The sequence below is a fragment of the Schistocerca piceifrons genome, chromosome 6, assembly GCF_021461385.2.
Source record: "Schistocerca piceifrons isolate TAMUIC-IGC-003096 chromosome 6, iqSchPice1.1, whole genome shotgun sequence".
NCBI lineage: Eukaryota > Metazoa > Arthropoda > Insecta > Orthoptera > Acrididae > Schistocerca > Schistocerca piceifrons.
This window is the reverse complement of record NC_060143.1, coordinates 76,606,747-77,183,462: the sequence shown is the minus strand read 5'-3', so window position 1 is coordinate 77,183,462 and position 576,716 is coordinate 76,606,747. Positions and strand designations below refer to the sequence as shown.

General features: G+C 44.3%; 1 protein-coding gene across 1 annotated transcript; it reads right to left on the bottom strand.

Annotated features, from left to right (window-relative positions):
• Positions 1–298,226: 298,226 nt before the first annotated feature.
• LOC124803148 (putative transcription factor SOX-15) lies at positions 298,227–557,058 on the bottom strand. Its single transcript, XM_047264329.1, has 6 exons — positions 556,986–557,058; positions 329,925–330,421; positions 325,777–326,070; positions 323,355–323,606; positions 321,351–321,528; positions 298,227–301,375 (listed from the first exon to the last, which is right to left on the bottom strand). The coding sequence occupies exons 1-6, from the start codon at positions 557,026–557,028 to the stop codon at positions 300,873–300,875; spliced, it is 1,767 nt and encodes a 588-aa protein (XP_047120285.1). The 5' UTR covers positions 557,029–557,058; the 3' UTR covers positions 298,227–300,872.
• Between the last annotated feature and the right edge of the window lie 19,658 nt (positions 557,059–576,716).

Here is a 576,716-nt window from a genome sequence, read left to right as displayed (position 1 = left end):
TTATCGTCCACCGAAAGCTAAGTTCTGCAGAAGTCAATGTACTTACCTCATAATACACAAAAGTGAAATGCTTTGCGTATAAATGTCTTAGTTATTACACTTATTGCCGTGATGAGGAAAGTACTGTGCTGTAACGTATTGTTGTGCTACGGAAAAGGCAGTCTCATTGTAGCTATACCACAAAAGTTACTACTAAAACCTGTTTTACTTTCCAGAATAAAACAGAAAACTGTGCAGATATAAAACAGAAACACTGCAAAAGCAACATTGTAAATTGTCACTCATTAGCAGCGTCGTGATAAAATCGTGCAGCTGTCACATAAACTAACCACTGTGCCATCTGGTATCTCACTGAAAGTACTTTAAATCCAGAATATATTTTCAAGTAAACCAAAATGTTGCATTAAAATCTTATTAGCAGTACCAGTATGTGTCCTAAGTATGTAAGCCTGATAGCCATTACGTAATCGTGCAACTAACAAGCAAGAATGTACAACTAACAACACTGTGTCGTCTGTTCATTATAACAATGCATTCGTAATTTCTGTTTAAATAAGTTCTCTTGGTTCTTGACTGGATATTTCACTTCAAACATTGTTGTATGTTAATAGATTCTAAGTCTGACAAAGCATATTAGTAATGTGAAGCGAAAAATTTTATGACAAAGACTAAGTTAAAAAGCAGATTATCTTTCAATAAACGGTTTTACATGTGAAATGTGGTGTAAACCTTTACTCTTCCTAGTACGCAGAGTTTCAACTTCAACGCAATTATCATGTGGTATACGTCGGATTCTGTAAGGTCCATTGTAAACTAGAAAGAATTTGTGACTCAAGTGTTTCTTCTTATGTGACAATGAATGAGCTTTAATGAGAACTTTCTGACCAATATATAATTTCTTTGCATTTGCTTTACCGTGTAGTTCTCTCCTTTTGTCTGCTGCAGATTTTATATTTTTAAGAGCCAAATCAATTATGTCTTTGTGTCGAAGTTTACGTGTATTCGGGAAAGGTACAAGCTCTCTGATTCTGTTCGGTGGTTCTTCATTCTTCAGTACAAGAGTAGGTGGTAAAGCAGTGGAATCATGAGGCATTTCATTCAGCACATTTTGAAATAATTGTAGATATCTGTCCCAATGCTGATGCTTTCTGTGACAATAAAGTCTGCAAAGCTTATTGATTTCTTTCATAATCCGTTCAGACGGGTTGCAATGTGGTGAGTACAATGAAATAAAAACAGGTTTGATTTTATGATTCCGAAGCGTGCGTGACCAAACAGCAGATCTAAATTGCGGTCCGTTATCTGAAATGACTTTAGCAACGTGGCCAACTTCACGTAAGAAATTTTTAACAAAGGCGTTGGATACAGATCGTCCAGTGGCTTTACGTAACGGAGTGAAAGAAACAAATTTTGAAGTAAGTTCAACAGCGACTAGAACGTACGAAAATCCATTGGATGTTCTGACAAGCGGTCCCAAGAGATCAACAGCAGCAAATTCTTTTAATTTAGAAGGAATAATAGGAAACAACGGAGCACGATGTGAGACAGTAGATGGTTTCGCCTTTTGACAAAGTTTACAAATAGACAAGACTCTTCGAATTCTTTTTTCCATATTGTTAAAATAACAAGTCGTTCGAAGAATATGATAACATTTTCGTGGACCAAAATGTGCGTAGCTGAAATGAATGTACCAAATGAGCTTATTAACAAAATCGTCAGGAATGCAAAGTACCCATAGCTTGTCATCAACAGTGCAGCGTTTGAACAGTATGTTGTTTCTAACCAGATAATAATGCCGAATCTGTGTGTGTGTCTTTTCATGCCATTTGCTCTTGATGTCTTTCCAAATCGGATCTTTATCTTGTTCATGAGCAATGTCCTTTAAAGATGTGGTGATGAAGTTTTCAAAGGCGACTTTCTGAATGTAAAGAATACTGAAATTTTTCTCGAGGTTGCCTTCTGTGGTACTTTTCTCAAGCCCAGCCGGTGCGCGAGACAGTGCGTCCGCAACAATGTTCTCCTTGCCGGGAATGTAGACTATTGTGAAGCGGAATTCTTGCAGAAACAATGCCCAACGTTTTAACCTGTCATGATTTAATTTTGAAGACATAAGAAATTGTAATGCACGATGATCACTGTATACTTTTATGTGCTTACCAGAAAGAAAGAAACGGAATTTGTTAAATGCCCAAACGATTGCTAAAGCTTCTAATTCAGTAACGGAATAATTTTTTTCAGATTTTGTTAGCACTCGGCTAGCAAAAGCAATGGTTTTCTGAACAGTAATGTCATTTTCTATGGCTTCTTGAAATAAATGGGCACCAAGGCCGACTTTAGAAGAATCCGTGCTAAGGCAGAAATCTTGTGATAGATCTGGATGAGCTAATATTGGCGCCTGAAGTAACGCTTCTTTTAAAGAATCGAATTCCAACTGTGCTTGTTCGTCCCAGTTTCAAATAGTATTTTTTCCAGTGAGAGAACAAAGTTTTGGTGTAACAAGAATTTGCATATTCAGAAAACGACGGTAAAAATTTACGAGACCTAGAAAACTGCGGACTTGTCTTTTTGTGGATGGAACTGGAATGGCTCTGATTGCTTCTAACTTTTCAGGATCCGGCTGAATGCCTTCAGAAGAAATAATATGTCCCAAAAACTTCACCTTTGTCCTACCGAATTCAGACTTTTCCAAGTTAACTGTAATTCCAGATTCTGCAAAAATACGTAACAAACTGTTGAGGATGCGATTATGTAGTTCCCATGAAGCTTCTGCTATTAGAATATCGTCCACATATAAGGTGATGTGACGTTTTAAGAACTCAGGTAATATGGAATTTAGCCCGCGAATGAATGCTGCTGAAGAAATGTTCAAACCAAAGGGAAGTTTCCGAAACTGATAACAAACGCCGAAACAAAGGAAAGCTGTGTATTTTCTACATTCTGGATGAAGTTCGATCTGATAAAAGCTGGATCTGAGATCAATGGAAGACAACACTTTTACACCATTAAAATTTTGAAGAAGTTCTTCCAACGTTTGCGGCCTGTCTGTTTCAGGAATAATGATCGTATTGATTTGTCTCGAATCTAAGACAAGCCTGATCGATCCATTTTTCTTCTCAACAACATGTAATGGATTGTTGTATGAGCTTACTGCAGGCTCAATAATGCCCTCGTCAAGCATAGATTGTATTTCTGTTCTAACACGGTCCCTATAATGTGCTGGAATTACATATGGTCTAACACAAAATTTAGTATGCTCACGAACACGAAATTGGTATTGAAATCCCTTGATTGTTCCTGTTTTATGAGTAAAAACTGTGGAATGTTCTTGTAAAATCTCAAAAAGGTCCTGCCTATCAGTGTCATTACAATTCTCAATTGTTTGAATTTTATTCTGAATTAACTCATTAGTATCAAATGCGCCGTCGATATCACCCCTGTCAGTACTTGCAGAGTGATTGTTAGTGTCAAGTTCCGTCGAAAATTCCGAACTGTTGTCTAACAGAAGGTAAAGCCGATTAATTTCCTCGTCATGGTTTGAGAGCCAATCTTCAAATTTCAAAGCTACTGACTTACCTTCTTTTTCTAAACTTATTTCAGCATCGTGAAAGCTTAAGATTGCTTTGTATTCATTTAAAAAGTCTACTCCCAGTATAATTTCCGTCGACAATAATGGAACAATAAGAAAGTTCATAGAGAAGCTGTGGCTTTGACAAAAGAATTCTAAGTTGGTTTGTTGGCGTACATCTACACTTTTTCCAAAGATTGCACCTTGCAATTTAATCTTACGTAACGGAAGTGTGGGGCAATCGTTCGATTTGTTGCATTTGCTAAAGGCTGTTTCACTGATTACTGAAATGGGACTGCCAGAGTCAAGTACTGCCGTAAATTTTACATCATTTACTGTAATGTGAATCACAGGATATGCAATGTTGTTATGTTTTATGTCGTGTTCCTGGAGTAAGATGTCCCTAATGTCTTCCATTTTTACGTAATTACTAGCTACGGCAGCTGCGTCGTCAGTTTCATAAGTATGTTTTGTGGCTGCCAGCGGTGTGAGTCATTGCCTATTGTCTCTTTATTGGCGCGCGTCGTTATTGGGGTTTGGAGACCTAACTTCTACAAATTCACCGTGACGAGAGGGCCCTGCTCTGTTTGAATCCCGCCAGTTCTGATGCAATTCAGGTCTGTCGTTACGATCACATCGTCTGTCGTCATGTCGGTAGTTCCTGTAGTTTCTTTCTTGTCGGTTAAGTGGTGGAGAATTTCTCCCTGAATCGTAACTGCGCGCTGGACCGTTGCGTCTCAAGTTATTCTGTCTCCCGTAATAATAATTGTTTTGGGTCCCATATAGTCTGTTTCTCTGATTGTCTCTGTGATAGTCATTACCGCGGAGAGGTGATCTTTCCCTGTAATTATTACTACTCTGCCAACGGTTGTCATACGGGTGGTGTCTGTTTTGGTCACGATTTGTGTTGTGGGAATAGCCTTGTCGCGTCCAGTTATTATCGAGGAATTGTGACGGATGTGACCTGTAATTGTTGTGTTCCTGTTTCCGCATTCCGCGATTGTCAGTGTCAATTTCCAATTCTTGTAACAGTCCCTGAAAAGCTTCAATGTCGTCTTTGCAACGTCCTGCCAAAATAATGTGTCGTAAATGTTCAGGCAATTTGATTAAGCAAATGCGGATAAGTTCTGAGGGGCTGTATGGGTTTGAAAGATACTGATTCTTATGCATCATGTCTTCAAAATATTTCATAAGACTGGAAAATTCAGATTGTTCGAAACGTTTCATCATTATGATGCTTTGTTTTACTCGGTCTTGTGTGGCCTGAGACCAATATGCTGAGAGGAAGGCATGGTAAAACTCTCCTTCACTGTGGCAATCGTGAATGACCGACCGCATTCTTACAGCTGGTTCATTCTCTAAGTAGCCACACATAAATTCTAATCTGTGCTCTAATGACCAGTTGGGAGGAAAACAATGAGAGAATTGATGGAGCCATGCTTGTGGATGAATGTCGTTCCCAGAATTCTTAAATGTTTTGAATTTACGTGTAGTAATGAACAGCTTATAGTCAAAGTCATCATGTCGGCGAGTCGCATATCGGTCATTGTTACGTCGTTTCGGCGGTTCCATTTCAAAATTCGGTGCACCTTGCCAATTTCTTTCATAACTTCCGAAGTGTCCTGTGTTATTATTTTGTGGTTGTTCCGTATTTCTAAGTCCCTCTTCCCGTATTGGAGCGCGAGTGGCCTCTGAAATACGTAATTCTTGTATTACCTGAGTCAACTGATCTTGTACTTCCCGGATTTCTCTTTGGTGTTGCGTATTAATTTGATTCTGATTTTGTTTGAATTTCCTAATTTGTTCGCACTCTTCTGTGTCATTAAAGACTACCGGTTTTGTGTCGTTCAGATTATCATCTACCTTCGTAGATAAGTTAGTGAACTGATCCGAAAGTTCGGCTACTTTCTCCGATAGTGAACACATTTCCTCAAGGTGTTTTTCTGAACCAAGTTTCAGAGTGTCCATTTGTGTTGAAATCGAATCTACTGTGTTCTTTAAGTTTTCCTGAGTTTTTGCAAGTTGCGTAACCGAATCGGTAGATGCAACTGAGTCAAATTTAGCTTGCAAGGTCTCATGATTTTCATGAACAATAATTTGCAGTTCTTTTATGGCTGCTTCGTGATTCTGTAATGCCTTTTCATGCCGCGAAAAAATAGGTTGAAAATGCTCACAAATTTGAGTTTTTACGTCATTACAGACTTTTTGACATTTCGATTCAATGTTATGTAACTCAGTAGTTAAATCTTCACGCGTTTGTTCAAGAGTTTGTTCCATTGTGTCTAACTTTTGAAGCTGTTGCTGTGTTTGTCTCTGATTTTGTTCCAGTGTGTCTAACTTTTTAAGATTTTGTTCCACTGTGTCTAACTTTTTGAGATTTTGTTCCACTGTGTCTAACTTTTGAAGCTTTTGCTGTGTTTGTCCCATTTGTTGTATTAATTGTAATAACAATGCATTGGTGTCTGAAACATGTTCCTCAGTGCTTTTCGGCAGTGAATTTACACCGGAAACATTCACATTTTGACAAGCAGAAAATGTGTCTTGACTTATTTGAGAAAACGGTGAGGATCCAAAACCTGAATCTACAGTATTTGCGAGATCGTGTCGTGTCATTTCGGCTTCCTGAGGCGAGCTGTTGCCGACCGATCGATCGATAATGCTTCCCTCTTCACTAATTGTTTCACTGTCCACGCCATTGTTTGACGCCCGCTCCATTTCCCTGTGCACAGTTACCAAATTACTACTTTGAACATTAGTTAATTCATTACTCGGTGGCGCTAACACACTGCTTTCATTTTCACTGTCATTTCTCAGTTTACTTTGGAGCCTCGTATTACGTTTTTCACACGCCATTATTGTCACAGTATTTCACACGACAACACAGAAAAACACAATTTGAAGATCAAAAATAAGAGAACACATTAACTTAGCACTGAAAATAATATCTAGTTAATTGCAGCTGCGAAATACTTGGTGCAAATCTACATGCATGCCACAACTGTTTTACTGTACAACAATGAAAGACTGCAACTACAAAGGAGATTTTCTCTACAATTACGCGCTCTACAAAAGAATGGCCCTGACTAACATTAAACTATACCTTTCACAAATCACTTACCTCACAAAAATCTTCGCTGCTCAAGCTACTGCAATACAGCTAAATACAGCTAAATAAAAGATTCAAACTATGGAAGGCACTAACTACTGATAGGGATAGTTAGCAAATGAAAGATATTAATAGAGAACAAACAATGTATTTACCTTGATATCATCATATATAAATATAGCAGTTCATGACAAATTTCAAAACTCCGCCATCTCTCTCTCCACATCCACCACTGCTGGCGGCTCACCTCCAACTGCGCAACGCTACGCGCTGTTCACAGCCAGCTGCCTAACACTACAATGGCGAGTATTACAACAATGCAAAGCAGACACAGACTGCCCACAGCACAGCCAGTGATTTTCATACAGAGGTGGCGTTACCAATAAAAAAACCTAAACAGCCTACTTACAATTACTTCATCATTTTCGTGTTTAAATACCTATTTGAAGCAGGTACAGGATGCCCTCTGTCATGGTCACTACAATAGTAGTGAAGGAAATGGACAAAAAATATACACATACATACCCCATGCCAGATATTTTTTGTGGTAGAACTAAAGCCAGTGTATAGAGATCTTTCAGATTTTGAACTCCTGAAAAAGCGTTTACATGCAAAACATAGCTTCAATAGTTGCATTTGGGAGTGCTTACCAAAAATTGTTTCTGTTCGCAAGTCAGCTTTTCAGATCGATGTCAGGGTCACATAATATGTTTTAATGGCGGGGAAACAAGCAGATTAAAAACTGAGGAAACTAGACATCATGAAAAATGGGCTTCTACGAGTGAGCACGCAACGTGTCGCTGAAGCTGAAAAAGCAGCTGGAAGATTTACAAAAGAGGCCAGAATAACAACGAAAAGAAAGAAAACCAAATAAGATAAGAAACCACTCAGAATCAATAAGATTATGGAGCTGGAGTACTTTGACATGTTATCGTTGAGGAGAAAATGAGCAAATCTTTAGTTTCAATTTCCCGTAATCAAAGTTTTTGTATACTTTGGTACCATTGTGTCATCCAGTATTAAAGCTAAAAAAAAAAGTTGCATGAAAAATATTGCTTTCATAGTGAACTAGATTATTTAACAACGTATTAAATATTTTAAGCTGGAGGATGCCGTACGTTCTTAAATTATCAAGAGAAATAATAACCCTCTAAAAACATTTTTTAAGTACGCAAAACAAGAAATTGGTAAATATTCCACCTATATTATTTTAAAAATCTAATAATTAAAAGAATAAAATTTGTTTTGACCTTTTATTTTGAATAGTCTGGAAATACAGTGTACCTAAAATAAAAATTACTCATAATTCAGTATGAAGGATAAAAATCAATGTTCACTGCAATATGAATTCCACAATATTTAAATTTTTGTCACAGAAAGGCCACATAGATTAATTATTTAGTTACACTTTCTTTTCAATATTTATTAAAATTTTTGTCTTATTACCTTTCAAAATACTACTAAAATGTACAGATCACGACGTCCATGTCCCCTTAAACAGGACTGTGCAACAGAAAGCAGAAAAACAAATGTTATTGCAAAACTAAGAAGCCGCAGCGCACAATAGAACGTTGAAGGCCTGAATCTTTTCCTTTGTGTGTACAGTTCCGTCATTTGCGAAAATTTAAATTAATTCTAAAACGAAAAATACCTAATTTTAATAGGTTTGTTTCTTCAGCTGAAAGTAATTATCGTCCTTCGTTTGAAATAAGCTCGACTGGTGTAGCGGGGGGCTGCTTCGGCCTGCGGAGTGTCCTTGATAAGCGGGCGACGTGATCGATTGTAAATTCTGCCAGGAGGCGGCGTCCTATTGTTTGGCCGGGTGACACGAAGGACGCCGGAAAACGGACATGTACGTCCCTGTCTGTCGCCTCGTCTCAGGGATGGCATGCTCCTCACATACGGCGCCGACAGCTTCGCGACGTGCGCCGAGGTTCTTATTTTCCACAAAAGGCATTTTCAAAAGTCCTGTTACTTCTGACCCTGTTACAAAACTTTAAATTATCACTCGGTAGAGTCTGGAAATGAAAAAGTAATCTGCTGACTACGTTTACGAGTTAAGTTCTTACATTATCCATTATATGCTCCGTACTGTCCATAGAACCACAGTGATTTCTTCGAGAATGTGAGATATTTATGCCACGCGGGATTAGCCGAGCGGTCAAAGGCGCTACAGTCATGGACTGTGTGGATGGTCCGGCGGAGATTCGAGTCCTCCCTCGGCCATGGGTGTGTGTGTTTGTCAAAAAAATGGCTCTGAGCGCTATGGGACTTAACATCTATGGTCATCAGTCCCCTAGAACTTAGAACTACTTAAACCTAACTAACCTAAGGACATCACACAACACCCAATCATCACGAGGCAGAGAAAATCCCTGACCCCGCCGGGAATCGAACCCGGGAACCGGGGCGCGGGAAGCGAGAACGGTACCGCACGACCACAAGCTGCGGACGTATGTTTGTCCTTAGGATAATTTAGGTTAAGTAGTGTGTAAGCTTAGGGACTGATGACCTTAGCAGTTAAGTCCCATAAGTTTTCACACACATTTGAACATTTTTTTTTTTTGAAACATTTATGACGTACAATAATACGTAGAAGACTCTAGACATTTACGAAACAACTCGTGTATTAATGTCCTTACCTAGATCGTAAGTGGAAAGATTCCTCAAATTTTTAAAACCATTACATTTGTTTCATTTCACAGTAGATTCATTTCATTACACATCGATAAGCGGTCGGCGTGATCCAGTTCATCGGGAGGACGAAGGTTTCAACTGCTGTCTAGCAATCCAGATTTAGATCCTCCGTTGTTTCCCCAAATCGCTCGAGGCAAATTCCGGGATGCTTCCTTTCAAAAGGGCGCTGCCGATTTCCTTCTCCAACCTTTCGTAATCCGAGCTTGTGCTCCGTCGTTAATGACCTCGCTGTCGACGGCACGTTAAACCCTAATCTTCCTCACTTCGTCTCGCAAGCGGCGAGGCGGTCTGCATGTCTAAGCGATGCAGACATCCGTACCGTAGGTGCAACCACATCCGACGGATATCTATAAAAAAGACAGACAAACCTGTGGTTCCCGAAGAGGGGCAGCAAGCTTTTCAGTAGGCATGGGGACAACCACCTGCATGATTGACTGGTCTGGTCTTGTAAATTTCGCAGCAATGCAGGCTGCTATTCTCCCATGGAGACGATCGTAGAGATGCTGGATGTAGTCCTGTGGAACGGCTTGCCATGCCATTTCCACCTGGCGCCTCAGTTGGACCAGCGTTCGTGCTGGACGTGCAGACCGCGTGAGACGACGCTTCATCCAGTCCCAAACATGCTCAATGGGGAACAGATCCGGAGATCTTGCTGGCCAGGGTAGTTGACTTACACCTTCTAGAGCACGTTGGGTGGCACGGGATACATGCGGACGTGCATTGTCCTGTTGGAACAGCAAGTTCCCTTGCCGGTCTAGGAATGGTAGAACGATGGGTTCGATGACGGTTTGGATGTACCGTGCACTATTCAGTGTCCCCTCGACGATCACCAGTGGTGTACGGCCAGTGTAGGAGATCGCTCCCCACACCATGATGCCGGATGTTGGCCCTGTGTGCCACGGTCGTATGCAGTCCTGATTGTGGCGCTCACCTGCACGGCGCCAAACACGCATACGACCATCATTGGCACCAAGGCAGAAGCGACTCTCATCGCTGAAGACGACACGTCTCCATTCGTCCCTCCATTCACGCCTGTCGCGACACCACTGGAGGCGGGCTGCACGATGTTGGGGCGTGAGCGGAAGACGGCCGAACGGTGTGCGGGACCGTAGCCCAGCTTCATGGAGACGGTTGCGAATGGTCCTCGCCGATACCCCAGGAGCAACAGTGTCCCTAATTTGCTGGGAAGTGGCGGTGCGGTCCCCTACGGCACTGCATAGGATCCTACGGTCTTGGCGTGCATCCGTGCGTCGCTGCGGTCCGGTCCCAGGTCGACGGGCACGTGCACCTTCCGCCGACCACTGGCGACAACATCGATGTACTGTGGAGACCTCACGCCCCACGTGTTGAGCAATTCGGCGGTACGTCCACCCGGCCTCCCGCATGCCCACTATACGCCCTCGCTCAAAGTCCGTCAACTGCACATACGGTTCACGTCCACGCTGTCGCGGCATGCTACCAGTGTTAAAGACTGCGATGGAGCTCCGTATGCTACGGCAAACTGGCTGACACTGACGGCGGCGGTGCACAAATGCTGCGCAGCTAGCGTCATTCGACGGCCAACATCGCGGTTCCTGGTGTGTCCGCTGTGCCGTGCGTGTGATCATTGCTTGTACAGCCCTCTCGCAGTGTCCGGAGCAAGTATGGTGGGTCTGACACACCGGTGTCAATGTGTTCTTTTTTCTATTTCCAGGAGTGTATTTGTGTATCCTCTCGTTGCGCGTCGCACAGTTCATCAATCATCCGCGCCGTGTTCGGTCTCCAAAAATGAACTAATGTGAATCAGTAATACTATTTACCACAAAAGATAGCATTTAAGTGCCAGTGTCTTGTAGCGAGCTTGAGGACGTGCGTTCGATCATCGCGTTCCGCATCATCAACGATCAACCGCGCCGCGACGGTTACACGCGCGCTCGTACAAGTGAGAACTGAAAAATTAAGCCGGCCGAAGTGGCCGTGCGGTTAAAGGCGCTGCAGTCTGGAACCGCAAGACCGCTACGGTCGCAGGTTCGAATCCTGCCTCGGGCATGGATGTTTGTGATGTCCTTAGGTTAGTTAGGTTTAACTAGTTCTAAGTTCTAGGGGACTAATGACCTTAGCAGTTGAGTCCCATAGTGCTCAGAGCCATTTGAACCATTTTGAACTGAAAAATTATCTTTACGAACAGTGCCATATCATTACTAGTGTCAAGGAGGAGTGGTACCAAATATATGTGTATGCGTGACGAGCGTAAGAACTTTCGTGCGATCATTCGGCTTCCGCATCATCAACAATCACCCGCGTCGTGTCGGTTACGCGTACGCTCGTCCGAATGATATTGTGGACTGTTAATTATCCATTAATTGGGATAACACTTCTGAATTAGAATATAAACAGTGCAACCTGCGACTTTCTTTTATCGTCTCAGAATATAGTTGTTCATACAAGACGTAGAACAGTGTTGTGTTCCGACGCTGAGTGGCTCCCCTAACTCGCTTGCTTATTTCGATAGATAATTTCAAGCAAGCCAGCTGTGGAGCAGAATAGTACGACCACCGCGGGATTATCAGGTACGTGGTGTGGGATAGGGCGCACGGTCGAAACGACAACCAGTATAAGGTACCACCCCACCCAATTGTACCCCCGGGCGTGTTACATACTCAGGCCAATATCGTGGTCAGGAAAAACTGGCATTCCACTGGTCGGAAATGCTAGATCGATCATTCGGGTGGGTAGGTTAGACAATTTAAGCGCAAGATCGTCAGTGTGACAGAATGGGAGTTAGTGAAGTGGCCTGGCAGGCAGAACAGATCTTCTATTTACGCAAATAAATAATGATACACACTTAATCAAATAGGCGTATAAATCGATCACAGAATTGTAGCACCTGGGAGTGATGGCGCTTCGGTCGGCTTATCGTGAGTTTTATCGTCATATTTCACGAGGACACGCTGAAACACTTGGTAGTACGCCCGCAGCTGTCTTGATATCATTTACAGTGCGATGCGTTTTCCTTGTACGTATGTATGTTTTGAACTGAGGACCTAGAAACGACGGAGAGGCTTCGTCCCCGTCGTAGCCCTCAGTGGTTCACAACCCCACAACAGGCTACAGCAGTCCACTCACCCCACGCCGCCCCACATCGAACCCAGGGTTATTGTGCGATTCAGCCCCCATTGGAACCCCCCCCCCCCCCCCCCCCCCCCGAGGGAACGTCTCATTCCACACGAGTGTAACCCCAATGTTTGCGTGGTAGAGTAATTATGGTGTACGCGTATGTGGAGACAGTTTTTGCGCAGCAATCGCCAACATAGTGTATCTGAGGCGCAGGAATGGGAACCAGCCCACATTCGCCAAGGCAGATGGAAAACCGCCGTAAAAACCATCCATAGGCTGGCCGGCACCCGGACCTCGACACTAATCCGCCGGGCGGATTCGTGCCGGGGACCGGCACGCCTTCCCGCTCGGCAAGCAGTGCGTTAGACCGCGCGGCTAGCCGGGCGGGAAGGCGTTTTCCTTAGTCGCCATTGTTTACTGCCATGTCAGTGCCAGTTTCCGATAACGGCCACGCGAAGCCAAGTGCAACAATATCGTGATCGGGTAATAAAGCAGAAGAGGGCCTGAGATGTTGTTGTTGGTGTTGTTGTTGTTGTGGTGGCTGTGGTCATCAGTCCGAGCACTGGTTTGACGCAGCCACTCTATCCTGTCCCAGCCTGTTAATCTCTGAATAACCACTGCAACCCACATCTGTTTCAGTCTTCTCAGTATTCATCCCCCGGTCTGCCCCTTCAATTTTTAACCCCGCCACATATCCCTCCATTATCAAACTGACGGTTTCTTCCTGCCTCAAGATGTACTCTATTTACCGATCTCTTCTTTTGTTAAGCTGTGCCACAAATTCCTCTTCTCTCCAATTCTATTCAGTATCTCCTCATTAGCTACGTGATCTACGCCTCTGATCTTCAGCATTCTTCTGGAGCACCACATTTCGAAAGCGCCTATTCTCTTCTTGTCTGATCTGTTTACCGTCTACGTTTCACTTCCATACACTATAGACAATTACTTTCAGAAAAGACTTCCTAACAATTAAATTTATATTCATTGTTAACAAATTTCTCTTGTTCAGAAGTCCTTTTCATGCCATTGCCAGTCTGCATTTTATATCCCCTCTCCTTCGGCCATCATCAGTTATTTTTCTGCCCAAATAGCAAAACTCATCTACAATTTGTCATGTAACTCTCTCAGCACCACCTTATTTAATTCGACTATAATCATTTACCATTGTTTTGCTTTTATTAATGTTCGTCTTATATCCTCCTTTCAAAACTCTGTCTATTCCGTTCAACTGCTCTTCTAAGTCCTCTGAAAGAATTAAAAATCCACTTTTTACTTCTTCTTCTCCATGAACTGTAACTCCTTCTCCAAATTTTTCTTTGGTTTCCTTTATTGCTTACTGAGTGTACAGATTGAACAACATCAAGGAGAGGCTACAACCCTATCTCACTCCCATCTTAACCATTGGCTCCCTTTCACGCCCTTCGACCCCTATAACTTCACTCTGGTTTCTTTACAAGTTGTGTATACCCTTTCGCTCCCCTTGTTTTATCCCTGTTACCTTCAGAATGTCAAAGAGTGTATTCCAGTCATCATTGTTAACAGACTTCTCTAAATCTAAAAAATCTATAGGCGTAAGTTTTCTTTCTTTTCAATTGATCTTTAAATGGTGCATCTACATATTTTCTCCTTTCGTAAGTTAGATGCAATATCTCGTGCGTTATCCGAGGATTACTACTGGGCTTTGTCTTTTTGGCTATGTGACCTTTACTCTCTCATCTTTCACAGCCACCCATTCCTTTTATATCGAGTTTCTTTTCCCTGTTTCGGTAGATCGTTGTTTGATGCTCTTTCTGAAACTCTCAACTACCTCTAGCCCTTTCAATTTGTTCAGGCCCAGTCTCTTCAATTTTCTGCCATTTTGCAATTTCTTCAGTTTCATTTCACAGTTCATAACCAATGAATTGCGGTAAGAGCCAGCATCTTCTCTGGAAGTGTTTTGCAGTTTAAAATCAGTTTTCGAAACTCTGTCTTACCATTCTGTATTCTGTCTGAAACCTTCCAGTGTCCCCAGATCTCTTCCGCGTACACAACCTTCTTTCATGTTTTTAAACCGGGTACTGGCGATGCTTGCTAACGGCCTTGCCGCAGTGTTCCCGTCAGATCACCGATTTTAAGCGCTGTCGGGCTTGGGTAGCACATGGATGGGTCTGCCGAACTCTATGGGCAAGTAGGATGAGGAAACTGCCACACAGGAATGCTAACAAAATGTCAAAGCGATAACACTGTCCCGATACAGAAAAAAAAACAAGTTATACAATTGTTACAGCATAAGAGCCAGAGAAATAGCCACAAACCTCAAAAGCTTCAACACAGACTCCTTTTGCAGGTGAAGTTATTACGAAATTGACTATGTCGTTGTGTCAACATGTGAATACGAAGGAGTGATGTGCTGCATAGCACCATGTTCTTCAATGTACGATGAACGGTGTGCTCCGAGACACTTTTGCGTGCACCAGCATTGTGCCCTTTCGGCAGAAACGCCACCGATCACCTGTCCTACTTTACAGAGCAGACAATTTTCCGAACCCCACGTTCTGTGAAGAGTTGTGAACGTCCAACTATTAGCGCCTAGTGGTACTTTCACTGTCCTACCTCTTTCCATAGAAGCTCACGACTGTAGCACGTGAACATTCGACCAGCTTCGCCGTTTTCGAGATACTTATCATTCACAGGCTCTGTGTAACAATGGTCTGCCCTTGGTCGCTTAATGGATTTCCCCATTTGCAGCCCATATCTTCGCTAGGGTGATCCCCCGTCCGTGTCTGCTCCCCTAACATACTTTTGTTACCATGTCACGTGACCACAGCGCTGCCTGGGGGCATCCAACGTCGCGGTGGGCAGTGGTCATAATGTTTTGGCTTATCACTGTAGATCACTCCCTGAAAATATGATAGGTGTCGTTTAAAATGCTTTATTATTCCAGTCTCTGATCACAAATGAATTCTTTAGACGATGACCGAATTCAGTCTGTAATGACCATCTTCAGATCTTTTTTACACCATGTCCTAAAGTGATACGGCCATAATGGCATCGTCAAAACAATAAATATAATCAGCATAGCATCGTCACATAGATTTAAAATATGGTGTAGAATAGTCCACATCGTCCACATAGTGATTATTGCCAACTAGCCCTAGTTGGCAATAGTCACTATGTGGATGATGTGTGATCAGAGACTGGAATAAAAAAGCATTTTACAGTATTGGATCACTGTTTGTACACGCGATTACGTCGCAGTTGGTGAAAATAGGTGTCATTAATATACTTATGTATAGCTATACAGGTAATTAACATCTGGCTGAGTAAACAATGTGTACCGAAACTGCGAGCGGAAGTTGTATAAAGGCTCACTGTATCCCGTGTGAAAGTTCCCATAAGGCTCTGAGGAAATCGAGCAACGGGCAATTAATTTGACAAGCTACACTGCAGCTCAGGAAACCAACATCAGAGCTCTGAGTCTCTCGTTTGAGGGGACGCGTGAGGTCCGATGTAACGGGAATCACTTCAGCTCACTGCAGCTGGATGCACGGCCTCCCGCGAGAAGGAGCCCTTAGACTGCGGCTGTGCAGAGAGAGGCCGACGGCTGAGATGGAGTGTTGCCGAAGCGACGTACTGGGACGGGCCTCTAAGCCGGTCAGTGTCTGGACGGGAGAGGACACGTCAGCCGCGGCTTTCGGCTGTCACAGCCGCACCTGCAGTCGCCGGCATCCAGTTGTCGCCGTAATTTATCTGAGGCCAGCTCAGCTGAGAGGAGTCCCAGACCAGAGCAGAGCGTCGGACGTAATCCGGACGCTACCAGCCGCGCTAACGAGCCGGACAAGGCGCCGCGCCTCCCTGCCTCGTCCACACAGCCCCCGTCGTCCTTCCTGGAAGAAGTCTCCCGCATCATGCGCAGGCTCCACATTCCAGTTCTGCACGTACTGCACACCTGAGACTTACAACATTCACTATTCGCACAGTCGATGGATAAGTTCGATCAAAATATAGAGAACAACACCTGCCTTGAAATATACACTCCTGGAAATGGAAAAAAGAACACATTGACACCGGTGTGTCAGACCCACCATACTTGCTCCGGACACTGCGAGAGGGCTGTACAAGCAATGATCACACGCACGGCACAGCGGACACACCAGGAACCGCGGTGTTGGCCGTCGAATGGCGCTAGCTGCGCAGCATTTGTGCACCGCCGCCGTCAGTGTCAGCCAGTTTGCCGTGGCATACGGAGCTCCATCGCAGTCTTTAACACTGGTAGCATGCCGCGACAGCGTGGACGTGAACCGTATGTGCAGTTGACGGGCTTTGAGCGAGGGCGTATAGTGGGCATGCGGGAGGCCGGGTGGACGTACCGCCGAATTGCTCAACACGTGGGGCGTGAGGTCTCCACAGTACATCGATGTTGTCGCCAGTGGTCGGCGGAAGGTGCACGTGCCCGTCGACCTGGGACCGGACCGCAGCGACGCACGGATGCACGCCAAGACCGTAGGATCCTACGCAGTGCCGTAGGGGACCGCACCGCCACTTCCCAGCAAATTAGGGACACTGTTGCTCCTGGGGTATCGGCGAGGACCATTCGCAACCGTCTCCATGAAGCTGGGCTACGGTCCCGCACACCGTTAGGCCGTCTTCCGCTCACGCCCCAACATCGTGCAGCCCGCCTCCAGTGGTGTCGCGACAGGCGTGAATGGAGGGACGAATGGAGACGTGTCGTCTTCAGCGATGAGAGTCGCTTCTGCCTTGGTGCCAATGATGGTCGTATGCGTGTTTGGCGCCGTGCAGGTGAGCGCCACAATCAGGACTGCATACGACCGAGGCACACAGGGCCAACACCCGGCATCATGGTGTGGGGAGCGATCTCCTACACTGGCCGTACACCACTGGCGATCGTCGAGGGGACACTGAATAGTGCACGGTACATCCAAACCGTCATCGAACCCATCGTTCTACCATTCCTAGACCGGCAAGGGAACTTGCTGTTCCAACAGGACAATGCACGTCCGCGTGTATCCCGTGCCACCCAACGTGCTCTAGAAGGTGTAAGTCAACTACCCTGGCCAGCAAGATCTCCGGATCTGTCCCCCATTGAGCATGTTTGGGACTGGATGAAGCGTCGTCTCACGCGGTCTGCAGGTCCAGCACGAACGCTGGTCCAACTGAGGCGCCAGGTGGAAATGGCATGGCAAGCCGTTCCACAGGACTACATCCAGCATCTCTACGATCGTCTCCATGGGAGAATAGCAGCCTGTATTGCTGCGAAAGGTGGATATACACTGTACTAGTGCCGACATTGTGCATGCTCTGTTGCCTGCGTCTATGTGCCTGTGGTTCTGTCAGTGTGATCATGTGATGTATCTGACCCCAGGAATGTGTCAATAAAGTTTCTCCTTCCTGGGACAATGAATTCACGGTGTTCTTATTTCAATTTCCAGGAGTGTACATGGACCAGTCATATTAAAGCGATCATCTGTCAAAAGACTCAGTAATCGCCTTTTTCACGTGCAGGAAGAGAGTCAGTTCAAAATGGTTCAGATGGCTCTGAGGACTATGGGACTTAACATCTGAGGTCATCAGTCCCCTAAAACGTAGGACTACTTAAACCTAACTAACCTAAGGACATCACACACATCCATGCTCGATGCAGGATTCGAACCTGCGACTATAGCAGTCGGGCGGTTCCGGACTGAATCGCCTAGAACCGCTCGTCCACAGCGGCCGGCAAGAGAGTCAGTGAGATTCAGGAAAGTGCCAACAGGGATTTGGGGACATGATGACTCTGCTGCCGTGTCCATCTGCGCTAGGTTTGTCAGCTGAGGATCCATGGCACGAACAGCCTGATCGAGTCGGATCCACAAATTCTCGACTGTGTTCCAGTCGGGCGAGTTTCGTGACCATGGGAGTACGGTAAATCCATCCTGGTGCTCTTCCAACCTCACACATACACTGTGAGCTGTGTGACACGTTGCATTGATGTGCCAGTAGATGTCGTCGCGATGAAGAAAAACCAATCTCCATGTAGGGCTGGACGTGGTCTCCAAGGATAGATGCGTACTTTTATTGATCCAGTGTGCCTCCCAGAATGACGACATCACCGGGACTGCCACGAAAACATTCCACAGACCAAAACGCTCCTCCTTCCAGCCTGCATTCTCACGACAATTGTTGCAGGGCCATACACACCAAAGGCCGTCTATCCGATGCAACGTAAAACGTGATTAAGGGGACGCTGTACATGAAATGTGTTGATATTTGACTTTTCTGTTTTCTACTCCATAATGTACTTTGGACTTTCCTGAACATTTTGGTATACAATACATTAAAAATCGACAATTGAAAGACCTTCAAATAATATTTTGAATGTTGACATGTGACTGTCAAATTTCGTGGCTACGCATATACCGCCACAGTTGAACAGTCATATCTTTGGAACTACACAGTCTAGAACGCTGTGAATTGCTTTCTTTTGCGCCTACTGCTACGTTTCGAAAGGAGGAATTATGAATAAACAAATCAGTCCTTTGTTTCTGATAGTAGTTTTCGTTGAAAGTAGTGCGATTATCGGCTATTTTTGCAGTAAGCTAACTTCTATTGCTTTTTATACGTAAGTAAAATGACTAAGCGTAAAAGTAACTTCAAGAAACGCAAATTTACGAGTAACAGATATGTGACACCTGCATTTTCTTCTGAAGTACTTGAAAACACGCGTGCTAGCAGTGATGGAAACCACGATAATGTTTCTGAAGTGACCACAGCTCCCTAGTGCATCGAAAAGGAAAGTAACTTTAGAAACGGGTGACAGTCTTAAAAGTAATTCTATTATGGCAATCAAACCAGAGATTTGGCAAATCCTGAGCTATTAAAAAAGTGTTTACGTGGGAAGACCCAGAATGTGAATGAGTCCTTCAATAATGCTGTGTGCCTAAAAATGTATTTGTTGGCCTTATGACTCTAAAGCTAGCAGCGTCTGATGATGTAATAACTTTTAATGGTGGGAACTATGAAAGACTAAGGTTCTGGAGAAGTTAGGGGTGAGATTTGGACAGAACACAGCTAAAGGATTGCGGGAACTGGATGATCTTCGCATACTTGAAGCAGAGCTAGCTGCAACGCAAATGACAAAAGAAGCAAGAAAGAAAAGGAGGAGGGAAGCACTGGGCTGTTGTGACAGTGAAGAAGACACAGGCTATGGGCCAGGGCAATTCTACTGCGTACAAAACGCAGAAATGTTAGTCTGTATAAGAATTTCTAATAAAAAGAGTTTTAAACCTCAATATCTGTGAAGTACATTTTTTGCAATAAATGACCCGTTTTCTAAAAAAACACTTATGGTAGAGACATGAAATTTTCACAACACACCAAGTGTGAGATACAACACACATGGAAGTAGAATAATTAAAATGTTCTGAGTTGTTTTGTTTTTATGTTCATTTATTTACAAAATACTGCCAACAAACTGAGTGTTTGAAAAAAAAGATAACATGACCCACGATACAATTTTAGTAATAATTCTAGTTTAGAGTATCTAGAAAGGTGCATTCAATAATTATCGAAAATTGTAAGTTGGCGTTTTAAGGGGGGTAGGACGTCAAACGGGCCGTCTTGGAGCAGGAGACACACCACAGAACATTTTAATTCCCACTGTCTATACTTTTAAGAATAAATTCATAAAACTTTGTCAGCATGACCAGGAAGGATTCAGGATCCACACTCATAGCAGTGGAAGTTCAAAAACATTAAAAAATAATTTTTTTACATGTGAGTTTACATTTTTTTTCACTTACTATTGGCTGCGTTTGTTGTTACAGGTACAAGTTTCTTCACAAGTAAGAGAGATTCGCCGATGAATTTTGCACAACACACCAACCATACTTACAGGTGTATGAAACTCTAGAAATTATTTAATTTATGAAAAAATGAATGTGCTGTTACATTTTAAACTTCGTGTTTAGAAAAAACTCAAATTTTATAGTTAAGTATCTCAATTATTACCACAGTTTTCAATAGATTTGGAAAATTCTAGAGTTTCATACACCTGTAAGTATGGTTTGTATGGTGTGTCAAATTCATAGAAGAATCTCCCTTACTTATGAAGAAAAGTGTACCTATTGCAACAAATGCAGCCAATGGTAAGCGAAAAAATGTCAACTTTTAAATGTAAAAATAAAAAAAAATTCTTGTATTTTTGAACTTCCACTGCTATGAGTGTAAATCCTGAATCCTTTCTGGCCATTCAGACAAAGTTTTATGAATTTATTCGTAAAAGTATAGACAGTGGAAATTAAAATGTCCTTTGGTACCTTTCCTGCTCCAAATCGTCCCGTTTGACGTCCTACCCCTCTTATAAAGCTTCCAAGATAATGGGCTACAAAATTCGGTTATTTAACATTGGCAGCATAGCACATGTGATGTCCCCTTAATCTGAAAAGGCCACCTGTCGCCAGTCACTGGATGTCCAGTTGCGGTAGTGGTGTGCAAATTGGAGCCTTCGCCGTCGATGAACTGCAGTCAACTTGGGCGCATGAACCAGGTGCCTACTGCAGCGACGTTCACTAAGCGTTTGATGAGGAGGCACTTTTGGTTCAACAGGGCCGTCTGTTGCTCATCACTTGCACGTTTCTTTTTTTTTTTTTTTCGCCCGAACACGTCTCCGCAGCCGTCTTTCACCCTGTCAGCTATGACCTGTGGTGCACCACAGTTGCCTCGGCACCGGTTCTGAATAGCCCCATTTTGGTAAGCACGGTATACTTTATCCATCTACATCTACATCTACATACATACTCCGCAGTCCACCATACGGTGCGTGGCGGAGGGTACCTTGTACCACAACTAGCATCTTCTCTCCCTGTTCCACTCCCAAACAGAACGAGAGAAAAATGACTGCCTATATGCCTCTCTACGAACTCTAATCTCTCTTATCTTATCTTTGTGGTCTTTCCGCGAAATATAAGTTGGCGGCAGTAAAATCGTACTGCAGTCAGCCTCAAATACTGGTTCTCTAAGTTTCCTCAGTAGCGATTCACGAAAAGAACGCCTCCTTTCCTCCAGAGACTCCCACCCGAGTTCCTGAAGCATTTCCGTAACACTCGCGTGATGATCAAACCAACCAGTAACAAATCTAGCAGCCCGCCTCTGAATTGCTCGTATGTCCTCCCTCAAGTACTCAAGAATAGGTCGTATTAGTGTTTTATAAGCGGTCTCCTTTACAGATGAACCACATCTTCCCAAAATTCTACCAACGAACCGAAGACGACTATCCGCCTTCCCCACAACTGCCATTACATGCTTGTCCCACTCCATATCGCTCTGCAATGTTACGCCCAAATATTTAATCGATGTGACTGTGTCAAGCGCTACACTACTAATGGAGTATTCATCCGTCAGATACCCTTCATCCATGGTTCGCAAGATAACATATGAAAAAAGGGCGAGTTGCGTTTCGCAGGAGCGATGCTTTCTAAAGCCGTGCTGATGCATGGACAGCAACTTCTCTGTCTCAAGGAAATTCCTATTCATGTGCATTGATTTGCATTTATCTATATTTAGATAAGCTGCCATTCTTTACACCAATCACAAATCCCGTCCAAGTCATCTTGTATCCTCCTACAGTCACTCAACGACGACACCTTCCCGTACACCACAGCATCATCAGCAAACAGCCGCATATTGCTATCCACCCTATCCAGATCATTTATGTAGATAGAAAACAACAGCGGACCTACCACACTTCCCTGGGGCACTCCAGATGATACCGTCACCTCCGATGAACACTCACCATCGAGGACAACGTACTGGGTTCTATTACTTAAGAAGTCTTCGTGCCACTCACATATTTGCGAACCAATCCCATATGCTCGTACCTTAGTTAGGAGTCTGCAGTGGGGCACCGAGTCAAACGCTTTCCGGAAGTCAAGGAATATGGCATCCGTCAGATACCGTTAATCCATGGTTCGCAAGATATCATGTGAAAAAAGGGCTGGTTGCGTTTCGCAGGAGCGACGCTTTATAAAGCCGTGCTGATGCATGGACAGCAACTTCTCTGTCTCAAGGAAATTCATTATATTCGAACTGAGAATATGTTCGACAATCCTGCAACAAGCCGATGTTAAGGATATTGGCCTGTAATTTTGAGGATCCGTCCTTCTGCCCTTCTTATATACAGGCGTCTCCTGCGCTTTTTTTCCAGTCGCTCGGGACTTTACGTTGGGCAAGAGATTCGCGATAAATGCAAGCTAAGTAAGGAACCAATGCAGTAGAGTACTCTCTGTAAAACCGAATTGGAATCCCATCAGGACCTGGCGATTTATTTATTTTCAACAACGGCACAGGAACGTTTACAAAGTTACTCGTTCCGGAAATGTTTCCACTATTGGCCCAAAAGCCAATGATCATACCCATTTGGACGTCAGATGAATCGCTCCGTTTCCGCATTACGACAACGACTGCACTGTTCTCGCGCGTCCGCCCGACACACTCCGCAATGAATGAAAACAGCAGAGAGTGTCAGGAGTATAATATTGTACGTAAGTAAAACGTGGGCGGTAAACAGTTTACATAAGAAGAGAACAGAATGTTTTGAAATGTGATGCAACAGGAGGACGCCGAAGGTTATGAAGGCCGATCGGATAACCAATAAGGTGGTACTGAATCGAATTGGCGGGAAAAGAAATTTATGGCATTGCTTGATTATAAGAAGGTTCAAATGGTTCAAATGGCTCTGAGCACTATGGGACTCAACTGCTGAGGTCATTAGTCCCCTAGAACTTAGAACTAGTTAAACCTAACTAACCTAAGGACATCACAAACATCCATGCCCGAGGCAGGATTCGAACCTGCGACCGTAGCGGTCCTGCGGTTCCAGACTGCAGCGCCTTTAACCGCACGGCCACTTCGGCCGGCACTATAAGAAGGTCTGGCTCGGTAGAATGCATCCTTGAGCGTCAAGGAATCATCAGTTTGGTAATGGAGGGGACTGCTGGCGGTAAAATTAGTTGTGGGAGAGTAAAACTTGACTACAGTAAGCAGCTTCAAACGTGTATAGGTTGCAATATTTGTGCACGGGTGATGACAATTACTCAGAATACAATAGCGCGCACAGCCACAAGAGACCAATCTATAGACTCAAGACCACAACAAAAACACTATCTCCACTGAGCGCAAGGCAATCTATTCAGTGAGATCGCAGTCTTTTTCATTCACCCGGCAAATAATAAGTTTTCAGTACTTCATAATTTCAGTTTAGAACAGAGGTATCCTCACCATTTGTCCAAATAGTTTTAACACAAAACGATTATTTCAAATTAGTAAACAAAAGAAACACTCACTGAACCATATATCAAGACTGCTGTGTGTCAAAAACATTATATTGAAGGCCAGTACTTCCATGTATGCAACCGCAACTGTTTATTAGAGTGTACATTGTTCTAAAGCAAGAGCGCTTTGTGGGCGACGGTTTCGACCACTTCCGCAGAGTACTTCAGTACTACACAAATGAGCTCTGTAACAATCTAATCACTCTCATAAAAATTCCAAGGTACGACTGTTGTAATGCAAAACATACACTTGGCAGCGAACGCACCACCTTCTACTGGTTGCCTGCAGCTCCCACAGAGATAAAACATCGAACAGGATAAGAATTCAGAGCACTCACGTCGAGACCAAGATCATTACAAAAAGGGCCAGAAATTCGAACCCGATTTCTACTGAATGGGGGGATTCTCTCACTCGGATTCGCTAGCAAACCTGGACAACCACACGTACTTCTGTCTTACAGCAACGACTTTGATAACGACACACGGCGTACATCGTGGGTGCTAATTTCAGCATGGCGGTCGGGGATTTGCAACATCCGTGGCAGAAAAATTCCCAAAACTCCTGCTACGAAGCAGCAGCCTAGAGGAAGGCTTTAAGTGGGATTAGAAAGTCGCCAATGAAAAGTGGACATCCTGCTCTTCATCGTGACTGGCTGAAAAATCTGAATGCTAAATAGTCTTATGTTGATAATTATTACTTCATCCGTCCATCGCACGGCTCGCCTACCCCCCTGCCGTCGGGGTTCGAGTCCTCCCTCGGGCATCGGTGTGTGTTTTGTCCATAGCGTAAGTTAGTTTAAGTTAGATTAAGTAATGTGTAAGCTTAGGGACCGGTGACCTACCTAAGCAGTTTGGTCCCATAAGATCTTACCACAAATTCAGACCTGTCTATCACAACTGAATAAAACAAATTTTCTTTCCATACGCATCTCGTCTTTATTATAAATAAGGCATCGTCAGACGCCAGGAATGTGTACATATTTAGCTTTGCGTTTTGGACATTATGTGTTGAAGCTGTAAACAGTTCTGGCACATTCTGTTTATCTGTGATGTAGTGTCATTATAAATTTGTACTTACGGAAATGGTTCAAATGGCTCTGAGGACTATGGGACTTAACTTCTGAGGTCATCAGTCCCCTAGAACTTAGAACTACTTAAACCTAACTAACCTAAGGACATCACACACATCCATGCCCGAGGCAGGATTCGAACCTGCGACCTCAGTGGCCGCGCGGTTCCAGACTGTAGCGCCTAGAACCGCTCGGCCACACCGGCCGGCTTGTACTTACGAATTCCGTAGATGCTGGTATACATGTTTTATTTGCCCTCTTTTATAGCTGTTCATCGTCTGCTTTCTGGCACGTGAAATTTCGTTGGTAATGACATTCAACAGTTGACAAAACAATCCGAAACATAATGACAAGTAAACAAATGATCATTTCCTAGTGCTGAGAAACCGAAATTTTGCTTATCAGAAAGCAGAAGAAGAACAGCTGTAACAGAGTAGAAAGAACACATTTAGACCAGCATTTACAAAATTTATAAGTAGAAATTACGTATTGTCGCTACATCGTAGATAATTAGAACGTGCAAGAAGTGTTTATAACCTCAGTATGTAATGTCCAACATCTATAGCCAAATAGTTTAACACAAACATGTATATATTCCAGGCCACTGAAAATTCCTTGCAAATAATAACGGTGAGACGCATAAGGCAGGATTAATTTGTTTTGTTCGGTTGTGATAGACGCATCTCAAGCAATAATTATCAATGTAATATTACACTCAACTGAGGATAACAGGACAACAAATAGTTAACGATGCGAAATGGATGAGCATGCCGGAAGCCCTCATGTGATAACTCTATGGCGTAGAGGCAGTGTTTTCAAAAATGTTCAAATGATTGTGAATTTTACACACTACTTAAACTAACTTGTGCTAAGAACAACACACACACACACACACACACACACACACACACACACACTCACTCATGCCCGAGGGACGACTCGAACCTCCGGCAGGAGGGGCCGCGCAATCTTTGACACAGCGCCTCAAACCACGCGGCCATTCCGCGCTTTGCAGTGTTTTTGTCGTGTATTTCAGAAGACGGGACAGAATGATCATTCATGCAGTGCATTCCGGTGCTCTGGCGTGGATTTCTGGATGAGTCATTCCAGTGTTCTAGGCGAGTGTTTCCGCTACGTGAGCGGAGCACTTACATCAGATCGAGGAGCCAGTAACTAGCTGGGCGATGGTATTCTGGTCAACGAAAAAAAAGGAAGATTAGCGACTGACGTTCCGTCGACATCGAAATCATTAGGGGGGATTTTGAGAAATTACGGAAATCCTCAATCTGGATGGCCGCACGGGGATTTGAACCGTCTTCCTCCGAAATGGGATTCCATAGCGCTGACTACTGCCCAACCTCGCTCCGTTGTGTGATGGACTTGGAGTGGTTTAGCAGAAACCATCAACATCATCGTTTTTCTCTCAACTTTTAGGCTGTTCCCTGTTCCGAACTGACAAACTAAATGATTCCCATCTTTTCCGAGATCTTCCATTATCTCTTTTCCCATTCAGCTTGTATTTCAGGATCTTCTAGGAATTCTGTGACCTGGCATTTTTTGAGGTGTTGCCTCCAAATCTGGTATCTTCATTTCTAATCATATCTCTTCCCTTGTGCAGCTCTTCGTCCTTGTTTGCTGTCTGAATCTTATTTTCTTTTTTTTTTTTTTTTTTGTGATAACGAAGCTGTCACTTCCGTGGGATAACACAAGAAATGCCATCACTTTATAGAATTTTATGATGGTCTCTTTTTGCATTTTGTAGCCCAGTATTCTGCTAATGGTACCACACAAAGCTGGGAAGATGTGTATTTTATTTACATTATCAGAGTCAGCGCAGAATAAATAGGTTTGAGAGACTTACTCTAAAACAGAATTACCTAAAACAATTTTTGGTCTGCCTGGATATTTTCCTCGGAATACCATTATTTTCGTTTCTTTTTTTACTAGAAACTTGAAAGTTGTATTTCTGCCATATTTCGTTCAGCTGGTATACTGATCTGTGGAGACCATCTTAATTCTTTGGAATAATAAAGATGTCATCTGTAAACAGAAGGACATTCAGATATCTTTCGTTCGCTATCCTAATTTCTTTGTTTACGTTACATTTCCATTTACTAATAATGAACTAGATGTAAATATTAACAAGGATAGGTGGTAGTCCACACCCTTGTCTTACACCTTGGTTTATAATGATTTATTCTACTGCCTTCCCGCCTGTGTTTATCACAATGCATGTATTTTTGTAAAGATTTTTCACTAATTCTCTTAGGTAATAACGATATCCACATTCAGACACAATCTTCCACAGACTATCGCACCTCACACAGTCGAAAGCCATCCCAAGGTTGATGAAGCCATATAGGTTTCTGTATGAAATCCTCTGTGTTTTTTCTTTAATATTCTTAATTACGAACACATTGTTTATGCATGAACGACCTGATCTAAATCCATTTTTCCTTAGAAATGACAGCGCCTGTGATATTCTTCATGCAGTTAATGTTATATTTGAGTATAATTTGTAGCCATTGTTTAAAAGACTGACGATATACAGTAGCACTACGAGACAGCGCCTAACAATTAATTAAATGTGTAAATTCTTGGATGTATAATTTTGTCAGTATTCATTATTTTTTAAAAAAAAAAAATGTAAAGTATTTATGGAGAACTATTGAAAAATGATATTGTAAATCTTTATGGTAGAAACGCTGGCCAAGTCAAGGACATTAGAAGATCTAAAGAATATCTTTGAAATATTGCGATAATATTGTTGGTCGCGTGCGCGCGCAGATAGAGAAACAACTGCTAACAGCAGATTGTCGCTGGTGAAGTATGGACGCAGTGCGGTTGTCCACAAGGGCATAATAAAGTGTCTATTGCCGAAATGGTGTTTTAAATATGAACAGGCATTGAAAATGAATGAGCGAGCTCATATCTGGGCACAGTACTCGTACAAACCATGGGGTCTAGTGAAGCACGGGATGCAACCCGTCGGCTTTGACCAATGACGTCATACATTACTCATAGATAGTAACGTCTTCACTTCGAGCCATAGATAGTAAAACAGTTCTGTTTTCCGGATAAGCACTATAATTATGCATGAAAATAATTGAATGTGATTTTAAAAGTGATCGCTACATTTTGCTGAAAATATTCTTCTTGTGAATTTATAAAATTAATTGGTTGTTTCTAATGGCTCGAAGTGAAGACATTACCATCTATGAGTAATGTATGACGTCATTGGTCAAAGCCGACGGGTTGTATCCCCTGCTTCACTAGACCCCATGGAGGTATAAGGAGGGGAGATGGCACTATGGCCGTCTGCTGTACGTCTGTTTGAAGCTGGTGGGCGTGGTCGGCCGCCATGTTTGATTGGTCAAAACAGTGACAGAGCTCTTGTTAGAATTGCGTGTTCTTCATATTTAACGTTATGTCTGCGAAATAATTTCAGATGATGAGTGTTACAATGTTTACATGCGTAACACAACGTCAGAATAGCTTTTTCAGGTGTTTTCGCCTTGTTTTTAATGCGTTTTTGCCCCAGCAATACAACTGATTTGGTCACGTAACTTAAGTGTTTCTTTTGGATACGAACTTCGAATGATGAAAAATAACAGCGTACAAAGCTCTTTTCAAACTCAAATCACCTTTTACTGTATTTGTGTCGATGTAAACTGAAAGCAGAACCCGAAAGCTATGCTAGTTTACATACCGGATGATATTTCTTACTCGTTTACACACGTATACAAAATTTCATTTGTAAATACAAATATCGTTTGTGCTTTGTCAAGAAAAATAAGCATATGATAGTGCTTTGGTGAATGTACAATGGGATTTTCAGTACCATTGTAGTTTAAACATCTGAACACTATGAAATCACAACTGTTGCTCTGTGTGAGATTATTAATAGCACAATAGGCCTACATGTCAGATGATAATTAGGAAACCTTCCTCTAGTGTATAAGTCAATACATGTCATTAAGTAGCAGTTTTGATACTAATCATGAACTGCTAAACAAATCTCAATTACACAAATTTGTGTAAAGGACAACACTGCTATTAAAATCACCAATAGTTAAATTAGGATGCCCTGCAAACATGCACACTCAAATTTCAACCTGCAAGTCAAGCTAAACACTTGCTGATGATAGGTACTTATGTGCAATAGTCTTAAATTTCACTGCAATGTATAAAACATAATGGAAAAGAGCAAAGCACCTTGACTGTTTTAACCTACCTCTGTTTTTTATTTGCTTCAATGTTGGATAAAGCAAGATATCTTAAACCAGTGGTACACTTTGAACCATTTCTTGCACATAGCATTTAACTAGTATTACATTTACATAATATTTTTTTATCACTCACCTTTTACAATTACTGTAACACACTGCAGACTTCCATGGGATAAAGTTGCAAAAGTAAAGGATAAAATAGGAGAGAAACAAATTGCATAATATGATGTTTTGTACTTTTCAACTCACTACAACACATTTTAAAGTACAAATTATCAAGCTGTGTTCTTGCATTATCAAATCGTCAGTGTTTCAATCTCATAGCTTATCCACTAACATTCCGTATAATCTTATATGTGAAGTGTGGGACTAACAAAATTTTTGGGAAAGTTATAAATAATGTAGTTTTGAGAAACATTTTAATCTCTTGGTATGTGGTACAATATTAATATTGACATTTGGGTTACAACAAAGCACTTACATGTATTAACCACTATACTCTCATTATAATGAACTCCATTACTAAATGCAGTACTCTTTAAACTACATATAGCTACAAATTAAGGTAATCATTTCATCATCAAAATACATGTCACAAATAATAATTGACCAGCCCTTTACAAAATTCACAATGGCTATATATACCCTGTAGAAGAAACTGGTTAATGCACTGCCACCAGAAGCACACACTACCTCATTAAAACACTTCAGAAATGTTCTCCAAAAGGGGGTAAAGCTTTCATATGTACCCTCAAACACAGCTTTAAAAGGGAAAATTAAATAACATAGAGGAAAGAAGTGTGGAAAGCAAAGTTCACAAATTTATTGACCTTTAAAAAGAACTAATTTGGTGTATGCTGTTCTCAATTTTTTTTCATGGAGTGAATCTGTTACACATTTTGCAGCATGTTTCTGACGTGTCGGCAGGTACCTTTTCGCAATAGCTTTGATCAGCAGTACCAAGTGATTATCTAATGGGTGCTGATCTTTCATGTGCTCTCCCAATTCCTCAAACACCGGCTTGAACAGAAAAGTGCCAAGTACCTCTGACACACATTTAGTATTAAGATCTTTCACAGGAACCCTCCTATTTCCAGCACTGTATTTTCTAAATACTTTTTCAGAACACATACAAATGTCCACAACATCGTCAGATGGTGAAATCAAACCACCTCTACTCTTTCTGTGTATAAGAGAATAGGCAGTATGACTCCCTTCCCCTCGCAACACTGACAAGCATGTTTCACACTGTAAAGTTCTCTCTAAGTGACGAACCACAAATCCTGAAATATAAACAACAATATGGGTTGCCACTTCAGAGAGAATCATTTCAGCTTCAACGTAATCATGATCATGGCTCACCAAATGGGTTTCCATATCTAATAATTGCCTACGTTCAGTGGTGAAATTAATTTGTTGTTCTATAGTCTGACCACTGTATGTCAAAATAGGGATCTCTTCCAGGGCTATACAATTGCCTCTGTCTGATTCACGAATTTCATTGTGAATCAGGAGTTTCTTATAGGCAGATATGAACTGTCGAGCTGTTGGATTGTTATTCCATCCACCACGACTACGGATGGCACTAAAAAACATCTCCAAATGATCTTGGGAGCACTTATAAATGGGGAGGAACTTCAACAAAGGTGCAGAGGATTGTGGTCCAAGCTTTGTATAGAGGTGCAAGACACTAGAAATACACACTAGGAAGCCAATGAAACCTGTTTTCCTGTTACTGTCCACAACTCTTTGTCCCTGACACACAGTAAGTGTTTTGATGTATGCCTGAGCTTCCATTAAAAATTCTTTAACAACCTTGAAATTGTGGACATTCAGAGGCTGCTTCCACTTATTCTGCAGAAGGCTTCTGGAATTTAATATATCAAACAGGCAGTTGAATATCCTTATAAATTTGATTGTAGCAGAAGCATCTTCAAATCCTGGTATCTTCATATCGCAGCAGTACTGCATTGCGTCTGCCACGGAAGTGCTGAGCAGCTGGGCTGCTAACCTAACTTTCATTTTGTTATTCACAAAATTGATGTGGCTGCTCGTAATGCTGTTGCCTAGGTGGAGACCTTCTTTCACTTGTAACTTATGCAGTAGTTCAAATAGGTACCATGAAATTACATTACCGTGCCCATCCCGAAAATGTTTTCTCTCCCCTAATGCATTTCTTACAAGTCTCAGCATATGGGGTGGATCTAACAGAAATGCAACTTCAAAATTGTTACCCTGAACAAAAAAGGTGGTCTTTAATCCATCAACGTCAGTATTGCACCCCAAGCATTTGGCCATAGACATATTGGAGGCACAACCGTCACACGAAAGAGACACTACTTGAATGCCACTGGCACTGGCAAGGCTAATGCATTGTTTAACCAAATGAGCTTTCTGCTCCCCTGTCAATCCACATGTCAAAAAATACCCTACTGGTAGCTTCCATGACCCATTAATTGCGACTAACATTAATACAAAGGCCTCTTTAGCTACAGGTAAACTATCCATAGCAACAGAGGACCCCATATCTATGTATCCATAATACTGTGTTCCATCAAATTCTATGTGTTGCCTGATTGCAATTTCATCCATTAACAAACTGCATAGACATATTAGTCTGGCCCTGATGAGAAGCTTTTGATTTTATAATGGCAATGCCTCCGTGGTAAAGCCAGGAGCACCATCCACACCCTGGTACCACCTTGCTAATGTTCTCGGATGTGGCAGACACGTGTCGTAGCAGCGTCTAACATATTTATACGCTTGTGGGGAATAAAAGTTTAATGTAAGAGCAAACGAACGTAGCTCAGGGCTGTAAGTTCTAGGTACACTCTTACAGTTTGCCTTTGCTGCCTGTCGTTGCAATAGCTGCTTGTGCATTCCAGGTATGCTTGCAATAACACTTAAACTGTCTTCATCCACAAAATGTTTTTTTCTCAGTTCTTCCATCACTGTACTCAAACATGCCACTTTTTTTATTAAACGGCGTTTGGATTGCTGAAGAACTTTGACTTTCTTCCTGTAATTTTCATTTTTTGTCAGCAGCACAGACACATCCCGCTTAAGGTTCCTCACAATTGGTGTTTCTTCAGGATTTACAGTCAATGGTGTGGTGGGATTAGCAGGCTGAGAAGCTTCAGCCTGAAAGCCATTGGTAGTGGCTTCATCTTGAGTTCTGCATGTAGCAGTTAAATTAACTGTACATTTTGATGTCTGCTGCCTTTGTGTTGGTGGTCGTCTCTTCTTCTGTTCCTACAGAAAACAAAGATTGAAAACAAATAAAAACTGTTCAATTACACCTTACAGCCTACTTATAATTATTTGCATTTCATAATGCATTTACAATGTTTGTAGATTCTGATTGGACTTGTTACTATTTATTTGCACTACAATGACAGTACAGAAACACCTGTGGATGTGAGAGGGTAAGAAACCTGCCTTTATGAAAAGCTGCATAAGGGGGGGGGGGGGGGCGGCGATGTACTCTCAGTGGTATGTTTTGAAATAGTAGCAATATACACGTGAACATATGATACATTAGACAAACTATCTTACACAATTAAGCACTTTTTTCTAATTGATAATTTGTCACTGCCCATAACAAGAGTAAATGCAATGTTGTTACTGTGGCATTTAACTAGTGTTCTTTCACTACAGACACCAATGCTTACTGGGGTGAAACTATTATCAAACAATACTGATTCAACTTGTTGAATTTTCCAAAATGGATGATTAAGTAATTAACGACCGAAATAAGTAAAATTAAATATGACAAAGAGGAAGAGCAGATTAAGACAGTTATAACTTAATGCCTAAAGTCATATGACACAGAAATAAAATTACACAAAACACACAATCTCTCTTGATAAAAATAGAAATTTACGCCCGAAAATGTGATACAACTATGAAAATATTGTTACATGGATTAATCCCACTGTAATCCGCACATGTTGTTGGTTATAGACAAAAACACAACTGAAATTAGAGGCCTAATTAAAACATTCATACTTTCTGGCATTGTATGTTTATTTCCTAGTTTTACAGGAATTCAGAATCAATGTGCTGATTTCACGTAGACTACCTTTTGTAAGTGAGGCGGAAAGGCAGGAAAAATTGATGGTACAGCATTTTCCCTGATCCGAACACTCGAAACTGAAGTTCGGTCAATATCTTCTTCTCGAAAATGCTGGGAACATATTTTGCTCCATTTGTTAGGTATCCAGTCTTTCCTTCTTACCATATGAACCCACAGAGCCCTACGACCTTCATTGATCGGAAATCTGAAATAAAATAAGAAGAAAACAGTTTCACAAAACGTAAACAAGGCCGCACATCTCACGAATATAAACGACAATATTTTACGAACGGGGCCATTTACGCATGGAACATGATTCCTTTTAACTTGGTAGCACTATTCCAACGGTTAGTACACCCGTAAACAACGCAAACCGGCATTTTAAAATGAAAAAAACCTTCAGCAGCTCTGCACAGTAGCACAATCGGAAACGAGTCTTCTGACCAAAATGCAATGGCGGAGCTCGGTTTCTGTCGGCTTCAAGTTTGTGACGTCATGGCATCTCCCCTCCTTATACCTCCACTTGTCTTTCACCATTATTGCCGAGCGAATAATAAGTGAAAGAGATGATATTACTTAAACTGAAATAAATTTTATTGCTCTTGCCAGTCACTTTAAATTTAGGCAGTTCTCGAAACTAAATAATAGTTAGAGTTCATATGTCTTGTAGTGTTTCCTCTGCATAGTATGAGTAAGAAAGAAATAACGCTACAAAGTAAAAATAACTTAAAATTTGTAGCGAAGTAAAGTGAATATTCAGTTTTGACTAAAGTGAGTATTAAGATTTATGTGTTGCTAATATTTGCAGCCATTTTCCTCAGTAGCTACTTCCCTTATGTTTTATCATAAAGATAAGAAAACTTCTGTCTCTTGCAAATGAAATTATTTCTTGAGTACCATACATTTTTCGCCTATTTATGTTAGGCATCTTTAGTGATTGTATAACAAATGAAATTAGTTATACATATTTTAATGAGAGATTTGTAGTGATTTTTCTGCAATTTGTTAGGATCTAGCTATTTCTATTTACAATTATATGTTGGTATTTTTTACACAAATCATTTTTGTGTCCTGTTCATGAAGCCATTTGTTGCCTTGTATGTGCTAAATGCACATGGTATAGGTTTCTTCCAATACTTATTTTTGCACATCACCTGTACTGTAGGAAGCTGCACGCGTTTGCACTGCTCTTGATCACATGCTTTAGAGATGACTAAGGGATCATGGGAGCTGACTGAGAGATGATGCAAGAGTGGAGTGGAGTGTTGGGATGGGGTGGAGGAAGGGCGGGTGGTGGGGCACTGTGTGTGCGTCTACTTTTTATAATTTTTTTGCTTTATATTATTTTTTACAATATTTAATTCACAGTCTATCATAAAAACATATCTAAGCAATACCTTACAACAAATTAAATTAAAAAAAATTATAAATAAATAAAAGGTATACACACACACACACACACACACACACACACACACACACACATGGGTTTGCAAATATTTCATGTGTTGCGGACTTCTCTAAATTGCTTTTGCAGAAGTGTTTGTTGTTAGTTAATGAAATTATTAGGAACTTTTCTGAAGTACTAACTATTATTTTCTGAAGTACTAACTATTATAAAATGGTGATTAGTCGTGGGAATTTGCTTCAGGAAACCTGGCGACAGACAGCACTGGTGTGATGCTCAGTACATATTATGTTATGTGTTAGCGATAGGTGATTACTGATGAACTTTGTTGGTTACAAAAAATTGTAATGCACTAGTGATTAATTTAAAATCATATTATCGTACATGTCTTTCCCGTACAAGCCCGCGTCCTACTTGGCTCTCCCGCTCAAGTCCGCGCGTGCGTTTTCTTTCCACTACTGTCTCCCTTTTCGCGATTTTAATTTCAGTCTAATATTTAACAATTATTAACTTTGCTCAGTTTTGATCTGGCGACCATAATTTATTGTTCCGTAATCAAGATCCATACAGTTTCAGTTGCATATTCAAAATTATACATATCTAAAGCGCGTTCGACACGAAAATTCTTTCCGATCGTTCTCCTACTTCATAAATATCTGTGCTGCAAGTCTTTCGGTTACCGTTGTTGTTCGGAATCGACGTTTTTTCTGTAAAATAGGGAACATCAGGAAACAAAGATCACTGAATCATTCATCTACATCTACATTTATACTCCGCAAGCCACCCAACGGTGTGTGGCGGAGGGCACTTTACGTGCCACTGTCATTACCTCCCTTTTCTGTTCCAGTCGCGTATGGTTCGCGGGAAGAACGACTGTCTGAAAGCCTCCGTGCGCGCTCGAATCTCTCTAATTTTACATTCGTGATCCCCTCGGGAGGTATAAGTAGGGGGAAGCAATATATTCGATACCTCATCCAGAAACGCACCCTTTCGAAACCTGGCGTGCAAGCTACACCGCGATGCAGAGCGCCTCTCTTGCAGAGTCTGCCACTTGAGTTTGCTAAACATCTCCGTAACGCTACCACGGTTACCAAATAACCCTGTGACGAAACGCGCCGCTCTTCTTTGGATCTTCTCTATCTCCTCCGTCAACCCGATCTGGTACGGATCCCACACTGATGAGCAATACTCAAGTAAGGGTCAGTTGCCACTCCCTGCACCAAGTGCCTATCCGCTGCAGATCTTCCTGCATTTCGCTACAATTTTCTAATGCTGCAACTTCTCTGTATACTACAGCGTCATCCGCGAAAAGCCGCATGGAACTTCCGACACTATCTACTAGGTCATTTATATATATTGTGAAAAGCAATGGTCCCATAACAATACCCTGTGGCACACCAGAGGTTACTTTAGCGTCTGTAGACGTCTCTCCATTGATAACAACATGCTGTGTTCTGTTTGCTAAAAACTCTTCAATCCAGTCACACAGCTAGTCTGATATTCCGTAGGCTCTTACTTTGTTTATCAGGCGACAGTGCGGAACTGTGTCGAACGCCTTCCGGAAGTCAAGGAAAAATATACCGGCGGCACGTTACAACACCACGATAGTTTTTACCGTCCTTGCGTTTCCCTTTCTTGAAGAGAGATCACTTCTTCTGCATATCAAGTAGAAGCCAATAAATTATATTCGTTTCCAATGGAAATTTGAGAATGATGTTTCTGTGTAACTTTCTCTATTGACTTTGAACTGTGTCCATGTTTTTTGGTGTAGTGATAATAGGCGGGTGTTCTTAGAAGTCAGTCAGAGGTGGTGCATTGAAGTGTTTTTTAGTCGTAAGAAAATTCCAGTCTAGTTGTCGGATCGTGAAGTCTTTTCTCAATGTAGTTCGGTAGTCACAGTATAACACTACCGATCGCTACTACTATGCCATAACCTCTAAGCTGGATGCAGTTCGTATAGTGAAATTATTTTTATTAAAGCAATTACAGTATAAAGAAACAGAGCAGTGTTACCCTCTGAAAGGAATTTAGTTGTGTTGACCGTGATATTCCTAACGAAGGTGGTTTATCGGAAGTGAAAGTCAGAATTACATAAAAATTCAAACAGTAACAAACAATAATTTGCTTATCCTGACTGTCCAAACGATAATAAAAACGGTAGCCAGGCTAATTAGGCATAAGAATGAGTAACGTTCTTGTTCCTGAAAATGAAAATAAGTAACTTCAATGGGCAAACACAGCATATACTTTGTCACACGAGAGTGCAATGAACTCTGTCACTAGCAAATGTTACCGTTAAAGAAAGTGAAAGTGTTAACGGTTATAGAAAAACAAGTACAACAGATAATGACATCCAGTTTTTTGCTTTCAAAGCTTGGTCAAACTCAGTGTTCAATAATATTACTATTACAGTGCACTTTAGAATAAAAAATTGGACATAGGTTCAATATTACTTTTCAAACATATTCCTATCTGACATTAAATATGGATATGATGTACAGAAAATTAGTTATTGTGCATAGATTAAGTCTCTCACTACTAAACACCTTTTTATTTAGAATGAAAATTAAATGGAATTCACTAACAGATCACTTCTCACTGTCTTTTAAATAAAGAAGTTACTGTTTTCATAGATAGTTGTCTTTCTATTAATCGTTATGTAGCATGATCACAATAGACAAGCTATAGATCCTGTTACAACATTAATATGCACTTTTAATACACAAGAGGAACCCAATATTGTACAGAATTTGACTTGAACAGCAAGAGTAATTGAAACTTTCTATAATTAAGTAACTTTGTGCCTTTGAACTACTTTCAATGGAGGGGGGCCCTTAATCTTGACCACTGTAGCAGAACAAACTAAACACACTTTCATTACATCAGTGAAACACTTGGCAAGCATTAACATATAACTCTCAACAGTTGCAGTTCTGAACTTTTACTGCAGTGAAACACAAAATTGAGATATTTTTTAGATCCTATCAACAAACATTATTAATCTTAGCACACTCTATTGCCATATTAATTTTAATATGTTTTCAATAAAGGACACTCGGTAATCATAGGTTTAACGGAGAGGAACCTGAGAGGTGTTGTGATAAGGAAAAAATCAAGTTAGGTACATAATTTCAGTTATAAATTACCTTATATTTGAGCACACTAACGCATGCAATGAGCTGATGCTTCACTGCACATTACTACAGTTCTTCTGTTCTATTACAGTGATTGCGCAATGTGGTGGCGTGTGCATGTTGGTAGGTGTATATGCAGGTAGAATTGCTGGACTCTGTCATTTCTTGGTGGCGATGATAGATACCAATTTCAGAATAGTTCCAGCTCTTTATCCATCCATTCGAGGCACTGGAAAGCGTCAGGAAAAGCCTGTCTCGGAACCAGCACAATACACAACTTTACATAGTTTGGTAGCTCGACCCCGACTGACTCTTTGTTCCACCTTTTCTACTTATGCCAACCACAATTTGCGTGCGCTACTAAGTTCCATTCCGGAGGGGAAGCACAGCACCTTTTACATACAAAATAACTAAGAACCCTAAGTGAGGATCAGCAATTACATAATAACAACCAAACATATTAATTAAAACAGAACATTTGCACATAGTGACATTTCTACAAAAAATTATTTAAACAAAATTGTTCAACCTCAAAGATAACCAAAGAGATTTTGTGGGAGAGACAAAACATATCATTTGCTCATATTACAGAGATTACACTTCATTACAGAATCGAATTAATCATACACTAATTACAGAAGCTAAACGATGGGATGTTGAGCAAAATAGAAAGCTAAATGAATCAACAAAAGGTATGTAGTGTGTAAGCTATGGTGTTACAACAGGGCTTTTAATTGATGGCTATGGAGTTGTGAGATGTTTAACCCTGTCTCGTGGGTCAACGCTAGGCTTCCTTGCTCTGTCCGTCATGGGCTGTTTTGCTGCCTGGATAGCAGAATTATCATTGATATTCTTTCATCCTGAATTTTAATTCCGCATTTGAATCTTCCTTTATTTCCGTCATTGCTTCTGCGATGTATAGATTGAACAGTACGGGTGAAAGACTACATCCTTGTCTTACGTCCTTTTAATTACGAGCACTTGGTCTCTCGCTCTTATAGTTCCCTCTTTGCTCTTCTGTCTATTGTGTATTACCTGTCTTTCCCTAGAGCTTACCCCTATTTTTCTGAGTTTCGAACATCTTGCACCATTTTACACTGTCGAATGCTTTTTCCAGGTCGTCAAATCCTATGAACGTGTCTTGATTTTTCCTCAGTCTTTCTTCCATTATCAACCACGTCAGAACTGCCTTTCTGGTTCCTTTGCCTTTCCTAAAGCCAAACTAATCGTCATCTAATAGATCGTCAATTTTCTTTTCCTTTTCCCGTGTTCTGTTACCTAGAAACTCTTCAGTCCAATCACAGAGCTGCATATTGCAGAAAACCCGTGACCATTCGTGTTGGCCTTCTTTCTGTAGGCGGGCAGCTTGCCCAGGTGATGGACACAGCAGAACCGTAGCCGCCAGCGGACGCCCCGTCGTAAAGCACTGGCGGGGTGGACGCCGCATGCGTGTGTGTGCGTGTACGCACTCTACCAGCAAGCCGCGCCGCGCCGACTCTTCGACGTGAACGGCTCGGCGAAATTTACGCCGCTGCGAGCAGTTTGGAACCCACACGAGACGGCGAGTATATTGCTTAGTGGGCGCCGGTACTGAGCTGTATTTTAGCAAGACTTTTGCATACGAAAATTATGATGTAACGCGTTTCACGGTTTACGAGAGATGCTCGGAAAATTGATTTCCCCGGCGGTTTTGTTCCTTTTCGCTTTTAAAATTAGTAACGCAGCAACACGCAGAGTCGTCTGTTCTTGGTTGATATGTGTTACTAGGTAGTGATAAGTTATACTGTGTCTCGCAATGAGCTTCGAGCGCCAGCTCAAACTTTACGACTCCCTGTTGCCATTGACCCCAACGTAATGTCTGAAACGCCAGAATCTCGGACATGTTGCGAAACGTCAGCGACTGACTTAAAATACGGCGGAGCGCAATATTCTGATAACTGCAGCAAGAGACATTCTGAATCAAAGGGGGAACGTGGATGAAACAAATACAAGCACAGAGTTGCAGAAAAGAAGACCTCTCGTACAGTAGCTTTAATCCATACACTCTTACATAAATTTAGGCCTCTTTTTGAAATTGTCACGGGCTGTAATTATAGTTGATAATACTCTAAAGAACCAAAGAAACTGCTACACCTGCTTAATATCGTGTAGGGCCCCCGCGAGCACGCAGAAGTGCTGCTACACGACGTGGCATGGACTCGACTAAAGTCTGAAGTAATGCTGGAGGGAATTGACACCATGAATCGTGCAGGGCAGTCCATAAATCCGTAAGAGTACGACGGGTGTGGAGATCTCTTCTGAAAAGCACGTTGCAAGGCATCCCAGATATGTTCAATAATGCTAACGTTTGGGGAGTGTTTAATGTAAGAAGAGTGTACCTGGAGCTACTCTGTAACGATTATGGAGGTGTGGGGTGTCGCATTGTCCTGCTGGAATTGGCCATGTCCGTCGGAATGCTCAATGGATATGAATGGATGCAGGTGATCAGACAGGATGCTTACGTACGTGTCACCGTCAGAGTCGTATCTAGACGTATCAGGGGCCCCATACCACTCCGACTGCACACGTACCACCATTACAGAGCCTCCAGCAGTTTGAACAGTCCCCTGCTGAAATGCAGGGGCCATGGATTCATAGGTTGTCTCCATAACCCTACACATCCGTCCGCTCGATTCAATTTGAAACGAGACACGTCTGACGAGGCAACATGTTTCCAGTCATCAACAGTCCAATGTCGGCGTTGACGGGCCCTGGACCTTCGTCTCCGAAAGCCCATATCGATGATGTTTCGTTGAATTGTTCGCACGCCGACACTTGTTGACGGCCTAGCATTGGAATCTGCAGCAATTTGCGGAAGAGTTGCTTTTCTGTCACGTTGAACGATCCTCTTCAGTCGTTGTTGGTCCCGTTCTTGCAGGATCTTTTTCCGGCCACAGCGATGCCGGAGATTTGATATTTTACCGGGTTCCTGATATTCGCGGTGAACTTGTGAAATGGGCGAACGTGATAATCCCCACTTCATCGCTACCTCGATATGCTGTGTACCATCGCTCGTGCGCCGACTATAACACTACGTTCAAACTCACTTAAATCTTGATAACCTGCCATTGTAGCAGCAGTAACCGATATAACAACTGCACCAGACACTTGTTGTCTTATATTGGCGTTGCCGATCGCAGTGCCGTGTTCTGCCTGTTTACATAGCTCTGTATTTGAATACTCCTGCCTATACCAGTTTCTTTGGATCTTCAGTGTAAATACAACCACTGGGACTGTAAGTTCGTTATTTCGTTTGAGCAATAATGTCTTATCTTTTTCCAAATTGAAGTATGCTGTACAATTTAGCGTCATATCACACAAACATATAGTTGCGAAGTGGCAGCGTGCAAGAAGATGATACATACTTGCTTTCGTAGCACTAAGGCAATTTTTAGGAAACTCATGGGATTGAAATGAATAATTCAGCGTTTGCTACTTGAAGTTGTCTATGATATGTGAAAAAGCTTATCAGTGTACACATGCAAAAGTCGACTCTAATGAAATCACAGAGGCTGATTGGCCCAAACTAGTCGATTTGTCTGAAACGCGACGAGCTCGAAAATGAATGACGATAAAACGTGTTTAAGTCGTCATTGTCACAGACTGGCATCTTTTTGCTTCAAATACTGGCAACGAATTTCGGAGATGTAGGGTTATCTGTGATTCACTAGAGTAAAATTTCAGAGTGGACTGCAGTACAGAAACATTACAGCATCCTTCCTTTTTTCAGAAAAAAGAACGATATGAGTATCATCTCTCTACGATTGTTGCAGTGTTTGCTTTGCAAAAAAGAAAAAAAAAAGCGCAGGAGGAGTGTGGTCATATGGCTACTCAGCAGGATGGAGTAGCACTGAACTCCATATGGAACTTCCGAAATGTGCTAAACGAACAGTTGTTCGAAAGTGGTTCGGTAGAGGAGACAATTTGCTTTTGTGACTTTAATCATTTGAAGACTGGGAATGGAAGTGGGCCTAAGTGACAACTTTTTCAAAAATGATGCTATTGTGTTCTCGTTACTTTGCTGCACATCCTATAGTTCTACTAGCTAAATATTACTTCAAGGATTCTGTCCTTGTAGTGTCAGAAATAAGCCATAGTTCCTCTGTATTATTGGCATTTAGAACAAAAGGTTTCTTTGAAGAAATGTATTTGCAAATTGCGAATATGATTGTACGTCGCCTGTATAAATGATTAGTAAAACACGAAAATTTGTGCCGGACTGGGACTAGATCCCAGATTTCCCTCTCATTGCGAATGGTCATATTATCAACCTTTTTTTTTATAGTCATTGCCATTGTACATCCACTAAGTAAATACATGTATTTAATACTCCTCTACAATAATCAACTATACATTACACAGGCTATAAATAAGAAGAACGGAAACAAAGTCAAATATGCAGGTCACTGAGATGTTGTATCATAGTAGTAGAGCAAAGAGAGCACGCCCACACTCTCCATTGTTGCCAAATTTATTCAAGATGGCGGATCCAAGAAGGTGGCGATAGATATGGCAATGTCGCAATGACATCATGGTGGGAAGTTCAAATTTTTGCAGGAAGATGGGTCAATTGGGATGCCAGGACAATGCAACACACCATGGCTACCTCCACTAATCTAAGAAATTGGTGGGAACATAGGTTACTTGGGCTACCTCCACTAATCTAAGTCATCTGACCGCCACATCTTAGGAATTGGTGGGAAAAGGACTCAGCAGTGTTTATTTAAACAATTTGAGGCAGTAGCTCAATCTAATGTCTTCACCATAGGGTCCGGAGTGCAACTGACCTAGTACACAGTACTGCCACCAGAGGGCACCGTTGTACCCCTCATAATGTAATCCAAGATGGCGGTCTGGAGGGGATAAATGGCATAAAAAGGACTCAGCCTGTTCTCAGCTGTTGAAGAGAGGAGGGAGTGTACTCTATTTATTTTTGGAATAATTTATTTTGGGACGGAGCTGACATAGTATATTTATTACACTGATACAAAACACTTGCTCTGACATGCTTTGGGTCACAGTACATAGTTCACAGATCTGCAAACTACTCGTAAATAATGCGGCACAATGATGTACAGACACGCAAACAACTCGTAAATTACCGAAATAATGCAGTACACAGCATGCAGACATACAGGCAACCCGTAAATGTTCAAAAAGCAGTGCATGTGTAACTCTATGTAAACACACTCACAACGCTTAAACAGCCGAAAATAATGCTGTGCGCAAACACTCATTGCACTTAAAAAACGCCTTTGATTATCATCAACTGGAATGTATCAGAGACTCCAATGCATCAACGCCTCCGCGAGCCACCGCCGCTGCTGACGGCAGCCAGCATGTGAAAGCAGTGGCTACAGTTAGAGTTCTTAGATTGTTATACTGACATCACAGAATTACAACGCACACACACACCGACCGCCGTCCCCTGTCCATTGGACCCCACAGGTGTCTGTTCGGGTCCTGGAAGCATGTTCCAACAGCATCCCTTTCATACACGACACCTGACAAATTTCTGTCGAAATACATGTTCACCTAGGCACCACTGCTGGCACGATGACACATAGCTGCGGTGTAGGTCCAGTGCCAAGATAGTTGTTTGCATATCAGCTGAAAGGTTCTCAATGTTATACTGATGTCACATGTCTATGTAGATAACGGGCAAGTCCCCCCTCAGGACCCACTATAGAAATCAGTTCCAAAATAACATTGACTGATCTCTCCCTAGCAATCCTAACAGGACAGCCCATTTGTCACTGAATCTACCCATCAAACTGCTGCTGCTGCCAGTGTGGGAACACTGTCTGCCATTGTTTATTTGCAGATGAAAATTTTCAGCAGCAAAACTATTTTTTACAGATCGCCATATTGCACTGACTGTTAAACCACGCAAAAGTGGAATACAGATCATCAAATATGGAATGACCCTTACTCAATTACACTGCCATTGGTTACATGTCTCAGCCACCTCTTGTTCGCTTTGAAGGCACTTTGAACAGTGGACGTTACATTTAAGATGTGTTACGACTCGTGGCTCTACCCTTCATTCGATCCCTGCGAAATCGTACATTTCAGCTGGATAATGCACGACCGCATGTTGCAGGTCCTGTACGGGCCTTTCTGGAAATGTTTGACTGCTGCCCTGGCCAACACATTCTCCAGATCTCTCACCAACTGAAAACGTTTGGTCAATGGTGGCCGAGCAATTGGCTCATCACAATACGCCAGTCACTACTCTTGATGAACTGTGGTATCGTGTTGAAGCTGCATGAGCAGCTGTACCTGTACGTACCATCCAAGCTCTGTTTGACTCAATGCCCATGCATGTCAAGGCCATTATTACGACCAGAGGTGGCTATTCTGGGTACTGATTTCTCAGGATCTATGCTCCCAAATTGCGTGAAAATGTAATCACGTCAGTTCTAGTATAATATATTTGTCCAATGAATACCCATTTATCATCTGCATTTCTTCTTGGTGTAGCAATTTTAATGACGAGTAGTGTATCTTCGTTATTCTATCCCATCCAGCAGAAAAAAATTACGAACTATTAAAGATTCGCTAACTTCATGCGATAGAGAACTAGATAAGATTTTTACCGCATCTCTTTCCTGCCATATATCGAAAACAGACACCGTCTGTTTGCCAGCATTGAGGACATGTAACGATCCTATTCAATATACAGGTATTGATCCACTGCACACATCAGTTTAAAGTTTCATTTCCTGTAGTGTAGGAGGATGACTGTATTCCACAAACTATGCTATAAGTCGAAGAGACCCTCTCTGTGACTCTGTATCATTGTTTGAAACATTGTTTTTTTTCTGCTGTAACACACTTTGTACACTGCCACACTTTTTGTTTTCTCTGCCATGACATCAAGATCTGTGTCAGGTTCTAAACTGACATTAACACCTTCTTGTCCATTGCTTGTCACAGAATCCTTGACATCACATCATGTTGTTTCTGATGCTATCATAACACGCCACACACACTGGATGATTTTAAATGAAAGAAAGTTACAACTTAAGGAAACTGGAAGAGTTTGGCAGCGTTGTGGAGAGTTTCAAAATTGCAGTTCAAAGGTGACTGACGATCTCTACATTTAATTTCATCTGTCCCAGTGACGGAATAGCTGGTGGCTCTGCATTCTGTTTTGACTGATTCCTCATACTGCAGTCATGCACGCGATCAATGTTTCAGTATTAGCCATCCTCAGAATGTGTTCCCCTCCACCAAGATTCTTTCTCCAATTCAAACAGTCCGCAGCTCGTGGTCGTGCGGTAGCGTTCTCGCTTCCCGCGCCCGGGTTCCCGGGTTCGATTCCCGGCGGGGTCAGGGATTTTCTCTGCCTCGTGATGACTGGGTGTTGTGTGATATCCTTAGGTTAGTTAGGTTTAAGTAGTTCTAAGTTCTAGGGGACTGATGACCATAGATGTTAAGCCCCATAGTGCTCAGAGCCATTTGAACCATTTGAACCAACTCAAACAAGCGATATCAGTCAATCATTATGTAGTGCCAAAAGTGTACCAGTGGATGGATAGGATGGAAAAGACACCATCGATGCACTGTAATAATAACCATCACAGTTGATAGCGTGAAAATTTTAGCAGTTTTACAGTACCAACACCGACCAATGCTGCGACAGCATGTTTCCCCCATTTCAGTATCATAGCTAAACCGCCCCTTCTGTACTTTGCGAGTATCATTGCAAACGTAGACAGATGACTGTGTAGTACATCCATTCATTGTTAATTCTCGAACACATACATTATCAAAGTATACCAGACAGCGCTCTAAATATTTCTAACACCTTGAACATAGTGCATAATTTACGATGTATCACTATGCTGCAGCAGCAAGTCGTATACTCCTAGCTCACTCATTTGTTACATAGTTTAATTCTTAATTTCTTTGCGTGTTTTTGGTACTTGCATTGTTTAATTCATAAATTTCGAGCGTATTATAGTATTTGAGAGTTGTAGCATCGCGTTTTAGTACCTGAATAGTGTAAATTCGCGTAGTCGTTTGTCTACTGTTTTGTTTTGAACGGCCAGTGTCGGTTGGTCGCAGTCAGTGTGCTCCCTGCCGCCGTTGGATAAGCAGCTGAGCAGCAAGTCGTATACTCCTAGCTCACTCATTTGTTACATAGTTTAATTCTTAATTTCTTTGCGTGTTTTTGGTTCTTGCATTGTTTAATTCATAAATTTCTGGCGTATTATAGTATTTGAGAGTGTAGCATCGCGTTTTAGTACCTGAATAGTGTAATTTCGCTTAGTCTCCTTCCGCCGCCGAGCAGTGTCAGCAGTGCGCAAGTAGCAGCATTACTGCATTTACTAGGCAATCTTGTATTTTAATAACCGTTTAAATTTTGTCGATTTGTTTGCGCTCTCTGTAGATTAGTTCAGACGTTCTTAGCAAAACAGTTTTTAGCATGGATAGGGACTGCAACTGCTGTGTTCGGATGCAGGCTGAGTTGGCATCCCTTCGCTCCCAGCTTCAGGCAGTGTTGGCTTCGGTCACACAGCTTGAGACTGTTGCCAATGGGCATCACTGTGGGGGTCGGGATGGGGGTTTGTCGGGGACGGCCAGCTCGTCCCACGCATCCCCTGATCGGACTACGACTGTGGTTGCCCGGGATACTGCCCGCATTGAGGCTGATCCCTCACCTGTGGTAGAGTGGGAGGTCGTTTCAAGGTGTGGCAGGGGGCGAAAGACATTCCGGAGGGCTGAACGGAAAGCCTCTCCAGTTTGTCTGACGAAACGGTTTCAGGCTCTGTCTCAGGCTGATACTGATCTTCGGCCTGACATGGCTGCTTGTCCTGTTCCAGAGGTTGCCCCTCAGTCTGCAAGATCCGGGCAGTCGCAGAGGGTGGGCTTACTGGTAGTTGGGAGCTCCAACGTCAGGCGCGTAATGGGGCCCCTTAGGGAAATGGCAGCAAGAGAGGGGAAGAAAACCAATGTGCACTCCGTGTGCATACCGGGGGGAGTCATTCCAGATGTGGAAAGGGTCCTTCCGGATGCCATGAAGGGTACAGGGTGCACCCATCTGCAGGTGGTCGCTCATGTCGGCACCAATGATGTGTGTCGCTATGGATCGGAGGAAATCCTCTCTGGCTTCCGGCGGCTATCTGATTTGGTGAAGACTGCCAGTCTCGCTAGCGGGATGAAAGCAGAGCTCACCATCTGCAGCATCGTCGACAGGACTGACTGCGGACCTTTGGTACAGAGCCGAGTGGAGGGTCTGAATCAGAGGCTGAGACGGTTCTGCGACCGTGTGGGCTGCAGATTCCTCGACTTGCGTCATAGGGTGGTGGGGTTTCGGGTTCCGCTGGATAGGTCAGGAGTCCACTACACGCAACAAGCGGCTACGCGGGTAGCAGGGGTTGTGTGGCGTGGGCTGGGCGGTTTTTTAGGTTAGATGGCCTTGGGCAAGTACAGAAAGGGCAACAGCCTCAACGGGTGCGGGGCAAAGTCAGGACATGCGGGGACCAAGCAGCAATCGGTATTGTAATTGTCAACTGTCGAAGCTGCGTTGGTAAAGTACCGGAACTTCAAGCGCTGATAGAAAGCACCGAAGCTGAAATCGTTATAGGTACAGAAAGCTGGCTTAAGCCAGAGATAAATTCTGCCGAAATTTTTACAAAGGTACAGACGGTGTTTAGAAAGGATAGATTGCATGCAACCGGTGGTGGAGTGTTCATCGCTGTTAGTAGTAGTTTATCCTGTAGTGAAGTAGAAGTGGATAGTTCCTGTGAATTATTATGGGTGGAGGTTACACTAAACAACCGAACTAGGTTAATAATTGGCTCCTTTTACCGACCTCCCGACTCAGCAGCATTAGTGGCGGAACAACTGAGAGAGAATTTGGAATACATTTCACATAAATTTTCTCAGCATGTTATAGTCTTAGGTGGAGATTTCAATTTACCAGATATAGACTGGGACACTCAGATGTTTAGGACGGGTGGTAGGGACAGAGCATCGAGCGACATTATACTGAGTGCACTATCCGAAAATTACCTCGAGCAATTAAACAGAGAACCGACTCGTGGAGATAACATATTGGACCTACTGATAACAAACATTTCCGAACTTTTCGAATCTGTATGTACAGAACAGGGAATCAGTGATCATAAGGCCGTTGCAGCATCCCTGAATATGGAAGTTAATAGGAATATAAAAAAAGGGAGGAAGGTTTATCTGTTTAGCAAGAGTAATAGAAGGCAGATTTCAGACTACCTAACAGATCAAAACGAAAATTTCTGTTCCGACACTGACAATGTTGAGTGTTTATGGAAAAAGTTCAAGGCAATCGTAAAATGCGTTTTAGACAGGTACGTGCCGAGTAAAACTGTGAGGGACGGGAAAAACCCACCGTGGTACAACAACAAAGTTAGGAAACTACTGCGAAAGCAAAGAGAGCTCCACTCCAAGTTTAAACGCAGCCAAAACCTCTCAGACAAACAGAAGCTAAACGATGTCAAAGTTAGCGTAAGGAGGGCTATGCGTGAAGCGTTCATTGAATTCGAAAGTAAAATTCTATGTACCGACTTGACAGAAAATCCTAGGAAGTTCTGGTCTTACGTTAAATCAGTAAGTGGCTCGAAACAGCATATCCAGACACTACGGGATGATGATGGCATTGAAACAGAGGATGACACGCGTAAAGCTGAAATACTAAACACCATTTTCCAAAGCTGTTTCACAGAGGAAGACCGCACTGCAGTTCCTTCTCTAAATCCTCGCACAAACGAAAAAATGGCTGACATCGAAATAAGTGTCCAAGGAATAGAAAAGCAACTGGAATCACTCAATAGAGGAAAGTCCATTGGACCTGACGGGATACCAATTCGATTCTACACAGAGTACGCGAAAGAACTTGCCCCCCATTCTAACAGCCGTGTACCGCAAGTCTCTAGAGGAACGGAGGGTTCCAAATGATTGGAAAAGAGCACAGATAGTCCCAGTCTTCAAGAAGGGTCGTCGAGCAGATGCGCAAAACTATAGACCTATATCTCTTACGTCGATCTCTTGTAGAATTTTAGAACATGTTTTTTGCTCGCGTATCATGTCATTTCTGGAAACCCAGAATCTACTATGTAGGAATCAACATGAATTCCGGAAACAGCGATCGTGTGAGACCCAACTCGCCTTATTTGTTCATGAGACCCAGAAAATATTAGATACAGGCTCCCAGGTAGATGCTATTTTTCTTGACTTCCGGAAGGCGTTCGATACAGTTCCGCACTGTCGCCTGATAAGCAAAGTAAGAGCCTACGGAATATCAGACCAGCTGTGTGGCTGGATTGAGGAGTTTTTGGCAAACAGAACACAGCATGTTGTTATCAATGGAGAGACGTCTACAGACGTTAAAGTAACCTCTGGCGTGCCACAGGGGAGTGTTATGGGACCATTGCTTTTCACAATATATATAAATGACTTAGTAGATAGTGTCGGAAGTTCCATGCGGCTTTTCGCGGATGATGCTGTAGTATACAGAGAAGTTGCTGCATTAGAAAATTGTAGCGAAATACAGGAAGATCTGCAGCGGATAGGCACTTGGTGCAGGGAGTGGCAACTGACCCTTAACATAGACAAATGTAATGTATTGCGAATACATAGAAAGAAGGATCCTTTATTGTATGATTATATGATAGCGGAACAAACACTGGTAGCAGTTACTTCTGTAAAATATCTGGGAGTATGCGTACGGAACGATTTGAAGTGGAATGATCATATAAAACTAATTGTTGGTAAGGCGGGTACCAGGTTGAGATTCATTGGGAGAGTGCTTAGAAAATGTAGTCCATCAACAAAGGAGGTGGCTTACAAAACACTCGTTCGACCTATACTTGAGTATTGCTCATCAGTGTGGGATCCGTACCAGGTCGGGTTGACGGAGGAGATAGAGAAGATCCAAAGAAGAGCGGCGCGTTTCGTCACTGGGTTATTTGGTAACCGTGATAGCGTTACGGAGATGTTTAATAAACTCAAGTGGCAGACTCTGCAAGAGAGGCGCTCTGCATCGCGGTGTAGCTTGCTCGCCAGGTTTCGAGAGGGTGCGTTTCTGGATGAGGTATCGAATATATTGCTTCCCCCTACTTATACTTCCCGAGGAGATCACGAATGTAAAATTAGAGAGATTAGAGCGCGCACGGAGGCTTTCAGACAGTCGTTCTTCCCGCGAACCATACGCGACTGGAACAGGAAAGGGAGGTAATGACAGTGGCACGTAAAGTGCCCTCCGCCACACACCGTTGGGTGGCTTGCGGAGTATCAATGTAGATGTGGATGTAGATGAGTCAAAGAGCATTCTCGCAGTCTTAGAATAAAATTAGAGACTGAAAGACCCTCTCGCACTGTCTTTGATCAGCCCACCCTGTAGCACCGTTATCAACTTAATCTGCAACTGACCAGAAGTAGACCACTATATTCCACGTCTCGGGAATGAATGGAGCATGCTGAGTCCTCGCCCATCCAAGTGCACAAGATTTCTCCAGATGTGCCCATGTTGAGGATTTTAGTACTCCTTATTGATGTATAGTTACAGATTTGAAAGTGCTGTGATGTAATACCGGACGGTTAAGAAGAACAAGAAACAGGCGATTTTTATGCATGATGGAACTCCAGAGGCATGGAGTTCAAAGCATTTTACATAACCAACTACGCTACCAGTTTTAAAGTATTGTTCTACTATCTGGGATCAGTATCAGGAGGGTATTGGTAAGAGAGAACATAAACACATGCACTCCTAAGGTACATGGTTATGCCATTAAAACAGGCTATGATGTTAGATTGCTAAAGTTTCCGACCTATCAATCGTCTGGAATGCAGTGCTGTTAATATTCCAATGTAAGAAATGTATTTCCAGTGCATGACATACATCCTTCTTGCAGGTTTCTCTACGATAAACTATGCTAACAAACTGTAAAACAAAAAACCTACTTCCTTAAAACAGTGACTCTGTGTGATACATGGACAATATACACTCCTGGAAATGGAAAAAAGAACACATTGACACCGGTGTGTCAGACCCACCATACTTGCTCCGGACACTGCGAGAGGGCTGTACAAGCAATGATCACACGCACGGCACAGCGGACACACCAGGAACCGCGGTGTTGGCCGTCGAATGGCGCTAGCTGCGCAGCATTTGTGCACCGCCGCCGTCAGTGTCAGCCAGTTTGCCGTGGCATACGGAGCTCCATCGCAGTCTTTAACACTGGTAGTATGCCGCGACAGCGTGGACGTGAACCGTATGTGCAGTTGACGGACTTTGAGCGAGGGCGTATAGTGGGCATGCGGGAGGCCGGGTGGACGTACCGCCGAATTGCTCAACACGTGGGGCGTGAGGTCTCCACAGTACATCGATGTTGTCGCCAGTGGTCGGCGAAAGGTGCACGTGCCCGTCGACCTGGGACCGGACCGCAGCGACGCACGGATGCACGCCAAGACCGTAGGATCCTACGCAGTGCCGTAGGGGACCGCACCGCCACTTCCCAGCAAATTAGGGACATTGTTGCTCCTGGGGTATCGGCGAGGACCATTCGCAACCGTCTCCATGAAGCTGGGCTACGGTCCCGCACACCGTTAGGCCGTCTTCCGCTCACGCCCCAACATCGTGCAGCCCGCCTCCAGTGGTGTCGCGACAGGCGTGAATGGAGGGACGAATGGAGACGTGTCGTCTTCAGCGATGAGAGTCGCTTCTGCCTTGGTGCCAATGATGGTCGTATGCGTGTTTGGCGCCGTGCAGGTGAGCGCCACAATCAGGACTGCATACGACCGAGGCACACAGGGCCAACACCCGGCATCATGGTGTGGGGAGCGATCTCCTACACTGGCCGTACACCACTGGTGATCGTCGAGGGGACACTGAATAGTGCACGGTACATCCAAACCGTCATCGAACCCATCGTTCTACCATTCCTTGACCGGCAAGGGAACTTGCTGTTCCAACAGGACAATGCACGTCCGCATGTATCCCGTGCCACCCAACGTGCTCTAGAAGGTGTAAGTCAACTACCCTGGCCAGCAAGATCTCCGGATCTGTCCCCCATTGAGCATGTTTGGAACTAGATGAAGCGTCGTCTCACGCGGTCTGCACGTTCAGCACGAACGCTGGTCCAACTGAGGCGCCAGGTGGAAATGGCATGGCAAGCCGTTCCACAGGACTACATCCAGCATCTCTACGATCGCCTCCATGGGAGAATAGAAGCCTGCATTGCTGCGAAAGGTGGATATACACTGTACTAGTGCCGACATTGTGCATGCTCTGTTGCCTGTGTCTATGTGCCTGTGGTTCTGTCAGTGTGATCATGTGATGTATCTGACCCCAGGAATGTGTCAATAAAGTTTCCCCTTCCTGGGACAATGAATTCACGGTGTTCTTGTTTCAATTTCCAGGAGCGTAGTTTTCCAGAGGTGTATAGCGTTCACTGTTCAAATCCGATCACGGTTCGGAAATTATACAATGTCCACATCAGTCCTATATAAAATGATCGTTAGTAATGGAGAATACAAGGAGAAAGGTAAATGCATAGCAGCAGCATCCAACATGTGAAATTACAAGTCATGGCACCACTAACTCTGTAAAGAGCAAATCTGTCAAGGAGATGACTACATGGGGATTGCAGTGTCTCACAAACACCTATAGCTAACTTAGTTATGAACCCGAAGTATCGATTCTACAGCCAAGATGCGAAAGGGGAATGGAGTACATCGCATAAATCCTCATTTGTTTAGAGGAATGTGCGAAGTTTCATCACACATGAGATGGAAGTCATCTAATGACCTAGAGGTTTACTGTTAATGATAGCAAGTAGACACTGCTCTAAGATCCATGCAGAACATGCGGTTGTGTACGAGTCGCACGCAGGCTATGTTACATAACTGATGCATCCCAACAGAACATCAGGAAAAAATGGTCAAATGGCCTGAAACAACTCCTCTTTCTCTCTCTCTAGAATGCATCATCAGTCTACCATTAAATCGTACCTCATTACAACTCCATCTCAACCGACCACTCCATCCATTCTGTGTCATTCTTCAACGCAGATGCAAGTATGTTTAGAAGCAGATGGTTCTCTGTCTTCCTGTTAGGTGTCACATACAGTAGTCAACTCGCATGTATCACTGTTACCTCAATAGACATACAGCGGAATGCTGCCTCGACGGAAAAAAAGTGACTGGTTCCCTGGTTCGGTCTGCTTCCATGTCGACATTTTCTCGAATTCCTCTTGCTGTAGCATACTTGTTCCCATGTACAAATTGTTCTGCAACGACCAGAAGACACGCAAATACTTTCTCAATTTTCACGTGTTTCAGTGCATATTTCCTCAATTTATACGTATTTTTCGCAATTCTATCGATTTTACGTCATAGATGTCTGACATCAGTATAACGTTGAGAGCCTTTCAGCTGCTATGCAAACATCTCTCTCGGCGCTAGACCCACACCGCAGCCATGTGTCATCACACCAGCAATGGTGCATAGGTGAACACTTATTTCTACAGGAATTTGTCAGGTGTCAAGTATGAAAGAGATGCCACTGGCACATGCTTGCGGGACCTGAACGGACACCTGTGTGTGGCTCAGCACTTGTTGGCCGAGTTGTCACTTTGTGGGGTCCGCCGGTGCATCCCGACTCCTGGGAGCATGTGCGGTGGCATCCTGTGAGGTCCAGTAGACAAGGGACAGCGGGCGGTGCGTGCACGTGTTGGAGTTCTGTGACACTCAAAGTACTCCGACTGTAATGTAACTTTCACATGCTGTCATCTGTCGGCAGCAGCGGTGGCTCATGGCGGCGTTGACACATTGGAGCCCCTGATACTTTGCGGTTGATGATAGTTCAAAAGCTTTTTTTATGTGCAATGAGTGTTTGCGCACTACATTATTTTCGGCTGTTTAAGTGTTGTGAGTGTGTTTACTTAGAGTTAGACATGCATTATTTTTTGACAATTTACGAGTTGCTTGCATGTTTGTATGGTGTGTACTGCGTTATTTCGGTAATTTACGATGTGTTTGACTGTCTGTACATCAGTACACTGCATTATTTCGGTGATTTACTAGTAGTTTGCAGGTCTGTAAGCTGTGGACTGCTTTATTTCGGTAATTTACGAGTTGTTTGCATGTCTGTACATCAGTGTACTGCATTATTTACGTGTAGTTTGCAGGACTGTAAACTACATACTGTGACCCCAAGCACATCAGAGTGAGTGTTTTGTATCAGTGTGATAAATATACTACGTCAAATCTGTCCCAAAATAAATTGTTCCAAATATAAATAAAGTACACTCCCTCCTCTCCAACAGCCGAGAACAGACTGAGTCCTTTTTATGCCATTTTTCTCCTCAAGACCGCCATCTTGGATTATGCTACGGGAGGTATGATGGTGCCCTCTGGTGGCAGTACTGTGTACTAGGTCAGTTGGACTCCAGACCCCATAGTGAAGACACTGGATGGAGCTACTGCCTCAAATTATTTAAATAAACACTGTATGCAAAAGAAAGTCGTATGCCCATCCTATCCATCACAGGCTGAGTCCTTTTTCGGCGAATTCCTATGAAGAGGTGGATGTCAGATGACTTAGGTTAGTGGAGGTAGCCCAAGTGACCCATTTTCCTGCCATCATCTTAGATTAGTGGACGTAGCTGTGGTGTGTTGCATTGTCCTGCTGGAATTTGAACTTCCCGCCATTTTCTGGGGCGGGAGGGGCGTGGGTAGATTCGTGGAGGTAGCCCAATTGTCCTATCTTCTCGCCAAAATTTGAACTTCCCACCATGACGTCATTGTGACGTTGCTATATCTATTGCCGCCATCTTGTATGATCCATCTTTAATAAATTTGGCTCTACTACTACTTGCTCTACTACTAGTGGATTCTTGTATAATAGATGTGGTAAAAAAAGAACATATAAGGCAAAAGCCAAACATTTTTTGCGACCACAAAATAAGGAAAAGGAAAAAGCCTGTAGTAACGACTGGCACATGGCTGTCACATGGTCCGGCATGTCTTCTCAGCGAATATATTCATAGTTCAGCGTCCCATGTCAGGATCAGTAGGAAGAACAGAAGCATGTCATCTTCTCCTGTCCGGTACGTCCCAACTGCTTGGGGAGGGAGGTGGGAATCCGGTGTTGCGAGTACTGCAGTGCTGGCTGCGCACAACACAAAATGCTGAAACATCTTTGGTATGTTCCATAAAAACACGGGAGAACTGCCGGATATCAGTAACGTTCCGCCACGATATTTCGGCGCAGAGTCTTCTGGCCATCTTCCGGTGAATGCCACTGTAGTAGTACTGGCGAGTACGCGCTGAGCTCCGCTATTTAAAGCCTTCTGAGGTGACATTGCGCATGCGCTGCTCAGCGTGCGCGTTCATAACGGCTCCGTGCGCTGCGCCTCGCGCCCTCCACTGCGAAAGCCTGGCGTATCGGTGTCAGGTCGATTTCCATCTTTATGCAGATAACTAAGTCTACTACCAAGTTTCTCTATAACAGGATTCCAAGCAGAGTTTAGCTGATAACCGCTATTTCGATTGATGAGAGTCTCGTTGTGAGACAATCTTATTTCCACAGATTCATTGATAATCGAGCTCCAAAAGTTTGATGTATGGGCCAAAATTTTTGTGTCGTCGTAATTCATGGAATGGTCTGTGGAAATACAATGTTCGGCGATTGCGGACTTGGTGGGATGGAGAAGGCGAGTATGCCGTTGGTGTTCCACAATGCGTTCCTGCACAGTTCGTGTCGTTTGCCCTATATACACTCCTGGAAATTGAAATAAGAACACCATGAATTCATTGTCCCAGGAAGGGGAAACTTTATTGACACATTCCTGGGGTCAGATACATCACATGATCACACCGACAGAACCACAGGCACATAGACACAGGCAACAGAGCATGCACAATGTCGGCACTAGTACAGTGTATATCCACCTTTCGCGGCAATGCAGGCTGCTATTCTCCCATGGAGACGATCGTAGAGATGCTGGATGTAGTCCTGTGGAACGGCTTGCCATGCCATTTCCACCTGCCGCCTCAGTTGGACCAGCGTTCGTGATGGACGTGCAGACCGCGTGAGGCGACGCTTCATCCAGTCCCAAACATACTCAATGGGGGACAGATCCGGAGATCTTGCTGGCCAGGGTAGTTGACTTACACCTTCTAGAGCACGTTGGGTGGCACGGGATACATGCGGACGTGCATTGTCCTGTTGGAACAGCAAGTTCCCTTGCCGGTCTAGGAATGGTAGAACGATGGGTTCGATGACGGTTTGGATGTACCGTGCACTATTCAGTGTCCCCTCGACGATCACCAGTGGTGTACGGCCAGTGTAGGAGATCGCTCCCCACACCATGATGCCGGGTGTTGGCCCTGTGTGCCTCGGTCGTATGCAGTCCTGATTGTGGCGCTCACCTGCACGGCGCCAAACACGCATACGACCATCAATGGCACCAAGGCAGAAGCGACTCTCATCGCTGAAGACGACACGTCTCCATTCGTCCTTCCATTCACGTCCGTCGCGACACCACTGGAGGCAGGCTGCACGATGTTGGGGCGTGAGCGGAAGACGGCCTAACGGTGTGCGGGACCGTAGCCCAGCTTTATGGAGATGGTTGCGAATGGTCCTCGCCGATACCCCAGGAGCAACAGTGTCCCTAATCTGCTGGGAAGTGGCGGTGCGGTCCCCTACGGCACTGCGTAGGATCCTACGGTCTTGGCGTGCATCCGTGCGTCGCTGCGGTCCGGTCCCAGGTCGACGGGCACGTGCACCTTCCGCCGACCACTGGCGACATCATCGATGTACTGTGGAGACCTCACGCCCCACGTGTTGAGCAATTCGGCGGTACGTCCACCCGGCCTCCCGCATGCCCACTATACGCCCTCGCTCAAAGTCCGTCAACTGCACATACGGTTCACGTCCACGCTGTCGCGGCATGCTACCAGTGTTAAAGACTGCGATGGAGCTCCGTATGCCACGGCAAACTGGCTGACACTGACGGCGGCGGTGCACAAATGCTGCGCAGCTAGCGCCATTCGACGGCCAACACCGCGGTTCCTGGTGTGTCCGCTGTGCCGTGCGTGTGATCATTGCTTGTACAGCCCTCTCGCAGTGTCCGGAGCAAGTATGGTGGGTCTGACACACCGGTGTCAATGTGTTCTTTTTTCCATTTCCAGGAGTGTATGATTTGCCGCATTCACACGGAATTTTGTAAACACCTCGTTCGCGCAGGCCCAGGTCGTCGTTAACGGATCCCACCAGTGATGAAATTTTGGAAGGAGGACGAAAGATGACTCTCACTTGATACTTTCTCAATATTCTGCCTATCTGTGAAGAAATATTCACAATAAATGGTAGATAAACAGTCGACCTGAAGCCTCTTCCTCTTCCTTGTGCCGTCGTTTGTAGGTCTTCATCACTCTGTTCACTTGCCTAGGTGAAAAGCCATTCTTCAAAAATACTTTTTGCAGGTGTTCCAGTTCCGCTTGAAGACTGTTGGCGTCAGAGATAGTATGGGCACGGTGGACCAAGGTTTTGAGAACGCCCATTGTTTGTGCTGGATGGTGGCAACTAGTAGCTTGTAGATACAGGTCTGTATGAGTGGGCTTTCTGTACACCGAGTGACCAAGTGTGCCATCACTCTTCCGTCGCACCAAGACGTCTAAAAATGGCAGACAACCATCTTTCTCTATCTCCATGGTAAACTTTATGTTTTCATGTATGGAGTTCATGTGACGCAAAAATTCTTGGAGGCGGTCCAGACCATGAGGCCGCACTATAAAAGTGTCTTCAACGTACCGCCAAAATACTGTCTGTTTAAAAGTGGCAGAGTCGAGTGCTCTCTCCTCAAAATCCTCCATAAAATGATTGGCCACCAGGGGAGACAAAGGACTCCCCATGGCGACACCATCAGATTAGCAAGTGAACAGAGTGATGAAGACCTACAAACGACGGAACAAGGAAGAGGAAGAGGCTTCAGGTCGACTGTTTATCTACCATTTATTGGGAACATTTCTTCACAGATAGGCAGAATATTGAGAAAGTATCAAGTGAGAGTCATCATTCGTCCTCCTTCCAAAATTTCATCACTGGTGGGATCCGTTAAAGACGACCTGGGCCTGCGTAAACGAGGTGTTTACAAAATTCCGTGTGAATGCGGCAAAACATATATAGGGCAAACGACACGAACTGTGCAGGAACGCATTGTGGAACACCAACGGCATACTCGCCTTCTCCATCCCACCAAGTCCGCAATCGCCGAACATTGTATTTCCACAGACCATTCCATGAATTACGACGACACAAAAATTTTGGCCCATACATCAAACTTTTGGAGCTCGATTATCAATGAATCTGTGGAAATAAGATTGTCTCACAACGAGACTCTCATCAATCGAGATAGCGGTTATCAGCTAAACTCTGCTTGGAATCCTGTTATAGAGAAACTTGGTAGTCGACGTAGTTACCTGCATAAAGATGGAAATCGACCTGACACCGATACGCCAGGCTTTAACAGTGGAGGGCGCGAGGCGCAGCGCACGGAGCCGTTATGAACGCGCACGCTGAGCAGCGCATGCGCAATGTCACCTCAGAAGGCTTTAAATAGCGGAGCTCAACGCGTACTCGCCAGTACTACTACAGTGGCATTCACCTGAAGATGGCCAGAAGACTCTGCGCCTAAATATCGTGGCAGAACGTTACTGATATCCGGCAGTTCTCCCGTGTTTTTATGGAACAATCAGTACGCCGGGAAAGCTTTAAACATCACATCTTTGGTATGTTCATTAATTGATGTATTCACGGAGTATACTGAAAAAATAATAGTTCCACTCTCTGCCACCACGTGCTGTAAGGGGTTAGAATGTGAAATGCAGTCTGTGGCGCCTCACCACGGTTCACGCGGCTTCTCCTGTCGGAGGTTCGAGTCCTCCCTCGGACATGGACGTGGTTGTTGTCCTTAGCGTAAGTTAGTTTAAGTTAGATTAAGTAGAGTGTAAGCCTAGGGACCGATGATCTCAGCAGTTTGGCCCCATAGGAACTTACCACAAATTTCCAAAATTGCCAAATGTTTCCTGCTTTGACGTCTGTATGGTGTTTGTCACTTGGCGATGTGTGTTGATTTCTTTTGTGAAATGGCTGTTGGTGTAAAGGGTTAAGAAGGTCGAAGTTTTCTGTACGAAACTGAATGGCTGTTGCAAAGAAAGATTGTGCACTGGTGGTAATAGCAATGCTGTACTGCGGGAATCTTGCGGACACTATAGCTGTGAAGAGGCCACATGCCAATAAATGGACTAAAGAATATGAGCAAGAAATTTGATGAAACAGGGGAATTAGGTGGCGCAGCAGGGGGAGGGAGGCGGCCCTCTCCCACCGCAGCTGATAAAAATGCTGTAGCTGTAGCCGGTCATGCAGCACATGCCTCAAATTCTTCAGCCAGAACTCGAACTACTCGTATATGACGGGAATTGTCTGTCCCATGTTCAACAGTTCAAAATATTTTCGGCGCATTTTACACTGGTGTCCCTACAAAATGAAGTCGCTGCAACGGCGAACTTCCCTCTTCGTTTTTTGACACGCATGGGAATGGATGATATGTAGTCGCGGAATGTTCTTCGGACGGACGGGGCACATTTTACTCTGCACGGTGCCGTGAATGCGCAGAACTGTCGCTTATGGGGTTCTGATGGTGATGATGATGTTGGTTTGTGCGGCGCTTAACATAGTGGTCATCAGCGCTCGTACAAGGTCCACATCTTTCCATTTCCAGTCTCGGCACTTCCCTAATGATGATGAGATGATGAGAACAACACAAACACCCAGCCCCAGGCGGAGAAAATCCCCGACTTGGCCGGGAATCGAACTCGGGACCCCATGGTCTTGAGGCAGCAACGCTAGCCACTAGACCACGAGCTGTGGACTATAGGATTCTTCTCCGCCACGTGTTCTGAAGGAACATTCACTGCACTCAGCTTAAGTGACTGGTGTGGTGCGGTTTCATGATCTCCTTTAATCTTGGTCCGTTTTTCTTCGAGGAGATTGGAGAGTTGGAAATTTGTGGTAAGGTCTTATGGGACCAAACTGCTGAGGTCGTCGGTCCCTAAGATTACACACTACTTAATCTAACTTAAACTAACTTACGCTAAGGACGACACACACACCCATGCCCGAGGGAGGGCTCGAACCTCCGACAGGGGATTCGAGGAGATGACACCTAGTGGGCGTGTTAGGTGTATAGTGGCATATGCAAGTTATAATAACGTCCTTGTGCAACACATGATTCCAGCTTCGCAACAATGCAACTGTGTCCACATCACTATTTTCATGTGGGATGGAGAAACACCACACGCCACTTGCCATGTGAAAGATTTGTTTCATGTGTGTCCTTCCAGACCCACCAACTTCCATGTGAGTTCTGGTTGTGGGGGTATCTGAAAGATCGTGTCCATCAGGAATGTATCTGGACTCTTCCTGATATGGATAGCATACGATTACATATTACTCTGATCACATCGGATATGCTGCGAGCAACTGTCGACCATGCCGCATTACGGATGCAGCATGTTGTCACGTTATATGTTTAGATCGCCCCCCCCCCCCTTTTCCTGGACCCACGTCACATTTTGACTGCTTGCAGTGCCATATTTTCACCCAGTGGCAGAAAGCGGAACTGTTATTTTATACATCGTGGGTGTACCGTCGATGTTTCAGTATCCTGCGGTGTATACAACCCGCACTGCAGCACTCACAACACCGTCAGTTTAATTATAACCAACCGGTAATTAACATCAATAAAAAACATTTTTATTTAATTAATGAAGAGACTTTCTTTTGAAACTAACATCATTGAACAAAATTTCCTTACTTATCAATAAATCAGACGTTACTTTGCGATGCGATTTTCAAATGTTCATTTTCACTGTGAGCTGTTTGAAACCTGACAGATAAGTGGTAAGAGCAGTTCGCATAAGTCCGCTTAAACGTTCGTCAGTTAGTTAAGGTCGATATTTATATCTAATGAACTTGAGTTTACCGGGTGATCAAAAAGTCAGTATAAATTTGAAAACTGAATAAATCACGGAATAATGTAGATAGAGAGGTACAAATTGACACACATGCTTGGAATGACATGGAGTTTTATTAGAACGAAAGAAATACAAAAGTTCAAAAAATGTCCGACAGATGGCGCTTCATCTGATCAGAATAGCAATAATTAGCATAACAAAGTAATACAAAGCAAAGATTATGTTCTTTGCAGGAAATGGTCAATATGTCCACCATCATTCCTCAACAATAGCTGTTGTCAAGTAATAATGTTGTGAACAGCACTGTAAAGCATGTCCGGAGTTATGGTGAGGCATTGGCGTCGGATGTTGTCTTTCAGCATCCCTAGAGATGTCGGTCGATCACGATACACTTGCGACTGCAGGTAACCCCAAAGCCAATAATCGCACGGACTGAGGTCTGGGGTCCTGGGACGCCAAGCATGACGAAAGTGGCGGCTGAGCACACGATCATCACCGAACGACGCGCGCAAGAGATCTTTCACGCGTCTAGCAATATGGAGTGGTTCTAATAAAACCCCATGTCATTCCAAGCGTGTGTGTCAATTTTTACCTCTCTATCTACATTATTCCGTGGTTTATTAAGTTTTCAAATTGATACTGACCTTTTGATCATCCGGTATAATGAAACACTTAAAAGTCTCACAAGGCCTTGTTTATTGCCTGCGACAGATGGAGGATCGTTGGTAGCAGTACTGACAATACACCCAGAGTTTCTTGAACGTCGCAGCCTTTTTCACTGTAACCATGTCTAAAAGCTCCACCATTTATTTGATACATCTATGCTTATTATGAATTACAGTCCTCTGCTGCGTTTTTCTGTCTCTGTGTGAATGCTAATCTGAGGGACTTTTTTTTCTTTTTTTTTTTCACTAGCTGCTTATATTTTATGACCCACCGTCTAATTTCTTATGGTGGGTCGTATGTTGCCACTTAGCCGCTGTGACTGGGTCCGGGGTCCGGAGTGACAAAGTAACACCACCCCGGCTCCCGTCCCCACTCACACCGTTGCCCGTGTCCAGCCACGTGGAGGCGGGCTCTATTTGTTTACATCCTTTTGATATTTTTTTGTGCAGCATTAGAAAAACTTATAACTAATACAAAATCAAGTAATATATTAATATACAAAACGAAATTAAATATTTAGAATGAAGGAAGGGAGAGAAGTGAATAGAGAAGGGATAGGTATAATATTGTTCGTCACCTGGTTGTGGGCGGCGGCCCGGGTCTTGGAATGACCCTCAAGACGCTGGCCGTCGCTCACCATGCCTTTAACATCTACCATCCTAAAAACTAACTTAACTAGAAGAGATTAGAGTACGTTAGAGCTAGAAACTAAGACTAAGACCTCCATGTCCAGCCTGCTAAACTGTTTACGATATACAATAGAGAGGTAACTGATTTTGTGCTTGGCTCAAAGTTGCTAATGAAAGGGTACTTGTGGTAAAAGTAATAAGGTAATGACGCTAACGGTTTGTGTTGAGCCTACAAGGCTCCTAGTATAGTACATCAGGCGCAAGCACCTCCCGGCCCCGCCGACAACACGACCTGAACGGTGGTTTTCCCCGATCTACCATAGGTATCCGTCGGGTTGGGCTCAAAAGAGAGGAACCGCAATTAAGATCCTTCCATCCAGGACGTGCGCCGCCTCTTACCTGAGGGACTACAGTAAGGATTTTGATATGGGCTATGTACTAATATACAGAATGATTCACGAGGAAAGTTTGTGCATATAACGTGCTACCGCTACGCCAGACAAGCCGTCCGGTGATGAATACTTACAAGGGAACCTCCCCATCGCACCCCCCTCAGATTTAGTTACAAGTTGGCACAGTGGATAGGCCTTGATAAACTGAACACAGATCAATTGAGAAAACAGGAAGAAGTTGTGTGGAACTGTGAAAAAATAAGCAAAATGTACAAACTGAGTAGTCCATGGGCACATAGGCAACATCATGGACAGTATTAGTTGAGGAGCGGCGTGGTCCCGTGGTAGCGTGAGCTACTGCAGACCGAGAGGTCCTTGGTTCAAGTCTTCCCTCGAGTGAAAATTTTACTTTCTTTAGTTTTGCATAATTATTATCTGTCCGTTCGTTCATTGACGTCTCTGTTCATTGTAATAAGTTTAGCGTCTGTGTTTTGCGACCGCATCGCAAAACCGTGCGATTAGTAGACGAAAGGACGTGCCTCTCCAATGGGAACCGAAAGCATTTGATCGCAAGGTCATAGGTCAACCGATTCCTCCACAGGAAAACACATCTCATATATTCTATACGACACTGGTGACGGCATGTGCGTCACATGACAGGAATATGTTGTCGACCCACCTAACTTGTACACTTGGCGAATGGGTAAAAAGATTCTTCTACCTTGCCCGATTTAGGTTTTCTTGTGGATGTGACAATCACTCCCAAAAAAGTGATGAAAACATAAGGGTTTGTCACATAATCTGAAAATAAAAAAAATTAAACTTTTGAGTCGGTGGAAGATTTGAACCAACGACCTTTCGTTCCGCAGCTGCTCGCGTTACCACAAGACCACGGCGCTCCTGCGTTTCCATTGTCCTTGATGTCTATCTTCCCATGAACTACTCAGTTTGTGTATTTTGCTTATTTTTTCACAGTTCCACACAACTTCTTCCTGTTTTCTCAATTGATCTGTGTTCAGTTTTTCAAGGCCTATCCACTGTGCCAACTTATAACTAAATCTGAGGGGGGTGCGATGGGGAGGTTCCCTTGTTAGTGCCACCTAGGCGAAGCCAGGGCGGTTCGGTAGTATCTCACAATATGACAGGTTGCAGTTGAGCTTAGATATCTGTAGAGTCAGCCCATACAGGACACGCAATGCGTATCATCGACATTCCACTGTCGTGCAGATACATTCAGTGCAATGCAGATACAACGAGTGCTTTCCTATAACGCTCACCTTTCATAGCGTACGCTTCATGCGTTCGAATTAATTTCATTTACTTATGAATGCGAGATGTTGGCCACCAATACCCTCCCGTACATGCACTTCACTGCAGCGGGGGCAAGTTGTGACTCGTTTGCATGGCCAACACCGGCAGATTTTCGAATCAGCGAAGCAGCAACGGGCGGCAGTTTTCGCAGCAGTGTGAGCCATTCGTTTAGCCTGAAGAGTGACATTTCTGCCATGTGTGCTGTTCTGGGCTGCTAAGCTGTTGGTATTCGATTTGTGACTGGTGACGGAGATGGAATGCAGTCGATTTTAGGTTAAGCTGCGGTGAGATGCAGGCGCTTCACTTTTTTTTTGCAATTTTTTAATTGAGTGAGTTCATGGTTTTGTCTTAATGTAGTTTAAAATGATTTTCACAATCTCTTTGTAGAATTTTTAGTTCTGTTTGCTCAAGCATTGTCTCAACATACTTGCTTTCTCAGTTCTCTTCGTATGGAAAATATGTCGTCTATTTTAAATGGTAGGGACTTTGATTACTCAGCTTAAAAACACTTGCCTGTAACTATTTCATCGTTAAAACAGAAGGATTTAGATTGTCATTTTCAATTCATTGAAGTTTGTGCAGAAGTCCAATAGTTATCCGAGATTACTGTTTTTTCTTTCGTTTCTTGGAGTTGAAACTTCCTGGCAGATTAAAACTGTGTGCCCGACCGAGACTCGAACTCGGGACCTTTGCCTTTCGCGGGCAAGGGCTCTACCAACTGAGCTACCGAAGCACGACTCACGCACGGTACTCACAGCTTTACTTCTGCCAGTATCTCGTCTCCTACCTTCCAAACTTTACAGAAGCTCTCCTGCGAACCTTGCAGAACTAGCACTCCTTTCTTTCAGGAGTGCTAGTTCTGCAAGGTTCGCAGGAGAGCTTCTGTAAAGTTTGGAAGGTAGGAGACGAGATACTGGCAGAAGTAAAGCTGTGAGTACCGTGCGTGAGTCGTGCTTCGGTAGCTCAGTTGGTAGAGCACTTGCCCGCGAAAGGCAAAGGTCCCGAGTTCGAGTCTCGGTCGGGCACACAGTTTTAATCTGCCAGGAAGTTTCATATCAGCGCACACTCCGCTGCAGAGTGAAAATCTCATTCTGGTTTCTTGGAGTTGTTTGTAATTAATTTTGTCAAAACAGATATACAATCTTTTGTATGTCTAAAATAAACGCTGGTCGGAACCTTTTCTTTGTAGAAACATGCGTCTTGAAACGGTATACCATGATTACTGTGAGCCTATACGGCACCCATCTTGTGCGCGTAATATGTGGTCGCCCTCACGATGCAGATCTGAGCAACTAACCGATCCATGTCACACAGGGGGATCGCTTAAGAGAAACATTTTGTTTTCAGGTTATTAATTTTCAGCTGACGAGGTAAGTTTTGTCGCAGATAGATGTTTCCAGCGGAATCATCGTGTAAGATGGAATTAATCTACGATCGTGTGACATTAAACTCATGCACTTTTTCATTTATTAATTTGAATCACTTCTAGGGATCTTTTAAGACTTTGTATCAGAAAAATTTTCTGGGACTTTATCAGTACATGCAGTGGTTTAGACATTAATTTATTTTAATACGAACATTTTTTTGTATATTTTCGTCTTACAAAGGAGCATTGCCACATTTACGTTACGCATTTATGAGTAACGGTTCATCCTCTCAGACTAACTTCCAGTTCAGACTAGCGTTATCCGATTATTACTATGATAGTGGGGGTAAATGTCAGTTCAAAATCATTAGCTTTGGGCTTACACACATACGTACAAAAACGGAGCTTAGTTCAGATAGCTATCAGCTAGAAAATTAGAAGAAATACGAGAGCGAGTCAAATGAAAACCTTAAATTTGTAGTAAGAAATCAAAATTTCGTGCCGTTATCCTGTAAGTTGGTAAGCAAGTTACAAACATCGTCCACAATGGCCTGCAGGTGGCAGCATTGTGCAGATGCACACATACCATCGCAGTATCAGTAGAAAGATGGCCGCCCCATTTGCGACTTGCACCAGGGACGCACAGGTTCTGTTATTAGGATTTTGCGTAGTGAATGTGTGAAACTTATTTAAATTCATCGACGAATGAAGGTTCAGCACGGCGATTCTTGTTTGTCACAGCAGCAAGTCTACGAATGGAGTAGGAAGTTCGCAAATGGTATGACTTCAGTGGAAGATGCTCCTCGTCCAGGTCAAGCACAACGAATTGTGACTCCACAGAACATTGCAGCAGTTGAAGCCATAGTGAAGGAGAACCACCGAGTAACACTGAATGACATTGCAGCATGTTTACAAATTAGTCATGGGTCAGCACACCACATTGTGTATGATGTGCTCCAGTTTCACAAAGTGTCTGCAAGATGGGTGCCACGGCAGCTGACTCCTGAAATGAGAGAACGATGTGTTGAAGCTTGTGAAGAACTTCTTCCTTGCAAGAATCGTTACTGGGGACGAAACCTGGGTTCACTTCCAACAACCGGAAACGAAGAGAGCGAGCAAGGAATGGCGCCATTCCTCATCACCAAAACCAAAGAAGTTTCGAACAGAACCATCAGCAGGGAAGGTTATGCTGACTCTCTTTTGGGACGAAAAAGGCGTAATTTTTTAGCATTACATGCCTAGAGGGACCACTTTTACCAGCGCATCATACACAGATCTCCTGAAAAATCATCTGCGGCCTGCAATCATATCAAAGCGACGTGGACTGCTGTCAGCAGGTGTCCTTTTCCAACATGACAATGCAAGGTCCCACGCTGCCCGTACAACAGTTGCAACAATCACAGACCTGCATTTTGAGTGTCTTCCTCATCCACCATACTCACTAGACCTTGCCCCAAATGATTTCCATATGTTTGGACCTCTCAAAGACGCAATGGGAGGTAAGAAGTTCCGTTCTGATAAAGAGGTACGCCACGCGGTGCATGAGTGGTTGCGCAGACTACCAAAAGAATTTTTTTTCTAAAGGAGGACTTGCATTTACCGTGTGGGAGATTATGTTTAAAAGTGATACATCTTTGTACCACTTTTGCACAATAAATAATATTTAAAAAATATTTCAGGTTTTCATTTGACTCACCCTCGTACAACTGCTATGTAATGAGCAACCGGAGACCATGGATCCCTTATACCAAGAAATAGAATATACCCCTGAACAACTCCAAAGTATTGTTGATGGAGTTACGGGTGCTCTCCCTGTTTACAGGGTGAGAAGTATTTAAACCGACAAACTTTGGGAGGTTGTAGGGGACATCAAAAAAAATATTTTCCCTAAAGTCATGTTTTCCTATGAGGAGTATTTAAATCGGTAGAGGAAGATTTCTCTGACGGCAAATTAATTAAACCAACAAACACTTTTCCATTTTTTATGACCAAGAGACAACAACTAGGTAGCAGATACGGCCCAATTAAACAGTCCCCAATAACACCGACCCACACATTAACGAAGAACCGCACTTGATGTGCGCTAGTAACTGTGGCATGTGGGTTATCCGCACTCCAAACATGCGAATTGTGCATGTTGAAGGCTCCATCTCCGAACGTTGCTTCATCGGTAAACAACACAGAGGATGGAAATGTAGGATGCATTTCACACTGTTCCAGGTACAACTGCGAAAACTGTGCTCCGGTTGGATAATCTACTGGTTCCAGGTTGTGGACACGCTGTAAGTGAAATGGACGTAACGATTGCTCTTGAAGGACTGTTCTTACATTCGTCTGATTCGTCCCAATGTTACGTGCAATTGCACGAGTGCTGATTGAAGGATCCCGCTCCACATGCTGCAAGACAGCTTCCTTAACTTGCAGCGTTCTTACCGTGCGACGGCGTCCCTGTCCAGGTAATCTGCTAAATGACCCGGTCTCACGCAGACGTTGGTACACAGCAGCAAAGGTCGTATGACGCGGGATACGGCGATTAGGATATTGTTGTCGATAAACCCGCTGTGCAGCTCGTCCGTTGTGGTGCGCTACGTAGTACGCAGCAACCATATCAGTGTACTCACTCCACGTGTATCGCTCCATTAGTAAACAGAGACAATGCACTACTGCACTGGTGGACAGCAGTTGGCTACAACTGAAGAACGTAAAACGCCCTCTAACAACTGAAGATCGTAATACGGCCTCCACCGGTTTAAATAATCCTCATAGGAAAAAATGGCACTAGGAAAAAATATTTGTTTTGATGTCCCCTACAACCACCCAGTTTGTCGATTTAAATACTTTTCACCCTGTAGAGAGAACCTCTGGAAGTGCTGGGCAACCGCCGATGGCCGGGGCCTGCTGTGTACAGACAGACTGCATGCAGCTCCGCAGACACCTGCTGCTGCTGCCGCCTCCAGTGGCAGGGGAGGCCCCAGACCTGGTGAGGTAACGACGCGGCCAACTGGGGCGGTGCTCCTAACACCCGGGACACCGTGCGGTGAGTTGCGGCGTGAGTTGGCAGATAGCATCGCCGGCCGGCGGGGAACCCGTGTTTGTTTTAATGGGCCGCCCCAGATGGACGGAATATGAATGAATATGAGGGCGCCGAGATGCCGATCGGCAGGGCTTCACCGCGACGACACGGCGCGCCTCAATTAGGCGCCTCCTGGGAGGTCCGGGGGTCCAGGCCGTAGGCTTCAAGCCAGAGGCCACATCACTGGCTACTGCTGCTCTTTCCTAGGAGAGGTGGTATAACTCAGCAGAGTGACGCCCAAGGCTTTCTGAGACTGTCACCACCGAACGAGAACAGTTGTCAGCGAAGCCGGTGGCAGACGTCAGCTCATTGGCAAGATACTGGGAATGTAGAGTCTGTGTGCAAAACACTCGCGCGGCCCGTCGCATAATACTGCTCAAGTGTGTGGGACCCGTATCACACAACACCGACAGTGAATACTGAACGTATGGAAAGATGGGAAGGAAAAGGTCACGTGTTTCTCTGACCCACGCGAGAGCGTCACTGAGATGCCCAAAAACCTGAACCGACAGACGGCGACTATCTCGCAAAAGACTCATTTACAGAGTTTCAAGAGAAAGTATTAAGTGAAGAATCTAGGTATACAGGGTGGTCCATTGATCGTGACCAGGCTCACGAAATAAGCGTCAAACGAAAGAACTACAAAGAACGAAACTTGTCTAGCTTGAAGGGGGAAACCAGATGGCGCTATGGTTGGCCCGCTAGATGGCGCTGCCATAGGTCAAACGGATATCAACTGCGTTTTTTTAAATAGGAACCCCTATTTTTTTATTACATATTCGTGCAGTACGTAAAGAAATATGTTTTAGTTGGACCACTTTTTTCGCTTTGTGATAGATGGTGCTGTAGCAGTCACAAACGTATATGTACGTGGTATCACTTAACATTCCGCCAGTGCGAACGGTATTTGCTATGTGATACATTACCCATGTTAAAATGGACCGTTTACTAATTGCGGAAAAGGTCGATATCGTGTTGATATATGGCTATTGTGATCAAAATGCCTCTCGGGCATATTGTAATGGTACAGTGGCAAATGCAAAAACGTAGCATTTTTATGGTGTGCTCGATGCTGTGAAAATGATTGTTTTTCATGTTTCTACGACACTTATCACTCTGGTTCGTGTGACACTACATCTTTGGTATAAAACAATCGACATAGTCCAAATAAAGAGCATTTAGTTTTGCATTTTTGTCCTAAAAATTAAATTATGTTTTCTTAATTTAACAATCATTCATAAAATATCGATAATCTATATTTCAACTGAAAAAAGGAATTTCGCGTGCAATATGTAATTAGAAACAAGAACACATGCATTATTCATAAAAAATTATGATGAATTTCACAATTACGAGATGTAGCTATTTGAAATTGAACGACAAAAAAGATGATCGCGACGAGGCGAACCACCGATCCATGACTATTAATATACTACGCTACCGATTCCGCTGTACATTCAATGCGTATTTGCTTCTCTATTCTATCAAATACAGTTCCTCGGAAAACTGCATAGCCGATTTTTTCTGTAAATTTATGAAAAACATTAAGAACAACCTATTTCTCGGCGCTTTTTAACAGTGGCACACGTGTGTTTCACTACGAAATAGGATGCATCAGCAGCCATTTTCATACTGCGTATTAACAGCGCTATAATCAGAGCACAACAGTACACAGATTGTGACTGTACACGATTTTTGAAATAAAAACTACGTAAGTAAGGCGTGATTAAGAAAGACGTTAATGGCTGTTAATACAATAGAATATTTTAAAGTTTCATTTAACGCAATTTAGTAATAGTACACTATGTGATCAAAAGTATCCGGACACCTAGCTGAAAATGATTTACAAGTTCGTGGCACCCTCCATCGGTAATGCTGAGTTCAGTATAATGTTGGCCCACCCTTAACCTTGATGACAGCTTCCACTCTTGCAGTCATACGTTCAATCAGATGCTGGAAGGTTTCTTAGGGAATTGCAAGCCGTTCTTCACGGAGTGCTGCAACGAGGAGAAGTATCGATGTCGGTCGGTGAGGCCTGGCACGAAGTCGGCGTTCCAAAGCATCCCAAAGGTGTTCTGTAGGATTCAGGCCAGTCCATTACAGGGATGTTGTCGTGCAACCACTCCGCTACAGGTCGTGCATTATGAACAGGTGCTCGCTCATGTTGAAAGATGCAATTGCCATCCCCGAAATCCTCTTCAACAACAGGAAGCGAGAAGGTGCTTAAAACATCAATTTAAGCCTATACTGTGATAGCACCACGCAGAACAATAATGGGTGCAAGCCCCTTCCATGAAAAACGCAATCACACCATAACAAAACCGCCTCCGAATTTTACTGTTGGCACTACACACGCTGGCAGACGACGTTCTTCGGGCATTCGCCATATCCACACCCTGCCATCGGATCGCCACTTTGTGTAGCGTGTTCTTCACTCCACACAGCGTGTTTCCACTGTTCAGTCGTCCAATGTTTACGCTCCTTGCACCAAGACGGGCGTCGTTCGCCATTTGCCGACGTGATGTGTGGCTTATGAGCAGTCGCTCGACCATGAAATCCAAGTTTTCTCACCTCCCGTCTAACTGTCATAGTACTTGCAGTGGACCCTGATGCAGTTTGGAATTCCTGTGTGATGGTCTGGATAGATGTCTGCCTATTACGACCCTCTTCAGCTGTCGGCGCTCTCTGTCAGTCAACATACGAGGTCGGCCTGTACGCTTTTGTGCTGTACGTTTTCCTTGACGTTTCCACTTCACTATCAGATTGTAAACAGGGAACTTAGGGATGTTTAAGGAGTATGGAACTCTCGCATACAGACGTATGACACAAATGACACCCAGTCACCTTACGACGTTCGAGGCCCATGAGTTTCGCGGAGCGCCACATTCTGCTCTCTCACGATGTCAAACGACTTCTGAGGTCGCTGATATGGCGTACCTGGCAGTAGGTGGCAGCACCATTCACCTAATATGAAAAACGTATGTTTTTGGAGGTGTTCGGACACTTTTGATCACATAGTGTATATCTGACACGTAAGTAGGACCTACTTCCAAGAGCGTAACAACAGCTGTGTACGTGTCTATGGCTTCTGACCAATCATGGCATTTATATTTGTTTGCATGAGATTTGTTATTATGATGAACGGATTATAGGAATCTAGAAGACCTCGAGAGCGCGCATCCTTCAGGCGGATCTTAGGCAGCATGTATTTCATTGGTCAACGCCCATCAGAGGGCGAGATGCTGTCCAAACACCAGCTCCCTGCATCGGTAAAGTTTCCCCAGTCCCGTAGCCGCCACTTCACTGATAGACACAGCTCACTGGAAATCGATGAGTCCATTGCTGGGCAGGTAGCCAGCAGATCTTCACCACCAAGGACGGGTCATGGTTTCTCTGAAACTCAAAAGCCCGTCATTCTCCCCCGTTCAAGACGAAGACAGAATGATGGCACGGCTGAATGCTCTGAGCCCCTATTTTCGATTATTTGTACCGTTATAGCCACGCTTCTGACGTAGTCATACTGGAGAGGGACGAGTGAGCTTGCTTCATATTGCTTGTCCTGTCAGCTTTTTCTATCTCGTTCTGCGTTGGGCTCGGATTGCTCGATCCGGTGAAATTTGCAACGTGTGAGTTTCTCGGTAGCACGCAAGTGCCCGAGTAACAGAATATTACTTCACTCTTGGTTACCCCGTGTTAGCTGTTCCGTGCGCTCGACCGTTGACCGGTGTCGCAAACTCCAGCAGCCCGTCGTGTTTTGTGGTAATGTAAACAATACCGTCCAGCGGTTTACTTGATTAGCTCGTCGGCTGGTCTGGCCTCTTCTGCCTAATCTTAGTAAGAACAAAACTTTAAAAATTCACAGTTCATGAACCGAACTTTTGCGCGCGCCCCAGGTCGAACAAATAAAACGTTTCTTTGAACGTGCTTCATTAGACTAACAAATTAACAACCACTTAGACGGTTTCTAATGCCTATGTCTAATTTTTTTCCTATATTCGGATTGGTGTCGGCTACCTACTCTCCAACTTGGTTTGGTTCCTCGCTAGCTTGCTTCCGCTACCACAGTCAGCAATACGCTTTCATACCTGTCAATATTAACGAACTGAATCAATATTTTTCAGGCTTTTCCCAATAGCAAAGCGCGAACTTTCGTCAAAATGTGGTTATATCTGTGTTATGAAAGTATCTTTTCAGTGTGTTTTCATAGCAAAGTTTAAGAAATTGTGTTATGTCTGGAATTTCACTGTTTGGAAAGAGTGCTTCTTTCACTGAAGATTATTTGTTAACTCTTACTTGTGATTTTCAAAATAGTTGATATCAAAATACGTTATTGATAAAGATATAACTGTGACGACTACAGCACAAATGACGTGGACTGCTTTTGATTGACTGATTATATTTCTCCAAACAAAGCTACGAGCGGACTTCAGTAAGTATGATACACATTGTAGAAAGCCGGAGTGGGTGACGTCTACAGTGAAAAGGTAGTAGGCGATGAGCTGTTGTCAGGATGATGACCACTGGTTGCTCATAAAATAGTAATAGATGTTATTTCTCAAGTCAATATCCCTTTTTCTCAACAATTATTAATCGTACGGGAACGAATGAGGTACCGTTAGGAAGGTTTTCAACCGGCTTCTGTGGTTGCGAACTGATTTTGCGCTGAAACTTATTATTTATGGAAAATGTTAGCATAAAAGAGATTTCTAACAATCATAGGGAAATCACGAACAAGAGACTCCCTTTTCAAATTATCTAACTGTAAATTATCATTTCATTTCTTTTAAAGCACTAATTAATGAAATGGATAATTTGTATGCAGCATTGTGATTACTGCAGCAGTCCATTATCTCACCCCGTCGTACAAGTAGAATTTTCTAAAGGAATATACTTCTTCAAACGACAAACATATTTTTCATTGTTGGCCTGAATTGCGATTTACCTATTCCTATTACCGCCTAACATCCTTATTATTACTTGTCGAGTTTAAGTTATAGGTTATGATGCTCTACTGAGAGTCGTTGATCTCCGCCTGTCGTACATCAGGCACAAAAATTCGGAATGCAAAACACATTTTTGGACACATTGAAATGTATACACAAGGGTGTATCATAAATTCATGACTATTATTCCACGGTGTGCGGTTCATTTTTAGAGATGCATAAAAAGTTCTCGGTTTACTTGCCGCGTCAAATTTGGATAAAATCCCGAGCTTTCGATGACTACGTGACGAAGATGACGGAGGTAGTCATCGAAAGCTCGGGACTTTATCCAAATTTGACGCGGCAAGTAAACTGAGAACTTTTTATGCAAGGACTCCGTCGCGAAAGACTTTGTAGCCACATTTTTAGAGATGTTTTCTCTTCGTTTCCACAACTACTCTTATCCCAATGACTACACTTATTCGAAATACTGTCATTATTTAACACTATAGTTGTACGAAAGTTTCGCACGTGCCCCTGGTCATCATTATTACCGATACATTTTATTGAAGAACAGACTACAACAATCGTAGCAATGCTCTGAGGTGGCAACGCTTCCTCCCCTCCCCATTTCTGTGACGCCAATCGTCACAGAAAATGTGATGTGTGGAGTAGGCAGCTGCGCGTGTATGCGGAGCTCTGCAACTCTGGGCAGTGCACGTCGGAAGGCTCAGAAACCCCGGTGGTTCTTCTAGGGGAAGACAGTCCTCAGCAGTGGTGTCCACTCTTGAGATCGGAGTTGTACAGCAGACAGTTTGCCTGCACAGGCTCGGAGGCTGAGCGGCTGTACTACCCTGAACGACGACCCCCCCCCCCCTCCCACCCCCCTGAAGTGAGCCTTGAGGTGGGCCACCGGCCGGAAGGCGGCAGGTCCACAAAGTGGATTTCGAGTAAGCAGTACACCCGCCGTGGGCGGAAGAACAATTGTTGGTAGCGTTCCGTATCAGCACTAATTTCTCTGATTCTCGTCGTGTTCTTTACACGAAAGGTACGTGGGAGGAAGTATATTGCTCAACTCTTCTCTCTCTCTCTCTCTCTCTCTGCTGTCGAGATTTCAACAGTAAACTTCTCAATAACGCACAACACCTCTCTCGCAGTGTCTACCGGTTGCGTATATTGAGCACCTCCTTAACCCTCTCCCATAGACTGATCCGATCCTGAAACTAAACACGCCGCTCTTCGTTGCATCTTCTCTATTTCTTCTATTGATCCAGTTTGATAAGCTCCTAGACTGACTGGGAACATTCAGAAACCGGTGGAACAAGTGCTTTGTAAGCTATTCCATCTTGCATTAACTACTTTTCATTAAAAAATTTCCGGTGAATCTCAGCGTGGGATCTCATTTTTCTGCAATTACGAGAGACGTTCAATAAGTAATGCAAAATATTTTTTTTTTCTGAAAGCCAGTTGGTTTTATCCAGGATTCCAGTACACCATATTAATCCCCGCCAACGGCCTTCCCGCTTTGGTAATACCGGTTCTCGTCAGACCACCGAAGTTAAGCGCTGTCGGGCTGGGCTATCACTTGGATGGGTGACCATGCCGTCTGCCGAGCGCTGTTGGCAAGCTGGGTGCACTGAGCCCTTGTGAGGCAAACGGAGGAGCTACTTGATTGAAAAGTAGCGGCTCCGGTCTCGGAAACTGACATACGGCCGGGAGAGCGGTGTGCTGATCACATGCCCATCCATACCAGCATCCAGTGACGCCTGTGGACTGAGGCTGACACGGCGGTACCTTTGGGGCCTTGATGGCCTGTTCGGGAGCAGTTTTGGTTTTAGTTTATATTAAGCCCCAGTCTTTTGACCACAACACCCTATTTTTATCACAATCTCTGTTCAATGCGACAGTCCTATGCCACCTTTCTGGGAGTGACTGTAAGCCTTCATGGTACCACTCTGCTGGTCGACGTCGGATCCAACGTCTTACTGCATTAACAACCACACCATCATCCACGTAGTGTTACCCACTGGGAAAAACAGATGGGAGTCGGAAGGTGCGAGATCAGGGTTGTGGGGTGTATGAGAAAGAGTGGTTCAATGAAGTTCTCTGAGTTCTTGTCGTGTGCGCAGACTTGTGTGAGGCCTTGGGTTATCACAGAGAAGGAGAAGTTCATTTGCATTTTTGTGGCAACGAACACACTGAAGTTGTTTCTTAAGTTTCCTGAGTGAAGCACAGTACACTTCAGAGTTAACCGTTGCACCTTCAGAGGCCCAGAAGCCTGTCGCAATGACTTTACTGGGTGAAGATGAGATTTTCAACTTTTTCTTCGGAGGAGAGGTGGTTCGCCGCCACGGATTGCTGTTTTGATTCCGGTTCGAAGTGATGAATCCATGTTTCATCGCCTGTGACGATGTTCGACAAAAAATTGTCACGATCAGCTTCATAACACGCAAGCAATTCTGCACTCATGGTCCTTCATTTCTCTTTATCGTATTCTGATGGGCGGCGAGGAATCAACCGGGCACACAACTTTGAGTGTCCCAACTGGTGGACGAGTGTGTCAGCACTACCAACAGAGACGTCCAGTTGTGCAGCGATGTGTCTGATTGTGATCCGTCCATCAGCTCGAATGAGAGTGTCCGCACGTTCCAACAGTGCAGGAGTCGCAGCTGTGTGGGGCCTGCCGGGACGCGGGAGATCGGGCGGATTTGCGCGACCTTGTTGCGATGATGACAGACGCCTCGCCCAAGGACTCCCTGTGCATTTGTTCACCGCCAGATCTCCGTAAACAGTCCATACGGCCGTATGATTCTTTATGTTTCCAGCGATTTGTAGCTATTAGGTCATCGAAAAGTAATGAATTCCATCGCCTATGTACGTGCAATACATCCGTCCCATCCTCTGTTATACCAGTCCTGCCTGGATATCCGCACCCCCCCCCCCCCCCCCGAAATTCTGAGTCCCTCCAGATCCTCGAGTGCCATGCACTCCACCTCGCCTTCCGTATATGCCTCCCATCCCCCACACGGATCCTGTATGAGCTGATTCCTTTCCCCCATCTGCTCCTATTCCTCGAACATATCTATCTGCATACTCTACACCTCCCGCCACCTTGATCCCCCTCACCCCCTGGTTGCTCCTCTCCTCTCCCATCCCCGCCCCTGCCACGTCTTCACTGTTGTGTCCCCCCTACCCTCCACCTCTACACCCTTCATCTCCTTTCCCAAGGTGGCTTCCGTCAACTCCTCCTCCCGGATGATGCCCTCTCTCCCTCCATTTATCCCTCCTATCAACTCTGATCCTTACCTCCCACTCCTTTCCCCTGTCCTTTTCCTGGGCGCCCTCTTCCCCTCCCCCCTCTTCCATCCTGTTTTTTTCCCACCTACCCTCTCTCTGCCTCCCTTTTCTCCCCTGAGTCCTTTTGAGTTTCCTTCCTCTGCCTTTCCCCATTCCCTCTCGCGTCTGTCCCTGCTCCCCCCTTCTGGATCCTCTACCTCCGTCGGTTCCCCCGCCTTTCGTTTTTCCTCTGCTCCACCCTTTCCCCCCCCCCCTTCATCTGTCCAAGTCCACCTCTCCCCCCTCATCTGCCCTTGCCTGTGGTGTGTCATCTTCGTGCCGACTTTTTAGTGCAGTGTTTCCAGTGATTGTTAGGTGTTGTGAGTTTTTTCCGAAGTATTACGAATGGACATCATACTGTCTCTGGGTGTGATTTTTATATCTCTTGCGAACAGAAACCAGACCATCGCCCTGTTTTTTTAATTGTCTGTCTACCATTTTCCCTGCCTGTGTCCTGTGTATTTTATTATAATCGCCCACCATTTGTTTTATGTTTTAACTTTCCACAATTTTCCGCCATTTTACAATTTACGTCACCGTTTTGTAGCCTGCTTTTATTGTTTCTTATCTTCTTATGTTTTAAAAATGCTTTAGGCTGAAGATCAGAGTACTAAGCTGCTGCCAGCCCGCCCCCTACGGGGGGGAATCGAAATCCAGTAAAGTAAAAAAAATGCAAAACGTTACATTTATTTACTTTCAGCGTGAGCTTCCATTCCCTGCGCCAATTTTGGATGGTTTCCAGGTCAGGCATTTCGACGTTTTCTGATGTTTTGGTTGCTTTATGTACACAAAAGCATCGCCAGCGTACAGTGTCACGGATCTCCTGAAGTTATCCACCAATTTTTTTGCACTTATAATGAACAATAACGCCCCCATCAGACTCCTTTTATCATACTCCAAAGTTACTCTGAAAATTTCGCTCCTCCAAGAATGACCTATTGAATTCTGCGTGCAAGGAAGTCCTGAATTAGCGAAAAATTTGTGGTATTCAGGAGGCTCGCATTACTGTTATTTCGTGACAGCGCACAATTTCTTCGAAAGCCTTCTGGAACACTGCTGCGACCTACACGTGATGCACCAGTTTCACTGCAGTGGAAAAAGCAAGTAGATAAAAGAAATGACCAGCATAAGTTGTGCCATGTTAACACACTTCTTGAGCCTTATTACAGCGCACTTTCCTTCTAGGGCATTGCGTATTTCTTCTTCAAAAAGTGCCACTGCTTAATGAATGGTTCTCCTCCAACAAGGGCGCATGCATCCCAGTATTCAACAATGATGATCCCACTCTTCGGTTAGTTTTGAAACTGTGGTGTACACGCGTTAGGGTGCAATGATACGAACTAGTTATCCAAGCAACTAGCGCCGACGTGCGAGTGTAGATCCTGTACATATGATATCTGCCTCCTACTTTGCGCCGACAAATAATTTTCATCATGTTTGTGAGACGTATTAGATGGCATTTTGCTGTCACTTTATATAGCGGTGTATCCATGTTTCATACTCATATAACATATTCCGAAATTTTAAAAGCTGCTCTAGCACATTGGACACGGTATTGGATCTGATGAATTATGTTGGCTTTTCCGTGGAACGATGCCTTCGCAGACATGCGAAGCAGTTAACGTTTAGGTCTGTTTGCTGTTAAACTGTTACATGAACAGCTCGGTCGTGGATTTCCGTAGCTTCTGTTCTTCTCAGCCATCAGCTTAAAGGCCAGCTTGTGGCAGAACACGTCGAACACTTTTATATGTGTCTCCGTGGTGATTCTCATTTTGTGGACTTAGGATGTGTTCCAAGGCTAGAATTTCGTACTACAATGATGGAGACATCGTCAGAGGCTGTAAAGATTCAGAAAGCAGTTTCAAACACAAACAAGCCAGCAAGCCAAAGAAACAAGATTGCCAAGCATGTTTCAATTTCGTTTTACTATCTGAGTCTTTATAGCCTCTGATGATGCCTCCAGTATTTGAGGACGAAATTTTAGCCAGAGGAATACGCCTTGGATCACGGCCTGATGACCATAAAACTAAAATCACCAAGGACGTAATATATCGTCAGTGATAGTTTGCACTGTACACGATCCAGACATATTAGTGCCACCACCGGCTGCGTTCGACAATAACCACTCAAAGACGGCAGGCAGCAGCACTAGCAGTCGAGGGCACATAAAGCGTGTCAGGGGGACACAGAAAACAGTACAATCGTTGTCGTAATGTGGAAACGGAGCGATTTATCTGACGTCCAAAAGAGCATGATCATTGGCTTTCGAGGCAAAGGTGAAATCATTTCGGAAACGTCTAAGTTTGTACGCTGTGCGTGTAGTCCCATCTTTAAGGGGCTCCGGAAAGGCTCAAAATCATGAAAAGTTCAATTTTTACTTTTTTGCGTTTTCTGAATCTGCAGACTATTACCTTTTAATAGATATATAATTTATTCAATTCCGAAGACTACAACTATTTTTAAATTTTTTTTGAAATGTGTTCTACATGGGCGTGACCCACTGTGGCGCTGTTAAACTGCTGTCAAATGGTGTTATTATTAACGTACGTGTTCATCAGGTACATTTTAGTGATGTGAGATAAAGTATGTCTTGTGGCTAACCTGTGATGGTTCAATATATATCGCTGGTGTGATTGTCGATTGTTTCATGTTTATTTACTCTGTCGTTATCTCGAAAATATTCGTAATTAATTCTGTTTCTTGAGTCTCTGTTTTGTTGAAGTATAATAATGAGTAAAAGTAAAGTTATTAGAAATCCTCTGAAGGCTTTTAAGAAAAGGAGAAATGTTGGAAAGCCAAAGGTATGTGTTATTACTGTAAACAATAAAGACGATAACCAAGTGAGTGAACCTAACCTCTCAAGTACACCTGCCCATAGCAGTCAAAGTGGGAACGAAAATACTTCACAGAAGAAGCTTGGTTCAATGAGTGAAAACTATGAATGTTTTATGGGCGAATCGGATGTGAATGAAATATTTGATATGTCGGTTCTCAAAGGAATTTTTTCAAACTGTGTAAGATGTATTCATTGTAGTGAAGTTGGCCTGGAACTCTCCATAATAAAGCACGTAGGACTTGCTAGTGAAATACAACTGAAATGTGATAAGTGTTCATACATGACCACCTTTTGGAACAGTGTTGCAGTAACTGCAACTGAAGAAAATGGTAGCAAAATCTACGAACACAACAACGAGCGATGCTTGCTTTGGACAAGGAACGCCTTCGGGCTGCAGACAGGGCTGTAAAGAGTCTAGAAATACAAGCAAGAGTAAACAGGAGGAGGAACAAGAGGAAGCTGGAGGAGGAGTTTGCAGAGGATGAAGATAATCCATCCTATGGACCTGGAATGCACTAAAAAGTTAATCCAATCTTTGTCGCTCGATTCCCAAAACTTTTATTTTCTCATACTAATTACATGTTTTCTAAGGATTTTCCAAATATATTTGTTTCAAACTTTCAGTAAATGTTACACAGTACCTTCTGCATAATTTAACACAGCCTTTTTCCAAAAAACTGTATATTTTTGAATATATACATAAAAAATTGCAAAAAAATGTTGTCAATTTTCATTACAATTGAAAAAAAATCATCTTTAATAACTGAACTAAAATTTTGTAAAATCCCTGTGTTAAGTTGTATCCCATATTCCAATAAATAATCTGTAAAAAGTTCAACTTCCTACCTCAAATACTTTGTGAGGAAAGATGTAATTTATAAGCGTTATTTTAACATTGCAAGTATAGGGCGTTCCGGAGCCCCTTAAGGTATACCGTGCATGGCGAAATGTCGCTATCCAAAACCGGCGCCGAGGTAATTGTGGTGCACCTAGGGTCATAGATGACAGGGCTGAACAACGGCTTCGGAAATGCGTCTGGGCGAACATACGCGTAACTGTTGAGCAACTGACCTTCCAGATGAAGCAAAGGGCTGCCAACAGTGTCTGCTCAACGACCGTTCAGCGAACGTTGCTGCGTATGGGCCTTCGCATCAGGTGCTTGGGTCATGCACCGGTGCTGACTGCTGTTCACCGGCGACGAAGCCTGGCATATACACGCCAGTATCTCAACTCGACGTCTACTGAATGCCATCAGGTGGCCTTTTCAAATTACAGATGGCTATTGGATATAAGGCACCTTGCAACCATCGTCAAAAGGATACAGGCATAACAGTCTGGGCAATGTTTTTGTCGCATTCCCTGGATGATCTAGTCGTTCGGGAACGTACAATGGATCAACACAAACATGTAACTATCCTTGTGAACCATGTGCGCATCTACATACAATTTGTTTTGACTCGGCACGATGGCATCTACCAGCATGACAATGCAACATGTCATGCAGCTGGCAGTGTACTTGCTTGGCTCGAAGAGCACCAGAATGAGTTTACCGTACTCCCTTGGCCAACAAAGTCGACGGATTTAAACACAGTGGAGAATCTGTGGGACTACGTCGATCGGGCTGTTCACGTCATGGATCCTCAACCGAGAAACCTAGCGGAGCTGCCCAAGACACTGGAGTCGGCGCGGCCCCACATCCCTGTCGGTACCTTCCGGAACCTCACTTATTGTCTTTCTTCACGTTTCCCAACACTCGTCGCTGTAAAAGGTGGTTATTCAGGCTTTTGACTGCGACTGGCCAGTGAATGATTGGATGTCTCTGTAGTAGGCTACTTCCTCTCGCTGTGAAAGTGTAATATTGTCGTCAGCATACTGAGCACCATGCCGTTTTAGTTCTGACTAAAACGTGTTAGTGTCAAAAACTTTTCCATCCAAGCAGTTTATACACACAACAAAAAAGTTTTGCATCACCTCGGTTCCGAGAGTTCCGGAACCTGTACAGCAAATTAGAATAGAGGTCAACATAAACATAATTTCTACCCCTTTTATAACTCATAAAAACCACACACTGCTTGTTGTACCACTATATAGCGAGACCTTTAGAGGTGGTGGTCCAGATTGCTGCACACACCGGTACCTCTAATACCCAGTAGCACGTTCTCTTGCGTTGATGCATGCCTGTATTGGTCGTCCCACTCCTCAACTGCGAACATTCCTCAGAGTGGGTGGTGGGTCACGTCGTCCATAAAGAGCCCTTTTCGATTTATCCCAGGCATGTTCGATACGGTTAATGTCTGGAGAACATGCTGGCCACTCTAGTCGAGCGATGTCGTTATCGTGAAGAACGTCATTCACAAGACGTGCACGATGGGGCCGCGAATTGTCGTCCATGAAGACGAATGCCTCGCCAGTATGCTGCCCATATGGTTGCACTATCGGTCGGAGGGTGGCATCCACGTATCGTACAGCCATTCCGGCGCCTTCTATGACCACCAGCGGCGTACGTCGGTCCCACATAATGCCACGCCAAAACAGCAGGGAACCTCCACCTTGCTACACTCGCTGGACAGTGTGTATAAAGCGTTCAGCCTGGCCGGGTTGCCTCCAAACACGTCTCCGGCGATTGTCTGGGTGAAAGCATATGCGGCACTCATCAGTGAAGAGAACGTGATGCCAATCCTGAGCGGTCCATTTGGCATGTTGCGCTGGGCCCATCTGTACCGCACTGCATGGTCTCGTGGCTGCAAAGATGGACCTCCCCATGGACGCCGGGAGTGAAGTTGCACATAATGCAGCCCATTGCGCACAGTTTGAGTCGTTACACAACATCCTGTGGCAGCACGGAAAACATTATTCTACATGGTAGCGTTGCTGTCAGGATTCCTCCGAGCAATAATCTGTAGGTAACGGTCATACACTGCAGTAGTAGCTCTTGGGCGGCCTGAGCGAGGCAAGTCACCGACAATTATTGTCTCTCTGTATCTCCTCCATGTCCGAACAACATCACTTTGGTTCACTCCGAGACGCCTGGAAACTTCCCTTGTTGATAGCCCTTCCTGGCACAAAGTAACAATGCGGACGCGATCGAACCACGGTACTGACCATCTAGGCGTGGTAGAACTACAGACAACACGAGCTGTGTACCTCATTCCTGGTGGAATGACTGTAACTGATAGGCTGTGGGACTCCCTCCGTCTAATAGGCGCTGCTCATCTATGGTTGTTTACTTCTTCGGGCGGGTTTAGAGACATCTTTGAACAATCAAAGGGACTGTGTCTGTGATGCAATAAACACAGTCAACGTCTATCTTCAGGTGTTCTGGGAACCGGCATGATGCAAAAACTTTTTTTGATGTGTGTATTATTCATTTCTGTCTAAATCTAGCTGATGCGTTTCCGACAGAGATTAAATTTACAAAGCGCTTGTTTGTGAAATTCCAGTATGCTAAACACTACGTGATACGTACATGGAGTGATTTAGATACTGAAAATCGTGTTCGGAACAGGTGAGCTTCAAACTCTTGTTTTATCATGAAAACTGTTATCCCTGGTTTCTCATCCTTTCCTTGAAAAACTTTAAAATCTTTTCGGATTCCTGCACGCCGTGGCGTCCCCTAATGCTCATGCTCCATGAGACGCATCCCATGTCAGGGAGGACTGATTGCTTCCGCAGTCACGTCGACCCCCTGTTGTAATGTCATTTCGCGTACCAACAAAAAAGTGCTTCTAATGAAGGTACAGAGTTAGAGTCTCGGTCCGGCACACAGTTTTAATCTGCCAGGAAGTTTCATTTCAGCGCGCACTCCGTTGCAGAGTGAAAATCTCATTCTGGAGTGGTTGTAATGTCTGGCCGTCGTAACTCTGACGTAAACTTCAAGATCAGCGACAATACTCATCTTATAGCGCATTAATTTACTACTCTCTTAAACAAGCAAAGACAGAGGTGGAATTATGAATGGATATATTACGCAGGAAGCGGACGTCAGGGAAGCAGGGCCGGCACTAGAATTTTCGGGCCGTGGGTAAAGTTGTAGAACAACCGTAGGCTACCGTAGACTATCATAAGCAAGCGTAGGTTACAGTAGCCTTCCTAGTGGCGTTGGTCGGTTAACGTCGTATCCGCGTTACCTATGCGTTAGGTCAGTTGCATACTTTTCGGCCGTTACCTCATATTGCTGGCTTTTTTTAACGCGGTCGGTGTCTTATTAGATTCCCTAAGAAACTGGAAGCGGATGGAAACAAAGTGAGGTTATATTACGGGCCGCGTAACCTAAGGAGCTATTTTGTTCTACACAGCTATTCTCCCGTCTATTACGTAGAAATAAACAGCATTTACAGCAAAATTGAAATTGTCATTGTTTATATCGGGTTTTATTCGAACACTTGATTTTTAACATGAAACAGAGGGATGTTGCAGAAAATTTTTTTAAAAAAAGCTACAGAAGTAAAATAAAAAACAGAAAAACAAAATATGTCAAACGTCGCTTCAATACTTGGTCGAAATTATATACGTTTCCGTCATTCATAAACAACTTTCAGGATTATGAGTAGTAACAGAAAACTCTTGCCTTTGATCATGATGAAGAAGTTTCTATTAAGTACAAAATAACTATAATAATTATGTAGAATTTTTTATGTTTGTACATGTAAATTTTACTCGCATCAAAAGTAATTACCTTGGTTAGATAAAATCGCGGAAGTTACGCTATCAACTACTTTTTATTAGCTATAAATTGCAGTTTGTGTTCTGTAAGGATAGAAAATACACAGTGGACTAACACTGAATGTTGTGCGGTTCTATGTGCCAAACAAGCAACCAGACAAACAAGGAGCAGTCGCCGGCTCCCAGTTTCTCTCTCAAACATTCGTTTATGTTTCTCTCCCCACCAGTGCTACCAATACTATCTGTAAACCTACCATCTACTACGTCATTTATGTACTGCACCAAAACTACCGAACCATAGTTTTGGTAGAGCGCATCTCTAGCCCTGGATAAGCGTTATTACGCCCCTCCTCCAGATTCATTATCTCAAACTTTGATTTTTTGGATAGTCAGAAAATTTTAATGAAAAAAACAAACAAATAAACAACACCTTTTTAGAACCTTTTTTAATGGTCGCTGTTTGCATAAATTCGATACTTTACAAAATTATTCTCACTTTCTAGCTTTTTTAGATGCCATCTCTCTTATAATCTCAATATAATCTAATGAACTGGCTAACTCGACTCTATTTCGATCGCAGCTCTTCCAACAAGCCGCTCTTGCCCCACTGTAGATCTTAAACAACTCTTAACTCATGAATGACCGCTCTGCTTAGGCAACAGGAACAGGTAAAGTGCAGAAAATCCGTTAGGGTACAACTATAATTAGGAATATTCTATTGAACTTTCACCTATGAAGAACACTGAGTAGACGCACAGGAGGAATTGGCTCAGACCCAACATTAGCTGCATGAATCTTTAACCGCAAAACGTCGCCTATCAAATCCTGCTTATTAAAATCTATGCCGTAGAAAAATGCCATGTTGTCTATGCAGTGTGGCAGTGTAGAATAGACTAGGTTTACGTAGCTCCGTAAGAAACCAAATGTATCTATGTCGTCTATGGCAGCATACCTTAGAGTTAAGTTTATTGCAACTGTATCGTGAATAACACTGAGAACATTTAGTTTAAAACTGCCCCCTGAGCTCAGTTTTAGATCTGTTTACAGCAGGCTATTCAGCTCGGCTGACTTGGGATCACTACTTACGAGAAATGAGAAGCCACAATACAAAACAAAGTACAACAAAAGAAATTTTTGCATGTCCGCATCCGCACGAAAACGGTGCTGCAATTTCGGCTCGTCAGAACTTGCTTTCGAACACAGCGCCAGTCCATGATAGAAGCTTGCTGACAGTAAGTCAGCCGCCCGGCCGCCTTCTCAAGCAGACAAAAGTGAAAGTGTGTACCGTTTTAAAATGATCGAAACATTAACATTGTTATCTACATTGTGGGTAGTAATGCTGCAAAAGGTGAAGACAAAAAGAAGGAAGTATCAAATATAAGAATTCTACATGTCAATAACGAAACTTTTTTTGTATTTAACACTTTTATCTGGCGGGTAAATTAAAAGCAGCACAGCAAAAATATCGTTTTAAGACACTTAATACTTTTACTAGTAAATCCGTCCGCAGCTCGTGGTCGTGCGGTAGTGTTCTCGCTTCCCGCGCCCGGGTTCCCGGGTTCGATTCCCGGCGGGGTCAGGGATTTTCTCTGCCTCGTGATGACTGGGTGTTGTGTGAGGTGCTTAGGTTAGTTAGGTTTAAGCAGTTCTAAGTTCTAGGGGACTGATGACCATAGATGTTAAGTCCCAAAGTCCTCAGAGCCATTTGAACTAATGAATCCGCTTTTATTATTTGTATTATTATCGTACGAAGCTGGTAAAAGAAGCTCTAAACTTGTTAAAACGAGAGCCGTATCTCAGTTAGTATGTGAATCCAGAACTTGGGCGTGAAGTTCAAAATTCGAACAGGCATACCTGTACATATTATGTAACATACATGGTCGATATGGCTAGAAATAAACTTTTTTGATAATACAGGGTGGAGCAGAGGAAACGCATGTTTTTCACTACTGAGTGACTGGGCCACGGTTTGATAAAAATAATAAAAACAAGCATTAAGAGATAAATTTTTAATGCACTTTTGAAATATAGATTCTTTAATTAAGTTCGGAAAATAATGTGTTGGAGATGACGTCCTTATTGCTGGATAAAAATTTGGATCCTCTCCCGAAAGTTACGCATGGCTCTCTCCAACATTTCATTCGGCACGGCTTCAATTTCCTGACGAATGGAATTCTTCAGATCATCGATTGTGAGAGGCTTGTTCATGTAGACTTTTGATTTTAAATATCTCCACAAAAAGAAGTCGCATATCGACAAATCGGGTGAGCGAGGGGGCCAGTAAACATCACCATATCTCGAACTAACATGTCCTGGGAACATTTGTGGAACCACTTCCACGGATGCTCTCGCCGTGTGAACTGTGGCACCGCCCTGATGAAACCATATTTCCTTCATGTTCACTTGACGCCTTCCAGGTGATGGACGAAGAAAGTTGTTCAACATTTTAACGTAGTGCACTGATGTCACAGTAACTGCAATTTCTTCCTCTTAAAAAAAAAAATAGGGTCCAACAATCCGCATCTTTGAAATGCAGCACCACACTGTTACTTTTAAACTGTGGAGAGGCCTTTGGTGTAATTCATGTGGGCTCTCCGGCGCCCAGTACTGACAATTTTGAACACTGATGTAACCGTCTACATGGAAGCGTGTATTTCGTCTTCGCCATACTGGCGTATCACCCGGCGTGATGGTATGGTGTGCCATTAATTACACGTTGCGGTCACCTCTTGTTAGCATTAACGGCACTTTGAACAGTGGACGTTACATTTCATACGTGTTACGACCCGTGGCTCTACCCTTCATTCGATCCCTGTGAAACCCTACATTTCAGCAGGATAATGCACGACCGCATGTTGCAGGTCCTGTAGGGGCCTTTCTGGATACAGAAAATGTTCGTCTGCTGCCCTGGCCAGCACGTTCTCCACATCTCTCACCAATTGAAAACGTCTGGTCAATGGTGGCCGAACAACTGGCTCGCCACAATACGCCAGTCACTACTCTTGATGAATTGTGTTATCGTGTTGAAGCTGCATGGGCAGCTGTACCTGTACACGCCATCCAAGCTCTGTTTGACTCAATTCCCAGGCGTGTCAAGGCCGTTATTACGGCCTGAGGTGGTTGTTCAGGGTACTGATTTCTCAGGATCTATGCACCCAAACTGCGTGAAAATGTAATCATATGTCAGTTGTAGTTTAATATATTTGTCCAAGGAATACCAGTTTATCATCTGCATTTCTTCTTGGTGTAGCAATTTTAATGGGCAGTAGGGTATAAGGACCCCTTTGGTTATCATCCGTGGCATCCTTGCAGTACAGAGGTACATCGACGACAATCTACGCCCCGTTTTGTTGCACTTCATGGCAAGCCATCCGCGGATTACATTCGAGCAAAATAATGCGCCCGGCAGGCCGCGGTGGTCTAGCGGTTCAGGCGCTCAGTCCGGAACCGCGCGACTGCTACGGTCGCAGGTTCGAATCCTGCCTCGGGCATGGATGTTTGTGATGTCCTTAGGTTAGTTAGGTTTAACTAGTTCTAAGTTCTAGGGGACTAATGACCTCAGCAGTTGGGCCCCATAGTGCTCAGAGCCATTTGAACCAATGCGCCCGGACGCGGAGTGAGTTTCTACTGCCTCTCTTCGTGCTTGCCAAATCCTACTTTGCCCAGAAAAGTCGCCGGAACTCTTCCCAATTGAGAACAATCTAACGAGCGAAGTGAACAGGGTTTTTCACGATAAGGCTCCGGAGGACATCAGTGCCAAGCCGAGTAACTGCTTGCATAAGGGCATAGGTGGACTACAGCGTTATTGAGTTGTGAATCTCTTTCTCTTGATTCAATCATGCAATTGTTCCGAAATTGTAATGATTTGTTTGTCTGTACATGTACACCACATCTACTGCTTTCCGTCCCATTCGGATAACTTCTTCGTGGTGCGTCGCTTTTTGTTTTAGAGTGTATTTTACCACCTTTGCACATATGTGAAACTGTCTAGTCGACAAAGAAAATTAGAGAAAGAAAGTCGTGCTGTCAAAAATTTTTGTACAGGGGTAGGAGGGAGCGCCATGAACAACATACTAAAGGACCTGAGCGATGAGGTGAAAGTATGGGTAGTGGCGGTGGGGGCGAGGGGGTGGCAGTAAGGGCAGGGGAGGAGCCTTTAGAGGTCACTTTTTATGTTTTTCTTGATAACTCGAAAACGACGACTTCTAGTGACTGTTTTCCAGCAAAAAAGTCGCATAGGTATGACGAATGATTTTCAGAGATGTAAAAATGAAAGATTGTTGAAAATGATGTTTTAATGATATAAAATTACTTTTTATTGTTACATCAGTGGTCTAAGAACAAATATCGAATGCATGTACCGAATTTGTGTGCAGTGGAACCATATTAAGGGATAAACTATGTTCTGGAGGCGTAACAGGGTAGAAGAACCGCTGAAGGGTAGAAGCGCAAGGGAAGGTAGGTCACCGAATTGTGGATATGCACTACTCTTCATCATAGGTCTGCAATATGAAGAATGAGAAGATAATTCCCCACATTCTCTAACACAGTACATTACACGAAGCAACTACAAGGTGTTTCACAAAGCCGCGCGGGATTAGCCGAGCGGTCTGAGGCGCTGCAGTCATGGACTGTGCGGCTGGTCCCGGCGGAGGTTCGAGCTTCCCTCGGGCATTGATGTGTGTGTTTGTCCTTAGGATAATTTAGGTTAAGTACTGTGTAAGCTTAGGGACTGATGACCATAGCAGTTAAGTCCAATAAGATTTCACACACATTTGAACATTCTTTTGTTTCACTGTGTGCCTTATGAATCACTGGCGACGCAGACATGATCTGGGGGAGTTTATTTTCCATCCTGCATGGAATACAGAAATGTGTTACTAATAATGCTAAAAATAGATACAAATGTGCGCAGAATCTACACCGACGAAAAAAATCGGAACACAAAAAAGTAGTTTAGATTAATGAAATCTCAGGAATACATTTGTCGAGGTAACGTATTTCCGTGATTTATACTGCAAGATATCAAGTTAATGTAAGCGCGAGATTGGCCATTGCAACTGTGAAATGCTATTACATTAATAACCGGTGTTAGCGCCCCAGTGTTCAGTGCAAGCATGCATTTCGTTGTGCATGTCTGGATCTCAGTTTGTGGGATCAAGTTCGACGGCTGTCGCACTTCGTCGGTCAATAAGGGAACGATTAATGCTGTTTGTGGATGACACTGGAGTTGTCATCACATGACGTCCCATATGTGCTCGATTAGAGACAGACCTTGAGCATGTGCAGGCCAAGACAACATGTCGACGCTCTGTAGAGTATGTTGGGCTACAACAGCGGCATGTGGGCGAGCGTTATCCCATTGGTAAACACTCTCTGGAATGCTGTTCATGAATGGTGCCGCAGCAGATCAAATCACCAGGAGGATGAACAAATGTGTTGTCAGGGTGTGTGCTACTGCTGACATACGAAATCGCACCCCAGATCATAACTCCTAACTCCAAGTGTAGGTCCAGTGTGTCTAACGCACAGACAGGTTGGTTGCAAGTCCTCAAGTGGCCTCCTAACCAACACATGGCCATCACTGGGACCGAGACAGAAGAAACTTTAATCAGAAAACTCAACATACTTCCGCTTTGCTTTCCAGTGTGGTGGTTTGGGGTCAGTGAAGTGCACGCTACAGGGTGTCTGGCATGGACCTGTCCTTGAAGTAAACGACCTGTAACAGCTCGTTGTGTCACTGTGGTGCCAACCGCTGCTCAGACTGCTGCTGCAGACGCAGTGCAATGCGAAAGATCCATACGCCGAACACGATGGTCTTAAGTCTCGCTAGTGCCACGTGACCGAACGAAGCCTCTTGCTGCCGTTCAATCTCGTGAGCACCGCTGTCAGTAGCCACGTACAGTGGTTACATTCCTGCCAAATCTTTATGGAATATCACACAAAGAAAACTCAGCTCCTCGTAGCTCTGTTAAACGACTTCGTTCAAACTCAGTGGCGTGTGGCCATGGCATCTTTCACACTTTAATGCAATTATTGACTAACATCAACTCACCACTTCCAATCTCGCGCCGGCCGCGGTGGTCTAGCGGTTCTAGGCGCTCAGTCCGGAACCGCGCGACTGCTACGGTCGCAGGTTCGAATCCTGCCTCGGGCATGGATGTGTGTGATGTCCTTAGGTTAGTTAGGTTTAAGTAGTTCTAAGTTCTAGGGGACTGATGACTACAGATGTTAAGTCCCATACTGCTCAGAGCCATTTGAACCATTTGAACTTCCAATCTCAAATATAACTAATGTTCACGACCGCTACGGCGCTTATTTAAAACAAACTTGATTTGCATCGTCATAGCGGCGCTACTAGAGCCACTCTTTCGCAACTGGCGTGAAATCTGAAAAAAAAGGTTCAAATGACTCTAAGCAATATGGGACTCAACATCTGAGGTCATCAGTCCCCTAGACTTAGAACTACACTACTAGCCATTAAAATTGCTACACCAAGAAGAAATCCAAATGATAAACAGGTATTCATTGGACAAATATATTATACTAGAACTGACATGTGATTACATTTTCACGCAATTTGGGTGCATAAATCCTGAGAAATCAGTACCCAGAACAGCCACTTCCGGCCGTAATAACGGCCTTGATACGCCTGGGCATTGAGTCAAACAGAGCTTGGATGGTTGTACAGGTACAACTGCCCATGCAGCTTCAACACGATATCACAGTTCATGAAGAGTAGTGACTGGCGTATTGTGAAGAGCCAGTTGCTCGGCCACCATTGACCAGACGTTTTCAGTTGGTGAGAGATCTGGAGAATGTGCTGGCCAGGGCAACAGTCGAACATTTTCTGTATCCAGAAAGGCCCGTACAGGACCTGCAAGATGCAGTCATGCCTTATCCTGCTGAAATGTAGGGCTTCGCAGAGATCGACTGAAGGGTAGAGCCACGGGTCGTAACACATATGAAATGTAACGTCCACTGGCTAAAGTGCCGTCAGTGCGAACAAGAGGTGACCGAGACGTGTAACCAATGGCACCCGTTACCACAACGCCGGGTGAGACGCCAGTATGGCGATGACGAATACACGCTACCAATGTGCGTTCAACGCGATTTCGCCAAACACGGATGCGACCATCATGATGCTGTAAACAGAACCTGGATTCATCCGATAAATGACGTTTTGCCGTTCGTGCACCCAGGTTCGTCGTTGAGTACACCAAGCAGGCGCTCCTCTCTGTGATGCAGCGTCAAAGGTAACGGCAGCCATGGTCTCCGAGCTGACAGTCCATGCTGCTGCAAACGTCGTCGAACTGTTCGTGCAGATGGTTGTTGTCTTGGAAACGTCCCCATCTGTTGACTCAGGGATCGAGACGTGGCTACACGATCCGTTACAGCCATGCGGATAAGATGCCTGTCATCTCGACTGCTAGTGATACGAGGCCATTGGGATCCAGTACGGCGTTCCGTAATACACTTCTAAACCCATCGATTCCCTATTCTGCTAACAGTCATTGGATCTCGACCAACCGCGATAGGCTACAATCCGACCTTTATCGAAGTCGGAAACGTGATGGTACGCATTTCTCCTCCTTACACGAGGCATCACAACAACGTTTCACGAGGCAACGCCGGTCAACTGCTGTTTGTGTATGAGAAACCGGTTGGAAACTTTCTTCATGTCAGCACGTTGTTTGTGTCTCCACCGGCGCCAACCTTGTGTGAACGCTCTGACAAGCTAATCATTTGCATATCACAGCATCTTCTTCCTGTCGGTTAAATTTCGCGTCTGTAGCACGCCATCTTCGTGGTGTAGCAAGTTTAATGGCCAGTAGGGTACTTAAACCTAACTAACCTAAGGACACCACACAGATCCATGCCCGAGGCAGGTTTCGAACCTGCGACCTTAGCAGCAGCGCGGTTCCGGACTGAAGCGCCTAGAACCGCTCGGACACTGCGGCCGGCTGAAATCTGAATACACGTAATCGTCCAGGTACAAAAAAACGCCTACCAACATTCGTTTGTGTCGTACAGTTCCTTGGTGTTGCGACTTTTTTATCCGTCAGTGTATGTAAATCTCTGCATACTGTTCTACATTGCTAAAGAGGTAATTGATTGTTAGTCATCCTGTGCGCCAGCTGTTGCATTCTTCCGGAAAAGACAACTTCCACCAGCATGAGTGGTGCTCGAGTTTCAGTTTACAGACGGACTTCGTCTCCACAGCAATTGCTGTCCATTTCCCTTATATGAGTAGACGAAATACACTCATGTTCAGAAAAAAACATAGAACACCTTGAACAACTAGAGACAGGTCCGCCACTGGTAGCTGAGTGGTCAGCGTGAGGGAATGTCATGTCTAACAGTCCGGGTTCGATTCCCGGCTAGGTCGGAGATTTTCTCCGCTCAGAGACTGGATGTTGTGTTGTCCTTAGCATCATCATTTCATCCCCATCGACACGCAAGTCGCCGAAGTAGCGTCAAATCGAAAGACTTGCACCCGGCGAATGGTCTCCCCGATGGGAGGCCCTAGCCACACGCCATTTCCATTTACTAGAGACAGGACGTTCATATTCACAGGACATGTACATTTGTAGGTTCTGCAGAAATCATAAGCATTTGAACCATGTCGGCCCGCTGATTTAAGGTCATCATCGATATCGCGGAGCAATACGACCTACGGTAAAATGTGCGTGCGACTTTCGTTGTCGCTATAAACCGAAGGTAATGGATGAGTGTGACTTGAGAAGACGTACAGAATGACTCGCAGACGTATGCACGAACCGTACCGTCAAAAGAAGACGCTTTATTGGAATGACAGAATGTAATATACCCATCCAGGAAATTGCTGCCCGTGTGGGACGAAGTGTTTCGGCAGTGCAACGGGTTTGTGCAGAATGGTTCACGGAAGGCCGTAGAACAGGACGAGGTGGATCAGGTCGCACCTCCCAGACCACTCTACGTCATCCGAATGGCGTCGCAGGGCAGATCTGTGGCCGTTTCGCCTCTGGTGCAACGGTGGAACACTGTAATACATCGTTCAGTACCAGGGCCGACAGTCCGTCGCCGTTTATTACAGCATTGGTTATGTGTGCGTCGTCCAATTCTCCGCCTACCTTTGCTAATTGTTTCGGCAGTGCAACGGGTTTGTGCAGAATGGTTCACGGAAGGCCGTAGAACAGGACGAGGTGGGTCAGGTCGCACCTCCCAAACCACTCTACGTCATCCGAATGGCGTCGCAGGGCAGATCTGTGGCCGTTTCGCCTCTGGTGCAACGGTGGAACACTGTAATACATCGTTCAGTACCAGGGCCGACAGTCCGTCGCCGTTTATTACAGCATTGGTTATGTGTGCGTCGTCCAATTCTCCGCCTACCTTTGCTAATCCACAGAAACATGCCAGATTGCAATGGTGTATGGAACGACGTCACTGGGGATACGAATGGGGTCAGACAGTGTTTTCGGACGAATCCAGGTTCTGTTTGTTTCAAAATAATTTCCGCAATTTGGTTCGCCGCAGACGGGGGTAGCGGCATCATAGTGACTGCATTCGCACAAGATTTACAGCGCCAACTCAAGCCCCTATGGTGTGGGATGCTATTGCATACAACCATAAATCACAGCTGGTGCGTGTCCAGTGCATTGTCGTGTGACCTAAGTGAATGACATCTGCGACCTGTAACTATACACTTTCTGCACGTCATCCCAGACGAAAATTTTCAGCAAGACAATGCACGAACACGTACCTTCTTGGTGTCACAGGATGCCAGCCATTTGTTGTCGCCTACCAGATCGCCAGCCTTGTCGCCAATCGAAGATGTGTGGGATATGATGAAACGACAGGTGCAGTGCTGTGATCTTGTACTTACTAGGCAACAGGACATATGTTGAACCGAGGTGACTGAAATTCTAATCATTTCTGCAGAACATACTAAAGTGCATGTCCTGTGAATATGAACGTCCTTTCTCTATTCGTTCAAGGTGTTCTGGTTTTTTTTTCTGAACGCGGATGTAATTTACTGAGGTTGTGTTTATAAGGGGAAGGTTTTTTCAGTTTATGGAGTGCGTATTTGCAGTTGTTAACGGAGTTATTACGTATAAAAGCTCTACCGCTGGAACTGTCAACTGTCTACCACACTGATGAGCCTGCTTACAGCATATATGGTCAATAATGTCGATTTCCTTGCTTCCAGTGTCAACAGTTGGAATGGTTTTCACAGTATGAGGGGAATTAAATGTTTCACCCAGCCTCTGTTCTCCCAAAATCTGAAGCGGCCCTGAGGATTAAACTGCCTCTCTCTGCAACAAAAATATGTCCTCTAAGTGTTATGGAACGTCAGATATTTCAATGTAAGTCAATAGATTACTGTTCTAGACATAAGCACGGCCAATTCCGTTCCATGAGAAATATTATCACTCACCTTGGAAGATATCATGTGGATGTGTGGTAATTTTTCCCCTAATCGACCTTTTTTGGTCTTCATATACTGGGCTAAAGAAATCGTTGAGGGAAATGATAACAAAACGACTATTCACGTTGGTGTGTAGAATGTATGAGTCTGGCGATATACCATCTGACTTTCGGAAAAGCATCATCCACACAATTCCGAAGACGGCAAGAGCTGACAAGTGCGAGAATTATCGCACAATCAGCTTAACAGCTCATGCATCAAAGCTGCTTACAAGAATAATATACAGAAGAATGGAAAAGAAAATTGAGGATGCGCTAGATGAATATCAGTTTGGCTTTAGGAAAAGTAAAGGGACGAGAGAGGTAATTCTGACGTTGCGGTTAATAACGGAAGCAAGATTACTGAAAAATCAAGACACGTCCATAGGATTTGCCGACCTGGAAAAAGCGTTCGACAATGTAAAATGGTGCAAGATGTTCAAACTTCTGAAAAAAGTAGGGGTAAGCTTTAGGGAGAGACGGGGCATACACAGTATGTACAATAGGCAAGAGGGAATAATAAGAGTGGACGACCAAGAACGAAGTGCTCGTATTAAAAAGGGTGTAAGACAAGGATGTAGCCTGTCGCCCCTAATGTTCAATCTGCACACCGAGGAAGCAGTGATGGAAATAAAAGAAAGGTCAGGAGTGCAATTAAAATTCAAGGTGAAAGGATATCAATGATACGATTCGCTGATGACATTGCTATCCTGAGTGAAAGTGAAGAAGAATTAAATGATCTGCTGAACGGAATGAACAGTCTAATGAGTAGTATGGGTTGAGAGTAAATCGAGGAAAGACGATGGTAATGAGAAGTAGTAGAAATGATAACATAACAGCGAGAAACTTAACGTCAGGATTGATGTTCACGAAGTAGATGAAGTTAAGGAATTCTGCTACCTAGGCAGTAAAATAACCACTGACGGACGGAGCAAGGAGGACATCAAAAGCAGACTAGCTATGGCAAAAAAGGCATTCCTGGCCAAGAGAAGTCTACTAATATCAAATATAGGCCTTAATTTGAGGAATAAATTTCTGAGAATATACGTCTGAAGTACAGCATTGTATGGTAGTGAAACATGGACTGTGGGGAAACCGGAACAGAAGAGAATCGAAGAATTTGAGATGTGGTGCTACAGACGAGTGTTGAAAATTAGGTCGACTGATAAGGTAAGGAGTGAGGAGGTTCTACGCAGAATCGGAGAGTACAGGAAGATGTGGAAAATACTGACAAGGACATGGGGCAGGATGATAGGACATCTGTTAAGACATGAAGGAATGACTTCCGTGGTGCTAGAGGGAGCTGTAGAGGGCAAAAACTGTAGAGGAAGACAGAGATCGGAAAACATCCAGTAAATAATTGAGGACGTAGGTCGCAAGTGCTACTCTGAGATGAAGAGGTTGGCACAGGAGAGGAATTCGTGGCGGGCCGCACCAAACCAGTCGGAAGACTGATGACAAAAAAAATACTGCGCTAAGTTGAAAGTATGCTGTTAGGTAACAATCAGTATCGTGTTTTTCCATCCTCCTCGGAAGCATAATGATTACCATCTGGCAGTGCTTTCTGGAATTGTGGTTGTTGTTTCCTGCACTCACTTGGCGTTGCGCTCTAGTGATATCTTGACTGTTGGGTTAGTGAGTCAGCATTGGTCGTCCGCGGTCGTTAATGCATTCGGACCGAGTATTCGCGCAGCGTTCTTATGGTCTTGGCCCTAGCAATCCCAATCGTCTTTTGAATAATGCGTATTAACAAGATTGGGGGGAGAGGGGAGTAGGGGAGTACTTTACGCCCACACCAAAAAAATTCAGAACATCAGAATTCGTTAGTTGCTGTTGACTTATACAAAAAACATACATTTTAACAAGGTATGGATCTTGTTGTAGCACACTCTTAGCAATATCAATGCGCTTACGGTATCGTATGGGTTGGGAGGTGTACTTCATGCTCACAGGAAAAAAATTCGAAAGATGTAAAGTTCGTTAATTGTTGTTGACTTTTACTCACAACATATTTTTTAAATAGGTATTGATGTGTAAGTAAGATCCAGAATCTAAAAATATTAAATATGAGATTCACTGGGGAAAATGATTTCCACTACTTGAACTCAATTTTATGGGTTAAGTTCAACCGGAAATTTTAAAACGTTTGTGGAATCTGGCAGAATAGTTCATTAAAAACAATAAATATTTTTTCAGAATTCTAAAGAATAAAGTAACACACTAGATTACAAGACTTCAGAAGGTTGGTGTAAAGTACACCCCTCCTCTCCCCCTAGTTTTAGGATGGTTAAAGATTGATTGTGACGTTATCAACGTCGTATCACGGCATGCGGGATGCTGCTAAAACTGAGATTAGTTAAATTGGTCTGAAACGAGTAACAACTTCAGGAATCCATACAGTCAGTGATCCGCCACTAACTGATAACCAATTGAACTTTTCAGTATTCATTTCCTAAAATTACCAGCGATGCAAAGCATGTATTCGTACTTAGATCCTTGGAGGATAATGCAACTTGCTTTCAGAAAAAAAGTTGTTGCATTGCTTATTGAACGCCCCTAGTACAACTACAATTGTCTATACTCCAAGAATGAGGTGTTCAAAATTGGTTCAAATGGCTCTGAACACTATGGGACTTAACATCTGAGGTCATGAGTCCCCTAGAACTTAGAACTACTTAAACCTAACTAACCTAAGGACATCACAAACATCCATGCCCGAGGTAGGATTCGAACCTGCGACCGTAGCAGTCGCACGGTTCCGGACTGAAGCGCCTAGAACCGCTTGGCCACCGCGGCCGGCAAATGAGGTGTTTGGCATGATGATTTAAGAAGGGAATATGGAACAAGATCATTATATTAGACGCCGAAGTGAATGAGGGCATAAAGATTGACTAAGTTATCGTGCATATGGTCTGTCTGTCGCAAAGATACAGGTAAATAGTGATCTGGCTGGACTTATCCAGTTAGAGAAACTGATCCATCACTGTGCGGAATAAACTACTGTGAAAGAACACAGCTACCTGCCACAGATAGCATATTGCCCCTGTTCCAACGTAGACAAAACACCTGCTTCATTACCACTGAGTACTGTTGACAGGGGGACAGGTTGATAAGGGCAGAGCAGATACTGACACAGTCAATAAAGTCGATAAGGGGAGGCCAATTACAAACATGCAGCTCCTCTGCCAGACGACGATATGGAAACAGCAGTGGAGAGACTAGTAAGCAAAGGAAACCAGTAACTGCATTTCAGTTACGCCATAAATACTTAGATACTTTATCACAAGCAGTTGTGTAGCGAAATATCTACAACTTTACCGTTTAAACTACCTCGATGAATGTGGTGGCGTGGTACTTGGTGTAACACGTTTTTCCCCCTGTCATGTTACATTTCCGATTTTTGCTCGGGAAGAACAACTGTCAGTAGACATCCTTGAAAGCTCAAATATTCGTGTTCGTCACACCGAAGTCATTTATGCGAAACGTTTATAGGGGAAGTGGTACCTTGTAGGAATGTTCACGTCGACAGTTAACCTCTCTTGCAACTTCTGTTATGTCTTCGTGAAAAGACAAACCCGTCATAGAAAGTACTGCTCTTCTTTGAGCTCTGTCTCAGCTATAAATCGCAGAGTTTTACTCGGAATAGAAATTTTAAAAAAAGTGCTATAACTGCGTATGAGTCAACAATATGAGGCATTAGTTTTGTGGCTATGTTCTTTATGTACTTGCACTGACTTACTGCCATGACACGAGTGCACAGTACTGTTCAGCTTCATCCCCTATCCGTATTCCAAAGTGTCGCAAAACTTTTTGATTTATATAGATTTGTGAAGTGCCAAATTGACGTTAACTGATATTTATTGCTAAAATCTTAGACTACCATTAAAATTGTTGGACACTTCTTGACTCAGAAGCGGAGCTGTTTGATCTTTTTTCTGTGGTGTACTTATAAAGGATTTACTGAACTTCGGAGACTGCCTACCATCGTGTTATGAGAAAGTATGTCAGGTTCTTGACTGACGTAACCTACACTGCGTCACGTATTCATATTATTAGTTATGTTGTAAGGAGGTGTCATATTGTATGTTACGAAACGATCATGTGTATTCTAACACAGGGTTATGACTGAAGCGATTTCACAGATTTGCTGTAGCTATAGTATTTGACATATTGTCAAAGACCATTGCACACAAATAGAAAAACATCAAAAGTTTTTTTTTTTTTTTTTGCTTATTACAATGCTCGATATGTGCCCCATACACATTCTGCACATCTCAAGTCTTTAATTAAGTTCTCCCCACGTTCGGGGTAATATGTTCCTATTAATATGTTCAAAAGCACTGTTGATGCGAGCTCACAGTTCTGGTAGGTTTGTTGACAGAGGAGACGTAAATATTGAATCTTTCACAGTACCCCACACAAATAAATTGCGTGGGGTTAGGTCAGGAGAGCGTGAAGGCCATGACATCAACTGCTGATATGCAGCCCCACCACGACCGAGCCATCGGTTCATCATTTCCTGTTTAAGAAGTGACGAACATCATGTTGGAAATTGGGTGGAGCACCATCTACCACCTGTCGGTCTCCAGTTGTGGCTTCAACCTATTTTCGAGCGTGTCCAGATACACGCGTTCGGTAAATGTCTTTTCGAAGAAGAAAAAGTGACAGTAAAGTTTAAACGGTGAAACTACACAGAACACATTCTTTTAGTGAATATCGAATGTGCTGCACGATAGCGTGGGGATTCTCTGTTACCCAGATTCGCAAAAGTGCCTGTTCAATTTGCCATTTACAAAAACAAAAAAAAGTTGCCTCATTACTGAGATGAGTTTCTCACAAATCCTATTCCCCTCCATAAGCTGTGGCAACTGTGCCGAAAATTACAAGCGTCTTTGTCATCAGGAGTCAGGACTCATAGCATTTGTAAGCGGTAAGGCTTCAGCTTCACAATCGTTTCCTTAAGATCTGCCAAACGGTCGGTTGTGGTATGTTCAGATTCCTGCTTCCTCTGTTCTTCGAGTTGTGTGGACTATCTGCGCCTCCAGACAGGTTTTCGCTGGTCATCGGGGCTCAGTTTGAAGCGGCACTCATCAGCGTGCACAATCCTACTCCAGTCAATGAGAATCCAGGCCGAAGACGCGTTTGGAGGAGCCACGGACAGCGGTGGAATACCAACCTGACAGTCGTTCGCCATATGGCGCTGTCATATGCAAATGATTAGCTTTCCAGAGCATTCACACAAGGTTGGCGCCGGTGGCGACACCTACAACGTGCTGACATGAGGAAAATTTCGAACCGATATCTCATGCACAAACAGCAGATGACCGGCGTTGCCTGGTGAAATGTTGTTGTGATGCCTCGTGTAAGGAGGAGAAATGCGTATCATCACGTTTCCGACTTTGATGAAGATCGGATTGTAGCCTATCGCGATTGCGGCTCATCGTATCGCGACATTACTGCTCGCGTTGGTCGAGATCCAATGACTGTTAGCAGAATATGGAATCGGTGGGTTCAGGAGGGTAATACGGAACGCCGTGCTGGATCCCAACGACCTCGTATCACTAGCAGTCGAGATGACAGGCATCTTATCCGCATGGCTGTAACGGATCGTGCAACCACGTCTCGATCCCTGAGTCAACAGATGGGGACGTTTGCAAGACAACAACCATCTGCGCGAACAGTTCGACGACGTTTGTAGCAACATGGACTATCAGCTCGGAGACCATGGCTGCGGTCACCCTTGACGCTGCATCACAGACAGGGGCGCTTGCGATGGTATACTCAACGACGAAGCTGGGTGCACGAATGCCAAAACGTCATTTTTTCGGATGAATCCAGGTTCTGTTTACAACATCATGATAGTCGCATCCGTCTTTAGCGACATCGCTGTGAACGCACATTGGAAGCGTGTTTTCGTCATCGCCATACTGCCGTATCACCCGGCGTGATGATATGTGGTGCCATTGGTTACACGTCTCGGTCACGTCTTGTTCGCACTGACGGCACTTTCAAAAATGGCTCCGAGCGCTATGGGACTCAACTTCTGAGGTCATTAGTCCCCTAGAACTTAGAACTAGTTAAACCTAACTAACCTAAGGACATCACACACATCCATTCCCGTGGCAGGATTCGAACCTGCGACCGTAGCGGTCTCGCGGTTCCAAACTGCAGCGCCTAGAACCGCACGGCCGCTTCGGCCAGCGGCACTTTCAACAGTGGACGGTACATTTCAGATGTGTTACGACCCGTGGCTCTACCCTTCATTCGATCCCTGCGAAACCCTACATTTCAGCAGGGTAATGCACGACCGCATGTTGTAGGTCCTGTACGGCCCTTTCTGGATACAGAAAATGTCCAGATCTCTCACCAATTGAAAACGTCTGGTCAATGGTGGCCGAGCAACTGGCTCGTCACAATGCGCCAGTCACTACTTGTGATGAACTGTGGTATCGTGTTGAAGCTGCATGGGCTGCTGTACCTGTACATGCCATCCAAGCTCTGTTTGACTCAATGCCAAGACGTATCAAGGCCGTTATTACGGGCAGAGGTGGTTGTTCTGGGTACTGATTTCTCAGGATCTATGCACCCAAAGTGCGTGAAAATGTAATCACATGCCAGTTCTAGTATAGTATATTTGTCCAATGAATAGCTGTTGATCATCTGCATTTCTTCTCGATGTAGCAATTTTAATGGCCGGTAGCGTACATTTCAACAATTCAGCAAGATAATGCCCGACCGTTCAAGGCGACAGTTTCTGCTGCTTGCCTTCACGGTTGCGAAACCCCACCTTGGCCAGCAAGTTCGCCTCAATCTCCTCAATTGAGAACGATTGGAGCATTATAGGAAGGGTCCTCCAACCAGCTTGGGATTTTGACAATCTAAAGCGTCTGTTGGACAAAATTACCTCAGGAGGACATCTAAAATTCTGTCAATCAATGTCAAGCCGAATAACTACTTGCACATGGGCGAGAGGTGGACCAATGCCTTATCCAATTACTAACTTGTGAAGGCCTTTCTCTTGAACAAACCATCCAATTATTCTGAAATTTTAAACATTTGTTTGTCTGTACTTCTACGAGTACATAACATCTAGCAGTACATCACATCTACCTATTCCCCATTCGGAAAATTCCTTCGTGATACGACTTTTTCTTTCTTTCCTTAGAGTGTAGCTTGAAACGATACCATGGTGCCGCTTTATGGTTGATGCGTTTGCTGATGTTTGGTACATTTTCTGATTGCCACCTTTTTTGGGTGCATTTGCCTTGTCTGCAGATCAACCATCGTTGGAGGCAGAATGGGCAGTGGTGTTTCATTTATTTACTGGTATACATTCTATCTATTCCTCTGCCCCTTGCTCTAACTTCCTTTCTGAATGCTTGTGTATGAATCGCATGTTTGAATGTTTGCGAGTGTAGCCACAGATGCGTGTCCAGGGTAGATTAATTGCGAACCTGACTTCTTGGAGAGGTTCAGCTGAGGACAGAAACTCGAGGTAGAGGCAAAGATAAACACTGGAATCGGACTTAAGCGCTTGGTAGTTGGTCACTGCACCGGTCAAGTCCTCCCCACCACTTTTTTGAGCCGTTTTCGGTCGCTCACCCACAGCGCTCGTTGCTGGTTTCCCGTGGTAAGTGACAGACGCTCTGTTGGAGCATCTTGCTGGTTCTGGAATCAGAGATCGGCATATTAGTGACAAAATCCATTAATCCGTTTTCTTTCAGGATATTGAGTACTTGCCCATCTGTGTGTTTTAGTCGTCCACCTTGCAAAATTGTAATTGAGTCTCCTCTTGTGGAACGCCATAAGTTCCACTGTTCCATGACTGATCATTTGTTTGTTTTGTATGGTTCTGAGTACAGAACAACAACTGTGTAAGCTGTATATATCTTTGGTTTAATGTTGCAATCTTATCATAGAAATACACGCATTTACACAGTTTACAATGTGACAATGTTATGACAGTTGTCAAACTAATGCATCTCATCCTCAGAAAGTGAAATAATCCTAAACACAACAATGGTAAATTTTAACTAGAAGTTTCTGTACAAAATTATTCTTACGACTATTTCATGATGTTTGCCAGTACTACGATAAATCATCCGATTCTGGTTCAAAGTTCGTTACTATTTAGGATGACAATCAAGTCTACGCAAGATGATTACTTTTGTGACAAGTTGAGCAAAAGATTACCCAAGGTTGCTCGAGTTTACAGTGGACGCAAGCAGGTGAAGCAAGAAGTTTACGCCTCTGCTCATGGTATTTACCTTAGCTGTGATGAGCTGTCGTCTGCATAGCTGCTCTCATCCTCTGAAATTCCTACAAAAACTAATTAAGTTTTTGCTGATTTTTGCAGCAGAAACTCTCCCTATGTTTCTCGTTATGCGAGAAATCCTGTACTCATCCCTAGTCTTGGAATATGGCAAAACTCCCTCTCAGTTCTCGCGAGAACAATTAACTAACTGAAACTTCCTGGCAGATTAAAACTGTGTGCCCGACCGAGACTCGAACTCGGGAATTAACTAACTGGCTGGTTCGTTTCTACGCAGTTGGAGCTCAACGACGCCATAGCTAACATCTATTTGAATGTCAGCTGCAGTGAACGCAGTGTTCACACAAAGTTCTCCTCTGCGTCATAGAGAGCGTTGTGTGTCCCATTCTGCACTTGACGCCAGTTCAGAAAAGAGTCCTCGAAAATTTCGCTCTTGTCTTTCTCGTAACCGAACTGTCTCCCCACCTGGGTTCTTTCATTCTCCACGTAATGGCTTTTTTCGACCAATAAGAGCGTTCCTCTTATTTTGTGGAAACTCTCTCTGCCATTCACAAGGGCCCTACCATTAAACCGCGTCAAAATCTCAGCATTTTACTCCTTCCTAGTTCATTTCCGCCAATCGGACGTTTTGTGCCCACTCCAGACGCCTAAAAGTTACATGCGTACATTACATGTGGAACACTCGCTGATCACGTGATCAACTGCATCACTGGTTTTGCTCATATCCATTTGGAATTCCGAAACGCAGTTTTCTAAAGCTTCTTTCTGTCCTACTTCTGGAGGCCCGTTACTTGCTCTCCAGAATGCGTCACCTGTCTGGTCGCTGACTCCTTCATGGGACGCTCCCTAAGGGGATTTCATGGAGCCTCCTATGGTGCGGCCTCTGCTTCTGCCAGGGCCTACTTCCACACAAAACGTTTCCTCCCGCTGCTTGTTTCACCTTCTGCTCAGTGACATACATTATATAGCAGCGGTGTGTTAATACCGTCGATTGAGTTCATTCTTTTTGCATTACGTACTTATAGACAAATCTGATCATTACTGCTGATGTAAGTTAGGTGTCATATTCACCTTCTCTTTACGATGTATAAAACTCTCCTGTAAGGTGCGAAATTGACTTTCATTTATTCTGTCACCTTACAGTTTTAACTGTTCATGTTTCAAGGCTGTCATTGAGCTTGCCCTGGTGTGGCCAATTATTTGCTTGGATATGTGGGACATGTGGTAACTGTTTTATGTTTCAGGTCTTATCATGCCAATTTAATGTTGTGTGGTAATGTACTTCCAGGAAGTGTACGCAAGGCTGACATGTGAAATAAAATAAGATGACAAGATTACGGCTCTATAACCCCACTGAGGTAGCAGTGGATGATTTCTAATGCTGCAGATTTGTTCTTGAGTTAAGTAATTACCTATGTAATTCAATAATTCGCGCATCTTAATTGGGCGTCCATCTGAAGAAGTTTGCACCTAAACTTGTTTGAAATTGTGTGGTACTCCTGTAGAGTAAATGAGAAAATTTTAAACTGTTGCAGGAAAAAATAGGCGTGTACGAACTTGTGATAAATAGGTCCCACTGAAATTCGTTGTGTATTTCAAGTGCTTTTGTTAAATTGGCTTTATCTTAATACTGGTTTTAGATTTGAATTGCTGTCAGTGTGTTATTGTATATTTGTTTAAAGGTTACTACATGCATTTTGAAATAGCCTTGGCCATTTTAAACTTTTTATCACAAATAGTTATCTAGCTTGAGCTGAAATTTTTAATTGATGTTATAATTGCTTTGGGCTCAAAGACAATGTTTTCTAACAACTGTTGAGTAAGAACTGTTGTTCATAAATTTGTTTTAAATGTTGTCGGAATTCATATTAGGCCGGCACCTTACCACTCTTTAACAGCTTCTACCATGCCAGAAGCAAGGTGTTAAAACTCTTAGACCGTTTGGCCTTTGATTAGACTGTCCAGGAGGGGTAGTGGCCTTTGCTGCCCGCCTGTAATTCAGTAGTTGTATGCCTGTGAATGTGCTGTGAATACACAGCTCCGTTCTTTACCTGGCTGTAGTGTCTTTGTCCGAATTGTATCCTGCGTACAGAATGAAATCTCTAGCGAGATCAATAATGTTAGCGAGACCACTTGATGCATGAATTATGTATCTATTACTTTCTGTATCCCATGCTTGTTTATGTCAATGCTTGAGTACAATAAATGGAAAATGTGTTCAAAAACGTAGCTCAGGTGTACGGCCAAGTAATTACTAATACCACAGAAACCACCGATAGCTCTCCCCATATCATTTCTCCGACGAATAATCTACATTTTTCCTTGTTAAGTCCATGGCGATCAGTGCTAATGAAATGTACGTATGCCTGAGAGGTGCTTGCACCATGTAATTTCCTCTGGTAGCTCACCTGTCCTTGTGCTATCCGTTACATCAGTAGTTCATTCTTCTACCCATTTGGCTTCATTTTTGAGCCTTATTTGTTTCAAGTCGAGCGTTCAGTCAGACAGAAAGCGTATGCAGAAGCACGCCTCAGTTCAAGTCCAGATGCGAAGAGAGAATGACTCATCAGGGAGATAACTAATCATAATGCTGCACCTCCTTGTCAGGCATCATACTTAAGGTTTTAATCATTCCTTCGACCTGGCACCACTCGCCAGAATTAATTAAATAAGTGAAACTAATTGAAACACCCTCCTATGAAGATTTAATATAAAAATTTTCAGTTGCGATGATCTGGAAGCGAGGCCGTGTCTTTGGAAAGAGTGGAACAGAGGTGGCCAGACATCCACCTTGTCAAGCTGTGGGAACATACAGCAGAGCGTGTGGCGTGTTAAACGGCAAAGGCTGGAATCCGCCGGCATTGGGCTACAGCCCGAGGCGACCCTGGGGAAGTATCTGTTTTTCTCCGCCAGAAATAACAAAAAAAAAGTGCTTCAGCAATTTTGGAAATTAAACCACCAAGTTAAATTATGCCCCTCAGGGGATGAAAACTTGAATCGTGTATGGCTCGCGTTCTTCCCGTTCATAACTTGACGTCGTGTAATAGCTGTAGTAGCATCTCGATTCCTTCTTGTGTTAATGGTGCCACTGAGTTACTAGTATTGTTTGTCCACTAGTGGCAGCAGCAGCAGCGATCATCGATAGCCAGTACTGTGATACTGTCTTTGGTGACACGGCTAGTATTTCCGGGTCGTCGTGTGTGTCAGGCAATTCGGGGGCTTTGGACGGAGCAGCGAGGAGGTCCGCAGCGCGGGACCACTGGCGGCGTGCAGGCACTGTCGGATCGAGGGGCTGTAGCCGATGGCTGAACCCAGGACGTTTGAAGTTGAGTGAACCATATCCAGTACTGAAACATCCATTGTTTGAGATATTGCTGTTGTTTGCGTGTTGTTGCTCCCAGGGTCAGAGAGACCAACCACAACAAGTGGAGTCTGTCAGGTTGGTGGAAGCTGTTAGGCGCCTTCTACTCCTTGATGTTAGTTTGGATTTAGTATTATTCTTATTAGTGAAGTGCAACCAGCGGTATTTTCTGCCTTGTGGCCGCTAACGCCCCAGTTACCTGCCCTGGAGGTTAGCGTAATTTTCCAACAGTGTACCTTTCCTCATCGTGTTGATGCTGTCCGACATGGCGTATAGTTCGACAGCCTCTTGTACTGTGCATACGTTTTTGGGAGGTCTACATTGGTTCTAGTGTTTCCTTCGGCCTTCGGTTTTTTTCTGAAGATGTAGTGCTATCCGTCTCTTTGCCCTTGCCTAAAAATATTCCATCGTTGTACCGGTGATCGGACGTTAGGCGGGTTGGTTAGTCGGTCGGTCGGCGCTTTAGCTACCCCTAGTGTTAGTTGCCAACCTGTTACGTGAGTACAACTCTTGGCTGCCTTTCTCACCGCTTACACAGCTGTAGTCACCTTCCTCAGGTCGATCCAGGGAGCACTTTCTGTGGATCACTCCGTCTTATTTGGACGAGTTGTCATAATTTTTTTTAAATTTACCCTAATGTTTTAACATGTTACTGCCTTCCCCACTTGTAATTTCGGTCTTCAGCCGTTAATTGTTTATAACACTGCTTGTGGCCTCCAGCCAACAAATTATTTTCCATTTTCTCCTAATAAGGCCCGCAGCCGTCACTATACCCTGTCACAGTTCATTAAGATAGTTTTAAAAAGGTTTTAGTGTTTCAACATGCAACTGCCTTCCTTACTTGTAATTCAGGCCTTCAGCCGTTGAGTATTCTGAAAATTACTTGTGGCCTTCAGCCAATAATTTTGAATCCTTTCTTAAGCAGGACTTCAGCCGTTAATTCTTTGTAACATTGCTTGTGGCCTTCACCAGACAAATAGACAAATAATATTCAATCCTGTTTTAGTGAGGTTTTCAGCCGTCACCATAGCTTGTTACAAGTTATTAAGATTATTAGAAAGGGTTTTAGTATTTTTAAAGTGTAATTGCCCACTTTATTTGTAATTCAGGCCATCAAGCCGCCGGCCGGTGTGGGCGTGCGGTTAAAGGCGCTTCAGCTTGGAACCGCGTGACCGCTACGGTCGCAGGTTCGAATCCTGCCTCGGGCATGGATGTGTGTGATGTCCTTAGGTTAGTTAGGTTTAATTAGTTCTAAGTTCTAGGCGACTGATGGCCTCAGAAGTTGAGTCGCATAGTGCTCAGAGCCATTTGAGCCATCAAGCCCTTGTGAATTCTGAAGGTGCTTGTAGCCTTCAGCCCACGAATAATTTTCAACCTTCTTAATCAGGCCTTCAGCTGTTGATTGAGTGTAACATTGTTTGTGACCTTCAGCCGACCAATAATTTGTAATTTTTTCTTAATAAGGCCTTCAGCCGTTACTATAGCTTGTTACCGCTTTGATTGTTAAGAAGAAAATATCTTAGTATATGTTAATGTGTAACTGCCTTCCTCACTTGTAATTCAGGCCTTCAGCCGTTGTGTATTCTGAAATTGCTGCTGGCCTTCAGCCATTAATTGTTTGTAACATTGCTTGTGGCTTTCAGCCGACAAATAGTTTCAATTCTGTCTTGATAAGGCCTTCAGCCGCCACTATAACTTGTTACAGTTATTAAGATTATTAAAAGGGTTTTTGGTATTTTTAACGTGTAATTGTCCACTTTATTGGTAATTCAGGCCTTCAGCCGTTGTGTATTTCTGGAATTGCTTCTGGCCTTCAGCTGACAAATAATTTTGAACCTTCTTAATCAGGCCTTCAGCCGTTGATTGTGTGTGACATTGCTTGTGGCCTTCAGCCAACAATAACTCGCAATTCTTCTAACAAGGCTTTCAGCCGCCAGTGTATTAAAATCTTTTAAAAATGATTGTTGAGAGCCGCGCGGGATTAGCCGAGCGGTCCTGGGCGCTGCAGTCATGGACTGTGCGGCTGGTCCCGGCGGAGGTTCAAGTCCTCGCTCGGGCATGGGTGTGTGTGTTTGTCCTTAGGATAATTTAGGTTAAGTACTGTGTAAGCTTAGGGACTGATAACCCTAGCAATTAAGTCCCATAGGATTTCACACGCATTTGAACTTTTTTTTATTGTTGAGAGTTTGGTTTCTTAAAAATAAAGTGTATATGTTTTCTGTGCAACCAACGGTAAGTGATTAGGCCGTGTCCACACCTTTCCTGCTTTCCCTAAGTCCCACATTTCAAACATTTTATTAAAACATTTCATTATGTAAAACTTCTTAAAATTTAAATCAACGAAAACTGATAGGGGATGAAAGTTTCTATGAGAACATCACCACAAGAACTCAAATGGCGGGTTTAACAAAGACTTTCCGCTTCAGCTACCAGAATCGGCTTTTGTTGAGAAGTGCATTCGGAAAAGATCTTGTTTCTATGTCATTAATTAGCCTGAAAAGCTTAGAAGATGTTGCAATATGTGAACAATAAAAATGCCATTAAAGGAAAAAAACTGTGGATACCATACAGTCTACAGGAGCGAAGCAGCGGGACGTTAAGCTAGCTGTATATGTAGGCTATAACTGAACAAACACTGGAAGCAGTAACACCTATTCCATATCTGAGAGGGATATAAAACGGAGAGGTCACATAAAACTAATCGAGGAAAAGTTGTATGCCAGACATACTCACTGGAACAATCCTCAGGAAGCGCAACCCAACTATGAAGGAGGTAGCTTACAGAACTCTGGTTCGACTGATACTTGAGTATTCGTTGGTTGATCGATAGCTGGAAGAAAAAGAGAACATCAAAAGAAGAGCTGCATATATCGTGACAATTCTGTTTATTAAGCGCGAAAGCGTCACGCAGTGGCAGACGCTAGAAGAGAGGCATTAAGTATCGCGGTGTGTTTTACTACTAAAATTCCGTGAGTGTACATTCCTAGAAGAGTCACCAATACGTTACGTCCTCCTCTGTATATCTAGCGAAAACATCATGAAGGTAAAATTACAGAGATCCCATGTCACTCGGATGTTTATGAACAATCGTTCTTCTGCACACTATTCGTGACTGGAACAGGCACGAAAAGGAAGTGAGAGTGGTGCAGAAAGTGCCCTCCGCCATACGCCGTGAGGTGACTAGCAGAGTATATATGTAGATGCAGAACTTTGATATCCCGTTCCTGGCGAATGATCTGTCCCACTACTAGACGTGCACGCCATTATCTCGTCAGTGAATCAGAAAAAGTCAGCACTCGAATAACGTTACTAGAAATGCAGATCAACATTTTTGAATAATTAGGAAACTACACTATTGGCCATTAAAATTGCTACACCAAGAAGAAATGCAGATGATAAACGGGTATTCATTGGACAAATATATTCTACTAGAACTGACATGTGATTACATTTTCACGCAATTTGGATGCATAGATCCTGACAAATCAGTACCCAGAACAACCACCTCTGGCCGTAATAACGGCCTTGATACGTCTGGGCATTGAGTCAAATAGAGCTTGGATGGCGTGTACAGGTACAGCTGCCCATGCAGCTTCAACACGATACCACAGTTCATGAAGAGTAGTGACTGGCGTATTGTGAACAGCCACTCGGCCATCATTCACCAGACGTTTTCAATGTAGGGTTTCGCAGGGATCGAATGAAGGGTAGAGCCACGGATCGTAACACATCTGAAATGTAGCGTCCAGTGTTCAAAGTGCCGTCAATGCCAACAAGAGGTGACCGAGACGTGTAACCAATGGCACCCCATACTATCACGCCGGGTGATACACCAGTATGGCGATGACGAATACACGCTTCCAATGTGCGTTCACCGCGATGTCGCCAAACACGGATGCGACCAGCATGATGCTGTGAACAGAACCTGGATTCATCCGAAAAAATGACATTTTGCCATTCGTGCACCCAGATTCGTCGTTGAGTACACCATCGCAGGCGGTCCTGTCTGTGAAGCAGCGTCAAGGGTAACTGAAGCCATGGTCTCCGAGCTGATAGTCCATGCTGCTGCAAACGTCGTCGAACTGTTCGTGCAGATGGTTGTTGTCTTGTAAACGTCCCCATCTGTTGACTCAGGGATCGAGACGTGGCTGCACGATTCGTTACAGCCATGCGGATAAGATGCCTGTCATCTCGACTACTAGTGATACGAGGCCGTTGGGATCCAGCACTGCGTTCCGTATTACCCTCCTGAACCCACCGATTCCATATTCTGCTAACAGTCATTGGATCTGGACCAACGCGAGCAACAATGTCGCGATACGATAAACCGCAATCGCGATAAGCTACAATCCGCCCTTTATCAAAGTCGGAAACGTGATGGTGCGCATTTCTCCTCCTTACACGATCCATCACAACAACGTTTCACCAGGAAACGCCGGTCAACTGCTGTTTGTGTATGAGAAATCGGTTGGGAACTTTGCTCATGCCAGCACGTTGTAGGTGTCGCCACCGGCGCCAACCTTGCGTGAATGCTCTGAAAAGCTAATCATTTGTATATCACAGCATCTTCTTCCTGTCGGTTAAATTTCGCGTCTGTAGCCAGTAGTGTAAATAGCAAAAAGCGCGCTCTCCAGATAAAGCACCTTGTAGCTAGGGAATAAATGAGCCACAAAATGCGTAAGTACCGGTCGGGATACATAAGGGGACGGAGCGTAACAAGAGGTCCGACCGGTGGACGCCACAAGGCTCGTGCGAGATGCCGTTTTGGCGGGCCGCTTGATGGGCACAGCCACTAGTGACGTCACAGTTTAAGATTCCCATAACCTGAGCTCAACTTTCCGCCATGTTTTCCCCAAAGTACAGGATATTCATACTTGTTTACGTATGAGCCAAGATACGAGTGGAGATTTCTGATTATTTTTATATTGAAGAATTCGTCGTAATATGGGTGGCTGCTCAGCTGTGAACTGCACTAACCATTGCAAAAATGGTTTTCGCATGTTTAGATTTCCAAGCGACCCTAACCAACGGAAAAAACGAGCCATAGGTTGCTGCAGACACAACTGGAAACGAGGACCTGAGGCTCAATTGCGTACTGTAAATATCTGTTAATAAAAGTAGTTATAAGCATGAAACCAGCTGCATACAACTGTGATTCTTCCCCCAGTCGATAACTACACTGAACCAATTTGTCCTAAAATTTTTGGATTCCTGAGATATTTTCGCAATTGGCTAAGAGAGAAGAGATGTTTATTGTGATGTATTTATATCTCGTTATCAAAAAACACATACACAAAATGAATAATACTTAACACCATTTCTTATACAGTTACGGTAGCACGAGTGATAATTAAGATATTCTGGTAGTGGATTGCACAAGTAACATAAGCTTCAAAGATTAAAGTTTTGACCAGAACTCATCAAGCAAGAAATGAAACTACTAATAAAAATTCGTTTCGCTGGAACATTAAACTCTGCTTTTGCCCCCTCTGTACAATTAAAATACCGCAGCTCTACCTACTTCTGATTAATAAACAAACACCACTTTTGCAAGTGCCTGTATACGCGCAAAAATTAACAAATCGTCACAGGTTGTTACTGCATACCATAGCTATTTGAAGCCATTCGCACTCAGTTCTTAACTCGTTACGTTTAATATTTACAAACTAGCACCTATGAAATATTATATTTCAATTTTTCTGTTATATGAAAAGTGTAATCTAAATACCTCCATACACATTAATTACTGTTCGGTGCACTTCGTACATGCGATATCAAATATTTTATAAGAAATATTGTAGAATATTGCATGAATATGTTAACAACCCACAAGCAAAACATTTCCGTATCCTCAGAATTGGGGAGAACGTGGCGGACGATTCAGCCAATTGTATAGGAGCTCTAGTCTAAGTGCTACGTACAGGTACAGGCATGACTGCGCCAGCGGTTTACAGTGTGCATTCCAGCAACGAATTTTGCAGCACACTCATAAACTCTCATGTACTGTGCAGCTCATGCAGATTAGATCGCAGCTGTAGAAGAACTTAGCAACGCTTCAGCAGTATTGTTTTAAACGCAAGTTACTGTCAAGGCGATTGCTTACTGCATTTTTCGATTTTGGAAAAAAAAAAAAACGTTCAGGAGGTAAAACAAGTAAGGAAGAAAGTACACCACTACATAAAAATCTTCATTTAATCTGAAAATATAACTTCCGTCTATTGTCATTCAGAAGGCGGTTGCTCCTTGTTTTAGAATAATAGTTTGTTAAAATATTTCCAAAAACGTGTCAAGTTACTAAAGAGATTTATTTCACATATTTACCGCAAGTATTGAAAGGTGGCTACACTGAGCCACTGCGCCAAAGAGTATTATTAAGCCGCCTACACAGTGCTTGGGGAGAGCTCGTAGTAGGGAGTGCCTGTTAAGAACTCGTGGCAGTCTGCGCTGAGATGTCGCAGTGAAGAGTGTTTGTTGAGATGAGCTAGTAGGCAGTGCTTGCTGAGATGTGATATTGGAGAGTCTTATTGAGATGTGGTAGTAGAGAATCGGTGTGGAGATATATTGTAAGGATTAGAGTGATATTCATCAATATAAATGAGCTAACAAACTCCTTTTCTTTTTTTTCTCATTATTTCAATGTCCTGAATAATGCGTCATTACAGGTTCAGTCAACAAAGCATCTGGCGTGAGTTGTTGCATTAGAGTGTAATTCTGGTTTTCTTGCGCAATTATAGTATTTCTAATTTTGTTTTATCACGTCAGTAAAATTGGTATTTAAAAATTCTTGTCTTGTTGAAGAAGAACCGTGCCAGATGTGCGTTGAGTCATACTTCCACATACAGAACAGTTATACTTGTGCTTGGGTTTCGTAGGTTTCATAGTTGCTGGGGACTTAATTAATTATTTGTGTTAACGAAAATTTTCTTTCATTCTTTGTTGTTATTCCATGCAGTCAGATAGGGTCTAGTCAGGGCCTACCGTTTACGAGGCACAGCGTAATCCGACCTACAGCTACCAAAAACCAAAAATTATTTGCATTTTATATTTAATTAAGCCCCCATGCATGTGGCGACCCTGTCAGGATCGTCCCTTGGAATTCTTCTGATTGTAAAAATGGTAGACAGTAGTATTGTTGTAGTAATTTGTAGTTTAGTAATTGTAGTTTATATTGCATGTGTAGATTTGGTAATTGGCATTCTTCTAATGGTATTTTTCAAAATTTAATTTTTATTGTCTTGTCTATGGGTTTGACAATTTAGTGCAATTATTTCAATTGTTCGATTAATCTTGTTTGAGGGAAACCTTTCATGTAAATGGTATTGTTGGAGATAAAGAGTCATTGTGTGTAATTTTCGTACAGTGACGAGTTTTGTATGTTTTGTAAATGATTACGCGATCGATGAAGAAGGCAAACATGATGGATAGTGAGAATGACGAAATTGTTAATATGGCGAACTCGCCAACAGAGGAAAACAGTGTGATGAATAATGAAGTGGAAAACAATGTAATAAGTCGGGAAAATAGTCCGGAACCATTTCAAAATTTTTCTCAATCAGAAAATTCACAGAATACGAGATTAACGATAGAAGATTCTGGAATAGTATCGAACACAGATAGCTTTACAGCTATGACGAAGGAAACTGGTTTTGCGGGAAATGTTAGGGGTCAAAAGAATTTTGAAACAGTTAATATGGAGCAGTTGAGGAGTGCAATATTAAATTTGGGAACACGGTTAGACTCACAAATAGGAACAATTAAAACTGAGATGGGAACAATGGGATCACAAATAGGAACAATTAAAACAGAGATAGGAACAATTAAAACCGAGATGGGAACTTTGGGATCTGAATTAAAAACCGATATGGGAACAATGGAAACACAGTTTCGATCTGAATTAAAAACACAGATGGAAACAATGGAAACACGGTTAGACTCACGAACAGGGACATGTTTCAAAAATATGAAAGATGAGTTAAAGAAAGAAATCAGAGAAGAAGTACAACCGATTTTGAATTCTCACAATAATAGATTAATTGCAGTAGAGATTAGACAAAGGGAACAGGATAGAGAACAGGAAGAAAGAGATCGCGTGATAGTACAAAAATTTTCAGAGTTAAATTTACAACGTGCACACGATAAGAAAGAAATATTTGAAAGAATCGAGGAATCCGTACCAAATGACAGAATAAATAATCTAACACAACAACACGAACAGTTAACTACCAAATGTGTCAATACTGAAACCCGAGTCGCGACACTTACGGAAGACGTAAATAAACAGAAAGAAAAAATAGGTGATTTAGCGGAAAGAGTTGAGGAGATATCAGATAAATTGACAAATCGTAGTTTACATGGGGACAGAGATTCGGATGATACAGCTCCATTACCATTCGCAGAAGCCGAAGAGTACCAAAACATAAATAAACATGTTGAAAATCAGGGAAAATTTAATGAACGCGTTAAAAGGGAAGTTGAGGCATTACGAAAGCAAGTCAAACAGATCGAAGGCGAAATTGTAGGAAAAGACAGCAAAAGAAATTTGGAATCACAGATATCAGAGGGGTTTGAAGAAAATAATTTGTTTCATTTACGGGATGCGACAAGAGAGCGCCAGGCGCGCGAACTTGACAATAATCGTCATTGGGACTGGGACAGACGCGGTAGGTCTTTGTCGCCACGAGGCGAAAATTTTGACTATAAACACTTTTTGACTGTTCGGAAATTTAAGATCTTCCGCAACTCTAAGAATGACATACATCCATGTGCATGGTTAGATCAATTTATGTACGCACTTCCACCAAATTGGCCACTAAGTCACAAACTGGACATTATGTGCAGCTATTAATGTCCTCAGGGGATTCACTACTGTAAGTGAATATGTGCCGTAGCGAGCATAGGGCCCCGAGCTGTAGTGGTGCTATTTCCCTTTTAGTTTTCTGTACCGCTGCCTACTCTTTTACTATTCTTTGCATCTGTCAAAACAACTCTTCGACTATCAATCTATCTAGAGAGTAAGTAAACAATAACCGGATATGACGATTTTACCCAAAAGAGATTTCGAAAATTACTGTTTGGACTTAGTATATTTTCTGCAGCATTCATTCGTAGCTTAAACGAAATTTTACCTGTTCATCTTCGTGACAATATTACTTCATATGTTGACGACATTCTTATTGCTAAACGTTCTTGGAGTGAGCATAAAAAAATTTTGGATTCATTATTACGTATTTTTGCACGAGTTGGCATTACAGTGAACTTAAAAAAAATCTGAATTTGGTCGTTCTCAGGTGAAATTTCTCGGTCACATTATTTCTACAGAAGGTATTCTTCCTGATTAGATGCTATTCGTAATTATGCTGTTCCTACCACAAAACGTGAGGTTCGTAGTTTCCAAAATTTTTATGGAATGATACACTTTTGAAAAATTTTTGTGGAATGACATACTTTAGAGAAACTAACAGCTACATGTAAACATGCAGAGAATACAAGGATACCGCGCTGTTTTGGCGGCGGCACATACTCAAAGCAACAGTCAAGTCTGCGCGCCGCACAAGGCAGTCGTTGACCGCAAACAATTACTTCCTACGTCACGCGCCTACAGCTGATCGAGCGCTCAGTGCGAATGCACTGACAGCCGTAAACAAATACACAGTCTAATTTCTCCGACTAAATTCAGTATAAAGCTAGAGTGAGTTGATGAATTATGTTATTAACATTCAGTATTTTTCAGGATACGGTTCTATAAAATATTTAAGAACTTCAGGTAAATTCTGTGCGTGTCCGACGTTAAGACGACTTGTTATCGAGAAATTTTCAGGAAGAATGTAATTTCGAAGAAGAAACTAATAAACTAGAAAAAAAAGGTAACTGTTAATTGAGTTCATTTTTCAGGTAACATATTTCCACTTAGGTACGTACTTTAGACGTAATTTGCTGCTCGCGATTACGTGATTCATACTTTGTGCTAATTTCATGTTCTATGAATTTACTTGTGAAGCGACGTGCTTGCGTACGTTAACTGATTTTGACAATGATTATTAATGAACTGGGTTGTAACTTGTGTATATTATGCATCGCTTGGCTGCACTGCTTTTTCACTGATGTCATATTTTTTAATTATGTGCCTGCTGTGCTTATTTATTTAAATTATAATTGTCACCTGATTAGTTGTGCTGATATGTATGTAAGTTATACTTTGTGATTTATCTGCTTGCGCCTTCATGTTTACTTATTAAGATTACATATGAACATTTATTTGCTTATGCTGATATGATGCTAATGACCTGTTTATTTATGTTTGCTGCTATGCGTATGGATTGCATACTTATACATATCTGTTGTTGTCATAACTACTCTTTAATTTGGTGTATAGAAATGCTGATATACTGTGTACAAACAGAGAGTTTAGGTCGCACTATTGGATTAATTATAGATTGTTCGCTTGGCAGAGCCTCGTTGTAAGGATTGTGCTGCATCCACTTGTTGACATTCTGTTCTCTACTGGTATATTTACTCGCTATTGCTTGGTTTGCTTACGCTCAGTGCCTTATATTTTTAAGATAAGAAAATGAACTGCTATAATTCGACGAACGACATTGGTACAAAGAACTTCGTTGAAGTCACATGAGCTGGAGGTTTTATGGAAGCTGTATAAATTTATGCTAATAGGAAGGAAGCTAACGACATGACATACCGAAACTAGGTTTAGACCATTGACAGTTATTACACTGCATTTTTCGTGAGCAATTGAAATAGGAAGTGACACTTGACACAAGAAATACTCCACATGTTTGCTTCTGTTTGCCATAATTCTTGAAGTGGTGTACACACTGTGAAATATTATGATCATTCACATTCCGTAATCGTACTTAATTACTGAGAGTTATTCGAACTAAGTCTATTAGAGGTCATGTATGCATTTCTTTCGTTTATAATTCACAATGAGAAGAAGATTTGAGTCAGACGGATTACACAGAGGTTGTGTGTTGACAGTGTGTCTTCGGATTGTATAGGATGATGAAGTTTGCATAAGTATTTATCTGTACTTGTTCGAGGAGACTGACTAGAGGAAAGAGTTGTTATGGAAGTGAAATGATATTGGTAATAAGGTTTATATGTATCGACGCATTGAAGAGGTATTATTGAGGTATTATTGAGATTATGTGAAGTTGATGATTATTGGAGTTTTTGTGGACAAGAGGTAAGGTAAATGCTATTAATGATAAGGATTATATGTATCGACGTAAGAGGTATTATTGAAGTATTGAGATTATGTGATGCTGATGATTATTGGAGTTTTGGTGTATAAGAGGTAAAGTAAGTGAGGAGCATATTTTTTTTGTTGGTCTATATGGAACAAGGAAGATGAAGATAGCAGACTAGAACACTAAAGTGGAAGGAAGATTGTGTACACACACTTTGTTAAATCACTAAGCAGTATATAACTTTTTTTTTTTTTTTGGAGAGAGGAAGTATTTGCATATCTTGGCACACTGACAGTTGTTCAGCAACAGTACATTTTGATCTGGCTTGGCAAACATTGGTCTTGACATGATGACTATGACGTTGATTTAACTATTATTGACTGTTATACATTGCTGCCACTACTACCTGATACACATGATGAACATCAAATTTTGACAGAATTGCATTTACACAGTTAACACTATTCAATTACACAGTAGTACTTAATGTGGATGAAAGATGAGTGAGTGTGTTTTGTGTGTTTTCCTTTCCTAATCCTACCCACCCATCTCCTAAATATTATTTTATTTGTTTGTTGTGGCTTGCACTGACACCCATAAATATTATAGGTTTACTGATATTTGAGTATTTGTAATAGTTAATATGACAATTATCTGATATCATTTGTGTGTTTATTAGAATTTATATGTATAGTGTGTAAAAGCATTTGTATGTGTATTCAAACTGTTGTTCATGCCTGAACTGTCTGATTAGTGATGGTGAATATTATGAACTGTTACCTGCACCTCTTCAACATAATGGGTGCCACTTAGAAACGTTTAATTTCTGCTAATGAACTGTGTGATCAGTGATAGTGAATATTATGGACTGTTACTTGTACTTTTTCTACATGATTGGTGCCACTAGGACATGTTTAATTTCTGCTTATAAACTTTGATTAACAGTGTGATCAGTGATAGTGAATATTATAGACTGCTCTCTGGACCTGCTCATCATTGCTAGGTGCCACTAATGGACTGATTCTACTGAAATGATGTCACCTGTTGGTGTCTGCACCTATTCAACATTGCTGGGTGCCACTAATGGAACTGCTTCTGCTGAGAAATGTGACTTGTTGCTGTGTGTACCTGCTCAACTTTACTGGGTGCCACAGATGGAACTGCTTCTACTGAAATGATGTCACTTGTTGGTGTCTGCACCTGCTCAACATTGCTGGGTGCCACTGATGAACTGCTTCTGCTGAAATGATGTCACTTGTTGGTGTCTGCACCTGCTCAACATTGCTGGGTGCCACTGATGGACTGCTTCTACTGAAATGATGTCACTTGTTGGTGTCTGCACCTCCTCAACATTGCTGGGTGCCACTAATGGAACTGCTTCTGCTGAGAAATGTGACTTGTTGCTGTGTGTACCTGCTCAACTTTAGTGGGTGCCACTGATGAACTGCTTCTACTGAAATGTTGTCACTTGCTGTGTGTACCTGCTCAACTTTACTGGGTGCCACTGATGAAACTGCTTTTCCTAAAATGATGTCACTTGTTGGTGTTTGCACCTGTTGACCATCGCTGGGTGCTACTACTGGAACTAATCATTGAAAGTATTTTATGTGAACATTTGTATAAACTGATTTTTTGTGTATTGTGTAAACTATTATGTAAAGCCACATGTATGAAAGAATTTGTATTGCCTACTGTATTTTATATATTAGGTTATTGAAAGGTCAGTGCAAAGCCAAAATTTTAACTAATTATGTGATATTTAGGTATTAATATTATCTTTTATTTTTGTCTGTATTTTTGTGTACGAATTTGGTGGTATTTTCACCACCAATGCTGGCAAAAATACCATAAAATTCTGGCCTGTGGAGGAGGGGCATATGAAAGGTGGCTACACTGAGCCACTGCGCCAAAGAGTATTATTAAGCCCCCTACACAGTGCTTGGGGAGAGCTCGTAGTAGGGAGTGCCTGTTAAGAACTCGTGGCAGTCTGTGCTGAGATGTCGTAGTGAAGAGTGTTTGTTGAGATGAGCTAGTAGGCAGTGCTTGCTGAGATGTGATATTGGAGAGTCTTATTGAGATGTGGTAGTAGAGAATCGGTGTGGAGATATATTGTAAGGATTAGAGTGATTTTCATCAATATAAATGAGGTAACAAACTCCTTTTCTTTTTTTTCTCATTATTCCAATGTCCTGAATAATGCGTCATTACAGGTTCAGTCAACAAAGCATCTGGCGTGTGTTGTTGCATTAGAGTGTAATTCTGGTTTTCTTGCGCAATTATAGTATTTCTAATTTTGTTTTATCACGTCAGTAAAATTGGTATTTAAAAATTCTTGTCTTGTTAAGAAGAACCGTGCCAGATGTGCGTTGAGTCATACTTCCACATACAGAACAGTTATACTTGTTTCATAGTTGCTGGGGACTTAATTAATTATTTGTGTTAACGAAAATTTTCTTTCATTCTTTGTTGTTTTTCCATGCAGTCAGATAGCGTCTAGTCAGGGCCTACCGTTTACGAGACACAGCGTAATCCGACCTACAGCTACCAAAAACCAAAAATTATTTGCATTTTATATTTAATTAAGCCCCCATGCAGTATATGTATGTTTCAACAATGCGAGTATGGTCGAAAGTTATTTCCAAATGCTCTTTACACACTTCTCTACGATTTGAACTTCTTCATCAGAAACAAGTGTTTGAGACACCTACTATCCATCAGTGACACTTTGTAATATTAATCATGTCATGGCCGTCTCTATTCGCCTCCAGTAAATAGGGTACTCATTCACCAATGGCATAAACTGCTTTTCATTTGTCGCAATGCTATACTTAACCCCCTGTATAGGACAGTACACTTCATTCACAATGAGCGTTTTCTGTTTTACTTGCATATTACGAACGAGATCTAAATATCTACTTGATACTAGTGTGAAAGTATGTATTAATCAGTACCAATATCATCAGTAAGAGGCGCTTGTTCATGAGACATTTCTACAGAATTCGGTGTCAGATACCTTTCACAGAAAACAGATCTCATTTTTACTGCACAATTTTCGGTTTTTTATCAGTCTAAGACCTGCAAAACTGAAACAAGGTTACATGCATCAGAGCTTCTCTCTGAAGAATCCGCCTATGAACAATTGTTGTTGTATGCAGCAAAGAAGACGATATGTGAGATGCAGGTTTTCCGGAACGCTTTATCCCGCGTATTAGGAACTTGACAAAATTTGTCAAGTAATGAATACTGGTGTCACCAGCATTGCATACTGGCTTCTAGAAATAATCTCGGAGACAGCAACCAGTGTTAGGAGAAAAAACGTTGAGAACAACTCACGGTATCTCCCAGATTACAGTGAGATGTGACGCCGGACTCGCACTGGCGCGGCAACGGCCTCGTGACGTCACGCGGGGCTATCTGTCGGTTGTTGAAGGCTCTGGTCTGTATCCCGTAGGCTATAGCCTTGCGAAGATCACGGTGTGTGATTGGGAGGAGCGAAAGCCGAAGCAAACCGTATTTGGTGACGGACAGGCAAGTCATGCACGTTGCTGCAGCCACGGGAGAGGGACGGCAATAGCTAGATAGTAACAGTCGCGTTTGGCTCAACTAACAGTTTTCTGCTTCAGAAGAGCAGGAAGGCAGCCAGGAAGCCATGGCCATATTCAGTATGCGTGTTGGTTAAGTAGAGCTTTAGTGAGGTACTTGGTGACCACCCAGATTAAGAACAGAAAAATAGATAGCTCAAGACTGTCTTCAACAATTAATTCTGATTGAGTAGTAACCACTGGCGACCCGAGCATCACCACAAAGGCTTTGACGCAGAGTGCATTTTGTAGCTGTCCTCCCTTTACATAGTATTTTGTTGCGATAGTAACTAAATACCAACAATGAACAAGATTTCACACAAGGCCCAGCAACAGCCACCGCAACATTCAGTTAAATAAACAATTTGCAGACTCTTGCACGTTAATAAAACTTATAGGAGTCATTATTACCCTAAAATAAATTCGAAACCGATACTATTGCACAACAGATTTTAAAGGAAGCATAGCGCTATGGATGGGCAGGTGCTGGAGGAAATGCATTTGGCCATCAAGAAGGTAATACGTGAAGCCTTCAGTGACTTCCATAGCAGAATCTTGTCGAAAGATCTCTCATAAAACCCAAAATAATTCTAGCGGTATGTAGTGTCTGACAGTGGCACCAAACTAGGTATCCACATACTCATGGATGACACAGGAACTGAAATTAAGGAATAAAGCAAAAACAGAAATACTGAATTCCAATTTCCAAAGTTCCTTTACAAACGAAAATACAGCAGTACTTCCCCAATATAACTGTCGCACCACTGCAGAAATTAGCGATACAGATAGTAGTATCGATGGTGTTGAGAAACAATTGAAATCCCTAAAATTAAATAAATTTTCAGGCCCGATGAAACCTCTACCAGATTCCATATAGAATGTGCGGCTGAGTTATCCACTCTTTTAAGCCAAACATGGCGCAGATCCCTCAAATAAAACCTGACCAATAGCCTACTGAAAGCACAGGCCTCACTCGTCTATAGAAATGGTAGCAGAAGTGACCCACAAAACTACCGTACAATATCCTTGACATCCGTTTGTTGTATAATCTTAGAACATGTTCTGAGCTCAAATGTAAAGAGATATCTCAAACAGAATGATCTCCATCACAACCAGCACAGATTCCGGAAACATCGATTATTTGAAACCCTATCGGCGCTTTTCTCACGTGGGATCCTGAAAGTTATGAACCAAGTCAGTTAGAAAAATGCAATTCTTCTTATTTCCGAAAAGCGTTTGACCCAGTGCTAGACTTATGCTTACTTTCTAAAAAAATGGTCACATGGGATAGCAAGCGGAAATTATGGCTAGAGCGAGGATTTCTCAGTAAGCGTACGAAATACATACGAAATGACACAACGTGGGCTGAATCGTATGTAGAGTAGGTGACGGACTTAGTTTCATTGGTAGGATCCTAGTAAAATGCAGTCTACAAAGAACATTGTTTGCAAAACGTTCGTACGACCCATCCTAAAGCACTGCTGAAGTGTTTCGGACTCGAGTGAAATAGGACTAACAGTGGATAATGAACAAATACAAAGAAGGGCAGCACGAATGGTCACAGGTTTGTTTGACTCAGCGTCACGGGTATTCTGAAAAAACTGAATTGGCAGACGCTTGACGATAAACTGTCGTAACAAAATATCCAGACACTCCTGTGGAACACGGAAATGACCACTGAATGCCACGACCGTCTAGGACGCGGGGAGTATTGTGTTGTCTGTGGAGAAGCAGTAACAGCAGAATGGGTTCTCGGTAGATAGCACCAGAGTAACAAATACATCAGGAACATTTCAACACTTCTAAAGCAGTGCAAGTCGGATGTTGGTGATCTGATCGTAAAAGAGCGCTAAAGCCAGCGCAGTATTCAAGCAGACAGAAATAAACTATTCGTGACGGACTCCATGTCTCAAGTTGCAAAGCACCAATGGTGTGAGACCTCGACGTGAGTGAGACAGAACCCACTGCACAGAGGCGCAGAACAAACGTCAGCGATTATTACTACGCAGGGGTTTGCACATACCTCACAGCCGAGGCAGCCATGAGTTAACCAGTCTTGCTGTGTCTGTCTGGCGTGTGTTGCAGTGACGTTCATGTTTCGAACTATTCACGGTGTAATCAGCATATCCAAGTATTACTGTTATTTTCCGCTAGTCAGAGTGGTTTTGCTATCAACGTTGACCCCACGCTGTTCGTTCAGTATTACTTCGTACACGTTGTTCATAAAAACACAAACTCTTTAAACCGCGCATGGTCTACACTGAAGCTCCAAAGAAACTGGTATAGGCAGGCGTATTCAAGTACAGACATAAGTAAACAGGCAAAATACGATGCTGCGGTCTGCAGCGCGTGTATAAGACAACAAGTATGTGGCGCAGTTGTTAGATCGTTTACTGCTGCTATAATGGCAGGTTATCAATAATTGAGTTTGAACGTGGTGTTGTAGTCGGCGCACGAGCGATGGGACACAGCATCTCCTAGGTAGCTATGAAGTGGCGATTTTCCCATACGAGCACTTCGTGAGTGTACCGTGAATATCAGGAACCCGGTAAGCCATCAAATTTCCGACATAGCTGCGGCCGGAAAAAGATCCAGCGAGAACGACACCAACGACGACTGAAGAGAATCGTTCAACGTGACAGGAGTGCAATCCTTCCTCAAACTGCTGCAGATTTCAATGCTGGGCCAGCGTGCGAACCGTTCAACGAAACATCATCGTGTAACCTTGATGACTGCACGACACAAAGCTTTACGCCATGCCTGGGCCCATCAACACTGACACTGGACTGTTGATGACTGGAAACACGTTGTCTGGTCGGACGAGTCTCGGTTCAAATTGTATCGAGCGGATGGGCTTGTACGGGTATGGAGGCAACCTCATGAGTGCATGGAACCTGCATATGAGCAGGGGACTGTTCAAGGTGCTGTAGGCTCTGTAATGGTGTGGGGCGCGTGCAGTTGGAGTGATATGGACCCTGATACGTCTAGATACGACTCTGACGGGTGACACATGCGTAAGCATCCTGTCTGATCATCTACATCCATTGATGTCCACTGTGCATTCCGACGGACTTGGGCAATTCCAGTAGGACAATGCGACACTCACAGGTCCAGAATTGCTACAGAGTGGCTCCAGGAATACTCTTCTGAATTTGAACACTTCCGCTGGCCACCAAACTCTCCAGACATGAGCAGAATTGAGCATGTCTGAGATGCCTTGCAACATGCTGTACAGAAGACGTTTATAGACATCCGTACAAGATTCGTGGTGTTAGTTCCCTCCAGCACTACTTCAGACATTATTCGTGTCCATGCCACGTCGTGTTACGGCACTTCGGCGTGCTCGCGGAAGCCCCCCACAACATTAGGCAAGCGTACCAGTTTCTTTGGTTCTTCAGTATCATCATAATTCACAATTTCACGAGGAAAGCCCGTCTTCTTACATAGAGACCCCAAAAGTACGCGATGACTCGGTAATTCAGTTATTGGAGTCTCATCGAAAGGCTTGTGATTTTGATCCGTTCCCGCGTTTAACATGTATTCTGTGGTGTCACCGCCAGACACCACACTTGCTAGGTGGTAGCTTAAATCGGCCGCGGTCCATTTAGTACATGTCGGACCCGCGTGTCGCCACTGTGTGATCGCAGACCGAGCGCCACTACAAGGCAGGTCTCGAGATACGGACTAGCACTCGCCCCAGTTGTACGGACGACATTGCTAGCGACTACACGGACGAAGCATCGCTCCTTAGCCGAGCAGATAGTTAGAATAGCCCAGTTGTACGACGACTTTGCTAGCGACTACACTGCCGAAGCCTTTCTCTCATTTGCCGAGAGACAGTTAGAATAGCCTTCAGCTAAGTCAATGGCTACGACCTAGCAAGGCGCCATTAGCCTTACATAGTTTGATAGTTATCGTATGAAATGTCTCATCAAGAACGATGTATACAACAAGGACGATTAAAAGTTAAGTATTAAAACAGCTACGTACTTTTCTTGTTACCACTTATTACGTATCCTGTTTCAGACCTCTATCTAGCCTAAGTGAGATTACGCGTGCCTTTCGGCTGCTTCAGTGTGGCGTAGCTGTCTTGTTACGCCACAACATATTCCATGTCCATTTTTTAGATCTTGTGATCAACTTACTTGCCTACGCCCTTTTATGATATGGCTTCGGTTCTGAGCGCGATCAGTCTGTGTTTTTTCTATGTATTTGTTCAAAATACACAACTCTGCGAAGAATGAGATAGGTAAAGCAACATAACATAGTAACAACTTGGTGGAAATGGATGCAAGCGTGCGAGCATGCTGCCAGAGTTCTCCCAGCCATGCACACGAAGCTGGATGCCACATAGTATGAGTTTAGCATGACTGTAGCGCCAAATGGGGCTTTCCCGGCAACACGATGCAGTAGCTTGAAATAATGGGAAAAGACAGAATGTGTCAACCAGCGAGCGGCAACAGTGCACTGTGGTGGTATTTTTCATTACGATATACACTCATGCTCATAAATTAAGGATAGTTGCAGGAAGTGGTGCTTTACAACGTGCCACTACACAAAACTGGCGCCAATAGTATAGGCATATAGGGAACATACACGACACAGATCTGTAAGTCCACAGTATTGGTGATAATTTGAGAAAATCGCCTCGGAATACATGTCTACAAAACGCCACTATTTCCTGCGCATGTACCCCGACGTCAATATGGCATATGATCACCATGCACACGTACACGGGCCGCACAACGGGTTGGCATACTCTGGATGAGGTGGTCGAGCAGCTGCTGGGGTGTAGCCTCCCATTCTTGCACCAGTGCCTGGCGGAGCTCCTGAAGTATCCTAGGGGTTTGAAGATGTGCAGCCATACGTCGACCGAGAGCAAAAAAATGGTTCAAATGGCTCTGAGCACTATGGGACTTAACATCTATGGTCATCAGTCCCCTAGAACTTAGAACTACTTAAACCTAACTAACCTAAGGACACCACACAACACCCAATCATCACGAGGCAGAGAAAATCCCTGACCCCACCGGGAATCGAACCCGGGAACCCGGGCGCGGGAAGCGAGAACGCTACCGCACGACCACGAGCTGCGGACGACCGAGAGCATCCTAGAATTGCTCAATGGGGGGTAGGTCTGGAGAACAGGCAGGCCACTCCATTCGCCTGGCATCTTCTGTTTCAAGATACTCCTCCACTATGGCAGCTCGGTGGGGCCGTGCGTTACCATCCATCAGGAGGAAGCCCTGAGGAGGTGCAAAATGACGTCCAGATGCACCTGACCTGTTACAGTTCCTCTGTCAAAGACATGCAGGGGTGTACGTGCACCAATCATAATCCCACCCCACACCATCAAACCACGACCTCCATACAGGTCCCTTTCAAGGACATTAAGGGGTTAGTATCTTGTTCCCGGTTCACGCCAGATGAAAGAACCACTGCTCCAATGACCATGTACTGTGTTCATGATACCAGGCTTTACGGGATCTCCTGTGACCAGGGTTCAGTGGAATGCACCTTGCAGGTCTCCGGGAGAATAAACCATGTCTGTTCAGTCTTCTGTAGACTGTGTATCTGGAGACAACTGTTCCAGTGGCTGCGGTAAAGTCCCGAGCGATGCTATATGCAATACTCCGTGACCGTCTGCAGGCACTGATGGTGAGATACTGGTCATCTTGTGGTGTTGTACACTGTGGACGTACAGTACTGTAGCGCCTGGACTCGTTTCCTGTCTACTGGAATCGTTGCCACAATCTTGAGATCACAGTTTGTGGCACACGGAGGGCCCGTGCTACGACTTGCTGTGTTTGACCGGCCTCCAGTCGCCCTAGTATTCTACCCCTCATAATCTCATCGATATGTGTTCTTTGAGCCATTTTCAACACACAGTCACCATTAGCACGTCTGAAAACGTCTACACACTTACTCGCTGCACCGTACTCTGACGTGCACCAACACACCTCTGCGTATGTGGACTGCTGCCAGCGCCACCGTGTGACGCCCGCAGGTCAAATGCACCGCATGGTCATACCCTGAGGTGATTTAATCCCGCAAACCGCCCACCAGAGCGTTGTTTCACCATGTATCAGGATTATTCTTAATTTATGAGCATGAGTGTAGCTCGGACACAACATTTGGATGACTTCACACGGGAAGAATCAACGGGAGACTGGAAGAATGACAAGGTGTGACGACCGTTTCTCAGGAGTCTGGCATTGCTCACAGCACTGTTTCACGTCTATGAGAAGCGTTCCAAGCCACAGGCACCGCTGTCCGATGGAGAGGAGGCGGTCAATTCACGTCAAACAGTGGGTTTAATTGCAACCACATTCAACAGGATTGAAGACACGCAATCTAACGCTCCACAACGACACGGGGTCTGCGTGGGGTGGTGTCTTTGCGCGACGGACAGTACGTTGTGTTCCGTTGACACCGGTACATCGGCAGCACCGTTTGAGATAGTGTCAAAAGATAAGGAGTGACCAGTGCTGTGTGAGTTCGTATGCTCTTTCAGCTAAGAGCGACTCAGTCTGAGTAGTGATTCTGGACGTTTGCTCACATGGCGAGAGGTGGGAACACTTAACACACCCAGGATCATTGTCTCACGTGATCGTTTTGGTGGGCCATGTGTTACGGTGCTGCGAGGCATTACGTTGCATGCCTATATCTCTGAACACGGTGCACTCACGGGTCAAAGCTATCGTGACACTGTACCCCTTCCCATGTGCGTCTTTCGAGGTTTCCATTCGAGCTTGACTTCATTTGTGTGGATGAGCCGGCCGCGGTGGTCTAGCGGTTCTAGGCGCGCAGTCCGGAACCGCGCGACTGCTGCGGTCGCAGGTTCGAATCCTGCCTCGGGCATGGATGTGTGTGATGTCCTTAGGTTAGTTCGGTTTAAGTAGTTCTAAGTTCTAGGGGACTGATGACCACAGTAGTTAAGTCCCATAGTGCTCAGAGCCATTTGAACCATTTGTGTGGATGACAATGCCCGACCGCATCAAATAGCGCAGATGCAGGAGCTCTCGGAATGAGAGTATATTCGGCGAATGCCCTGCCCTGCCTGTTCCCCAGACTTAAATAGCCTCGAGCACGGGTGGGACTGGTTGGGGAGACGTATTGTGGCACGTCCACATACACCTGTTACCCATAGTGCTGGTGGAGGAACGGAACGCCAACTCGTTACTACCTCATGGATAACATGGGAGCACGTTGCAGAGCATGGATTACCGTCTGTGGTGATCTCACTCTCTATTAAAAACTATGTCCGCCTTGTGAAACATTCAGTGTATAACGGTAATATGGAGATGTAAGTACTGTTCCGTCACCTTCTAAAGGCCGCTTACGACACCCACGGTTCCTACTCTTGTAATCACGTTTAGTACATCAGATGTTATTCTAGCTTCGGTAATTGAGGCACTTAAACACAACTACCTCCTTAACAACCGCTAGTGACTTCAGATGCCGCGAAATGGATAAAGCTCGGTCAGATGTGAAGTTATCGTATAGTCTTGGTTACAGCTTTTCTATTCCGTCAAACTACTTCTTGCGAGTGGTAATAATACTGAAAAACACGGTCGCCAGCCAAAATGACGAATCGATTGACGTTATTCAACAAATTCACCAAATTTGGTTTTTACTATATTATGGTTCTTATTAAAAAAATTTCTCTTTTAATAATTTCTATCACTGAAGGAACAGCCCAATGCAAGTAGATAGCTGAATAATGACTGCTTTCAGAATAGGTCACACGCACACAGTTAGAATGTTTTGGTCCATGAAAACAACGCCGGAACGACAATAATACCTACTTACGTTTCTGAAGGTAAGATCAGTAACACTGCCTCGGAAAACATGGATCATACACAAGAAATATTTTACGATACTTTTGTAAGTATGGAAATGATTGCACAAGGTTTTATACTTGGTTTTTCTCAGTTTTATTGAAATAATTACTTTACGTAATTTCTTGCACAGGAGGTCCCAATAATCAAGTTCACACACTAGGTAGAATTGTTATTTACTTTACGTACCTTCAATGAAATCTAAAATTCTCCACATTTACTTCAATTGCTGCACTTGAGTGATAATTTAAATTTACTTTGAAAGTAAACACTCAGTTGCGCAATAATGTTTCACACCAATGGGTTCTCGGTTTCTTTCTCTTGAGTATAGGAAAGGATCCCTACTTGGAACACTTTAGGTTATATGAGTCGTTTTGCGTTAAAAAAAACCAATTAAATGATTATTGAATAAAACACACAAATACTTGTCAACACAGCTCGTATACAGAAGTATGGACGGTTAATTTCAGTATTGTCGTCGTGATCGCAGTTGTCGGAGATTTAGTTGTTTAGAAAGCACGTACCGTTTTGCAGCGACAGAGATTATTACTTGTCTTCGTGGCGGCGATTTATGTGAGTTATACTGTGAGTTTCACTTTCCTGGGATCTGCGTCGGTCTAAGTAATGGTTGCCTTAGACCTTTCCCATCCAGGAACCAACGCTCGTTACAGACGTAATTTTATATCTCCTCTAAAGCGTTGCAAACATGTACCTTAGCACTTCTCCTTCACTCACGTCTATTAAGCAGTTACTGGTTTTCACCTATATTTAACTTTAGCCCTGAGCTGCTGTTGACTTCACTTTACAAACAATTATACATAGTTAAATAAACGATAGTTACTGTTACTTACATAACATTATAAACATTCGTTAATTACATGTAAACATTAAACTTGACATAGTCAAAGCATATTGTTTTCTGCAGACATTCTTATATACTACATACTGTATAAATCTCATTCTTTGCTTCATTAGTGCAAAGTCTCTCGAATCTCAAAAGGTTGATAGTTTACAAGTGGACCATCATAAATCTCGGTGACCTTGGTGTAATCATTGCCTTTGAATAAAAGTGTCAATCCTTTTCGCTTCATTGTATGTTTCTTTCAATTATCTGTTGTACTACACTTCAGCAGTTATTTTTATGTATGGTCCATGTTTCATGAAACTATGTTACTCCACAGTGACACATATGAAATCTACTTTCGCTCTTGAATTTTGCACACCAGTGTATATTATAACTTGAAGGAATGAAGGCAAAGACACTATTTTGTGTCAGTTCATCTGTTATACACAGGGTGTATCTCCTAAGAGTGGACAGATGCATTTTCTCTGGGGTTAAGGCAGATATCTGAAATTTCGTTTCCGCACTGATTATCCGCAGTCAGCCCAAACAAATAGTGATGATCACGTCTTCCACGCAACGCCCAGTCACGACGGAAAGCGATGCTTTGTTTCCCGTGACAAACAAAATCATTTTTAAACCGGAATTTTTCGTGCCCATTCGATAGACTGGTCCCACATAAAAACACGAAAAAAACCAATAGTCCAGCTGAGACTGAGCTGCGCTGCTACAAAGCCGTAGCAGTCAGCCTGGAACAGGGCGGTGTTTTGAAGCTCTACATCTACATCTACGTGATTACTCTGCTATTCACAATAACGTGTCTGGCAGAGGGTTCAATGAACCACCTTCAAGCTTTCTCTCTACCGTTCCACTCTCGGACAGCGCGCGGGAAAAACGACCACTTAAATTCTTCTGTACGAGCCCTGATTTCTCTTATTTTATCGTGAAGATCATTTCTCCCTATTTTGGTGGGTGTCAACAGAATGTTTTCCCAATCGGAGGAGAAAACTGGTGATTGAAATTTCATGAGAAGATCTCGTCGCAACGAAAAACACCTTTGTTTTAATGATTGCCACTCCAATTCACGTCTCATGTCTGTGGCACTACCTCCCCTATTTCGCGATAATACAAAACGAGCTGCCCTTCTTCGTACTTTTTCGATGTCATTCGTCAGTCCCATCTGATGTGGATCCCACACCGCACAGCAATACTCCAGAATAGGGCGGACAAGCGTGTTGTAAGCATTCCCTTTAGTAGACCTGTTGCACCTTCTAAATATTCAGCCAATGAATCGCAATCTTTCGCTGGCTCTACCCACAACATTATCTACGTGATCGTTCCAATTTAGGGTATTTGTAACTGTAATCCCAAAGTATTTAACTGAATTTACAGCCTTCATATTTGTGTGACCTATCGCGTAATTGAAATGATAGCATCATCTGCAAACAATCTAAGACGGCTACTCAGATTGTCTCCTATGTCGTTAATATAGATCAGGAACAATAGAGGGCCTATAACACTTCCTTGGGGAACGCCGGATATTACTTCTGTTTTACTCGATGACTTTCCGTGTATTACTACGAACTGTGACCTTTCTGACAGGAAATCACGAATCCAGTCACACAACTGAGGCGATATTCCATAGGCACGCAGTTTGGTTAGAAGACGCTTGTGAAGAATGGTGTCGAAATACTTCTGGAAATCTTAAAATATGGAATCAGTTTGACATCCCCTGTCGATAGCACTCATTACTTCATGAGTATAAAGAGCTAGTTGTGTTTCGCAAGAACAATATTTTCTGAATCCGTGCTGACTACGTGTCAATAAATCGTTTTCTTCGAGGTACTTCATAATGTTCGAATGCAGTGTATGTTCCAAAGCCCTACTGCAAATCGACGTTAGTGATATGGGCCTGTAATTCAGCGGATTACTCCTACTTCCGTTTTTGGGTATTGGTGTGACTTGAGAAATTTTCCAGTCTTTAGGTACGGATCTTTCTGTGAGCGAGCGGATGTATGTAATTGATAAATATGGAGCTATTGTATCAGCATACTCTAAGAGGAACCTGACGTATACAATCTGGACCGGAAGCCTTGCTTTTATTAAGTGATTTAAGCTGCTTTGCAACACCGAAGATATCTATTTCTGTGTTTCTCATCTTGACTGTTGTTCTTGATTGGTATTCAGGAATATTTACTTCGTCTTCTTTGGTGAAGGAGTTTCGGAAAATCGTGATCAATAACTCTGCTGTAGTGGCACTGTCATCAGTGACTTCATCGTTGTTATCGCGCAGTGACGGTATTGCTTGTGTCTTGCCACTGGTGAGCTTGTGTATGACCGGAATCTCTTTGGGTTTTCAGCCAGATTTCGCGACAGAGTTTTGTTGTGGAAATTATTGAAATTTTCTCGCGCAGAAGTACGCACTATATTTCGAACTTCTGTGAAACTTTGCCAGTCTCGTGTTATTCTTCGTGTTTTATTATCTGTTAGTACATACCGATTAGACGAATATCACACTAGATTCTATCGAATGAGCATATAAAATTCCGCATGAAACATCTTTTGTTTGTAAAGGGGAAGCAACCAACGCTTTCCAGTGGGACTAAGCGTCACATGAAAGACGTGGTGAGCAATATTTGTTTGTGCTGGCTGCAGGTACACAACACAAAAACGAAACTGAAAATATCTGCCTAAACCAGAGAAAATGTGCCTGACGGCACCAACTGTATATACGAGGGCTTGCTGAAAAGTAATGTCTCATAGTTTTTTATGCGAAAACTCTCAGAGATTTTCAAATGAAACAAACGTTATTAACACCCTACATATTTATTCCTCATGTCTACAATTTTATTCGACAATATAGCCTCTGGCGACAAACACATCTCTGCCAACGAGAGACCAGTTTCTTGATACCATCACTGTAGAATGTCTGACTTTGTTGACGGAACCACAAACTCACCTCTGCTTACAACGCTTCATCACTATCAAAGTGAAGTCCTCGATGGCATTCTTTAAGTTTCGGAAAGAGATGAAAATGGAATGGGGTCATACGGACCATGAAACTCAGTGTGTTCGAAACTCGTATATCGCAGGTTCTGACTTCGGCTTAGGGATTATCGTTCATAGCATTTGACGAAGATTAGTCATCGAAATGTTGTGTAGAAAATTGGAACGGTCAAACTTCTTGAAAAACTGCTAGTCACAGTCACTACTTGGCTATTAGCTTTTCATTTAGAGGCCTGGGAAGTAATTACTACGGTTTAAAAAGCAACAATACGGTATTAAAAATTATCGTTACAGAGTGACCGTCGATCGCACACCCCAATCGACACATTTACACTGAAGAGCCAAAGAAACTGGTACATCTGCCTAATATCGTGTAGGGTCTCCGATAGAACCCAGAAGTGCCGCAACACGACGTTTCATGGACTCGACTAATGTCTGAAGTGGTACTGGAGGGAATTTACACCACGAACCCTACGGGGCTGTCCATAAATCCGTAAGAGGACGAGGGGATGGAGATCTCGGCTGAGCAGGTCGTTGCAAGGCATCCCAGATATGCTCGGTAATGTTCATGTCTGCGGAGTTTGGTGGCCAACGGAAGTGTTTAAGCACAGAAGCTTGTTCCTGGAGCCACTCTAGCAATTCTGGACTTGTAGAGTGTCGCATGGTCCTGGTGGAATTGCCCAAGTCCTTAGGAATGCACAATGAACATGAATAGATGCAGGATGCAGGTGATCAGTAAGGATGCTGTCGTACGCGTCACCTAACAGACGTATCAGGGAACCCATATCACTTCAACTGCACACGCTCCACACCATTAGAGAGCCTTCACCAGCTTGAAGAGTCCACTGCTGATATGCAGGGTCCATGGATTCATGAGGTTGTCTGCATGCCCGTACATGTCCATCCACTCGATACGATTTGAAACGAGACTCGTCCTACCAAGTATAATGTTTCCAATCATCAACAGTCCAATGTCGGTGCTGATGGACCACGCGATGCGCAAAGCTTCATGTCGTGCAGTTATCAAGGGTACACGAGTGGGTCGTCGAGTCCGAAAGCCCAATCGATGATATTTCGTTGAATGGTTCGCACGCTGATACCTGTTGATGGCCCAGCATTGAAATATGCAGAAATTTTCGAAAGTATTGCACTTCTGTCACGTTGAACGATTCTCTTCAGTCGTCGTTGGTCCCGTTGTGGTAGGACCTTTTTCCGGCCGCAGCGATGTCGGAGAGTTGATGTTTTACCAGTTTCCTGATATTCACGGTACACTCTTCAAATAGTCGTACGGGAAAATCCCCACTTCATCGCTACCTCGGAGATGCTGTGTTCCATCGCTCGTGCGCGGACTATGACACCGGGTTCAGACTCACTTAAATCTTGATAACTTGCCATTTTAGCAGCAGTAACCGATCTAAAAACTGTGCCAGACCCTTACACAGACGTTGCGGACCGCAGTACGGTATTCTGCCTGTTTACATATCTCTATATTTGAATACGCATGTCTATGCCAGGTTCTTTGGCGCTTCACTGTAATTGTTCGGAACTTCGTTACAGCAGCATGCGATACCGTACTAGAGCGCCATCCTTTCAATAAATGTGTGGTTTCCCAGGCCTCTCCGTGGTAAGGAGGCGGCGCAGAGCCATAAATAGAGGTCGCAGCCGGTCGCTAATGAAAGGCTTTTAATGTCTGGAGGTGGTCGAGATCTTTGCCGTCGATAGAGTCGTGTTCGATCTGCGAGGGCTGGTAGAAGGCAGGTCGATCCTGCGGTGCTAGTGCAGGCAGGCGCTGCGTGTCTCCCTCCGGCCGCAGGCTCCCTCTCTCTTTCTCTATCTCCCCCCCCCCCCCTCTCTCTCTCTCTCCCTTTCCGCCCCCGCACCGCCGCCACAGCTCTCCATTTCTCATCCGGCTGATTTATAATGACGGCGCCGCTGGATAATTATAAGCTGGCGCGGCAGCAACAGGTGCCACCAGACGCGGCTGGCTCTACACTCCCCCCACTGTCGCCTACACCCAGCTGCTGCTATAGTGGCAGCCTCGCGGGTTCCCTGACCTGGTACTACACTGCGCTTCCCGGAGCTGGTCTACCGTGCACTCCACTTCGGGTTGGAAATCGTATCTCGCGGTTCCTTTATAAGTCTCAATGTCTATCACTGAGTCCTTCGAGCAACCGGTGACTAATTACAACGTGGGGAGGGGGGCGGATAGGAGGGGGACGTGGGTTGTAAAATAAAATTTTCTGAGCGGTAAAAACATAGAAGTGGTAGTCATGACTAAATTATTAACAAAAATAATTTCAGTTTACGGTATTTCTATTAATTTCTGGCATAATCAGAAGATGCAAGCAAGCGATCTAAATATTTTCAAACAGTATTTAAAAAAATTGACACCCTTTTAAAAATCAGTATCGAAAAATTAAAATACTTTAATGATGACTAGCTCTGGTTGCTCATACAGCTCCTTCAGGTCTGGAATAACAAACGTAATAGATATTCTAACCTTAAAGCAGTTTTCTGTAACGCTTATCATTCCAGAACTGAAGGTTCATGCATGAGCAGCTGGAACCAGTAATAATTTAATGTGTTTTATCTGAGATCTTGATTATTAAAAGATTTTTATAAAAAAATTAAAATGCTTTTTGATAACATTATTTCATTACACTAACATTTATTAGACGGATAAGGCACTAACTTCAAGCTTATCGTAGGTGATGCGCTCATCTACAACGCTGTACTGCCTGAAAAAAGCAGAAAAAATATTCAGTCAGATCATGATAAGATTTCAACGAGAGGCAAAGAGTGACAACTTGCCTGAAATGTTCAGAAATGTAAAACTGTGTACTTCACATAATGAGACTTTCTATGACTACTGTATTAACGACACACAGTCGGAATCGTTGTACTCATACAAATACCTTGCTGTTGGGAATGTGGGTCTCACGGGGAACGTGCAGGAGATGAATCCCTGCCGTCGCCCTATACTCTGTGCCCTCGGTGACTCAGATGGACAATGCGTCTGCCATGTAAGCAGGAGATCCCGGGTTCTAGTCCCGGCAGGGGCAGATATTTTCAACTGTCCCCGTTGATGTATATCAACGCCTTTTGACAGCTTTAGGTCATGATTTAATTATCATTTCATTCTAAGGAAGCTGCATGGTCACCGATGATATCTGTTCTTTCGGACATTTCCGAAAGGACAGGTACGAAACAGAATATTCACATTACTCGTAGTCTCAGTCCTAGGTAAGGCAGGTATCAGACTGCAGTCCGTTAGCTAGATATTGAGAAACCGCTGCCGTTTGCGAAGGAGACTTCCGGCAAAAAACTTGTGTAGCTTATCCTGGAATACTGCTTAAATGCGTGGCAGCCATACCAAATAGGACTAACAGGAGAAAAAAAATGGCTCTGAGCACTATGGGACTTAACATCTGAGGTCATCAGTCCCCTAGAACTTAGAACTACTTAAACCTAAGGACATCACACACAACCATGACCGAGGCAGGATTCGAACCTGCGACCGTAGCGGTCGCGCGGTTCCAGAATGAAGCGTCTAGAATCGTTCGGCCACACCGGCGGGCACTAACAGGAGACATTTAACATAAACAAAGAACAGTAGCTCCAACTGTCAGGTTTGTTTGACTCGTAGCAGAACGTCACGGAGATGCTGAAAAAACTTAATGGCAAACACCTGAACATAGGCTGTCTGATCGGAAGTATGCTGACACATATTTGCGGACATTGTAATGAGCTGACAAGAGTCATGACATGGCGGTGTGCACATATATAGATTGTGGTAGTATCGCGTGCACAAGGTATAAAACGACGGTGCACTGGCGGAGCTATCATTTGTACTAAGGTGGTTCATGTCAAAACGTTTCCGAGGTGATTGTGGCCGTAAGCCGCGAATAAATAGACTATGAACTCGGAATGGTAGTTGGAGTTAGACGTATGGGACATTCCATTTCGAAAATCGTTAGCCAGTTCAACATTCCGAGATCCACAGCGTCAACAATGTACCGAGAATACCAAGTCTGAGATATAACCTCTCACTAAGGACGTTGCAGTGACCGACGGCCTTCACTTAACGACCGAGAGCAGCGGCGTTTGCGTAGACTTGTCAGTGCTAACAGACAAGCAACATTGCGTGAAATAACCGCGGAAATCAACGTGGGACGTACGACGAACGTATCCGTTAGGGTAGTATGGCGATATTTGGCGTTAATGGGCTATGACAGCAGACGACCGACGTGAGTGCCTTTGCTAACAGCAAAACAGCATCGCCTGCGGCGCCTCTCCTAGGCTTGTGATCATATCGTTTGGATCCTAGACAACTGGAAAATCTTGGATTGGTCAAATGAGTCCCGATTTCAGTTGCGAAGAGCTGATGCTAGGGTTTAAGCGTGGCGCAGACCCCACGAACCTATGGACCCAAGTTGTCAACAAGGCACTGTTCAAGCAAGTGGTGGCTCCATAATGGTGCGGGCTGTATTTACATGGAATGGATTGGCTCCAACTTCGGGTACTTGGAGACCATTTACAGCCATTCATGAACTTCATGTTCTCAAACAACGATAAAATTTTTATGGATGATTGTGTGACATCTCACTGGGTCACAACGGTTCGTGATAGGTTTCAGTAATATTCAGGACAATTCAGGCGAATGATTTGGCCAAACAGATCACCTGACGTGAACCCCGTCGAACACTGGCGGGACGTAATCGAGAGGTCAGTTCGTGCATAAAATCCTGCATCGGCACAGTTTCGCAATTACTGGTGGCTATAGAGGCAGGATGGCTCGATACTTCTGCAGGGGACTTCCAACGGCCGGCCGCTGTGGCCATGCTGTAGTATCATTGCCACAGATACTACTACAACGCACCGAGCGAGGTGGCGCAGTGGTTAGACACTGGACTCGCATTCGGGAGGACGACGGTTCAATCCCGCGTCCGGCCATCCTGATTTAGATTTTCCGTGATTTCCCTAAATCACTGCAGGCAAATGCCGGGATGGTTCCTCTGAAAGGGCACGGCCGACTACCTTCCCCATCCTTCCCTAATCCGATGAGACCGATGACCACGCTGTCTGGTCTCCTTCCGCAAAACCAACCAACCAACCAACTACTACAACGCCGCGCCAACACAAGGTTGGCAGCCCGTCGTCTGCCGAGCACAGCGCACTCTAGTGGGCTGTGCAGCTCGACGGAACTGGAGTGTGCCTCGTTCACTTCTTAGCTAGATTTCAACCCGGGCAGACGCACTTTCATAATCGGCCCTCAGCCCGTTCTGTAATGTTTGCATTGATTCTCTGATGAGGGCCTGTCAGGCTGAATCCCTGAGAATATGTTGTATTAGTTCATGGTATTCCATGTTACGAGATTGTCAGTTCATAACCGCAGCTGTAATTTCATTGTACTATGAGTTTCTTGAATAATAATCCGTCTCTCTAACAGTGTGCCGTACCGCATATTATTGTAACCTGGACTCCTTCAGCTCCTATCAACTCGGCCTCCTACTTAATTGCATTTAGTAACGAGCTGAAAACACCCCCGCGTTTGGTGCCTCTAAACAGTAAGACACAATTCAAGCGGTTCTAGACGCTTCGGTCCGGAACCGCGCTGCTGCTACGGTCGCAGGTTCGAATCCTGCCTCGGGCATGGATGTATGTGATGTCTTTAGGTTAGTTAGGTTTAAGTTGTTCTAAGTGTAGGGGACTGATGAGCTCAGATGTTAAGTCGCATTTGACTTCCAACGACTTGTTAAGCCCACTACGGCGGACAAAAGGAGGTACGACACGATATTAGGAGATATCCCATGACTTTTGTGACCTCAGTGTAGTATTGGTATGTCCACTCTGCGCCTTTATCACGACTTGGACTCTGCTGGGAACACTTTCGTTGTGGTGTCTGAATGTCTGTGAAGGAAAGGCAGCCCATATAAGATAGTGATAGTTGGACGCTGGAGTCTGGACCAAAGTTGATGTTCTAACTCATTCCAAAGATGTTCCAATGGCTTCACGCCGGGACTCTGTGCAGTACAGTTCATTTCAGAAAAGTTATTGCCCACAAACCATCGGTTCACACATGCTGCATTATGGCAGACTGCATTGTACTCATACGAAGAACAGTCGTCTCCGAAGTATTCCTCTACAATGTGCATACCTCCTCAGTACGTAACTGTTGGCACTAGACATGACTGTATTTGCAATACCCAAACCCTTCCATGGGATTGGTACAGGATACAGCGTTATTCATCACTCAAATCACTCCTTTCCAGTCATCTTCTGTCCAGTAGCATCGCTCTTTACACCGTCTATAACGTGACTCAGTACTGACCATGGAAAAGTATGGTTTACGAAGACCTACTTGACCACTGTTACCCACTCTTTTATGACCCCCTACGCACAGTCATTGTTCTGGTTGAACTGCTGGCAGCACCTGGATTTCAAGAGTGATTTCTTACACTGATTTCATGCGATTTCACGCAAAAACCCTGAGCAGTGCTCGATGGTCCATGCCCGTCAGTAAATGAGGTCTACCATCGCATTTCACAAACATATCACCAACAGGCAACTTGGGCCGCTCGAGAAGGGTTGAAATGTACCTGGTGTATTTGTTACTCAGGTGGCGTCCAATGACTAGTCCACATTCGAAGTTACTGGGCTCTACTGATCGACCCATTCTGCTGTTACTGTTCCCTCACTCACATCCCAGTACTACCTGACTCCTTTCATACTGGCAGGTCCACCTCTCGAGACGTCTAGTGGTCAATTCCGCATTGCATACGTTTGTCCGAATACTTTTGATCAGATATTGAAGACCACAAAAACATTTTTACCAAGTTCAAACTACCAGTATTATGTGAAGAACCTAAGAATCTAGTTCAGCTCCCTACATACTGCTGCCGTAGACACCACGTAGACAAGACCAGACTAATAACAGTGCGAACCGAGACGTATAAGTGGTCATTCTTCCCACGGGTCATATGTGATTGGAACCATAAGAATCCCTAGCATGTGAAACAAAGGGAGGTATCCTCTGCCGTGTACTTCACAGTAGTTTACAGAGTACGAATGTAGATGTAGATCGTCATCTTCATCAAGGCCATCATCATCCCTGCGGCATCCATATTGTTCAACTGCCTCTACGCTTTCCTCTGTATCGTGGTCTTTCGCAATACTGTATGTACTGATCCCGGATTATTTCAAATGTCTCACACTTACCTTACTTTCCATTAGATCGTAGTGTCACTCTTATCTTATTTCTTGGAATCGAGCGATGAACTTCCTCGGTCTTTGCACCAACCATTCACCTCGGTATATCACCTGCTCAGCTGCATTTCGTTTCCAGCATTACCCCTTGCGTTCCGCTCTGTTCCCTGCCTCACCTCTTAAATTCATTTTCCTGTTTTTCCTAATAATTCCTGTCATTCATCTCTCCATCATTCACTTAGTAAAAGCCCAGTATTTGAACGGTTCCCGCATTAAAAGTCCAACTATGACTGCCAGATGTCAAAACAGGTAATACGTAGAGCTTAGTGATTTGAAATATTAGGTTTAAGACAAGCCGGAGGCTTAAGTTGTAGAACTATTTAATTTACCAGAAGAACCCTACCAACTTTCAGTCACCTGTCTATTTCCTTAGCTGTACAGCTGGCCGTAGTAGTCAACACTTGCCATCGTTAATAAATCCTACTAGGAACAATTTTCCTGATTTAGAAAATCGACAACTAAACGCCAGGATTCTAAGACCATTTTCTTTGACACTGCGACGACAAAATTCGAAAAACAGGTTTTGCTGAAACAGAAGTGGCAATATTTCCGCGGAAGTTACTGACGAGTATCCACCCTTTTTAAGATTACCTGTTTCATTCCACGGTGTGAAAGAACCTGGTGGTAGTAATTAAAGAGCAGCTGTTCACCGAGGTCCAGTGTGAGCTTTAATTACCGTATAGCAGCTCAGCTTGCCAGATATGATAATGCGTTAATAAAGAACCAAAACTGGTTCCAAAATTTGACCACCAGGTGCAAATCTAGCGCCGAACACCATCTAGTTTACATCTACTGTGCTCATACTGAACAAATTGTGTAAGCGGTGGTTAATAACAAAATCAACGCTGTGTCTTTCTCATTTGTTTGGTCATTAATGCCCACATCCCGTTCCTAATCCATTACATATGGAAACATTTGTACGTATTTCTTGCATTCACCGTGCTAGATTTGCACCTAGTGGCCAAAATTGAAACTAATTTTTCTCCAGTGTAAATCGGTTCCCCATCAACACATTAGAATATCTAAGACGTTTCGCTGCCATACGATAATCACAGTGGACAATGGACCTCTGTACCTACACTTTAGCTGTAACCACCTGGTATAAGTTTGACTGAGGCGATGATGAAACCGAAAAGAAGGAACTGAACGAATATGGAGTCCCGCTGAAAATGACTTACAAGTTCGTGGCGCCCTCCATCGGTAATCCTGGAATTCAGTATGGTGTTGGCCCACCCATAGGCTTCATAACAGCTTCCATTCTTGCAGGTGTGCGTTCAATCAGATGCTGGAAGGTTTTTTGCGGAATGGCAGCCCATTCTCACGGAGTGCTGCACTGAGTAGAGGCATCGATGTCGGTCGGTGAGGCCTGCTACGAAGTCGGAGTTCTAAAGCAAACCAAAGGTGCTCTATAGGATTCAGGTCAAGAGTCTGTGCAAGCCAGCCCATTACAGGGATGTTATTGTCGTGTAACCACTCCGCCACAGGCCGTGCACTACGAACAGGTGCTCGATCGTGTTGAAAGATGTAATCGCCATCCCCGAATTGCTCTTCAACACTGGGCAGCAAGAAGGTGCTTAGAACATCAATGTAAGCCTGTGGTGTGATAGAGCCACCCAAAACAACAAGGGTGCAAGCCCCCTCCATGGAAAGCACGACCACACTGTAACACCTCCGCCTCCAAATTTTACTGTTGGCACTAGACACACTGGCAGATGACGTTCTCCGGGCATTCCCCATACCCACACCCTGCCATCGGATCGCCACATTGTATACCGTGATTCGTCACTCCACACAACGGTTATCCATTGTTCAATCGCCCATTGTTTACGCTCCTTACACCAAGCAAGGCGTCCTTTGGCATTTACCGGCGTGATGTTTGGCTTATGAGCAACCGCTTGACCATGAAATCCAAATTTTCTCACCTCCTGCCTCACTGTCATTGTACTTGTAGTGGATCCTGACGCCGTTTGGAATTCCTGAGTGAGGATCTGGATAGATGTCTATCTATAACACATTACGACCCTCTTCAACAGTCGGCGATCTCTGTTAGTCAACAGACGAGGTCGGCCTGTAGGCTTTTGTGCTGTACGTGTCCCTTCACGTTTCCACTTCATTATCACATCGGAAGCAGTGAACCTAGGGATGTTTAGGAGTGTGGACACCAAATCGCCTGCCACGTTCGAAGTCCGTGAGTTCCGCGGAGCGCCCCATTCTGCTCTCTCGCGATGTTTAATGACTACTAAGGTCGCTGATATGGAGTACCTGGCAGTAGGTGGCAGGACAATGCACCTAATACGAAAAACGTATGTTTTTGGAGGTGTCCGGATACTACTGATCACATAGTGTAAGTAGCACAAACCATCCCGTGACTCATTATTTCTTGGTTTAACGAAAAATCTACAAAATTACAAAAGTTTTATATCTTTGAACGTTAACTATACGTCCATGTGATCTGTCTTTCTTCACTTTACAAACAGGACCGTTAATTTTTTTCTTTCAATCTGAAGTTTAGTGGGGTATCGAACGTCACCAGGGACCTTGGCTGATGTCTGTTCTTGTTCAGGCGTTACGGTTTCGCGAATATTTAAAGCCACTGCGATAGAACAGGCAGGAGATGTTGTGTATGCTAAGATCGAACAATTATAAGAAAACAGTTTTGAAACTATTTCCTATAATAACAATAATAGTTGGCAGCTCTGTCCTCTCCCAAATATAACTTTGTACATGCGAAGTACACAACAACACGACATTCGGTAACCGCTTTGTCAACAGAACCTACATGTATAAAGAGTGTCGAAAACAAAAGTGAAAAAGGACGCTAATTCAGTTATCTAGATTTAAGAGCTTCAGTATGTCTAGCGTGAACGTACATCACAGGAAGATACTTTTTTGACGACATGTTAGTGTAAAATTACACGTCTATGGAATCATTCTTCCTTTTTTTTATTTTTGGATGAAAGGGGGGGGGGGGGGATCCGATGCACAAATCATGGACACAGTCGTCAAACTAGAGAAAGGGCCCATAGCAATAACAGCTAAAAATAGTAAAGATCTGTTTGACAAATGAGTACATCTACCGGTCTGTTGTACACCGTAAGAAGAACATCGGCAATTGTCTCCCAAACAGCAGCGTTTATGATCATAGAAGAGGAGTCAGAGTAAACTTACCATAAGCAAAAAAAAAAACAAAAAAAAAAAGAATCCATACACTCACAAAAGCATCATTTTCTACAAGGGAATAAGTTTAGACAAACCAGAGTACGGAACTGAAAAAAATTAACATAATTTAATAATAAACAATGGTCATTCTTCAGTAAATTGTTATGGTGTAATGAATCTTCCTACAAAATCCTGTGCCCAGGATCTGTGATGGACAATTCTATTCTGAATTTTTTTTTCTTGAGCAAAAAATCTTATTTATTATGATGTGGTATTGACCCAGAATTTTCAGACGAGCTGTGGGAACAAAATGAGGTATTCTAAAACTGGTGGAGAGATGAAGGAGAGTGAGGGGGGAGATGGAGGGGGAGGGAGAGGGAGGAGAGGAATGGAAAGGGGAGGGAGAAACTGCAGCGTAGTGTAGCGTAATGTGGTATGGTGTGCGTTTATGGCAAAGTGGGCAGTAGCCACTGATGTGATATAAATTAATATTGTGAAAATGTTTTTTAGAGTGAACATGTTTTGAAATGCGTGTAAAAAACACAATACATAACATATCAAAATTAATAACAAACATGTTAACCTAGACCTACATGAGATAGTACTACAGTATGCAAGAAGTGGCTAATTTAAAAAAAAATTAATTACTTTTTCAATAAAGATGTCACGTCTGGTATCATTTCGTAAGTGATCTATGGACGATTAAAGAACTAACTACCTAGTAATTGGATTCTGCTTCTCTGTGTTTTGTAAAGTACACAAGTTTACATTTCTAAACACATAAAGCAAGTCACCAACCCTTACACCACTTTCACTGAATATGTGGGCAACTTTATTAGACAGTAATTCATTATAGAAAACTGCATCAGCTGTAAAAAAGTATGTCGTTAGTAGCCGGCCGCTGTGACCGAGCGGCTTTAGGCGCTTCAGTCCGGAACCGCGCTGCTGCTGCAGGTTCGAATCCTGCCTCGGGCATGGATGTGTGTGATGTCCTTAGGTTAGTAGTTCTAAGTCTAGGGGACTGATGACCTCGGATGTTCAGTCCCATAGTGCTTAGAGCCATTTGAACCATTTTTGTCGTTAGTATTAATGTTGTCTGCCTAGCATTAACACAACTGTCTGTTGCTTCTCAAGCCCAGCATTCCTCTCTCATTACGTATGCTCTCTGGTGAGGTATATGTTTAAATCCCTCCCGGTGTAGAGAGATTCAAATTTAGAGCTAGGAAAAGCGGTATTCAGTAACCTCTGAGTGGATAGTAGCTTGAGGAAAACATATCAAGTAGGTAAGCATGCTAGCTTGGATCTGTACAAACATCCTTTGTCAATGACTTCATTGTGCCATTATTCCAGAATTTGGATTCTGACGTCACAGAGTTTGTGTCCGTATTCCCAGTCTTTTATTCTGACGTCACACAGCTTGTGCCCGTATTCCAAGTCTCGGATACTGACGTCATAGAGCTGGGTCAGTATGCCCCAGTCACCATCTTGTATTCTAGGTAAGACATTTTGAATTCTGATGTCTTAGTTAGGCTGTTGCTCATATTTCAAGTCTCTGATTATGCAGTCATAGAGCCAGGGCAAGTATACCAAGTCAGCCAGCATGACAATGCGCTATTTTGAATTTCCAGCCAATTCATACTTAGGACAACAGCGCCACTCCCACATGAAACAATCTAGCACAGTGGACTACTTTTGAGTTTCCTGCCAAAATATGAATTCCCATCATTTTCTACATGGGAAAATTGGCTTTTCTCAGTTGGTGGTGGAGGTGGGGGTTGGGAAACTCATGACATCATCGATGACACCCGCACACCAGAAAATCACACGTTAACCTGCCACAGGTGCCAACTCCATGGGGCCTGAGGGGGTCCGAGCCCCCTCAAAAATTCGAACCCCCCCCCCCAATAATTTAAGAAAATTATTTGTTATATTATGCTTTGTAAAATTATAAAATTATGTTAGAGTTTTTTATTTTCCTTGTTTGACGATAGTTAACTTTTAAAATACATTCAGTAATGAGTTAAAACAAATAATTATTACAGTAGTAAAGCAAGTTAACTAAAACGAGTGGTGTGAATCATGAAAGTGTTACAGTGCTGTGGGCACACTTAGAATTTGTCCCAGTGCGCGAACCTTCGGGTGAAGTCTGGCGCCGGCGGGCCAGCGCTGCGGCCGAGGCGACATCAAAAGGACTGGAGTAGAAGCGCCTGGAACCCTCCTGTGCCCAGGATCTGTGATGGACAATTCTATTCTGAATTTTTTTTTCTTGTATAAAACCCTCCACCTCGTGTTGCCTTAACGCTTCGACGCGGCTATACAAAGCCCACCCTGCTGTCGCAGGCATTCAGTGTGGATAGTTTCTTTCACTGCATGCTGCAGATGTGTTTAGTGTTCCAACTTTAGTGTCTAGTTGACTATTTTATGTGATTATATTTTATCTTTTTGCTTTAGTCTCTTAGTGTACTGTGAATTAAGTTTGCAAAGGATAAATTTGTTACCAAAAAGGTGCGCTTGGAAGTTGATGTTACTGCAAGTCAATCTCCAACAATTATTGTGTCATCAGTTGCTTCGTTGTTTCAGGCGAGAACCGTTCAGCTGAAACCTGGACAATCCGGTTTGGGAAGATCATTTCAGAAGTCTTGGCTGACCAAATATACATAGATAGAATATGAAGCATCTACCGAAAAAGTTTTTTGCAAAACCTGCAAAGAGGCAGATGCTAAAAATCTGTCACAATTTTCTTCAAAAAAAGAAGATGCGTTTACTTCTGTAGGGATTTCTAACTGGGAAAAGGCTTTGGAAAAAATCCATCTTCATGAAAATACGTTTACACATAAAGATGGTGTTCTGAAACTAAATTCTATCACTAACTGAAGTGTGGCTTCCCAATTGAATGAACAGTTACATAGTGATATGAAGAAAGGCCGTTTAGCTCTTGAGACAATTTTTACTACCATGCAATTTCTATGCCAACGAGGACTATCAATTGGAATGCACGAAGATAACTCAATTTTTTTTCAGTTGTTGGAACTTCGAAAGAATGACATACCTGAGTTTAAAGATGGGTTAGGGCGTTTGGGGTATAAGTGGACGTCCCACGATATTCAAAACGAGATCATCGATCTACTAGGAAAGTCTGTGTTGAGAAATGTATTGGCTTCAGTCAAGAAGACTGAACATTTTTCTATTATGGTTGATGAAACAAGTGATTCTTCAATTCACGAACAAGTGTCATTTTGTATTCATACTGTCGATGATTCCTTAATCATCAACAAAGAAAAAAGGGAGGAAGGTTTATCTGTTTAGCAAGAGTAATAGGAGGCAGATTTCAGACTACCTAACAGATCAAAACGAAAATTTCTGTTCCGACACTGACAATGTTGAGTGTTTATGGAAAAATTTCAAGGTAATCGTAAAATGCGTTTTAGACAGGCACGTGCAGAGTAAAACTGTGAGGGACGGGAAAAACCCACCGTGGTTCAACAACAAAGTTAGGAAACTACTGCGAAAGCAAAGAGAGCTTCACCGCAAATTTAAACGCAGCCAAAACTTTTCAGACAAACAGAAGCTAAACGATGTCAAAGTTAGCGTAAGGAGGGCTATGCGTGAAGCGTTCAGTGAATTCGAAAGTAAAATGCTATGTACCGACTTGACAGAAAAACGTAGGAAGTTGTGGTCTTACGTTAAATCAGTAAGTGGATCGAAACAGCATATCCAGACAGTCTGGGATGATAATGGCATTGAAACAGACGATGACACGCGTAATGCTGAAATACTAAACACCTTTTTCCAAAGCTGTTTCACAGAGGAAGAACGCACTGCAGTTCCTTCTCGAAATCCTCACACAAACGAAAAAATGGCTGACATCGAAATAAGTGTCCAAGGAATAGAAAAGCAACTGAAATCACTCAACAGAGGAAAGTCCACTGGACCTGACGGGATACCAACTCGAAAGAACTTGCCCCCCTTCTAACAGCCGTGTACCGCAAGTCTCTAGAGGAACGGAAGGTTCCAAATGATTGGAAAAGAGCGCAGGTAGTTCCAGCTTTCAAGAAGGGTCGTCGAGCAGATGTGCAAAACTATAGGCCTATATCTCTGACATCGATCTGTTGTAGAATTTTAGAACATGTTTTTTGCTCGCGTATCATGTCGTTTCTGGAAACCCAGAATCTACTCTGTAGAAATCAACATGGATTCCAGAAACAGCGATCGTGTGAGACCCAACTCGCTTTATTTGTTCATGAGACCCAGAAAATATTAGATACAGGCTCCCAGGTAGATGCTATTTTCCTTGACTTCCGGAAGGCGTTCGATACCGTTCCGCACTGTCGCCTGATAGACAAAGTAAGAGCCTACGGAATATCAAATGGTTCAAATGGCTCTGAGCACTATGGGACTTAACTACGGACATCACACATATCTATGCCCGAGTCAGGATTCGAATCTGCGACCGTAGCGGTCGCGCGGTTCCAGACTGTAGCGCCTAGAGCCGCTCGGCCGGCCTACGGAATATCAGACCAGCCATGTGGCTAGATTGAAGAATTTTTAGAAAACAGAACACAGCATGTTGTTCTCAATGGAGAGACGTCTACAGACGTTAAAGTAACCTCTGGCATGCCACAGGGGAGTGTTGTGGGACCATTGCTTCTCACAATATATATAAATGACCTACTAGATAGTGTCGGAAGTTCCATGCGGCTTTTCGCGGATGATGCTGTATTATACAGAGAAGTTGCAGCATTAAAAAATTGCAGCGAAATGCAGGAAGATCTGCAGCGGACAGGCACTTGGTGCAGGGAGTGGCAACTGACCCTTAACATAGATAAATGTAATGTATTGCGAATACATAGAAAGAAGGGATCCTTTATTGTATGATTATATTATAGCAGAACAAACACTGGTAGCAGTTACTTCTGTAAAATATCTGGGAGTATGCGTACGGAACGATTTGAAGTGAAATGATCATATAAAATTAATTGTCGGTAGGGCGGGTGCCAGGTAGAGATTCATTGGGAGAGTCCTTAGAAAATGTAGTCCATTAACTAAGGAGGTGGCTTACAAAACAGTCGTTCGGCCTATACTTGAGTATTGCTCATCAGTGTGTGATCCGTACCAGATCGGGTTGACGGAGGAGATAGAGAGGGTCCAAAGAAGAGCGGTGCGTTTCGTCACAGGGTTATATGGTAACCGTGATAGCGTTACGGAGATTTTTAGCAAACACAAATGGCAGGCTCTGCAAGAGAGACTCTCTGCATCGCGGTGTAGCTTGCTCGCCAGGTTTCGAAAGGGTGCGTTTCTGGATGAGGTATCGAATATATTGCTTCCCCCTACTTATACCTTTCGAGGAGATCACGAATGAAAAATTAAAGAGATTCGAGCGCGCACGGAGGCTTTCAGACAGTCGTTCTTCCCGCGAACCATACGCGACTGGAACAGGAAAGGGTGGTAACGACAGTGGCACGTAAAGTGCCCTCCGCCACACACCGTTGGGTGTCGTGCGGAGTATATATGTAGATGTAGATGTAGATGAAAGACTTTATTGACTTGTACTTGACCCCCAATACTGAATCACAAACTCAGTTTAGTACTTTAAAAGACGTTTTTGCTTGTTTTGTTTTGTCAGTGGATAGCTTAAGAGGATGGAGCCTCGAATATGAGAGGTAAGTTCAAAGGGCTAAAAAAAAGTTGGTTTTGGATATACAACCAAAACCAAGTTATGCGCAGTGCACAGCTTACAGTTTAGACTTAGTAGTTGTAGACTGTCTCCGCCATCTTACGTCTATGAGGGATATTATGGCTTTAGCCAAGGACTTAATAAACACCGTAAGGGAATCCAACAAAAGGATGGGGCTTTTCAGAAGCATACGCTGTGAGAGCGCCAGCGACCAAGTTGGTCTACGACCCCTTTGCCAGACTCTATGGACTATGCAAGCTTCTAGTTATCTTGAGAATATTGAAAAACTTTGAAGAACTAAAGTTTTTTGCATTTTCTGCAGAGGGCAAAACAGAGGCACGTTACAAATGTGCTGGATACCTAGAGTCAATGTTACAATTCAAGACCTATTTCTTTTTACGTCTTTATTGCCATGCAGTGAACCCAGTAGAGGATGTCAATGAAAAATTCAATGTCCTCATCTAGGTGTTGCTGATCCGCAAATTGGATGAATTGGATATCTGACCAGTCATCAATGACTTCATGGTCAGTAATCCAGTCAGACGGTCGACATTTATATCTTTCTAAAGACACTCTAGCCCTAATAATGACATTTAGAGCAATATTAAAAATCTTTATAAAATGGAGTATTAAATACATACACAATGTTAAATTTTCAGTTTCGAAATATTAATATAGTTCAGTACTGTATTACTATAGCACTGTACTAGTTATTTTCAAATACTTAAATATTTTTACGGTGTAAGACCCAATTAAAATCCGCTATTTACATACTTTTTGACTGAAAGTATTGGGCATGCTGTATTAAATATATTAACTGTATTAAAGCATTAACGTTGAGATATTGTTTTTATTTAATATACCCTGAGCCTTATTCAAAGTAAGCTTAAATTAGGTATTTCACTTATTAATCAAAGAGCTATTACTGTGCGACAGAAATGTTTTATTCTTTTAATGATAGTTTAGGATTTATTTAAATATAATTTCAGTCTTTTCAGAGCTATATATTTACTGCTCTGTAATAGTCTATGAGCATGATTATCACTGTAAATTAAATTAGCTTTTTTCAAAGCCAAAAAATGTGCCAGGCTTCTCGAGTTTCCCAGGGTGTCGAGTTATCGAGAGTCCAGTTTTCGGGGTACTAATGTTGATTATATGCTGCTAAAACGCTTAAAAAAATTTAAAATTCACTATTTTTCATCTGAAATATAGAAAATTTCCCCGGACAAGACCCCCAGTATTCCCCCCCCCCCCCCCCTCCAATAGTTTTTATAAGTCGGTGCCCCTGGAACCTGCCGGCCGGAGTGGCCGAGCGGTTCTAGGCGCTACAGTCTAGAACCGAGCAACCGCTACTCTCGCAGGTTCGAATCCTGCCTTGGGCATGGATGTGTGTGACGTCCTTAGGTTAGTTAGGTTTAAATAGTTCTAAGTTTTAGGGGACTGATGACCTCAGAAGTTAAGTCCCATAGTGCTCAGAGCCATTTGAACCATTTGAACCGTGGAACCTACACTACATACCTACTAACATGAACATCAAGGGCCTCAACACACTTACCTGGGACACACGTGCAGATTCTTCTACATCTTTTGTTGACCCTCCATCCAAGGTAACATGCCGTGTGACCCCTACAAACAGATCTTTAACCCACTCACAGATTTCGTTAGAAGACCCGTATGACTGTAATTTCGTTAATAATCGCTGATTTGGTTCTGAGTCAACTGCTTTTCGGAAGTCGAGAATACATCTGTATAGCTGCCCTGATCCATTGCTTTAGGATGTCATGTGGCAACAGCGATGGTTGATTTTCTTGTGACCGATCTTCTCGAAATGCATGGTGGTTGGCATGAAGGAGACCATTCTGTTCTAAACATCAGATTACGTTTAAAGATTCTGTATCAAATGGACGTCAATGAGATTGGACAGTAGTTTTGTGGGTCAATGTTGCTACTCTTCTTGTAGACAGATATGACCAGAACGCTCTTCCATCGACGAGGCACTATTTGTTTCGGTCGAGGGATCTATGTCGTATTTATATCCATCTTTTTAGTCTCTCAGTTTCCCTTGGTTTTCCTAAGAGTGTGATTCCTCCAGGAATTTAACATTCACTGTGACGATGTTTCTCCTTGGCCATTATATCTTTGGTGATATATAACGACCGTAGCAGAATATCGTCAAACAATCTTTCACAAAACCCAAAGAAATTCAGGTCGTATGTGAAGACTGTTGGTGGCATTAAAGTTAGTGTTCACACCCTAGTGAAGAGACAGGAACTGAAATTGAGGTTAGCAAAGCAGAGGTTGAAATGCTTAAATCTACTTTCAAATGTACCTTTACAAAGGAAAACCCAGGAGTTTTGTCTCAATTCAACCCTGATACCACTGAAAAGATGAGTAAAATAAGTATCAGTATCAGTGGTGTCGAGAAACAGCTGAAATCGTTAAAACTGAACAAAGATCCAAGGCCCGATTGAATCCCTATCAGATTCATGCTGTATGTTAACGACCTTGCGGACAATATTAATAACAACCTCAGACTTTTTTTCAGACGATCCACTTATCGATAGTGAAGTACTGTCTGAAAGAAGCTGCATAAATATTCAGATCCTGATAAGATTTCAAAGTGATGCTTTAAATGGTCAAAAATATAAAACTTTTCACTTCACAAAACAAAGAAACAAAGCGTTCTATGACTATAGTATCAGTGAGTTATGCTGGAATCGTCCTACTCCTACAAATACCTGGCTGTAGCACTTTGTAGGGATATGAAATGGAAAGATCACATACTCTCAGTTCTGGGTAAAGCAGGTGGTAGATTTCGGTTAATTGATAGAATACTGGGGAATTGCAATTAGTCTTACAAATCACTCGTGCGATCCACGCTACAATGTTGCTCAATTGTGTGGGGCTCGAACCAAATACCACTAACAAGGGATATTGAACGTATACGGATAAAGACAGCACTAATGGCTACAGATTTGTTTGACCCTTGGGAGAGTGTTACAGTGATGCTGAAGACTCTTCAAGATAAATGTGAACTGTCCCAAGAAATCCTACTAACAGTGACTCTAGGAATATACTATAAACCCCTATTTATCGCTCTGATGAGTTGACGCAGTGTGTCTGGATTGGGCTCCAATTGGGGGAGGGGAACAGTCCTTTGCTGCTTAAATTACCCGAGTGTAATTCTCGCGTTGGTTCAGAAGCAGTAAATTAATACGTCGCTAGGTCCTCTCTAACTTATCCAAACACCACAAAGGATCTCCCAGCCACGATTCTGTGCGACTAGTCCTCCTAGAAAATAGGATGTTATGTAAACTGAAGGGGGAAGGAGGAGAAAGAAAAGAAAAAAAAGGGACAATTGGTGCAGCACATCGGGACTTAATACGAAATCAGCGGCGACGAGTGCAAATGTGTCTCGGACCGGGATTCGAACCCAGGATCTCCTGCTTACTTGGGAGCTGTGTTAACCACTGGCCACCCAGAGACAGTGTTTATCACAATTGCGCGGATTGTCTCGGCACCTCTTTTGGCCGACCCACATCTCCACCTAGCGCCACATATCCACAGTCCCTGTGCATGTCCTCCATGCTCGCCGCTTTCAGATTCCTGAAGGAGGTCGGGCGTAATTGTGCGCCACACTGAAGGTGGTGGATTCATTGCCCGTCGACTCGAATCAGTTATATGAATGCGTGGTGTCTTTTCTTTCGGACATGTCCAAAAGAATAGACACCACACATTCGTAAAACAGAATATATTGAAGGGTAGAAACCGATCACCTCAGAAACACACATGGCCTCACATTTTCTAGGTGTGCTGGTTGAAGTTTTATAGGGGACAGAATGACAAACTGAAACTGTGAGGTGTGTTTATTCTTACTTTTTAAAATTCAGAACACAAATTCTAGCCGGCCGAAGTGGCCGTGCGGTTCTAGGCGCTGCAGTCTGGAACCGCGAGACCGCTACGGTCGCAGGTTCGAATTCTGCCTCGGGCATGGATATGTGTGATGTCCTTAGGTTAGTTAGGTTTAACTAGTTCTACGTTCTAGGGGAATAATGACCTCAGAAGTTGAATTCCATAGTGCTCAGAGCCATTTGAACCATTTGAACACAAATTTTTCCACCAAATAAAGATTTCAGTTTCATTTGTCGACTTTCCATATCACTTTATTTCGTTATTCCGCGCAGGATTACATCCTGTAACGAATGGAGTGGTCAGCTGCGATGATGGGTAGGGGAGAGTCGTACAAAACGGGGATAGCGGTTAAAATGGGGACAGTGTGTATGTGCTTCATTGGTGCTGCTACGAGCGGAAAAATAGGGTACTAGTGACTCTCGGCATGGCAACGGCGGTTTGAGTTCGTTTGTGGCTTCGGAAGACCGTCTCTTTCGTCAGTACAAAGTTTTTAAGTTTTCACTGTTTTTCTTCCGATTTTCTAACATCTTTTGTTGTGCCGATATACAAATATACACATAGAAGGATCAAAGGTAAGTGAACATTTCTGTTAAGTAGTATTAAGACATTATTTTAACGTTTTGACGTTGAGGTTATCTGAATTCCTACCTTAGAGACACAATATTTCGTTATTCACTGTACGTTCGGTACAAAACACTAGTAGGCTAATGTTATATATTATATATGTCCGTTTAGTTGTAGATACACTTGCCACAGCTAATGCAAGAGATCACGTAAATGGGTCAGGCCATAGCTGACCAAACGTTATTGGATTGTGGATAGGAGACTGCTGCTGCTACAGCAAGATCTGCACTACTACATCAGGAGTGGAAATACCAATGACACAGCAGGAGGGCAGTATCGGTGACCCGCTTACTTTACATCCGAGCCGCGGACTTGCTATGGGTCATATGATAAGAACTGATGCTGTAACAAAACAAGAACAGGACAAGGCTATAAATCCTCGTCAATTTTAGCTAAAGGTATTTCAGTCTGCTGGCCACCAGTCCCAGGGAGAGACCTATGTTGATCCACGAGTCTACCAGTCTACATGGTTCAACCAGTTACCTCCTTTGGACTCTGCCACTGCTATCTGCAGCCCTGCTGTTGGAGCCAATTCCGATGCTGTGAACTTGTGCCCTCTAACCCGATAGCCACTTGGTTGGGTTCTACTTCAGATGCTGCCCGTCTTTCTTCTTGAATGTCTCTGGCTATCATACACAGCCGTACAGCCGCTCACACACCGTTGCTTGGGTAGCAGAACTCCTGGCTGCCAGACTCTGCTGTGTGAGCAGACATTGCTGTGTTAAGTGATATTGGTTGCACGTCGTGAACTTGCGCGTCATGGCGCTCCTGATCTGAGACTATTTGGCCACATCTAAGCAGTGTGGCTGCCACAATGGGACAACAACTTGCTGGTGTCACAGGCCTTGCCCTGCCATGGGCGTCATCGCTTCCTCGCCTGCACGGCATGACCAAGCCATGTGCTGACCACGGTGCCATCCCCTTCAGCTGTGTAGGGCTTATGTCTGCGGGCATTGGCCTTTCTGGGCCACTGAATGTGTGGTTTATCAATGCTGTTTCATTGAAGACGCGTCGGATGTCTGCGGGAATCCACTCACAGCTCTACTGTACTTCACTCTTGGGGGTGGACTACCGGTATGCTCACCAAGATCTGCCCAGCTCCATTAGGGGAAAGTAGTACAAAACGGGGACACTAACAGTTTCTTTAATATAAAAACATTATTAACAAATGTCTCACATTTCCTCTTGATCTATTAAGTAGTTACACTACTTAAGTTATTATTTACATTGCAATTTGTGGAATTTGAGTTTTAATTTAATGTGTATAACAACAATTTCAAAATATGTCAAATGTCCCCATTTTAGGCAACTAGTCGGGTAAAACGGGGTAAAACATAAGAAACAATGTTAAAATTTTCATTTTTCCAAAAGATGCCATTTTATTGACAAAAAATATATGTGTTAGGCCTTGAATAACCCATTTGAAATAGAAAAAAGTAGAATATGTTTTTATGAAGCATTACCAAGTCCACAATAGTCACACACAAAGGTTTCATCTTCTTCGCCTGCATTTGAGCACGCTTCATGAGCCCAGCCACTGCATCTGGAACACTGGATCCACCCTTCCTTCCCTTTGGAATGTATGTAAAGTTAATTGCAAAAAATACACACAGCATCACTTTCTTCATTATCCGATGATGATGTTATTTCTTCTTCTAATTTTCTCTTCTTTCCTTTAGAAGGTTTTGCTTTTTCATTAGTTGTGGGCTTAGTATTTTTTTTTCTTTGATACTGTTGTTCTTACTTTTGTTTCTTTTTGGGATTTGTCTTTTGAACCAAATAACGTCTTCCTTTGTTTATTCTTCTTTTCTTTTCTCTCTTTGATTTCAGCCTCTAATTCAATTTTATATGGCGAAGAAGTTACGATAGCTGTTTTTCCTCTTCTTTTGTCATTAGCCTCCTTCTTCTTTCGTTCAGACTCTTGAGGTGTAGGCATGAGCATTTTAGGACAAACATTGAAAGAGGAATTCAGAACAGACTGATATCCAGATGTTGATGGTTGAGGGTCAGTGGTTTTTGACATAGGCCTAGGCACACACTCAGAAGAAACTGAAACTGAAGTTGAGGACCTCGCCATTGTTGGGTATACCGATGTTGAATCAGCTGTTGGCAAAGAAACCGTTGTATGCCTAGGCATAGACGGTGAATGCCCAGCATTTGGCGAAAAAACTAGTGAAGTTGTAGATAGTCCTGGTCGAGTGCCCGTAGATGATATGACATCAGAAGTTGAACTGGACGTTGCCGTACGGAGGGGAGTCTCATGTGACATTTCTAAAGGCCTCTCTGTAGTCTCATGTGATGCAAAAAGATGGTCTGGGAAAATATTCCTGTTAAATTGGCATATTTCCGATTTTTTAAACCCCTTCAATGCAGTCTCTACACAAGCGGCTCTACTGAAAGCAGCATTGAACATTTTTCCGACTTGGTATATTGCCACAACACGGCCAGGATGGTTCACTAGCCACTTCCTGACTTCTTGCTCATAGAAGGCACTCAGTGGGGTCACAAATGTCACATCGAGTGGCTGCAACCTATGTGTCGTATGGGGAGGAAAGCAAAGTAAAATGATGTGCTTCTCTCATGCTAGGTTAATCAATTCTAGGTTCTTTACATGCGAGTTGTGTCCATCAAGAATCAATAGCACAAGCTTTTCACGCGTTGGATTTGAGAACACGACAAACTTTTTGAACTAGATTAAAAAGGAATCTCTATTAATCCACCCACTCTCGTGGTATACAGCAAAAGAACCAGGAGGAGCATCATCCATTAACAAACGCTTCTCCCTCTTCCTAGGAAAAACAAACATGACAGGCATGAAGTTGCCTGCCGCATTGATCCAAGTCTCAGCAGTTACTAGTACACCTCTCTCAGCTGAAGAAAGCTCACCGACTTGCTTCTTACCACAAAGGGTGTGGTGTCACCGCCAGACACCACACTTGCTAGGTGGTAGCTTTTAAATCGGCCGCGGTCCGGTAGTATACGTCGGACCCGCGTGTCGCCACTGTCAGTGATAGCAGACCGAGCGCCACCACACGGCAGGTCTAGAGAGACGTACTAGCACTCGCCCCAGTAGTACAGCCGACTTTGCTAGCGACGCCACACTGACAAATACGCTCTCATTTGCCGAGACGATAGTTAGCATAACCTTCAGCTAAGTCAATTGCTACGACCTAGCAAGGCGCCATCACCAAGTTATATTGAGATGATAATACTGTATAAACAAGACCAATGTTCTACAATTATGGATTAAAGTTAAGTATTCCAGAAGCTACGTACTTTATAGCATTCATTACGTATCCTGTTTCAGACCTCACGCCAGCCTGCGTGAGTTTAAGCGCGTGCCTTTCGGCTTCCTCTCATTGTGTCTAGGCTGTCTTGTCTAGACACAACAAAGGGCAAGTACTTTAGACGGCTTGTTTGGCACAGTCATGATTCCTGTCTCACCGACATTATAGATCTGATTTGGAGAGAACTTGTGTTCCTTAAGTAGAGACTCCAGTAAATCGAAGAATTTGCCAACTGCAATTCGGTTTAATCCCTTGGCTCTTGCCATAGGTGTGGGCTCTAGATTAGGTAGAGAAAGGTTTGGACGCCTTCGCAGAAAACCATATAACCAATCTTTCCCTGCAAGCTGCTTTTCTTTATTAAAAGTATGATTAATATTATTTGCCCAGCTAGCTCGAATGCTTGTTTTCTTAAATCAGTTAATGTGAGACCAATGGTTGGCACACGTCCTGAGAGCATGGTTCTGGGATATCAGGGGCTACTGGGGGAATCACATACGACTGTGAATCTGGAACAGAGAATGGTCTTAGCGGCTCCTGTGATGGCACGTATCCATGGCATCATTGGACATGGTTGACGTGTTTACGGTAGTGGCCATCACTCAGCAACTGCAGTTCCAGCTTGCCTTCCGGCGCTCCAGGAGTGGGGCAGGTCCTCTGGTGGATGAATAAGAGACAGGTGGGACCAGTGAGAGTGGCCGTGCAATATTACTGACGGAGATGAACCATCTTGAGGTGACGTCCGGTAGGATAAGAGAAGGAAGGTGAGGGCGTTATCCACCGAGCAGTAACGGCTCAACTTCATCATTTGAGCTGCACAGTGCTGTTGATCGCGCAAACAGAAGTAAATTCCGAAGAAGTAAACTGGAAGTTGTTGTCCATCACCATTGTCTCTGGAAGAGCCTCAAGGGTAAACAGTCGTGCTAAGACTTAGATCGTTTGGAAGCCATTGTAGATCCAGCAATGTTGGTGCTCGGGAAAGGGCAAATTTCGCACCTCCTGCAACATCAAAGCCGATTGTTTACATCGTAATCAGTATGGAACAGGCCAACTACGCTCTTTCGCTCAACAAGGCCGAAGAAATACGTGAAACGTGCCGCACGCTCATCACGGCCGCACCACCGGAGAACAACACTTCAAAAGTAGGAACAGCGTTCATCCGCGAGCTACGAGACGATCCAGGTCTGGTCGTCCCGCCCACTGACAATGGGAATCCTATGTAGCTACTCCTGCGTGCAGAACATAAACAGAAAATGTACGGGCTTTTCGATGACACAACATACGAGAACATAGGAAATCCGACAAGTCGCTTGCAGAGAACAAAGAAACTTCGACCACGAGTTGCTGTTCCTTTTTTACAGTACAGGCTGTCAAACTTACACAAAGAGGGCATCACAAGGAGTAATACCTAAGGACGCTCGGGTAGTGTTTAACAAAATTTGAGCATTTATTCACAATTTGCAAAATTCAAGAACAAATAACTGTGTTAGCTAAACCTGTCGTATCTCGCGTTCTTTTTTCAAATGTTTTTTATTCCAGTCGTTAATCACAAGAGTACTCAATGAACAGAGCGATTTTGTATCTAACGCCTACTTCACTTTGTTTGATAACATATTACAATAAACACGTTTTTTTGTTTTCCTTTATTGAGTTTCGATTCCCCCCGAAGGGGGTGGGCTGACAGCAGCTTAGTATGCCACTCTTCAGCCTACAGAATTCTTAAACCAGAAGAAGAAGATAATAAACAATAAAATCAGGTGATAAAAACAGTGACTTAAATTGTAAAATGGCTGAAATTTGTGGAAGGAAAAACGTAAAACAAAGGGGCGATGCTAATAAAATACACAGGAAGTAGATAGGTAAAATAACAGATAGACAATTAAAAAAACATGGCGACAGTCTGGTTTCTGTTCGCAAGAGATATAAAAATCACACCCAGTGACAGTATGATTTCTGTTCCCAACACTTCCGAAAAGACGCACAACACTGAACACTCACTTAAAACACTGCACTAAAAAGTTTGCACAAAGATGTCACACCACAACCAAGGGCAGATGGGGGTGGGGGGGGGGGGGGTGGACCTGGACAGATGATGGGGAAGAAAGGGGGAAGGAGAGAAAAAACGAAGTCGGGCGGGGGGGGGGGGAGCCTACGGAGGGAGTGGACTTATATGGGTGGGGGGCAGGGCAGACGTGAGAGGGAGTAGGGAAAGGCAGAGGAGGGGAATGCAGAAGGACTTGGGGGAGAGAAGGGAGGCAGAGAGAGGGTAGACGGGTGAAAAACAGAATGGAAGGGAGGGGAGAGGGAGCCCAGGAAAAGGACAGAAGAAGGGAGGGGGAGGTGAGGGACAGAGTTGATAGGAGGGATAAATGGAGGGAGAGAGGGCATCATCTGGGAGGGGGAGTCATCGAAAGCCACCTTCGGAAAGGCGATGAAGGTTGTGGAGGTGGAGGGTAGGGGGGGGGGGGACAACGGTGAAGACATGGCAGGGGGTGGGGGTTGCAGAGGAGAGGAGAGGAGCAACCAGGGAATGAAGGGGATCAAGGCGGTGGAGGTGTAGAGGATGCAGATATGTTTGAGGAAAAGGAGCAGATGGGGAAAAGGAATCAGGTTATAGAGGATCTATAACCACTTAATGCCTGTCTTATTTATATCTAGCCTTCTTGCTGATTTATGTCGAGAAAAGTAAGCATTTGCCTTACTTCCATACATTCGTCACTCTAATCTTGGAACTGATTATGTCCTATCTGTTCATGGATTGTACAGCCAGACTATATAATCTTATTTATTGACTGTTAATATGTTGTATAAGCCTTTTCGGTGGGAGACATATCACGATGTACGAAAAGCCCTCGAGGGTTAAGTTGTTACAATCGCTATGCACCTACGTAACACCCTGGCGGCTGAACCAACAGAATGTGCTGATCATTGACCTGTCTTTTGTTCCATACAGTTATTTTGTCATACACACATTTTTATCTTTCATAGGTAATTTATAGGTTCCTATAGGCAGAAAAGTGTCAAAATCTATTATCTTTATACATTTTCTTCAAATAATTTTACATGTTACTGTATTCGTCTTTTATTTTATTACAGTTGGCTTCTACAGTAATTATCTATATGTATTTTACGTACTGTGTTTTCATCATATTATGGTTCTTAAATAACTGGAAGCCCACAGTAGCGACATCTATGAAGCATATAGGCAATCATATTTCTGGTAGCTGCTGCACTTCAGTATGTTTTGTACTGTAATGCCAGTTGCAAAATTACTATGTGGACGATTTGGCCTATTTTACACCATATTTTAGTTCTACATGACAATGCTTTGCTGAGTGTATTTATATGTTTTGACGATGCCATTACAACTTTATCACATTAAGACATGGTGTAGAACAAGTACACTTTACCTAATTTTATCTGTGCATACTTATTTTGTATCACTACCTTTTCCAATATGCTGATGACACCGCCTTCCTGGCTCTCTATCGTACCCTTCAACGGTCCCAACGCACCTTCCAAACTCATGTCGACCAGTTCACAACTTGGTGTAACCAGTGGTTCCTTTGTCTGAACTCCTCCAACACCCAGGCAATCACCATAGCCCACACCACCCACTCCTTCCATCTGCACGATTTCTACCTCACCATTTATGGTCGTCTCATCCAACTCACCCCCCCCCCCCGAGATACCTTGGCCTCACCCTTGACCGTCACCTCACCTGGACCCCTCACCTCCTGACTCTCCAGCAGAAAGCCCATTCCTGCCTCCACCTCCTGAAACTCCTGTCTGGCCGGACATTTGGATTGCATCCTTCCACCATCCTCCACACCTACAAGTCCCTCATCCGTACTATCCTCTGCTATGCCAGTGTTGCCTTGATTTCCGCCCCTCCGCCCCCCCCCCCCCCCCCACCGCTTTTATGAGGCCCTCTAAATCCTCGAACGCCATGTGCTCTGCCTTGCCTTCTGTATCCGCCTTCCTTCCCCCACACGACTCCTGTGTGACGTCCTCCTATTCCTCCAACATCTCTGCATCCTTTACACTGTCTGCAGGCTTGATCCCCCCTCCACCACCTGGTTTCCTCCTTCCTCTCTACCCCCTGCCCATTGCTGCACATCTATTGCTGTATCCCTCCTTCTCTCCACCTTCACAACCTCCTTCATCAGGACAATTTCCAGCACCTTCTCCTCCTGGATGTTGAACTTCGCTGTGACATCTACCCTTTCTTCCAACTGTAACCTGGCCTTGTTTCCTCCCCTCCCCAGGGCCCCCTTTTCCTCTCCCCTCCTTCTCCCAGAGCGGATTTTCCTCCTCCCCCCCCCCGCCTCCCCAACTGTGTCTCTTTCGCGTCCTTTCCTCCCCAGCCTTCTTTGTAACGCCCCCGCCTGTCTCAACCCCCCTCTCCACCCCTCCCACCCTTCTTCCCTTCCCCCTCATCTCCATGCCCCTGGCAGATCCTGCGTTTGCTCATCGTCATCAGTGTGCTACATCAGTGTGTGTTGGTGCTGTTCTCCTGTGCGTCCAGAGCTGTGATTTTAATTGTGTACTTGTACATAGCGTTACTGTCAGTGATCGTTATGTGCTACGCCGTCCATCGCTACTTTTATGCTCCAGCCATACTTCGCCTTATGTTCTTTTAATTGTCCCAGTGTGAGGTTTTTTGTGCACAATACTTTTTTAAGGTTTTCATCTCCATTTTACTGTCGCCCCCTTTTTGTCCGTTCTCTTACATTATGTTCCCCCTTTTTATAATTATGTACACCATATTTTCTTCTTTGTAATTTTAAATATCTTCTTTTGTGTAATTAATGTCTTTCGGCTGCCAGCCCGCCCCAGATGGGGCATTGAAATACAATAAAGGAAAAAAAAAGTTTGTGTCAGAGTATATCGTGATAGGAAATACTGTATTTTTTTTAAAGATAAACTGCCTACTGCTTGTATATTTTTTATACTGTAAATCTGAAGGTGGTCATTACTGACTGAAAACGGTCATCGTAGAAGGACTTTATATTGTAATCAAAGACTGGAATAAAAAACATTTGACAGTACCTGGCTCACTGTCTGTATTCGCAGCTATGCCGCAGCTTGTGAAACTTTTTTTTTGTATGTATTACCAACTAAAACGTCTCGTCACCTTGCAAGATCAAAGCTCTTGAGTGAGGGGTGTGACGACCCTCTATTACAGCCGGTGGCATGTCAAGAGCGAGCCCCTGATTTAAGAAGTACGTACTAACGTACACGGCTGGTCCAGTCCACTTGCTCCGACGGAACTTGCTCACTGCGTGTACTGCGTCAGCCTAAATAGCTGCTCGGTGGTATGATACATGGTGAACTATTTGTGGGAGTTAATCTGACAGAAGGAGATAGTTTGTGCAGCCAGGGACCTATCCGCGCGCCGCCGCCGAGAGGCCTGGTCGTGGAGACGATCTTCCGCGGGGCTTCAGTTTCGAAGGCCTTCCAGCGGAAGACGAGCCGTAAGTCGTGCTGGTGGCTAATGATGCTAGCCTTCCTCAGCACCACAGTACAAAATACGAGGCGTGTTTTTTAAAGTAAGTATCGATTTGAAATTAAAAAAAGACGTGCTAAGATATCTCAATAATTTTATTTTGAAATGAAAGCCTGTACCTTAATCTACGCACTGACGCCATTACAGTCTGATTCTTCCTTGTTTACGTCGTGTACTGAGCGTTTAAGATGCCTCCGATAATCGTGAGTCCCGCCGACTGTGAAGTACGGGCTGTTATAAGACTGCTTAATGCTAAAGGCCTAAAAACGATTATATTCATCGTGAGATCTGTGCAGTTTACGGAGAAAACATTATGAGTGATGGAATAGTAAGAAAGTGGGTGAGAGCATTTAAAGATGGCCGCACAAATCTGCATGATGAACAACGGAGTGGGCGTCATTCGGTCGTCAATGGAAGTTTGGTGCAGAAAATGGACAATGAGGTGAGAGAAAACAGACGCTTTACGATTTCCTCTTTGCGGGATGACTTTCCTAATGTTTCTCGTAGTGTTTTGTATGGCACTATCACCGAGCACTTGAATTACCGAAAATTGTGCGCACGTTGGGTACCGAAAATGTGCACAAAACCAAATGTTTAGACAGTGCATTGACTTTCCTTGAGCGGTGCCACAACGACGGTGATGATTTCCAAAGCCAAACTGTTACATGGGTGAAACATTGGTGCCCTACGTGACACCAGAATCAAAGCAACAGTCCATGGAAGTTGAGCAAGGGCATAGTTCTGCTGCAAGACAATGCCCGTCCGCATGCGGCGAATCAGACCAAGGCCGGCCGGGGTGGACGAGCGGTTCTAGGCGCTACACTCTGGAACCGCGCGACCGCTACTGTCGCAGGTTCGAATTCTGCTTCGGGCATGGATGTGTGTGATGTCCTTAGGTTAGTTAGGTTTAAGTAGTTCTAAGTTCTAGGGGACTGATGACCTCAGATGTTAAGTCCCATAGTGCTCAGAGCCATTTGAACCATTTGAAGCCAATCAGACCAAAGATCTCATCACATCTTTTCGATGGGCAACTCTAGATCATCCTCCGTACAGCCCCGATCTTGCGTCCAGTGACTACCATCTGTTCCTGCACTTGAAGAAACACCTGGGCGGTCAGCGTCTTCAAGACGATGAAGAAGTCAAAACAATGGTGATGCAGTGGTTAACAAGTCAGGCGGCAGATCTCTATGAGGAGAGTATTCAAAAACTGGTACAACGTTATGATAAGTGCCTCAATATTGATGGAAATTATGTAGAAAAGTCGATTAAGGTACATGCTTTCATGTAAATATAAAATTATCGAGATACCTTAGCACGTCTATTTTTTTACTTTCAAAACGGTACTTACTTAAAAAACACGCCTCGTAACTTGTATTTGATCTGCATGAACTGAAGCAGAACTCTAATGAAATCGTTAGGCTATACCCTGAGGTGACACAAGCCGTCGGATATCCCCTAATGTCGTCTTGAACCTCCTTATGACTTGTGTAGTGCAGCAGCTCGACGTGGCATGGACACAACAAGTCCTCGAAAGCCCCTGCAGAAATATTGAGCAATGTTGCCTCTGTGCCGTCCACAATTGCGAAAGTGTTGCTGGGTCAGGATCTTGTACACGATCTGATCTCTCGATTGCGTCCAATAACCATTCGATAAGATTCATGTCGGTCGATCTGGGTGGCCAAATCAATGCTCTTCAAACAAATCGCGGACTACTGTGACCCCAGCGCAGTGGTTAGACACTGGACTCGCATTTGGGAGGACGACGGTTCAATCCCGCGTCCGGCCATCCTGATTTAGGTCTTCCGTGATTTCCCTAAATCACTCCAGACAAATGCCGGGATGGTTCCTCTGAAAGGGCACGGCCGATTTCCTTCCCCATCCGTCCCTAATCCGATGAGACCGATGACCACGCTGTCTGGTCTCCTTCCCCAAACCAACCAACCAACCAACCTACTGTGACCCTGCGACATGGCGCATTGTCGTCTATGAAAATTCCATCGTTGTTTGGGAACATGAAGTCCATGAATGGCTGAATATGGTCTTAGGTAGCCGAACATAGCCATTTACAGTCAATGATCGGTTAAATTTGACCAGAGGACCCAATGTTCAGTGTAAACACAGCCCACAGCATTGTAGGGCCACCACCAGCTTGCACAGTACCTTGGTGACAACTTGGGTCCACGGCTTCGTGGGGTCTGCGTCACACTCGGATCGTATCATCACCTTTCACCGATTGAAATCGAAACTCATCTGACCAGGCCACGGTTTTCCAGGCGTCTAGAGTCCAATCGATGTGGTCACGAACCCAGGCAGGCAATGCCATGCTGTTGACAAAGGTACTCTCGTCGGTCGTCTGTTCCCATAGCAAATTAACACCAAATTTCGCCACCCTGTCCGAACGGATACGTTCGTCATACGTCCCACATTGATTTCTGTGGGTATTTCATGCACTGTTGCATGTTGTTAACACTGACAACTGTACGCAAACGCCGATGCTCTCGGTCGTTAAGTGAAGGCCGTTGACCACTGCGATGTCCGTGGTGAGAGGTAATACCTGAAATGTGGTATTCGCGGCACACTCTTGACACTGTGGATTTCGGAATATTGAATTCCCTAACGATGATTCGATCTGGGACCGATGGCCTGCGAATTCTGGCGCCGATACTGCGACGGCTGCAAACCGCTAGACAAGTAATTTGATGTGCTGCATCCTCTGAAGCAGAAGAAAGACAGAATGTGTTATGTATCCGGTTGTTCAGCCATGGTTACTACATAGCAAGCCGCGCGGGATTAGCCGAGTGGTCTGGGGCGCAGCAGTCACGGACTGTCGGCTGGTCCGACGGAGGTTCGAGTCCTCCCTCGGGCATGGGTGTGTGTGTTTGTCCTTAGGATAATTTAGGTTAAGTAGTGTGTAAGCTTAGGGACTGATGACCTTAGCAGTTAAGTCCCATAAGATTTCACATACATTTGAACATTTGAACTACATAGCAAACCACATCACCGGCTACCTGGGTTAAGGCATATTTGTGAAAAAAAAAACTGTTTCTAGAGTCTTCATCTCCAATTGAAGTATCCGTTGACTGAGGACATTCCCACAAGAGAAACTGAGGTAAGATTTAACAAAACATGAAAATTTATTCTAAGTTTGTAAACTTCCAGAACAAATAACTATATTAACAAAAGTCCGCGCTTCTCACATTTTTTAAATATCAAGTACCAAGTAAAGCGTCACGTCGCCTAGTAAGGTCAACGCCCTTAAGTGACTGGTATCACGATCCTCTTCTACGGCCGGTGGTACGTCGAAAGCAAGGACCTGATTCAAGAAATACTTTGCTACTCGATTGGTCCATTCCACTAGCTCCGACAGAACTGGCTGCGTCAGCCCACATAGTCTGCCGGCGGAAGATGAGCAGTTTATTTAACCATTTTCATTTTCGCTTAAGTGCTTTTGTACATGATTAATTGATTGTTCATTAGAATGGCTGTATGATTATTATACAGGGTGTCCCAGATATCTTGTCCACCAAAATATCTCTGGAACAATAACAGCTATTGGAAAACGACTTTCACCGGTATCAATGCAGGGCTGGAGCCCATGAATGTACATATTTGGAAACATTCTAAAACGAAAGCATATGTGTTTTTTAACACAAACTTATGTTTTTTCTAAATGGACCTCCTATATATTTTCTTCAGCAATCCAAAGCATGACGAATCACATACACAATGGCGTTGATTGCATCGCAATATTCCCATTATATCCCGAGATATTAAGACGTGAAGTTGACGCCTGGAACACCCGACATGCGCTGCTAGCGCACGTCCTGAGGCTCAGGCGTGAACCCCATGCTGCCCGTAATCGCGATGTGATTGACATGCGTAATCACACTTCCATACTTATCAAGAGGTCCGAAACGAATAATACGGTCTGCTGACATCCTGCATTAACGTCGTACATTCCAGCAGCTATTTATCCCATAGGCTAGGGGTGATGCGGTTCTGTAACATATCTGTGTACCGCAACGTTAGTCACAAAGTTAACTTCGCTTATCGTTAATCCGTTACTAAAAAGGTAATGCCGTTCAACGTTAAAACTTTACTTTACTGTAGATCTAGTGCAAGTGACAGTTAATCATTCACTCGTAATAGTAAAATTCATGTTGATGGTTTTAGTGAAACGAGCAAGTGGACTAAAAGTTTTACCGTTGTTTAGGTAAAAATGTTTTGATTTGGGAAGTTCAGGTAGGACATAGAAGATGAATGTAAACATGTTTAACCAATTAGTTTTATTATCACATAATTATCAATGTTATGTTTATCTAATGCGTTAAATAACAAATTGTAGCAAACAAATGTTTCTTAACATCACTGGATAAAATGGCCCTTTGTAGAAACTTCCACTGTGATACCAGCACTACATACTAAACACAGCGTTCACATCTCATGCTCAAAGTGATGCCCATTGGCTTGCATACATAGGGTCACTCTGCGGATGAAAGATGCCCGACTTCGTGCTACTGTTTCCTCTTTGATGGCTGTACAAACATCAATAATGCGTTGCTTCATGTCCTCTGGTGTTGTTGGTTCATGTTGGTAAGCAGCATCCTTCACTGCTCCCCAAAGAAAATAATCCAGCGGTGTAAGGTCCGGAGATCGGGCAGGCCACCTAACTGGGCCACCTCGTCCAATCCACCTACCAGGGAACTTACGGTTCAGAAGTCGTCGTGCTCGTAAGGCGTTATGTGCAGGGCATCCGTCATGCTGATACCACATGACCATTCTCCGGTTCAGAGGTACGGTGTCCAAGAGAACAGGGAGATTGTGTCGTATAAATATGGAGTACTGTCTGCCATTTTGGAGGCCATTTATAAAGAAAGATCCGATAATGGTATCTCCAATAATCCCACACCAAACATTAACTTTCCACGGACGTTGATGCTCTACCTGACGGAGCCATTTTGGATTGTCTGCGGACCAATAAGGCATATTCCTCATATTGACAATTCCTTTGTTGGAGAATGATGCCTCGTCGGTAAAGAGAACATCTGCAAAAAAAAAAAAAAAAATTGGATTAGCCAGAAGTTTTTGCTGAGCCCACCGACAAAATGTTACCCTATTGCGGAAGTCATTTCCATGAAGATCCTGGTGTAAATGAACATGGTAAGGATGAAATTTATGACGTTTAAGAATACGCTGTGCACTTGATTTCGACACACCAACTTCACGTTCAATTTGACGTGTGCTGATTTGAGGATTCACAGCTATGGTAGCGAGCACAGCAACTTCAGCACGTTCATCTGTGCGTGTTCTAGGACGATGTCGAGGTCTTGGATTCAAGCTTCCCGTTTCACGTAGACGAGATGTGAGACGACCAAACATCCGGCGCGAAGGCGATGGCTTGTCAGGGAATCGTCTTCTGTACAGTCGTTCTGCCTGAACAGCATTTCGTCCACCTACAACAGGGTACAGTACAGGTATGTAGAGTAGGGTACAAACAGACATATTAACTTAATAATCATAATGTTCGCTAACAGTACTATCAACAAACAAGCAATCTCATAACGTATTTCCTGTCAACGTACATTCTCCATAGATCAGCAGAATTTCTACCATATCTTCATGTGTGTACATTATACTGTACAGTATAAGTTCCACAACACAACGTTTATTCACAATGTGTACTACCTCCGTGCCGTCACTAGATTACTCTGATGCAAGACTACACTGGCAAGCGGTGTACTGCACGCCAAAGCAACAACAAATGGGATGCTCGGAGGGTGGTGGAGTTCAGGAGTTTGCATGGGTCGCAAATCATAAACAAGGCGAAGTGGTAACTGTGGCAGTAGTGGGAATTACGTTGGACTCTTGACTAGGTAGAGCCAGGCCCTGCGCGACAGGCACAATGGGTCATATAACGCATTAGATAAACCTTATTTTGGGTGTGCAGGATAAATAAGACAACCTGACGGGTGTACACCGATCGGTACTGGTTCATATTGTGTACGTAGATACATAAAACGTGCAATAGGGAAACCATTATGTGCTTATGAGAGTTGATGGCAGCAGACCGTATTATTCGTATCGGACCTCTTGATAAGTATGGAGGTATGATTACGCGTCAATCACATCGCGATTACGGGCAGCATGGGGTTCACGCCTGAGCCTCAGGACGTGCACTAGCAGCGCATGTCGGGTGTTTCAAGCGTCAACTTCACGTCTCAATATCTCGGGATGTAATGGGAATATTGCGATGCAATCAACGCCATTGTGTATGTGCTTTGTCATGCTATGGATTGCTGAAGAAAAAATATAGGAGGTCCATTTAAAAAAACATAAGTTTGTGTTAAAAAACACATATGCTTTCGTTTTAGAATGTTTCCAGATATGTACATTCATGGGCCCCAGCCCTACATTGATACCGGTGAAAGTTGTTTTCCAATAGCTGTTATTGTTCCAGAGATATTTTGGGTGGACAATATAGCTGGGAGACCCTGTATGCTTTCATAAGGGCACAATGCAACAGTGCACAACCCAACTCCTACGTATGCAGACGACCCAGAAACAGATTTTAAGTTGCCGTCTCACCCTCCGGTGGTTAGGTACCAACAAACTGATTTCAGCTGACCACTGATCCCACAAAATGTATCAATTACATTGAAGCCCCAGTGCAGTTGCATTGTCTGCTTACTCAATAGGATTTGAGCATCAGTGCTGTATTGAATATATGGGCATTAAAGTGACGGTATATGACCGAACCCTACATTATAAGGAGTGAAGTCAAGAAACTGGGTCGTGCATTGCCCACACCGAAACTGGCAATAAAATTGTCGGTGAGCTCGGATATTCACACTGGAGAAGCTCTTAATGCTTTTTTTAAATGGTTTCCACAAATCAAGGAAAACAATAGCACAATTTCGATCAGTTAATAATTAATCTTTTGAATGTGATTAAAATTTAACATATGTAGTGCGCATACTGAGGCATAAATAAAACACGAAAACGTACTTATAGACAAAGAATTTGACTTATCGGTAACGTCTCGAAAAGTAGCATGTGGCGCCAGCGACAAGGATCCGTTCGTTGGATGGAAACGTTAACTTCGGCAACCGACTTAGGCTGAACGAAAAGTGTAGGCTATGTGGTGTGCTGTCAAGGAGTTTAACGCTGCCTCTAGTCTCCATTCCACCTTCACAGCAACAACGCAGCCACTATACTTTCGGCAGCGCAACAGAGGCGGCTTTATTGGCAGGCGGGAGGAACGCTACGTCCAACACCTGGGACAGCAAGCATGCCAAGGTAGCCGTAATGGGCTTGATACTTAGTGGCTGTAAAGGGAAGAGGGCGTCATTCTTGAGAGTGCGGAAGTCAGCTAGGTGGGCAGACAGCCTGAAACAGTAATTACATGAATTACTCATCTAATCTTCAGCATTCTTCTGTAGCACCACATTTCAAAAGCTCCTATTACTTTCTTGTCTCATCATGCGTTCTCAGAAATGATAAGTTAACAAAGCTACATGTATCACATTGGAACAACAACAAAAAAATGTTCAAACGCAACTACGTTCTATATTTTAATAATTTAAAAAAGCTACCTGTTACCAACTGTTCGTCTAAAATTGTGAGCCATATGTTTGTGACTATTACAGCGCCATCTATCACATAACGAAAAAAGTGGTCCAACTAAAACATTCGTATTTCTTTACCTACTATACGAATATATTTGGCGAGATATTTGACCCGGTCACGATCAATGGACCAGTATACATATATATATCAGATTTTGGACGATTAGAAACGCAATGGTTCGAGGTTCGATCTCGTGCTAATCTTAGAATGTTTTATGGCAACTAACGTAACTTTTACCTCAGGCACTGTGCTGTTTATGTGAGGAGTACTACGTTGGACAATCGTTTCCATTTACGTTAAATTCTGGTACATCATATTTTAATGGAATGCGTTTTACTTTCTCACGAGAGAGTAGCAGTAGATCTAAATAGGGGCCTGTCTTCAATTTTAGTGGATGACTAGATAGAGTGATCCGTGTTTTAAAGCTGTGTGAATTGTCCAGTATCAGCCCTCAACACTTAAGTTGAGAGTTTTATGTGTTGCATAGTGACTGGCTTTACTAGTCCGATCACACTTTGTTGCACTATTTTCGTGTTTCATTGCGACTCCTCTATTTTGATTCATTCTTTTAAAACTGACAGTTGCATTCATTTAAGTGTGTTTTGAAAGACAGAGGATACGTATTGATTCAACTTGGAGGCAGAACAGACAAGCCAACAGCGTCCTCCTGGACGTGTGCTCTCCCCAAGTTGGGCAGCAGTACTCAAGCGGGTGTTCGTATGGATCGTAGTTCTCCCCTTCAGCTGGAAAAGCTCTCCGTAAAAATTTTCACAAACGTTGTTGTTGCTGTTGTCCGAAGACTGGTTTAATGCAGCTCTCCATGCTGCTCTATCCTGTGCAAGCCTCTTAATCCCCGAATAACTATTGCAATCTACATTCTTCTCTGTGTGGTTGCTGTATTCATCTCTTGATCTCCCTCCACGATTTTTATCCATCACACTTCCCTCCAGTACTAATATCTGATCTCTTGATGTCTCAGAATGTATTGCCAGATGATTTTTTTTCTTCTAGTCAGGCTGTGACACAAATTTCTTTTCTCCCCAGTTCTGTTCAATATCTTCTCATTAGTTACAAGTTCTACTCATCTATTCTCCAGCATTCTTCTGTAGCACAACATTTCAAAAGCTTCTATTACCTTCTTGTCTAAATTGTTTATCTCCTATGTTTCACTTCCATACATGGCTATATTCCATACAAATACTTACTTAAATCTATATTAGATGTTAACAGATGTCTCTTCTTCAGAAATCCTTTTTGTGCCACTGCCAGTCTACGTTTTATATCTTCTCTGCTTCGGCCATCATCAGTTATTTTGTTGCCCAAATAGCCAAACTCAGCTAATACTTTAAGTGTCTCGTTTCTTAATCTAATTCCCTCAGCATCGACACCATTCGACTGCATTCCATTATGCTCGTTTTCCTTTTGTTGACCTTCATATTACAGCCTCCTTTCAAGAGGCGGTTTATTCCATTCATCTGCTCTTCTAAGTCCTTTGGTGTCATTAACAGAACTACGTCATCGACAAACCTCAAGGTTTTTATTCTTCTCCCTTGACTTTAATTCTTACTCCAGATTTTTCTTTGGTTCTCCTGATCGTTTGTTCAATGTATAGATTGAAAATCATCTAGGACAGGCTACAAACCTCCCTTAGTTCCTTCTCAACCATTGCGTCCCTTTCATGACCCCCTTTATAGCAGCCGTCTGCTTTCAGTACAAGTTGTAAATAGACTGTCGCTCTCTGTGTTTTACCCCGTGCTTCCCTCAGAATTTGGAAGAGAGTATTCCAGTCAACATTGTCGATAGCTTTCTCTAAGTATACAAATGCTATAAATTTAGGCCTGTCTTTCCTCAACCTGTCTTCTAAGATAAGTCGTGGCGTCAGTATTGCCTCGCATGTTACTACGTTTCTCCGGAATCAAAACTGATCTTCCTCTAGGTGGGCTTCAACCAGTTCTTCCATTTTTCTGGAAATAAGGCGTGTTAGCATTTTGCAGCCATGTGTTATTAAAGTGATAGTTCGGTAATATTCACACTTGTCTGCACCTGCTTCCTCTGGAATTAGAATTATTACGCTCTTATTTAAGTCTGAGCGTATTTCGCCTGTCTCATATATCTTACACACTAGTATTGTCGTGGCTGGTTCTACGAAGACTATCAGTTGTTCTGACGGAAGGTTCTGCTCCAAGGGTCTTGGAAATTCTTCTCGTAGTATCGTATTTCCTGTCTCATGTTCATTTACTTTCCCTTCCATTTCTATACTATTGCCTTCAAGTTCATCTCCCTTGTATATGTACTCATTCTACCATTCAGCTTTCCCTTTTTTGCTTAGAACTGGATTTCTATCTGAGCTCTTGATACTTATACAGCAGCTTCTCTTTCCTCTAAAGGCCTCTAATTTATTGTAGGCAGTATCTATCTTTCCCCTAGTGAAATATGCCTTAAATCCTTAAATTTGTCCTCTAGCTACTCCTGCTTAGCCATTCTGCGCTTCCTGTCTGTCTTATTTTTGAGACACTTGTGTTCCCTTTTGCCTGAATCATGAACTGCATTTCATATTTTCCTCTTTCACCAGTTAAATCGAATGTCTTCTGTGTTATCCAAATATTTCTACTAGGCCTTGTCTTTTTACATATTTGATCCTTTTCTGCCTTCACTATTTCATCTTTCAGAGCTACTCATTCGTTTTCCACTATATTCCTTTCCCTTGTTCCTTGAATCGTTGCTTAATGCTATTTCTGAAACTCTCAGCAACCTCTGGTTCAAAATGGTTCAAATGGCTCTGAGCACTATGGGACTTAACATCTGAGGTCATCAGTCCCCTAGAACTTAGAACTGCTTAAACTTAACTAACCTAAGGACATCACACACATCCATGCCCGAGGCAGGATTCGAACCTGCGACCGTAGCAGTCGCGCGGTTCTGGACTGAAGCGCCTAGAACCGCTCGGCCACCGCGGTCGGCTCAGCAACCTCTGGTTTTTTCAACTTATCCAGGTCACATCTCCTTAGTTTCCTACCTTTTTGCAGTTTCTTTGGTTTTAATCTACAGTTAATAACCCATCACTTGAGGTCATAGTCCATATCTGCCCTGTAAATACCTTACAATTTAAAGTCTGGTTTCGAAATCTCTGGCCTGCAATAATATAATAAATCTGAAATTTTCCGGAGTCTTCAGGTCTCTTCCACGTACATAATCTTCTTTCATGAGTTTTAGCGATGATTAAACTAGGTTCTGTGCGAATTTCTACCAGGCGACTTCCTCTTTCATCCCTTTCCTCGACTATTTATTCACCTTCCATTTTTCCTTCTCTTCCTTTTCCTACTATCGAATTCGAATCCCTCATCATAATAAAATTTTCATCTCCCTCAACTATATGAACAATACTTTTTATCTCATCATACATATATTCAACCTCTTTATTATCTGCGGAGCTATTTGGCATATAAACTTGTACTACTGTGGTGGGTATGGGCCTCTTGTTTATCTTGGCTACAATAAAGTATTCACTCTGCTGTTCATAGTAGTTTACCTGCGTTGCTATTTTCTTATTCTTTATTAAACTTACTCCTGCATAACTCTGTATTGACCTGACCAGAAGTCCTGTTCGCCGTGCCACCGAATCTCACTTATTCCCCCTACATATGACTTTAACCTATCCATTTCCCTTTTTTAAATTTTCAACATTCCACGGTCCGATCTGTAGAACGCCAGTTTTGTTTCTCCTAGTTACGACGCCTTACTAAGTAGTCCTCGCCCGGAGATCCGAATGGGGGACTATTTTACCTGCGGAACATTTTTTTTTTCCAGAGGATACCATCATCATTTAACCATACAGTAGAGCTGCTTGTCCTCCGGAAAAATTACGGCTGTAGTTTCCCCTCGCTTGCAGCCGTTCGCAACACCAGCACGACAAGGCCGTTTGGTTGATGTTACAAGGCAAGATCAGTCAATCATCCAGACTGTTGCCTCTGCAACTACTGTAAAGTTTGGTGCCCCTCTTCAGGAACCTTGCTTTTGTCTGGCCTCTCAACAGATATCCCTCCGGTATGGTTGCACCTACGGTACAGCTGCCTCTACCACTGAGGCATGCAAGCCTCCCCGCCAACGGCAAGGTCCAGGGTTCGTGGGGAGAGGGGGCGGGAGGGTTCACAAATATCAATTTATAATTTCCCAAATAACTACGGAGAGTAAAGTATCATGAAAACTTAGTGTCTCTTAAATGGCAAAGAGTTCAGGAAATTACAAGCTACGTTCAACATAGGATGCTTCTCAATTATTGGCCCACGTGAATTGCCTTGTGGTTAAAACTTTCCAGGGAACATTCGGGATAAGTAAAGGTGCACGTTCAGAGGTTCCGTATCTGCTTTCAATAACAAATGTGGCACGTCATTCTTGGGTTCAGACTAGAACCTAGAAACCACAGGAAGTAGACTGAAGCAAGACAGAAAGGGAAAAACCACCCACTAAGAAAAAAATGACATAAAATCTTATTTCTGAGCCGCAGCTGGAAATGACTGAGAGAAACAGCATTCCATTCATTTACACGCTCACGTAACCGCAGACCGCAGATCTGTGTTGGTGATCGTGGTGTGAAATGAAGTACTGTGGGCGCACACTTCCATTTTATATTGTGTAAATAACGAAGTAATTACAGTTGTTAGAGCTTGGTTCAAATGGCTCTGAGCACTATGCGACTTAACTTCTGAGGTCATCAGTCGCCTAGAACTTAGAATTAATTAAACCTTACTAACCTAAGGACATCACACACATCCATGTCCGAGGCAGAATTCGAACCTGCGACCGTAGCGGTCGCTCGGTTCCAGACTGTAGCGCCTAGAACCGCATGGCCACTCTGGCCGGCGTTAGAGCTTGTTCCTATTAGACTTCTCAAATGAAATGCTCGACCCATGTCCTTCTAAAATTGACGAATGCTTTACAGAACCTACATTTCTCTCAATTTAGTTTCTTCGAGACTACGCCAAAGCTATGTTCTATGCGCTGAAACGAATTATTGGTAGCATCGTATCAAAATATTATGACATATATGACATTAAACAACTTATTACAATATGAAAACATTATAGTTTATCGTTATCAGTATTATTAAAATCGTAGACATCTGTGACACTATTAAAGTCGAGGGCAGCAAGTTGTATTTCGAGAATGGGGGGAGGAGGGGGAGCGACCTGCCGGAACCGAATGCAGGATCGGTGCCTGAGAGTACTTCACAAACGCACTACAATCATCTCCGACTGCAAAAGTGCACTGTGTGAGTTGGTAGGCGCACGGCGCGCAAAGCGGCAGCTGACTTGCGGGTCACACTGTGCCTGCCCCCGCGACCCTGGGCACAACCTTCCCAGGAGGCAGTCGGCAACTTCCTGTCTCCGGGACGACAGCAGCGCATGCGCCGTACCGTGACAGCGATCTACAGATCCCAGTTTATAGTCTTACTTTGCTTCAGCATGCAATCTGTTTAACTCGAAATAAAAAGTGTCTACGTAAGTATCAGCACCGACAAATGCTTACAAACATATGAGACCGTGTAGGGTGAATGCTGGAAAACTGGTGGAATACTTTCATCAGAGTAGGAGATTTCATTTTGTGACACGAAACCAATTAGTTTATCGTGGTTATCTTTCATATCAGGCATTCCTTTTTAGCCAAACTTAACATCAAAATTGTAGTGAAGAAGGATATTCTGACGGTGGTGTACAGCCAAAGTAATTGATGTGATCGATCCTCGATATTTGATTCAGATCACTTTTAGATCCACAGTTATAGTAACAGTGTGCACAGGAAATTGTATGTTTGGCGAATCTGTTAACTGCAGTTTGGAAACCATACATAGGATTCTTTACTAGCACCAGGGCGTACTCATTACGGAGCGCATAAAGCAATACCATGTTTCCACAACGAATTTTCACTCTGCAGTAGAGTGTACGCTGATTCAAACCCCCGCAGAAGATTAAAACTGTGTGTCCCACAGGGACCCTGCGTCGTGGATTTAAGTCCTGATGCGGCACACGGTTTTAATGTGCCAGGATGTTTCAAATCAGCGCCCTCTCCACCGCAGAGTGAAAATTCGTTCCGACAACAACCTCCAGGTGTGGCTAAACTATTCCTTCACAATATCCTTTCTTCCAGGAGTGCTAGTCCTGCAAGGGTACCTAGGAGAATGTGTGTGAAGTTTTGGAGGTAGGAGACGAGGTACTGGTGGAAGCAAAGCTGTGGGGGTGGGTCCTGAGTCATACATAAAGTCGATAGGCCGCTTGTCTATGTAAGGTAAATGTCGAAGATTTGAGTCCCAGACTGGCACACAGTTTCAGTTTGCCTGCAAGTTTTAATGTAAAATTGTCGATACACCTCCCGTTGCAAATATTTATCATTCCTGTCAAAACATCCTCTTTCTGCTGTATGCCAGTAAAATATATACTGTTTTAAGCTGCGACAGGCACATTTCAGTATGAGTCGTTTATAAAGAATGCTTACGACTCTCTTGGAAACACACACTGATGAAAAAAATATCATGACCACCTTCTTAACAAGTACTTGGCCTCCTTTCGAACGCATTGTGGCAGCAATACCAATGATGCATGCCATGGATTCGACAAGTACTTTGTAGGTTTCCAGAGGTACGTGGTACGAGGTGTCTACGCAAAGACCACACAGTTCCCATGAATTGTGGGCTGGGGGTTTATAGGCTCAGAGCCAGCAACGGCTCAGCTTTGTTCCATGGGATCCACGTCAGACGAGTTTGGTGGCCAGGACATCAACGTAATTCGCCATCGTGCTCTTCAAACTACTGTAGCAAGATTCTGGACTTGTGACGAGAACAGTTATCCTGTTGGAATATGCCATAGCTATTAGAGAAGGCATCAGTAATCCACATCTGTCATGATTCCTTCGATTACTACTACAGGACCCATGGATGACCCAACAAGGTGAATACCTTCCAGTGCATGTTACTGCCCCCACAAACCTGAATGTTCGTCATCTCGCCAGGTGACAAGTTTCCATTGATCTACGGCGCAATCTTCATGATAACAATCGTGATTGATGATGTAGTTGGGTCAGCATAGGGACATACACGGTTCATCTGCTACGGAGTTCTATGTTCAACAGCGCGCGCTGAAAGGTACGCTGTGACATATAGGTGCCTGTACCAGCATTGTACTCTGTCGTCAGATTTTTTAAAATCGCAGCCTATTCTGCATTGCAGAACAAACTAGCGGCTGACCTCCAAGCTCTGGATGTCCAACACCCTGTGGCCTACTTGTGGTTTCGACGTTTCACTTTGCACAGACGCTCACGACAGTAGGACGCGAACAGTTGACCAGCTTCGCCGTTTCCGAAATGCTCGTTTCCAAGCCGCCAGGCCATGACCATCTGCCCATTGTCAAAATCACTTATGTCAGTGGGTTTTACCATCTCCGGCCCGTATGGTTCAAATGGCTCTAAGCACTATGTGACTTAACATCTGAGATCATCAGTCCCCTAGGCTTAGAGCTACTTAAACCTAACTAACCTAAGGACATCACACACATCAATGCCCGAGGCAGTATTCGAACTTGCGACCGTAGCTACAGCGCGGTTCCGGACTGAAGCGCCTAGAATCGCTCGGTCACAACGGCCGTCTCTGTCCGTATGGTAGCTAGAATGATCCTTGCTCTGCTTGTATACTTTTCCTACCGTGTCACGTGCCTTCAGCGTCACCAGGCTTCGTTGAGTTTCGCTACGGGCAGTTTTGAATGTTTTGTCAAAACAGTGTTTTTTCTAATAACAATGTTCTCTTGATATTTAAAGTTTCCGCTACCGACACTTCTTGCGTCATTACATGCCCTTAAGAAGTTCGCGAATAGCTTTTCATTACAATTTTAAACAGTGTAAGGAAATTTACTCTCAAAGGTCTAGACTAGTGAGATTTTGTGGATTTTAGCCAATAGAAATCATATTAAAAACGTTTGACATTCTGCAGTCAGTGAAGCATGACACACAAAGTAGTCCATGCCTGCAGGGCCTCTTCTTGATTAACATCTCCTATTTTCTTCTCGTACGAATCATTAATTTTTGAACATATTAACTAATACACTGAAAAGGGAAAGAAACTGGTACACCTGCGTAATATGGTGTAGCGCCACCGTGAGCACGCAGAAGTGCCACATCTCGACGTGACATGGACTCGACTAATGTCTGAAGTAGCGGTAGAGGGAACTGACAGCATAAATCCTGCAGAGCTGTCCATAAATCCGTAAGAGTACGAGGGGTTGGAGATCTCTTCTGAACAGCACGTTGTATGGCATCCCAGATATGCTCAATAATGTTCATGTCTGGGGAGTTTGGTGGCCAGCGGAAGTACTTAAACTCCGAAGAGTGTTCCTGTAGCCACTCTGTACCAATTATGGACGTGTGGGGTGTCGCATTGGTTCAAATGACTCTGAGCGCTATGGGACTTAACATCAGAGGTCATCAGTCCCCTAGAACTTAGAACTACTTAAACCTAACTAACCTCAGGACATCACACACATCCATGCCCGACGCAGGATTCGAACCTGTGACCGTAGCGGTCGCGCGGTTCCAGACTGTAGCGCCTAGAACCGCTCGGTCACTCCGTCCGGCTAATACTTTTCTAATCTGCAAACGATTTATTGAGGCAAGTTTAATGATAAAGAGGGAAGAATTAACAGTTGATAATAAAATCTTGAAGAAAATCATATAGCCGCATAATTTCATAACTTGAGTGAAACAGTACTCCTGGTGTTTACAATGTACTGTGCCATTAATTAATGATTCATAGCACAGTCGAATTCTGTCTCACGTGGCTGTTGGTACCAGCACTGCAGCACATCGCCCCTGCAACAGCAAAGGAGCCATTCGCAGCGCCACGACGAGGCGTGGGGGGGGGGGGGGGGGCGTCCTGTTTTAAGGTGTCAGGCAAATCCAACACCTTCCTTGAAAACCCTGACATGATAGCAATTCCGGCAGTATGTAACATAGCTCCGAATAAATCCTGACATTAAATTAACCAAAGTAATACGATCAACGAGTGAGCAAATGGAATACCACAGACTAATTCAAGAACGTCTAAATGCATGTCATACCTTCCCACCGTGAAACAGACGCAGTTCCGAGGGAAGAAACGAGAACAGAAGCCGAGAGCAGAGTCGTGTAGGCTAGGAGGCCCTACGATAAGGGACGGATACCCACGTCGCCAGCCGACCGCCAGTTCAACCCCCCCACCCATGTTAAAAGATAGAGCCCTCCATAAGAACAGTATAGATCTTACGATAACACTGAAAGGACCACACTAGCTGAAAGTTTCAGCGTGAGACTATACGCGTCTCTGTTACGTTGCAAACGTTAAAAACATTGCCCCACCACGAAAAGTATAACGTGTCTCATTGGATAGACAGAATTTTTGAAGGTGGAGCTTAAGGTTAACATTGAGACCCTGATTGGTCAGTTGAAAACACAGCCAGATACCTTTTTTTAAAACCAACTTCGGTAAATTGTAGTAAGGAGAAGTTAGGAGAGAGTTGCTTCCGAGACGGCGAAGTGCGTGGAGCTGCGCCGCCCGCCGCCCCCTGATGCTGCCTAAACACCGACAAGGTAATGAACGCACGCGATTCCGCATTTTTGAGTGCATAAGGCTTCACTCAGAACTGCAGAAGTCTCATCTGTTACATCCCCTTTTTACATAATACTAATATCGATCGTCAATTAAACCTCGTGGTATTCACATTTGCTACTAGAAGTTAAAATCTGAAACACGATGATTTTTCTGTTATATAATTATTGAAAAACCACATCAGCCACTGTAATTTACGACAAGTTAAATAAGTAATTAAAGATAATTGAGGGTCACTGTAGACAATTTTGATAGTTTTCTCTTTTATGAAACTTAACTTAAATCTAGATTATAGATGTGATATGGCATAGGTCATCCTTCGATCCATTGTAGAACTTGGAAACCCATTGAGGGAATATTCGTTCACATTTTTTTGAACACAGTTGGTTTTTATCATCCTGTATTAAAATATTTCCTTTCATCAATAGGGCAATTTATAAACAATGTTTTGTGAGTAGAATAAAAATTCCAGTTGTGAACTTAACTACTTTTTCGACGTTATTTTACCAGCTAACTAAAAATAGGAAAGCCTTGAACCCCTTCCACTAAATGTAGTTATTATTAAGATTATTTTACAGGGAGTGCAGTGGAGCTGACGCTGAAATCATTAAGTATTTGATTATATCATCGCTAATCTCACTGAACTCTTCTGAACTCTACATGTCATGTGTGGTCTGGCGTCTCCTTACCAGCAACAGGTCCCAGGTTCAAACTAGTCAATTCCCTAAAAAACACGCTCAGAGCGTCGTTGCGAGAAAGTGGTAGGGAGACACGACTTAGAACAAACAAACACCACGCAGAATGTTAGACTGTCACACTGACGAGCTCGCTGGAGAGCAAACGTTAACCGGCAACATCAACTTGGAGCCAACTCCAGACACCACGGAAAGCAGCAGACGGTCTTCGTGTTCGGCACTGGGCCATGCATGAGGCGCTGGCTGAACACGTTTATGTCCAAGGGAGACTGTCCCAGGGAGGTATCCGTGCTAGCAGCTCCCTATATGCGGCACTACGTGGCCGCCTCTCCATTACAGTGGAGTCTCGGTGGAGCAGGGGGAGTGTCTAGACTGTGAGCTAGGAGGCAACACAGTAGCCGTGGGTGGGACGTGGTGAGACAGTGAGTCGTGGAGCAAAGCAGCGAGGGAGCCTGGTGGTCTTGAAGTCGGGGCTGGAGGTGGTTTGCTGTAAACATGGCGCACAGTTCTGGTCTGGAGCAATATTCGTTGCTTGAATTAATTGGTCGAGGGAATGCGGTTCACCGGTAGTCTATCGTTGTTAGGTGCGGTGTGTTCTTGACTACAACACTTACAGGAAATAGCGCCGTTCTTGATCAGTGCTGTCTTGTAGTGCAGATGATTGTATCTGGACTGGCAAAATGAACTTATCAAGTGATCACAGTATTCATCTAGCGTGGGAATGCTGTAGGACGTAGGGTATTATAGTAGGAAAATTTTATTTTATTGTTTTGTGTTCAGCAGAACTATCATGTCTCCTTGTTTCTGGCATTAATTGTTTTGTTGTTCTCATTTATTGGGCCACCATAAGGTAACTTAGGCTAGGGTATTCTATTGCTGATTTTCACTTTGCTGTTAACTGCTTGTTTAGTATTGATTTTGGTGTCGACTTTTTGTTGGCTACGTACTAAGGCTAAGATCGATTATTTTGTTTTCCGGTTCTCCTTTTGCTGTTGTGTTACAATGTTTGGTATAGTATTTGTTGCCCCCTTTATTGTAAGGTCGATGCAACTCAAAAGGGACGATTACTTTACCGTGCACTCTGTTGTGTTAGATATTAATTTTACAGTCTGCGAAATCGAGCTCTAAATATCTTATCTGTCTTCTTGTGTATGCGCTTGGAGTTGTTGAAAGTGGTTAATAAATGTATTTAATGTTGTTGATGATTTAATGCCCACATAAACCCAGGCACTTTCCACTTCCATTTTTTCCTGAGCCATTAGATACAGGGTGTCTCAAACCTTTAGGGTCAAACTGAAACATGTGATTGTGGGTCCTCAACTGGTTATATTGAGAAAGGGACCCAATGGTTGGAAATGCATATTTACTGTGTTATGGCCATGCACAGCGTACACCACATAACAATAACACATCAGCTTCTGTCATTATCGAAGAACATTCCCAACAATGACTGCCAGTCTTCATGCATGTATCGCAACGGCGCATGCAGTGCTGTTGCGCCCCTGAAAAGGCTTCGGCTGTCTGTTGTACACTGGAACAGGCAGCGAGCTAAAAGCAACATACGTCACTGATCACCAAACAGACATACTGTACACAGCTGCTAGCATGTGTGATGCGATGACCACATGCATCACACCACCCCATTAAATTGTGCCACACCCACACCACTATCCTTGGCGTCAGTTGTCCATTGCGTCAGACAGCTTGTGATGTGTCCATGATGTGGTGTGTTACTGTGTACAGCTCATTATGCATAGTTAAAGATGGAACGTTGACAGACATGCATTTAACACATGCTGCCATGATGAAATTTGGACCATGCGTTGTTATGCCACACTGAATTCACGAATATTACTTCTGAAGCCAAATTGATTTTTTGCATCAGATATCATCTTTTGTACATGTAGAACTAAGTTACTTGATAAAATGTCAGTATATGACTGATCTGGACCGATAACAGGCGTGAGCCATATATGGCTCACGTGAACCAACAACAACATTTTAACACAATGTGGATCACACGATTTAAAACCACATAGACATAAGCAATTGTTTTTAAAGAAATGATTCAAACCCTTAGTTTACTTGACACTATTAGCTACATATAATATTATTCACTATTTTTTTTACTTGGTCTGAAAATGTTCATGAATAAAGATCTCAGAATATCCAACTTTTTCAACACAGTATTGTCAATGTCACTAAAACACTCGTTGCACATAGAACTGTCACATTTATTGCATTTGGTGCACAACGTCTTCACTTTGTTAGCAGAATCCTTTCTTTTTTCTGTTCATCGCAGGCGTTTACAACAGCCGAAACATCATCTTTGACTGCTCTGCTTTGGTCCCTCTACTGTCACGAGGCGATGGCTGTTACGTCCGTGGAACGGTTGCAGTGTTGCTCGTGGTTGTGGATCTTTGGGATTCAATAGCAGTAAAGTCAAGAGCCCCCTGAATGGAATTCCTTTGTTTGCCAAGTTGTACATCACCTGAGCATTTACAAACATGTTCCAAAAAGGATTTCAAAAACGATCTTTCTGTACCATTTAATCATACGTCGAAGTTAGGAATCACCAAGGCTACCAATTGTAAAAATATTGAGTGCTACGAACATGAGAGTGGTCAGTGGAGCCACCACTTTTAAATCCATAGTTGAAACGCATTATCTGTGAGCCCCATGATGCTCACGAGGCCTCTAAACACAACTCTGCATGTGAGCCAGTTATGGCTCAAGCGGCCCACAGTACAATGTATACGTGAACCAAATATGGCTCACGTGGCATCACAACCCATGTAACTGTAAGCCACCATTGGCTCACGTGGCAGTCAATGTGTGGCAGGATGTAGTGCCAGTATTGGAAGAATTTCATCACCATGGATCCCAACTCACAACTGACGGGATCGTTCGCCCACAGAGAGCTGGTCGTGGTTCCCGCTAAACACGTGTCCAAAGACCAGACTGTGAGGAGATGGTTTTGGATCATGTGGCCGACTACCCAGCAATAAGCACCCATCAACATACACTTCAAAGGATACAGAGTGGCGATTACCAGAGGAAAAGGTACTAGACACCTGTCATACGGAACGTTTGCAAGCACTAGGACAACGGATTTTGGGCCCTGTCTAAACTTCTGTCAATAGGTTATCCGCTGCAGTGCTGAATAATGCTGAACTTCGTATAGTTTATATTAATCACGGATGAGGCCTCGTTCACCCATGCAGGTGTTTTCAACAGCCGTAACAGTAGTGTGTGGGGTGACGATGATCGCTACTTTGATGGTTACCAGCAATGGTTGCCCGTCAATGTGTTCACAGGCATTGTCCAAGCTCACCTAAAAGGGTCTCACCTGCTGCTTCCCCATTTGACTGATACACGTTGAAAGGTCTCTGTTGGATTCCTTTCATGTTAATTTCTTAAATCTGTTGTCATTTACGGCATAAATTCCTCTTCTAAATTTACTGTGGCGTTTCTGACTATCTGGGAGGAGACTGAGCAGTGAAACGTGTTACTTTTACACATAAACAAGAACGATCTGTCACACTACTACACTTTAAAACACAGTTTATATGTAATTCATGTCACACAGTCTCATACGGAACGTACATCCGCTTTCTTTTATATACTGTATATGATAAGATACTGTCATCCCCCTATCCTTCTGTGTGAGAGGATGAATGAGCAAATGTATTTCTAGTTGCATGCTGGATGGTAGCAGACAAGCCTGTCAGCTAGAGAACAGTAGGACCAACGTCGAAACAGGTAGCTACGCTTTCTAAAAGCAAAGAGGTTTCTATCCTTAGTATGGTCCTGTCCATCCCTTGTCATGTTAGTATAGGAAGCTGCCTCTCTGGTCACTTCCGTTTTGTATACGGAAGCACGCTCGGTAGCGGCCCAGGTCAGTCTGTCCGCGGCGAGCGTCTGAAGTGGTAAGATCTCCGGCTAAACGCGTGTCTGCTATGTCCGTAGGACAATGGATTTCTTAAGTTCAGCCTAACTGAAAATGTAATCACCTTTATTTCAGGTTTAGCTCTAAAACATCTAATCTTATCTTAAATTGCAACGCAGTGTAATTCGAGTGTGAAGTTCAGAATATATTCCGGTAGTTGCTTTGTCACTACTTTGTGAGTAAAGTGGAACCACGCGTTGATCAGTAACTCTAACTAGCATCATCAATCTTAAATGCGAATGTGCGTGAGATTATAAAGTCTCATCTTGACAATATTTTTCAATATAGCAACTTTTCTTTATGTTCAACCCACGTGGGGTGTACTTTGTGAGACCAGTACCACGTGCTTATGCAATTGTTTGACCCATCAGGTTAATAGTAAGACGTTAGTAACCAGTTAGAGGTTTTTATTTTGTAAACTGCGTTTCGATGTAATTTATTTTAATTATCAAAATTATTGAGGAGTTACACTCTTTGTGTAAATCAAGTTGACCACGTGAAGCATGTGGTGTAATCATCAAAGTAGCCCTCAGCTATTCTTTTCGGGAAGATTTCACAGAAAGTTAGTATGAATTTAGTATACCAGTGTGTGGTAATTTCATGACGGACAGGATTGCGCTACTAACGTAACTTCTTTGGGTGAAAATTGAATCGGTTGGTTGTGGTTAATTTCCTCTTGCATATGTTTCAACGTTCTTTGTGTGTTATTTTATGAATGCAGTGTTGTATGCAGTCTTCCAATCTTGGCTCCATATTAGATGTGTTCCGTAAGATTACAAACTCACATTTTCACAATCCTAAATAAGGTACCAGCTTAGTTATGACTCACGTTAATGTGCTGAAATTTCAATGATCAATGTTAAAATAAATTTCCAAATATAAACTGATTTTTTTCTTTTTATTTAAATTCTCTTATATATATATATATATATATATATATATATATATATATATATATATATATATCACCGGTTGTCGTATGACTATTAAAAGATTATAATTAATGTTAGTCTGGTTGGGAATTTGGTAAGCTAGGCTGGATACCTTGTGAAACAGTTGCGCAGTAATGCAAGGTTAACTTCCCCAGACAGCTCACAGTTTTAACCCGCTTTTATTGTCTATCAGCGCCGCTTTCATAGCAAATTAAAGCAACAACGTTACAACGTTACCTAGTGTTCCTGAGAGATGTACTGACACAGTTCTTCGAGACCATACCCTAGTGAGGATGTGGTTTCAACATGACGGTGCATAAGCTCACTTCGATGTTAATGTGCGTGAGCACCTGGACAACAGCTAACCTCATCATTGGAAAAGGAAGGCGAGTTCCTGTTCTATGGCTAGCATGATCGCCAGATCTCAGACCTATGACCCTTTTCCTCTGGTACATGAAACGTATTTGCGGTTGCGAATATGGACAATCATCAGCTATACAAAACAAAGACGACAACGACTGGTCTACGTTTAATATCAAACTACTCGGAATTTTATCAGGAGTCTGATCAGTCATTGAAATTAAAGAATTAATTTTATTTATCTCTCTTCCTTTCTGGTAGGGACTGGCCTGGACAGCAGCTGAGACTTCACAATGTGCAGTATCGATACTTACACAAATCACTGCGTTACAATTTATTGCAAGTTATGCTGAAGTGACGTACAAAACAATAACGTTAGCAAATTGTTATAAAATTAAAATATTTGATGTCTTTTATTGTCGTTATAAGTAAAATTAGAGACAGTGATATATTAAAAGCCGGCCGCTGTGGCCGAGCGGTTCGAGGCACTTCAGTCCGGAACCGCGTTGCTGCTACGGTCGCAGGTTCGAATCCTGCCTCGCGCATGGATGTGTATGATGGCCTTAGGCCAAGTTTGGATTAAGTAATTCTGAGTCAGGGGAGTGATGACCTCAGATGTTAAGTCCCATAGTGCTTAGAGCCATTTGAACCATTTGATATATTAAAAGTTGAAGTGTGCAGTAGCCTTCACACTTTTGGTTTGCAGAAGCTTTCCATTTTATATTGCAGACCACTCCACTTGCGGTACTCGTCAGCAGGAAGATAAAGCAGTTTCTAGCGCAATTTATATATCAGATTGATATCAAATTAATTAATTGAACAATTAACTACCCCTCTTCCCCCAGATGTTGTCATGGGGCTCGGGATGGGGCTCCCCGCTGCCTACCCCTCCCCTCCCCACGCGCCTCCCCCTTTCCCTCACCTACCTGTCCTATTGGTAGGAATTTCGAATTTGGCGGCACATTCAAAACATGATGAAAATTTTCAAAATGGTGGGAATTCCTTTGTCCAAAGGCTTGGAGCCGTACCACCCCAACCCCACCCGGGAATTGGAAGGAAAATCAAAAGGTTGGGTGCCTTCTCCGGGACTCAAACCCGACCCTTGTGGACGGAAAAACCAGTTGTACCCCCCATACACAGCGATATGGTCAATCTCTGTCCAGCTATAGGAGATGAAGGTTAGGTTAGTGTACTTTATTTATTTTGAGTGGCTAGCTGAAGTAAAGATCGGTCCTAATTACATAATTAATCGTAAAGATCGGCCGTAATTACACGTCTGTATGTATAGCGCTACACAAGGAGCGCCTAAAGTCGCCACACAGCTAAAAAATTGACAATGTCATACAAATGGTTACCCTGCTGGGAAAAAATTCACAATACCACTAGAAACTAGTAACAGACCTACTCAAAATAAATAGCAACTCTACATAGGATGAACCCTTTACCTGTAAGTCGAACTGACTCTCTGTTCTCCACTTGTGAAGTGACGGGAAAAACGCTGGGGTGGAAAGTACTATATTTTTGGCGGGAAATGTGATCATGTGACGAGATATTGGTGTTGGACATAGAGAAGTTTAATAAGTGTATTACTAGTAAGCATACAGTTGAGGACTTTGTCTATAGCCTCGTGCGTAAGGAATGAAGGGAGATGATAAGGGACAAGTGTTTCTTTGGGATGGAGATAAGCTTCATGGAACACTAGATATCTGCTACTTGTCACTATGGAAAATGGGCATTAATGTAGAAGTCATCATTTTCAGACAGCTGTTTGGAGACGTTCCTCAATGCTACAGACTCATGCTATTTCCATATGCTGTGATGCCCGCCCCTTTTATTTACCGATAAAATAACAGTACCTCTTTTTATTTCTACTACTATAAATGATTGTATAGATGTTGATCTGTATCGGCATTTCACGCATCTGAAGTGAATGTACTGCCCTCATGCATGACAATTTGTAATACGAACACATGAAATGCTCTCAAATTATACCAGTTTTGTTCAAAAAACTTATAGAAGTCGACTCCATCTATTCTCATAGAATCACGACTGTTTTTATTATTATCATCACGGTTGCGTATTTAAAAAGTGTATTGCCACAAGACCCGTGTTATTTCATGCTTCAAAACTTGAATGACAGTTCAGTGTGGTACCTAGAACTCATAGTGATCTTTCCGACATGTGAGTATATTGCGTGAAACAGGTTGTTCTATGATGCTGCAGGTGGTCAGCTCTGCTTTCATCTTGCAAGCAAGACTGGCAGCCTTTACCACTTCTGTTAGCCGCTCGAAACAAGAGAGAATCTCTTCTGATCGAAAGTGACACACATCGTTGGTACCGACATGAGCCACCACCTGCAGTTGGCTGCACCCTGTGCTCTTCATGGCATCTGGCGGGACTCGTTCCACATCTGGAATGACTCCATTCGGTATGCACGCGTTGTGCACATTGGCTTTCTTCCCCTTCTTGGCAGCCATGTTCCTATGGGGCCCCATGACGCGCTTAACGTTGGAGCTCCCAAGTATGAATAATCCCACACTCTGTGATTGTGCGGATCTTGCAGGCTGAGAGGTTTCCTCTGAAACAAGACAGGCAACGGCATCTGGCTCGGCGATAGTGTCAGCTACAGACAGCATCTGGAAACTGTTGGTCAGACTAACCAGGGAGGCCTTACATGCATCCCCCCCCCCCCCCCCCCCTAGGAAGTCTTCCGCTGCCTGCTATGCACCACTCTTCCCACTCAACCACAGGTGAGGGGTTAACTTCAGTGCAAGCAGTAACTGGGCTGGCCAGGACCTATCGGACTCTGACGTGCTGGGCATCCATTGGATCCTCATGGCTGGCCCACAACAGTCATGCCCATCTACTGTAGCGTCAAGCTGTGTAACCGAAGCCATCACAGCCTGGATCTGAGTGCGAAGTGTCACCAACCTGGCTTGTATCCGCACACAAGTCACAGTCCCTATCCATACAAAAGACCGTAGAAAACTAAATTACCCAGATAAACGGACTATCAGCACGTGCTGTGCAACTCTACTGTAGACACTGAAGAAGATGAAGGAACTGTGTCTAATAAATTAGATTAATACGCAGAGATTCGAAAACCTCACTACCAGAGTGCTCAAGTGAAGCTAAATGATTCACTGCTGATTAGGAATGGAAACGAAAATTCGAGTACTGTGGCTGTTAGATATTAAATTAAACACGCAGAAACTCAAGAAACTAAACTATTAAAGCACACAGATTATATTATAAAATTCGCTCCTGGTTAGGAACTCGTAAAAGTTACAAAATCGGTTACTTCCCTGTTGCTTCGTCTGTCTCAGCCGGCTGCTACTGCACGCGTAATGTTCAAGGTCAATTTGTTTCGTACGCAGAATAATTAAATGAATGATTTTTACAAACTTGACCCCTGGCTATCACTTTTAAAGAAATCAATTATCACTGTTCCAAGTGTTCTACTGCGTTAGTTATGAGTCACTTTCCAAAGATTTATACACTCAACAGTATTCGCTGAAGTTGGTAACAGATTGCAAATTAGTATTTTCTAAATAACAGCTTTTGAATGTTGACTGCCTTTTCAGAATAAGTTCATAAATAAAGAACTTCTTAAGATCACTCATTTATAGATTTTAATAGATTTGTGCCATTCAGTATCCAGTAATTGAACAAATATTGTTTCTCTTGTTGTTGTAGATCTCTATTCAAAAGATCTTCTCGACACAAAGTAACAAAGACACACTTTTTTAAAAAAGTCACACACGGGTAGATATTACGTGGATCATTACACATTGTAATGGGGTACCCTCCCCTAACTTAACCTTTTTTATCGAAGTACCTGATACTAGAATTAATCCCGAATCTGGTATAAGCGAACATTCTCAGCTGTTTCACTGAAAGAATTTCATTTTATTTTGTACACGATGTATTATATTTCAGACTAAACTGTAGAAAAAGAAATTAATTTGTTCACTCTGTATGTACAGTTAAAATTATTCTTCTTTTAGAAATATTTGAAACTACTATATATCTGGCACATATAAAATTCATATTATTAAATGTACAATCTAACGCTAATTATTAAGTTTATTTCTGGATTCATTTATAAAATAATGTTAAATCTTGGTGATGATCCTACTTTTGTCAAGAATGTTTTTAAAGTCTTTTGCTTTGTAAACTGTTTGGAATATTGTGACTACCGCAAAAGGTAGGTAGTAGTGGGTATGCCTCTGATGAACACAGGCGTATTTTTTTATGATCGACACTAACAATGTAATTTGGAATATTAAGTGGAAATTTTAAAGATGTTGTGATATCGAAAAATGTGGCAAAAAATGAAATTCGAGAATAATACAGGCAAATCTTCATCAGTTATTCAGTCATCAGGAACCAACAACGTTAAATCAAAATTTCAGCCGCAAGAATGTACCCCTACATGCAAGAACTGGAACCAACAACAAGAGAAAATGAAGATAAGTAAAATGTTTTTCTTTAGTATGTCTTACGCTTCACGAAGCTTTAAAAGCTTGTACAGAGACAGAGAATTTTAATAGTGATGTGTGGGAAGTTAAGGCCGGCCAGTGTGGCCGAGCGGTTCTAGGCGCTACAGTCTGGAACCGCGCGACCGCTACGATCGCAGGTTCGAATCCTGCCTCGGGCATGGATGTATGTGATGTCCTTCGGTTAGTTAGGTTTAATTAGTTCTAAGTTCTAGGCGACTGATGACTTCAGCAGTTAAGTCCCATAGTGTTCAGAACCATTATTGTGGGAGGGTAAGATTACAACATGAGAGACTTTTTCAAGACTGATGTAAGACTGATATGTAATTCATAATCTTTTTGAGTATTTTGTTATAAATAGACAGCATAACAGTTCTTGACAGTGATCCCCTGCCTTTCTCTCCGTTGCGAACCTTCGGCGCCCTTCGTTCAGTGACGCGCACTGCCAATTGCTGCGTCGGTAGAACACAGCTGGATCACCTTGTCAGGAGTCTGCTGGTACGACATGAGACCAACAAGAAGAAAGACATTTTCAGTATACACATTATGTACAATATACTTAAATGAACAATTAGTTAATGCTTTTTACACACTTGGCGTCACTCAAGTGGAAAATAAGGACAGTGCTGCTTCTTAAAAACAGGTGCGCTACAAATGACAGCAAATTATATTTGAGAGGAGGGGAGCGAGGAGAGGAGAACATCGCAGCACGCAAGCAGGACTCCTCGACTGCGTCACTGCCAGGAAGAATATGGTTCAAATGGCTCTGAGCACTACGGGACTTAACTTCTGAGGTCATCAGTTCCCTAGAACTTACAACTTCTTAAACCTAACTAACCTAAGGACATCACACACATCCATGCCCGAGGCAGGATTCTAACCTGCGACCGTAGCGGTCGCGCGGTTCCAGACTGAAGCGCCTAGAACCGCTCGGTCACTCCGGCCGGCGGAAGAATATGTTAGTACCTCCTACATTAATCGATTCTCCCCACAGTACTCCAGTTGTCACTCATTTATTATGGCTGTGCGTCCATGGAGAACATGATGCAAACGTGCTCTCTCTATCCACACGGGATAGTGTATAGTGCGTTTAAAATTAGGTGCGACTTTTGACGTTTGGCTCACCGGACGGCACATGACGCCGTTGCCGAGGTAACACCAATTGCAGGCCGGCTTTCCATACCACACCGCCAGCAATGAAGTTGCTAAAGCGCCCCTGTTGCAACGCCGTGGCAAAACAGTACCCTGTCATGCCGCGCATTAGGGGCATCCACGATTATTATTAAAGCGATATTTTCTGGTGCTGAAGTGTTCTGCAGTAATCGCGTATTGAACTAGTGTTTTGTGTTGGCGTCGCATTAATAAAAGCAGTGCAGCACGTCTGAACACGAGATTCGCAATATAAGTAGTCGTCCAAGAACACGTTCACCGTCTGTGAAGATAAGGTTGTTTTGCATAATATTCCTCCAGATTCGACAATAGTAATGGACAATGTGCCATACCGCTGCGATGTGATGGATAAAGCTTCAACAATGCGTGGAAGGAAGCGAATATTTTGCTCTGGGTACAAAGAAATGTTCCGTTGGATAAAGGTGAACGTAACTCGTGTAAGGGAGAGTTAACGGAACTTTTGTACAAGCTAAAAACTCCACGCTGCCAGGTCGACGAACTGGCTGATGCCAAAGGGCACAGTTTAATCAGGCTTCCTCCATATCATGTTCATTTAAATCCGACTGAGAATATATGAGGCCAGGTGAAAAGTAATGTGGCTGACGAGACATGTATTCATGGAGGATTATGAGAAGTTTTGAGTAATACGTAACTTCTCTTGTGCCATGTCTAAATACAGCAGAGTCTGCAAATATTCAATTGGCTCTGAGCACTATGGGACTCAACTGCTGAGGTCATTAGTCCCCTAGAACTTAGAACTAGTTAAACCTAACTAACCTAAGGACATCACACACATCCATGCCCGAGGCAGGATTCGAACCTGCGACCGTAGCTGTCTCGCGGTTCCAGACTGCAGCGCCAGAACCGCGCGGCCACTTCGGCCGGCGAATATTCAACTTATTACCTTGCAAATGGAGTTGAAATTGCGACAGAATCCTAAAACAGTGTTTTATTAAGCTAACAATTGAGGACAAGACAGGTCAATAGTTATGAGAAAGCCCATTCCCAGTTTAAAATAAACTTGTAATTTTTCCTTTATATTATTGCAAAACTCTCAGCAAATCTCATTTCACCAGCTATTGATGGACCTTAAATGTTACATTATTTTATCTAAAAACCTGTAGCTCCTTGAATATCACGTTAAATATGGAAGTTTCGCGTGTCACTCATATGGCAAAATACTCTCCTCTTTGCGTGGTATCATTTGCCAAAAACTTGTTTCGATATCTCAGACCGTTTATGATACATGAGGGATTTATTAATATTTTATTCTGGCTTTTTCACTGGCACGTATGTTCGTGACAGAGCCCTTCACATACATTCCATTTTCAATATGTTATCAATATGTTATCAATATGTTATCAAAATTTCATACGCAGTTACATATGATCTAACTCGCACCACACGCAAATTCATGGCTACTCTTATTTTTCACTACAAACTCTAAGAATTTCGCTCAATAGTTTCCCTAACGTCGAAATATCACATTACATATGAACAGTAACGAAATGACACGCAGTTCATGATGAAGTTGATGAGTAAAGCTATAAGATCTGTGAGAATCGGAGTTTATTCCCTAATAGTTTCTTTAGAATCGTTTGAGAAAGACTGCATATAGGCTGGCTGGCACGGCTTGCCGCTCACGCAGTCCAGCGAGCTTGACGGGTTCCGCATTCAGCACACACTGGCAACTATGCTGCCCACCATTCGCTGCGTACTGAACTGTCGAAAGTTGTAACTAATTTTAAACGCACTATAGTAGCCTCCATCCACGGCAAAAAGTGGGAACCTGCCCCAAGGCCACCTGTGTGCTCCTCGAAACCAAAGCGCTGCTTTTCCTGCTGTCGGAGTAATATTACACACGGTCTTTGTAGTCAGTCACATTTGATATGATTAAAGCTACCGTATAGTTATAGGACAGAACTTTACAAACTCTATTCGAAGAAGAGCTACACTTACACTCAGTTAAATAACATGTATTTCGGTATTTTATCCATGCAGGATCTTGTTGCGCTCTGTGGCTGGTTCCAATTAAGGACTGTTGGAGAACGCAACCAGGCACAAATTAGCGTCATATGTGCAGACCATTAAAGCGCATCAACTGAATAATAATAACGTGATAGCACTGAAGAGGTGGAAAAAAGTTCAAATCATTAAACGTGAGCACAAGAACAAATCTGGCAGATATTACTCTGATAAACGATAGCGTTGAAGAAAATGCGCTACCAATAACTTGTGAAGGCGGTATACAGGGTGATTCAAAAAGAATACCACAACTTTAGGAATTTAAAACTCTGCAACGACAAAAGGCAGAGCTAAGCACTATCTGTCGGCGAATTAAGGGAGCTATAAAGTTTCATTTAGTTGTACATTTGTTCGCTTGAGGCGCTGTTGACTAGGCGTCAGCGTCAGTTGATGCTAAGATGGCGACCGCTCAACAGAAAGCTTTTTGTGTTATTGAGTACGGCAGAAGTGAATCGACGACAGTTGTTCAGCGTGCATTTCGAACGAAGTATGGTGTTGAACCTCCTGATAGGTGGTGTATTAAACGTTGGTATAAACAGTTTACAGAGAATGGGTGTTTGTGCAAAGGGAAAAGTTCTGGACGGCCGAGAACGAGTGATGAAAATGTAGCACGCATCCAGCAAGCATTTGTTCGCAGCCCAGGAAAATCGACTCGCAGAGCTAGCAGAGAGCTGCAAATTCCACAATCAACTGTATGGAGAGTCCTACGAAAAAGGTTAGTTATGAAACGTCAACTACCCGAGGCGATGGATCGGCCGCCAGGCAGCCCGTGACAGAGCACTTCATCACTGGCCTCCAAGAAGCCCTGATCTTACCCCCTGCGATTTTTTCTTATGGGGGTATGTTAAGGATATGGTGTTTCGGCCACCTCTCCCAGCCACCATTGATGATTTGAAACGAGAAATAACAGCAGCTATCCAAACTGTTACGCCTGATATGCTACAGAGAGTGTGGAACGAGTTGGAGTATCGGGTTGATATTGCTCGAGTGTCTGGAGGGGGCCATATTGAACATCTCTGAACTTGTTTTTGAGTGAAAAAAAACCTTTTTACATACTCTTTGTAATGATGTATAACAGAAGGTTATATTATGTTTCTTTCATTAAATACACATTTTTAAAGTTGTGGTATTCCTTTTGAATCACCCTGTATTTAAACCACGACCCGTTCTGGGCTTTCGTCGTCAGGTGATTGTATTTCGTCGAAGTATTATAAGATTTCGAGTGGATTTAGAACGTGAATATAGAAATATGGTCCTACACATCGCTACTTTGCAGTCAAATGTGGAATTACCATTGGGAAGCTCGAAAAAAAAAAAAGTGTGTGAAGTCCTAAGGGACCAAACTGCTGAGGTCGTCGGTCCCTAAATTTACACAACACTTAAACTAACTTACGCTAAGAACAACACTCACACCCATGCCCGAGGGAGGACTCTAGCTTCCGGCGGGAGGGGCCACGCAGTCCGCGTCATGGCGTCTAAGACCGCGCAGCGGGGAAGCTCGATCTATATGTAAGTACATCAGTGTGTTCAACTCTTGTGATACTGTCACTTTCAGTGCTTTATAAAAACGGATTCACAGATAACATAAAGCATTATATAATGTGACGACAGAGAGAGACAGAGAGAGAGAGAGAGAGAGAGTGAGTGGACGTGTGTGTGTGTGTGTGTGTGTGTGTGTGTGTGACCGAGACGAAGAGAGTGGCAGTACAACATCTTCGCGATGACTGAGTGGCAAAGTAGATTACTTCCAGACGCGCTAACGATTGTAAATTCGTGCTGCCACCGTTAGAATTAGGTAGTGTGCTATTGCGACTCGTGGTTAATAAAAAAACTGCAATTACTTCTCGTCGAAGCAGTTGCTTTCCGCATGCTTCTGAGGCTTCAGCACTCAGTGAAACCTCTACGGACGTGACGCCTAAATCCCAGGTCAATGTAGCAAAACAATAGCGTGCACCGATCGCAGCAAATCGTATTGTCTCCTCAAAGGCCACCTAAAAGAAAGTGAGGCGAGCTATTTAAACAGGTGAATTCCGAGAAGTGACCAATAAAACGGGAGTTTTTTCTGCAAACTGTGAGGAAATCGCGTATTTCACCTTACAGGCGATTAGTCCATATGAAGGAGGGCTCCTATTCCTAAAAGCTTCGCTTTGGTGGATGTCGGCACCTTGGTTATGATTTGTAACTTACAAGTTCCAATATTAATTGAGTCACAAAAATCGAGGAAAAGTATTCCTATAGCTGAGAACATCATTAAGTTATCGTTAACATCATTAAGTTATCGTCACTTCTCGTCGCCTCAGAACACTGGTTCCCAACAGGTGGTCCGCGGACCTCCAGGGGCAACATGCTATTAGAATAAAAAATATATAAAATATATTTCTTATGGTACCAGATTTTTTGTTTTGGCCGCTTCCTGCATGAGCAGTTTTAAGCTCAATATTTTTCAATAATGAATATGTCAATTTTTTTTCTAAGTACCAAAAATAGAAAACGTATAAAAAGACTCTTAATTTGTGATATGTGATATGTGATATGACAGGGTACCAATCATGCTTGATGAGGGGGTCCTCGAGAAAATTTTGTTGGGAATCCCTGCTCTAGAACATGGATAAAATTAACATGGAAACTTTAGTACTTAGTAAATACTGGCGTTTAGAAATTACTTTTTTGCTTTTAGTGCTTCTTCTACCCGTTTCTCTGTGCACATTAAATACAAACATGATACAGCCGCCCCTTGAGGTCGTGGCATCACGATCACTTTAAATAAACAAGTTCAGACGGAAATGACGTAATATTCCAACCTGTCTTCTTGTGTTTCCTGAAACTCTGGCACTCTGTTGGCAACTGACCGCCGACTCCAGCTGGCTGCCCATGGGACCAGTAGAATTTCCCGCCTGCTACCTGTCGGTGGCGCCGTCGGCGCTCCCAGACGGGATGTCCCCGCTCCTAATTACAAGCAGCCAACAGGTAATCAGCGCGCCGACCGCCGCAGGCACGCGTCCACCCCTAATGACGTCATCTATCAGGCGCAGGCGACGTCACAGGTCGGCCGCGGTACTTTCTCCCCCGCGTCTCTTCTCCCTCTCTGTCTCAGAACATTCACTCACAGTTCGGGCGAGGTGTTGTAGTTCACTCGCGACGTTAGTGGTACACGCTGGGCGTTATTTCTACGCCAGTTAATGAACTTAAATGTTTACTTTGACTGGGATAAAAACGGCCAATGATGAGAATACATACTTATCGGTACAAATTGTTGTTGCCACATTCTGTCTGCTTGGGCCAGAACTGAGTGAGACCTACATCTTAATTGTAGAATCGGCGCAAGGTACGTTGGCTCGCCTTCCACGGCCTTTAGTGTCTTCGGAATCAGCTCTCCATACTCGGCCCACGAACCCCTCGCTCCACCACAGCTTCACTTCCGACAGCAACCGTCTCGTAACTTCCCAAACAACATAGAAGCAGTTCTTCTGTATAACATGCTGAATAATGCCTGGGTAGCTCAGTTGTAACGGTCATAGTCCCCTAAATCCAAGGTTTCAGGTTCGACTACACGTCCGACATGCAGTTTTAATCTGTCAGGAAATTTCAACGTAACGCACAGTCAGTTACAGAGTGAAATATTTTTTCTGCAAAAAATTCTCTAAATGTGTTCTGCTTCCATTCAATTTAACTTAATCATTCCCCTCTTTCCATCCATGTCATTGGCTCTTACAGCCTTTAATTTTTTCCTGCCTGGTCGCTCTTCTCCCAGTTAATCACAGACAGCTATACCTGCATTTTCCCTTTAGGAACAAGATTACTCACCTGGGTCGTATGTCTGCAAGCAAAAGCTGGGGTCTTTATGTTTCCATCCTCTCCCCTCCCCCTCCCCCTCCCCCCTTCCCGCACTTCAGTCCAACGAAACTAACATCCTGTCTGCAATAGCGCAAAAACATCGTAAGCTCCAAGGAGCTTCTACAAGCTTCAGGAATTACCTGAGTTTGAGAAAATTTGTTATCTGTCTGCATCAGCGTTACGTATATGTTTTCTTGATTTATCTTACCATCGTCGTCACGAGATAGAATCTCACACTCACCGTAATTGCGTATGAGAAACTGAATTTACTGTATTACATTGAAACAGCCAGTTAGCCTTGCAGGTGAGATCCCTTAACTGTTCATCTCCAAGGCGTTATTTGCTTTATTGTTCAGCGTTGGCCTGAAGCTAAAATAGCGGGAGAGCAAATAAGACATTTTCTTTAACCTGATTGGTACATTTAATCGCAAGTCATTGGTGCAAAAACATAAGGAAAATGGAAAAGGAAGATGAAAATTCATCCACTCGTATATAATACTGTAAAACAACTTCTTGCTTCCTGCAATATAAATAATACCGAAGCCAACTGTATGACTTCCCAATAACTTCATAGTGATGTAATTTATTTACCAGTAAACCGTGGACTGGACTATACAGTGAAAAGAGAACAAGTTCGAGAAACAACCAGCGATGAATATTTTTATGTAACTTTTTGATGTTGTACGCAGTAAACAATAAATTGCTTGTTCGTCATCTGATGAACCATTCTTGAAAGAATCTGGAAGTATTATAAGAAAGTTATGGTTGTTGAGAAAAATAGCAACACTTGTACATTACATTCCCAAAACCTTTTGGGAACACTGTTGACAACAAAATTGGCCTGTAGCTCTCACATTCATCTGCTCCTCCTTTCTTGTGTTTTACCACTGAGTATATAAATCTGTCAATATGTATAACGAGAAGATGTGTTGTATAAGAAACTTACTATATTGGCAATGCACCGTGCACAAACTATAGGCACATATCAAGTTGGTAATACGAAGGTTTGGGATAGAGAAAGAGGGAACGAGCAGAGAAGCGGGGAGAAGGGAAAGAAAACGCTTAAAATGGCCAAATGGACAGCGAATAACGAACTGAAATTTATTTAGAGAACTCTGGAAAATAGTAGCACATCTGTAAAGAATACAGCATGCAAGATTCCTTAGGAATCTGGTGCTGGGAAGTGCTAGTCTTTGGAACAGACTACACCAAGCGAAAAGAATGAATATGAGTAACCGAGAAGTATGTGATCGGTTTGATCTGTACGATGGTGTTTCAGAGATGTTTCTGAAACTTTAGTCTCACGACAAAAAACGGTTGGGTCACACAACGAGAAATTCAAATAGGCTGTGTTGCAATTCCAATGATTGCATAACACATTTGGGGTATAAACAATAAGGGGAAGGGAAGAGAGAACTTGCGTTTACAGAGATATACGTTTTTTGCTTTCTTAAGAGTCTTAGTAGATTTATATACGTCGTTTGAGACCACGTTAAATTGGCCTAATGAAGTGGTATGAGACAGATGGGGAGTAAGAGTCATCCATTTGAAACTGGGCTATGTCTTATGAAGCAATTTACTGCTCGTGCCAACTTTCGTGTCCGATATTTTTGGCACCCAGACCAGAATATCTACCACAAAATAATTGTTCAACGTTTAAAAGAGTCATAAAAATAAGCACGTTAAACAGATAAATAATAATTAATGTGATCATCACCTGCGTTCGACGACAGTGTGCAATAAAAACTAACAGATGGCAGTTGGCAACAATAGCAACAAAGCGTGTCGGGTGGACGCTGGAAACAGTCATTCGTTTTCGTAATACGGACACAGAGAGATTTATTTGACGTGTAAAAGGCATGATCACTGACTTTCAGCTCAAGGGTGGAAGCATTTCCCAAACGACTGTTTCTAAACTGCTCGTGCGCCGCCGGGGTTAAATTGTACTGTGGTGCACCATGGGTAACAGACAGGGATTAACAACAGCTGCAGATGTGAGTACGGGCGAACAGACTTGCAACTGCTGAGCAATCGACAACCCAGCTGAGCCAAGGGGTTTCCAGCAGTGTCTTCTCAACCCCTAAAGCGAACGTTGCTGCGTATGTGCAGGCTCCTGGTTCATGCACACGTGCTTATTCCTGTTCATCGGCGAAGAAGGCTCGATTCTGCTCGCCAATAATGTAAATGGACATCCAAAAAGTGGCGAAGGATGGCCTTCTCGGCTGTCACCTATTATGCTCCATCGGACTGATGGCTGTTGGCGTGTGCGGCATTAAATTGTGAAAGCAAACACTCTGCATGTACGAGGGTCGTCCACAAAGTAAGTTCTGTTTCTATTTCTATCCGCGGTAGAGCTACGATGGCAGTTCCGAGCATGCGAGGCAGTAACTCTGATTCAAGGAGAGGACATGTACGCCATTTTCAGATCGCTGCTGCCGACGTGTGCTTTGTAGTGCTTCTTTATAATGTCAGCCGTAATTGAAAATGCCACCGCGTGTGAAATCAGATCTGTGATTCGTTTTCTACATGCAAAGAAAGTTAAACCAAAGGAAATTCATCGGCAAATCTTCGAGGTTTACGGACAAAATTCTATGAGTGATTCAATGGTTAGAAAATGGGTCAGGCTGTTCAATGAAGGACGTGAACAAGTGCACGATGAAGAAGTAGACGCCCGTCTGTGGTTACTGATGAACTGGTTCCCACAATTGAGGAGAAGATTAAGCACATCCGTAAGTTTACACTTAGTGCCCCTGCTACGCAAGTTCCGCAGATCTCACAATCACAAATTCATGAAATTGTTACTGAAAAACTGAAATGTCACAACCTTTGTTCACGTTGGATACCCAAAATTCTTACTGAACAACACAAAAAACAACGGATGGGCAGTGCACTTCAGTTTTTGGCACGCTGCAATGAAGAAGGCGATGGTTTTCTTTCTCGGATAGTCACGTTTTTTTTTTTTGGGGGGGGGGGAGGACATAAAAGGCATATTTTGCTGATTGATTTCTTACCACGAGGCCAAACAATCAATGCACATTGTTACTGCGAGACCATTAAGAAATTGCGCCATGCAATGGAGAACAAGCGCAGGATTATTGTCAAAGGGTGTTGTTTTTTTCCACGATAATGCCCGACCTCACACGGCGCATGTGACCAAATAACTCTTACTGGAATTTCACAGGGACGCGTCTGATCATCGTCCGTACAGCCCGGATCTCGCTCCTAGCGATTTTCATCTCTTCGTACACCTAAAATCAGTCCTTGGTGGTCAACTCTACAACGATGATGACGAGCTGAAAGAACATGTTACCACATGGTAGAATACACAGGCGGCATACATCTTCTATGAAGAAGGAATACAAAAACTTGTGCCACCCTATGACAAGTGCCTACAAAGATTCGGCAGCTGTGTAGAAAAGTAGTTTAACAGTTGTACATTTTTGTACAATAAATATTTTTTCAGAATCTGTACACGTTTGTTTTATATAACCAAACGGAACTTACTTTGAGGACATACCTCGTATTATGGTGTGAGGAATCTTTTCGTGGCATTCCCTGCGTGATTTCGTCATTCTGGCAGGCATAGTGGATCAACACAAGTACACATGTATCGTTGGGAACCATGTCCACCCCTACATGCAGTCTGTTTTTTCCTCGATATGATGACATCTACCAGCAGGACAATACAACGTGTCACATAGCTCGCCTGTGTACGTCCGTCGTTCGAAGAGCACCAGGTTGGATTTACCGCACTCCTCTGGCCACCAAACTTCCAAGATTTAAACTCAATCGAGAATATTTGGGACCATCTGGATCGGGCTGCTTGCGCCATGGGTCCTCAACCGAGAAACTCAGCGCGGCTGGGCATGGCATTAAAGTCAGCTTGGCTCCACACTCCAGTCGTGCGCTTCCAGAACGGCACTGACACAATTTCTAGACGCCCGTGCTGCAAAAGGTGGCTATTCAGGCTTTTGACGGGTGGTCACTTCAGTGTGGCTGGGCCGTGTATGCAACACAAATGTGGTTAATCACACAGTACGCAACTTCGTCAACAGTATAACACATCACATTTACCATTCTTTGTGAAAGGCCACGTCAATATTTTGCATGTGTATGAGCATAAAAACACGATCCAGTCTGTCTCACAAACAAACGGATGAGTCACGTCCTGCTTTAAATGCGTTGTAAATGTGAGTGCCCCATTTAAAGTAAGCAAACTAGAGGTGAGAAAATTCATAATAGTTAAGCTGCATCACAATAATTGGAGAGTAGTTATGATAACATGTGACGCTTTCGAATAAGGACAGGGTCAAGTGCAACAGACCAATTAATTATCTATGCCAGACTGCATATGTTTTGGAGACTGGCGGCAGAGCAAAAGTGTCTGGTGAACATCGGAAACTAGCGAATATCTGACTCGCGACCGATAAATAAATCACACGTTACATACTTACAACCTATCTGTTGCGAATATCTGACCGTATAAACTCAAATATAAAAGAACTACAGATTGCAAAGGAACATTGTTGACTTTGCATTGTGCAACTAACCTGTATGTATCGATAAGTCAGATCAACAACCTTTCAATACGTGTACGACAACGTGTCGTACTTAGACGCAGAAGTTGCCTCACGTCGTTAAGAAACAAATACGCAAAAGCCAATGGAGTAAGTGAAACAAAATTCACGCTATGGTCGAAGTGCTGACAATGAAAGAGTAGGCGTATGACAAAACTTTCGTCACAGATGGTAAACCACAGAAGGGAGCGTATGTTAGGGAGCGTATTAGCAAACATATGTGTGAACATAGTTCTGCAAACGGAACATGTGATTATAAACATAAATAATAAGAATTAACAGTAAGCATACGTCGTGAACTTTGTCGTCTATGTGGTGTAAGAACCATCCAACGCAACAAAATATAGCGTTGGCAGTTCAAGATAATACAATACTAATAAGAGCATCGAGATACACTACGTGATCAAAAGTATCCGGACATCTGGCTGAAACTGACTTACAAGTTCGTGGCGCCCTCCATCGGTAATACTAGAATTCAGTATGGTGTTGTCCAACCCTTTAGCCATGATGACAGCTTCAACTCTCGCAGGCACACATTCAATCAGGTGCTGGAAGGTTTCTTAGGGAATGGCAGCCGGAGTGCTGCACTGAGGAGAGGTATCGATGCCAGTCGGTGAGGGCTGGCACGAAATCGGCGTTCCAAAACATCCCAAAGGTGTACTATAGGACTCAGGTCAGGACTCTGTGCAGGCCATTCCATTGCAGGGATGTTATTGTCGTGTAACCACTCCGCCGTGCATTATGAACAGGTGCTAGATCGTGGTGAAAGATGCAGTCGCCATCCCCGAATTGCTCTTCAACAGTGGAAAGCAAGAAGGAGCTTAGAACATCAATGTAGGCCTGTGCTGTGTCAGCGCCACGCAAAACAACAAGGGGTGCAAGCCCCCTCCAATGAAAACACGACCACACCGTAACACCACCTCCTCCGAATTTTACTGTTGTACTACGTACGCTGGCAGATGGCATTCACCGGCAATTGGTTGGTTGGTTGGTGTTGGGGGAAGGAGACCAGACAGCGAGGTCATCGGTCTCATCGCATTAGGGAAGGACGGGGAAGGAAGTCTGCCGTGCCCTTTGAAAGGAACCATTCCGGCATTTGCCTGGAGCGATTTAGGGAAATCACGGAAAACCTAAATAAGGATGGCCGGACGCGGGATTGCAACGTCGTCCTCCCGAATGCGAGCCCAGTGTCTACCACTGCGCCACCTCGCTCGGTTCACCGGCAATTCGCCATACCCACACCTTGCCATCGGATCGCCACATTGTGTACCGTGATTCGTCACTCCACACAACATTTTTCCACTGTTCAATCGTCCAATTTTTACGCTCCTTACACCAAGCGAGCCGTCGTTTCGCATTTATCGGCGTGATGTGTAGCTTATGAGCAACCGCTAGACCATGAAATCCAAGTTTTCTCACCTCCCGCCTAACTTTCATAGTACTTGCAGTGGATCCTGATGCAGTTAGAAATTCCTGTGTAATGGTCTGGATAAATGTCTGCCTATTACACATTATGACCCTCTTCAAGTGTGGGTCTCTGTCAGCGGACGAGGTCGGCCTGTACGCTTTTGTTCTGTACGTGTCCCTTCACGTTTCCACTTCACTATCACATCGGAAACAGTGTACCTGGGGATGTTTAGGACTGTGGAAATCTCGCTTACAGACGTATGACACAAACGACACCCGATCACCTGACCACGTTCGAAGTCCGTGATTCTCGCGGAGCGCCACATTCTGCTCTCTCACGATGTCTAATGACTGCTGAGGTCGCTGATATGGAGTACCTGGCAGTAGGTCGCAGCGCAATGCACCTAATATGAAAAACGTATGTTTTTGGGGCTGTCCGGATACTTTTGATCGCATAGTGTATGTACAAGGTATGTAAGCCGCACGTAAGGCCAGTATGAAGGGTCTAGTGGTATAACTGCGGAACAGCGTGTCGAAGGCCCCTAAGAAAAATCAGATTTTAAAGACGTGGATCTCCATACCGATTTGCTTATGTTGGACCTTTAGTGTCTTTGACCTCATTAAGCAGGTGCGCTAGATAAAAACACGTCGGCCACGTAGTGCTGTAATACAAACTAGGGCAACTCAACTAACTGTGCGCTTAATGACCTCGAGGGTGTTGCAGTAAGAGAATGAATTGCAGACAAGAGGTAATTAACAGAGATGTTGCAGGATTGCTGAACCGTGGCCGAGGCGTGCTCGCGGGCCTCCGTGGGGGTCGGCCTGGGTCGCTGCGGTCCCACAGCCGGCTAGCTCTAGGCAGACGCCAGTACAGGCAGTAAAGAGCAATGTGTAATGTGCATACCTGCTAATCACAACTCTCCAAACACTACTAATAGGTCAACGATGTTTCATCGCACAAGCAGAGCATTCACTCTTTTGCGGCGTCAACTTACTCTATAACTGGATGTAAGAGAATCAGTCCCATAGTACCCGATTACAAGTAGAGCGGCGAACACATGTAGCCCCTCGCGCCGTTCAAATATTTATGGGTAATACTAAGAAACTATGATGAAGCGCCAAAGAAACTAGTACAGGCATACACATTCAAAAACAGAGATATGTAAACAGGCAGAATACGGCACTGCGGTCGGCAACGTCTAATATGCCAAGTGTCTGTCGCAGTTGTTAGGTCGGTTACTGCTGCTACAATGGCAGGTCCTCAAGATTTAAGTGAGTTTGAACGCGGTGTTATAGTCGGTGCACGAACGATGGGACACAGCATATCCGAGGTAGCGACGAAGTGGGAGTTTTTCCGCATCACCATTTCACGAGTGTACCGTGAATATCAGGAATCCGGTAAAACATCAAATCTCAGACGTAGCTGTGGCCGGAAAAAGATCCTGCGAGAACGGGAACGACGACGACTGAAGAGAATCGTTCAACGTGACGGAAGTGCAACCCTTCCGCAAATTGCTGCAGATTTCAAAGCTGGGTCATCAGTAAGTGTCAGAGTGTGAACCACTCAACGAGACCTCGTCGATACCGGCTTTCGGAGCCGAAGGTCCACTCATGTACCTTTGATGACTGCATGACACAAAACTTGACGCCTCGCCAGGGCCCGTCAACACTGACATTACACTGTTGATGACTGGAAACATGTTTCCTGATCGGACGAGTCTCGTTTCAAATTATATCGAGCAGATGGACGTGTACAGGTATGGAGCCAACCTCACGAACCCATGGAACCTGCATGTTAGCAGGGAACTGTTCAAGCTAGTGAAGGCTCTGTAATGCTGCGGAGTTTGTGCTGTTGCAGTAATATGGGACCCCTGATACGTCTAGATACGACTCTGACTGGTGACAGCTACGTAAGCATCCTGTCTGATCACCTGCATTCATTTACACCCCTTGTGCGTTCCGACGGACTTTGGCAACTGCAGCAGGACAATGCGACACCCCACACGTCCAGAATTGCGAGAGTGCTTCCAGGAACACTCTTCTGAGTTTAAACAGTTCTGCTGGCCATCAGACTCCACAGACATGAACATTATTGAGCATATTTCGGATGCCTTGCAACGTGCTTAGTCGAGTCCACGACACATCGTTTTGCGACACTTCTGCGTACTCGCGGGGGCTCTACACGATATTAGGCAGGTGTACCATTTTTTTTGGCTCTTCAGTGTAAATGGAAAGGGTCGCAAATATGTTATCGTTGTCGTCGCCCTCAGTTCCAAAATAGGTTTGATGCAGCTTGTGTTGCTGATAGCGAGTAATATTTTTAGTTTAGTTTTCTTTCTGCTTTTAAATTACTGGCCGGCCGGTGTCGCCGTGCGGTTCTAAGCGCGTCAGTTTGGAACCGCGTGACCGCTACGGTCGCAGGTTCGAATCCTGCCTCGGGCATGGATGTGTGTGATGTCCTTAGGTTAGTTAGGTTTAAGTAGTTCTAATTTCTAGGGGACTGATGACCTCAGTAGTTAAGTCCCATAGTGCTCAGAGCCATTTGAACCATTTTTTTTAAATTACTGTATCAAGGTGATACGAAAAATATATCGTTGTTAGTTGTGTACTGTTTAGCAGGAAGACATGTAACTGTGAATTAGTTTTCGTTATGTTACACCAACTATTCATTATCAGGTGTACTAACATGTTTATTATCTTGTGCACGGGATTTAGTTTTCCATACTAACATTATAAATGCGAAAGTAGCTCGTCTGTTACGTTTCACTACTAAATCGCAGAACCGATTTTGACAAAATTTGATATCGGAGTGGCTTGAACGCTGACGAAGAACATAGCATGTGTTACAATACATGTATTGATTTGAAGAATGTAACGCGAATATGGAACTCTTCGAAAAAGCTTATACACTTTGACTTTTCAAATTTATTATATTTGTGAAAATGCTTTTATTGTCTGATATTGACTATATAATACGATTCAACAGAATGAATAGAATGCTTGTATAATACTCTATGTTCTTAATCCGTAATTCCATACTAATATCAGTCACAGACCCGTTGCATTTTAGCCGCTCACCCGTCAGGCGTCTCTTACAGCTTCTAAATCGCATAGTCCTAGGAACAGACATTGGCTGCTGGTGATCTTACGGTTAGTGTTCTTAACCTATATTCATGGAGTCCCGGTTCGATTCCCGATGGGGTCGAGTTTCTTCCGTTCGCGCCTAGGTCTGTGTGTTCTCCTCAAAATTTTATCATTAGTAACGCGCAAGTAGCCGATGTAGCGTCAAATAAAAAGACTTGGGTCAAGCGGACAAACTTCCTGAACGTGGTCTTTCGGCCAATAAAGCCATACACACATTTCATTTTATTTTACTGGTACGTGAGCGCAGCCCTGGGTAATAGCTAGTTGCTTATAGCATACTAATTGAGGAGTCACTAAAATGAGTGTCGTACAACTGGTGTTCGGCTAAAATCGATCGATTTGGCTATAGTGCCATTCTGATCTGTACCGTACCCCAAGGTCTAGGCTACGTTATTGGGTGTTAATTTGGTTGTCAGTTGTGAATACCAAATGAATGTTTGGTAATAGGTCGACGCGTAACGTAGTCTAACGCTTATGTTCGCGGCACATTTCATCGGTCGATTTCGGGCGAACGCCAGCTGTACCGTTATTATTTTAGCTGCGTCTAAATATGTGTAGTACGTACCTAAAACTGCTATGAGAGAGAGAGCGGGAGAGAGACAAAAAAAAAAAAAAAAACAGAGGTAATAAAGCGATAGTCAACGCCACACAGTATGCACTGCGGTCGCACAGTAGCAATATCTCTGGACGGGACTGAGCATAGCGTCGCTGACATTAAAACGAAATACACTCCTGGAAATTGAAATAAGAACACCGTGAATTGATTGTCCCAGGAAGGGGAAACTTTATTGGCACATTCCTGGGGTCAGATACATCACATGATCACACTGACAGAACCACAGCCACATAGACACAGGCAACAGAGCATGCACAATGTCGGCACTAGTACAGTGTATATCCACCTTTCGCAGCAATGCAGGCTGCTATTCTCCCATGGAGACGATCGTAGAGATGCTGGATGTAGTCCTGTGGAACGGCTTGCCATGCCATTTCCACCTGGCGCCTCAGTTGGACCAGCGTTCGTGTTGGACGTGCAGACCGCGTGAGACGACGCTTCATCCATTCCCAAACATGCTCAATGGGGGACAGGGTAGTTGACTTACACCTTCTAGAGCACGTTGGGTGGCACGGGATACATGCGGACGTGCATTGTCCTGTTGGAACAGCAAGTTCCCTTGCCGGTCTAGGAATGGTAGAACGATGGGTTCGATGACGGTTTGGATGTACCGTGCACTATTCAGTGTCCCCTCGACGATCACCAGTGGTGTACGGCCAGTGTAGGAGATCGCTCCCCACACCATGATGCCGGGTGTTGGCCCTGTGTGCCTCGGTCGTATGCAGTCCAGATTGTGGCGCTCACCTGCACGGCGCCAAACACGCATACGACCATCATTGGCACCAAGGCAGAAGCGACTCTCATCGCTGAAGACGACACGTCTCCATTCGTCCCTCCATTCACGCCTGTCGCGACACCACTGGAGGCGGGCTGCACGATGTCGGGGCGTGAGCGGAAGACGGCCTAACGGTGTGCGGGACCGTAGCCCAGCTTCATGGAGACGGTTGCGAATGGTCCTCGCCGATACCCCAGGAGCAACAGTGTCCCTAATTTGCTGGGAAGTGGCGGTGCGGTCCCCTACGGCACTGCGTAGGATCCTACGGTCTTGGCGTGCATGCGTGCGTCGCTGCGGTCCGGTCCCAGGTCGACGGGCACGTGCACCTTCCGCCGACCACTGGCGACAACATCGATGTACTGTGGAAACCTCACGCCCCACGTGTTGAGCAATTCGGCGGTACGTCCACCCGGCCTCCCGCATGCCCACTATACGCCCTCGCTCAAAGTCCGTCAACTGCACATACGGTTCACGTCCACGCTGTCGCGGCATGCTACCAGTGTTAAAGACTGCGATGGAGCTCCGTATGCCACGGCAAACTGGCTGACACTGACGGCGGCGGTGCACAAATGCTGCGCAGCTAGCGCCATTCGACGGCCAACACCGCGGTTCCTGGTGTGTCCGCTGTGCCGTGCGTGTGATCATTGCTTGTACAGCCCTCTCGCAGTGTCCGGAGCAAGTATGGTGGGTCTGACACACCGGTGTCAGTGTGTTCTTTTTTCCATTTCCAGGAGTGTATTTACGAGACGTTGCTATGACGCAGTTGCTAACATTTTGTGCTAAGACCGCAACTTAAATATTACAAGTATTTACCATGTTTTCAAATATTTATCTTCTCGTAACAGCTATGATCCTGATCGAAGAAGTAAATGTTATATTCCATAGGTAAGTACTCCAAGTCTAATATAGTCACATACTTGTAGGACAAATGCTAGATAAATTCTGTAGTCTGAGAGTGTGCCATTCAATCCGTAGAATGTATAAACATTTAGAGGAATTTTAACCAGCAGATAGGACTTATGTGAGACACATCGATACCTACAGATTATGGAGGTATCCAGACAATTGTTGCTCATTTTGAAGTAGTCACAATAAGAAGCTGTAGTGATAATATTTATGACCTGAAGATTGAGTAATTGCGTTTACTATTTTTGTTTCCTCAAGAATGAACGAAGATTAAACATACGGTATCAGAAAGTAAAAACTGAAGAATTTCAAAGAGCGATAGATCGCTAATTTGCTTCCCGACGTTTTTTCAGACTCTTCAGTGTACCTCGGTTATAAGGATTTATCGAACAACATTTTATAATATATGTGCATTAATACTAACTGTTCGCGTAGTCATCGTTAGTTCAGTTTTCACGTGTTACAAAAGCTAGGAATTTCCGTTCAACTCATTTCTCGTAATTTTATTTCAAAATGTTCTACACGTTTTGCTGCTTGAACTTTTGCTTTGTTGTGACTGAACAAATGTCACTCATTTTTGTGTTAACACAGCTACACAATATTTCTGAAGTATACTATTTTTGTTCCTGATTATCACTCGATGCTTTTTTTTTTTACGTCTTTCGAAATATTTGCTCTTACATATGTGCCTTTAAGTAAAGTTTTTAGTGAAATTTACCTATCTCTGCGTTGCACTTCATCAAATGCGTGCAGGCTATAGCGCCAGCTATTAGGAATTTCTGAACTGGCCAATGAAAATGGAAAACGTTATTTCTCGGCGGAAGATTCAGTTAAGAGCCGTCTGCAATACGGAAGATAAAGCAATAGTATTTCGTAAGAGCTAATGTGACTGTGATCTTTTCACGCATTTCATTTTACTTGCTGATATACATATGTTGGTTTTCGGCACACGCCAAGACAGTTGCTGATGACATTTATGTAATTATCCAACTGCAGAACTGTGGCAATCACAATATAAAATGTCAGTTAACAAGTTCGATGTGCTTCCCATCTGTACATTGCCAATGAGTCGTTGATACCATGTAGTATAAGCTTTTATTTTTAAATTGCTTGTTGTGAACATCTAAAAAAATACTAAATTTTACAAGAATATTGCTGAACATATTGATCAATTTTTTAGTCTATTAGATCGGTTTGTTCGTTCAAATTACTGCGTGAATTTTTAGTCATACAACTGAATGTGAATTTTCTCTTTCTTCTAAAATATTTAGCAGGCTACATTTTTCAGTGATGTGCATGATCGACAGGAATTGTGCTGTATCACTGGCTGCGTTTTTTCATGTATTTTTTAGGATATTTTGTCTCCTGTTGAGCAGATTCTGCTGAATATGGTCATGTGCAGATACTAGTCTGGTAAATAATAAGTAAAAAAAGTACTTTATTGGTCAATTTACATTTTTTTCAGTATTTCCAAACCTGCAGAGCATCATAAGTGCAAGGGTCTTAAGTATTTGCAAGCTGCAGAGCACCATAAGTATAAGGCATTCTGAGTCCACTTCTACATCTAAATACATACTACGCAAACCACCGTACGGTACGTGGCGAAGGGTACACTACACCTTCACCACTACTAGTCTTTTCTTTCCTGTTTCACTCGCAAATAGAGAGGGGTAAAACGACTATCTATATGCCTCTGTAAGAATGCTAATTCCTCGTATCTAATCTTCGTATTGGCGTCACTAGTTCGTCCTGCAGTCAGCTTCAAATGCCCTTACTCCTGTTACATTATTACGAATGTGGCATGAATATTTTGACTCGTTTCTTCTAACCACTTTCGATATTTAGTGAATTCATTACACTCATTGTCACAGTTACTGGATTTCATAGGGATGACCAATCGTTACGAAAACTAGGATATTCCCGTTCTTTTACACATGGCATCCTGTCGTGAGAGAACGGAGTTGTTCTGAATGCTGTCTTAGTATGAATGTAGTATGAGATTTTGTACACTAACTGCCCCTTAAGATGATAGTTAAAGAAGAGGAAATATTAGCCAGCTTTCAGGATTGGGGAGGTACGCTACTGGAAGACAATAAAGAGGAACTTGAAGAAGAAAATATGCAGTGAGGAATGGAGTCCATAGAGAGACATTTTCACACTGTAGCAGCAATTATTTCATTACTGGGCCAAAATTCCAAAGAGATTATTACTGATTAAACAATATTCATCTGCAATACGTGTAACAGCTTTACTGAAATTACACAGACACAGACGTCATTAAGGAAAAATTTAACTTTCTTGCAAAAAAATATTACGGGTTATACACAGTGACTCCAGGAGAGAACACGAAGACAACGGATTAGACAGACACAACCCACTGTAACAAAAAGTCTGAAGGCTCCCCCAGCAAGTACACTGATTTATCAGAATGGTAAGTCATGTTAATGGATGGTTACGAAGTACCGTACTGAAGGTCACATGAACATGTTCTGGGTAAATTGTTAAATTTCTGTTGTCTTCTTTGTTTTTCGCCCTTTTTTCCGCAGTTGCACGTATACAAGTTGTATAGGTTAACTGCCATCTGATGCAACTGTAATAAAAGTCTTATTAAGAACACACGCGTTTCGCTTTTTGTACAGCATTTTCAGTGGTCACTGTAACAAAATGGTTTTTCCTCTCACAATTTTGTTTGTTATGATCACGAACTGTCGCTGTAACAATATGGTTTTTTTTTCTTACAATTTTATTTGTTTTGATAATGAACACTTCATGGTTACAATGATCACTGAAGATGGTTTAGAATAAAGCGAAATGCGTCTGGTCTTAATGAGACTTTTATTACTGTTTGCAGAAGACGGCGATAACCTATATAACTTGTTAAATTCCATTTCCATGCTAGTCTTTTGCACCTAAAATTTCAATTATGTTGAGCTTATGGCAACTTCACTATAAATTTATAGCTTTTGCGTGTCCATTGATTGGCCGAGGTAATTCATGTGCCGAGACGAATCAATTTGTTGCTCACTATGGCTTTTTTTTAGATTCTCTCTGTCGCAGCATCGTAGTCTGTGAGAGTCCGTCCTTCATTGAAAACATCGATTTCAGTCATTGCCACTGAAACACATGCACCCTCAACAATAGGTTCGGTGTCCTTAGCGATATAGCTTTTTTTCTGCCGCAGTTGACGGCTATGGATATTTGACGAAATTGAAAACTGAGGTATGAGTGTAGTTTAACGACTCAAGTAATCACATCTAGTTTCACAAAATGAAACAATCTACGCCAAAAGCGCCACATTAAATCCACTTGGCGTTTCGCAGCTCACATCAGTTGGATATTGTTGTGTTCAGCATCGTGGGCTGTATTAGCGAGACTGACATACAGCATGAACATATAGTAATCGGGAGAAAATGTTAATTTACTATATGTTGACTTGCAATTGCTGTTACGGATCATATGCGCGATACACAGTTGGTTATAATGAGAACCCGCCTCCATAGCCGAAGTTCCTACGCAAGTTTGTTCGTTGGTGCTCGATTTGAAAGTAGTCAGTTGGAATTCTAGTAGCAGGAAGAAATTTCAACCACCAGCACTTAGCGGGCAAGTGGAGGAACGGTGGTGGTCTACATTTTCCGATCACAAAAAGAATGGTTCAAATGGCTCCGAGCACTATGCGACTTAACTTCTGGGGTCATCAGTCGCCTAGAACTTAGAACTAATTAAACCTAACTAACCTAAGGACATCACACACATCCATGCCCGAGGCAGGATTCGAACCTGCGACCGTAGCGGTCGCTAGGTCCCAGACTTTAGCGCCTAGAACCGCACGGCCACTCCGGCCGGCTCCGATCACCAGACTGCGCCAGTATCCTGGATTACTCGGCTGTGTCTCGTGGACTGAGAGAGTCTGACTCTGTTAATTGTGAATCGTCTGTCGGATGGAGGCGTGAAGCCCGACGGCTCCCATGGTGCTGACACCACGTTTCACCGCTTTGTACACACGCGTCCACTGCTGTCACCTACACTCAAAACACTTACACAGAAGGACTTTCCCCCATGAGGTACCAGCCAACAGTGCCATATGAGTTTCTTTCTTTCTGCTGGAGTTGTCTTCTGAGCGTTCAGAAATACGGCAACAGTTCAAAACTCGCAGTTAGTGGGAGACAGTATCAGAGCATTAATTATTTCCATGGCGCTGTAAAATAACGACTGCTATCACAAGAAGATGAATTATTGCTTCATATTCCTTCTTTGCTATTATGCACGCTACAGATTACGCAATCTCTGGATGCGATCCAAACTCGCTTTCTGGAAGGCCTTCGTACATACTGAATATCTGGATGATTAAACTGTATCTATTCTTTGTCTACATCCTGATCTGTAGAGTACACTCGGTGCATCACAAACCCGGTGACTATTGGTACTGTTTTATTATTCTGTGTTTTCGGTTCCATCCTGTTTCATTCAGAGATGGAGCGTAGGAAGAATGATTGTTTATATCGCCTCTGAGCTACCTCTAAAGCCTATTTTTTTTTCTCCATCGCCTGTAATGCTGCCATAGTAAATTCGTAGTTTCGGCCTTGAAAGCTGATTTCTGGAGTGTTCTGACACGGTGCTCGCTATATGTGCGGCGAATTCCTTTAGTTTTTCCGCCATCCTCAAAATCCTGACACTGTTCTTTGTGTGTACTAGTAGGACCTAATATGGATGTCGCATACTTGCACAGTTTTCCATTATGCACTGTATAATTGTTTTGCAAACAATCTCCTTCGAAGGTAAACCGCAGTTTCCTAGTAACGTGCCAACGAATGGATCGTCCAGCCCGCTTGACCCTCAACTGAAGCCGTGTTATCAGCCTAGTTCTTGGCTGTCTCCTGTTGTGTCTCATTAATCACGTAGTGAAACTCTTCTGCATTCTTTTGTATCATAACATCCACAACTGGACTTCACCCTTTATCATCAACCAGCTTCTCTTTACTTGAGGCTGACACGTTGTCAAGACATAATTGCATGTCACCACATAAAGATGTTTTCTGCGAAAAGTCTGAGACTGCAAGTAAGACTGCTTACTAAGTCATCGCGTTGTCTGCCTAGCGCGAACCGTATTGTGCCAGTTAAGCTTGTCAGATACGTAAGAGTAATTTCTATGTCTGCTGATGAATCCCCATCCAAGATAACGTGCTGCACTTAACTTTCAAAGGAGGTTTCAAACCAGTTTCAAATATGTGTAGACATATTGTGACAATCTTGTTTCTGTAAAAGGTGTTGATGCGATATTGAATCAAAAAGTGACCCAAATGTTATAAGTTACAAAAAATGACACGTTCATATAACTAATTATGCGGAATTACATACAAGTGCAGTAGTCTGTTCAGCCATTTGTAAACTCTTAATCACGCAGCTGCACCACTAATTAGTTTAGTACAAAGGGAATGCGAGTGTGATAAGAGTATAGAACAAAAATTTAGAGGATTAGGTGTTTGAGAGAGGATAGTACCAGAGTTCGATCGTTGAAAACCAATTATGGACGACGTGCGTGTGTTTATTTGTAAGGTTCTCATATGTTTTCTGCTATTGCATATAGTTTACTGTTGCTGTACTAGGGCAAAGATAAATGAGTACACTGTAGGAGTAGTGAATAACATCCTTGAGTCTGTGTTTAGTTTTATCTATGGTTCGCTTGTTAGTCTACTGTGTAGCGCTTGGACATCCTTATTTGAGGCGTAGTTGCGTGCAGTTGAGTTTTTCGGAGAATTAGGTCTGTTTTCTGTGTATTTGGGAGAAGCTATGTAGAACGCTTTACTATCGAGATAAAAAGCTGATGTATAATAGTTTCTTGTTCTTATTTTGAAAGATATGGTTGTAATTTTTGTAAACAGAGAATTTTGTAATTGTAAGAGTCTTCTTATGTAGTGCTGTCCTTTTCTCAATAATCAGAATTTGATTTCTCAAAAACGATTTCTTTAAAGTAAAACCCATCTCAACGAGTCATAGTAAAGATTTCAATTTTTATCCAGTGTTCATAGCACCTTACGCTGCACCAAGCAACAGTTTGTTTCTGACAATAAAAATTAAGAGCGCATTATTTATCTTCAGCTGCTGCATCTGCTGATTTGTATTTGCTTTCGAGAAAGTGAGTACTCCAGAAAAAAAGAGCATGCTGAGCAAGAGGTAAGTCACTTTTATTTCAGGCTAGATCTCAGATTGCATTCTTGCGCAAACTGTGGGAGGTCGGGATTGTTAAGTGTCGTGCTAGAAAGTATATTAATTTTCAGTGAATAGTGTTGCTAATTTCAAACAGCTATTTTCTTTCGAGTAGAACAGTACTTTATTTTTGAGGATTTTCTTAGTCTAAGTTTGCACTTAATATTACGCATCGTTCATAATGTGTTTCGGCACTGAGTTTTAGTTATACAGTTTTCATTGAGCTCACAGTTAGCCTCTTTTGGCAGTGAATTATATTCATTTTCTTTACTTCAAAATTTTGCATTTCATGAACGTTAAAACTTTATTTCACGACGCTGCTCACATGCGCAGCACAAGGCCGACCAACAGTCAGTTTTGCTCAGCAATTGAATGTGTTGTCTAAAGTACATGTTACATAAGGAGAAAGTTTTCGAAAGCAGTGTTTTCAGTTCTCTCTCATATAGACAAAATTTTTGTAGAAAGCTTACATATTGACGTCAGGCATTTAGAACGTGTCAAATCCACGCCCTTTATTTGACAAATGGAGAACACTGTGTCTGGTAAAGACAATCTTCAGTCATTAGAGTGACACTGTTGCAGTCTACATCTACGATCATGTTCAAGTGATCTAGCGCCAGTGGCACCCCCAGTCTTATAGAGTTTCCTACTCTTTAAGTACACTGAAGAACCAAAGAAACTGGTATTCGTGCGTAATATCGTGTACGGGCCCCGCGAGCACGCAGAAGTGCCGCAACACGCCGTGGCATGGACTCGACTAATGTCTGAAGTAGTGCTGGAGGGAAGTAACACCATGAATCCTGCAAGAATGGCCATCCGTAAGACAGAGATCTCTTCTGAACTGCACGTTGCAAGGCATCCCAGATATGCTCAACAACGTACATACCTGGGGAGTTTGGTGGCCAGCGTAAGTGTTTAAGCTCAGGAGAGTGTTCCTGGAGCCACTCTGTAGCAATTCTGGATGTGTGATGGTGTCACATTGTCCTTCTGGAATTGCCCAACGTCGTACTGTACAATGGACATGAATCAATGCTGGTGATCAGATAGGAGGCTTACTTACGTGTCACTTGTCAGGGTCGTATCTAGACGAATCAGGGGTCTTGTATCACTCCAACTGCACACACCCCACACCATTACAGAGACTCCACCAGCTTGAAAAGTCCACTGCTGCCATGCAGTGTCCATGGACTCGAGAGGGTGTCTCCATACCCGTACATGTCCATTGGATCGATACAATTTGAAACGAGATTCGTCCAACCAGGCAACATGTTAAAAAAAAAAAAAAGAGAGAGAGAGAATCCATTATCGGTATTGACGGGTCTAGGCGAGGTGTAAAGCTTTTTGTCATGCAGTCATCGCAGGTGCACGAGTGGTCCATCGGCATCGAAAGCCCATATTGATGATGTTTCGTTGAATGGTTCGCACGCTGACACTTGTTGATAGCCCAGCATTCAAATCTGGAGCAATTTGCGGAAGGGTTCCAATGGCTCTAAGCACTATGCCATGGGACTTAACATCTTAAGTCATCAGTCCCCACAGACTTAGAACTACTTAACCTAACTAACCTAAGGACATCACACACATTCATGCCCGAAGCAGGACTCGAACCTGCAGCCGCGTGGTTCCGGACTGAAGCACATAGAAACGCTCGGCCACAGCGTCCGGCTTGCGGAAGGGTTGCACTTTTGTCACGTTGAACGATTCTCTTCAGTCGTCGTTGTTCCAGTTCTTGCAGGATCTTTCTCCGGCCGCAGCGATGTCGGAGATTTGATTTTCTGCCGGATTCCTGATATTCACGGTACACTTGTGAAACGATCGTGAGGAAAAATCCCCACTTCATCGCTATTTCGGAAATGCTGTGGCCATCGTTACTGCGCCGGATATAACACCAAGTTCGAACTCATTTAAATCTTGATAATCTGCCATTGTAGCAGCAGTAACATATGTAACAAGTGCGCCAGAAACTTGTCTTATAGAGGCGTTGCCGACCTCAGCGACGCATTCTGCTTGTTTACCCATCTCTGTATTTGTATAGGCATGCTTATACCAGTTTCTTTGGCGCTTCTTGCTGATGAAAGTTTACTAGGCTGTGGTAATTAACGCGTAATATTGGACTGTGACAAAAGAAAAAGTAAAATTTCGTGATCTAGTTTGCTGGTCTTCGCTTCCACATTATGATGGGAATAAATAAAACTTGGGCCTTCTGCTACCAGAAGAAGAAACTGAGGTCCAACTTAGGAAGACGAACAACCGGCAACTGGTTGTGCTGTCTCACCCGCGGTCAGGGCTGCGGCACAAAGAGAGCGGTTTGCCTGATAGAGTCGTCAGCGGCCCGCCGCGCAATCAAGCGGCCCTCGATGGAAAGCGCGCCCGGTCGCGTTAATCTGAGCACGGCCGTGACGCCGGCGGTGCCCGCGGTGACGCGCCCATAAACTGCGCACGCGCCTTAATGCAATCACCATTAGGGCCAATTTGTCTGGGCCCTGCGCGGCGCTGGCCCGGCCGGCCGCCGGTGGACAATTAATATAATGTAGAGCCGGCATGTTTAAAGAAAAGCCCGTGACTTATGGAATTCCGATTCCAATAAAAAGCCCCCTCTCGGTCGTGCTCTCGCCCCCCTTCCCCTTTTCGCCCGCCACAAAGGCCACCGCCCGCGCCGGGCGTGGGTGGAAACGGATTGAGACTTCAAACCGGCCCTTTTTTTTCAGCTTTGCGGCAGCTGTAATATATAGGATGTTGTCTTAATTAGGGGAACGTTTAAAATGGATTTATTAATTATACTTTATAAAGCAAAGGATCGGAGTTTAACCGCCCGGGGGGAGGTGGCGTAGCGTGAGTTGGGAGGTGGGAGGGGGAGGAGTAGCGGAAGAAGAACTGGTGGAGGAGGAGGAGGACCGAGGTGAGGTGTATCAGATGGAGAGCGCTGCGCTGCGGACCGGCCGCCGCGCTCAGATCCCAGATCGGTTTCGGAGATTTCCCCGCGTGACGCCAATAATTTATCTGCGAGCGTGCTCGCGCGCTTCCCGGCCGTCTGTGGGCGTGAGGCGTGAGGCGAGCCTGCAATGGCTGCTGGTGCTGGCGCCGTCTGCTCCTCTCCAGCTCTCCGCCGCCCCGCTCCCAGGGACGTTCCACCAGCGCGCTATCTGTACCACCACCTGCTATCCACACCGATACCTAGAATGGTATGGATACGTCGAAAACGTCCGAACAAAGGTATCGGTGGCGAGATTATCGCAAGGTATCGATATTTTTACGTCTGTATAAGCTTTTCTTTGACACAAAAAGGAACGCGGAATATGGAAGTTGTGTTGTGGCGTAGCAAGACAGCCACGCCACGGAAGTAGCCGAAAGGCACGCGTTAGCTCACGCAGGTTAGAGATAGGTCTGAAACAGGATACGTAATGAATGCTATAAAGAAAAGTACGTAGCTGCCGGAATACTTAACTTTAATCCATCATTTGTATACATCGTTCTTGACGATACAAGGGAGACTCTGTAGATACATGCAATGTTACTAATGGCGCCTTGCTAGGTCGTAGCCATGGACTTAGCTGAAGGCTATTCTAACTATCTGCTCTGCAAATGAGCGAGGCTTTGTCAGTGTGCATCGCTAGCTACGTCGTCCGTACAACTGGGCGAGTGCTAGTACGTCTCTCTAGACCTGCCGTGTGGTGGCGCTCGGTCTGCTATCACTGAAAGTGGCGACACGCGGTTCCGACATGTACTAATGGGCCGCGGCCGATTTAAAGCTACCACCTAGCAAGTGTGGTGTCTGGCGGTGACACCACAAGTTGCACCGTGTTTGAACGAATCAGATTGAGTGGAAAGTAAAATACACCGACGTAAAAAAATGATTCAAATGGCTCTGAGCACTATGGGACTTAACATCAGACGTCATCAGTCCCCTAGAACTTAGAACTACTTAAACCTAATTGAAAGGTATGTGCTAAGGTCTGATCAGGGTAGCTCCAGAATATAGTCGGTAGTTGCCAACCGCAAGGTGGAGCGAGTATAATATCTTTGAGTAGGAGGTTCTTTGATGGTTAGGAGAACCGGGCGCGTGCAGTAAAAAACCGATGAGTCGCAGCTAGGTGCTCGGAGGAAGCAGACGTGTGGTGACAGCTAAAAGGTAGGTCGCGCTCGCTGCCCCAGACCAAACCTTAGCACGTAAATGAGAGAAGATATATAATCATTTCAAATTGGTTTTGTTAGATTATTTTCAGAGTTAGGATTTGTATGTCCAAGGTTTGACACAGTAAGCGTTTGGTAAAGTTTTTTGTAAGATTGTTTCGTGCTACAAAAATGATGGAAATGTAGGTTTTGTGTATGACTTAAAATTTTATGTATATATTGAGATAAGCATGTTATCCTTTGCTTAAATTGAATATGAAAATGAGTAGTAGAGTAAAGTTACCCACCAATTAAAGAACCAAGTAAACATCAGGGCAAAAAGTTAATTTTCCAGTACCATCTTAATGCCATTGAACAAACGGCATTGTTCTCTTAAATTTTATTGCTGAGTCAAATACATGTTGCAGTTCTGGCAAAATGGAGGAGTGCAAGAAACAAGTTTACAGTCGCACTCAGATGCAGGTTTGCTGAATAATTAATTTAGAACAATCTTATCAATGATACTTTCATAACTAAACTAAGGACATCACATACAACCATGCCCGAGGCAGGATTCGTACCTGAGACCGTACAGTCACGCGGTTCCAGACTGTAGCGCCTAGAACCGCTCGGTCACACCGGCCGGCACCGACGTAAAATATTGCTTCAGATGCACTGAACGAAAGTCAGGTCACATCAATGTATCCCGCACCTCCAGCTTGCGAGATATGTAAGACGCTGGGACGGTAAGGCAAACTTCGGAGTTGTGGCCCTAGATGAGCCAATCGGGTCCGACCGACCACCGTGTCATCCTTTTCCAGTGGCGCCATTGGATGTGGTATCGAAGAGGGGCATGCGGTCAGCACACCGCTCTTCCGGTCGTTGTCGGCCTTCTTGACTTTGGAACCGCTACTAATAGGTCGAGCAGCGCCTCATTTTCAGTTGACGAGGCTGAGCACAGCTCGCACCAGTTCACTCATCAAGGACTCCACACTGACCATTCAACTACGGAGGACGAGACGCTGGGATTCATCTTCGTAATCTATATCTACATACATACTCGGCAATCCTGCATATGGTGCGTTCCACCACAACTAGAGATTCACCTTCCTGTTCCACTCTACATCTACATCTACATCTACATCTACATTTATACTCCACAAGCCACCCAACGGTGTTTGGCGGAGGGCACTTTACGTGCCACTGTCATTACCTCCCTTTCCTGTTCCAGCCGCGTATGATTCGCGGGAAAAACGACTGCCGGAAAGCCTCCGTGTGCGCTCGAATCTCTCTAATTTTACATTCGTGATCTCCTCGGGAGGTATAAGTAGGGGGAAGCAATATATTCGATACCTCATCCAGAAACGCACCCTCTCGAAACCTGGACAGCAAGCTACACCGCGATGCAGAGCGCCTCTCTTGCAGTGTCTGCCACTTGAGTTTGCTTAACATCACCGTATCGCTATCACGGTTACCTAATAACCCTGTGACGAAACGCGCCGCTCTTCTTTGGATCTTCTCTATCTTCTCTGTCAACCCGACGGATCCCACACTGATGAGCAATACTCAAGTATAGGTCGAACGAGTGTTTTGTAAGCTGCATCCTTTGTTGATGGACTACATTTTCTAAGGACTCTCCCAATGAATTTCAACCTGGCACCAGCCTTACCAACAATTAATCGCGAATGGAGCGACGAAAAAAATGATTATCTTTTTCTGCACGAGTCCCGATTTCTCCTACTTTCTCTTCGCGGTCTTTAAACCCAATGTACGGTGGTGGCACTAGAATCGTTCTGTAGTGTACCAAATGTCGGCTCTCTAAACTTTCTTAGTAGTTTTTCGCGGAAAGTACATCATCTTTACTCCACGGATTCACATTTCAGCTCTCGGAAAATTTCCGTAACATTCGCGTGTTGATCGAACCTGCAGGTAACAAATCTAGTAGCGGCCGTCGAGAATGGACTCCACTGCATCTGCTGCACTCGATATGGAGTTTCCAAAGCCCGAGACCTTCAGATATTCAAAGCAGGAAAAGGTTCTTGAACTCGAGTGGAACTCGAAATGAATTGCTACAACATTCTAAGTATAGACAGGAATGTGTGACCGAAAGGGCTAGCTTAGACGCCAGTGTTGGCAGCGTATTTACTCTCGTAAAGTTCTCGATTGTATTTAGTGCGATTACTACGTACTACGAATGTGAAATAATCTGGGCTAAACTAGACACAGAAGGTGGATCAAACATAGTACTCAGATTATTAACAAATGAAATAAATTTTCGGTGTGAGTTCGCATGCATCGTAAATATTTTATTAATAAAACGGACTAGGTCGCTAAATAAAAGTCTTTATTTATTTCGACATTTTGGCATTTACTTTATCAGAAGTCAAAAAACTGAACACAGAACAGTGTCGATATTAAAATCTATACCTGATCTGATGAGGACAGATGCCGAAACGTCCTGATAACTGAAGACATTTTATTTAACGATACGGAAGGTTTTAATCATTCATTGCTGTCAGACGCTTTTTGGATCACCTGTGTCTGGAGTTGTAATAGCAGGACAAGACTTTTCATCTCTGCATACCTACTGCAATCTACACCCACTTCAACTTGCTTGCTGTAATCAACTTGCTTACTGTAATGAAGCCTTGATGCCCTCTACAACTTTTACCACTCATACTCGGCTTCATTACGAAGTTCGTTATTCCTTGATGCCTCGGGGTGTGTCCTCACAATCGACTCTTTCTTTTCGACAAGTTGGGAAGTAAAGATCTTCCCTCCCCGGTTCGGTTCAGCACCACCTCACTAGCAACGACTGTTGAGACTGTACATCGGCAACTACCAACAATTTGATTTAAGTTACTGAAAAATAAAACACTAAAGTAAAATCAAAAGAAACGTAGAGTGGAAAAGCTAATTGATCTAACAACCAAAATTGGGCAGTTGGCGTTCTTTATTCCATAGTAACCTACACATTGACGCAAAATCCTGGTGTTTGATTCAAGTGGAAATTCGCAGTCTACATAGTGCTTTGTAGCACCAGCTGATTATGTCGCCGCTATGTCCAAAGGTAAACTGCACGCCAAAAAGATGTGTGTGCTGCAGAATTACCAGCAGCTTGTGCGTGACACCCGTGTCTCACTGCTCTTTCAGCTTATTGTGCCGTTTATATTTGTGTGTATCATGAAACGGATATCCGAGCTTTTAGTTCATGAGGATATGTGAGAGAAAAACGGAAAAAGGAGCTGGAACGGGAATTAAGAGTCGGTAGGAAGTCTTGCTCACTCAACAAAGCTGCAAGAAAGCTCAAACAAACATGACTAGTGTCAATTTCTACTACTGTTTTTGACAACATTTTATTTTGTATAAAGCCCTAATGCATTACTACAGTGTCATTCGTAGCTTAATTATCATCTCCCTTATATACTGTTGGAGACGTCTCGAAAACCGCGTTACAGTTCCGAAGAGACACCAGTAAGAACGGGATCACTTTCTTGAATGGGTGTTAACTAGTTATTGTGTGTTTGTATGAATCGAAGTGCTAGTACAAGTACGGCTGCAAAGAATTAAAAAAATTAAGCTGTCTGAATCGTAGTGTCTGTACAGATTGTGCCGCAGAAGGTACACGATGACTTCGTTTCCACCTTTTATCTCGTTGCCAGTGACACTATAGAACGCAAATGTATTATGTCTAGAGGCAGATTCTCTGCTTCAGATCGTGAGTTTGCTCTTACTGAGAAAGTTTAAAATGTTGCTTTCGTCAGGCTGCTGCAGCCAGTTATCGAGCTCTCGAAACGACTTGCGGTTCATGACAGATAACTCGCAACACACTCCTCCGCGGAAGTACTTAACTGGAAACGGTTACTGGCGGTCCCGGATTAATTCTGGACTATCATATCACTCTAAATAGCAGCCGCCAGCCTCGCTTCAGCCCATGAGACAGGGCTTAACTTCTCACTACTCCAATTTCATTAAACTAAATACTGTAGCAGTCCGACTACTTTCAAACAGATTCAGTGATCCGACTACTGGACTGCATGCAGTACGTACACCGCTAACAGTCCATCCAACACCACTTCCAACTAGCTCACGACTCCACTCTTCTCTGAGAGCTCTCCTTTTACCGAACAGGTCCACGCTCACTAATTGGGAACAGTCACTGAGCAAAAAAATGGTTCAAATGGCTCTGAGCACTTTGGGACTTAACAGCTGAGGTCATCAGTCCCCTAGAACTTAGAACTACTTAAACCTAACTAACCTAAGGACATCACACACATCCACGCCCGAGGCAGGATTCGAACCTACGACCGTAGAGCCACTGAGCAACACTGGAAACTGCCTCGAGTGGAAACGCACTGCTGCAATGCAAAAAGTCACGTGGCTGATCAAGAAGCATCACCTATTCCCAACTTGAGAAATGCACATGGAAAATACCTCCTCAACCACAGGCTTCGACAGCGCACGAGGGGGTGCCGGCCAACGTCTCGATTTCACAAGCTCCAAAACAACTCCACAAAATTACAAGAGGACTTCGAAAAGGAAGTTATACATGTCGTCCAACACTAAGGCTATTGTACACTGAAGCGGCAAAGACACTGGTATAGGCATGCGTATTCAAATACAGAGATACGTAAACAGGCAGAATACGGCACTGCGGTCGGCAACGCCTGTATAAGACAAGCTGTGCCTGGCGCAGTAGTTAGATGGCAGGTTATCAAGATTTAAGTGAGTTTGAACTTGGTGTTGTAGTCGGCGCACGAGCGGTGGGACACAGCACCTCCGAGGTAGCGATGAAGAGGGGATTTTCCCGTACGACCATTTCACGAGTGTACCGTGAATATCAGGAATACGGTAAAACATCAAATCTCCGACATCGCTGCGGCCGTAAAAAAATCCTGCAAGAACTGGGCCAACGAAGACTGAAGAAATCGTTCAACGTGACAGAAATGCAATCCTTTCGCAAATTGCTGCAGATTTCAATGCTGGTCAATCAACATGAGTCAGCGTGCGAACCATTCAACGATCGTCGATATGGGCTTTCAGAGCCGAAGGCCCACACGTGTACCCTTGATGACTGCACGACACAAAGCTTTACACCTCGCCTGGGACCGTCAACACCGACATTGGATTGTTGATGTCTGGAAACATGTCACCTAGTCAGACGAGTCTCCTTTCAAATTGTATCGCTCGGATGGATGTGTACCGGTATGGAGACAACCTCATGAATCTATGGACCCTGCATGTCAACAAGGGACTGTTCAACCTGGTGGAGGCTGTCTAATGCATGATGGAGGCTCTGTAATGGTGCGGTGCGTGTACAGTTGGACTGATTTGGGACCCCTGATATATCTAGATACGACTCTGAGAGGTGGCACGTACTTAAGCATCCTGTCTGATCGGCTGCAACCATTCATGTCTATTGTGCATTTCGAAGTGCTCAGAAATTTCTAAACTGCACAAATTAACCGTGAAATTCTGGTGTTATATGCACCAAATGTGACATCGCGCCCAGTCCTTATGAAATGGTGCTAATAATTTGACCAATTTGACCAAGGTTCAAAAATGGTTCAAATGGCTCTGAGCACTATGTGACTTAACATCTGAGGTCATCAGTCCCCTAGAACTTAGAACTACTTAAACCTAACTAACCTAAGGACATCACACACATCCATGCCCGAGGCAGGATTCGAACCTGCGACCGTAGCGGTCGCGCGGCTCCAGACTGAAGCGCCTAGAACTGCTCGGCCACAACAGCCGGCTTTGACCAAGGCCGCACAGACGTGTGTGACACTGATCGCGAAGGAAGACCAACACCAACGGCCACAGACAACAATGTCCAGGAAATATAGGAACTTTTCGCAGCAGTCGCAAATTTTACAATTGGGAGGATGTTCTCCAGAGGTGCTTGAATGGCTTCGTGACCAAGGTGTGTATTTCTTTCGTCAAAGTGTTGAACGATTGGTTTACAGAATTGCTGGCTATGCTGAAAACTAGTGTCTTGTAACTGAGCCACTTTGAAGTGCAGTGCAGCATTGGATAAGCTACCTCGCCTGCCATAATAATTTGTAACTATGTTTCTGGAGACCCCCCCCCCCCCCCCCGTATTTAACACAAACGCCTTCCAGACACCTAGAACCTAGAACAAAACGTAGTCGTTGTCACTGATCATTTCCTATCCCTGCTTACAGCACTTCAATAAGGTACTCTTGTGGGGAGAGAAGGACTCTTCCTGCCTAGTAACGGTGACAATTGAGTAGGATAGAGGGACGTCTCCTTTTCTATCTGATCTCAAGATGACGCTGAGTACGCCCTTTGCGTGTACTCATAGCAGTTGAGGAGTTGCACAGCTGTGTAACACAAAAATTAAATACCGTTACTGTTAGAATATTATAATTTGTTCATAGAGTAGCGCAGAATGATACAGATATAAGAAATTCTAACAAGGAACTCCTTGAGAGCGAGGTCGGGCCAGAGGCCAATGATGTTTATGGCATTCGACGCGCCACAGATTGACTACAATATTGGCTGCTAATGGCAACAGGGGCAGGGCTGGATGTATCCAATGGTGAGAACAGGATCAGACTATGGAGCACAGCTGAACTGCTTAGTCGACGAGTAACTCACAGCTGTGCTACAAAGATAGGAGTGTTGATATAAGGGAGAACAGTAACAACGATAAACAAAGCAAACATTGCGTTATATCTACAACGACAGCTACCGAAGGTGACATTTCGTAAGAAAAGAACCCAAAGAGTTTCGCAGAGTGAGGAAGAAACGGCAGATGAAATATTAGCGTGTCTGCAAGATGAGTTAATGGAATGTGTGGTGCCGTATACACTCGGCTGTGCGGACAGTGAGCATTAGGAGTACAATGACGACGATATGTGCTTAACAAGCGAAAGTGATACTGAAACAGGAGTTGTGCCATGTAGTTCATCATCCTTATCGGACATGGAGCCACAAATCCCGTCTCCAGTGAAATGTAGCAAAGGATAATCGTTGTCCAAAGTGCGGGTGCTAAACATAATTCCGTACATGGAAAATCTTCCGCAGCGTAGTAAAAAACAATTATGAACAGATTTCGAATAATTCTGCAGCAATATGACCGTGTAGTGCATAGAAAAACTACGGATATTCCAGGGACAACAAGGTGTACTTGTTAGAAAAACTGGTATGTGCGAGCTTCAAGGATGCTCGATACGATTTACAGGAAGTGTGTCACGTTAACCAGGGACCTAGAAACGACGGAGAGGCTCCGTCCCCACCGCAGCCGCAGTGGTCCACAAGCCCACGACGACTACCGCAGTCCACTTCACCCCTCCGCCACCCCACAGCAATCGCCGACATAATGTAGCTGAGGCGGAATTAGGGGAACCAGCCCGCATTCGCCGAGGCAGATGGAAAACCGCCTAAAAACCATCCACAGACTGGTCGGCTCACCGGACCTCGACACAAATCCGCCGGGCGGAATCGTGCCGGGGACCAGGCGCTTCTTCCCAATCCGGAAATCCTTGCGTTAGACCGCACGGCTAACCGGGCGGGCACATGTGTGTAATGGTAACATACTACCTTATCTGCATCAAATTGTGCGCGATATAGTCACAGTGAATTTAAGGGAAGAAGTGGATGGTTGCATAACTTTAAACAGTGTTACAGAATTGGAAAATGTTAAGATAACGAAATTTGAAACAAAGCGTCCACTTGTCGATGCCAGCAAATTGCGGAAAAAGCCCGATAATTTGTAGGTGAGATAAACAAACTCATCCCATCGTTCAGCAAGGGATTTGTTTTCAAGTGTGACCAATCGGGATTTGAAGGGGAATGGGTATGAAAGGGGCTATGGAAATTAGAGGTAACAGGAGAGTTGTATCAAGATCAGGTAACACCAGTGCCTTAACGCATTCGTATACAGTTATTCCGACTGTTAATCTGGAAGGTAAATTGACTGTGAAGTTATTTATTGTGCTGCGAGAAGTTGGAGGTGCTGCCCTCTACGATTCTTTCTCGCGTGCGTGATCTTGCAAGGCCAGTGACTAATATTTACGTCACAGCAAGCAAGGTTGGGAAAAGGGGCGTAAGAGAACTACAACAATGTTCAGAGCACTACTTTTGGCCAATATCTGGTCAAAATAACTTGCTTTTGCTTGATTCCTGGTGAGCGTATAACAATCATACTCCTTTACAGCAAACTATCCATCTGGAAAAGTGTGTGACATTGCAATTCATACCGCCTGGAACCAATGTACAAATTCAGGCTCTGTATGTTTGTTTTATTTTTTTTTTCGTGCCTATGAAACATATTATCGCACTGTCCACAGCTACGCCTTAAAGGATAGTTAGTTTTTACGATAGGTTCCACGACCTACCGTTTCACACTCGATTGCATGCCATCACATTCCGTCTGTTGTCTCTCATCCTGTTACACCAATATGATTCCATATGCAGTCTTTAAGAGTGGATACCTAGCTGAACGTTCTACACGTTTGCAACTCCCTAGGAGTTCGCCTTCGATCTTGAAGGTTCGCCAATTGTGCCCACTGTGGCGCGCCATTTTTCATACGGTGTTCATGGTGCAAGTTAATAGTTTGTTCTGAATATTCCTTGAATTTCGACGATGTCCATTTTTTGAATTGTAGCACGTACATCCCATAGAAAGTTGTTCTCTGCACTTCCCGGACACTCATTTTTTGTCGGCCTCCGACGAATATAGTGAGTCATTACCAGCTAATATTTTTCCCGTCATAACTGTTAACACAACATTTGCAAATGAGCCTTACTAAAGACTGAACTTGCAACCTCGCACTCAACGTGTTCCTTGAAAGTTTGAACAAAATCCATTGAGTAATTTCCACAGAAATCGCAATTTTTCGTAATTTTACTGACGATAGGCAAAAGCGATACAAAGCTGACATTCTGAGAATATAAGTGTTTTGTAATTAAAATAGGATGTAGAACGTTTGGGAAGTTGTCTTTAGTACTTCCCGAGATTTTTAAAGAAATGCGAAATTTGAACTAAAAAGACAGAAAGCTTAGAATATCATGTAGTTAAACATAAGCCAGAGTATAGAAAATACAGCACTATATTCCATATAAGAAGTAATGACAGTTGGCCAAGTTACAGTACATGTAACGGATTTTACAAGACAGCGGGAACAAGAAAGAGACAATTCATTGAAAAATCCGGGGAGCATTTAAGTTAATACAATATAAAAATAAAATTAAAGTGAAATGTTCTTTAAGTATAGATTTACAGTAGGAAAAACTGCAGAGGCGATACTAGATCATTTGGAGAAGTTATTAAAATTTAGTACGCAGGGAGGGAGCTTTTTAAGAACAGAGGAAGGGGCTCTGGCACTTCAGTAGCGATCGTTCAGTTTGACGGCCCGCTCCGGACGGAACCGAGACTATTACGAGCGATCCCGCAGCTGCCTATTGGTTCATTCGCTCAAAGTGTTTCTTGAACAGCGTGAGTCTCCGTCAAAGAGGCCATTACCGAGCTCTGCGATGGAGTGCGTTATTATGTTATCACAATCGAGATGGTTGTGTACATGCCCTTTTGAGCGATACCGAGAGACTTTAGTGTCGCGCGCTTATAGAACTGGCAGAGAACTTTGCAATGCTTGAATTGTCTCTTTCGTTTCCGTCTAATACTATTTGTGTGCTATCATACCGTAAATTTGCGTTGCAAGTGGAGTATTAAAATATATCACTTGCAGGTGAGCAACAAACAGGACTTTGATTTATTAAAAGTATTAATTTCAGAACAGTAATTAAAATGAAATGGAATTTTGAGACTTATGCTCCGAACATTGCCGAGTAGTAAAACTGAGAAGATTTTGTGCATGTAAAACAATAGGATTTGTGAATATACGTTTCAGGCTACTTACTATGTGCCGATCAAAGTAATTTACAGGCTCTTATGGCGTAGTTGCAGAAGCGATGTGACAAACCCACATTATCTTCTGGCAGGGCTGCAATAACTTCTCCCGCAACGGATGTTGGAATCACAACAATCAACATGGCGTCCTAATCTGATGACAGAGTAAGACCTCAAAAATGTCGTTGCTGTTGCTCGGCCATCGCGACCGTTCAAGGTTACAGATCTGGCGAAAAAAAGCTGCTTTGATTTTGAAAGCGTCTCGAAGAAATACATAGACGCTTCGAGTCTTCCTGTTAGCGAAGCTCCACAGTTGTAGCTCGCAAAAACTGATCGATGAGTCGTTTATTGCAAGAAAAGGGAAACTGAACTTCTTCTGTCGGAGAAGCAGTTAATTGTGAAACGAGGTCCATCACGTCAGATCAGTAAAATATTTGTACTTGTCTTCTATAGTACCCTTGGGTGAAACACGGAAGCCGGCCGCGGTGGTCTCGCGGTTCTAGGCGCGCAGTCCGGAACCGCGCGACTGCTACGGTCGCAGGTTCGAATCCTGCCTCGGGCATGGATGTGTGTGATGTCCTTAGGTTAGTTAGGTTTAAGTAGTTCTACGTTCTAGGGGACTGATGACCACAGCTGTTAAGTCCCATAGTGCTCAGAGCCATTTGAACCATTTTTGAAACACGGAAAGGACTTTCGTGTTACGCATGAATTTCTGATTGAAGAAATTAAGGATATTTATAACGGTATTCTAAGTGTCTAACAGCTTATTTAAAGATTGCACTTCATACCACATATGACAACTCAGCATGGACATAGATATTTTATGAACACAAAAAATTGTAAAAAAAATGCATTTAATTAGTGTTTCTTAGGATTGTTGTTGTACGGGAAAATGTTCATCAGTCCCAACGTTAAACAAAATAATAGATAAAGAATTTGTTTAAATTCTTATTGCCACGCACTTTTTCTCCCTCCTGAAAAGAATTTATTTAAATTCTTATTGCCACCCACTTTTTCTCCCTTCTGAAATAAAAATATATCTGGCGTTTTTCACTCTACAAATATTGCCTTGTTGCTGCTGTGTACCACAAATATTTCATATTACATAACAGCCACACTTCTACAATAATGTCGTTATCTTACAAAACTGCTTCTTCATTTGCTATCCAATCCACTTCGCTTCTGTAAGCTAATATTTCGAAACCTAGTTTCCTCTTGCCTGTATTATTTAAGAAACATGTTTCACCTGCAACCACACCGATTACAGCTGCTTAATCTCGGACGAAACCAAACAACTGCAACGCTACTGGGAGTTTATGGTAACCGATAAATATTGTGAAATCAGTCGTCAGTTGAAATTAATTTGTTTGTACCTAACCACTATAGGGCTGGTACACAACCTTAAATCTGTATATGGCTCATCTTCAAAATTAGGGGTTCGGTTGTGCACTGTCGTTTTAAGCCCTTGTAGAAGCAGCGGTTATTCATACGTGCTACATAAGTACAATCGTTGAATAGTTTACAAAAGCACTTAAATAAATGAACAGATTCTTACATAAAGGAGACCAGAAAGGAATGATCCCTCAGGATAATGGTGTAGCCTAACCACAGGATTAAAAGTCACTATTAGTTTATTTAGATCAAAACAACTGACTTTGAATGGCGGTTTTACACAGGTTAATAACAAAACACAATGAAGCAACAATATATGAAGTAAGTGACCCAGCAGAGCGTTCGCAAGTAATTACGAATGCAAGCCCAAGGCATTGTGCAGTGGCCCAAAATCATTCAAGTTAAAAATAAAATCCTGAAGTTCAATAAGTTCTTTCAGGACTATATGTCATAACCCGTTCATCTTTCACTGTTATCCAAAGTAGCACTCAGTGTTCAAATAATTTCTGAATCTCAAGCTGTTACACTGAAAAATCTCGAGAAGTCCTGAATAGAAGCACATCGAAATACTCCTATCTACGAACAACCACTTAAATCACACGCGGCTCACTGGCGCTCAAACGTTTCGAACAATCTTACCGAATCAGACACGAACATCAAAAAGACTGCCCGCCTATCTGAAACTTCTGTCGTGTGACTGATTACTACAGTCAAGTGAGCATCTGGCCGTTTGACTAACATTCCACTGAATGCAAGTTTTAAAATTTTACCTATGTCAGACATATAAAATAAACATGTTAGACAATTTGTGAATATTATCCCATTTCATGTTAAACATTGTGGAATAATCAGTTGTGATTTATATTTTCTACATCGCAAAACAGAACGACAAGCACTAGTGAAACTCGTCACATTATTCAGCTTCCCACTTCCATACTACACTACTCAAACATCCATCATACAAACACTGACTTATAAAGATTATTACTAAACAAATATAAACAAACTGGAGTAATGGGACAATTCATTAATGTTGGTGCTAACCTGTTGAGAAACCTTTCTTTTGACATTCTGTTAGTACATAAATTATTTACAAGTAGTGTCTGTTCAGTATTAAGATAAATACGGTCATTTTGTAGCTAACTTTAGGACCTATCCTTTGCATGCCGTATGCACAAATAGCTTGTTCGGAGATTTTGTTGCTGTTGTTATAAACTGTTTTATACATAAATGTCAGTAACTTTTTAATATTTGTTGCATAAATAAAGTAGTTTTTTTAGTTCGTCTGTTTCTTGCGATTTCAACGCTGTCATCAGTTTTTCTGTAGCATGTCTGGGAAGTAGTTTTCATGTCTTCAGTGAATATCATAAGCTCTCAGTTCGAGCAAGTCAGACCTTGGCCATATTTGCTCGGCGTTCGTAAGCATGCGGCGGTGCGATGTTCCTAACCGGTACGGGAATTCCGAGTTACCTCGGCTCAGCGGCCGGCCGGATCCCTCCCCACCTCCTCGCACGACTTGCTGCAGTGACTCGGGCCGCTGGACAGATCCCGCTTACCTGCCTGGCCCGGCCACTACACCGCAACTTGCCAGCAACGTGCAGGATTATTGAACTACCCTACTGGCCTTTAAAATTGCTACACCAAGAAGAAATGCAGATGATAAATAGGTATTCATTGAACAAATATATTATACTAGAACTGACATATGATTACATTTTCACGCAAATTGGGTGCATAGATCCTGAGAAATCAGTACCCAGAACAACCACCTCTGCCCGTAATAACGGCCTTGATACGCCTGGGCATTGAGTCAAACAGAGCTTGGATGGCGTGTACAGGTACAGCTGCCCATGCAGCTTCTACACGATACCATAGTTTATCAAGAGCAGTGACTGGCGTATTGTGACGAGCCAGTTGTTCGGCCACCATTTACCAGACGTTTTCAGTTGGTGAGAGATCCGGATAATGTGCTGACCAGGGCAGCAGTCGAACATTTTCTGTATCCAGAAAGGCCCGTACAGAACCTGCAACATGCGGTCGTGCATTATCCTGCTTAAATGTAGGGTTTCGCAGGGATCGAATGAAAGGTAGAGCCACGGGTCGTAACACATCTGAAAGTGCCGTCAACGCGAACAAGAGGTGACCGAGACGTGTAATCAATGGCACCCCACACCATCACGCCGGGTGATACACCAGTATGGCGGTGACGAATACACGCTTCCATGTGCGTTCACCGCAATGTCGCCAAACACGGATGCGACCACCATGATGCTGTAAACAGAACCTGTATTCATCCGAAAAAATGACGTTTTGCCATTCGTGTACCCAGGTTCGTCATTGAGTACATCATCGCAGGCGCTCTTGTCTGTGATGCAGCGTCAAGGGTAAACGCAGCCATGGTTTCCGAGCTGATAGTCCATGCTGCTGCAAACGTCGTCGAACTGTTCGTGCAGATGGTTGTTGTCTTGCAAACGTCCCCATCTGTTGACTCAGGGATCGAGACGTGGCTGCACGGTCCTTTACAGCCATGCGGATAAGATGCCTGTCATCTCGACTACTAGTAATACGAGGCCGTTGGGATCCAGCACGGCGTTTCGTATTGCCCTCCTCAACCCACCGATTCCATATTCTGCTAACAGTCATCGGATCTCGACCAACGCGAGCAGCAATGTCGCGATACGATAAACCACAATCGCGATAGGCTACAATCCGACCTTTATCAAAGTCCGAAACGTGATGGTACGCATTTCTCCTCCTTACACGAGGCATCACAACAACGTTTCACAAGGCAACGCCGGTCAACTACTGTTTGTGTATGAGAAATCGGTGCAAACTTTCCTCACGTGAGCACGTTGTAGGTGTCGCCACCGGTGCCAACCTTGTGTGAATGCTCTGAAAATCTAATCATTTGCATATCACAGCATCTTCTTCCTGTCGGTTAAATTTCGCGTCTGTAGCACGATATCTTCGTGGTGTAGCAATTTTAATGGCCAGTAGTGTATATGAAATAAAATCGTCATAACGTCTGGACTGTTTGCGTTAGGGCGCTAAAACTGTACGTTTGGCTGCGGGACATGATGGAAATTCGTATGCGAACGTATGGTTTAGCGACGAAGCCCTCTTTCATTTGATTGGGATCGTCAATATCCAAAACTGACGTATCTGGGACACTGAGAACCCGCATTTCGCGATCGAGAAGCCCCTTCACCCTCAACGGGTGATTGTGTGGTGTGCAGTGTCCAGTCACGGAATAATCTGTGCGACATTCCTTGATGGCACGGTGACTACCGAACGGTACGTGAAGGTTTTGGAAGATGATTTCATACCCATTATCCAAAGTAACTACAATTTCGACAAGATGTGATTCGTGCAAGAAGGAACTCAAACCAATCCAAGCAAAAGTGTTTGATGTGCTGGAGGAGTTTGGGGACCACATTCTGGCCCTAGAGTACCTAGAGGACACTGGCATGGGCCTCGATTTGCCGCAATATTCCCCAGATCTGAACACATGCGACCCCTTTTTGTTGGCTATATTAAAGACAAGGTGTACAGCAATAACCCCAAAACTACTGCTGAGCCGAAGACAGCCATTCAGGAAGTCATCGACAGCATCGATTCCCGACACTTCAGCGGGTCATGCAGAATTTCGCTATTCGTCTGCGCCACATAATCGCCATGATGGCAGGCATATCGAACATCTACATATACATAATATTCCGCAAGCCACCTATTGGTGTTATAACCTAAATCCGAATATTTATGGTGACATTTACATATTGTATAAAGTGTGTGCACGCCGAAGTTTGTAACTAATAGCTTATACGCTTTTTTCGTATAGTTCAATAATGGTCACCCTGCATCACCCAATCAAAGCCGCTGTTTTTGAATGCTTCGTACATAGCGGACACACTGCTCGTAACGTCGCATACCGCCATACAAATACTTTTGGTAGAGACACTATTATCCACACTAATATTATAAACGTGAAAGTAACTCTGTTTGTTAAGCTTTCACGACTAAACCGCTGAACCGAGTACCGGTCAGAGTACCGGAGGAGCTGCACTCCTGCGTTTGTTTTTACCTCCTTGTTTTACGATATTTTAAACCAGCATCCCGACCATGTACCAGTATTTACGGATGGCTCTAAACAGGAGGACTCTGTTGGTTGTGCTGTTGTTTTCCCTGATCGAGTCGTCAAGTTACGGCTTCCTGCAGCGTTTACCATCTTTGATGCCGAATTGTTTGCGATCTTGCGGGCATTGGAGCAGATGAGATGTGTTCCCAGTCGTAAGTTCCTCATCTGTTCCGACTCCCTGAGTGCCCTTCAGACCATGCAACACTTGAACCCAGCGGATACGGTCGTCCAGAACATCCATGATGCCCTACTCCACCTGCAACGGCAGGGGAAGGAGGTTTCTTTCTGCTGGGTGCCGGGGCACGTGGGTATTAGGGGAAACGAACTGGCGCATGTGGCTGCCAAAGATGCATGTTCCCTCCCTCACGTTGTTAAATGTGCCGTGCCCCTCCATGCTGTTACCTCCCTTTTGCGTTTTCGTGTTATGCGTCAATGGGAAGAGGAGTGGCTGGCAGTCGGTGAAAATAAGCTGCGTTTGGTCAAGGCCACCACGCGGCCATGGCGTACGTCCTACCAGTCATGCGGGCGGGATGAGGTTCTCCTCACTCGCCTCCGCATCGGGCACAGTCCCTTAACGCACGGTTTTTTACTCCGGCGGGAGGACCCCCCAATCTGCAGTGCTTGTGGCGTCCAGATTACTGTCCGCCACATTTTACTTGACTGTTCTTTATTCTCTGACCAGAGGGCGGTGGTTTCCTTGCCACCGGATTTGCCCTCTATTTTGCAAGACGACGCAACGACTGTGGTTAAGGTCTTACGGTTTTGTGTCCTGTCCAATTTGTTGCCTCAGATTTTAGGGAGAGGATTTTAATGTGCTGCTGCGTGACTGGCTCACCCAGGCTTTAGGTAAGAGGTCCGCCAGTCACGATTACCTACTTGTTTCACTGCGATTTCTGTTCTCTTTTCCTTGTGTTTCCTTTCCTTTTTTAGTGCGTTTCTTCTCCTCTTGTTTTGCCTCTGTATGTGAGGATTTGTAACTGCGTCAGGTCTGTGTCTTTTAGCCGTTCTCCTTGTACGCTGTCCGTCTTCGTCCCTTCACTGCATGTGTTCCTGTTTCTATGCGTTTGGGCGCTGATGACCACGCTGTTTAGCGCCCGAAAACCTCAAACCACACACACACACACGCTGAACCGATTTCTGTGAAATTTGGTGTGGAGGTAGCTTAAACGTTGATGAAGAACATATGCTACCTTAAAAAGGGTGCATAAAACATACTTATTGATTTGAAGAATATAACGCGAAATATGGAACAATAATTACAATATTTACTCCTTGACTTTAGAATTTCATCATATTTGTGAAAATGCATTTATTGTTTGATATGTTCTACATAATACGATTCAACGTAAAGAATACAATATTTATACAACCTTCCACGTGTTTAATCCATATTTCCATAGCATTATCAGTGTGGAAATCGCAGCACAACGAACAGATCCCACGCAGTGTATTTAATGTGTTTGAAACGTACGCCGTTGACAGTACGTTTACTCTTTGGAATTTGTCACTACTATGTATTAGCCTTGTTAAGTTCACTTTTGACAGTTTGTAAGAGCGAATTACGTAAAAATAAAAACTTTCGTTGTAGCGCCCTCAAGAGTGTTTTCGTTGTCCAAAAGTATGAACATGCAGGATAGCTGCATGAGTTACAGGCCTGTCGCATTTTAGCCGCTCAGCGTCTCGGCTCTGTTATACCTTTGAGAAGCGTGCTGCTTTACTTAAACAGGGCGTGGACACGAGGCTAGCATTGCTAACTCTCAGTCATGTGGTTCTGAGTTCAAGCTCCGGCGAGGTCGTGTTTTTTCCGCTCGCGAATGAGTATACGTGTGTTGTCCTCATCATCACTTTATCGTTATCAAAGCGCTGAAGTGGCGTCAAATAAAAAGACTTGCCCGAGCGCCAGGGAGGAACTGGTAAGACTTTTCTTTTAAATTCGTAAAAGTAAAAGCAGTAGCCGCCTCTGAAGTAATTGCCAAGCTGCTCAATGGTGACCGAACGTAGCATTCACTACTTACGCCGCCGTTTAACTTAGACAACGTAGATATACCTATTCCTAACATCGGTGAAAACATCTATCGTGGACGGATGTTGCAGCAACGTAAGCTGTTGGTTCGGTACGAATGTACAATATCTTTACAGATTCTGCCCATAATAACTAAAGGCACCCGGCAGATAAAGTAAATGCATTTTGAAAGCCGTCAAACGCACGGCAACATGTTAAAAATTTTTGTTGACAGTAAATATGCGCGTGTAACTACACAGTGACACAGAATCTGCACAATATGCAGGATGCTCTTCTCAGAATCGGCGTATTGGTATAGATGACAAGCGCATGACTAAATCACATCGTGAATTCCGTAATAGCGTTAATAGCACGTAAGAGTAGGAGAGAGTAGTTTATCTTGAACTGCGAGTAAATATGGGAAATAATGAGTGGTTGTGTGAAAGGGGAGTTACGGTGCCGACTAATGAATTTGTAGAAAATATAAATGAGAAAATTCTGTCGCAAGTAGAAGAAGACACAGTCGTCTAGCTCTCGGTAGATTATAATATTATAGATACTGTACAAGACACGCATGCCCCATAGTTTCTTAATTATTTAGAATCGTCAGAAGTGCCTTCTCAGAAAATGATAAATCTTGATGCAACCAGAAAGTATAACGGTGTGCGCTTGCAAAAATGTTGTTAGGGCTTGTATAATTAGTGGCTGAGATAAAAGAGAAAGTGTTTTGATTCCACAAATCTCAGTTATGCCGACGGACTTGCCTTTTGAATTTAAAATATTGCAATTCCAACTAAAATTTGCTTTTGGAATGATCATAAATAATACCCAAGGACACACACTCAAAGTTGCCGATGTGCTTTTAGCAAAAATATGTTTTTCTCATGGACAACTCTACGAGTTGTTGCCTATATCCAACCGACAAAAATCTGTTCGTCCTTGCAAAAGAGGGCAAGACGGAAAAGAGTATTTGTGGTTCAAATGGTTCTAATGGCTCTGAGCACTATGGGACTTAACAGCTGTGGTCATCAGTCCCCTAGAACGTAGAACTACTTAAACCTAACTAACCTAAGGACATCACACACATCCATGCCCGAGGCAGGATTCGAACCTGCGACCGTAGCAGTCGCGCGGTTCCGGACTGCGCGCCTAGAACCGCGAGACCACCGCGGCCGGCGGAGTTTTTGTGGTGAGTTAAAGTCTTGCAATAAATAATTGATAAGAAAGAAAGTTTACTGTATTTTTAAATATTTTTAACTAAGACTGAGTAAAATATTCCAGATGTAAAACAGTCTCCCATTCGAATATCCGGGCGCGGACTACACAGGAGAAACAAAACTCCTCGTATCGGAACGTGGAATGTTAGAACCCTTAATCGGGCATGTTAGTTATAAAATTCAAAAAGGGAAATCGGTATGTTGAAGTTAGATATAGTGGGTATTAGTGAAGTTCGGATGCAGGAGGAACACAACTTCTGGTCAGGTGAATACAGACTTATAAATACAAAATCAAAAAGGGGTAATGCAGGAGTGGATTTAATAATGAATGAGAAAGCAGGAATGCGGGTAAAGCTACTGTGAACAGTGTAGTGAAAGCATTATCGTAGCCAAGATAGACACGAAGACCACCCCTATCGCAGTAATAAAAGTTTACATTCTAACTAGATCCGCAGATGATGAGGAGATTGAAGAAATGGATGAGGAGATAAAAGAAATTATTCAGATACTTAAGGAGACGAAAATTTAATTGTGAAGGAGGACTGGAATTCGATAGTAGCAAAAGGAAGAGAAGGAAAAACAGCAGGTGAATAGGGACTGGGGGAAAGGAATGAAAGAGGAAGCCCTCTGGTAGAATTTTGCACAGAGCATAATTTAATCATAGCTAACACTTGGTTTACGAATCATAAAAGAAGGTTGTATAAGTGGAAGAGACCTGGAGATATCAGAGTGTTTCAGATTGATTATATAATGGTAAGACAGATGTTTCGGAACCAGATTTTAAATTGCAAGACATTTCTATGGGTGGATGTGGACTCCAATTTAGTGGTTATGAACTGTAGCTTAAAACTGAAGAAACTGGAAAAAAGGTACGAAATTAAGGAGGTGGGACCTGGATAACTCGAAAGAACTAGAAGTTGCAGAAAATTTCAGAAGTAGCATTAGCTAACGGTTGACTAGAATAGGGGAAAGGAATATAGTAGAAGACGAAAGGGTAGCAGAGGTGAAATAGGTAAAAAGACAAGGCCTATTAGGAATCCTTGGTTAACGTAAGAGATATTGAATTTAATTGGTGAAAGTAGAAAATTTAAAAATGCCGCAAATGAAGAAGGCGAAGGGGAATATAAACTTCTAAAAATGTGATTGACAAGAAGAGCAAAACTGTAAAGCAGAGATGGCTAAAGGACACACGCAAGGATTTAGAAACATATTTCGCAAGGGGAAAGATAGATACCGCCTACAGGAAAATAAAGAGGCCTTTGGGGAAAAGAGAAGCAGCTGCATGAAGATCAAGAGTTCAGACGGTAAGATAGTCCTAAGCAAAGAAGGGAAAGCTGAAAGTAAGAGTATATAGAGGGACTATACAAAGGAGATGAACTTGAAACCAATATTTTAGAAAGATGAATATGAGACGGAAGATATGATACTACGAGAAGATGTTGACAATGCTCTGAAAGATCGCAATCGAAACAACGCCCCAGAAGTAGACGATATTCCGTCAGAACTACTGATAGCTATGGGAAAGCCAGCCACACCATTTGGTGTACAAGATGTATGAGACTGTCGAAATACCCTCAGACTTAAAGAAGAATGTAGTAATTCCAATTCCAAAGAAAACAGTTGCTGACAGGTATGAAAATTTCCGGACTATCAGTTTAATAAGCCTCGGTTGCAAAATACTAACACGAATTATTTACAGAAGAATGGCAAAACTGGTAGAAGCAGACCTCGGGGGAGATCAGTTTGGATTCCGGAGAAATGTAGAAACACGCGAGGCAATAATGACCCTACAACTTATTTTAGAAGATTGGTTAAGGAAAGGCAAACATACATTTATAGCATTTATGGACTTAGAGAAAGCTTTCAACAATGTTGACTGGAATACTCTCTTCGAAATTCTGAAGGTAGCAGGGGTAAAATACAGGAAGCGAAAGGCTATTTACAACTTGTACAGAAACCATAGGTTAGTCATAAGAGACGAAGGGCATGAAAAGGGAAGCAGGTTGAGAAGGAATCTGAACACTGAACAAGCAATGAAGGATATCAAAGAAAAAAATGGAGCAGGAATTAAAGTTCATGACATTGTAATTCTGTCAGAGACAGCAAAGGACTCGCAGGTGATTGGAATGGACAGTGTCTTGAAAGGAGGATATAAGGTGAACATAAACAAAATCAAAACAAGGATAATGGATGCTGAGGGAATTAGATTAGGAAATGAGACACTTATTAACTAATTAACATCGGATAGAGATTTATGTGTTTGAAAATCTTTTCTGAAGGTATTTTTCTGGAGTGCAGCCTTGTGTAGAAGTGAATCGTAGACGATAAATAGTTTAGGCAAAAAGAGAATAGAAGGTTTCGAAATGTGATGCTACAGAAGAATGCTGTAGATTAGATGGGTCGATCACGTAATTAATGAGGAGGTGCTGAATAGAATTTTAGAGACAAGGCATTTGTGGCACAACTTGACCAAAAGAAGGGATCGGTTGATAGGACACATTCTTAGACATCAAGGGATCACCTATTTAGTATTGGAGGTAAGTGTGTGTGGTAAAAATCGTAGAGGGAGACGAATAGATGAATACAGTAAGCAGATTCAGAAAGATGTAGGATGCAGTATTTATTTGGAGATGAAGAGGCTTGCACAAAATATAGGAGCATGGAGAGCTGCATCAAACCAGTCTTCAGACTGATGACCACAACAGTAACTAAGATCCGAATACGACAAAAAGAAAAAAGAAACACATTCATGTACCTATATACTAGAACTACCAACATTTATTCATACACACCACTGTATACACAAATATTTATACCCGCTGCAGTTTTGGGGTTAAGAATAGGCCCAAGGTATTCCTGCCTGTCGTACGAGGCGACTAAAAGGAGTCTCCTACTGTTCAGCCTGATAAGTTATGGTCCACTCTTAGGCTTTGACCTCGCGCTTTCAAAATTCTCCTGAAGTGTGGGCCATTTGGGAAAGAACGTCTTATGTTGTGGACCATCTATCCATATTGCAAATTAGACCTTCTGCACTTCTTACTGCCGTGGCTCAAAAACTCCACCGACAATTCAGATATTTGGAGTACACCAGCTTCTTCCACTTTCCACTGTCCTCTTTCGCCCGCATGACAGTATTGGATTTCTCAGCATCCATTATCCAGCAGAGTAGCCAGTCTGTCATGGTGGGGCTGTCATGTACTCACTTGGTGGTAGCCCCCTGCCAACACAGTGACTGCACTGCTGATGCTTGTGCTGCAAACTGTCCAAGGAGTAAATGCCCATTTTCTCATGGCATCAGGACTCCCAGCAATGGCCATCGCCTGAAGTGGCCTTGCTGTGGCTGGGTGGCGCCCATGGGAAGAGCCCATGATTGAAGTGGGTGGCACTGGGGCACATAACTGCAATGAAGCAGACCAAGTCATCTCTTGCTGTCGACTGACTGGCGCCATCAGTCTCTAAGAATGGCAAGGTAGACAATAATTCTGAGTAGTATGACCCTAAATCGTTCCCCTCCCTAGGTACAGCGTGGGAGGAAAGTAGGACTATGGAAAAGAGAGAGCCTTATTCGCCAAGGTATTTAGTCTGCAGCAGAACAGGTGGGGACTCATTTCTGGCTACTGTCTACAAAGTCTCTATTTTTTGTTGAAAACTTAGAGGACAAGTTTGGGGAAGTGGCTGCACGGTCAAAAATGAGAAATGGGTCAGTCTTGATCCAGACAGCATCTCCAGCCCAGTCCCAGGCGTTGCTCGCCTGGGACTAGCTGGGTGATATTCCCATTTCCATCACCCCCATAAGAGCCTCAACATGCTCCAGGGGATTATTTTCCATCACGACCTTCTCTTGCAGCCCAATGACGAGCTATGCACCAATTTAGAATGGCCGGGTGTTCACTTCATCTGGTGCATTTATAGGGGCCCCAAGGATAATAAGATTGCCGCCAGTGCCTTCATCTTGGCCTTGATCTATTATCTGAAAAAGTCAGGGTGATAGTATACTGATGTGACATGAAACCACATGTCCCTCACCCTATGCAGTGCTTTAAATGCTAGAAATTCGGGCACATGTCTTCCTGATACAATTTCAGTGCCACATGTAGAGACTGTGCATGTCCTATAGATCCAAATACTCCATGTCCACCTCCTCCCACCTGTGTCAATTGTGGAGAACACCACTCCTCCTGCTCGCCAGACTGCACAGTACTCCAAAAAGAGCGGAAAATTAAGGATTACAAGATCATGGGCCAGCTGACTTACCAAGAGGTGATATGAATGGTTGCACCAGATTCGCTTGACATGTTCATATGCTTCAGCTACATCAACATCACCCTCATTGGTGACGGTAGTCCCTGCATCTCTCCTTCATACAGTGGGCCCTCAGGCTGCCCAAATACATCCACCCCATTGGTGGTTGGGGGCACCTCTTCTTCCATTGCTCCCAATGCACCTGCTTTGGGAGCATTACTCTCCAAATTCCAGGGACATCGGTTCCCTCCCTCCCCCCCCCCCCCCCCCCCCCAGCTGGAAAAGCAACAGCTACCTACGGCTCCTCTCACACAGAAGGGGTCCCTTGGGATATAATACTTCCTAGGTCACCCTCCTGTGCAAGAATGGACATTAGCCAGTGGCTGAAGGAGCCACAAGTCGCTGGCAGAAGGGCTTCACTGTCTTGCTCAGATCTTCAAGCTACCTCAGAGCAGTCCTCCCAGCAAGTCCCTAAAGAAAAGCGAGAGGCAAACAGATGAAGAAGTCTCCTAAGAAACAGGTAACTCTGGTGGCCCAGCATCACCAATCCCTACCAGTTCTGTGTCTAAGGAAGAGGTGGAGATTTCGTTCCCCAAGCACCTACATCTCGCCGACCCCTCAGCCACAATGGAAATTAATACAAATACTCAACCGGTGGCAATGGGTGATCCTGAGGCGTAAACTGCCTCCTTGGTGACTTTATGCCTTCCCAGACATCAGAAAGTGTCATCCTCCAGTGGAACCGTTGCCGTTTTCTCCCCTACCTGGCTGAGTTATAACGACTTTTCATCATTACAACTGCTTTTTGCGTTGCCCTTCAGGAAACATGGCTTCCACCAATGTGGACCCCTGGCCTCCATGGCTATCAAGGTGGAGTCTGTATCTACGTCCTTACCTCTGTATGTAGTTCACCTGTGCCCCTTGAAACACATTTAGAAGCTGTGGCTATCAGGGTGAGGACAACGAAGGAAATTACTGTATGCAACATCTACCTTCCTCCCGACAGCTATATTGGCTGCAATAATTTCCCAGCTCCAAAAAATTGTTCAAATGGCTCTAAGCACTATGGGACTTAACATCTGAGGTCATCAGTCCCCTAGACTTAGAACTACTTAAACCTAACTAACCTAAGGACGTCACATCCACGCCCGAGGCAGGATTCGAACCTGCGACCGTAGGAGCAGCGCGGTCCTGGACTGAAGCGCCTAGAACCGCTCGGCCACAACGGCCGGCTTTACCCAGCTCCCCCCACATCTATCTGGATGATTTTAACGCCCATAGCCCTTTGTGGGTGGAACAAACATTACTGGGTGTGGTAAAGATGTCAAGAATCTATTGGCTTTACTCAACCTTTGCCTCCTCAATACAGGTGCCCCCACTCATTTCAGTGGGGTGCATGGCACATAGCCACTGATCTCTCCATCTGCAGCCTAGACCTTCTATAACCTATTCACCGGAGAGCTTACGACGACTTGTGTTGTAGTGGCCACTTTCCACTCTTTCTGTCCCTCCCTGGCATAACTCACTTGGACACTTGCCCAAATAGACTCTTACCAAGGCTGGCCGGGATGCTTTCACCTCCACTACCACTGTTGAATCTCCGTTGCATGGCGATATTGATGAGGTAATCCAGACCATCACTACTATCATTGTTGCTGCAGCTGAATCGGCAATCCCTTGTTCCTCAGGTTGCCACTGGAAGAAGGCAGTGCCTTGGTGGTTGTCAGAAATCGCTGCAGCCATTAGAGACCATAGGCAGGTCGTCCAATGTTGTAAGTGGCACCCATCCCTGGAGCACCTGATTGCTTTCAAACGACTCCGTGTGTCTGTCCATCAACTCATCGAACGACAGAAGCAGGAATGTTGGGTACGATACGTCTCCAACATTGGAACATGAACCTCTCCTTCTCAGGTTTGGACCAAGCTGAGACGCCTTTATGGATATCAGACCTCTGCAGCTATACCTGTAATTTCCACAAATTGAGCTGTATATTCCGACACAGACGTAACTGCAGAGCATCTTGGCGAGCATTATGCTAGCAACTCTGTGTCTGAGAATTACCATCCTGCCTTTTGTCTCCTAAAACAGTGGGTGGAACGACAACACCTATCTTTCGTTCCACGCCACCCTGAGCCGTAGAATGCTCCATAGAGTGAGTGGGAATTTCTCAGTGCTCTTGTCGATTGTCCTGACACATCCCCTGGGCTAGACTGCATCAATCACCAAATGATTAAACATCTGTCAGCGAATAACTAGCGCCACGTCCTTGCCGTTTTCAACTGCGTCTGGAGCTATGGAGAATTGCCGTCGCCCTGGCGAGCAAGTATCATCATTCCAGTGCTAAAAGCTGATAAGAATCTGCTAGATCTGGGTAACTATCTTCCTATCTGTCTCACCAACGTTCTTTGCAAGCTTTTAGAACGTAACGTGAGCTGGCAGTTGTGTTGACTCCTTCAGTCTTGGGGCCTTACGGCTCGTCCCGGCGCGGTTTTCGCCAAGGTCGCTCCACCACTGACAACTTGGTGTACCTGGAGTTGCCATCCGAACGGTCTTCTCCCGCTGTCAAAACCTTATTGCTGACTTTATTGACCTGGCGAAAGCCTATGAGACACTTGGCTACATCACATCTTGGTTCAAACATGGTTCAAATGGCTCTGAGCACTATGGGACTTAACATCTATGGTCATCAGTCCCCTAGAACTTAGAACTACTTAAACCTAACTAACCTAAGGACATCACATCTTCGCCACTCTGCACAAGTGAGATCTCCAGGGCCCACTCACAATTTTCATACAGGACTCTTTGACGGTCCGCAGTCTCAGAGTTCAAGTCAGTGCTTCAGATAGTTCACCCCATATCCAAGACAATGGGGGCCCACACGGCTCTGTACTGAGTTTCCCACTCATTTCTGTGGCCAGTAATTGTCTTGCAGCTGCCTTGGGGTCCTCAGTTTCCCCCTTCTTATATAATGATGATTTTTGTATTTCCTTCTGCTCCTCTTCTATTGTTGTGGCTGAACATCAACTGCAGGAAGCCTACAATGGGCCAATCATGGGCCTGCACCTATGGCTTTCAGTTTTCAGTTACCAAGACTTGCGTCATGCACTTCTGTCGTCGTCGTACTGTCTGCCCGTATGCAGAACTGTAACTCGATGGCCAACTGCGTAATGTAGTGGAGACTTAATGCTTTTTAGGACTTGTCTTCGACGCTCGCTTAACTTAGCTTCCCCATCTTTGTCATCTTAAGGAAAAGTGCTGACAGCATCTTAAAATTCTTCGATGCTGAGTCACACTGACTGGGGTGTGAATCGCCCTACCTGTTGCAGCTGTACAAAGCCCTTCTACAGTCCTGTCTTGAGTATGAGAGTCTGACATGGCTCAGGATCACCCTCGGCATTGTGGGTGCTGGACCCTGTACACAACGGCGGAGCTCGACTTGCAACAGGGCTTTCCAAGTGAGCCCAGTGAGCACCTCATGGAAGCTGGGGTTCCTCCACTGCAGATCACGCAACAAAAATTGCTTGCAAATTATACTGCGCACATTCACAGCTCGCTTCAACATCCCAATTACCGTCTCCTTTTCCCTAACATGCTGATTCATCTCCTGCAATGGCGGCCCCAATCGGGAATTCCAGTTGCATTTCATATCCGGTCCCTTCTCACTGAACTCGAGACGTTTCCTCTGGCACCCTCCATGCGGATCCACTTATGTACATCCCCATCGTCAATGTCCCGACTACAGCTTCGTCTGGACCTATTGCAAGGCCCAAAAGGCTCAGTTCCACTTGATGCCCTCTGTCAGCAATTTTTCTCTATTCTCGGCGAGTTCCAGGGCCCAGAAATAGTCTATACCGATGGCTCTATGGTCGATGGTCACATTGGCTTCGCTCCTGATCACACTGGACATACTGACCAGCGCTCCTTCCCAGATGGCTGCAGTGCTTTCACTGCAGAGTTGGTAGACATCTTTCACACCCTTGAACATACCTGCTACTGTGAAGGTTAGTCTTTTGTCATCGTTAGTGACTCCTTAAGCATCCTACAAGCTCTCGACCAGTGCTTCCCTCGCCATGCTTTGGTAATGACTATCCAGGAGGTTCTTTATGCCCTCGAAACAGTGGACGTCAGTGTCCTTCATTTGGATGGCAGGGCATGTCGGGATGCTGGGCAGTGAACTTGCTGACAGGCTGGCCAAATAGGCTACCAGTAAACAGACCATAGAGACTGACACACTGGAGATTGATCTCTGATCAGTCTTGCGACATAAAGTTTTTTGGATTAGGGATACTGAATGGCGGATCCTCAGTACACCAAATAAATTACGTGTTATAAAGGAGACAATGAATGTATGGATGTCATCCATGCAAGCCACTTGCAGAGACACCATTGTCCTTTGCTGGCTGCACATCAGCCCTTCTTGACTGATTCATAGTCAATACCTACATTGTGAGGACTCACCTCAGTGTCGCTGTTGATCCCTCCTGAGTCTTCTTGGACTCCCAATTTTAGCCTCCCTGAGGCGGACTGTTAACCTTTTCACCAAACTGCCTATGGTGATAGAAGACAATGACTCAATCGCTGATCTAGTTTTACGTTTTCTTCGAGAGGGAGATTTTTATCATTCGATCTAAGAGTGGACGTCTGGCTTTCTTTCCCAGGCCTTCACCCTCCCTCTTTTTTAACTCTTCCTCACTCTTTCTTTGCTTTTCGTCTTGATGTTTGTCCTTCCCCTATTTGTGTTCCTCTAGCCTTGTGTTTCTTGCCTCGAGATTTTAGTGTGTTACAGAGTGGCTGGCTCATCCTTTTTTATTCTGGCGATCAGCCAACCTAAGCCATCTGCTATATTATTTTAATACCTTCCACCATTTTTCTTTTCTTTTATTGCATGTTTTTTCCTTTTGGTTTGCTACTTTCCTTTTCTCTTTCTGTGGTTCCCAGTTAGTTTTACGCCTCCTTTTACTTTCCCCAACTCCTTTTGTGAAAGTTTTTAACCTGAGACATATTTGCATGAGGAAAAAGGCACTGATGACCCTGTAGTTTTGTCCCTACACTCTCCAAACCAAACAAGCAGATATTTATAAAATACTAGCATACTTCCTCATCATCATTCATTATAACAGAGATACGTGTGAGTGCAGCCGTGGCTAAAAGCTAGTATTTTACATTAGACTAGTTGAGAAACCTGGCATTGTCCAGGTATTTATTTATTCCAGTCTTCTATTACTTCATCTCTTCGCCGGCCGCTGTGGGCGAGCGGTTCTAGGCTTTTCAGGCCGGAACCGTGCTTCTGTTACGGTCACAGGTTCGAATCCTGCCTCGGGCATGGATGTGTGTGATGTTCTTAGGTTAGTTAGGTTTAAGTAGTTTCTAAGTCTAGGGGACTGATGACCTCAGATGTTAAGTCCCATAGTGCTTAGAGCCATCTTTTCCTCCCTCCTCTCTGTCAGTCTCCTCCGTCTCCCTTTCTCTGTCCATCTCCTCCTCTCTCCTCTTTATGTCAATTTCCTCCTCCTACCTATGTCTCCTTCTCCCTCGCTGTCTGTCCATCTCATCGTCCTCCCTTCTCTCTTCCCATTTGTCACACTTACCCCAACAGGTGGTTGGTGGTTCTTACCCCTTCAGTACTTCTTCCCATATTGTAACTAATATGTGTACCAAATTTGACTGAAATCGTTCCAGGAGCTTAGGATGAAAATTTTGCCCGTGGCTGTGCTCACACACCGACTTGTCACACATACTTCACACATATTTAACGTATTTCACGCGTATTTGAATTTTCAGACACCTTAATGTTCATAACATCGTATCGCCTGAACTATCTGCTGTATACTGACATAATTTTGCAGGTACATCCAGTGGAATATGTGGTTACTGTCCGCGAAATGTGTTATGAATATAGTGGTAAAGGAGCAATAAAGCATGATTCGACAGTATTTTACGTCGTAATCTCTGAACTATGTGTCTTACGAAGATAGATTTTTGTACTTACATTCAGCGGCAAATGCGGATACTGTCTGCGAAAAGTGTTGCGAATAGAATTAGTAGCAACGAAGTATTACATTTAAACGTCTAACATAACGTGATAGTTTGTCACGCATTCAGTGTTTATTACGTTGTATTTCCTGAACTGCCATACAGTGATGTAATTTTTCTGGTCATTCAGTGTTATATGTGATAACTGTCTGCAAAATGTGTTGTGAATAAAGTTAGCAGTAAAAAATTAATCAGTTAAAACGTCATGCTTCGTGTTGCAGTTTTACAGGATGAATAGCGAAAATGTAGTAAGCGACAATCTTTTTGTCCATTCATCATTTTGTGAGTTGCGTCAGCGAGAAAAGGCAGTGGCTTGAAATTTTATGTAAAGTTCGTTGCAAGTGTCGGAGTGTCTCATTCTCCCATCGTGGGATACGCTGCTTTTATCGTCCCCACCCCTTTGATAGGTAGGCGGTTCTTACCCCACAGCGATTCTTTCCAGCCAGAAAGTGATACTTGCATCAAGTTTGACCGAAATCGTGCAGTGGCTTAGAAGGAGATGTAAAACAGACATACATACGTACATATGCACATCCAATTTTGTAATTTGTATGTATGTCATGCTCTATACTTCTGCCATCATCACTTATTTCACTTCCTCTCATTTCCTAATCTAATTCGCACGGGATTACCTGGCATAATTTGACAACACACCATTAACCTTGTTTCACTTTTTGCTGCTGTTCATCTCATAACATCTTTTCAGGACTTGATACTACATTCCATTAAAATGATCTGCAAGTCTTTTGCCGTCCTAACAGAATTTTTGTGTCACCACTAAGTTTTCATTTATTTCCCCTGAACTTTAATTCCTTTACAAAATGTCTCCTTTGTTTCCTTTTCTGTTTGCTCTGCGGGTCTTCTGTCTCTGTTGGGACTACGTTTCTCCAAATATGAAACATTCCCCGTGAATCAGCTTCCTGATTCTCGTACCCTTCGTGATCATTTCTTGATAATTATATCAACATTATAAGTGCTGTCAAATACATTTTTATTTTAAATTACCAGTAATCCTGCATACGTTAACCCTATAATTTCTCTTCTTGAATATATTTACCTAGTTCGTGTCGTCACAATTGGCTTCTGCACACCAAACCTGTTCATCTTTCAGAAATATGACATCAGATGTAATCCATGCACTCCTAGAGATGTGCAACATGAGGATCAAATTAAAGGCGACATGTTGCACAGTTGGCTATGAAACGGAACTATTATCAAGGGACCTCGAAACTCTCATGCTAGAATCGGGCCATTTTAAATTTCGATAGGAACAAGTAAAATTTGCTTATTACTTTAATTAAGCCCTGCTCGAGCTAGCCAACACAAGAAAAGAAACGACCACTAACTTGCAACAGTTGCCTATAAAAACTGACCAAATTACTCGCCAGCGTGATCACCGGCACCGCTAAATACCAACTGCAGCAACACGTAACACATTTTAACATCACATCCGCCCAAGGTGACCCATGGCTCACCTTTGATACTCAGGAGGCCTGCCGACCCTCCAAATCGTTTAAACTCAAACATAGTCCCATTAATCAACATCGATGTGAGAAATGATTGATTTTTGACATCGATGTGGGCATTTCCATTGGTCATGCACTTTGTCCAACTAACAGCAATTCGGTGGTAGGTGATATCCCTGGTAGGAATTTTCACATTATTATTTTTCGACAAATGTTATTGAGTTTAAATTCTGAGATTACCAGAAAGTTTACAACTCTTAATCGAGTCCAGTAGACTCAGACAATTATATTCAACGTGTTTCGTAAAATCTCCGACAAAACACTAGTCACAAAGCTCAGTTCAATATGTAATGGCTGTAGAAGCATCTATCACTGTGTTGACCAAAAGAATAGAATACTGGCTTGTTCTGCTTGTTTTCACTTCCTGTTGTCTTATTAAGTTAAGACAACAGCATTTGTTGAGCAGGTCAACTATAAAAATCCATGTCTATATCTACACTGAAGAGCCAAAGAAACTGGTACACTTGCCTACATCGTGTAGGGCCCCCGTGAGCACGCAGAAGTGCCGCAATACGACGTGGCATGCAGTCGATTAATGTCTGAAGTAATGCTGGAGGGAACTGACACCGTGAATCCTGCAAGGCTGTCCATAAATCCGTAAGAGTACGAGGGGATGGAGCACTGAGCACTATGCGACTTAACTTCTGAGGTCATCAGTCGCCTAGACCTTAGAACTAATTAAACCTAACTAACCTAAGGACATCACACACATCCATGCCCGAGGCAGGATTCGAACCTGCGACCGTAGCGGTCACGCGGTTCCAGACTGAAGCGCCTTTAACCGCACGGCCACACCGGCCGGCTCAGGTGATCAGATATGATGCTTACATACGAGTCACCTCTCAGAGTATCTAGTCACCTCTCAGAGTATCCAACTGCAGGCTCCCCACACCATTACACAGCGTCCACCAGCTTGAACAGTCCGCTGCTGACATGCAGGGTCCATGGATTCATGAGGTTGTCTCCATACACGTAAACGTCGATTCGAACGATACAATTTGAAACGAAACTCGTCCAACCAGGAAACATGTTTCCAGTCGTCATCAGTCGATTATCGGTATTGACGGGTCCAGGCGAGGCGTAAAGCTTTGTGTCATACAGTCATCGGCGGTGCACGAGTGGCCCTTCGGCTCCGAAAGCCCATATCGATTATGTGTCGTTGATGGTTCGCGCATTGACATTGTTGATGGCCCAGCACTGAAATCTGCAGCAATTTACGGGAGGGTTACACTTCTGTCACGTTGAACGATTCTCTTCAGTCGTCATTGGTCCCGTTCTGGCAGGCTCTTTTTCCGGCCACAGTGATGTCTGAGGTTTGATGTTTTTCCAGATTTCTGATATTCACAGGACACTCGTGAAATGGTCGTACGGGAAACCCCCACACCTCTTCATCGCTACCTCGGAGATGCTGTGTCTTATCGCTCGTGCACCGGCATCATGTTCAAACTCACTTGATAACCTGCCATTGTAGCAGCAGTAACCGATCTAACAACTGCGCCACGCGCTTGTTGCCTTATATAGACGTTGCCGACAGCAGCGCCGTATTCTGCCTGTTTACATATCTCTGTATTTGAATACGCATGCCTGTACTAGTTTCCTTATCGTTTCTGTGTATATTTATATGTATAAGGCTTGTGTATGTACACACGGAAAGACTTTTCTCTGTGACCACCCGCTGCTATCCACTCATTTTTGTGGTGGTCTATAGCCCTCGGGTCAAACTTTTGGTAAGAGACTTTGGTCGAGGTCCGTGGCAATGGGTGAGTGTGGCGTACAAAACTCGGCGAAATATGGAGTAATAAATACTTTTAGAAAAAGCTATATACCTTATGACTTACGAACTTTGTTCTGCATGTGGAAATGCCTTTATGTTTCATTCGTCCGACATAATATGATTTTTATTGGTTTCGTCATTCACACTTTAATAATGACGTGGAATATCAAAGAGATCAGATTTTAATCTCTCAGCGCGTTTTCGTCAATCACTCTTTACCGACTACCAACAGAGACACAAAGAAAAAACTTCAGATAGACTCAAAGATAAAAATACTCCTAACTACCAGACGAATAAGTGAGCGGTACACTACAGTGATTTCGGATAAACATATCGCTTATTCTTTGTGAGAATAATCCTTTTCATAATTCAGTGCGTTTCCGTCAATCACTGCAGATACAGGGTGTCCTAAAATAATGTATGCAGTTTTTGAAACGGAATATCTGTGTAATTAAAGGAGACATAAATAAAATTTTTGTGGTTGAAAACATACCAACGCTTTCTGTTGTTTCAAGGCATTATGGTTGGATTGACGGGGATGGATGCTAAACTTTTACTGGGAAACAGAAAATGTAAATGAGGTACCACGGCGTTGGAGGATTGAATTTGGAACACCATCACCCGCAAGGGTAACAATTACTAGAATCCGAGATAAGTTTGACGTCGAAGGAACGGTGCAGGATATGAAGAATGTAAACTGCGTGAGTGAGATACGTTCAACAGACAATGAAAATATTGATGCAGTGATCCAGGCGTACACACAATCCCCGAAGAAATGTGTCTGGTAATGCTCTCGCGAGACTTGAGAAGAAGGGCAAGGTCTCGAAGATCTAACTCTTTGATCGGATGAAGCAACAATCAAACTTAAGGGAACAATCAACCGCCATAACTGCGTGTATTGGACCAGTGAGAATCCATACGTAGCCAGCCGGAGTGGCCGTGCGGTTCTAGGCGCTACAGTCTGGAACCGAGCGCCCGCTACGCTCGCAGGTTCGAATCCTGCCTCGGGCATAGATGTGTGTGATGTCCTTAGATTAGTTAGGTTTGATTAGTCCTAAGTTCTAGGCGACTGATGACCTCAGAATTTAAGTCGCATAGTGCACAGAGCCATTTGAACCAAGAATCTATACGTAACCGAGGAAAGGTATGTTAATCTATCAAGAGTATCAGTTTGTTGTGGTCTGCCTTCTAGAGGGTTAATTGGGCCGTACTTCTTTGAAAACACTGTCGCAGGTGACTCTATTTAGAAATGTTGCATGTGACAACTCCTGGTCTTAACGACTTGTTTGAAAATGAAGTTTATTACTTTCAACAGGATGGGGCGCCACCTCACTTCCACAGTGATGTGAAGGCATTTCTCAAAAGAACACGGTTTACACTGCAAGACCATAAACAGTATATGATCTTCAAGAGCAAACTGAGAAAGCCTGTGATGCTGTTCCATGAGGAACAATGCAGTTGGCATGTCGCTCTGTTGTAAGTCGTTGTCGACAGTGTATTGCTGCGGAAGGAGGCCATTATGAACATTTACCACCTGTAGTTGAACTTTGAGATACACCATAAATATTGTACTGTATTTCCATATCCTTTAACTAAAGAGATATTTAGTTTCAAAGAGTGTATACATTATTTTTGGACACCCTCTACAGACTATAAGTAAGTATACTTATGTATATGCAGTGAAAAGTAAATGCCTAACGAAATAAAGCAACTTCCATTATTTCCCAGCTTCGTTTAAAAACTATTATATTAAGACAGTATTATTCAACTAGCAATGGCCTTGTGGTGTTACCCGCAGCCGGCCGATGTGGTCGAGCGGTTCTAGGCGCTTTAGTCTGGAATCGCGCGACCGCTACGGTCGCAGGTTCGAATCCTGCCACGGGCATGGATGTGTGTGATGTCCTTAGGTTAGTTAGGTTTAAGTAATTCTAAGTTCTAGGGGACTGATGACCTCAGAAGTTAAGTCCCATAGTGATCAGAGCCATATGAACCATTTGAACATATGTGTAATCTGTTAATTTAAAATAACAAGGAGCTCATAGCCTTTCTTTTTTTTTTTTTTTTTGTTACCCACAGTTAAATATGTCTGCGTAACGTAGTGTTAATGCCAGTATGGATGGAACAGGGTGAATATTGTATAAGCGAGTTCATTCAATAATATGGTAAAGTTCAAAAGTCATAGAGAATGCAGATTTTTCGAAGAACTTAGTGTTCCACATCACGCATGACAGTGAGATATCTGCCAACCACAAACCCCTTTTCCACCCACCACAGTGTGGATGAAACACGTTGAGGACTCTATCACAATTACATTGCGTCGAGAATGAAACATTAAAAACATTTTCAAAAAATGGTTCAAATGGCTCTGAGCATTATGGGACTTAACTTCTAAGGTCATCAGTCCCCTAGAACTAAGAACTACTTAAACCTAACTAACCTAAGGACATCACACACATCCATGCCCGAGGCAGGGTTCGAACCTGCGACCGTAGCGGTCGCGCGGTTCCAGACTGTAGCGCCTCGAACCGCTCGGCCACCACGACCGGCAAAAACATTTTCACATATGCGGTAAAGTACGTAAGTCAAATATTATCCAGCTTTACCCAAGGTTATTTATTGCTTAATATTTCGCTGATTTTTGCCCACCACACTCACCCACAGCCATGCACAGTCACCAAACTACCTTATTAACGAGGTACGCATGGTGCATGTAGTATCAGCGAGCGAGCTGTCCGTATGTAGAATGGGGAAGGCGTGCGATCTATCTGAGTGTGCCTGAGGACAGATTATGACGGCTCGGAGCCTTTCGGAAACTCCACGACTTGTGGGGTGTTCAGTGAGTGTCGTGGTGAGCGTCTTCAACGCGCGACGAAACAACGTCCAGACGTTGTGGGGTTGGGTGGCTACACCTCATCACAGATGTCTGATGTCGCAGGCTGGACAGAATGGTAAAACAGGACAGGCGGCGAACAGTGGCAGAAGTAACATTAGACTTTAACTGGGCAGAGTACAAGCGTGTCTGAAAACGCAGTGCACCGAACACTCCTAACGATGGGCCTCCGCAGCCAACGGCCCATGCATGTGCCAATGTTAACACCACGACATCGTCAACTACGACTCAAATGGGCAAGTGACTATTGGCACTGGACGTTGGTGCAGTGGCAAATCGATGAACGGTCTAATGAATCCCAATATCTTCTCCATGATGCCGATGCGACGACACGAATCCGTCGTCTTCCAGGACGGAGACAAGCTGGCGGCAGCTACATTATGTCCTGGGGAACATTCGCGCGGGCATCCATTGGTCGAGTGGAGCTGGTGCAAGACACCATATAAGACGTGTATATTTTTATTGTCTATTGTCAAACCACAATTTATGAAAGATGTTTATATTTTGTTAATAGGATTAAGTAGGAATAATTAATATTTATCATTTTGGAAATAATTGTGGTAGCAGGAAATGTCTGCGGGAGAGACCGCACATTGATATAATTTTAAAAAGGGCGGGAGAGACCACGTATGGATACATTTTAAGAAAACAGCGGGAAAGACCGCACATTGATACATTTTGTAATGGTAGCAGGGATTATCCGCACCAGAAAGCATTGTTGGCGGGAGAGAAGTCAGTAGTAAGCGAGATGTGAAGCGAGTCGGTAGCAGGTCTGAAGCGAGAGGTTGAGAGGAGCGGTGTGCCTGCCAGCCACCAACTATGATTTACAAGAGATTATAACGGATGTACAGAGACATCAATTAACTATGATCATAAGAGGAACTAATATTACTGATTTTTTTTTTAAGAAACTCAAGACTACTGAAGGTACGTTTGCGCAATGCTAGTTGTATGATTATTGTAAAAAGTAAGTCCGATTTGAACGTTTGTAAAACCGTTTCATTACCAACAGTAAATATTTGAAGAATCGTTTTTCGAATACAATTAATTTTTGCCAGCAATATTGTATTACTGATTATAATCCATCCCAAAAACCATCAACGTAAAACTTTGCAAAATTTTATTATTGTCGAGAAAAAATTTAACTATGAATTATGTAACTTCAGTCAAATTAATTAAAGAATAACGTCAGCTTTGCTATTAAATAATAACGTCAGCTTTGTTAATAAATACAGCCACTTATTATGACAGCCCACCAGCAGCTAATAGAGTGTAGTAAAACAGAGTAAGTATATTCATGTCGCAGTTCGATGTAGCAGTGAGATGGCGATCCAGTAACAATAAAAAAGGTAAGGAACAGTTTTGGGTTGCAGATAACGACTGAGGGTCACGACGACGACACATTCTATGTTTCGTCGAAATAATCAGCAAATAACTTTTAATAAGCAGCATTTAAATTTGTAGGCGAAGATTGCACTTAATATTACTGACGAAGAGAATTAATTTCAAAGGGAAGATTTCATTTGCTATTGTTAAGCAAGAGATAGAAATCCTAAGGGAAGGTTTCATAGGTTATTGTAGAAGGGAAGGTTGCGCAATAAAAGAGCTGTAGAGGAGACGGGAAGGTTTCAACCATGACAGCCAAAGAGTGTCGTACACTGGTTGCAGACCACGTAGACGCCTCAATGACAATCATCTTTCCCGACGGCAGTGGCATTTTTCAGTAACATAATGCACCATGTCAGGATGGTGATGGAGTGGTTCGAGGAACAAAGTGGTGAATCTAACTGATGTGATGGCCCCTCGACTTGCCATATGTGGACCCGATCGAACACATCTGGGATGTGACTGAACGTGGCGTCAGAACTTATCACCCCCTTCTCCGGAATTTACGAGAATCAGGTGACTTGTGTGTGCAGATGTGATGTGCAAGATACATGTAGTTTTTCCTCGCACCGGTAGAAATAGGCTAGATACCGATTCATGTGCCACGAGCGTCAGAGAGATACAGCAATTGTTAGTAAGTGGAGTGCAGGTGGAAGTCGCTAAAAAAGCTCTAAGCGAGCAGGACGCGCTTTTGCTAGAGACGAGGGGTATGTTGCTTTTCGGTCGCCACTGGGTGTGCTGGACCACGTCGGCCGTGGAGGCGGGTTTACCGGAGCGAACAGCGGTTCTTCCGGGCGCATTCTGCGCATCTGCTGCTGCTGCAAGAAGACGGCCCTTCTTGCCGTGCCGCGCGCCGCGGCTGCTAATGAAGAAGCGTGCCAGATTCCGAAACGCCTCCCACGGATTTGACCGTAGATGCATCCGCCATGCCACGCCGCGCCATGTTCCGTTGGACGCCGTCACAGAGTTCACTGACATCATCGCAGGTGCCAAACCGTCTTGCAGGTGGACGTCCTCCATCACAGACGCCCTGCGTCGCCAGAATTCCAGGGGAGTGCCTCTGTTAGGACACTATCAGATTGAGCAGACTGATGGGATCGTCTTGAATGAAACGTTCTTATTCAAAGAGACTCGGTTGACAAAGCTGATGACGTGCTTCACAGCTGTCAGAGAGCCTATTAATTCCAAAAAAACTTCGAAAAGCAAAGCCGACAAACCGTGTGCGCAGTTGTCTTGGATCGTAATTGCACTCACAGTTTGCTACGGTCGCCGGTTCGAATCCTGCCTCGGGCATGGATGTGTGTGATGTCCTTAGGTTAGTTAGGTTTAAGTAGTTCTAAGTTCTAGGGGACTGATGACCACTGATGTTAAGTCCCATAGTGCTCAGAGCCATTTGAACCATTTTGCACTCACAGTTCTAATGCACAGCGCACAGACGTCAATAGATTTCTTCAGTACTGAAAAAAGTTCAGTAATTGTTATTTTCTATTATTTATTCCACGGGAATGTTGTTACAAGGTTACGGAACTTCTCATTATACTTAGCGAATAATAATTAAATTCAAAGGGCAGTAATAACAGTGTTGGTAATATGTCCATTTCCTGTGACCAATAATGAGCAGGGACTGCGAGAACGAAGGTTCATCCTTACGACGACCAGAGTAATGCTTAGGGAAGTCTTTGAAAAGCCATGGAAACCCAAAATTATGATGGCCAGATTAGGAAATAATTCTGGCCCTTCGTTAAAAGAAAACAAAAGTGCCTAGCTTTGTAATCATTCTAGTATATTATAGACATAAACCCTATTCATTCCTGGAGGGGTTAGAAATAATTTACCAAGAGAAAGACGTACAGCTTAGTCTGAAAAGTATACAACAGATCGTACCTGTGTCTTAGATTAAATCAAATTACGTTATATATACTTTTTGTTTCATATGTCCTCAGAGACGTAAAATATTTCACAAAACAAGAATACGTAACGGCAAAAAATAGATGCTAGTGTGCCTTCTACAGATGCTAAGTGAAATGGTCCTCATGGATTTATAAGAAGTCAAAAAACCCGAAATATATTTTCATTTAAGAGGTAAGACCAAAATTGTTACAAGCAGGTAACTATATTATAAACTAAGGGGCATGAGATAATATTTAGGCTATTGTGACCATGAATCATCAAACATTTGTTTCCATTGATCACATTACTGCACTGAATATGTGCAGAAGTCATGTCGTACATAACACTGATATTATTTGATACTATTGGTATCTAACATATACACCAACTGATTCTATTAAGAAATTATTGAATGAAGTAGAATGAGTTTTTACCGATAAATACTTTATACTCCTCTTAAGCTGAACCGTTTTTTTTTTCCACCTCCGATGGATCAGTGAAGGACCACGTGTCAATTTCAGTTCCTTATTCGCTGTTCTTTAAAAAGCATAAACATGCCTGAAAACTACTGAAAAGAGATAGTCTTGGAAAGGATGAAAAATCAGCCAACAGGTTGTGTAACCCAAGTTTATTATAACGCTTGACCTATGTTTCGATAATTATAAAATTATCTTTATTCAATAGGAGATTTAACACAATCTCCTTCTGAGGAAGATAATTTTATAATTATCGAAACCTAGGTCAAGGGTTCTGATAAACTTGTGTTACGCAATTGATTGACTAATTTTTCATCTTTTCTAAGACTATTGCTGTTTTCTTCTTCCTGTGCTTTTCCTTCTGTTCACCATGTGTTTTTTTTCGTTCTGTCTTCTGACCACTTAACAACACTTTTTTTCATTCTCCTACCTTGGATATTTTGCATATTCAATACTTCTTCTCTAAACACTTGTAATTATTTCTTCAGCTTATGTCCTTTGTTACTTCGTGGATCCAGTTCGTTGTTGATTTTTTATCTCACACATATTTGAAGATATTTTTGGTTAATATACTGTTTTGCATTCGATATAAATGTCAAAGAATATCAGTCTTCTTTTCGTCGTTACTAGTGATGTTTCCCATGATTCGATAAATTTTATCGTTACTTCGTAATTTCCAGCATTCCACAGTTTTTCGGAGGCCTAATATTTTCCCAATGATTCACTCGTCTAATATTCCTAATTTATCTATTATAATTTAATTCTTTACAGTCGCATGTAGACATTCTGACTTCACTACTGTAATGTAAGACTTAATTTTTGTATTTTTAGATAGGCATTGTTGTTATTGTAAAGGGCTGTAGTTACACTCCATACCGTTTCCTCTTCATGTATCCTTTCTTCCATAGCGGCTTTTTCCAAACCTTTTTCATGGACGTTCTCCTCAAGACATTTAAATTTTTTTAACCGTATCAATTTGACCAACATCTGTTTTCAGAAATTTCAATGCTATTTTAATATTTGTTAAAAAATTGTCTGCACTAATTCTTAAGCCAGCCCTGTTGACTATTTTTCTAAAAGATAAAATGAATCAGCAGTCACAATCTCAGGAAGTATAATAAAGTCATCTGCAAATGCTTTGCTCCAATATTTTCGCTTCTTCTTCCCAACCGTTTTGGTGGAATCTTATATTCAGTTTTTCGTTCCAAATTCTCACTATCTTTTTAGAACATAATTAAAAAGATAAGCCATCACCTTCCGGTACAGCTGTATTTATTTTGAAGGGCTTAGGTATTTCTCCCATCCAACAGAATCAAAGGCTTTTCGAAATCCAACATTACTGCAGCATTTGTGACTCGATAATTTGTGGCGAATGATTGACTTCATGTTAAATATTTGTTCAGAACATGATTTGCTCTTCCTATTAAAACCACATTACTGTTCACCTAAATGACTGTCCAGCATTTTTCAGTGGAATATTAGAGGAAAATAGTGTATATACAATTGGTAAAAAAGACCATTTCGAAAGTTCATCTGTAATAGAGACTTCTCTACTAGTTTTACGGTATTTTAAGGTTTTAATTACTTCTTCAATTTCTTTGATAACCAGAGGTAAATCTTTTCCTAGATTTTCATACGTGTTTGAAAATTCCAACTTATATGCATTGGTTCTGGGTAATTAAGAAACTGGTCAAAGCATTTCACAAGTATTTCACAGTTTTCAGCGTCGCTTAAGTCATGCCTGTCATTTTTATTTATGTAAGAGACATTCCTGGTTTGCTGTACCTTCAGTCTGCCTATAAATATTTGATAAATATCACGGATGTAGATTTTTGAAAAATTTTCCTCAATTTACGCAAGTTTTATATTTTGAAGACCTCCTTTAGTTCTTCTAATTGTCCTCGCTGTTCACTGACTGGAAACAGCTACTCCTTCTACTCGTAGATTGAGAGATGCACGTTGCCAATGACTAATCAGAGGGGGTGCATCTCCAGGAATTAACAGATTATCAGACAATGGCCAACATGAAGTTCATAAATTATCACCGAGTGAGGTGGCGCAGTGGTTAGCACACTGGACTCGCATTCAGGAAGACGACAATTCGAACCTGCGTATGGCCATCTTAATTTAGGTTTTCCGTGATTTCCCTGAATCGCTTCAGGCAAATGTCGGAATGGTTCTTTTGAAAATGCACGGCCGATTTCCTTCCACATCCTTCCCTCATCCGATGGGACCGATGACCTTGCTGTTTGGTCCGCTGCCCCCAAATCAACCACCAACCATAAATTATCACAAAACAGGGCTCGTGTGACGTTCTTGTAGAATAGATCACCCGATCTGCATGAAAGATAGTGCTGCTGTTAGTGGGAAATTTGCATAGTCTCTTGCACAAAATTACTCACACAAAAACAATACGTGGATTAGATCTCTTCGTCGTGTTAAGCGATGCGAATTGATAGAGGAGTCCCTAATGCCTGGGGAATCACACACTTAGCGTTAACGTCAGACAGCGTCTGCTACATGTCTAGGACTTAAACTATGGCTTTCTGGAGGGCGGGGGATTGGAGGCGGGGGGGTTGGGGCGAGGGGAGGGGGCAGAATCCGTTATAGAGTACCGGGTGTGTTAACTTTCCTGTCTTCTTTCCGTCCCTGATGCAGCATAGTCATCGCTTTAAGTTCGGGGATGTGGTCGAATGCATTGAAATCTGGGATAAATAAGGGAAGGTGGGCATTTTGGTTGACAGTAGATCCTGTATACCGTAAAAAAAGGAATCGTCTGCAGCATCACATACTAAACAAAGCTTTGGACGGACGTGGAAATCGGATACTGGTGTCGGTCAGAACTGAATATTCGTAGAGAAATCAACGAGAGGTTTCGAAAAGTGTCTTACAGTTGCCAGTCTGGTGAACCTCGCAGGAGCAGAGATGGTGCGGCGGCGCCATCGACACGGCTGTGGACGGCGTGCGGCGCGACGAGTCTGCGTTATCGCGCATCTCTGCTGTGCGTCCCCTCCCCTCCCAGACTCCCTCCCCCCCCCCCCTTCCGGCTGGTAGGCGGCGCCAGGGGCTGAATTATGGCGCTTTGATTGCTAATAAACAGCCTCTCCTTTTGTTGCCCGCGGCACAGCTGTGTGTTTAGAAGCGATTATTTTTCAATGTGCCTCGCGCCGAGGCAGAGGCGTTTCGTTCCGATCTGTTCGGCCGCTGCGGCTGGCCCTGTAGCAGGAACAGGCAGAGTAGGGGAGAGACACCGGCTGGCAGGTGTGGTTGAGACGTTGTACGTCACGCCACGTCACGCTGACGGCTTCAACCACAAGAGTGTTGCTGTGAACAGAGCAGCTACACAACATTGACGGGCTGCTGACTTCCTCCTGAAAGGAGAAGAAATTACTTTTCTTGCCCGTTTCAACAGAACTATTACGAGTCACGATGGTATTGTCGCCAGAAGATAGGAAGGCAGGAACGAAGAAAGGAGGGTAGGTAGGTAGATAGATATGTATGTAGATAGGTAGGTGGGTATGTAGGTAGGTAGGTTAGTAGGTTATGGTCTACGTACCATCGACGTCCACGTCACTTAGGACGAAGCTCTAGCTCTCTTGCAGAGGGACCACCATGGCACCCATCTGACGTGATTGAAAATAAAAAAGGAAAACCTTAACTGGAAGGCCGACTGCTACCGTTTACGAGTGTCTCGTATTTTGTAACCTGTTGTTCGGAATTGTTTTGATCTGCCACCTAGTTTTCCTACTGAGGCATGTTGCACCACACTTTGGTACAGCGTCAACTTCGTAACATATGGTCCACAATGGATACCTAATGCAGAGTATTGTGCAGCTTTCTACACTACTGGCCATTAAAATTGCTACACCAAAAAGAAATTCAGATGATAAACGGCTATTCATTGGACAAATATATTATATTATATTACACAAATTATATAAATAATTTGGGTGCATAGATCCTGACAAATCAGTACCCAGAACAACCACCTATGGCCGTAATAACGGTCTTGATAGGCCTGGGCATTGAGACAAACAGAGCTTGGATGGCGTGTACATGTACAGCTGCCCATGCAGCTTCAACACGATACCACAGTTCATCAAGAGCAGTGACTGGCGTATTGTGACGAGCCAGCTGCTCCGCCACCATTCACCAGACTTTTTCAATTGGTGAGAGATCTGGAGAATGTGCTGGCCAGAGCAGCAGTCGAACACTTTCTGTATCCAGAAAGGCCTGTATAGTACCTGCAACATACGGTCGTGCTTTATCCTGCTGAAATGTAGGGTTTCGCAGGGATCAAACGAAGAGTAGAGCCACGGGTCGTAACACATCTGAAATGTAACGTCCACTGTTCAAAGTGCCGTCAATGCGAACAAGAGGTGACCGAGACTTGTAAACAGTGGCACCCCATACCATCACGCCGGGTGATACGCCAGTATGTCGACGACGAACACACGCTTGCAATGTGCGTTCACCGCGATGTCGCCAAACACGGATGCGACCATCATGATGCTGTAAACAGAACCTGGATTCGTCCGAAAAAATCACGTTTTGCCATTCGTGCACCCAGGTTCGTCGCTGAGTACACCATCGCAGGCGCTCCTGTCTGTGATGCAGCGTCAGGGGTAACCGCAGCCATGATCTCCGAGCTGATAGTCCATGCTGCTGCAAACGTCGTCGAACTGTTCGTGCAGATGGTTGTTGTCTTTCAAACGTCCCCATGTGTTGACTCAGGGATCGAGACGTGGCTGCACGATCCGTTACAGCCATGCGGATAAGATGCCTGTCATCTCGACTGCTAGTGATAGGAGGCCGTTGGGATCCAGCACGGCGTTCCGTATTACCCTCCTGAACCCACCGATTCCATATTCTTCTAACAGTCATTGGATCTCGACTAACGCGAGCACCAATGTCGCAATACGATGAACCGCAATCGCAATAGGCTACAATCCGACCTTTATCAAAGTCGGAAACGTGATGGTATGCATTTCTCCTCCGTAAACGAGGTATCACAACAACGTTTCACCAGGCAACGCCGGTCAATTGCTGTTTGTATATGAGAAATCGGTTGGAAACTTTCCTCATGTCAGCACGTTGTAGGTGTCGCCACCGGCGCCAACCTTGTGTGAATGCTCTGAAAAGCTAATCATTTGCATATCACAGTATCTTCTTCCTGTCGGTTAAATTTCGCGTCTGTAGCACGTCATCTTCGTGGTGTAGCAATTTTAATGGCCGTTAGTGTAAATACCCCTGATATTTTACATGTTGCGCCCTGGTCCTTCTGACTGCTTTCATGCGACCCCTCGCCCCATGATCTCATCTGCTGTGCCAATTTCTTCATCCCAGAGTAGCACTAATACTCAACATGCCCGATTAACATAATAATCGATATACTGAAATATCTCTCTTCCCGTAGAGTTTTTGCCCTGTGCGTCTCCGTCTAGCTAATCACTGATGTCTTTAATTTCTTATAATATTAATGTTTTTCTACGTATTCATTTCCTCAGCCGAGAATATTCCATATCTTCACTTAATTTGCAACATACTTCCCCACATCTCATCTTAAACCATTTGATTATCTTCTTTTTTCCGATTTTCCCATGGCCCGTGATTCATTTTCACACTACACTACGCCCCAGATATATTTTATTTCTAAAAGTATGCCCCATGCCTGCTACTAGTAGACTACCATTATAAATATTTTAGCATACAGCGACTAATATCAGGAACATAATCCACACCGCCAGGTTTCAGTAGTCAAGTCCACTTCATCTGCCTGTCTAAGTTACTTCTACATAAAATGCACTTCAAATGCACTCTAGGTCAAAATATAAAAACAAATAAATGATTCGGACATGAAGTCCTCGTCTTACTTTAAAAAGGGCAACACCAGATTCTCTGCTAGGCTCATCCATGTTGCCCTACATCCACCAAAGTAATCCCCCTTAAGGCGGTAAATACCTGTCACATAAGCTGCCTCTCCGTGCACCACCATTTCGTAAATATGTGTAGGGGTAAAATAGTCCCCTCTTCGGATCTCCGGGCGGGGATAACTCACGTGGATGTCATTATCAGGAGAAACAAAAATGGCATTCTACGAATCGGAGTGTGGAATATCAGGTCCTTTAATCGGGCAGGTAGGTTAGAAAATTTAAAAAGAGAAATGGTTTGGTTAAAGTTAGATATAGTGGGAATTAGTAAAGTTCAGTGGTAGGAGAAATAGGACTTCTGGTCAGCTGAATACAGGCTTCTAAATACAAAATCAAATAGCGGTAATGCAGGAGTAGGTTTAACAATGAGTAAAAAATGGGAATGCAGATAAGCTACTATCAACAGCATGGTGAACGCATTTTTGCAGCCAAGATAGACACGAAGCCCACACCCATCACAGTAGTACAAGTTTATATGCCAGCTAGCTCCGCGGATGAGGAGGAGAATGAGGAAATGTACGATGAGAAAAAGTAAATTTTCGTTTCCCCTAACTATCTGAATAATTTCATGGTCATGGGGGAGTGGAATCCGCTATTAGAAAGAGGTCCAGAAGCAAAAGAAGTAGGTGAATATGGACTGGGGGAAAGGAATGAAAGAGGAAGCCGGCAGGTAGAATTTTGCACAGAGCATAATTTAATCATAGCTAACACTTGGTTTACGAATCATAAAAGAAGGTTGTATACGTGGAAGAGCGCTGGAGACACCGGAAGGTTTCAGATTGATTATATAAAGGTAAGACAGAGGTTTTGAAACCAGATTTTAAATTGTAAGACATTTCCAGGGGTAGATATGGACTCTGATCACAATTTACTGATTATGAACTGCAGATTAAAACTGAAGAAACTGCAAAAGGGAAGGAATTTAAGGAGATAGGACCTGGATAAACTGAAAGAATCAGAGGTTGCAGAGGGTTTCATAGGGATCATAAGAGACCTATTGATAAGAACAGGGGAAAGATAGTAGAAGACGGATGAGTAGTTTTGAGAAATGAAACAGTGAAGGTAGCCGACGATCAAGCAGGTAAAAAGACGAGCGCTATTAGAAATCCTTAAGTAAAACAAGAAATATTGAATTCAATTGATGAAAGGAGAAAGTATAAAAATACAGTACATGAAACAGACGAAAGGGAATACAAACGTCCAAAAACTAAGATCGACAGGAAGTGCAAAATGGCTAAGCAGCAATGGCAAGAAGACAAATGTAAAGATGTAGGAGCATATGTCACTATGGGTAAGACAGATGCTGCTTACAGGAAAATTAAATAGACCTTTGGGGAAAAGAGAACAACCTGTATGATTATCAAGAGTTCAGTTGGAAAATCAGTTTCAGTCAAAGAAGGGAAAGCAGAAAGGTGGAAGGAGTACATGGAAGATCCGTACAAGGGAGGTGTAATCAAGGGCAGTATGGTGGAAATGGAAGAGGACGTAGAGGCAGATAAGAAGGGAGATATAAACCTGCTTGAAGAATTTGACAAAGCACTGAAAGACTTAAGTCGAAACAAGGCCCTGAGAGTAGACAACATTCCGCTAGAGCTACTGATAGCCTTAGGAGAGCCAGCCATGACAGAACTCTTCTAGCTGGTGTCCAAGATGGATGAGACACTGGAAGTACCCTCAGACTTCAAGAAGAATTTAGTAATTCCATTTCTAAAGATATCCAGGGTTGCAATATACTAACATGAATTCTTTAAGTATAACGGAAAAACTGATAGCAGCAGACCTCGGGGAAATGTAGGAACAGTTAGGGCAGTACTGACCCTACGACGTATCTTAGAAGATAGGTTAAGGAAAGGAAAAATCCACTTCTATAGCATTTGTGGACTCAGAGCAAGCTTTTGACAATATTGACTGGAATACTCTCTTTGAAATTCTGAAGGTATCAGGGGTAAAATACATGGACTAAAACGCTACTTACAACTTGCACAGAAACCAGTTATACGAGTTGAATGTCATGAAAGGTAAGTAGCGGTTGAGAAGGGAGTGAGACAGGGCTGTACTATCCTCGGTGCTATTCAATACGTACACTGACCAAGCAGCAAAGGAAATTTGAAGTAGGCATTAAAGATCAGGAGAAAGAAATAAAAAGTTTGAGGTTTGCTGATGTCATTGTAATTCCGTCAGAGACAGCAAAGGGCTTGGAAGAGCAGTTGAAGGGAATGGACAGTATCTTGAAAACAGGGTTTAAGTTGAGCATCAACAAAAACAAAGCGAGTGTAATGGAATTTAATCGAATTAAATGAAGTGATCTGAGGGAATTAGATTAGGAAAGTAGTACTGAAAGTAGCAAATGGGTTTTGCTATTTGGGATGCAAAATAACTGATGATGGTCGAACTAGGATGGATATAAAATATAGACTATCAATGGCAATGAAACCGTTTCTGAAGAAAAAAAATTGTTAACATCCAGTATAGACTTAAGTGTCAGGAAGTTTTTTTCTGAAGATATTTGTATAGAGTGTAGCTATGTATGGAAGTGAAACATGGGCGATGAAGTTTAGACAAGAAGAGAATAGAAGCATTTGAAATGTGGTGCTACAGAAGAATGGTGGCTGTCTCGTGGGCTCATAACACCACGGCACAGCGCGTCCCCAGGTTGCGGATAGGGGATACGGCCTTCAGATATGAAGGGTAGCTGCGAATACAAAAAAATAAGCAGTCGCGGACAGCCGGTGGGGAACAGGTGATGGCGTGATGAACCATCCATGTTTCTTCTTCTCTTACTATCAAATCTATCCATCAATAATCAGCAACATTAATGGTCATGGGTCCCTTTGAAGTAAAATATTCCGGAGGTAAACTAGGTTCCCATTCGGATCTCCGGGCGGAACCTACTTCGAAGAGATTCAGGCCGAAAGGAACTTTCAGGTTGGGAACATGGGACGTTAAAAGTTTGAACAGGCCAGGAACATTCCAGACGTTATTAGACGAATTAGATAGATACGATGTAGACATTACAGCTATTCAAGAAACTCGGTGGCAGGGGGAGGGGAGCATAAAGAGGGGTAACTATGCATTTTTCTATGGAGGTGCGGATGCTCACAGTTTCGGAACAGGTTTCGCAGTACAGAGAAAAGTGCTTCACGCAATCAGAGATATAAGGTTCATTAGTGACCGACTATCAGTTATAGTGTTGTCCGGCAGGTGGAATAGACTAGTAGTAATTAATGTACACGCACCAACTAGGACACTGAAGAGCTTGTTAAAGACGGCTTTTATGAAGAACTAGATCAACTGTGGGATGAGTTCTCCTCGTGTGATACAAAATTAATCATAGGTGATTTTAATGCGAAGATAGGGAAGGAGGAAGCATTCCGGCCTACAATTGGGAAAGAAAGTTTGCATAACATCTCGAATAATAATGGCACAAGGGTGGTTAATTTTGCTGTTTCAAAAGACATGATTGTTGAGAGCACGTATTTCAAAACGAAGGACATTCATAAAGCAACTTGGTCTCTCCGGATGGACACACCCGAAACCAAATTGATCATGTTCTTGTAGATCGAAGATGGCACAATAGTATAGAAAATGTTACGACTTTCAGGGGAGCAGACTACGATTCTGATCATTTTCTTGTAGTTGCCAAAGTTCACCAACGGCTATCTACAGCAATATCAAGGTGTCACAATGCAGAACTTGTTAGGTTCGACACTGACAAGCTAAATGATGAAAACTTTAGAAGAACGTACATGATAGAAATTTCAAATAGGTTTCATGCTCTCAGGACACACAAAGATCAAGACGAGGATGTAAATAAACAGTGGATCACTGTGAGGAATAATATCAAAGAGGCAGCGAAGGTCACAATAGGTACAATTAAGAAGAACAGGAGGAAACCGTAGTTTGATGAGGAATGCAAGAAATTGGTAGAGGAAAGGAGAAAAGCGCGATTAGATTGGGATAGAATGGGAGACAGGAAACGAGAGGAGTTCTTGGACTTGAGAAGGGAAGTTGGACGTAGGCTACGGGCAAAGAAGAGGGATTATTTGAACAATCAAATTACAAAAATGGAAACAAACAGTAAAACAAAAAACATAAGGGAACTTTACCTAGACATAAATGGGTATAGGAAGGGCTTCAAGGCTAGGACAAATACACTTCGAGGGGATGCTGGGGGAATACTGACAGACCCCAGTGCTATATTAAGTAAATGGAGGGCGTATTTTGAGCATCTATTAAATGTACACCAGGAAGCAGGAAATGAGCAGGCGTACGAAATACATACAGCAGAACCCCAGAGACCTGAGCCAACGTTAAAGGAAGTAAGAGATACAATCAACAAATTGAAAAACCATAAAACACCAGGATCAGTTTGCATAACTGCAGAATTAGTTAAAAATGGGGGACGGAAATTGGTGGAAGCAGTTCATAAAGTGATAACTAAAGTATGGAACTCAGAGATGACACTTGAAGAGTGGCAGGAGTCGATTCTGATCCCAATTTTTAAGAAAGGTGACAAAATGGATTGTAGTAATTATAGAGGCATATTGCTATTACCAGTATGTTCCAAATTTTTCTCGAATGTTCTGGTAAGCAGGCTTACACTATATGCAGATGAAATTGTGGGGGATTACCATGCCGGCTTTCGGAGGAACAGATCACCTATAGACCAAATATTCACCCTGCGTCAAATTTTGGGAAAGAAATGGGAATACAATGAACCAGTTCATAATCTTTTCGTAGATTTTACAAAAGCATATGATTCAGTATTGCAATCAAAATTGTACAGAATTCTTTTGGAACTTGGAGTACCAAAGAACTATGTTAGACTTATAGAAGTGAGTTTGAAAAACATAAAAGGTAGAGTACGCTTAGAGAAATTGGAGTCAGAAGAATTTGTAATAAAGAACGGACTTAAGCAGGGAGATGCCCTGTCTCCGCTACTTTTTAATTTAGTCCTAGAATATATTGTACGAATGGCAGCAGATAATTCAGAGGATGTGGAGTTAAATGGAAATATTAAGATATTAGGGTACGCAGATGATCTTAACATCATTAGCGATAGGAAAGAATCTGTAACAGCAAATGCGAATGCGTTAATCAAGGCTAGTGAAGATGTAGGTCTAAGGATAAGTGAAGACAAAACTAAATACCTGGTTACTACTAGAATGCTAACAGCAGTAGATCAGGAAATGTTAAGAGTTGGAGACATGCAGTTTGAAAAAGTGAACACATTTAAGTATCTAGGCGTGGACATCACTTCGAGAAATGAGATTGAATCCGAACTGAAGAAGAGATTACGGGCGGGAAATGCGTGCCACTTCTCACTGACTGGATTACTTTCATCACGGATATTGTCTAGAAATTTAAAGATTAGAATATACAAAACTGTTATTCTACCAGTTATGCTGTATGGGTGTGAGACTTGGTCTCTCACTGTGCAAAATGAAAAGCCGTTTAGAGTATTTGAAAACAAAATTTTGAGGAAAATTTTCGGAGCGAAAAGGGATGACTTTAGCGGAGAGTGGCGAAAACTGCATAACGAAGAGGTTCACGAACTCTATTCGAGCCATGACATAATCAGTATTATTAAATCACGTAGGCTGCGATGGGCGGGTCAAGTAGCTCGAATGGATGAGGGCAGGGCAGCGCGCAGAGTACTTGTAGGGCACCTAGAAGGAAAACGTCGTGAGGGGAGACCGAGACGTAGATGGGAGGACAATGTGAAGGCTGATTTGAGGAGCCTAGGTATTGAAGGGGAATGGAAGGAAATAGCCCAAGACAGGGACAGATGGCGAAAATACGTTGCTGCTGTAATGGACTCTCGAGTCCGGTATGACCAGTGAGTAAGTAAGTACAGAAGAATGCTGAAGATGAGTTGGATAGATCACGCAACTGATGAGGAGGTAGTGAAGAGAATTGGGGAGAAGAGAAATTTGTGGTACTAAAAGAAATAATCGATTGGTATGAGACATTCTGAGGCATCAAGGGATCACAAACTTAGTACTGGGGGGGAAGCGAGGGGGAGGGGTGGGGGAGGTAAAAACCGTAGAGGGAGATCAAGAGATGAATACACTAAGCAGATTCAGAGGGACGCAGGTTGCAGCAGTTACTTGGAGATGAAGAGGCTTGCGCAGGGTAGAGTAGCAGGGAGATGTGCATCAAACCAGTCTTTGGACTGAAGACCACAACAACAAAAAAGTGTAGTGTCTGACACACTGCACTGAGCCACCAACCGTTCCATAATATTCCAAAGATGTTACAAAGTTCACAGACAGGCACCGTACCACAATAATGGCTAACTCTGAAAAAATCTTTCAATTTATCGTACGAGCGCAAAACTTAAGAATCATCTAAAAAGCAGTGAAGAAGGCGTTACATTTTCGCCAGTTTGTATATTAAGTACACAATCAAACTGAACCCGGTGATTTTGCTATTTAAAGTTCCTCCAGCAGGTCGAGTTTCTTTCCTTCCTTATCCACTTGTATCTCGTCGAAATTCTCTTCTATGCCTTTCAGGAGTTTGCTAGTCAAATATGTGTGTTTGGCAACTGCCTATCGGCCGCATCTGATCAGTCTATTATGTCTGCATGTCCCTATATCTTGTCAAAATGTCCTACCTGTTGGTTCTATATATGTCACTTCACTCTATGTGAAAACGCCTGCCTGTTAAAATTTACTGACCTTGCTGCCAACTTCATGCTTTAAACTATATCTCGTTAAGTTTTTTCTGTGAACGCCAACTGGACGTTGTATGGCCGCAAAATGTTCGCCCGTTTCTGTGAAATTTTTCGAAAATACGGTAAAGGGTCGATCTCCTTATCCCCTGCGATTTCCTCTTTCCCTATCTTCTTGCCCCTATGAATAGTTCGATTTACCACCTTTACATCGTACCCTTATTTATTGCTATCGGGTTAAAGATGTTTAATTCATATAACCTATCTGCTGCACTCAGTGGAACATTGTTAACTCTTTTCACTAAGTATCTGAATGCACCTTCTTTATAAATTTCCAGGTGGCAAGACAGGTTGAGAGTCACATCTGTTGCAGTTCGCATTCGGAAGATCTTGAATGTATGCGATTTGTCTTATCTCGTTATTTCAAACTCAAAGAACGAAATACGTCCATTATTTTCGAGCTGTACTGTGAAATTGATTTTTTCGTGAAACCCGTTATATTTAACAACTGTTTTAACAATGTCTTCTTCAGTTCCATCTACGAGCAACAGTGTGTCGTCTACGGAGCGTTTGTAATATGTTACCTTTTCCATTAAAGAGTCATCAGATTTTACAATATATTCTCTTCCATATTGTTAATAAAAATACCTGTCATCGTGCCCGAAATACTTGAACCCAAGCTAGTCCAATTTTCTGAATGCAAAATTTGTTGTTGAATGAAATATAGTTAAAAATCAGTGACAGGTTGTAGCATCTCTACGAATTGAAACGTTTGCTTATCGAGACTTTTCTATGCTTGAGAAGGCTATTGCTAATAATGTCGATCGTCTCATCCACCGGAATGGAGGACTCAGTGAACGACTTCTCTTTAATTTCATTAATTAAGGCCACACTGCTGCTTACAGAGTAGCTATTAACAAACACATAATTGTCTCTAATGAAGCGGTTGAGTAGATTCGTTAATTTGTGAGCGGGACCCGCTCTTGTATTAACAATCGGCTTGACTGTATAATTTTCTTGCATGTGCCACTCTGCGTCTTAATTCTTCCTTGCTATGCTTGTCACGCATTAATTTGTTTCCATTGTAGCACAAGCCCTTTACTTGATCTTAAACAATTTCGTTTTTGCTATGTTTTACTCTGGAACCATAGTCTGTGCTCGGTACACTTCGTCCACTTCAGCATGACCATTGCTTCCTTCTCTCTTTGACAAAGGATAGCAATGTGATCAGCGAATGTTCATGCAGCCATGACAAAATACAATGAGCAAATGAATTAAAGGGCCACTTCTTTGAAACGTCGTCATTTTCCCCCATTGTGATTCTGAAGTGTGAAATTTGGCTCAAAGGTGCCTACAACTCTCTCTCCTTTATAAGTCTCCGAGTCCCAAATATACGAAAAATATATCATTTTAAAATTATTCGCAAAAGTAATGTTTATTATCGTAATAAGCAACGAATACAAGAAGAAATTATCAAAAAGTACATAACAAATTGTTTCAAGGAAATTGGAACCACTAGGATATACAGTATTCAGCCACCCACCATTTCATGTGATATATTTGGAAGCAAGTTCGCATTTTTCCTAGACACAATCGCTCATCTCGAAGCTTCCATGAACTCATAATGGTTCAAACAAATTATAGTCCTAAATAGGAAGCAAAATTGGATCTAAACTTTAACAAATTTTGTACCGAAACTACATACTGCTCCAGTGGTTTCATTTGGAAGCCACTCATGAAAGTAGTAGTAGAAACTCAACTTTACATTAAATAACTTTAGATATACTTACTTTCACGTCAATGATCTCCTTAATATGGCCCTACGTAAAAAAAAAAAAACACGTTTCACATTCTCGTACAATCACGAATAGCAATCTCAATCTCCGCGCCGATTCTTGCTTCGTGCGCTAAGAGTGACTGCTGCAATGCACTACATTCGTAGGAAGTACCTCAGTGTACCACTAGACGTCTCTGTCTTGCAACAGCATCGGTGGTTTCATGCTTAAGGCACTGGTACTTCAGAACAAAATTAATAAAATGGAGGTTTCAGGCAGAAACGACTAGTACTCAAAGGGTTAATGGTGTAAAGGCGTGGCGTCTTGTGACGTCCCCCTCGGACTGATCGACGCTTCCAATAGCACGGTGTCGATAGAAGCGAAGAAAAGCCAGATCTCATAATTTCTTGTGGGGTGTAATACAGATTAATGACGTCACATTGCTCCCAAATTTCACAACGCTGCCAAGCGTAATCTTGGACATATCACGTGATGGGAACGTCGTCATCCCTCCTCCACCGTACCCACAACTCGCCCCTTCACCTGACGCCTCTGCGTTGCAGGATAAAACGTGATGCCGAGCTTTCCTTACGGCAATGAAAGCACCTCTTCACTCGAGGCTTTCATTTACGCACATTTCGGGGTCAGAAACAATTTAGAGTGCAATGTGTGACAGAACGACGTTTGACACTCTGCTCACGATTCAGCCCTCCTATAAGGATATTGTGGAGCTGCAACGCCATTGAGCGCAGTCTGGCTGCTCTGGAGCGTAGTGCGACCGCAGTTACTGCCCTGGTATTCAGGATGGAACCAATAGGGACCATTCTACGCAATCTGAAGGTGTTCTTAAGCAGCATAGTGTTCTTCAGCCCTCCTGTTTCGCCGCACGCCCCCTGTGTGATGATGACTGGGAGTGAACTGGCACTGATACGTGCGTGAAAGGGTCCCTCTGAGACCTGGCAAAGGAGTTTAGTATTCCAGCCTTCTTTCTGTCATCTTCCTTTTCAATGCCATTATGGTCACATAGCATTTGGACAGACAACTTTGATCTGTTTACTGATTTAGTATCAGCCCAAAAGTCTTACTTTTTTCTCCTAAATGAAAAAAGTACAAGGAGCGATACGTTATCTACAACTTGTACGGAAGAAAGAGCACAATTCTACTAATCGAGTAGGCGCAGTTGAGAACGGAGTGAGAGAGTTGTATACCCACGACGTTAGAAATTTGGAAATTTGTGGTAAGTTCTATGGGACCAAACTGCTCACTTGGAGGAAACTCAGTTGTCTAATATCAGTTCTCAAAATCAAAAACATCTTGAGGAAATGGGGATACATAGGGGAAATCCAAACACATGACGTTCTCATCTGCAGTCTCTTTTATGAAGCAGTGGATTTGCTAGACTTGTCTTGCCAAGGGACAGCTGCTGAATTCTGGAGTGGGAAGATTTAGTGCGCAGCGGTCATGGAAAGTAAAGTAAGAGTATACTGACCAAGAAGTAAAGGAAACCAAAGATAAATTTAGAAACGGATTTAAAGTTCAAGCAGAAAAAGTAAAAACGTTAAGCTTGCGGTGGACGGTTTGCTGAAAAGAGACAATAAGCGTAATATCAAAAACCTCCTGATCTTACAGAATGTGGTACTCTGCCTATCGGGGTGGTAATGTTGAATCCTGTCATACTGTTTGTCTAACTTCGTACCTTCCCGATCGTGGACGCGCAAGGAATATTAAGTCTGATCGAGTTGCGATCAGTAGCAGCAGTGGCCTATAATAAATCTCCAGTAACTACACAACGGTGAATTAGAATGATAGTCCTGACCAATATGTTCAAAAACTAAAATATTTGTGCCTGTTCACGACCTAAAAGTTTCAGTTCTCTAAGAGTTTCTATAATTTTTAAGCATTAAACGTTGTGTCCTGCTTTTTATTAATTCTCCAAACTGAATTAAATAAAACTGTTCAGTATTAAATCTCAAATCGATAATAAATGCAAATTGCTATCACTGTAGTAACACAAAACTACCAATCACAAAAATATAAATTTCGCAAACGAAGATTTTCATATATTCTGAGAAACGCAGATACATGTGATATACCATATTTCCCATACTATCCTTAACTAATTCGGTTCTAGTTAAAATTCAGTTCAATTATTCTAGAGTGGCCTGGAGCAAAACATAACGTCACATCACTCGAATATGAGTACATGAGCAAGACCGACTATAACGACATTACAAATTATATTTCATATTCTGCAGCAACTGTGCCCCAACTTTCGTTGGCAGCGGGTATTGTCACCTTGCTGCTCATGCAGCAGAGTGCTTGCAAATGTCATCTTCTCCATCGCCTCTGGATATTGCGAAGCGTCGTTACAGTAAACAACTTCGGCAAAATATTATCGCATGACGTTTCTCCCTCTTGTAGTTCTGCTTGGCCGCTTAGCAAAATTAATCTGTAACACCTCCCATCTTTATGATGTATACTTGGATAGAACTTTCGATTTGATAATCGTCATAGGCGAACCGTCACAACAAAAGTAAGTAAACAGATCAAAGCCATCAGGAAACAGATCAAAGTCATCTATCCAGACGTTTTGTGACCATAATGACGCCGAAATGGAGGGAGACAGAGAGAAGGCCACGACACTGAAATGCTTTGCCCAATTTGTTTCTTGCAGGAAGGAAGGAAGATTAGAATTTAACGTGCCGTTGACAGAGCGGTCTTTAGAGACGGAGTACAAGCTGGGATTACGAAAGGATGGGGAAGGAAATCGGCTGTGCTCTATTCAAAGGGACCATCCCGCCATTTGCCTGGAGGGATTTAGAGAAATGATGTAAAACCAAGATCTGTATTGCGAGACTGGGATTTTGCTTTTCTATGAACTTGTGAATGGAAGACTGGTGCGCTACCCTCTTGTTTTTATTACTCTGACACAAAACTCAAACCACAGCATCTGCAACGCGAGAGAGGAAATCTTTATTTCCAAAAAAATCAGCAGAAAATGTGACAGGTTATAGGCGTCTGGTGACCTGCGTCCCTTCACTTACCTCAGTTTTTTTGATTTGATGTCAGTTTATTAACGTGTCTCAGGGGAGAGGCGGAAGAGGGGGGCAGAGAAGGTCACTGCTCTAAATGAAACTGGTAATGAGAATTCTGATTTTTATTCGCGATATTTTAAGTGGTTTTCGGACATTGCTGGCTCTTGTGTCATTCTCGTGTGGGTGAGCTGGGACTGACGAGGGCCGCCTGCATTGAGTGTGACAGAGAAACATGAAGTCGGGCCGGGCCAGCTGTTCTGCGAATATGAGGGAGAGTGGACAATAACGTGTGCCTGCTCCTCAGGGCATCCGACCTACTTCGGCTCTTGTCCGCTATATTAGGCTTGAAGGGAAGGCGAGCGCGACTTTCTGGAGCAAGCGATAGATGTTTTTATTGATGTTTGCAAGCTGGGAACCGCTTGGCCAACGCCATGTGTTAGTATTGTTGTCAGTGGTTCTCGGAATCTGAGTTGAAGCCACGAGACGCCCTTCACACCGGCGCCTAGCGCTCAGGTGATACTTTGTTTATGGCGGCGGTTTCGCAGCTGCTTTCGTGCGTCCCGCAAAATGCATGGGGTTGACTGGGCAACTCAAGAAGACGCGAGATGATGTCAGAGAGCCCTACTCAAAACTTGCGGCAATGACTACAGAGGGTTCAAAAATGTTGCTATCCAGATTGGTGGGATTTTGCGGAGTGCACTGAAGACCGATGATTGACGCATCTCCCGCAGCTTCCTACAAATGGAAACATTCGAGTATGGTCAGGTCATGAAGTGCTAGTTTCCGGTGTTGCTAAACTATGCTTGAGATATTGGGTCTCCTCTGGACCGCTAGGGACAATAAGTGTAGTGATAGTGTCTCCTCCTGGAGATACTCTTGTGCAGACTTAGGAGTAAGACTGTCTCGGTGATCAGGGCAGAAGTTACGGGTTACTCCCGGAATTTATCTCATTGGATTACTCGATAAATAGTACAATTCTCAAGGCTGTCAATTCAACTAAGTACCTGGGTGTAAAAATTACGAACAACTTCAGTTGGAAAGACCACATAGATAATATTGTGGGGAAGGTGAGCCAAAGGTTGCGTTTCATTGGCAGGACACTTAGAAGATGCAACAAGTCCACTAAAGAGATAGCTTACACTACACTCGTTCGTCCTCTGTTAGAATATTGCTGCGCGGTGTGGGATCCTTACCAGGACGGAGGACATCGAAAGGGTGCAAAAAATGGCAGCTCGTTTTGTATTATCACGTAATAGGGGAGAGAGTGTGGCAGATATGATACGCGAGTTGGGATGGAAGTCATTAAAGCAAAGACGTTTTTCGTCGCGGCGAGATCTATTTACGAAATTTCAGCCACCAACTTTCTCTTCCAAATGCGAAAATATTTTGTTGAGCCCAACCTACATAGGTAGGAATGATCATCAAAATAAAATAAGAGAAATTAGAGTTCGAACAGAAAGGTTTAGGTGTTCGTTTTTCCTGCGCGCTGTTCGGGAGTGGAATGGTAGGGAGATAGTATGATTGTGGTTCGATGAACCCTCTGCCAAGCACTTACAATTGAATTGCAGAGTAATCATGTAAATGTAGATATAGGTCTTATCTGTGGTCATCGATCAGCTCTGCAGTACAGAGGCCAGTGGCTGCACTGTCCGATTGCTGTTTGCTGTCTACGTACTGCCTGAATACTGTGCAGAACTGGCGTAATAGGGACGTGTAATTCTTCGCTGAGGCCCTCAATAGTGTATGCTCTCGTTTTGGCGCTACAGTACCCACGATTTTGCATGTAGATATTTCACAGAGTTTTCGTTTCTGATCGGCATTCTGTCGCACAGTCGGAATTTATCGTTATCTCTGTTAGTTGACCCATTTATAATAGATTATCGTATTCAGTATTTCAAAGTAGGTGCGCCTTAAAAAAAATTGCCAACTGCTTACTGTCAGCACCATTATTTTGTTTCCTTGTTCTGTTAAAGCTTTGTTCAGTGAATCGCATGATAACATGTTTATTAGATAAAATAAATCTCCTTGTGATACTTAATTTGTTTAACATTTTGTAGTCAGATGATAAATTTCATTTACTGTCCATTTTTATAACTATTGGACACAGAGATTGATTATTAACTTTATCAAATTATAGTGTGTGTGTGTGTGTGTGTGTGTGTGTGTGTGTGTGTGTGTGTGTGTGTGTGTGCAACCCTTTTCACTACTTATTTTCAGGGTCATTTTATTAATTCTCTTAGCATTTATTTCTCCACTACAGATAAGTTGAAATGAGGGTTGGTTGTATGAGCAGCTCTTCTGCAAAATCAGTGGAATTGTAGTGTTACACACACTTCTCGCCCACAGAACCTCTCATGATATGGCGACCCTGCCAGGATCTTTCCCGTGAAAGCTGAGAGACTGTCAGTAATCAATTAATAACTTTTATTGAATTAAATGTTCATAATTTTATCATTTTCAATTTCTATTACATTCGATGATAGTTGTGAACAGTTGTGCAAATGTACTAACTACTGTGTTTCCTTTCTTTATTCATATGTGTGCTTTCTACACCAAATTACATTTTCTTGTGATAAGTACCAGCGTTCTCACTATTTTGGAGGGGATATGAATGTGCAATCTATGTTGTGGATTAATTTTAGTAGATTATGAGGAGTTTTGTTTTGTTTCAAGTATATGTTAGGTATCATATGGAGTGGTTCCTTTTCTTTGCTTTCATGAATGATAACAAAGCAAAACAAGATATTTACTAAGGCAAAGTCAAATAGACAGGCCTAGTGCGATGGACTACGTGTAGGATAGGGATAGAAATGATTCAGGGTTGAGATGGTATATTTTCCAAAGTAACAGGAAGCTATGAATAGCAGAGAAGGAAAGAAATCAGTTACAGATCGCGATGGGTTGGAAGTAATACACACTACGAGTGAAGAAAAAGACACGGTCGAACACAAAAGACAGGCGAATGGTAGAGTCCACACCAGTAACGACAAAGACCAAAGAGAACAATCCTGTCACGCTGATGCAGTAGCACACATGAATCACATGTCGTTTCAGTAACAGAAGGAACACAGTATGACCAGGAGCAAAATTTACTCTCTCACATTGTGAAAGGAATGAAGGAAGTATAAAGGAAACCTGAGCAGCAAGTGCAGGAATTAGAAAGGAAACATGAGGAGGCAGATAATAATAATCTGTTAATTTACAGATCGTTTTTGTTATAATAATCAAAAAATCTTCTTAATGGCCACGAAAGATTCTCTTCCGTTTAGTCTTGCAGAAAGTCACACACCGATTTGTATACTCCTTCGCTATCATATCGAGCTATTACTGATGACTTTAAATCTTCAGAACAGTCCATTATTTGCATCTTCGTTTGAAAATCCGTCTATGATATTCGCAACGAAACTGAAATGTATAAATAAGAGCGCAAAGAAAAGCCCCAACACTTTTAGTTACATGTGAAATAGCGGGAAAATAATGATTTTAGTCGGTCATGTCTTTACTAGCTCTCGATATTTTACATTCAACCACTGCAATTTGACTGTCTTTCCATTCAGATCGAGGAACTGCCACACTGTAGCTCGTGGGTAGTCGCAGTCAACTGGCTCTAGCTTCAACAGAAAATGGACATATGTTATTTATGATACCTCAGTGTTACGCAATCCGATTAAATAGTAGTATTCCATTTCATTTTGTAATTTATTTTCCCTTCTACAGAGATCGAGCTAACCACCATGAGCAGCAGACATAGTGATACTGGATGCCACTACGTTTCTGGAAGTGCAATGCGTAAAGCAAGAGATGAAAAGGAGAGAAAGACACATGCTGCTATATCTAAAACACGTAAAATATCTGAGTTTTTTAATGTTCAGAATGATTTTGCCGAATGTAGAGAAAATGAGGTACAAAATACAAAAGCTGTAGTTGATTGTAAGGGTGATAGTTATACTACAGAAGATTCATGGGAATACGTAAGTTTTTCCGATGTAATTACGTTTTCCACGAGTGATACAGAAATTAAACAGACGGCAAGTCTTCCCATTCAGCCATATCGTCTTCAAGCCAATCTGAATTGAAAAGCATAGGAAGTCCTATCGGCCCAGATACCTCGTCATCAAGACAAAGAGAAGTCGAAAAAATGTTACAGGCTTCTGGTGTTACTGCATCTTTCGCAAGTGGAACACAAAGCGAAAGTAAAATGTATTCTAATGATATTGGTAAGTGGCCAAAGAACTCTGAAAGAGATTATTGGATTATGAAAGGAAGTAGTGAAGTTCAGAATAATGAACAGTAGTTTTTTTTCTTCAGTGAAAATATATGAGAAAGAAAATAAACAAAGATGCTGTAGAAAGTCGTTTTTCACATATAAACATAAAATAGCGAATAAAACTTATATGAGAGATTGGGTGTGCTATTCAGAAAGCAAAGGGCGACTGTTCTGTTTTGTTTGCAAAGTTGCAGATTCTGACGGCTCGCCACGGTTTATGAAAGACGGATTAAATGACTGTAAGTATGGAAATATTTTGCTGGAGAGTAAGTACGACCATTTTAGTGCGTCAACTACACTCGATGCAGTTGTATAAAATCAAACACCTGGAGACCATTTCGAATTTCAGGTGTTTGCTGTGATAATTGACAATGTACCGGCTGCATTAGACGCATGGGAAAAAAATCAACTGACTAAAGTTTTTAGAATATTACGGGACTTCGAATCTCTTACAGCAGAAGAGATCTTGAAAAGAACTCCCAATATCGTGATGCTTACCCAGCTGATTTAGAAGAGTCGCTAGGCGACGAACTGGTACAATTTGCTGAGCTGCTGAAAGCGGATATCCGTGCTGCCATCAACAGAAAAAAGAACGAAGCTTTGGAACTTCAAATTTGCTAATTTTTAATGGAAAATTTGTTAGGATCGTGTTTTGCAAATGTAGAAATAGCCTGAGGCATTTAGTTATCTTTAATGATCACCAACTGCAGTGGAGAACGTTCTTTTTCAACGTTAAAGCGCATTAAAAATGAAAAATGAATTAAGAAATACGATGGGACACAAACGTCAAAATGACCTCAGTATAATGAACACTGAATACGATTTGTTCAGAGACATTGATCTAACTTGTATTCTTTTTAAATTTGCCGAAATTAAATCGATAAAAGTTTATTCGCAATTATCTTGTTTCCTTTTACATCCTAAACCATACCACCTAAACAAACCAAGGGCCCCTAGTCAGAATTTGCTACGGGCCCCGCACTTGCCTAATCCGGCACTGTCTTTACACAAACAACCTGTTCTCGGAATTGTTCATGCCATCGTCTAATGCTCTGTGCTGGAGGAGGATCTACAAAATTTCTAGTACGAAAGTCGCGGTGAATAGTTATTACTGACCCGCAGTTCGCGAAAAGTAGAACACAAAACGCTTTCTGTTGTCCCGACACCTGTCGTACTAGAACTGAAATGGGCCCACACTGCTGCTACCTAGCGGGAACCATCTAAAATTCGAAAGTTTTCTCTTTACAACAGCAAGTTGTTTAGGCACATATCTCAAATAACATAATAGTTATGTGATTTTTAACTCGGATGATTCTTTTTGATACATCCTGTATATTGCCGACTAATGAAAAGATTACTACTATGCAAAACGTTAGCCGTGAAAACAGACGCTGCTGTGAATGCGACAATGCTTACCCCAACAATGAGAAATTATGGGACAGATATAAAAGGCCTTAGGCAAAAGAAACAGATTTAAGGATCGTCTATCTCAATGTAGCGCTGAGTTACTGATATTAAAACATGTTCAAAGAGTGATGCAGGGCTCTTTTTCTGTCTGTCAGCAACAAGTGGTTATGAAAGGACTGTGTGCTAATTGATAATCTGAAAATATTTACAAATGCTGCCACTTTACGTTGTCTTATTAATGAGGTTTTATCTTTTGTCAGGGACGTATTGTAACATCCTCTTCCTAGTTAAGCCTCTATTAAACGAAGACTCAGGCAATTTAGTGTTCCACCAAGTTTTATTGATTTAAGTCTTGGTGTTAGAAAATTCAGTCAAATTATTTACAAAAGGCGTAGTTCTTAGCTTTGATGAAATGAAAGTAAACGGTGATTTATGTTTTGACCAGGCAGAGGAAATTATGAGAGGACCACACAACAATGCTCAAGCTATGGTCAATAGGAGTTTGGTTTGAAAATGAATGCAACCTATGTATTATAACTCTGTCACAGCTGTTGCCTGAAACGATCCAAGTAATAGAAAGTGTTGAATTAAAGTGAGAGCACTGTGTGTGGTATGGGCCAATCAAATAGGAAATTTATCGGGAATGTAAAGGTTACATTTAACAACTCAGGATTCGAAAATCCTTCCAATCAAAGTAAGAAAGTATTGGTTTTTTGTGGAGTCACTCTTGCCTTAAAATGGCTACGGAATCATCTGCTTGTCTATGGCCATCGGCTAAAATTTGGTAGTTCGCCCACAAAAGAACCATTCATTGAGTTAGTTGAACTTCAAGATACTGACCTATATTTGTAATATACCCAAGTAACGATGAAAAAAGTTGTTTTTTTAATTTATGAATCTGGCCACTTATGGACCGCATACAACTTAAGACTTATCGTGTTCCTTTTTCTTCCTTTCTTCCCAGTACTTCTTCATTTTCTCTCCAACTGCTCGTCTCTGCTCATCTTCTTCATAGTTTGCGTTTTTTATCAGTAGCCTGAAGTGATTCTTGTCACGTATTATTTCTTCTGTAACTCCTGTTTTGTTGGCATCTTTGTTTACTGCTTCTATCCATCCTCCAGTTTTTTTTTTTCATCTTACTAACGTACTAACGTACATAAAATTTTAGCCGTCACTTCCTCATTGTATCTGTGATCTTTTCTGTATTTTTGTATAAATCTTCAAAAAAGCTTAATAGTAATAACAATATTACTTAACACACTAAAACATGGAAACTCTCGATTACATTCATACCCGTGTGTGAGTTACACATGGGAGCACTGTGTGCCTATAGGCTTCAATGCAGCGCGGCATGGCGAGACCATCCACGGTGACGTCACAGCTCGCAGCCGCCTGCGCGTGACTACTGCCGTGTGTTCTAGTATCCGTGTTATAATCAAATGTTCTCTACTTGAGCAGGCAGAAAACTATTTATCGTATGGGTACACAACTTTATACGAATGATGTTCAGGCTGTGGGCTACAGGATTTGCGTTGTTAGTAGTGTTAGTGTTATACTTGCCTTTAGGTGTCGGTACTGGTATGGCGACGTAAGAGGAACTTTGCAAGGACAAGGACATGTAGCGTGAACGGCAGAACATGTGACTCCTGCTCTATAGGAGAGAGGTGTTTTGGACTAAACTGTTTTGATGCACGATGGAGCAACATCTCATATTGCTCGTGGGGTCCGTTGGCTACTCCATAAGACATCTGGAGAAAACAGAATCATTGGCCGATCGTTCCAAATTGCATGCCCACCAAGCTCACCAGATTTGAACTCGGCTGAGAGGCTACCTGAGGGACAGGGTTCAAATGGTTCAAATGGCTCTGAGCACTATGGGACTTAACTTCTGAGGTCATCAGTCCCCTAGAACTTAGAACTACTTAAACCTAACTAACCAAAGGACATCACACACATCCATGCCCGAGGCAGCATTCGAACCTGCGAGCGTAGCGGTCGCGCGGCTCCAGACTATAGCGCCTAGAACCGCTCGGCCACTCCGGCCGGCTGAGCGACGGGGTTTATCAGCACAACACACGTAGGAAGCTGAAGATGAACATAAGGGGGGTCGCCAACGCCTCACGTGAGATGTTTCGGGCAGCAGTAGAACAGCCTTTGATTAGATTAGATTAATTCAGTTTTCGTTCCATAGACCCAAAAGTGAGATGATTCTCGTGGGTGTAAAACATATCAGAATGTGCTGTTCCATGCTGTCGTGAACAGGAAGGAGGGAAGATTAGGTTTACCGTTCCGTCAACATCGAGGTCATTAGAGACGGAGCACAAGCTCTGATTGTATCAAGGACGGCAAGCAAATCGGTGGTACCCTTTCACTTGCCTGGAGCGATTTAGGAAAATCACGGAAAACCTAAATCTGGACGGCCGGACGCAGGTTTGAACCGTCGTCCTCCTGTAACGCCGGAAATGCATATCCTATTTCCATCTATTGTACTATAATTTTTTTTCCTTGTTTTGTTACCTCGATATATGACATTTCTGTGTCTTTATATATTGTAATTGTTTTACTATTTGTGTGTATATATATATATATATATATATATATATATATATATATATATATATATATATGCATTTATGTCGATTATAATTGGTTGTTTTGTAAATATTATTTGTATTTTTACGCTGGGTCTTGCCTAGGGAAAACTATGCTATCGAACGATTACATCGATAGGTCGTGTGGAGAACCAAAGTGTTTAGGATCTTTGGTAGTGTTAACTCTGTCGCGTGGAGCGCGGGCAGAAGGGAGTCTGGCTGGGGTAGTGCAGTGCAGCAGGTGTGTTGTGTGATGCTCCCGCGAGTTGCCGCGCTTTCGGGGTTTGGCAGCATGTAATTGCTCTCGACTTGCTATGATAGTTTCGGACATGGTGTCGCGGTCGGGAAGCGTTAGCTGGCACACATCAAGAGCCCGTTTCGGCTGGAGACCGTGTCGAGAAGAAGGCGCGCCAACATCCAGCTTCTGCAACAGCGACGGCCGACAATGAGTGACTCGCCACCTCCTCCATCGACGACTTCAGACCTTCAATCAACTAACAACGAAGATTGGAAGCACGTAAAGTTTTACAACTGTATGGCAGGCCTCAGCTTTTCAAACTGTTCAAATCACAAAATTACAGCTACGTAGCATGAAGCATTGTTGCTCATTGTCCCAACTGCATTACCAAGCAGGGTCCCTTCCTTTTCCGGAATGAACCCGAGAGTCGTTGAAATTCAAACGCCAGCATTAAAGTAATATCATTCGATTTCACTGCTTTAATTTCAAAGATCAGTTAAGGTATTCATAATTGGCTACAATATTTAGATTACACAAGCACAAATTAAGAGTGCGAGTTTTGTTACCGTATTTTAGCTTACCTGTGACTGCAGCTCAGCTTGGTACGTACTAAATTTTACTATTGTTAATTGTTCAGAGTCATTTAATTCAAGTTCAAAGTTAAATCTCTTATTTCTAAATTGTGTAGACTCAAGTAGCTTTTTAAATGATTGTTGAGGTAGCCCAAGACTAACCTTATTTTACTGAATTTCGATGTGCTTCAGAAACAAAGCTCACTATTAATTTCAGTCACTAAATTAACTTTCAGTTTTCCGGTTTTATTAATTCTTTTGCTAAATTAAGTCAGAGTGTAGCGAAATTTATTAGTTCTGACAAACTCTCAGTTTTCACACCACACGTGTCAACCTTCAGTGGCCACGATTCTAGTGCTACTTATATGTGTAATAACCTTCCTTTTTCAGTTACTACAGTAATTGTCCATAGGACTGGCGACCGTAATTTCCCCCAAATCTCAAATATCTAATTACCGCTAGTTAATTGTTAATGTAACGGCCGCACATTTACTTCCTTTATTAATTTTACCCTTTTCTCAAAATTAATTTCCACCAATTTCATTTGCATTTCTCCTTTCATTTAGATGTAACCCTTTCCTCCCTCTTTACCGACAGATTAACTTCGGTGACGATTGATTTTCCCAAATTTCCATTAGGTACACGCGGTTTAATTTTTCACTGTCATTAAGGTCGATAAGTGAGGGGGAGTTTACACTCCCATGCTGTTGTGGGTGCAGATATTCGTCAGAATGAGTAACGTTTGTAAGTTAGAACGTAAAGTTACGCAATTAACAAATTTTACCCTCTCGTGTGGAAATTAAAATGTGTTTCTTTAAATGGTTTATTCGTTATTTCTCTTTCGCATGAACATACAAATGTTTCCAGAAAGTTTAATTGTCCTGTGTTGACTCGTTTTTCATGGAGCTCAAGTAGCAAAAGTTTAATTATAACCTCCCTACAAAGGCAGAAAACCATAGAGGACTATCTAGAAGCCAGTCTTACCCACTTCTTAGCTACTGCATCCCCCTCAAATCCTTCGAATTTTGTATCTGCAGTTTGGTTTTTATAAAAGCTGTAAATATCCTTCCACTCCCAGTATTTTATCCCTGATATCTGCAGCATTTCGAAGACTGTGCTGGAATCAACAGTGTCAAAAGCTTTCTCGAAATCTGCAAATGCTATACATGTGGAGGCCATAAGTGCATAAAGGGGGCACATATTTAGCTATGACCACAACAATTAACTGTGAAAAATAGTCAGCACCCAGGCGATAAGAGGAATTCCACATTAACCATGTATACAGGTTGATGATAATTAGAGTATAGCTACTATGTAATAAACTATTCTTCAAGAACTAGTTTGTATTTCTTCATTTGTGTTTGCTTAACTACAGGAGTAAATTTAGTGGTACCGAACGTCCTAAGAGTTACTTCTAGTAACTGACTGGAGAAGCAATACGTTGAAAGCAACATTTCTGAAAGAAGACATTCTGCAAATCTAGCAACCATTCACTTTTAGTTACGTAATTATTGCTGTATCGGGTAACTGGGTCCACCTGCAATACAGCCATGACTGGCGGGTTGCTGATGACCCGGCCCTGCCGGCGATTCTAACTCACCAATATTGCACGTAAACGTTATGACCGACCACAACACACCAGTTTGTTATCGAGTGTAACTCCAGCAGATGCCACGGGAACAGGCGGCGCTTGTATCGCTGCTCGAGGCACTGCGGTCACTGTATACTTGCTACCGCCGATCACGTGCCTGCAGTTACACTCTGTAAATATCGTTCGCCGAATCTGTAAATTAAGCTCTCATCCAACGACGGAGCTTAAGTCCCAACCGCAACACTAACCATGGAGGTTCAACACAGCAGTCCGCTCTCACAGTTGGGGCTCGCGCCTCCTCCGACTTCAGCCTTGCTCGGACTCTGTGCTCCTGGATTGCCATACGCTGGCTGGCTTGGATATTGTGATCTTACCCATTAACTATCATCAGTGATAGCTGTCTGACCGCACTTAGAATTGTATCATTAACTGTCAGCAGTGATCAACATCCCACCGGTGTTACTTAAACTCCAAGTGGTAATGTTCTTTGCCAACGACATGATCACATCTAAAATTCAAATCAAGAAACTCTTCATTTGTGTGGTCATATTGTCTGTGGCTGATTTACAGTTCCTGAAGGTATATTCATTCTGTCGTTGTAACTACAAGAAAATGCATTTTTTTTTTCAGTAGACGCGTTTCGCTTTATTGAGAGAAAGCATCTTCAGTGGTCTGTAATTAAAGATATTTATAATTTGATTGGTTTTTAAGATTGGAAAACAGTCCGGTAACAGTATGTTGCTTTTCACTTACATAGCAACAGAATTAAGTAGAATTACACACGAACAATTAAATACAACACAAGAAAAATGGTTCAAATGGCTCTGAGCACTATGTGACTCAACTGCTGAGGTCATAAGTCCCCTAGAACTTAGAACTACTTACACCTAACTAACCTAAGGACAACACACACAGCCATGCCCGAGACAGGATTCGAACCTGCGACCGTAGCGGTCGCGCGGTTCCAGACTGTAGCGCCAGAACCGCTCGGCCACCAGCGGCCGGCAAATACAACACAAGAAAGAGTATAGGTCAAAGACAAACTAGTGACTGTTACGTTGGCAATACTACAAAACACAAACCACAAGATATATTTATAAATATAAAAATAATCAGAAAACAGTGGTATGTGAAAAACTGTGCTGTGTAAAGCGTGAGAAATGCATAGTTCTGCAGAGGAACTAAACATTAGACTACAAGTATTAGCGTCTAACGAAGAAAAACTGCAAAGACGTTCTAACAGACGTCATTTCCCGATGCAGGCGAGAAACCAAGCGGAGATCACAGTAAGTAAAAAGCAGCATATTGTTAACGAATAGTTTTTCGATCTTAAAAGCAAATCAAATTATCAATATCTTTACTTACACACCATGATGATGCTTTACCTCAATGAAGCGAAACGCGTCTGTGAAAAAAAGCACGCATTTTCTGGTAGTTGTAACGACAGAACGAAAATGCACTCAAATCAAGATTATTATCTTGTGAGATATCAATTTAACGACTTTGTAGCTCTAAAGACACTGTTGATGAATCCTTTCATTTTACGTATTGTTGGAAAAAAGTGTTTTGTTTAATCATCCCTGGCGACCTTATTTTGCGTATGTGGACCTAGTCAGCGTCACCATAGTTAGTTTTCTCCAAGTCTTGTAGCTAATATTCACAACAAACGTTGTGATGCGGAGCGTGAAAAGATTTATAATGAGAAACAACTTCAATCTACATTTGAAAACAATTCTGTTGTCTGTCAGACATTTCATTTCAGTGTTCAGATAATGAGAGAGTTTTACTGTCGAGTATTGCGCAGCTTTCGGTTTCAAAATTAGATTCACTAAAGGGAAGTGCAGATCGTTCGGTTGCCGATCTCAGAAAGTACCACTTCGTTACTGGCCGTAGTGTGAAGTTGCCGCATCACTTGCTGAACGCGAGCCAGCTGCCATCGCCTTGGAAGCAGCCTTGTGCAGATTCAGATCTGTGTTAGGATGCTTCGAGATAGCATGCTCGCGGCTACAACGAACATTTTTATTAAGCGATTACGCCGCTGGCACCTCGAGAAGGCGGTACCATGACTTCGTCGAGGCTGGTGTAAGGATTGTGGCGCTGTCCTTGTTTTACGGTTAGTGTCAGTAACTCTTAATAAATTACCACCTTCTTTCTTGTTAGTTACTTCCAAGAGTTAATCTCATTTCTGTAAATACCACTGTCTAGAGCTGGAAGATTTATGGTTTATGTTTAATGGTATGTTCATGTGTTATTATTTTCCTACAGCAAAAGGGCTGCGTGCCAAGTAAGCCAGAATTGTGGGTTAACTTTCTTCCAGTTGTGTAACAAGACTACCTCGCATTTATTCTTTGTTAGATGACTAATAAATTTTAACTCTTTTTAAAGAGATGTTCATTACTAATCTCTAGCTTTCCTCTCCTGTCCCTTCATGTGCTTGTATGATTAATTCGTGCCAACGAAATACTTGTAGTACGATGTGTCTATAGTCAGAGCATTGAAGATTGGCACGTGATAATTCTTTTATCTACTAACAGAAAAACAGAAATACGCAGGACAGCTGTTTCTTTCAACCATTCTCCCAAATTCAACGTTTGCAGCTTCATGATTCAAATAAAACTGGAGATCATTAAGAAAGCGTGAGAACAGTAATGGGCTCTTGAGCGAATCTTGCGAAACGACCACTGGGATTTCTCCCTGTTGGCATTACTCAAATAACCTAAAGTAACTTGCTGTACCTCGTTTCTTAAATAGTAACTAAACCAGACATGTGCTAAACTATGTACCACATAAAAATTCGGCATCTTTAATAGAATTTTGTAATCGACACAATCAAACGTGTTTGTCAAATTACAGAATATCTCAGCTGCTGACTCGTATTTTATCATTTAAAATATTTTCTAACTGAAAAGTAATCACTTCACTTGGTTTCCTTTCAAATTTATTTTCTGAATTGGAAAAAATGACTAATTAATCATCTTTTTTCTACAGTATCAAAATTATTGACTGTATATTCTTATAATCTACACTTGGTGCTTTTCTTTCTGTGCAAAGACAGAGTGGTGAACAAACACGCTAGATATAGTTGGCTGAGAGAGAAACAAGATTCTTTTAAATTAACACCTCAACCTGGGAATGACTACTCTCGCTCTTTATTGATAGTCATACGGTACATCAATTTTGCTAGTAACTGGAGCCTTTAAAGTCTGATTGGAAGTTACTTTTAATGAGCGGAATTCGTGTTATGAGTACTGACTTACGTTTTTATTTCCAGTTAATTTTTCCGATTCTATGATGTATAGAAGCTCTTTAGCGAGGGCATACCGGTAATACTGAGCGAATTTTGGGAATTCTGTTGAGAAGTTTACGCTTTCGTTTTGGTTCATAATTGTATCAAAGAATTTAAATAATTTTTTTTCCCCTGGTATCATCTGTGTTTTTAACTGTGTCAATGTTTGTTGCTAAAACTGTTTACTCATTTTGCTCATACAGCTCTACTTTGTGTAACGCCGGAAATGCATACCCTCCTATTTCCATCTATTGTACTATTATTTTTTTCCTTGTCTTGTTACCTCAAGATATGACATTTCTGTCTCTTTATATATTGTAATTGTTTTACTGTTTGTATATATATATTTATGCACTTATGTCGATGTATAATTGGTTTGTTTCGTAAATATTATTTGTATTTTTACACTGGGTCTTGCCTAGGGAAAACTGCTATCGAACGATTACATCGATGGGTCGTGTGAAGAATCAAAGTGTGTAGGATCTTTGGTAGTGTTAACTCTGCCGCGTGGAGCGCGGGCAGGGGGAGTCTGGCTGGAGTAGCGAGTGGAGCAGGTGTGTGGTGTGAAGCTCCCGCGAGTTGCCGCGCTTTCGGGGTTTGGCAGCATGTAATTGCGCTCGACTCGCGATGATAGTTTCTGACATGGTGTCGCGGACGGGAAGCATTAGCTGGCGCACATCAAGAGCCCGTTTCGTCTGGTGACCGTGTCGAGAAGAAGGCGCGCAAACATCCAGCTTCTGCAACAGCGACGGCCGACAATGAGTGACTGTCGCCACATCCTCGATCGACGGCTTCAAACCTTCAATCAACCAACAAGGAAGACTGGAAGCACGTAAAGTTTTAGAACTGTATGGCAAACCTCAGTTTTTCAAACTTTTAAAATTGTTGCATCACAAAATTACAGCTACTTAGCATGAACCTTTGTTGCTCATTGTCCCAATTGCATTACCAAGCAGGGTCCCTTCCTTTTCCGAAATGAACCCGAGTGTCGTTGAAATTCAAACGCCAGCATAATTCCATTTCAGTGCTTTAATTTCAAAGTTCAGTTAAAGTATTCATAGCTGGCTACAATACTTAGATTACACAAGCACAAATTAAGAGTGCTAGTTTTGTTACCATATTTTAGCTTACCTGTGACTGCAGCTCAGCTTGGTACGTACTAAATTTTACTATTGTTAATTGTTCAGAATCATTTAATTCAAGTTCAAAGTTAAATCTCTTATTTCTAAATTGCGTAGATTCAAGTAGCTTTTGAAATGATTGTTGAGGTAGTCCAAGACTAACCGTATTTTACTGAATTTCGATGTGCTTAAGAAAGAAAGCTTCTTATTAATTTCAGTCACTAAATTAACTTTCGATTTTCCGGTTTTATTAATTCTTTTGCTAAATTATGTGTAGCGAAATCTATTACTTCTGTCAAACTTTCAGTTTTCACACTACACGTGTCAACCTTCAGTTGCCACGCTTCTAGTGCTAATTATATGTGTAATTACCTTTCTTTTTCAGTTACTATAGTAATTGTCCTTGGGACTGGCGACCGTAATTTTCCCCAAATCTCAAATATCTAATTACCGCTAGTTAATTGTTAACGTAACGGCCGCACATTTACTTTCTTCATTAACTTTACCCCCTTTCAAAATTAATTTCCACCAGTTTCATTTGCATTTTTCCTTTCATTTAGATGTAACCCTTTCCTCCCTCTTTACCGACAGATTAACTTCGGTGACGATTGCTTTTCCCAAATTTCCATTAGGTACACGCGGTTTAAATTTTCACTGTCATTAAGGTCGATAAGTGAGGGGGGAGGTTACATGTGCTTACGTAGTTTCTCTCTGTAAGCGGATACACTTTTTCGGTGAGTTCCACCTCTGTTTTTTCTACGTTGGACAACTCACCGGTTAAGACGATTTTGGCGGAGAGCGGAGATTCTCCAGCATTCGATAACACCCATAAAAGCAGGAGAACATCTGGAATTTTTTTCTCTTGTAAAATACACTGATGCGAAAGAGACGTAAGATGCTCTGATTGACCACCACAATGTGAAAGCGACCACTTCAAACACCTATATCTCCACTACCACTGCAGTGCACAGTGGAAAACAGAGGGTAGCAATAGATACAAAAACCAGTGATTGGCGGTGGGTGGTATCGTCAACTTCAACGACAAAGTGAATGTCGCCTTCTCCGGAGGACAGCCCTTTGGAAACTGAAATTATGTTTGTCTTAAGTGTCTCTTCACCAATCTGTTGAGTGAGAACACTGGAGTGTATTACCTTCTAATAAATTTTGAAATTGATATAAAAAGTGAGACAGACCGATAGTTATTGGCCATCCGTGAAGTCAACGTTTTTACAGAGAGATTAACAATGGCATATCATATATATTATTTCTCAAGTCAACTACCCTTTTTCTGCAAACGTACTAATCGTCTAGGAACGTTTGAGGTATCGCTAGAAAGGTTTTTTGAACTGTTTCTGAAAGTCCATGCCGATTTTGCGCTAAATTTGTGGAAAATTCTAACATAAAAGAGGCTTTATTTATCAAAGCCACAAAGGCATCATACCTATATTTTACTAATCTAACTTATTAATCGCGAATAAAAGACTCTTCTCATATTACATTATTATAAATACGTTTTTATTTGTTTTAAAGTATTCATTAAGTGGACCCCTGCGGTGGTGCATTATCTCTGCCCGTCGTAACAGTTGACTTTTGTAAATGAATATACTTTCCGAAACGACAAACATATTCGTCATAGTCGTCTTGAACTGTGGTTTACCTAGTGATACACCAGGTAAGAAACGCACACCACGTTCTAAACTATACACCTAGCATTTATTTACTTCTTTGCGTTTTATATTCGTATTTCGCATTAAATTTCTCTTCAACAACAGGTAAATGTAAATATTACGTTCGAAAGTCAGAAATTGCAAGCAATAATGCATGGGAATGTCTATACGAGTGTGTAGGCTATCAAAAATTTATGATTATTATTTCTCGTCCTTCGGCTCATCTTTAAAGGCATTTTCTCTACATTCCCACAACCAGCCTGATCCCAGTGACTACACATATTCACCGAGCGAGGTGGCGCGGTAGTTAGCACACTGGACTCTCATTCGGGAGGCCAACGGTTCAAATCCATGTCCGGCCATCCTGATTTAGGTTTTTCATGATTTCCCTAAATCGCTTCAGGCAAATGCCGGGATGGTTCCTTTGAAAGGGCACGGCCGACTTCCTTTCCCATCCTTCCCTAATCCGACGGCCTTGCTGTTTGGTCTCTTCTCCCAAATCAACCAACCAACTACACATATTCCAAATACTACCATTATTTAAAAATACGTCCGCCCCTGGTAGCTGAGTGGTCGTCGTACCTAACGGCCCCGATTCGATTCCCGACTGGGTCGGAGATTTTCTCCGCTCAAGGACTGGATGTTATGTTGTCCTTATCATCATTTCATCCCCATCGACACGCACGTCGCCGAAGTGGCATCAACTCGAAAGACTTGAACCAGGCGAACAGTCTGCCCGACAGGAGGCCCTAGCCACACGGCATTTCCATTTAAAAATACAAAGGTGCGAAAGATTCGTACTGGTCCATAGGTTTTAAACTAATCTTTCTGGGAGAATACTCGCAACTACAGATGTATTACATATGTGACTTAGAACATAAAAAATTATAGAACCTCAACATTTTTACGTGTTATTGGAAGTAACATTAACTCCATACCAACTTTTACGTTTGATGGTGGAGGTAACGTTTTCGTTTCAGTAAATTTCCGCGGTTTTGATTCTTCAGTACAACGCTTTGCTTTCAGTCTGAACGTTTTGAACCGATTTCCTCTCCTACTTTTAAAATAAAATACTAAAATTATTTGCTACACATAAAATACTCTTTGTGGTAATCTCATTCTCATCAGAAGAAACAGTGTTACAATCTAATGCATCTTTTGTTCTCTCTCTTTAAACAATATTCCATACTGATTTGATTTTATTATCGGATCAGACATTTTCTGCAAAGATGTGCATACTTGTAGATTGCTTTTACAACTATACTTAAAATGTTAACAGTACTGTTTATAATACGAACGTACTTTGGGATCCTTGCTTGTTCTGGCTAGTTTGTAGATTTTTGTTTTCTGTGTGACGATATTTCCATACTGGTAATGACCGAACGCTTCTTTGAAGACTTCCTAGTATTGTATTTTATTATTTTTAGGAAAACCCCTTTCCAAATCGGTTACAAGCTTACTAAGAAATATGTTGAATTTGGAGCTACCATTAGGCTAATTGAAGGGACAGTGGAAGGAAATGCTAACGCTCAATTTAGTAATGATTTGACTTCTCACGCTTTCTGTTACTGATAGCAAGTAGCTCTACATGTAATGCTAGAATACGCTGTCTTATACACAAATTCTTATGTTCCTGTCTTCGAATTTAACATCAGAAATATCTAAGAAATACGCTCACGTATGTTAACACTTGTTTCATCCGATGCCTGCAACTGTGAACTTACGCCAGTCAACATTTCTAAGCTTTCCTTAAAATCCTCCTGTGTTTTGTCACACGTCACCCTCATTGTTTTCGTCGACTTCTTCTGGACTGTATATCCAGGTGGTTTATGTAATGTACTAAGTGTGCAACATGAGATGACACTCCTTTTACTATCGGGCAGGCATCTTTAACTTCGCTTCGTTGTATGAACACTTCATCTGACAACGAACCACTATCGTAAATTAGTTAAATGAGGAAATTTATAATTGATACTAAACCGCGACTAATAACATATCTACATCAATTTTGCTTCAGATTACTTTAAGAACGAAATGAGCGATTGCGGAATGATACGACGATCAACATTACGCCGTAGCGAAATTTGAAAGTATAATGTTAGCAATTCAACTACTTTAGTGAAGATGTTAAGGAAGTAGCGTCTGATGCTGTATACTTTCCTGTACACTAACTATATCACTATAAATGCAGATACTATAAAAGTCTTGCCGAATCCTGTGTTCATAAGTAAATTTTACTCCAGGTGTTTTTATTTCTACTTTTTGGCTGAACTTCCATTTTCATATTTGCCCGCACTCTTTTGTGTGTTGGCCTGACTGTGAGTATCTCCCTGTTAGCTGTGTGCTTCAATGAATCTTGCTTCAATGAATCTTCCGAGTACGCTCTTAAAGGAATTTGTACGTAATGAAGCAACATCAATTCTTCCACGTGTTTGACATACACTCCTGGAAATGGAAAAAAGAACACATTGACACCGGTGTGTCAGACCCACCATACTTGCTCCGGACACTGCGAGAGGGCTGTACAAGCAATGATCACACGCACGGCACAGCGGACACACCAGGAACCGCGGTGTTGGCCGTCGAATGGCGCTAGCTGCGCAGCATTTGTGCACCGCCGCCGTCAGTGTCAGCCAGTTTGCCGTGGCAGACGGAGCTCCATCGCAGTCTTTAACACTGGTAGCATGCCGCGACAGCGTGGACGTGAACCGTATGTGCAGTTGACGGACTTTGAGCGAGGGTGTATAGTGGGCATGCGGGAGGCCGGGTGGACGTACCGCCGAATTGCTCAACACGTGGGGCGTGAGGTCTCCACAGTACATCGATGTTGTCGCCAGTGGTCGGCGGAAGGTGCACGTGCCCGTCGACCTGGGACCGGACCGCAGCGACGCACGGATGCACGCCAAGACCGTAGGATCCTACGCAGTGCCGTAGGGGACCGCACCGCCACTTCCCAGCAAATTAGGGACACTGTTGCTCCTGGGGTATCGGCGAGGACCATTCGCAACCGTCTCCATGAAGCTGGGCTACGGTCCCGCACACCATTAGGCCGTCTTCCGCTCACGCCCCAACATCGTGCAGCCCGCCTCCCGTGGTGTCGCGACAGGCGTGAATGGAGGGACGAATGGAGACGTGTCGTCTTCAGCGATGAGAGTCGCTTCTGCCTTGGTGCCAATGATGGTCGTATGCGTGTTTGGCGCCGTGCAGGTGAGCGCCACAATCAGGACTGCATACGACCGAGGCACACAGGGCCAACACCCGGCATCATGGTGTGGGGAGCGATCTCCTACATTGGCCGTACACCACTGGTGATCGTCGAGGGGACACTGAATAGTGCACGGTACATCCAAACCGTCATCGAACCCATCGTTCTACCATTCCTAGACCGGCAAGGGAACTTGCTGTTCCAACAGGACAATGCACGTCCGCATGTATCCCGTGCCACCCAACGTGCTCTAGAAGGTGTAAGTCAACTACCCTGGCCAGCAAGATCTCCGGATCTGTCCCTCATTGAGCATGTTTGGGACTGGATGAAGCGTCGTCTCACGCGGTCTGCACGTCCAGCACGAACGCTGGTCCAACTGAGGCGCCAGGTGGAAATGGCATGGCAAGCCGTTCCACAGGACTACATCCAGCATCTCTACGATCGTCTCCATGGGAGAATAGCAGCCTGCATTGCTGCGAAAGGTGGATATACACTGTACTAGTGCCGACATTGTGCATGCTCTGTTGCCTGTGTCTATGTGCCTGTGGTTCTGTCAGTGTGATCATGTGATGTATCTGACCCCAGGAATGTGTCAATAAAGTTTTCCCATCCTGGGACAATGAATTCACGGTGTTCTTATTTCAATTTCCAGGAGTGTAGAAAGATCTGTGGTCATTTGTGACGAAAGGTTCCGATGTAATGCCAGGGAAGTAAATCTTGATTCAGAAATATTGTGAAACGTATTCAGATAATTTATTGATGTCCAGGTGAGCGGTCTCATTCTTGTCTGCAGTTTGTTACCAGGAATGCAGTGTGCCCCTATGCTTACGTGTAACTGCACATTCATGAAATACTGAGAGTAGCCTTTAACGTCCTGCATGATGCCTTTCTTGTAGGACGATCCCACATGGCTTTCACCCTTTGTATACCAGCGGCTACTACGCTATACCACTTGTTTTAGGGCCGGCCGCTGTGACCGAGCTGTTCTAGGCGCTTTAGTTCAGAACCACGCTGCTGCTACGGTCGCTGGTTAGAATCCTGTCTCAGGCATGGCTGTGTGTAATGTCCTTAGGTTAGTTAGATTTCAGTAGTTCTAACTCTAGGGGACTGATGACCTCAGATGTTAAGACCCATAGTGCTTGGAGTCATTTGAACCCTTTTGAACTTGTTTTAGGTCGAGTATATAGCATTTCATGGGAGTGCCAGCGGAACCAGAGGTTTGCTGCTGGTTACTGAACTCTGGCGTCCCGCCACAGTCCTCGCTGGACAGTTGGGCACGTTCTCTAGCATTTTCTTGTCTTTGCGACTATCGATTTACATGACGCATCTTATGCGCCCAGCTGCGGTTCAGTTGTCTGTGATTATACAGTTAAAAATACTGCAATCTTGGTGAAGGTAAGTGTTGCTATATCTTTAAAATTACGTTTTGTGTACCGTCAGTCGTTACTGCAAGTCAGCTTTCGTATTGAACAAGATAATCATTTGTGGTTACAGTCGGTAGTCGCTGGCAAGCTATGAACGAACCATCTCCATGATGGGAACTGCGAGTGGCTAACTTGAGCAATGAAATGCTATATAGTTACTGGACGGACATAAGAAGTGATCAGAAAATACCTATGTGACAATGAAAATTAATTTGCAAATAGTGATGTATTATGCCTGTCAATTTAAAATCTTGTATTTCAGACGTCACGGCGGATGTAATTGATGCTGAAGAAACACACGTGTTCCATTCAGAAATTTACAGTGTGCCATGATCATCAGGATAGGCTACCGTTTGAGTAAAGCCCGATTATTGACTTCCAGTTTCCGTGAAACAAGTCAACATCAGTTCTGCACAAAATAAAGTCAGTCTATTTAAAGTAAGTTGTACTGTGGTGCCCATATCAAGAAGTTGTGTGAGTGCTTATTTTATAAACATGTCCAGTGTTAGATAAACTCAAGCCATCTATGAGTGGATATAATTATAATAGGATAACTCACATTGTATGTTATTAATTGACGTCATAGTCATCTGGCTCAATTTTTAAAGGGCTGTGTGATCGAAAGCAATAGTACATTTTTATTCAAACAGCAACTTATTCGGATGATTATGAAGTTCTTTAAATATTCGTAATGGAGGGGGGGGGGGGGGGGCAAGTGCAGTTCGCCGTGAAAGAAGATAAATAAAAACCGTTCGAAGTCGCTTTCATCTGCGGGAATGTGTACGGCCACAGTTACAGAAATAGGTAAGATGAAACGCGAACTCAAAAGAAAAAATAATTATTTTCTTCCAGAAATACACCTTCACACAGAGTTACATCGGCAACGGCAGAACTGAAGGACATTAAGAGCGAACATGCATCATATTCTACACATATTGCACTCTCTATCTTCCACCAACTATAACTGAAGAAATCTCTGGGTGTGATAAGTTTTGATGCCAATGAAGGTGCTTTGGCCTTCCAAAGTCGTACGGAAAAATGTTGCACAAAGTGCATAGATGTAAAGCACAACTACATCAAAAAATGAAGTGCGTTTTTGAGTTAAAGAACAATCCTTTGATGTCAAGCTGAGAATGTTTCTCCTTGCTTTCGTAATCCGTTCCGATTTAAACTTCTGCTTGTTAGGTAAATCATTGTAGAAGGAGGTCAATTATGTTTTGACAAGGAACGATGAAAAAGTCATCATGACTGTTGACCCAAAAATCGCCTCTGCTGGCTTAAACTGAAGTGAGACATTTGACGCTTACAAAATAAAATATTGAAACACTGGAGATAAAAGCAACAGAAATCGATATTATTCTCGCAGGAAAGAAGTATCTCATCTTGTAGTGCGTCTGTAACGATTTGGGTACTGACTCATAATCCTCCACCAATGTGTGGAAATATCATGCATTATGAAGGACCCTAACACAGTAATATCCCTGTACTGACGTTTACATATTTACCATATCTCCTTTTGATGACATATTTTCTACGTAGGAGGCATAAATCACTACAATTCAACACTGTTAGTGACATCGTCATAGCAAATGTCGCATTGCTTCTAGTGCGCTCAGACTCGATTGGGCTTACAGAACTACTATGTTTGTAAATAATTCGATCCGTGCGTATTAAATGTTTAAGGGGCTGGAATTTTGTGTGTGTGTGTGTGTGTGTGTGTGTGTGTGTGTGTGTGTGTGTGTATTCACTACTTGTGTGGACTGTATTGCATACTATCTGGGACGTACCCTTTATTTCATGTAGTGTCACACACACAAACGAAAACGGATGTTTTATTGTCATCAGATTCCATTTGTATAGAAATCTTCACACTCTTTACAAAAACCTACTGCTTCCACATTTCTTTCAATAGAATGTTGCTTTTTAACTGTGAAAGTGAGTCACTGAAATGAACGGAATGCGAGCAGTCTGGCTTTGCTGTTGCTGATCACCGGGAATCCTTCAAGTCCTTCCATGTCAGTCGTGGCGTTTCAATGCTGCGCTAATAAATCTGCAGAGATTGTTATGGATCAAGAATTCACGAGAAAAACATATTTTAAACGGATTTATTTATTTGAATTATAACATGTTATTGAAATATGTATGGTACATTTATGTAACAGGTACGTAATTAAAAAACAGTCCGAAAATACACTTTATATACAGAAAATATATTATACACAATTTATCGTAAATCGTGGCAGGCATTTATTTTTAACAACAGTAAAATGTAGAAACAGCTTATGGTTTCCTTGTACAGTTTTATTGCTGTGCAGATCTGAGGATCATTTAGATGACATACGTGACATTTATCCGTGAGACGGAAATATCTGCCTCAACAGAGGGAAAAATTGTAGACTTTTCTTTCCAAAAATATTTACCAATAAAACTTAGCTGTGGACAGTTCTACCTAACAAGCCAATTACTTTATTGCTCATATAATCACTATGATATCTAAATATAAGCTAATCTATAACCATCAACTAACTTAATATCCATTTGATGACCCAAACATAATAATTTTTAATAAATTAAAGAATTCACCTTTTAAAAAGTGAGATCAAATCAAAGTTGAAGCAGATGTTCTAAATCAGGACGTACTCGCATTATTACTTTCTCTTTCAGTAGTACATGCATCTTTTATACTAGCGATAAGGCTAGAAATGAGTGTCTCACCCGAACAAGGAGGGATTCACTTCTAGGAGACACCGCTACTTTCGAGGTTTCACCCACGAGGTGTAGGAAACGAGATATTCTCTCGGTTCCGACTGTCTTGCAGTGCTGGAAGGTAACAGAGCACAAACTATGTCTGTTAGTCTCTCTCACACAATTGTTAAAAATACTTTCTCTCATAAAAACGCTACTTAATAGAATCTATCTCTTCTCCATTATTGTCTTTTTTATTTCACTGGAGTAGGGGATCTCAGTAGCTTCCCAACATTACCCTGTATTTTTCAGTGCTTTCTGAGAAAACCTGACTGTTCGAAATGAACGGGGTTCTTTTAAAGAAGGCTTCTCGTGGAATGTTCGTTCGACATTCAGCGCCCTAGGTGGAAATAGTGCTCAGGGGCACCGTTAAGAAGCTAGTCCAGCCAGTACGAATGTGCACTTCGGCGCCGTTTTACAGATAAACCGAACTAAAGGGCCTTACGTGCCTCTGTATCCACCTTAGGTATCACAATTCGTGCTTACAGTAGGCAGGAGACGCTGTGCAGCATCGGAAATCGATTATCTTTCATGTCATTTGCCTGATTGCCTGCTTAACGGTGTGTGTTAGATGCAATGGAATGCAACTGAACAGTATTCATCACAACATTCTATTTGCTGTGCTCATACATCTCAACAGTTGCAAGACGTTACTTGTCAGGTGATGAGCAACTAACCAGTATTGTTTGGTAGAAAGACACATCGAATACGCTCGCTTCTTATACACAGTAGTTGTAAAAATATGCCTACAGATTCTTCTTACTCAACTCATTCGCTCAGTTTAAAAATTCGCGGTTGGTCCTTTTCATAAGGCACAGCTTTAAGTTAACTCATACGTGTATGTATTGCTGTCGGAAGACAATTGTGCTTGAACGAAGTCTTTCGTATGGCAAAACGTCTCTCTCTGGAGACGTCCCCTGAAGGAATATTTTGGACGATGTGACGAGTAAGAAATCCGTTACTGCGAGGTGGAAGAGCGCAGTGGTTTCGGGTAGTACGGATTGGAGAGGTACGGCTATGATAATGTGGGCGCCTGCCCGAGCGGTCGCGGGAAGGGGAGGGCAGCGTCTGACCGGATGTGCGCTCCGCTGCCCTCTGAGATTCCCACAACGGCTCGAGAAACATGTCTGCCTGCAGACATACAGCAGAGGGAGCACGTACCTAAGCCGCTATAGGAAACTGGTGGCGAGTACATTGCAAGAATACCAAAAGGCTTCTTGGCCCTCGGAACTGATGTTCTTTTCGCAGCGCAGGTCCGTTCATTCTGACCGCGCAAATCGTATGTCGGCTGCCATAGAACACGGGGATTGCAGCCACGGGCCTGATCCGTTACCGACTCTCAGTTGGTCTCACGTAGATACGTTTTTCTCAGTTCAGTACCCTGTGCGTGGTAGCACCTCATCAAATCCTTGTATATATAAGTTTCCAGTAAAAATTACACATAACAATAAAATTTTATTAAATATTTGGTTCATTAAACTATGGAATGCTTAGGTAAATAATATGCATCAAAATCTAACAGTAGTTAAAATATATTCGGAGGACGTATATGTAAATATCCATAAGCCTCTTTTCTAAATATGTACACGGTATATACATTAATGTCTTTGTCAATATTGTCAACTAGCACACTGTGTTACACGCATCCAAAATCACTCGAATAATTTTTGTTCAAGTCCGTGGCCAGTCCTGTACGGGACGCGCGTTTTCGAACAACGAAGACAGCGCTAGTATTCTTCTCGGACGTTCTGCGGCGTTTCACAGCGACGGTTTCCGATCGTTCAGTCGCAAAATTACTTGACGCCGAAGTTTGATGGATTTCAGAAGAGATAGGGCTCGTTACCATTAATGGAAGACTGCTGGATTCAAACGTCGGTTCTCTAGAAACTAGTCCACCCACTCTGCCAGTCTACAGTCTGTAGGAACATTTACCTCGCGGAGGGAGTTGATAGTATAGCGAGCGAGTGGGAACGCTCCACAGCTCGCCAGCGAGACCCGCAGCGCCGCAGCAACCGACAGCAGGGAAGAATGCTGTGATTCCGTGTCGGCGTTTGCTGCAGGTTGGGACGTCGCGCTGTGTGAGGACCACCTGGGAATCCTGCGGCCGTCGGTCTACCTGGCCGGTCAGGTGCTGTAGCAGGTCTTGCGCACGTTCTCCAGGATGACGCTGAAGTCGTCCTCGGTCTTGATGTGCTGGGCCGGCGCGCCGGCGGCGGCTGCGGCTGCTGCGGCGGCGGCCGCGGCGTGGTGGTGGTGGTCGCTGAAGTCCTGCGGCGCGCACGCCTGGCTGTCGTACTGGGCCATGGCCAGGCCGGCGGACGGCTCCGCCTTGAGCAGGCCGCCCAGCCCGTCCAGCGCCGAGGGCTGGCCGTAGTAGGCGGCGTGCAGCTGCTGCTGGTGCTGGTGCTGCTGCTGCTGGTGGTGGTAGTTGTGGTTCGAGTCCATGGGCTCCGGCCCCGGCGCGTGGTGCGCGTGCAGCCGGGCCCCCAGGTACTTGTCGAACTCGTGCGTGTCGACGGCGTCGCCGGCCAGCATCAGGTCCTCGTCCTCGCCGGCGCACGCGTAGCCCACGTGCTGCTGCTGCTGTTGCTGTTGCGGGTACCGATCGTCAGCCATCATGACCCCACCTGCGACAGACATCCAAACATTTGAACATCCTTGGGGCGTAAGGGAAACCAGGGTTACATGAGAGGTGACACATTAGCTGAGAACCTGTGCAAAGGGGGCTCTGAGCACTATGGAACTTAACTTCTGAGGTCACCAGTCCCCTAGAACTTAGAACTACTTAAACCTAACTAACCTAAGGACCACATCCATGCCCGAGGCAGGATTCGAACCTCAGACCGTAGCAGCAGCACGGTTCTGGACTGAAGCCCCTAGAACCGCTCGGCCACAGCGGCCGGCGATTAACGGCGAACCAAAACATCTCTGTCTGCGTCGTATATGGTGTTTCACAATTCGAACCTGTGACCGTAGTTGTCGCGCGGTGCCAGACTGTAGCGCCTAGAACCGCTCGGCCACCCCGGCCGGCCCTGTCCAAAGGAAGCTATCAAGAACTATTTTTAAAAAAATCACAAATGCTAGATAATGCCTCCAGCCTGTCACAAAATTGGAGAAGCAGCGCAAAAAAATAAGCTCATCAGGAAAAATACACTCTAACACAAAAAAGAAAAAAACTGCTACGAAGTATTTACCCGAATGGGACGGAAATCGGTAGATTTATTCAGAGATTCAAGAGAAAGAGCTTCACAAATTGAGCGAGTCACTATCGCGTTGGCCCTTCCCTCTGGCCCTTGTGCAAGCAGTCATTCGGCTTGGCATTGATTGACAGAGTTCTTGGATGTCCTTCTGAGGCATACTGTGCCAGTTGTGTTCAATTGGCGCGTCAGATCGTCAAAATCCCGAGCTGGATGGAGGACCCTGCCCATAATGCTCCATACGTTGCCAATTGGGGAGAGATCCGACGACCGTGTTGGCCAAGGTAGGGTTTGGCAAGCACTGAGATGAGCAGTAGAAACTCTCACCTTGTGTGGGCTGGCATTATCTTTTTGAAATGTAAGCTCAGGATGGCTTGCCATCCTTTGCTCCCGGGGCGTCTCCTGACACTGGAATCTCATTGACTGGAGTAGAATTGTCTTCAGTGATGAGTCCCGAATCTCGTTCCCCCATTGGTTTGCAGAGGCACAGCGCTGTTACTCCAGGCGTCATAGGTCGAACTGAGCCCTGATGACCTGTGAAAACGTGGCTGGAGATGCTCCCAGCAACGGTGCGATACCAATCTCACTGTCGCCTGCTGGGAGTGCCATTTCTTTTCGTAGCAGGACCACTTTGGTTGCCATCCGCGGCATCCTTATAGCACAGCGGTACGCCGACGATATTCCACGCCCCGTTTTGTTTCCCTTAATGGCAAGCAATCCTAGTCTTACATTTAGCAAATTAATTCTGGGCCCCACACAGCGAGAGTTTTTACTGCTTGTATTCGTGCTAGCCAAACCCTAGCTTGGCCAGCAAGATCGCCGTATCTCTTCCCAATTGAGAACGTTTGGAGCATTGTGGGCAGGGTTCCCCAACTAGCTCGAGATTTTGACTATCTAGCGCACCAGTAGGACAGAATTCCGGACGATATCCCTTCAGCGGACCTCCAACAACTCTATCAATCAATGCCAAGCCACATAACTGCCATGTGTAAGGGCCAGAGGTGAACCAATGCGATATTGACTTGCCCAATTTCTGAAACTCTTTCTCTCGAATAAATCATTCCATTTTTTTTCTGAAGTTATAATCATTTGGGTGTCTGCACGTGTACATAACATCTATCGATTTTCGCCCCATTCGGATAATTCCTTCGTGGTGCTGCTTCTTTTTTGTCTTAGAGGGTATTAGTGCCCCCCCCCCCCCACCTTTCAAAGAGGACTGATCACTCTGGAGTACTGTACATGGCGCAGATCCGCTACCAAGGGGCCGGCCGAAGTGGCCGTGTGGTTAAAGGCGCTGCAGTCTGGAACCGCAAGACCGCTACGGTCGTAGGTTCGAATCCTGCCTCGGGCATGGATGTTTGTGATGTCCTTAGGTTAGTTAGGTTTAACTAGTTCTAAGTTCTAGGTGACTAATGACCTCAGCAGTTGAGTCCCTTAGTGCTCAGAGCCATTTGAACCATTTTTTTGCTACCAAGGGGTCATACGATCATTCACCGTTGAAGCGGCAGGTTCTTAGGAAGATTGACGTGGAGACGCGATACAATACCAAAAAGCAGGTATCGTTCTTGGACCTACCCATGATCACACCACTGCAGACGTAAGCAGCACAGTCATGGTTTAATTTATTGTGTATTACTGTAAAGTTAGTTAAATACTAGAATCGAATCTCCATTGCAAAAGTTCCAAACCTGACGTAGTAACAATACGAGAATCTAAGCAGTGTGTTGACAAACACTGTGTGAAGACCTGCCTGTCCGTAGAAGTATGTTTTGTGGCGTGGAACGCTATGGAGGCCCTATGGAACGTTCTCATTTGTAGACGCGATCCTCTTGCGTCCCTCGTGTCGTGCCTCCAAGGGGACTCTAGCAATCAGCAGGCGGCGGTGTAATTGTGGGCAGCGCCTGGGCTGGGCATTAATCAAGGGAGCATGACATGAGGGCGGGGGTTGGGGGAGGGGCGTGGGGAGCTGTGGGGCGCCAGCACGTCTCCGCGATGGTCGTGACTGTATGGACGCATGGAAAAGCAATGAGACCTCGAGACTTCCAAATGAGACTGTCACCGCCGTACATTGTTCAGATGATCAAGTTAGCTAAGGAACGAAGAGAGGCAAAACGAAAACGTAAGGTGAATGGTGTAGCCTCGACTGTTGGCCAAAGCGGGCAAACTGTGATTCTCTGATTACATTTGTCACAAGTACACAGGTACAGAAAGTAATCAGAACGCATACTGGACATACGAAGCGACTATAAAGAGCAAACCTAAATTTTTACAACCGAAATCTCACTCTGTTTCAACACTGTTTATTTGCGTCATTGTGTAACAACAAACTGGTCATTTTTAAAGTGTGTGACGACATAGAGCGGGAAATGAGGCAAATAGTGACGATCGACAAGGGAGACTCGCTGGTTGGCAGAAATATGCCGTGTTTTGGTTGACTGGAATAGACTGCTATTCATATTTAGTAATTCCGGGGAACAACAGCAAAGTTAGATAAGATTGACAGGACGGGAATTCCAATAGCGCTGACACATCCAATGTGTGAAACTCAGCCTTTCGGCTCGGCGAGTATGCCTGGTGAGGCCTCAGCTTATTCGTACACGAGACAAGACTCGAACTGGAATCTTCAGAGGTGACCGAGAGCCGCTGAATTTTTGTGACCTGGCGTCCTGGGTTAACGGCGTGTGGCGACGATGGTATGTTATCTGCCTGTAGCAATGCTTCACACTATGGAAAGTTTTGTTAATGTTTCTGCTGTAGGACTGCGCGAATTACAATGCCTGCGGTCTGTTCTCAGAGCAGGTGAAATGATTAAATGTAAGACAACGGCTAAACGACAGCACAAAGTTGATTCCTAGCGCATAGTGTACATTTTATATAAAAGTATAACTTGCGTGATGCCATTCAATTAAACTAGAATATCATAATACCATAAGGAAGTGAAAGTGAAAAGGGTGGCCGTCTTGTAATATTTTTTTAAATAAAAGTATAGCTTGCGTGATGCCATTCAGTTAAACTAGAATATCATAATTCCATAAGGAAGTGAAAGTAAAATGGGGGGCCGTCTTGTATTATTATTTTTTGCTGTACTCTTTTTGTCAATCAGTTGTTTACGTTTCTACAGATTTGATGGGAAAAGAAATTCATTTGTTGAAACGGTAACCGCTCTCACAAAAGAAAATACTTTTTAACAGGTAGTGCAAGTGCATATGCAGTAGTTCAAATACAGTAACTGCCAGAGCGTGATTCTAAATATGGTGATTTCATAATTGTCTAGTGAAGCAAGGTGGAAACAAATTTATAATACAATTACATATCTGAGTAATTTTCACACTGGGCGCATGTTTGCATGGATGTACTCGTGGTATTCAAAGTTCTTTGATGACAAGTTTGGTTTTACCTATCTATGGTGCATCACTGTCCGGTTGTCTGCAGTGGGGGCAGAGGCTAAACTAGTACAGAGTACTTAAATTACTGTTTAGAGTGCAATAATTTTTCTTAGATATTTTCGTAATAAATTGTTCTTTAACCTTTCGACTGTTCTCTGCGAGGGTTCAAGAGTCATCAAAACTATAGTATTAATCTTACTATTAAATTCCAGGAAAGAAGAGTAATGTGAAGTAGTTGTCTGTTTCTTGTACTTGTATCTGTGATGAAAGTTAACTTGACTGCATTTCGTCTTGGTATGATACCTAATTAACTGAGTCAACCTCGAAATTATGCAAGAGAGTTAAGATATAAGCATGCCAGCACTATTTGACCCTCTCTGAGGTGAAAGTGGTTCATATTACAACGAAACTATTACTACTCACGTGATATATTTAAGTCAACAAACGCTGCGTGACTCTTTCAGAGTTTTATTTTGATCAACTCTATTACATAACTTATATTTCGTTCATCATATTCGATGTTTCAGAAAATCCTGCAACTGTGTCATTCATGATTTAAATAATGAAAACTGCACTAGTGACTTATTTTTTGATATTTTACACAGCGCGGTTCGAGAATTTATTCTCTTTTACGAGTGAATTTGTTTACGTGAATGTGTTTGCATGTGTGATTTTCTGTCTCTCCTGTGTCTTTTTGAGGTTAGGCTGCAATCGGGAAATCAGATAAAATGACTCTTTGAGTGTTTTTAGATGCTAATGTTAGAAATGGGATTTTTATCTGTCTATTTACAGTAGACAATACCTGCAAGCAGACAAACAAAAATCCCATTTCTAATATTAGCTTTTAAAAACACTCAAAGAGTCATTTTATCCAATTTTCCGATTGCAATCTAACTTCAAAAAGACGAAAGACAAGCAGAAAATCACACAAACAAATATTACCAAACATGTTCATGTAAACAAATGCACAAATGCATCTGAAAGTGAAAATAAATTCTTGAAAAGCGTTGCGCTAAGCACCAAAAAATAAGTAACTTGTGCAGTTCTCATTACTTAAATTAGCTCTATTACAGCCCCCACTAAACCTATCCCCCACACAAATGGTAGATACGTGCGAGCCGTATAATGAAGACAGGTAACTGCACACCTGCATAACAACTTTAGATGGTAAGTCTTCCAGTTTCTGATGAAGTCTCGGTTACGTGACTCGATTGTGGAATCGCTGCCCACTTGTTGCGAATCAAATGGATCATGACGAAAGTGGCTTTATTTTAGCGCGCAGGTTTAGGTGGAATGCGTAGCGCCGGTACAGGGTGAAGTCTTCGCGGACAGGCAGCGAGCTGCGTCGAGAACTCGCCCGGCTCCTGGACTCACGTACCTCGCGTTCACAGAAGCCGCGCAGAGCCGCAAATTATTACCTGGTGCGCGCTCCGAGCACGTAGCACGTAGCTCCGTGCCGAAGACGTGACGTGACGTCCACTCCCGCAGGAGGAGAGCGTATTACCCAGCAGCTCGCGGGAAGGATGCCGAATATTACGAGCTGCCGTTGCAAGGCATTAGCGGGCGGGCTTGTCGAGAATTAGAGAGCGCCCCGTGTGTGTGTGTGTGTGTGTGTGTGTGTGTGTGTGTGTGTGTAAATTCGTTGCATGCCGATTGTGCGAACTTGCGAGTGAAACACAGACTACATCAAGAGCAACTGGATTCCAATGACAGCAAACTACACTGATCGAGGATTTAAGTAGTTCCCGCTCCCAGTGAATTCCATGGTGGCTACCTCATCTAGCGATAGCTTTTCTGCAGTTATTAAAAATGTCAGCAGATGATACTAAAAATGAACACACCACTTACTGTGCAGATTTTACTACGTCGCTCAGATCAGTGTGTAATTGTGTTATACACTGAGCAGCCGGAACATTATGACCACCTACCGAATAGCCGGTCGGTATGTTCACCTTTAGTACGGATAACAGCGGCGGTGCGTCGTGGCATGGAAGGAAGGAGGACTTGGTAGGTCATGGAAGGAAGGAGGCCGTGGTGGATCTCCTGGGCTTGTGACATGGCGCACTATCTTGTTCAAGAATGCCACTGCTGTCGAGAAACATGATCATCATGAAGGGAAGTATGTGATCTGCTACCAGTGTACGATATTCCTTGGCCGCCATGGTGCCTTGCACGAGCTCCACTTGACCCGTGGATGTGCCCAGGTGAATGTTCCCTAGAGCATAATGGAGCCGCCGCCAGCTTATCTCTGTCCCGCAGTACAGGTGTCAAGGAGCTGTTGCTTTGGGAGAGGACGCATTCGCGCCCTCCCATCGGCACGATGAAGAATGTATCTGGATTCATCAGACCATGCAACGATTTGCCACAGCGCCAACGTCCAGTGCCGATGGTCACGTGCCCATTTCAGTCGTAATTGCCTATAGCGTGGTGCTAACATGGCACATGCATTGGTCATCGGCTGTGGAGGCCCATCGTTAAGGTATGTTCGGTGCACTGTGTGTTCAGACAAACTTGTACTCTGCTCAGCATTGAAGTCTGATGTTAGTTCCGTTACAGTTCGCCGTCTGTTCTGGGTTACCAGTCTGCCCTCTTCCGGCGTAAAGTCATGTGTCGGCACGCCAGGCGGGAACGTTAGAGTAGAGAGGGCTGTGAGACGGCGTCAGCCAATAGCACGCTAACCGACCCTCTGTATGACAACTAGACAGCAGCGGCCTCTAGGCGAAGACAACATAAGCGCCGCGCCAACTAGCCACGGCACAGTTCGCCGACTTCGACTGCGGCATCAAGAAAAGGCGCTTGCATAGCAGCGACTTAGGAACTGTATTACGAATTGTATATACTGAAGAGATTGTTTATGTTGCTTGTCGCCCCTTGCTTGCAACACATCACTGTAAATTCTCAAAGTTAAGAATTGTCATTTATCTTACTGTCATAAAAACTCAGTAATACGAATTACTTGAATTGTTGTCTAGCGATCCGAGAAAGCAGGTTTCCTAGGCACCCCATATTTAACGAGTAGGCAGGATACAACACACGCAGCCTACGGCGTCCGACATCTGTAACGTGGCCTGGCCGCCCAACTCATCGACATCTGGACTTGGTTTCACCTTGGTTTCGCCACGTGTTGAAGACACTTACCAAAGCACTCTTCGAACACCCGTCAGGTTGTGCAGCTTCCGAAATGCTCGTGCCGAGCCTCCAGACCATCATAATCTGCTCTCGGTCAAACTCTGACACATCGCACGCCTTCCCCATTCTACACACGAACAGCACGCTCACTGATACTACCTGCACCGTGTCTGTGTCTGACTAGCAGTTATTTCTCGCCAGGTGACGGTGGACGGCTTTATATCGATAGCAGGTCGGTGGTCATAACGTTCTGGCTGATCAGTGTATGTATGTATGTTACAGGATAACTTACAACATGCTAACTGGGATGGCCGAAAAAAGTTATGTCTAATTCAAAATAATGGTGTTACATGTGAATATGAGCTCGATGGTTGTAAAAGTAATCAGGAAGAAAACAATACGCAGTAAAAGACTGAATCTTGTTAGCTGTCATTCTTACTTTTTTGTATTTGACTGACTGAGAAAAAGAAGAAAATACCTACGCTAGGAAACAATTGTGCATGCAATATACCTGAAGCAAGTGTTTGGAACATATGTTCATACAGCTGCCGAGTGCATGATTCGAAATGTCTGTGTCTACCCATTATTTAAGTCTGCAATGGAATTACTTGTTACGTCGCTAGTGCAAGTCATTTGGATATGGAAGGTTCCGTGAGACGTTTAATTCTGGTATAACTACGTTTCACTGGTTTCTCAATTTTTGTTTGAACCGTTCAACTCTGTCAACGCTTCGTGTACGTGAAAAAATAAAACTGCCCTTGGCTGGACTGCACGTTAAACTATAGAGCCGCCTACACCAAGCTAGATGAGATGATTGTCCAGTATGAGAACTGCACTGGAGTACCACCCCCGTAGAACTTTCTTTCTTTTGCTACTGCCTTTATCCCGCATTGTGTGCAGGTTCGGCAGGGTTAAGTACGGATTTGGCATGGTTAATTTGAAGGGGTGGCCGGATGCCCTTCCTGCCGCAACCCCATACCCCCCGAGACGGAACTGGTGTACCCCAGCTGTCTGCGTCTAGTGTAAATCGTGAAATAGTGTGAATGTGTTTCAAATGTCTGCGAGTCGTGTACTGAGGCGGGACGTAGGGACCAGCACGGTATTCACCTAGTAGGATGTGGAAAACAGCCTAAAAACCACATCCAGGCTTGCCGGCACACCGGCCGTCGTCGTTAATACGCTGGGCGGATTCGATCCGGGGCCGGCGCGCCTACCCGAGTCCAGGAAGCAGCGCGGTCGCGCTCTCGGCTATCCTGGCGGGTAGTACCAGTCCCGTAGAACAACGACTGGCAAATGTCTGGTGTAAACTACTACCTTTGGGTTGATGACATACCTTTTCTTTACCGGTGTCATGAAAGTGCATCACCTTAATTCATCTGCTCTATTAGTAATCGCTCTACACAAAGATATCTTAAACATAAGAGGTGAGTCGCGAGGAGGAAATAAATGAAAAGTCGCCAAAGGCGATAACTCTGGAAGACACCAAAAATAAAACAGTAATTAAATAAAGTAGCATAATGGGTAGTGGGTGGATGTATGCATAAATCGCTTTGAGATACGCAGACGTCATCTGATGCCGGCCGGTGTGGCCGTGCGGTTCTAGGCGCTTCAGTCTGGAACCGCGTGATCGCAACGGTCGAAGGATCGGATCCTGCCTCGGGCATGGATGTGTGTGATGTCCTTAGGGTAGTAAGTCCCATAGTGCTCAGAGCCATCCGATGGCTTTTCAGAATTTCCAACATACACTTGCCCCAAACTGTTTTGGACGAATTCGTTTTGTAGTAGCCGGGCAGTTCATGACTGCTCGGATCTACTGAGCAGGCGCTGGAGTTAAAGTCGACATACAAATTCATTAACGCTAACGTCGCCGTTGCATCTCCGAGACTGGTACTTACATGAACAGTTACGACGAATTCGCTACTGGAATAACTGCACTAACCTCCACGTTTCCCGCCACTAAAAATTTGCACCTAACAGATGTCTTGAGAAGTGTTATTACAGACTACACAAATAAATTTACTTAACGTTATTTCTCCGAGTTACATTTTATAACCAAGCACGGGATTGAATTTCTATTCGTAAACAGCTCTCCTTGGCTGTGCAAGAGTTTAAATGAACCGGTTATTCTTAATTGTTGTTTATTACTGGGTGATTTAGCACCACTAATTCCAAAGTGATTAGTAGTAACTTTGAAATTTTTCGCCGCAGCTGGCGGCCGAGACTCAAGGCGAGGCTTTCTCCGTCTGAGCGGCGAATAAATCACTCTAATATGTCAGCGAGGGGCTGTATTTCGAGCGCAAGTTGTTTATGCGCTGTAACTGAACGCACTTAACGATCGTCTGTAAATTACGGTTGTTTTCAGGAAGACGCGGTTCGCAGTATATGAAGGTTCTTAACTGGCAGAGTGCAGTCGTTACGGTATGGGCGGAGGCAAATGAGACGGCGCGCAAGGACGCTTTGCACTGCCGCGGCTCGTCTCGCCGAGCGGGTAATACAACGAAGCGTGCTCGCAGAAGGGAGAAGAGAAATAAATACTCGCCGACACTCACTTTGAAGCTACACTTAACTTGTAACTCTCAAAACTAAAGGTTGTTTTATAAACAGGATGTACGTATTTGATTAAAATGTTTTTTTTTTTTTAATATTCTAAGATTCAGGTTTTTTTCATCGAAATAGGTGTTTCTTCACGAAGTTCTGAATTAAGTAGAGAACAGGAGTTACAGAAGCGGATCCATGAGTCTCAGTTCAAATTCTGAGAAATATACGCAGATTAACTAACTACAATGATGTCCAAAATTAAAGCAACAACCAGAAATTTTACAAAGTTGCGTTCATTTTGCCACAAAACAGTATAAACAGGCGATAGTAAAGCAGAAACAATGTCAAGAATACAGAACGTAAACATCTCCAACACGCATAACGGTAGACAAGTATGTTCTTGTTTAATGTGCTCTGTATGTGGTGTGACCATCTCTGGCAGCAGTACAGGCCTGACAACGATAGGGCATGCTGTAAACGATGTCATCAATCTCAACAACGCCCATTCTTCCTGCAAAGCTGTTCGGAAGTCTTGGAGAGTGATTGGTGGATGCTAACTTGAAGCAACCGATATTCCTAGTGCATCCCAGATTCGCTATACGGGATTCAAAACGGGGGAGCGACCAGGCCACGCCATGCGTTCAAATTCTTCCGTTCCGAAGAAAATATCAGCCCCCTTCCTCTATGAGGTCGAGCATTATCGTTCATCACTACGAAGCCTAGGTCCACAGTACCTCGCAACAACCGCACATGAAGTCTCATTATCTTGTCACGATACCTGCCAGCAGGTAAACCTTGCCGATTCAACAGTACAAGTTCATGAAGAGTTATTCGAGCGGTCAACTTAATCCCTGCCCACACCATTAGGGACCCTCCTCGATATCGGTTTCTTTCCACATTGTTTGGGTCCCTAAATCGTGTTCCACGTTCCATACAGATGTGAATCCGTCGAGAATCACTTTTCACACCAAATCGGGACTCGTCTGTGAAAAGAACATCGGGCCACTGTTCGACCGCTCAGGTGGCATGCTGAAGATTCCACTCTAGACGTTCCCTTCACTGAAGACGCGTCAGAGGTACACATACAGCAGGTTTACAGCAATAAAAGCCACTCTGTAAAAACCTGTGCACCTTTTGCTTCGACACAACATCGTACCTTTACAACCAAATAACTGTCTTTTCTTTCTCATGTCACACGTGGTCGGCCCTGCTCTGGTCTTCGAGAAAACAGTTCCGTCTCTATGAACTGTCGCCACGTCCGAAACAGAACGATTCACGTTAAGGCATCGGGCCACATCAGTTTGCAACGGTCCTGCTTCCATTCTTCTTATGTCCCTCCACCGCAAAGTCTGGTAAGCGTGTTCACAGTGCCGTACAACATCGTTTGTGCCTATGCACACAGCGATTGTGGATTTACATTACTCGGCAAACATTACCCCGTTTGATAGGCGCCCTGATCTCGTCGTTGGCGTGGTTGTTGAACACGATCGTACGGACATCTTTTGTCAGTTTGTATGACTGTATCGTGAATTAGGCACAGGACCGGAAAATAGAGGTTTGCTGCTTTAATTTTGGACACCAGTGTATGTGACGACATCCTGCTAAGGACTGTTGCCCTGTCCTATGCTAATGTCGTCACAGAACGTTAGTACTATGCCACTTACAGATAGCACATCACTCTCCTAGTCGTTAATGCAGGTTTCCGCAAGGCTACTACTCCTTCAAAGTTCTATTAAAACGTCCTCGCGAAGCCGAGTGTATCCTGTTCTTCAATTCTTGCAACAAGAGAAAGCCTTTGCCATTCACAGGAATTGAACAGCCAGGTCATTTGTGTTGCAAATAACCGTATAAGTTAGGCAGTGGTTAATACACTGGACTCGCATTTGGGAGGAGCGGAGGTTCAAATACCTTCCCAACCAACCAGGGTTTTACATTAGTTTCCTTAAATCGCTTACATCAAATGTCGGTATGGCTCCTTTGAAAAGGACACGGACGATCTCCTTCCTCATCCGAGCTTGAGCGCTGTCTCTAAGCATCTCGTCGTCAAAGGAACTCCAGCCCCTAAGCTATCGTCCATTTTGGAAGGCGAGCAGACGAGGCGACTTGAGAAAGTAGGTAATAATTTATTGTGGCTGGGCAAATAACTCTTGCTGAACGCTTAACTACATATCAAAGTGACACAGATACATGACACTATTTTGCAACATAGTTGCGAAGTCTGTAAACAACGATAGGAACGCTCTATCAATCGTTATATTCCTCGAGCTAGAAATCCGCTTGTTGGTCAGGGCGACATTCGAGAACCGCTGTGTCACTGGAAAATCTCTTTCCCCCAGATGTTCTTTCAGCTTGTCGAAAAGATGGAAATCAGCTCGTATAACTGCCGTCTGGTTTCTGTACAAATTGTAAATAGCCTTTCGCTCCGTGCACTGGACCCTTGCCCCCTTCAGAATTTTAAATAGTATTCCAGTCAACATTGTCAAAAGGTTTCTCTAAGTCTACAAATACTAGAAAGCTAGGTTTACCTTTCCTTATTCTATTTCCTAAGATAAGTCGCCGAGTCAGTATAGCCTCACGCGTTCCAACGTTTCTACGGAATCCAAACCGTCGGCTTCTACCAGTTTTTTCATGCGCCTGTAAAGAATTCGCGGTAGTATTTTGCAGCAGTGACTTATTACACTGATAATTCGGCAATTTTCACACCTGTCAACACAAGCTTTCTTTGGGATTGGAATTATTACATTCTTCTTGAAGTCTGAGGGTATTTCGCCTGTCTCATACATCTTGCTCACCAGATGGTAGGGTTTTCTCAGGGCTGGCTCTCTCAAGTCTGTCAGTAGTTCTAATGGAATGTTGTCTACAACTGGGGCCTTGTCTTGACTTAGGTCTTTAGTGCCCTGTCAAATTCTTCACGCAGTATCATATCTCCCGTTTCATCTTCATCTACGTCCTCTTCAATTTCCATAATATTGCCCTCAAGTTTGATTATAGTATAGGTATTTGTCGTACCTCCCCTAGGGACCACATTGAACGCTTATGACAGGTAAATAAAAAATCTGATCCTACACGTAACTGTAAAAAGTACCACAAGATTTGGATGTAGTGAAAGAAATAATACTGTAAAATTGGAAGGTTATTTTGAAAATAAAAGCTTTGTATTCCTTGGCGCAAGTTAAAATTAACTTCCTGTTTATACCGTTATTCAGGTAGAGGATATTATGCTCTTACGAAACTGGGTGATTCTTTTCGAAACACCGAGGGCGAAACCTTTGCAACGGAGACAGTGGCCACCTTCACAGCAGTCGGTTTCGAATAATCCTCAATGAGTATACGGAGAACTCTCGAAATCTGTGACTCGCAGGATCTGGCCCTTCCCTGTTAGTTCTGGAAAGTCTTCAAACCGTTCACAAAGCCCGGGAAGCCTCTTATGATCCTGAAGAAGAATCATCTGTTCTGAAACGTGTGTCGTTACAGTACAGCCAAATTTTGTATCGGAATGGGAACTGATATTGATATTACTTTAAATTCTTCTATTTCGAGCAAACACAACGTGCTTGTGTGAAGAACTGGTAACGTTGTTGAAGTCTGACTAGACTGGACGATGAGGTGCGTTCAGATGGGAAGCCTCCCTTCTCTCGGGAACCGACTGTTTGGAGGAGTGCGGCTGCTATCAGCAGAGCAGAGCTGGTGTCTGCGTGCCCTATCTGCCGTGTGCCGCCGCCGCCGCTCCCCAACCTTCCGCCTGCGTGTCCCAGTTAGCGGCCTCCACAGCGGACGGCGCCCAACGGTGCGTGGACGCCTCTCCGGCGCCACAGCGAGACAAGCAACGCTGCGTCTCTGGCCACCAGCCACCAACTCTGGGATAGTACTACGCCCTCTACGTCTTCAGTCCGCAAGCCACTTCACGGCGTGAGAACCGCTACCAGCCCACTCCCCACCACATTCTTGTAGCAGTCAGGTGTGCTGCGTGTGAATAACAATTGTTAGCAACCCGCGCGTGAACTCTGATTTCTCTCTTTTTCAATATATATATATATATATATATATATATATATATATATATATATATATATATACTGTGATATGCAAATGATTACCTTTTCAGATCACTCACACAAGGTTGGCGCCGGTGGCGACACCTACAACGTGCTGACATGAGGAAAGTGTCCAACCGGTTTATCATACACAAACAGCAGTTGACCGGCATTGCCTGCTGAAACGTTGTTGTGATGCCTCGTGTAAGGAGGAGAAATGCGTACCATCACGTTTCCGACTTTGATAAAGGTCGCGACATCGCTGTTCGAGATCCAATGACTGTCAGCACAATATGGAATCGGTGGGTTCAGGAGGGTAATGCGGAACGCCGTGCTGGTCCCAACGGCCTCGTATCACTAGCAGTCGAGATGACAGGCATCTTATCCGCATGGCTGTAACGGATCGTGAGGCAACGTCTCGATCCCTGAGTCAACAGATGGGGGCGTTTGCAAGACAACAACCATGTGCACGAACAGTTCGACGACGTTTGCAGCAGCATGGACTATCAGCTCGGAGACCGTGGCTGCGGTTACCCTTGACGCTGCATCATAGACAGGAGCGCCTGCGATGGTGTACTCAATGACGAACCTGGGTCCACGAATGGCAAAACTTCATTTTTTCGCATGAATCAAGGTTCTGTGTACAGTATCGTGATGATTGCATCCGTGTTTAGCGGCATAGCGGTGAACACACATTGGAAGCGTGTATTCGTCATCGCCATACTGGCGTTTCACCCGGCGTGACGGTATGGGGTGCCATTGGTTACATGTCTCGGTCACCTCTTGTTCGCATTGACGACACTGTGAACAGTAAACGTTACATTTCAGATGTGTTACGACCCGTGGTTCTACCCTTCATTCGATCCCTGCGAAACCCTACATTTCAGCAGGATAATGCACGACCGCATGTTGCAAGTCCTGTACGGGCCTTTCTGGATACAGAAAATGTTCGACTGCTGACCTGGCCAGCACATTCTCCAGATCTCTAACCAACTGAAAACGTCTGGTCAATGGTGGCCGAGCAACTGGCTCGTCACAATACACCAGTCACTGCTGTGATGAACTGTGGCATCGTGTTGAAACTGCATGGGCAGCTGTACCTGTACACGCCATCCAAGCTCTGTTTGACTCAATGCCCAGGCGTATCGAGGCCGTTATTACGGCCAGAGGTGGTTGTTCTGGGTACTTATTTCTCAGGAGCTAAGCACCCAAATTGCATTTCTTCTTGTGTAGCAATTTTAGTGGCTAGTAGTATATATATATGATAGAAAAGAACTCTTCTTGGAAAGACGCCTCGGAATTTTAGCTGTACACTGCTCTCCTTTGGAGTTTCTCGACATCCTCTAGTAATTTTATTCACCTTGTTTCCCACATTGGCGAGCAGTACACACAATCGGTCGAATTACATTTTGTTAGGATTCTTCCAAAGGATCTTAGACCGGCGTCTCTTCACATGGTCGTTCCACCTTAGGCTCCCACAGACGATGAGCCCTAGGTATTTTACAGTTGTTACTGTTTCTAGGGACTATCGCCTGTAGTGTAATTCGAACAGTAATTGATCGCTCCGCCTATTATGCACAGTACATTACATTTATTTATGTTCAGTGGCAATTACGATTCCTAGCACCAAACGCCGATCTTTTTCAGGTTTTCTGCACTTGGGTACGGATTTATGGCGTTATAGCTTGCCTATAGACAACGGCGTATGCCAGGTACGGCCTTATGGAGCGTCCGACATTATCTACTAGATCATTAATATATACTGCTCAAAGGAAAAAGGGGAACATGGCTTTGGACGTCTGCCATAAACCAATGACCAATAATTGAGGACTGGGTATATTACCAAATTACCTTTATCTTAACAAATTAAGCGCGCAACAGAACATCACTGTATCAAATTGCTTCAAATGGCTCTGAACACTATGGGACTTAACATCTGAGGTCATCAATCCCCTAGAACTACTTAAACCTAACTAACCTAAGGACATCACACACATCCACGGCCGAAGCAGGATTCGAACCTGCGACCGTAGCGGTCGCGCGGTTCCAGACTGAAGCGCCTAGAACCGCTCGGCCACACCGGCCGGCATCATTGTATCCTCGATCGTATACATAAAAAGAACTTAAATGTGCTACAGATGTCGAAAACAACCACAGAACCTTAGACGAATCTGTCTATTTCCTGGACCACATTTCGCAGGTGCGTCTCACCGATCGGCGTCTCCATGTATGAACACAACCATTATCTTGCGTTCAGAGGATATCTGTGGTCTGTGAATAACACGTTTCGCCAGTGACGAAGTTCCCAGTTGACATGGGATCGACAGAACTGAAGGCGCACTGCGAGATGTTGTGTCATTTAGGATACTAGAACAGGACGTCTGTGGCGTAATGTCCTTTCTCCTAAGCTGTTCATTACAGTCTGATCGGACACAACAGCTCCAGTGGCACTTACGAGATCGTGTTGTAGTGCTCTGGTGATATCCATACGATTCTCGGCGGGGTCAGGGATTTTCTCTGCCTCGTGATGACTGGGTGTTGTGTGATGTCCTTAGGTTAGTTAGGTTTAAGTAGTTCTAAGCTCTAGGGGACTGATGACCATAGATGTTAAGTCCCATAGTGCTCAGAGCCATTTGAACCATTTTATCCATACGACGCCACAACGCAGAGAACTCCAGATATCGGTCTTCACGTGGGGTTGCAATACATCGGCAACCTTGTCCAGCTCGCCTTGTGTACTGACCTGTTCCCTGTAGCGTGTCCACAACCTGTGGATGACATATGGAGAGGCATTGGCGTCTGGAGTTCATGACGTGTCTTTTTTTGATGAAGCAGACCGCCCTTGCAAGCTGCACTGCATTAAGATGTCGCATTGCATATGCTTGGTCGAATACAACAACTCACCAGAAACAACTGGGACTCAGGTACTCACTTCCTTCGGAGGGGTCACCTGACACTGTCGTGAATAACACAGCCAACAGATGACGAAAGATTTTAATTGTTGCCTACACTGAAAGCGGAGAACTCAACCGATGCAATAAGACCACAGGTACCGCATGTATCAAAATAAATTTAACATTACGGGAGTTGATACAAGAGTTCTCCTAAGTCTTTTGAAGATTGTACTCACGAAATCACCTTTCCGTTTCTGTTCGGATCTCTTGAACCAAGTCTCGATTCTGGTTCGATGCTCAGTTCAGTGAAGAACAAAGCAAACTGTATCTAATGTCTTCCTGAAGTCGATGAACACGACGTCAACCCCGGTACCGATACCTGTTACGCGATCTGAGTTTCGTACGACTTCTCGTTAAAAGTTAGTGGACAAGCGATGACAGATGAATGCTGCGTGGCGTGCTGTGTTCGGATAGCTGAGTCTGTAAGACGACTTTCTGCGGAAGGCAACCACTTTTATTCTTTTAGCAAGTTTCCCAAAAGCGTCCTCTCCACCCACATTCAGGGACTCGTCCTGAAAAGTTGCAAACATTTTGAGTGCAGTGGTCTGGCACCAGCGGCGGGGGCGGCGGCGGCTGCGCGGGGAGATACGTCGCGATAACGGCGAGGGCCGGCGCGACGCGGCGCTTATTGCGGACGTGGCTGCGTTTCGCGGCCAGATTTACGAGTGGGACTTAATTAAGTGGCACCGGTGCCACCGAGGTTAATAACGACGCCAGCCAGCTGCTTCCAGCATATGTCGCGATTGCTACGGACGAGAGCTACCGTGCTACGCCGCGGGCCACCTGCTGCTGCCGCGTGGGACGGACGTTTGGTAATATTGCAGGGGGCGATAGGACAGACCGGCGCCATCTAAATGACACCCACCGGCAGGCAGAACGTCGCTACAGTCTGCTGTTATGAGCTGTCTCCAACAGAGTTCTGGCGTTCCCCAACGTAGCGTTATAGGCCCTCTGCTGTTCCTTAACTACATTGAAGAGCCAAAGGAACTGATACACCGCAACACGAGATGGCATGGATATGACTAATGTCTCAAGTACTGCTGGAGGGAACTGACACAATGAATCCTGCAGACCTGTTCGTAAATCCGTACGAGCAGGATCTCTTCTGAAAAGCCGGCCGAAGTGGCCGTGCGGTTAAAGGCGCTGCAGTCTGGAACCGCAAGACCGCTGCGGTCGCAGGTTCGAATCCTGCCTCGGGCATGGATGTTTGTGATGTCCTTAGGTTAGTTAGGTTTAACTAGTTCTAAGTTCTAGGGGACTAATGACCTCAGCAGTTGAGTCCCATAGTGCTCAGAGCCATTTGAACCATTTTTTTCTTCTGAAAAGCACGTTGCAAGGTATCCCAGAGATGCTCGATAATGGGGAGTTTGGTGGCCAGCGGAAGTGTTTAAACTCAAAAAGAGTGTTCCTGGAGCCACTGTGTAGCAACTCTGGATGTGTGGGGTGTCGCACTGTTCTGCTGGAATTTCCCAAATCCGTCGGAATGCACAATGGACAATCTTTTCAACGATTATTTCCGTAGGACAAATGTCTCTCATCGCTACGGAGAAAACTGGTTAGTAATTCAGTTTTACTCGCGAGATTTCAGAGTCATGGAAAATGAGAGGATTTAAGCCAAGCACATAGGTTAAGCCAATCACAAAGGATCGTGAATGAGATTTTCACTCTACAGCGGAGTGTGCTGATATGAAACTTACTGGCAGATTAAAACTGTGTGCCGGACCGAGACTCGAACTCGGGACCTTTGCCTTTCGCCGGCAAGTGCTCTACCAACTGAGCTACCCAAGCACGACTCGCGCCCCGTCCTCACAGCCTTGCTTCTGCACTTGCCCGCGAAAGGCAAAGGTCCCGAGTTCGAGTCTCGGTCAGGCACACAGTTTTAATCTGCCAGGAAGTTTCACAAAGGATCGCCATTATACAGGAAGTCCTCAGTGTCTTTCAATAGGAAAGTGTTCCACGTAATTCATCCACAAATTGTGTTACAAATATTAAAACTTCGTGGCCTCATGTCATCAATATAGATATGATTATAACATGACGCTCTTCAAAAATTAACTACATCGAAAAGAACAAATAAACATCGCAGCAATGGTGACGCTGTTGACTTGAATGCGCAAAATGCTTTATATTTAATTTGTTTCTTCGCAGGAAGAAGTGATCCGAGCCCACTCCTCTTGAAGGAGAGCTGCGGAATTGTTGATTCAGAGAGAGCAGTGACACGACAAAGGGGTCAGATCTGCAAGAACTAGTTACAGATCTTAGTCTTAACGTGCTGGTGTCGGGATTTTCATCGTCATCGGTGGTTACTACAGGCGAAAGCCAGGGCGACTACCGACTGCTTGCTGTATACTCAATCATGTTAGCCTTTAGTTCTTTCTCAGTTAATTCTAAAGATATTAAAGAAAACATACAAGGCGAGAGAAAAACAAATAATGAAAGGCGGGAATAAAACATCGCTTCGAGTACAGAAAAGCAGGGAAGTCAAAATTCTTGTTCATCTAAGATGACTAACAGCACAAATTAAGAAGAATTTTTTGACAACACAGAATATCTTGCAATAAAATGTAAGCCACTATTTCCTACCTGAACTTTATAGTAACACAATTTGATCTTTACAGGGAAATAACCAAAATACAAAATCAGTTGTCACGTCTTTTCTAGCACAAGCACACGTTAGGAATAAAATTCCAAAGTCCGCTAATGTAGTTAAACAATTAATACTAAAATATTTTACTGAATGGTAACCTCCCTTTGCGTAAACTTATCATATTTAACTTTGCTTGATTTGTTTATCTTATAGCATACCAGGCCAATCACGCTCTGCTTTTGCCACAGTGTCGATCGTTACGTATGAGCATTTGCTATGAAGAATATCTTCTTTGCTAAAAATCATTTGTTATGTTAATTATTACAATTTTTACCGCTCTACATGCAATCGGTGAAGTATTAGATTTTCAAATGTAAGCAGACTTTTGGGTCACTCAGTATGTCAAAGGCTTTAAATAAAAGTTATGTTAAAACGTTCTTGAAGTGTGGACAATATAAAGTAAAAGAATTTTCTTAAAGAACATTTGTCTAAAGGACAGAAGGAAACACTTTCTTCCAACTATTACATCGCAAAACTGGGTACGTGCATGGTTAGGGATCTTGCTAATAGCTAATGCAATACTGTCTTGTTTTTACAATGAGAGGTCGCAAAATGATCGTAATAATTGTGAGTTTATAGTTATAATATGTGTACATGTTTTGAATTGTGGTCATTGCTTCGGTATTTAACACGGATTGAGTAGTGTGTTGCGTGACGGGCCACAGAAGGTAACAGAGTGTTGCTCTGCCTGTGCCCTGGTGACCACTGGAAACTCACCCTGGTAGGCGTCCGCAGCCCTGGTGTGGTGGCCGTAGTGTGGTGAGCTGCTGCCGGCCCCCGGGTACCCGCCAGCCCCCGACAGGTACGTGGGAGTGGCCTGGCCGCCACCCCCGCCACTGCTGCCCGCCGTGGTCGTAGCTGACGAGCTGCTGCTCTGGTACAGGTGCTGGTTGTCCTGCAACACCACAAGACACGCGTCACTATAACGTGCCCACTTGCTAGCCGAAAGCAAACACTCTGGACGTTTATTCACATGTCGTACATGCTCATCTTTATGGAACTCCACTGTTAAAAACAACGAGAAGAGAAGATCAGAGGCTATAAGAGGAGGAGGAGGAGGAAGTGTCTGCCACCATGCAAGGAGAAGAAATGGGTGTCGATTTGGAAGAAATGACGCGTTCAGTGTTAGATCTGAGTCTGACAAAGCCTTGTCAGGCTTGTGATTAAACAAGGCAGAACACATGGATGAAAATCCTTCAGAATTTCTAAAACCATTTGGAGAGGTGGCATATATTCTGACCGAGATGTGGTCGGGAATGGCTATAGAAACCAAGTAAGGCTGGACCGACCGCATAGGGGCAATCAACAGCGATTCGCCGAGTGTGAACAGGAAGACATCAAAGAAAAATAGGACAACATAGACGCCACGGCAGAATAATAAATTCCAAACAAGTGATCCAAATAGCGAAAACCTTAGACGTAGCGAAGTCTGAGAGCGAAACCAACAGTATGAAGTGAGAACGATATGAGAGCGCAGAGAATACAGAACTCGAGGCAAGGCCACAGCGCAGCTAGCTATAAAGCGCGGCCGCGAGCAGCAACTCTCTGTCCGACATCAGCACAATGGCACGATTAAGCTAGAGCTCGCAGATGGAGCAGTGACCCTTGCAGCCGAGTTCGAGATCCATGCCCTCTGGCAGGCTTTCAAAGTCGCACGGAAGAAGTACCAGAGTAACCAAACGACTATTCAAGTTGGTATGTAGAGTCTAAGATTCTGGAGACTTAAATTGGTCTTTCGCACAATCCAGAAGCTATCGGCATAAACGCGACAATTATCATACAATCATATTGACAGTCCACGCATCCAAATTTTTTTGATCAGAACACTATGGAGCAAAACTGAGGAAAGAAGAAAGAAAAGATAGTTCGTTAGGGTTTAACTGCCGGTGAATGACGAGCTCATTAGAGATGGAGGATAATCTCGGATTGGGGAAGGAAATCAGCCATTGCCCTTCAAAAGGAACCATATAGGTATTCACCTTAAGCGATTTAGAGAAACCAAGGAAAAACTAAACCTGAATGACCGGACAGGGATATGAACCACTGTTCTTCCAAATATGAATGCAGTGTCTCAGCACTGCGCCAACCCGCGCTATGAAAATGAAAAAGGAGCTGTGTCAGTTTACGGTCAGAGTGGCATTATGAAAGGTAAAGTCACCAGAAAGGCATTTCAAGCCTTACGCTTGGCAAGAAAAATCAAGGCGCTTTATAGGATGTGCAAAAATGGAGGTCATCAGTCCCCTAGAACTTAAAACTACTTAAACCTAACTAACCTAAGGACATCACACACATCCATGCCCGAGACAGGATTCGAACCTGCAACCTAGCGGTCGCGCGGTTCCAGACTGAAGCGCCTAGAACCGCTCGGCCACTCTGGCCGGCTTACAGGATGTGTTGACCCAAAAAAAGCGCTAGACTATCTAATGTAGCTCCTCAGAAAAATAGAATGGAAGGCGAGAGGTAAGTGTTCGGATTAAAAAGGGCATATTTGTGCGACAAAGGTTGTTTGCTTGCCAAAAATGGAAACTATTTAATAGGATTAATAAGACGATGTTTGATTAAGTTACAAAATGATGACAAACGGAGAGGTTTTCACTGACCCTAGAGCAGTCTTCAGAGATTTACTACTAGGAAAACTTAAAAAGGGTCGGGGAGCATCGGAAGAATGGTATAATACGGCAGCGTTTGTGAGACGGGGTCATGCTGTTTTCCGCTGCCTACCTGCGAGGTGGCGACGGGCGGGTAGAAGGTGCCGGTGATGCCGCCGCTGTGCTCGTAGACGCGCTGGTTGGTGCACATCATGACGACGCCGCCGTTGCTGAGCCCCATGGTGGCGATGGTGCTTCCGGCTGGCGCGTGCGTGTGGTGCGCGTGGGCGTGGTGCGCGTGGGCGTGGTGCGGGTGGCCGTGCTGGTGCAGACCGTGCCCGTGGTGGCCGTAGGCGCTGCTCAGCATCGACTGGTGGCGGTACACCTGCCGGCAGACTCAGAGTAACACAACAGCTCCGGCTGGGCGCAACCTACCGATACTGACCAGAGGAATGGACCTGTCACGAAAATATGAGGTGCGGTATTCATCTTAGTCTAGTCCTAAGTCTGGGTTAGGCTGTGCGGTAACAGTTTGGTTGCCCATGCACAAAGCCAATGAATGTAATACCGTGAGAATGAATAACCCTAACCCTTGTCTGAGAACGGTTTACACATACTGGATTCCGATAAGTGGTGTATGTCCGGCGTTTTTCTGGTGTCACGGGTCAAAGCAGATGGGTGATATCGCCAGGTTCAATACTTCCTGACCAGTGGTCTTATTTTGTCATGATAGTGACCTAAAAGGCTCGTACAAAAGCAAACTTTGACGCAAGGTATATTTTGTTACATTTTATGAGGACGAAATTATCTTCGTTGAAATTATCAAGCAGTTTATCAGTGATTCGGGAGGAGCGTGTCATTTGGCGAGATTTGCATCTGTCATACACTAGACCAGAACTGAAACTGGAGTCATGAACAATCACGAAAGTTCCATACTCATTATCTGTAGAAAAATTAGTACAAAAAGGAAAGAAAGGAAAGCACATCGTTATAACGTAATGGACGTAGTTGTCGGCATTCTGATGAAGCAAGCTTTGTACTCCTGGACGTTAAGCCGTTGGAGCGTGTGTAAATGCGTAGTATATGACTCTCTACGCCTGTCGCTGGAACAGCCTTGGAATATCTTATCGGCAAATGATAAAATCTTTTCGGCTTTCTACACTCATTCAAAGCACTGTACCGTACTCTTTAACACGATGTAGTACTGCTTCTACTGCGACGATCATCAAGTGTAAAAAGTGGGCCGAAAATTTAGCATCTTACCTCCTGATAAGCTAAGGATGTATCGGCAAACAAGAGACGGAGCGTCATGCAATTATAATTTACACTTGCCAAACAAGACAGTAGCCGTGTTCCCAGTGTGGGCTTAAACCTGGATCTAGACGGTACTCCTGTGGGCACTTGCCTATTGACAATTTTGTCAGGAAAGAAGTCCTCAATAAGTGACTTACACACTACTATAATGTAATTTTACCAGATCGGCTCTCACTGTAAAGACAAATTTCCTATTGGTTCACGTTATTTATAATTTTAAATATTTTTAAACCTCGTTAACACAATACAGTACAATGATGACGAAATTTCATCTCATTTTCTCGCTTCGAAAAATTTAAGATGCGAACCATTTTCACGGCAAGTCTTTCCAAATATGAAGATCAACTAAGACCCAAGGGAATAATAGACATAGCTGCGAGTGTCCACTGATTTAAATCAATAGGAAAAGTTGAAAACCTGTGCTGGACCGGAATTCGAGCCCGGGTCTCCTGCATAATAGAAAAATGATCTGTCCACTTTCCCCATTGATTTAAATAAATGCCGACTCGCAGCAGCCAATGTCTGTAATTCCTTTGTTTCTTAATTCATAATGGCTGCTGGATCAAAATGGCTTTTGTCCTTTCGGACATATCCGAAAGAACAAATATACTGTATAAGCACGTCAACTGTCAGCAGCAGTTCTGGAGAAACTTTGGAAACAAGTACAGAATTCTCAATCATACCGTCGGCCCTCGCTTCTTTGCATACACATGGCAAATACAAATTAACAATGTTTTCTATTCGACACACTTGTTTTATTGGCTATCATATTTACCCAGTTAAATATATGCCTGTACCTATTAATGTGATACTTTTAACTCTTACGCACTCTGTCAGTAAATGAGAATTAACGTTTTTCCTTTTCATTAAATTCCAATCAAAAGTCGTAATGCCACTTGCCCTGTCAATTTTTGCACATTTGAACTGCCAACAGGATGTCTCCAAGTCCTGTCTCGTGTATCCTAGCTCGTTTTCAGGCATCTGCCAGCTTCGCCACTGCTAAATATGTTTGGGATTTGGAAATACGTTCTAATCTGGGGTATCCCAGGTCCCCAGGCATTTTTGTCGTTGATCACTGTTGGTTTACCTTCGGGGGTCTATCCCTAAAGCAATCATGAAAATTCTCTTAGCACATGAAAATTCTCTTAGCACATGAAATGCACATGTTTTAGTTCGTAAAAGCAGATCGCTTGTAGAGTGGAGCCAGTGGTGAGGCCTGGGAGGTGGTACAAGTGGCCTACCTGCTGCTGGTAGGCGCGCTTCTCCTCGCTGAACTGGAAGTTGTCCTTGTCCTGGTCCATGGGCGACATCTCCGGCGTGGGCAGCGCTGCCGCATTCACGTCCTCCATTAGGCCCGCCGCGGAGCTGCTGGATGCAGAGGAAGACGACGCCGAGGAGCTGGGAGGCGGCGGCTGCTGCTGTTGCTGCTGTTGTTGCTGTTGCTGCTGTTGTTGCTGTTGCTGCTGTTGTTGCTGCTGCTGTTGCTGCTGCTGATGTTGCTGCTGGTCTTGCTGCGAGCGCGGACTCTCCTCCATCTGCCACACAACACGACACTTAGCATCTGCCAGTCACGTCTCTCTACTGTTGCCAAGAATAAGCAATTGATTTCTCCGTTCCCCATGATAACTTTACACTGATGTACAAATGTAACAGTTGCGGAGCTTTAGATGTAAAGGCTGAGGTTCCTGATCAGCCTCTTGCAAGGGCGAGGCTAAAACTTCGACAACCAAATGGCAAGAAAACTGCTACCTGGTGGTTATAATTAAAGTTCAGCTACTGACAGAGGTCCACTGTGGGCTGTAACTGTAGTGTGGCAGCGAAACTTGATAGATATAGCTAACACGTCAGTGCAAAACAGATTTACACTAGAAAAAAATTAGTTTCAATTTTTGCTAGCAGTCGCCAATTTGGGACCGTGAATGCAAGAAGACGTGTATAAATGTTTTCATATGTTATGGATTAGTGTCGGGACGCAGAGACAAAAGGCCAAACAAGTGGGAAAGGCATAATGTTGATTTTATTACCAACCGCTGCTTACAAAATGAGTCCAATAGGAGCATCGGAGACGTCGATGACATGCTGTACAGAGCAAGATTTGCACCTGGTGGCCAAAATTAGGACAATTTTTTTTCCAGCGTAAATCGGTCCCGAACTAACGCATTAGCATTTCTGCCAAGTTTCACTTCTGTGTGGTAATTAAAGCCCACATTGGCCCTCCGTGAATAGCTTCATTTTAATTATAACAATCCCGCACGTACATCAGAGACTCTATAGTAACGTTCTCGACGTTAGATCTGTATGCAGCTGAATAAATGCCTCTTATATTTTCCAACGCGAGATGTGCTTCGGTTTTTTTTAAAGAAACTTCTTCATTGAACTGAAATAAGTGTAGATTTACATTTACAAGCAGCGAATTTCATTAACACGCACTGTCATTATACTTTACAAATTTTTCCACCCTGTTATTGAGGTTAGTTTGTTATTAATGTTTGTTTTCGGCAGTTTTACCAACTAATTCAATGTTTGTGTGATTTCTATGGTTAGTTATTTTATATGTGTGCTTTTTGTAGCTACTTTATGTATTTAGTCATGTTTAGCAGTGGGATGTTAGTTACAATACTGTATACATACAAACTGCATATAAAAGTAACTTATAAATTGCTAATACAGTTTTACTAGCGACTGTGTACAGATACATCAGCTACAGTAAATATTTTAATATAATCTGGTAATCACAACACCCAAAGTTTCTCTAGAGCTCGCAGTAAACCAACAATAAGAAGTAGAATTATTTTAGCAATTAACTAGTTAGCAATTTCACAAAGTTTTCTATTACTTCCACAAATTTCAGGCATTTGTATGTGTTAAAAACTTTAACCTAATATGAGGACTAATTTGACTGTCTCACTATACGGCAACATTGTAATGCGTTCTTTATAGCTATAATAAAATTAATGTCCCACTGTTGTAATACTGGAGGATGGTCTGCTGTCTGCTTTGATTTGATTTTGCCATAACTGGCATGTCGAGCAACGTGCGGCTCGCGTTCGGGAGAGTTGAGGCTCATACAACCGTCCAGCCGTCTGCACTTCGGTTTCCGCAGTTTCCCTACATCGCTTAAGGCGACTGCTGTGGTAGTTTCTTTAAAAAGCCACAGCGTGCTTCCCACTACAACCTCGTTCAATCCAAGATGGTGCTCCTCTCTAACGACGTTACAACCAATCTTCCTTCCATCGCCAGCATAATGTTAACCAGCGAAGTGTCGCACCATCTTCCAAGAGATGTGATAGTACGAAGATAATGCATCACGACAGTATGTGGAGAGGACACAAAAAGAAATGGAATCAGACGTCTCACTTCACAGTAGGTATAACTTCTAGCTACTGCAGACATGTCGCACCTAGGTAGGTCGCCACCTCCACCTACGCCCTGCTGACAGTCAGAACCAAATATCTAACACTTACTGAACATAGGGTACTTACAGAGGGCTGCCCGATAAACTTCACTTTTCAAACGAACATCGTATAGAGATGCCAAACAGAGTAAATCCTCTTTGGTATTGAAATGAAATAAGCCCGCTTCAGTCCGGGGACGGGACAAAAAGAAATTTCTAAGCTGTCGCCCTGCGTTAATAAGTCAGAGGCGCGGTGAGCAGTGATGTCGATTCCGCTGCACTGTGTAAAAGACTAGGCAGGAAGCAACTCTACACTTGGCCTCTGCTCGGGTACGTCAGCAAAGACATTTCTTCCAGCACTGCTGAGACATGTAGGAAGACGAGGAACTATTGCTGCCTGCCGCACAAATCTCACGGAAATAAAGCAAGCGCTCATGACAAGCCACACACATCAATACATCGCTTAGCAAATAGTCCCTTGAAAATTTACTGTACCAAGCGTGATTGGGAGGATGGTGGAGGCATTTGATAGTGTCCACAAAACGGCACCTACGGAAGGCCAGACGAATGAGTTCTCAATGCAGCATAGGTCCAGAAACAGGGGAGCGACTATAGTGAACGAATGGCGCCTCCTCATTCCCGTGTGAGTGATCAGATGTCAACAACGCCTCGCGAGTTGCTGGGGTTTGTCCAAAAAGTTCCAAATGCAGCATAAAATAACTTCTGCAGTAGATTGAAGAAAAAACAGGCATTAATTTACTCAAAATCTTCCCACGATTTTCACCAACTGAGGAGTGGAGTAGGATGACTCCCACAGAAAATGTCAACCCTGAACCTACGACACGGCGGTTGCCTCCGAATGTGAAGAGGAAGACGCGGATAGGTAACCTTTCTGCATGAATAGAGGGCAACAAAAGAAGTGTAATTCTACGAACTTCGTAGAGCTCCATTGTTACCCCACCCAGTTGACCTGCTATTCTGAGCAGACTGTTGCGAGTTGATACGTTCTTCCTGAAACACTCTGCCAATACTGATGCTGTGCGTTCTTTGGATGGTGTGCTGAACGTTTTCTTGTAAATAAAGTTAGTATTATATTGGAGTGACTGACATTTTAGCAAACATAATGATGGAAATATTTGTCAGCAAATTAAAGTTAAGGAAGAAACGATTAAAACTTGAAGATTTGTTAGCCACATTTTAACTCAGCCAGTGCGTGCTCAGGGTTTGGAAGATTTGTTGGCGCTTCAGTGTATAAGCGTTAGGAAATCTTTTGTGAAAGTCTGGAGTGTATCCTTGATAAAAATGAAGAATGAACTACAAATATTTCAGACAAGAAGAGAATAGAAGCTTTCGAAATGAGGTATTACACAAAAATGCTGAAGATTAAATGGCTAGATCGAATAATTAATGAGGTAGAACTGAATCGAAATGGGGGAAAAAGAAATTGTGGTGCAACCGGACTATAAGATACTATCATCGAAGGTACAGATCCGAGGCAAGAATGAATCGTCAGTCCTATAATGGTGAGTAAGCAGATTCAAAGGGGTGCAGGTTACAATACTTATGCAGAAATGAAGAGAGATGCCCATGTTAGACTGCCGTGGAGAACTGCGTCAAAGCTGTGTTCAAACTGAGGAAGATAAAAATGTGTGCAAGCAGTTTCGACTGAAACCGCAAATGATCAGATTTTGGAGTAGATGGAAGGAAGAGTGCCATTTTTTCTCAAAACGTTTCACGAACGTCGTCAGTCAGGGAGAGATATGCGATAACAGAAAGGATAGTTCGATGGAAGGTGTTTGCTCACGAAATAAGTTGAGAAATTCGCAGGTAAGTGCGTTTAAGGAGGGTGATATGCAGAGATACGATGTGTAGTTCGACGACGTTTCCGAGCAGTTCAGCTGGTAGACCTTACTGAAAGAGCACGGTGAATTTGGCCGCATTCGCCGCTACAGTGTGTGTTAGAGCTACTGGTAGACTCGCGAGTCGGACACAGACCTGTCCGTGCGACTGAAGCAGCGGCGAGGCGGCGCTGGCCATCCTGGGCGCCAGGCGCAGCGACTCGGAGGGCTCTGGCGAGGCGTTGGGCGACGCCTCCGGGGTGTGCATGAGCGGCGTGTAGGGCGACCCGTAGAGCGGCGCCTTGGCGAACGCCTGCTGGCCGCCCCCGCCGCCCCCGTACTGCGGGTACTGGCCGTAGGCCGGCACGGCGCCGCCGTAGCCCGCCGCCGGCAGCTTGGGTGTGGCGGCGCCGTGCCTGCGCGCCGCCGGGGAGGCCGCGCCTGCGCCGCCGCCCCCAGCCGCCCCCTGGCCCGCCCCCGCGCCGCCGCCGCCGCCGCCCCCGGACGGCGAGGGCCCGCCGCGCTTGTTGTGCTTGCGGCGCCGCGGCCGGTACTTGTAGTTGGGGTGCTCCTGCATGTGGATGACGCGCAGCCGCTCCGCCTCCTCCACGAACGGCCGGCGGTCCTGCGGCGTCAGGCTGCGCCACTTCTTGCCTGCAACACGACAGGGCCAGCAGACCCGTCACCACCAGTCCCGCGTGCACCATTACCGTACACAACTCATCAACCACATTCAACGGGGTCACAATAGGTATTAATGTATAAGAAGTAGTCAAATAAAAAGGAAACAGATGAGGAAAAAAGTACGTAACTGTTTATTATTTCAAAATCAATGGCCGTAACTGTTAATACATTCGTGTCACTGTGAGATAAGACGATTAACGACTTCATGGAAAAATGTTTGCTGTTGCCTACGGAACCACGATTATACCCAGACATGCACTTCATCGTCCGAAGTAAATCGACGGGCCGACATGTTGTTAAGATTGTGTCGACTACGCTGCACAAGTTTCGCAGGGAAGTCCATATCTATTGTCCGCCGGCCGAAGTGGCCGAGGGGTTGTAGGCGCTACAGTCTGGAACCGCGCGACCGCTACGGTCCCAGGTTCGAATCCTGCCTCGGGCATGGATGTGTGTGATGTCCTTAGGTTAGTTAGGTTTACGTAGTTCTAGGTTCTAGGCGACTGATGATCTCAGAAGTTAAGTCCCATAGTGCTCAGAGCCATTTGAACCATCTATTGTCCATACAGTCCAGATCTCTCCCCATAGCCGTGCGGTGGGTAGCCGCGTGGTCTTAGCGCCTTGACACGTTTCGCCCCCCCCCCCCCCCCTTTCACTCCCGTCGGCGATTCCAGTCCTCCCTCGGGCATGGGTGTGGGGTGTGTGTAAGTTGGATTAAGTAGTGTGTAAGTCCATGGGCCGATGACCTCAGCAGTTTGGTGCCATAGGAACTTACCACAAACCTCCAAAATTTCTCCCATGCGATTTGCATACTTTTAGAGCCCTTAAGAGGCTCACGCGTGGGTACAGTCACGGTTCCGCAGGCAACCGCAACCATTTTTCCATGAAAGCTTTTCTCACAGTGGGATAAATGTATTAAGAGTTCTGGCGGTTTCGAAATAATAAACAGTTTACTTGCATTTTATGGTTCAGTACCTCAATTGGTAAAAACCGGCACCCTTACAGGATTACTTTGTTGTCCATCTGTGTGTCTGTCTGTCTGTCCGTCCGACTGTTCAAATTCGTTTTTCTCGGGAACAGGAGACTTATCAAGTTGCAATTTATATCACAAGTTGAGGTCTACAGACCCTTGTCTGTGTAAGAAAGTGAAACTACTAAGTCAGTGCAGTCAAAAGATACTGCCATTTCCGTCACACATTTTGAAATTCAGAAACTTAGTCATAAGCGACCGCAGGGTATGTCGCGTTGACCTAAAGTCGTGAAATTCAGCAAGAGGATAGTTTTCACAGTTTAACTAAAGGGAAAAAAAATCATAAATTGTTAATTTGCAACTACATCACACGAAAATATTTTTCTTTTATCGTTTGTTACCTGACTTCGATATTGAATTAAACATTCTCGAATGTCTTAGAATCCCTAAGACCGATACCTCGCCAGTATCAATGCTGATAACATCATCGAAACCCTCGATTTCCAGAATGGGTAAACTGTCTGCATACATACTTAAGTTTGGTGAGCGAGTCATACTCGCACCTCGCGAGATTTTTTTTTTTTTTTACGTGATGATGTTAAATTACGTTTCAGCTGCAAAAATTTACATGAAGTTAAGTATTTGCATATACGGATACACATATTTGTCAGTGTGATGACTTTTATCACAGGATAGCTTTAGACCTGTGTATAGGTACTGATATGTATGTGGATGTCGATGTACGTGTAGTCGCGGGCTTTGATGAGAAACAGCGAGTAATTCGTACTGCAGGATGGCGATGTATGATGCGTTCTACGTGTTCGGTGTTCTTCTGCCCCCTCCCCTTCCCCCGCCCCCCGTCACACACACACACACACACACACACACACACACAGGAACAATTGATTTATCTTCTTAACGTTTCTACTACACTTTATCTTAGAATATAGGCCCAAGAAAATGTTTCTGTGTTTCGTTAGTCAACCTGTGGCGGCGCCAATTTTAAAAACGTCTGATCAGAGAAAATTACGCTGGATAGGAATACGGCGGTCGTGGATGTTCACCTAAAGAAACCGTTGAGGACACCGGACAGAGCGTCTGCATTATTAGTCACGCGGCGCTGCAGTTGCGGAGGACGACCGGGGCAGACTTTGTTCGAGGGCCGGAGCGAGCGCTGGTTCGCTCTACATGCGGGAACACGGACAGGTCTGGGTCAGCAATTTGCAGCGAGCACGCGTGTACGGCGTGCAGCAGCCGCTGCCGCCGCCGTTGCATAATGCGTCCGGCATTCTCCAGTGACGTGCTGCAAACCTGTTGGCCGGTGACGGCTTCACGATTTCGCCAGTTATCCCATAAATACGCGGCGCCCGGACAAGTTGCAGGTCGTGTTCTCGTCTCTCGGAGCCGCCACCGCGTGCCCGGCCCGCTTCACGACCGCCGCCTGCAGTTCACTCCCATCACGTTTGTCCACACAGCGGCGCCCGTTGTCGCAGAATGGCCGCTTCGCCAGTCTCATGTCAACGCCGCCGCCGGCTTCTGGACGCGAAAGAAATGGCAGCTTACTGTGTAGGATCGCCGTTCTTCTTTACACAGTGTGTCCCAACTCCTGAGGGCCAAATTAAACGCCGGCCGTTGTGGACGAGCAGTTCTAGGCGCTTCAGTCCGGAACCGCGTTGCTGCTTCGGTCGCAGGTTCGAATCCTGCCTCGGGCATGGATGTGTATGACGTACTTAGGTTAGTTAGGTTTAAATAATTCTAAGTCTAGGGGACTGATGACCCCAGATGTTAAGTCCCATAGTGCTCAGAGCCATTTGAACCATTTTGAACCAAATTAAACAGAAGTGAGAATCAAAGGCGCAACCAGTGAGAGGGAGGAGACTGGGCAGCTGCTCGCTCCCTCCCCCACCCCCTCCAAAAAAATTATTCTCTCAGACCGTGTCAGCATCCCGCAACTCAGATATACTTACCAATATAACAGCGGAAGAAAGCCAGGACATGTAATGAATACTGGCTAGTAGCAAGTGACTCCGAAGCAGTTTGTCGCGAATCTCGCCTTGTTTCGCCGTTTGCCGCTGTTGTCCCTACAATTGATAATGCAAAGCGCGCGGGATTAGCCGAGCGGTCTAGGCGCTGCAGTCATGGACTCTGCGGCTTGTTCCGGCGGAGGTACGAGTCCTCCCTCAGGCATTAGTGTGTGTGTTTGTCATTAGGGTAATTTAGGTTAAGTAGTGTGTAAGCTTGGTGACTGATGACCTTAGCAGTTAACTCCCATACGATTTCACACACATTTGAACAACATTTGATAATGCAAGATGACTCTGGATTCGAATAATTTTCAGCAGTGTTGCGCCTTCAATTAGCAACATCTTTTCTCTTATTGTTAGCAAATGTCAAATTTTACTAAAAATAAGAACAAAGGAAACTATTCGAAGGTACCTGAACGTTACTTTAAATTTCTGAAAGTGTTGTGCTCCGCAGCTATAAGATATTTATTAAAGGAGAGCTTCTAAACATCATGAGCTGCACTTGTAATGTTTATTTGGTAAACAGGTATTCGGGTGTATAATCCATCGTCAGTGGTATCTGAAACGAAGTTACGTCTTAGACGACGACCTAACATTTTTTGTTATGTGTTCAGTTGTCATATTGTAGAAATTTATCTACATATAGTTGTTTGTTCCTCCACTGACGATGGATTATACACCCGAATACCGGTTTTGTAAATAAACATTTCAAGCGCGGCTCATGATGTTTAGACGATGTTCTTTAATGAACGTTACTTGCTGACAGCAAAATAATGTGGACAAATCTCATAAGAACTGCTATTTCGCAGTTAACTATGTGTAGCATCTAGCTATTATAATACGGCAACATTAATATGTTTGATGAGTAGTAAACAGTGGGAACTCAATATGTTCTGAAGGAGCAACGCTTGTGAGGCACGAGTTTGTAGACAGCTCATCCTTCTTAGCTAACAAATAACTTCTTATCGACGTTGGTGAAGCAACCGTGAAAAAAATACACAATCGATTGCGACATATCCACGTCTGTTAAGAACCAGGAGAGGTGACGAAGATGGAGCGTTAGATGTAATAGTAACTTACAGGCACGCGTTTAATGTGAGTTGCAAAAGGATGTATCGACAGAACAACTTGCTAGAAACTGACCCCTTCAAACCGCAGAGAACTCCCCATGCTTGGCAACAGATAACTGTTCGTGCAGCAGGATTTGAGGAGATGTTGTTTGATCTTACGAGAGAAAATTCACCAATAAGCACCCGTCAACACTTCGTAGCAAACAATGTGGAGGTTAATGATGGGGCATCAGTTACACCGTTACATCATAAACAATGTGCGCAAACAACTGGGGCGAAATGATTTGGTACATATGGTTCATTTCAATTATGTTGGAACGCAAGCACGGAGACTCGCGGCCTTCACTCTGAACAACTGCTATGGTGCAAGTTGGTCATTTGCATAGGAAATTATTTGTTCATTTCCCAGCATTGGTTACTCATCTCAATAAGCTCAGTTTAAGATCCGTACCATCCTCACAATTTAGACCCTAAAGGGTTGAGTCACATTGTATTTTGCGCAGTCTTCTCTTCAAGAGTAGGGAGAGACTTGGTGTGACTTAAACGTTATTTACTCCCTAATTTTTTCCTAACTACGGTATACAATACATAGAAATTCACGAGAGCGTTCATGATGAGTGCTGGATCATTGCAAACTGTTCAGCCTGAATTTTGTGTTTCCCACAGATTGCAAGTCTGACACTTTAGCTGAAACATATGAAGTTTTTAAATTAATTTTGAATACCCAGTTACTCTGAAGACCTAAGGCACTGATATTAAGAGACACGTAGAATCCAGCAGGGTACGAACAGACTCAGGAGGAAACTTCAGGGAATCATCTTCAAGAGTGCTTGGATTCAGAAACCAGTTGGATCTTCTTTTTTCTGTTTACCGCAGAGGACTGCCTCGGTGATTATTTCAACAAATATGAGCACAGTAAGGTTCAAGTACCAGTAAGAGGGGCATTAGGAAGTACAGAAGTAAGAATTGGAGAGAAGCAAACGTCGCCAGCGTACGTGACGTTCCCCGGCTGCAGCAGTCCGGTCGTAGGTCGGCGTGAGACGAGGTGGCTCTACACATTCAGGAAGCAGTGCGAAGCCAAATACATTTGCGCGCAGCTAATTACGTCGAGGCGTAATTGTCGCAGTTGCAGATAAGCCGGGGCAGCTTATCTGCTGCGTGGGCAGAGCGAGGACACGCTGGCAACGACGTGTTGGAAAACAGGACGTGAGAAGACCGCCCACACAGTGTGACAACCTGTCCCTTATTACGAAGGATACCACTAAAATACCTCCATCACCCCCGCCCACCCACCATACTACTCTTACCGTAAATGGTGTTACGGGTCAAGGTCTGTCCGCAACCATCCGTACAAGACAGACTGTCTCTAAATGTGCCGTATAGATCAATATGTAACAAGTATGAGGCAAAATAATTATTTCTCGATGCGTCTTGGAAACTTTTGCCTCTGAATTTTAAAAGCAAAATTTCTACTGGAAGGCTCCCGGTGGTGGCTGTAGCGCTGCCTACACAAAGGTGACGAATCGCGTGACTATTCTCTTAATATTTTATTACTTCCGTTAGTCACACTTGTGGTCCTAGCCCGATTGACATACTGAAGATACGGGCAGCTTTGGTTCTGCAAGTGGTGAATTACAGTATTTCTTAGAATTCTTCTCAGGTGTGTTAGACATTCTCCTTCCCCACATCTAGAAGTGTGATCGTCCTGATTTGAAATGGTGGGTGCACCTAGATGTACGGTATGACAGCTGACCAATTCAAGTTAGTTATCGATGATGGTTTAATGGCACAATATCGAGTTTTTAGGCAATTGTGTCCAGTCGCTATCCGTTCTCTATGTACGGGAACACTTTTAATTATTTGTTGCACAAGAACGAAACATTGTACAGATGTCATACATATTGCGTTTTGAAGAGAAACTCTGAAAGCTTTTTATTTACAAACATTCGATATGTGAACCATGAGTGACCCGGCAGACGTCAATACGGTAATCGAATTCTTGCCATACTCGTCCCAGCATGGCATCGTCGACTGTGGCAGTCGCTCCTCGTATTCTCTCCCGGAGCTCTGCTACATCACGTGGTAGAGGCGATACATACACCAGATCTTTAATGTGACCCCACAGAAAAAAAGTCACACGGAGTGAGATCTGGTGTTTTTGTCGAACTCCAACACACAGGAAGCTCTCTCCCCACCGTAACTCGCCGTGTTTGCGACTAGCGCTGACTATCGGCAAATTACCAAACTACGCTGTGGCGGTATACATGAAAAAAAAAAAATCTTCAAAATGATATATGTATGATATCTGTACAATGTCTTCCCGGAATTTATGTACACCCTTTATAAGCACCTCTTCGCCCGTTTCCCAATCACTTGCAAGTGACTTATTTCGAGTTAAAATAATACAAGTATACAGGCATATAGAGTGATTCCGTGGCGGTGTAACAAACTTTCAGGACTGATGAAGAAGTGTAAATGTATCGATTAGGTACCCTGGTCTGGAAACGACCGACTCGAAAGTTATATGCGAAAATCGTTCTGATACCTCTGACAGTGGAAGACGTGTATCGGTACTGATGTTGCTAAGACTAGGGTACGCAACTTTCACAAGTGATAGTATGGACCAAAACAAGACAAAAGAGTCTAGTAAAAATGGGTTCTAAAATGTATACCTTAACAGCGGTGACTAGTTCTTTCTTTTGAATACTGTGAAACACATGTCTTCTACTGTAAGCTCTTCGGTGTCTACATTTTTGGAGGTATTACTAGGGACCAATACATGAAAAAAATTCCAGTAAGTATGGGCTCTTCGAATGCACACCTTAATAGCTATGGGCATTTGTTCAGTAGAAGAGATGTGTTTCATAGCAGGGAAGATGAACAAATACTCATAGCTGTTAAGATGTTCATTTTTGAGCCCGTGTTTACTAGAGTTTTTCTTGTTTTGTCATATACTATAACCTCTGAGAGCAGCCTACCCAACGATCTTATAAACAACAGAAGGGGTAAATATAGTCCACTGTCAGAGGTAGCAGAACGATTTGCAGGTTTTCTGCTGAAACTGACTGCAAGAAAGAAAACGCTGTGTTGTGTTGTGAAAATGCGCTGTTTTGTCTTATTCGTCGCAGTCAGTTTTAACTACGACAGCAGGGCATTTAAACCGTTAGACAAATTGTTTCTTCCATATACAGAGTGATTCCGTGATGATGTTACAGACTTTCAGGAAAGGTGGAGAAGGTTAAATGTATCAATCTGTGGTTACGGATCTGGTCCAGATAGACCGAGTCGGATGTTGAAAGCTAAAATCGTTCTGATACCTCTGACAGTGGAATGCACGTACCGGTACTATTGTTGCTCAGACTGTAGGGTAGGTGACATTCAGAGTTGGTAGTAAGGACCAAAACAAGGAATATTCTCAAGTAAACATGGGCTCTAGAATGCATACCTTAACAGCTACGGGCACTTGTGCACCGCAAGAGATGCGTTCCGCAGTAGAGACAACGAACAAATGCTCATAGCTCCTCAGATATGCAGTTTAGAGCCCACGTTTTCTGGACATTATTTTCTAGTTTTGGTCCATACTACCACCTCTGAAAGTTGCCTGATCTAAAATCTTAGCAACAATAGTTCCAGTACATCCATCCCACTCTCAGAGATATCAGAAGGATTTATGCTTATAACTTTCGACTCGATCGTTTCAAGACAAGGGCCCCTTACCACAGATTGATGCATTTGTCCTTTTCCATCATTCCTGAAAGTTTACAGCATCATTATGGAATCAACTTGTAAATGGAGACCGAGTTTCCGTGCGAAGACGTCCTACACCGCAAGAATTATCTAAAAATTGATAAAGTAAAAGTCTTTCAACTTTTACACAGCGTTGTTGTTGTTGTTGTTCAGAAATAACTAATGGATACCACCTCTGATGACCACCCTCGCAGCCTACGTCCTCTACCTTCGGATCTGATAAAATCACCCCCGTTACTTCGCTACTCAGTACACACCTGTAACTGAATGCCTGGCATCTAGTTTCGACTCGATCGTTTCGAGACCAGGGCCCCTTACCACAAATTGATGCATTTGTCCTTTTCCATCATTCCTGAAAGTTTGCAGCATCATTACGGAATCAACTTGTAAATGGGGACCGAGTTTTCGTGCGAAGGCGTCCTACACCGCAAGAATTATCTAAAAATCGATAAAGTAAAGTCTTTCAACTTTTACACAGCGTTGTTCAAATGGTTCAAATGGCTCTGAGCACTATGGGACTTAACTACTGTGGTCATCAGTCCCCTAGAACTTAGAACTACTTAAACCTAACTAACCTAAGGACATCACACACATCCATGCCCGAGGCAGAATTCGAACCTGCGACCGTAGCAGTCGCGCGGTTCCGGACTGCGCGCCTAGAACCGCTAGACCACCGCGGCCGGCCACAGCGTTGTTGTTGTTGTTGTTGTTCAGAAATTACTAATAGATACCACCTCTGATGACCACCCTCGCAGCCTACGACCTCTACCTTTGGATCCGATAAAATCACCCCCGTTACTTCGCTACTCAGTACACACCTGTAACTGTATCCCTGGCATCTAGGTGCACTCTGGTACCAAAGCATATTGGTCGTGTACCGCAATGGCGTAGCATTCTGTAAGTAAACGGTGAGAAACTTTAAGAGAATGGGGATGTTCTTTTTCCATTGCCTCGAGTTGCTGCTATGGGCCAGCTCCCTTACTTCAAACTTTCGACAGTACGAAGAGAGGTGGGAACTGAGGGGTAAAGGTTTCGTTAGCGCCATTCTTTTCCGCGTGGCCGTATGTCATTTTCCATACACCTGCGCGCCTCTCGAGTTTTCCTTTTTTTCCTGCAGCCGCACCTCGACACCTCGAGCTCGGGGGCTCCGGAGCGACCGGCAGCGCGACTCATTACGGGGCCATTTGGCCGCACCCCGGCCGGCGGGGGCAATGAATTCTTCCGCGGCGACAAACGGGGGCTGTCATTGGCTGCCTAATTTACTGCGTCGCATTGTGGAAGAGCGAGTCCGCACAAAAAATGACCGCTTTCGGATTCGGCGGCGAAGACGCGGACAATGGCGCGGACGCTGGCCTCGCTCTCGTAAGGGTGGTTTGTGGGCGCGTGCGGCGTCGGCAGGGATGGGCTGATTTATGAAGACTTGGCGTTTCCCCGGTGACATAAAGAATTGCTGTGCTAATTGCTTCTGTGGCCGGGATAAATTAAGTTCTTCGTTCCGCGATTAGATAGACGTGACTCGCTGCTTAATAACGTGGTCGATTAATCACGTCGATTGCCCGCTGCCGCGAACTCGGCGTTCGTGTATCGCGTTGCAACTGGTCTTGAGCGACGCACGGACGAAATGAAGGAAGGGGCCGAAAAAGAAGATCGGGAAGCAGGCTGCCGTGATTGGGACGTCGCCGTCACGTACAGACAGCAGCCCACTAATACCGTCCTACCTCGGGTGAACGCAGGGGTCATGGCGTTGCGGAGCAAGCGAGCTAAGTTTTTACTAGTTTCTGGAGCCAGCAGATGGAGAAGCTTGTGAATCAGTTTCTCTTAAGGAAATTTACACATGCATGACTCAGTACACAACGAAAAACGAGACAACAGTGAACTCTGTCGCCAAGAAAATGTTTCACCATGAGATCTGAGTAACAAATAATTAGTTTTAACCCAACTTTATCTAGAACTGCATTTTATATGCGCATCGGAGACGCTCGAATTGAACTACCAGTAAATTTTCATGGACTGTTACGCAGAATTCTCTGTAAGTCTGAAAGTGACTGTTCATAGGGTGATGTTCAAATAAGAAAACTCATAGTCAGAAAAATACGCGCACAAAATGTTTTGTTGGAAATCTCATTAAAACGTCTTTTTGAGTATGGAGAACAAGCGGAAGTTGCCGGGGCAAGTCGGGAAATCGAGGAAGGCCGCGCGGGATTAGCCGAGCGGTCTAGGCGCTGCAGTCATGGACTGTGCGGCTGGTCTCGGTGGAGGTTCGAGTCCTCCCTCTGGCATGGGTGTGTGTGTTTGTCCTTAGGATAATTTGGGTTAAGTAGTGTGTAAGCTTTGGGACTGATGACCTTAGCAGTTAAGTCCCATAAGATTTCACACACATTTGAACATTTGAAAACGAGGAGGCTGGGGCGCAGCTTCTGTGCGACGTTTTACCGCATAGCTGTGCACCAGAATCAACTCGCGCGAAGTGTTGCGATGTCTGGATGCACTATTCACGAGCAAATTTTTCCTTTGGTCGAGATCTGTCAGTGCGCCAATATTGGGCAAATTTCTCAAAACCCTTTAGTACAGTTTTTCTCTATTTGATCACACAGAACGATCTTGTGAGGCACACTGCCTTTCACATGTAAGAACATAATATGCTCCCTGGCGCTTGACCGATACATGCGTGCTTGCTTCAAGAGAGAACACCTGCGTATCAATCACAGAGTCTTCTCCGTAAATTTGTAGAAAAACTCTACATACAAGCGTTGTTCTTGAAACTTCTTAATTGTGAGATTTGGCGGTCAACTGTTCACTCCTACGGCTTACAGCTCGAAAGCAAATGGGCGCAGCGCAGTGATATAAACAGCACTGTCAATTGTACTTGCAGCTACGAGCGCCCGTCACCAACAGCAGCCTACTCTTTCTAGCAGTCTTTTCACCTATTTTTTCCCTTTTTCCCCTTGAGCAGCGTCTGCTATTTCTGTCTACGGAAACTGTTCTCACGACTCGAATTTGAACCCTCATCTTTCGCGTTTTTGAGCTACGTAGCAAGGCCTCAAGCTTCCACAGTCCGACCGGAAACCCTCTTCCACTCTGCAGACTGTCAGGGACTATGACACCAGGATTCTGACTTGTGTCTGTATTGCTAATGCAGGAAAGTATTTCCCGCCAAAACTTCGTCTGGCACAGAGTCTTAACCTGTCAGGAAACACAGCTGAAGATGGGTTCAGGACTCCGTGCCGGCCCCTGTACACCTCCCCATGCCGCAGCAGTAAGCTGCAGCGTGTGCCGCACGCAGCTGGTACGGAACAGCTGCCCTGTGGCCGTGGGAAGCAACCACTGTCTGCTGCGGCTATCCGTATTATACAGGCGGGCCCGGACTGCCCGCAGATTGAGTGACGCGCCGGGCCACAAAAACAGCGCCTCCACTGGTGATTAACAAGCGGCGCTGACGGCCCGCCGCCCCTCATTACGGACATCCATCAGCCGCGCCTCGCACCCTACATCACATCCCATCACGTGACGGCTGGGGGCGAGGCCGGCCAGCTACTGCTGGCCCCTCTCCCACAAACACTCACGTTTCATGGCGGCACGTTCCCGTGATCGAATAAATGGAGGTCGCGTGGAAAACTCAGGCGTGTGTGCTATAGCCGATCCCTACCAACTCTTCTGATGAGGCAACGAAACCTTTCGACAGTTGATGGGCCACAGGAATCTGTTCAACGATCTTCTCGGGAGGCGACAAATCAGTCACCCCTTTAAAAAGCGCACGTTGGTCGCTCTGGAACGCTGTAGGTGGTGTAGAATAGGTACCACATGATCACGTTACCCTCCACTGCTAACGTAGGCGATGCCAGTGACATGGCACGCATGTGGCAGTCGCTTCTACATCTGCACAGACATTCCGCAAGCTACCTCACGGTGCGTGACAGATAGTACCCTGCACCACCGCTGGTCATTTCCTTTCCTATTCCACTCACAAAAACAGCCAGGGAAAAACTACTATCTATATGCCTCCGTATAAGCCCTAATTTTTCGTATCTTATCTACGTGGCCACGCGGAATGTACTCTGGCGGCAGTAGAATCGTTCGGCAGTCAGCTTCAAATGCCGGCTCTCTAAATTTTCTCAACAGTGTTTCTCGAAAAGAACGTCGCCTTGCCTCCAGGGATTCCCATTTGACTTCCCGAAGCATTCCCGTAACACGTGTTGTTCGAACCTACCGGTAAAAAATCCAGCAGCCCATCTCTGAATTGCCTCGACGTCTTCCTTTAATTCTACCCGGTACGGATCCCAAACACTCGAGCAGTACTCAAAAATAGGTCGCATCAGCATCCTATATGCGGTCTCCTTTACAGGTGAACCTCTCTTCCTAAAATTCTCCCAATAAACCGAAGTCGACCATTCGCCCTCCCTACCACAGTTCTCCCATGCTCGTTCCATCTCATATCGCTTTGCAACGCATTTAAACGACGTAACTGTGTCAAGCAGTACACCTGGAATATTGCATCCGAACATTACAAGTTCGATCTTCCTACTCATCCGCATTAACTTACATTTTTCCTCATTTAAGGCTAGCTGCCATTCATCACACCAATTGGAAATTTTGCCTAAGTCGTCTTGTATCTTCCTATAGTCACTCAACTTCGACATCTTTCCGTACACGACGGCATCAACTACAAACAACAGCAGATTGCTGGCCACCCTGTCCACCAAATCATTTATGTATACAGAGAACAACATCTGTTCTGTCACACTACCCTGGGGCGCTCCTGACGCTACACTTGTCTCTGATGAACACTCGCCATCGAGGATAACCTACTGTGCAAGGGGGGGGGGGGGGGGGGGGGCACCACGTCAAATGCTAATGCTATCGTGTGGAATCAGCACATTGTTTCACCACCTGCCCAAGACAACATTGTGACTAAGGTTGGCCGATTTGTTGGTGTGTAAACGTGGACTGTCCAAAGAGTCTACAACAAACGATGTGCCACTCGCAGTCACGTGCACGGTTAAGAACATTGGCTGCAAAAAGTTCCAGTGAACATGAACGGCTTGGATTATTTCTACATTCTCAGTAACGAAGTATTGCCCTTCGTTCTGTATCTTCGTGATGAGTATGCTGTGGACAGTCTTGTCCTCTAAAATGTCACAATCGTGTTCACAGGGTTGCACGCATACGTCCCTGGTTTTAAAAACAGTCAGGCACTCTGTTAAAACCCGACTAGCTCGCTAAATGACCCAAACTTAATATCACAGAAAATGTCCGGAAGTATTTAGAACAGTGGGTGAATTGTAACAGTCAACATAGTTGCAGTTTGGTAGCTCTACGGCACCTAATAATCATCAATGAGTTGTTTCAGATGAATGTGGCATACCTAAAGAAACTTGTGGTCTCTCTTCGTCGTTGAGGCTTGAGGCGGCGTTACACAATATTAGCGTAATTTGTCCAGGGGGTCAGCAGTTTTTTGTCCGATATGCTTTCATACCCCACAAGCCACTGAACAGTGAATGTTGGAGGGTCTACTGTACCACGATAAATCTCCCTTGATTGTTCTCTCAGTCCTTACGCGACATGAACGTTGCAGGCAGTCCAATCATTCTGCAGTATGTCGCAAATGCTGGTTATCCAAACTTCCTCAATAGTGTTTACTGAGAAGATTGTGTCATCCTATCTATGGATTCCTATCTATTCTTGGAGTATTCCGATAACATTCTCGTACTGATCGAACCGACCAACTGGCAAACCCAGCAGTACACACTTGAATTACTTCAACGTCGTGCCTTTACCTGGTGGAACCAAGCGAGGAAGCGCAATGGTTAGCACACTGGTCTCACATTCGGAAAGATGATGGTTCAAATCAGCATCCGACCATCCTGATTTAGGTTTTCCGTGATTCCCCAGAATCACTCCAAGCAAATATCAGGACGACTCCTTTGAAAGGGCAAAGCAAATTTCCTTGAAACAATCCAAGCTTGCGCTCCGTTTCTAATGTCCTCGGTTCGACGAAATGTTAAAACCTAACTTTCCTTCCTACCTTCAACATGGTGAAAATCCCAAAGCCCATACTGTTGCATCACACTTCACCTGGCGAAGCACATGGCTTCTGTGTCTATACAGCAGAACGACGTCATAAGGAGTCTGTTGCAAGTCACCTCGATAACTAGGTGCTGTGGCACAACAACAAATATCCTGTATTCAAGAGGATGTCTTCATTACATTGACATTGCAGAAGATGCTGTCCAGCACATCTGAAAGGCATATGTAGCAACTAATTTAGACTCAGTCTCAGCTGCGCTACCTATGCTTAGTTAAGCATATGAGACCAGCCAATGGTCACGAGAAGATGTCCATTTCTGCTCGCTGTCTGAAATGAACTAGCAAACTGCCACTGTCAGACTCTGCCGCTATTAATTGCATGCGACTGCCTGAGCTGAGACTGCATGCTGTGCTATCTACTTGGCGCCTTCATACCGTCGGACACTTGCTGAGTGACTACCATCCACTGACGGGCACCTTCCCGTCAGGGCCATCTAGCTGCCCAGCCACCACCACCCGAGCAGGCGCTCTCTCGCTGTTCGTCGCTGTTGCTGTCACCCAACCATTGCGGGCATGAGGCATCATCATCAGCCATGCCAGAGGCCACAATTTGACGCCGCCTGCCTGGTGTGCTTCCTGCTGACTGTGGTCGCTTTCCACTGTCCACTGCTGGTAGCTGCCATCACTTTGCATCATGGCCTCCACTTCTGTGCTGGTTGCAGCACCTGCCGTCAGTCGTCATCAACGGCCCACGTGCCGTGCTCCTGGCACAATGCTGATGATGCCTGCAGTCTTCGCCGACCACTGCCGCCTACGTGACGGAAGCTGTTGGCCGCCTCTCTGGCTCTGATACCACCTCTGTAATTGCTAGGAATAAAGGACTTAGTGACTAGAAATGTTTCCACGATGGAACACCGTCCAATACCTGCCACCACACCACTGCAGCCATGCACTGGGTGCAACTATATTGCATTCTAGCATATCACAGCCAGCTTCACCTGCCACCGTAGAGTTCGTACACAACGATTCTACGCTAGCAGTACTCAAGTGCAGCTCACACAAGCACTTTGTACGTGCTCATCTTTACATGAGCGCCACATTTTCCGCAGAACTCTTCCAATAAATTGAAGTCCAAATGACAATGTTACGTCTTTTCCTGATGATAAGACTACATGACTGAGTCAAGCAGCCTCTCATTAATACTGTGTTTAAAAAATATAGAAATGTTTGTGTTAAGTATCCGTGTTAAATTATATTCATCCACATATACAGCCAGCTGGCTTTTATCGCACCATGTATAACTCGTGTCACCTTCAGATCCACTACAGCAACTCAACACTTATTGGCCCACACTATCCGACAGATGGTTTATGTGCACGGAAAACCGAAGTGGTCCTATCCTATTTCTCTGAGGCTTACATCCACAGACAGCGTGGGCAAAGTGAACAAGCTGTAGCCGATAACTAGTCCCAGGTGGCTGCTGCAAGGGGTTCGCACTCGCAATACGTCTGACGTACGGCGGTATGTTGTCCCAGACTGGATCTGAAGCAGCCTTTCGACGAAGCTGTTAAGCAGCAGGACTCCACAGTACGCAAACTGAAATTAGCTTATGCCGTTAAAAATTTCCAAGGGAGGACATATTTTTATTTTCTGCAGCTTCCAATGGAGAGGGAGGGCTACGGCACACGTTCGATCGTCGCTGGATCCTTCCACGAATTTTGCTGCGCAGAAAATCGTTTTATCTGTGCGCATAATCAGACTGCAGTAGGTAAAATCCGACGGCGATGGTATGCTGCGAAAATGGTCATCATTATTGAATTCGAATGTTTACACAGTGTATCCGAGACGAAAGGACCTGACGGCAAGCGGGACCAGTGTGGGCGGGGCTGGGGATCGAGCGATGGCGGCGCGTTTAGGGGCGGTAATGCCCCGCTAATTGCGGAGGCGGCTGCCAAATTACGGGCTACGTCTTATTTCGTATGGAAATGGGCAGGTGCGCCTGCGCGGCACGGCCGAGCCCGGTCCCTGAACGGCCCACACCGGCGCGCTGCACCGCTAACCACAGGCACAGGCCCTGCACTCGCGCTGCAGCACACCTAGGTCTGTTGCGCGTCTGCATTACTGTCTACACTGCTAGTCCCCTAGTCTGTTGCTAGGTCACGTTAAAGGCGAATAACGGCAATACACACTGAAGCGCCAAAGAAACTGGTACAGGCATGAGTATTGAAATACAGAGAAATGTAAACAGGCAGAATATGGCTCTGCGGTCGGCAACGCCTACATAAGACAGCCAGTGTCTTGTGCAACTGTTATATCGGTTACTATTGATACAATGGCAGCTTATCAAGATTTAAGTGAGTCTGAACGTGGTGTTATAGTCGGCGCAAGAGCAATAGGACACAGCATCTCCGAGGTAGCGATGAAGTGGGAACTTTCCCTTACGATCATTTCACGAGTGTACCATTAATGCCAGGAATCCGGTAAAACGTCAAATCCGGGACATCACTGCGGCCGGAAACACATCCTGCAAGAACAGGACCAAAAAAATGGCTCAAATGGCTCTGAGCATTATGGGACTTAACATCTGAGGTCATCAGTCCCCTAGAACTTAGAACTACTTAAACCTAACTAACCTAAGGACATCACACACATCCATGCCCGAGGCAGGATTCTAACCTGCGACCGTAGCGGTCACGCGGTTCCAGACTGTAGCGCCTAGAACCGCTCGGCCACCCCGGCTGGCGACAGGTATGGAGGCAACCTCATGAATCCATGGACCCTGCATGTCAGCAGGGGACTGTCCAAGCTGCTGGAGGCTCTGTAATGGCGTGGAACGTGTACAGTTGGAGTGATATTGGACTCCTGATAGGTCTAAATACGACTCTGACAGGAGACACGAACGTAGTCATCTATTCACGTCCGTTGTGCACTCCAGGGGACTTGGGCAATTCCAGCATGACAATGCGACACTCCACACGTCCAGCATTGCTACAGAGTTCCTCCAGGGACACTCTTACGAGTTTAAACACTTTCACTGGCCACCAAACTCCCCAGACATGAACATTATTGAGGATTGCAACGTGCTATTCAGAAGAGATCTCCACCCCCCCGTACACTTACGGATTTATGGACAGCCCTGCAGGATTCATGGTGTCAGTTCCCTACAGCACTACTTCAGGCATCAGTCGAGTCCATGCCACGTCGTGTTGTGGCACTTCTGTGTGCTCGCTGGGCCCCTACACAATATTAGGCACGTGTACCAGTTCCTTTGGCTCTTCATTGTGAGTGGTAACGCGCAAGCAAGTGACGGTATGCCTCGTCAACGTCAAAGGTCACAACGTAAGCATGTGCAGGGGTCGGAATAATTGGTTTCGGGTAACGGGTTTGTCGTACCACAACATTACGACTCACACAGAGCCCGCTGCTGCGACAGGGATGAGTGTGTGGAGTACACCGCATGGCGACTTCACATCGTACCAAATTCTCGCGCACGACGTTTCCATGTACAATTCTGTAAATTTAATCATTTGTGTATTGTCATGTCCTTAATATGCGGAATAAATTCCGTTGCAAACATGTGTCCTAGTTGATGGTGGTACAATCTTCACAAACAGTACTGCAGAAAATTTTGCATCCCTTACATCATCACACAGGCAGCACTTCACTGTGCTGGCCCTCTGTGTTGAGGCGCTGAGCGTTGTGTTCACAGTAAAAACATGACGCCGAAAGTGAAGTGATATTGAAAAGGCTTGACAATTTTCCTAACAACATTTGAGTAGGATGTAGTTAAAGGGGAGCAGTGTCTCAGAAATAAATTAACAATCAACGTGACCACTAATAAATATATAATGACCAGGCAGAACATCGGGCCCATTCCAAGATATTCTCCAGTAATTAAATGGGCACATAAAGGAAATGCAGATTTTCGTAGACTTCTGCGAAAGTCTAGTAATAATCCAGGTCAAAACTAGAAATATAAGCTAACTGAAGCATAAACTCCAGCATTAGTATTGATGGCGGGTAACACGCAGTGGTGCGTCACCAGTGCTCGTGCCTTAGTATCTCTCACGTATTTTACAAGCGTAGTAACGAGAACGCAACGCAGCGACGCCTGGCTTCTGTAGGCCTGGCCGTCGCAGCACGGCAAGCAATGGGCTCTTTTCCCACGTAGTCATTTCCGTCCTATTGTTGCGCCCACACAACAAGTGAAAATATGTTGTGCACTTTTACTCAAGTCGATTACGACCATGTATACACACAGCAGGCACTACAGTGTCTTCTTCCTCTTCTCCCCCTCCTTCTTCTTCTTCCATTTTTTTTTCTCTTTTCTTTGTTCTCGTCTCTGCGTGATCCGCATGTCACCAGCGATCGCACTTCTTGGATTTGCTACTGTTACTTGGAACCACTTTACGATTCTGTCACCATGACATCGCCCTAGGTGGGAAATGGCGGGGGAATGTTACGTCTCATGAAGGCATTCCTACAAGATTTTTTAATATAAATTGGAGAACCTTGTGAGTCCAATAGTCGAATTTGTTTGTCTAAACGGATGCGGAGAAAATGGCTTAAAATCCACCGGAATTGGACGATGTACTAGACCATCGGGCGTTAAAAAGACACGAGAACCGGAAATGAAGTCGTAATAAAAAATATAATTTCACCCACCAAAATTTAACATTCAAGCAATAGAAGTTAAAATAGCAACTTCACCAATCCGGGTTGGTTCACCTCTTTGTAGCACAAGCGGTGGTCTTTACTTTGTTCTATACGTACCTAATACTTAAACGCGGGTTAAAATAGCGAGTTTATTACCAGGTATCCCTCACCAGTGATTGTACGCTGTTCATAACTGCTTCATAAAATTCTTAATAATAAATGCACGCCCTTAAGTGCAATGGGGCTTTAAAAAACACTTGTTCCGGATAAGAGTCCGGAAACAACAAACTTTTATTATTGGCGGCATTTTAAGTTTGGCTTAAATACGATACAATGCACGCTGTCTTTTAGAAGACTCGCGGAAAACATTTTCAGCTATGTTCCTGCTCTGATAGGTCCAGCACGGCACAGCCGCCCTGCTTTTACCTTTACATGGAGGCGTTACTGTAAAGTGTCAAGTAACACTGAAGAGCCAAAGAAACTGGTACACCTGCCTAATATCGCGTAGGGCCCCCGCGAGCACGGAGAAGTACGGCAACACGACGTGGCAAACGCTCCACAAAGGTCTGAAGTTGTGTTGGAGGGAACTGACACCATGAATCCTGCAGGGCTGTCCATAAATCCATAATTATACGAGGGGGTAGAGATCTCTTCTGAGCAGCACGTTGCAAGGCATCCCAGATATCCTCAGTAATGTTCATCTCTCGGGCGTTTGATGGCCAGCGGAAGTGTTTAAACTCAGAAGAGTGTCCTTACAGCGACTCTGTAGCAATTCTGGGCGTTTGGGGTGTTGCATTGTCCTGCTGGAATTGTCCAAGCCAGTCAGAATTAATGGATGCAGACTATCAGACAGGATGCTTACGTGTCAGGAGTCCCATATCACTTCAGTTGTACACATTCCACACCATTACAGAGCCTCCACCAGCTTGAACAGTCCCTTGCTGAAATGCAGGGTCCACAGATTCATGAGGTTGTCTCCATACCCGCACACTTCCAGCCACTCGATACAATTTGAAACGAGGCTCGTCCAAACAGGCAACGTGTTTTCAGTTATCAACAGTCCAATGGCCAGCCGTTGTGGCCGAGCGGTTCTAGGCGCTTCAGTCGCTTCGGTCGCAGGTTCGAATCCTGCCTCGGGCATAGATGTTGTGATGTCCATTGGTTAGGTAGGTTTAGGTAGTTCTAAGTGTTGGGGGACTGATGACATCAGATGTTAAGTCCTATAGTGCTCAGAGCCATTTGAACCATTTTTTGGACGGCCGCGGTGGTCTAGCGGTTCTAGGCGCACAGTCCGGAACCGCGCGACTGCTACGGTCGCAGGTTCGAATCCTGCCTCGGGCATGAATGTGTGTGATGCCCTTAGGTTAGTTAGGTTTAAGTAGTTCTAAGTACTAGGGAACTGATGACCAGAGATGTTAAGTCCCATAGTGCTCAGAACCATTTGAACCATATTGAACCATTTTTTGAACAGTCCAGTATCGGTGTTGACGGGTCCAGGCAGGGCGTGAAGCTTTGTATCGTGCAGTCATGAAGCGTACATGAGTGGGCCTCCGGCCCCGGAAATCCATATTGACGATGTTTCGTTGAATGGTTCGGACGCTGACACTTACAGATGTCCCAGCACTGAAATCTGCAGCAATTTGCGGAAAGGGTTGCACTTCTGTCACGTTGAACTATTCTCTTCAGTCGTCGTTGGTCCCGTTCTTGCAGGATCTTTTTCCCGCCGCAGCGATGTCGGAGATTTGATTTTTTACAGTATTCCTGATATTCACGGTACACTCGTGAAATAGTCGTACGGGAAAATCCCCACTTCATCGCTACCTCGGAGCTGCTGTGTGCCATCGCTCGTGCGCCGACTACAAAACCACTTTCAAACTCACTTAAAACTTGATAACCTGCCATTGTACGAGCAGTAATCGATCTAACAATTACGCCAGACACTCGTTGTCTTATATGGGCATTGCAGACCACAGCGCCGTATTCTGTCTGTTTACGTATCTCTGTATTTGAATACACATGCCTATAACGGTTTCTTTGGCGCTTCAGGGTATAATCAGATACAACAGAAAAAAGTTTTTAACAGGGTCGAGACTGATTTACAGGAAGTACGATTTTTGGAACGAGAAATGGAACCTCACGTAACAAGCGCGGACCATGCCAGGAGTATAACTACAATAACGGTATACCAATACTCTGATGTGACTACTGTAGAATCTATAGAAACATTGGTTGGCCAAGTAATTTGGACGAAGCATTTCTAGTATATACGCAGGTATGTTGCAATTTGGTGAATGGAATTAAGCACACCCTGCAACTGTGCGGTGTAATTGAAACTACAGGTGCCGTACGGAAGCAGCGTGTTGTCTGGTTGAACCGTGGATCAACGCCCTAATACTGTGCAGGTCCTCGCACTTTATTCGTAATGCACCGGCTGCGATATTTAGGCGCGCAGTCCATCTTCCAAAGGACGTGCCTACCACCATACTAGCCAGGAGAGGGAAGAATGCTAACAGTGCTCGTTTATTAGCGATTAGGGCTGTTAGATTCCATTTATTATGAATGAATGTCTAGGGTGTTGTCCGAGACCAGCAAGAAACGTAGGCGCCACCCTGTATTTACACGAGCGGGCCGGCCGCGGCCTGGCCTCCGCCTTTGCGCGGTCTCGGGCCGCAGGAGCGCGCCTGATTTGTGGCAGCTTTTAGGCGTCCCCTGGACGGCGTGGGCGCGACCGCACGCCACGCAGCGCCACGCGAGTGTTCCTCCCATCGGGCCCCCATTAGCCGGGCGCGGAGATTTGCGACGGCCTCCCGCGAGGCCCGCCCTTGCTCAACGCTCGGCCGATTAGCGAACAACGCTAACACGCTGTTATTGCGACTGAGGATGTGCGGAGGACACAAATCGCTCGATACGGCACAAGTAGCGGGCCGCTCGCGACCGACCGTAAAACGAGCTCTCATACGGCGATATTGCGCTCGTTTGTCGTTCGGAATAACGCGGCGTGTGGGAGTGCAGTGGCCGGCCGTTTGATCTGGGGACGAGAACAGTCTCGACTTTAGGCGACGCAAATGGCGCGCACGCTCGCTGCAAGCGATGCGCCCAGAAATAAACACCGAAGGCCGTGGCACTACTTCACAGCCTCCCACGTAGCTGAGGCAGACTGGCCGGTGGATAAGATAGGAAAACACGGCTCGGGAGGGACCGCGACAAATTGCACATTTGCTTCGATCGCTGAATTACAAGAAACTCGTGGAGACGATCAGAAACACGATAACGAACACTTACATTGTTTCAGAGCCCACCTTAAAGAATATGAGCACGTGTAATTGACTGCGTACGTCACATATGAGGTCAGACGAACGCAAGCGCATATCACATCCGTTAAGTACAAGCCTAGTAAAACACTGTGCTGTTGAAACTAGTCTTCGGATTGGTGACAGGTTTACCCTTCTTTTGAAGAGTGACTGCATATGTCAAGATAAAGCAGCATACGGTAACATGAGTAGAATAAGGTTGCCTTCTTTGGCGGGCGGTGTGCTAGCAGTTACGAGTAGTCTGGCGAACCGACTTACGGCTTCAGCTTTCAACAAATTTCTCCCATTTCTTCTTACCAACACAGAGCCTGGAGAGAATTAGGAATTAATAGAGACAAGGCTGGGGTACTTTAAAACTTTAAGTTGATGTGTAAGGTGTGATCGAAAAGCGCACTACTCCCAGAAGACATGTTACTCGTTTCTAATCACTGTCCGACATGCAGTAGTAAAAATGGTTCAAATGGCTCTGAGCACTATGCGACTTAACATCTGAGGTCATCAGTCGCCTAGAACTTAAAACTAATTAAACCTAGCTAACCTAAGGACATCACACACATCCATGCCCGAGGCAGGATTCGAACCTGCGACCGTAGCGATCGCTCGGTTCCAGACTGTAGCGCCTAGAACCGCACGGCCACTCCGGCCGGCATGCAGTAGTAACTTATTGTATATGCAACCAACACGATAAATCCTCGGATCTTTATGTTGGTGCAAGCTACAGGTGTGACGCTTCTTCGTTCAGAGATACAATTTATTAAGATCGGGTAATAGCCTCAGCCCTAAAAATGAAACTGCAAAATAAGAATTTGTATCCGAACACAATACTCTCGGTTCGCTTAATTGCTTCATAAAGTGGAAATCCGTGCTATAGGCTTACGCAAACCACGTGCAGTACTCGCAGCCGTTGTGAATCCCACGTGTGTTGTAATTTATAGGTGATGTCAGCGAGGGGTGTTGCCGGCGCTATAAGCAGGACATCCAATAAGGATCCCACGTAGCCGCTACTTGCAGACAGCTTCCTGTCCGAGATAACAGCCGACAGGAGTGGTTCTCCAACACTTCTTTACGATCCTCTCATAAGACGATGCGCCATTAGCATTCTCTGACGGTTTCCACCAGTAGTAGCTCGGAACGGGACTCAGTGCCGACTGTGCTTTAATTCCTACGTCGGTCTTACTTTCAGATTAAATTAATATCTTCGCAGCGAAGAAAACTCGAATTACTTGTCTGATTTCGTGGTGCAAGTGTCAAGCTGTGATACTGTAAGCCTGTGAGTGTTCGAATTTTGTGATGGAAGAAACTTTCATCATCAGTAGTTGGTCACTAAGAGGCAGCCAGCAGGTGATGCACAGTCCGTGAATCACTCATTACGTACTTTTCTCCTGTGCTACAACCGAGCGAAGTGAAGCAACGGCAAGGGCATTGCAGTGATACTAATGCGGCGGTCCCCATTTTCATTACCAGTTGCTTCTCTAAATCGCCTCAGCCAAATGCCGAGGTGGTTCCTATGATAGGGCACGGTCGATTCCCTTCTCCATCCTTCCCAAATCCGATCTTGGGCGCCAATTACCTGGCCGTCGAGGAGACGTTAAACGCTGATCTTCCTTCCTTCCTGCGCTAAATTTCAAATCTCTTTGAAGTGACTTACTAAATGATGGTGTTAAGACACTGATGATGCTGATTCTCGTGAATTATTATCGGCGGGCTCCTATGGTACCATCAGCCGCCAGGATTGCCGACACAAAAAGACGACACGTTACTCAGCACCAACACATCCATTGTCTGTTCTAAATACAAAAATCTGAGAGATAACAATTAATCGCCACGAAGTAAAGATGTTTGTTGGCTTTGAAGAGAAAGTATCCATTCACATGAGCGGCTAAGGTTTACCGCAAAGAGACAATGGTCACGTATATGTCTCCTCACCATTCTCATGTCCTAGAATTGTACGAAAGGTTTAGAATCTGTTGCAGATTACAAGAGTTCAATTCCGTTACAAAGATTAGTAGGCCGCCACCATGACGACGAAGCTTTATAAGAAGCGATCGGCGTGGGGTGTGGATTTCTGAGCAGCTTGAATGGGGACAGGAACGCCTGGGTATGTTCTTCGTCCGTCAGAGCTGCAAGCCAAACGAGCCACCACCGCGCAATGTTTCTTTTCAGGCGATAAGCTGAGAAGGCGGACATGTGTGCCACGAGCAACAGCGAGGAGGATGACGTCGCATTAGTTGGGCACTCGCGGCAGCGTGTGAAGACTGCAGAGATATGTCAGCCGCTGGGTCGAAGGAGTGTCGTTTCACGGAACCGCACCGTTAGAAGAGAGGACTAAACCACCGAATCATATAAGTAAAAGGTAGCAGGTGAGGGACACTGCATACTGGGTGATCATTACTACACGCCTCGTACAAATTTGTAAGCAGAATTTGATTCTTCAGCCATTTCCAAAAGAAAATGGATGTATTACCCTCATAAGCAGCCTAAACGGCATGTATCTAACTTTCTCATAATGAACTGTTGTTCAAAATTGCCCGATACCAGACCTCCTTGAACTCTCACTTAGTCGACCATCAACGATACGCTCTTTGAGGTTTAGAGGGAAACCCGGAATAGGAAAACAGCGTTTACACTTGGCCTATATCTATTCTTCGCAAGAAATCAACAGTGCCCAACCACTCCGACCATTCCATTTGCGGATAGTAGATGTCGATACTTCCATAATTATAGCACCATGGCCATTACGCGGAAGTATTGTGTTTCTTGACTCCCTTTGGGAAGCGAGCTCTTGGAATTACTAACCACCATGTACGACGCGTCCCATGTAGTCCTTCCCACTGCACTTCGCTGAGCAACTCTGCGGCTCTCTTATGCTGGAAATAGAAGCGCGTCAAGAATTATGGACCTCTTCTCTGAATGTTTTCTGTTTCTTCCGTTAACCAAACTTGGCAAGGGGTCCATACTGACGAACAGGGCACAGGTCATAGTCTGTTACACGACAAGGAAGTAGACGATTCCTTGATGCCTGAGTATGTGCCCCATCAAGTGATTACTTTTTTTATTCAACTTGGACCATAAATTCTTCTCCTGAATCACGTACAGTACTTCTTCATTAGTTCTCCGATCTGTCCATCCAGTTTTCCTCTATTTTGTGCAGCATTCTACTTCAAAAGTTTTTGTTCTCTTCATATCTGTACTAAGTCGATAAAATCGCCGTGTCTGTTTGTCTTTGAACACGGTGATCACCAAAACCACTCAACGGATTTTTTGGGGATTTTCACTGGTAATTATAGGGCACCGTAGAGGTTATATTTCATCAAAATCAGATGACGAAAGAAGATATTCATACATATTATAAAAATGTATGTTTCACATCTCCACCGAAATCAATGGACCAGTTTGAACCAAACTTGATATACATATCACCTACTGCCTGGAAAGAATTGCTCTGGGTGTAAGAACCACCTCCCTATCAAAGGGGTAAGGGTGGGGGTAAAAAAGAAGTGTAGCCCGCGACGCGCGAATCCCAGACTTTATTCATCCAGTATTCTAGAACGAGAGCACTTAGTGACTTGTAACAATCTTTATACACAATTTAAAACCTTCACGAAACTTTTTCTCGCTGATGTCCCCCTCCCACTCCCCACACAACGATGAAAGGAAGAAAGTTTATTACTTACTACATTTTCACTATTAATGCAGTAAAACCATCGCATTAGGCATGACGTCAAGACGTTTGCATTTATTAGTAGTGTTTTTGCTACTAACTCTATCCACATATGTCGCTGAATGTACCTACAAAATTATCTCACTGTGTGACACAGAGAGAGCGGGTGGAGGAGATGGACAGAGAAAGGGAAGAGGAGGGGATGGACACAGAAAGGAAAGAGGAGATGGACAAAGAGAGGGCGAGGAGGGGTTGAACAAGGAGAGGAGGGAGTAGGAGATGGAGAAAGAGAGAGAGAGAGAGAGAAAAGGACATGGCGATAGGGGGAGGGGAGGAGGAGATAGATTATTTGAATTAAAATAGGGGCTAAATGCATACCTGGGCAACGCTGGCTACTCAGATAGTCTGAACTATTTATCGTCCGTGTTTCACCTCTGTATACGATTACGAAAAGACTTTATAACACTTAGATATGTTACATGTTTACAAATTTCTCGTCCAAAAACTCTTTTCTTGCTACTGCCAGTCTGTATTTTATACAGTTTCTACTTCGGCCATCGTCAGTTATTTTGCACGTCTACTACTTTTGATCTGCCATATCATAATCTGATTTAATTCGACTATATCCCATTACTCCTGTCTTGCTGCTCTCCATCTTAAAACCTCTTTCCAAGACATGGTCCATCCATTCAACTGTTCATCCAACTCCTTTGCCGTGTCTGCCCGAACTTCAGTGTCAGAACAGAGTTGCTAATATGTGTCGAAAAACCAGAGAAAATGAGACTGAGGGCCTTTAAGGGAGACACCATATACAGATATCGCGAATTTCACGATTTCATCTATGTATCCCGTGAAGAGTGCTGCCACATGACCACGATTTAGAATTTACCTGCGTCAGTGAAAGACATTACTTATTTAATTGTGGAGGCAGGGGTTGGCGAAGGACTGGAGGCAGAGAGAATGCGCGGAAGAGTAAGAACTAGTGACATGTTAATTATGTTTGACGTAACCTCGGCCGGCGGTGTGAGAAAGTAGGGAGGAGGAGGAGGAGGAGGAGGTGTGGGCCAGCGCCGCCTTCCTCCGAGATGAGATTTGCAGCCGTGTGGGCGGCTCGTCCTTGCGGGGAGGCGAGGCACGGCGTCCAGCTGATGCAACGGCAGCCGTGGGAACCACGCCTCACGCCTCGCGCCTCGCGTGTCCCGGCCGTTACTCAGAGGCCGCAGCGTCGCCCACCGAGGGGCGCGCTCTCGCCAAGGCCCTGTCAACACCTGCAGCGGCCGCCCCCGTCCACTGAAACGCCAGTTTTACGGCGTCGACGCACGCCGCTTCACAACTGCAGCATCCGCAGCAACGCGACTGCCGTCCTGGCCAATTCTCGCTTAACATCCTACGGAGAAGTTGCAGCATTAGAAAACTGCAGCGAAATGCAGGAAGATCTTCAGCGGATGGGTACTTGGTGCAGGGATTGGCAACTGACCCTTAACATAGACAAATGTAATGTATTGCGAATACATAGAAAGAAGGATCCTTTAATGTACGATTATATGATAGCGGAACAAATACTGGTATCAGTTACTTCTGTAAAATATCTGGGAGTATGCGTACGGAACGATTTGAAGTGGAATGATCACATAGGGTTAGTTGTTGGTAAGGCGGGTGCCAGGTTGAGATTCATTGGGAGAGTCCTCAGAAAATGTAGTCCATCAACAAAGGAGGTGGCTTACAAAACACTCGTTCGACTTATGCTTGAGTATTGCCAGGTCGGGTTGACAGAGGAGATAGAGAAGATCCAAAGAAGAGCGGCGCGTTTCGTCACAGAGTTATCTGGTAAGCGCGATAGCTTACGCAGAGTTTAGCAAACTCAAGTGGCAGACTCTGCAAGAGAGGCGCTCTGCATCGCGGTATAGCTTGCTGTCCAGATTTCGAGAGGGTGCGTTTCTCGATGAGGTATCGAATATATTGCTTCCCCCTACTTATACCTCCGGAGGAGATCACGAATGTAAAATCAGAGAGATTGGAGCGCGCACAGAGGCTTTCCGGCAGTCGTTCTTCCCGCGAACCATACGCGACTGGAACAGGAAATGGAGGTACAGACAGTGGCACGTTAAGTGCCCTCCGCCACACACCGTTGGGTGGCTTGCGGAGTATAAATGTAGATGTAGATTTAGATCCCTGACGAAACCTTTCAGTCCATCCCTTTCAGCAGTCAGCAGACGTTGAATGACGAGAAGGTAACAGTAAAGAGACTGTCATCCGTGTCCCCACGTCAGTGTAGCGGCAGGTGCCTTGTACTTAATACTAATCGTGTATTCAATCCGTAGTTACCTATGACATCTTCTCTTGAGGAAGAAATTCGTAAAATATGGAGGCAATTAGCAGAGTACAGAAAAACGCAGTAAGGGTAATAACCGAGAAAATATAATCTGGCTAACTATAAAAAAAAGAAGGGTTAAAGAGCTCGGAATTCTAATCGCTACCCACATTCAGGAAATAATTAATACACCTACTGCTCTATCCATGATTTGGAACAAGAAGAACACATAACTTACACTTTTACAAAATCCAGCTTCCAAACTGTACAATAAATTACCCAAGGACTTAAAAGAGATAACTAAACACAGCATTTTAAAAGGCAGTTCGAGAATACCTCTTAAATAATAGATACTATACACTGAAGGTTTACTGAAATGACACGAAGTACGAATTCCTTTATATTTATCTCTATATCTTCCGCTTTCGTAATTATCACGTCTACTGCCTCATTCCCGTGAACTTATTCGTTAACAGTATTCCACTTGCTGGGAGGCCGTTACTCTTTACCATGAATGATGTAGGCGTAGTGCATCAAATACTTCCTTACAGTTCTGCCTCTACGAATCACCGCTACCTACGAAAGATCTTCCCTCCTGATCTGTCCTAATTAACTCTTCGTATCAGACCTGAGCTGTCCATCTTGAATTTTGTGTTACGTATTTTTCCACATGTTTTATTCCTGCCACGTCTCAGCGCTTCCATACATAGCCTTTCGCGATGCCTCATCGTCAAAGTTTCTGTTCCATAAAAGACTCAATGGAACACTTCACGAGCTGACCCCCCACCACCAAACCCGAAATCGAGAGCGAGCCAGCTGTTTGACGACTGTCTGCTCTCGGTGGAGGTAGCTTTCATAATAACACTAATCCATCAGATATTCTTGGTGACAGAAGCGTCTTTCCCAGTTAGCCTCTTTGTCCCAGCAGATATACATTAGCCTGATAATTATGTGTACAATTATAACCAAAGCTGTAGTTGAAGTCACGAAATTTTCAGTCAAATCCCAGCAATCTTTGAGTAGGACACTAATCTCCTGACAACGAAGAGTCGCGACCAGGAAATTGTCAAAACTGTACGACCCGATGTTTTCTGCATGGCCACAACTGCACTAGTAAGTGGACTAAGTCTGTCAGTATAGACTAACCGTTTTCAGTCCACGTATCCACAGTTCAACACCTGACCTGTCACCCAGGGTAAGATGGCTTGCCCTACCACACGAATTTGGAGGTGCTAACCAACTTAAAAACACACTACTACTAACAGCTATAATTATTAGTCTGCAAATTAAATACTGATGTAATGCTATTCAGTACACCGTTCCTAAGTCACAAACAGAAATATCTGCAACGATTTTCCGTTGTGTATGCTCGCCTCATCTCTCACCTTTTCGTATACGTACGAGGTAGCCCCATACTACACGCCACAAATTCTAGTGGAATTGCGCGAGGACATCCGAATATCTTAGATCATAGCCTTAGAACGGCAGCGCAGAACGGAACGTGGCGTCCGTAAGAGCAGCAGCGAATACGGGTTGTTGGTGACGAGTGAGGAGCGGCAACCCTTTGTGTGGTCCAGACGGCCTCAGCATCTCCAGTTCCAGCAGGTAGAAGGGCAGCCGTGGCGTGGGCGGACTGTCCCACTGGAGCCGTCTGTCAGCGCAGCACCGGACCGCCCAGGGCGGCCGCCCACGCCTAACGCTCTAGTAGTCGAGCGCGTCCGCCTCCGTAGGCGAGGTCCCTAAAGCACAATAAGTAAAGTGCAGCTCGACGTGGAGGTCACTGGGCCAGACTTCTGGCGATTTGGCTGGAAGGGGAAGGAGAGGTAGTCGCGTACACCTCAGACTGCCCGCCACGTGTTTAGGGTTACGTCCCAAACTTCTCTGCAATGTCTGAAGAAGTGATGACGTGTGCTGGTGCTGACAGTGCTCCTGCGGTCGGAAAGGGACGTAATTCTCGGCGACACCGTATGTATTGCTTACAAGGACTTCTTCTTTTGCCTTTGTCCCGTACCTACTCTGGATCGGCGTGGTTATTACGGTATCTGGCACTGTTCATGTGAGAAGGTGGCCAGATTCCCTTCCTGCCGCCATTCCTTTACCCCCTGGAACGGAATTTGTGCACCCCAAACAGTTTGCAAGTATTGTAACCCATCTGAAAGTGTGCAAACTTTTTGTAATGTTCGCGAATCGTGTAACTGTGACGGGACGCGAGTGCCAGTCCAGGATTCACCTAGTCGGATGTGAAAAACAGCCTAAAAACCACATCCAGGTTGTCCGGCACATCGACCCTCGTCGTTAATCCTCCGGGCGAATTCGTACCTGGGCCGTCGTCCCAGCCAGAGACTCAGAAGCGGCGTGTTACCACGCACGTAGGCTATCCCGTAGTCCGCTGATGATATTGGTGAGTACGCTTTTCCCCTCTCCGTCATTGTTGTCGCTATCAGCACCATAAAAACGAGATTAAAGACACTACACTCGCAGTTTACGAAGGGTGAGCTCCTAATGAAGGGTAAGCTCCTAATGAACAAGACCTACATTAATATTCGCTGCCGTGATGACTGGGTGTTGTGTGATGTCCTTAGGTTAGTTAGGTTTAAGTAGTTGTAAGTTCTAGGGGACTGATGACCATAGATGTTAAGTCCCATAGTGCTCAGAGCCATTTGAACCATTTGAATATTCGCTGCTTCCTTTTTAGGAATACCAATATTTCCAGGAGCTTGATTAAGAAAGTTAGTGAATGTTACGCAAACACCAAAAATCTGAAATTTAATCATATATTTTTACTCACGGTCCCACGTCAAAAAGTGAAAGCGGACCTCTGTTTGATAAAATGGAGAAACGCGAAGGGAGCTTTGGGGGGGGTACTGCACGCGTGCATTAGCCAAACGTAAAGAACAGCAAGAGAGCACAACCTGTACGCTTTGCAGTACTCTACAAGTCGGCCGCTCTTTTCGATTCACAGTCGATAGCGTGTGGAACACAGGTTCTTATACGATTACTCTTACTGTTCGATTACATGAGTTTTTATCCAGTATATTCGCAGCGCTAACTGATACAAATGAGGACTCCCATACGACACTGAATGCATCTGTGGGAGAATAACATGTCCAGTTCTTAAATGTCTCGTTAAATCGTAGATTTTTTCTTCACTTTGTAAAAAATAAGTCCGAGAGAAAACAAAATCTGCAGGCCTTGCTGCACATACCAGCGTGCGGTTGTTCCAGTATTTTTCTTTGTTTATTAGTCACTGAATACATCGGGCGAGGAAGGTGCGTAACAAATCTTATACACCGATATTTGCTAGAGGACATATCGTTAAACCAAATTTCGCACTGGACTATTACGGAAGCGAAGTTTGGAATGTGCATATAAAAATCCAATTTAAAAATATTTTGTTCCTAACGAAAAACAATGCGACTTTTTTTTCATGGAGGCTGGGTCTCCTATGGAATTCATGAGCAGTGTTTGATTTAGTTAATTCCGGATTAATACCGCAGAAATTACAATTATAATTATATGACGAAACTCTGGATTAAGTACGCCTCGCCAGCCGGGGTGGCCGATCGGTTCTAGACACTTCAGTCCGGAACCGCGCGACTGCTACGGTCGCAGGTTCGAATCCTGTCTCGGGCATGGCTGTGTGGTGTCCTTAGGTTAGTTAGGTTTAAGTAGTTCTAAGTTCTTGGGGACTGATGACCTCAGATGTTAAGTCCCATACTGCTCAGAGCCATTTGAACCATTTTTGGAGTACGCCTCACGAATTTTTAGAGAGACATTCGGTATGTGGGCCCAATACAAATGTATTATCATCCGAATCCCCGGTAAGTGTGTTCCTCAGGACAAAGTGGCGCCACACACCGCACCGCACCGCACCGCGGCGCGGCGCCTGTCGCCCCCGCCCTCCGTCACACTCCACACCACACCACACCACACTGCAGTGTGGCGCCCGCCGGCCCTCGCCGCCCACGCGCCGCGACTGGCGCCGGCCGGCGGGCGTGGCCGCCATACCGTACATCAGCCGCCGCGCGGCCCGCCAGCTCCGTACAGCGCGCTGCGCCTCACAGCTGCATCGGCAGAGGCGCTCCACGTTATATGCGCAAAAAGTTCACTCAGGTCTGCGCTGCTTCCGAGGTCAGCTGCGTCGGTCAAAGCCTCACACTATGTATCCAACGTTCTCGGTGACCTACATTACAGTCTTTCCTTCCTCCGGAGAATTTACTACCATAACTGTCAAGGTAGCTCCTAATGATCAATTTCTCATATTTCTCACAGATAACCTTCGTACTCGTATATGCTTGGTCTTGTGATTTTTCTACTATGTAAGCTAAGATATTACATCTACAAAAAATTACTGATTCTCCGTTACTATGCATTCTTACTGTCTGTTGTGCGCTTAATTTTATACTTTCTCCCATGTAGGAGGTATATTCCCACTCTTGATTCTGTATCACATGAGATTTTTGCAAAAATGCTAGAATGTTGTACATGAACCACTAAATTTTGGTACCTAGGTAACAGGCGACTATCAGCGTGTGTTAACATCAACATCGTTAGTGTTCTGCCTGGTGCAAGTCTTCACATGTAGCTCCCCATGCAGTCCTCTCATTTACTACCCTCTTAGTTTTCTCATAATTGTTTCCTATCCTTACGTTACCCACCATCTGATATCTTCTGCGTCTTCTTTTTCTTCTTTCATTCACCGTTCCTTCCGCAGCGTCCATCAGTAAACAAGCTCTTCTCATCCAGTGTCAGCTGGCCGGAGTGGCCGAGCGGTTCTAGGCGCTGCAGTCTGGAATCGCGCGGCCGCTACGGCCGCAGGTTCGGATCCTGCCTCGGGCATGAATGTGTGTGATGTCTTTAGGTTAGTTAGGTTTAAGTAGTTCTAAGTTCTAGGGGACTGATGACCTGAGAAGTTAAGTCCCATAGTGCTCAGAGCCATTTGAACCAGCCATCCAGTGTTCAAGCCAACTGTGTTTCTTTTTCGTGATTACGTTTAACATTTCTCTCCTCCCCCACTCTTCTCAACACCTCCTCATTTCTCACTTTGTCTACCCATTTCATTCTTTCCATACTCCTCCAAATCCACATCTCAAACGCTTCTATTCTTCTTTCTTCCTCTTTCCTCAGAGCCCACGTCTCAGCTCCGTATAATCCCACACTCCATATGAAGCGCTTCACCAGTCTCCTCCTCCTCCTCCTCCTCCGTGTCCATGCACCACATAGAAGCCTGCTCTTCTCATGAAATGCCTCCTCGAACGTGTCAACATGGAGAGGTCAAAGCTAATGAAAATTAAGAGAGGCTCTGTCCTTCGACTACTCCTTTTTACCGTCTATGTTCATTTCGCACCCACTATATGGTCTGCAAAAATGTCCTACATGATATGACTATGATGTCACCCGGTGAGAATACGCAGGTAGTACAAACAAAAATAAGTAACTATTTGAAAAAAAGTAGTCGATAGTTTAAACCTAACCAGCTATGTGTAAATAAAACAAAAGCAACTGAAATGTATTTTAATCCAAACACGAGAAAAGAAGACAAAGTGTCAAACTGTTGGGCGTCATAATAGACCAAATTAAATGAATATACAGGTGGATTTTTTTCGATCAATTACAAACTCTAGGAGTTGATCGATGAGAGGCTACGGAACAAAAAATGTCTAATGAACTTATGTCCGGAAATGCATGGTTTCCATGGTAGAGACCATTTATTTAATCATACATTGTTACGGAGACTGCGATCTAATGAGCGCTATCCCAATCAGCCACTGTTACAGTATGTGTTGAAAATGGTTCCCATGTGCTTCAACGCATGCGTGAACGCGCTGTAGCATGTTCTGCCTCATACGTTCAGGTCGCCCACGCTACATCCGAACAGTGTCAACGGCAGCACGAATATGCTGCTCCAGTGTCTCCACCTCTGGAATGGGCTCTGCACACACTATACTTTTGAGATGGTCAGATAACCCAGAGTTCGCACAGGTTGAGATCCGGTGGACAGGTTGAGATCCGATGCCATGCAACTGAACCCCCTCGTCCTATTCATCGACCAGGGAAGACACAATTTAGATGTGTCCGGACGTTAACAGCGAAATGGGCTGGAACACCATCATTTAGTAGACACATAACCATTCGAATCATCAATGGCACTTCTTCCATCAGGGGAGGCAAAGTCACCCGCAAGAAACGCCAATAGTTCCGACGTGGTTAGGCGACGTGGAACGAAAACTGCTCCCACAATACGGTCGTCAGTTATCCCGGCCCACACATACCGGCTACACCGATGCTGCTGTCACCATACCAAGGGGGTTCTGCATAGTATCCCACAGATGACTGTTATCAAAGCTGAAGATACCACTCCACGTAAAGGTGGCCTCATCTGTGAATAGGATGGATGACACAAAACCCGGAATCGTGGTTTTCTGGTGAAGAAACGAGTCACAAAACTACTCCCGACGTGGAAAGTCTGTCGCTAGTAAGCCCTGCACACGCTGTAAGTGATAAGGGTAGTAACAACATTGTCATGGAGAATGTTCCGCACGGTCTTCTGACTTACTCTGTACTGGAGGGCCAGCTGTCTGATACTGATACGGCGGTCACCTACCACAGTGTTAATGACATTTTCCTCCGAGTCCGATGTCCAAACATTTCGAGTACGCCCTTCATGATTTCCTGCTTCCTGAAACGACGGCGAAACACTGGCTCAAATGGCTCTGAGCACTATGCGACTTAACTTCTGAGGTCATCAGTCGCCTAGAACTTAGAACTAATTAAACCTAACTAACCTAAGGACATCACACACATCCATGCCCGAGGCAGGATTCGAACCTGCGACCGTAGCGGTCGCTCGGTTCCGGACTGTAGCACCTAGAACCGCACGGCCACTGCGGCCGGCGGCGAAACACTGTTGTAAACATTGAATGCTATGGCTGTTATCAGTGGGGATGGGTCTCCTGATACAACCTTGCTGCCCGTTGCCATTTGCCTTTCCGTAAGTTAACACCATGTCGGCAAGCTCTCGATTCGAATACGGAACCATTGTGTACAACGCTGCATCACATCCACTACAAGGTGCGTCAGCAAGAAAAGTGAATCGGACACAATATTACCAATTACTACGGCAGGAGAGGGCTCTAGGGCATGACATATGAGGAGCAGTACTATACTTTACAAGGAAACCATGCATACTGGAACTGAGGCTGCATGGTACACCGTGTATTAGGCGGTAGTCTCTGTAACAATGGCCTCTAGCATGGAAACCATGCATTTTCGGACAATAAGCTCATCAGACCTTTTTTGTTCCGTTTCCTCTCATCGATCAGTCCCTAGAGTTTGTACACGGAGAAAAAAAATCACCCTGCGTAAAATATCTCATTGGTAAACTTGGACTAGTATGTAAACTAAGATAATCTACCATTAGAAAATTGCTGGTTCTCTGTTACTACTCATGCTTTCAGTCACAGTTGAAGTAAGGGGTACTGCTACGGAGAATTGCTGCAATCATATTAAAGGATTGGGTCCTAGAGAATCCTGTAAGACATGTTTCAGTCAACTCTATATAATGACACTCCCAAGTTTTTATACGTATAACTGCTAAATATATGTGAAAGAAAATATATAGAAATGTATTTCGAGAACGAATGTACATATGCACAGTAGCATGCTAGATGTACCACATCCTTGTCCAATCCGACCTTGATCTCCGTCGCTACTACTCTTACTGTCAAGAGAAGGATAAATCCTTATATTATTTCAGCGAAACATTCATAAAATGGCGGGCGCCTCATTAACTAATTCAAGAACTTTTCCCCGTGTGAAACACCAACGATACACTATACTTCAGCGTTAAATATATGCATCTGGACTCAAACTTTGCTTGTTAGTTACATAGGTTGCAGTCTCTGTCCGAAAAAATCGCTGAACATCCGACCCCATCATAAAAACTTTCATTTTCCGTTTCGATCGCCCTACGAGGCAAATTGCATTGTTATCAAGAAGATGTTGAAGTTCTGCAATTAACTAAGAGGCCACCGTCTGCACCATGTTCCGTAGCATATGAATGGTTATGAAGGTGTCGAACTGTGATTTGTCTCTATCAAGTTTCCTGATATCCAAATACAAGGCTTATTCCTTTTCGTCGTCGAGGTTTTGAACGCGAGGGAGCGACGGAGGTCGACAGCAAGAATGAAACATGTAATGATAATTTAATTAGCGGAGAATTTTCGGATAGTTCTAACTGATGCTCGTCCAGCGGTCTTTTGCATATGTTTAACGCGAGAGCTGCTTGTTTCAGTTGCTTACCAGTCGCAAATGTGAACTCAAAATGTAGATTTTTTTTTTTCAGTGTACTCCACATGGTCCGTGCCACGTCTTTCTACCGGCATGCTTTGAAAGTCCTGCCAGCTGGCAAGAGGTTGCAACACACTTGCGATTCGGATAATTAAAGAAGACGTTGACGACCGGTCGGCTTAACAGCAACACGGACTTACGTAATTCCCGTCTCGTACATCAGCGCAGAAGTTCCCTGAGGCAGAACCCGCCAGATTAAACAGCAGCCTTTACTCCACGTCTTCGGGTGAATTGCTCTTTGTAGGAATGAGTAAGTTTCTGTGTTCTTATACGCTGTAAATCTCAATCCGTAAATTCAGTGGCAGTTGTTGCGTGAACGACACTTGAAGACTGAATGATGAAACTGCCAGAGTATAGCGAATCCTGAGAAGAAGAACTGTGTAAGGAGCGCATTTAGCACTAAAAACAGCGTCCCCATGTACACAGGGTGTTCCACAAGAAATTGAAAATATTCAGGGATATTACAGGAACGACCATTCGAAGCAAAAAAAAAAAAAAAAATTAGTAAACATGGGTTCCACCTTTGAGCTTTCCCTTTTTGCTTCGTACTGGTTTTTCATCCAAGCCCTTGATATTCATACAACAGCTTTTGTTTTCCCCAAATGCCTCTTTAATTATCATGGAGCCGTATCTATGTTTCCGCTAGATATACATGCTTCGACATCTGCTTAGCCCTTTCGCGCTTCCTGTCAATGTCATTTTTTAGCCGTCTGTGTTGCCTTTCTCCTGCTTCACTCGCTGCATTATTATAATTCCTCTTTCTGTCAATTAAATTCGGTATCTTCTGAGATACTCAAGGATTTCTATTAGGCCATGACGTTTAACTATTTATAACCTCTGCTGCTTTTCGTATCGATAACAATTCGGCAGCAACATTTTAATGCTTTTTTCATTCAGTGTACATGCATCAATGTAAGGTTGTGAAGAAGTCGTGAAAGAATAAAAAAATGTGTTTCAAATAAAAGTTGAATGTTATTAACGTTCTTGAAAAGTGTATAATCAACTTTTATAATAAACTGAAATTTTGCAAAATATTCCACCACCATTAATTAATTTTGCAGAATGAAAACTTTTGTTACAATATAAATTAAAAAAGCTTTAACGGCATACGTTCTTTTTACGTGCATGCTGTAAAAAAACCTTTTAAGCAGTTCTTTACAGACTATCAGTATGTTAATGATTTTATATCATAATAATGAGCGGTCCTTGTTATTTTCAATTAACAGGTTACACATATGTGAAATGCAAATTACAAAACGTGTATTTAAAACGTAAAATAACAATTTAAACATAAACAAAAAAGTACAACAAGCAATTAGAATAATAATGAACGTTTAGATATTTCAATTAGATATGCTGAAAATATTCCGACAGCTCATTGTGTACAACTTACTTTTCGAAAAATGTAATTTCAGAAACCAGCTTTATCACACATGGGTGGGTGTGGTGTGAAATCCTCTTTAATTTATATTGTAACAAAAGTTTTAATGCTTTTCAAGAACGCTAATTAAATTTCAATTTCTATATGAAACTTTTTTTTTGTACTTAGTGCTCTTGAAGACATTCCCTCTTAACTTAATATGCTGAAGTACTTTCCGTGGTATGTTTTACCCTTTAGAAGTGAAACTGGGGAAAAATGCAAACCTACGTATTGCAATATATTGACCCATCTACATACCCACGAAGTTCCATCAAGATCGTTTATTTACACCGGGGAATTTTTCCTTGTAAGTTCGAACGACCGCTACTGAAGTAGACTGCACATTGGCCCAGAGCCAGGAAACGTTAAGAGAGTCCCGAGCCCACCCATTTCGTGGAGAAGTGGCCAGGAAAGCAGACGTCTGCCTATGGATGATAACTGCCAAGATTTCTGTTACGGTCACTACACAACATAGTTCGTTGCTAGCTCAATGCTTGCAGCTAGGGCGCAATAGCGACTTCATTAATTCACTGCGGAGTTAGTTTAATTGAACTCGATGTACCATCGAAATTTTTTGTATGTTCGAATGATCAACTCGGTCTATCAGGCTGTCGGAATAGATTGACAGTTTAAAGCTTGCATTTATCATATACTGCTCTGTCACCTAGCTGTTATTAGTTGATATCACGTCCAGAGTCTGGTGGCCACCGTGCATGGCTGCCAGGTGACTGGTTTTTAGGAATTTGCTTCTGAGTGACCAAAACAAATTTCAGATATACGCGGAAGTAAGTTGAGGCGAGGTACATGGAGCCACAACTAAGAACGCACGTGCCTTCGTAACCGCGCTTTAGGTTCGTGATGTCTCGCAAAAAGATAAGGATGCATTCCAACGATAAAAATATATGGAATCGTGTAGGCAAACAGTAACTTAATAATCCAAATTTTCATCAAGGGTGTAGAAGTCGAGCTAGGGTATAAATAACAGCAGAGAAACAACACTACCTCTCGGTGCGGCTGCAGGTGAGCTAGCGAGGCACGTGATGAATGCGCCTGGATGGTCGTCTGAATATCGTGCGTGAAATGGAGAATCGTCAACTCGGCGCCGGAACGGTCAAGCTACCATACTGGAAGGAAAGCCCATAAATCACCCCGTGCACGCTGCTTTGGAATCGGCCGCATCACGTAGCTCCCGCCCACGCACGTCCACCTGTGATCGGCAAGTACCGAGATCTGCCGCTAGGGGCGTTGACTCCTCCTGTCTTCGACGCCCACAAGGAATCGGCGCGTCGGGATTTTGTGGGGCCACCGCCCAAAATCCGCTGTCCACGCAGGAGGATTTTCGCCTTCTGCCAAGCCTCCACCTGGCATTCACTGAAAGAGAGAGAGAGAGAGGGGCAGGCCGTTACGCAAGCCTGACTCACGCTGCGGAAGTGACGTCAAGGCTGCGCCGCCGCTTCCGCGTCCCACTGCCATCGCGGGGAACAAAAGAGCGCGGCCACCACCCGCCGTACAATGGTAATGAAGAGAGGCGCGAGTACCCGGCGCTACCCGAATGACTTATTATTATTTTTGTTTTGTCGGTCGCGGTGCGCGGTTAATCACGCCCCTTTCAGCACGTGGGCAGCGGCGGCGGCGGCCCTCGTGTAGACGATAACGAATACGCGGGGAGCGCGTATGAATGGGAGGGATATTTCCTTTTGTTTGTGTTTGTCCCCTCTGGCGCGCGCGAGTGGCCAGAACAATGAAGCGGCCCGAGCAGCGCTGAGCGATCGGAGCGGCCCGCTTTGCGGCGCCAGGCGATCGCGGTCTGGGTCAGCGGGTCCCATTCAGCGCGCTGAACGCCACGCTGCGGACTCCACAGGCGCGCCACATTCACCTCGGAGCCGCCACCAGCACAGCCTGCACAGGGGAGGGGGCCTCGTCCTCCCTACCAACAGCTGCAAACTGCTATTGCACAAAGTGTACGAGACAGCATGCGACGGTCTTTTCAGACTGACATGGGAAACGCCCCCCCCCCCCCCCCCCCCCCAGATTTAGTGGTAAAATGGCCCAATGGATAGCCCGTCAAAAACTGAACAAACGACAAGCATGAAAATAGGAAAAAGCTGTATTAAACTGTAAAAAATAAGCAAAATGGAAACAGTGAACTGTCCAAGCTCAAGATGTGCAATATCGATCGAATTTGAATAGCCACGGCGGCATCGTTCTGTGCTCACGGTGTTGGACTACAAAGGGGCAGATCCGTGTTCAAGTCTCCCTAGTGTCCCACTTTTTATTTCCAGAAATTATGGGCTGTCCGTCCAGTCATTGACGTGTCTGTTCGCTGTATTCAAATTTGTCTCTGTGTTGTGGTGTAGCGTCCGTTTGCAACAGCGAGGGGTAAGGAAGTGGCCACTAGACGTACGTACTTCCTATTAGTTCTACGTAAGGACCACATATTGCCGGCCGCGGTGGTCTAGCGGTTCTGGCGCTGCATTCCGGAACCGCGGGACTGCTACGGTCGCAGGTTCGAATCCTGCCTCGGGCATGGGTGTGTGTGATGTCCTTAGGTTAGTTAGGTTTAAGTAGTTCTAAGTTCTAGGGGACTTATGACCTAAGATGTTGAGTCCCATAGTTCTCAGAGCCATTTTTGAAGGACCACATATTATGACTTGGGTTTCGTTTTGGAAGTTTTGACTCTTGAATACCTTTGTTGTAGCGTGGATCACACGCGTTTATCTGTTGTTTTCATTTCTGCGAGAGGTCTATGCGGCATCTCGCCTGCTCTCACTTCCATCATACTTACTTAATTTTATATTTTCTTACCATATGACTCATATCCCATAAGTAGTGTATAGTATAATAATTACCAAGACTACTGAAGGAAAACAGATACGTCAGTGACTGGACGGATACTGTATAATTTTGTGAAAAAAGTCAGGGCATGAAGGAGATTTGAACACGGATTACCCGCTTTGCAGTCTAACGTCGCGAGCACTGAACCATTACGAAATGGCTCTTCCAGTTCGCTCGATTTTGCACATATTGAGCTTGGACCGTTCACTGTTTCTATTTTGCTTTTTTTTGTTTACAGTTGAGTACCCCTTCTTCCTGTTTTCATGCTTGATCTGTGTTCAGTTTTTTTGACGGGCTATCCGCTGGGCAATTTTACCACTAAATGTGAATGAAGAGTTCCTCTTGTGAGGAGTAAGCACTCCATCGCACATAAAAGTCCCGTCTAGAATGTACACTGATCAACCAGTACATTATAACGACATACCTAATAGCCGATATGCCCACCTCTGGCACGGATAATATCGCACAAGTCATCTAATTTCTGTAAATTCCGGGGAGTGGGCGATGACATCTGACGCCACGTCCAGTCACATCCCAGATGTGTTCGATCGGGGTCAGATCTGGCGAGTTGGGGGCCAGCACATCAATTGGAAAACGCCAATGTGTTCCTCGAACCACTCCATCACAGTCCTAGCCTTGTAACATTGCACATTATCTTGTTGAAAACTGCCGTTGCCGTCGGGAAACTAGACCGTCATGAACGGGTTTACATGGTCTGCAACCAGTGTACGATACTCCTTGTTCGTCATGATCTTTTGCGCGAGGCCCATGGATGCCCACGTGAATGTTCCCCAGAGTCGCCGCCAGCTTGTCTCTGTCCCGCAGTACAGGTGTCAAGAAGAAGTTTTCCTGGAAGACGACGGATTCGCACCCTCGCATCGGCACTGTAAAGAAGGTATCGGGATTCACCAGGCCATGCAACGCTCTGTCACTGTGCCAAAGTCCAGTGCCGATAGTCACTTGCCCATTTCAGTCGCAGTTGCCGATGTCGTGTTAACACAGGCACATGCATGAGTCATCGGCTGGGGACGCCCACAGTTAGGAGTGTTCGGAGTACTGTGTGTTCAGACGCACTTGTACTCTGCCCAGCATTAAAGTCTGTTTTTAGTTTCGTCAAGGTTCACCGCAGGCCCTGTTTTACTGGTCTGTCCAGCGTGCGATATCTGTCATCCGTAATGAGGGGTGGCCGGCCAACAGCACGTTTGGACGGGGTTTCACCTTGATTTCACCACTGTTGGAGGCGCTCACCACAGCACTCCTCGAACACCCGACAAGTCCTGTAGTTTCAGATATGCCGATTGGCGCCATGTACCATCTTACTCGTGAAGCTGAAGCATTCTCATTCGGAATACGCTCTGTCCCGAGGCTAGGATTTCGCTGTGTAACACTGACTGTCTGGCAATCCGAACATCGAAAGGAAGGCATAATTTGTTGTTCTGCCCAGCAGGCCTGCAAGAGGCCCCAAACGAAGTCAATGATATCGCGTAATGAGCACAATGAGAAAATTCGTGAAATTAGAGCCAGTACAGAGGCATACCGGCAATCATTCTTTCCACGGCGTTCAGCGAGTGGATCAGGGTAAGGGAGATCAGTGAGTGTGCTAATCATTCCGTTACGAAGACGGTAAACATCAGTAACACAAAAGAAAAAACCAGAATTTCAGGTGCTTCAAACCTATTGCCGTTCATTCGTGTTTGGTTACTACACTGCGGCGTGAAATAATATGTACCCACAATATTGCGAAATTTACAGCTAAACAAAGTCAGGTAGCCTGAGTATCAAATTTTGTCATACAGTGCATATCTATTCTCAACAGAACTTGTGACAGATTATAAATGCATAGCACACTTTTTCTCTGGATTTCTGCCCATTATGAGAAATACTCTGCCCATAAATATCCCAGTTCCACAAGGACTCAGAACCAATCTTCAGACTCCACTTTTCACGTAGAAAATGTATGTTGTAAAATGGCTTATTCACTATCTGAGTGGGCTTTTGGTTCAAATGTTCAGATGGCTCTGAGCACTATGGGACTTAACATCTGAGTTCATCAATTCCCTAGACTTAGAACTACTTAAACCTAACTAACCTAAGGACGTCACATACATCCATGCCCGAGGAAGGATTCGAACCTGCGACCGTAGAAGCTGCGCGGTTCCGGTTCAAATGGCTCTGAGCACTATGGGACTTAACATCTGTGGTCATCAGTCCGCTAGAACTTAGAGCTCTGTGGTCATCAGTCCCCTAGAATTTAGAACTACTTAAACCTAACTAACCTAAGGACAACACACACATCCATGCCCGAGGCAGGATTCTAACCTGCGACCGTAGCAGTCGCGCGGTTCCGGACTGAGCGCCTAGAACCGCTAGGCGGCTCCGGACTGAGCGCCTAGAACCGCTCGGCCACGGTGGCCGGCATGGCTTTTGGAATTTAAGATTTATATATCTGTAAGTGAGCTCCTTGGGTGTTTTGATTTTTAGCAAAGAAAGCAAACCGAACTGCAGAGTGGAGCTGGCCAATCACGCGTGCTACTATTCAGGTAGAACACTGTCCAAATCAGCTGGGGATTGGAGTTTCAAGATCAGCAAAGCCAAGTCGGATTTAAGGATCATAGCGACGGGGAAGAAAACTTATTTATTCGTATTTTATTCCCTGTGGTTGTATATCACACTTGATTACGATGCAGTAATTACACGAGTTGCGTCAGCTAGCTATTACACGACTTGCGTCAGCAAGCTACCATGCGTTGTGAACTGTTTTCATTAGTCACCCACCCTGTCTAATTCGTGTACAGTGCATGATGTCGACGACTGCCTCACGCCAATACACCAGCCCGGATTCCTGTAGTTGTACCGACGCGATGTGTGTGAGGTCCGCTCACATATTTCTTTCAGAAGGCGACTTCTCGGAACTTTAAAAGTGATGCACAGCGTGTTTTCTGTGTTCCGCCTCCTACTGGAACTAATTTAGCACTTACATACAAGCCTGCTGGGGCTAAACGAGCCCGTGACGAATTCCACAGCTTTTCTCTGACCCTAGTACACATCTCTCGCTAATCTCGCTCCGTAAGGATCGCCGACATATAATAAGGAAGAATGGAATGGCCACAGTCTCGTCAAGAGAGCTGTAGGTGAATTACATTTTCCGAGAATTCTTCCAGTGAATCTCCGTCCAGCATCTGCTTGACATTTACATATACGTCGTCGCTATATCTTGACGCCAAACCATAAATATGTACCATCTGTGGATAACTCTAATAATTTGTTACAAATGGTGTAATCAACCATGTTTTCATCTGTATACGCTTGCTGCATTACTTCCACTTCAAGGAAAGGTCTTCGTCAAATTTCCTAGTATTTCACAGTAATATCGTACCAATGACGCGTCTCTGTCCCCCCCCCCTCCTCTCTCTCCCATAACACCCCCCACCAACCGCAGCGTCTTCAGTGAACAGCTTAAAAAATCTAAAAAGCATCCTAATGTCGCTTGCATATAAGCTGTACCTACAATACAGGACAATACCAAACTGAATTCATCGCGTAAAAATTAGAAGAAAAATTGTATCAACATGGGTCAGGAAATGCTTAGTCTGCGAGTTATAAGATAGGTAACTGTGGCTTCTGCCTAATTTTCGTGTGCGCTATTAACGTTTATTGTGGAACACATGGCCTGATTAGTTGGATGAGATACCACTAGCAGGCCGTCGACATCTGTACTTCATGTTAGATGCTGGTCCGAAAGTAATCTTTGTCAGCGGATAGGTAAATGTCGATCAGTGCCTCGGGCTACCCTACCATCTGCATTAAGTCCGTTGGACTTCTTGTACGTCAAAAGGGCATTTTACGAGACACACATTGTTGTTGAAACATTTCTTCTCGCGCAAGGTGTGACTGCACGCTGTATGTCACGCATATTCTTCGACTGAAATCTGTATTCAGGGGTCAAGTGGGTACATTGAACACTTTGAGTGAGGTTTTGTGAATTATTTGCAATTAATGACGTGCATAATCAGTGGTTCCCTGAACTGACACAGGAAATGTGGTAGTCCCACCGCTCCAATAGTAAGCATTTCCGTACTCTTGTTGATATGGGCCTTTCTTCTTATTTTTACCTGAGCGATAAAATCCATAATAACTGTGTATTATTTTCGATACGTGAGTATTACTAATAGTAACAACCATGTCAGACGACGCAGTGTAGCATGAAACTCTTATAACAGCTGAAAGATGGAAGAAACTGTTTTCGTATCAGTATCAGTGCACAACTGTTTTTCGGCTTTAGCCTGTGTCCTTACACTGTGAGAAATTTAATGAGGATCGACCAGCACAGCAACAGTACTCTTGCCCTCTGCCGGAATACACCATTTGCGAGGTCTAACCTACTGTGAAAAGTGGTGCGATAAATTTGCGTAGTTTCTAAATATCTTCAGTCTGTAAAGTTTTTCAGAAATAACTGCAATCAGTCGCCTTTGTGATGCCAGGATTTTTGTTTCCCCATTAGCTGTTTGAAGTCGCCTAGTGACTAGACGATACACAGTTCTTAGCAACTGTCTATAGCATTGCTGGGGTCGTCGTGTAGAGTTACTTGAATTCTTGGGATTCATTCTGGTCCACAAATCACTTCGGAAAAGCTTGTTTGCGCTCCCCAGTTATGTTACTTACACAGCACTACACACGATATGCCACAGGTAACAGCTCCCGAGTGCTTTACAGGACGCAAACAAACACACCAAACACGTTATTTGCTTCTCTTCTTAATCTGTACTTCTTACCATCCACGTTTCACTTCCGTACAAGGCTACATAGCGAACAAATATCACAAGAAGACTCCGTAAAACTTAAAAGTATATTCGATGTTAACACATTTCTTTTTTTCAGAAACGCTCTTCTTGCTACTGATAGTCGTCGGTTTATGTCCTCCCGACTTCGGCCATCGTCAGTTATTTTGCTGCCCCAACGGTAAAACTCATCTACTACTTTTAGTGCCTTATTTCCTAATCTCATTCCCTCCCCATCGCCTAACTTAATTCCATTACATTCCATTACCAATGTTTTGTTTCGTTGATACTGATTTTTAAACTTCCTTTACAGACACTATCCGTACCGCCGAACTGATCTTCCAAGTGCTTTGCCGTCTCTCACATGGTAGCGGCAAACCTCACAAAGTTTTTAATTGCTCTCCATGAAGTGCAGTTTCCTTTCCAAATTTCTCCTGACTGAATAAAATCTGGGATAGGCTACAAACGCTGTCTCGTACCCTTATCAAGTGCTGCTTCCCTTTCGTGCTCTTTCACTCTTTCAACAATTGTCTTGCTTCTGCACAACTTGTAGAAAACCGTTCACCCTATGTATTTTATCCGCGCTACCTTCAGCGTTTCGAAGACTCCGAATATGCGCACATTAACATTTCGTTCAAAAATGGTTCAAATGGCTCTGAGCACTATGCGACTTAACTTCAAAGGTCATCAGTCGCCTAGAACTTGGAACTAATTAAACCTAACTAACCTAAGGACATCACACACATCCATGCCCGAGGCAGGATTCGAACCTGCGACGGTAGCGGTCTCGCGGTTCCAAACTATAGCGTCTAGAACCGCACGGCCACTCCGGCCGGCTAACATTTCGTTCAGTAAGATACATTGTGGACCTGTGTCAATGACCGTACAGAAATCAGAATGAACGAAACATCCCTGACAGCTTCTGTTTACATCGACAGTGTGCTGGGTAGTGTGGATAGCAGAGGGAGTAACCAGCGTGAGGTGGAGGCCTGGAGCTAGAGAGGACGCGCCCGAACACGCCAGGGTGCGACGCCCACGCCGGGGCTGGCGAGCACGTGCCGTCAACACCCCCATCGCGTCTCGCGCCGCCACCATTCATCAACCCACGCACGATTTACGGGTCCTAATATTGTGACCTGCGGGACGATTTGTTCCCGTAATGAGCGGACTGGGCGCACTATTTATTACGGCGGGACGTATAAATATAACAGGTACGCTTTCACCCAAAAAACACCCTCTAAATAAAGTGAAAAAAGGCGCCCGAGCGGAGCGCAGGAAAAAGAGTGCGTCGCGCGGCCGTTAAGGCTTACACGCGCGGCATAAAAGTTGTGCATCACAATAGAGGGTTGAACCCGGCCGCAATAATATATTCCGGGGCGTCAGTTAAAAAGAGGGCCAAACGCATATGTGTATGTGGGGAGGGGGGGGGGCGCCAGTGCGTGTTGGTGTCGCCGGCGCTTTTTGTGATTGGCCGCCCGGGCGGGGCAGGGTGTGCCGCAAGCCGGCGGCGGAGACGCCGACGACGACGTCCTACGTGTCTGCCGCAGCCTTTTGTCTCGCGCGTCGCCGCGCCGCGCACCGTGACTCATTAGGCTGGCCCTTCTCTCTCTCTCTCTCTCTCTCTCTCTCTCTCTCTCTTTGTCCGTCTGGGCTGCTGAGATACTGCGAATACATCAGTGCGATTCCTTACATGTGCAATGGACCCAAATGATACTGCGAGTGTGAGCGAAACTCACCACTGGGTGAGATACTGATGGTACTTCCGATCCCACAATCTTTATTTCTCAGAATGAAAGTAACATCAGTACCGCCTTGAAGATATATCCACAACTCGAGGGCTAGCTAGTTCGAATCCAGATTTCGGAAGGAATATCTTTCATTTACGGTATGAGACGTGGCGGCACATACACTGCGTAACATAATTAAAGGATCACCTTTTCGAAACGCCGTATTGTCTCCCATTGTGACCCATAAGTCTGAAATTTGGCTCAATGCACCTGCAGCCTTTCTCCCTAATGCCTAAAGAGCGAGGCGCCTTGCGACGTCACCATCCGATTCATAGACGCCTCGAACAGATTCGTAGACGCCTCGAACAGCAACACATGCGAAAAAAAGGGCTGGAGTTTAGAAGTTCACGTGACGTGGAAAGTAGGTTAATCATGTCCAGTTGATACCAAATTACACCACAATTCTGCTAGCCTCGCCGAGGACGTGTCACAGGACGGGAAAATTGTCACAGCTCTTCTTACGCACATTTCACCCCTTCCTGTTATGCCTCTACGACGAAGGTCTGAATGGCAACACCCAGCGTTGAAATTACGCAGTTGTCTTACGAGGGGCCAAGTAAAACATTTCAGACGCACCGGCGCTGAGAATCGATACGAAAAGACCTTAGGGGGTGGCATAAATGGCGTCAATTAAACCGCCCTTTCCCTTGGTATGTTGAGTCCGATACATTTCGCGGCCGAAATCTTTGACACTGCTGACAGACCCCTCCCCCCCTCCCCGCGGACGAATCAGCCCTCGTCGAAGAACATCGTGGACCAGCAATCCCATTGAACGTGATCTCACACGATTGGAGTGCAGTGCGACTGCAGTTTTTGCTCAGTTGTGCAGGGTCGAACCACTAGGGACAGTTCAAGGCCATTCGACGATATCTGAATGCGATCCGAACTACCAAATAGTTCTTACCCCTTTCCAATTCTCCTTTTCGCATCCTTCTGTAGCATTATCATAAAGTGGTGCGCCATTGTCACACGCACGGATCTCTCTAAGACCCTCCAGTTCGGCGACACCATCGGTGTCACCCTCCCGCCTCTTTTTAGCACTTCAAAAATGTACCTGCACAGACAGAAACTGAAGTGGAGGCCTACGCACTTGCAGACAGACAGCTCCTACGATTCCGCATGTCTACCAGAAGGTGCAAAGAGCAGCAGCATAACCTCCTTGCAGGCGCCTAGGACTCTCGTCACAGTTTCTCTCTTTGCAGGTACATTTTTAAAGTGATTTTATTCACGCTTGTCTCAATGTCGCACCCCCTCGTGATCACGTCACAATAGCGCAAAATATGAGGGATGAAAAAGCATGCGCACCATTTGCTGCATGGGGTCGCGTTCAAATTTCGTCGAATGATTTTGAACGGTTCCTAGTGGTTCTAAGCTGGACACCCGAGCAAAAATGGCAGTCGCGCTACCGTCCAAAGAGCAACGATGGTGGCAATTTTTTGTAATGATGCTGCCACCATTTGACTGTAATAACTTTTTATTTTATTGTTATACGATCCAGGTTTCGAGCTTACGCCATCTTCGAGTACAAAACTTATGTGAAAAGTCATACCAGTCTAATGCCTTTCAACATACTTAACTCGTTGTACTTGAAAATGGCCCAAGGCCCAAAATCTGGATCTTTAGACAATAAAATGAAAATTATTACAGTCAAATGGCGGCAGCATAGTTCGAAAAATAGTCTTCGTATATTTCAGGCGCAATTAACTGCTTTCACAAATTAGTTGAGTAACCTCATTCTTTTTCTTAATGATAGTTATTTGCATAATGAAATATTTAACTAGTATCTGCTTTTTCATATTTTATGTCAGCTTCTTTGTTATTCATTTTAATTTTCCCCACCTACGCTTGCCTGTAATGACATCGATATCAACTGACTGTTAAACGCTACATTTCCTATTTTCATTAATTTAGTTACCAACGGAAAAATGCTTCGCTAGGAGCACAAAAAGACAAATATGTTCTTCTTTAACAGACTCTGACAGAAAAAGAGTCTCAATCTCCATTCCGCCTGCCTCCCCAAAAATTTTGGCATGCGTCGTATTCACACTTTTTTAACCCTTGCCCCCAGCCTCGCTTCCAGTGAAGTCTTCATACTCAGCATATCCTTCACGCTGACGCAGTCTACATATGTCACTCTCCCAATATCTCATTTTTCTTCCATTGATTTACGTAAGGTACATCCCCTTCCCACTGTCTCCGTCATACTTAGGCAGCTCAGAAATTCTGGTGGATCCAACTTACCTTTCCCCCTACTCCCACTGTCTCCACTATACCCTGGCATCTCAAATATTCTGCAAGGTCCAACTTACCTTTTCCCCTGTACACACGTATTTAAAACTGTGGTCAAAACTGCGCTCTCCTCAATACCTACGTGTTAAAGTTCGGCGGTATGAGACGGTACAGACCTCCCAAGCCCACGTATGATCTCCAATCATCGATATGTTTGATTTCTAGTGTCTCCTTTCTCTTTTGTTCCCCCTGCTTTTATCTCCATCCATCTTTATTCTGCTTTTACTGCTACTTCCTCTCTTTGACTCCCATTGCTATTGACTTCATCCGTCTCTCTTTCTCTTTCACTGTCGATTTCTCTCTGCCGTCATCGCTGTCTCCTCTCTCTTTCTCAATCACTGGCACTGTCTCCTCCTCTCTTCCACCTAACTGTCCCTCTGCTACTCTCTTTCATCACAAAAAAGCGCGAATATGTTCGCCTGCCAAAATGGTTCGTGAGGAAAGCGGAATGTGGACTGATGTAGCTGATTCCCCACTTTTCTACCAGACGCTTTTAAAGAGAAACATATCTGCCTTCTTTGTCTTCCGACAGGAGAATTTTTCCACTGGTTTTTTTCTCCTTCCCGCAACAGCAGCGTGTACTGCTTATATAAAACGAATTCTATAGGTCATTAGAGTTTTGACAGTTTATTTATATACTTCGACACATTTATATACTTTGACACATATAAACAACAAATAAGTACGCATAATATAAGCTTAACAAAAAATCCGTTGCTTTACATTTTTCTGGGTACTTTGCTCATCGATAGCTATTCATCGAAAACGCCTGGTTTACGATTTGTACCTAGAAAAAAAGAGTATAAATGTTACTTGAAATAATTTACTGAATTTGAAGTCCTTCCAGTTTTACGTCATTTTTAGGATTCGTTTGAAGTTCTTTTCAGGCATGTTAAGAACCTTTTTAACCCATTTTTTCTCACTGCAATACCACTCAGGACGTATTTGTATAGGCGTGAAGTGCTCAAGTTACACAGCCAGCGCCTCATGAAGTCTTCCTGGTGAAAAATGCTAAACAAGAACATAGTTTGGTGATCTCAGAACCCCTGCGATGATCCTAGAACCCTTGACGTGTGTTCACTATGTCAGTTAAAACTACATTTATGGCTCAGAGCTGATATTACGTTCATATTTTCGTGCATACGTGCGGTAAATTTGAACGTCTGGGTCTCGGTATTGATATCGAAATAAGCTCCCCGGGAACATCATCTGAAGAACATACGATAAAAAAAATTTAGACGGTTTGCCGTGAACAGAAATTAAAGAAGCGGTCGTCTCCGCAAATGGTAGCTTTCGTACCCAAAATTCCGGGTTTTTCTCAGGAACCGCCCATGAACAAATGGCGGCTAAAGTCCACCCTAGACTACAGCTAACGCAAAATAACAAATCGATTTGCTCAATTTGCCTGGGATGGTGGAAGTGTGTAATGTTTAAATTTTCATCCTGTACTGTAGATTAGCTGCAATAAGCCAGTTCTTCAGGTAGACATATAAATGATCACTGGATCAAGGGCTATCTAAAACAATTGACCCCTTACCTCTGTGATCAGTAGAATCCGAATACGAACCTCTGAAAAACTGCATTTTCACGCGTGGCTTTTTGGAACAGATTGGTACCGTGCACTGTCGTGCACGGACAGATCAAATTTCGTCCTTTGTTTGCTACAACCACTCTAACTGTTTAATTAACATTTGTTTCCAACCCATGGTACAATATTCCATAAAAGATTTGATTCTGTATTGTACACAACGAACTACCTGCAGAGGACAAAAATGTGACGGTATTGTTAATATTCTTAAACATATTTCTGTTTCCGTTTCTTCGGTAGACTGCAGTCTGATTGGGAGTCTGAAGTTTACTTAACACGAGTGACTGGCATTCTCAAAGAATTACCTTCTATTGGCCGTGGTGGACTGAGAAACATCGTTTAATTCCCTGGAAACGCCAGATACACGTGCTGGCAAAACGTCAGATAACCAACCAGGCGGCCGTCGGCCTGAGAATCTGAAACAGACGCCTCAAAGTAGTAAGTCAAGAAGCGTCCACGAAAATATACCTGAAGTTTTATCTAGAGAAATATTAGAGCGACTATGCTTTTTGTCGTAGTTACATGCGTTTGTTAAAAAAAGGAGTTCTGTCCGGCTACAAGTATACATAGACTAATATTTTGCTGACCAACACCGTTGCACTTCAGCCAGAAATGTGTGAGGACATAGAGGGACAAAAGAAATTAAAAACAAAAGACGACTGCAATTAAAAAAAAGAAAAGTCCGTTACATCAGCGGCCCTGTGAGATCCATTAAAGGGGACGTACGACCTGAGACCCAAGGACGGTGCAGAGAGGCGGCGATGAATCACTGCAGCCGACGAAAGGTGGGAGGAGAAAGCATCATTGTGAGTACAGCAGAATGGCTCGTATTTCCGCGAGAAACAATCTTCGTGTGGCTAATGATAACGGCGCCCCGCAACGCATATTGTGCGCCCGCACGCGAGGGACCATCCACCCACCGACACGCCACACACAAGTTTCCAAAGACGTAACACACCTTTCATTTTGCGAACGGGTCGAGATATCGAAACGAGGTTTTCAGTAGACGGTGCAGAGATGGGCACGTACTGTTGTTGCACCATTAATCCTCTCACTCTTTATAAAAAAAAAATAAAAAATGGTTCAAATGGCTCCGAGCACTATGGGACTTAACTGGCGTGGTCGTCAATCCCCTAGAACTTAGAACTACTTAAACCTAACTAACCTAAGGACATGATACACATCCCTGCTCGAGGCAGGATTAGAACCTGCAACCGTAGCGCCTAGAACCGCTCGGCCACTCCGGCCGTCTTACTCTTTATCAACTCAGATATTGAAGCAAATGTGTTATTTTTTTAATGGAATGAAGTACTCCTTCAAAGGCATGCGGAAATACGTGTACAGTAATAATATAATGCGTCTTACTTCTGCCGGTAAAACTTTTCCGAGAAATGTGCTAAAATTAAAAAGGCAGGGAGGCCGGAATAGGCTGTTGCAAAGCTCCGTCGTTACATCACATATTTCGACTGGTTACTTGTCTCCGAAAACGTTCTTCTCTTGAACGTGTGTACGTACACTCATCGAAATAGTTTTTCTAAGTCCGTTTTAATACGCTACAAGTTAGCAAATAGTTCAATTTACAATAGTCGTAGCTGACCCAACATTTATGACGTACGAAGTAGAATCATGAGGATCCACATCGTATCTTAATAGCATGAGCGTAGCTTGTCGCTGCATCTGACGACGAAGCCTGCAATGAAACCCCGAATTTGTGGTGTTTGCACCTTAACGGCCGATTTCGTCACCAAGGCTTTGAATTTTAGCACATTTCTCGGAAATGTTGTAAGCGCTGTGTTGTGTAATAGAAACCATCTACTGCCATCAGCTGTTCAATAAAGTCCTGTAACGTTAATCCATGCAATGAATCCTTATCGCTACTGTTTGCAGTGGTAGCACATGATTAAATTCAGTTAACCGTTCATCCCATATTTGAGCGTAGACGAGACGACACCTGCAGAAACAGATGTGAACGTGCGGCGCAGCGAAGTCTTAAAATAGGGAAAATGATTGACAAAGCACACATGGGTTCTTAATGTAAATAATTCTCAGCAAATTTCTCGGAAGGAGTAAGGAAATCACATATTCTCAATACACAACTTCTAGCAAGACAATAAACCACCTAAATGCAGTAAAGGAGGATAGGTTTGAATCTGCGACTCGACCCTGTATTCTGCTTCCATTTCCTGAAAAGTGAGCAAACTATGAACATTTATTTCACCACGGGGGATGATACATATCAAGTTCTGCACGCGGAGTGATCGTAAGATAACTATGCGAATATTTAGAACGAAGTAACCTACACGTTCATGTATTACTCACCATGGCAAACAACTGCAAAGGTCTCCCCATAATCTAAATCACTGTATAAGGGGGCGATCAAAAAATTTTCGTTTGAGGGTTTCGCTGCTATGCAACGTAGCACGACTGCTGCTGCTTCATAACAACACACGACCCCATATCGGAAATGTCGTAACGCAGAAGTCATGCCAACTCCAGTAGGACACACTCGAGGACCCGCTCCATAGTTCTCATCTCTCCCCATGCGATTATCAAGCCTTTGGTCCCGCACAATATGCCTTGTAGAGTCGACTACCCCTATCGGACGAGGATGTGTAGCGAGCAGTTACGGATTTCTTCATGCAACAGGGCACAATGCCCACGGTGATTTTGCCTGAGTGGCTTAATCATTCTCCGCAATAGAGCATTCAAACGGGAACTTTTGATCGTCCCTTACAGAAAGTCTGAACTTGATGACGTCGACACTAAGCAAAGTAAGAGACAGAATAAACGAGACTGCCCCCGTCCCCCAAACAGAAAAGCCAAACACAGAATGGCGTAAACTCATTTGACACTATATCGCCTTGTGGTTCCATACGCGCAAGCGCTTCCCATAGGCTGACGCCCAAACATGTCTGCAAAGATACGAAAGGCATTAGTGGAGATATAAGGAGACAGTTCAAAGAGCTTGTTTCGACTAATCGAAGCTTACCGTACTATAAACGCGCAAAGTGTTGCAAAGATGAATCGCGATTTAAGAAAACAAAAAATTAAGGCTAGAAATGAAAGTGCAAATGAACGGGCAACTATGAACGTTTGTGAAAAGTTTCAGTGCTGTCATGAACAAGGCAATTCTTGAGAACCTAATGTAAACAGTAAAGAAATCAGGCATTGACGTAGCCGTGTTATAAAACGCTCTTGAATTCGGTTAAAAAAAGTCTATCGTTCCATTACAAAAAAAATCATACTTGGCTCAGTATCTAGGTTGATAGAAAAGTTGAAAATATTAGAGACGTAACAACAGCACATGTCTTTCTCCGTGCTATTATTTTCCAAAAATCTAGTTTCGATATGTTGAACCGTTCACGAAATAAAAGGGCTGTTAGGTCTTACGCGACTCACACTGAATATGGACACATGCGTACACGCAAACAAAACAGAATCAAACATACATTCAACCAACTATTGCACCAAATATGCTTTGTGGGTAAAGTTTGCAGTAATGATTGGTTATCTATATTGGGCTAGCACTTCACTAATGCTTCGCGATTTTCCCGTCTTCCCCACATCAACGCCGTGCCGTTACAAAGCCAGTATGGCACCATTTCGTACTTGTAATAAAAGACCGGACTAAATGAGATGCATTCTAACTGCGACTCATAAGGGAGCTTAGTGGTGGCCGAACGATTGATTATCGCCATGTACGTGCGCCTTCGTCACGGACTCCACTCCCACACCTATCCCCTTATGTAGCCGAGCCTGCCATTCCTATCGCGTATCCGAGCCTTTTATAGCGTCGCAGGTGGCAATTTTCAATTTGTTCTGCGTGCTTCATTCCGAAAAATATTCATGCCGAGAGTTACTAAAAGCTGTTTACTGGTTATCTGGTGTACGTCGTTCTGTACGCGAAGGCTGCACAACGACCGCATCCTGAGAGCTCTTTCGAAGAACAAGCAGTTCTACTCGTCTCGGACCCATGCCAGGATCTATTAATGAACTGGAAAACTAAACCTGCAAATCTAACAACGGTCGCGTTACGGGAATCGAAGACAACCCGAAGCTAGTTTGAACACGACACGTGGACCAACAGGAGCCACAACTAGTTCGTAAGCCTTGTACAAGATTCGTCGTACCTCACCTCGCCGAAATCTACCCAAAGAAACTGTTTGATTCCTAACATTTGGCAAGCGCACTTAAATCTGATGCAATATTTAAGTGTGTCTTTCTTCTGCTAGTGTCACACTCTGCTTACAAGCTGGTCACTCTGCCAGTCTTTCACCGTGCTGGTTGATACAAAATTCGTGTAACAGAACCGCACCACGCATGTTCTCGAAACGTTAGAAGTTAGACACGTATGTTGCGAAACGACGTCCGACGTATATTATTATTGGAACAAGTATCAAAAGGAGATATATTACCCCATGTTGTAATTATGAATGTTTGTAACCATACAGAAATTGTAATACTACTGCTCGTCACCAAACAGGATCACTACTGCAAGATAACAGTAACGAAACTCCCAACTCTTTTGTTCTAGAATGCTTTTATTGCACGACGAAGGTTGTAATCAGCATACCACATACGACCACCCACAGTTAGGTTTCTTTAGATCGATTAACGCGAATGAAAAGACAGTTGTTTTGGAAAAGCCACAGCCGATTTCGGATCTATCATGCCCTAGCCGATCTTACGTTCCGTTTCTTTCGACCGTGTTGTCGACTGAATTTAAAACTTTATCTTCTTTCATTGTATATGAGTGAATATTCAGATGACTTCAACCACTCGTGGTCTAGTAGATAGCGTCCCTGCCTCTAGATCACGGGCCCCCGGGTTCGATTCCCAGTCAGTCCGGAGATTTCTTTCTCTCGAGAGTGTTTGTGTTGTCTTAATCATTTCATGTCATCTTTATCGGCGCGCAAGTCGACGAAGTAGCGTCAAATAAAAACCGCAGATGGGGTTATACGATCGTTTCACTTTTTAATCATAGGATATATAACTTTTGCTTCGATAATCGACATCCTTGAGGGATCTACAAAGAGTCTGTCTGTTCTTCAGATAATGTGTTTAAGCGATATCTCCTCAACTGGTGGCACGCATCTTTGTAGAACACACTGGTTTGCACTTAATGAGAATAGACGACACTCCAGTGAGACCAAGAGATGAGCACTAAGCAGGTTCAGAAGGATGTAGGCTGCAGTAGATACTGGGAGATGAAGAAGCTTCCACAGGATAGAGTAGCATGGAGAGCTGCATCAACCCAGTCTCAGGAATGAAGACAACAACAACAACCAGTGAGCAGAAGGAAAATAATAAAAATAAAACAAATTAAAAGCAATAATGAGCTCACAAGTTCTAATAACACGTATCCAAGAGTTCAGTTTAGCTGTGGAATGGGAAAAGAATCTTCTGATCTCCGCTGTAAACTTTTATGATAGCGCCAGCTCATCCGTTTTGATGAAAGTACTTTCTTTGAAAATTTTGCACGGGCGTGCCTCCTACAAATGCTCCATGAAATTATTGTCTGACGTGCTTTCCGACTATTAATTCCCAATTACTCTGTATAGTTTATAATTGGGAAAAGGACATATTTCAGAAGTTAAATCAACGTTCGTTTGTTTTCTTCCTTTATATCTGGAATTCATTACATTTATTTTCATTCCGAACTTAATTTACAGAATATATTGTAGTTATATTCGTTCCATTTTCCCCTAATTTCTTTTATTATTTTTTTCTGTTTTTACCAGAGCATCATGGACAGAATTTTGAATTTCAGTTCGTCATTGCACAATGTAAGTACGAAACAACTACTAATGTTTGAGTGCCAAGCATTATACTGGACCACTGCGAGAAAGGTCAAATGGAGTGACAACGTGAATGGAAAGGGGGTGTGGTTAAATGTAGCCTCCCCACGATCTCACCTTTCACAAAACCCTCGTGCGCCACGTTTCTGAATCTCACTAGAGCTGTTTGGACAGACGAAAGAGCCAATATTAATTGGAAAGGAGAGAGATGCGTTTGAGCACGTGCCGCAGTAAGGTGCCTTGAAGATAATATATTAATAAATATGCCTTTCTAATACAATACATTTATAACAAACGTGTATAACGTGCCACATAATTAACGTATGGTTACCATGATTTCCTATGTATTGTAGTGTTGTGTGTGTGTGTGTGTGTGTGTTTAATGTACGGGCACAGAAAGGCTAAATCTGCTGACGGCATGGAAGCTAGTATTCTCGGAAAGCATCGACGAGGCCGCTTCGCTCAACGCCCCAAATCATAGGGCGTATCATCAACGTGTAACGCCGGAAATGCATATCCTCCTATTTCCATCTATTGTACTATTATTTTTTTCCTTGTTTTGTTACCTCAAGATATGACATTTCTGTCTCTTTATATATTGTAATTGCTTTACTGTTTGGATATATATATATATATATTTATGCATTTATGTCGATGTATAATTGGTTTGTTTCGTAAATTGTATTTGTATTTTTACGCTGGGTCTTGCCTAGGGAAAACTGCTATCGAACGATTACATCGATGGGTCGTGTGAAGAATCAAAGTGTGTAGGATCTTTGGTAGTGTTAACTCTGCCGCGTGGAGCGCGGGCTGAGCAGAGAACAGAGTGAGAGTCTGGCGGGAGTAGCGAGTGGAGCAGGTGTTGTGTGACGCTCCCGCGAGTTACCGCGCTTTCGGGGTTTGGCAGCATGTAATTGCGCTCGACTCGCGATGATAGTTTCTGACATGGTGTCGCGGACGGGAAGCGTTAGCTGGTGCACATCAAGAGCCCGTTTCGCCTGGTGACCGTGTCGAGAAGAAGGCGCGCCAACATCCAGCTTCTGCAACAGCGACGGCCGACAATGAGTGACTGTCGCCACTTCCTCGATCGACGGCTTCAAACCTTCAATCAACCAACAAGGAAGACTAAAAGCACGTAAAGTTTCAGAACTGTATGGCAGACCTCAGCTTTTCAAATTGTTCCATTTGCCTCGCAAAATTACAGCAACTTAGCATGAACCTTTGTTGCTCATTGTCCCAATTGCATTGCCAAGCAGGGTCCCTTCCTTTTCCGAAATGAACCCGAGTGTCGTTGAAATTCAAACGCCAGCATTAAAATAATATAATTAGATTTCACTGCTTTAATTTCAAAGTTCAGTAGCTGGCTACAATAGTTAGATTACACAAGCACAAATTAAGAGTGCGAGTTTTGTTACCGTATTTTAGCTTACCTGTGACTGCATCTCAGCTTGGTACGTACTAAATTTTACTATTGTTAATTGTTCAGAATCATTTAATTCAAGTTCAAAGTTAATTCTCTTATTTCTAAATTGCGTAGATTCAAGTAGCTTTTGAAATGATTGTTGAGGTAGTCCAAGACTAACCTTATTTTACTGAATGTCGGTGTGCTTCAGAAAGAAAGCTCACTATTAACTTCAGTCACTAAATTAACTTTCGATTTTCCAGTTTTATTAATTCTTTTGCTAAATTAAGTCAGAGTGTAGCGAAATTTATTACTTCTGACAAACTTTCAGTTTTCACACTACACATGTCAACCTTCAGTTGCCACGCTTCTAGTGTTAATTATATGTGTAATAACCTTTCTTTTTCAGTTACTATAGTAATTGTCCTTAGGACTGGCGACCGTAATTTCCCCAAAATCTCAAATACCTAATTACCGATAGTTAATTGTTAACGTAACGGCTGCACATTTACTTTCCTTATTAACTTTACCCCTTTTCAAAATTAATTTCCACCAGTTTCATTAGCACATTTCCTTTCATTTAGATGTAACCCTTTCCTCCCTCTTTACCGACAGGTTAACTTCGGTGACGATTGCTTTTCCAAAACTCCCATTAGGTACACGCGGTTTCATTTTACACTGTCATTAAGGTCGGTAAGTGAGGGGGAGGTTACAAACGTACGTTTAACCGATTACCCCACAAGACAGTGAGGGAAATTGTTGAGTTTGTCGCTGAACTATGGCTTGTATCCCTCATGTCATTTCAGGCTTGTGTGAGTCCTCCAGTTCGCCTCCCCGTTCTCCTCCAGATGAGCTATTGTTGTCTCGCTAATGATCTCGACATAGATGAAACGTAAACTTCTAGGCGATCCTCCTCCCCAGGCATTGGTGATGTGGCAGTGCGTGCTATCAGCAGAGTACTCCCTTCCAGCCGACACGTTCGTGCTCAGTTGCCATTGTCGCGCCCCAAAGGTGAGTGTTGCTTGGGAAGGCGACATGATCCCCGAAGGATCCAGAAGGGGGTCTTGACTATATTTCAGGTCCCTTATTACAAAAGATAAGGCTTGGAATAAGCACTGAAATGACAGACATTACGAGTGTTTTACAACTTGTGACTTTATTTAGAGAACTGTTCAACTCCTGGTGTACTTGCTCTAAAGAAACTGTACCCACGACAAGACCAAGTCTTCATGCAGAGATGGTGAATGACTAGCACAGTTCTGTCTATTTACAATGAAATTGTCAATGAAAACTGAGTCTGCACCCACATCACGACACGCAGAATCCTCAAGCTAAACGACTAGGATTCCAACAGCTGTAGTGCACTGCTGCAGATAATTCAGCTTAGCGTTCTTGGCTATTCCCTTTGGCTGCCTCTGCTAATACAACTACCAACTTGCTACTATGACTGCAATAGTCATCTCGGAGCGTCCTGCTGTCGAGTGTTATTCAGACTTTGCCTTCGCCAGTCCCTGACATGGCTCGTCGTCGAAGGGCCCTCAACATCTCATTGGCTCGAATTGTGCACTATTCTTCGGAGACTGTAGGGAGGGAGGGAGGCGCCTGTCATTATATCATATCTTAGGTCTGCTGTAGGCTCTTCGTGCTGTATTAGGTGCCCCTTCCGATGACGTGATCCCTTTAGCCCTCTCTTACAATCGCTCCTTTCCTGCAATTATCTCAATCTTGTTTATACAGCTTTTAGTGTTATCGCTGTAGGTGACCATCGCCACCATGGCGACTTTTTTCCCTGATGCGTTTAGGAGCCTTTAAGTTTCTATGTAACCTCCCTCGAAAGTCTGGCTATTGTCCCGTCAAGGTTACCAGTATCTCTTGCCTTGCAACTTTCCCTTTGTTAAGTTTCGAATTCACAAGACTTGCCGTTTCCCGTACCACACCACCGAGCGAGGCTGGCTACGGCAGTGGTGAGAGAGAAGCCTTTCAGCCTAGTGGATGGCAGCTCAAATCCCCATCTGCCCACCCAGTTTTAGGCTTTAATGATTTCCCTACATCTCTTAAGCCGAAATCCACTACCGTTCCTCTAAAACAACACAGTTGATTCCCTTCCCCACTCCACCTCCTGAACTTGTGATCGGACTGTAATTACATAGCCGTCGACGGGGTGCTGAACACTGTAACGTTCTTCCATTCTAGTCCTTTACCGTCGGTATTATCACGATTCAGCAGCTGTGGAGGTGAGTAGAATACAACTAAAAGTCAGCTCTGCAAAACGCTTAGTTACAAGCACGAGGAACCAATTTGAATGGGGGCGGTCTCTAAAACATGGACGATTGACTTTATGTCAAAGGCTATGCTGTTAGTCTGTTACTTCGAGAAGAAAACTGTAGTACTCCCATGGACAGTCGCCAAAACTGCCATCCATTCCCACTGCAGATGTCGCACACCTGTGCGGCCTTCAACGACAAGAGAACTCGCTTACACCTTGTAATCGAGCAGGAAGACGCATCGATAATTCGTCGATGAGACGCCAATACAGCGGTTGTAACACGGACTAGGAAGGTTTCAGGCGAGGATAAATACAACTCCTGTCAGTGTGAACGTCAGCGGCACAGGTAGTGCGCAGCCTTGGCTGCCTGCAGATGATGGCTCGCCGCCGCTGTGGCTGCTCACTACACCACACAACCTGCACTCAAAAATGGTCCGAAAAATATGAGTTGCGGGTACCAATGTGACAAGCGTCGCTTGGCTCACACGTGTCTTGGCGGGGGAGTTCTCCGGACATCAGTACTAAGCGACCCTAGTGGATCTCTACAACCCTCATGTGGTTCTGAAAACAGCCAGTTGCATTGTGAATAGCATCGACCACACCACTTTCTGGAGCCCGGTTGAGATACTTCGAAATCACACTTTCAGGGTAATCTAACAAACTTACATTAAACATCGAAAAAAGGTAATTGACTCATTTTTCTCGTGTTTCTTTGCCACAGTCTTTTCTTCCCTTTATTGGTCTTTTTTATTCCCTCATCACGGGAGGGGCCTGAGGCTTCAGCCTACATGATCTATTAAACCTCACGCAGAATTAAAATACGTAACATGCAATGATGGCCGGCCGCGGTGGTCTTGCGGTTCTAGGCGCTCAGTCCGGAACCGCGCGACTTATACGGTCGCAGGTTCGAATCCTGCCTCGGGCATGGATGTGTGTGATGTCCTAAGGTTAGTTAGCTTTAAGTAGTTCTAAGTTCTAGGGGACTGATGACCGCAGATGTTAAGTCCCATAGTGCTCAGAGCCATTTTTTTTGGCAATGATGACGAGGTGATGTTCACGATATGGAAACATTGAAACAGCTGTAATTTGTGAAAACGTCTAATGATTAGCTTCCTGAATATGGTGTCATATTCTGGAAACCAGTCCTAAAACCGACATAGTTCAAGTTACGATTAGTATTCGGTATAAAAAATTCATTTCATGGCATTTACAGACCCAGAAAGGCACCATATTACGCGTGAGAGACAGAAACAATATTATCGATGGAACTGAGTAAATGAAACTTACATACAGACATAAAAATTACACGAATTTTTGCGGTGAACACATTTAAAGCTACGTTTTCGCTACGGGAGCGACAGAAAATCGCAAGGTACCTTGTGTAAACGTTTCACAGGGGACCGTTGTTACTTGGCTGACAACGTGAGAAAATTTTATCACCCAATCAACGTTTGTAAAGAAAATTTGAGTTACCATTCTTTCTGCTGTGCGGCCTTGGTTTAAAAATGGCTCTGAGCACTATGGGACTTAACTTCTGAGGTCATCAGTCCTCTAGAACTTAGAACTACTTAACCCTAACTAACCTAAGGACATCACACACATCCATGCCCGAGGCAGGATTCGAACCTGCGACCGTAGCGGTCACGCGGTTCCAGACTGTAGAGCCTAGAACCGCTTGGCCACTCCGCCCGGCGGTGAGGCCTTGGTCAACTTCATTATGCTATTTTCGTCGTAGACAGGGAGCCCTATTTCTGTCGCGCAGTCCGGAACCGCGCGACTGCTACGGTCGCAGGTTCGAATCCTGCCTCGGGCATGTCTGTGTGTGATGTCCTTAGGTTAGTTAGGTTTAAGTACTTCTAAGTTCTAGGGGACTGATGACCACAGATGTTAAGTCCCATAGTGCTCAGAGCCATTTGAACCATTTAGCCATTTCTGATTTGTCAATAAAAAAAGGGAGAATGGCAATCACATACAGAAGTAGGACTGACTAGCAAAATGTATTTGGCGTTAAATGACAGTGTAATACAAATAGCAAATAATAACGCAGCATCTTCTGTGAAGAGCACTTCTAACATTCCGCGGTAACTTATTTCGAGTGAGATTTGCAAAAATTTTGCAGGCCACTTTTATTGTGGCGACACTGCACAACAAAAACAGAAGTGGACTCAGTACCGATCCTTGTGTTCCACAGGCAGCGATTTGTCCTCAGTCGACAAAATACTCCTTACTTAATAATGGGCCTACTTAAGGTGTATTGCTTATGAAGTATGAGGTAAACTATTTACTCACTGTACCTTTAGTCCCACAACTTTTAAGTCCACCCAAGCGCCGAACGACGTTTCCAGTCAAAATGTGTGAACACAAAAACTAGGTAGGCTCGCAAGGTGTGTGTATATGTGTGTGTGTGTGTGTGTGTGTGTGTGTGTGTGTGGCGAGGATGCCGGGATACGGGATGTGGCCGCACAGAGCGAGGGGCGCTGAGTGAATCAGCGAGCGTGCGGCGCGGTGTGGTGTGGTGTGGTGTAGTGTGGAGGGGCCGGCCGTGCCCGCCCCCGCGACTGCCGCCTCCACCTGCTACGACGGCCGCCTGCGATGTCCGCGGCACAGCGCTCCATCAATGCCCGGCCGACAGCTGTGTGGGGGCCCTCCACGTCACGTCACGTCGCTATACACGTTTCCGGGTCGAAGTTCACGGAGCCTGTAATACTCGGCCAGCAGCTGTCAGAACACCGGGACGTCAAGGCGAACACGGCCCAAGTAAGAGCCGCTTGTCTTCACCAGGCGTTACCGACAATAATGAATGAGACGGCTGGGGAGAAAAATGACACATTCGCCCACATGAAATGTCGAGAACATTACGGATCTTCTTCTTTATTTTTAGAGGAAAAAGAGAGAGACAGTCACAATGGGATTTTTATAGTTTACTTCGGATATGCACTTCGTGCTTCATCTAGCTTTCTACGTTACATCAGTGACTGGAAACTTACGTTATTATTAACAGCAGCACATCTTTTTACCACACATCTTTTAGTGGAAGCAAAGTCGAAGGAAAAAAGGTGGAACTCTGCTCGTGAGAAAATACATTCGTCAGACGTACTGTGATAATGTATGACTTTATGCACTTGAATATGCAATTTAATTCTTTAAACTCATCATTCTCAGAATAATAAAAGGAATTCAAACAGTTAATGTAAGTCTGGGAAACCCTTTATATGAACTGTATTATAGTAGAACCTATTTACTGGTAACGTGAATTCTGCCAGGAAACTTGTAGCCGTTAGTGGGTGGTGTGGACTACGTTTTATGTTTACATTATTATTTAATAAGCTGAGAGTGATGTGTTATTAATTCTAGACGCTGTGATGTGTAACACAAGGATCATGAAGGAAATATAGTGAATTAATATCTACTTGGGATGTCTGATTGCTGATATTACTGTAACTGTGAAACGTCGAAATACGTTTTTGATTTCCAAAGGGTGCCTGATTTATATTACAGTAACGTGACTGTGAAGCTATTTTATTTTTTATTTTATTCAAAATTCATTCTGTTGTAAAGGACGGAAGGAAGCGAGAACAGATTTTAACGGCTCGTCGACATCACGACGAGTGCAGCTGAAGAACTAGCTCAGTCGGACAAGAATACGGAAGTGAGTCGGCGGCAGCCCGTCACCTGGTGCATGTTGTTTTATTATGGCCTGCTACGCGCTCTGTACGTTGTTTACAGACACCAGGTAAACAAATAACTCTGCTATTAAAACCATCACAGTTCTCGTATTAAACATCACATACCACACACAGAAAAAAATCCTGAAAAGGACAAGAAAGCGAGTAACTGCAACGAGAATATGTGCAGAATTTTCGAAAGTGAAAAGCGCAAGCGCATCCCTCGATCTGCGACCACGCGAAAGAAAATGCCTAAGTTACAACATGAGGTACTTATATAATATTAATTTCCTTGAGTTCGTGTGCCCCCCCCCCCCCCCCCCCCCGTAGGTTCGAGTCCTCTCATGGGTGTGTGTGTGTGTTGTCCTTAGCGTAAGTTAATTAAAGTTAGATTAAGTAGTGTGTAAGCCTAGGGGCCGATGACCTCAGCAGTTTGGTCCCATAGAACTTACCACAACTTTTTTCCAATTTCCTTAACTACGCCTTCAACAACTGTTGTTGAAGGCGCAGCCAAGGAAATTAACATTGCCGAAGTAAAGGCTGCTCTGGAGGTGATGAAGAGAAGGAAAGCTACACACCCCGATGATCTCCCAGCAGAGTTGTCGTGTTCTCAAACTGGAATACGGCAGGTTGGCTAACAGATCTGCTCAACTAAATCATCGGAGAAAGTAGAATACCAATAGACTGGCAGCGGAGCAAAAAATAATTCTGATTACCGCCAGATCAGATAACGGAATCACGCGATAAAGGTCCTTGAACACGTTGTCGACACAAAGATTCGCGAGATACCTCAAATCACAAGGAACCAAGGCGGATTTGACTCTCCTGCAGCTGCTTGGACATACCTCCTCGGTTCTGCATACAGAAGCCGTACCCAGTTAACAAAGTACTGTGGAATGGTCTCGAAGCGCCGACCAGATTACGTCATGGCGTACCCGATGGAACGACCGACTAGGGCGATATGGCCTTCGGCTCAACAAAAAGAAAACTGAGTACATGATATATCATATCATAAACGTTGACGGAGAAAGTCTACCAAGAATAGAAAGTCCAACTATATCGGTTCTACAATTTCTAGCGATGGCCAACTTAGACACGAGCTCAACGCAAGGAGGCAAGCAACCTGGATGGCGTGACGAACGACAACAGGAATCCCCTGCGATCGTTGGATTAAGGATCATGGTCATGGAGACCAAAATGTTTAAATGGCATCACTCGACTAAATCACGTTTCGATTGACGCTATCAGGAAACGTTTCCGGGTCGCACCGATACAAAAGAAAATGTGAGAAAGCCGTCTGCGATGGTTTGGACATGTACTGAGTGCTGAGGACGATGCCATTGCAAAGGCAAAACAACATAGACACAGCGGAAGTCGTGGGGAAAGAGACCCAAGGGATGAACTAGACAGCGATGGGCCGATACTCTGCACAACGACCTGGAGGCTGTGGATCTTCATCCAGACAAAACCAACGATCGAACGTGGACCCTGCCATCAGGCGGGACAAACGCCAAAGAAAAAGAATATGTCGGTATCTTAGATTTTTCTGACTGCATATTATTTGGTTCAAAAGATTCTGAGCACTATGGGACTTAACATCTATGGTCATCAGTCCCCTAGAACTTAAAACTACTTAAACCTAACTAACCTAAGGACATCACACAACACCCAGTCATCACGAGGCAGAGAAAATGTCCGACCCCGCCGGGAATCGAACCCGGGAACCCGGGCGTGGGAAGCGAGAACGCTACCGCACGACCACGAGCTGCGGACACTGCATATTATTAAAACTATTGCTAGAGGACGCTTCCTCATAAATAACTGCGTCTTGCAAAGAGCGTCTAAATGGAGAATATTGAGGAACGGCCTTCCAACAACCAACTAAAGACTACGGAAAATTCCTTTGGCAGATCTGGGGATGGGTTGAGTAGTTTTCCGATTCTGCTGTTGAGGCGACATTTGTCTAGCCCCGCTTCCGTGGCGAATGAGAGTGCGTGTAGAGCACTAGCTCTATTTGGGGCGTAGTGTAATGGCCTCAGACTCCTCCAGTCTCTTTCTCGGCGAATCCCCTGAGGCTTGAGCGCTGCAGCTGAGCTGCTGACACGCCCGCAGCGGGCACGCGACCCTGCAGGGAGCCGACACGGCGAGGGCAGGAGTCTGGTGTCGGCGCGTGCCGCCGGACCGGGAGGCTGGCGGGGAGGGACGCGGCTCCCGTTTCGCGGAGTCTGCCATCTGTCACTGCTGACCGCTGACTGCTCCGGTGACGCGTGCCGCCCGCAGGATGGCGTCGCGTTGCCAGCCAAAGTCCGCCCTGTGCCCTCCACTAGGCCTTGCAGTTCGCGCTACCTCAGTTACCCAGCCATCCACTTCTTGTATTAGATTCGTCCGATCGCGAGAAAGACAAGGCACACACCTTAATCAATCTCTCGTAGTTAGTTACATGTTCCATTGATCGTCTGAACGATTCTTTCAACGAAATAATGTGGAATGAGTCAGTTTACGGGATATGTATACACGATCAGTGTTAACATTAATGAACATATTATTTTTAGTCCTTACTCATGCATCTGCACCTTTTTTTTACTGGCTACCCGTTTTTAAGTAGAAATTCGTCAACAGAATATTGTGAGTTGTCCAGACATTTTATGTTATCGGGCAAATGATCAAAAATTTCTCTTGCAGCGTACTGAACTCCTTTCTGTATCACTGACAGGTTTAAAAATGGCTAATAAAGGTTATTTTTCCCTCCAGTAGTGTAGATATAGACATCACCGTTCTTCTCAAATTGTGATGGATTATTTATGACGAATTTCACTGGCGAATACAGTATGGAATGCTAGCGACAAAGGATTTCAAATTGATGCGTATTTCTAAATTTCCAGAAAACTTCACAAGCCGTTTGTAATAGACTTGCATGCTTATGGAATAGCGTCTTAGTTATGCGACTGGATTCATGATTTCCTGTCAGAGAGGTCAGAGTTCGTAGTATCTGACGGAAAGGCATCGCGTACAACGGAAGTGATTTCTGGCGTTCCCCAAGTTGGTGTTGTAGACCCTCTGTTGTTCCTTATCTATAAAAAGGATTTAGAAGACAATCTGAGGAGGTGTCTTGGGTTGTCTGCAGATGATGTTGTTTATCATTTAGTTAAGTCATCAGAAAATCAAAACCAATTGCAAAACGATTTAGATAAGACATCTGTATGGGGCGAAAACTGTGAATTGACCATAAGTAGTGAAAAGTGTGAGGTCATCCACTTGACTGCTGAAAGGAATCCATTAAACTTCGCTCACATGGTAAATTAATCAAATCTAAAGGCCGTAAACTCAACTAAATGCTTACGAGTTACAATTACGAAAAAAATTAAAGTGGAAAGAACACACAGAAAATGTTGTGGGGAAGATGAACCAAAGACTGCGTTCTATGGGCACAACCCTTAGAAATTGCAACAGATCTTCTAAAGAGACTGCCTACATCAAGTTTGTCCGTCCCCTTTTGGAGCACTGCTGCGCCATGTGGGATACTTACCAGCAGTACGTTGAGAAAGTTCAAAGAAGAACAACACGTTTTGTATTATCTAAAAATATGTCACGGGCACGCTACAGCATTTGGGATGGACACCATTAAAACAAAGGCGTTTTTCGTTGCGGCGGGATCTTCTCACGAAATTTCAATCACCAGCTTTATCCTTCGAATGCAAAAATATTCTGCTGATGCCGTCCTACATAGGGAGAAATGAACCTCGTAATAAAACAAGGGAAATTAGAGCTCGCACGGAAAGACATAGATGTTTTTTTTTTCTGAGCGCTGTTTGAGAGTGGAATAATAGAGAATTATTGTGAAGGTGGTTCGATGAACCCTCTGCCAGGCACTTAAGTGTGATTTACAGAGTATCCATGTAGATGTAGATGTATCGTGACGGCGCAAATAAAATGCATAGCTTCTTGAAGAGGTACCTACAGGATGTCCGTGGGTGAACATCACATGTTATTCTTACTGCTCGCTTTTGTGCAATCAATACTTCCTTTTTTAAGTGACGAGTTATCTCAGAAAATTATTCCGTAAGACATTATTGAATAGAAAAATGCAAAATACGTCACGAGGTCGATACGTCTGTTTTGAATAAAATACAGGGAGGGAAACGTCATCTATATCTTGTACAGATACCGGACTGCAGTTTGAAACGTCAAAGAAAATGAAAAGGAAGCAGTAGTATCCCCCACGTTATTATACAAATTGAGCAAGCAGTAAACGAAAATAGAGAGAATTTTTGAATGCGAATTATAGTTCATGAAGAAGAAATAAAAAATGTGAGGTTTGCAGATGACATTGTAATTAATTCTGTCGGAAACAGCAAGGGGTTGGAAGAGCATCTGGACGAGTGGATAGCGAAAAAGAGGTTAAAAGACGAATATTAAAAAAAGTAAAACATGGGTAATTGAATGTAGTCGAATTAAATTTGGCGATGCTGCGGGAGTCATAATAACAAGCGAGACACTAAAAGTGCTACATTAGTTTCGCTATTTGAGCAGCAAAATAACCGATGATGGTCGGAGTAGAGAGGACATAAAAATCCAGACTGCCTGAAATTTGCTAACGACTAATATAAATTTAACTGTAAAAAAGACTTTCTGATGGTATTTGCTTGCAAGGGACTGCATCGTACAATAAGCAGCACACACAAGAAGAGAAAAGAAGATTTTGAAATATAGTGCTAAAGAAGAATGCTGAAGATAAGATGGGTAACTCGTATGTCTAATGAGGAGGTAGCGAATGCAACTGGACAGACAAAAGTGTATGGGACAACTTCTCTAAAAGAATGGATCGGTTGACAAGACACCTCATGAGCCATCGAGGAATCGTTAATTTTGTAACGAAGGGTAAGGAGTAAAGATTTCAGAAGGAAATGAAGATCTGACTTAAGTGAACAGTTTCAAATGGATACAGGTTGCAGCAATTATACTGAGATGATGAGACTTGCACAGGATAGATTAGAGTGGAGATCTGCAACAAAGCATTCTACGGACTGAAGAGCACAACGATGTGTACGGCAAGACACTACCCAGGGGTCAGCGTGGCTCCGTAGTCGAGGTCGTAGTACCCGAATCAGAGGTAGACGATCTGTGTGGTTTTGCAAATATTTTTAATCGCCATAATATGGCCGATAAACGGTGGAGATGTTGCCTCAAGTTTCGGTAAACAATGCACTGCGACAAAATCGTGGATTAAAACAAAGAGAAAAAACTGTACATTATCTCATGAAGTGAATGTATGTGCCTCTGGAAGATGGTGACGCGATCGTCCGAAGGAGACATTAAGCTTAGCCGCCTCCTTACTATTCGAGAGTAGTAAAACATGCGCTGGCGCCGGGCTTCACCGTCCCCCTTCTCTATCACAGCACAAAAATTAATGTAACCTACACTGAGTCGCTACAGTTGGCTGCATTGGACAGATAGGCTTCAGACACAACACTCTCTCTTTCCGAAAGAAACCTGCGTTGTGCGCTAGGACGGAGACCCTTTTCTTGTAGGTGGCTTAACAACCCTTCGGCGGTCTCCCATCCAATAATGCCACACGACTGTACTTGCTGTACTACCTAGGAGTAGCAATACGCAATGCACCGAACACGTTTAATCAGTGAAACGAGTACTAATACGTGTAGGAATATTCAGCGAATGCCCGCTGCTTTTTTAAGGAAACCACAAATGAAAGGCCTGGTGAAGTCAGTTTTTACAAAATTCGTGAGAAAGTGCTTTTAATGTTTCAGTTGTGTTTGCATTAATATGTTAAAAAAACAGTACTTTTTATTTCCTAAAGAACACGTCTTGGATGCATCGAATGTGAAATAGGGGTAAGGGTTTCCGGAGACGTTCCCACAATTAAGTATTTTCCCAAAATGCCGTCGAACGTTTGTATTGTGTTTGACTGTATTTTGGGAAATTCCTTTACTGTGCCAATACCGCTATTTCACATTCGATGCATCCAAGACGTATATTTTAGGAAATAAAAAGTAATGTATGTTCTTATATATTGATGTTAATATAGTTCAACCATCAAAAGCGCCTTTTCTCGAGTTTCATAAAATATGACTTACGTGCGTCTTTCCCCAAGCCCTTTATTATGTTGTTTCCTTAAAAGAAGTAGTGGACATTCGCTGAATATTCTTACACTGATCAAACGTGTTCGTTCAATTACGTATTGCTACTCCTAGGTAGTACAGCTCTACGACGGTTTCAGTTCTGATATGTAACTCACCCATTTCTACTTGAGGAATTGAATTAGACGTAACGCTTACAGTTTTAGGAAACATAATGAAATATCTGTTTTGTATTAACACTTAACCATTTTGTTTTTAAATTATTCCAAAACAGAAAAAGAACCCAACATGTTGCACAACGGAGCAGTACTGATGCATCACAACAGCGTCTCGATGTAGCGACCACCAACGAACCTACGAAGCATGTTCTGCTATACGCTCTACATCCCACCTGGTGTCTCCTCAGTTCATAGTATAGTAGCCAGAATTCGTGCCAGCGCATCTTCCTCTGCCGCTACAGCAGTCTCATAAACTGAACTTTGCATATCACCCCACAAGAAGTAGTTCACTTCATACTGTCCACCCTATTCTATACCAGGAGAAGCAGCTCCAAGACTTTTCTGTTTCCCTCAGCAGACGTGGACGCGTTATACATCTGAATTGAAATCGTCGTAGAACGGAAACAGTACGTTTCCGGACATGGGTTTTTATTGAAAATATTATGTATTAACTCCCCTCTGTAAGTCCTAGACGTTTACAAAGGGAATTTCTGAACACCCTGTATACAACAGAAACCAGCAAAACTCGCATTTACACTGCAAGTTTTAACACAAATATCCATGTATTCTTTTCTAATTCTACCTATGTGCTACCTCAACTTCACAAACTGCAATTAAGAACGCACTCTAAGTCCCCACAGATACGCGTTTCTGGCGTGCTGGAAATGCGATGAGGGTTCTTGGATAGCCAACTGAAGTGCCGACGATGAAGCTATGCTTCCAAGTACACACTGGCGATGTAAAAACGATATTGAGGGAACAGCAGACGTACTTTATTATAAAGTGTCCTATTCATTTGGCAGCGTCGGTTTGGCTACCAGATGTTTGGAACTTGTTGTTGTGGCTGTGGTCTTCAATAAACAGACTGGTTTGATGCAGCTCTCCGTGCTACTCTATCCTGTGCAAGCTTCTTCATCTCCTAGTACCTACTGCAACCTACATCTTTCTGAATCTGCTTAGTGCATTCATCTCTTGGTCTCCCTCTACGATTTTTACCCTCCACGCTACACTCCAATACTAAATTGGTGATCCCTTGATGCCTCAGAACATGTCCTGCCAACCGATCCCTTCTTCTAGTCAAGTTGTGCCACAAATTTCTCTTTTCCCCAATTCTATACAGTACCTCCTGATTAATTATGTGATCTACCGGTATAATCTTCAGCGTTCTTCTGTAGCACCACATTTAGAAAGCTCCTATTCTCTTCTTGTCCAAACTATTTATCGTCCATGTTTCACTTCCATTCATGGTTACACTCCTTACAAATACTTTCAGAAACGACTTCCTGACTCTTGAATCTATATTCGAAGTTAACAAATTTCTCTTCCTCAAAAACGCTTTCCTTGCCATTGCCAGTCTACATTTTACATCCTCTCTACTTCGACCATCATCAGTTATTTTGCTCACCAAACAGCAAAACTCCTTTACTACTTTAAGCCTCTCATTTCATAATCTAATTCCCGCAGCATCACCCGATTTAATTCGACTACATTCCATTATTCTCGTTTTGCTTTTGTTGATGTTCATCTTATATCTTCCTTTCAAGACACTGTCCATTCCGTTCAACAGCTCTTCCAGGTCCTTTGCTGTCTCTGACAGAATTACAATGTCATCGGCGAACCTCAAAGTTTTTATTTCTTCTCCATGGATTTTAATTCCTACTCCGAATTTTTCTTTTGTTTCCTTTACTGCTTGCTCAATATACAGACTGAATAACATCGGGGATCGGCTACAACCCTGTCTCACTCCCTTCCCAACCACTGCTTCCCTTTCATGCCGGCCGAAGTGGCCGTGCGGTTAAAGGCGCTGCAGTCTGGAACCGCAAGACCGCTACGGTCGCAGGTTCGAATCCTGCCTCGGGCATGGATGTTTGTGATGTCCTTAGGTTAGTTAGGTTTAAGTAGTTCTAAGTTCTAGGGGACTAATGACCTCAGCAGTTGAGTCCCATAGTGCTCAGAGCCATTTGAACCCATTTTTTTCCCTTTCATGCCCCTCGACTCTTATAACTGCCATCTGGTGTCTGTACAAATTGTAAATAGCCTTTCGATCCCTGCGCTTTACCCCTGCCACCTTCAGAATTTGATGCTTTACTTCCGCCTGTGCATTTGCTACCTTCCAGACTTCGCAGAAGTGCTCTTGCGAAACTAGCAAGCACTCTTGGAAGAATGGATATAGCGGAAACATAGCTTAGGTGTAGCCTCGGGGATTGTTTCCAGAAGGAATGTATGACGATTATTTCAAAATAAAAGACAGCCTGAGGCAGGCTAAGCAGAAGGTGGGTGTGCGGACGAGCCTGCTGGATGCCTGACTGTAGGCGGCGAGGGAGGCCGGCCTTCCGCGACCGCGCGGCGCCGTATTTAACGTCGCGGCCCGCGGGCTGGGCGAGTGGACGGCGGACAGGCGGCCCTCGCTATCTGCGGCCGCATCGCCTGCCTCTCGTACCGTCCCGTCCGCCGGTAGCAGCAGGCAGCGCCTCTGCAGCCAGACGCCCGCCTCTGTCGCCGTCGCCGGCTCCTCCCTCGCCGAGGTCGCAGGTCGCGCTGACGTCACAGGGAGGGGCTGCCGCTACACGACCACGCAGTCGCCGGCAGGCGCTCTTACCTTACCTTACCTTACCTCATTGCCCGCTCATCTCGGGACTGCCTCGGCTGAGAGGCGTACCGCAGCAAGTCGGAGGGGCCTTTCAGCCTACGGGGATCGGACAAAACTACGGAAACACCGTGACAAAATGTGCGCTTAACCGTATATGCAGATGCTAGCCTATGGATGCAGGCTGCTCTGCAGTATTGGGCCACGAACGGCACTTGCAAAGTGTCCTCAATACGATGCAAGTCTCAGTCGTTATCAGAACCGTGTCCTATGTAGATGTGACCGCATCATGTCGCAGCTAAGTGAATTAGAACGTTGGAAGATTGTTGGTTCTCGTGTTGTGGGTGCTTCCGTCATCAAGGAAGCCAAAGTATTTGGTGCCTCAAGAAGCACTTCATCGAAGATTTATACCGCCGAAGATATAAAACCTGGACTGCCGAACAATGGGAGAAAGTTATTTGGTAGAATGCGTCTTGCTGCACACTGTTTCCAAAGTCTAGCCGGGTTTACGTCCCTGGAGTGAAACATGGCGGCGGTTCGATGATGATTCGGACAGCCACATCGTGGTATTCCATGGGTTTCAAGGTTATTCTGCCAGGCCACATTACTGCCAATCGTTCGACCAAGTAAAATGCTGAAAAATATTTGAAATTCTTAAGAAAATAGGTATAAGCTACCGGGAAAGGTCAGTTACGTACAAGAAACAAGAGAGAAAGGTAAGAATGGAAGACCAAGAACGAAATGTTCTGATTAAAACGGGCGAAAGCCAAGGCTGTAGCGGTTCTCTCCTACTGTTCAACCATGCATCGGAACAGCAATGAAAGAAAAGGAAGTTTAAGTAGACGAAATAAAATTCAGGGTGAAAGAACGTCGATTACAAGATCTGCTGTGGCATTGCTATCCTCGTTGAAAGCAAGGGAGTAATACAAGACCTGTTGAATGAAATGAACACTAAAGAGCACGGAATATCGATTATGAAGGAAAGCGAAGAAACACTAAATTAATAAATAGCAGCAGAAATGAGATCAGCAACAGCCGGTCGCTGTGGTCTAGCGGTTCTAGGCGCTCAGTCCGGAACCGCGCGACTGCTACGGTCGCAGGTTCGAATCCTGCCTCGGGCATGGATGTGTGTGATGTCCTTAGGTTAGTTAGGTTTAAGTAGTTCTAAGTTCTAGGGGACTGATGACCACAGATGTTAAGTCCCATAGTGCTCAGAGCCATTTGAACCATTTGAGATCAGCAACAAATTTATTAGCAAAATTGAGGACCGCGTAGTAAACAGAGTGGACGAATTCTGCGAAATAACGCATGGCAGACGAAACGTAGAAGATGTCGGAACAAGGCTAGCCCAGGCAAACGAGAGTGTTCCCTCATAAAAGACTTGTACTGGTAACAACCATAGGATTCCATTTGAGGGAGAAATTTCTGACGTTGTACGTCTACAATAACGCATTGTGTGGAGGCGAATCACGACTGTGGAAAAACCGGAGATTAAGGGAACTGAAGAGCTTGAAATGAGTTTTTACAGAAGGATGCTGAAAATTAAATAGACTGATAAGTAAGAAATGAGATGGTTCCCTGCAGAATCGACGAGGAACGGAATATGTGGCAAACACTGTCTAGAAGAAGAATCAAGATTACTGGGTGTGTTATAACACAACAGGGAAGAACTTCCGCGTGACTAGGGGGGCCCTAAAAGGCAAAAACTGCAAGGGAAGAGTGTGTGGAATATATCCAACAAATAATGGAGGACGATGGGTGGTTTTGGCGCTATATCTTTGCTTTATAGCGCTTCTGTGTGTTGCCAGTTTGTGCTGCTTCACCGAATTAGGCCCTCCGAGGATGCCTTACGTACCCAGTCAGCCACGCTAATCGCTGGCGAATGCAACTGTTAGAGCAACAGAATGATGCACAAACTTTGTTTAATATGCCATACAGATAAATGCGAAATGTACTAAATTCACAGAAATGAAGTGAATGAATTTAGGAACACACTTCTCAAATAACATTTCATGTCATTGCATTTCATTTATTTAATCCCCATTGACTCTGTTAATTTCACTTTGTTACTTTACTCAACTGATGTATATTTTTTTACGACAGGGTCCTATTCCCAAAGAGAGTACCCGCCATTATTTGTTCCGAAAATAAAGACAGAAAAGATGAGTGACATATGAATGCTTAGTCCGTTGTGGAGGGGACCCCACTTGCTGTCTAGTCAATCAAGTACATATCCTTATCTGCTTGCAATAACTAGAAGATCGGGCTTCGAATCCAGGTCTGGTAAAAATTTGTGGCTTATTCACTTAAACTATCTCTCCTGTACCGTGTTATACGTCCAGAACTGACTCCATTGTAACACCACTCCACATGAGGAAAGAAAGAGATGGTTAGGAGAAATGTGTAGGAATGCAAATGCACTGGTATTGCGACATGAATGATCCGCAACGAGTAGTTGCTACTAGCTGCGAAACTTCGGAGGTTTCTTTTGAAACGATGTAGCGTGATGGATGTCCTTGTAGCAGTTTAATTACGGCGAAAGAAAGCGGGCTGTCCACACAATTGTGGGAAACGTGGCAGAGTTTATCAGCGGAAGCGGGCGCTTGCTGCACGGCCGTGCGAGCTAGTTTCAAGTGTACGTGCTGTCTAGAAACCGAGCTGCCTTAGCTTCAGCTTGTGTCTCATGCAAATAAGGCATACATTCGGGAATGTTCCAGTCCGTCACCACGAAATACTCTGGTGAAAATGCTTTATTAACGTCATAAGTAGACGAGTATGCCCATACTCCTCCCTCTGCAATTATCAATAAAAATAATTCTTCGTGCTGTTGATCACATTGTCAGTACATATAGTTGTCCGACGTTTCGGCCACTATTGAAAGTGTCCGAAACGTCGGACAGTTTGCAATAGTGGCCGAAGCGTCGGACAATTTTATATTATTGGGGCAATTTTTTGTGATGTTATTAAGGTTAAGCAGTTACTTCAGCTTGAAGCACATATGACTTCTGGAAATCAGAAATGGCCAACAATCCAGAAGAATTTTATTGACAACGGCCGCAGAAGCCTACGCTTACATCCCTCAACTCCCGACATAGGACATCCGCAACTGCTGTTTTTAGTTTCACTTATAGGATCTCCCACAGCATAGAGGCGTATTCATTTTGTGTCCTCCACTCACCACCTCACAACACCGCTACTGCTGACAAGATTATAATTGCTCATGGGCCGAAACTGGTTGTTAAGATAAGCAAATCGAGCTGCTATTTAATCAAAATGGACTGTTGGCTAGTGTTATCACGGAGGTAACTTTATTGTCTATAAAGTAAACGTACACGTAGGTTTCATTACAGAACGGCAATTCTGTTCTTAACTAGGGTAGCTGAGAAGGAAAGGTTGGGAGATGATGTTAGTAGAAGAGCGGCCATTCGGCAGCAAACATGCGCGCTAGATACTGCGCTGTCTGTATATAAATTAGAGACGAATCATTTTCAATGTGTCATACTATCCCTCATTAAGCAGTTTATTATGAAGAAGCCGCAAAATTCAGATTTTCGCAAATGCGTATGTCTGTCTGAAAATGTATGTGCGCAATACGTTCGTTAGTATGTATCGTAATACCTACGTGCTGATTACTTGTAACTGATTATGCATTGATGTTCAGGTGCATAGTGGCGTCGTATGATTTAAATTAGAAAAGAATACAGGTGAGTGGTTCAAATGGCTCTGAGCACTATGGGACTTAACATCTGAGGTCATCAGTCCCCTAGAACTTAGAACTACTTAAGCCTAACTAACCTAGGGACATAACACACATCCATGCCCGAGGGAGGATTCGAACCTATGACCGTAGCGGTCGCGCGGTTCCAGACTGAAGCGCCTAGAACCGCTCGGCCACACCGGCCGGCACAGGTGAGTGGATAGAGAAAACTAAACGGAAAACAATAAAGAGTTTTTATTATGCCAAGAATTTCGTGGTATCCCGGCTAAGATGATGCAGCGAGTAAAGCGAGATCTGAATGAATTCTTTGATCGGGCAGGATTTGACTAATAAACCGTAATTACCAAACAAAGAACAGAAGCAAAATTTATGTCAATAAAATATTTTCGTTGGATTGACTGTATTTTTTGGTGGTTCTGACAAGCGTTCCGGTGCCACCGAGTATTCCAGCGAGCACGAACACCTTCTGCAGCACCGCGCCTGTCGGCGGCGGGAAGCTGCGGTAGCCGGGAGGGAATTACAGGCGGGGTTATTGGGGACTAGGCACTGGGATTGGGGATCGCCGCCCCCCGCGGTGGGTGCCTAAACGTTCCATCACAAGTATCGCCGCAGCCGCATCGGAACGGAGCGCCGGCAATTTGAAGGCGCGATTGCGGCCACCTGAACGCTGAACGGACGCGTGAGCGCCGAGCGGGCGCATCCTCGTTGGCGCGCGGGGGTAAATGGAAAAACGCCGCCTGCCAGCGCCACCCGTCATTACCGCGGGCAGCGCCCCCATCAATAAGAGTCGCCGACAGCTACCAGGCCGCCGGCTGCGGCGGCCGGCCGACCACGGCTGCGAGCTTCTGTCCGACTGATAAAATCAGAAGTCCGTCTGTGTCTGTGTGTGTGGTGGGGAGGGGGTGGGGACGGAGGCTATAATATTCCTTGCTCCTATTTCTTTTTACCTGCTTCTGTGGTCTCCAGGAAATGGCGTCGTGGAAAAGGAACACGCAAACATTTCCGTTCAAAGCATAACAATAGAACTAACAGATGCGCAATCCCCCGTAGGATACTTTTCACTCCTCTGCTCTTCATTTTCGCTCTAAAGATACCACTGCTAGTACGTCTAAACTCCACGTGACTGCGAAACCAAGTGAAGTTACTTTCAACTTTTCGAGCTTCTTCGTCTCTAAGGCAATAAGGGAAAATATATATACACGGTCAAAGGGAGCATCCTCGTCCAGAAAAACTTTTACGAGGCGGCAATACGACTACTCCTGCATCTTAACTTGGATCAGAATCAAGTGGACACTTGAGCATCGAAGGCGGGGATGTTTCCCGTTCGCACATGCGCAATATGCCTATGATAGCAGCACTTGCGTGACTCCGTACTGAGCACGGTCAGAGGTTTCAAAAAATGTTCAAATGTGTGTGAAATCTTATGGGACTTAACTGCTAAGGTCATCAGTCGCTAAGCTTACACACTACTTAACCTAAATTATCCTAAGGACAAACACACACACCCATGCGCGAGGGAGGACTCGGACCTCCGCTTGGATCAGCCGGTCAGAGGTTTCCATTAAAGTGCGGGATTGAGTTCGCTTTGGGGATTCGTAACGGTACTGCCAGTTTTCTAAGTAATTTCACAGTTAGCTTCACACAGTCAACAAAAGAAACCTACCGATGTGAGAAACAAGGCAGATAATAAAAAATCGCAACCATAGTGTCAGATCGCAAATGTTGTCAGCAGCTGGCTAGTAACCGGCAACTGAGGCAGCAGAGCCATATGACAACTGTCCGCAGGACAGAAGTTGGCCGTCCGAAGTGGCCGTGCGGTTAAAGGCGCTGCAGTCTGGAACCGCAAGACCGCTACGGTCGCAGGTTCGAATCCTGCCTCGGGCATGGATGTTTGTGATGTCCTTAGGTTAGTTAGGTTTAACTAGTTCTAAATTCTAGGGGACTAATGACCTCAGCAGTTGAGTCCCATAGTGCTCAGAGCCATTTTTTTGACAGAAGTTGTGTCCAAATTCGTGGTATGATTGATTGGTGCTATGGTAGCTGTCCAGTCTGCACGGGGCGGGGCGCAGCAGCAGGCGGAGGAGGCGATTCATTGCAACATCTGCATTTTCTCATGAAATATCCTATCAGGTGATACCGTTGTGCGGAGGTGGCTTCCGCTGCGTGGCATCTTGGTGGATTTGGCGCTAGAAGACGTTTTTCTTTGTGTTCTCATTCTTTGAAGTCGCTGTTGGTGAGTAACTGTTTATAGTTTTAAACTCGCTGTATATATATTAACACGTTCCGTGCCACAGATAAAATTACGCAAGTGATAAATAGTCCCATGTTGTAGTTTAACAATGCAATAACTTATTTTAGTTTAATGTGATTGTCGGGAAGTTTAGTTGTGTTTTATATGGCGCTGCGAATTGGGGCATGTTGCAACACACTGTTGCAACGTATCCCGCTCTTAGTGCGGTGGAATTTCTACGCCTGTTGGGTAAGGTAATCATTTTATTTTCCTTCTTCTTGTACTTTATGTTTACTCAGTCTAAATTTTCGTTTTCAAACAAAAAAATGCGTCATTATAAATGCAAAACAGAAAATGGTTTGATACTTTTAGATGTGATGCAGAGAGGACCCAGTCTGGTTCTGGAAAATGAAAGAAAGAGCGATTATTCTATTATAAAAATTGAAAAAGAATTTACTATTTGTTACTGTACTCTCTCTCCACAGGAAACAGATGGAAAAGTTACTTGAAAGTATTTTCAGGCAGTCAGGAAATAATACTCAGGGATTACATATCGTGAGATCCTGAGAAATTATGTTCGGGTAGACCAAAGTGGGATTCCGAAAAATGGTTATCTTTGGGCAAAATACATTAACTTGAAAAGGCCACAATCTTGGGCACAAAAGGAAATAGCTCGAGACGGAAATAGCTGGAGACGAATGGCTTTCAGGATCTTTTGAGAGAAACAATAATCCTTCCATCAGACATCCCGAAAGCACAAGTCTGGGAAGAATGGCAGCATTTAATAAAAAAAATGGTGGGGAGTTTTTCCAAGAGTTAGATGTTTATTGTCGTCGTCCTCTTCCCTCTTCCAGAATCTGGAATGTGAATGAAACCGGTTTGACTACAGTGTTAAAGTCAAACAGGATAGTTGCGCAGAAGGGTGTGAAACAAGTTGGAATTGTGAGCTCTGCTGAACTAGGAGAAATGGAACAGAAACAGCTGCTATATGTGCTGAAGGGACCTTAATTGCATCCATGATAATTTTTCCAAGAAAAGAAATTTTAAAAACCATTTTATCTATGACGGGCCAGCTGGATGTATCGGTGCTACCACTGGTTCTGGATGGGTGGTGGAGCAATCATTTTTCACATTTCTAGCTCATTTTATTAGTCTAATCAGACCAACAAAAGAACATCCTGTCTTACTCCTGTTTGACACGCGTTTGTCCCATCTCAGCATAGAGGCTCTTAATAAATGTAAGAACATTGGTGTAGTGCCGCTGTCATTTCTTTCCCACTCTTGTCGTAGGTTAAGCCTATAGATGTAAGTGTTTACGGCCCTTACAAGAGGATGTGCAGCAGGGAAATCAACGACTGTTTGGAAGCAAATCCAGGAAAGATAGTAACGGTTTATGGTTTGCCTTCCATTATAAATAAAGAACCTCTCGCCACTTTCACACCAGCAAACACCGCTTTAGGATTCTCAGCAATATGCGTATTCCCATTTGACCCAGACAAATTCCAAGAAAGTGATTTTTCTGCATCTTTTGTGAACGATATGCATGTTCGAGATGAAAACTTTCAGGTCCTCCGGTTAGCTCTGAGAATGTGGCGATGCTGTTAATGCTGTTTCAGGAAATTCAGCGGAGAAACATTTTTCCCCTGGGGAAGTTCGCTCTTTCCCTAAAGCTGGACCAAGGAAATAAATCAACTGTGGAAGAAAGAAGAGGAAGTGTGCTGTCTAAACAGAGACCTGAAAAATTGCTCTAGAAAAAGAAAGAGAGGAGAGAAATGGTAAGAACGCAGTGAGGAATGTAAAGAAAAGAAGGAAACAACAACTACCAGCAAAAGAAAATTGCAAGTCCGCCATCTTTCGAAGAAGGAAAAGAGGAAGAAGAAAATTATTGTTTGATCTATGGGGATGTTTATAGAAAGGGAGAAGAATGGGTGCAGTGCAAAACAAGAATATGGGAATTGTGAGTCCGCCTTGATGCAAAATACTTCATTATTTGTTTACTTATTTATTCCTCAAAATAGTTTCGGCGATAAAATATTGCCATTATCAGTGGGTTCTTCAAATCTTATTTATTGTATGTTATGACCTTTTCTTTTTTTTTTAAAAAAAAAAAGAATTGTGGTCGCTGTTTGCGGCAAAGAACAGAATAAGCACAGAAACTATGCCGCAAACAGCGACAACAATTCTTAAAAAAACATGCCGTAACACACATTAAATAAGATTTTAAGAGCCCACAGATGATGGCGACATTTTGTCACTGAAACTAGTTAGGGGATTAAATAAGAAAGCAAATAACAATGTGTTTTGCATCAAGGCGAACTCACAATTCCCTTACTGTTGTTTTTCTATGCAAACGCGGACCAATCGGAAGAGGTTCAAGATAAAGTTATCGGGCGCAGTGTACTAAGAGCAAACTATGATCTCATTGGTCATGTGCGAATAATGATCCATTTACGTGTGTAAAGGGTATGGACGCAATTTGAAGACACTTCTAACATGTCAGACATTTCAAACTGAGTAGGGTATGTTCTGTGAAATTTTGGAATGCTGCAGCAGGGTGAACTTAAACATGTGTCAACCTCTTTTTTATATTTTATTACAGCTATTCTAACGGTTGAATCGGACACTTTATGTTGATTTCTGTGCGTAAAAGGTAAAAAAAAAGTATATATATACTAGGAACATTCGGAAAGTAAAGTCTGATCGGTCGCGGAATGAAAATCACTGTGAAAATCAAAAATGTTTTATTTGCGACAGATAACAACACCTTCCAGCTTCTTCTCTGCGTAGTCGCCGCTCCGACTTAAAGATCTGTTGTAGCGTTTTACCAGCTCACCAATATCCTCGTTAACAGAAGGCAACCGCCTATACTTTTCGCCAATTCTCTAAGCCGGTCTACAGCTCGTTGTCTGTGCCACAATGTTGTGTTCATAGTCAGCGGTTCATGTGAGTAGAGACGAAACTCAGGGGGCGCCAATTAAGGGCTGTATTGTGGGTGATCAACCATTTCCATCGAAAGCGCTGCAGGGACATCTTCATTTCCCCCACAGAGTGCGGCGCAGAATTGCAGTGAAGGTGGAAACACATGACATCAGGCGAAATTTCTCATCGGGGCTTCATACTTGGCGGGAGGCTCTATTGTACTAGGCACCTTTACGTACTCACTGTGCGCTCACAACTGAAAAGAGCGACGTGACGCGATCGACGGGCATACTAGAAACACTGACCAATACGTCTGTGCAAAGCTTCGTCGGATTTTCCCTGACGTTTCCATTTCGCGCCGAGTCGGACCTTACTTTCCGAACCGTCCTCGTAATAAAAATTAAAAACTTTTTTGTTGCAACGTGCCACTCCGTCCCCTACAACACGTGTGTGCAATGTGACACCACGCCTTTTGACAAGTATATCAAAGCTATAGATCATCGTCTATTAATAATAATGCGGTAATATTCAGCAAGGGACGTGATGGTCGGCAAAGCTACGTGTCCACTCGATGAAGTAGTTGCCGCGATGGTCGATAACTGCGGCAGGGGCAGAGGAGCAGGAGGAAAATAAAGGCGAGTTGGAGCGTTATATCGCTGCCCGCTGGCAGCAGATCTCGCGTGTAGATCTAAATGTAAGACACAGGGCAGAGGGAGCGTCGGCAGGCAGGCGTAAAGAAGTCGCCAGGCGGCGGGCAGGGCAGGGCAGGGCAGCGCTGCTCCACTGTGGTCGGCCGGTCCGTGCGTCGCGTGCAGCCGGCAGGCGCGCTACAGGTGTCGGCGCGTCCGCAGATAAGGAGGCGGCAGGCCGCGACTCGGCTGCGGCTTTGGACGCCCCCTATACGTTACGACCACCACACAACTACCTGCCTGGCGAACTCAGCCTCTGCACGATGGGTACCACTTGGGAGTGCATGATGTCACTGTGTTCTACTTTCACCCTGCTTGGTCTCCTAGCCGTTTCCTGCAACGTCTATTAGAGTAGGGTAGCTCAGGGACCAACAAAGCAGCCATGCACCTTGGGTGAAATTTGAGCACTAGACGTCAGCAGCGGTTCGTAAGCATGCATTCGCAGTTATGTCGCAAACGCCTCGTTAGCTGGCCATTCCTTCTATCTTGGTGTAATTTCACCTGTATCTGCTTCCATTGCTCTCGCGTGCACTGCGCAATCCGACCGTCGAAAGTCCACGACATTTAGGCGGACAACCGTTCCGCCATCACCATGTGGTCCTGATGGAATGAAGTGTCAGCTGCGGGCTCTTGGTGTACAACCTGCCGGTCGTGGTTAGCGGTGGAGGGGAGAGTCTAAGTTGTCTTATAACCGTCGTACCTGACCCATCTCGCGTTCGGGTGTCACGTTTTGCTTTGACAGAACTTAGTATTGGCTTCCATGCCTTGTTATCGGTCGGAAACCAGAGTCGCTGTTGATTAACTAGTCATTCACACGAATTTTAATTGGTCCATTGAAAACGCAGTCCCAAAATTATCGGTGGTAGGCAGAACTTTTGCTTACTGCTAATTCATTTTGTGTCCATATTCAGTGCAGTCTTCTTCTATTGCAGATTTGTTGGTCTGCTGTAAGAGGGAGTGGCGCTCGTGTTCCATAGATCGATCTTAACCTGTGTGGGTCGTCTGTCCAATATAAGCATTCACACGGAACTTGGTACACCCTCGTTTATTTTGTAGACGCAGGTCGTATTTCAGTATCCGTAACGAAGTATGTGCCATTTTCGTAGTAGTGTACCAGTTTTTGACGGTAATTTACGATCAAACAGCACAAAAGGTCTTCTTATCTTCTTATTTCGTGTTTTCGTCTTCGGTGTCGTTCTTCCGGGTTTCATATCGTTTGATCCGTGGGCCTGGTGAGGCCTGAAGTCTGAATAGGCAGGTATAAACACCGGTGGCTTGCAGAAGGAGTTAGTCACCACCGCCTCACGACGGCGGAATTGCTGTCCGCCGAAATACCGTAGACTTTCCACGATCAGATCCGTCACTGCGCCAGAGAAAGATGGAAGGAGCACATATGCTGGAAAAGCCTCGGGTCACATGTCTCCCGTATATCATTTCGCAATTAATTATGATGTACCCTGTACACACATGTTAACGAAGTTTCTTCGCAGTATTCACGACGATGAACTTAAGGAATAAATCTACATGTAACAGGTCTAATATTGGGGAAACACATTACACAGTGCGTTTAGGCAGCGAAGAGACACAGCGCCGCCTGCCCTGAGCCCTTATTGTATGTAACAGCGCGCCGCGGCTGCTCGGGATGAGTGGTTAAGCAGCCGGCCTGCGCCTCCCACCAGCGCTCCTTCCCGACTCGTTTTCGTAACGGCAGCAGCTGAGAGCTCCTCCATTACGACAGGGCCCTCCTTCCTTCTCAGCACTTTCGCAAAAGAGCCGCGAATTATGCGTAAAACGAGCTAGAAAGCGGCGGCTGCAGGGACGGCGAGGCAGGCGGGCCGTTTGCTCACGCACTGACGCAATGAGGCACGGCGGGGCGTTTGTCTGCGTTCACTGCGCGCAGGGGCAGGTCCACGTCTGCCTGTTCCAATTTCGCCACATCACCTCAACACCTCACGGTACTTCATAATCAGTCAAACCACAACAGCAAAAATTATGCATCACTCAGCTTGTTCTGACACTATGCGTCTACTTACGCCTAAAACAATGTCTACAAATAGCGAGCAGGGTTACGGCGTGTGGCGGAAGGTACTTCGCGTTTCGCAGCAGTTTTACTGTTCCACTCGCGCAGTAGTTTTCCTGTTCCACTCGCGTACGGTGAGTGGGCATAACGACTGGCAGTGAGCGTCTGTATGATGTCTCATTTCCTGACTTTCCCTATCATTGTCATTTTGTGAGATGTATGTGCATAAAGTAATCTGCTGTTTGATTCCTTTGGAGCATGTATTCTCAGAAGCTTAACAGTACACTTCACACAAACACACTCGTGATGTCATTACTGCAAAAAAGAATGCGCATTGTGAGAGAACCAGGTAGGTGGAACAATGACTCTGTCGACATCCGTTTGGAGGGACCATACCGATACATCCAGGAAGTGATTTAAAGAAACCACAAAACAATTAATCAATAGTGCTTACAAGGAAAGTTTAGTGACAAAATGTAGAACAGCTTAGACGGTAGTTTCACTTGGCGTACTGCACGGCAGTTGTCTTTTAATACGGATGAGTGAAAAACAGACAGACCGGTCGTACCCTATTACAACTGCAGAGGTAATGCGCTCCGTCACGTCTCTCCTACCGATAAGAGAGCAAAGCGATACGAACTGGAACGGACACGTGAAAGCAGTAGTGAACGAGTTGAATGGATGGCCGCATATGCTGAGATAGATCTGCCAAAGTGTTCTGCATCTATGTGGGTTACCGCAGGGATACAACGATGCGCTGTTAGGATCGTAACAGCTCGGCGCAGCTCTTAGGAAAGTGTAACGGAAATGCTCGCAGAACTCATTTCGGAATCGAAGGAAGAGAGATGTCGTTGCTATCGCGAAACACTGTTGCGAATATATAAAAACCGGTATTGAAGAAAGGTCACGCAATAATTCTACCATCTCCATAGTGTGCCTAGCGTAAGCAATAAGGAGTAACAAAGAGCGAACAGGGAGCATTCAGAGGTATGAACACATTCATTTTCCCCCGTCCCTACGAAATGAAAAATTCTTTTCTCTTACACGTTCTCTTCTGTTACATATTCTTTTGCGCCCACCGAGGTGACACTTCAGTAGTGGATGGCATTAATCAGAGATTCCGAGAGTACTTACAAGAAATGCGGTTAAGTATTTGAAAACCGAGTCCACGGACTCAGTGCTTAGTGAAAATCGAATGTCTCAACATCGACGTTCAAGAGTGACGCCATACTGACAAGTATGCTACTTTTTCTCTGATGACTGACACAAACAACCGCCTGCCTACAATATAAACTGCGAAGCCGTGCGCATAAACAGAGACAGTTGTGTTTCGCGGATTGTTTCCGCCTAGTGGTTAATGAAGGAGGGTTACGTCTGAAATTAGCTGGCCGGTACGGTGCACTTGGATGGGGCTCCGAAGCAATATTCGAAGTGAAGTTTCGAAACAGTCGTTGCCGAAATTAGAGAAAATCCCTCACCGACGATTGGAAACTGCGTAAGAGTGGATCACTGTAGCTAACGAGATGTGGATATATATATATATATATGTGTGTGTGTGTGTGTGTGTGTGTGTGTGTGTGTGTGTGTGTGTGTAGGAGGTCGTCCGCTAGACGTGTCCGCGTTTCACAGCAGTGTCAATGTTTTTCCATTTCGATATTCAGTCGCGACGGTTTTGCGCTTCCAACATTTGATTTTCCTATCTCTAACTACGATTCCGCCATCGTTCTCGTTTTAGGTCTACATATTAGGCACACATCGTAGATGGAGATTCTCAACGGATTCCTCATCATCGGTAGAATTTTAGACTCTACCTTATTTCATCTTTTTGTTACGGGAGTCCATGGTTATTCTGGTGTTTAATATCAGCTAGTGATGAGGCTACAAAGTGTTAAAAACTAACTGTGAGTCTTTGTGCGCCTACGTTTTTATCTTTATGTGGGTCAATTTCACAGTGTTATAAAGTCGAAATAGCACCTCGAACGAATGGCAAGATATCTGTCGGACGTGAAAAGGGATGGGCTGTTTGATATCTTGGTACGTTCTGGCCCTTGTAAGGTACAATCATCTCAGTCTGTCAGTGACTTAGGTAACTATGCAGAAGCGATGCTGGGACATGGGTCTTTTATCCATGCATTTGACTCGGCTGTAACCTTCTTTCGATACGAAAAACATATGTTTTATAAATGTGGCTCTTCCAGATTTTCTCAATTACAGTTAGCACTAAATGAGTAGGGAATCTGTTGTTTGTTTACTAAGTTGCTCCGTTACCCGAAATGTCTTTTGTGACACTAATCCTCAGCATAAGGTAGAAGTAGGACGGCGCTGTCATAACTGGGCGTGCGCTGCAATTTCATAGGTGTGGTTACGCTTGTATGAGGATAACCGGTCGCAAATTGGAATGGAAGACAGGGTAGCGCATTCATCCCCAGCACGTGTGTGGATCTTTCGTTACACAAAGATTGCGCGCGCTTCGAGACCCGTAATAACGCCCCGTACGTTAAAAATTAACATATAATGGAGAGGCGCACTAGAAAATCGCGATCTTTAGTCCAGTGAAACGTACCACGGGATCTCGCCAGAGAACGCGGCGTTTTACGACTTCTTGTTTCGAGCGGGCTGTAATGAGGCTCTCGATGAATTAAGCGAAAAGCTAAATCGACGGTAAACTATCATTAGTCGTTAACGGTGCTATGCGAAGACTGCTGTATTACCTCTATCAGAGGTAATAAGATGCTGTTTACTTTTACTTGCAAAGAGTGGGCTTGGTACGCTGCTTTCAAACCAGTCGAAAAGTTACTACGTAAAATGTTTTTTCAGCATATCGTAAGTGAATGCTGACCTCCTTCCCAGTTTATTGGTAATTCTTGCGAGCTAATGGCGCGGAAGTCCAGGTTTCGATTCCGTGAGACCAAAATGCAAATCGCTGATATTGCGCCAATTGGCAAAGGGTACACATGGACATGAGTCGCATGACATTGCTTTTATTTCTGAATATCGTTCGCATGACGGTAGTCCAAAGTAGTGTGCTCCTTGGTGTTGAAACAGAGGCAATGCTCAACAAAAATGCTTGAGCTTTCCTGCAGGGACAGAGTGTGCTGTTACCTTGGATACCCTGCAGGCTACCCTAATTTAGGTTTGAAGTTTTCATTTGAGGCGACTGATGGCGTGAGTTCTTCAGAAGGGCTATAACCGGAATCTTTTTCCAACCTCAGCCTTGTGAGCTGCTGCTCCAGTGCCTAATGATCTCGATGTAAACGGAATGTGGAACTTCATCACTCCCTTTTTTTCCTATACGATTTAAAAAAATTTTGTTTCAGACACATTGATACTTTATTGCTAGTTACACTTCTGAAATACATTCTGTGGTGTCACCGCCAGACACCACACTTGCTAGGTGGTAGCTTTAAATCGGCCGCGGTCCATTAGTACATGTCGGACCCGCGTGTCGCCACTATCAGGATTGCAGACCGAGCGCCACCACATGGCAGGTCTCGAGAGACTTACTAGCACTCGCCCCAGTTGTACGAACGACGTAGCTAGCGAAGCACACTGACGAAGCCTCGCTCATTTGCAGAGCAGATAGTTAGAATAGCCTTCAGCTAAGTCAATGGCTACGACCTAGCAAGGCGCCATTAGTAACATTGCATGTATCTACAGAGTCTCACTTGTATCGTCAAGAGCGATGTACAACAATGATGGATTAAAGTTAAGTATTCCAGCAGCTACGTACTTTTCTTTATAGCATTCATTACGTATCCTGTTTCAGACCTCACGCCCATCTGCGTGAGCTTAGCGCGTGCCTTTCGGCTACTTCCGAGTGGCGTGGCTGTCTTGTTACGCCACAACACATTCTTTGCCATCAAAATTTCAACATCTGGAAGGATAATAAACAACAAAATTTTACTTATTATGCGTACACAATATAGGAGGAGGAATACATGATTAAATTCTTAGGTGATCTTGGGGTTACAGGGTGCGAAATTTAGCACACAGTGTTGCTACCCCTAGCAACAACGATGGCTCTAAATCGGCTGGGAATGGAGTCGAAATTGGCCTGGATGGCACGTAAGAGTACGTCACTCCAAATTGTTTCAACTCGATGCTAGACTTCATCAGTCGTAGTGGACGGCGAGTGGAGGCGTGCCAGATCTGGAGAATGTGACGGCCAGAGCAGCAGTTTAACACGCTCCGTGTCGTGGTAGGCACGGACAGCATGGGCAATACGGAGTTTCGCGTCATCTTCTTGAAAGGTAACGTCAACGAGGCCTCGAAGATGGGCAATTCTACCGTTCTCAGCGCCTCGGAAATGTGACGGCTGTTGTCCAAACTACTAGCATTGTGAACCAGAGGTGATTCTGTTGTGACGTCCCGACCAAAGCTAGCAGCAGTATCGCCGAACGATAAACCATAGTCTGGATAGGCCATGATCCTGCAACTGTCGAATTCAGACACGTGTTGGTAACCTTTCCTTTTTCTAATATGAGTCATGAGATGATGATCTCACAAACAAACAAACAACATTCAAATGAGAGTTCTGAATGAGAAATCTGCTGCGTAATTTTTCCTTATACGTGGACGTACTGAAAAGTAATGCCTCCGAATTTTTTATTCTGTTCTCTGTATCGGTTGAGGTATCACGTATCACGCATATTACTCGGTCGACGTTCCCGCATCGCTGACACAAGTTATAGCCTTCTACCGCTAGAGGGCTCCGAATTGCAGCGTGTAACATGGCGGTGTGCAACGTAACTATGTCGGTGTGTGAGAAACAGAGTGCTGGAACTCGAGTAGCTAACCGCAGAAAGCGTATCTCCTGTTGAAATCTGTAGAAAAATGAGGGTGTGTGCGGTGATGATTACATAGACATCAGTGATTTGCGACGTTAAGTTGCTCGTGTTCGTAACGAAAGATACAGAAAAATGAGGGTGTGTACGGTGATGATTATATCGACATCAGCGATTTGCGACGTTGTGTTTGTCGTGTTCGTAACGAAAGATACGATGGTGTGAGACACAGGCCGGAGTGAACGACTGCTACGGCAACCGAAGAGACTCGCTGTATTAGGGTTAGTGATCTCATCAGAGAAAATCGCCAAATAACACAGACACAGCTCTCAGATAAGTGTGGCATTTCAGGAGAGCTTATACAGGCCATCACTGCAGAACTGCAGCACAGAAAACTGTGCACGGTGGATATCTTGAATGCTCACTCCCAACATGAAACAGTGGAAATTGGAGATCTTTCAAGAATGTATTTTGCTTGAAGCTGATGGGTTCAACATTGTGACAGGTCATGAAAGCTGGATTCATTTTTTGACTCCGAAAACAACATAGTATGAATGGATCACCTGCAGGAAAAAAGTTCAAGGCCATATCGTCAGCAAGTAATGTCATGCTCACAGTGTACTCGGATGTTCAAGGAGTGGTGCATTTGGAATTTATACCAAAAGGCACCACCATGAACGTTGTATGGTATTGCGAGACCCACAGAAATCTTAAAGCGCGAATTCGAAGAGTACGTCCCTACATGAACCTCCCTTTCCTTCAGCACAGACCACACAAGAGCGCTGCGACATGAGCAATAATCCGACGCCTTGGGTTCACTGTCATCGATCATCCTCCATAAAGTCCCGAATTGGTCCAATTTGATTTTTATCTGCTTCCAAAACTTAAAAAACCCCATGGAGGACTTCACTTTGATAGCGATCAAGAGCTGCAGTCAGAGTCGATGTGTGACCCTGTCAACAAAGGCAGTCTACCGTGACGGATCAACAAAATCGTCTGCCGTTCAGGAATAAGTGTTCGTCGTCAGTGTGACTATGTCTACAAATAAATATGTAGATATGATGAATACAGATGTAGATTGTTAATAAAGTTTATTTTCTTTAAAAATCTTTTAAGAATTTCACATAAAAAATTCGCAGGCATTACTTTTCAGCACGCTCGTGTTTATCGACTGTAGAAGCCGTTGCTGATACCAGCTTTGTGCAATGCTGATCATTCGCATGTCCAGTGTTAATGGCCAGCGGCGTGAACTGCATCTTCCTAACCGTGCCTTCTTTGTATTAAAATCAGTACCATGTTTCATATATGAGAAAAAAATACCGAAAACCATACTCACGTCATAACGGTAATTTCTCGAAGTTACCCCATATAAAAGTAATACTCTACTAACGAAAATTTTTGTGGTTTCATTCCTCATTTACAGGAAATGTAGTGGCGCTTGGTTTTGCATCGCTTTTGAAAAGTGCCCAGAAATGTAAACAAAGAAATACAAAAGTGATGTTACTGGCCTACTTAAATTTAAAAGATGAAAGAATTTTCAAATAGACAGCGTTCAAAATAGACACAGAATACAAGAGATATGAACTGTTGCTCCGAAGTTAACTGGAAATATGTACTTCGCCGTTTGTAGCGCGAAAAAAATTGATTTATCACCTCTTTAGCGCCAAACTCATTGGTTATGCAAATATCCTTTGGTATTCTCACTGCAATACATTTACTTCTCATTCAGAGAATGCAGTTTTGAATACTGCCTAAACCAACATGTATCTACGCCCTTCATTGTATTCCATCTCCGGTAAGTAAATTTACGAGCACCACAGTGTATTGACTTTCTTACATTCGCAGTAATAATTTTTCGTTAGCAGATAGAGGTTCTCACGCAAGCACTACTGTTTCAATTTTCGCATTATTACTGCGTCTTGTTACTTTGATGGAATGTTTCCTCCCCTGCCGCTAGGAACACGGCAGCGTGCTGCGCCGATACGTGATGCGGGTTGCCGGCATATCGGCAGTTAACTGGCGTCGCCGTGGTCGTTACCTGAAAAGTTCTTCTCCTCATAACGAGCTCGGAAGGCCAGTGACGAATGATCTCATAAATAAGTAGGGAGTGTGTTTCTTCTGCTTCTTCACTGCATATTATCTAAATGCTTTCATTATATTACTGCTGCTACACGTCGTCGTAACATATACCGTAGTCTCTTTTCTAATGTTTCTAGGTTTAGTTAATCGTACACTGCTACGCATTTAACCTTCTACCTTTTCAAATTTAAACCATTGTACACAATAACTGTCCGTAGGATTTATTTTCTAACTTTGAGATCCAATTTTGTGCGACAAAAAGGTCCGTACTATCACACAAACGTCTCTCTACTAGGCAATTTTGCTTATTAAAAATAAAACGTGATTAGGGTTTGACGTTGTTGCGAAGATGAGGTATTTACAAACTGTTTTAACATTTAATGTGAACTCTATATCGTGTACTTGGAATAATAATTTTATTTTGTGATTTATTTATTACATTGTCATTGTTGGTAAGCTAATCAATTTGAATGGCATTTAATTAATTATAAACAACACGCTTAAATGCGGCATTTGCAATGGAGAGAACTAAAGAGGCACAAGCTGAACGAATGTCATTAAATTATATTATGTCTGCTTTTGTGTTCGTAAGATATATCTATTTGGATGTACAACTAAATTGTCAACAGCTAGTATCTTACAGTTAGCGTTGCCGTGTTCAATTCTTGTTTTTTCTCCGTTCGGGACTGGGTTTATGTGTTGTCATCATCATCATTCCACCAATATTAACGTGCAAGCCGCCGAAGCGGCGTAAAAAAAACCCTTGTACCAGGCAACTTAACATTCCAGATTTAGTCTCCCGAAGAATAGAACATAAGGGCATTTCTTTTACAAATATATTAATGGCAGTCATCCTTTACAAAGTTATCAAATAATTTGCTCTGAAGTCTTTGAAACAAAGTAGTTGATATATAGGAGAGGACGGCCAAAGATCTCTTCAGCGTGGATTCACACCGTGCTCGAACTCTTATCGTGCGTCCACACCTGTGCACCTTGCGGCTAGTCGTCGTACGACTGATTGCCCCATACGCAACAATGTGCGTACGAGTGATTCCTTTCACATATGTGTTCACACTGGGCGCCTCTATTTCCGGGTGGTGCAAGCTAGAGCCACACGGTGACTAACCGCAAGGAACACAAGTGTGAACGCACCTTTACAGAAATCGGCGAAATGAGGATAATGGGCAAGGGGCACTACATTCGTAGTGTGTGGATAGGCTGAGAATTTGGAAGCAAGAGACCCAGGGTCGAATCCCGGTCTGGCACAAATTTTCAACCTTCCTCGTTGATTCAAATCAAATCCCACCCACATATAATGTCTGCGACCATGTCGCAGCTTGTATCTGTAATTTATTTGTGTCTCAAATCAATTGATATATCTCCATTACATACTAAGATTAAAAAGAAAAGATAGTATGTTCATTCTAAATAATCTCAGTGTAGCTTTTCTGAGTGTCAGTAACTGCTTTGGGGCAATCCCCAACATTGATAGGTGTCCTTATGCTAAGGTCTGCTATTAAATTTCGTCGCGAAGCAGTGGGAAGCCAGGGGTTGTGTACATGAGAGGACAGCGTATCTGGATGTTGGTTGTTGACTGTTTATGGTTGCAGCTGGACTGGATTGTATCAGATGTGTCTTTTATTTATAGTCACTACTCATGCTAATATCAAAAGTTCTCAGTCGACTCGGAGTAGGCGTTGAATTGTGTCCCGCAAGTGTTGCAGCATAGCGCGTCCCAGCTCACATAAATATCTCGCAGTCTCCTCTGTGCCCTGGGCCTGGCCTCAGATCCTTCGCCTAGCCAGTGGAACTATTTTCAGTAATTTTTGTTGCCCCCACACTAAGCCGCTAAGATTTGCCAAAACAGGTGCCATCTGAAAACATGTGATAGTAATCCAGAATGAGATTTTCACTCTGCAGCGGAGTGTGCGCTGATATGAAACTTCCTGGCGGATTAAAACTGTGTGCCCGACCGAGACTCGAACTCGGGACCTTTGCCTTTCGCGGGCACGTGCTCTTCATTTTCCACGGCTTCCACAACTAAGAGGAGAACTAACGTCAATCATCGATAATCATTTCGTAATTTGTCGATGTCTATCACCACTGACACTTAAGTAAAGGGTCATGGGACTTATTTCTACCGTCGTTCATCATCTGGTGTGGAATGTAGGTCTTTGCAACCATCAAAATATTTTTGTTTTAGCGCCTCAAACTCTCATCGTCGGCTGTATATCGAAGTGTTTTTTCAATGACAGACAACTGTGCATTCGAACATCATTTTACCAGAATTTGCCACTGTATTTTAGACAGCCACTAAAAATATTTCAATTCACGTCGCTCTCTTCAAATCTGAGAATCCGCTTTTCTGCGATTACAACTTTTAGTGATAATCTGTACAACTATCTCGGCACGTGAAACTACGGGAAACGTGCGTAATAAAGTGGTTGACTGCATGCTTACATTACCGTGGATATATTCTAGTGCAGACAAAATAATAAAATGGTTGCTTACAACTTCATGCGTTTTAACATCGAAGCTGTACTTCCTACATATAAAAAACATTGTTACGTACAAAATACTACAGTATCTAACTTATCGATCGTTTCACCAGCAAAGATTCTATCACTTGCCAACATCACAAGTGACTTACGGACAAGACTTATACCACTTTCTGAACATTGTGTGAAGTCATTTTGAAAGACAATTGCGAATTCTGTCACGATGCTTTCCTTATGCTGAGAACGGGAAAGAATGGAAAACACAGTCAACTGTCTGGAGACTAAGAATTGGGACTCGTAATGCACCGCGCCAAATTAAATATAATTTGTGACTGTATGTATGAACTTTCATACGTTGTTTACTTCCGAAGAGTCGTAGGCGGGTGGAGGCCCGGATCGAACACGCGCGGTGGATGAACGACTGTTGGTCTGGCACACCGGTCGGAGTGCGGTTTTTAGGCGATTCTCCAAACACTTTTAGGCAAATGTTGGGCTGGTTCCTGTTCTCCACCTCACAAATTACGATACACAATCAGTCAAAAGGTGATAACACACAGAACATAGTTTAAACGATTCACTGACAAATATCACACACGAAACCACTCCCTGAGGTTTACTGACGATTGTGGCGACTGGAAGAAAATTATGCCACTGCGTTAAAATGAAAATAAAATTGTCAACCCAGCGGGCCTCTGTAAGAGGATTAAAGCAAGAAAAGATAGGTACAGGCGTTCAGAATCACTAACAACTAAGCAATATTTTGAATAAAGTCTGCAGCACTTTCAGTATGAGAAGAACTTGAGGAATTGTGTGCGAGCGAGCATTCAGTGAGGAGGGGAGGCCGGCAATCGTGACACCATTAGCGGGCAGCGCACAGTGGACATATCAGAGGTCACGCGCATCACAAAGTCCGCGTGAGTCACGCCTGTTTTGACAGAGCGCCACAAAGGCAGAAAGCCGGTCACCCCGCCAGCACATCTAGCAGAAGGTCGACAAACTGAGAATGTGGCACGTCGCAGCGTACTGCTGTGAGGGAAAGGACTCATCAACCTCCTCGCTAAACCAACGCTGGAAGTTTTTACGCCCATAGATGGGTGAATTATTTCATTCGAAAATGCAAGTACTTGTTGGCAGCTCTGCCTGGGCCACAGAATGGGTACAGTCATTCAAAAAGTTTCAGAATTGTTATGAGCTCTTTTTCCTATCAGTATGGTCATAGGACACTCTGAAAACAATATACCACCGTCCATACCACCGTACAATCTCCATTACGGGATTTTTTGTATTTGGCAGCATTAGAACAGGTTCGGCAGCATCAGCTCTACTATGAACGTTTTTCGTGTACAAAGTTAACAGCTCTTTTTGCATTGGTAAGAGTCACTATCATATCAGTGATTTTGTTGTTAGCGTAAAAATCCTCTTCGCCGTCCTCCTGTCTCCTGCCAGTAAGATCAGGTAAATTTTCTGTTGTTATGTTTAGCAGGCGATGATTCGCCACGAGGTATGGCACGCTGACACGACATTAGTCACAGCAGGTGCAGACCACCTGTAGCGTGTTCTCTGCATTCGGAACGGGAATAGCATGAAGGTGTGAACTGACAATTGACCCCCTTTCATAATCTGGAAAGTAAAACATAAAAACTCTCCACAGTCACCACATACGTAACGTCAGCTCAGAGAATTTCAAAATATCTTGTACGATAGAGCAAAACAAAGCCAGATTTAGTGCATTACAGATCAATCAGAAATCTCAGTCCGTAGATTGAGGAGGTTGATACCGTATTTCTTCACTACCAAGAAGCCTTCGACTGTAATCTCGCACCGCCACCGAGAAGAAAATATGGGTGCCTATCAAATATTCGAATAAGTACACGACGGGATTCAGGACTTCCTCGCAACAGAAGTCAGTACCTCGTTCATAATGGGACGGCATCGCAGCGTCTGGCCTACCTGAGGGTCGTCGCTTCTGCTCACGATAAACTCTATACAAATTTGGAACGCAGGCTTTCAACGCGAATTTCACCGATGAAATGTTCTTCAGTTATCAAGCGAGTCGCGGCGTTACGTTGCCGCAGTGCTCCGACGAGTTTCCTACACGTAGTTTTCTGGTGAAGTGACGAATTCATGTCCAGTTCCCTCTTTTTTATCCGCTGGACCGCAGACTCCTTTGTCGCAAGCACAACGGTTCGTCTAATGGTGTGCTTCCAGAAGAAGCGTCGCGCTTGGAGGTGGGTGCGCCCCCGACGGGGTGTAGGGCTGCTGTCCCGGTTGACAAGACGGTCGTGTACTCGTATCTCCATTGGCTCTTGGATGAAGGAATCCCAGAACCAGTCGTTGAGGTACATCACCTTTGTCTGTTCAAAAACAAACAGGTGTCCTTCGTTGACGCTGTGCTCTGCCATTGCAGGCTTGTCTGTTAGCCCATGGCGAACTATAACTACGCGTTGCGAAGCAGTTGTTCCAATATTTTTGTGAAGTACAGGAGCGGAAGGCATGCTGCTGACGAGTACATTAAAGTAATAAGGAAAGTCAGCCATCCGAAGGCGAGCAAAATAGCCGGAAACCGGGTACGGCAGAAACTATTTGTGGATAGTTGCGTTCTTCGTTAGCAATAATAATTAAGCAATTAATTCATGAGATGTGGCAGTTTGTTTGCCGGACACTCCATTTACAACGTTCTGGCTGAGAGGCCATGCTGGATGCATAAAACTGTTCACTGACGTTTCGTCCTCATTGAGGGAGACCTCTTCAGAGATGAACTGACAACTCCATCCAAAGCTCAAGGGGAAGTTGTAACTAAAGCGAGCACCGGCCGCGAAAGACCACACTGTATCAACTGTACATTAATTTCTGTGTCCCTTGCAGGTGATAACCGCGTTTGTGAATATATACGATGAATCCGGCCTCCATCGATAGAATTTCCGCGGTCGTTCAAACATATTTTCTATGTTTTTCGGTATTAGAGACCTATAGTCCCTGGAGGATCATTATAGACTATCTATTTAATTATGATTTAGTTGGCTGACACAATGAAAATACTTTCGCAACAACAGAAAAACCTGCAATATGCAATCGCGGGAACGTCAACAAACCAACTGAGCAGAACGTCATTGTGTCGGTCTTCCACTGCATTCAGTGAATCCATACATGAGTTAGATATCGTTCAGCTCTTCACGAGTGAAGCTACCCATACTGCTGTGTATTACTGATAACGTGCAGGTGACACTGCCGAATAAACAAACACGAGACAATATCGAACAGTACTGAAATCAAGCCTGAGACCGAAGATTATAGTGGACACTGCTGTTGTGAAAAGCAGGTACCATGTGCAATTGGAACAAGTTTGTTTACGAATATGACAGACGGCAGCACTTACAGTCGGCATTTGCTCTGTAGTCTAGATGTTTTCAGTATCCGTCCCTACAGCCGTGAGTGTTAAAGCGGCAACTCCGGGACGCAGATGTACGCCGGTCCCGAATTAAATCCGCCAGGCGGATTAAGGGGATACGGAATCGGATTTTGGGTTAAAAAATCGAATTTTTTTTTATTGGCGTATTATATTCTGCCATGTTTCCTCTTTAAAATGACGTATCATACATAGCTCTACTACAATTATAACTATTTTATTTTTATATATTTGTAAGATCGGGTATTGCGCTTTAGTTATACACGTCTCTCGTGGCTGACCATGAACTTTTTGGCAGTACCTTTAAAGTGACATGAATTCAAATATCCCGGTTTCCAGCGACTATTTATACACTAGTTGCCCGAAAATGTTTCTCTCTGGTTTCCTCAAGTTACTCTTTGACTTTGTGGCGGGACTGTTTTGTAAACAGTGTGATATAAGAAAGTAGTTGTTGTTGAGTTATTTCGTATTTAGTGCTTCATTTTTCGCAGTGAAAATGCCTAGAGCTAAAGCAAAAGTATTTAAAAAGCGTGTGAACTGGCAAAAGAAAAGAAATAATGATTCATTAGCAAAGCAAAGCAGTTCATCATCATCACTGTTGGAAAATGTGAATCCACTTATTACTGATTTGCCGAACGAACTTACACCAAATGAAAACAGTGCTTCTCATAAAAAACTAAGAGATTTGGAAGAGAAATATAATTTACTTGATAGAGGGAATGAAGTTTTTGAACTCATTGATACGAATATATTGTGTGAAGCTCTTGAAAACAGTTTGTGCTGCAAAAAATGTCATGGAAACGTTTCTCTGAAAGTAGAATCCCATGTTGGCCTGGCTGCCCAGTTTAATTTAATATGCAGTGTTTGTAAATACAGCTGTAAGTTTCCAAGTTCGGTTTCAGTAACTGTAAATAATGGATACAAGAAAACTGAACTTTATAGTGTAAATATTAGGTTAGTTTATGGATTGCGAGCAATTGCTAAGGGCAAAGCAGCTGGTGATATGCTATGTGGTGTTCTAAATCTTCCAAGTGCACCTTCAAAGTTTGAAGCTTACAATTATGTACTAGGATCTGCAGTTGAAGATGTAGCACAGAAGTCAATGCAGGTTGCTGTGGAAGAAGCAGTGGAAGAAAATGACGGCAGTCGTGACCTCACAGTGGCGTTTGATGGCACGTGGCAGAAAAGGGGCCACACCTCCAACAATGGTGTTGTAACAGCAACTAGTGTTGATACTGGCAAGGTTATTGATGTTGCAATAATGTCTAAATACTGTAGGTGCACAGGCAGGCTGAAAAATGAACACAGTGATGACTGTATTGCTAATTATTATGGTAGTAGTGGTGGCATGGAGGTTGCTGGGGTGAAGAAAATTTTTCATCGCTCTTCACAGTGGTATAATGTTCGCTATGTCAAATATCTGGGAGATGGTGACTCTAAAGCATTCAAAGAAGTTTTGGAAAGCAAACCATATGGGAACAGTGTAAATATAAGCAAACTTGAATGTATAGGACATGTGCAGAAGAGAATGGGTGCCAGGCTGAGAAGGTTAAAATCAGTTATGAAAGGGAAAAAACTAGATGATGGGAAAACCTTGGATGGCAGAGGAAGATTGACTGATTCCATAATAGACCACATTCAGAACTGCTATGGCCTTGCAATCAGGCAAAATACAGGCAATCTTGAAGAAATGAGGAGAGCTATATGGGCTTTATATTTCCACACCGCATCCACGGATGAGCATCCACAACATGGTTTGTGCCCCAAAGGTGAAAACAGCTGGTGTAAATACAATAGGGGACTAACAACAGGAGAGAAATACATTCACCACCACAGTCTACCATCAGCCATCATGGCAGAAATAAAGCCCATTTTCAGAGATCTGGCTGACAGAAGTCTTCTGATGAAATGTCTTCACGGAAAAACGCAGAACCCCAACGAGTGCTTGAATAGTGTGATATGGCATCGTCTCCCAAAAACAGTGTTTGTCGGAATTAATACACTACATTTTGGTGTGTATGATGCTGTGGCAACCTTCAATCTTGGAAATATAACTAAATGCCAGGTCCTTCAAAAGTTGGGTATGTGTGTTGGTTCCCGTACGGTACGTGCTATGTTCTTTTTAGATCAGCACAGACTAAGGCATGCTGATATTATAATCAAGACATTAGTGAAAAAAGCAAGACAGGTGCAGAGGGGTGCCAAAAGAAGACTTGAAGATGATTATGAAGACTGTGAAGGGGGTATTAGCTACGGATCAGGAATGTTTTAATCTTCTTTCTCCGTTTCCCGTAAGTTTACTTTTTACTTCATCTAGGAACATTATCTCAGGTACTGGTCAACCTAGAAGTCTGAAATTTTTATGACGTAGTGACATAGGTCCCTATTACATACTGAAACAACGATTTTTTAATTACTTGATTTACAAAAGACTTAGGGGTGATAGTCTAGTAAAAAGCGATGGAAAAAATTTACTTAAAAATAAATGTACAATATCTCTGTAAGAAAATACTTTGACAATAAACTGTTGTTTCAGTATTGTTGTAACATATGAATGCACATACAGTAAAATTTTTACCTCTCTGTCTCCAGTAGTTTGTGAGAAAATGTTCCCTATAGTAGGCATATATTAACATTGCGGGGATAGGTGATTCCGTATCCCAGGACGAGGGTCGGTGTGTCGGCCAACCTGACAGTGGTTTTTAAGCGGTTTACCACAGCCGAGTAGTGCGTTATAAACATTCAGAGGACTTTTGCACGAATAACCACTACACACAGAAAGTTGGGGTACACACTTTCCGTCCCTGAGGGTGATGACAGGAATGGCATCCGGCGACTGCCTAAATCAACCACACTAATTCCGTTCACGACTATGTCCATTCTGTGCAGATGCAGGACGAAGGTAGCAGAACAATACAATTATTTTCAGTGCAATACAGAAGAAATTAAATGGAGTTACAGGGTAGCCGAAAGCGCTAATGCGCTGCTTCCTGGACTCGGGTAGGTGCGCCGGCCCTGGATCGAATCCGCCTGGCGGATTAACGACGAGGGCCAGTATGTCGGCCAGCCTGGATGTGGTTTTTAGGCGGTTTTCCACATCCCGCTAGGTGAATACTGGGCTGATCCCCATGTTCCGCCTCCGTTACACGACTCATAGACATTTGAAAACGTTTGTACTATTTCATGACTTACATTAGACGCAGACAGGAAGGGCATCCGGCCACCCTCTGCAATTAACACTGGCAAATCCGTAATAACAAAGCCGACCCCTTGTTGGAGAGGGACAAAGGTCCCGAGGAAGAAAGAAAGACACTGTATCGAGCCACTGGAAACCATGGTCATCTGTTGTTTTGTATGGCACAGTGCACAGCGCTTTACTACGAATGGATTTCTTGAATGGGGATATGTCCTGGCCTTCCTCTTACTTCTGAACAGTCTTACCTAGTTAGCTATAGGGGATCTGCAATTTAACGTGGACTTCGAACCACAAGCCAGTTCAGCGTGTTTTTAGATCAAAGAAGATTGCCAGAGGCGAAAGAGGCGGTAAGTGCCAGACGCCGGAGCTTAGCCACTGACGCACACGAAATAGTCAGTAAATGTCCGTGAACAGGCTCCGAAATCTTGCCGACGTGTCTGTGATTTCGGCCTGTGTACAGCAGCCTGCAGCAGGTACTAGATGAGAGGGGACGCCGCCACGTGGAGACACAGGCCAGGCCAGGCCAGTCCGGCCGTGTGCGGTGAGTAACGCGCGGCGCGGTAATGGAACACGCGTGTAGGCGAGGCGGCGAGTCGGCCGCGGCTGCTTTACGAGAGCCGCGCGCGGGCCGCGATTAATGCGGTGCGGTGTGGCCGGCGCCTCCCGGGCAGGCGCGATAGCGGCAGCCGCGTCTGCAGCCACACCGCTCCTTACAAGCGGCGCCTCGTCGCCGCGCGCAGAGCCGTGTTCCGCCTACCGGCAGCCTCCAGTAAAGCTGTCCCTCTCCGCTGTCTGCCCACTGGACCACCACACCCCCCCACGCATTCTCGGCCAGAACCGAGATTGTACCTGCCACCCGGAAGCGATTAGTGGCGTGTGGAATGCCACGAAACTCAGATGTATTCTGAACATCAGTTGTCACGCTTATGACAGCGGTTTCAAGGTTGCTTCGCAGATTGTACTGCAGCGGCGCATCATTAGAGCCGCTATCAGCGCATTATGTTCCACAGGGCATTGTATTAGCACTATTAATAAACCTACTGCACACAACAAATTACACACACACACACACACACACACACACACACACACACACACACACACACACAATGAAGCATCTTTCGCGGTAATGCGTTTGTTATTTAGAAGAGAACAGTCTGCAAAATCGCTCAATGTTCAGAGACTACAAATAAAAATACACCGAAGAGACAAAGAAATTGGTGGTACACCTGCCTAATAACGTGTAGCGCCCCCCGGGAGTACGCAGAAGTGCCGCAACACGACGTGGCATGGACTCGATTAAGTCCCAAGTAGTGTTGGAGGGAATCGACACCATGGATCCTGCAGGGCGTATATAAATCTGTAAGAGTATGAGGGGGTGGAGATCTCTTCTGAACAGCATGTTGCAAGGCATCCCAGATATTTATTAATTATTTATTTCAAGTTTCTGCTACCAGTCACTTTTATTTTATGCTCAATCTAACATAATGCAACGCGTTTCAAACATGTTCTGTTCATCTTCATGCGTTTATACATACATACGTACATATAGAGAAATGTTACTTAAAAATAAACAGTATTAAACTAGATTAACCTAGAACTCTTTGTCCATTGTTTTTTTACTGTAGCTGCTGGTGTGGTATTTGGGGGGGAAGGAGGGGGACAGTGTATGGCTAGAAATCGAAATCAGTGATGTCTTCTGCTGGTTTTCTTCTTTGTGGTTGACTATGTATATCACAGCCTGTATAGGATGCAGATAGATTAGCATCAGTTATGTGTTACGAAAATAGTGTGAAAGGCTTTTATATGATGAAATTGTAAGTGATCAACTGTCATAGTATAGACGAAGAAAGAAGTAAGTCATTAGAGAACCCACACCAGCAACCGGGACACTCGTGCTATTGCAGCGGGTATTGACATTTCCAGGAGTGGTACTAGAAAGAAGCAGGAGATTCAAAAAGTTGTTCTGTTAGATAAAGATTTAAGTGCACGCAAGAACGGTGTCCACGATGTTGGGTACAAAAAGTACGCAGGGATGAAAAGAATTCCAGAAGACAGGAAATGTTCGTTGACAGCAACAAAGTACTTGAAAGTAAAAAGCAGATCATGAGCTATACAGCCATCACCCACAACAAAGAAGAAGGAAAAAAATCGAACTTGGCCACGACTTTCTGAAGTAGAGACAAAAACTGGAGGAGGCGGCGCAATGGTTTAAACCACTGGATTCTCACTCCGTATGGGCGGAAATCAAACCCCGTCCGGCCACCCATCTTTTGGTTTCCCGTGGTTATACTTTCCTTCTCCTGTCCGTTATCGCAAAGATAAGGGAGTCTTCCACATGAAGGCTTGTTGCAACACCACAGTGCTTTACTAAGCATTGTTCTATTAGAGATGGGATAATCTTGTCTTCGATTTTTGAACTGACTTACCGAGTTAGTTATAAGGAGACCTGCAGTTCTATGTTTGGATTTGTGTAGTACGTCACTCGACTAGACAGTTTTTCTAAGCCATTCCTGCTTTCCGGCAGCCCTAAGTTGTCTGCAAAATACTTTGTCATCTTGAATTTTCGTGCTCATGCTGAATTTTTCTTGGGTAAGGCTAACAACCAATAATAGACACCATTTTTTTCTTTACCACCGAACCATACCCTCCCTGACTTTGGGAAATTAAATTCTAATGCTCTTCTCCCCTCCCCCCGCCCCGATCCACAAAAAGACGTCCGCAGTAAAAATGAATCTCCGAGCTCAAATAAAGCTCTGCAGTGCACTTAAGGGTATGTAAAACAACCACATGTTTTATGCCAACGTACGAGTATGGCATGATTAGCTGGTTCTTGCGACAGTGCATAACTGTTAGGTTCTTACTGGTATGAGGACTCGCAACCATTGCTACCATTTCCATTCTCTGCTGCCTCCACGATTTCGCAGGTAAGTGAAGTGAGAGTCTGTTGCTGAAGAGGAGAACCATGTGTGACGGTAATGCGGGGCGTCAGGCCACGCTGGGTGAGAGGCCGCGCGCCGCTATCGCGGGCAGCACGCGAGACGCTCCTCCGCTAACTGGAAGGCCTCGCCTTATCGCTGTCCAGTACTAACCCTCTTTACGACCGCAGTTTCGCTAAAGGTCATTCCGGAGGTGATGGCGTCTGCCGCGCTTCATCACCTCGTCTCAGCGCGGCCGCCGCAGGAAACAACACAGGTTACGTCGACCCACCGGCTCGCTCGCCATACATCTGCGCTGTACCTAATTCCATAAAATCTCTACCTGGTCCTCTGCAAGTAATCGGTTATCATCTGACACGTGGCACGCTGAAGGTGTCCCCGGTCAATGTTAATTTCAGTTAAAACTTTAGGGCTGACTGGTGCGTAAAATTATTCACTGAAGTTTGCTCCCCGTATATGGGAGACGTCAACAAAGATGAAACACCAGCGACTTATCCTGGCTAAAACGCTAGTCTTGTGAAATTTTCGCACTGACTGAAAGGTCAGCCATAGCGGTACATTTTCAGTGATTATAACTAAACTTTCGGTACTTCAGAGGGTCCCGATGAAACAATGGGAAACGAATGATCACAGAACAGTGAAACATTACGGAAACATTTGCAAGGACATGCGGAGGACAAATAACGAATAAACCATTGAAGAAACAAATTTTAATTTTCATAAGAGAGAGTAACATCTGTTAATTGTGTATCACGTTTACGTTCCACATTACAAGCGTTGCTCAATATAGCGACCATCTGCGTCCACGACAGCCTCGAACTGCCCTATAGATTGCTCTGCTGCTGCCCGAAACATCACTTTTCGAACGGTGGGTCATGGAATGTTCAGCTGTCATGACAAAAGTCGTGCACTGCTTGAAGTTCGCTCACTGCGAACAGCTTTCGCAGCCATGGCAACAGCAGTTTATTCAACAATTTGTGGCGCAATTAGCCGTCAGATCTTCCATGAACGATTCCCAAATCGCCCGTTAATTCAAACTTCAGAATTACGTTCTTCAACCCCGATGGAGAAACAGGACCTGTCTGTATTCATTTGTCCGCAGCTCGTGGTCGTGCGGTAGCGTTCTCGCTTCCCACGCCCGGGTTCCCGGGTTCGATTCCCGGCGGGGTCAGGGATTTTCTCTGCCTCGTGATGACTGGGTGTTGTGTGATGGCCTTAGGTTAGTTAGGTTTAAGTAGTTCTAAGTTCTAGGGGACTGATGACCATAGATGTTAAGTCCCATAGTGCTCAGAGCCATTTGAGCTTTTTGTATTCCTTTAATGCGTCGACACTCGCGAAGATCAGCAGCGCTATTGCTCACCTTGCCCAGACCCATGTTGACTGTCTGCAACTATAATGCACACTGACGCTTGTGTTTCAACCCTACGTCGCCGTACCAGTACCGGCAACTAATGACACTAACACTACTAACAACGCAAATCCTACAGCACTCAGTCTTGACATCATTCCTATAAAATTGGTTACCCATAGGTAAATAGCTTTCCGTCTAAACTCGCTCAAGTAGTGAAAGTTTAATTACAACTGTGAAATAAAATTATTGCAGTGAATTAAATTTCCCGAAACTTAAGTTTCATGCAACACAATGCACCACCATGCACGTTTGTATGAAGAGACAATAAAAGTTTAAAAAAGGGGAGCCGAGTAAAATATAATTATGGATACCGACTTCGCATAAAGAGGGAAATCGTAATGATCGGTTGCTTGCAATCGAGAATGATGTGACCTGTAAGAGGCAGTCGTACAATAATTCCTTCCGTCTCACGTAACGAATTGTGGTGCCCACTGTAAAATTGATATTGCAACTACAAATTTGGGGTTGCTTGAGCTTTCTTTGCTATTGCTCATGTTCATCGCACACGGAAACGACTCGCTAGCGGATAACTTTATGCATCGACCACAGCGTCTCAATGGGGAAGTTTTAACCTGTGATGTACTTAGCGCCTTATTTGACGAAAGGCATATAGCAAAAAACACAGAAATTTGTTTATAACATCTTCATTGCTCAGCACTACATTTTAACTAATGCCCTCCACAAAGTAGGTCCCTCCACTGCCAATACACCGTTCTCAATGCTTCTTCCACTTTGACAACGCTTCCTCGAATTCTTTTTGTGGGATGGTGCACAGGTCCTGTCACATTGTCTTGACTCTCCTCTATGGTTCGGAAATAACGTTCTTTCAACGTGGTTTTTAGTATAGGAAACAGAAGAAAGGCTACTGGAGCTAGGGTCCGAAAAGTAAAGTGGATAGTACATACTGGGAATTTGATGTTTTGCCAGACAGATGCGCACAAAGAGCGAAGCATGAGCCGGCGCAATGTCATGAAGCAATACCCAAGTGTGATTTTTCTGCAACTCGGGTCTTTTCCTGCGCACAGCATCCCTCAAACACGTTAAAATTCCTTGGTAGACTTCCTCGTTTACCATCTGACCTGGTGATACGAATTCCTGATGGACAATATCTTTGCAGTCAAGGAAATACAACCATCATCTGACTGCATCACCAGCTCATGCGTGCCTTTTTTTGGACAAGGAGGTGGTTTTCCTCGCACTACAATAGCTGCACCATTGTCTTAACATCTCAGCCATAAAAGTTTTGTCAGTTCGTAGCAAAATTTCACACACAAGCGTTGTTCTTCCAGCTCTTGTCACTTTGTCACTAATCAGACGAACAACTCGCGCATGTGCTCACTTCAATCGCTGTAGCTCGGCAGCTGAAGATGACAGCGAAACAATTCTAACGGAAGCTTGTTGTCTATTTCTACCGTTATGTATGTTGACTAGGCGTAGTAGGCTCCCTCTGCTGGTTGACGCGCTATCTCAAAAGCTTGATCTTTTTTGAACATACCACGTATACGACAAGTGCGCCGGATTGGGAGGAAGCACCGGTTTCCTGCCATTTGCGCACACATCGCCGTCAAGTACGTCCCATATAAAGTCACATGAATCTGCGTATTGTTACTAATACTCAGGAATGGAGTTGTGTCATTTGCAAATGCGTCATGCCAAAGATGATGCTACGTTTCGTAAAGCTCTAAACAGCTGAGTCTATCTAAAGTGAAATGTTTGTCGATGCATACCATGCCGTGGTCTGGCATACGCCAGTGTTTCGTTCATTAGTGCAGGCAACTTTGCAAGGACGATAGGGGCTGCAACGTTTTGATCGATACTGCTAGACGTCTTCATCAAGCTGTCGACCTGGAGCAGACGTGGGACACTGGACTCGTCTGAGGGGGAACGCGGTTCCTATACTCGTCCAGCCGTCCACATTTAGTTTCCACCAAGTGTCCCCAAATCTGTTAAGGCGAAAGCTAATTCCTTTGAAAATGCACGTCGATTTTCCGAACCTTTCCGCAATACTAGCTTGTGCTCTCTCTATGACCCTCAATGAACCCAAATCCTCCTTTCCTTTATGGTAGACCTTCACTTGATCCCTGCTTTTTCCAAAGTAAGGATGTTTCTCGTCCAAAGACAATGATGTAATACAGGTCCCGTAAGAGAACAGCGGTTCCGCAGCTGGCGGTAGTTGCCGTCAGGCGGTGTGTAGCGTGGCGCTGCGCGCACGACGGGACAAAAAGCTCGCCGCCCCGGGTTTCGCTGCACCAACCAGAATCGGCGACGGCAGAAAGCAGGCCGCGACAGCGACCGTTAATTTATTTCCAAAGCGTTCGGCTAATTCCGAATGCAGATGCGCGGGTCGCAGGGCGGAGCGCTTTCCCCAGGGCTGCGGGACCACCGCGGCTGTCTCCTCTCCACTGCTCGCATGTTAAAGGCGGGACACTACTCTGGTAATGGGCCAGCGTTCTGAACACGTCTGTGCGCAGACGAATCAGAAATGCAAAGCAGCTTACCGGGTCACTCAAGAGAGCGCTGTGTAAACGCCAACATGTAACGCGCGAACAAGCGCAAATATCTCTCCTCACAAGTTCAGAGATCAACACTCTTTTGAGAGACACGTCTGCCCTTAGCACTTAACCAGCGACAGACAAGGAAAAACTTTGAAATTGAACTCGCATCCTGCCCCACGCGTAAGGCAATAACAGTTTGAAGGAAGCCACAATTTTCTTTCTTTCTTTCTCGGGCCTTTGTCCCGCTCCAACGCGGAGGGCGGATTTGGCAATGTTAATTGCAGAGGGTGGCCGGATGCCCTTCCTGCCGCCACCCCGAACCCCCCGGGACGGAAGTAGTGTACCCCAGCTGTCTGCGTTTAGTGTAAGTCATGAAACAGTGAGAACGTTTTCAAATGTCTGTGAGTCGTGTAACTGAGGCGGAACTGGAGGACCAGCCCGGTATTCACCTAGCGGGATGTGGAAAACCGCCTAAAAACCACATCAAGGCTAGCCGGCATACCGACCCTCGTCGTTAATCCGCCGGGCGGATTCGATCCGGGGCCGGCGCGCCTACCCGAGTCCAGGAAGCAGCGCGTTAGCGCTCTCGGGTACCCTGGCGGGTCTGAAGGACATTTAACAAATATTAACTCGTAGCGAGTGTAGACATTTCTACTCTATTTCTTTTGATCGACCTAAACTAACATGAGTCCCACCACCTGCTAATAGGTCGAACGAAAAAGTGTGGTGAAATGGGGAGGGGTGTGTGGCAACAGATCGGTAGTGCTTCTGTCACAGTAACCATATCGCAATTACCTAAGTAATTTAGTGACACAAAGCGTATCTTATAGTATATCATGTTGACCTCTCTTTGGTTAGAACCCCACTACTATGAGACTACGGTCTTAAGCACTGTACTCAGTCTCTCATTGAACATTTTCATCTTCCGTGGAGAAGGTCGGCAAAAGGAGTGGCTCTGTTATATTCAAATTAAATGTGTGACGACAGCACTCGGAGTCGGGCCGCCACTGATCTCGTGTCGCGATATTTCGTAATCATGCACCAAGTCCCCACTCAGCCACCGCTCATCTCCTGCACTTTGAAGCTTTAATGGAGCTCCGCGTCTGTCCTTAAGGCAGACGCTCTTAGATCAGTTGGACGAAGAGTGCATGCAGAAATCGCTGTTCTAGACTGGGAAGCGATGACTCGTTTAGTATTAGTCTGACACTGATTTTGACGACAGTCGGAAGTCAAGTTCAGAATTTTGGGATTGCAGTACCTCTTCGTCGGTTGCATCACTGCTGGTTGACGTGATATTAATTTCTGAGTTTTGGAGTTTAGACATCCCTGGCGCTGACAACGCGACGGGTTGCCGGAAGGATAGTGAAATGTAAAAGTAGCTCAAAAAGATTTATATCCGACGTGTAACAGCAATCGTCCGGGTAACAACGCTTGACTGATGATGCTTCAGACCAAGCTGCAGATACAACGATTCGACCTCTGCAGAACCCTAGAAGGACGTACTTTTGCAACAAATCGTTTATCCCGCACCTATAACTATCCAGAGGAGGCAATCATCTTCCTATAAACATACTAAGAAAAACCGGCATTTTTAAATGGACTTTGTTGGATTGGGAGAAGGTTGGGCGGGACGTCACTAACATAGTAATAGCAGGTAATCAGATAAGTCATCTTCTGGCAGACGACACCCTCAGAGACTGACGATCTCAAAGATATTAGTTGCGCACGTCACTTGTCTCCACTGAAAGTTCTGAACTCTCAGACGCTGTGAGCGTTACTGTATCCATGCGCCACACTTTGTGGAGAATTTTCCCCGATGGATAGAAGAGAATAATTGTTTTTCATCAGGAACAACTAAACCTGAAGTTTCAGAATATCTCAGAGTACCAGAATATGTGAAATTGTTACATTTATTTCAATTTCGAAGACAACCACTTTCCGTATTGTGACTGTGACGCAAGCAACGCAGGTTTCGAGGCACATGCCGCTCGTGTTTTTTTCGTTGGGAGTAGTCTTGGAGAGAAGTCTTGACAGCAATAAAGTGCAGTACTGTTTTTAACAGTGAGTTTTTCTTTTTCAATTAGCTTAAAAGCACGAACTAACGCAATAACTCCCACTGCTGAGCAGCAAAGTACCTAACATTAAGAGAATCTCCGAGACAACATGAATCTGACACGGTTAATCGTGACTTTTGTTTGTGTTGTTGCTGTTTTGGTCTTCATCCGAAGACTGGTTTGATGCAGCTCTACATGCTAGTCTATCCTGTGCAAGCCTCTTTATTATTTGTTATTTATCAGAATATTGCGTTACTAAAATGTCGCACATAGCATTATAGCTAGTATTTATTGAAGGGTTGCAAGTACTATAATTCCGTCAAGCTATAGTGCGCAATGTGGGTGCGTATTTCCCATTTTACTCGTTTTTTACCACCGCGATAATTAATCAATTACGGTTTTTATAACGAAACTACATGCTTGATTTAGTGGCATTCCAGAGCTCTTGAATAACGATACTGCACTGCCACAATTCTTTTTAATTTCGTGAGTGAAACATTTGGCCTAGATATCAGAGAAAATTCCCAAATTTCTAGTGGCATAGCTTGACTCCCATCTCCACAACCAACATCTAATAATGGAGCTCGAATCGATACTGTAAACATTGGGTGACGAGATGCAGACGCACAAAAAAAAAAAAAAAAAAAAATCTTCAAAGAGGAGGAAAAAGAAAAAAAGACACACGGAAATACAATTTCAGATTTAATAAATTAATTAATTAATGGACAGAACATACATTACTTAATATTTATTGGTACCTCTCTGAAGATCCAATTTTCTGTGAAAGATTAGGCTTACTTAGCAGATAGCTGAAATAAGACACACCGGAAAAATCTTTTAAATTATACTGGACCATCAACATACCTTTAATAGATTCAAGGTTCAACCTATCCCTGTCATCATTCCACTGTGTTGTAATGAACGAAAATTTCTTTCTGCATTTGCATTGTACCCTGACATACTGAAAAAATATTCGGCAAGTTTTAATGATTCTGAACGACACTCAACACGCTTACTTTCATAAAAATAGTTGGCCCATTTTCTCAAAAGGAAAAAAGTAATAAAACGAATACAGTTGCAAATATAATTTTATTACGTCAACTTTGCGAAGGAGGAGGACAAGGTAAAAACCCGTCTGGATTCCGAACAAAGAGATAAAAAGGAGGACATGACTGGATTTATCTGGACGTTTGGTCACCCTATGTAAACAGCACTTTTCTCAGAAGTTGTCCGAAATCGTTGTCCCGGTGGATAAGTAAGTTACCAGAACTAATGGAAGAGGAAAGTGCTTGCCACCGTGAATACTGCAACGAGCTACCAACCTCGTTTGGAACCGTTTTCGCCCGTTTGTCCCGCTATACGATGTAATGAAGCGCGCGCACACAGAAGGGATGTGGGAGCCGCGGCGGCGAGCAGCTAACAGCGAGCACAGTGCGGGTGACGTCACGGGTTCCCGGAAGAGGCGGCGCCGGCTGCCGGCCGCATCGGCTGCCGCTCAAGCGCGACAAGCCGCGCCACGCCACGCCGGCGACGCCCCGCGCCCACGCGCGCCGGTCAAGGCCTCGCTCGTTCTCCAGCTGCCACGTCTGTCCCCGTCCGTCTGCCGTCCCCACCGTCTCGCTCGCGTAGCATACCGACGTTCGTTCACCCGTCGTCGCAGATCGCCCGTGTCCCAATACGCTCCAACATGTGCACACGGGTACCCGCGCAGTAGCGTGTACTCGGGTGTTGCCGTTAACAGCAAAGTGAAACGGAGCCATACGCCCCTCTTTCTCTCCCCTTATGCCACTATCTGCAGAACTTGCATTTTATTTTGTAGAGTGCCCCGGCCTTCAGATTCGCCATAGCGAGATGTCAATCACATGTGGTACGATAAAACTATGAGACATGCAAGAACTGGAACGCTGAAGTTCTTGCCTATTGACCATCCGTAAACAGCACACTGTCCGAACAAAAGTAGCTGAACTCCACTGGTTCCTTTCCTAACGTTCCAAACCTCATCTCAGGCTGTCACTGTTATTTGCTTTCCACCCGACTTATTTCGACGACATTTTATCATGACAGTCGTTTTTATTTCCCTTCGACAGGATTTCGTAAACATATTGGGTCAAAATTACACACATGGTCAAAGATTCTAAATTGAGTCCTTCCAGAATAGCAAATGAGTGTGAAAATTAAATGAATATTTAGTTTCTAATGACTCAAATAACCTACACCTTACAACAACCACTTATAGTCTACTGTTAGGGCTGAACTCTGAGCTCAAAATCGTTTCTCGTTGGCTGGACACGTTGTTCATGACGAAGGGGTGTAACTGCTGCTCCACCAGTACTCTCAAGTGTATTCTTCCAAGTGTGCTTTTCACAAGTAAGTTGGCGGGTGTTTATTGATATATATTTAATCCCATACGAACCAACACCATCTCCTCAGAACTGTAATGTGTAAAGATACTCCGCCGCCTTTCTATGACTTGAACTACCTTGTTTCGCGTAAGTTTCTCTCCGCAGCGATACCCTTCCTCTAATTATTGCAGTAGGGGACGTGTACACAGCAATCAAAAATTAAAAGAAAAACAAAGCAGCTGGTATGGATGAAATCTCAGCTAAACTCTGAAATTCGAAGACTCACACTTAATTCATCACCTTACTAAACTCTGAAACATCTGATAGGAAACAAGGTAAGTTCCACAGAACTGGAGGCGGGGCTTCATTGTTAAACTACCAAATGCTCAAATTTTTGTAAACTCCTAAGGGACCGAATTGCAAGAGACCATCTGTCCCTAGACTTACACTCTGCTTAAACTAACTTATGCTAAGAACAACAAACCGAGCGAGGTGGCTCAGTGGTTAGCACACTGGACTCGCATTCGGGAGGACGACGGTCCAATCCATCGTCCGGCCATCCCGATTTAGGTTTCCCGTGATTTCCCTAAATCACTCCAAGCAAATGCCGGGATGGTTCCTTCGTAAGGGCACGGATTACTTCCTTCCCCGTCCCTCCCCAATCCGATGAGACCGATGACCTTGCTGTTTGGTCTCTTCCCCCAAACAACCCAACCCAACCCCTAAGAACAACACACACACACATTCCCGAGGGAGGACTCGAACTTCGGGTGGGAGGGGCCGCGCAGTCCGTGACATGGCGCCTCAAACCACGCGGCCGCCTAGCGACAAACTACCGAAGAAAGGAAATATAACCGAATGTACAAAGTGAATAGGCACCACGCTTGTTTCGATGCCAGGCAGAGTATTTTGCCTCGCTCTTGTAAGATGGATACAAGAAGCTGCAGATTGTCGGCAACGAGAAGAATGGGCAGGCTTTCGAAGTGGAAGGTCTTGCTCCGAACAAGTATTTATTCTGCCGAAAGTAATAGAACAATACACCGAATTCAGTTGTCCACTGTAACTTAAATTTGTTGACTTTAAAAAAAAAGAATTTGATAATACACACCGAGAATGATTGTGGAATATTGTGAGCCAGAAGAACAGAAGATGGTAACCCCTTTCTTTAGTTTTCTGAAAGGCGTCAAACAAGGATACATTTTGTCACCATTCTTTTTCGTACCGTTCGTAGATTTCATAATGAGAAAAACTATGGACATCTACAATATGAGCAGTTCTAGGCTCTTCAGTCTGGAACCGCGCGACCGCTGCGGTCGCAGGTTCGAATCCTGCCTCGGGCATGGTTGTGTGTGATCTCCTTAGGTTAGTTAGGTTTAAATAGTTCTTAAAGTTCTAGGGGACTGAGGACCTGAGATGTTAAGTCCCATAGAGCTCAGAGCCATTTGAACTAGAATATGAGCAACCGTTTGAAAGAGCAAACCAGGCTTAGGGATTTGAATTATGCTGGTGATATCGTTCTTCTGGCAGAAACCCCACAAAGTTTACAACTAATGATTAACAAAGTACATGCAATGACCAGTTCTGCAGTCCTAAAAATAAATAGTGATGAAAAGAAAAGCAATGCGTATAAAAATTGGAAATGTATTTACTCACATTATAGTGCAACAGAAGATATGAAAAGACGTTGACAGGTTTCCATATCTTGGTAGCCTTATCTCTAATAATCGGGGACTACATGCAGACATCACCAGCAGAACTCGAGAAGCTTCTGAAATCTTTCAACGAAAGTCTTCCAACGAACATGAACCATATGGCAATTATACTCTTATAAGTATGTCTACAAAACTTCGTCTCTATAATCCTACCGATGGTCACATACGCGAGTGAAACCTGGACAGTATCAGCAAAATCAGCACTAAAGCTCAGTATTCTTCACCAATGATGCTTCAGGCGAATTTTGAAGATCAGCTGTCGCGACCAAGTTCCAGATGATGTACTGGCAAGAAGTGGTCTACCCAGCTGTTGCTGAAACAGGACTGAAGCTGGCAGGGCATGTCCTACGCATGAAAGATGGAAGAACTGGAAATTCTTTTGGTCCGTAAGACCACCACTGAATGTTGCCTACCCTAAAGTGTTAGCATTGACAGTACACGTACATGTACACATCTGTCAGAGAGGTCAGAACGATTTTTGCTTATAACTTTCGACTCGGTCGTTTCCGGAGCAGGGTCCCTTACCTCAAATTGATATATTTATCCTTCTCCGTCATCCTGCAAAGTTTGTACCATCATCAAAGAACCAAAACAAAGAAAGGGATAAGAAATTAGTAGATTATCATGAAAATTCGCGAAAATGTAATTCTGTCCGTAACGGCCCATTTTTGTAATCAGTAAAGTGGACTATAAATAAATAAATTAAATAAATAATAATCACCCTGTCTGTACAGAAATGTAGAATTGTACGTTTCACAAACCACAGGAAAGTTGACCCACAACTGAATTATTTTCGGATGTTGCAGTTAGGTAAAGTCCGTCTACAGGGCTTGGCGGCTCCATCGATACCGACCGACGGCCGTGCCACCCTCTGCCAATGCGATTGGAGGCGGTAGTCAGTTTTCCTGACCTACAGCCGCTACTTCTCGGTCAAACAGCCCGTCAGCTCCCATCACAAGGGCTGAGTGCTGCTCGTTACAGTCCTCTAACGAAGGAAAAATCTCAATCAGCATCGGGAATCGAACCCGGGTCCTCCACACGTCAGTGATCCGCACTCAGCACTCAGCTACGGAGGCGGACGGGTGACATACTGTAAATATACTGTAAAAAGCAGGCTGTGAAAAGGTAGTCAGAATATTTGAACACGAAGGATCATCTCAAAAACAAACACAGTAAAACTGGAAAAAAAGTTAGGCACGCACAGATAGCGGAAGTGGTTAAGGTGAGCACTCGCGATAAACGGAAAATCTCATTCGAGTTCCGGTCCGGCACAAATTTTCTTGTGTGACTAATAAATGGTACAGCTGAAGCCAAGTCAGACTATAACATCCTCCGACATGTATAATGTCGTCGTTAAAAATAAGCCCTTTCGTTCTAGGAATGTTCAAATGTGTGTGATTCCTAAGGGACCAAACTGCTTAGGTCATCGGTCCCTAGATTTACACACTACTTAAACTAACTTAAACTAACCTATGCTAAGAACAACACACACGGCCATGCCCGAGGGAGGACTCGAACCTCCGGCGGGAGGGGCCGCGCAGTCCGTGATATGACGCCTCAAACCGTGCGGCCAATCCGCTAATACAGCAACATTAGACGAGTATGAAGCTCTGTCCATAGTGAAATGATGTAAATCTACGGTAAAGAGGCTTATTTTTGATGATGACATGTATACATCTCGGAGGATTTTAAAACATGACATGTGCTGAAGCAAAATGTTTTGCAGTACCACCTAAAAATCCGCCAAAGGCCGACATTGCAATTGTGAAGTAAATAATTTCTACAGTCAACGGCGAATATCGTGTCCTGTAAAAATAATTAAAGAGTGGCTGTGGATCGGCACTTAGTGTCTTTTTCTTCAGTCATGTACACATGCCTGAGGGAAGGAACAATGTATAATATGACTTGTAAACAGAGATATTACATGTTTCGACGGGTTAAAATGACGGTGACAACGAACGTGTGCCCTCCCTCCCCCCTGTTGCGAGAAAAAATGTGTGTGCGAGCGATGGGGGATGTGGACAAATCTGGTTTACAGAAGTTCGTATTGGTCCGGGAGGCGTGCACAGATAACCGAAGTCGTTAAGGGTCCGTTCGCGATAAGCAGACACAAATTTTCGTGTGTCATTAATAAATAGTACGCCTGAAGTCGATTTGGATTCGCAATTTTCGAGTAAAATAGTTTTAACTTTGTTTCAGATTCGCTGCGGTTACTTTTGGGACGGATGGTCTGTTGCAATACGACGGACAAAAGACCATTTACGTTTCGTAAGAATAGCAATAACAAAGTAAAATAAAATGCGCGCCTGGAGCGCAGCGGTAATGGCGCCGAGCGTGCAGTAGCGTGGTGTCGTGACAAGACAGGAAGGCAAGCAGGCAGCTAGGCAGACAGGCGGCTGTGAGTTGTAATCACGCGCTGCGCCGGCCGAGTATTTGTGCGGTGGGTAGCGGGGTGGCGGGGCCGCGACCCCAGCCGTGCCGTGTTGTCCCGCGGTGTGTGCCGTGAGCCGCGCTGTGGTAGCGCGGGTTAATTGAGTCGTCCGCCGCCTGTCAATCACGTAGCCGCAGCGACAGACGCGCGGCGGAAGAGACCCTGCGCCGTCTTCCGTGTTCCCCGCTGGCCCGCGGGCCCAGAGGTGACGGCGCGTAATAATAAAAGCTGCTCGGTAGTCGGCGGCGTCATTCCACACGCCGTCTTGCTTGCAGAGGTAATTACACTGCTCGGAACGCTGATGTAACCGTACAGCTTAATAAATCGCAGTGCGGCAATGGATGGAAGTTACATGTCGCGTGGTAGCCATCATAAACACTTTCCAGCGCACCTGGTGCGGATTCCGCAGCCAGCTTCTGTGGTATGTAAGGAGCTTACCGCGCTGCGGTCCAGCATACTTTGTATCTCACTCCTGGTGTTTCGTCTGGACTCAGATCGGGCATCTTCATGAGCGTGTGCTCCTCTGGCGATCAACGGCGCCGTCGAAAATCAAACGAAGGTTTTCGGAACGATAGCGTCGCAGACGGCTGCACATTATCATCAGATATAAACATAAATATTGTTTAATTTCTTTTCCCTAGTTTTCAAATAGTGGTGCTACGTTCCTATGGGACCAAACTGCTGAGGTCATCGGTCCCTAGGCTTACACATTACTTAATCCAACCTAAACCAATTTACGCTAAGGACAACACACGAACCCATGTCCGAGGGTTAGACGTAATTTTGTTAGTGTGATTTGTTTTTGTAGCGAACTGCAAATGTTCCATCTCTAATGAGTAATCTTCCACAAGCGAGATCACATACAATAGCAGAACAGAAGTGACGCCCGCACTGTAGTAAATATATAATGTCACAAGTCGATGCATCAACTTTCAGTGGTTCAAATGGCTCTGAGCACTATGCGACTTAATTTCTGAGGTCATCAGTCGCCTAGAACTTAGAACTAACTAAAACTAACTAACCTAAGGACATCACACACGTCCATGCCCGAGGCAGGATTCGAACCTGCGACCGTAGCGGTCGCTCGGTTCTAGACTGTAGCGCCTAGAACCGCACGGCCACTCCGGCCGGCGAACTTTCAGTAAATAACATTTTAAGTGAAAAAGTCAGCTGTAATGAAGGAGAAAATACAGTTGTTGATAACGTTATTAGTGCCGTAAAATAAGTAATTGATAACGCTTACGTAAGACAACTAGTGTCTGCCGCACTTGTTAGATCGGTTACTGCTGTTGCAATGGCAGGTTATCACGATTTAAGTGAGTTTGAACGCGGTGTTATAGGGTCATCTTTCCTCCATTTCCAGTCAGGAATCTGTCATTGCAGTTTATCGGTTTTATTGATGTTCACCCTGTATATTGTCGCTAGCATGTCAATGTTCTGAAATGTTGTTTCACTTCTCAGCGCTTTACCAGACAAAACTGATCAATAACATACATTAGGAAGTTTGCTTTGGCCGTTAATAAACTTTACTGGCTGGTCCCGGCGGAGGTTCGAGTCCTCCCTCAGGCATGGGTGTGTGTGTTTGTGCTTAGTCTAATTTAGATTAAGTAGTGTGTACGCTTAGTGACTGACGACCTTGGAAGTTAAGTCCCATAAGATTTCACACACGCATTTAATAAACTTTACTTTTGTTAGTTCCCCAGTTGCGGTGCAATACTGCGGCTTTTCTTATGACAGATGGTAGCACATAGCCCACTTTCTCCGGATGGTACTGGGCTAAGCGTGACGTGGCGTGACGTGACGTGACGTGACGGACAGTGTGAATACATCGTGACATTATGGTTCCGTTATGTGGCGTGACGTGACCTGATGCTACGTGACGGCCGGTGTGACCTTCAGGAGAATCAGGAAAAGTTGTGTACTACCGTAGCAGTTGGTCTATGGCCTTATTCTTCTAGACACGGAACAGGCAAATCGCTTTTGGACAGACGTACGGATAGTTGCGCCGGCGTCTTGGCCAGACTGCAGCTTTGTTCGGCTGGTGGTGGGAAAGCGCGCCGCTTCCCCTGCCGCGGCCGCGAGGGCGGAAGTGTGCTGGGCACGGCACGCTAGGCCAGCTAGCCGGGCCGGGCAGAGGCTCCCCCGCGACCGGCGGCTGTGCTATCGCCGTCGCCCATCGGCCGCTTCCTTCCTGGCGAGGGGCAGGGGCCACGCGAGGCCGGGCCGGGCCAGCACGCCACTGGAGGCAAGGCGGCCGTCTGCCAAACACCGCGGCCTCTTTCTCTCCCACAACCTCACTACTCGACGAGCTTCCTGCATCCGTCGCTGCATTGCATTTATATATTTCCATTACCATATCCTGAGTTTGTGCCACCAAGTAGTCTGCCACATCGGTAGACGCCACGGTTCTAACGGATTTCAGCCTTCAAGCAAACTGTGTCGCAGTATTTTCATTTGCTACGAGCTCACGAGTCCGTCAAAGGCTGACGCTATCATATATATTATTTCTCAAATGGTTTCGCTTCATCATCATCATCATCATCATCATCATCATCATTTAAGACTGATTATGCCTTTCAGCGTTCAGTCTGGGGCATAGCCCCTTTATAAAATTCCTCCATGATCCCCTATTCAGTGTAAACATTGGTGCCTCTTCTGATGTTAAACCTATTACTTCAAAATCTTTCTTAATCGAATCCAGGTACCTTCTCCTTGGTCTGCCCCGACTCCTCCTACCCTCTACTGCTGAACCCATGAGTCTCTTGGGTAACCTTGCTTCTCCCATGCGTGTAACATGACCCCACCATCTAAGCCTGTTCGCCCTGACTGCTACATCTATAGAGTTCATTCCCAGTTTTTCTTTGATTTCCTCATTGTGGACACCCTCCTGCCATTGTTCCCATCTACTACTACCTGCAATCATCCTAGCTACTTTCATATCCGTAACTTCAACCTTGTTGATGAGGTAACCTGAATCCACCCAGCTTTCACTCCCATACAGCAAAGTTGGTCGAAAGATTGAACAGTGCACAGATAACTTAGTCTTGGTACTGACTTCCTTCTTGCAGAAGAGAGTAGATCGTAGCTGAGCGCTCACTGCATTAGCTTTGCTACACCTCGGTGGTGGTGGTGGTTAGTGTTTAACGTCCCGTCGACAACGAGGTCATTAGAGACGGAGCGCAAGCTCGGGTTAGGGAAGGATTGGGAAGGAAATCGGCCGTGCCCTTTCAAAGGAACCATCCCGGCATTTGCCTGAAACGATTTAGGGAAATCACGGAAAACCTAAATCAGGATGGCCGGAGACGGGATTGAACCGTCGTCCTCCCGAATGCGAGTCCAGTGTGCTACACCTCGCTTCCAGTTCTTTCACTATGTTGCCATCCTGTGAGAATATGCATCCTAAGTACTTGAAACCGTCCACCTGTTCTAACTTTGTTCCTCCTATTTGGCACTCAATCCGTTTATATTTCTTTCCCATTGATATTACTTTCGTTTTGGAGATGCTAATCTTCATAACATGGTCCTTACATTTCTGATCTAACTCTGAAATATTACTCTGCAAACTTTCAATCGAATCTGCCATCACAACTAAGTCATCCGCTTATGCAAGACTGCTTATTTTGTGTTCACATATCTTAATCTCACCCAGCCAGTCTATTGTTTTCAACATATGATCCATAAATAATATGAACAACAGTGGAGACAGGTTGCAGCCTTGTTTTACCCCTGAAACTACTCTGAACCATGAACTCAACTCTAACTGCTGCCTGACTATCTATGCAAAGACCTTTAATTGCTTGCAAAAGTTTGCCTCCTATTCCATAATCTCGTAGAATAGACAATAACTTCCTCCTAGGAACCCGGTCATATGCCTTTTCTAGATCTATAAAGCATAGATACAATTCCCTGTTCCACTCATAACACTTCTCCATTATTTGCCGTAAGCTAAAGATCTGGTCCTGACAACCTCTAAGAGGCCTAAACCCACAGTGATTTTCATCCAATTGGTCCTCAACTAATACTCGCACTTTCCTTTCAACAATACCTGAGAAGATTTTACCCACAACGCTGATTAAAGAGATACCTCTGTAGTTGTTACAATCTTTTCTGTTTCCATGTTTAAAGATTGGTGTGATTACTGCTTTTGTCCAGTCTGATGGAACCTGTCCCGACTCCCAGGCCATTTCAATTATCCTGTGTAGCCATTTAAGACCTGACATTCCACTGTATTTGATGAGTTCCGACTTAATTTCATCCAACCCAGCTGCTTTATTGCACTGCAATCTATTGACCATTTTCTCCACTTCCTCAAATGTGATGCTATTTCCATCATCATTCCTATCCCGTTCTACCTCGAAATCTGAAACATTACTGATCGTATTTTCACCTACATTGAGCAACTCTTCAAAATATTCCCTCCGTCTGCCCAAGGCATCCACAGGATTCACCAGCAGTTTTCCTGACCTGTCCAAAATACTTGTCATTTCCTTCTTACCTCCCTTTTGAAGACTGCTAATTACACTCCAGAATGGTTTTCCAGCAGCTTGACCCATAGTCTCCAACCTGTTTCCAAAGTCTTCCCAAGATTTCTTCTTGGATGCTGCAATTATCTGTTTGGCTTTGTTTCTTTCTTCAACATAACTCTCTCTGTCTACCTGAGTTCTAGTGTGTAGCCACTTTTGATACGCCTTCTTTTTCCTTTTACAGGCTGCCTTAACTGTGTCATTCCACCAAGCTGTTTGCTTCATCCTACTTTTACACACTACTGTTCCAAGACATTCTTTAGCCACTTCTAGTACTGTGTCCCTGTACCTTGTCCATTCCTTTTCCAATCACTGTAATTGACTACATTCAACTAACTGGTACCTTTCTGAGATCGCTGTTATGTACTTGTGCCTGATTTCCTTATCCGGAAGTTTCTCCACTCTTATCCTCCTACATAAAGACCTGACCTCCTGCACTTTCGGCCTCACAATCCCAATTTCACTGCAGATTAAATAATGATCAGTGTCATCAAAGAATTCCCTGAATACACGTGTGTCCCTCACAGCCTTCCTGAATTCCTGATCTGTTATTACATAGTCAATGACAGATCTGGTTCCCCTGCCTTCCCAAGTATACCGGTGAATGTTCTTATGTTTAAAAAAGGAGTTTGTGATTACGAAGCCCATACTGGCACAGAAATCCAAGAGTTGTTTCCCGTTCCTGTTGGCCTCCATATCCTCTCCAAATTTACCCATAACCTTTTCATACCCTTCTGTTCGATTTCCAATCCTGGCGTTAAAATCACCCATGAGCAGAACACTGTCCTTGTCCTTTACTCTAACAACTACATCACTGAGTGCATCATAAAAACTATCCATCTTATCTTGATCTGTCCCTTCACAATGCGAATATACTGACACAATCCTAATTTTCTTGCTAGACACTGTCAAATCTATCCACATCAGTCGTTCGTTTACATACCTTATTGCAACTACGCTGGGTTCCATTTCTTTCCTGATGTAAAGCCCTACACCCAATTTTGCTATTCCTTCTTTGACTCCTGACTGGTAGACCTTGTATTCTCCCACTTCCTCTTCTTTCTCACCCCTTACCCGAATGTCACTAACAGCTAAAACGTCCAGCCCCATCTTACTTGCAGCCTCTGCCAGCTCTACCTTCTTCCCAGAGTAGCCCCCATTAATACTAATAGCTCCCCATCTCATTACCATTTGTTTGCCAAGTCGTATCTTAGGAGTCCCTGGTTTGTTAGTTAGAGGTGGGACTCCATCACCTCCAAAGGTCCGAGGCATTTTGCTCTGATTGTTGCCAGCATCATATTTATAGTACCAGGGAAGCAGGTTGCTAGCCTTACTTGCCCCGAGTCCCATTGGGTTTTACCCCTAACGGTTGAGGGACTAACCGGTGGATTTGGTAGTCTTTGCCGTATGAGCACAAAGGTGACCACGACTCAGAATATGTCCGAGATGCCCAGCCTTATTCCAAAGTAACTGGTACCCCGACTGTCGGGACCACTTACTTGGCCACTCATACGTTGCCCGTGGTTCATGAACTAGGATTTGGTTTCGCTTAACAAAAACAATTCGTACATGGATGAATGAGGTATCGTTAGAAAGGTTATTAACCGCTTTCTGACACTGCATGCCGATTTTATATTTCTGGAAAATTTTAACTTCACTTTTAATTATGAATGGCACAAGTGCATCATGGAAGCCAGCTTCATACCTATATTTTACGTAGATAACTTATTAATCACGAATAAGAGACTCCCTTTTTACTTTACTTTATTACAAATACCATTTTATTTCTTGTAAAGTACTTATCAAGTGGGTAATTTGTGTACAGCACTGTGATAGATAATAACCGTGATCACTGCAGTGGTCTGTTATGTCTGCCCGTATCCTGTAACGAAACTGAGAAACAAACAGTACACGAATACTACATTCTTACGTCAGATATCGTTTACACCCAGGTATTGTAATGCTCCGTAAAGAATTTTGTTCAAAATTATCTGCATGGAAATGAGTATACAAGAATGTGTCATAAATTCATAATTACTATTTCATATCGTTCGGTTCATTTTTCAAAATGTTTTCCCTTCATTCCCACAACTACCTACCAACCGAGGTGGCGCAGTGGCTAGCACACTGGACTGACATTCGCGAGCATAACGGTTCAATCTCGCATCCGGCCATCCTGATTTAGGTTTTCCGTGATTTCCCTAATTCGCTCCAGGCAAATGCCGGGATGCTCGTTTGAAAGAGCATGGCCGACTTCCTTCCCCGTCCTTCCCTAATCCGATGAGACCGATGACCTCGCTGTTTGGTCTCTTCCCCTAAACAACCCAACCCAACCAACCCAATTGACAAATTGTATTTAAGAACGCTATAATCATTTCGCAAAGGCAAACGCTTCAAAGAGCAGGTTTGCATTTACCAAATTCCATATTTACTAACTGACAATTGCGTTTCGCCTCTCCGAGGGCAACTAAATCAACTAACATTTTTGTATACCTTAAAGAACATGAAAATAAAAAGTACACGTACATTCTTACTGCGAATATCCTTCACATCGAGGTATTGCAATGTTCTAAAGAAATTTTATTCAAAATTATGTACGTGGAAACATTTGTACAAGAATGTATCATAAATTCGTGATTATTATTTCACACCTTTCTGTTCATTTTTAAAGAAGTTTTCTCTTCTTTCCCACTACTACCGTTATCCCAGCGGCTACACTTATTCCAAACACAGTGGTTATTTAAAATTATAAAAGTGCGATAGTTTCTACGGGTCCCAAGGTCAGTTTTAATGTGATCTAGCTGTGTACAGTGGGTAATTCCCTTAGAGGACGGTGAGAAATTGCCACCTTAATGATAATGATCATAAAAATGGATTTCTGAGGCTGCTGCTATCACTGCTAGAAGTGACTTAAAATATAGTCTCACGAAAGAAAAGAAACAAGTTACCGTTTGTCGAAAATCTGTGCTACTGCATGACGGCTGGTATGACCAACGGTCGATTACCACTGCTTATTGTACTCCAAGGCTGATGACACGGAAACAGTACTGTTACGAGATAATAGGGGCTTATGTTGGGCTATTCGGTAGTGCAGGATGCAGTGCCTGCATCTCTGTGAACAGTGCTCGCATACTGGAGTGAGCGGTGCCTTCGCTTGGGTTTAATACGATAGAGCGCGTACGTGAGAAATTTTCCACAGAGGGTGCCTCGATACATAGCATCGAAGAAGGAACGCGACAACATATGCAATACAGCTTCGGACAAACACTGCATTGTTCTCCTCAGCAGATATGCTTCTTGGCGACTTGTAGATATGCATGAGCGAGTAAGTTTCTTTTCACTGTACCTAACTACTCCGAGAGTAGTTTGCTCGTTTTCGTTTTAATGTACCTGTTCGTGATGGAGAATACCTGCGGTTCCACGTAAATGAAGCTGATATATTCCCTAGATGCCTATATGATCGTTTGCTATAAAGATCCTTTTTATTTCTTTTAATGTTTTTAAGACATATACATAGAGCTTCAGCGTGTACTTGCTTCTTGGTAAAACATGAACAGGAGATCAGAAATTCGTCGTGAGATCAACAACTAAACGAGCGTAGAGGCACGAATGAACACAGTCTTGTGGCAATACTGTGCGAAATCAACTGGCGGAAATAAGGGCAGCAAGTTATGCAACGCCTTCATCAGTACGTGCTAGACTGCGCGACCGCTCCCGCCGGAGGTTCGAGTCTTCTTTCGGGCATGGGTGTGCGTGTTGTTCAAAAATGGTTCAAATGCTCTGAGCACTATGGGACTTAACTTCTGAGGTCGTCAGTCCCCTAGAACTTAGAACTACTTAAACCTAACTAATCTAAGGACATCACACATATCCATGCCCGAGGCAGGATTCGAACCTGCGAGCGTAGCGGTCGCGCGGCTCCAGACTGTTGCGCCTAGAACCTCTCGGCCACTCCGGCCGGCCGTGCGTGTTGTTCTTAGCATAAGTTAGTTCAAGTAGTGTGTAAGTCTAGGGACCCACGACCTAAGCAGTTTGGTCCCTTAGAAATTCACACACACAGTACGTGCTAACAGAGGTGTTGGGTACCAGAGGTTCCCACTACACGGCGAGTCCATCTGACGCACAGTACTCGAGTCTTAGGCAAGCAGATTGCACAGCTAACACATCTGTATGGCACGTGGGCGGATAAATGTCAGCTTAGAGTCACTGCGAGGTAGCTTGAGAGTAGAATGTCGCACTTAGTGTTATTTGGTGGCCGTGGAGTGGGAAAACAATAGATGATAAAGGTATGACGTCTATTCGATCGTCCACGAGGAGGTTCACGACTGCCTTCCCTCCACCTGCTGCCAAAGCACATAAGATACACTTACATCGTGAGGATGACGATATAATGTCGTTGTTCTTGTGTCGTATGTCTGGGATTGAAATGAATGGAAGGACCACGATGAAACGTGGCCCTGTGTGGTGTCTCGACAACTGAACGGCGCCACGTCTCCTTCACTCGGTAACCGCGTTCCGAACGAAAGTTCCTGGCCGACGGGGAGGTCATTATAGCCGCGGAACTGGCTTGGATGGGTGAAGGAAGGGGTCACGGCCTCGTTGAAGGAAGCAGCCCAGTGCTGACCGGAAGCGGTGTGAACGCGCGTTTAACGCTGTGGGGGGGTCGGGACGGGCGTCAGGTGGAGGGTGGAGGCCCGCCGCCGCCACCTGCCACTAAAATTACTCGCGGCCCGCTGGCTGGTGGCTGCTGGCTGGTGGCTGGCGCGGCGCCACGGCACGGCGCGGCTAATGGGTCGCGGCAGCCGCCAGCAGCCAGCACCAGAAACCCGACACCCTCTATTCTCAGCAGACGCGCCTCGTCTTCCAGTCTGCCTTCCTGTCGCCTCCAGGTATTGCGCGACACCTACTCGCCGCTGCCGGAAACGTGCTTCGGTCCCCCACTCCTTCGCAGTTTGCTCCTAATGAAGGCGGCAGCCGCTACAACGCAAGTGGTGCTCCGTCTTGCTATGGCAATTATTTCTATGGCTCGTTGCCCCTGCTCTAACGTGACCTAAGAAAGAAATCGTAATTACAATCGTTGCTATGAGTTTCGTTGACAGACTGAAGAAAGAAAGAAGGGCTAGTAGAGGAGCATTGAGGAATAAAGGGGAAGCAATTCCACCGTATTGTTTCGAAGGATACGTGCATGTAATTGCCTGAAGCGATTTGTTTGATGACTTGCTCCGCACCGCCAACCTCATCTCAGAGCGGCTCTTGCACTCAACATCTTCCAAAAAATGGCTCTGAGCGCTATGGGACTTAACGGCTGACGTCAACAGTCCCCTAGAACTTAGAACTACTTAAACCTAACTAACCTAAGGAAAACACACACAACCATGCCCGAGGCAGGATTTGAGCCTGCGACCGTAGCGGTCGCGCGGTTCCAGACTGTAGCGCCTAGAACCACTCGGCCACTCCGGCCGGCCAACATCTTCAAATGATTCAAATGGCTCTGAGCACTATGGTTCAAATGGCTCTGAGCACTATGGGACTCAACTTCTGAGGTCATTAGTCCCCTAGAACTTAGAACTAGTTAAACCTAACTAACCTAAGGACATCACACACATCCATGCCCGAGGCAGGATTCGAACCTGTGACCGTAGCGGTCGCGCGGTTCCGGACTGTTGCGCCTAGAATCGCTCGGTCACTCCGGCCGGCCCAACATCTTCCATCTCTGTCAACACACAAAGGTATTTTTTTTCCTCTACGGTTCCTTGTAGTGTGTTGGGATTTATTTCTTGGTGCCATAACACGTGTCCTATCATTCTGTCTCGTCTTCATCGGCATCTTCTACATTGTCTGTTCGCGCCTCTTCTGCACACAACCTCTTAATGCTTATCGCACGAATTCATAGAATTTTAACAACTTTCAGTAGCACCACATCTCAAACGCTTCGACTCTCTTCAATTCCATTTTTCCCTTACCCAATCATTCCCTTCCATACGATGTTATGCTTCAGAACGTACATTCTCAGAAATCTGTTTGTCAAATTACGACCGATGTCTCATGCTACAGTAGTAGATTTCTTTTATCGAGTAGTACCCGTTTGCTTGCACTAGTCTCGTTTTATATCCTTCATGCGTCATTTTGCTTCCTAGGCAACAGACTTCTTTCATTTCGCCTACTTCGAGGTCCCCTGTTCTGATGCTGACTTAATCGCCAATCTGATTTCTGCCATCTTCATTAGTTTCGTGTTTCTTCGGTTTACTGGCAGTCTATATATTTTCTTCAGCAGACTGTTAATTCCGCTCAACACGATGTTCTCATCCTTGCTCATCTTCACAGGGGATAGCAATGTCGCCAGCGAATATTTGCAATGTCGCCAGCGAATCTTTGACATTCTTTCACAACCTTAACCTTAGAAGGACACAAGCTTCAATTACGATGTTTAACGTGGTCTTCCTTTTCGGGCAGAAGAAACGAGTAAGAATGGATCCAACGGTCCATCGACGAAGAGGTAACTTGAGCTCTGATTGGTGAAGGATGGTGAATAAATTCGGCGCTACCCTTTCCAAAGCATTTGCCTTAAGCGATGTAGAAAAACAACGGAAGATCTAAATCTTTTTGGCCGGGAGGGGTTCTGAACCGCCGTACTCCCGGATACGAGTCCAACGTCTTAGCCACTGCTTTCGGATTGAAGTAGTTAGAGTTTGTGGCCAGCAGTTAGACTGAAAGGGTAACCGTGTTGATACCGCTTCTGTTGCAGTAAGGCGACTTTTTATGTTGAGAGGACTTACTGCTTAGCGAGCAGTAGGAGTGCAAGGTGGACAGGGGAGCGGAGCAGGTACCGCTGCCGAGGCGTCGCGTGCAGTGGAGTGCGGTGGAGTAGTGTGGGCCTCGCCCGGGCCCGCTAGCGACTGCCTGCCTTCTCTCTGGCTGCCTCTCCACACACAGCGGCGCCGTGGTCGGTGAAAAGACGCTTCTACCAGTGGCGTTAGACACGTCGGTGACTTCCGCAAGAGACTGCGAATGGCGTATATTCTGTTCATGACGTGTATTCATGACATGTGACTTCGATGCATAGTGCATTGGTTTTGAATTTTCAAGTAAAAACACATTAAAAGCTAACGAAGAGTATGTTAGAAGACTAGATAATTGTGGATGTTATACATACAACAGAACAACACTGCGTGACATACTTGCACAGCAGACGCACTCCTGAGGAAATGAGACGCTGAAACACTTCTGGAATCTTCAAAGGAAAGACACGGAACATAATATGTAATTAAAAAAGATGCAGATTACCGAGACGAAATTTTCTCGGCTGTACAGTGACGGACACTTCGGATAAATTCAAATTTTGTGTGTGACCGGAACTACAACCCGCATGTCAACCTTTCACTGGCAGCATTTCATCAATTGCACCGTCTCGCGGCTGTCTCCTAGTTTGAACAGAGCACAGCAATAGACAAGCTCAGTGTCCGTCGCAGGCGCGCGCAGCGTACTGTCCACGAAAGGCAGAGATCTTAGTTTGAATACAAGTCCAACTTACACACTTGTCACGAATGTTCAAACAAAGACTACTTTAACGTCTCCCCTATGTCGAATCATTAGCCTGGTGCGGCTAGTTCTATTATATTGTTAACAGCAGTAACGGCGACGATGATACGGCGCGTCGCCTCTTTCCATTGAGCAGTCACAAGAATTTAGCAACTCATGAAGCCATTGAGAGTGCCATCTCATGAAAGACACATTTTGACCTCAACACCTCACTATTAGATTGTCTCCCTCCTCGATAGCTGAATAGTCAGCACGACTAATTCCATGCTACGGGACCCGAATTCGATTCCCGGGTGGGTCGGAGATTTTCTCCGCTAAGGGGCTGGGTATTGTCTTGTATTCATCATCATCTCATCCCGCTCGACGCGCAAGTCGCTGAAGTGGCGTCAGCTAAAAAGACTTGCATCAGGCGACCGATCTACCCGGCGGGAGGCCCTAGCCACACGACATTTCATTTCATTAGATCGTTTACGGAAATGTGTATCTTTTTGGTAATTTTAGAACTGTTTATGAGTTTATTAATTCAGGCAATGTTATGATTCAGCTGATACTCTTGATCCAGCACTACTTTTTTGGAAATCAGCAGCTAGTTCACCGAATTTGTACCTTGGTCGTTTCTGCAATTTTTGGGTAAGTTATTATGGGATCAAACTACCAAGATCACCGGTCCCTAAGGTTACACACTACTTAATCTAACTTAAACTAACTTAGACTAAGGACGAACACACACACCCATGCCCGAGGGAGGACTCGAACCTCCGACTGGTATGGGGGGGGGGGGGGGGGACGGGGGGGGGGGGGGGGGGAAGCCGCGCGAACCGTGGCAAGGCGCCCATAGAGAGCGTGGCTACCCCACGCAGCTGGACTTTTTTAACAAGCCTAAAGATAAAGTGCTCCACATCATCGGAGTTAAGGTTCAAATGGTTCAAATGGCTCTAAGCACTATGGGACTTAACATCTGAGGTCATCAGTCCCCTAGATTTAAAACTACTTAAACCTAACTAACCTAAGGACATCACACACATTCATGCCCGAGGCAGGATTCGAACCTGCGACCGTAACAGCAGCGCAGTTCCGGACTGAAGCGCCTAGAACCGCTCGGCCACGAGAATCAGATGGATAGATCAGATAACTAATGAAGACTTACTTAAACGAATTGGAGAAAAATGTATGAAACAGCATTACCAAAAAAAGCAATCAGGTTATGACACACATCATGATGCATCAGGGACTAGTCAGTTTTGTAACCGAGAAACGTATAGGAGGTAAAAATTGCCGAGGAAAGGCAAGGCTTGACTACAGTGAGCAGGACCAAACAGATGTAGGTTGTGCGTAGGTTGTGCAGAGTCCAAAACCAGTCTTCGGATTGAAGACAACAGCAACGACATCCCGCCGTTATTATAGGGTTCTAAGCGGTTTATATATGTTGCTGGATGCCCCCACAGTGTCACATCGCCACTTTAACTTCGTGCAAATCATAGAAATGGTAGAACAGCGTTCAATGTTTACATGTTGCATCTCTGATATTGAATTAATGAACAAGAATGTCATTATCTCGAGACTAAGAGCTGCCACAGCCTCGCTAGAATAGCACAGCACTATCCACAGTTACCGCACCCAGACATTGTGCGGACGTAGCTTTCCTTCCCTGTTTCGCGAGGCCACAGCCTCGCTAGAATAGCACAGCACTATCCACAGTTACCGCACCCAGACATTGTGCGGACGTAGCTTTCCTTCCCTGTTTCGCGAGATAACTAACAACGTGTCAGTGTGCACTAGCAACTGAAAACACATGACGAGCAAGGAAACTATTTGTGTCATTAGGCAATGTGGTGCATTCCGCTCAAAGGTCCAAAACGCTATTCACATCAGAGAAGACAGCCCGCTCCCACCGCGTACCCTGCTGTCCTTTTAGAGCAGCGCAGCAAATGGAATGACCTCAGCGGCTGATGCCACGCAACCGCTCTGTCGGGCTCTGCATTTACAAACGGACGGCCGCATCTGTCACCAGCGATGCACACCTGAGCCCGCGCGCTGCGGAGTGGGAGTGAGACCGCCGCGCCGGCCTCTCCCAGTTAGGCGCGCCGCGAGATAAAGGCGAGTCAACACGACACAGCCGCCAGCTATGCCGCCGCACCGCCTTCTGCAGCGCTACCGCATACCACCATAAATTTTACTCATGGCACAACATAATTTCCTATTCCTTCGCTTTTTTTCTTCACTGTTCATTTCGAGATAAAATAAGCTGTAACTCTATCAGGACACGGGAAGTGAGCGCCGCAACTCGCTCTAACAATGTTCTTTCGCATTCTTTGGTACTGCCGTGAAAATAAATTTCATCCTGGAGTTGAATTCAACTGTGCGTGCCTCCACGTATTTATTAACTGGTCTGCTCTCACTGGTCGTGTACAAGTGAAAGCCCGTGACATTTAGTTCCTTTGGAACAGCCGCAGAGGGTTTCATATATGATGAATTAGAATGCTATAATTAAAAAGAACCATTTTATTATTAACAATTATACTGATTGCAATTGGTGAAGTTTTGACAGTCTATTGATTTCGACTCATACGAGCTATCGTCACAACCAGTGTCACTGCAATACCTCAAACAGCCTTCATGAACACTTGAAACTGATTTGGCAACATTGATTTCAAGCGACCACGCTAAATGAATGTCTGATTTGTTACGTTCGTATGAAACTGGTTCTGACGATAGCTATTGTAAGTCGAAACCACTAAACTTTCATACGTCCTTCCAATGTCATCAACATAATCTAATATACGAAAATGAAAGTTTTTTTTTTCGTTTTCTTGTTTTCCAATACTATTCATGAGATTACGATGAAGCTTTGGTGAGTAGTTGCGTGTGAGCCAATGTGTTCAAAAGGAAAGGTACGAAACAACATCATGGGTGTAACTGAAGTCTAGATTCAAAAGTAATCACCACAGACCTGAGGCCTGTTTCACGAGGTGAAGGATTCCCTGTTCCCAGAATTCCTGCGGCTGTGGCAGGAGCCAGTCCTCCACTGTGTCCTTCAGTTCGTCATCCGAGTTGAGCCACTCGTGGAAGTCGCAGGGCGACATATCGGCTCTTAGGGCAGGGCGGACGCTCAAGCTGCTCCCACTTGGACTTGGTCGTTACACTTTGTGTGACTTTGGAGAAGTGTGGACGCGCGTTATCGTGGAGCAGAATTTTTTCCTCAATGAGCAGCCCAGGCCGTTTGATGTTGATGGACTTGAGTAGGCTACGGAGTGTCTCACAGTATACATCACTGTTAAAGGTTTTTCCGTGCTCGCGGAATTCGTTGGCCGGCCGCGGTGGCCGAGCGGTTCTATGCGCTTCAGTCTGGAACAGCGCGCCCGCTACGGTCACAGGTTCGAATCCTGCCTCGGGCATGGATCTGTGTGTGACGTCCTCAGGTTAGTGAGGTTTAAGTAGTTCTAAGTTCTATGGGACTGATGACCTCAGATGTTAAGTCCCATAGTGCTCAGAGCCATTTGAATCATTTCTTCGAGATGAGTAGCAATACTTGGTCACGCAAGGACCAAAGTAATTAAATTTTGAGAACTAATTTGCGCCAACATCAAATTAATAAACATTTTCAGATTTAATATGAAACGTACTTAGAAAGAAAAAGAAGCACTGCAACATATGCCAGGTACACCCAGTTGTGAATAAAAAAGTGTTTTCAAAATGCAGTAGATGCCGTTCTACGATTGGACACTGTCAGATTTTACTGAACGAAAAAGATATATACTCTTTATTTCCGCTAAGAGATTCGGCTTCGTGTTCTGTTGCTACAGCTGTTCGAGACATGTCTGATGTCGATATTAAATTGTTTAGGGAACGAATGGGAGACTTGTCATAGGACGGGCGGATGTAAATTTGAATCCCGTTCATGGGAATAAAGTGCTTCTCTAGGCCGCCGGGTTAGCTTCAACGTTATACAGTAAAGCTAGTGTTTCGTCTCTAGTGGCCTGAAAACGATGGAACTCCAAACCTTCCTTTCTTTATAGATCACTATCTAATCCATTGCACGACCTCGCTTGAAGTATGACAATTGTTTAGCAGAGGAGTAGTTTCCTGACCGGACGTGATGCAGTATCCATCAGCGACCTAAAGCTTGAACAGGAAGATATTTGACTTTTGATCTCAGACAACAATAAATGGATTCGTAGTTAAGGGCCTTCTACACCAATCAACATATCTCCTATTAGCATTTATGGCAACTGTCCCTGGTTCATTTCACACATGCGAACACGTTGATTACTATCAGTTTCGTGATGTCAACAGGACACTTGGTCTCTTTCAAACCATGTTAGCAGAAAATAAAACATATCCGCGGAACATAAATATCCCGCAATTACTGTTGTTAACTATTCACGATTTCACTTTGTTCAGTTTCACAACACATTCATAACGCTGCCTACTGTGACATCTTTATCTTTTAGAAAAAACACACATACAAAATACTTCTATTCAACGGCATTTTTTTAGAAGTATTAATCGCTTGTAATCTATCTCACACATCGAGACGTTGCAAAACTGTGTGCTTTTGTCGATGAGTAAACGATATCGTGTAACTTTTACTGACAGCTGATCAACTACTCCTTGTTTTGTTTAAGCTGCTAGTAATTTCGTAATGATCTACATGAAGTTCCCCGAGAGAATAAGAAGGAAATCTTGAGCCCAACAGGAAAGTAAATTTTTCTTTGCCGTTTTCAGTTATACCAGCCTAAAATTTTGCTACTGGAGACACCGGCATTGTGTTGCGTGGACTTTTAGTTTTACTGAATGCCAAGTGCAGGCTGAAACAAAAGATGTTCTTGACTTGAAGACAAGGTGTCCAGAAGATAGTGAATTTGAGGACTTACGTATATTAATGTCATGTGAATTTAAAATGACACGAATGCATAATACGACAAGAAGGAAATTATCCTTTTGACTTTCGCGTGAGTAAACTCTAGATACTAGGTCTCAGTGTAATATGTCAGGGACACGGAACAGTTGAGTTACGTTAAGACTCTCTAATGAAGTTATGAGCGATGGGACAAAGATCAAGGAATGTCGACCCGTAGCTTCAGATGATGCGCTTCTGAGAATGGAATGTTGCTGTTCTCTTGAACTTTAAACGTTATTTATTGTCCTTACATGTAACTTCACGGCATATACGTAACTGCAAGGCGTGTATGACAGACCAGTCCTTGCTCCATGTACAGTTATGTTTTTGTCCTGAGTGCTGAAACAAAACTAACGGAATCAGGAAATATCGCACTGGTTACCGAGACATTCTTTGCGAAAAGCGCCAACAAGCTAGACGATCTTAACGTCTGCCTTCGAAGGACCAATGAGCGTCTCAGGTCCTAAGGTGCTGTGTTATGTTACGGATTTCATCGAAAATGTAGTTCCTCAATCTCACGAGCAGCAATCGGAATTCGTGGACTGCGCAGTCCTGCTGAAAAATCCTTCTGTCCTCAGGATTTGAACTGTCAGCTTGCGGGTATAGCGCACAACGGTGACGAAGCAACAAGTGCAAGAGTAGTGAAGTATATGGAACCATATCGTTGCAACGTGACCTTTACTTCAGTTCCCAAGCATTTGTTACCTATGGTTAAAATGTGTGAAGGAAGTCACTATGATTGTGCACTTTCTTTGTAATTGTGTGTGAGTTGGTTTTAGAGATTAATGTGTAAGTTATCACCTACTGGCACCTTTTTCTTCGAATATGGATGTTTCGAATTTAATGTACATGTTCGCCCTTTTTCTGAAGTGAGTATGACTACGCAATTGTCCATTTGTAGCAAAGAAAATCTTTCCGTAATTCTACTTCTCTCTTCTTTTCATCTGACGATACATCATGTGTGGAAGTCCTCAGAAGACTTCCAGCGCAATACGGGGGCAATATTTCACCGCCGTCAGGTGCTGATCTAGGGACTGAACATTTCAAAGGTATCTGAAGAAGCGCGATTGAGGAGGAAGTGGATAGAGGCATGGCGTTACGAAATAATGTATGGCTGATTCTTGCTCCGTTAAATGAAAAAAAATTATTCACTTTCTTGTTTTCTAAATGGTTCTGGGACTTCATTAATTTCATAAAAGTATGTTCTGCAGCATTAGATGTCATGTACCAATAATCAATTTCACTTTCTCTCAGGAGGGAGTTTGTTCGGTTTTGTGAACATACCAAGGAACATGGACCAATGAACTGCAAGACTGCGACAGTAAAATTGCAGTAAATAAATACCAGCGAACTCTCACTACTTGCAGTAGGATATTTTCCACTTTCTTGGCTGGTTCAGATGGCTCTGGGCACTATGGGACGTAACTGCTGAGGTCATCAGTCCCCTAGAACTTAGAACTACTTAAACCTAACTAACCTAAGGACATCACACACATCGATGCCCGAGGCAGGATTCGAACCTGTGACCGGAGCGGTCGCGCGGTTCCAGACTGTAGCGCCTAGAACCACTCGGCCATTCCGGCCGGCTCCACTTTCTTGTTTCAGGTCATGGATTTCACTTGTTCTAAATATTATGGTACTTTCAATGGTATCAAAAATTTACTGCTGACTAGTAGCTCTTGTGAACAGCATCCCATATGAGCAAGCCAGTTGCGTCTTTACCAATGGTTAACTTGTGCTTTAGGTACTTGGACTATGGACGGCTCTGTTTAAGAAGAATAGTTCGATGTAGTCATATTATCGACCAGCTCACGTCTGCTTTCGCTGCGAATAACAACCTGTAGCTATGATCCTACAGTGAAATGGTCCATGACTGGCTAGAATTGTAAGTTAATAAAATACACGGAAATAGAAAATGAAAGTGAATGAATAATTTAATAACAATGGTTCTATTATAACGTCTGTAACTGATGTAGATGACAGAGAATTATGTTGAATAACGTTTATTCAAGAAAAGACATCTCAAATAAACTGGAAGTGGCCCTACGACATTCAGTTAAAATACAGACGGAAAATAGCAGTATCAAACGCAATAGTAAAGTTACGTCGAGAGTGTTACAACAATGGTAGCGTAATCTCCAAACGAAATTGTAATCAAAGATAACTGAAAGCCAAGTCCTTTTCTTAATCACAACTCAAAACAGTCCAGAGTTAACATGATGATTTACAGAGTGTCAAACACGATACAAAAAATAGTAACTCATACTCTGTCTGTCCTCAGTTTCGTAATACAAGCGGAAAAAGTTGGAGTCCTACCTGGAGCACATTCACCCCTCTCGAAATAAAGAGTCCCTTCAGAAGTTAGAGTATCGTTGCGGCCATTCACCGCCCAGAATACATCACCCACATGATCAAATACCATTCATTATCACAGCCTGCTCTGTCTCTCTCCAGAACTCGCTTAAAAGTGTTCAGAATCGCTCCCTTAAGTTCTTCACTCGAAAAAGTGTCCCTCTCTACTTGAGTCCTGTAGTGTTCCACTATTATCTGCTTTTCCATTGGCTGAAGACCGTCCCCACCAAAAATAAAATCATTCTTAAGTTCTATAGACATAATATGAATCAACTTGTCAATTTCAGGACTAAAGTAATGTATTTCAACAATGTTTGAATAAATAAATGTTATAAAAATTGGTCACACTCAGACTTTCACAATAAACATAAATAAAGGTTTGACCATAAATAAATGAGCTAGTATTCTTGCGCAAGTGCACTTGTGACAAATGATAACAGATTGTCGCTAAATGTTGTTTAGAGTTATTTAGATCTGTTTGCTAGAAATGTCTTTTGGCACTCTTTTACAAACGCAGTGTCAGCTGACACATGCAACTGACCATTTCTTAAATTACCATGATTTTTATTGTCAACTGTAATTAATATTTAAATAAAGTTATTGGTAAAATAGGAAACTGTTCCTTAAATAAATACACAAGTATAACAAAATATGAGGTATTCATGCTGTATTCATTTGATGTGTAGTTGTGGAGGATACAATGTTCTGACAAACACTGCGTAAAAATAGATGCAGATGCGTAGCTTTCAGAGACGATAACTACAGTACAATTCTATCATCTCAGACATCATATGTTGAAACCCCATGAAGTGTTTAAAGGTTCTAAATTCAGAGTTTCACTGTGAAAATGTTTACTCACTGTGAAACATTAACTCTTGTAGTTTTAATGATACTGAATGCACCTCATTTTTCTGAGATCGGAAATTTGCTTTAACATTTGACTGTGAACTATTATCGTATTTCAAAGAGCTGTAACGCGATAATTTTTGAGATTGTCTGACACTTCGCCATTTCTTGGAGCGCTGTCTGTCCTCTTAAGCGACCGAACGTCATCAAAATTCCCTGCACTGGGATTTACCCACATCCGGCCATGCTGTTCCTCTTTGTACTCGCCTATACGGACAGGCCTGGATGCGCCCACGGCCCTAGGGCCGCACAGCTATCCAGCCCTCAGCCGCCCAAGCAAATTCACCTCCCCTGATACCAACTTCAGGCGGACAAATCGCAAGCCTAAATACACGTAACGTTACGTACCGAACAGGTACAGTAATAAAATAAGAACGACCTACGGTTTCACTAGGGAGTTGGATGCTGAAATAATTGTCTTGTGCCGAAGATTATTGTAAATCTGTATCGAAACTTGTATTGGCTGAAATCTTTACAGACTGGACAAGGAACTTTCTTTTTTGCCTTACTCCGCATTCATGGATACCGAAACCATTATGTATAATACAGACAGAGCAAGTTAGCGCCCGTGTTCATGTCGACCTGCGCTGTGTCGTCCCTAATTTGAGAATTTAGGGAGAGAGAAAATATTCAAAGAAGAGGTAAACGGTTCGTGATGGGTTTGCGTGAGAGTGTCACGGAAATGCTCAACAAACATCAGTGGAGGATCTGAGGACAACGCCGCTTTGCCAAAGCCGTACTACACTAATGGCCATTAAAACTGCTACACCAAGAAGAAATGCAGATGATAAACGGGTAGTAATTGGACAAATATATTATACTAGGACTGACATGTGATTACATATTCACGCAGTTTGGGTGCATAGATCCTGAGAAATCAGTACCCAGAACAACCACCTCTGGCCGTAATAACGGCCTTGATACGCCTGGGCATTGAGTCAAACAGAGCTTGGATGGCGTGTACAGGTACAGCTGCCCATGCAGCTTCAACACGATACCACAGTTCATCAAGAGTAGTGACTGGCGTATTGTGACGAGCCAGTTGCTCGGCCACCATTGACCAGACGTTTTCAGTAGGTGAGAGATCTGGAGAATATGCTGGCCAGGGCAGCAGTCGAACATTTTTTGTATCCAGAAAAGCTCGTACAGGACCTGCAACATGCGGTCATGCATTATCCTGTTGAAATGTAGGGTTTCGCAGGGTTCGAATGAAGGGTAGAGCCACGGTTCGTAACACATCTGAAATGTAACGTCCACTGTTTAAAGTGCCGTCAATGCGAACAAGAGGTGACCGAGACGTGTAACCAATGGCACCCCATACCATCACGCCGGGTGATACGCCAGTAGGGCGATGGCGAATATACGCTTCCAATATGCGTTCACCGCGATGTCACCAAACACGGATGCGACCATCATGATGCTGTAAACAGAATCCGAAAAAATGACGTTTTGCCATTCGTGAAGCCAGGTTCGTCGTTGAGTACACCATCGCAGGCGCTCCTGTCTGTGATGCAGCGTCTGTGATGCATGGTCTCCGAGCTGCTACAAACGTCGTCGAACTGTTCGTGCAGATGGTCGTTGTCTTGCAAACGTCCCCATCTGTTGACTCAGGGATCGAGACGTGGCTGCACGATCCGTTACAGCCATGCGGATAAGATGCCTGTCATCTCGACTGCTAGTGATACGAGGTCGTTGGGATCCAGCACGGCGTTCCGTATTACCCTCCTGAACCCACCGATTCCATATTCTGCTAACAGTCATTGGATCTCGACCAACGCGAGCAGCAATGTCGCGATATGATAAACCGCAATCACGATAGGCTACAACCCGACCTTTATCAAAGTCGGAAACGTGATGGTACGCATTTCTCCTCCTTACACGAGGCATCACAACAACGTCTGACCAGGCAACGCCGGTCAGCTGCTGTTTGTGTATGAGAAATCGGTTGGAAACTTTCCTCATGTCAGCACGTTGCAGGTGTCGCCACCGGCGCCAACCTTGTGTGAAGGCTCTGAAAAGCTAATCATTTGCATATCACAGCATCTTCTTCCTGTTGGTTAAATTTCGCGTCTGTAGCACGTTATCTTCGCGGTGTAGCAATTTTAATGGTCAGTAGTGTAAGTTCTGAGAGCACACGTTTCAAAATGAGTTGAGAACTACACTACTTCCGACAACATATAAATCGTGTAGTGGCCAGTAACGACCACAGGCTAATATTTCATAAATTCGGGCCCATACAGACAATATAGATTTCTCCGTACCAGCCGTGAATAGAAAACTGGAGAATGGGACTGGCATACTACGTACCGGTGGAGATGCCGCCTCTGCGGGTCGCCGAATCTGCACTCTGCGGTGATTAATGAGGCGATCGGCGGGGCCGCCGTGTGACTGAGGGGGGGAGGGGGCGCAGCCAGCCAGTAATCTGCGTTTATCTGATGGGTTCCGCCCCCTCCCGGCCCGTCCCGTTCTTGCCAGTTGGCAGACTCCACGCGCCTCTGCCGAACCGGCGCAAACGCGCCCGTACGTGCGCCGCGCCCCCGCAAAAACGGACTAATTGTCTCCGCCGTGACTTACTCGCGACTTAATTTAAAGCAAACCCTGCACCGGCCTTAAAGCGCTGTGTGGACTAAAAAAGCCACCACAGCGAAAGGGGCAGTTCTGCAAGAGTGACCTCTGGTTTTTCCTGTCTCCCTCCCTCTTGCCTCCGTCCTCCCATGCTTAAATTTCTTCACCCCATCTCTCCTTCCACCACACACATACGAAGCGGAACGTTATGCGGAGAGAAGTAGAGGATAGAAAGGAGTCAGGAAGACTAGAAGAACGGGAGAGAAAACGATAGTAGAGTCAGGAGCACCGTTGCACAGTCGACCTCGAAAAGCGAGTCTCTAAATGCGTTTTGTCACAACTACGCCACCTTTCACACAGCAATTCCCAGGAAGTTTCACAAGCCTCTCTGTTAGACTCGTAGGTGGTCAGCATAGACTACACAAAAGTCTAACTCGGTATATTCGAACCCCTTCGGCGTTTTTCATCACGTCACACTAAGCGTTTTGTATGCTTTTTGTCTAACAGGTGCAATGCATCTGCACAGATTAATCTACTCACATCTAGAGCTCCCATTTGCCTCCCTTGTAGTTTATTTCATCTCACTGTTTCTTTTCACATCGTTTCACATTAACTGTTACTTCCAAGTATTCAAACGATGTAGTGGGGTTTGGGTAACTTCTGTAAGCTTTGTTATTATCAAATTCCAATGCTAAACTTTTCAATTGTGCCCCTAACCGCAATCTGTACCTGCTTTTTAGTCTTTTCTGAGTTCTCTCGTGACCTGAAGAAATCCGCTTATGGAAACAGTTTCGTAACAAACAGAGATAGGAATACTGCTTTAAAGCGTGGTTCCCATGCGTTTATCAGACAGGCAAATATAGAATTTTTATGAGGTAGTAATCTCTAGAAATAGGAATTAATACCGAAAGTTTCAGACAGCACACAGGCTACAAACCGAGTGACAAAGTCAGAGCACTGGTTACCCCATCTGAAGGTGTAACATGTAAGACGCACGAATGTTGCGCCTGCATGGGGCGTACAGCGGGAATGTAGACACGATGCCTGAACACGATTGCCGACAGGTCTCTAATGACGTGCATCACACCGTGAGTTAACTGAATTTGAACGGGGGATGATAATAGAAGACGCTTGGGTCTTAGGGTATCAGAGATTTACAAGAATGCCGGTTTCCGCGGTCAACAGCGTCTAAGCTGCATCTTCAGTATCTCAGAGAGAGGAATAGTTCCACAAACACAAGACGACCACGAGTTTCTGATGAATGGATGTTACGTCACCTGCGATCGATGGTCAAATGTGGAGCAAGATCGTGGCCGATTTTGGCGTGGTGCAGCAGCAACCCATTCCTGCTGGGCTGCACGGAGACAAGCTTTCAGGACCCGATGATCGACCTTGATTTTTGGCCAGTAACTATATATACTGATTACAGGTCTCTATACTGTATGTAATTTTGTACCGTGGGACATGCGATCAGCATGTCACCATTCCCTTCAGCCGTTATTGCCTATAGAAGAATCCTGATGATGCATGTATGCATGCATACATTTTTGTTCTGTGTATAAGTTTTACTTAACGATACACGATCTCAAATGTTATTTTTCAGTTATGATCTACTTTTGGTTCAAAATGGCTCTGAGCACAATGGGACTTAACTTCTGAGGTCATCAGTCCCGTAGAACGTAGAACTACTTAAACCTAACTAACCTAAGGACATTACACACATCCATGCCCGAGGCAGGATTCGAACCTGCGACCTTAGCGGTCGCGCAGTTCCAAACCGAAACGCCTGGAACCGCTCGGCCACTCTGGCCGGCGATCTACTTTTGTTTTGTAGTATTTCTGCATGAGTATTACAGACCGATTTGTATGCCAGAGATATGTTAAGTATCGATTTCTTTAGCAGAGATATTATTTGTTACTGAATTTATACCTCTGACGAAAATCGATTTATAAGCACGTAAAATTTTTTGTTCCGAATTCTGTCCTGCAAGTGGCATGGTTGTAATTTCATGTCGTAGCTAGCACTCTCGTCGGGAATCGCATAGGTAAATGGCAGAGAGTAGTTCTGCTGGCAGACTTATCACCTGCTGCTGGGACAAGTGGCAGCTGGCCGGGCTGCCTGGCGAAGATTGCGATCTCTTGGCGTCCCACCCAGCCGCGGCTGCAGCGTGCTAACCCAGGCGTCGGCTCCGGCAGCCACGCAAGCATTACCGCGTCTGCACTGTACGTACGTCACCACTGCACCGAAGCCTCCTCAGACTTCCGGCTATTACGTTAGGCAGACACATTGAGTATGAATTATGAAAGGACTTCAAGTTAGGCCGACGACTGGGTCGCTAACCATGGAGAGCAAGCTCTGATTCGACGAGAAAAGGAAGAAAAAATAGGGTCTGAGGTCCCGCCGATGAAGAAATCGGTGGAAAATGCGCATGGGCTTGAGGAAGACTTTCTCTTTTTATGAACGAACCATCACAAAATTTGCCTTCATTTATTTACACTCCTGGAAATTGAAATAAGAACACCGCGAATTCATTGTCCCAGGAAGGGGAAACTTTATTGACACATTCCTGGGGTCAGATACATCACATGATCACATTGACAGAACCACAGGCCCATAGACACAGGCAACAGAGCATGCACAATGTCGGCACTAGTACAGTGTATATCCACCTTTCGCAGCAATGCAGGCTGCTATTCTCCCATGGAGACGATCGTAGAGATGCTGGATGTAGTCCTGTGGAACGGCTTGCCATGCCATTTCCACCTGGCGCCTCAGTTGGACCAGCGTTCGTGCCGGACGTGCAGACCGCGTGAGACGACGCTTCATCCAGTCCCAAACATGCTCAATGGGGGACAGATCCGGAGATCTTGCTGGCCAGGGTAGTTGACTTACACCTTCTAAAGCACGTTGGGTGGCACGGGATACATGCGGACGTGCATTGTCCTGTTGGAACAGCAAGTTCCCTTGCCGGTCTAGGAATGGTAGAACGATGGGTTGGATGACGGTTTGGATGTACCGTGCACTATTCAGTGTCCCCTCGACGATCACCAGTGGTGTACGGCCAGTGTAGGAGATCGCTCCCCACACGTGTTGGCCCTGTGTGCCTCGGTCGTATGCAGTCCTGATTGTGGCGCTCACCTGCACGGCGCCAAACACGCATACGACCATCATTGGCACCAAGGCAGAAGCGACTCTCATCGCTGAAGACGACACGTCTCCATTCGTCCCTCCATTCACGCCTGTCGCGACACCACTGGAGGCGGGCTGCACGATGTTGGGGCGTGAGCGGAAGACGGCCTAACGGTGTGCGGGACCGTAGCCCAGCTTCATGGAGACGGTTGCGAATGGTCGTCGCCGATACCCCAGGAGCAACAGTGTCCCTAATTTGCTGGAAAGTGGCGGTGCGGTCCCCTACGGCACTGCGTAGGATCCTACGGTCTTGGCGTGCATCCGTGCGTCGCTGCGGTCCGGTCCCAGGTCGACGGGCACGTGCACCTTCCGCCGACCACTGGCGACAACATCGATGTACTGTGGAGACCTTACGCCCCACGTGTTGAGCAATTCGGCGGTACGTCCACCCGGCCTCCCGCATGCCCACTATACGCCGTCGCTCAAAGTCCGTCAACTGCACATACGGTTCACGTCCACGCTGTCGCGGCATGCTACCAGTGTTAAAGACTGCGATGGAGCTCCGTATGCCACGGCAAACTGGCTGACACTGATGGCGGCGGTGCACAAATGCTGCGCAGCTAGCGCCATTCGACGGCCAACACCGCGGTTCCTGGTGTGTCCGCTGTGCCGTGCGTGTGATCATTGCTTGTACAGCCCTCTCGCAGTGTCCGGAGCAAGTATGGTGGGTCTGACACACCGGTGTCAATGTGTTCTTTTTTCCATTTCCAGGAGTGTATACAAACCATGGAAATTCAACATCTGGATGTCCGGAAGAGGATTTGAAGCGCCGTTCGAAGGAAGGTGAGCCCACATTCTTAACACTGCATCACCTCGCAGGGGGTGGCATAAGGCAGGGGAAGGACACGGGTGGTGAGCTTTTCGATGGTAGCACCCTGGCATTCAATTTAGGGATACCCCGACAAATATTTCAACTTGCACTCTTCCTGAATGCGGGTCGAGTGTGTTAACCACAGTGGAGTGCTGCTCAGTGGAGATAAACGACGAACGATATAAGAACAAATTTTTGGGATAGTTCAGGGATATTTGTTGATATACAGTGAGGCGACAAAAGTCATGGGATAGCAATATGCACATACACAGATGGTGTTAATATCGTGTAGACAAGCTATAAAAGGACAGTGTATTGGGGGAGCTATCATTTGTACTCAAGTGATTCACGTAGAGAGGTTTCCTACGTGATTACGGCCGCACGACGAGAATTAATGGTCTTTGAAGGCGGAATGTAGTTGGAGCTATACGCATGGGACATTCCATTTCGTAAATCGTTAGAGAATTCAATATTCCGAGATCCACAGTGCCAAGAGTGTGCCGAGAACACCAAAGTTCAGGCATTACCTCTCACCACGGACAAAGCAGGGCCGACGGCCTTCACTTAACGACTGACAGAAGCGGCATTTGCGTAGAGTTGTCACTGCTAACAGACAAGCAACACTGCATAAAATCGCTGCAGAGATCAATGTTCCACGTACGACGAACGTATCCGCTAGAACAGTGAGGCGAAATTTCACTTGATAAGAGCTGATGGTAGGGTTCGACTGTGGCGAAGATCCCACGAAACCATGGACCCGGGTTGTTAATAAGGCACTCTGCGCGCTGGTGGTGGCTCCATAATGATGTGGACTTGTTTACATGGAATGGTCTAGGTCCTCTGCTCCAAGTCAACTGATCGTTGACTAGAAATGGGTATGTTTGGCTACTTGGAGACCATTTGCAGCCATTCATGGACTTCATGTTCCCAAACAATGCAGCATGTCACCGGGCCACAATTTTTCGCGATTGGTTTGAAGAACATTCTGGACACTTCGAGCAAATGTTTTGGCCTCACAGATCGCTCGATATGAATCCCATCGAACATTTATGGGACGTAATCGAGAGGTCACTTCGTACACAACATCTTGCATCGGCAACACTTTCGCAGTTATGGACAACGATAGAGGCACCATGGGTCATTTTTTATGCAGGAATCTACGAACCATTTGTTGAGTTATGCCACGTAGAGTTGCTGCATTGCGCCGAGCAAAAGGTATATTAGGAGGTATGCCATGACTTTTGGTATCTCATTGTGTTACAGTTTTGAAGAACACGTGGTCTCGGGGTGAATTCTATGTGTGTGTGTCCCATTTTACGATTTAAGCTGTTCACAACTTCGTGCAGGCACGCTTCGCACATTCGCTTTAGTTTAATAAGGCACTGTTTTTTCCGTATTCGTTCGCCATTGACCATTTTCCCCAACAGCTCGCTCGCGTCGCTGACAGGCAGCGCACACCTGCTAGAGTACTCGAGGCGAGGGGTCTGGTGCAGCACAACCGGCTGCAGCTCGCTATCTGGAAGCCGGGCAGCGGCGATAGCAGCGGCTAGCCGCCCCCCGCCCCCGCAGATAAGGCCTGCGTTGCGCCACCGCCACCTCCTCTCGTCTCACCGCCTCTCGGGACTTCCTCGGAGGTGGAGCGGACAGAAGGGGGCCTCCGTGGGTTGCGCTGCTATCACACGTGTCGCCTGGCGGACAAAGACGCCGTTCCTTGTAAAGCCGATGTCTCACTACGCCAGCGCCTGTCGCCAGTTAGTATGAAAACTGACAACCTTGCACACTGCCAGAAACGTTTCAAAGAAGACCAATTGTAAAAGGTAAACAGTAACCACAGAGCGATACCTGTAGATGGTGTTCGTCAGAGGGGAAAAAACCTGTCGTATAAGCCATAGTCCGGTGAATCTGCAGTGGAGCACTGCTTACAACACATTAGTACTCATTTGTCTATACCAGCGATGTACAGACCGCACACCGTGGACCGTTATTGACCTGACGGTGACCCATCCCTCACCGGTCGTTCTTTATTTACTCATCTCCCATTCCTTCTCGGAACGGAGAGGGTGGGATGTTACAGAACCTAGTCCTTTCAAATCACGCTAGGCTAGCTGTCATTGGAGCAGGGAGACCCCGATTCGGAATACTAACGTGCCTCACGGCGCATTACATTGTGTCCGAAAACTATGTTGACGCTCGGCTGCTGGGAGCGACCGTAAAGGCATGTCCCATATACAGTCGCTCCCATCAGACGCTGAGCCGAGTGTCAACTTTGTTTGCGCGTATAACACGTATTTCAACTTACGCAGCAATGCAGTCATTGCAAGTGAACGTACAAGGATCAACATTATTTTTAGCTGTTAGTGGTTCGTGTATCGTACAGCACACAGAATGCGTCAGTAATCTTCATCAGCCTACTCATCAGTGCGTTGAACTTCTTGCAGCTAAAGTAAGCAACAGTTTTATATATTACTGTAAACCTTCAAGCGCTTACTTCATGATAATCAGTCAATAATAATACAAGAAAATTTTATACAGACTTTGTTTTGGGTACGTTCGATTTCTCTTCAGAGGCATTCTTCCGAAGATTTACTGTTCCCATTTGGATAAGATCTTAAATTAAACGTACAATTCATAAAGTCGGATCAAGCAAGAAGTGCAAATGGCTGAAGCATGAACACTAAAGACTCGTAAGAAACGACGACGCTCCGGACACATGATACCTCAAGTAGTTCCCGTGGACCAGCAGGATAAAGAACAGATCGTGGGCCCTGTGCATGTAGTGAATTTTTAGACCTTGACCAAACCCGACTTGCAATCGATCTCTGAATTCAGATTGTTGTCTACACTGATTATGTCGGAAGCTATGAAATATTCATTTTCCGTTTTCCTTCAGTTGTTACGCGTGTGTCATACTGTTCATTGTGGAAGCACGTAATAATTAATCGCAAATGTGTTTCACGAAATTTCTCAATGTATTTGAAGTAATAACAAGTAGTTATCATCTGTCTATGACATCAAAAGAGACTTGTGGGCATTTCTGAATTTACATTTAAAATTTCGCGAGACAGAATTGGACGTCATATTTTACATGTGGTCAGCGAAACGACCTACTATTCTATATTTGGTTTTTATAAGAATTTCTGATCCAGACCAATTCTCTGTTGTCCTCAAGAAGGCCAGCAGTTTTACTGCAGCTATCGGAGATAGGTCTGTCATACAGCCAGGGACGAGTCCTGGGAGGCACCTGGTCAAATTAACTTCCTGGGGATTTCATTTCGAGCGGTTCTAGGTGCTTCAGTCCGGAACCGCGCTGCTGCTACGGTCGCAGGTTCGAATCCTGCCTCGGGAATGGTTGTGTGTGATGTCGTTAGGTTAGTTAGGTTTAAGTAGGGACTTACAGCCTCAGATGTTGAGTCCCGTAGTGCTCGGAGCTATTTCATTTAAATGTCTTACTGACTAAACTCAATTTACAAAATACAATTTCATCGCGAAGACTGCAATCGTCGTAGGAGAGATAAATGAATGATCAACATTCAAGGATACGACAGGAACGACCATTCTATGTAAAAACGTCTAATTAACATGGGCTCTAAAACGTATACCTTGAGCGCTATGAGCACTTGTTCAGTATCACTACCGTGACACACAGCTCTTCTACTGCATATGTGTTCGTAGCTCTTAACTTCTTAATGTATGCATCTTAGATTCCAGGTTTACTACGCTGTTTTGCTTAGAATAATCGTTCCTGACACATCCGTGAATATTGACCATTCCTCATTGCACACCCTGTAATTGAGGGCTCCTAAGGTATCATAATGTTTATTTATGAAGAAATGATGATCTTTGTCTTCTAACATTACAGTCCGCATCTCGTGGTCGTGCGGTAGCGTTTTCGCTTCCCGCGCCCGGGTTTCTGGATTCGATTCCCGGCGGGGTCAGGGATTTTCTCTGCCTCGTGATGATTGGGTGTTGTGTGCTGTCCTTAGGTTAGTTAGGTTTAAGTAGTTCTAAGTACTAGGGGACTGATGACCATAGATGTTAAGTCCCATAGTGCTCAGAGCCATTTGAACCATTTTTTTTCTAACATTACAAAATAAAAGTAATTGTAATAGTAATTTAGTTTATTGCGTCGCCGTAGTGTAATTATTCTTTGTTTCTAGCGTTTTTATTTGTACCTTATGTAGATTTCATAACGATTAAAAATGCTACAAAATATAATGAATGTGTTTAAAAAATATCTCTGTTGGACTAGGACAGTGTGGCATCAGACGGTCAGTTTTACACAAGCTAAAAGTGCTAGTGTACTCGGATGTTACGCTGCAAGAGAAACAGTGATCTCTGTCTCTTGTCTGTGAGAGCGGTTTTTAGTCAGATTCCGAACTACCGTTTCATAGGAGAACGTCTGGTGCTCGCAGAGAGATGCAGAGAAAAGTTAAATCTCAGCGGGCTAATGAGCGCTCCTACTGATGTGTGGTGTGTGGCCGGCGAAGGCCAGGCCGCGCAGACGGACATCCGGTTCTTCCGTCAGTCGGCGGTAAATGTCTGCACCACACCTCAAGGACGCCACCTGCTCTACTTTTCTCGTCCTGCCGCCCATAAATTACGATGGAATCTCTGGCATTCCTACATCTTGACTTTCGCAGACCCCCAGTACTGATTTATATTCAAAAAATCTGCGACTATTACTGCACGAGCAGAGGGATGTGACGTTTTTAACGTCTATGTAAAGAAGCTAATTAGCGACGAAATATAGATAATGGAATGAGATAAAAGAACAAGTGAATAATGAGCGTATGCTGCCTAGTCTGACAGGTTGTAGGGGAGAGCTAGCCTGTGACAATTATAAGGTAATGTGTGCGATCCATCAAGCATTTCGATGACAACCAGCCGGCCGAAGTGGCCGTGCGGTTAAAGGCGCTGCAGTCTGGAACCGCAGGACCGCTACGGTCGCAGGTTCGAATCCTGCCTCGGGCATGGATGTTTGTGATGTCCTTAGGTTAGTTAGGTTTAACTAGTTCTAAGTTCTAGGGGACTAATGACCTCAGCAGTTGAGTCCCATAGTGCTCAGAGCCATTTGAACCATTTGAACCGATGACAACTTTCCTCAGTGCGAATCTAGAAAAACAATATAATTATAGCGGCTGATGCATCACGTTGGCTGTAGTTTAGAATGTTAATTGTGGACTGATCGATCCTAACAGAATAAATAACGTAGTCATTTAATTTCGTTAGCATGGAACACATTTTTACTGATATTTTAGCAGAATTTCCTTTTTAAATAATGATTTTTTTGGCCACACCCAACTTTACTTTTCTATCTGCGTCATCTTCAATGCATTACAGAGCATAGGACGCGTATAAATTGCTAACAGGTTAAACTTCTGTAACATCCTAGATGAAAAAAGCCTTCATTTCACTTCTTCTAAGACGCAGTAATACAAAACAGGCGAAACAGAACTCCCGAACAATGCAACCAATAAAGTAAATATTGCAGTTCGGAATAAGAATCAAATGAAAAAAGAAAACAAGAAAGGCTAAATAAATTTAGGAATGTAGCAGGAGAAAAATAAGCAATGAAATGAAGTAAGAAACAAATGGAATATACGGTTGAACACAGTTTTACGTTCAATCATACAATGAAGCCTTTCACGACCGGACGTTACAGATGCCGAGAATTCTTCCGGGTTGTGTGGCCATGGACCCTGGAACTCTTCTATCCCTGACGTTTCGTCCGAAGCTACGTTAGACATCTTCGGAGATGCTCCTGGTTGTGCTGAGTCTTGCACAACCCGGAGCACCTCCGAAGATGTCCAACGTAGCTTTGGACGAAACGTCAGGGATAGAAGAGTTCCATGGATCACGGCCATACAACCCAGAAGAACTCTCGGTAACAGTTTTACGATACAATTGTCATATCATGTCTCGTATGCATTAGTACTTACGAGAATGTGAGGAGGAGTCATTCAACTGTTGCGTTAGATTACATCTGGATTTGCATTCAGAAAGTGAAAGGCCCAAACTGTAGTTCAGTAACCCTGATTTACACTTTTCGTGACTTCTATAAATTTCTTCAAGCGAACGTTGAAATAGTTCCTACAACAAACTCGCCATCAAAGCTACGCAGAATCCCCCAATCCCTTTTATCCACATCCCCTCTTTGCTAGTGCTCTAACAACTTCAACACCTACAGTACGCTGAAGTCTAACCTCCCTGTCCATCCTTAGTTGTCCATATTAGACATCGGACTATTTCCTCTGTCCTCCCCATAGTAAACTTCAAAGTTAGGTCTATTCATTGAAGAAAACCAGCGAGATGACTTAACACCTGGTTTATTAGTTTCAAGATGGAACCCTAATGGCTGAAGAGAATGAACCGTTTTCTCCGCTCACCGATAACTCTTAGAATACACTTTATTCAACTGCTTTCTTTTCACATAACGCACTTCGGGTAGGTTCGAGTGCCTACACGTGAAACACTGCCGAATGAGGCAACCACCGAGCGTCAGATATTATAAATTCTGTATTTGTTTTAAAGAGTATCAGAATAAAGTAGTGATATTACGTATCGCAGAAATATATCCCCGCTGGTTGGCAGCGTATATGTAAATGCATTGCGTCCATTTCCGTTCGTGTTTCTCGTGCTTGTACTCCAGAAAGGTGTTTCTAACATTCTCATTTTACACCACTTCTTAAAACTTTAATGGGTACTAAAACAGAATGAAACTTTAACGTCTCATCCCTCGTGGTGAGCTTCTATACAACAATGGAGGATATCAATGGGTATGAGGAAACCATTAATCACTCACAAAAATCGGAGGCGAAAGTTATTTGCATAAACCCATTAATTCGCGTCATTATAGGCGGGAATGTGAGCTCAGTTTTAATTTAATGAGAACAGTATCATTCATCCAAAGAACAGGTCGAGCCTCTGACACACAGACAGATAATGCTACCTAACTGGTGGTGAATTAAACATCACTAAGTTGTATGGATTTGAAACCTCTGCGTTATTCCCTTTCTCATTTCTCTTGGTGAATGCAAGGACCGCAGAAGCGGCTGTTTTGCACAATGTCTGTTCAGACATTCAAGCCGTGTCAGTACGTCGGGGAGAGATGGCTTCACGTTGTACATGACTGACGCCTACATTTCTACAGCTCTTTGATTACTTCTAAGTGGCCACGAAAAAGGTCTGTTGGAACGTCTCTGCAGTTCTTTGTAATTTATATGCAAATGTCTCCGCCTCACACAAACTAACTTCCGGACAGCACACTACTTAAACCGCTATCTCTCTCTCTCTCTCTCTCTCTCTCTCTCTCTCTCTCTCTCTCTCTAAGTGACGAGGAAGGAAAGAGCAGCGGATAGGAGATTTCTTCAGTGTTGTGCGTTTGGGCTACTGATGTGTAAATATTCTTATCTCTTTAAATGGCGTTAGCTGCCGAGATCGAGACTCATAGACAGCGCAGTCACACCCACAAGAAAGACGCTCGCTTAATCTGCTCACACTATGGTTTTGCTCCGAGCCTCCTGCGAACGTTGAAGCTACTGGAGCGGAAGCATTTCCGCTCGATTAGGCAAAGAATGCAGCGTGTCCTCAATCAGACAACTACACTGCCGTTCCTCCTGCTGCAGCCAAATTGGGAACACTCGAGACCGAACAGTCACGACGAGTGTAGAACACGTGCGCTGTTAGGGTCAAGGAATCGTATTTCTTTATTCCGTTTCCACAGAACTGCAAGAAATAGGAACGTCAGCTGGTAGCTATCTTACTACGGAGGTAAAAACATTTTACTCTCTTTTTACGTACAACCAGCTGTATTTACTGCTTTTTACTATTTGCGATCGATTTGAAATAAAAAGACTGCTTTCCAGTATATATCATAGTAATGTATAATGACTGTATCGATAATCACGTTATGTGCTTGAAGATGAAGCCTTTCGTGCTTTTAAATCGATCACAAACAGACAAAAACAGCCAAATATAGATAGAGGGGACAGCTTTTATTCTCAGTAATAAGGGAAAAAAATAAAAATTATAATGGAAAATGTAAAATGAACACGCTCACAAGAAAAAATGTCTCATGCGAATGACGTTGTTGTCGTATTTGACCATTACGTGGTTTGTACGTCACAATAACGTTTATGGAACGACTCCTTGAGTCGGCAGAGCAATGTGGCGCAGTGGCTAAAGCCATGGACTCGTATTTGAATGGAAGACGGCTCAATTTTCAGTGATTACCCTAAATCGCTTCGAGTCAATTCCGGGATGGTTTCTTTGAAAAGGACACGATCTGTTTACTTTCTCATTCTTGCCCACCTCAATGGGACGTGGAAGCTTAAAACTTCCTTCTCCTCTTCTAATCAAGAGTTCCTGACGGTATTAGCAGCTAGTATTACCTCTGTAGCACTGGTCTCGATTTCTACTGCCATAACTGTGCCATCAAGATTAGCAGGACGTTTGATAGTCATCACATGCGCGAATTCTACGTTGCTGTTATCCTGTATCAGAAAGCCAGCTTGTGCACCTTGCTTGCATCTACAGCATCAACACTGATACATAGCCGAATCCTCATTGTCAGCTTAATTCCTGAGCTTTAGTGTCCGATCGGACGAGGGTTCACAATACGAGCACATAAAATGTCAGACTATTGCAGAACTTGATTGTGGTACGGTTCCTCGTCGGAAGGTCGTGAAACCCACAGTGTTTCGGGACTCATAAGGGACTGAGGACTGTTTGGTCGTTTAACTAAGAACCCTGGTCCCTTCTGTTCTAGAGCACACAGGATAGTTTCACACAAACTTTTAACTCTGCTATGTTCGTTGCTAACTTTGTTGCAATTAGTCTGAAAGACTTACGGCACCGTTTTCAGAATGAAGTACACCAAGTACCAGGTGGCTACAATTAAAATGCAGCTTCTCACAGAAGTCCAGTGAGGGCTGTTATTATCGTATGGCAGTGAAACTTGCCAGATATTCTCATGAGTTCACGCGGAACCACTTTATGCTGAAAAAAAAAAACAAACAAACTTGGTTCCAATTTGCAATTTGGCCACTGGGTACATGTCTGGTGCTGTGAATGCAAGGAATACGTATGGAAATGTTTTCCTTTGTAATGTATTAGGAATGGGTCGTGGGCAGAAAAGATTGGACAAGTGAGAAAGCCATGACTGGCTTCTTTATTAACCGCCGCTTACACAGTTTCTTCAATATGAGCACAGGAGACGTCGTACGAGATGCTGTACAGCGCCATATCTCAACCTAGTGGCCAAAACTGGAACTAATTTCTTCCCAGAGTTAATCAGTTCCGCATTAACGCATTAGCATATGTACTAAGTTTCGCTTATTACAGTCCACACTGATCTCCGTGGGTAGCTGCACTTAAATTATAACTACCTGATATACCTTGTTGCTACTCCACAACGTCCTCTAATGCAGCAATCATAAAACTGAAACTTGTCTCTTTTTGTGGTCTTCAGTCCGAAAACCGGTTTGAAGCAACTCTCCATGATAGTCTATCCTGCTCAAGCGTCTTCACCCCTGCATAGTTGTTGCAGCCTGCATCCACTTGACCAACGTTACTGTAGTACATTAGCCCCCGTTCCCGTCTTTCCCTTCCATAATTACACTACCTATTAGTTGATGTCTTAGGATGTGTTTTATCAACCGATTCCTTCTTTCAGCTACACGTCTAATGCTCAAATAGGCTACTGTCCTCTCCCTACCAACTAAGCGGACTTTTCTTTGATCACCGTGATTGTAGCAGCCTATTTCCAGGTCGAATGCCACCACACTAGCGGGCTATAGCTATATCAGTGGCAGTGAAGGCGACGTAGGCCGGTGACCAGGTGTAGGCAGGTGGAGCTCGCCGGCGATATGCGACGGCCGACCACCAGCGTGACGGAGGGGGCAAGGCGGCGATGACGGGGCAGCGATTGTGTCGCAGCGCGGCGTGGCAGTGTACACAAGTCCCCTCTTGCGCTCCCACGGCCCCAACTAATTCTGATAAAAATACCCGCCGCGACGGTCCAGCGCTTCTCCTGCCGCGCTTCTTGTGTCCGCCCGCACAATCCGGACGTCTCGCCGGGTGGAGCGGACGCCTCCAGTTCGCGGCTCATAACTACTGCTCTGTTCCAACTTCGACATCCATTTAACAACATGAGTAATTTGAATGACCAGGCCGAGGTAATTACAGGTGGAATGCTAGATTCGTTGGACAGCGAAAGGGAATGAGGTAGATGGTATTATGGTTAAACGAACCTTTCCTGCAGCCACTTGATACGAACTTCCGCCAGTACGTCGTCTCCTACTTTCCAAACTTTACAGAAGCTTCTGTGTAGTTTGGGAAGTAGGAGTCGAAATACTGGTGGAAGTAAAGCTGTGAGGACGGGGCGTGAGTCGTGCTCAGATGGTAGAGCACTTGCCCGCGAAAGGCAAAGGTCCCGAGTTCGAGTCTCCGTCCGGCACACAGTTTTAATCCGCCAGGAAGTTTCAAGGTGATGGTTGTCCAACCGTCGTCATACAACGTGAAGGTTTGAAGCTTGCCCTCTTTGTCACGCAGGATAGGCGGCAATCTTTTGGACGCCTAACGACCGAAAACAACTCTGGTGCAGCCACAAGTCTTTCGGGGAACACCATTCAGCGCACGTATTCCCATGTCGGTCCAACTTCATCGATAATTTAAGGTTGCAGTGGACATCGGAACATCGTGTTTGGACCGTGGAACTATGGCAATCTGTCGCCTTGTGGGATGAGTCACGTTTTAGGGTTACACCACGTCGACGGTAGTGTCTGACTGAGAAGTCATCCAAGGGAACGGCTGCTCGAAACGTGCACCCTGCCGCGGACTCAGGCCAGTTAGGCAGTATTACGCCGTGGGAGGAGGGAGAGGGGGGGGGGGGAAGAGGATAGTCGTGTACAATGTGAACACAATTGCGGTCCACCTACATCCCTACAAGCTTGGTGCGACGGCATCTTCCAGCAGGATAACTCTCCATCTCAAAGGCCAGACTGGTGCTTCAGTGGTTTGAGGAGTTTGATCGTGAACTCACGCGATTTGAACCGGAAGATAAACATATGGGACGCTACAGGGCGCCGGCTGCGCGCCTACAAACCACCGACCATTAAGTTATGGAAGTCACGTGACCTGTGCGTAGACATCAGGTGTCTCATACTCCTGGGAACCTACCGAGGACTTGTCGAATCCATGTCACGCTGTGCCGTATTGCATTTCACAGGTGGACGAACACGCTGTTAAGGGGTTGGTTGGGATGAAAGTGGTCACTGTTCCCGTTTTCCTAGCACGCGGTAAGATGGCCCATACCATTTTCCGTGCACTTCACAGAGGTTTGCGGAGAATGGATGTATATAACCCATTGAGAACAATAAAGTTTCTTGTTCAGAACCATGTAGTACTCGGGCAGCCATTGGTTTCGTAGAGCCGTGACTGGCGCGCTTTGTGTGTCTGTCTGTCACAGTTCGCCGCATGTACTCTCCCGGTATCCTTCTTTCTCGCTCTCCCTTTCTCTGCGGCAGGGAGAGAAGGCGTAAAACTGCGGAAACAATGCGCCTGGCAGCGGCGCCGGGCGTTTATTAATACCTGCCGGCGGCGCTGGCTCTAAATCAAATTAATTTTCCGAATCGTGATGGCCCGCGACACAGGACAGCCCGCCGCACGCCGCCCGCTGGACGTGGATTTAGATCGCCGTCTCAAAATACCTGCCGAGGCGCGCCACGCCGCGCTATTTGCACCCGCAGCTCCTACCAGCTACCAGCTAGCCTCTAGCTGCTAACTGCTGCTCGCCTCTGCACCCTGCTGAGGGCTCGTCAACCAGGCTTCCCATCCAGACGTCCTTGTATTCCGCGTATTTTTTGAAGCGAATACCAGGAAAAAATATTTATACGAGCAATGGCGTGAATTACAACTCGAAATGCTTTGTTTCGTTTCAGTCACAATCATACCAACCATTTTTATTATATAGATAATGCGATGAAACAAGTACCATCTCTGTTTTGCTCCCTTTTCATTTAAAAAATTATCCACTCTTCATTCTAGTTAGGCTTTTTCTTCATCATTTTGCCGTCCATTTACTATTCCTCCATTCGTACAACAGATGTTAACATAAATTTATTCACATTAATGTTGACTGAACTTCACGGCTGAGGATTAAATTACGCAAAGAAATAGGCCAACCAGGCACTCTTTATGCAGCTTTATTTATACCAATATGCGTTTGCCATGTTTCCTCATCTTACGTTGTGATATACACTCCTGGAAATTGAAATAAGAACACCGTGAATTCATTGTCCCAGGAAGGGGAAACTTTATTAACACATTCCTGGGGTCAGATACATCACATGATCACACTGACAGAACCACAGGCACATAGACACAGGCAACAGAGCATGCACAATGTCGGCACTAGTACAGTGTATATCCACCTTTCGCAGCAATGCAGGCTGCTATTCTCCCATGGAGACGATCGTAGAGATGCTGGATGTAGTCCTGTGGAACGGCTTGCCATGCCATTTCCACCTGGCGCCTCAGTTGGACCAGCGTTCGTGCTGGACGTGCAGACCGCGTGAGACGACGCTTCATCCAGTCCCAAACATGCTCAATGGGGGACAGATCCGGAGATCTTGCTGGCCAGGGTAGTTGACTTACACCTTCTAGAGCACGTTGGGTGGCACGGGATACATGCGGACGTGCATTGTCCTGTTGGAACAGCAAGTTCCCTTGCCGGTCTAGGAATGGTAGAACGATGGGTTCGATGACGGTTTGGATGTACCGTGCACTATTCAGTGTCCCCTCGACGATCACCAGTGGTGTACGGCCAGTGTAGGAGATCGCTCCCCACACCACGATGCCGGGTGTTGGCCCTGTGTGCCTCGGTCGTATGCAGTCCTGATTGTGGCGCTCACCTGCACGGCGCCAAACACGCATACGACCATCATTGGCACCAAGGCAGAAGCGACTCTCATCGCTGAAGACGACACGTCTCCATTCGTCCCTCCAATCACGCCTGTCGCGACACCACTGGAGGCGGGCTGCACGATGTTGGGGCGTGAGCGGAAGACGGCCTAACGGTGTGCGGGACCGTAGCCCAGCTTCATGGAGACGGTTGCGAATGGTCCTCGCCGATACCCCAGGAGCAACAGTGTCCCTAATTTGCTGGGAAGTGGCGGTGCGGTCCCCTACGGCACTGCGTAGGATCCTACGGTCTTGGCGTGCATCCGTGCGTCGCTGCGGTCCGGTCCCAGGTCGACGGGCACGTGCACGTTCCGCCGACCACTGGCGACAACATCGATGTACTGTGGAGACCTCACGCCCCACGTGTTGAGCAATTCGGCGGTACGTCCACCCGGCCTCCCGCATGCCCACTATACGCCCTCGCTCAAAGTCCGTCAACTTCACATACGGTTCACGTCCACGCTGTCGCGGCATGCTACCAGTGTTAAAGACTGCGATGGAGCTCCGTATGCCACGGCAAACTGGCTGACACTGACGGCGGCGGTGCACAAATGCTGCGCAGCTAGCGCCATTCGACGGCCAACACCGCGGTTCCTGGTGTGTCCGCTGTGCCGTGCGTGTGATCATTGCTTGTACAGCCCTCTCGCAGTGTCCGGAGCAAGTATGGTGGGTCTGACACACCGGTGTCAATGTGTTCTTTTTTCCATTTCCAGGAGTGTATTTACATCTGCATCAATTCTACATTACTATCGATACTTTCTGAACGCTGTAGGTCTCCTTTACTATGTAGCGTCTAGCTCTTTTTTCGCTTTTATATGCGTGGCACTGCAAAGCGCTCCAGTAAAATAATTTAATTCTCAGTTATTTTTGCCAGCAATATCTATGTTCTTGAAATTGATTGTTGTTCTTTTGCACTCCTAATAGAGTACTAGCGAGGAAAAGTACTCCTGCAAAACGTTTCATAACAACACCTAGCACAGTTGTCAATGCCGCAGTAGATATACTGAGTCACGAAGAAAATTGTGTGTTTCTCAGAATCGAAATTATTCGCAATAAGTCTAAATTAACTGTATATTGTTTTTCTTCAGTGACGGAAAGTTAGTACCCTGATTGGTACCAAAATCTTTTCATTAAATCGACAATTCTTTTAGTCTGTGATCTCCAGTTCCCTCCATCATCCTCTCCTCGACATTTTATATTGTAGTTTCTTGTTTTATGGAATTACTTGACCAGAAATCCATTCGTTAAAAGTCTCATGTCTACCATCTACCACCTGGAACGTCCGAGACAGACGCTATTGTTATAATATCGTTACTTTGGTGTTTATCAAGGGGGAAATACTTCATGCATTTAAGAGTTAAACGCAGGAACTGAAGCGCTGGCGATCATTAATTTTACATCCGAATGTGCATCATATTCTGCATCAATCTCAACAGTCGAACTAGTTCCCTGAATCAGTATAGGTGTACACTGACACAAACCCTTTAACAGTACGGGGATCGGTATTTTCTTCTATTTTTATTAACTGTGTTAGTTGCTCAATATCATTGACAGAAGAATATTAAAAATTATATAAAAAGGTGCTCTGTAAAGCGCCAGAATAGTGTATCTGCCTAAACAATCAAATACGTTATCATTTCACTGAGTGTAATTTCGTTTGATGTCCATACGATAGTAGTTTAGTGAATATACGTTGATAAGGTACTGACTCAAATGTTTTTCGCCAAGAAATACTGCGTCCACCTCAATGCGTCAGTGCAGTTCTTTTCAGATTGTCATCTGAGAAAATCGCGAGTTACGTTTCACATGGCCAATGTTTCCAAAAGTCATGCTGGATGGCAGCGAGGAGGTCATTCTGCTCCAGATGCCGTATGTGTTCGAGGATTCTATGAGAGGGAACGCCAGTGAGAAGGGACGTTATTTTTGTGGATTACTTCGGCTAAGCTCTTGTAAATGTATGTGACCTGTGCTCGTACAAATCTCTTCGTATGTTATGATTAAAATGGGAATTAAGTAGGTGAAGAATTCTGTGTAGAATCTGACAAGAGGGTCCATCGAACCCTGGAATGGAATTTCCCTTGTTATCCCTTCATCATCTCGCGGTATGCATGAGGTTCATTCCAATGGACCCCTGGTCAGTGCGTCTACATTTGCCTGACACCGCGTAACTGTGGGTATGGCGGCGCCATCTATTGGTAGAGAGACGGACGCGTGCGCACTGTTTGATGTTGCATAGTGCCAGTGTGGTTTCACGCCGAAGAGAAGGTGGTCAGACAAGCTTTCGTCCAGTACCTAACATGCAGGCGAGTAAGCAGGAACAACGAGGAGTGATTTGATTTTTGTCGGCGGAGGGATTTGGAGGCCGTGAAATGTATCGACGGATGAAGGCTGTGTGCGGTGAGTATAGTTTGGGTGACCGCCCGGTTGGCCGTGCAGTCTAACGCACGGCTTTCCGGGCGGGAAGGAGCGCCCGGTCCCCGGCACGAATCCGCCTCAATCCCGCGTCCGGCCATCCTGATTTAGCTTTTCCGTGATTTCCCTAAATCGCTCCAGGCAAATGCCGGGATGGTTCCTTTGAAAGGGCACGGCCGATTTCCTTGCTAATCCGATGAGACCAATGACCTCGCTGTCTGGTCTCTTCCCCCAAAACAACCCAACAACCCATCCCAACGAATCCGCCCGGGGGGTTTGTGTCGAGGTCCGGTGAACCGGCCAGTTTGTGGATGGTTTTTAGGCGGTTTTCCATCTGCCTCGGCGAATGCGGGTTGGTTCCCCTTATTCCGCCTCAGTTACACTATGTCGGCGATTGCTGCGCAAACAAGTTCTCCACGTACGCGTACACCACCATTGCTCTGCCACACAAACATTAGGATTGCACTCGTCTGGTGTGAGACGTTCCCTGGGGGGGGGGGGGGGGGGGGGGTCCACCGGGGGCCGAACCGCACAGTAACCCTGGGTTCGGTGTGGGGCGGCGGAGGGGTGAAGTGGACTGCGGTAGTCTTCGTGGGGTTGTGGACCACTGCGGCTGCAGCGGGGACGGAGCCTCTCCGTCGTTTCTAGGTCCCCGATTAACATACAATACAATACATACAATACAGTCTGTGTCGTTCAAGTGTTGTGAAATGGCGCAAACGATCCCTTGAGCGGCGCGAGTCACTGGAAGACGATGCTCGTCCTGGACAAGCTCATCATGCCATCACCCCGGAAATGGTTGCTGGAGTGACAACCGCAATATCACCGTGGACGAGATACCTCGGTTACTGGTTATTAGCGTGCGCACCGACCACGCCACAATGCATCGACACTTGAACTTTCGTAAAATCTATATTCTTCAAGGATGGAATCGATCGGCTAGTGTCGCAATGCGATAAATGTGCCAACAGTTTTGGCGACAATTTTTGAGTATGTGTACTGTGTATAACTATATTTTTGAGTTAATAAAATCGTAACCGTTACTTTATTCTAGTGACCGGGTTTCATTTGAATGCCCCTTATTGGTTCAAATGGCTCTGAGCACTATGGGACTCAACTGCTGAGGTCATTAGTCCCCTAGAACTTAGAACTAGTTAAACCTAACTAACCTAAGGACATCACAAGCATCCATGCCCGAGGCAGGATTCGAACCTGCGACCGTAGCGGTCTTGCGGTTCCAGACTGCAGCGCCTTTAACCGCACGGCCACTCCGGCCGGCAATGCCCCTTATTATATACGGGAAAGAGAAACATGTTACCGGACGCTTCCTGGAAGGAGCGTCCCTGAAAAGTGCTAGTGCATTGTGTAGCTGTCGTTGGCAAGATCGTATTTGAGAGAACTACCTGTATCGTCACTTACTGCTGGCACGTAAGTACTATATTATGATGATGGTAACAGATTTTGTGGTCGAAAGGATGTACATTGGGGCGCCAAAACTATTAGGGACCGTGTAAGGATCGAAAGTCTTGCCAATAATTGTTAGCACCTGATCAGATGTAATGTAAGGATAGCATGTTTCTGTTCCAACCTAGTCGTCCTAATAAGTGCTGAATTTCTTTGAGCACCTCTCGAGACCTTAGTGGGCACTCGCCGGACAAAGCGCTGGCGGAGCTTCCGCGGTTTTTGTCGCGACGCGGAGCGTGTAACTGGCTGGTTGTCACCTCGCGGTGAGCCGCCGGGGTCTGAAGAGAAAAAAACAGAACCAAACCCAAGGTTGCCGCGATCACGACCCACGCCGCCAGCCTCAGCCGCCGCCGCGGCCGCACTTGCTCCGAAGCTAGTTAGCAATGGAAATTCTATCGACGTCGTCTATAAAGTAAACCACCAGTACTTTGCCGCTGGCGAGAGGAGAAGGCAGCGCTAAGACCTGGGCTCTTCTCGGTGTAATCTTCCCGGATCATAGGACGACGAACGGCTTTCTGCTCATGCTACCATTTCACAAATAATGCTGCCCCTCATCTCGTGGCTAAAAGGGTTTCATCAGTGAAATTTGTCGAGAAATGCTTACACTCCGCCCTTATAACCACACGATTTTCGAAAAATCACTTAAGTGTTCATATCCATTAAATATCTGGGTATATGCAAACGGAGCGATAGAACGTGGAAACACCACACAAAATTAGTCGCAGGTATAGCAGATGCTAGACTGAGATTCATTGGAAGAATTCTCACGAAGTGTCGCCTATCCACAAAGAAGATTCTAGAGTATTGCTGTCTGCGACCCCTATACCAGATAGTACTGATAGAACATACAAAGAAGAGCAGTGCCTTTTGTCGAAGATTTGTTTTGTTTTCAAGTGGGAACGTTTCACCGAGATGTTCACGTAACTCCTGCAGCAGAAGCTGCAAGTAGGGCACTGTGCATCACTGCGCAATTTACTGTTAAAGTTGCAAGAGCGTAAGTTCCTAGAAGAGTCAACCAATATATTGCTCCCCCACCCGTAAGTACGAGGGCTATTCGTACAGTAAGGTCCGATTGGTCACGAAATGAAAAACGGAGTGTTTTATTTGCAACAGTTAGCTACACTTTCCAGCTACTTCTCCATGTAGTCGCCGCTGCGACATAGACGTCTGTTGTAGCCTTGTACCAGCTTTACAATAACCTCGTCATACAAGGCACCCTACTGTGATTATCGACAATTTTCTGCGCCGGACTGCAGCTCGATGCTTGTGCAAAAATGTTGTCTTCATAGCCAGCGGCTGATTTGAGCAGAGACGAAAATCAGAGGGAGCCAAGTCCGGGCTGTATGGTGGGCGATCAAACACTTCCCATCGATAACGCTGCAGGAGCGCCCTCGTTATCCGTGCAGTGTCCAGCCAAGAACTGTCATGAAGAAGGAACTGCATAACTGTTACGTTATGTGGGGATGCACGGAAACGGCATGCACCCATACTTAGAGGAAGATACTATTTTCTAGGCGCCTTATGTGCTCACTGTGCGCTCAGAACTGAGGAGAGCGTCACGACGCTTTCTACGAACATACTAGAGACACTGCCCCGCATATCTGTGCAAAGCTGCATCGAATTTTCACTGTGGTTCCCATCTCGCGAACGATCGTTCCTTACTTTCGACTGATCGTTCCTTACTTTCGACTGATCGTTCCTTTCTTTCGACTGATCGTTCCTTACTTTCGACTGATCGTTCCTTATTTTCCGAATAGCCATCGCATATCCCGCGCACCATTCGCAACTGTAACAGGAAAAGCAGTGAAGGTCATGGTAGGCAAAGTACCCTCCACCATACAAAGTAGTTTTCAGGGTATAGTTGTAGATGTTATTTGAAGCAATCAAGTTTCGAAACGCCCACGAAATAAAAGTCCTTAGTGTTGAGAAACCAGAAATCTGTGCACACTCTGCTGTAAAAGCTATTAGAGTCAAAATATTGAAAGGCCCCCTATGCAGAAACGTTCCGTTCCTTCTAAAGTACTGAAATCACGCCAGCCTTAATGGATTCAGTCAGAAATGACTTGAGGGGGCACAACGCGAAACTTAAACGAGTGTATACACTGAATGAATACAGTAGTGACATTTTGCTGGCATGCTGCTTATGATCAAGCAAGTTAATTCTAAATTGCTGCTCTATCGAATTCTGTTAATTTATTGATCGTCCGCATGAGCTGCTTACGTTCCTGACTTGTGCTATTCTGTGACACAGTTTACCTCCGTCAGTCACCGTAAAAGTCAATGTCTAAAATTACCGTTTAACAAAGGAATGTTGATGGTGATTTAACTGCAGTTCTTCCGTACGTATTTTGTACTACGGAGCGAACTAAGGCCTTGGGAGGACGTCCGTTCAAATCCTCATGCGACCATCGAGATTTAAATTTACAATGATTTTTCTATATTGTTCAAGGCAAATGCTGGGATGGTTCCCTTGAAAAGGGCATGGCCTTCTCCGCCCTTTCCTCCTTCCGAGCTTGCGCTCCGCCTCTAATGACCTTGAAGGAACGTTAAAACCTAATATTTCCTTCGATCTGAGGTATGACGGCTGCACGTAGCAATACGCTAACAAGTGGTAACAGAACGGAACGATCTTTCAGGTAAGACTAATACGAATAGTTTAAATTTTGTTTATTAATCGAAACAGAAGACCCTTCCGACAATAAACTAATCCATCAAGGGTTGACAGCAAAATTACCGGAGCCGCCTAGCGCGACTGGCGCCTCGCACGTACTCTGGAAGGTGAAGTTTCTATTTCCGCCGTGTCCTGTACATTTTTGCTGTTGATAGACGTGTAACGGAACAGCCGGCCGGAGTGGCAGTGCAGTTCTAGGCGCTACAGTCTGGAGCCGAGCAACCGCTACGGTCGCAGGTTCGAATTCTGCCTCGGGCATGGATGTGTGTGATGTCCTTAGGTTAGTTAGGTTTAATTGGTTCTAAGTTCTAGGCGACTGACCTCAGAAGTTAAGTCGCTTAGTGCTCAGAGCCATTTTGTAACGGAACACATCACAGGGAAAATTCTAAGGTGACACTATCAACTGATTTCGTCATCTGCTGTGTCTTAAAAAGTCATAAAAGTTGCGATGTTGGTTGCGAGACCGATTGGCTATTGATCAATGACAAAGATGTGGCAAGAACTACAGCATGGAGAGAGAAGGAGCACCACGGGAAAAAGAAAATATTTCTTCATCTCCGACTACACTGGTACGACGAAATTACTCACTTCTTCTTACCTTTTTTTTTTTAAATTCACGATGAAGACATCTGCACTCCGAATTTTTTTATTGTGAGGAGTTTCTTAGACATGCTAGGTCTGCTGATATTAATTGTATTAGATGTTTCTTATTTGATTAAAAATACGTTAAGTGAATGAAGGCAATCAGGAAGTAAAACAGTAATGTAACAAAAACAAATGTTTACAGCTAGACATATTCGACACTGATGGTGTCCTGGCTCATGGATTGTCAAATCATATACATAAAGATCCGGGTTGCAATGTTTAATACATCCAAACATTTTTTCGGTTTATCGGGGGAATGTTAGTGAACGATTTTGCAATTCATGAAACTGTTTTCTAGACACTTATACACCTTTTTTTTAAAAAAAAAATCATCGTGTCTATCATTCGCTCATTTCCTGCTTCTAGCTCATAATGAAGTACAATAAATTTCAGGAGATTTAGAGTCCGCAAGCGTGGCTAGGCGGTAAGTGTTATATCAGACATAGATAGTAGTTACTTGATTTGCATACTCCATTGGGTCTCACAATGAAATGCAGTATGTCTAATAACTAACCAACTGTGGGGGTCAGTCCAAAGGTCTAGAAGGGCAAGAATGTAACATCGCCATCAGGAACGTTCTTCATAATTCCCTGTGGTGTTGCGTGTTTGGTCAGGACATTCACTTTTTCCCAGCACATCGAACAATGTTTGAGAATTCAGCCACGCATCCAAAGCTCACTTCTCGGAAGGATATTTTAGCTGTACACCTTACACCCATTTTAAGAGTTCATTTGGTGGACATTTTAGTTACTAGCGACGGTAGTTTGTGCATCGATCAGTCTGGTATCTTAGCCCTCTCCGTTATTCATTCCCAGAGGAACTACTGCAAAGCATCTCAACCTATCAATAGCATGATGTCCTATAACTACGATCAACACACAGACGTTTAGGTGCTATGTCTTGAGGTCTTTCTTAACTAACGTCTCTCTTCCATCAGCTTTGTTACTCGGTGTCTATGTTACACGTGCACACAACACAGATATTTTTAGGTTTACTATCCTGTTGGCGGGAATATACGCAAAGGAATCAATACAAGAAGTTACCTGTAGACAACTATCTGCTTGTAATGACCACAGTTAACTTTCAGATTATTTACAGCTTTGACTTACATTCGAAGTAAGATATCAAATGGCTCAAATGGCTCTGAGCACTATAGGACTTAACATCTGAGGTCATCAGTCCCGTAGAACTTAGAACTACTTAAACCTAACCAACCTAAGGACATCATACACAACCATGCCCGAGGCAGGATTCGAACCTGCGACCGTAGCGGTCGCGCGGTTCCAGACTGAAGCGCCTAGAACCGCTCGGCCACAAAGGCCGGCGAAGTAAGATATCCTCTACTCTTTTTGAGACGTTATCAAAAAACTAATTTTTTGTAGAAAAGTGACACAAAGGGAAAATAAAAAACAAGCAGCCATGAATGGAAAACTGAATTTTTGTTAGTTCGTAGCAAATAGTAATCTGTAATTTTTGTCTGTTGCATTGCGATAATTAACATTTCCTATAGGCCCTGGGATTAGACGACATTCTGTCAGAACTACTGTTAGCCTTGGGAGAGCCAGCCATAACAAAACTCTTCCAACTGGTATGCAAGATGTTTGAGACAGGCGAAGTACCCTCAGATTTGAAAAACAAAGTAATAATTCCAATTCCAAAGAAAGCAGGTGCTGATAGGTGTGAACAGCACCGAACTGTCAGTTTAACAAGTCATGGTTGCAAAATACTAACACGAATTCTTTACAAAAGAATGGAAAAACTGGTAGAAGCCGACCTCGGGGAAGATCAGTCTGGATTTCGGAGAAATGTAGGAACACGCGACACGATACTGACCCTACGAGTTCTCTTAGAAGATAGGATAAGGAAAGGCAAACCTACGTTTATAGCTTTTGTAGATTTGGAGCAAGCTTTTGACAACGTTGAATGGAGTACTCTCTTTGATGCAGTAGTGAATTGCTTGAAACGAAAGGCTATTTACAACTTGAACAGAAATCAGACGGCACTCGAGGGACATAAAATAGAAGCAATGGTTGAGAAGCGAATGAGGCAGGGTTGTAGCCTATCATCGATATTATTCAATCTGTACAAGCAATCTGTGCAAGCACTAAAGAAAACCAAAGAAAAATTTGGAAGTGGAATTAACTTTGAGATTTACCGATGAAATTGCAATTCTGTCAGAGACAGCAAAAGACTTGGAAGAGCAGTTGAACGGAATGGATAATGTCTTGAACGAAGAATATAAGATGAACATCAACAAAAATTGAACTTTGGTAATGGAATACAGCCGAATTAAACCAGGTGATGTGGTGGGAATTAGATTACGAAATGAGACACTAAATGTAGCGGATGAGTTTTGATACTTCGGTAGCAAAATGACTGATGATGGGAGAAGCAGAGAGAACATAAAATGTAGACTGGCAATGGTAAGAAAAGTATTTCTAAAGAAGAGAAGTTTGTTAACAGCGAAAATGGATTTAAGTGTTCGAATTTTTCTGGATGTGTGGAGTGCAGCCATGTACGGAAGTGAAACATGGACGATAAACAGTTTAGACAAAAAGAGAATAGAAGCTTCAATTTTTTGGTCCTGTCCTCCTCAGTTGCGCGTAATACTACGGTATGTTGATGATTTTCACTTATGGACCGTCTGACAGCAACTGAATAAAACACAATTTTAGTGCCATACGCGTTTCGCCTTTATTTTCTGCAAGGCATCATCAGTGGCCTGTAATATGTACATATGTTAGCTATTTTATTTACATTTTTTGTCACTGTGCCTATAGGTTATAAACAGTTCTGGTGGTTGGTATTTCCTATTAAGTAGTAATGTTTTGAACTGTACTTACAGGTTGCGTAGACAGTTTCTTACATATTATGCTCCTGTTGCATTTTTGGTCTTGTTCTTCTTCCTATGAGCGCCAATACCGTAGAATAGAAGCTTTTGAAATGTGGTGCTATTGAAGAATGCTGAACATTAGGTGGATAGATTACGTAACTAATGAGAAAGTACTGAATAGAATTAGGGAGAAAGGAAATTTGTCGCACAAGGACTCGTTTGATAGGACACATTGTGAGACATCTCCATTTAGTATCGGAGGGAAGTGTCGGAGACCAAGAAATGAATACAGTAAGCAGATCAGAAGGATGTTGTTGAAGTAGTTATTAGGAGATGAGGAGTCTGTCACAGGATAGAGTAGCTTGGAGAGCTGCTCCAAACCAGTCTTGGGACTGAAGACCACGCAACAACACTAGCTTACTGATCATTAAATCTGTTATGTACTCGTAGTTTGCACCACAGTTCCCTGTACATAATTATCGTATAATTTCATAGAGTAGTTCACAGCGGCACCTACAAATATAAAATGTGTGCCTGTTCTAACAGTAAGTCAGATTGGGATGCCGGTGGCACAAGGCGAAGATTACAGAAATCGTTATCACAAGTAGCCAGCTGGTAGCATTTCGTCACTTACTTTGACCTAACACTATGTTGTTTGTATTACGACAGGTGAAAAACAGAACATTCGTGTACTGGAACTCTGCCAAATCTCTTCCCTCACACTCTTCTTCGGCACTACTTTTCCACGCCGTTATCTAGCCTTAAATATTTGCAGACGACATACGCTTCACCAAAAACCTATCGGACGGCGACCTAGCGCGGTGAGATTAGTGTGTCGGTTGCTAATTGCTGTCAATTCCGCCGGACAAGCCATCAATAACGTAGCGGGCGGGTGTCTGGCTTGCAAGATGGATCGACTGACTCCGTGTCTATCTACTGCGGAAGGCTGGCCGCGTTACGCCACTGTGTAGGAGGACCGGCGCCGGGACCAGAATGCGCGCCAGTAGCGGAACCCGCATCATGTAAACACACTCAGTTTGCGTCTCTGCGTAGTTTGGCTCAGATTTATAAGAACGCAAGTGTCCGACATACACATCAAGTATACACTAGCATATTAAATGTAGAGCATGTCAATTTGTTTTAATGGCAACAGATTTGGTTGTTAATTACTTGAATACAAGGTGTTAATTTTCCACAATAACATTTATTTCATAGTTCGTTATTAACCGGCTTTCGACTTCTTAGGCCACAGTCAGATAACTTAACACTAAAGAGATAGTCCACACAACCTCAGTGAGAATTCACACCTGTACAAAGATATGTGACATTTTATGAGTGTATCGATACAAAACACAAGTGCAATGTAATATGTAAAAGACACTCAACAAATAACTCTTATATTACGTTACAATCAAATATCGAAACTATGTGAATGTATAACGCAAAAATGTACTACAAGTTAGTAATGGCACAGGCTAGTATGTCATATCGACAAACTGGTGAATGTGACGAACAGACCGAATAACCGAATAGGGGGGGGGCAGAAAAAAGTGTATGGAATATGGGTATAGAAGAGTTATAGCAAGCTTATTATCTAACGGTGAGAGAAATAATAATTGGCTGCTATTTTAATAACGGTGAGTAACGGAATTGTGTTTCGTCATTAAGGTCCAGGTCAACTAACGTTAGTTTTCTGCCTTTACTTCCTTTATGGACAACATCACATTTCACATCATATGAACAACATCTTTCAGAGCATGTTCAACAGATGTGGAGTCTTTATTTTTCAATCTCCAACTCCTTTCATGTTCACTCAGTATAGCAGTTATAGACCTACCTGATTCACCTACATATAATTTGTCAGGAAGACTGCAGGAAGTTCTCCGTTTGAAGATGGAATCTTATCTTTACTGTTGAATAGAAGGTGGGCAACAGTGTTTCTAGTGTAAAAATCTGGAGTATATTTCGTGGCTCTTAGCTTCCTGGCAAGAACCTGTGAAGTCCTACCCACCTATAGCATGGGGCCCCATTTGTCATCATTGTGGCTTTCTGCTGTCTGAGGTGGATAAAGGAGTGCTGTAAGTTTTTTTTTGCTGAGTATGCTGTGTGCTATTTCTTTATTTATTTTCAATTCGTGTTTTGTGTCGATGTACCCATGAAATGTCACTTATCTTTGCACAGCAATCTTTGTACAGCTATGAATTCTCACTGAAATTGTGTGATCAAATTCAAATGGCTCTGAGCATTATGGGACTTAACATCTGAGGTCATCAGTCCCCTAGAACTTAGAACTACTTAAACCTAACTAACCTAAGGACATCACACACATCCACGCCCGAGACAGGATTCGAACCTGCCACCGAATCAGTTTCGCGGTTCCGGACTGAAGCGCCAAGAACCGCTCGGCCACCACGGCCGGCTGAAATTATGTGAACTATCTGTTTAGTATTACGTTATCTGAGGACGGTCTAAGAAGTTGAAAGCCGGTTCATAACGAGCTATTAAACAATATTTGGAACATAAATATTTTGTATACAAGTTATTAATATGTACATGTTCCTTGAAGAACCGACGGAATACCCATAAAGATTTGGTTGTGCTTTTACCCTAGGTTCATCAGCGATGCCTCCAATTATGTGCATCCTTGGCCATAGGGAACAGCAAAAATCTAAAGGGTCCTCCTGGATTCCGTAAAAAAAATGGCAGTCTGGTCAGCGGAACTAGCTTTCTTGTTTAGTTACCCCGTCAGTGTGTGCCTGCTCCAAGTTTCTCTCGTGTTTTTGGTGTCTCACACACACGACACGCCCTCGTTCTCTGCGGTGGAGGAGGCGCCACCCGGAACCGCTTGTGGCGGGTTTGTAAGTAGCCGTCCCTGCCGTTCTTTCGTGCTCTGGAACCGCCGAGTCACGGCTAACACACGGCTCCGCAGCAGCGCCGGCCGCCATTGTCGATGCATTTCCTCCGCTACTTTCAGATCGGATAATGCAGACACTTTCCAAATGGCGCGAAAAGAAAACAGTGGGGAAAGCAACGGACAAGACCAACTTCCGGTTTTGTTCCGAGCGAGTTTCTGCGGATTCAGCTAAGAACCTGCACCAGTAATTTGTAAAAGCTACCGTCTTCTTACGGTGAAATGCGAGCTGCTCTTTTCTGAATGTTCGTAGACAGAAGACAATTGGAAAACGGACTGGCGTATTGTGGTTTAGCGTACATTGACGATCAGATCGTTAGGGGCAACCTCAGATCTGGGGAAAGAAATCGTTTGTGTCATCTTTAAAGGAACTAGGAAGCCCTGAATCTGGGCACCCGGTCAAGGCTTTTACCGACGTCTTCCGGACACCAGCGTCTCATCGCTGCCACTATGAGAATGGTGGTCACAATGCAACAGAATTTAAATCGGCTGCAGAATGAATACTGAAGTGTTGGCTGAAGAGCCAACACCGTGATGCTAGAGGAGGCCGAAATGCACGCGTTTATTTACACGCAGATTGGCGTGAGGTCTGGAACAAGGTAAAGTAATAAGACTAGCAAAACAGGAGGTACTGGTAGAATACTTAACTTTAATCCACAATCGGTGTACATCTCTCTTGACTGTACATAATTTCCATTTCAATATACACTGGTAATGGCACCTTGCTAGGTCGTAGCAAAGGACGTAGCTGAAGGCTATGCTAACTATCGTCTCGGCAAATGAGAGCGTATTTGTCAGTGAACCATTGCTATGAACGTCGGCTGTACAACTGGGGCGAGTGCTATGAAGTCTCTTTATACCTGCCGTGTGGTGGCGCTCGGTCTGCAATCACTGACAGTGGCGACACGCGGGTCCGACGTATACTAACGGACCGCGGCCGATTTAAAGGCTACCACCTAGCAAGTGTGGTGTCTGGCGGTGACACCACAAATACAGAGAATTGTAAAGGTAGACTTTAGAAGGGGAATAGCCAGGAAGGAAACACAACCTATGCGTCCCTGTGAAAGCCATTTACATTCACAAAAATTCAACGGTGATGTCAAATACACATGGTGCTTCCAATAAAACACTATAATTCTCATGAAACCTCTTTAATGGCACACCTGGCAAGTGCAACTCAAAGTTAAGAAAACCGAAACAAACTGTTCCTGTAGACCTCATATTCATGGCCTTAGCGTTGTTGTTTATGTTGTCATTCTCTCTCTCTCTCTCTCTCTCTCTCTCTCTCTCTCTCTCTCTCTCTTCTCTCTGCCCCTAAGGATCACTAACACGTGGGCTGTTTCTCGTACCAAGCTCATTAGATTTCCTACTCGTCTATCCGTCCCTCAGCTCACTAGCTATTAAGAGCCTCCTCAGATCATAAAAGGAAGTCAGAGGTCATTAACGCCATCGCGTCTTCGTTTCAGGAACATGGGACGTGTATTCAGTCCTCATTCATGTTCTCTGAAACACACCTCAATTATCCATACTGAAAAGGTTTTGCAATCCAGGACCGTATGCGATTACTGTCTTGCATTTTTACGTTCGATTTCCAGGGCTTGGTGGCCAAGCCGTCACCCCATCTCCTCCTGTCATAATCTAACGCTCATATATTGTCACGGGAGGCGTTACGGGCATCACAGATTTGCTGGAAAAGATCAACTGACGGAGCACTGGCTCTACACCTAAACACCGCAAGCGAACGGCATGTATGTGGCAGAGGGTATTTGTGGTACCACTACGAATTGCCCACCTCGCTGTTCCAACTGCGAATGGTGGGCGAAAAGCCTCGAATGTCTCTGATTTTCCCGCTGTGGTCATACAGTACGATGCAAGTTACAGGTATAATAGGTAGCCCCTCTTTCCAACGTACTGTCTAGGAATTTAAACAGTAAACATTTCCGTCGTGAAAGATCCGTCTTGTATGGCAGAGATGTTTGATGAACATCTCCGTAGCGCTCTTGGGAATACAAAACCACCCAATGACAAACGCACCTCTCTTCCTCGTATCTTCTTCAAACTCTCTATTAATCTTAAGTGATAAAATCTGCATACCGATGAGCAGTTATCGAGAATCTGTCGCAGAGGGTACTGTGGAGCACATCGTCCGTGGGTGAACATCGTTACCTACGGATTCTTACACTGAGTGTCTAGCTGGTAACTGTTTATCCTGCCTCTTGTACTGTGGGTCGTTCCACTTCAATTCGCTCGGGAGGTTTAGTTCGAAATATGTTACGGTTATTGTTGTTCCTAGTGATTTATCGCCAAAATTGTACTCGAAAGGTAAAGGGTCTTTGCCACCATTTATGCGCAGTACGTTAGATTATTTGTGTTGAGGGTCACCTCAGTTTGATAATAAAGCGGGGAATTTGCTTACAGAAGGAATCACTCAGTGTACACTGCGGTGTTATTTCTCGAATTCTACTCTACTACAGTGTCCGAAGCCCCATGGCGGCGTTCGCGGAAGATGCCGTTGCGTACAGAGAAGTCACAATATTAGAAAAAGCTGGACAGGATTGACGCTTGGTGTAGGGATTGGCAACTGACCTTCCACACAAACAAATGTAACTTATTGCGCCTAAATAGACAGAAGGACCCATTTTTGTGCCCTTACACGATTTCAAAACAGTCAGTGAATGTAGTCACAGCCATTAAATGTCTGGGAGTATGCGTACGGAGCGAATTAAAGTGAAATAACATCACAAAACTATTCGTAGAAAAGGCAGATGCCAGACTGAGATTCATTCGAAGAATCCTCCGTAAGTGTAGTCCACCTACGAAGGAAGTCACATACAAAACCCTCGTGCGAACGAGACTGGAGTACTGATCGTCATTTTCCGATCCTTCCAGTTTCCGTGATACTGAGAGGGAATAGAGTATCTTCAAAGAAGAGCACCACGCTTCGTCGCTAATTCGTGTGGTAAGCACTGGAGTTTAACGGAGATGCTTATCCAACTCGAGTGACAGACGCAACGAACGAGACGTTGTGGATGAAGGTGTGATTTACTGTTAAAATTAAGCTAGTGTACGTTCCTGGACGAGTCAAACTATGTATTCTACGTATAAGAGTCGCCCAAAAACACGCAGGGCATACAGTCCATAACTGGTAGCCCAATCAGGCAAAATTGCCGTTAGCGTTGAGGCAATCATCCCACTGAGGCACCAGGTTGAAGATACTCCTTTGGGTAACACACAGTGTCCTGCTGCTTAATGAAGTCCATTACTCAGTGCTGCAAATCCTCGTCCGACAGGAATCGTCGACCCTTTAAAGTCTTTTTTAAGAGGTCGAAGGCGTGATCATCACATGGGAAGAGATCAGGTCCATAGGACTTTTCCGAGTCCCACTTGAGTTGGCGTAACTTCTGCGTTACGACATTCACGGTATGGGAACGTGCGTCATTATCAAGCAGCAGCACAACTTGTCGTGCACCATTCCACTACGGTTGCCCTCGACAGACATACTGCGCCATACCAGTTCTTCATTCCCCGATTGATGTCTACCGGTGTTTGTCTTTCCGCAGCCAAGAAAACAACAACAGCACGCTGGTGCTGTTTGGACGTATTAGATAATAACGTCGCTATAGTTCACATTTCCGCATTTACAACAAGCGCATCGGAAAGGCACTAATGCAACGCTAATCCCTTGCCTAGATGTCGATGCTTATATAAGGTCTATCATATAATTCCCAATTTTTAAAAATGCATTAATTAAGTAAAACTGCATTAGAATAAAAATTCTTTTTTATTTTCATCTACATACACTCTCATTTAAGTGCGGAAAATTATATCAGGCATATGTCCACTTCCACAATCTCGGCAAACAGTTACTCTGTCTTTGCAGTTCGTGATGACCCTTTCACAGACATCTTGTTGATGTCGTTGACGACACATTGGATATCTTCCTGAGGTTGGAGAAGTTCTTGCGGTTCGTTTTCGTAGATGTTGGACTTCACAAAATCCCATAAAAAGAAGTTACGAGGAGTAATGTCACAAGATCTTGGAGGCCATTCCAAGCAGCTATGAAGTGAGATTACAGACTGAGAGAATTTTTCGTGGAGTAGAGTTACTGTCTCGCGGGATGAGCGACACGTAGCCCCGCAATGCTGAAAACATATACAGGCTGTATCCAGTGCAGCCTCTGACCATCTCACAATAACGCTCACCGTTTTAATTCAAAGAAGAAGCAGCCATCACACCACATGCCCATAAGCGACACCAAACTGCAGATCACAGAGGATGCAAGTGGCTCTTTTGGATCACTCTATGGCGTTCTTGACCCGAAATACGGAAATTTTATTGCTTAACGAACCCACACACATGAAAATGTGCCTCGTCACTGCAGATTACTCTTTTTGCGAAATTCTTGTCCTCTTTTTGCTGTGTGAGAATCCACTCCGCGAAATTTCTCCGTTTCAAACGATCTGTGGGTTTAAGATATTGCGTCAACTTAATCTTGTACAGGTGCATGTGGGGATCCTTTTTCTCAATATTTTGCAAAGAGGCTATTGAAACGCTCAGTTGTTGAAGTGACTTAGGAAGGCTCACAGCCACATTCGTACTGCTCCAGTGCAATGTTTTCTCCATGCGGTTCCGTCCGGACGATTTTATGGTTACAACCGACCCGATTTCCACAGAACTGTTGATGCTGTAGGAGCATTATTATGTCCGAAGATCCCGCGAAGTCTACCAACAGTCTCTGCATAGCACTCGCCGGTTCTGTAATAGGTTTTCACGATGGCAATACTTTCCCTCTTTGGGAACCTCTCCATGGCAGCTGAGATCCTGAATTACACTACTGGCCATTAATATTGCTACACCACGAAGATGGCGTGCTACAGACACGAAATTTAACCGACAGGAAGAAGATGCTGTGATATGCAAATGATTAGCTTTTCAGAGCATTCACACAAGGTGGGCGCCGGTGGCGACACCTACAACGTGCTCATATGAGGAAAGTTTGCAACCGATTTCTCATACACAAACAGCAGTTGACTGGCGTTGCCTGGTGAAACGTTGTTGTGATGCCTCGTGTAAGTAGGAGAAATGCGTACCATCACGTTTCCGACTTTGATAAAGGTCGGATTGTAGCCTATCTCGATTGCGGTTAATCGTATCGCGACATTGCTGCTCGCGTTGGTCGAGATCCAATGACTGTTAGCAGAATGTGGAATCGGTGGGTTCAGGAGGGTAATACGGAACGCCGTGCTGGATCCCAACGGCCTCGTATCACTAGCAGTCGAGATGACAGGCATCTTATCCGCATGGCTGTAACGGATTGTGCAGCCGGGTCTCGATCCCCGAGTCAACAGATGGGGACGTTTGCAAGACAACAACCATCTGCACGAACAGTTCGACGACGTTTGCAGCAGGATCGACTATCAGCTCGGAGATCATGGCTGCGGTTACTCTTGACGCTGCATCACAGACAGGAGCGCCTGCGATGGTGTACTCAACGACGAACCTCGGTACACGAATGAATCCAGGTTCTGTTTACAGCATCATCATGGTCGCATCCGTGTTTGGCGACATCGTGGTGAACGCACATTGGAAGCGTGTGTTGGTCATCGACATACTGGGGTATCACCCGGCGTGATGGTATGGGGTGCCACTGGTTACACGTCTCGGTCACCTCTTGTTCGCATTGACTGCATTTTGAACAGTGGATGTTACATTTCAGATGTGTTACGACCCGTGGGTCTACCCTTCATTCGATCCCTGCGAAACCCTACATTTCAGCAGGATAATGCACGACCGCATGTTGCAGGTCCTGTACGGGCCTTTCTGGATACAGAAAATGTTCGACTGTTGCCCTGGTCAGCATATTCTCCAGATCTCTCACCAATTGAAAACGTCTGGTCAATGGTGGCCGAGCAACTGACCAGTCACAATACGCCAGTCACTACTCTTGATGAACTGTGTTATCGTGCTGAAGCTGTATGGGCAGCTGTACCTGTACACGCCATCCAAGCTCTGACTCAATGCCCAGGCGTGTCAAGGCCGTTATTACGGCCAGAGGTGGTTGTTCTGGGTACTGATTTCTCAGGATCTATGCACCCAAATTGCGTGAAAATGTAATCACATGTCACTCCTAGTATAATATATTTGTCCAATGAATTTCCTTTTATCATCTGCATTTCTTCTTGGTGTAGCAATTTTAATGGCTGATCAAGTAAACGGAATGGCGGTCGATATTTAAAGTAATAAGTACAGTGCTGAAAACTTGATAACGAATTGTATCATTCATTTTAAAAATTTAAACTTTTTGATTGCCCCTTACACATCTCGAGAAAAGACCAGGACATTTCGAGCTCAAGAGGAGACTTAGCTACAGCTACACACTCTAAGGCGGCTTGCGGAGTGTGAAAGTAGATGACTGCTCCGCTGTTGTTAATTCTGTTTTGGTAGAAGAGAACGGTAACACCAGGTAAGAGGAGGACAGAGGATGAGGTACAAGGGGGTGGGAGGGAGGAGAAGGCTGGTGCAACGGAGCTGCCGGCAGGTGGTCAGTGACGCCTGGCGGAGCTGTCACGGAACTGGGCGTCGGCCACAGCCGCGGCCGGGATGATCCGGGCAGTGAGCGTGGGCGCGGCCCTTCATTTACAAACACGGGCACCGCTGTCTGGCCGTGGGCGGGCGTGGCGCCGCTCGCTGGACGCCCTGTGGCGCCGCTGCCGCCGCCGCGGGAAACAGACCGCAAATGTCGGCTGCGACCAATCGGTTTCGATTGGCACGGACGGCGGAATGTGCTCAAGGCGCCCGCTTCTTGCGACGTCTTTATGGGGCGAGGTCGGTAGCGGCTGCGCGCCTGAGAGCCTGCGAGGCCGCGAGAATTTCCCAGATTACTTCCACGGCCATCCTCGCAGCCGGCCGGCAACACTCGTGGACGGCAAAACCTTCCCTCGAGGACGTTCGAGTGTTGTAAATTTATTTATAGATACTCGTCCGCCCGCACCGAATTCAGTATTTCACTATGACCACAACGCTACTTCTGGTAATGCAGTAATCTCCCATTATCCACGTTCATGCGGACTCACGTCTGCACAGACAGATGAAAAATGCGGATAATCCAAAATATACTAGTTTTGACTGAAACTGTTCTTTACTGTATTTACAAAACATGCTAAGTCTCACATTTTAAAGTCCACTGCATTACATATGCGTAAATCGCTGGAAACAACGAGTTGGAAATTGCCGACCTTTAGCTCCCGAGAATACTTTACAAGGATAAACTCTCGACATTGTACTCAATATGGCCGGCCGGGATGGCCGAGCGGTTCTAGGCACTACAATCTGGAACCGCGTGACCGCTACGGTCGCAGGTTCGAATCCCGCCTCGAGCGTGGATGTGTGTGATGTCCTTAGGTTAGTTAGGTTTAAGTAGTTGTAAGTTCTAGGGGACTGATGACCTTAGAAGTTAAGTTCCATAGTCCTCAGAGCCATTTGAACCATTTTGCTCAGTATGAATTGGGAACGGCGGAAAAAATATGTCAGGAATGTCCGACAGTGTGGCATGGGCCCACACCGTCTTCCGGCGGCGAAACATTATTGTCTTCTAAACGAAAACATTTGTTCTAATTATAACACAATGCTTCAAGCTTCGTTTCTTAATTTTTTCAATGTTCAGTGTTCATATCACTAATTACAGATCATACAAGACGTAGAAACTACGTTTTCAAAAATATGAAGAGGCGCGGATATCTGGCTGTACTTTTCTTACTTCTACCTCTTAATCGATCGAGTTTCTGAAATTACACTTCTTTACCGATGTACTTCCTGAACTTTTTCTGTAGGCGTTGCTCCAGTGTTTTTTTTTGTTTTTTGTTTTTTTTTTTGCGTAAAGACTCATACTTCGGAACACCAAGAGTTGCTGATGAAATAAACCTTTATTAACTACCAGTTTACATCAGCTGATCATCAAAAGAAACCACAAAGTTATTAATGTCATCCTGTTTTGCTTTATTTTTTTGACGCCACAGTAAAAACGATACCTTGTAGGTTATCTAAATAATTTTATGGAACGTTATGATGATAAGTTGACGGAAACGTGCAGTTAACAAAAGTTTATTTCACCAGCGTCTCTTGGTGGTCCGTAAGTACGATTTTCTCCAGTTACTGCCGGCCTGTGTAGCCGAGCGGTTCTAGGCGCTTCAGTCTGGAACCGCGCGACCGCTACGGTCGCAAGTTCGAATCCTGCCTCGGGCATGGCTGTGTGTGATGGTGTGATGTCCTTAAGTTAGTTAGGTTTAAGTAGTTCTACGTTCTAGGGGACTGATGACCTCAGATGTTAAGTCCCATAGTGCTCAGAGCCATTTGAACCACATCCAGTTACTTCCCGTACGACATATTGGTGGGAAATGTATTTAACTACAAGCAGAAAAACAACCAAATGGAGCTGCCTGAACCTGTTTCAGGATGTTTACTTTAGAGGAATCAGGTTGTTTCGACAGATTATTTTAACTGAAGGTGGTTGGAGGGGGGGGGGCGGTAAAGGAAAGGAAAGGGAAGGAAATGAACTGATATCAGCTGCATCACGTCTTTATGCGAAATCAGCGGCGACAAGTGAAAATGTGTGCCGGACCGGGACTCGAACCCTGGAGCTCCTGCTTACTAGGCAGTTGCATTACACAATGCGCCACCGGTACACAGTATTACTCACCAATGCGCGGACTATTTCGGGCAGCTCCTCGGCCGACCCCCATTCCTACCTAGCGCCACCAATTATCCGCAATCCACGTCCATGGCGTCAGTGCTCGCTAATTTTAGATTCCAGCTGGAGGTCGAAAGAACAGACACCGCGTATTCACAGAGTTGTTTCGATTCCCTTCAGAGGCATATTTAGAAGATTTATCGGTCTTTTTAAGAGAAGTGTGTAAAGTCTTACACATGACTGGACGCTTCCCTTGAAGAGCTGATGAATGTCGTTAAGAATGTTCCTTGGATATCCGGTTGGGTAAGAAAAAGATATACGCATTGACACTACATAAAAACACAGATCAAGCTATACCGATAACTTGTAGCATCTGTAAACACTATAGGTGCCCGTATTACATTGACACATTGTATATCTACTAAAGCGAAGCGGTTCGTTCGGAGAAGTTTCTACAAATCACAAATTTGGAGACTCGAACTTGAGAAGTTAATTGGATCTGAAGTTCCATCATTTTGTAAATAGTGCTTCTAAATACTGTCTGCAGGACAAACACGTGAACTGATCAAGAAGCGATGTTGAATAGCTAGCAGATTCTTGAGGCGTTATCTCAGGATGAACAGAACACATCGAAGAAAACAGCAGGACATGATTTTTAACTTCTAATTCCCTTTCTAACGTTGGTGCGTAAAAAAAAGGAGCAACTGGTAACCGCATCCGAAAGGCCTGTTATCTTTTTCTTCTTTTTTCTTTTGGTTTTCGCTTTCTGAGGACTACGTTAATCCGAGTCATCTTGTTTTCCTTCACTTTTATCCTTGGCCATTATTCTGTCATCCTCACGCTTGCAACATTCTTCGCTCCCCTTGGCTCTCTTGTTCAGAAGAAAACTTCGTTTCATAATCTATCAGTCTCCTCTGATCCATACTAAGGAAGTTTTCCTTGTCTCCTGACGAGGTCCGACACCCTCTGTAGCAGGGTATACAGTTCTTGGTCCGCTAGGGAACTATACTACCCGTCTCCTGTTGTCAAGGTCCCAGTATCCTCCTGGGAATCCATAGTACCAGTGGTCCTAACCTTGCAATAAACCATTTCTTACAAGTTTCACATTTTCTGGTGCGTATAAGGCTTCAGTGTGGATCATTGTCTGGTAATAACTTAATTTTGCGTTTATCTCAAGATTCTTCGTATTATAGATGTTCACAGTTACTTTGTATGCTTCATTCATCTTCGTTATTGGTGTTTCCGTAACTTCTTTTTCTGTCTGTTTCTTTTCGTGTAACTGATGTGTGTTTAAAACAAAATAAATATGGAGATAAGTAACGCAACAGATTTTATCGTCAGCCGTGATGGAAGCTACGGTGGAGCAAAAGGTTTTCGGGTAGCCCCCACGGCAGCTGAGAGGAAGATACAAATCTGTTGCCCTTGCGTCTCGCGCCAGGGCGGGTCCACCCTGGACCCAGACGTTCATTTACCCCCTTTTGTGCGGGAAAATAAGCTACGGCCTCCGGGGGCTGCAGGTGTGAGCGCGCGTGTGTCTCTGTATGAGATACCGTATCCACGGAGGACCACACACCGCACGTCTTGTAACGCAGCACAAGTTTTGCTGTTACTATGGGTGGAAGGCAATACAAAAAAATTCACCATCGGTGGCTATAATAAACAGATCTTTTGGTGCTGTAAGCAGTATTGCCTTTTCCGAGACGTATTCACGATTTAGATAAATTTTCATTCTAGGCTTCTAATTAATTACGAATCAGACAAATTCGAAAGTTGTGTGAAAAAATTGCTCTTACGGTATGTGTAATCGCTTAAAATATGAAAGTAGTTAACGCTAGTGCGCATCGTCTGTAAAAAGTGCAATAATTACAAGGTTCTGGCTTCTTCATGTTTCGATTCGTTAATAAACGTTTCGGATTCGAGGGCTAATGCAGTGGTAGAGAAGTACAACTCAACGCCTCATTACGGTCTCTGCTATCGTTGTTATTTCACTCAACAAACTTCATAACTCTCTGACTTGAAAAAGTGAAACCCGAACCATTCACACGTTTTTTGGATATTAGACTTCTGAAAAATTTCGAACCTGAAAGAAATATTGCAGGGTTATTTTTGAACAAACTAAAGATCTTCTGTCACCGGACAGGGGACTAATTACATACGATTTTCGTAAGTTAGGCTACAATTACGGGAAAATTCGGTAATAGAATAAATACGTATCCACATTTAATATTAGTTTCGCTTTTCTGGAAAAACCGGCAACTGCTGAAGAACGGTTCGTTGTTCTGATCTCTGTACTGATTTAGCAAATACTGTAAACACACCGATAGGTGACACTGCGATTAAATGATTTCAGCGGGGTCGTTCCATGGATCCACAGAAGGTTGGACTATCGCACCAAAGAACTGCCCATCCAGTATTGAATGTAAAATGTCGATTAAGTACCAAAGTTGGTACTCACGATCCAAGGAAGATGGAGATGCTGGTTGTCCCAGCTCCAGAAGATGGATCGCCCCATCACACAAGCAACCGTTTCTGATGACGAGATCACTACCAAACGCATTAGGATTAATGTGGCAACCAGGAACTGTTTGCTAAAGGCTAGGCTTCCAGTACGGCTTGCGATCACAGCTCATCTTCGTGCAGCCCGCCTCCGACTATCTAGAAAAATATGTCACCAAACAGTGTTTACTTAAGGCAATAGGGAACTTTTTGCCGTCATTGTAGGTCGTTTGGGGCAGCAGCGTCAACCACTAGAGCAACAACTGTGGAGTTGTATCAGCCAGCTACCTATATGACATATACCAGCGGCCGTGTCTAGCTGGGTAGGCACAACAGCCTGCAATGCATGTGTGATTTCACACTGAGTCGTTCGACGGCCTCTAATAGCCGCCGTGGACTGTTTCAGCACTGCACGGAGCTCTCTATGATATCGGAACTGATGTCTGAGACAGTCTGTCCCCATAGCTGTATGGCAGTGCTATAATGGTCATCTTCTTGTTAAGGGACTGATGACCTTGCTGTTTGGTCCCTTAAACCTCAAACAACCAACCAACCATCTTCTTGTTCTTGTTCATTCTTGTTTCAATCTGCAGCGGTGCGTGCGCCGTTTCCAAACTTCTCGGCAGACCGGGACTTGAACCCAGAATCTTGCCTGTCGCTGGCAATGCTCTTACTGAGAGTTATCAACGCACGACTGGCGATGCGTCCTCACAGCCTTATTTCTGCCAGTATCTCTTTTCTACTGTCCAAACTTGACGGAAGCTCACTAACTTTATGGAAAGAGATACTCGCAGAGGTAAGGCTGTGAGGTCGCTGGTCGAGCCTGGATGGTTCAGTCGGCAAGAGCATTCCCTGTGAAAAAGTTCCTGGTTCGATACCCGGTCTGGTCCACACTCCACAGCTTTAATCTGCCAGAAAGTTACAGTGTACAGCCTTGCACAGTATGTGGAATGATAAGGACCTATTAATATACTGTATCCATTCCCCATTTTTGCGAGTTGAACAGTTCTGACGCAGAGCGGGCCAATAGGTCAAGAGGAAGCCACTTATTCATTTGGGGACAGTACGTTGGGGACAGTACTGGAAGCGAGTTTCGTTCCCTCCCTCTTCCCTTGTGACTCGTTTCCGGTAGTGGCTGGCGCTCGCGGCAGGAAATGTCAGCGTTTAGCGGCCGCGGTTCGCGAGTGTGGCTGCGACAGAAATAGACGGCACGGCGGGGGCCGGCGCTCCCTGGCCGCGCTCGCATTGTCTCCCTGGCCGTCAGGACCGGGGGAGTCCTCGCCGATTACGTAAGCGCCTGCAGTGCGGCAGGTCGGACGCGCGCTCTCAGAAGGCCCGTGTTACACGACGGAACAGCCGGTGGACGACCGACTAAGCACCAGACGACCAATACACACGCTCACTCTTGTAAGACTCTGTGTCTACAAGGGCAGTGCAGTTGGCTGTTGTTCGGTCGTACGTTCACGGTATTCTGTAGTGGGCTCCACTGCCTGCTTGTCATCATTCGACTGATGAAGCAGAGAAAGCTGTATAGCCTAACAACGTCTTGAAACTACATATCTTGGGTTTTAGTCTATGCCATAGCTCCATTTGCAGGCGAAAAGAATCTTAATGTTACATTAATTTTCTATTAACAAAACTGGCACGCGATGTTACGCCGTGTTGTTAGACAATGTTGTGTGTGTGTGTGTGTGTGTGTGTGTGTGTGTGTGTGTGTGTGGCACACTGAGGAAGAGAGGGCTATAATACACGGTCCAGTCACAATGACGTCACCGTGAAATAACCGCTCACGGACGACAGGTGGCAGCACTTGTAGTGGAGGTTATTTAAAAAGTGTCGGGCGGATGCGTAAAATACACTCCTGGAAATGGAAAAAAGAACACATTGACACCGGTGTGTCAGACCCACCATACTTGCTCCGGACACTGCGAGAGGGCTGTACAAGCAATGATCACACGCACGGCACAGCGGACACACCAGGAACCGCGGTGTTGGCCGTCGAATGGCGCTAGCTGCGCAGCATTTGTGCACCGCCGCCGTCAGTGTCAGCCAGTTTGCCGTGGCATACGGAGCTCCGTCGCAGTCTTTAACACTGGTAGCATGCCGCGACAGCGTGGACGTGAACCGTATGTGCAGTTGACGGACTTTGAGCGAGGGCGTATAGTGGGCATGCGGGAGGCCGGGTGGACGTACCGCCGAATTGCTCAACACGTGGGGCGTGAGGTCTCCACAGTACATCGATGTTGTCGCCAGTGGTCGGCGGAAGGTGCACGTGCCCGTCGACCTGGGACCAGACCGCAGCGACGCACGGATGCACGCCAAGACCGTAGGATCCTACGCAGTGCCGTAGGGGACCGCACCACCACTTCCCAGCAAATTAGGGACACTGTTGCTCCTGGGGTATCGGCGAGGACCATTCGCAACCGTCTCCATGAAGCTGGGCTACGGTCCCGCACACCGTTAGGCCGTCTTCCGCTCACGCCTCAACATCGTGCAGCCCGCCTCCAGTGGTGTCGCGACAGGCGTGAATGGAGGGACGAATGGAGACGTGTCGTCTTCAGCGATGAGAGTCGCTTCTGCCTTGGTGCCAATGATGGTCGTATGCGTGTTTGGCGCCGTGCAGGTGAGCGCCACAATCAGGACTGCATACGACCGAGGCACACAGGGCCAACACCCGGCATCATGGTGTGGGGAGCGATCTCCTACACTGGCCGTACACCACTGGTGATCGTCGAGGGGACACTGAATAGTGCACGGTACATCCAAACCGTCATCGAACCCATCGTTCTACCATTCCTAGACCGGCAAGGGAACTTGCTGTTCCAACAGGACAATGCAAGTCCGCATGTATCCCGTGCCACCCAACGTGCTCTAGAAGGTGTAAGTCAACTACCCTGGCCAGCAAGATCTCCGGAGCTGTCCCCCATTGAGCATGTTTGGGACTGGATGAAGCGTCGTCTCACGCGGTCTGCACGTCCAGCGCGAACGCTGGCCCAACTGAGGCGCCAGGTGGAAATGGCATGGCAAGCCGTTCCACAGGACTACATCCAGCATCTCTACGATCGTCTCCATGGGAGAATAGCAGCCTGCATTGCTGCGAAAGGTGGATATACACTGTACTAGTGCCGACATTGTGCATGCTCTGTTGCCTGTGTCTATGTGCCTGTGGTTCTGTCAGTGTGATCATGTGATGTATCTGACCCCAGGAATGTGTCAATAAAGTTTCCCCTTCCTGGGACAATGAATTCACGGTGTTCTTATTTCAATTTCCAGGAGTGTAGTTCAGTCGTTGTTGTAATGCGGAAACAAAGCGAGTTATCTGACGTCCAAAAGAGCATGATCATTGGCTTTAGAGCGAAGGTAGAAGCATTTCCGAAATGGCTAAGTTTGTGAACTGTTCACATACCGCGTATGTTGCTATACAAAACTGTCTCCAAGACAATTGTGGTGCACCACGGGCCATAGATGACAGGGGTGAACGATTGCTGTGGTGATGGGTACGGGCGAACAGACGTGCTACTGTTGAGCAACTGACAGCCCAGACGAACTAAGGGGCTAGAATAGTGTCTGCTTAACGGCCGCTAAGGGAACCCTGTAGCGGGCGCCTGATTAATGCACCCAAGCTGACTGCTGTTCAACGGCGACGAAGGCTGGAGTTTGGACAGCAACTGGACGTCCACAGTGGCACTGTGGCGAAAGGTGGCCTTTTCAGATGAATCAGGTCTTTTGCTCCATCGGATAGAGGGCAGTTGGTGTGTACGGCGTAAAACGTCTCAAAGCGGACGCCTTGCAATAATAGTTGGAAGGGTACGGGCTGGAGGAGGGAGAGTTATGGTCTGGGGAATGTTTCCGTGGTATTCCTGGCTGATCTCGCCATTCTGGAAGGAACAGTGGATCAACACAGGTGTGCATGTGTCCTTGGGGACCACGTTCACCCGTACATGCAGTTTGTTTTTTCTCGGCACGATGGCATCTACCAGCAGGACAACGCCACGGGGCACACAGCTCACAGAGAGTTAAATTCAGCCTAGTCGTCAGATATGGGGTGTCTAGGAAACTTGCTTTCTCGGATCGCTAGACAACATTCAAACAATAGTATTAAAGAGTTTTACTATAAAATGAAAAAAAAATACAATACTTAACTTTGTGTTACACAGATGGTGGTGGTGGTGGTGGTGGTTAGTGTTTAACGTCCCGTCGACAACGAGGTCATTAGAGACGGAGCGCAAGCTCGGGTTAGGGAAGGATTGGGAAGGAAATCGGCCGTGCCCTTTCAAAGGAACCATCTCGGCATTCGCCTGAAACGATTTAGGGAAATCACGGAAAACCTAAATCAGGATGGCCGGAGACGGGATTGAACCGTCGTCCTCCCGAATGCGAGTCCAGTGTGCTAACCACTACGCCACCTCGCTCGGTTACACAGATGTGTCGCAACCAAAGGGCGACAAACAAAATAAGAAATCTCTTCAGTATAATAATTCCAGGTTTGAGCTACAAAGAATGTACAAGCAAAATAATTAGTGTTGATGATGCTAGAGCACTCGCTAATCTTGAAGCTAATCTTCAACTGGGCCGCTACGAGTCGGGCGCGGCGCTTGTGCCCTCTTCACATAGGGGCCTCTGCTGTTGCGTTGTCCTCTTGGAGAGGGGTCGCTCAGCGTGAGATGGGCTGACGTCTTCTCTCAGCCATCTATGCTCTATCGTTCCCGACTGGCGTGGCGGCGCTTCACTTTACGCCGTAACACAGTGTATGTGTGCCGCTCGAAGAACCCCCAAGATGAGTTTCCCGTATTCTCCTGGCCACCTACCTCTTCCCCCACCCCCACCGGATGTAAATCCGATGGAGAATCTGTGGGATCATGTCGATCGCACTGTACGTACCATGGCTTTTCAACCGATGAACTTTGCACAGCTGTGCACGTCACTGGAGTCGGCATAACTCCACACCCTTCTCGGTATCTTTTATAACCTCGCTGACTCCCTTTCTCCTCGTCTGGTAGCGGTCAGCGCTGCAAAGTTGGTTATTCATTCTTTTGTATACTACAACGCTTTTTAAAGTCAACAATGAAATTTAGCGCAAAAAAGGCCAGTAAATTGCTAGCTGTAAAGGTGAAAGCTGCCTACACGTTGCAGGTTGACGTCATTTGCGGGGATCAACACTGAATAACGCGGCAGTAAATGTATCGGTTACTTTGCAAATCGTTTCACTGCGTTAGTCGACGCATGTACTACGGCAGTACTTGTATTTTCAGATCCCCGGAACACTACCAATGCAGGTGACAGATAACAGTGCGCGCACTACAAATCCGAGACCATCCAGCCTGGTTTGGCGAATCCACGGAGGCCGATGTGCAGAGGCCACAGTGTGGGACCGACATCTCACCTGGACTGCAGTCGGGCGCCAGGCGCGGCTCTGCCTGTCCTTATTTATAGCCGCCAGCTAACGAGACCACAGAGCAGAGGCTCTGTCGACAGCCGACTCGCTTCACGTACCACAGTGCTTAAACACGGAAAGGCAAAGTGCCTCTTGTTCTCGCCTGTACATAATGTCCGTCAGCATAGTCAAACTCCCCAACAGTTTCTACTCTCACAGCAATGAATATGTCTCTTCAGCCCCAGTATTTTACTCTCCTCTTCCATTACAACGCGGTTCGGAAATACAACTCTATTCTCGAGTACTACATCCACGTTTTTTGGGCGTTACATCTGCTTTACTTATTCACCTAGCAGTAAATGAACGACATAGGTTCTCGCACAAAATAGTGTTATTAATGATTATGTTCATTTCGACAAGAATGCGTCGGAGAAAAAGACATTTACACTTACACTTCAAACAATGGACCATTATGATCGTACTAAATTGATCAGAATCAAAAATGGAAGTGAGTCATTTGATCGATGTAGCATAATCATTTGAAACATTACATTATTCGAAGTGTACGTACAAGTGTGAACTTTTTCACGGATGTAGAAAATAGACCTTCCTCCGCAAAATGAAAGTAATCACTGATAATACTAACTGATTTCGTTTCTCTTATCCAAGTTTTTTTTTTCTTCGAGTAAAACTACAAATCATATTGTTCGTCGCACAGTTCATGGATGTTTAATCCACGACATCGCGCAAATTGTAGCGATCAGGAACTATACGCCACCACAAAAGGAAAGCTGCCAACAGCGCCACGCCCGACGTTGCTTAACTTAGGTAATCTGATGGGCACCGATGTATTCAGCGAGGAAAAGCCGTTAGCCATAAAATTTTGTGACTGAAGACTGTGTATTACCAACAAAAATATTCCTAACCTCTAAATTAATGTCTCGGATAGCCCCTGATAAAATGCCTGTTAATAACGTTCTGCACTTACCTTTGTGTTTGAAATATTACTTGACCGACTGGTTCGAGGCAATCACTTTTTAAATGTGTCATTTAATTCATTTGGTGCTGGCAGTGATGTCATTTAATTCACTTGATGCTGGCAGTGACTATGCCACTTCACTTCAGCTTTTGATTTAAAATGATTAAAACAATAAACAAAGTTTTTATTAAGACTAATATGGATGAAATTTGTGATGTGACGTTGGTTATGCGAGTTTCTTCTTGTTTTGTTGAGATGATAGTGAGGTTTCCTGGTAATTCTAGACAAGAGGATTTTAATGAAGCTGTAGCGTTGCAGAGGACGCTATGCGTAAGGTGCTGGAAGTGAATAGCGAAATGTGCGTTGGAATGCGAGTAGGTAGGGAAAGGATGTGCTGGAGCCTTCGTTTGGCGTGGAAAGAGTAGGCTACTGTCGGTTATGTATGACAGGGACAGTACATCCCACGGAGATTCTAGGTCTAGGAGGCGTAGGCGATTAAAGTTACGTTGGGAAAAGAAGTGAAGTCAACGGAGATGGAGGGGAGGTGAGCTGATGAAGCATGGCAGCAGACCCAGCATTCGTCTTAAATTATTTCGAGAAAGCAGTATGCATTTGGACTATTTATATTCCATGCAGAACAGTAACACAAGGAACGTATTTTTGCTAAATTAAAATGCGATTGCGTGATTCATTAAACAATACACAACTACAGTTTTAATCTTCCAGAATGTTTCAAAACTGCGTCCACTCAGCTTTAGATTCACAGTCTAGAAACTTTATACCTGATGGTTAGGCAGTTTTGAGTTCGCTTTCTGTGGTATGGTTGCGATAGCCATGAGCTTGAGGTTTCCTGGGATACGTTTCGAAGCGATTTCCCCATTTATTTGTGATAATTTTGATTTACTGCTGATCTCATATTGTTTATGAATTTTCCGAAGGTTAAATTCTAGATTGTTTCCCCCACGAATGAACATGCCATGACTGAAAATTAATTCGGGTGTTATTTTCGATGGCTACTTACTGTGTCTACACGTCACTATATTTACGTTATCACGCTGCATGGACGTCAGTTGTGCAGATTTTTATTCTTTTCACTTCAGTTTTATTCTCGTTGTTGCTGTTTGCTTGCAGGTGCATTTGTCAGTGACTGAGAACAGAAATTAGGCATTGGTGCATAATTATACGTTTATTCCAGTGGAACAGCTCAACTAGAATTGAATCATAAATATTGGGTGGTAGCGCGAAGAAAAACCAGTGAACGTAAAACTGCATGACATAAATATTTTTAACAATAAGAGAAAGTGAATTATAATTAAAATGAAGTTCTGACCCAGGGATATTGCGTTGAGGTCGCCCAGTTGTGAAGGTCCTCTTCCCTGAATCTGGTGAGTCTCTCGGCGAGCGTTAAGGCTTAAGCAGTCGTAAGCATCAGTCTGTCACTGGTCAGTTAAAATGTTGACTATTGCTACTCGCCGGAACGTCATTTTGGACTCTAACATGGGCAAAAGATGGTCACCATACGGTATCCAAAGGCGCGAGGACACACCAGGAGTCAAGAAAAAATACACTTTCGTTCATAAAAAAGGGGTTAAAATTAGCACCTGCCAGCAAATGAGGACAGAGGCGGCGCCATTTACGCCTTGGCAGTCTGGTACACGACGTTGTCTAGATGGCAGTGATGAGAAGTTCAGGAAAGAACAGAGTGTGCGAAGGCAGTCTGCTTGTGAGTAAGTCTGTTAAGTGCGAATGTATTCGAAATGATTTTTTTGACCTGGTGAAATCAAGTCGTTCTACCAGCGTTATAAGGAAGAATATTCTGCGTTCGGTGCTGTACTGTTCGCTTGCTTCAGAATGATGTGCTATCTTCATTAGCCAGTCGTAGCTGGCTTCTGTATGCTAATGGATACATACTCAGCAGAAGCAGGAACAGCAGTAGCAGCGCTCAGTTTTAATCCGAACAAAGCGATTTGAGATAATTCACGAAACACTGAGTGATAATCGACAAGTACTGCACCCGTGCCCCATTGCTGATCCATCCAGAACTAAGTGCCTCGCACCGCTAAGACTGACAGCCTGAGCGTCAAACAGGCCGCACTTTCTCCATCAGCGCGGCCCTGTTTGGGAACTGGCTCTTTATTCAACTGCGTTCTTTCCATCCTGATCCTAGCTAGTTGGGGATATTTGTGAGGAAATTGACATCTGAGCTGCAACTATGGAAAATATTGTAAGAAGACGATCGGAAGTACCGGATTAAAGCTGTTTTAATGAAGAAAAAATTTGAATGAATGCCTAGTATGTGTATGTACACTGAAGCACCAAAGAAATTGGTACAAGCAAGCGTATTCAAAGGCAGACATATATAAACAGGCAGAATACGGCGCTGCGGTCGGCAACACCTATATAAGACAGCAAATGTCTGGCGCAGTTGTTAGATCGGTTACTGCTACTGCTATGGCAGGTTATCAAGACTGAAGTGAGTAGGAACGCAGATTTATAGTCGGCGAACGAGCGATGAAGTGGAGATTTTTCCCGTACGACCATTTCACGAGTGTACCGTGAGTATCACAAATCCGATAAAACATCAAATCTCGGACATCGCTGTGGCCAGAAAAACATCCTACAAGAATGGAATCAACGACGACTGAAGAGGATCGTTCAACGTGACACAAGTGCAACCCTTCCGCAAATTGCTGCAGATATCAATGCTGGCACAACAAGTGTGAGCGAGCGAACCATTCAACGAAGTATCATCGATATGGGCTTTCGGAGCCTAAGGCCCACTCATGGCTGCACGACACAAAGCTTTACGCCTCACCTGGTCCCTCAACACCGACATTGGACTGTTGATGACTGGAAACATGTTGCCCGGTCGGACAAGTCTCGTTCCAAACGGTATCAAGTGGATGGACGTGGAAGGGTATGGAGACAACCTCATGAATCAATGGGTCCTGTAAGTCAGCAGGGGACTGTTCAAGTTGATGGAGGCTCTGTAATGGCGTGGGGAGTGTGCAGTTGGAGTGATATGGGACCCCTGATACGTCTAGATACGACTCTGACAGGTGTGCGTAAGCATCCTGTCTGATCACCTGCATCCATTCATGTCAATTCTGCATTTCGACGGATTTGGGCAACTACAGCAGGACAATGCGACACCCCACACGTCCCGAATTGCTACAGAGTGGCTCCAGGAACACTCTTTTGAGTTTAAGCACTTCCGCTGGCCACCAGACACTCCAAACACAATTATTGAGCATATCTGGGGTGCAAAATGCTGTTCAAAAGAGATCTCCACCTCGTACTCTTGCGCCTGCAAGACTCATGGTGTCAGTTCCCTCCAGCACTACTTCAGACCTTAGTCGAGTCCATGACACGTCGTGTTACGGCACTTCTGCGTGCTCGCGGGGGCATGTGGACCAGCGTCTTTGTTAGCGTATGTGACAGTAAAGTCAATAACATGCTCGACACGTCGGGCAATTTGTCGCCTTTTATTTGGCAATCCGTGGGCACCCCTGCGAGTGTTAACAACCTCCTGGGAGTTGCCGATAGGTGTAACTCACGTGCCCGAATTCAAGTATAAAGATTGGACAACTTCAACAGCGTGGAGCCTCCCTGCCGCTGGATGGCTCGGAGCACCTTTCTGAAACGACCGAACGGGCAAGCAGCAGTGCCTTCCGAACGGCGCAGCTGCCGGCGCCCGCGGTACCCACGTGTGTCAGCGAGACAGCGGGCTCTGGCAGCTGGCCCGCCGATCGCCGCCGCCGCTCTGTGCCGTGTCTGGCTTAAAAATAGCGACGCCGGGCGTCGGCGTCGGCGTCGCCGGCCCATCGGCAGGTAGCGGCGGCGGCGGCTGCAGGAATCCGTAAACCTGGCGGCGAGAACAAGGCCGGCTGTTGCGGGACCAGCCAGCTGTTTGCTCGCCGTCTCTCCGGCTGCCGGCTGCCGGCTGCTGTGTGTCGGCGGGCTGCCGTCACGGCTGCGGCTGCCACAAATATTTGCGGCGTCCGATTTAGTAGCCTCAGAGCCGCTCTCTCTCTCTCTCACTCTATCTCTTTCTGGCTACTGGAATTGCTACAAATGCCGTATCTACCTCGCTGAAAAATGTACCCATATCGTTGCTTGGATGAATAGAAATATTCTGGTACTTCGTGGCTATTCCTGCTTCTCAGTTCTATGCTGGACATACTCTGAAGAGCCAAAGAAACTGGTTCACCTGCCTAAAATCGTGTAGGGTCCCAACAAGCGCGCAGAAGTGCCGCAACACGACATGGCATGGACTCGAAGTAGTGCTGGAGGGAACTGACTCCGTGAATCCTGGTGGGCTGTCCATAAAAACGTAAGATTACGAAGAGGTGGTGATCTCTTCTGATGAGAACGTTGCAAGGCATCCCAGATATGCTCAATAATGTTATGTCTGTGGGGTTTGGTGGTCAGCGGAAGAGTTTAAACTCAGAACAGTGTTCCTGGAGCCACTCTGTAGCAATTCTGGAGGTGTGGGGTGTCGCACTGTCCAAGGCCGTCGTAATGCACAATAGACATGAACGGATGCAGGTGATCAAACATATGCTTGCGTACGAGTCACTTGTCAAGAGTCATATCTAGACGTTATCAGGGGTTCCGTATGACCCCAACTGCACACGCCCGACACCATTACAGCGCCTCCACCAGCTCCCACAGTCCCCTGCTGACATGCAGCGTCCGTGAATTCATGTGGTTGTCTCCATACCCGTACACGCCCATCCTCTCGATAAAATTTTAAACGAGACTCGTCCGAGCAGGCAACATGTTTCCAATGATCAACAGTCCTATTTCGGTGTCGACGAGCACAGACGAGGCGTAAAACTTTGTGTCGTGCAGTCATCAAGAGTACACGAGTGGGCCTTCGGCTCCGAAAGCACATACTGATGATGTTTCGTTGAATGGTGCGCACGCCGACACTTGTTGATGGGCCAGCACTAAAATCTGCAGCAGATTGCGGAAGGGCTGCACTCCTGTCACGTTGAACGATTCTCTTGAGTCGTCGATTGTCCCGTTCTAGCAGGATATTTTTACGGGCGCAGCGATGTCCGAGATTTGATGTTTTACCGGAGTCCTGATATTCACGGTACACTCGTGAAATGGTTGTACGGGAAAATCCCCGCTTCATCGCTACCTCGGAGATGGTGTGTCCTACCGCTCGTGCGCCGTCTATAACACCACGTTCAAACTCACTTAAATCTTGATAAACTGCCATTATAGCAGCAATAACCGATCTAACAACTGCGTTAGACACATGTGTTATATAAGCGTAGCCAACCGCGGTGCGCCGTATTCTGCCTCTTTACATATCTCTGTACTTGAATACGCATGCCTAGAAATGTTTCTTTGGCGCTTCAAAATCTTATCGTGACTAGAAACGTATTCTCAGACAGCAGAGAGATACTTACCTCCCCTATTTTTCATGGGTATACATTAGCATCACAGTTAGTCGGCAGCTCTTCAATAATTATTCTACAGGAAATACGAAACATTTATAAGGCATCAGTCACTCGTGTGTAAGCCTATATTATAATGAAATATTTTTCATACATGGTCAATGTTTATTTCGCAACTGCGTAATATTTTTGTACCATAATTTGCAATAATACACCTTCCGTGCAACAGATCGAAATTGCTAGCTAATCTCTCGATTATAACGTCTTAAACACCCCCTACAATCGCTAATTTTTAGTAATGTCAACTGTTGTGAACTAATGAAACGAAATTATTTGTCTGTGAGACGTTCCTACCGTCACGAGGAAAAATGTGTAAGACATAGAGTAATCCTGGCTACACTTACAGTTCACGCGAGCTCCACTTTCTTCTGCCTCTAATATTCGCTTTATTGTTCTGAGTAACGCTCGACACTTGTAATCCGGTTTGAAGTGCAGGTAACAGGCGTTTCAACGAAGCACAGATCATTTCCATCAGTCATGTCACAGACGTCACAGGCTACTGTGCCATCTAAATTCTTAACAGAAAGCACAGTCACTTTTATGCCGGATAGAATGGTCATGCGACTGTTGATAAAAATATAGAACTTTAACTTTATCGATTTTTTTATTAAAGGAGTTGTCGTCGTTGCATCAAGTTTTTGAAAGTTGTCTGTCAGTTTCAACAACAGTGTTCAGTTCTGCGAATCACATTATTACACACACGACGTGTTTCGCGAGATTAAAATCGATATAAGACTTGCAAACTGGTCATATTAACGCTTAAATGTGCGAGGTAAGCTGTTTGTTGGTAATAGTTTATTTTACCGTAGTAGATGAAAAACAAAAGCCGAATAAAATCAGTCCAATCACAGCATAAAATGTCGGACCGATTGCGTTCTCTTTTAGGTACCAACAGTACGCTGCCATCAACGGCAGCTCAGTTGCTAATTCGCAGTCGAACAGCCAAGAAACTGGCAGAATGGATGCAGGCAATAAGTCGTCGCGGCAAACTACAGCCAGCCCGTATTGTCCGGCTGCAGCGGTGGGAGACCGTCAGCCGAGAGAGCAAGCTCTTGAGACGGAGGCAGTGCACTATTGGTATTTAGGAATTCAAACTCAGCTCGTCTCGTATTTTCAGATGTGGCAGGACTGCTTCTATTCGTTTCCATTCGTCTCGTCTAATTTTGCAAGATTCTTGTGTGGATTTCGCTGCTGGTATCTCAGCTACTCGTGTACACGGCTATGTTATAATGAAAGTTTGTCATACGTAGTCATTGTTTATTTCACGAATGAGCAATATTTTCGTACAATAATTTGCAATAAAATAAAGGAATTTAAAACCTTCGACGCAGCAGGTCGAAACTGCTAGCTAATCTCTCGATCAAAACGTTTTAAACGTACAACATCTCGGAATGGTTCCTACGTGCATGTATGAGAGTAGCACTATGAAACACTGTTTTTAAATGTGACAAATAGCTTTTTTTTAAAAAAAAGAGAGAAAACATGCAAAATTAAATTGATCCAAAAAAATTGCTAGGATACGCGCTTGTTACTCACAAATATCAGCATAAGTCTGATAAATGTATAACAACTCACCACTACTACCTTCCTTCAGCCGTGAGACAGTACGTTAAGCTCACTTACCTGAAACAAAAAAAAGAAATTTTTAGTAAATATCGAGATAGTATACTATTGCATTTCACTGTAAAAAATAAATAAATAAAAACAAAAAAAACTAGCAATGAAATAATTTCAGTTTTGAGGCCCTTAAAGGGTTAAAAGAGAAACATGATCAGTGAAATATGTAGATATGAATTTAAAGTAAAAGTAAAAGGAATTGTGTAGGTCATATTATAATGATGTGTCATACGAAGAAATTAAGTGAATGGGGGAAGGGGGCGGAACTTAGTGTCTGGTTGTTTATTTATTTTTGTTTCTTTCTCCCAACGAAGATGAAGTATTTACCACAAGGGCCACGAACGACCTCTATAAAGCGTAGCGTACAAACGCGTTCCACAACCAACCCAGAGCGCATTAAATGTCAAGAAGGTAATGTGGTGGAGTTTAAGAATGAATGAAAGAACTTTCTGTTGGACAACTCCTTCTACTCCACTGAAGAGTATCTTGACAGAAAATATGGCAGTTCAGGTTTTACATTAATTATAATGAGAATTAACAACGTAATACAATAATGTAATGCCATTTTGCTGTGACGCACATAAATTATATGCACAGCTGACACTTTTCTGCACATTCCAGCGATCACTTCCCCTAGGATCCAAGGAACAAGACTAATGTAACGTAGTGTAATGCAACGTACCTACTTGGCGGAGTTAAAATTGGACCCGGCACTCCCGGTGCTAGCGTGAAGGGAAATGGTGAGAGAGCGAATTACATCTGTGGGCCAGACTTGTGGGTTGGGGTGTGTCCGTGTGCAGCCGGCGGGCCGGAACGGGCGGGCCGCGCCCCTGTACGGCCCGGAGCGTTACGTCCCGCTCGCTCACACCAAGTCGTCGTGCTCGTCAGGCTAGCCGATTACCACGCATCCTCTCCACACTGCGCAGTCAGACACTCGTGGGACGGATTTCACTGTATGCTTTTACACTTTGTTCGGAGCTAGTGGACTTTAAAACTAGAAGCAATACCCAAATACTCTATTAGCTTGTGGTTTTGTGATACTATATGTGCTGGCAGGTGTGGCCGAGCGGTTCTAGGCGCTACAGTCCGGAACCGCGCGACCGCTACGGTCGCAGGTTTGAATCCTGCCTCGGGCATGGATGTGTGTGATGTCCCTAGATTAGTTAGGTTTAAGTAGTTCTAAGTTCTAGGGGACTGATTACCTCACAAGTTAAGTCCCATAGTGCTCAGAGCCATTTGAACCATTTTTTATACTATATGTCAAGTAGCAAATCACGAAGCTTAATCAGAGTGGAGAAGGAATACGAAGTCCCCGAAGCAATTTCTGTAAAACTGATATCATCGGATTGCCACGAACTTACAGCGATATGAGAACTTGGTCAAGGACCTGGAACTATTAACGATATGGTCACCTGGCAGAGAATCAAACTAATTAGGTTAATTTCAGAGAAGCCTCTCCTATGTTCAGAGAAGGTGTGTACATACGAGAAGCGTTCAGTAAATAATGCAAAACTTTTTTTCTGAAAGCAGGTGATTTTATTTAGGATTCCGATACACCTTATTATTTCCGACTGTTCTGGCTACAAAACCCTATTTTTCAATGCAATACCCGTTCAATGTGACGGTCTTTGGCCACCTTACTGGAAGAACCTGTATTCGCGCATGGTACCACTCTACTGGACGACGTCGGAGCTAACCCCTCGCTGCATCAGTTACCTCCGCTCCATCCACGTACTGCTTCCTGTGGAGTTTAATTCCGTAGAGATGGTCCTTCACTGCTCTTTACGGTCTTCCGTTAGGCAGCGAGGAATCCGGCGGGCACACCCCTTTGAGTAACCCAACTGAAGGACGAGTGTGTCAGTACTGCCAACAAAGACGTCCCGTTCTGCAGCGAGGCGAGTGATGGTGATCCGTCGATCATCTCGACTGAGAGTGTCCGCACGTTCCAACACTGCAGGAGTCACAGTTGAGTGCAGTCGGCCGGCACGGGCGAGGTCGGCCAGGTTTGGGCGACCTTGCTGCAATGATGACAGTCGCCTTGCCCAACGACTCACCATGCTTTTGTCCACCGCCAGATCTCCGCAGGCATTCGACAAGCGACTACGAATATCTCCGATGCTCTGCTTTTCTACCAAAAGAAACTCAGTGACAGCAACACACCTCCGCTATGGACGCCATTTTGATAGCTACGTATGGCGCCCCGACTTATCGGGGTATTATGAAACTATAGGGCTGAAGTGGGAATATTTCACGATGTTTCACACGAAATCCCCCACTTTTGATGAGTAAGAAAAGTGATTACTTATTGAACGCCCCTCGTAAATGAGGTGGTCTTGTATGGATGAAATCGTTTCGAGAACTTATTCGATAATATTCAAATTTATTTTTCATAAATGTTTATACACTACTGGCCATTAAAATTGCTTCACCGAGAAGAAATGCAGATGATAAACGAGTATTCATTGGACAAATATATTATACTAGAACTGACATGTGATTACATTTTCACGCAATTTGGGTGCATAGATCCCGAGAAATCAGTACCCAGAACAACCACCTCTGGCCGTAATAGCGACCTTGACACGCCTGGTCATTGAGTCAAACAGAGCTTGGACGGCGTGTACAGGTACAGCTACCCATGCAGCTTCAACACGATACCACAGTTCATCAAGAGTAGTGACTGGCGTTTTGTGATGAGCCAGTTGCTCGGCCACCATTGACCAGACGTTTTCAATTGGTGAGAGATCTGGAGAATGTGCTAGCCAGGGGAGCAGTCGAACATTTTCTGTATCCAGAAAGGCCCGTACAGGATCTGCAACATGCGGTCGTGCATTATCCTGCTGAAATGTAGGGTTTCGCATGGATCGAATGAAGACTAGAGCCACGGGTCGTAACACATCTGAAATGTAACATCCACTGTTCAAAATGCAGTCAATGCGAACAAGAGGTGACCGAGACGTGTAAACAGTGGCACCCCATACCATCACGCCGGGTGATACGCCAGTATGGCGACTACCAATACACGCTTCCAATGTGCGTTCACCGCGATGTCGCCAAACACGGATGCGACCATCATGATGTTGTAAACAGAACCTGGATTCATCCGAAAAAATGACGTTTTGCCATTCATCCACCCAGGTTCGTCGTTGAGTACACCATAACAGGCGCTCCTGTCTGTGATGCAGCGTCAAGGGTAACCGCAGCCATGGTCTCCGAGCTGATAGTCCATGCTGCTGCAAACGTCGTCGAACTTTCGTGCAGATGGTTGTTGTCTTGCAAACGTCTCCAACTGTTGACTCAGGGATCAAGACGTGGCTGCACGATACGTTTCAGCCATGCGGATAAGATGCCCGTCATCTCGACTGCTAGTGATACGAGGCCGTTGGGATCGAACACGGCCTTTCGTATTACCCTCCTGAAACCACCGATTCCATATTCTGCTAACAATCATTGGATCTCGACCAACGCGAGCAGCAATGTCGCGATACGATAAACCGCAATCGCGATAGGCTACAATCTGACCTTTCTCAAAGTCGAAAACGTGAAGGTAGGCATTTCTCCTCCTTACACGAGGCAGCACGACAACGTTTCAACAGGCAACGCCGGTCAACTGCTGTTTGTGTATGAGAAATCGGTTGGAAACTTACCTCATGTCAGTGCGTTGTAGGTGTCACCACTGGTGTCAAACTTGTGTGAATGCTCTGAAAAGCTACTCATTTGCAAATCACAGCATCTTGTTCCTGTCGGTTAAATTTCGCGTCTGTAGCACGTCATCTTCGTGGTGTAGCAATTGTAATGGCCAGTAATGTATTTTCATACTAAGCAGATATTCAATAATAATTTGATGCAGTAAAAACTTCCCTGGAACTGGATTTTATAAATGCTATTTTAAAGAGTTATCCGAGGTTAATCGGTGCTTCGAATAGCTTTATACGTTCAGTTGCTTATTTTTGCACCGTGACTGAGTGGACGCGATAGCCGCGTGGGCGACGCGGCGGCGCCCCGGCCGTTGCGTCGGTAATGGACGGGCCGGCAGATCTGTGTGGTCCCGAGAGCAAACAGCCAGCCGGCGAGCGCCGACCCGCCCGCCAGATGACAGGCCGCGAGCAATTACCCGTCCCTCCCCACCCCTGGCATTACTTGGCGCCGCATTCCTGCCGCCTCACGACACACGTCGTCGTGTCCTGCTGTCAGCGCACTGAGGTCACAAAGCTCACATCCTCGGTTCCCCCACGCCAGTAACAGTGTCCAAGCATCCTCGCACTTGCTGGCTGTTTCACAGTATAGCGATAGTCTGATTAAAATTACTCAATAGTTGACAGTTCACGCGTTGGAGCTGGTTTCCTCCAATCAGAACGCTCAATGTCACGGCCGAACCGTTCAACGTTACCAAACTGGCACAACAACTGGTCTGTACAAAATCCAGTTTCTCGCCTGGTATTCGCTCTTGATGGGTTTGGATACAGAATCATGGGCCTGGCACTTTAATCTCGTTTCATCGCCCCCCCCCCCACACACACACAGACACACTTCTACACATAATGGTTAGTGTATTAGCCTGATGTTTGAAATATCTTAGGTTCGAGCCCCATTAATTGAAGTGCAATTTTTTTATTTCTATATTTAACCAAAATAATTCATTACTTTTATTCATTTAATTGGTTTAAATGTAACTTTTTATTTCTAACACCTTGTCATTATCATTCTTTTTTCGTCTGGAATCTGCCTGTTCCACCTATAATCTGCAACCGAGTACCAAGGAGCACTGGTCATCGGTTGGATACTGCAGCGGAAGTGCTTCGGACACCTTCGGGTAGCTTTGGCGCACCTGGTATACGAAGTACTTCGGCTGCGCTAGCCACCCTGTTTCGGGTGTTCTGGAAGGCCGGACACGTATCTCAGTATCGTGCGTTACTTAGGTGTGGATATTTAATAGTCACTCTGTTTCGGGTGTTCTCGAGAGCCGGACATGTTGTACTCTATATCAGGCGAAACTAAGTTGCAAACATGTAATACTGACTCTGTCTAGGGCGTACCGGAGAGCCATACATGTGTATCATATTTCGGAAGTTGGATGTAAGAGTTACCACACAATTAAGAAAGCTATGTGAAGTGTTGTAGAACACAGTGTAAATGTGTGAATGCTTGAGTAATAACCAAACAGCATACATCAACGACAAGTGTTGCGTACCGTCGTTGTCCGTACCACAGATCTTGCCCTCTGTAGATACAGTGGGTAAGTGGCATTCCGCAAAAAGCACAATCACAGGTTCGAATTGACAGCGTAGCAGCCTCCGCCGAAGAAGACCCCCCCGACCGATGAGCTGTCTTTTGCTCTGGGGACACAACTTTATGGTTCAAATGGTTGTGAGCACTATGGGACTTAACATCTGTGGTCATCAGTCCCCTAGAACTTAGAACTACTTAAACCTAACTAACCTAAGGACATCACACACATCCATGCCCGAGGCAGGATTCGAACCTGCGACCGTAGCGGTCACGCGGTTCCAGACTGAAGCGCCTAGAACCGCACGGCCACACCGGCCGGCACACAACTTTAGAAGACGACTTTAGAGACTCTTATTCAGTCTCTCCAGATCTCTCCACCTTCCCGATCTGACTCCCAAAGGGACACATAATTTATAATCAGTAATGCGGTAAGCGTGCGCCTCAACAATAACACCTAGCCAGGCATTGCCATTCGTGTAGAGTTTTCAGATCCTAATAACTGCGAATTAACAACAGTATAAGATTGGACGTGGTGCAGCGGGCGTCTAATGGTGGAAACAGAAACATCAAGGTAACGGGAGCGCCGAAAGCCAGACGCGGCTGCTGGTCGTCGTCAACGCCTCGCCAGCGAGCCAGGCCAGTGGACCCTCGTGATCGGCGGACTGGGCCGGGCCCTGGCAGGCGACCAAAGCGCGCCGGCTTAATTACGGCTGAGCAGGCTGCGTCCACACTGCCGCGATAGGGGGCCGCAGGTCACAGGGCCGGCAACCAGAGCGCCCCCAGCCCGCACAGAGCGGCACGAAAACAAAGTTTCGTGTACACCAATGGGTGTCGCAGTCCAAGTTTCCTGTCTATCACGTCATAGCGTCCACCAATCATCCCTTTATCCATTCGACCACCTCTGCAATTACCACTGGCGAAAGTTTCCTGGCGCCCTCAGCATGAAACACCCAACTTCTTCCGTGTGTGGCGCGCGATAGCCGTCATGTAAAATTTTATTGTGCTATGAAACTGTAGTACTCAGCTTAGACTGTCGGCCGTCAGGCACCACTGAGAAACCAAGATGAGGGTCCTCTTTAGGGACCATGGACATAATCGGCCGTCAGGCACCACTGAGAAACCAAGATGAGGGTCCTCTTTAGGGACCATGGACATAATCGGCCGTCAGGCACCACTGAGAAACCAAGATGAGGGTCCTCTTTAGGGACCATGGACATAATCGGCCGTCAGGCACCACTGAGAAACCAAGATGAGGGTCCTCTTTAGGGACCATGGACATAATCGGCCGTCAGGCACCACAGAGAAACCAAGATGAGGGTCCTCTTTAGGGACCATGGACTTAATCGGCCGTCAGGCACCACTGAGATACCAAGATGAGGGTCCTCTTTAGGGACCATGGACATAATCGGCCGTCAGGCACCACTGAGAAACCAAGATGAGGGTCCTCTTTAGGGACCATGGACATAATCGGCCGTCAGGCACCACTGAGAAACCAAGATGAGGGTCCTCTTTAGGGACCATGGACATAATCGGCCGTCAGGCACCACTGAGAAACCAAGATGAGGGTCCTCTTTAGGGACCATGGACATAATCGGCCGTCAGGCACCACTGAGAAACCAAGATGAGGGTCCTCTTTAGGGACCATGGACATAATCGGCCGTCAGGCACCACTGAGAAACCAAGATGAGGGTCCTCTTTAGGGACCATGGACATAATCGGCCGTCAGGCACCACTGAGAAACCAAGATGAGGGTCCTCTTTAGGGACCATGGACATAATCGGCCGTCAGGCACCACTGAGAAACCAAGATGAGGGTCCTCTTTAGGGACCATGGACATAATCGGCCGTCAGGCACCACTGAGAAACCAAGATGAGGGTCCTCTTTAGGGACCATGGACATAATCGGCCGTCAGGCACCACTGAGAAACCAAGATGAGGGTCCTCTTTAGAGACCATGGACATAAGAGAACGAGCGACCACGACTGACAACTACATAAGAAACTTCCTGGCAGATTAAAACTGTGTGCCGGACCGAGTCTGCTAGGTAGTTTCATATCAGCGCACACTCCGCTGCTGAGTGAAAATCTCATTCTGGAGACAACTACATACTTTATGATTTTGTCCCTCATTCTACAATTGGAACGTGGACGTAGTATCTATTTCATTTAACATCTAAGCCTTTTCCGTTTTTCTTAAGAACACGTGGTCTATTTCCGGGCCGCATATTTTTAATACCGTACTTTTAGACAGAGTATACCCGAAACAGTCACAATTGATCTTAAAAAGTACAAGTCACTTTTTATGTACATACTTGATGACTGCTTTCAGTTAAAAAGCAATCTCTAGACCAAAATTTCTATCGTGAGGTGGCAACGTTGGCGAAAGTAGTGCTTTCTACTGGGTACCACTCATCTGCGTCAGACAAACAACTTCTCCTCTTTCATTATTGTCGTTCTGACACACAAAAACTATCTGAAGTTCTTGATACCTGAGCAGGTACGAGAACAATAAATTTGGCCACAGTTTGTCTACATAGCGTTGTTCGCTTTGTTGATGCGGATGACCGTAAAGAGACGGCAAGCTGCCGGCCGCGGTGGCCGTGCGGTTCTAGGCGCTTCAGTCCGGAACCGCGAGACTGCTACGGTGGCAGGTTCGAATCCTGCCTCAGGCATGGATGTGTGTGATGTCCTTAGGTTAGTTAGGTTTAAGTAGTTCTAAGTTCTAGGGGACTGATGACCTTAGAAGTTAAGTCCCATAGTGCTCAGAGCCATTTGAACCATAGTGCTCAGAGCCATTTGAACCATTTTTTTGTGGCAAGCTCGACACTCTCCTACTCTTCTCTAATTGAATCATATGCTCAGAAAAGATTAATCTCCCATAAGACGAACGTAACAACAGCTTTACACGTGCATGCTCCGTGATAACACGGCACAAAAAAATGGTTCAAATGGCTCTGAGCACTATGGGACTCAACTGCTGAGGTCATTAGTCCCCTAGAACTTAGAACTAGTTAAACCTAACTAACCTAAGGACATCACAAACACGGCACAGATCTGTGTTATGGAATTGTTGGTGATCGGGGACCGTGGTTTGGAATCCACGTTTAACTGTATGTCCCACAATAAATGGCTGAATAACCTGGTTAAAGGATTGGAGGCACGCCTAGGTGAACGGCATTGCCAATTAGCATTTGTCTAGAAAATCACTGTGGTGTCCAAGACAGCTTTACCTTCCCTTTATGTCACGACCTCTCCTCTTCCTAGCCAAATTTTGGAGACGAATATTTCTTCCGCGTCCGCCTGCGCAGCTGAGTGCCCAGCGAGACTGACTAACGTGCGGAGGCCAGTCCTCACTGCCTGGTGATGCCAACTGAGGAGCTACTTCAACGAGTAGTAGCGGCTTCAAGGTCTGCAAAGCCGTCAACAAGCGGAAGAGCGGTGAGCGGACCCCATGCCTCTACACACCGCGTTCAAAAGATGCCACTGGCGGAGGATGACATGATAGTCGGTCGACCCGGCTGGCCCGCCTGAGGCCAGTTCGTCGAGACTTGTCTTATCAATATTTCGTCCAGCACCAAAAGCTCTTCATCTATCACCATTCTACTTGCGTCTTTTAACCACTCCATTAGCGGAGGCTTCATAGCGTTCTCTGCACTTTACCCAGTCTCGTAAAATTCGCTAATAATGGATAATCGCCGATCCACGATTTCGATTTTAATTTTTCTGTCCGTGCTCCCTTTGCTTCGCCACTGGGGCGTGTTACCATCATTTAAGGAAACTGTGCGCAGAATCTGTCTGTGCATTGTCTTAACTTTGTTCTGTGTGTATTCATTTCTTAAAATGTTTCGACTGCTGAGGTGAAGACAGGGAGTCGGAACGGCATTCTCATGTACGGATGTGGAAAACAGACTAAAAGTTACAGGTACAAGGGCCGGGATATCCGATTAACAAACGTCAGTCTACAGCGAAATCGATCTGTGTGTTGTTCGCCTTCCTCTCTCGCAAGTTACAGAATACAACCAAATCTATTCCTACTTTCTGCAAAATTCGGGTGTAATTATTTCGTTGTCAACATCGCATTAGGCGGCTACCAGTAGCTTTCGCCGCCGCGGGGCTCCTAACAGTCGAGCCGGCACAGCAGCGCGCTCGACCCCTGCTGCTGGCAGTGATTTACGCCTACGGCGCAACAGCTGGCCAGCTCTATCGCGTTGCGGAGAGTGCGCCGTAATACCGGTGCGCCACGGCCGGCATCGGTGACGTCACGGGGCACCCACTCGCTGGGCGTGGCCGGCGAGAGGAAGGAGGAAGGGTGGAGACGGGCACGCCCCTCAAATTTGGTTCAAACGTCGAAACAATTCGTGGCTGCGGCCCGGCGCCGCCAGGACTCTCATTACGCGCGCAGGCCGGTGTTTAGGCGCCCTCTCCCCCCCCCCCCCTCCCCTTCCCCTTCACACCTACGCACTTTGTCATTTGCCGTCTGCCCCAGCGGCCGGTGCTTACGGCCGACCGTCTCTTTCAATGAGCCGTCCTGAAGACAGCTATCTGCGGCACGCTAATGCCGTCGCCTTTTACGATACTTTTGTTTCTCGCTTCATCGAGTCGGCGTGAATGAGTGGGTCCAGTCTTTCATGGCGCGTCCGGTTATTTCGAAACCAAATACGTTTCACTGCCCCCCCCCCCCCCCAACTAGAGACGTGAGCCGTCCCAAGCTGTCTCCCTGAGTAAACACGGAGAAAGCGGTCTTACAGAAATTTTCCATTAAAAAGGGGTTTCTCGATTTCCTGGGTTCGTAATCGAGTTGATGTTGTGAATTTTGTTCCGCTGCATTACGACACCTTCCACAGTTTTCTTCTACAGGAGTCGGACGCAGGTTTCGTCGCTCGTTGTTTGGATTCCATCCAAACTGTGAAAGGGAAGCGATGTGCGCCGACTGGCGAGTCTTTCTTGTCGGCGGAAAAGGGATAAACATTATCGCAGAAGTTCGAGACCATCTAAACCCTGCTTCAACCTAAATAAAGTTATTACCTGCTGACAGGCCAAGTAGGAAAATGACAACATTAACACTGCTGTGAGCCCAGAAACTTGGAAAACACGTACGGAGAGCGGTCCATAATACCCAAAAAATAATTAAAAATAAATAAATGGATACAGTGTACGAGAAGTCCCTTCTTTCTTAGTTATTATCTGCTGGATTTAAGGTTTAGATGCATAACTGGAACCAAGTACGGGATTGTTAAACAAATGTTTTCTGGTACATTTCGTTAATATGGCTGTAGTATAGCATCCTGGAAACCTATGTAGAATGTAAAACTTTAACTGCGTGAGACGGAATGTCTCTTCGTACTTTTCTTCTTCCGTGATTTATTTAAACGTTTAACTTCCAACAGCTACATGATTTCTTCCCACCGAATATGCATATATCGTCTGCGTATTGAAGCACTTGAATAGCTATTGGCAACTTGGCTTCCCTGTCTGCTATGTAAACATGAAACAGAATAGGACCTAATATAGATCCCTGTGAAAGTCCATCAGTGGCATACCTTCAGCCTACAGTTTTTTTTAGACGTAACAGGACAAAACTTCTAACGAAAAATGTGCTTGTGCCATAAACGAAGTTGTAGCGCAGTCCAGCTTCTATTATTTTTCGCCGTAATAAAGGAATGATAAATATATCGTATGCCTCTTCAATATCCACAAACAGGGGTGTAACACACTGTCTTTTTTCAAACGCTCGTTGTGTGTCCAATGTGAGTTGTGTCAGATTAACTAATGTGGAACTGTTTCCGAAAACGATTTCGATACTCTGGCAGTACAGCATATTGTTAGTTTCTCAAGTTACCATTCAAGAATATTTTTAACTATTCATTCCAAGGTTTCCGCACTGTACGGGGAGATCGGTATGGATAAGTAGGAGGCGTCAGGTGCTGGATTCTTTCCAGGTCTCAGAATTGGTAAACTAGTCCAATCTTGGAGAAATAAGTAGCATAACCATATTCGATCCTAAATTTCTAGCTGCCTTCCTTTAGCAGGTTCAGATAAATTCCGCAGCAGTGCTTAATATATATTGTTCACTTCAGGTGCTGTACTCGCTGAGCATGTTAAGGCAATCGACTGTTCTTTCTTTGTAGACGGCGATTATAGGAAATGCAGTTATACTTCTGCTGGAGCACACAAAGGTTCTGGCGGTGCTGAGGGACGTGCCATTTTATCTAAGAATGTCTCTACGAGTGATTAATCCATTGTTTCGAAGTTGACAGTATCACGATCCCTTTTCCGTAGAGTCTTAGTACGTCTCCTTATATTTGTGACGTTAGTTTCTTCGTGTAATATGTTACAAAATGCCGCCAAGCTCTCCTTTCCTTTTTCATTTTCCCCATTTGACAGTTCTGAACCGGAAGTGATGCAGCAGGACATCAGTACCGACGCCACGATTGTGTAAAATCGAGTAATCTTGTCGCCATTTATAGAATGTGTAGTTACGTTATAAAAAAAAAAAAATTAAGATAAAGTTAATCGTACGTTGTAACGTGGTTTCGGGCTGCTGAGAATCCGCCTGCAGATAGCTGTTAATAAACACCAATGAGATGGAGAGAAGGACTGTTTCTTCTTAAGGTAATAAAATGTTATCAATTTATACTCTCATCGTTTAATCTCTTAGAAAGCGCTCAAGTGCGTGTTTCAGTGACACGCAATGTATACAGATACAATAAACAGTAACAAAACATTAAATGAAAATCATTATCTAGACTGATACAGATCATGTTTAAAGAAGAATGGTTTATTGTAAATACACCTATGCAAAATACATTTTCTCCAGTTTAGTGCAAGGACCACATCTTTAGAAAATAACAAATGGCTCTGACAAGGGAACCTCCCCATCGCACCCCCCTCAGATTTAGTTATAAGTTGGCATAGTGGATAGGCCTTGAAAAACTGAACACAGATCAATCGAGAAAACAGGAAGAAGTTGTGTGGAACTATGAAAAAAAGAAGCAAAATGTGCAAACTGAGTAGTCCATGCGCAACATAAGCAACATCAAGGAGAGTGTGGGCACAGGAGCGCCGTGGTCCCGTGGTTAGCGTAAGTAGCTGCGGAATAGGAGGTACTTAATTCAAATCTTCTCTAAAGTGAAAACTTTTTATTTTCAGACAATTATTATCAGGCCGTCCGTCCGTCCGATGCAACTGCGTCGTAGTATGGGGACGCTACACCTAAACAACGCACGGAAGAGAGAGTATTCCTGCTAACGAGGCTCCCTGACTGGCAGTTAACTGTTCGCTAATTTGGACGAGAGTGCATTAAATACGTGAGATGTATTCCGTGGGCAATATGTATCCAGCAAATATATCGGACGGACGGACAGATAATAATTGTCTGAAAATAAAAAATTAAACATTTCACTCAAGGGAAGACTTGCTGCTCACGCTAACCACGGGACCACGGCGCTCCTGAGCTTACATTATCCATAATGTTGCTTATCTAATGCATGGACTACTCAGTTTGTATATTTTGCTTATTTTTAGTTCCATACAACTTCTTCCCGTTTTCTCGATTGATCTGTGTTCAGCTTTTCAAGGCCTATCCACTGTGTCAACTAATAACTAAATCTGAGGGGGGTGCGATGGGGAGGTTCCCTTGTGAGCACTATGGGACTTAACATTAGAAAATAACAAACACCATTTCGGATGGAGTGTACTTAAACGTAATACACTGAAGAGCCAAAGAAGGTGGTATAGGCATGCGTATTCAAATGCACAGATATGTAAACTGGCAGAATACGACGCTGCGGTCGGCAACGTCTGTATAAGAGAACAAGAGTATGGCGCAGTTGTGAGTTCGGTTACTGCTCCTACAATGGGAGGCTGAGTGAGTTTGAACGTGATGTTGTTTTCAGCGCACGACCGATGGGACATAGCATCTCCCAGGTAGCAATGAAGTGGGGATTTTGCGGTACTACCATCTCACGAGTGTACCGTGAATATCACGATTCCGATGAAACATCAAATCTCTGACATCGCTGTGGCCGGAAAAATATCCTGTAAGAACGGGACTAACGACGACTGAAGAGAATCGTGTTCAACGTGACAAAGTATACCATTCCACAAATTGCTGCGGATATCAACGCTGGGCCGCCAACAAGTGCCAGCGGGCAAACCATTCAACGAAACATCATCGATATGGGCTTTCGGAGCTGAAGGCCGACACGTGTACCCTGATGACTGCACAAAGCAAAGCTTTACGCCTCGCCTGGGCCCGTCAACACCGACACTGGACTGTTGATGACTGGAAATATGTTGCCTGGTCGGATCGTCTCGTTTCAAATTGTATCGAGCGTATGGACGTGTACCGGTCTGGAGACCACCTCATAATTCCATGGACCCTGCATGTCAGCAGGGGACTGTGAAAGCTGGTGGAGGCTCTGTAATGGTGTCGGACGTGTGCAGCTGGAGTGATATGGGACCCCTGATACGTCTAGGTATGACTCTTGACACGGGACACGTACGTAAGCATCTGTCTGATCACCTGCATCCGTTCATGTCCATTGTGCGTTCCGACGGCCGTAGGCAATTCCAGCAGGACAATGCGACGTCCCACATGTCCAGAATTTTTACAGAGTGGCTCTAGGAACACTCTTCTGAGTTTAAACACTTCCTCTGGTCACCAAATTTCCCTACATGAAAGTTATTGAGCATATCTGGTACGCCTTGCAACTTGCTGTTCAGAAGAGATATCAACCCCTCATACCCTTACTGAGGTATGGACAGCCCTGCAGAAGAGTGTCAGTTCCCTCCAGCACTACTTGAGACATTAGTCGAATCCATGCCACGTTGTGTTGCGGCACTTCTGCGTGCTCGCGGAAACTTATACGATATTAGGCAGGTGAACCAGTTTCTTTGGCCCTTCAGTGTATAAATACGAGTGGTAAAGTCTCCATCAACACGAAGCTCCCTCTGAACACCGCAGTGTTTTACTACAGGCGGTCCCCTCTGGCGGTGGTATCCCCTGTCATCCACCAACCCTGTAAATGACTTACCCAGCAGGTTATAGCGGGTCCTGTAGTTTGGTGTCGACTCCAAGTCAAAGTACTGATTGGCATTCTTCAAAGTAACATGACATTGCCAGAATGTAAAGTAGCGATAAGCAACAGAAAATTATCATACAGCAAGCGTGGATCGTAGCCCTGACCTTTGTATTTTGTCTTTTCAATGTTATATGTCAGTGTAAAGGTGTAAAGAATGGCTTGTAGCTGTATGCTCCCCACCCCCCACCCCACCCCCGCAAATATTGTGCGATTCGTTTCTCCGTATAGCCTACATATTGTAAGACCAGCGTAAACAAGTGACGGCGTCCTTCGGCACTTGACACGTCATTGTGGAGGCCGCGCTATCTCCGTTGCGTCTGTGGCGCTAATCTCTATGGATTATCTGCCCCCGCGTACCTGTCTGCGGTAGCGGCAGTGTGCAGATAAAATGCCCGCCGTCCCAGTCGCCGATCAAAGAAAGACAAACGTCAGTATGTTTGCTCTGTAACACTGCTGACTGCCACTTAGCTGGCTGTGTTTACCCGGCTGTGGCCTCGGTGCCGGCTCAAGTTGAATTCATCTACATCTACATCTGCGTGACTACGCTGCAGTGCACAGTCAAGTGCCTGCCAGAGAGTTCATCGAACCACCTTCAGAGTATTTCTCTACCGTTCCACTATCAAACTGCGAGTGGGAAAAATGAACACTTAAATCTTTCTGTGCGAGCTTAGATTTCTCTTATTTTATAACGAGTATGATGATCGTTTTTTCCTATGCAGGTCGGCGCCAATAAAATATTTTCACACTCAGAGGAGAAAGTCGATGACTGAAATTACTTGAGGAGATCTCGCCACAACGAAAAATCCCTTTGTTTTAATGACTGCCGCCCCAACTCGCTTATCATATTCGTGACACTCTCTCGCCTGTTTCTCGATAACACAAAGCGAGCTGCCCTGCTTAGGACTTTTCGATGCCCTCTGACAGTCCTATCTGGTAAGGATGCCATAACATACTGCAGTACCCTAGCACAGGACGACAAGCGTAGTGCATCTTCTAAGTATTCGGCCAACAATTCGCAGCCTTTGGTTTGCCATACCCACAATGTTATCTAAGTGATCGTTCCAATTTAAGGTGTTCCTAACTTTAGTTTCTAGGAATTTAGTTGTATTTAAATCTGGGCGATTTATTGTGTACCCGAAATTTAACAGATTCCTTTTTGGACTCGTGATTTATCGTGCACGCAAAATTTACCGGACTTCTTTTTGTAATCATGTGGATGACCTCACAGTTTTCATTATTTAGAGTCAATTGCCAATTTTCGCACCACGCAATTACTTTGTCTAAAATTTTTTGCTGTTAGTTTCAATCTTCTGATGGCTTTACTAGACGGTAAACGACAGCGTCATTTGCAAAAAATCTGAGAGGCGTGTTCAGATTGTCTCCTAAATTGCGTATGTAGATTAGGAACAGCAGAGCGCCTATAACATTTTCTTGGGGACGCCAGATATCGCTTCTGCTCTGACTCCATGACCGCGTCGATTACTACGAACTGTGGCCTTTCTGACAGGAAATCACGAAAGGCTCTGAGCACTATGCGACTTAACGTCTGAGGTCATCAGTCGCCTAGAACTTAGAACTAGTTAAACCTAACTAACCTAAGGACATCACACACATCCATGCCCGAGGCAGGATTCGAACCTGCGACCGTAGCGGTCGCTCGGCTCCAGACTGTAGCGCCCAGAACCGCACGGCCACTCCGGCCGGCAGGAAATCACGAATCCAGTCGCACTACCGCAACGAGACTCCATATGCACACAATCTGATTTGAATTGGCTTGGAAGGAACGGTGTCAAAAGCCTCCTGGAAATCTAGAAACATGGAATCAATTTGACATCACCTATCGATAGCACTCGTAACTTCGTGAGCTAGTTCTGTTTCACAAGAACTATATTTTCTGAATTCGTGCTGAATATGTGGCAACAGACAGTTTTCCTCGAGGTAATTCCTAATGTTCGAACACAGTTTATGTTCCAAAACCCTACTGCAAATGGACGTCAGTGATATGGGTCTGTAACTCATTAGATCACTCCTACTTCCACAGAGATGCAGCGAGCGATAGATACCCGAACGCATAGCCCTACACAACGAGAATACGTTGTACGAGTCTGGTGGTTCCTTACAAATATTCTAGTATGGATCGAAATAAAATAGTTTCTATAGATATATGAATTCATACGATTACAAGTCACTGAAGCTGATGATACAAAAGACTGGAAAAGAGAAAGTATATTTTGCGATCAACCGGAATCGTGTGCACTGTACGCAAAGAAGCCATGAAATAAGAGGATTGTCTGAACACACAGTGCTTCTCCAGAAACGTTTCCAGAGCAAGGTGTTTCTCTTTACTCATACGAATAAGTTCACTTTTACGGTTGTAGGGAAACATAAACTGTAATATGGAAAGCGAACCAAAAGGAAATATGGCTTCTTCACTTACGCGGGCTATAGACAGATACGAATGTAGTTTTACAGGTAAGAAAATCCTTTGGACCAGGTACTGAGGTGTGAAACTGTGGAACATCTCAGGTCATCAGTCCCCTAGAACTTAGAACTACTTAAACCTAACTAACCTAAGGACATCACATACATCCATGCCCGAGGCAGGATTCGAACCTGCGACCGTAGCGGTCGCGCGGTTCCAGACTGAAGCGCCTAGAACCGCTCGGTCACCAGTGGCCGGCGGAAATCTGCAACCGATCATTTGCGCAAGTCATAGCTCTTTCATATTCTTTTTTCTTTTTTCTTTCTTTGTGCCCACTAAACCCTAGCCGTGACGCCGTGTAGGCCTGTACAGCTTTTGTGTGAACCACGTGAGGACACATGCCGCACCTCAGTTGAACGCTGCGTCTTTCCTTGCGCCGTGCCGCTGCCGGACTTTCCAGAGCGGTTCGGTCCGGTTGTAAAAGGGCGACCCCTTGCAACAGAAGCGGGGAGCCGAGCCGTTGTGAAACCGCCGGCTGATACGATGGCATGTGACAGATGGCCTAGTCCGCCCGATCAAAGTCCCTGCTGGCTATCTCCAATGCGCATCGGGGTATCTTTCAAATGATGCACTGCACATGTGTGTCATCTGACCTCCGACGCGCCGAGCGAATTTCACACAATCGTCTCGAAAAGTCTCACTAATCAGGCGAGGAGAGAGAAACTTTAGCCCTTGACCTTCCGTTTTGGTGTCGACCTGGAATTCCTCTGCACATCGTACAGCTCGGCGCGGGCGTTGCCACTTCAAATCCTGACAGTCCAACGAACTGCCACGGGAAGGAAGATTAGTAGCGTCCTGATGAGTAGACTGAACACCAGCGTCCTGCGATAAAATCCAAACGTCGCTGTAGTGTCTCGCGATCCGACGGTTCGTTACAAAGCAAATGGGGGGATGGGGGGGGGGGGGGGGGCGTTAGCTCGGCGATCCCCTGTGCGCTATTCCAGAATTGCGGTCTAAGCACCGTTATGAGATTTCACTCTAGAAGTTATCTGTGACATAAGGGACGCGATTCCAGAGGGAGAGACAGAAGTTGTTGAAGATTCCAGTACTTAAACAGACGTGAAGACACGAGGCAGTAGTCATAAAATTTTGATTATCACATCGAAAACATAAAGTTACGCATTTAATTTTTTGTCCGTTCGCAGCTGCGTGTCTGCAGTCGTGGTATACATTTAAATAATCAAGTCACAGTACTGTAGCACGCCGCTAGAGCCAACTTAAAATGGCGCTGCCCAATGGTACAGTGGAAACGGGCTGCCTCATTTTGATTTGGCTACACTAACGGCGCACTCGATCATTTTATTGTGTACCAGGACTACAGACACATAAGTGCAAACTGATAAAAAATTAATTGCGTAAATTGATCTTCTCGACGTGATAATTAAAAGTTCATGACCACCCACGTAATTGCAACGGACAGACTAGCAAGAAGAGCTGCACCAAACCAGTCTTCGTACTGAAGACGGCAACAACACGAACACGTCCTTAACCCAAGAGTAAACAAAGCTATTAACAATCTGATATTTCTTCATCTTCCTACCTCTGAAATGTAAAAATTTTATAGTAAAAAATGGCGAAACCACAGGTAAACGGTTGTTGAGAATCTGCAAAGTGAGTAAATAGTTTTGTGCTTTTACAATTTAAGTAGACAGTGTCTGGAAATTTGCATAACGTTTTCGGTGGGATTTGTAACAGTATGGAAATGTAGGCTGTGGTGAAACATTTGAGTTTCCTTGCGTCGGTAGTAAACTGATAGAGATGGCATCTCTTTAAGTTATGGAGCTCTGAACTCGTATGAGCAAAGCAGCGGGATACGAATCTCCCATCGCACATCCTCGTCTAGATTCGTCCTATGTTACATTACATCACTGTAAAGCAGGGTGATTCCTTTTACAACGACAACGCCTCTGCCAGCTCTTATTCTATCACGTGTGCTGAAAACGACTTTCGTTCTTACTCGTAGTAAGTATCTAAACCGTCTCTAAACTCCCCCAGAAGGAATGTTGAAGTTTAAAGTACTACGAGTAAAAAGTAGAGCATGGTTCAAAAAATGTGGCATATGAAAAATCCCTGTGAGAAAACAGAAGGCGATTTAGCTACGAAAGCCTGAAACATCCAACAGCCGTGAACGGCATCAGACGTCTCATCAGGAGCTAACTGTCTAAACACCTACCTTTCTGTGAAATGATTATTTGGAAATGAATTCATCGCAGACGTTCGATACCCGGCCCGGTTGGGGATTTTCTCTGCCCAGGAACTGTGTGTTTGTGTTGTCCTCATCATCATCATCATCATCATCATCATCATCATTCGTTACAGTGGATAAACTGGACTGTGAAAATGATTGGACTGTGTAAAACCTGGGACTTTGTACGGGCGCTGATGACGGCGCAGTTGCGCGCCCCATAAACCAAACATCATCATCAACGCAGAAGCATTTTCGTTTCGTGCTCAAAACTGATGTAGAAATTCTTTGTTTTGGAGTTATTCAGTTTGTACTTATATAACACGTACGCACACACACTCAAACACACACACAAATAATTAAGCGCTAGGTGAAGACTTAAGATCTGGTTCTGAGAGAGAAGCTAGCGAGAGTATACAGATTTGTTCCGCAGCATCGACGTACCATTTACTGTAAGAAATGTGATGGAAGGCTACTGTCGTACTGACGAAGCTCAGACTTGTGGAGGTCACCATGTGGTCAAGAGTTACACCATAGACTATAGCAATAAGAAGCATTACTGCTCCTCTCCTAAAATGCAGAATATTTACTATTTTACTTCCAAATAGTACTAAACAAGTAATTATCGTGTACATTATTTTTTTATGTACCCTGAAACCGCATATAATCTTGAATCCGTAGAATATTTGACAAGTAACCGTCACAAATGCCGCGAAATAGCAGCCAGAGCTGAGTTTCAATTTCTCAGAAACATTAAAGTGTCGCGGACTGATAAGGATAAAGCATGTTCGCCCTTGTCCCGATAAATCTTCAGTACTCGAATATGTGGTATGATTGATTGTCGGCATTAACGCGGATTACTCCTGTCTGGAGCAGGTCTCCTGCTGCGTGGGTGGAAATTTTCCTGATGCACGATAGCAGCTGCAAGAAAACTTCTACGAATGCGCCGAAGGGCATTGCAAACTGCAAGGTCGGAATTTATATCTTCCTGTGTGAATCACAGATTTTACGACCCTTGCACGTGGATTGCTGAGAGAAGTAGGAATTAAGGAGTGAAGTGGTTTATTTGTCAAGATATTTAGTCCACTCACTGTGACTGCAACACTAAGAAAAAATTATTAAAAGTGAAGGAAAAGTAATAACGGCTAAATGTAAAAACAAAAGGAGATGCAGTCGAAGCTGAAATGTATGTATCTATCAAGCAGGATGGTACTTATAGGACTAACCCTGGGGCACAGCGTTGAATTTAGGTTAAGCAGGAGTGTAACACATTTCTGTTACGAGGGAGAGAGAGAGAGAGAGAGAGAGAGAGAGAGAGAGAGAGAGAGAAGAGAGAGAGAGAGAGAGTGACAGGAGTAACGGGTATCCGTTTTTCCCCCTTCTGTGTACTACAAGCTGGAAAAGATTTCATTAACATAAAACAGCTATAATTCTACCTGGAATGTGATTTTATTATCGTAATCCTTGTTGAAGTTACGTTGTAATCGTTCCATTGCGTCCAAAAAGACTACAGAATTCTGAACAAAGAAAATTTAAAATTTCAATGTTAGTTGTTGAATATAAACAGACTCGGAGGAAGTTTCAACTCACTAATTATATCCGAGGAACTGTGGACTTTCAGATTGCTTCAATGATTAGAAAAAAAAAGGTGTCTAACAGGTCGTAGTGTTTAGTGTATGTTAATGTGTGAGTAGTGAAGGTATCAGCTTCACAGTTCACGGTCGAAGGAATGTTTTAATTAAAAAACAAATCAAACACGTTTCAATAATTTAAGTTACGTAATGTGACTTGAATGTCAGCATGTATGTTGATTTATCAACGGCATGGTATAGGATTGGAACCAGTAATGAGAAAAAGATATGTAGGGAAACACTGTTTTACTGTTTCGCTACAAGCTTCAGCCGCTTACATGTAGCTGTACAGTTAAAACACACTAAAATTGTCATCAGTCCTATCAAATTTCGAAATTCAAAAAAATGTTTCAAAGGTTCAAATGGCTCTGAGCACTATCGGACTTAACATCTGTGGTCATCAGTCCCCTAGAACTTAGAACTACTTAAACCTAACTAACCTAAGCACATCACACACATCCATGCCCGAAGCAGGATTCGAACCTGCGACCGTAGCGGCCACGCGGTTCCAGACTGAAGCGCCTAGAACCGCACGGCCACACAGGCCGGAAAAATTTCGAAATTCCTGAGAGATTATCACTACCATCAGCAAATCAGGCTTGTACAACGAGGGTGTGGAAATTTTATTATTTTATCACCTTATAAGACTGAATCGTGCATTTATAGCTTGGGACCCACCATGATGGTGACATACAGCTTTTAATGACCCCCCCCCCCCCCAAACCATGGACATTGCCGTTGGGGGGTGGCGTGTGAGCCTTGGCGATGCAGATAGCCGTACCGTAGGTGCAACCACAACGGAGGGGTATCTGTTGAGAGGCCAGTCAAACGTGTGATTCCTGAAGAGGGACAGCAGTCTTTTCAGTGGTTGCAGGTGCAACAGTCAGGATGATTGACATTAACCAAAACAGCCTTGCTGTGCTGGTATTGCGAATGGCTGAAAGCAAGGGAAAACGAAACTACAGCCGTAATTTTTCCCAAGGGCATGTAGCTTAATTTTATGGTTAAATGATGATGGCGTCCTCTTGGGTAAAATATTCCGGAGGTAAAATAGTCCCCCATTCGGAATTCCGGGCAGGAACTACTCAGGAGGACGGCGTTATCAGGAGAAACAAAACTGGCGTTTTACGGATCGGAGCGTGGAATGTCAGATCCCTTAATCGGTTACATAGGTTAGAAAATTTAAAAAGGGAAGTGGATAAGTTAAAGTTAGATATAGTGGGAATTAGCGAACTTTGGTGGCAAGAGGAACGAGGCTTCTGATCAGGTGAATACAGGGTTATAAATACAAAATCAAATAGAGACAATACAAGAGTAAATTTAATAATGAAATTAAAAAATGAGAGCGCGGGTAACCTACTACGAACAGCATAGTGAACGCATTATTGTAGCCAAGACAGACACGAAGCACACGCCTACCACAGTAGTGCAAGGTTGTATGCCCACTAGCTCTGCAGATGATGAAGAGATTGAAGAAATGTATGATGCGATAAAAGAAATTATTCAGATAGTGAAGGGAGACGAAAATTTAATAGTCATGGGCGACTGGAATTCGACAGTAGGAAAAGGAAAAGAAGGAAAAGTAGTAGGTGAATATGGAATGGGGGAAAGTAATGAAAGAGGAAGCCGCCTGGTACAATTTTGCACAGAGCATAAACGACTTGGTTTAAGAATCATGAAAGATAGTTGTATACGTGGAAGAGGTCTGGAGACACTGCTAGGTTTCTGATTGATTATGTAATGGTAAGACAGAGATTTAGGAACTAGGTTTTAAATTGTAAGACATTTCCAGGGACAGACGTGGGATCTGACCACAACCTATTGGTTATGAACTATCGATTAAAACTGAAGAAACTGCAAAAATGTGGGAATATAACGAGATGACACCTGGATAAACTGAAAAAACCAGAGGTTGCAGAGTGTTTCAGAGAGAGCATTAGGGAACGATCGACAAGAACTGGGGAAAGAAACACAGTAGAAGAAGAATGGGTGGCTTTGAGAGATGAAATAGTGAAGGCGCCAGAGGATCAAGTAGGTAAAAAGAAGAGGACTAGCAGAAATCCTTGTGTAACAGAAGAGATATTGAATTTAATTGATGAAAGGAGAAAATATAAAAATGCAGTAAATGAAGCAGGCAAAAAGGGAGACAAACGTCTCAAAAATGAGGTCGATAGGAAGTGCAAAATGTCTAAGCAGCGATGGCTAGAGGACAAATGTAAGGATGTAGAGACATTTATCACTAGGGGTTAGATACATACCGCCTACAGGAAAATTAAATAGATCTGTGGAGAAAAGAGAACCACTCTTATGAATGTCACGAGCTCAGATGGAAACCCAATTCTAAGGAAAGGAGGGAAAGCAGAAAGGTGGAACGGGTGTATAGAAAGTCTATACAAGGGCGATGTACTTGAGGGCAATATTATGGGAATGGAAGAGGACGTAGATGAAGATGAACTGGGAGATGTGATACTGAGTGAAGAATTTGACAGTGCACTGAAAGACCTAAGGCGGAACAAGGCCCCGGGGGTAGACAACATTCCATTAGAACTACTGATAGCCCTGGGAGAACCACCTCTGACAAAACTCTACCATCTAGTGAACAAGATGTATGAAACATGCGAAATACCTTCAGACCTCAAGAAGAATACAATAATTCCAATCCCAAAGAAAGCAGGTGTTGACAGGTGTGAAAATTACCGAACTATTAGTTTAATAAGCCACGACTGCAAAATAATAACACGAATTCCTTACAGACGAATGGAAAAACTGGTAGAAGCCGACCTCAGGGAAGATCAGTTTGGATTCCGTAGAAATGTTAGAACACATGAGGCAATACTGACCCTACGACTTATCTCAGAAGAAAGATTAAGGAAAGGCAAACCTACGTTTCTAGCATTTGTAGACTTAGAGAAAGCTTTTGACAATTTTGACTGGAATTTTCTCTTTCAAATTCTTAAGGTGTCAGAGGTAAAATACACGGAGCGAAAGGCTATTTACAGTTTGTACAGAAACCAGAGTCGAGGGGCATGAAAGAGAAACAGTGGTTGGGAAGGGAATGAGACTGTATATTGAGCAACCAGTAAAGGAAACAAAAGAAAAATTTGGAGTAGGGATTAAAATCCATGGAGAAGAAATAAAAACTTTAAGGTTTGCCGATAACATTTTAGTTCTGTCAGAGACAGCAGAAGTTCTCGGAAGAGCAGTTGAACGGAATGGACAATGCCATGAAAGGGGGATATAAGATGAACATCAGCTGAAGCAAATCGAGGATAATAGAATGTATTCGAAATGAATCAGGTGATGCTGAGGGAATTAGATTAGGAAATGAGACACTTAAAGTAGTAGATGAGTTCTGCTATTTGGGGAGCAGAATAACTGATGATGGTCAAAGTAGAGAGGATATAAAATGTAGACCGGCTATGGCAAGGAAAGCGTTTCTGAAGAAGAGAAACTTGTTAACATCGAATATAGATTTAAGCGTCAGGAAGTCGTTTCTGAAAGTATTTGTATGAAGTGTAGCCATGCAAGGAAGTGAAAGAAGAAAAGTGGACAAGAAGAGAATAGAAGCTTTCGAAATGTGGTGCTATAGAAGAATTTTGAAGATTAGATGGGTATATCACGTAGCGAATGAGGTAGTAACGAACAGAATTGGGGAGAAGAGGAATTTGTGGCACAGCTTGTCTAAAAGAAGGGATCGGTTGGTAGGATATGTTATGAAGCATCATGTGATCACCAATTTAGTATTGGAGGGCAGCTTGTTCAAAAATGTTCAAATGTTTGTGAAATCTTATGGGACTTAACTTCTCACACTACTTAACCTAAATTATCCTAGGGACAAACACACACACCCATGCTCGAGGGAGGACTCGAACCTCCGCCGGGACCAACCGCGCAGAGTAGTTACTTGGAGATGTAGAAGCTTGTGCAGAATAGAGTAGCATGGAGAGCAAGTCCAGTCTCTGGATTGAAGACCACAACAACAACAACAACAACAATGTCTTGTATTTAAAAAAATATTAGCAAGTAGTATTTATCTTTTCTTCCTGCCAGTATTCGATTACCACAGTTTCCACATCTCCTAGTGCTCTGCTTATACCACACTTGCTTGTCTTCCTGCAACCACAACGTGATCATGATCTAAGGGAAGTAATGCGGTTAGTACCGCCTGTCAGCAGCTCGTCCTAACTTCTATACTGTATTTTCATTTCCCAACCATCTGCACGTTTTTCTTCTGGGCAGAATGTGATAATCGAGTCCGTTTAGTCACTTTAAAAGCATCCGTACTCAGAGGCGTAGAAAACCGGAAGTCGTTAAACAGGCGCACTCGCACCCTTGTCTCGCAAGTTAGCACTCAGGGCACAATGCTGTACTGAACGAATGCATTAGCGCGCAATAAAATGTTAGGTAGAAAAGAAAATACTATTCATAAATAAACTAGATTGACAAATGCCTGTTGCTTTTTTCTTAGGCCTATTGATACTCCCAGCAGCTGGTTTCGCCTAGGGAAAGCGCAACTGGAGTGGTGTGTAAGGGGCGATCAAAAGTTTCCCTTCGTGGACGTTGCTACTGCGTTTATGCAAACCAGCGCGGTACGATGCGTGTATACAAGTACCGACGTATAGGCAATGGGTTATTGTGGCCTTCGAACAGAAACTTTTGATCGCCCTTTATATTTAGACAATATTTCAAGAAATCTGAGTACATTTTCCGTTAAAGGAAGAGAAGCAGTCAGAAGGCACATGTTAAAGCAAACTGGTAATCGTTGTGGCCGAGCGGTTCTAGGCGCTTCAGTGTGGAACCGAACTGCTGCTACGGTTCGAATCCTGCCTCGGGCATGGATGTTTGTGATGTCCTCAGGTTAGTTAGGTTTATGTAGTTCTAAGTCTAGGGGACTTATGACCTCAGATGTTAAGTCCCATAGTGTTTAGAACCATTTGAACCATTTGAAACTGATAACGGTCGTCAAAAAAAAAACAAAACAAAAAAACAAATTAAAATGGTTGCTGACCGTGTAAGGCGATATATCATCGTAAGACGTCGGGCTGCGACGTAACTCTTTTCGTTTAATAGTTTCGTGGTTCTGAGTAGCGTTTTCGTCTTTATTTTTCTCGTCAGGTATCCTTTACAGTCGATTAGGTGCTTACTTGTGCCGTCTCGTTTGAAGCGGTCTTGAAATAAATGAACAATACAGAAGGAGGTGTGATTTGTCTTCTCCTGATGAACGGCGAACTGAGCGGACACGAAAAGAATTGCGCTCACGTTTCTGTAACAGATTTGCTCAGTAAATGGCATACTGCAAAATCCTTCGGTGTGGACTACATTACTGAACAACCTATACAGCGATTTAATCTTTATGTTGTTACGAAGAGTACACAGAAAGACAGTTACGCCGAGAGGAAGGGAAAGGTCTCTACCGCCAGCCGCTGTTTCTCGTATGAGTGCCGGACTAACTGATCCCAGCGCTGTGACTTCAGCTGCGCCCACAGAGAAGCGTTGCTTCAACGTTTCGATCTAAATCCTACCTACAGCAGCGCATACAGCGAAGCCGACTTGCGACGGGAATATCTCGACCTCTCCCCTCTCAGACGGGCGCGACTGCGAGTACGAAACGTGATACACAAAGAAACCAGTTCGAAGACACACACGTATACCATTCTACCTAGCTGTCACAGGCAAAGACTGTGATTTCGCCCGTGCTTTCATTCCATATTATGAGATGCCAGAACATCAGCAGCGACGGCGCGATAATTAATGCTCAGAGGCCAATAAATCTCTGGACGCGTCCCCGTTGGCACCAGCACTCTCCTTGCGAGTGAGGAGTTAGCAGCGTTCCGAGGCTAATGACTGTACGTGTAATAAGGCCAGTCCGTCCACATACTGCTATACTTCAAAGAGACTTCGTCTTCAAGTAGTCAAGCCAACTAATCATACTTCATCTGTAAAACACATTACTTTATCCACATTACTGGATGTTGAGTTCCTTGGCTGTGGATTATATTATTTCAAGAAATAGGCTACAAAACCAGCCACTTTTTATGTATTTTTATTTTAGCCAATATGCGTTTCAGGCTTTCACCCATCTCCAGTTAGTGTAATACATATTTGAATCTTCAGTAAGTACGTCGTTAAAACATCGACAGCAAATTCGATTATGCAGCTGTGCAACATAACAATTTTGTTTAGTTACTATTCTTTACCAGTTCTATATTTACGATGTATTGATGATTAGGTGTACTTACCATATACGCTGCTTGTCGTTATTCCGATTTATACATGTGACAAACATTTTTCCACTTCTGTCTTGCACAAAAACAGCCAACTATCAGCCATATTGCCGACAGACATCTTTGTCTACATTCGACAATTATATCTATGATCAAAGTCTATTTTTTACAGGTTCTGAAAGTACTACTTTTGGTTTAAGCTTTTGTACGACGAAAAAGAATTGAAATTGTTTAGCATGAAGACGCTTAGTACTCTGTACGGTTATTAAAATAGTGCATTAGTTACTGTTTAATTAGGGTGTATGGGATGTTACAAAAATAATATACTACATTTTATACGAAAGACTTAATATTAGCCGGCCAGTGTGGCCGAGCGGTTCTAGGAGCTCCAGTCTGGAACCGTGCGACCGCTACGGTCGCAGGTTCCAATCCTGCCTCGGGCATGGATGTTAGATTTAAGTAGTTCTAAGTTCAGATGTTAAGTCCCATAGTGCTCAGAGCCATTTGAACCATTTGAAATTAATATTACATATTTTACTCACCATTTTCAAACAATAAAGACTGAACAACAAATGGTTCAAATGGCTCTGAGCACTATGGGACTTAACTTCTCAGGTCATTAGTCCCCTAGAACTTGAAACCACATAAACCTAACTAACCTAAGAACATCACACACATCCATGCCCGAGGCAGGATTCGAACCTGCGACCGTAGCGGTCGCGCGGTTCCAAGACTGTAGCGCCTAGAACCGCTCGGCCACCCCGGCCGACACTGAACAACAAAAATGGCTCTGAGCACTATGCGACTTATCTTCTGAGGTCATCAGTCGCCTAGAACTTAGAACTAATTAAACCCAACTAACCCAAGGACATCACACACATCCATGCCCGAGGCAGGACTCGAACCTGCGACCGTAACGGTCGTTCGGTGCCAGACTGTAGCGCCTAGAACCGCACGGCCACTCCGGCCGGCACTGAACAACAGATTTTCATTTTGTCGACCTATTATACGCGTTGGATGGGCTCACATTAGATTATGTTTTTCTCTTGGATGTTTTTTCTTAGAAAATTTCCATAATTTGCCCATACAATCACACACTAAATTCAGCCGGAAAGAAACATAATACAATGTGAGTCCTTCCAAAGCATATAGTAGTTCTACATAACGTAAATCTATTGTTCTGTCTTTATTGTTAGTAATTGTCATTCTTACTGAGTAAAATATGTAATGCTGGTTCTTTTATATGAAAACAGTATATTATTTTTATAATATTCCATATAGTCTAACTAAACAGTTACTAATACACTTACGTAATAACCATACAGAGTACTCAGCACATTCATCCTAACAATTTCAGTACTTTTCAGTCATACAGAGGCTTAAACTAGAAGTAGTACTTTCAGAACCGGTAAAAAATGTAACTTTGACCATACATATAATTTTCGAATGTAAACAAAGCTGTCAGTCGAGCAACATGGCCGATACTAGGCTGTTTCTGTGCAAGATAGAAGTACCTCATCTACAAACGCGAAAATCAGAAGAATAACAAACAGAGCAGGAACTACACTATGTGATCGAAAGTATCGGGACACCCGCCTGAAAATGATTTACAAGTTCGTGGCGCCCTCCATCGCTAATGCCCACCCTTAGCCTTGATGACAGCTTCCACTCTCGCAGGCATACGTTCAGTAGGTGCTGGAAGGTTTTTTGGGGAATGGCAGCCCATTCTTAACGGAGTGCTGCACTGAGGAGAGGTATCGACGTCGGCCGATGAGGCCTGGCACGAAGACGGCGTTCCAAAACGTCTCCCAAAGGTGTTCTGTAGGATTCAGGTCAGGACTCTGTGCAGGCCAGTCCATTACAGGGGTGTTATTGTCGTGCAACCACTCCACCACAAGCCGTGCATTGTCAACAGGTGTTCGATCGTGTTGGAAGATGCAATCGCCATCCCCGAACTGTTCTTCAACAGGGGAAAGCAAAAAGGTGCTAAAACATCAGTGTAGGCCTGTGCTGTGATAGTGCCACGCAAAACAACAAGGGGTGCAAACCCCCTCCATGAAAAACGCAACCACACCATAACGCCTCGGTCTCCGAATTTTACTGTTGGCACTATGCACGCTGGCAGATGACTTTCACCGGGCTTTCGCCACACCCACACGCTGCCATCGAATCGCCACATGGCGTACCGTGATTCGTCACTCCACACAACGTTTTTCCACTGTTCAATCGTACAATGTTTACGCTCCTTACACCAAGCGAGGCGTCGTTTGGCATTTACCGGCGTGATATGTGACTATGAGCAGTCGCTCATAGTTACATATCACGCCGGGTGCTGTGCTGTGTTGTCCTCATATCATCATTTTATCCCTATCGACGCGCAAGTCGCCAAAGTAGCGTCAAATCGAAAGACCTACACCCGGCGAACGGTCTGCCCGACGGGAGGCCCTAGTCACTCGACTTCTTCTTCTTCTTCTTCTTCTTTTTTTACAGAGGACGTCGGCCTCTACTCTTTTGTGCTGTACGAGTCCCTTCACGTTTCCACTTCGCTATCACATCGGAAACAGTGGACCTAGGGATGTTTAGGAGTGTGGAAATCTCGCGTACAGACGTATGATACAAGTGACAATCACCTGACCGCTTTTGAAATCCGTGAGTTCCGCGAAGCGCCCCATTCTGCTCTCTCACGATGTCTAATGGCTACAGAGGTCGCTGATATGGAGTACCTGGCAGTAGGCAGCAGCACAATGCACCTAATATGAAAAACGAATGTTCCTGGGGGTGTCCGGATACATTTGATAACGTAGCCTAAGTACACCAAAACAGCAATATGTTGTACATAAACAACTCGCGAAGCCCAGTAGCTAGTCAAAACTATGACTTTGCACGGGGCAGCTGCAGCATTCAGTTTACTGTCGATGTTTTAACGAAGTACCTACTGAAGATTCAAAATGTATTACACTAACTGAAGCCGGATGAAAACCTGAAACGCGTATCGGTTTAAATGGAAGTACATAATAGGTGTCTGGTGGCCGTGTTTCGTAAAATAATAAAAGACGGTCCCTGCTTACACGGAAAATGTATTATGCCGTACACAGCGTGCGATTAACGAATAGGAACGAGAAATATAAAAAGATGTGTCTACGTTTGTGATTTTCAAATTACTACGTCGATAGTAAATCTATGGAAATAAGGAATTTTCTCACTAATAACGAAGTTAAAGATTAACGCGGTAAAAACGAGACTTCGCCACCAGATGTTACTGAAGCTAAAATGTTATATGGCACAATAATCCGCGAAAAGGAACAGCATGAGCTATTCCCGTCAATATCATTTCAATGCTACGTCGTCGAGCTGTGTCTCAGTGCCAGACCCGAAGATAGCATACTGACATAATCGAGATAATGGCGATCTGTCTTCAGTGGCCAGACGTGTGAAAAACCTGGTACTTAAATTTCCAAGTAATTTTTGTGTACTATCAAAAATTAATTAGTCCTGATTTTGGCGAATAATTGCCACTATTCCATTCGATGGTATTCCAATGCCGTATGAGAAAACGGTAAAGAACCTTGGGTGTAACTTTGGATGAGCACCGTGGAGTTAAAATGCTATTGTCACAAGCAGTAAAACTTCCATTTACCACTACGCCCTCCGTAAATTCCGAACGTATTTCCAAAGAATGTAAAACGTAAACTTGTACAGAGGGATGCGGTGTAAACTAGCAAAATATGAATAACGAATAGTGAAAACACTATGCGTTTAGAACTAACCACGAATGCTTGTGCTGCGTTATACTTGCAACATCCGTCTACCTGAGCATGTCAGTGGTTCATAGTCCCAGTTAGGGCGATTGCGGCCAGACAAGATACGTGACTACCATACGCTATGTCTGCTTCATCGGCTCCTTACTGCGCAAGCACCCAGAACTTACAGCAGATCTATCGTCTGACACAACAGGAACACAATGTCTCATTTACGTAGTACCGTAGAACAAAAACATTGGCAAACTACTTCTCTGGTGTTTCCACCCGCCTCTGGAATAAACCACACAATAAAACGGCCTGCTGCAGTAAAGAAAAGGTGAAGCGCTCCCGTCTGTCAACGTCATAATCCCCCACGGCCCAAAAGAAATAACGTACGTGGCCAGTTTGCCTGTGTCAGACGGCAAGACAAACGCTTCCATCTTCTCCCAGTCTTCTCATATCACAATCAATCACGCCACATTTTTGTCCCCTGTCTTTATTTCTATCACGTTCCTCTTTCCTTCCGTCCTCCATCCTTTCTCCTATGCCCAGTATGGCCACCCCTTATAGTTTGAATCTACCTGCCCTTAATTTGTTTTGGTTGTCATTTTTTTAACGCAAGAATATTTTTTCTGATGTTTCCGCTCTTTATTATAACGTAGTGGTTTCTAAACTTTGGATTGTATATTAGATGCAAGATCTCTTATAACATCTTGTCATAATAAATGTAATGGAAATTACGTGGGATGCCTGGTCGCAAGAGAGGGTCTGATGATCTTAGTCTTGCTAGGGTAAATAAATAAATATACTATGCCCTCGTATACACACTATTGTGATTTGCTGAATGTAGATGTAGACATTAGTAGTCAAGAAGAACTGTACGTGCAACAGCTATCACCATACGGGTAGCAATGTTTGACGGATAAGTGAAAAGCACGTGTATGAATGGAGGGACGTGTATTCGTTGAGGACACACGCCGGATGCGAGCGACTGCTGTTGCGTCGAGCGATGAACATAAAGCCGCGCGGCTCGCCCGCAGCCCATCATCTCACCAGACTGACCATGACGGGCGTTGCACAACAGGGCTGCCACGCGCAGCGCTGTGGCTTTTAGTCCAGAACGAGCAAGCGGGAGCACCACGTGGGCAACACATCGTGCGTTTATTACAGTTCCATACGTGGTAGGACAGGCCGCTGTCTGGAGCCTAGAGCAATGTCCGAAGATTCTCAGAGGCCGAAATTTGCCGGCGTGTGCGCTGCTATGAAACTTCCTGGCAGAAGTGAAGCTATGAAGAGGGATCATGAGTTGCGTTCGGATGCTCTGTTGGCAAAATCATTGGCGACGAAATGAGAAGTCTGTCGTTCGAATTCCGCACCAGTCACTTTAATCTGCCAGGAAGTTTCATACTTAGAGACAGATGTACGATGCACGACCCATTTTAAGCTGTTGCTGTCACCTGTTAGTCCTAGCCTCACAGGTAAAATACTAAAAGTCGACATAAAAATACGTCAAAGAGGAATCTGTTGTTATACCCATTGTAAACAAAGGGTCTTTATACATGATGGAGTGCCATTTGCAACACGTAAAAAACTATAAATTTCGTTTGGCAACACTGATCAGGTGGTACTCTACACGTTGAGCTTGAATAGTAAAGTTGACGCTACTGGAATCCACACTTTGCCTGTCCTAAGGAAGTGTAATGAATCGTCTGAGGAACTGTTTACATGAAAGTTCAAAAATGGCTCTGAGCACTATGGGACTTAACATCGGAGGTCATCAGTCCCCTAGAACTTAGAACTACTTAAACCTAACTAACCTAAGGACATCACACACATCCACGCCCGAGGCAGGATTCGAACCTGCGACCGTAGCGGTCGCGCGGTTCCAGACTGAAGCTTACATGGAAGTATATGATGAGTGGGTGAAGAATACCATTACTGAAAACAAACTGGTAGCAAAATTGGCACTCGGTTTCAGCACTTAGGCTACTTAGGTGAATGGTGCCACGTGCGCTGCACAAGTCCCTATCCAACGGACATTCTGCATCAATAACATCACTTGCCCTCAGTCTTGGAAACACGGTCATAGTAGTTGCAATTTGACTCTGAATACTGGCACAGTGTCTGGTAATCAGGAACTGTGTGTCACCATCTGTTACTCTATAACTGACTAAATATTGGTGTACACAGTTCACTTGCAGGCCTCTAGTCCTGCTTTCGTACATTTAATTCGGACTATATAGTACGAGAGGAATCACTGCACTTCTCTTATTTCCGCTTCAAATGATGAAACGGAACACAGACTTTACATGAAAATATTTTATTCCGTATTATCTTACAAGCGCACAAAGTGATTTTTAGCAATACATTGCAAGTTACCCGCGAGCTGCGGCCCTTAGCTGGTCGAGACATACGTCAGCTCGCTGTAGCGTCTCCAGGCTACCCGACGCATAAGCTCTCAATGGACGCTCGGCAGTACACGTGAGAAAAAAGGACCTGGAAAGTCCAGTTTCACAAGCACGAAGTTACAATATTTCACGAGAGGAAACGGATTACTGTGGATAGACTGAACTGTCCAGTTTGCAAAATGCTGCTAGATGGTACGTGGAATGGCAAGTGAGTTACAAAACTCATCAGTTGGTCACAGAACTGTGATCCTCCAACTACATACAAACTACTCTAGGATTCGTGCTGTATAGTGATCTCGGCTACGAAGAGAGGTTGGACAACTCTGTTACACGCTGTATTTGCGTCACTGTTGGGAGCCAAGGTTCAGTGCAAAGTTTTGTGGACTCTGCAGATGTGCGTTGACGAAACAGTAGGACAGCAGCATTTAGCACCGACTGCGTCAGCAGAGCTGTTGCGGCAGCCGATATTGCCACTTACCTATGTCGTCCAAGTCACTATCCAGACAGTGTGGTGGCTCCATTCCGAGCGCGCTAAGTTCTAAACGGTAACTCTCGGCACTGACAGTGGTCCAGTCCAGAGGACAGGAGTCGAGCGGCGTCGGGCGGCGAACGCGCTGGCAGGGAAGGCTTTGAGCTGGTGGCCGGTCACACCGGCCCCTCCGCCGGCCGGCTGGTCAGCGTAGGTCGGCGACTGTTGGTGACTGTCGACGCGAGCGTCTGGGAGCACAGGCGGTGCGGCTGCAGAGCGCGGCAGGAGCTGGCGGACTGCGCGCCCGCCGACTTCCGCTCGACCCTCCCCCCCGCCACCCCACAATGGGCCGCCGCCTTGGGAATTCGCGCACCCGCTCTCACGGAAATGCTCATACCGTCCGCCATTGTCGGCGCTGCGTAATTACCGCCATTAACGTGCCGTCTTATCTCGTTCGCGTGCTCGCGGCCCAGCCGGCCGCCGACGGCAAACATCATTAGACCGCCTACCGACAGGGACCACCTGTAGCAGCATCAGATGAAAGCTGAGAAAAGTTAAGCAAGTTTGAGCGCTGGTGGGCCTCCTGTATTCGGACGGGCGAGGTACTCAGCTATACGAGTGGGGATCCAAAAATAATCGGAATCGAACTGTGTAGTTACGCGTTCCGCCGCTAAGCGGCGTTAGTTAAGCTTTAGGGTCTCCCAAGTCACTCAATAAGCTGGCATCAGTCGGAGTTAAGCGGTTTGTTTGGGGTGCTCTGTTGTTTGCATTCCTTTTTCAACCCTTCGGCGATTAATCACATAGCCGACAAGAAGGAGCAAAGAGTCTGTGTGAAATTTGGTGCCGCGCAGGATTAGCCGAGCAATCTGAGGCGCTGCAGTCATGGACTGTGCGGCTGGTCCCGGCGGAGGTTCGAGTCCTCCCTCGGGCATGGGTGTGTGTGTTTGTCCTTAGGATAATTTAGGTTAAGTAGTGTGTAAGCATCGAGACTGATGACCTTAGCAGTTAAGTCCCGTAAGATTTCACACACATTTGAACATTTTTGAAATTTGGTTTTCTTTAGAGAAAACTGCAAGCGAGACTGTTGGGATACTTCGGGAAGCCTAAGATGAGATTTTGGGAAAAACACAGGTCTACGAGTGGTTTTCTCGTTTCAACTGAAGACATGTCATGACCCAGTCTTCCCTCGACAGGAAGAAATGACGAAAACAATGCCCGAATCAAATGCGCAACTGATGAAGATCCTCGAAGGACCACTGCCCAAATTTCTGGGAGGAGGAAAGTGTCAAGGAACACAGTCCAGTGAATTTTAACTGAAGATCTGCGCATGAGATAGGTGTCTACTGAGAGATGGCCAAAGTGAAAACCACTTGAATGTTTGCCACGACTTGAAGAGTAAGCGCAAAACAATCCAAATTTTCTTAAAAGAATTATGGTTGGGGATGAGAGTTGGCGTTATGGGCGCGATTCAGAGTCAAATCCAGGACAAACAGTGAACCAAATTTTTATCTGGATGTGTTACGAAGATTACGAGAGCGAGTGCGACGAAAACGGACAGAAAATTGAAGAAATGGGAACTGGTTGCTTCATCATGACAATGCTCCAGCCCAAACAACTCTCACGGTCCGAAGGTTCATGGCAAAAAACTACATGGTGCTTGTGACTCGTCCACCCTACTTTTTTTTTGTTCCTACCGATGAAGCAAACTATGAAAGGAAAGCGATCCAGTAATGTGGATCAAGAACTCCAGAACTGTTTTCAGCAGTGGCAAAAGTGTCGGGACAAGTGAGTTAATGCACATGGACAATACTTTGCAGGGAACTAAACTACTGCGGATGTAAAGGTCAATAAATATGCGAAATAACAAAAATCCCGGTTTTTTTGATACGCTCAATTGTATTTCCGTTCTAACGGGGTCCTAGTGGAATTTCTATACGGCGATCACACTTTGAGACTGTTGTTCCAAACGGCGAATGTGTCAAAAAGTTTAGACCTGCGCGCTCAGCGACAATTATAAAAGCCAGGTACATCATACAGTCTGTGTCGCTGTTTGCGTCAATATGTGTGTTTTCTACGCGGAATATCCGGGTACGAATTAGGCTTCAGCCAAGGCGGAAGAACCAGACTGAGGTGCATGTAGCTGCCAAGACGACAGCTGAAGAGCTCCTTGAAGCGTTGCGGATCCGGGTAGGAAAAGCCGACATTAATGGCCGGAAGAGCAGTGTGTCAACAACACGCCTCTTGATCCTGATGTCAGATGACGCCATGGGCAGAGGATGACACTCTACTGTCCTCCATCCCCGTGTGGCCTTTCTGGTCGGAATTTTTTGCTACTGTCGTCCGCTCGTTCTTTTACTGTGCAACACATGTTTTATTCCTGTCACAGCGAATAATGTTCTTCTTTGCAGCCGATATTTCCCTGCTAAGGTCATAACATGATGCTGAATAGATAAATGAAAGAACCAAATGTTAGTAAACTGGGATTGGGGGGAAAATCAACAACTTGCTTAACAAATCTTCTTTCTTCTGTATAGCAGTACATGTCCATACTAAGTTCGCTGACATATCATGTTACGTTAATCGCCTACTCTGAGGGAGCCAGTTCGGAGCGTCGGAAAGAGACGTCTAAAGAAGGGTGTAGTGTCCGAGTGACATCTGAAGAATTTAATGCCCCCGTGACGTTCAACTCATTAGAGACCGAGATGTAGCTCAGAATGGCCTAAGATGAAGCAAGATAATGACCGCGCCAAAGAAACTTGTATAGGCATGCGTATTCAAATATAGAAACATGCAAACAGCGAGAATACGGCGCTGCGGCAGGAAACGCCTATATAATACATACACCCCAGTTGTCAGATCGGTTACTGCTGCTGATTTTCCCGTACGACAAATTCACGAGTGTAGCGCGAATATCAGGAATCCGGTACAGCATCAAATCTCTGACGTCGCTGCGGCCGGAAAAAGATCCTGCAAGAACGGGACCAACGACGACTGTAGAGAATCGCTCTACGTGACAGAAGTGCAACCCTTCCGCAAATTGCTGCAGATTTCAATACTCGGTCATCAACAAGTGTCAGCGTGTGAACCATTCAACGAAACATCATCGATATGGACTTTCGGAGCCGAAGGACCACTCGTGTGCCCTTGTCACACGCCACAAAGCTTTACGCCTCGCCTGGGCATCCACCGACATTGGACTGTTGATGAATGGAAACATGTTGCCTGGTCGGACGACACTCGTTTCAGATTGTATAGATGGATGTGTACGGGTATGGAGACAACTTCATGAATCCGTGGACCCTGCATGTTACCAGTGAACTGTTCAATCTGGTGGAGGCTCTGTAATGGTGTGGGGTGTGTATAGTTGGAGTGATTTGGGACCCCTGAAACGTCCAGATACGACTCTGACAGGTGACACGTACGTAAGCGTCCTGTCTTATCACCTGCATCCATTCACGTCCACTGTGTATTCCGACAGACTTGGGCAATTCCTGCAGGACAATGCGACACCCCACGTGTCCATAATTGTTACAGAGTGGATCGACGAACACTCTCCTGAGTTTAAATACTTCCGTTGACCATCAGACACCCCAGATATGAACATCATTGAGCAAATCTGGGATGCCTTGCAACGTGCTGTTCAAAAGTGATCTCCATGCCCTCGTACTCTTACGGATTTATGGACAGCCCTGCAGGATTCAAGGCGTCAGCTCCCTTCAGCGGTACTTCAGACATTAGTCGAGTCCATGCCACGTCGTCTTGCGGCACTTCTGCGTGCTCGCGGTGGCCCTAGGCAGGTGTATCAGTTTCTTTGGCTGTTCAGTGTAGATGTAACTGTGAGGTAATAATTTTCATTCGAAATTCTTAATAAAATTCGCCAGAATCTATTATGGAACATTCATCTCATCTCAAAAATTGATTTTTGTATCTACAGACTGTCTGTTGTCTACCAAGCGGAGGACCCAATTTCGATTCGCGGCACTGCCAGGAATTTTTCCTTTGTGCGAGGACTGCTAAGCAGTGGAGTCAGTCTCGTGATGCCAACTTAGGAGCCACTTGACCCAGCAGTAGCGGCTCCAGGTTACGAAAGCTGACAACGGCCGGGTCGCGGTGTGCTGGTCTCACCACCCTCCATATCACATCCACCAACGCCATTGGCGGAGGAAGACACGGCGGTCGATCGATACTGAGGGTCCCTCCAGGGCCTGTGGACGGAGTTCTCGTTTACAAGTTGTCTAGCAAGTGTCAGTAGAAGTGTTAATGCTGCACCACGTCGTCGAAAACCTACTGTCTTTCTTTCGTGACGCGGGTCGCAGCGTTGCTAAACACACGGTGGTTAGAGATGTGGAATGCCGGTGCAATTAGAGTGCCGCGACTGAGTCAGCTCCGTCACAGGCGACGCCAGTAGCCCAGCTGTGTGGCGAGCGAAGTGGCAGAGCGCGGAATGTGTGAATGGGACGGGAGGGTAGCGGAAAAGCGGACGCGCTCGCTCCGCTGGGCAGCTGGCGCTGGCGCTGCATTGAGTCACGGGGCGCTTCCGCCGGGCGCTGAGAACGAGCCTCAAGGTGTCCGGCCATGAGAACGCGCCGGCTTGCGTCACGGGCCGGGTCGTCTTCGGGCCGCGGGCTATCCTTGCTGCAAGGCGAACCGTGACTGGTAATGAGCGACTGCCGCCGCCGCTTCCTGCGCTCTCCTGCTGAGCTGCACGGGTCGCCGACGGGGTGGACTAGGCGGCCAAGTGCCGCTCGTGCTGTGTCCGTACTCGTGACATACAAGTGGCAGGCTTTCAGCGCCCTGTTTTGCCATCGAGACACCCTAGGACGGCAAGATGTGGTGTGACTCCACGAGTCAGGCCTGGAAGACAGGCAGTAGAGATTCCGGTGGCTTGCGCAGAAGCCATTGTAGGTGCAGGTCTGAGGAAACCGTCCCAAGGCTTGTCGTTGGACTGTACGTCAACGTCAACTTCAAGACACAGCAGAGGAGCCTTCAAAACGTTTACAGGTACTAGACAAGTAGCAAGTGTGTATTCCTTCCAGCGTGGGGAAAAAGGACAGTATGCAACTAACTGATATGCTAGTAATGACATACTAACAAATAGTTCGAGTGGTGGGATGAATCCGAAATGGACAATAAAACGTGAGAACACGTTTCCGGCCCACAGGGGTACGTACTCCTAGTGTGGGGCAGCTCGATGCTGGGCCTGGGGTGAGACACTCCAACATCTACTGGAAGTTCGCTTATAACTCTGGTCGTTTGTTAAGTCATGGCAGTCAGTGCGAGTCACTGCTGCTTACCCCAGAAGTCCTATCCAGTCGCCGGCCGCAGTGGCCGTGCGGTTCTAGGCGCTACAGTCTGGAGCCGAGCGACCGCTACGGTCGCAAGTTCGAATCCTGCCTCGGGCACGGATGTGTGTGATGTCCTTAGGTTAGTTAGGTTTAATTAGTTCTAAGTTCTAGGCGACTGATGACCTCAGAAGTTAAGTCGCATAGTGCTCAGAGCCAACCTATCCAGTCCTCACCAACCTGACCCACACGTGCAGCCACTTGACACTTAACATGTCGTCTTGTAATGAAATACACAAGTGTACAATAGAAAAAATCAGCGTGACAACGTTACGTTTGCCACGGGGATATTAGTGTTCCTTTTTAATCTTAATATCTGATGGTAAGATGTTAACTGGTTCAGAATGAGTTTTGTGAAGAGGAACTGCAATTAGTACAGCCATGGTGCAAAAAAATAAACATTTTGTGGAAATAAAAGAAATTATAGCGTGCTTTAATTCCATCCCTACTGGTGTGAACATAATATATTCATCTTTTATTGATTACAATAGCCAGAATGAGATGCAATTTTCGGTAATTATAATTATATATGTTATTAGCACCCCAGTCTTGGTAACGTAATAAAATCCACCACGTCTTCGTTATCTTCCCAATGTGGATTTAACAAAAGCATCACCATAAGGCGAAAATAATCTAACAATCCTGTTATTTGCTTGAAATATGGTTAACATTGTAAGACAACAGAATGAATCTGAAGGACATGTACACACGGCATTGATTAAGGACGCATATAATGTTCGAAGTTTGATGCGGAGACAGGAAAGAGATATTCTTCATGTAATTAACATGTCTCCGATCTTCAGCTCTTGAAGTACAACGTGTTGCTCTACAGTTGGTCTTTAAACGACATTCTGTATGTACAAATGGCGCTGAAAAAATGTAAGGAATTGTACAATTGCTATACCTTCAATGAAGCAAGCAATTGGTACTTCTGCAGCCAGTGTCCTTTGCACTTCGCCGATTACCAATCTGTCTTTAGTGTGTTAATTCTACCTCTGTTATCACTTAGGTTAACATAACGAGCTGTCCGGGATCAACATAAAATCTCGCAACGCAATATGACAATAGAACAGTGATTGCTCAGATCACGTGTGTTATAACGCTTAGAGACACGCAGTCCCATCACTTTGATACTGCAATCTACATCTACGTGATTACTCTGCTATTCACAATAAAGCGCCTGGCCGAGGGTTCGATGAACCACCTTCAAGCTGTCTCTCAACCGTTCCGCTCTCGAACGGCACGCGGGAGAAACGAGCACTTAAATTTTTCTGTGCGAGTCCTGATTCTCTTATTTTATCGTGCTGATCATTTCTCCCTATGTAGTAGGTGGGTGCCAACAGAATGTTTTCGCAATCGGAGGAGAAAACTGGTGATTGTAATTTCATGAGAAGATCCCGTCGCAACGAAAAACGCCTTTGTTTTAATGACTGGCACTCCACGTATCTCCCCTATTTCGCGACAATACAAAACGAGCTACCTTCTTTGTATTTTACGATGTCATCCGTCAGTCCCACCTGATGCGGATCCCATACCGCACAGCAATACTCCCCGGAATAGGGCGAACAAGCGTGGTGTAAAGCAGTCTCTCTAGTAGACCTGTTGCACCTTCTAAGTGTTCTGCCAATGAATCGCAATACAGTATAGATGTTGTCTGTGCTTAGTAGGATTAGAAGCGACAGTGACATTTGCTGCTGGTGTCCCAACAAGTACCAAGAAGTGTTCTGGGTATATCCTTATACCGCCGGATCGGGATTCTGTGTGCGTCATTCTAGTCAGCGAGAAATTCAATATGTCCAATTCTTACTTTCGTATTTAATTTGCCGTCGGAAGGTTAATCTGTGAAGTATTTTGGAGGAAATACAGGATTGCAGCATTTTGTTCTGTTCAAATATTACCTTACAAATCCTCTTAACACAAATATCAAAACAAATACTTAAAAAATATTGTATAAGGCAAATAAATTTTGTATAGTGGTAATCTCTTCGCATTCCCAAGTAAACTTTCTTAGAACGAATCGCTGAAAACACCAGGTCTATAAGTAGTCGGTAAATCTAAAATGCTAGTACCAGTCGACTAATTAGAAACAGTACATTGTGCCATTTCGTTTGTGTGGTACCCCTTTTAAGAAAGATTCGTCGGAAAAATATGGGGGCCAAGATACAAAGATAGCAATGGCTGGCCGAGGCCAGCTGAACTCTTAATTGGCACTGCACGTCCAGCTAATAAATTGCGGACATCGTGAGTGATACGAGAAAGCCCAGATCGCGAGATAATACAGCGTTCCAGATATACGTGAGAAATTCTCACAAATTATAGCTCTTTTCTGCTTGGCGAAATCCGTTGCGCCGTTTACAGTCAAGCTTATAAGAAACTCTCAAAATGACAAAGGAAAATATGTGGATAACGTTAAGATCATTCCCATTTAACCTCTAGCTGCTATGTTAGTTACTGGCAACTGATGGACGAAACACACACACACACACACACACACACACAATTTGATATAAGACACCTGTGGTCTATCAAACCGAAAAACAACCTCAAAATGGCCCTCAAAAGTCACCTAAGCTACAGATTTTTAATATCCTCTCGCCCTCTTATACTACCGGCTTTCGCAAACATTAGTAAATTAACCTTACCTGTGCGGATAATGAAAGGAAAAGAATTTATGATACGTTATGCAGAAACTATTTACGTTTCGAATTCGATCCAAACTTTTCCAATATGTTCAAATGTGTGTGAATTCCTAAGGGATCAAACTGCTGAGGTCATCGGTCCCTAGACTGCACACACTGCTTCAACTAACTTATACTAAGAACAATACACACACCGATGCCCGAAGGAGGACTCTAACCTCCGGCGGGAGGGGCCGCGCAATCAGTGACATGGAGCTTCTAACCGCTCGGCCACTCCGCGCGGCTAAACTTTTTCCTCACAAACACAGTGGTATGAAGGCCAGAGAAGCTATTTAACTGTTGATTTTATGCTGTTATATTTTTAAAAAAGTGAGGTAAACATTACACGAAGGTCAGTTTTACAATTTGTAAGTACGTGAGTAAGCTAGTGACGCAAGAGAGCAAGATGATATTAAAAGCTGGCCGCTGGTGGCCGAGCGGTTCTCGGCGCTTCAGTCTGGAACCGCGCGACCGCTACGGTCGCAGGTTCGATTCCTGCCTCGGGCATGGATGTGTGTAATGTCCTTAGGCTAGTTAGGTTTAAGTAGTTCTAAGTTCTAGGAGACTGATGACCTCAGATGTTAAGTCCCATAGTGCTCAGAGCCATTTGAACCATTTTTTTTATATTAAAAAAACTTCGCAACGCGCATGCGTTCCAGCTTAGGTGCCTTTTGTTGGCCAATTTGAGGTTGTTTCCCTGCTTGATAGAACACAAGTGTCTTAAATCAAATGGTTTGCCTCTACTTTCCCTACACCACTGTGGTACGTTATAAACAGTTACAGTGTACACCCTGTAAACACACTGCCTGAAAGGAGATGACGCACCCCAGAGACGCGGTCAGGTGTCAATGTCACTTAGTACATGTACAATACACTGTCGGATATGTAAACGATTGGAGTTGTAATTTTCTGTGACAGGTAGAACACCGATTGAGGTGGCGCACTGGTTATAGCACATTGGACTCGTATTGGGGAGGACGACGGTTCAAACCCGCGTCCAGCCATCCTGATTTAGGTTCTCAGTCATTTCCATAAATAGCTTCAGGCAAATGCCGGGATGGTCCCTTCAAAAGCCACGGCGACTTCCTTTCTCATCCTTCCCTAATCCGATGGGACCGATGCTCTCGCTGTTTGGTCCCTTTCCCCAAATCAACTAACCAATAAGTAGAACGGCTACCAGAGTGCGTTATTGTTCGCGTTTTTTTATGTTACCAGGCCTGATGGATGGAAACAGCGACAGATGTTGAGTGATCACTGCGAAGGAATCAGAGGTGTCGTATAGTCGTCTGAAATAGCGTTGTTAGCATCTGACAAAGTTGTGGGTCTCTCCTTTGTAGGTTGGACGTCTTCTCCGTCCCAGTGCAGTTATCCAGGATAGCAAGGTCCAGTTGCAACAGCTGTCAGCCAGTTTGCTGGAGGAGAGAATACAACGGTTTTATGACACCCTTCCTAACCGAATCCGCGTATGTATCTATGCCAGATGCGGTGCAACGTCATAACAAGCTGGCTCATACTGCCAAATTATTTATAAACCAGAAACGCCACCCCGATTCTTTAAAGAATCGAACTCCCATGTACAAAACAGCTTCAAACGCCTGATTACTTTACAAGTGAGTTAATGTGTTAAATATTTGAGAAGAAACCTGTGAACGAGAGAAAATGTAATAAAGATTTCACATTATGTTTAACGTTTTCTGGAGTTTTTGTCTGTGAACTGTGCATCGCACAATGGTATAATTTTGAGGATACATTCAATAGTATGTGTGGATAATGCGTGCAAAAATGTTTTGTGAATAGAGTTATTATAAAGGAAGTAATAAACTGAATCGTCATGCGTGATCCTTAAGTTCTACTGAACGGACAGCGAAAATGTAGTGAGGGAGAAACTTCTTTCATTTTGTAGGTCTTTCAGCGAAGAGAAGTTTCATAAACCTCTGAAATTTTCTGTAAGGTTTGTTGCGAGTCGATAAGTGTTCTGTACTGGACGAATAAAGTGTGAGTAATCTGCATGCCCTGAGTTACACTGCACAAGACATATCCACAGTTTCTGACTGTACTAGCTGTGCCACTCTGTTAAACCTTTAACATTAGATTACACATCTTAACGAGTATAGACAATAACAACATTTTAAATTTTTATATTTAGTCGAAAATTAGATGAAATACTGTGAATCAAATTACTGTTGCTCCTGCAAGCCGATTGACAGACAAGCTGCAAATGGAAGTGCACACCATGAACCATTAACCGGCCTAGCCAGTTAGCGACTCAATTTCGTAATAACTGAAATAATATCACATACCCTCTCAACCTGTGAAGTTTCATTTCGTTTCCTCCTCCACTTTTAGGTGGCCCGTATATTTTAGAAGGTAGTATACATAGGTTTTTAAATAAGAGCATTCTGCGTCGTGAGAGGCAGCAGTACAGCCCAAAACAAGAGAAAAAAGCCCAGTAAGCATGGGATCTAAAATGCATACCTCAACATCTATTAATAATTGGCAACCAATGCTATACAATCGCAATAAAGTCATAAGATGTTCAGCTATTAGCATTTTTTCGGTAAAACACATGTTTTTCACAGTAATGAAGATGAACAAGTGCGCATAGCACTCAAGGTATGCACGTAAGAGCCCACGTTTACCAAAGAGATGGGTCACTCGTTGAGAGCACTGTTAGGTCACACAAGCATGTTTCGTTCTGAACTACGGCCATAGAGCATTGGGCCAAACGTAAGGAAGATATTGCACAGAATTCGGGCTGAGAATAAACTAAGCGGAATCAAACTGTACAACTGGAGAACATTAATGTTTCTGCCATGCCACCAAACACCCGAAGTGCTAGTTTGTCTTAGAAAGCACGATAGGTTAGCTGTGACTTGATATGTAGGGCTCCAAATTAGTGCCGTAATGTAGTCAGCTGACATAAATTTTCTCACTGAGGGAATCAGCAAGTGGGTGACGTACATGGGTTGAATAAAAAGTCCAGTTTGTCCTGCGGCCACGTTTCACAGCAAAAGTTTAGGAAGTTGATAAAATGCAATTTATTATTTCGACAATAAATGTCACAATAATTCGAGGAGCAAAGACGACGTATTATTTTATCAACAAGCTCATTAAAGCACTCTTAGACATTCACAGACCTCCAAAGGGGCGGAAATTACATCTTGAAAAATGCAATCGTACGGTGCATACAATGCCTCCAGTACTGAAAGAATATAGTTACCTAACGTGGTGAAATAAACAGACAGCTCTCTTATGCCACCACAACTCTCTTATGCCACCACAACATCATTTGAAACAAATACGAAGCTGCCGAAATCATTGCATAACCTCCTCCATACTTCACATCTGAATGGACACTCTATCTTGGTTGTACGTCTCCCTTTGTATTCTGAAGATATGAACACTTCCTGTGGTGGGAAACTGTATGAAACCACATTTGTCGTACGTTGTTAGCAGCTTACATTGATCGGTAGGCCAGGTTTTCGGTTCCTTGCAGCAGCGACGCAATGTATCTGTTTTTGAAAAAGAAAGCATTCAGTTATACGGTGCAAGTTTTGTTCATACAGTTCCTGACACGCTATTTTCGTCTACTGTTTACTACACGCATATTAAACCCAGCACTCATTTTCGGGCAGCGGTGTTCCAAGTTCCATTTAGGTATAAGAAACCACATTTTAATGCAGTGTCTGCATCAATATCCTTGCTTCACCATTGGGTTTAGCAAACGAAGTTTTTCCGCGACTTTTCTTTGCTGTCGTAGGACTATGTAGCGTACTACAGAAACTCCTTACACATTTGACAATGTTCTCGGTAATAAGTCCACACTAGAATAAGACAGAATAATAACCATCACCAGAAGACTTCCACGGACGTGCAAGTTAAAAGCAAGAGATTCGTTCAGTGGTCTATTTGAAAGTGGGACTGAAAATGAGATGTGTATACGATACTTGTAGCGCAGCACAAAGTCAGACCCAAAGTTAAACCGTGCCTGCTTCTATTTTACGTAATAGAAAACAGCTGGTAAGTCCACGAGACTAATTTTCTTCTACGTCACTGCAATAACTATTTCAACATGGTGTATTACCATCACGTCTATCCATTTCTACATCTACAAATGGTCCAAATGGCTCTGAGCACTATGGGACTTAACATCTGAGGTCATCAACCCCCTAGACTTGAAACTGCTAAAACCTAACTAACCTAAGGACACCACACACATCCATGCCCGAGGCAGGATTCGAACCTGCCACCGTAGCAGCAGCGTGGTTCCGGACTGAAGCGCCTAGAACCGCTCGGCCACAGCGGTCGGCTCTATATCTACATCTACATCTTTATGGCTACTCTGCAAATCGCATTTAAGCGCCTGGCACAGGTTCCATCGAACCACCTTCACAATAATTCTCAATCATTCCACTCTTGAATAGCGGGCGTAAAAAAGGAACACCTGAATCTTTTCGTGGGAGCTCTGATTTCCCTATTTTGTTATGATGATTATTTCTCCCTATGTAGGTCGACGTCAAAAAAGTAATTTCGCATTCGGAAGAGAAAGTTGATGATTGAAATTTCGTGAGAAAATCCTGCAGCAATGATCAACGACTTTGTTTGAATGACATCCACCTGAAATCCTGTACCATGTCCATGGCACTCTCCTATTTCTCGATAATGCAAAACGCGTTGCTCTTCTTTGAACATTCTTGATGTACTCCGTTAATCCTATCTGGTAATGATCCCACACCGCGCAGTAATTCTCAAAAAGAGGACGTACAAGCGTAGTGTAAGCAGTCTTTTTAGTAGACTTCTTACATCTGCTATGTGTTCTCCCAATAAAACCCAGTCTATGGTTCACCTATCCCACAACATTTTCTATGTGTTCTTTCCAAATTGAATTGTTCATAATTGTAATTACTATGTATTTAGTTGAATTTACGGCCTTTAGATTTGATTGATTTATAATTTAACCGAATTTTAATGGATTCCTTTTAGCGATCATGTGAATGACATCACACTTCTCATTTTTTAGAACCAATTGCCAATTTTCGTACCACACATATACCTTATCTAAATCATTTTGCAATTTTGTTTTGATCATGTGATGACTCAACAAAATGATAAACGATAGCATCATTTGCAAACAACCTAAGGCGGCTTCTCAGATTGTCTCCTAAATCGTTTATATAAATAAGTAACAGTAGAGGGCCTATAACACCACCTGGGGGAACGTCAGATGACTTTCAGTCAGTTACTACGAACTGTGGCCTCTCTGACAGGAAATCACGAATACAGTCGGTTAGCTGAGACGATATTCCACACGCAAACTGCTTGCTTACATACCGCTGACAGGTGGCTTTCGCCCAGATCGGTCGTCGGCTTCAGTGGTGTACCGGTTTTGCCTCTGGTCTCGGTATCCACCTGTGCCACTTACCCCCGGCGATCGGCGAGGACGCAGCCGGGTCGCTTTTCGCCTTTACGAATGACGACTTCATTTCGGGCGACAGCGTTATCTTTCGCGGCTCGGGCCCCGCAGCCGTAACGGATGGCGGCGGTGTCGGCGCGTGGCACCAGCTATGTTGCGGGAAGAGCGCGGCCGTTCATCAGCGCGCGCTCTGGGTCGGTGGGTGGTGGGGCCCTACAATTCAATTTAGCCGGAAACACGGTCATAACCGGCGCTGCCGCGAAGGGTACTAATGCCGGCGACGCCGCATAAGGGCCCGCTCCGGCCGTGATTCATGCGCCGCGTCGGCAGCGCGAATTCCAGCGCGCGCAGCCGTATCCCCAGTAAATGAGCGCAGGCGCCCAGCGGGACTGCATCGGCGAGCCGGGGTTCGGGGCGAGCAGCTGGTACCAGTTGCATGTTCCAACAGCACGATTAACGGCGGAGCAGCGCGGTAGCTCGGGCTGCAATAAGATGGCGGCACTACAGAGTCCTTTCCGTTACACTCTTCTTCGCGAACACCAGATTGCCTCTCTATTCCTCTAATATCCATTCTCAGGGGGCAACATAATCACAATTCAAATTTCGACAGAGCCTGAAGGCTTCATCAGGGCCTGCTGAGCTGGAAAGTTCCTAGTCTTGGCCCCATCCGGATAGAAGTGAAGCATAAAACTGATAACACATCAAAGCTTGCTATCCAGTTATGAAACTGTACAAATGTTGAAAATTATATGGGCAGATTAAATTACTGATGAGTAAGTACTGAATTGAATTGGACAGAAAAAGGTTTTTGGCACAATTTGAATGAAACAAGGAAATCTGACTGAAAGAGGGAATTTATGGACAGGACATATCCCGATGCATCAAGGAACCGTTAATACGGTAACGAAGGGAAGTAGCAATAACAAAACTGGAAACAAGCAATGCTGTCCACAACCCGACTCTTGAAGATCAGCGACTTTCCACAAGAAAGATAATCGAAAGAACTGGACACCTCCAAGGAGAAACTTGGTTTCTTTATTGACACTATCCTGTACACTATCAGTGAAATGGGTGCAGAAATGTCTGAACAGACCAAGACAGGATTGAGACTTCAGAGGATTTTATGGACTATCTTGATGCTACAACGACGTTTTTGCTACGTTAGTGACGCAGTTAGAAGCCCAAGTCCAAAAACCAAGGAACAGTCAAAGCAATGACGTCGCAGCGCGTCGTCGAGACAGAATAAGTTCAACAATCAAAAATCTGTCAAAATAGTCTTTGCGTCCGATTTCTGGCTCAAAGACGATATTGCGTTAGTGGATTATCTACCTCAAGTCTATAATATCACCAGAGATAGTTACGCCAGCCTCCACAGTCAGCCCAACTTGGCAATTAAGAGTAAACGGCGTGGAAAAACCACAATGATCCTTTTGCTGCAAGGTAGTGCCTTCTCGCACAGTCTGAAATTGCGGCTGAAAATTTGAAGTCATGCATTTCCAATTCGCCAACCATATCCCCCCTCCCCCCAGCTACCCCGAAGTGAACCATTCGGACTACCTTCTATTTCTTAATCTGATGAAACGCTTGAAGGGTTGTCGTTTTGACGGCAGTGAATATGTTACACAAGCAGCTGACAGCTTGTTGGACCATCCATCACCTAATTTCTGTTTCAGTGGACCATAGCAATTGCAACTACGTTGTAGTGAATGCATCAACTGAGAAGCGGGGATCGGGAGGGGACGGGGTTATCTGCTTAATTAATGTGTACCGCGAAAACTCTGGCTCTTTTTTTTCTGTGGTAAAACAAGGAACTTCTCACCCTCCCCGTTGCCCCCTCCTCGTAATCAGATCACTTCCTTGTGGAGTTCTAAAGAGTAAGGGAGACGTGCTGGCAGATTATGTCTTACAGGTGAACTGTGAAGCTTGCCCGTGTTGTTTCGATTGGTTCAAAATGGTTAAAATGGCTCTGAGCACTAAGGGACTTAACTTCTGAGGTCATCAGTCCCCTAGAACTTAAAACTACTTAAACCTAACTAACCTAAGGACATCACACACATCCATGCCCGAGGCAGGATTCGAACCTGCGGCCGTAGCGCGTTTCCATCGGTAGGACAAACGTCCGCGATAGGCGATTCGGAGATATGGCACAGGATTTGGTTCCGGAAAGCAGATGTTGCGAGACAGACCCCCGCCTCAGCCATCTTAAGTGTGAGTGCTTACTATAGTGACAAAATTGACAGAAATTGCTACATACATGTGTGTTTCACTTATTGATGACGAAGTAACATACTGAAAAAAGAGTTCTGGGTGTTTCTCCAAGGTATCAATGCATTTTCTTTTGAAACATACTCACTTCATAGTTGCAATTTCTTAAAATACAAGGTACAGAATGATTAAAACGACGTCCTCACTGACAACCGAGGAGACAAGCAGAGGCGCCCTACGTTGACAATGCCTGCCAGCAGTATCACATTCGTGAAGATCACTTGCAGAGCTATAACAGCACAAGCATACACATGTTAAAATCAGTTGAACTGGAGATAGGCCTAACGTACCTGGATCAAATGGTCTCGACGCTTTTCAGTCGATGTGCAGTCCGTCACCAAAAACAACGCTTCAGATAAATCTCTTTACGTTGAGAGACCCTACCTATTCGCCTATGTTTGCGGTATGTCGTCTGCAGCCCAAGATCAGAAATTTGAGTTCTTACGTACTGTAATTCTAAGACAGTATTTTATCTCGACTTTTGGTTCATCTCTTGTTTAACTTAAGGTTAAGTACTCAGTTTCTCTTAATTTCCTGAAGATCAAACCATTATCAAAGTATAAGATTAGTTTGTTCAAGATTTCAATAGCAGACTAAACACAGCTTAGTATAAATTTGCTTATGGAGTGTAAAAGGACACAAAATCGTCTTCGCGGTAGAAGAATATTTGTGACATGTTTTGCTTCGTATGTCAACACGTGGAGTTGTTCGTATATGGCGGAAAAAAGGATCCAATGTGTAATGCTTTCGTTATTTTCTTCGTAATTAGAAATATAAAAGATTAAAGAACAAATATTCGATGGGCGTGCTGCCCTTCAAATAGCTCCGAACTGTAGTGCTGTCCCAAGCACGAACTTGGCACTGGGGAACCGTACTGTGTCAGTAGTGGCAGTGAAGCCTGGCAGCCGAGCCTACGGGATGGGTAACGGGAAAACTTCATTCATAAATCCGTAATGTAAACAAAGCGGCGTCACGGGAACCGTAGAGCGCTGGCCTGCGTACTTTCTTCGGTTCTCACCAGCCCTCCCCTTTTCACACACAGTCTGAGAGTCTCCCAGATGGGCGGCTATACACAGCGACCCAAACACATTGCCTACGTCTGGGGCCTGAGTGCTGCCTGTACAATCCATATGACTCCCCAACTCTTATAAGTATTAGCAAAGATACTGTGAGGGGGGGGGGTCGTGTCAGGGCTGACATTTGTGGGAAGATTAGGGTTTAATGTCCCACTGACGACGAAGTCATTAGAGACGGAACCCAAGATCAAAATGGTTCAAATGGCTCTGAGCACTATGGGACTTAACATCTGAGGTCATCAGTCCCCTAGAACTTAGAACTACTTAAACCTAACTAACCTAAGGAGATCACACACATTCATGCCCGAGGCAGGATTCGAACCTGCGACCGTAGCAGTCGCACGGTTCCAGATTGTAGCGCCTAGAACTGCTCGGCCACACCGGTCGGCGAACCCAAGATCGATTTGGGGACAGATGGAGAAAGAAATAGGCCGTGTTCTTTTCGAATGGAACCATCCCAAGATTTTCCATAAGCAATTTAGGGAAACAAAAGAAAATCTGGATGTCTCGACACAGATTTAAACCGCCGTCCTCCCGAACGCGACTCCAGTGTGTGCACAACCTCAGTCGATGGTCACACTTGCTGTACAGACGTTCCTTCTTTCCCTTCTCTCGTGAACTCGCTATAACTTTCAACAGTACACACTTAATTTTACGTTCTTCTTTTCGTCTTGGCCATCTGAGGACCATGTTAATTCATGTCAGTTTCGTTTCTTCCGGTCTCTGTCGTTGTCCAGTATTGTTTCATTCTAACACTTTGCAAATAGTTCGCTCTTCTGTCCCTGATGATTTTGTCCTGGGTCTAGTTCTTCATCGAAACCTGTGAAAGTTTGAATTTTTCATTCAAAAATCTATCTTTAATATTTACGTAAAATCAAATTTACAGGACGCTGAAAGGCCATTAGAAACACGCTAAGAATTTTGTGGCAGAATTATTACTTGCTCTGAAGGTTCACATTTCGCCCTAAAAATTCACCAAAGTTATTCTTTTTAGCCGGCCGGTGTGGGTGTGGCCGAGCAGTTCTAGGCGCTTCAGTCTGGAACCGCCCGACCGCTACGGTCGCAGGTTAGAATCCTGCCTCGGGCATGGATGTGTGTGATGTCCTTAGGTTAGTTAGATTTAACTAGTTCTAAGTTCTAGGGGACTGATGACCTCAGCAGTTAAGTCCCATAGTGCTCAGAGCGATTTGAACCATCTTCTTTTTAAATCGAATGTTGACACATGTTTGTTAAATCCATGTATCTAAATTTATTTGTCCCAGTAGGCGCAAAACAAACCTTGGACGCCTCAAAAGATAGTGAGATAGAAACTGGTAGCCATACAATAAATGATATCATAAGGATGGCTGTAGGTGTTTCATTTTCTTAGATTCCAAGGGATGGTCACAGAGACCTGCACTATCCAGCGTTAGTATGAAGAGGTTTATGATAACTCCGTAAATGTGAATAAGGATGTCAAGAAGAAGATGTTAACCGTGTTTCTGTTCTTCACTATTGTGCCATCTCGCTTCTTGGTCCTCCATTTCTGTTAGAAGAACACACGATTGTTTTTGATACGGTCAGCTCATTATGGACTCTTCGCTACGTGCTAGCGACCTCTTTCCTCAACAGCGATTGTATGTTTAGAGAAGACTAAACATCTAGTCATTGCTCGTAAGTGTGTATGAATAGCTCGAACAAAAAAAGAAGACTTATTTCCTCACCTTTTCCAGAAACATTCTGAACATTCGCGGTATTTATAACTTTACTTGTGCCAGCAGTAAAGTGAAATGACTAATTCCAGACAGCAGGAACGGCCTCTGCGCTGGACCACCACCGGGACTCACTCAACACTGCCGCCATATCCTGTTGTAGCGCTGACGGCGAAGAAGATGATTTGTAGAAAGTCTGGTAGGTAGTACGATTATGTGATCACACAGTCTGAATATGCCTTTTTGGAGTTTAGGCTTGATATAATATACAGCCATATTTTTCTCTCCAAGGCATATGAAGGTGTATGGCAGATGGTTTCTCCCCTGCGTTTCCCTATTACATTCGCAGAATAACACTGTCTCTTGGTTGCCTCCCGGCAAAGATGAAATTGACGCTGAACTACCAACCACCATACGACATTACCATGCTGCACGGTGTTATAAACAATGATTTGCGTTTCTCTTTGCAAAGTGCTTTATTCTTCAGAAGGTGCAGTAATCTTGACATTTTAAATTGCAAGGGATTTAATGACAATATTACGGTCAATATGAATCTTGAACTCAGAAGCTTCTGCCTCGCGGCATGTACGGGGATTACCGGTTGTGCTTTCATGATAGAGGTTAGTGTTCTAACGTAGCCCCTCCCACAAACGGGCGCACTAAAGGATTGAAACTCCACTTCAAAAGAACTTAGCAGCGGGCTACGCAGCAGCACGTACTTCATATCGCATAGCTTCTTAAATCTGATTTGAAGCGGAAACAGGCTGATACCATAACAGGCTAAGAGCAGGGCACATTGGGTGCCTACAAAACTAACAGCTGTTTAACGTTCTCCACGAATTGTGATTACGAAACACTTGCATTTTTTAATGGAGCGTGTGAAATACAACGAACAAATGGTGAAAACAGCTCACAATTGTTGGATTACTTCTAATTTCGATTATTTCTAAATTTTCTGAACAATAAAGCCTGTAAACGTACTTGTAAATCCATTAGATTTTGTGACAGGGGTTTTAAATGATAATTTTAAGTTTTTACTTGCTGCCTGCCGAGTTCTTTAATTTTATTAGTTTATGGGTAAAGCTTAACTTTGAATGACAAAATGTTCACTGTCGTTATATTCAAGATAACAAAGTGTACAGCTGTTACTTCCAAAAATTTTTAGAATCTTCATGTCCTATGCATGAAGTAACTTCAGTTTAATGTGGTTTCGAATTCTCTTAAATTTGGATATGGTTGTATAAATCACTGCTCAAAGCCATCCAATATCAATTA

Coding starts and splice junctions, on each gene's coding strand:
- LOC124803148 (XM_047264329.1), bottom strand. CDS start 557,028: ATGGAGCCACCACACTGTCTGGATAGTGACTTGGACGACATAG. Junction 323,607..325,776: donor AGCGCGCCTACCAGCAGCAG/GTAGGCCACTTG, acceptor GTCTGCCGGCAG/GTGTACCGCCACCAGTCGAT. Junction 321,529..323,354: donor CGCCCGTCGCCACCTCGCAG/GTAGGCAGCGGA, acceptor GTGGTGTTGCAG/GACAACCAGCACCTGTACCA.